The following is a 556,862-nucleotide window of genomic DNA, read 5'->3' on the forward strand; positions in this document are numbered from 1 at the left end:
GGTTTTGTTTGCGCAGGAGGGACAGAGAGTTTATGCACAGAGAAAGCCTTATAGTGTTCTGACAGACAAGCCAAATGCTGTAACCTTTACCTCTTCACATCTTTCGGCTTCCTTCAGGCATGCAGCACAGAGCAGTCCTGCCCTGGAGAAAGAACAAGTGTAGGGCTTGGGCCTACACACTGTCAAAGCTCTTGCTGATGGACACTTTGGGGTGTAGAGAAGTCCACAGCAGCTCCCATCTCTGATCTTGCAAAATTTTGACATTTACTGACCTATTAGCCAACCTATGGCCACCATCCCCACTCTATCCTAGCCAGATCTTCCAGCAGACCATATCAGCTACTTAGATGTCTATTTATTATAGAACAGAAATAGTCCATCAGACCCAATTTGACCAGTTATGTCTACATTGCAACCACTGACTGTAAAGGTCAGTGATTGCACTTTAGACCTCCAACCTTCTGCACAGTATCGCAAGTTTAGTAACACAGGGAAAGATGTTATGATCCTTACCCAGTAGCCCCTGTATCCTTTGGCAATCATGAAGGAATGGAGGTTGCCTACCACAGAGGTGTTGGTGATGGAGTTGACTGGAGTGAGGCAAGGAGGAGGGAACATAAAGAGAGGGTATTTGGTTGCCATGGCAAACCAGCAAACACTTAAAGGATGAGGGTGTGGCCCAGGACTTAATGAAGTGCCATTGGGTTTGAGCAGCAACTGGAATGTCTGAGCATAGCTACACTCCTTGCTATTTCCCACAGAGTTTGGGGCCAGGCCACTAGCAGGGACTGCCCGTACCTCTCAGGAATGCTTAGGGCAAAGACTGGATTGCAAAAGGCAAGAGGCCTCCCAGGTGTGGATTTTCCTACCACTGGCCACAGAATGGGGGCCTCCCAGAAGAAATTTGGAAAAACTCCTCAAGGAGCCAAAGAGACTTGATGTACAAATTATTTCTTTCCCCCAAACCTCTTAGTCTGACATTCCTCAGGGTATGAGCAGGCACTTTGAAAATCTTTCCCTGTAGTACTTCGCCTCTGTGTGTTGCTTTGCTTCCTCACCTTATGGATGTCTGGAATCCCACCCTATGGATGGACCTGTGATCTCAGAGCTCTCACAGTTTGATCAAAGACAAGATGTGAGTTAGCAACTGGAGTGCAGATAGTGGGGTGGAATAACCAGGAAAGGCAAGGCCACCACAGAGTGAAGGACTAAGCCTGGCATGACACAGAGAGCTGGAATTAAAGAATACAAGAAAAGTCCACAGTTAAGCCCATGTCGTGGGTCAGGAGCAGCAGTATGGGAAAGGAGCTTGCTCAGAACCCAATGGGTCAGGTGTTTTCAATAATTTATTCATGTCCTTCATTTGAATGTGCACAAGACCCCAACCAATTTAACCTCAACCCTTACTTTACACACGAACCCTAGGAGACTCAGTCATCCTGCTCACAATTTCACTGAGCTGGCAATCCCAAGAGGGTCTTCATTCTGAAGTCTGCACTCTCTGAACGAGAGCACACTTTAATATGTAAGTGCCCAAGATGGCTACCAGAGATCACTTCAAGAGAGTGAAGGCCTGAGAAATTCAGATGCCTTGAAACCACTGGGAGCATGTAAAACTGGAAAAATCTCTGCTACTCTCTGTATTCAAGTCACAATGATATCCCCAGTCCTCATTATTTTATTAATTAAATTTGTTTACTCTAAAATTCTTTTTAATTTTTAATTTAATTTATTTATTTGAGAGAGTGCAAGAAAGAGGCAGACAGACAGACAGACAGACAGACAGACACACACACACACACACACACACACACACACACACAGAGAGAGAGAGAGAGAGAGAGAGAGAGAGAGAGAGAGAGAATGGGCATGCCATAGCCTCCAGCCACTGCAAATGAACTCTAGATGCATGTGCCTCCTTGTGCCTCTGGCTTACGTGGGTCCTGGGGAATCAAACCATGGTCCTTTGGCTTTGCAGGCAAACACCTTAACCACTAAGCCATCTCTCCAGCCTAGTTTACTCTAAAATTCTTATGCATACATAAGTATTGTTTATTAGTGATCAGGCGGTCTAGGGACAGTTCTGGAACAGACTTTAACACTGGTATTACTGTCTTTAGCAATGACTAAAATACATTGTCTTCCTGACATAGATTTCATTAAAATATTTTCTCTCACATAATAAATAGAATTAGGATCATTTTCTACTAATTTAATCAGGGGACTCCAATGGTAACATAGCATGCATCTAAATGAAATTACATTTAAAACCCAGCCAAAAGTTAAAGAACCCGTAACTGTTACACACACACACACACACACACACACACACACACACACACACACATATATGAAGAGAGAGAATGGAAGGAATATCAGAAGAATGGAATGAAAAAAGGAAGGAAAGAAGGAAGGAAGGGAGGAAAGGAGGGAGAAAATGAGGGAAGAAGGCAAAAACAAAACAAAACAACAGTTTATTAGAAATAGCTACTCCTTACCCCTTTCCACACCTTAACTGACTTCATAGTGTTCTTCCTCTGCTGAGGCATATATTTGTACATCTGCTGTCTGTCTCTTTCAACTTCTTTCAAAGCTCCTTGGTTTATTTTCCTCACCAATGTAACCATTGATCCTGACACATCACAAATGCTCAACAAGAATGTACTGCATATAACGATGATGCCTTCAGTGTTATCTATAATACTGAAAACATCATCATGAAGTCAGTTAAGGTGTGGAAAGGGGTAAGGAGTAGCTATTTCTAATAAACTGGTTGTTTTTTTTGCCTTCCTCCCTCCTTTCCTTCCTTCTGTGATTTCCTCAAGCCAAAGAAGGTCAAGTATGAAGGGCTCAGTTTTGGGAGATAGTGATTTTCCAAATATTAGATTGACTCATAATGAGGTAGGAGGTAGGACAACTGGATAAAGAAAATGCCACAGTGGCTCTTTTGGAGTCCTTTCAAGTGTGAGAACCCATAAAACTAAGCACTGCACTTTATTGTATGGGTTTTCAGGAACTGTCTTAACACAGAACCATTGGTTATGCATAGACCCTACAATAAGGCTGTGTAGTCTGATTGTAGCTCTGGTGATTATTGTTGTGCCACCTTGGACTTTACTGTACCATTCTCAATTCTTCTCATTATCACTTAAAGCGATTCACTGCCCCTCTGTCACTGGTTTCCAAAATTCAGAGCCCACTGGTGGCTTTGCTTCTATGTGCATTAAAGAATCAGGTATAAGTTTTATGGAAGGTATTTGTCAGCAAGGGCCCTTTTTATTTTCTTTTTAATATTTGCTAGAGGTTTATTGAAGATGATTTTTAAAATTTGTTTTACTAAACTCTAATAATATAACTGAAAATACCTAAGTGAGCACAATATCACTTAATGCTAGCCATGACCTAGCTGGCATGTGTGATCCCCTGGGGTCAAGCCCCAGTATTGTCAAGAAAATGAAAAAATAAAAATAAAACATCACTCCAAGAGTATCTTTAGAAAGCAAAATGAATGACATGCAAAATATTCTAGAATTGTGTATTCCAATTTGGTGGTCACTAGGTACACTTAACTACTCACAATGAAATTATTGAAACTAAGTAAAAATAAAAAAGTCGAGACTTGTTTTCTTTTTCTCAGCAGTCACATTTCACAAGCTAGCCAGAAACATGTGTTTGATGACTGATTATACTCGGCAATACAGACATAGAGCACATGTCTCCACCAGACAGTGCTGTTCTATAAACTGGACACCTTCAGTGATTCAATTACCTTTTGAGGAAAATAACCAATATTCCAGATAGCTAAGGCAACTTCCCTGGTAGTTTCCAAATGAGTTTACAAAAATTGTTTCCATCTCCTAAGACAAGTTCCCTAGTCTATTTCCCTTTTCTCAGCCATTATTAGCTTCTGAATCAGTGTCCCAGATCATCTCCTGGAAGTCAGACACCTCAGGAGTCTCCATCTGCTTTCACTGTCCTGAGGATATGGCCAGCAATGGCAGGCATCTCAGAATCCCTCTAATATCAGCCTCACATGATGCCTGAAACATCTTTAGAATCCATCTAAAGTCAGTTTCCTCATCTTCACCTTCCAACTTCTGAGAGAGAAGTCATTACCTCCAAGACCCACTCCTGAATTCCTGCCTTCCAGGAGCTGAGAGTATTAGGAAACTGAAACTCGGAGTGATTCAGCAAGTGGATGACTTGAGCATTGGATCCAGAATTCCAGTTCCTTTGTCAGTCTTGGAAGCTTGGACTTTCCATCCTTTCAAATCACTGAGCTGCTGACAAAGGATCTCAGGTTCCCGGTATGCCCTACTGATGAACAATCAAGGTCTGCACTGAGCCACTCTTGCCCTCAGCCTACAATGGACAGGACCCCAATTAAGGTAAAGAAGATATGAACAGGGTTGAGTTAATAAGCAATATTTCTTAGCATGGAAACAACTGGGAGGTGTTGCACAGCTATTGGTCTCTTGTACAAACCAAAATGCTTAGAAGGCATCTGTGTCCTAACAGAACTTGGTTTACTCTTTACAAAACACTTGGAGTTGCATGCAAATTGTGGCATTATAAAATTTTGTAACTTTGATAGCCTTTCTGTAAGACTTAAATATGTGACTTGTATGTTTATAAACTTTTTTTTTTAAAAAAAGGTAACTGCTTTTAGATAGCAATTACCTAATAGAAAACATGAATTGACATAACATGATGGGTAGCATGACCATGCCAATAGTCACCCTTTATTTACTTTTATTTGCATTCAAATAAGTAACTTTCATGCGCCCAAAGACAAAGAGAAGGAAACTTGTCTATATTAAATTATTCTGAGAAGGAAACTTGATTGGAAAAAAAACATTAGCAAATTACAGTTATTCAGAACTATCTTCCCAGGCTTAGAAAATTTTTATGTTCATTTGAAATGTTAACCAGCTTATACTGGTAGGTTTCTTTCAAGAATGTGTCCCATCATTGCCATACTAGTTCCTAGTAACATTTTTTAATGCTATCTAATTATGTCAGTAGCAGGATCAGAAAAAACAAAAACAAAGGGACCACTGGTAAGGAGCTGAATGAAGCAAGTCATTGTACTGACCCCAAGAGTAGATTACAATGGGAACATGTCTTCAAGCATTGAGAAAGGGCATCTATTCTGTCAATCCATCTTACCTTTTTGTAGATATATAAAATGCATGTGAAAGGCTTATTGGCCACATATAAGTATGGGATACTGGATACCTTTCTTCTGGGCCAACCATATAAAAACCCATCAAATATCAGGTATTCAAAATCACTGATATTCCCGGAGTAACAAAATATTAGGCAACCTAAAGCCTACTCCAGAGTGTAAAACATTCTGATTTCCTTCCTTTTCCACCCCAGAGCTGCTAATCACCTGCACCACATGCATGGAGGAGCAACGAGGCTCAAAGTGTATAGTCCAAACTTATGGATGAGTCATTGTGTCATTTATGTTTGTCAGTCAATGGAAACCAGAGCTCCAAAGTCTGCCCAGGACTCTCCCTGGGGAAGCTATTAAAAAGAAGGCAGACTTGCCAGATGTTTCTGTCCAGCTGTACTAACTGGCATGTGTAAGGGCATCTGCTTATACTCAGGGCCTGGCATGAGGAGAGGGCTCTGGAAGGGTACTCAAGGCAGTTTTCCCACTATTTGTAGCAGGCAATAGAGAGGTAGATGCAGCTACTAAGAAAACCACAAGGAACCCAATGAGCACCTTGAAACAAGTAGGCACTTGTCCACTGTCATAGCATCCCAGGTCTCTCTTGGGCCTGATGGGCATTGGTATAGTGGAAAACACTCTACATTTGGAAGCAGAGATTCTGGAGTCATACCCTGACCTGCACTTTAATACACAAACTTGAAGTTTGCAATAAATGTCACTCACCAAAACTAACTTTCTCTTAGCCCATGAGTAGCCAGAATATGCATGAAAACACTCTGTGTATTCATTAATTTCTACCAGGTAATATTCTTTTTATCTATAAATGATTCTTTATAAGTAACCACAAGCCTTTCTCCCAAGTTCCATGTCCATGTTTCTAGCAATTTATTCTTCAAGTCTTTCCAAATGGTTCATAAGTGTGTTCAGACACCCAGTCCTTTCAGCAGGGCCAGAGAACATAGCTAGCTGGTCCCAGGTTCAGAAACCTCCTCTGAAGTGATGAATAATGCTTTATATGCTTTATATGACATTTCCAACTAATTATCTGTCTGGATCTCAAACCAAGTTCATTAAAAGAGCAAATATATACACTTTCTCTAAAGAAAGTCTTCTCCTACTGGCTTTGTTTTTCTGCCATTGGCATCATGGTTATGGGTGGCAGAAACATCATCTCTGACACAGCTCTCAATCTCGTCCTATCTTATTAATCACTATTTTCTTTTCTTTTCCATCTTATCTCTTGGTATCTCACAGACCAGGCTTGAAGCCAGCTTAGTCATGTAGCCTCCAGATTAGTAGTAAATAAAAAAATATATGATTTGCAGATTTTTGTGAGGATTTAATAATATTATGTTCACCAAATGCGGTAGATATCAGCTTGGGTTTATCTTCCAACTCAGCTGGATGCTTCACTGTGGCCATTCCCCTATGTGCACCTCTTCACCCCTGTTCCCCATCCGCATCTCCACTTGCAATCTTCACCAACCATCCTTCAAATGCTACCTCCTTTGGGCATCCAAAGGTGATGGCTCCTTCTTCTGAAATATAAATGACTCTTGCACATTGTTTCAAAACACATGAGGTACTTGACATCTCCACAGCATACTCTACCTTTGTAAAGGTCATATCTTCAGAATTTTCATGTTTATTTTCCTTTCACATCCTATTTATGTAACAAATGGTTTTAAAATGACTAAAGGAATGCTCAGCCAATGATTCAAGTCTAGACCTGGTACAAGCCAGTAAAAAGCAACTAAGAAGAAATGAAATCATTGAAACAAAGAATAAGACACCTCATATTTTATGTGCTGTTTTTTATTTATGAACATCTTATAATCTTATAAAATAACTGGCTGTAGCTGTTTTACATTACAATACAGTAGATCAGCTCCTTACACTATGTTTTCAATCAAACTATCCCTTTGGATGCTAACTGACACACTCTAGTGATCTCACAGAATAGATGAAGTGCCAAGTCCAACACCTTGTAATGGAGGAAATGGAAAGAGAAAACAAAGAAGAGCTCTTTACCTCTTCCCATTGTTTTACCCAAGATCTGTCCATTCTCCTCACTGACCATTCCCCAGTGTGTCTCATTGAAGGCTGCCATGCTAATCATTTGAGTCAGCCAACCCTGGGCAAGTGGTCCTCAGAGCCCCTAATTATTAGGAAAAAGAAGAAACAGAGATGTGACTTTGGAACAAAGAAACAGAAATACTTCAAAAAGCCTTCCATGGTCTCATGCGTGGGTAAGAGAAGCATATAATCACGTGGAGTGAGGATGAGTTACCCCTGGGATCTGTGAATCTTGTCTCCATCAGTGACTTGAGTTGCTCAAATATTAGGCCCCAGAGGCAAGGATGGCAAGCCCTTCACCCTGACTGTCTATAAACTGACTATGACTGGGTAGATTTTAGCCTAAGGGGCTTTTTGCACACCACAGAAACTGTCTTTTCTCCTTCCCAAGGCAGTAATGAACAGTTGTTGCCAACACAGAACAAAATATCTTAAAATGAAGTATGAGATGGAAACATCCTCATTGTTATTCTTGTGAAAAGACAGACTGAGCATGGTGGCCATAGTGGTGGGCACCATGGGCTCAAAGTGCTCGTGGGGGTCACAGCCTCCCTGGATTGGGTTAGGCTTAGGATAACCATTCCTCTGCCTCTCTCTCTGGCAGGATTACCCAAGGCAGAGCTTGATATACATCTAGGAATTTGGATGTTTTCCTCAAGAAAACAGTTCTATATCATGTGTATATGTGTGTGCGTGTGTTTTAAATAGATAATCTAAACTTTTCCATTGTCCTTTCCATAGTAATCCTATCAGGATCCCAGATATATATATATATATATATATATATATAAATTTTTCCCTGGGGTCACTAAAAGTCACTAGAAGTGTAGATGGCACAGGAGCTTTGGTTGGGTGCACCCGGGTCTCCCCTCTTCTTGCACTTTTGTTGCTTGCATTGCACATTCCCATAGATGTACATATCACCATATAAACCCTGTTTGTACATTCCAGAATATTCTTTGTATGTGGTAATATGGGTGATAGTTTGATAATGGTAGACAATATTTTCTTCCTCTTGTTGAAAAGCAATTGCTTCCATGTTGATAGAATAAGAATAGCAAAAAGAGAGGTGATGTAAATCCCACAGCTGGGCTCCAAGTTTTACCTGTTTTCAGTTTCTACTGGATAAGAAATTGGGGGGACAAAACACAGGACCCTTCTTATAAGATGACAGGGATTAAACAGAAGAACGTGACTCCTTATCCTTTTTTTTCCCCAGGTCTAATCCAAAACTATTATGAAATATAACTGGAGTAGGTCACATACAAATTTAAAAAAGTGGGCCTGGATATATACAGAGTTGTGGCTAATGTGGTCATTTTATGTGTAGTCCATCTATCTATTGAATAAGAAAGGGTAAAGATAACAAAATGGACCCTAGATAGTTGAAATTCTTCCTTCTCCCCACAAAGTGGCACCCTTGCTCTACGTTTCCATGGCTTGTCCAAGTTAAAATCAATGGGTCACAAACTAACGCCCTACATTTGAATGAAATTTAGCTCAGACTTTGCGTTGTTCAAAGAATCCACTTTGGTCTTTTTTGGAGACTTGGAATAGGGGCTGAGACTCCCCCCCACACACATTATCAAGCTGATTTAATCCTTACCTTTTACCTCTCTGTGACCATGCTTGGCTCTTCTATCCTATCCCTTCAATCTTTTCTGATCTTTTTCCTCCCCATATAATTTCCAAAACATTTACTGTTTGTAGAAAAACAATAGTTGGTGATGTGGCTGTGAGTGTTGGCTAGGCATGGGGACTTCTCACAAGGACAGATAACTCAGACCTTGCACCAAAGGTCTGTGATTTCCTATGAGCCTGATGTGCAGAGTATGGAACCAAATATAAACTTTTTGACTCTAAGTCATACTTGGACTAAGCACATATGGAAGTGGACAAATCCTGTACTTTACCAATTCTAATTGAGAATTCTGAAGAGTGAAGAAAAATTCATATGCTCTTTGTTGATAGGTACTTAAGAACTGTGGTCTAGTTCCTGGATCCATCACCAGTGGGTTCTGTTCTTACACCTGACTTTCCATGCCTCTTGGTATGAGAATTATAGCCCCAGTTCCTTTTGGTATGACTAGCTCCCAGGTCATTAAAAATGATTAGCTGACATGTTGGCAACCAGAATTTTATCTATCTTCTCTTTCCTCCTCTCCACTTCCCCTTCAACCTGCCAATTCCTATATGAAGAAAGAAGGCAGAACTTGTCTTTCTGTCCTCAAAGCCTCATCATCCATTTTGGACATGAACTTCACAGCAGCATGTGTGGAATGATGGATACTTTTTTAGCTTAGTAAACAGCAAAAAATATAATATATAATATATTTATATAATTATGTTTAAATACTTATAAAGACTTAATAACTAACTTCATTATTTAAGAGAGACTACACAAAAGAAAGGCGAAGGGCCTCTTCAGGATAGACGAGCCTGGAAAGATGACTAATCCATCCAAAACGGGTATTAGCAGAGTGTCTCTGGCAACTTCTCTTCTAGTGTTTTGACACTGGTTTGCAGGATAGAGGGCGAGGAGTAGGGCAAGAGTTGGGGGTGAAGTGGAGTAGAATATAGATAGGAAAGTAAGGTCTTATTTATGCCATTTCTTCCTCCACTTTTAATCATCTATCCTTTAAAGAAACGTTTGTCTACAATTCTTCCCTACTTGAGCTACTTGATGCATTCAATGCCACCTACAAACACTCTTGCATTTCTTAAAGGACCTGTTACAGGCTCTCCTCCCACCACAGGACCCGTTTTCATTTGCCCCTTGCTTCCTGCTGTGGGAGACTCTCTCTCTGGTCCCACAGTTACTGATTTTCTTCTGCCTTGGGGTCTCGGCAGGTGCATTCATCCAGGTCACAGTCAGCAGCAAATGGAATAACCTATGGGAAAATGAATGAGAAGTTGAAAAAACCCATGTGTGTGTGTGTGTGTGAATGTGTGTGTGCGTGTGTGTGTACATGCACGCACACACACATGTGCATCAAGTTACATGCTTTTCAATAAAGTTTTAGTTCTTTTTTTAAACTTTTTTAAAATTAGATTTAACTTTTCTCACTTGGTTCTCAAGGATGTGATTATACCATAGACCTGAAATTAAACTCAGCTCTCACACTTATATACCATATTATTTTAGGCAAGGTAACCCTACCTTGCTTTTTTCTTCATATATAAAATGAGAAACTACCCCTCAAAGTGTGTGTGGTTGGAATAAATGGATGGTACATGACATGTATACATTATCAAACATCGTAATTACTGTTAGTACTACTCTTGATATTACCACTGATGTCTGCTGTGCTTGTTTAGTTGATGTCAGGATCTATTCCATTATAGTCTATTCCATTGATCTATATGTCCTTTTTATGCATGCTAGTATCTACTGTTGTCATTGTATAACCTTGTAGTATTATCTTGAAATCAGGGATGTTGATAATTCCACTGGTATTCTTTTCACTTCCAATATCCCAAGGCCACTTGTGCTTCTCTGTGAAATTTCAGACCATTTCTTATTATTTTTTTCTGAAGAATGGTGCTGAAATTTTGATTGAAATTATGGATTCCTCACAAAACCAAGTCAGATGAATGGTATTATAGGGGTGACCAGAGGTGACTTAACTTGAAGCAATGATGGTACTATGTGGAAGGACTAGTTTTTTGATTCTATTTCCCCACTGCTCTGGAGGCAAGGAGATCCTTTGACATCTTCATCTGTATGAGATTTTTTCTTTTTTGAACACATGATATATTTGGTTTGATGAACCATTGAACCTCTCCCCTCCCAGTACCTCTCACTAATGGTGGCTATGTTATCTTTTCATAATTATCCCTCTTTCATGCCTGGGATGGTCTAGCAAATGTTGCTCTCTTCCTGCTTGCACTGCTACCAACACATTAGCCCCCTTTTTTGAATGTCCACTACTAGTATCAATGAGAGGTAAACATTTCTAGAGTTACCAGGTTAAAGTGGCAAATATTCTCACCTTTGAGCACTGACAGTACAATAAGATAAAAAATGAGTGGATAATGCCAGTCCAGTTATTCCAAAAAGATGGCCTTGGTGATTGGGCAACTAGGTTGAAGAATGTGTGGGAGTGTTTGGGGATGTTTCCCAGAATATTTACACATGTGAAGTAAAATGTGGCTTAGCAGTCTATAGAGGTGTGATATGCCTTTAATATTTCAATTCTTGTATATATTGGCTATGGTCACTGAAATTCAAAGACAAATCTGAAGTGTGAGAGTGTGAGATGGGGAGAGAGCTGCTTCATTTCTTTCTAAGTGGTCATTTGTTTCTGTGCAAGAGTAGGCTCCTTGGCTAGTCATCTTCAAAAGAAAGAACAGAAACTAGCTGGCCTGCTTTCTGACTTGTGGTCCAAGCTCTTGGTCTGTTTCTCTTAGTTCAGGATTTATTAGCTTTCAGAACAAAGGAGGTGCGAATTGGATAGTGGTGGAATGGCCCTCCATTAAATAAGTTAATTCACATAAGAAGTGAGAATAAGGCCTTACACATAATGAGTGAACAGTTACATTCAGTGAGATAGAGACACAGTATTCTGGTTTTCATGTAGTTGATTGTGGTAGGTGCAGTTTCATTGTGGAGACACATATAAGGAAAGAAATAACATCTGTCTATTTCTGATTCATCAAATTGGCACATCAGCTTCAAACATCCTTGTAGATCTTGGATTTCTACCCATATAATAACAAAATTTCAGCTCACTTGATTTTACAAACTTAACTTGAGCCTATCTACTAAGTTAACAGAGCCAAGAATAATAAACTAGTTTCAAATATCAGAAAAAAATATTATTGCTCAAGATCTGGGCTTGAGGATCCACTGAGGGGCTGTGGAAGCCTTGTAACATGTGCCTATATATGCTTACAAGAGACCATGAATAGTATTGATTTCATCTCAGAGATGAATAATAACTGGAAAGAGCTCCATTGATAATCCGTTGTTTTCAAGGGAAGGAAACCATCATTTTCCCTGGCTACAAGGAAGTTTCTGGGACAATGATAAGCAGACATGAGACACTCAGCAGCAAAAATCATTGCTAAACTGACAGGTCACTAGACTGACAATTTATATGACTAGAGCTTTTTACAAACTAGCACTAAATACAAGTACACTTAATCTTGTCAGTTCAGAAACTCCAGTGTTTGCTCATTATAGTTCTCTTCTGATTATTGAGAAGAATCATAATATGGTATACCATAAGAGAGAGCTCTTCAGACACCCACTGATTGCTGGAGCCGCTGCCTCTGCACCCCAGCCCAGATAACCTCACATACCTTCTTAGAGGAAAGTGTAGAAGAGCAGCAATCTCCCCCATCATAGCGGCAGTAGGCTCGGTTGTTGATAGTGTCACACCAACCATCTGCTTGGAAAGGCTGTGAGGAGACAGAGTTAGCATCCTGTGCAGATTCACTGGCCCTCACCTTTGTCTCCTGGTCACGCTACACCATCTCAATCCAATCTGTGGGCCACCAGAGAGATTGTGCATGAGCTTCCAAGGGACAGACAGAGCTTTGGGCCTAGGCAATGTCCACCTCACTGGCAGCACTTGCTTCTGACCTAGTGTCAGGTCTGACTAGGTCACTAAATTCTTCATCATTTTTTTTTTTGCCTTCTTGTAGAAACAGGTCCATATAGTATGCAGATTACAAACAGTTTCACACATTTCAATTCTATTGACCATCAGAGAAAGCCTATGTTTTAGGGAAGAGCTGCTAATTTTTCTGCATGTAGTCTTTCATTTACTATTAAATTTGGAAAAGAAAATCTGATGTAAGCCTTCAGGACTTAGTTTTGACCCTTGTTCCTACCCTTGTCCAATTCTTTGTTGTTTCAGAAACATAGGAAACTGAATTGACCATATATATATATATATATATATATATATATATATATATATATATATACACACACATATATATATGTATAAGATCCATGAGAACAGAGACTATGCCTGAGCTTCGTACAATGTATGGCATAGTTGATTCTCAATAAATGTCAGTCAGATAAAAAAAACACCTACTTTATCATTGAGGCAGCAGAAATGCATAGACGTAATATGATACAGTCAGAGTCAAGCAGAGCTCTGCATTTTTTGTCCATTATTTTGAATTTACTCTGATTGTAGCACCAGCTATCATCACCAGCCTTTCTCCTGGTGCCCTAGAGCCTGGTACTTAGAGATGTTAAGAGCCCTTTGGTGCTATGATGATTCAAATAATGTCTGTCTAGGTACAAGTAGTCCCATTGTTAAGGACACCAGGGCTGACTCAGAAATATTCCCACCTGCTGCACAGTAGCTAGTTACAAGGTTAGAGCAGAGAGAGCTAAACTGTTTCCATCCACTCTTATTACTGCTTCAAGTTAACAGGAACCAAAATGGGAAAGGGGCCCAGTCTAAACCAGAGTTAATGGAGTGTTTCACCCCAAAAGGGAATGTGTGATAAGAACACCACCAAGCCTTAAAAAAAAAAAAGCTCAGCAGACCAACACAGTGCTTGTCCAGAGAGCTACCTGTGGAGAGAGCTGGATTCCATGGAATTCTGGAAGGTGCAGCAGCCAGCCTACCTGCTTCATAACCTTGGCTCACCATCTCCAGCTTAGGTCCAAATGCTGTGCCTCAGGACACATCTTTTATTCAAGCCATTTGTGTCACAAAACTCAGGAGTTCTGAGGTCATCTTGCCGTTCACATGTTCAAATCACTTCCTCTCCCACACCCTTGTCAGACAACAAGCAGAAGGGCTATTCCCTAGTCCACTGTGCTTTGATGACAGATCACTCAGTTCAAAAATGGCTGTGGAATAATGTTCACTCACTGAGTTGTGTCAGAAGGAGTACATCCAAGGTATGACTTCAATGTTTTGATTTATTCTATGGGGTCTTGAGGTCATTTGAACATCTCATTCCAGATGTGTACCAATTTGCCAACCACTGAAAAGCTGCTACTTGTGGGTGGAACTCAGCAGCTGGTGCACAGCTGCACAGCAGTGTCAGTTGGGAGCAGGAAGTGAAAATGAATTCCATTTTCAACATGGGCCTCACAGGGATAGAAAGCAAAGATTCTGAGAAGAGCATCTGTCTTTAACACTAGAGCTAGTAAATTTGGTTCCAGAGGAATTGGAATGACTATATCATCAGGACAAGATCAAGACTGGAGCTGAGTCATCAGAATTGAGATATGATTCCTGCATCCTCCATCCTATGGAGTCTCTTGGAGGACAAGATACCTCCATAAAGTCAGTAGAGTTCCCTTGATTGTTTTAATCAAGTGCTGGAAGTATATTGGCTCATATTATACTATGATACTTTTCCTCCAGTTCATTGCCCAAACTTTATCAATTCCTTTTTGCTTGTCCATATAATTATCTATAAAAACCAAAAAATCTGGGCCTGGAGAGATAGCTTAGAGGTTAAGGTACTTGTCTACAAAGCTTAACAACATGGGTTCAGTTCCCCAGTACCCATGTAAATCCAGATGCACAAAATGGCACATGCATCTGGAGTTTGTTTGCAGCATCTAGACATCCTGGTGCATCCATTCCCTACCCCGCTCTTTCTCTTTCTCTCTCTGCCCCTCTTCTCTGTTGCTCTTCCTAGTAGCAAATAAATAAATAAAAATATTTTTTAAAATCTGTATAATCCTTTGATAAGTGTTTAAAATAAAAAAGAACTGTTTCCAACATTGCTTCTCTTACATATGTGTGTTTTCTGAATAGTGGAAGATTACTGATAGGCCTAAAGATATCTATTTCTTAAAGACAGCTTACACACCTGAATGGGTTCAGTGAAGAACCTTGAGTGGGTTATGGGAAGATGGATCAATGGATAAAATTCTTACCACACAAGCATGAGTACCCAAGTTTGATTCTTCAGAATCCATATAGATGCTGTAACACTAGCATCTATAATCCTAGCGTATTTACAGTGAGAAGGGAGGAAGAGACAAGAGAACCTCAGAGGCTAGCTAGCCGTGTGAATGAGGTGATAAACAAGAGACCCTACCTCAAACAAACTAAAAAGTAAGGACCAATGCCAGAAATTGTCTTATTTATGTGTCATGATGTGCATGCACCTGCTCTTTTACACATGAACACACACATGTACATACACTCATACGGTGGGAGGGTGGGGGGGAAGGAAAGAAAGAGAAGGAAGAATAAAGAATCCTTGGTTGGGCTGGAGAGATGGCTTAGCGGTTAAGAATCCTTGGTAATTGCTATGTGCAGTTTTCACTATAGCTGGCTTTTCATCCCAGGAAGCCCAGAGAAGGCATATAGAAAAGAGCAATACAGCTTAGGAGACCCTGTTTAGGTCCCACCGGACGATGATTCAAATGATTTCTAAAAGTTGTTTCTTTTCTACTTTAAAAAATGTCTTAGGAAAAGAATGGAATTTATAAAAAGGATCAAAAACTACAGAGAAAATTCTGGAAAGACCCAAGTGTTTAATATACTATATACCTATTAGAATTAATTGTTCCTCCCCCAACCTGCCAAAAATAACCACTCCACCCTCAACAAACAGAGTCTCCTATGGCAACATGCAGCTGGGAAGCCTGACAATTTGAATCCTAAGCTACAATGGAAAAAGTAGGAAAGAAAAAAAATGACTAACTGATCCAAAGTTTGAAGCATCATAAGACTGGATGCAGAGGGGACTTTTAACCTCAACAACTGAAGATAACAGACTCGGGACATCACTCATACCACAAGAAGGCAATTTGCACTTCTATCCCCTGCTCTGTTAACCTGCAATTTGGATCTCATCCAGAAAAGAATTTATCCTTGTAAGGAGCACACAGGGTAGAAAATCCTGTTCTATTGCAAGGAGCATTTCAGACCAGGAGATGGCATTAATCAATTAATCAGTGTTGCCTGATGTCAAGCACTATTCTCTCTCTCTCTCTTTTTCTCTCTCTCTGCATGTATATATATGAATTGTTTTTTTTTTCTTTTCTGAACAAACTTCTCAGTGAGAAATCAGACCACAACCATTTGTTAATATTGCTAAGGCTTTATTGGGCCTCAAAGAAGGCCCTTCTTAAGCTGTGATGAGGCAGCCAAAGGGGCCTTCACAGCAGAAAGAACTTCCATGTACATTAAGACAGATCTGTGCACCAAATTACCTAGCTACCTTTTTCTCTGGCTCTTCTACAAATGATGGCATGGTGCCCAATGTTCATTATCTTCCTCATCCCATGTGCTATGACTGGAATATCTGAGTACTCCCAAACTCACATTGTAATGTAATAACCATTGTAATAACATTAATAGACCTTTAAGGGGTGACTGGGTCATGAGAGATCTGCCCTCATGAATGGATTAAGGCCTGTATTTTAGGAGAAAGTTCCTCTTAAAAGTGTGACTTACACTCTCTCCCTCCCTTCCTTTCTCCTCTCCCTCACTCCTCCTTCCTTCCTTTTCTCCCATTTTTCCCTCACCTGTTCTTCTATCTTCCACCACAAATAGCATTTGACCTTAGATTTCCAAGTTTCCATAAATGTTCATTATAAATTACATAGTCTTGAGAATTCTGTTATAATAGTACAAAATAGATAAGACATCATGATGCTGTCTACTGTGTCCACACAGGCAGGGCCTCACATCCAATGAATTTAAAGAGTATGAAAGGAGGACCTCAGTTACAATGTTAAAATCTCAGAGGCAAACTTGGAAGGCCTTTGAATCCTTCAGGGATGCTTATCAGAGCTCTCCTTGCTCACTAATAAGATTTAAAGAAACAAACAAACAACAACAACAACAACAAAAAAAAAAAAAACCATGTGCTGGCAGTGAAGTAGGGTAAAGGGAATCAACCCTTGATTACTATTGGTGGGAGTATGAATTAGTGGAGCCATTATGCAACACAGTATGGAGGTTCCTGAAACTATGATATGATTCAGAACTGTATTGCTTGGCACATATGCAAAGTAACTGAAATCAGTATGGTAAAGAAAGTGTTTCCTTTCTAAAGTATCACACATGAAATTTTAGACATAGAAGGAGACTTGAGGACTATTTAGTTTAAAAGCTTTGCTTTCCAAATGATGAAATAGAACTTTCAAAAGTGAACTATTGGGCTGAAGAGATAGCTCAGTCAGGTAAGTGCTTAATATGTAAGCATGGTGACCTGAGTTTAATCACTAGAACCCATATAAAAAAAATATGCCATGTGTGGTAGTGCACACTTGATATCCTAGCACTGGGAAGATGGAGACAATACAGATCCTTGAGGCTTGGTGACCAGAAAGTCTATTTTAATTGACAAGTTCCAAGCTAATGAGAGACCTTGGCTCAAAATAAAGTGGACCGTGTCTGAGGAACAATACTTGAGGTTGTCTGCTTGCCTCTACACACACACACACACACACACACACAGTGCACTGCCTTGTTTTTAAGACTAGTTTATGGCAATCCTGATCTCTCTCTCCCTTCTACTCTCAGATGATTTAATTAATCTTTCAATTTATTAGAAGTGAAAGGTAACTTGAGTTCTTTTGTGTCTCTACAAAAGGGACTGTGGCAAAGTGAATCCAACTACTCAACAGAGAGACAAATTCTGCATTATATACACCATTTCAATTCCCCAGGGGGCCTACAAGTTTGCCTCTATTTATCCTCTGTTGTGGGCTAAGGTTAATCCCAAATAAGATCCCCATCTCTATAGCTTTCTGAGGCCTGGGGGTTGGCAGACATGTACCTCCTAGAGATGGGCGTTCCCAGGAGGAAGCAACAGTGCTCCCATCACATCCACAGATGGCTGCAACACAGAAGCATTGGTTTGTGGGCCTCCGAGTACAGATGCTCACTGCAGTCCTCCAAGTGCAGGAGGAAACAGAGCTGTTTGACTCCTCCAGCATTCACCCTTTGGGATGGGGAGGTTCCAATGATGTCACAAGTGTGGGGTTGTTAGACTCCTCTTGGAAAATGTAAAGTTAAAATAGATATCTTGGAATGGATTGTGTAGGAATAGTTTCTTAGCTACAAGTTCCTCTAGAAAACCTTGTCTGGCTTGCTGAATCCCAGAGTTCTTCCTGCCTCTGAGTTATTATGGCATGTTTTATGCATATGCATTATAAAACTTTACCTCTTAACCCTACATGCACTATCAAACGCTGAGGATCTACTAAGTTTTCTGGTCCCAACTATGATGCAATATTTTCTTAACAGATAAATTAATATGATTGGCATAGTTTTTAAGTAGGAGGCTAAATACATGTCCTAAACCTAGTTTATGACCAGATCCCTCCTGTTCATTGTTTCTGTGCTACAAGAAGATCTGTTAGGCATGCTGTTTGCACATGTAAATACTTCTAGTAGGCACAGGGGCTGGTACAAACTGATTTCTGAAAGTAAGAACTCACCATCTAAAAATCTTACCTAGAGACCGTTTAAAAATGTTGAAGAGAATTTAACTGTATTCTGTTTCACAGCTGGGATCTCAAGAAAAGAAGGGGAATCCCCCAGGGGGCAAAAGAAAAAGATATTGAAAACTCAACTAGGAAAAAAAAGGCAGTAAAAATCATGGCTATCTTATAAGCTTGTCCTACAATGCCTGGCTTGGAGTCTAGTATTGTGGTCTACCATTCCTCTCTGGGTTATGTGTGGTTTTATGGCCTCTGAATAAGGCCTCGAGTGAGCTTCTTTCTGTGTAATCCACCAGACTCACATGTTTTTCTGGTTTCTCAGTAGGAGTGAGAAGGGTGGCCTATAAGGTCTCCTGACACCGTCTGGCAGCATTTGGCTTCCTTCATCAAAAGAGCGGTGTCTGTACAGCTGTTTGTTTAGGGACTTTTTGTCCCCTTTACAACAATTGGAACCTACTATGTCTCAAGGTCAGAAATGAAGAAATTAAAGCAAATTCCCTCCTCCCTCTCCTTCTTGTCTCCCTCTTTTAGAGCTAGGGATCAAATGCCCTGGGCATGCAAGACAAATGCTCCTCCCACTTAGCTGCCTTCAGCCCTGTGTCCCTGGTTCTTACATTAGCATAACGCTTAGTCTTAGCAATTACCTCGCACACTAGGTGCTGCTAGGTGAGTGTTTTGCAGGTGAATATAGTGTATTGTCTCATTAACTAACAAATCAGACAATTTTTTTTTTTAAATTCTACTCCTTTTTCCTTTTGTCCAAGTTAAAATCACCTTTCTCCTATTTTTTCCTTAGTTTCCCCAGCTAGTCCTTCTATCAATTACTGTCCTTAAATGCACCTGAAATTAGCTGTATCAGTTACTTTTCTCATTGCTGTACAAAATACCCAATAAAAGCCATCTTGGTGAGAGAGGTATGGTGCCAGGCATGTGACATGAGTGCTTTGTCAACAATCAGGAAGCAGAGAGAGATGAATGCTAGTAATCTACTTGCTTTCTCCTTTTTTGTCTGTTTCTGGGACCCCATCCCATATTCAGGATGTGTCTTTCTGCCTCAGTCAAACCTCCTTGGAAATATTCTTACAGGAACTCCCAGAAGTCTGTCTTCTAGAAGTCTAACCCCTTTCAACTTCACAATCAAGATTAACCAGCACAATAGCTTAGTTTGCTCTCCCATGGGTAGCTCACTCACAATAGACTCTCAAGACACACAACTAAAAGGGTCAAACGAAATAGAATTTCAGGCCATTGCAAACACCTTGTTGTGTGGGCCAGGACATTCTTGGGCCTGCCCTGGGTCACCTGTGTATGTAGCTCCTTGCTCCACTCATCCTCTCTGTCCTGCCAGCTACACTACTTTTCCATGCCTGTGTTTGAAGGCACACATGGTTACAGAAGGTGAAGACAGGAAAGAATGAGAAACAGGAAGAGGTCAGAGGCAGATACCCTGAAACTAGCAGATGAGGGGAAAGCAGAGCCTTTGGCTCTGGAAGAAACGTAGGCAGACTTGGGTGTCAAACATAGACTTGAACATGTACTCCCTTCTGCCTCTGGATCCTTGGACAGCCCTCAGTTTGTGGGGCAGTTGAGGCAGGCTGAGCTAGCCTCTGGAATATCCATGCTCAGCTTTGCCCTCTAGTACACATGCCAGGCAGCTTAGCATTTCTTAGCTCTCCAAGCCCGTCGATGGAAGATGATTGGGGATTCAGACTATGGAAGGAAGTGACAATATTCAATGTTTGGATTAAATATTTTTCTTGGAACTCTTGCTGTTCGCTTAGTGTCCATTCTTCATTTCCCAATCTCTCTAATTCTCTTCTCTTCCTTTCTTTCACTGATCCTTCTTCTTCCCTTCTCTAGCAGAAAAGCCCACTAAGAGAATTTTGGAGGAAAGGGTAAATATTTATAGGATGAGGAGTTATTTAAGGAAACAAATGACAAAGCACCTGTGTCTCCACAGATGACCATGTTCAGCCTTTGTGGAACTCTACCTACATTTCTCTGAATTTTCCTAAGGGTTTATGAACTGCAGTTCACAGCTCTTGTTTATTCTCTTTCATGCTTTCTTTCATATATGTGTAGTATGTATATACACACATATGGACATATGCATATATGTGTGAAATGCATGTGCACACATACACAAAGACATATATGGTACATATATATAATACATATAGATGTTCCTTCTTTCATTTGTATCAGAAATGTAGCATATACTAATTAGTAATACATAAATGTGTCATACACACACACACACATATGGGGAGGTTCTGCTTTCCCCTAATCTACTATTATCAGGATATCTATCTCTGACTTCTACTTGCATATGATTTATATGCAAGTGCCAGGCATAAGGAATAAATAAAGGTAACACTATATTTATAAAATGCTATTTGTTAGAAGTGAAATGTTAATTTTTATTTTTATATGTAGTACATGCTCTGTTCTCTAGTGTCTATATACATGAATCCTTACAATAACTCAATGTGGTTGATGGTATTATCATACCCACTTTAAAGATGCAAAGACTAAGGGCTAGAGTTATCAGAAAATGTGTCTGAAGACATAGTGCAGAGTGGTTCTCTCATCCAGACCTTTCCTCTAGCCATTCTAACAGGTTTGTGTTGCTTCCAGCATTCTGATTATCACTGGTGATATTCTTCATTCCACCCATCAGTATAAATCTTGTTCCATCCTTACTGAGGTCATGTGATTGTAACAAAACCCATGAGAAATGTATTTTATTTAATGGCAAGACATCTACAATGAACCAGGCATGAGACTACTAGCTATAATCCTAGCATATCTACTATCTGTACATATGCAGTTGTCACAGTAGATTCTATGTGTGTCAAAGTCATTGACTTAAAGAGGTTTTTGTGGCCTGAGCACGTAATAAGGACCAATCTGAGAAGCATCTGAGACAACAGAGGAGAAATTGGAAGCAAATGAGTAAAACTCCCACAGTACTTAATAGCATCACTACTAAGAGCTATAGAAGGGCAGAAAGGGGAGAGGTGGTGCATGTGTGGAGTAAATGGGACTAGACTCAATCCTTGAAGGAGGAATAGAATTTGGACAGAGAAGTAAGGAGAATAATCCCAGCGGGAAGGCCAAATATCAGCCAAGGCTTGAGATCAAAAAAGAAAAGATGTATCTGCAGTTTTCCTCTTGAAGTATTAATGATACGAGCTTGGAATTATGTCAAAATTTCCATCTAGAGGAATTTTATCCATATCCTGAAGACAATAGGAAACAACTGATGGGTTCTTTTTTCTTTTTTAGCAAAAATAATGACAACAGTTATGTTTTGTAGGGAGGGTCAGAGTAGAATGTTTAGAAAAGAACAGAGGGACACAGAGCAAGCGGAAGTTCACGCCAAGGAGCATGAACTAAGAAAAACAAAATGGGCTGCTTGTGACGTGGGACAGAACAAGGCAGACACAAGCTCAGTGATGATGCTATCCTCCACAACTGGAGAAGGGTGAAGGCTTAGATTTGGGGAAAAGATTGGTGGAGATAAAGGTTTATCACATTCCAGCTATTCCAATCATGATATGCTTTTCTCAAGCAATTTGCTCACTGAAAGCCTAGCTAGAAAAAGTCCTTGCCGCAGTCTAAGATCGTGATCAGGCAGCAAACACTAACAATGAGAATCTGCGCGTTTCATGTTCTCATGTAAACACAGGTCTAGAGGATTCCAGAACGTTTCTGTTCTGCCCAATTCTGCAAGCCTTTCTCTACAGCTCAGACACAATTACTTTATCACCCTCAGGAATACCCAAGTCCAACTGAGTGGAAGAACTGTAAGAGAGATGGTTCATGTTTATCCTAGTATATTTTCTAGCCAACCCTCTTGTTTCTCTAAGCCTCTGTCTAGTTTGAAGTTCTTGTTTCTATGGACAATTCAATTTGTGTGGCTAATTGCTGTGGTTCTCATCCTCAACCTGTCACGCCAGCCTGGGTTGTCAGCCAGCTGCTCTGTTCTCTGTTAACTGGTAAGTCCAACCAGCCTCACTTTCACCCATATGGAACCTATTCTCTGTGCAAGTGTCTTGTTTACATTCTCTTTATCTACGGGATGCTTGTCTGTGGATCTGATCCACTCATCCACTGATCAGCTGCATCTGTTTCACAACATGTTCTCTACTCTCCAAGTTCTGCTAAGCAGAGTTCATTGGCACACCCCCTCTTCCTCTGGTGTAGAGTTTGCAAAGGACAGTGAGGTATCCTAACAGGTGGTAAGTTCTCTACGCTCATTTCAGTTTTCTAACAGACTCTCCATCTGAGTTTATTCATCATGCATTTGTTTCCCTGGCTTTAACCTTCCTGTCAGTTTAAAAACATGGACCCTGGGATCAGAATGACTGGGTCCATTACTAGTTCTGTATCTGCTGTCTATAGAGCTTTGGGAAACTGAAGAACATGGCCATTCATGTCTTCATCATGGAACAGGAACGGTAATATTAATAGTAATTCCCTATCATGTGTACCTCATATACAATAATACCAGATGAGATTACTTTTGTATAAAATGTGTTTTTTGTTGTGTTGTTGTTTGTAAGCACAATTATTCCAGAAACCAAGTATTCATGGTTCCCTAAGTGTGAGGGTAGAGTGTGTAGCTCTTCAAGAGGCAGCTACTATACAACTTGTTCTTCCTATCTCTTAACTATGTTCTGCAACACCACAGATCTTGCCATTTACCTTTCCTGACTTTGGGACAGAATGGCAATATATAATATGGACTCAAGGTAAGAAAAATTCTCAACAAATGTATCTTTAGTATCAATTTTTATTAATAATTTTATTGTAAACTTATGTTAAAAATTTAAAATGCTCCACTGTTGACAATGAAGGTTCAACAGTAATGTGCCATTTGTCCTTAGTCCGTTGTCTCTCTTTTTCCCTCACCTACCCCCAATTCCATGTTGGGCTGCACCCTCAAGTGCCCTGGTAACTCAACAAGACTGTCCTGCATCTTCTCCTAATACTGTGGAATGCAGCTGACACACTAGTGGACAATGAATGAAAGGTACCTGCAATTAAAGGAATCATATTAAAAAGATGACTGGGCTGGATATATGGCTTCATGGTTAAGGCACTTGCTTGCGAAACCTAAAAGCTAGGTTTGACTCTCCAGAACCCACATAATCCACATGCACACAGTTGTACATGTGTCTGGAATTCGTTTGCAGGGACTATGGGCCCTGGTGTATCATTCTCCCTCCCCCTCCCTCTCTCAAATAAATAAAGAAAAATTTTAAAAGATGACTATTTGGGGGATAAATGATAACATAAATAGTACTCCCAGAATGACCTCGTGAATATAAATATTGATTAAGCAAAATTAAAGACCCCAATGCTAACAAACAGGGTAGTGTGTGTGTGTGTGTGTGTGTGTGTGTGTGTGTGTGTGTGTAATCGAATGGAAGTTTGTGAGCACACACAAAACTATGAGTTATCTAATAAGTTATTAATTGGTTATTAACCCTTCCAAATCCCCACGATTTCTATCAAGCAAGTAGCGACAGAAAGTAAAAAGAAGACTTGTAGGAAGCAGTTCTCAGAAGCAAAACAATGGAAACAGCCTCTTAGCTCATGCTATTCAGTTCCTAGGCTGTTATGGATAGTTCTATCCATCATACTAGGCAGATGGGGCATGAGAGTAGGACTGAGGAGACAAGGTCAACATGGGCAGACTGTAGGCATCCATACCTTAGCTACAGTGTACTTGGGGTCACAGGTGGCTCCAAAGATAGAGATTATTCCCAGAAATCCAATAGCATTTCAGACATGCACCTCCAAGTTTAATATTTCCCACATTAGAAAGACTTGGGTTAATGGGCTGGAGAGATCGCTGAGCAGTTAAGGCACTTGTCTGCAAAGCCAAAGGACCTGGGTTTGATCCCCCAGTACCCAAGTAAGCAAGATGCACAAGAGGGCACATGTGTCTGGAGTTCGTTTGCAGTGGCTGGAGGCACTGTTGTGCCTACCTCTCTCTCTCTGTCTCCTCTATATTTCTCTGCTTGCAAATAAAATAAAAATGATTTTTAAAAAAGACTTGAGTTAAATCTAATCTCATTTTTAATTAGCCCTCACATCAACTGCTGAGGCAGATTAATATGATTATTCAAATTCCACTGATGATGAAAATGAGACAAAGGGCTATGCCCTAAGGCCATGTGGAGAATGAGCAGTAGAGGTGAAAACTGAACTTAAGCATTTGAAGATTCCCAACAGCAAGTGAGATAACTTGGAGGAGTAGGTTTCATTTCTGTTTGTTCAGAGTCTTTGCCATCTGCATCATGCATATTCAATTTACTACTTGGTTTCTACAATTTGAAAATAAAGCCCTAATTCTATCTATCAACCACCATATTCCACATTTCATGTGCACAGAATTTAACTAAGAATATATAACGAGTACAACCAAACAAAATGAGCACCACTTAGCCACATGTATGTATTTACCATTTATGGAATGTTTAATATTAAATTCAATTAGGCTCTAAAATACAGATAATAAAACGTGTCTCATCCTCTGGAAGTGGGTATAACTGGATCTTCACTAAGGGCAAGACCAACAAAAAGAACACATCTCCACCAAAATTGACAGGAACCAGGCCTTTTTGTTCCCCACAGTGGTTGTTCAAGCAATGTGTATTGATAAAATGATGACTGGGCTTATTTCAGATCAAATTATGATATGAGCATGACAGGTAAGGCCATGGTGTTACAACCCACCACCACACCCTCCCAGTCCAAACGTTTGCCATTGTACTGCAGCAGTTTTGTTTTGGGAATCTTTTCTCCCTCCCCTGTCCACTTCCTCAGTCATGACTCCATCAGCTCAGGAGATGGCAAGGTCCAGAATTCCTTGTCTGTGAAATTACAAACTCTATCATCTCCTTTACTGCAGATATACTCACTGCTCACCAGGTATCTGTGCATTCCCCAATGTATCTTTGTCTCTCTTATCATGGGCTCAAGGCCATGTGACTATGATGTGGTAATTAGGAAGATAAAGAAATCATGCATTACATTTTATCCATAGGCCTCAGAGAGTTACTGCACTCCTTTTTGGCCTGTTGAGAGGGAATCATGAGCACTACACGTAGAGGGTGAAAGAATGAGATGAAATTGATGAGTAGCTGTTCTAGAGTAACACTGGACTTAGCATAAATCAGATAGAAATCCTTTGTTATATTAAATGTTTGCCAGCAGCAGGGTAACTTATGACTACATTTTCTCCTACTTAATACACATTCTCCTTTCTGTAAGCCCCCACTGCATCAGTAGAGTGTACATCATGAAATCTTCTTTTGTTCAGCATACACGAATATTAATGATCTACACCTGTTACTTGCCTCTTCAATGTTGAGTCATTCCATACTTTTTCATGTACCTCAAGATCAGCTTCACTGAGAAGCTGGACAATTTTTTCTGTTACTGGCACTTTTGGGTTTTTGTTATGTGACATTACTTCGGTAACACTTGACTAATAGAGAGATTTGTATCAGAAGTAAGATGCTACCATAACCAAAAACTTTAATATGCAGCTTGAATCTCAAATGGAATAAGAAATCAGAAGTTGTTTTAGGAGCCTAGAAAAATGAATTCATTTATTTAACAACAAAGTATTTAATAAAACATTTCCAATAGCTACTTGTGAGGGAAATCATATTATCTACTGTTGAAATTTAATAGTTGAGAATATTATTAATGCCTTATTGGATTTGAATAAATAGTCTTAGAGGAAGAATTAGGACCAGTGGAGAGTTATCATATTCATTTGATAATGTATTTCAAGGAGAGATGAATTCAGACAAGGTTGCTTCTTTGTCAGCAGAACTGATAGGGAATATCAAATAGCAGAAATTCTATGACTGGTAGTACTGTAATTAAACCTTTCTCAGCTAAAGCTAGTAAAAGATAAATTTGATTGCAATAGTTCCTAGTAATATAGGGTGTTGGTACTAGGATGCCTTTAGCTACTAAGCTTTGTAGATTCTCAATTCCCTCATATAAAGAATGATACAAGGTCTAGGAAGATAGCACTGTGGTTGAGGGTACTTGCTTACAAAGCCTGACTGCCCTGGTTCAATTCCCCAGTACCCACATAAAGCCAGACACACAAAGTGGCACATGTATCTGGAATTTGCATGCAGGGGCAGTAAGCCTGGCACATCAGTACTTACAAACATATAGGCACTTTCCCTCTCTTTCATAAATAAATAAATGAATGTTAAAGGAATCCATACAAAGTTTCTACTTAATAAAAAAAATGATGTCATATTTGTATATAACTTGTATACATTTTCTTTATACTTTGAAACCATTCAAGATTACTTGTACCTAATTACAGACAAGTGATGTGTAAATAGTTATGCTGTATATTTAAAGAATTAGGACAAGAAAAATATCTGTACATATATAATGCAAATGCAGTTTTTTCTCAGAATGTTTTCAATCTAGTTAGTTGAATCCAGGAATGTCAAATTCGTGGTGATAGAGGACCAACTGTAAAGTTTTGTTAGAAAGACAAAAATGAAGACATGAGGAGTAGGGGGAAGCAAATCCAGTATAGACCTTTGCTCTGTTCATTATGACTTTTAGTTGGGTTGAGTTGGGAGCTAGGAGATCCTTGCAGCTCCTAGAAAAGATACTAAGACTTTGGTCCATGAGAAGTTGCATAAGCACAGGACAGTGAACTTAAACCTGTAAAAAGAGGGGGCCTTACTTTTCAATAACTTATGAGTATAGCATTTGGCACATGAATTTGACCAGAATTTAATACATACAAAATCCTAAAGCCTGTGACAGTTGAATTGCCCCACTCATCATTGGTGTGGCTTGAAAAGGAGACTTACTGTTAGAGAAGGTAAAAAGAACTTTGGGCTCTCTGCTTTATACCAGGAGAAAGAAGATTGATTCTCCTTGAAAGGAATTTTCTCCAAAGCTCCTTTTCTATGCCCAACGAGGATAAGGGGAAGGGATTACACATCCAAGAAGGCAGAGACAGGAGCCAAGGACCACGAGGCATGATCAAGTGGAAGCTACACCAGGGGGTAATCACAAGTTACTCAAGAAGAAATGCTTCCTACTCTCAAACAGGAGTTTTTGTACCTTTGGCTCCACAACATTTCAGAATCACTATGGATCAGGGATTTTCACATGACTCTCATTACTCTTCCTGAATGGGAATGTTTTTTTGCGGTTGTCTTATTTCTGCTCTACTTTGTACCTGGGGTGAGAGAGATAGAGAGTATGTGAGTTTACAGTGCAGGCCTCCAGATTAAGAAACCCTATGTTGTAACCTAATATAAATCATTTAATTCTAGATAACAAAACTGATATTACAATGAGATGCCCCAGCTTCTACAGTGACTTAGGATATGATGCAGCGAATCAGAGTATAACAAATGTTTCTGATAAGAAAGGGGGCTGGAGGAATGGCTTAGAGGTTAAAGTGCTCACTTACAAAGCCAAAGGACCTAGGTTTGATTCCCAGGACCCATGTAAGTCAGATGAACAAGGTGGCACATGCATCTGGAGTTCATTTACAGTGGCTAGAGGCCATGATATGCCCATTCTCTCTCTCTTTCTTTCTCCCCTCCCATAAATAAAAATTCTAAAAGGAAAGAAAAGAAAGGCTAGCTAGGGCTGGTCCACCATTCTATCCATTCTCCCTGTTGTTGTCATGACTTCCCTATAAGCAGAGTAATTCGTCTTCCTACCATCCTTAGTCTCAGCCACATACAGTGTATGGAATAATGAAACATCGTGGATGGCATGCCAAAGGCTATAGATGACATGAAGTTTTAAAGTGTTGCTATACTTTAATTCTCCCTTTTCTGCGCAGAACATCACTGAATATGAAGAACAAGTATTTTCTGATCCTAAAGCCCGAGAATCTGGGTTCTTGAGGAAGAGAGGACTAGAATATACCTCCCACAGCCCTTAACATAACACTTGGCCAATGTACAAAATTATGAGCAAGGAATAAATTTTGTGAACAAGATATTAATATTTGTGGATCATTTGTCATTCAGCATTTAACAGAAAATGACAACTTCTCATGCCATTTCCTGTCACATCTTTAAATCTTCACATGTTCCCTTGGTCCTTCAAATCCAAATAGTTACCCTCTACAAAACCTTCTCAAAATGACACCAGGTAAGTATTTGCTTTACTCTCGATGTCTCCATATGACTTGATTCATCTCTTAGTATTATTGATCCTTGTATAGAAACAAGATTTTTAAAAATCTCTAATGCATATGCTGCTGCATTAGGAAATCCTGACCATTACTGTAATCACAGCACATGGTTTGCACTTGGAAAATATAAAGTAAGGAATTGAATAAATGGCCCCAAATGACTAGTTTTATTACCATCGTATAAATTGGGAATGAGGCTATAACATCCTGCACATCTTAGCCACCAAGAAGAGAGCAATGCACTTTGACATTGTGAAATCAGATGAGGTTTATACAAAAGAAATCTGGTTAAGTTTGTTTTGTGTGATGGAATGTGGAGTCCTGGATTCTGTAGCTAAACTTGGAGAGGTGGGAAGATACTTCCCGTGCATGAAGTATTGTACATTCCTGGGTTAGAACATGTTTTCTTTCGGGGTTGTTGTGGTTTCTTGCTTTTTTCTCTCTCTCTTCTTTTCTTTTAATTTTTTTTTTCCAGAATTGGAAACATCAAATGTTTACAATAGCAATAACAACAATAAAAATATGAGGCTTGCCCAGAATGAGTCAGGGGAGAATTTATACATGCAGTGGTTATAAGGAGTGGGAAAAGGGGGTGTGGGCAGAGGGAAGGGAGAAGAAAGGAAAACCATAGTTGTCAGGAGTTGAAAAGAAGAAAATTCCATGCATGACACGTGGCTGGCACTGTGGGCATTGACATCTGTTCTCTATGAGGATCCCTGGGGCACACTGCTGTGTGTGCATGCAAGGAACCGCCCGGCTCTGTGCTGCAGGAAGCTGGCCCTGGCCTCACCAGTCTGAAATGCTGTCTCAGTGGCGGCCTCTCACAGTGGGTTAGATCTCCAGCCAACTTATTCTTGCAAGTATATTGCAGGCTAGAATGTGCTGTGGAAAATAAGCCTGAGAGAAGCCACAGGGGCCTCCTGACCCATTGGAATCTTTCCCCTGCTTGTTTTCATGGCTGATCTTAGGTAGGAAGGAAGCAATGCATATGGAAGAAGAGGCCATGGAGGCTCTACTGGAAATATAAAGTCTCAGGGCCACTGGGATTGTGGTTTTGAAAGATGGGTTTGTTTACAAAATAGGTGCAGAGTTCTTGGTTTTTGTTTGGAGAGGCTTTCATAGACTCGTTTTCTTGTCCCTATTAAGGTAAACTGACAAAATGTGAAGGAAGTTAAAGATACTTTGCAGACTGGGGCAACCTCTTTTTTTTTTTTAAATTTTTATTTATTTATTTGAGAGCGACAGACACAGAGAGAAAGACAGATAGAGGGAGAGAGAGAGAATGGGCGCGCCAGGGCTTCCAGCCTCTGAAAACGAACTCCAGACGCATGCGCCTCCTTGTGCATCTGGCTAACGTGGGACCTGGGGAACCGAGCCTTGAACTGGGGTCCTTAGGCTTCACAGGCAAGTGCTTAACCACTAAGCCATCTCTCCAGCCCTGGGGCACCCTTTTAAGGGGAGCTTCTGAATGAGTTTTCCTCCTGAGGTTGAGCTGGTACTGGGATGTCACAGGGAAGCCTTAGATATGAGCTGTCTTATGCTTCCTTAGTTGAAGAGCTGATACCCAGTTTGGCTGCTTATATGTGAAAAGGCAGAGCCAAAGAGATGCAAAAAGTATTTCAAAGCTACCAGCCTGAAAAGAGTCAGTCTGAGTTGCAGAGAGATAAGGAAAGTCTCTGCTTTCTCCTATCTATTCTTGGTGCAAATGCCCCTGCATGTTTCCTATAATAGATGTTGAACAGCTTGCTTGGTGGTTGTCACCAGGAGGCATCACATAGTATGTGTCATCTACAGAGTTGCTGTCTCTCAGCCTAGGCTTGCTATAGAAGGTATCTCACCTCATATGGGGTAATAACAATGATCATATTCCCAAACATGTGTATAGCATTTCACCATTTACAAATGCTTTCATAAATGGTATTTCATTTGAGAGTCAAACATTTTATGTCAACCAAGGGAAATACTCTTTGCCTATAGGACTTAAATGACTTTGATTGAGGCCACACAGCCAAGGAGAGTTAAGGACACATGAATCTATAGTTTTCTTTCTTCGTGCACAAATAGCCACTAAAGAGATGAAACACCTCCTAGAGGAAGATGACCATAGGCTTAACAAAAATAGAAATCAGAGGGAAAGTCTCTCTTAAAAGACTCATTAAGCTCAGGGTCTCTTGATAATTTTGTTTTGTTTTCTCATGTTGGCAATGTTTTCCTTTTACCACATTGTTAGTCTGCTACTTAGTCCCTATCCAGCTTCTGATTCTTAATTCGTAATGCCCTAATTTCTTATTTGCCAGCTCAAAAATATGACCATCTGCTATGTATTATTAACTACATCATACTAAGAACCTGAGGTATAACAGTGATTAAAATAAACATTCCTTCCCTCTGAAGGTTATAATCCAGAGAATAAAATGAATATTAAACACAACAGATCATTAATTAACGAATTAGAACCTAATAATTCTAGTAAGAGATACTGACAATGTGAAGAAATCAATAGTGCTGTGTGTTAGGGATGGACTCTGAATGAGGGACAGAGGGAAGACACTTGTTAACTTTCCATCATATGGTCAGAAAGACATTTGAAGAGTGCAAGCCTTTGTGAGGACTTTGGCTTTTATTTCTGTTGAAATGGGATATGGGTGGTGGTTAACTACGATTTCCTTTGCATTTCAGTAGGATGTTCTGGAGACTTGGGAAGATTGTGGGGAAGTAAGGGCAGGAATGGGACCAACCAGGAAGCAGATCCAAGTGACTGATGGTGTTGGATATTAACGAGGTGGCAGCAGTGTAGACGGTGAAAGGTGGTTGCTCTGTGGATGTATTTTAACAGTAGAACTAATAGGATTATTCAAATACATTGAGTATGAAAAGTAAGAGAAGAGTTAAGATAGTATCAAGGATTTTGTGCTTAACAAATCAAGGAAGAACTTACTCTCAACAAAAATGGGAAGAAACATTTACAGAAAACAATGAGAAACCACTGCATGTGAAATATCCTGAATGACCAAATTCCATTCACTATCTACAAACTTTGCCTCATGGCATTGTAACTCCCTTCCCACTTAACCCAGAAGCAAGAGTATTATATAACCTCCTCTCTGTAATCACTTTATAACTTGGGTCTCTAAGCACTCAGACTGTTACCACAGCCAATAAATATGTTCTTTTTTTAAAAAAATTATTTTATTTATTTATGAGGGAGAGAGAAAGAAAAAGGCAGATAGAGAGAATGGGCACACCAGGGCCTCTAGCCAGTGCGAACAAACTCCAGATGCATGCACCCCTTCGTGCATCTGGCTTACATGGGTCCTTGGGAATTTAATCTGAGTCCTTTGGCTTCACAGACAAATGCCTTAACTGCTAAGCCATTTCCCCAGCTCTGATAAATATGTTCTTATTTCTTTATCAAAAGTTCTTCCATAAGAAAATTTAGGAAGTACTTTCCATGATCTAGGAATGGAAAAAGACTTCCTGAGCAAAACCCCAGTGGTTCCTGATCTTAAAAAAGTCACTCAACCAATGGGATCATATGAAGCTGAAGAGTTTCTTTACAGACAAGCATATAATAAGCAAAGCCAATAGATTACCCACAGATAGGGAGAAAATATTTGCGGGTTATCCAACAGATAGAGGCCTAATCTCTAGAATCTACAAAGAACTCAAAAATCTAAACAATAAGAAAACAAACACCCCACTCATAAAATGGGGCAAAAATCTGAACAGACAGTTTACAGAGGAAAAAATACAAATAGCAAACACACACTTAAGAAAATGTTCATCATCCCTAATCATCAGAGAAATGCAAATTAAAACAACTATGAGATTTCACCTTACCCTAATAAGGATATCAAACATCAAAAAATCAAATGAAAATAAATGCTGTTGAGGATGTGGAGAAGCAGGAACACTCATTCACTGTTGGTGGGAATGTAGGATGATACAACTACTTTGGAAAGCAATATGGAGACTCCTGAAAAAGCTGACTATAGAGATACCAACAGACCCAGTTATACCCTTACTTGGCATCTACCCTAATTCAAACCACAGGCCAGAGAGATTTGCTCAACCATATTTGTAGCGGCTCAATTTGTGATAGTTAAAAGCTGGAATCAACTCAGATGTCCATCACTAGAAGAATGGATAACTAAGATGTGGTATATCTACACAATGGAATTCTATACAGCAGTAAGAAAAAATGACACAAAGAAATTTGAGGAAAAATGGTTGAAACTGGAACCGATCATTCTCAGTGAACTTACCCAATCACAGAAAAAAAAAAATCGACACATAGTCTCACTCATCTACAACACCTAACCTGAATCTACCCAAGATACTTTACATACCCAGCAAGCATCTCATGGACTAGACACTAGGATGGATGGGGAGGGAGGGGAGGGCATCAAAAGGGTGGGGAACACTAATCTGGACCTAATTGGAAATGGTACCATAAAATTCTACTTCCTAAAAGGCAAACCAAATGGCTGAACATTCACTAGACCCTTCAGGAAACATCTGAACCACAAGACACTGGAGAGGTTAGGATCAAGTCTAACCTAAATCTTCTACATCTTTCCTCCCTCCCTCTCTCCCTCCCCCCTCCTCTCTAACTCTTGTATATTAGTTATTTTTTTTCCTCCTTTTCTTAGTGGGCACTGACCTGTACACAGCCCCACTACCAGCATGGGGCTATCATCCACAATGAGCTTTTGATCAGAGAAACCTACAAGGTTTCCTAAAAGAAAGACATATCTCTGTCTGAGTACTTGATGACCCACCAAAGGTCAGTGGTAAGACCCTATTGCTGAATACTCCATACGCAGCTGACACATAAAATGGAATGGCATGGCTGGAAGCCAGGAGAGAGTCAGTCCCCAGACAGTCAGCGTGTCTAGTGCCAGAAGGTGCTACATGGGCAACTGGGGGAAATGACCAATATCTGTCCAAGCAAGTCATGGTCTAACCTACTTAGCAACAAATAACCTGGTGTGATGCCCGCATAAGTGCAATAGTGGCACACAGCCATAGTGGGGAACCAACTGCTCTTGATTTGGCTAACTGATCCCCTCAGTGGTACGGGACCCATAGCTGGAGCTGGGAAACAAGTCAGAACCATATCCAAACATAAGCCCACTCTCCAATATCAAGCTACCATCAATCATGGGGTACAAGAGGGCCTACACCTATTAAACTCTCTATTAAAAAAGTAAGTGTTATCTCAATTTTCCGGGTGCTAACTTCCTCTCCGTTGGAGAATCTGCTTCTCTTTTTCAGATAGATGCAGATCCTAAGGAGAGAGCTGCCCCATCATACCTCAAAGGGGGCCTGACTGAAACTAAGGAAAATTGGCGAAACAAACAAGGGCACTGTTTTCCTGATGAACCGGATACCAGCACAAAGGGGAAGGAGAACAACACACAGAAAAATAAACTCCTACCAAACCAGAGAGCCAGAGCTTCAGAGGCCCCCAACACCTCAGCACTGAAGCAGACCAAAATTGAACCCAACATGGCTCAGGGAAATTTTGCGGAAAAGGGGGCGGAAAGAATGTCAGAGTCACATGTTGGGTCATGATATGCAGAGACATTTATCATACCAAGAACTGTGGGCTAACTCCACAATGCACGACCCATTTACGTCAGCAAGGAGGGGCCACTGGGAGGGGGTAGGTCATGGATGAGCCTAAACAATGGTACCAAACTGCCTGTATTTGCTGAAAAGAAAACTAATAAATTAAAAATAATAATAATAATAAAGTTCTTCCATAGACACTGTTTATCACTCAAGTCACTAGTACTTGTACTTCTAGATTTTAGAAATTATAGTTCATTTCTTTCATTTGATTTCTTTATTTGTCGGTTTATTGCTTTTCACCAACAATGCTGTTACCCAGATCTCAGAGATTTCAGGCAATCTCAAATTGTTTGTCTAGTCTTCTTTTCCCTGATCCCCAAAGCCTCCCTTCTTTCTTGGTTTTCCCTAAAACCGTATCTCCTGCATTTTCTACTTCCTCTCAAAATACTATCTCTTTGCCTCATTTCACATCCTATCTTCTTCCCTGATGCTTTTTTTTTTGTTCTTTTCCCCCCTTTATCTCCCTATTTAAATCCCAGCATGAGTTCATCCATTGCCTGCTGTCAACTACTACATTGTGCCTTCCTTCTCCCTCAATGTCAGTCACCAATTAAGGCTGGTTCCTGAACTCCAGATTTTTATTTCTAGTTCAACTAAACTAAGTCTAACTCAAACTCATTATTTTTTATGAGCCTTGTGGTAGTTTGAGTAGATATCCCCCTATATATTCAGTTTTTTATTAGTTTGTTTTTTGCATCTGTAGCCACCTGTCCGGAGTTGATGTCACTGGGTGATCTTAAGGTGTAGTGGTAGGTTTGAAATTCCAGTCTAAAGATATGCAAAGTGTGCCTAGCTGGAGTTCCTGACGTGTGCGGTGCTGTGTGGCTATTGACTTTCAGGCTTGTGCTTTTCTCTCCCTCTCTCTCTGCTTGGACCTGTGAAGGCAGACCAGCTTCTTCTGCCAATATGGAACTTCCCCTGACTGTGAAAGCTTCAATAAATCCCTTCTTCCATAACTGTGCCTGGTCTGGAAGTTCATCTCAGCTACCCTGAAGCTGTCTGCAACAAGCCGGCTTCCTTTCCTTTGCAGAGGTTAATGGCGTTATATCTCTATATACCAGAAAGTTACATTATTTCTTCCTATCTGTATTTCTGGTCTTAGCATCTATCTTTGGGGATATGTTCTTCTGTGTATTACCTGTTATCTTTCCATTTTACCCCATGGACATTGTTTCTAACACTGTATCGATTTTTGGCCTTCATGATGGGAATCATGTGTGAGACTCCTCCATTTCTTCATAATATAGTTGGTATCCCTCATGTGGCAACATTCACGATTTCTCCGGCCTTGGCTCCCTGCCTTTTTAGCTTCACCAGGGACTCCACATGCCTCGTCTCCTCCTGGTTGTCTGATTGCGACATGTGTCTTCAGACCCCAATTCATCCAACTCACCATCTTCTCTCTGTCTCTGCTCTTTACTCTTTGCCTCAGACAGTTGAACTGCTACATTCTTCAAGGCCCCTTATCAGTGTTAATTGCTGAGGACCCTTCCCCAAGCACCCACCTGCTTTCTCTACCAATGCAAATACTTTCTTCTACCTGAGAGCTAGGCAGGGTGTTCTAAGGCGGTAGGTCCTTGCCTTATTTGTCACTACATCCTTAGGGTCTAACACTATAATAACAAATGAATACATCTTCCTCAAGTGTTTGTCCTCATCTAAGATTTATACTCTAAGTAGTCAGTCTACCCTAAGTGATTCCTACTTGGTTTTAGGTAAAGATAAAGATTTAGGAGCACAAGAAAAGGAAAAATGCCAAATATGACAAAGTCTCTACTAGCTGCCTCTTGTTTTTCCACTCTGGATAGAAACTTGATTATAGGAAGGAGTTATAGCTCACAGGTCTCTGAATATCAGCTATCTCTAGTCTTAAACCTGGTAAAAATCTATGAATAATTGAACTTGTTTTCTTATCTGCTCCTTCTACAAGTCTCAGAAGATAATAGTAAAAAAGCAACAAAGAATGAATTCTCAAGACCAAAGAGAACAATGCACGTAATGGAGAATTTAACAATAAGGAAACTGAAAAATGGTTGGATGGATGAGTAAAGGTTGGCATAGCAGGTCCAAGAAAGTAGAAACCTAAATTCCAAGAATGCTACAAAGCTCAGCAATTAGACCTGTGAAGTCAGGAGTGGGTATACCAATGTGTGTGCATGGATGTGAGTGTAATAATGTCAGACCTGCATCCCATCTTCTATATTAGGAAGGCATCAGATAATATACTATGTCACATAAACTTAGAATTGTCCTGTGTGTGCAATTTCCTAGAGAAATAAAAGTGGAACAGATGCAAAAATTACAAATAGCAGATGTATGCATACATATGTATACCTATATATAGGTTGCCATATTTATATATCGAAAATAAAGTATAATAATAGAATGTCTTTGGAGAACTTCATTAGAACAATAAACAAGTACTTACTAAAATAATTCCACTTAAAGGATATTTTAAGTAGGGTGTGGTGGTGCACGTCTTTAATCCCAGCACTACTCAGGATTCAGAGGTAGCAAGATTGCTGCGAGTTTGAGGACTACCCTGAGCCTGAGCCTACACATAGTAAATTCCATGACAGCCTGGGCATGAGCCTGAGCTTGATATGGTCATTTAACAAAGAAGCTATGCCAATTATGGTGATAGTAAGTGGTGAAATCATCAATACCCTATAGGATTCACAAATATTTTCAGTAATATATTTGTGTCATGGAGAAATGCATTTAAACACATTTTAAAAGCTATAGAAGGCTTCCCATAGCAACATACTAATAAAAAAGAGGAGAGAGTAGAGTGATTTATGGGTACAACTTTGCTTAATTTGCTAATTCTTACAACCTCAGAAGGATCTTTGGGAAACATCAGAAAAGGCTGGCAGCTTGAAGAAAGAAGGTAGCACTTGTGCTGATGTCAATTTCGTGGGCGAGTAATACTTAAATCATCTGTCAGTCTGTGTTAATGAAAAAGAGAGACAACCCAAACAAAACACATAAACAAGCCTGGTACATTAGCTAGAGCAGCATGGAAGACAGAAAGAGGGATGCCTCATGTAGTAAAGAGATTGAGCAGAATGAGAAAGTGGCCCACCCAGGAGATCCAAAGGACAAAGGAAACAAACCATAGCCTGCCAGAAAGCCCACCAGGCTGTCCCAGGGCAGCTCCAGGAGAGTTTGGGGCAAGCATAAACTCTCATGAATGTTGCTAATCTCAGTGAGGTTTTACAATTTTCATGGTTGTGCTTTTAATGTTTTACTCTTTTAAAAAGCAAGAAATTAAAAAAAAGAAAGAAAGAAAGAAAGCAACAACAATGGTCTTAGCTTTCAAAGTAAACAGTCAGTCCTAATTAACATTTGGAATCTGATTTTCAGAGATTCCAGTTGGAGACTCTGAAATGGAGCCCTGAATGGAATGGGACTCTGGACAAGACAAAGACAGGCCTGCATGTTCAGGATGGTGCAAAGATTGCACAAAACTGGCGGAGAAACACACACCAGTCTCAAGGGGTTTGGAATTGGCAGCCAAGTGAGCTTGGAAGACAGCTCCAACTTAAGCTAATTTTCAATTCCACTCTGGATTTTAGCACGTCTAACACATTCTTAGATTTAGAGCTGTGAGGACCTACAGTATCCCCACCAGAAGTCTAGTAGCTGTAGTTGCTATTGGCTTCAAGGACAGTGTCTTCCCATCCCAAGTGATCATTTCATAATTCCTCATTCCTCACAGTTCCTAAAGAACTTGTCAACAATTAAAACTTTAACCCCAGAATTTTGTCCTCTTAACTTTAGCAGAGGAATAATTATTACTTCTGGTTTGTGTTAGATTTGGACAGGCTCCCAAGATGGAGTCGTCATGGTCAGCAGAATGGTGACAGAAGCATGGGGAAGTAGACTGTCCATTCTTCAAGAAACCACCCGGTCATTATCCTCTCCTTGCCTAACAATGCTCCAGGTCATGGTTTCCTGCTCCCTTATCTCCTGAGTCACCTGATCACTGTTCTGGAATCACACCTTAGCAATTTTATCATAATCATGTATGAATGATTACTGTAATAATCGCCCTTGTAGGAACTTCTCTATTCAACTTAACAAATGAGCTTTTGTTCTTCCTTCCTCACTTTCCTCCAACTGAAAAAGCCCTATAAAGCCCACTACCTGAAAACTTATATTGGCTCTGCTCCTGTCTTGTGAGTCAGCCCTGGCAGCTTGTGCTTTTCCTACATAAAAGCTTTCATCTTTACCTCAGAGTGGTTTGGTCACTCCTAGACCTTACAGTATGTAAACAGATAATATGACAAAGAGGACTTTAACTATTGGTCATTCTTTACATGCTAACACCTTTATCACCTTGACTACCATGTGGAACATAAGGATGTCATAAGGATGGACAGGAGACTTGAACTTCTTAGCTCATAAAGGCAAAATTCATTTTTCTCTTTCTAATCAAAAGTTCATAAGACATACTCAAGTGGAAGTGGTTTGTTAAAGATCAGTAACATTTCTCATTCCATTTTGACCTGTCTTAATACTATCCAGTCTTCACATTGGTTAAGAGTAAATTTTGCTAGCCAATGATAAAAAGCACATTTATGAGTATAGTAATGGAGTTAACTCTTACAGAAAGGAAGGAAAGAGGAAAAGAAAAAAGAAAGAAAGAAACTGTTAAGCAGGTTTCACTACAAGGTCAGTGAGTGGGAGTCAGGTAGCTTTTTTTGGCAATTAAGGTGGCTCCTAAAAGTAAAAACTAGGAAGATCTGCCCTGGCAATTTGTCCTTGCTAGAGACCAAAGGATGATTTGAGTTCTTATCTATTGCCTATTTCCCTAGACCTGTTTTTCCATACCCAAGCTCCTCCCAGGGAGGGAGGACTCTTTCTCTAGAATTCAAAGCTAATCCTGACATTGTGGTTGGTGAAGCTTAGACCCAAGAACTTAGCATCATGGCTGTTCTCTTCTTGAGACAGTCTCTCGCTCAGACCAATCAGCTGTCTCTCTGACTCATCGCCTGCATAATAAAGTAATAAACGGATTCATGAAAGGGGAAAACCTGTCTCTTGGCTGCCTGACCACTGGTGAACCTCTAAGTACCGGTGAGTTTCTCCTAATCTTGGCCTGGCTGGGCTGAGAGGAAGGGAGAATCCCCTGATCCCTACATCCCACATGGGCTTTTTTACCTCCTCCTGCCCTCTATATGGCGAGAGGTCTTTGTACTTTTCTTCCCCTTTCTAATTCTCTTTTTACATTTATTTTAGGCCCACCACATGGGCTCTCAGATCATGTGAGTATATTCATTTTCCTTCCTTTGGTTCTTTCTTTCCCTCAGTAAATATATTCATTTAATATTTAACTTTCTCAGTCTTATTTTATCTAATTATTTGGTTATAAGTAGACATGAATTTAGGGTTGTGGGTTCAAGGACTCTATTTCTGAATCCCTAAAACCTTGTTTCACCCAGGGTAACTGAATTGAAAGAGATGTGCAGCCAGAAAAAGAAATCTAGCTTTGGTTTTTTCTCCAGACTGGCACATTTTTGCAGTTATTTTCACTTGAGACCAGAGGTTCTCAGATCTAAGAGTGCATCAAGTCTCCAGGAAGATTTGGTAAGACTGATTGCTGGACCTCACGCCCAGTGTTTCTGATTCAGAGTTCACCGTATCTTGTTTGTGAGCTCCCAGGTGGGGCTGCTAGCCATCTATCCACCTTGTATCTCAGCAGACTTCACCTTGAGAGAAAATTCCTCTTGACTTCCCAGAAGTCAGAGTGAGCCCATTTCCACTTCTATTGCCACAAGGAATGTGTGATGTCTTCAGGCACTCACACCTTCTAGACCAAAGAGCCCTCAAATTTATTGCTGTACTAACAGGTTGTAGCAACCTACTGGGATACCTCTTATTACCAGATAAGAATTATCAATATGACACTCACACACACAGAGACACACAGATACACACTTGTGTCAATGGAGAAGATAAGGCACACAGCTCTCTTACAAAAGAACCCCACATGACTTGAAGCCCATGGTTATCACTTTTCCTCAGGCTTATCTCAGGTATGCTACTCTGCCCTTCCCTTTCCCCCTTCTTCTGAGTGTCTCTTTTCTACATCTCAGAATAAAACACTTTCCCCAAAGTGGGCCATATTTGTCAGACTTTAACTACTTTCTAACCCTGCTTGGTTCAAACTCTGGGCAATGAAACCTCAATTTTCATGCCACAAGTTTCCAGCTCATGAATCACATACATGTTGGCCCCTGTGTCCCATAGAGTGAAAGCAGGAAGCCAAGGCAGTGTCCAGGACTGATCAAGAAGCACATGGCCCAGACAAGCTAACAGGGATACCATCTGGAAGATAAATAATAAAAGGGAGGCAGAGTGAGGTCCAAGAAAACAGAGAATAAAGAATCCCAGGAATGGGGTAACAGATGGACTGAATTAGTGATGGAAACACTGTTGGCATCAACTACTGAATGTGTAAAAACAATGCCACTTCCCACCTACACTTCAGTCTTGTGGCCACTCTGTTGAAGCTAAAATTTTCCCCAAAGCTCCATTTATCCATTCCACATTTCTTACATAAATTCCCATAGAAATAAGTAGCACACTTATAGTAATGACATAAAAATATTTTAGCGTCTTCTTTATGAAAATGCAAATATATTCACAATCAAATTTATGAAATGCTCAATTTATAGGGAATGAGACTACAAACCATCTTTGGTGTTTGAGACAGGAGAACATATTTGATCACATCAGGAATAGGAGAAATATGGGGCTTTAAATCTCTTGAAAGACTAACATGTCTTCTAAGCACTTCCCTTTATAACTCTGAATAAAGGTTAACACTTCCAGGTTATTCTTGGACAGATTTACTTTAACTTGCTCACTTTGTATTTTAAGTCCACTATTTCAGCCTGGCTTTTATCAATAATATTTAACAAGGGCTGGGGAGATGGCTTCACAGGTAAGGCACTTGCCTGAGAAGCCTAAGGACCAGGGTTCGATTCCCTAGTTCCCACATAAGCCAGATGTACAACGGAGCACATGTGTCTGGTCTTCATTTGCACTGGCTAAAGGACCTGGTATGTCCATTCTCTCTGTGTCTCTTAAATAAAAATAAATAAATAAAATATTAAAAGAAAGAAACTAATTGACACATGAAAATATTTATTACATTAGTCTTTTTTTCCTCCTTAGTTTGGTCCTAACCACTGACAAGGTATTCTTAGCTAACTTCATACACCATTTTTGTTATTCTTAACAAGGTCTCTTTTAACGTGATCTGGAAGAGACAAAAGAGAAAGTGGAATCAGATTGATGTGGTAACTATATTGATCAAACAAGGAAATCTTCAAGTTCCTAGTGCTAGTTATTAATTTATTTTATTTTTATTTATTTTTAAAAAAAATTTTATTTATTTATTTGAGAGCGACAGACACAGAGAGAAAGACAGATAGAGGGAGAGAGAGAGAATGGGCGCGCCAGGGCTTCCAGCCTCTGCAAACGAACTCCAGACGCGTGCGCCCCCTTGTGCATCTGGCTAACGTGGGACCTGGGGAACCGAGCCTCGAACCGGGGTCCTTAGGCTTCACAGGCAAGTGCTTAACCGCTAAGCCATCTCTCCAGCCCAATTTTTATTTTTATCTATTTATTTATTTGTTTGAGAGCAATAGACAGAGAAAGAGGCAGAGAGAGAGAGAGAGAGAGAGAGAGAGAGAGAGAGAGAGAGAGAGAGAGAGGGAGGGAGAGAGAATGGGTGTGCCAGGGCCTCTAGCCACTACAAGCGAACTCCAGATGCATGCACCCCCTTGTGCATCTGGCTAGCATGGGTCCTGGGGAATCAAGTCTCGAACTGGGGTCTTTAGGCTTCACAGGCAAGCACTTAACTGCTAAGCCATCTCTCCAACCCCCTGGTGCTAGTTATACTTATTGGCATGGAGCTTCTTTTAAAACAGCAATTCTATGGCTTATCAAACATAAGTGATATTTTTTTGAAATAAAAGAGAAAAAGAAGTATTATTTAAAAAGAATCTAACATTTGGGTTAGAAAGACAACTCAGCAGTTAAGGCACTTACCTGCAAAGCCTAATGACCTGGATTCAATTCCCAAGAACACAGGTAATTCCATATGCACAAAGTAGCCCATGTATTTGGAGTTTTTTTGAAGCAGCTAGACAGCCTGGCATGCCTATTCTCTCTTTCTCTTTCTCTCCCCTCCTCTCCCTGCCTCTCTCTGCTTGAAAATAAATTTTAAAAATCCCATTTTGGCTTATAATGATTTCAGTTTTCACACTTTCTGAAAAATATTTTTAACTCTATTGATGACCTTTCTGAATTGTATGTCAAGTAATCTGTCCATTTATTCAACAACCACTCAGGGATATATCCTTTCTCCAAAGATATGAGCTAAGCACTACTGTATATAATTGCTTCCAGTGTACAAACCATCCTGACTCACTGCTCCTCAGTTGTGGCTGAGGACCATTGCATGGTAGCACCTAGAAAAATTCGTGAAAAAAATAAATTCTTGGACTTGATTTCAGATTTGTTTTCAAAGACAAGAAGCAACAGACCCCAAAATCTGCATTTTTTTAAAAAACAAGCATAATCATGGAATTCTAATCATTCCTTTAAAGAAACTACCAGATGAATCTATTGCCCAGGAAATGTTGGAAGCCATCTGTCCACTGGATAGACCTCCCAATTAGTACAATGCACTGATGATGTTGGGGGTTCATTATTTGGACTAGAAATACATACCTGCTAAACTGGAGAAGTGACTTTTCCTTACATCTTTGACCAAGCATTCTGTCACCAAACATAAAATCATCAAAGGATGGCATGTTCCTTATAAATATGGGATTTAAGCTTAGTGATATTTGTCTTAGAACTTTTCCTAGTACAAAGATAAAACTTTTAGACACATATGTTTTGTTGTTCAATTTCTTGTTTAAATATTACCACTTGGCTTTCATTCCAGTCTTCTGCTAAGTCTGAAAATTTTTTACAGACATCAAAATGATAAATCCTATTATCCAAGGGTTTGTTAATCCTGAGCTCCAAAAAGGCTTATTAAGCAATCCTTAGTCAAACCTTCCTCAACTTCCTCAGCCTAGCTTGATTTCTCATCTTCTCCTTCTCTCTCTCTCTCTCTCTCCATATATATATATAATTTGCGTGTGTGTGTGTATGTAAGAGAGAGAGAGAGAGGGAGAGTGATATTGCCTGTTATCACCTTATAAGAATTAATTGTAGGTGAAAATCACTACTCTTACATATTACTGATAAATAAAGTTTGATGAATTCTTACTATACAGTCATTGTTGGTTCAACAATCATACAATAAATAAGTTCTTACATTTACTTTATCATATTCTGACTCCTATATCATGGTATCTTAGCTTGTGTTTTCTCTTGTAGCCTCATTTTCAGGGAAAAATATTAAACTAAAAAACATAGCTGACTTTGGAAATAGCCCAAGGAAGGCAAGTTCCCAAAGGTTCTCACAGATAACCCACCTGTGAATAAGAAATTAAGAGCCGGGTGTGGTGATGCATACCTTTAAGTCCCAGCACGTGGGAGGCTGAGGTAGGAGGATCACTGTGAGATTGAGGCTACCCTTAGACTACATAGTGAGTTCCAGGTCAGCCTGGACCAGAGTGAGACCCTCCTTGAAAAACAAAACAAAACACAAAAACCAAGAAGAAGAAGGAGAAGGAGGAGAAGGCGAAGGAGAAGAAGAATTAAAAAAAAAAAAAATTTTTCTAGGCTGGAGAGATGGCTTAGTGGTTAAGGCACTTGGCTGCAAAGCCAAAGAACCCATGTTTGATTCCCCAAGACTGACATGAGCCAGATGCTCAAGGTGGCACATGCATCTGGAGTTTTGCAGTGGCTGGAGGCCCTGGCATACCATTTTTTTTTCCTCTCTCTCTTTCTCTCTCTTTGCCTCTTTTCTTTCTCTCAAATAAACAAATAAAAATAAATATTTAAAAATAAGAAGTTAAGATAAATCAAGAAGGCCTTTATTCTGTAAAGACCCACATTTATGTGGCAGGCAATACGTCCCCCAAGGGAGAGTAGGTTTTCCATTTCTGCAGTCAACTAGCCTGAGCCACACTCGTGAAATGGCCTCTGAAGGTCCCAAGTGACACCTGCAAGTATGCATCTCCTTTATGACTCTGACAACTGAAAGGGAGCAAGTATAAGAAGAATATCTCAGCTGCCTCATTTTTTTTAAATTTTTATTTTGAGAGAGAAATATAGAGACACAGAGAAAGACAGTACCAGAGCATCAGCTACTGAAATGGAACTCCAGTGCTTGTGCCACCTAGTGTCCATGTGTAACCTGGTGCTTGCCTCACCTTTGTGCATCTGGCTAATGTGAGATCTGGGGAGTCACACATGGGTCCATGGGCTTCACAGGAAAGTGCCTTAACTGCTAAGCTATCTAATTTAAAAGCTGAGTATATTTAAATTTAGTGAGGTTAGTGACACTGCCCAAGGGAATATGTAATAAGGGATGGAACTGAGGTTGGAGCTGAGCTTACCTCCCCACCTAGATATAGCTAAGTCTATGCATGATGGGCGTATACACAGCAGCTTCTGATTCACCATGGCAGGGTTTTAATTCTCTATTTCTCTTTCTCTGCCCTGATCTTTGCTTCTGCTGGGCTACTATACAGAGGACAGATTCAATCTTTACCTATTTACGATTCCCATATCCAAGTTCTGTCTTTAAATTCTTCATCCCCTCTTCAAAAGAGCAGACACAGGTGTCATGACAGAGTATCAGATATGAGCCTTTCAAGGGGGCATAACAGTGGATTGAATCACATTCTCCAAACTCAAGATATTTCTGATTGCTAGAAGCTTAGACTTTCTGGATAATCTTGAAATAATTTTACATGTGACAGGCATTTTGAAAGCATGAATAAGCATGAATGAAGTTAGACGGTTTATAGAAATGATGGTTAAAAGTTCAGATAAATGTTTTGAGATTCAAATAATAATTTTCAGAGGCTTTATAAGTCTTATTACTATTTGAAAATATAAATTAACCATACCTGTGGTATTTAGTAGTCATAATGATATGAATTAATATGAGTGAATTGACTCTTGATTGTTTAATGTTGTTTTAATAGGACTCTACTCCCAACAGCCATATACGTGTGTGTGTGTGTGTGTGTGTGTGTGTGTGTGTGTGTGTATCACTCCTTAGGCACTTCATCACTATTAACATTATATATTGTGAATCACTACTCATATTATTTGGCAGCTTATATAAATCCCTAATATCAGTTATTTTACCTGATTCTCACAGGCATTCTGAAAGAAACTCAGTCAGGTACTCCCCATAGCTGATGTGTAGTCAGAAATTGCATCTAATTCTTTTGGTATCATTCTGCCTTGTCTTCCTTCATAGTACCTTAAGGCTCCAAAAGCGAGTATAGGGCTCTATTCTAACATGGAGAGTGTGAGAACAGAATGTACTTGCAAGAATACATGCTAATAACAAAATGAAAGCCAGTTCTATTTAATCATCCTGTATGAAGGAAATTAATTAGTGCTATGCTAAAGGAGTGTGCAAGTGCAACCTTTTCCCCCAGGTACAATCCTCAGAAAATCAGTTGATCATCATTCAAGTGCAGCTAAAAATTATAGACTTTTGCAGAACTAAAAAACATAGGGTTTCATGACAAAAAAGAAGACTGGATAAAGAATGCTGGATGAGGAGGAAAGGTGAAAGGAAGGAAGAAGGGAAGGTAGGGAGACAAGGAAGGAAAAAGAAAGAGGGAGGGAAGGAAAGAGAGAAAGCAAAAGAATAAAGGTGGAAAGGAGGAGAAAAAATATTTATTTTAAATGTACTTATATTTTTCTAATATTTTTATTTTTATTTATTTATTTGACAGAGAAAGAGGAAGAGAGAGAGAAAGAGAAAGAGAGAGAATGGGTGCACCAGGGCCTTCAGTCACTACAAACAAACTCTAGACACATGCGCTCCCTTGTGCATCTGGCTAACTTGGGTCCTGGGGAATCAAACCAGAGTCCTTTGGCTTTGTAGGGAAATGCCTTCACTGCTAAGCCAACCCTCCAGCCCTTAAATGTATTTATATTATCTGATATCATAAAATTCATAGATTGAATGAACACTTACTTCAATTACCACTTCGCAAATTGAAGAAATCCACACATACACATACACTCTCTATCCCTATCTTCTGCCCTCTCCATCTCTTAAGTATTCAACAGAACATGCTTTCTTTTTCTACATGGTTTTCACAGAATATTTGTATGGTATGATTTTACAAACAAGGTACAAATTAGATTATACTTTCAATTAATAAATGCCTCTTTAACCATATATCCCAGACATTGTATTGAGTAGCTAAGATGTAACAATGTAAAAGGGAATATTTTCAATTTGTAGGTAATCACAGTATATGAGGCATATAGAAAAATCAGTAGATCTCCTAGGGTGGTAAGAGACCAGAGTGCTAACATATACATCATCTGGAGATGGAGGATAGGAATGGTGGATGTCAACAGCGAGATGTTAATCATCCAATGAGAAGATATATCAGCATGTGACCTAGCCTGGTGCAGAGCTTCATGACAGTGACTTTGTTGACATTTAAGGCAGGAGAGTGTTTGCTGCAGGGAGGTGTCCTGTGTGGAGGTATAGCTGTGACTCAGGCTTTTCCCTACTGGCTACCAATAGTTCCCTCCATTTTCCCAGTGCTTACAATTAAAGATGCCTTTAGACAGTACCAAATGTCTCCTGATGATGGATAGGGATATAAAAACTTGGTTGAGAATCACTGGATTAGATAAACATGCAACTAAATATATACAAAGATATGTTACATGAAATAACATGGGGGAAATGCTAACACATCTATGGGTGATAATAAAAATAAGCAATATTTGTTGTACAGTATTATGTATAAAATATTAGGTTTAGTCCATTGTCTGTTGTATTTCATTTATCCTCACAACAACTTTATGATGTACACATTACATTAAAACTCTTTTTAAAAAAATATTTGTTTTTTATTTATTTGAATGACAGAGAGGCATATAGAGAATGTGCATGTCAGGAACTCCAACAGCTGTAAACAAACTCCAGACACATGTACTGCCTTGTATGTCTGGCTTAAATGGGTACTGGGGAATCAAACCTGGGTCCTCTAGCTCTGCAGACAGGCTTCTTAACTGCTAAGCCTTCTCTCCAGTCCCCAAACTCTTTTAATAAACCCTATTTAAACTCTGTTAAGGGTAGTGAGACACATAGGCAAAATAATTTGTTATGGGTTATCCAGCAAGTGGGAGGAATATCCAATCCCAGAAGTGGACCCAGAGTACAAAATATACTTTCAAGGATACTTTATGGAAGTAGACTTTTCCTATCTGAAGTAAAGAGTGCTCACATGGGAATGAAAGACACAAGGCTCAAAGCCAAAGGCTTATTTGCTACCTACAAATCCAGTCCAGACGTAAATATGCAAATGGTGGTAAGTTCCTGAGTTACATTTCTGCAAAATAATCACAACAGAAAGAATGGTGCAGTAGCAGTAGAAATGGTGAAGGCAACTGCTGGGTACAGTTCTCAGTGGTAGGGAGAACTGTGCAGATGTAGAAAGTTAAAGCCTCAACTAGGAGGACAAGAGGAAGAACAAATGAGCAGAGTTACTCATAGAACGATCTAGTAACTAACTGGACACCGTGACTGACTGGCTCCAAGTGATCAATGCTTATTGATCTCAGTGTATCTTAATGGAAACAGCCTTTTTGCCTTTTCTTCTTTGCCTTCCCTTTCCCCACCTTGTACTGAGACCACATGAGCAGCACTGTTCCTACACTTTGCTTTGTGCATCTCAGAAAACATTCATGGAGCCCCTAAGAAGTATCTCAGAATCAGTGACACCATGGTATAAGAATCTACTGTGGGCCACGTGTGACACTAAATGATTCATATACACTGACCACTCCCCACAGCTCCTTTACATAGCTTTGTTATCGTGTTTATCAAGACAGGTCCAAGACACTGAGCTTGACACCACTGGCTGAGCCAGGCATTTGATTCTAGCTTTGTTTGGATTCAAAACTTTTCCTCTAACCAACTTGTCATTTCTAGCCCATTTGCAACTTATAGAAGAGACCGAAAATACAAGGAGTTTTTAGGTCATGAAGGTCAAATGCAAGATACAACTAGAAAAATCAGTCTCCAGGTCATTAGGTCAGCAGATCATGACAGATGCATTCCTTCACTCCTCCTCCTACCCTCTTAGCTGAGATCTGAGCATCTTCATGTGGGCTGTTGCAGGACATGTTAGTGGTTCCTTGTCACATTCTCAGAGGGAATATAGCACTAGGAAGCTCTGGAAAATTATACTAAAGGATATTCTAGGGTATAAGGTAGGAGGAAGGACAAGGGAGAAAAGTTCTTTATTATAACCATTGGGAACACACCGAGGCCACATAAGCAACATAGGATAGCAGACGCATAGTGAACTTGTGTTCTTGCTGAGAGCAAACATCATGATATGAAGATGGAATTATCTCAACAAGGTGCTTTGTAGAGGCAATCCTCAAAGTGCCTCTTAAAGAATACAAGAAGCACAGAATGGTGGGAGTGGAGCACAAAGCTCTAGGGTTCAGGACAGACAATACAATAAGGAGACAGCAGATGCATGGCATGTAGCGTGGGCCTGGAGCAGTGAGGTGGTGGGCTTGTACCTTGAGCTTGCTAGAGAATGAACTGAATGAGGCAGGACTCTTACAAGGAGAAAGGGAGAATTTTACCAATTGTATTCAGTGTTGGAGAAGACAAAAGGAATTCTCTCTAGATAACCCTGCCACAAAATACCCAATTTCAGTTCAGATTTCTATGAGTCACTTTCTCTCACCCTAGCCAACCCTGTCTTCCCTGTCTTGCATTTAGGTCTATTTCCCCTCTTTCTGGCTTGAAAGCTCTTCAGTTCTCCCTAACATGTTTAGCTGACTTTTTCCTATAAGATATCAAGAATAGGCCAAGTATCAAGAATTTCCCCAAGAAACTCCAGCTTCACCCCCTCTCTTTTGGTACCCATCCTTACCTTCCTGCCTGCATTCCTTCACTGCATATTCACCACTCCTCTTTCCTTTCCCTGTCCTATTCTCTCTCCTTCCCTGTGGGTGCTGAGGGGGCTGGTTTTTCTCAGCAACGGCCTTCAGAGCCATCTGGAGGACTTGCTGGTTAGAACACAGACTGCTGGGCATGCACAGAGTTTCTGAGACAGCCTATCTGGGGCATTTTAACAAGTTTTCAGTTAATTCTGAAGATGCTGGTCAAGACACACTGGAGCGGAGGGATTAAGCCTTTCAGGGCGCCAAGGGTCAGGAACACATGGCGGCAGTGGGTCAAGAGAGGCAAGCAGGGTGGAAGGGACTTTTGTTTCTGGTCATGTTCTTAAAGGGAATTTAGCACTAGGCAGCTCTGGGTAGTAGATCTAGAGGGTATGTTGGGTGGCAGGGCAGGAGACAGGACAAGAGGGGGAGGCTCTGTATTGTAACCTTCTGGAAGACACTGCAGCTAGCTCCAAGCCCTGAATCCACCCTCCCATTTGTGGTCATGCAAAAAAGCAGCAGAAGGGGATTCTCAGGATTCCTTTGATCTCTTCCCAGCTCCCTGAGTCTTCTGTCTGTTTATCTCCCTCCTTTGCTGGCCTCCTTTCCCCCCACCTACTCCTTGCCCAGTGCATGATTCACTCCCGCCCCACCCCACCCCACTGCCATCTGTTTTTCTAATGATGGCAGAAGACGAGCTGTTTTGTTGGCCCACACTGCAACAAAGCACACTCCATGCTAGCAGGAGTCCCGACGGGTTCTGCGAATGCTATTTTATGGGTATCCTCTCCCCACCCAGTTTTCCCTTTTCCCTCAAACCCCACCCTTTCCCCTGCTTGGGCCTCATGTGGATCCTGGTTTCCTAGAATTAAAACAAGAGACCCAGAAATTCAGAAGAATTGAGAGGATTATCGTGTATGTGGAGCAGTTGTGTTTAACTGAGTGGCAGGGGCAGGAGAAATCAATGGCAGCTAAAGTCACTCCCTCTAGCACACTGGGAGGAGGCAGAGGTATCTGGGTGTTCCTTTGAAGTGACTTATTTACTTCCAGGAAAGGGGTTGGATGGATAAACCTGCTTTGACTACATCTAGACTATATGTACTGGTCACTGGCTTTTCCTGGTAAGCGAGGGTTTAAATGGGCAACAAGTCTATGACAGGATTCCTGGCTCTTTCTGCAATGCTCTGCCTCACTCCAGACACTTCTTTGTAAGGCTAAGGAAATCACATCACCTAAAGTCTGCCATTATGGGGGATCCATTGGGGCAAAAGAAAGGTAGAATTTCTTGAGATAGTTCAGGTCACTTACTGGTGGAGTATAGTTCTGCATAGAAGATGTCAGAGATGCCTGTGTAATGCAGCCATTAATGTAAAGGAGGGATTCTCCAAGTGAGTGGCAATAGGGAGGGTAGAGTCCATGCTTACTAGAGTGAGGGACTGACTCTTCTGGAGTTGTAGCTGCTTTTCAGATCCAGCTGACTGTGGTCGTGATTACCAGACACTGTTGTTTACAAGAGAAATATCTTTGCACAAATGATGTTTTGTTTGGGGTATGTGTGTAACAATAATATGTATGCATATGAAGTTCATATAAACATCTCAATATTAAGGCAGGTGTAGTGGCTTATGCTTGTAATTCTGACATTTGAGAAGCTGAGACAGGAGAATTGCCAAAGAGTTTGAGGACAGCCTGGGTAATCTCCAAGAACAAAAATCAAAATAAAACCTATAACCAGCCAACCCACAGCAAACAAAGCAAATCAAAAAATATCAATTTTAAACACTGACAAGTAAAAAATGAATATTTTTAGACACTGTGCTGACCCAACAAGGCTGTTGATGGCAAAAACCTCATATGACTGAGCTTGAATAAGGCCAAGTTACAGAATTCCCAAACCATAAATAATTCTGCATATGTGCACATGTGTGTGCAGGTGCAGGTGTACATGTATATGTGTGTGTGTAGAAGCCAGAGGACAACCTTCAATATTGCTCCTCAGGTACTGACTTTTTTTTTTGTTTTTGTTTTTGTTTTTCATTTTTTTTTTAATATTTATTAACATTTTCCATGATTATAAAATATATCCCATAGTAATTCCCTCCCTCCCCACCCCCACACTTTCCCATTTGAAATTCCATTCTCCATCATATTACCTCCCCCTTACAATCATTGTAATTACATATATACAATATCAACCTATTAAGTATCCTCCCCTCTTCCTTTCTCTACCTTTTTTTTTTTTTTAAGAGACGGACTCTTTCATCAGACTGAAACCCACCAAGTAGGCTAGACTGACTGGCCAGCCTAGTGATCTGCCTGTCTCCGTCTCCTCAGTGCTGGAATAACAAGATCATGCCACCATACCCAGCTTCTTTTCCCCATTGGATTCTGGTGATCAAACCCAGGTCCCAATGCTAGCAGGCAAGTATTTTACTAAGCTCTATCCCCAACCCTTGACTTGCTTTTTTATGTTAGTTTTTATAAAACCATTTAAAGTTGAATCCTGAAGAGTTCCCTAAAACCAAACAAAATTTGGAAACCTTAATTTCTATAAATTCGGGATAGCGAATCAAAGTACCTTTAAGAAGATTAGTAAATAGTAGGGTTAGGAGAGAAGTCAGGGTCTTGAATTAGGGGGACTCAGTGATTGCAGCTGACCAGCTCTTTGTCTGGCTTGGGAAAGAGGAGGCCTTACCTCACATGACTGGATGCAGTGGACCAGGGAGGGGTCTGGGTGCCACTGACGCTGGCCGGTACACACAATGCTCTGAAGAGGAAGACAGACAAGACAAATGACAGAGACATTAGGACTGTGAAAGAAGGGGCTACACCTATCCTGCCAGTCCAACTTCATTCTTTGGAGGTTAGAGCCTCACTGTAACAACCCCCTCCCCCCCACAAGGACCTGGATTTCCTGTGTAAACCACTATCTCTGCTGGGTGCTGCCAAGGCAGAAATTCTCAAAAGATGGAACTTGTTCTTATCTTCATCCTCTCCCTTTATCAAACTTTTCAGAACGCTGAAAGTATGGTTTGCAATAACATAATATGCTTGTTTTATTCTTAGGTAGAATACTGATTCCATTTGTTATGAAATTTTAAGTAATTTATGAGAAATTATGACATAGCTGTGTTGAATAAGAAGCACTGGGCTTTTTTATATTTATTTATTTATTTATCTATTTATTTATTTATTTATTTATTAGACAGGGATTCATACCATAGTGTAAGGTTGTGCAGAATTCACTATGTAGCCCGGATTGGCCTCAGATTCACTACATTTCTCCTGACTCACCTCCCAAAGGCTGGAATTACAAGTGTTAACCAGAAGACCCAACTAGCATGGTGTGTGATTTTTAAAGGCTAACAAATACAGTACGAAAAATTATTTAACTAAAAATGTCTGCAATGGTTTGGGTTTAGTTTCAGTGTGTCATCCACAGATTCATGTTGTGGAGGCTTGGTTCCCAGTGTGATAGTGAAAAATGTCAAAGAAACTTTAAAATATACAGGGTATAGGAGAATGTAGTTTGGTAATCCCAAGTCCGTAAAGGTTACTCTAGTTCTCTGGGACTCTGACTGGTCCCGTGACAATGAAAAGCCTGATTCCTGCATCTCTGCATTCTTATCTCCCCATTTGCTCTCTTCCTCTTGAATGTGGCTCTTGCTATGATGCCAACTGCTTATGCTGTGATGCAGTACTGTGCTGTTGAGGACCTCTGGCCACTAGCATCATAAGGCAAATACATCTCTTCATAAAATATTCAGCCTCAGGTATTGGGTTATAATAATTAAATATGGGGCTGCAGGGATGGCTTAGCAGTTAAGGTGCTTGCCTGAAAAGCCAAAGAGCCCAGGCTTAGTTATGCAGTACCCACGTAAAGCCAGATGCACAAGGTGGCACAGGGGTCTGGAGTTCCCTTGCAGTGGCCAGAGGCCCTGGCATACCCATTTTCACTCTTTCTCTCCATCTGCCTCTTTCTCTTTGTCATATGTAAATAAATAAATAAATAAAGTAAATAAAACATGGACTCAAACAATGGCTTGCAGAAGTCCTAGTTTGTAAGATGTGTATGCCCAAACTAGGACCAGAGGCCAAACTGCACTCTTTGAAAGTCTTGTTGGTACTAGTTAGCTCATTCTAGCAGGAAAAAAAAAAAAAAAAAATACACTCTGGAAAAAATAAGACTAATGTCAAATCACTAGAACTTAAAGTGATATCATATTAAGTTGGTGGGAATACAAACAATGTCATGTTGAAACACCAGTGACTGTCATTCCCAAAGGCCATTTCCAGATGCAAATTTGAACAGTGCTTTACTCTTCAATAAATAATAATCTCATTTTAATGAGCTTTTAACTCTTAATATTTATATTTTCAAATGTCAAAAGATATAGTGTCTAAAATGAGAAAGTACTATAGGAGGTTTCAGAATGAAAAACGGGATCCCTCCAGAATCTACTAAGAACGTATTCATCTGCAGACTTCATTTCTCATATTTCAATCCTAGACAATCAGAATTCAGTGCAATAGGATGAAAAAGAATACACAATGAGACATAAGCTTTAAACAGGGCATCACTTCCAATAATTGAACATTATATATTGTAGAAAGCATTGAATATACATTCAGTAGTCAGATTGGATAAACATGTATTAATGTTTTATACCAATTAGACTTTAGGGTCAATTATTGAGTTATACTACTAAAAGCTAAGCATGTTTTACAGCCTCCCTAAAAGGGAAATAAATAGGATAAATCACCACAGAACGTGATATTTAACACTCAATATTGTAATATGTATCATTAAAGAACATAACTTGTCTTAAGTAATAATTGCAATTAAAAAAGGATTATCATAGGTTGGAAAGATGACTTAGCAGTTAAGATGCTTGTCAGCAAATCCAAACAACCCAGGTTTGTTTCTCCAGGACCAATGTAAGCACATGCACAAGGTGATGCATGTGTCTTGGGTTCGCTTGCAGGGTTAAAGGCCCTCATGCATCCATTCTCTCTTTATCTGCTTTCTCTCTCTTTCGAATAAATAAATAAAAATTTAAAAATACAATGGAGAGGCTGCAAAAAGGAGAGGACTATTAGAAGAAATATAGGAAAGCATCAGAAGTGTTCAGCTCACTGAAAAAAGTGAGTTATTTTTCTGAATGGTAGCCTCATTAACAGAACAACAAACAAAAGTTCTGCTAACAAGAAGTTATTGTTTTAAAGCAGAGTCCATTGGAACTCTTAATTAAGTAGAGGTCATTATCATCAGAAACATCAGTGCTTCATATTTCTTTGCTGACTTCAGACAGTAGGAAGAGCAAACTCCAATAAGCTGTTCCCTTGGAAGACAGGTGCATGACAATTTTATTCCTTCTCATAGTACTTCATTCACTAAAATCCCCACCCTAATCAGTTAGCCATTCAATTCAGATCAAATGTGTACAAACCTGGCTTACTATTAACCAGATTCCCCAGTACACAAGAGGGTCTGTAAAGACATCAGCCCAGTGCTACCCTCCAAGTGCTCAGGATCATTCAGAGAAAGATGGGGAATATCCATGACTCCACCTGAGAAAGCGCACAGCTTTGGTTCTTACAGCCCAATCATTCCTGAATCTTCTGAATTGATTGGGTCACCTTCACTTATGCCCTTTTACAGCTCTTATAAATGCTGTCCTTTTGGCCTTCTGATAGGCTCCCAAATTCCATGATGAATTATAAAAGTAAAAGGGAAATAAATAAATAAAAATTATATTTATGTTCAAAACTTTAAAAAAAATTAAATATAATTTATTTATTTATTCATTTGAGAGACAGAGTGAGAGAGAGAGAGAGAGAGAGAGAGAGAGAGAGGGCACTCCAGGATCTCCAGCCATTGCAAACAAATTCCAGATGCATGCGCCTCCTTATGCATCTGGCTTATGTGGGTCCTAGAGAGTTGAACTAGGATCCTTTGGCTTTACAGGCAAATGCCTTAACTCCTAAGCCATCTCTCCAGCCTCTTTATTTTCAAATCTTTTTAAGAGTTCATTTTTCTTGTTATTCTTTGTATTTTATGAGACTTATTTTTTTTTAATTTATTAGAAACAGAGAAAAGGAAAGAGAGAGAAAACATGGGTACATTAGGGCCTCTAGCCACTGCAAACGAGCTACAGATGCATGTGCCACCTTATGCAACTGGCTAAGGTGGGACCTACAGAATCAAGCCTGAGTCCCTAGGCTTCGCAAGCAAGTGCCTTAACCACTAAGACATCTCTCCAGCCTGTGATTTAATTTTATTATAAGATAATCTAATGTGTGCAGAACAAAATAAAAAAGGCATAGGGCTGGACAGATAGCTTTAGTAGTTAATACAGTTGCCTACAAAGCCTAAGGACCCAGTTTCAATTCCCCAGGACCCATGTAAGCCAGACACATAAGATGCCACATGTGTCTGGAGTTCATTTTCAGTGGCTGGAGGCCACTCTCTCAAATAAATAAAATATTTTTTAAAGGCATAAAATGATGCTGGAGAGATTTCTTAGTGGTTAAGGCACTTCCCTGCAAAGCCTAAGGATGCATGTTCAACTTTCCAGATCCCATGTAAGCCAGATGCACAAAGGTGAGGCAAGCTCAAGGTTGCACATGCCCACTAGGTGGTACAACTATCTAGAGTTCGATTTCAGTGGCTGAGGCCCTGGGCCAATTCTCTTCCTCTGCCTCTCTGTCTTTTTCTCTCTTGCTCTCTATAAAATAAATAACAAAATGAATAAAAGAGGCATGGAAGGGCATAGAGATTTTCTTCTACTCCTGTTCAACAACATCAGAGTTTCTTCCTTCCTATACCTAATTTATTTCTGTACTATACATTGATATTCTATATTAACATATATGTTTATATGTTATTTCCTCATACTGTTTGTAGAAAACTACAACTTTATTTTTTATTTGAGTTATTCTGTTGGTAATTTTCTGGATGACTTTGTTTTGTGCTACAATGTTTCATGGAGTTTTGTTTATTTTATTTTATGATTCCTGGGATGTTACATTCTATCAAGTACATAGTATTGCACTGCATGAACTTGCCTTAACTTATTTAACCAAAGCCACTTGGAGAGGCATTTCTGTTATTTTCATTCCCTTTGATAAAACAAAGCATGTATAAAATCTTTCCATAGCTGCACATGTATCTATAGAATAAATTCATGGTAGTGAAATTGAAAATATCCATCTCATGATTTTTAAATTAATTAATTAATTATTATTTTTTATTAATTACTTTTGTATTCAGCAAATACAGTCAGTTTGGTAGCATTATTAGTCTCATCCCTGACCTACTCCCTCCCCTTGGCCCCTCCTTGTTGAGGTATATGGCTCATGCATTGTGGAGTTTTTTTTAGTAACGATTTTCACACATATTTATAATGTATTTGTTTTTTAGGTAAGCCCAACAGACTGGTCTTTTTTTTATGCAAGAGAGAGAGAATAAGAGCAAGTGAGGGAGAGAGAGAGAGAATTGGCATGCCAGGGCCTCCAACCACTATAAACAAACTCCAAATGAGTGTGCCATCTTGGCAAATGTGCAACCTTGCACATTTGTGTCACCTTGCGCATCTGGCTTATGTGGGATGTGAAGAGTATAACATGGGTCGTTAGGCTTTCCAGACAAGCATCTGAGCTGCTAAGCCATTTCCCCGGCCCTATAATATATTTTGATCAAAGTCTCCTGTTGCTACGCTCTCTTGTCCTCCCTCCCCATCCCCCTTTCACTGAACCCCTTTTTCTTTCCAACTAGTCCCTCTTCTACTCTGCTGTCAAACTGCTGGTGAGCCCAGCGTTGTGCTAGTCTTGTGAAGGTCATGGGAATGCCACTGATAGAACTGCTAGCCATTGATCCTACCTTGAAGGTCATTTCAATTTTCAGGACTAAATCTTATGGGTACACAAGATACAAGAGGGAAGTGAATGGGGAGGAAAATAATGAGGCTAAAAGAGTCAAGTACTGTCTAGCTCCTGATGAGAGGCGAAATTGACTTTCTAATTTTGTGAAATGCACTGGCAAATCACAATCATATATGTTATATTTGAAAATCTATAGAGAATAAGAATGGAAGAATTTTATATCCTTCACTGTATATCCTGCTTATATCGTCTTCCTTCATTTCTATTGACAACTTTTCTATATTTGCTATTGTATTACATATTAGCATGTTATTACAACAATTACTCTTAGCTTATATTATGAACAAGCAACTCCTCAGCTGTGTTGGTTGTACACCAGGAGGTGCTAAGGGTTTGTTTGAACTTTCTGAAAGGAAAAGACTCATTAACAAAAATGAGATGTGGGAAGATGTCTCAGTGGTTTAAGGTACTTGCTTGCAAAATCTGGTGGCCTGGTTTCAATTCTTGAGTACTTGTGTAAAGCCAGATTCACAAAGTGGTTTCTTTCTAGTAGCAGGTGATCCTATCATGTCCACACTCAATTCTATTAATTTCTCTCTCTCTCCTAAGTAAATAATGTAATATACTATATCTAATAAAGTTTTAACCCGGGCATGGTGATGCAAATCTCTAATCCCAGCACTCAAGAGGCAAAGATAGAATGACCTCTGTGATTTTGAAACTACTCTGAGACTACACAGTGAATTCCAGGCCACCTTGGGCTAGAGAGAGACCCTAACTTAAAAAAAAACAAAAACAAAAAAACAGTTAAAAAAATTATCCAAGTTGGGATATTTTAAAATTCATTTAAAATAAGAAAATAAAGGAAGGAAACATAGAAAAAGGAGAAACGAAAGAAGGAAGGAAAAAGTCAGAAAAGGAAGGCAAAGGGGGAGGTGCAGGAAGGGAAGCAATAAGGGTTCTTAGGATGGTCACAGGCTTTATGAAGGATGCCTCTTGGTTAAATTTCCTGTTAGAAGTCACAAGACAAACCAGCTGGCTAATGTCAGGATTTAACACAAAATTCCTTAATTACTGTTTATCAGAAATAGTTAATTGACAAAATGGGCTGCTGAACAAATCAGGCCACCGAGTTTTGCCACTGGCCAGCTTTGTGACAGCTGCCTCATGGCTACATGTGTACTGTATGAGTCCCTAAATAAAACACACAGCCTCGTTTGTATGGGCTTTGAACCCTAACCCTTTGATTTGGGCTCCCCTTCCCCTCCTGGCAAGATTCTCCCATGTGCTCTCCCGTAGCGCTGAGAGCCTTGATGCTTGTACTAAAGGGTCCCATGCTGAAAGAAGACTAACAAGGCCTGTCATACCTTACATCTGTCCGAGACTGATTTGCAGCCAGGGTCACTAGAGCTATACACTCTTCTGAACCTTCAAGAGGGCAGGGCAGGCACAGCAATGCCTACTAGGGGCCAGGAGGGGGCGTGACACCCAGCAGTGGGAAATCACAGAGGGTAACAACCCTTTTTCTTTCTGCTTCTCTCTCGCTTTAAATCATTATGTTTTTACTTAAATAATAATTAGTCCTTTTAGGATGAATTCTGGAAAACAGTAAAATTCGGCAAGATTTTATGTGACTGAGCAAGTCTATTGAGAGCTGGGGAGCTGCCAGGGATTTCATGTAAGGTTAAAGGCTCTTTGCAAAACTAGCCTGTGCAGCTATGGAAGGAAAATCAACTTCATTTACTTTGACCTGACTAATTCATAATTATGATAGTACTAAAACAAAGAAAAGCAAAGCATTGTTCAGTCAGCCTGTGTAAAAGGAATTTATGAGGCAAAATAATAGGGGAAATGATGGATATCTTTGTACTTCAGAAGGAAAACACTTTCAAATACAATTTAGAAAAACTCATTTCCAGACAAAGAATTGTCACATTATGTTAAAAACAAATCTCCCTAGTAAATCAGCTTCTTGAAAGACTGTGACTTTCAAAGTTACAAACATTAATTTTCCTATTTTAAAGCCAATATAGCAGTATACTCTCATGATACAGTAGAGAATAGATAAGGATAATCATAAAAAGTTCACCTGTACCTGCCCATAGTTCCCTTTTTTTTTATTCAAGGTAAGATTTCATTCTAGTCCAGACGGACCAGGAATTCACTATTAAGTCTCAGAGTGACCTCAAACACTTGGTGATCCTCCTATCTCTGTCTCCTAAGTGCTGGGATTAAAGGCTCTGCCTACACACACGGCTAGTGCTTTATTTATTTTTTTAATAAACACTTATTTTGTGACAAATGTCTCATTGAGGGTCCCTCAGTCCTGTGGGCTCTTTGCTTTCCGGCAGATTCCACGTTCTGGGAAAAACAGAAGAAAAGATTATGCAGCAAGGAGATGCTAGAGATAAATGGGAGCCTACACTGAGGGACCTTAAAGTTCGGTGTGAAACTAGAATTACCTTGTCAAACAGAAGGAAAAGAAAATAAACCAAAAGAGGAAAACACAGTGATGTGAGAATGGCCAAGGGTTCCCAGGAAGTGAGAGGGGCACCTCCCACATCCTCAACACTGAGTCTGCACTATCAGTTTGCAGTGGGCAGCAGACATCAGAGATGTGCTGGGGACAGGGAAGTCATTTCTAGATTTAAAGGGCATGAACTATGGTATCAACAATGACTGAGTATCTGGCACATTTGCCTTGGCACAACTACTAAATCCTACTGCTTGCCTACCTGGACTAGCATTTGTGCCTTGGACCACAAGGAGCTCCCTTATCTGACAGCCTTCCTTTCTGTCAGAATTTCTTCCCCCATCCCATGGAAAGTTCTAAATCTTTATGTGTAATAAGTGAGAAAGGATGACACCGTTACAATAGCAAATGTCTAGAATGTCCATTTTGGTGTTTTAAACTGTAGTCAATTGTCTCCTAGATACAACATGCCCTTGAAAACACTGAAAAATAATAGTGTTGTTTTCATCCTTCTCTCCTTCCTTCCTTTACCTTACAATGAAGGCTTTTAGAAATTGATTCACCAGTCAGTGGTGGCCCAATGGGAGACAATGCACAGTCATTATAATCTTTCTTCCCAGCCTTGTTTGTAAAACAAACAGAAAAAATGTCAAATGATCCAGACGTTTATCTATACACTCAGAAGCAGACTAGTACATTTTCCCCTCTCATAGAGCTAGGTGGTGATAGTTTACAAAGATGGAGAATATTTCAAAAGTTAAAATTTGTACTAAATAAATTTAAATCTCTCTTTCACTTAATTATGTACTAGAAACTGCTGAATCTCTAGTATTTGTTATTTTTAATTTTTATAAGGACACTGTAAGATGGACAATGTTTTCTTCTCTTTGGCAGGGTGTGCAGAGGCTTCAAGGAGGAAGTCACATTATAGTTAAACCCACGAGAACTTCTTTCTGCCTTTTATGTCAGTTACTCTTTTGAGCTATTTTTTTTTTTTTATCAATGTTATGTATACATAGAATACAGATAATAAAGTACTGTTTCTCAACTTACTGGTTTGTGATGATATTCAAATAAAATCATATATGTGTGTGTATGTATAATTATATAGGGGACACAAATATGCATAGTTGAAGAAGGGGAAAGAGGAGAAAGTAGCTTTGTAAACGGCTGTCAGCCAGGGATAAAGATTCAAGGAGAACATGGATGCCACCTTGCCTGCCCTGGCAGGACTGCAGTCTCCTCTGACCTGATCTTTTTGGAGATGACCTTGAGCCATTCATCAGCAACAGCACTTCCTGCTCCCTCCTCAGTTTAGCCAAAGTAAACTGGCTCCTCCCCTAGTCAATCTCTTGACTCCACCAACCAGTAAGTTCTCTTCCTTAAGTATCTGAGTTTGATGACAAGGCTCATCCTAATTGGATGATTAAGCCGTAATTGGGCTTGGCACATATATGTAATTTTTTTTGTCCCTTGGCATCTGACTCTCCTGGTCCTTGCTTTTGTAAGCTCCTCCCCTTTCCAGCCTGCATAAAAGGTGGGAAGGGTTTCTGACATGTTCGGACATTTTTTTCCTGCTTGGTTTCTACATGCGTTTTGTCTCTGGGCGCTTTTCTGGTTTACTACCTGGGTGGTCTTTCTTTAAGCGTGAGTCCTTCAGTATCCTGTTTCTTGTTTCTTGGCTTGGGCTTTCTTTCTTTGCTTCCAGTGTGTATGTGCCTCCTCTGCAGGGTTTCCCCCCTGTGCTTTCTCTGTGAGGGAGAGTCTCTCCATTTCTTCTATACCTTTCTTCTAGCTGGTCAAAGGGGAGAGTTCCCTTGTGATTTGAGTGTTTCAGCTAACCTTCCCCTTGGTTCCTAATTCTGCCTAAAATAAACATCAGAATTCATAATTTACCATTCTAAGAGTTCATTTTTTTCAGATTTTTAGCTATAATGGATAAGAACCCAAAAGTTAGGATCTATGAGTCTGAGATCTCCTGTATCTTCATGGAATTTAATCCTTCCCTGGACCCAGAATTCTATGGAATCTTACCCAAATATAAGGTATCCCTTTTATTTATTTATTTATTTTAACAAAGAAATGTCATTCGAAGTATAATAGAGAAAATAGATGCAGTTTAATCCATTTCTCTGTAGTCTTGTCAGATGCAAAATGTTTTAAATATGGTAGAAAGAAGAGATTTCCATGTCATAGGTTAGCAGTCACTAAACAAATGAACCATGCTCAAAATAGGTGTGATTCTACTTTGAATATTTATGTTGCAATTATTTTATTTTGTAAATATAATGAGTCTCAGAGCATTCTAGTGGAATTTCCAGGGATGCTTCTGAAAGATGTGTATTCCAAGGCATCCTCTGCCTTTCAGACGGTGGAACCTCTGTCATTCCCTGTATATGTCATTCAAGTGATTCTAAAGGTCACTAGTCTTAAGATTGAGTAAAGTATGGATCAACTTCAAGTCAATATGAATTACAGGGATTTAACTAAAATTATAAAGTTTAACTTACTATAGTTGTTTTGGTTTATGAGGCATTCTTTATTTGTGTGGACAAGGCTATACTTTGCACTGCTCATGATCCACTGAGTGCCACAAAATAACAGTCGTCAAGAGATTGTTGGTGGTTAGGACATCATCTGAGAGGAGCTCAGGCAAGTTCGGCTAATCATTTCATCATTGCCCTTGCTTCCAATGACTTTAAAAAAATCCTTTATTATTCTTTTTTTATTTATTAAAGACACAGAGAAGGAGATAGAGAGAAAGACAGAGAGAAAGAGAGAATGGGTGTGCCAGGGCCTCTAGCCACCTGAAATGAACTGCAGACACAAATGCCACCTTGTGCATCTGGCTTATGTGGGACCTGGAGAATCGAACCTGGGTCCTTAGGTTTTACAGGCAAGTGCCTTTACCGATAAGCCATGTCTCCAGCCCTCCAATGACATTTTTATATTCCTTTTACAGCAAACTTCCAAATTTCCAATGCAGAGTAGCCTTGAAACCTTTGTTTACAAGCATTCCTCTTTACCATACTTGTCAACAAAAAAAGCTGAAATTACTCAGGAAAGGGCTTGTGTCATCACATCATGATACATACTGTTCACATACTGTTCATACTGTTCTGGATTAATATTTTCTTTTATTTTGCTGAGAAAAAAATATTGATTGTGGATCCAACAATACATACAATGTCATTAATTATGCTGTTATCCTTAGAAATTCTGACTCCTGTTCCCCCTCATCTCCCAGGACAAACATTCTCACAGGGTAAAGCAAAGTATTCTGTAATTTTCCCCTCACATTGTTGTATGCATTTTTCCGTTACATTATTAGAATGTAACTTTGTCTTCACACAAGCAATGTGACACACATTCACAAGAGCTCTTCTAATGCAATTATGCCCCTAACAATACTCTAAGCTGGGACCAGACACAAACCCACATACCATCATGAAGAAAGCAGTGTCACTACAAATTAAAAGATGCAGGCACAAGTGAAGGAAACAACCTTGCTTGGCAATTGATCTAGAAAATTACCATGTACCAAACAATTAAAATTCTATATAGCTGGGCTGGAGAGATGGCTTAGTGGTTAAGCACTTGCCTGTAAAGCCTAAGGACCCTGGTTCAAGGCTCAATTCCTCAGGACCCGCGTAAGGCAGCTGTACAAGGTGACACATGCATCTGGAGTTCATTTGTAGTGGCTGGAAGCCCTGGTGTGCCCATTCTCTCTCTCTCTCTCTCTCTCTCTCTCTCTCTCCCCTCTCTTTCTCTGTCTGTCTGTCACTCTCAAAAGAAAAAATAAAAATAAACAAAAAATTAAAAATTCAGTAAAGCCATGTGCTCCTCTCATATAGCCTGTAAAAGTAGGTAGTGTCTCTATTTATATATAAAGCTAAACCCAGAATAGTAAAGTAGATGTAGTTGGTAAACACTAGAGTTCAGGTGTATGGAGCCATAGATTTTTAAAAATGCTTTTTAAATTTCATTCCAAGGTGTGCAGTGTTTGTCTGACATCCTCAGAATCATCCCTGGACAACCTATGTCCAAAACCAAGAATGCACTGATTAGACAATAGTCATGTTAAATGTAGTAAATAAGTCATCATGTTTGATGTGCTGCTTTAAGGAGAAACTAGCATTCTGCATTTTTTTCATGGGATGACTAACTCAGAATTGTCACAGATGTGGTCATGTGTAAAATGACGAAGTTACTCAAATACAGCAAACATGAGTTGAAAAGATCCATTTATTTATTAAGCAGAAGTGGTGTTCCAACAATTTCTTTACTTTAAACAATGCTTTTAAGTTACCTGAAAAGTGTAGGTGCTGCAGATACTACGATAATAAGCAAGAACTAAATGCTATGGAATCACTGTAAATAAATAATGATTTATTTAAGAAGTAGTTGAGAAATGGGGGCTTTAATAAGGATTATTTTATGGTTTTTTAATATATGTTATTTATTTATTTATTTGACAGAGAGAAAGAGGGAAAGAGAGAGAGAATGGATGCACCAGGGCATCCAATCACTGCAAACAAACTCCATATTCATTTACTACTTTGTGCATCTGCCTTATGTGGGGCCTGTGGAATTGAACCTGGATCCTTTGGCTTTTCAGGCAAACACCTTAACCACTAAGCCATCCCTCCAGCCCATTTTCTATTCTGTAAACAGTTCACTTGTGTAACTGGTATAATTGGTTAGTGGTGTCCCTCTGTCTTTATGAAGACACCTTCACCTCTCAGGTGTTCCCTCAGAACTTCCACCATAAGAAATTGTTCCTCATGTTGCATTTTTATAAATATCTGATTTCAAGGCCAGGTGCATAGCCCATCAATAGAGGAATTACTATTTTTCATTTCTATATTTCAGTAGTCCCCTGGCACCTAGTAAGGCATACCATTCATTTAATGAAAGACTGTGCTATTCCTCATCATTAATAGCTTACATTTAGGATACTCCCTTCCCAATCCTCCTGCTCAATGCAAATCCTGACAACAGTTTATGTTCCCATGGGAAGGAATGGCTGTAATCTGTTTAAGTTGGTGAAGAAAATGAATCATTGAGAATGATTTCTGAATGAAATGTATGCATCCAGAGTCCTTGTTTGAGTGATTCTATAATCCTTGCCAGGATTTTGTTCAACCAAGCTCAGAGGCCCACCCCACCCCACCCACATTCTAAGAAGAAACAATTCACAACAGGATAGTCTCCAAAAAGATCTTGAACTTTCTTTTTTCTTACAGTTATTCATTTTACAGATATTTATGAAGCACTCAATATTTACTAAGAACATTTTAAGATCTAAAGATAAAATATTGACCAAAAGAGACATAATCGTTCATTCTTATGCTAGAGACAGAAAGAAAGCATAAATAAATAAGAAAAATATATATTATTTCTGATAACAATAAGTCCTAAGGAACAAAAATAAAGGAGGGAATACAGACAGAATGTGTTAATGTAGTTAAAGTTTTAGGTAGAATGATCAAAGAAACACCTTATGATCTTTGAGTAAAAATATGAAAGAGGGATGAGGAGATGATGATTCACTGGGTGAAGTATTTGCTGAGCAAGCATAAGGACCAAGGTGTGGATCACCAGAGTCCACAGAAACTGTTGGGCATGGTGGCATATGCCTGTAATCCTAGCTGTGGAGGCAGAAACAGGCAGATTCCTAGAGCTTGCTAGCTAAATAGCCTTGCATATTGGTCAACTCAACTCTAGGTTCTGTGAGAGACTGTCTCAAAAAAGGTAAAGTTGGGGCTGGGGAAAGGGCTCATCTGTTAAAAGCACTTGCTTGCAATGCCTGCTGGTCTGGTTTTGAATACTCTGCACCTATGTAAAGGCAGATGACAAAGTGGCATATACATTTGGAGTACGTATGCAGTGATAAAAGGCCCTGGTGCTCCCATTCTCTTTTTCTTCTTGCAAATAAATAAATAGATAAAACACTGACAAGACAAGAAAATAAAAGGTGGTAGAGTGAATGAGGAGGAAATACGACATCAACTGCTAGCCTCCACATGCATATACACATACGCATGCACACCTGCACATATGTGCACCCACATGTACACATACACGTACAACATATGTATATATGTAAATATGCACAGAAATAAGTAAAAGAGTAAAACAAGTAGATATCTTTGTGGAAAACATTCTAAGCCAAGAAAACTTTAGGGCAAAGGTTCTGACATGTGCTCAGGAAACAGCCAAGAGAGCACAGTTGAAAGATTAGTGAGGTAAGAACAGAGATGAGAGATGGAGCAAGGAAGGTAAGGGCGGTCCCTGGATAAAAGTGGTCAGAGAGCTGATCATCCAGGTTCTAAAAGAATCAAATGTATGAGTGTGGAAATGATTCATCACTCCACTGAAAGTGTCATCTTGGACATCTATGTATGGCTTGTTCTCCTGGAAGTACATTAAAATATGGAAGATTCTTGGAAAGGAAAATGATTTGGAAGAGGCTATGAGGAGAAAGGTGGACATCTATCCCTCACATAGCCCCAGGGTCAGGAGTGGTTGGAGAGAAGAATCACTGAGGGAGCCTTCCCAGATGTAGTGTCCTCAGGGTATAGCCAGCTTTCAGGAGGCAAAAAAAAAAAAAAAGCCAATGAAAAGCTCAGAAGAAACCACAGATGTAGTGGACTTTGTGTGATGACTTTTACATTGAATAACTGTAGGCACAGGAAGAGGAGGAGACACAGGAAAATAAATTTTGTTCTTATCCTGTTCTATTACTTATTCTCTCCCTTTTTACTATTTTACTTTTGTCTTTTCTCATCCATCCTTCCCTTTCCCTACTTTTATCTGCATACACTTCCTCAGCTTATTCTAAGTTTTCCTGTCCTATTTTTCATTAGTCACTTTCCCTCTAGTTTCTATGTCTCTAAGCCTTCTTCCCACCCTTAGCATTTAAACTTTCCTTTTGAAGGGGGTATTTCATTTTTCATCTGGTGTTCCTCCTTTTTCCATTTGACATTTTATCCTTCTCTGTAGTAAACGTCCATATGGTTGTCTGCTTCAAAGATATTTGCAAAGTCCCTGAAATTCCCCCAGGGAATGTCTTATCAGTTGACATTTGCTCAGCAGCCTTATATATCTATAGAAAAAAAAACTGCTCCGTGGGGCTGGGGAGTTGGCTCAGTGGGTAGTGTTTGCTGCACAAGCATGAATACAGCAGCTTTCATCTCCAGTACCCATGTTAATGCCAGGAAGGTATGGTGGCTTATCTGTAATCACAGTACTCAGGAAGCAGAAACACAGGGTCCCAAGGGCAAGCTGGCTGAATTGGTGAGAGACCTTACCTCAGTAAATACAGTAAACAGTGCTTAAGAAAAACAGCTGATGTCAACTTCTTGCCTTATACACACATGTGCATGTGCACAAATGGACACACCACATATACATACATTTTTTTAGTGTTCCTTTGCTTACTTGCACTTTGACAGGTTCCATCCAGTGCTCCAGGGTGCCAGCAGTCACATTCTCTGGCAGAATCACAGGGTCGCTGGGGGGGATGACACATGAAGGGTAACACACTGCACCTGAAAGAATGGAAATGTATAGTCGTGAACCTTCCAGATCAGAGCCTTCTTCAAATTGTAAGGCAAGCTTTGACTTTTTAAAACTTTATTTATATTTATTTATTTGAGAGAGAGAATGAGTGTGCCAGGGTCTCCAGCTATTGCAAACAAACTCCAGACGCATGCGCCCCCTTGTGCATCTGGTTTATATGGGTCCTGGTGAATCGAACCAAGGTCCTTTGGCTTTGCAGGCAAAATGCCTTAAGTACTAAGCCATCTCTCTGGCTCTTGAATTTTTAATAGTAGCATTAAAAGTCATCACATCACACTGGTTATAGGCAAGACCAATATTCATCCACTGTATACCTATAGGCATACTTTCACACAAGACTCTCTGTGACGAGTTAACCCCTGTTGCCTCAAGTGCCCTCTTCGACGGCTTGTTCCAGTACACTTCCTCTTTGGGAATCTCCCATCTCTACATGATCAAACAATGAGAGATTAAGTCCTGGTCCAACAGACCCCTATGTTCTCACTCCAGGATTTACCTAGCCAAACTCCATCCTACTTGGTGGATGTCTTTTGGGTGTATTCAGTATTCCTGCTTGTCAGATCTCAGAACAGCCTATCAAGTTACTACTACATGGTAACTTCAATAGCTGGGGAAAACGGCATAGATATTATTAAATTATCCAAGACTATTGTGTCAGTTGCTAGACTGACGATGGTGACACAGGCAGCCACAACACCCATGTGATTAAAGGAGGAAGCAATGGAAAATCAGAAGCAGAGATTTGGGTTATGTGCTGGTTTCTTAAAGGAAAATCTTGCTATTTGCTTGCATGGGAGGGAGGTTCGGGTGTCTTCTAAAAGTCTTTGAAAGGAAATATACTCTCAAGATTCTCCATGTCCTCATCTCTATATTTGGTGAACTCCAACTTTCTTAGAAGCTCTCATTATCTAGCTCTTTAGGTAACCTTTATAATAATAAACAAATATACATTTTTGGACCCAAGATATGTATGTCATATTTTCATGCATAACTTATAGGTTGTGAAGTACAGAACTTGTTCACGAAATACCATTGAAGGACCATCTATAGTGCAAAAAGCACCTTGAATGTAGCAGAGAGCCATTTCAGAAATGAATGATGTTTCTAGCTAATTCAAATTATACTTATTGTCATTATTGAGGGAAAATACCTCAAAAAATCCTTATTTTCCTGTGCAATCCAGATTTCAGGAGTAATCTTATGAGCTGTCACACAAACTAGAGCATCACTCTAAGTCAGCTCAGGCCACAAAAAACTTTAACATAAAATCACTTGAATAAGAAGTTCCCCATAGATTCTGGTGGCAGAACAAGAAGGGCTGGAAAATGGTACAAGACCTACCTCAAATAGTCTTTCCTATAACAACCAGAGAGAATGGAGGAACACTTATGTATGCAGATGTGGCTATATGATTCTACCTTTCCTCTTGGAGTAATAGATTCAGCCATAGAGTCAACCATTTTCCATGGGTAGGTCATGTGAGCAGCAGCCATGCCAACAATTGTACATTGTATAAAACAAGAGTAAAGAGTCCACTTGTGTCTTCATCGATTTGCATTTCCATACACTTTTGGGGTAAACAGTGTTATCTGATTCAAGGTGGAGCTAGACTCCATAAATGGATGACTTTGAATGGATTTAAACATCCTGTCCCATTCTTACCAATTCCATATCCATGTTCACACTTATACTCCACAAAATTCAGTTCTGAGGGAGGTGGTGGGCATTCCCCTGTCAGGTTGTCACACAACTTGAATTCCTGGGTCCACATCCCCTCTTTAGTACAGAAGATGGGAGGCTAGAACGTCAAAGCAAAGAGCATCACATCATTGTTTTGTTAATTTCTTTACCAGCAGGGGAAAGGCAGTCTTATGAAGTGTTAATATCCTTCAACTTCTAGCCTTTGCCTAAGACTATTTAAACAACTAAAAGTGTTGGAAATGGAAAAGACAAAAGAAAAATATGGGATGGAGAGATAGCATAACAGTTAAGGTGCTTGCCTGCAAAGCCTGCAAAGGACCCAGGTTCGATTCTCCAGTACCCTCATATGCCAGATGAGGCATATGTTGGCACATGCATTTGGAGTTCATTTACAGTGGCTAGAGGTTCTGGTGCACCCCTTCTCTCTTTGTCTCTCTCCTTCTCTCTCTCTCTCTCTCTCAAATATATATGTAAATAATAAAAAAGAAAAATATAAAAGGAAAAGGAAGACATAAAAAAAAACAAAACCAATTCATTGCCGCTTCCATGTGAAGAACTCAAATTTTCTACTAATAAAACTTATTAATGATGCATTCTCCTTTAGATATAAGGATATGATGAGCTACTGACCATATGGTGTTATTTAGCATTGATTAATTTGTACTCTCACACAAATGCTGCTGTGGCAAATGTCACCTTTTTTATATATATAAAATGAGTTTTATGCAGTGAAAGCAATTAATAATTTCCTAAAGGTGTGATTTTATCTTTCTACTGGAATGAGCACATTGTAGCTGCTTCTGATCTCATTTAAAGTAGATTCCCTTCTCCACATGTCTGCTGGGTTGTGTAACTCTTGGCTCAACATGCCCCAATCACAGCCTACTCTATCTAGAACACAGAGAGTATTAATAACTACAAAACCCAAGGGAAAAATTTAGATATATTGATAGCTCTGCCTTCATTGGGCCAACTCCTTGTTTTCTTAACCAGCCAGTAAAACAGACACGTTTGATGTCTTGGGGGGTCTCATTTTGTGGCCAATTCTTTTCACATCTGTTATGCAGTACTTACCTTGGAGTTCTAGACACTAAGTTAAAGACATGTGTCAAGGGAGCAGTCAAGGTCATTGATCTTTGCCTAGGAAGTCTGCTTAACTTCCTGTCTCAAGCATGTGTGAGGTGCTTGAAAAGCTTCTAAAGCAAAATTGATTTTAGTCACACAACCACAATAAGCCTGTGGTTTATAGTGCAGACATGTTGTGCCTGAATCCCAGGGAGGATAATAGTCAAACAGCACTTTAAACGTTGAGAGAAATTCATGTTTTTGTTTGAAACTCTGTTCTACTAAAATAAAAATTATAAAATCTGCATCCCTAGCCAAGTTAGGTCAGTGAGTGTGCACGAGAGGTGATTGCATTGCCAAATGAGGATCCCAGAACTGTTTGCAATGTCTCCAGAAACACTAGTGATCAGCTTTTTCTTATCCTAATGAAAGCTTTGAACTTGCAAGAGAATATTCCAAAACATGGTATTTTCAAATTCTTTATAGAATAGTTTTAATAGTTCTCATTAGACTCTCCAAAATCTCCACTGCATAATACCCTCCTTGTTGGGACTCCTTCAAAGCATTTCTTCTCAGTGTTTTTGGAAATGTCATGCAGATTAGACACAACCTGATTCAAAATGGAGTTTATGATGTCTTCCTTACCCCTTTGCTTTCCTGGTTACAGTTGAGAACACACTGGCTGTCCAGCTTGAAGCCATTGGTACATTCATACATGCCTTCAAAGACAGGAGAAGGGGGCTCGCACTCCACTGGGATGCAGCTGCCTTGCTCCCAGATTCCATCTTCTAGACACTGTATCTTCAAGAACTTGCTGATGACACAGGAAACAAAAGAACCCATCAGAGAAGACAGGATCCTCAGCAGATATGATAAAAATTATAATCAGGCAGAGGCAATTGGTTCCAGCTTGCCAAATGTACTGCTGTGGGGGTCATCAAACTGAACCTAGTCATGTTCACGGATTCTGGTGGCCAGCATTGTCATATAGGAACATCTAATGCATGACAAACACCAGTAAGCATTTCAATATCCATCTAGACTGCTAATACAGGGAGTTGCTTGGATATTTTCATCTCAGCCAAGTCTCATATCTATATGTACTGGAAGCGGTAAGGTACTATGGAATATAACAACGTGTCACACATATGCAGCGTTTCTAGCATGATGTCATTGCTGAGTTTGTTCATACCTATCAATTCCTTTTTAAGAATTTTTATTTATTTGGTGTGGGAGGGATGTGTGGATATGTTTGTGAGTATGGGCATGAATATGCCCATATACAGAGGTGGGAGGATAACTTTCTATGGTTGGTCCTAACTTTCTACCTTATTGGAGGCGCAGTCATTCTTCAGACTTCTACGTGAGGTCTGGGGATTCAAACTTCAGTACTCAGGGTTGCGCTGAGGCAAGTGCTTTATCCATTGAGCTATCTCCCAGTATATTAGAAGAAAGTACGGTTTTGAGACAGACTCAACCTAGCCTTCAGAAGGACCATCACCTCCCTAAGATTACTACAATCGTTTTGTTTGTTTACAAGCTAATTTTCCCATGGAATGTGTTCATGCCTCTCACCAGATTCTAAAACAGATATGACTCAGTGTTGTGCTGGAAGAAATGCCCCTCCTTCCCATGCCAAGATACGGCCTCCAACCAGACTGTTTGAGGTGGATAAGAGTCAACAGTATTAGAGTTCTTCTTACTGCAAATTCCATTCCACTCTCCTTCTGACTCACTGCAATCTAAAAGTGATTTCTAGTGCTTTTTGGCTCTTTTAATATATCAACTTCTGATTCATAAAACTCATGGTTTTAGATAAGGTCATGGTTTCTAAAATATAAATAATACTTTGACCACCATTGAAGCTATCCACCATGTGGATGATGGTCTTAAGTTGTTATCTCCTTCCTTCCTTCATTCATTCATCCTGATATTTTTTCTTTTTGAGACAAGTTCTCATTAGCCCAGGCTGATCTCAAATTCACTATATAGCTAATAATGACATTGAACTTCTGATCCTCCTACCTCCACCTCCCGAGTGCTAGGAGTGCTGTGAGGCCTGTGCCACTATGTATAAGACCATCAAAATGCCATTTTCTAGTGTCATGTGTCCTTTTAAAATTTACATATGCCCACCATCTCACCCATAATTTAAACTGATGATTACACAATGTCTTCTGTATGCTTTCTGGGTACTCTTATTGAATACTTGAACACCACAGATCACATCATCATATAAATGACCATACCATTCTTTCTCATGAAATTAAAAGCTTTGTTATACTCTTGTTTACATTGTTTTACTCTTGTTTATATTTTTTAAGAACTAAATGATTCTTAGTTTATACTAGGTTCTAAATAAATTAACAATATAAGGTACATTGTAAGATATATCACATTACAAATTAGTTCATCATAACTCTCCGAATACAATCATAACATTATCCATGTTTTGTAGATAAACACATTGAGAGATGCTAAGTTTCTTTTAAGATTTCATACCATAGCATGGAGTTAATTTCAAATAATTTTAATATAAGATTCTTAAACAGTTCACCATCTAAAAATATCTTCTTAAAATGAGTGGATCATATTATTTATTATTAAATAACTACTTAGAGTTATACCTTTATAGGCAGGAGTATTTTAAGATAGATATGTGCTTTATGATGACTCTTTAACATTATCTTCTATGGGCACATGTAGCTACGATTAATAATAAATACCATTTTGTGCTGCATTTCAGATAATTTGAAATAAACCTCTGCATGTTAAGTATTTGAATCAACAACACTTAAAGGTAAACATTACCCACAATTTAGAGAAGGAAAAAAGAGCCTGATGAAGATGTAAACTTTGCTCAGAGATGTAGAGGAAAACTGGCAGGCAGCACATGACCTCTGCCTGTTTGCCCCAGAGCCCATGGTGCATTGGCCATGTTGGGGCAAGCCTGTTCATGTGGTGCTCTGATTATCATCAACATCTCCATCCTTCTGAGCATCCCAGATGCCACATCTTTTTATCCTAATGCTATGTCCATGAGTATGGCAGAAGATTCATGTAAATCATTTGGCCTGAGTAAAGTAATAGCACATATAAAAAAAGTATTCCAGCTATAGGGTACAGCTTGAGGAATCTTTACATGGGCATACAGAATGGTATCATAGCACAGATCAAATGAAGAACATCAATTACAGCAGAATTTCCCTTTGTGCTTCTCTTTCTCCCTACTACCATGACACACAGTTTTAGTTTTAGATTAATTTTTCTTGTGCTTGAACTTTATGCAAACAGAACAGCACACTATGTATCTCCTGTGAAACCTAATGACCCAGGTTTGACTCCCCAGAATTCAAATAATCCAGATGTACAAGGTGGCACATGCATATAGAGCTCATTTTCAATGGCTAGAGACCCTGGCATACCCATTCATTCTCTCTTTCTAATAAATGAAAAAATATATTTAAAATTCACTGTTAAGTTACTCTTTGTCAGGTCTTTGATCACAACAACAAGAAAAATAACCAATACAGCTACTGGAAGTCATATTCTTTACATAGGAAAAGAACTTGGGAGGAAGGAGAATCCTATGGAGAGTAATACAGGAACTCTGATGGAACATAACCTGGATTTCCTAGGGAATTAGGACTCACCCCACCCCACTCTTTCATGCCCCTTCCTGGTATCTCTTCTCCAGTCTTTACATCTTCATCAGGCTCATATATATATATATATATATATATATATATATATATATATATATATATATATATATATATATGGCTTCTTGCCCTTAAGAAATACGAGGCTTAAAAATGTTTTCCACAACCTATTTCAAATGAATGCAGCTTGCAATTCATTTTACAGTAATGAGGCTCCTTTTTGTCCCTCCCCTAAAGTGGATATTTTACTCTTCCTTCACAGTGCAGAGTTAAATCCTCTCAGAGACCTTTTCTTCCTTAGCACCTGTTGCAGATGAGTCTTCCTCTACCTTTGCTGAACTGACATCCACCAGGTGGTGAAAGCAGGCAATACCACTGATACCAGGGGAGAAGCAAGGCTGGAGGAACTTCTCATGTCAGCATGGATGTAAAGGAAAACCTTTGCTTGACCAGGATGATAATATTTTTACCTCATGTGGTATTTTTCTCTGAATTGGTTGGAATAGTTCACCTATGGAAACAGTCTTCCCTTTCCTTGCTCAGAGTGAGGAACATTCAAGAATGCTGATTTCCTGGATTTCCTTGAAAGTTGAATAACCTCAAGGGTGAGGGTAGACAGATAAATTTGGCTGGGGAAAAGTGAGTTTGGGTGTTTTGAGCAGTCCCCAGACAATGTGACAGGCCCTGAACTGCAAATCAATACAAGGAGGAAGCCTGATGCATTTTGGGAAGAGAATCATCCCAGTTCACAAATGAGTCCCTGGACGGGAGAAGAGATACCAGGAAGGGGCATGAAAGAGTGGGGTGGGGTGAGTCCTAATTCCCTAGGAAATCCAGGTTATGTTCCATCAGAGTTCCTATATTCCTCTCCATAGGATTCTCCTTCCTCCCAAGTTCTTTTCCTATGTAGGGAATATGATTTTCAGTAGCTGTATTGGTTATTTTTCTTATTGTGATCAAAGACCTGACAAAGAGTAATTTAACAGTGAATTTTAAATATATTTTTTTATTTATTAGAAAGAGAGAATGAATGGATATGCCAGGGCCTCTAGCCATTGAAAATGAGCTCTATATGCATGTGCCACCTTGTACATCTGGATTATTTGAATTCTGGGGAGTCAAACCTGGGCCATTAGGTTTCACAGGTAAGGCTCTTAACTGCTAGGACACCTCTCCACCTGGATGAAGGATTTATTTTAACTCACAGCTAAGAAAATGGATGTTCATGGGACCAACTTCTCTCTATGGCAGTGGGAGACTGCTTTATTACATCTCTATGGGTCAGGAAGCAAAGAAAGAGCTTTCAACTGGTTTTCTGCTTTCTCTCTTCTGATTTAGCTCCAGAACCCAGCTCTTAGAATGGTGCCAACCATTGAAGATCTTTACTTTTCAGTGAAAGAGACCCCTATGGAAAAGACCCTCTCAAATAGATGCAAAGGTATTCCTCATTAAGGCCCTATGTGTCTCTTAATCCAATCAAGTTGGCAATAGAAGTTAACCACCATACAGTCATCTTACCAAGGGCTTTTTACAGACTTTTCATCTCTCTAGATAAGATGAAGTTCTTTAGGTCTCAGTCTCAGGCTGCTTCCAGGGCATTTGTTTCCTCAGGGTCCAATAGGGAGCGCTCCTTCAATCTGCTTACTCTCCATACCTTTGGATTCCTTCTTGGTGGCTTGCATATTAAGATCCATAGTATGGCACTGGATGCTAGAATGCCACAGGCCTGCTACTGGCCATTATATTATATTTCAAAAGACACTATGATTATGACAGTAGATCAGTGTCCTGGATTATTTACAGTTCTAGGAAGTTGGGTTTTCTTGTAAGGCTTCTTGGAAGGGAACTGGAACGTAAAGCATAATGTCTATTCTGCTCAATTCAATTACTCACTATTATGTAATCAATATTTGTGCACTTCCTTAAACTCCTCAGTTTGTGGGAAAACCTTAACCCTCAATGTGATAGTATTAGGAGATAGGGCCCTTGGGAGCAAGCAGGTCATGAGGTTGGAGCCCTAATGGTACAACTCATGCTCTTAGAAGAAGAGACACAAAAGTGGGCTTGCCCTGTATACACTGCCTTAGGAGGACATAGCACAAAAACAAGGCCATATGTAAACCGAGAAGAGTACCCTCAGACAGGAGATCTCTCAGTGCTTTAATCTTGGGCTTTGCAACACTTAGAATTCTGAGTAATATTGTTTGTTTTTTGTTGTTGATGATGATGTATTGTTACTGGTTTGGGTAGAACAAGAATTCTGAGTAATAAATCCTCCTTGCTCTAGAAACTACCCTAAGGGATTCAGTTACTCCAACTCAATAGGCCAAGATGCAACAGTGGCATGATTTTGATCTCCAGTATGTGGTAGGTGCCTCTGCATGCTTCCTAATTTGGTGATGCTAAGGACAAAAATCTCATTCTTTTAAGATCATTGATGGAAAAATGAGATGTGCTTGTTACCTTCTTCACATAATATATATAAATCAAGACACAGGAGACTCTTTGAAGTCTGAAGGGAATGACTGCATTTCCAGAATGATGGCATTGAATACTAGACCCATACACACAGAGATCCTTCCCATGATAAATTCCAGGATTTCTCTGTTTGCTTATTCTATTACCTTTGACATAACACACTATACTCATACCTATTTTATCCTTATATTTTCTTCATCCCACTAAAGAAAGCTAAAATTATCTCAGTTATAGGAAACTAATATTGGTAGCCAATTAGGTGACTTTTTTCTTGGTAGCATATAATCCAGTTACCTGCAAAAGCAAAAATAGATTTCAAAGTTTTCAAGCTTTTACCCCTAAACCATTACAGAAATGGTTTTCAGAAAAAAGCAAGAGAAGCCCCACTAGAGGTAATCAGGAACTATTTTGAATATATAGATTGTTGGGTCTATTGGACCAAATCTCCTAGAACTCTGCCTCTTTCTTTCCCTCCCTATCACATTTGATTATTCCCTCCCTCCCTTCCTATCTTTCTCCGTGCTTTCCTTTCTTTATTTTTTCTTCATTCCCTCCTATTTTTCTTTTCTGTCATGCTTGGGATTTAATACAGGGCCTTTATATTAGACAAATGCTTCATGCTTAAAGTTTATACTATAAATTCGATATGATAAATAGTTAACCCACCCATAGTTTTCATATGCAATGAGACTAGCAAACGAAGAAAATGTCTTCTCTTCTCCATGCTAGTAAAAATAATCCATTGGGGCAGGAACCAGGGAGTAAGTTCACCCACTGAGCAAGCCATGCTGTTTTGTCTTTGCTAAGTACCCAACTTTTTGGCTAGAGTTGTTATTTTGGGTAATCTTACTCTCAGTTTTCTTACTTTGTAAATGGCATCAAGAGAAGTTGGGGTTAGGGTAAGGCTTGTACTTATGTTCAATCTAACTTCTCCAGACAAATAACCACAATTTCCAAATTAAAAGGTGCTTTTTTCCCAATTTCCAGAACTGACTATGGTATCCACCTAGTACTGCAAACCCAGCTGTGCTTTTTCTACTTCTTACATCATTGCCAGAAATAAAGATCTTGTAATCAAAACTTGGCTGCAGGTTTGATTGATGTTGCTTGAGGCATACATGAGTCTATCCCATCCTATCACCACTGAATGTTTTTCAAAAGTAATATTTATTTTCCATCAGAGAAAATAAAAGCATAATTTCTGAGTCCAAGAGAATGATCATGTCTTTGCCAATCAAGGGCATCTGGTGTCTCCAATGGGTAGTCTCTCTCCTGAATAATAACAACAGAAAGAGCTGAAATATTGAAAAGTGAAATACTACTCATTGGGTAGAGGAATATATATCTCAATGTAATCGTATCCTTTAATTTACCCTGCGTGGTAGAGACTACTATTTCTGAGTTCTTGGATTCCACACCTCCGCACGTACTTTTCCTCAGGCCTTCCCATTCCCTACTCCCCTGGCACAGTGAATATTACCATCTACTGTTCCTTAAGCTTGAAACTCAGGAGGCATCCTTGATTACGCTTTCTCTCAATCTCACATTTTCCCTAATCCCATCTGGATTCATGCAATCCATCAGCATGCCTTGTCTGTCTCATCTCACAGTTATTTTTGGAGTTTGCCTCAATCCCTCTGTGTCTATCTCTGTAGCCACACACACTACCACAATCCACCATCTATCACCTTCCAACTAAACATCCCGTTTCTTCTCCAAACCCCTTCACACCAGCCAGAAAGCACTAATTTCAAGATATTTTCCGTGAATAAAACAAATTGCATTGTGTCATTTTCTGTGTAGAACATTTCAATTAATTCTGGGTTGTCAAAAAAATGTAACATTAATTATACCCAAACTCTTCATGTTAGCTTGTGAGGCTTGAATCTCATGAACCCGCTTTCTCTGCCTTCATTCAACATCATGGTCATTTTCTTGAGGCATAGCACCGACTCTGGTCAGAGAATTGTAGGTGCAACTCAAGATCTTTCCAGTCTTAGGGATTTGGGTGCCATTCACTCTGCTGGTGATATTATTTTCTTTGCTCTTCTCTAAATCTGAGTTTTCTCTTTCTTCATACTTAGAAACAGACTGCACCTTTCCAGGTAATCCTTATTTCACTACCATACTTAAAACAAACAAACAAACAAACAAAAAACATCCTGTTCCTTCTACAGACTCTATGGTCTGAAGTTTTATTTTTTAATTTTTTTATTTTTATTACTCCTTTTCCTCTTCTGGAATATGATTGTAATTATTTACTATGATATCTTTAGTATATACCACAATGCCTGGTATATAATAGGTGTCAACATGATTGGTATAATGGGTTTGTGAATGTTTATATTATAGCCAACACATGTAAGGTTTAAAATAACTTACATGGGGTTATCACACTGGTTAACATACCATGATGATCAGATGCCAATACCTTTATCACAACAGGGAAGCATTCATACAAGTGAAGCTGCAGGTCAGTTACCTCCTCTTACTTGTGTGGCTACATAGTTGTAAGGGGTGGGGAGTGACCATTACATTTCTATTACACAGATAAGTAACCTGAAGTAGTAATTGCTTAAGTGTTTTGCATGGCACAGAGTAATTTCTGACCTGAATTAAACAGGCTCTCTAATAAGAACAGAATGCCCCCATTCTATTCACAGTATCGTACCCAGAGCAGCATTAGAATTACCCAGGAGGATGGTAGCGATTAATCCAAGTACCTACCCAAGATCAATTCAATCAGAATCACATTTCAAGAAGTTCCCCAAGTAATTCTTATGAACTGTCTTTTTGAAAAGTTTGAAACGTGAAAAACTAGACCATGTTAAGAGACACAGTCTTCCACCCCACCCTTCCCCAAATAGAGCCATCAGCACTTCCAAACCCCATGCCAGTTTTCATGCTAACAAATTGCAGGCCTGGCTTTGCAAGCCAATATCCTAAAAGGGGAGTAGGAAGACTTCAGTCCTAAAGAGTCCACAGCTAATCTAGTTACTCTGTACTTTGTAAAGCAAGCCTCCAAATGTCCTGTCTTAGCACATTCTACTAGACAAAAAGAGTACCAGCAGGCTCATACAATGAGACATACTGGTCTTTAACTTCCTTTCTTCTCTGAGTCCAAAAAAAGTGCCCCTTACACAGCTCTTTCCCCTGCTAACACCTCAATGTGTGTGGACTGTTTATCCTACTTCTACATCTGATTCCTTCTATCTTTGTGGCCTCTGCTGCTATCATTTAGATCTGTCTGGCAAGAAAGAACACCCTGGGTCTCATCACCTCGAGTTTAGGCTCCCTTTCCATCTTCTTTCTCAATGGGCCCTCTCCAGCATTTTTCACTTTAAGTTCAACAACACTTCATCTCTTTACATGTGTTTTTTGGTTCATTTTTTGTTTTTTTGTTTTAGCTGACAAAAGTTTTTGGTTTTTTTTTCCTTCTCTTTCCTATTGAATATGCTTGGGTTACTCCCTGAACTAAAAACAACCTAATGCATGTTGATATAAACCTAAGTATACACAATCAATACAATTATTCAGAATCCTAATAGCAATTCCTATTTGGTTTAAAGAAATGGAGATTGAACTGAAAGGCAGGGATGAACTTGGCCCTAAACATGGAAACATTTAATAGGAACCTCTGGCCTTCACCATATCATTCGGCTATACCTCCATTCCTACATTCATTCAGCAATTATTCACCTAACACCTAATATATAATGTTTATTACATTGGCTCCTGCAGCTTTAAAACAAGTATAGTTATTGTTCCAGTGCCAGAATACTGACTTACAGGAGTCTAGAGAGGGAACCACCCAAACTTCCTGGAGACAAGGAGCATATTAGGATAGGAACACTTTGAGGCTGAGTTTGGTTGGTAGGGAAGACGGGCATGGGCATGCAAAGCAGAAGGAACATGCATGTAGATGCCAGAGGCATGCTTAAGTCTTGGCCAGTTGTAAATGGAGAAATTTATGCTTGCCATCCTCTTCTCTCCCTCGCCTCTCCTCTCTCTTCCAATAGTGGGAAAGAGTCAGCTAATGGAGAGAGTCTGAATGAATAAGAGAGGATAAAATTCTTGCAGAAATGCTCAACAAACTGTATTCACTTATTTCAGAGGACAGTTTATTTCATTTATAAGCAAACCTTTAACCATCTTTCAAAGTTTCAGCACATTTTTTTTTTTTTTTTTGGCAGCACCTCTCCAGAAGATTCTGTATTCTTGTTCCAGGTCAGCTCAGCTCATGCTCACATGCGAGTGAAGGGCTCTGAGGCACAGACACATGCACCCTCATATGAGAAGCAGCCTAACAAAGCCACTGACTGTTGAGAATGCAAAGGTCCCCTTTCCAGAGGCCATGAAAATGGTAAGACTGGAGCTCACTAATGTGTAATCAGAGCACATGGAACCAATGACATATCTATGAACTGGAATGTACATAGGTGATTCCTATACTTGTTTTCCTCACATATAATCCATCCCCTCATGGGGCTAAAAGGAACAGTGCAATAATCTTTCCTTTCTGAAATAGTCAGACATCACAGTCATAGTTCATTTGGGACACATTTAGTAGCCACACCAGGTGAGTGTCATGTGTTGGATAAGTGTATCAGAGTGTCTGGAAGCAAATGCTACGGAATAAGAAGGCTATTACAACTATGGCCTTGGCTCTTTGTAAATCTCTAATTTTCAATAAATTACTTAATATCTCTTCCCAGGTTTTCTATCTGAAAAATGGAGATGATTGTTCGTTCTTCACAACACCATTAGAAGACTGTACAAGTAAGCATATTTAAATCATGTAGCACAGCAAATGATTCATGCTTACTAAGAAGCTAAAAGCATTAGCTATCTCTTATGACCAAAGGATTTACTCAGCCACACTGTGTGTGAGAAAGACAGGTGGTGGGGTGGGGGATGGAGGAGAATGATTTGAGGACAATACTCTATTCAGTATTCTCAACATACTTAGTTCTTCAGATTTCTGTCCTAACCAGAATCCCTCAGGAGACAGTTGTGAATCAGTTTGGCCTGCCTTGACCCTCTTATTAATGAACAAGACAAAGTCACTACTAAAGTATTCACCCAACAGGCTAAAAAATAAGTTTATTTAAGCTGGAGGCACAAACAGGGCAGGCAAAAAGAAGATAAGAACACTGGTGCTTAGATTATGGGTTGAGGTGAATCCTACTGGTTTATATCTAAGAAGTTCTTACTTAGACTTCTTTTTGTCTGATCAACACAGAAATTGGCAGTCAAGATAAAGAGAAAATTTCATAATAAGATGCTCTATGAGTTGAGACTGAACATCATAGGAACATTACAAATCCAGAAAGTCCTGTTTAAAGTAAGGATCTGTGTGCCAATTGCCAACCCTGTGAAGCCTGCAGCAGTGAGCTGGCCTATACCCAGGTATGTATTTGAGTGGCCAAAGCTTACAGCAGAGGTTCAGTCACTCCAAAGCCAAAAGAAGCTGTAATAAATTAGTTTAAAGCTCACATGATTCTACAATGGCAAGAGAATTGAGGATTCTAAGGATAAACTTTGAATATATTTACCATAAACACTAATTATAAAGCCAGACAGTCTTAATGGAAAGAAAACAAATTTCTATTTCTTACAGATGCATGAGTATACACAGAGATTACAGTGTTTTACTTACTTGGCAAGTCATAGATTTATATATATATATATATATACATACATACTCACATATGTTTAGTACCTAGTCATGTGTGTATGAACTTTATGTTATAACACAGCACCTATATAATAGGTAGAGTATTTTATTAATTTTTTAAAGTTATAATTTCATTATATTTAAGAAGTTTAACATTGTCTTATTGCACATTTGCAGTTTCTTAGCCAAGTCTTCTCACTTAATCCTATGATAGGATGAAATCAATTGAATCAATCAGAGATTCAACCTGTAGTTCAAAAAGATGAAGAGACTAAAAATGACTATACTATCTTCACAATATGACTGGCCATTCATTTGCATCAGTCTGGCTTTATTTGTCTATGCTTATTTCTGAAGTAGGTTCAACTTTATGTTGTTATTTCATGGTTATTCTTTGCATGGTCTACTTGAAGTCATGTAGTACTTGAATAACTCACAAGGTGATGTTTTAAATTATACAGATGATCTAAATTATACAGAGAAGTTCTGACTGGTGAAGAGGAGTGTATATTTTTAACTTAATCAAATTTCCTTTGATGTGTGTTTCTTTTATAGGTGGGGAACTATTGGATATTTTTCTGGAATATAGGGACCAACCACAGAAGGAAGAAGATAGACATTGATTAAAAAGTGTAACTGATGTGCATGAGACATGGCTTAGCAGTTAAGGTGCTTGCCTGCAAAGTCTAACAACCCAAGTTTGATTCCCTCGTGTCCAGGTAAAGCCAGCTGCACAAAGTGGCATGTGCATCTGGAGTTCATTTACAGTTACTAGAAGCCCTGGTGTGCCTATCCTCTCTTGTTCTCTCTCTGCTTGAAAACAAATATGTATGTATGTGTGTATATGTGTGTGTATGTGTATATATATATATATATATATATATATATATATATATATATATATGTATGTTTAATGTAGCTGAAAGGTGAAGATGTCCTATTTAAAACATAAGAAGGGAATCTTAGTCAGCCACAGTTAGTGCCATTAACCAACTGGAAATCATATTGGTGGTGGTGGTGATAGTGATGGTGTTGGTGATGATGATACTGTTAATGCTGATGGTAACAGTGATGGTGGTGGTGATGATGGTGGTTGTAGTGGTAGTAATGATGGCAATCGTGGTGATGATAGTGATTATATTGTAGGTGAAGATGATGATGGTGGTGGTGATGATAGTGATGGCTGAGGTACTGATGATGGTGGGGATTGTGATGATTGTTATGATGGTGACAGTGATGGTGGTGATGGTGATTATGATAAACAACAGGAACTTCTAATTAGTCAACAGAATGTGGCCTGAAGTTGAGCTTGGTTCTTTGCATTCTATCATCTAATCCTCAAAAGCCTGCCAATGCTATTTATATAATTATTTTGTAAACAAGAATAGTGACGCTTAGTATAGATAGTGTAGTATCTTTTTCAAGTAAGAATACTAATAAATAGAAAAGTTGAGATTCAAATTTAAATCTCACCAACTACTAACCTTGGGGATAAATCTTGTAATATGCAAATTCTTCTTAGAAATTGTAACTAAATTGTCTTCTTTACAAAAGAGGATAATGGGATAGAGACATAATCAAATACTGAATGTTCATATATTAAGTTCTTAATTAAATACTTTAAAAGTTTTACAGAAGCTCTTGATCTTTGTATTTAATTCTATAATTCTCAAAACTTTTCTTAATATTTTATATTCAAAGATGATCTAGATCCAGTCCTGTTGGATATGGGTAGAGAACGACCTAATGAAACTCAGCTAATGAAGACTATAAAACTAGCTGTCCATTCATACTAAGAGTTCATTGATAACCACCCTAAGATTATCTTAAGTACTTTCCACTAAATTCAAAATACATAGTAGTTGTGTTTATGTTAATCTCTCTACTTTTTTGGTGTTAGCAAATACTACATATCGCTTCTCTTACTGGTGCTACACCATAAGTGCTATCCCTTATTATTTGTTCTACTGATACAGAAAATAAAAGGTACTTTCAGAGCTAGCAACCACTCAAAACCTTGTTTTGCAAATGTGGAGAAAGAGGCTCACCCAGAGAAATGAAGTGCTTTGCTCTGTGTTAGTCAGATGCATAGCTTTTGGAGTTAGGATGGTTTTAATCACAATGTTGCCATTTATTTTTCTGAGTATCACTGGTAGCTACTTCACCCTACTCTGAGTCTCAGACTCCCCTCTGCCATAGGGGTAACAATATACGAAAATATACTAATGTTCTGTACTATTATACAGCAATATATTGTACTAGTATTCATTAGTAATAAAACACATTATTTTCATGAGCAACACAGTAGGTAGCAGAGGCAACAATACTTCATACACATAGTACATAACAAGGAATCACTATCAGCTTCATGGTCCTCATCCAGACAACAGGACAGAGTACTGGCCCTATTCTTTTAAGTTCTATGATATACAAAAAGTATCTCTATGTGTGTGGATGTGATACCCGTGCATTGCATATCTTCCTCCCATTCTAGGTTCTTCCCCCAAGTCAGATCAGACAGCGTTCACTGAAGGCATTCACCACCCAAATGTTTGTCTAACAGTAAGTAACCACAGTGTGAGGCTTACAGATTGCAGTCTTGATCTTCAGTTATGTTTACAGAACTTAAATAGATTTATGAGCTATGGAAAAGTTGATCTCACCAGCAGCACTTAGAAAGGTTGACTGTTTACCTTTAAAAAGATCTGACCGCTAGGGTAGATGCCTTATGGATGGCATCTTGATGAATGACTTATAGATGAAAAGATTGTCCAAATACAGTTAGAAGGCTGGAATTGTTTAGAAGCTAAATTAATAATGAGGCCTAATGAGGTTAGCCTAACCTTCATACCTAAAGATAACATGTAATGAGAAATAGGCAACATGGAAGTGAAAGATAAGGGAGAATATCATAAGCCCTTTTTGATAAAATATAAGTCAAACACATTTATTTTGGCATCACAAGAAGTCTGGTTAATGAAATAGCAAAGAAATGATTAATGATGACATGTATGTTGGAGCACTTGAGAAAATGAAGAGCTTAAAATAATGCCTGTGTATACTATATACCAAAAAGAGGAAAGAACTCCTGACACTGTCATCTTGACAGGTTCTCTGGAGTTACAATTCTCTTTTTACATTCTCTTTGTACATTCTCTTTTATATTTATTTTTAAATATTTTATTAATTTGTAAGGGGAGAGAGAGAGAGGAAGAGAGAGAGAATAGTCACATCAATGCCTCTAGCCCCTGCAAATTAACTCAAGATGCATGTGCCACTTTATGTATCCAGCTTTAGGTGGTTACTGGGGAATCAAACTTGGGTCATTACTTTTTGCAGGCAGGGATATTAACTGCTGAGCCATCTCTCCAACCCTCTCTTGTATACTTAATAAGCAGCAATACTTAAAGTTACAGATAAAAATTTCCATGCAAAAGCACTGATACAAAACCTGAATGTGGTGGCAAACATCTGTAATACTGGCAAAAATTTACTAAGTGAGAAAAATATTAAGTAGAACCAGCACATATGTCTGGGGACTGGCTGAAGGATGACTTGGACAACAAGACGTTTAAAATCTCCTTGGGTGATTCTTATGTCCAACCAAGCATTGAGGCATTGTTTTAGTGATTTTCCTGAAAGCATAGGTACATTAGCTATTTCTTTCCTTCTTAAATGAAATGGTAGAAAAGCTGTCCATAAACTTCTGGAGGAAGGATAATTGTGGTTAATTATTTTTTTCTTTGCAAAGTGGTGAATGTATTGAAGGGTAAGAGTGAAGCCAAATAGATCACTTTTCAAGTGAAAAGGGATGGTGGCCTATTAGAGATTAGTGGGAGCAGGTGTGTGAAGCAAGGGACACAAGTTAGTCAGTGAGAAATTGACACTCAGTAGAAGCTGCTGGCTGACTGGTGAGAGGGCAAAGGACCTCATAGACATTGTACTGTGCAGACACCAGGCTCCCCCAGCTCACGGACCAGAGAACTGAGCAGATTTGAAAGGAATTACTATAGGCTTCACTTTGTGTACTTAGGAATCCAGGGTGTAGTTGGAATATCCCAGTGGCTACCTCCATAGGTAGCTGATCCTATGGCACTTGTGATCCTTTAAGAGAAATCTGTAGTGGCAGACATGGGTTTAGGAATCATCACTGTGGGAACTACACTGGAGGCTATGGACTAAATGAGCTTCTCCTGGCAAGTGCACATATAGACCACACAAGAAAAGAGAACTTGGCGAAACAGGCAGAAGGAAGAAAGCTAGGGAAGAACACTGAGAAGAGACAGAAGGAAAATCTGGACACAGATAAAACAGAAACAAAGAGTGTGAGTTTTATGAATAGGGTGTGGCTGGCTGTGTCCAGGAAAGGAGTCTGCTTCTACTTTTGTTCTGTTAGTTATTATGCCTTGTTTTGTCTTGTGTTGTTGTTATTTGTAGTTTATTTCTTTTTTTCTTTTTAACTTTTTGAGACAGGGTCTTATTTAGACTTTGCTTCATATGTAGCTGAGGCTGATTTTGAACTCTTAAGCTACCTGCCTCCACCTCCTAAATTCTATGATCACAGGAGTGTGTTACCACACCTGGGTGTGGCTCTGTCTTTGAAGTGTGGCTTTCTGGATCTGTTGCCTGAGTCTTTCTTTATTCCCAACCCAGAGCCTGACACTGGGCCTTTCTGTGATGCAAGTGCCTTCTCTGTCACCATCAGACAGAGGGGCTGAAGCTGCCAAGGAAAGCTCAGAGAGAATCAGAGTTGACACCCGTCCTTCATTTCTTCTGAACCAGATTTGGGAAAAAGCAGGAAGGAGATGCATCTGACTAACATTTTCATAGTTGTTTTCTTCTTTAAAATATAATTGAACAGAGGCTGAAGAGATGGCTCAGTTGGTAAGTTGTTTGCTTTATGAACAAGAGGACCAGATTTTGATCCCCAAAACTCTCTGGGTATAATGTGTAATCTTTACACTGGGGAGGTGCAGACAAGTGGATCCCTGGGGTTCACTAACCTGCCATCCTAGCTGACCTGCAGAGTACCAGGCTAGTGAGAAACCCTGTTTCACAAAGAATGGCAAACACCAAGAACCCAAGGAAGGACAACTGAGGTTGTACTGTGATCTCCACATGTACACACACACACACACACACACACACACACACACACACACACACACACCCGAAATGAACAGTGGGTGTGGCGGCTCATGCTTATTGTCCCAGCACTTGGGAGGCTGAGGTAGGAACATTGCTTGGAGGTGGAGACCAGCCTGGGCTACAATGAAACCATATCTCAAAAAATAACACACACACACACACACACACAGAAATAAACAAATGATCAAAATGTAACATCTGGAACAGTGTATTTATAAACTTGATAATGTTAAAATGTTTTCTGTGCAATGCCCAACTCTCATACTCAATCCACAGTTAGAAATAACTCCCATTCCTAATATGGATGAGAAGCTAAGACAATGGCTGCTGAATACATTGCTCAGAAACACCCAAATACATTGCAAATGTAACCATCAAGTACTTGTGCTTTTGTCCTCACGACCCTGTAACTGCATAAAATGAACTCGCTCCTGCACTCTCTGGATTGATTTCCCTGCTTGCTTTTCTCCATTTCTTCTCTTCTTCTGTGTATGTCCTAGAAAGAATTTTAGAGCCCCATCTGTCCAATGCAGTGCTTTTTCCACGCGGGAGGAACAAGGCTGACATAGTTCGTTGGGTAAACACAAGGGGTAAGTGACGGTGATTTACGCCCAACTTGCAAACTTCTGATTACCAATCTGTCGCCTGCTATGTAAACAGGTGTAAACTAAGATTTAATCAGTTTACACAGCGAGGTAAATAATTTAATCTCTCCTTAGCATGGTGCTTGTGAATGTAAATGTTTGAGCCCAAACTGATGCAGACGTTGTGATGTAAGAGTCCAGTTTCTCAGCCAGAAAAGCTGTGTCCACAAATGGCTCTCAAGTGTCCCTGCCCAGGACCGGGGATGTGGGAGGGAGGCAGAAAATATAGAGTTCTGCATGGGAGCCTCATTCCCAACATGGGCTCAGAGATTTAGTTGTCAATTTTCCACTCTTTGTATACCCCTCCTCCTCACTTGTCATGCCTCCAGGCACTTGTGCCCCTCAGTCATTCTTTAGCACATCACTCTGCATATCTGTGGCTGCCTGTATGTGAAAAGGCAAGAAAAGAGAGGGGCGGGCTGGCGAGATGGCTTAGTGGTTAAGGCACATGCCTACAAAGGCTAAGGACTCAAGGTCACATCTCCAGGTCCCATGTAAGCCAGATGCACATGGTGGCGCATGTGTCTGGAGTTCATTTGCAATGTCTAGCGGCCCTGGTGTGTCCATTCTCTCTCTCCCCTTCCCTCTCTGACTCTAATAATAAAAACAAATCTAAAAAAGAGAGGGGCAATGCAAGAAGATAGGAGCTGTAGCTTTGTGCAGACTTTGTGGGTGTTCACTGCCTGACAGTTGTGTGCCTGCACAAATTATACCTAGAGCCTATGAAACCATATGTGAGTGGCTCTTGGCTACGTACACCATTTACTATAGCATCTACTGAAGCAGGGAGTATGGGTTCCTGTGAAATTTTCATCAGTGCCATTTATGTCCCAGTAAACCTGGCTCATCTGGGCCTATGAGGCAGGAAAAGGGTTTTCTTTTGTTGTGGTGGTGGTTTTATTTGTTTGTTTTCAAGATAGGATCTCACTCTAGCCCAGGCTGACCTGGAATTTGCTATGTAGTCTTAGGGTGGCCTCGACCTCACAGTGATCCTCCTACCTCTGCCTCCTGAGAGCTGGGATTAAAGGTGTGCGCCACAATGCCCAGCTCAAGGGTTTGCTTTCTTTCTCCCATGCTCTAGGACCCATATGGCTTACAGCCACTAGAGAAAGGGTGGATGTGAGACATATAGCAAGGCCTCCATTGTCTTCTTCCCTCTTGTAGAAGTCTGGTTATTTCTGTGATTATCATTGGTAATGGTTCTGTTAGTTGAAAACAAATAAATAAAACCTATGTTAGCCTTTGAATCCAATTCTCAGTATGAGATGGGTTTGGTTCTGAGCATACACTTTAGTGGTAATATGTCTGTAGCCCTGGATTTGATCTCTAGTCCAACAGTGGAAGGGAAGGGAATGGAAGGGAAGGGAAGGGAAGGGAGGGGGAGAGGAGAGGAGAGGAGAAGAGAGCAGAGGAGAGAAAGGGGGAGAAGATGACAGAAGAGAAAATGATTTAATGGATGTATAAGAAAAGATCAAATGGATTTGAATTCCTTTTGCAGCTATATCACAGAGGGTAGGAACACATAGCTACTACTTCTATATATAGTATGATATACTGTTATGATATCTTTTCTTCTGAAAGATATTTCTGTTGGAAAATGTATTTTTTTTAAAATCATTTATTGAGTAAGTGACCAAGCCAGGCACTGCACTGGATAGAATAATCTCATTTAATCCTTAACACTCTGATATAAGCATAATCCTCACTTAACAAAGTAGAGGGAGATCCAAGTTACTCAGCTGGAAAGGGAGGAATCGGGACTTGAACCCTCATATGACCCCCTTCCTCTTAGGTGCTGTGAGAGGACTCTTCCTTCTTCCTCTCCGCCTTCAGAAGGAAAGCATGAAGTTCAGGGAGGAGAGAGCCAAATGGATTAAACTAGCCATGTTGATAGCTAAAGGGATTGCATTTTGTTTAAAAATTGGCTGACTATGTTTTGTTTTCTATACAGTAACTGAATAAGTCCCTATGCCAGCTCTGTCAGTAAACAGTATTATCATCCATTTGCACAGTTGGGAGAACTGAAGCAGGCAAAGGAGCTTCCCCACGTCACACATCTAATAAGCATCTGGCCTGGGGCCCAGTCTCTCCAAGCCTCAGAGTTGTACTGACGAGGTTGTTGTGGCCAAGATGAACTTAGATCAGGAACTGCCTGATTTTCAAGAAAAGTGATAATTATGGAAGTTGTTTTTATCTCTTTCAAGCCTACATAATAGTATGTAAGTTCCCATGTGGGAAAATACCTTTAAAGAAAACACTCACCAAATTTAAAAAAAAAAAAAAAAAAACCTCAAAATGATATCAGCTGCCTGCCATGCCGTCTATAACACTCCCTGAGCTATCAGGGCTCAATACTCAGGCTTTGCAAGTTATTCCTGAGTCCATGTTGACATGAAAATATTTTCTGAATCTCCACTCAAAAAAGAAAAAGAAAGAAAAGAAAACACAGTCTCCAGCCTGTTGTGACTGGAGATTGTCTGTGCATTTGAAGAGACTGTATTTAGAAAATCAAACACCATATGCAGTGGACATTACAAAAGTTCTTCACATAGTTTTCAGAGGAACGGTCTGTGAGTTGCCAATAAGGGAATAGGTGCAAGGTACAAAACAGGTAGAATACACGACCAAGAGCATGACCACTTACTTCCTGACTTGACTTCTCCCACTCTCCATCACGTAGTAGCCTGGTTTGCATTCGTATCTGCAGATGGTGCCCACATCGTGGCTGCCCCTGAGACAGTGAGGCAGGAGCAGGTTGGCATTTGGAATAACTGGGGGAGCATCACATTCCAGCTTGCAGTAGACTTCAGGGAGTGACCAGAGCCCATCTTCAAGACAGGTCAGCCACGGGCTCAGTCCTGACTCCAGGAAAGAGAAGCATAGGGTGCTCAGGCAGAGATTCCAGAAACATGGTAACAGTAGAAAGAATAAAACTCTGTCCTAGCTGGATTCTTGTTTGTTGAACAGCATCTCCAAAATCTCTCACCAATACTCATCCTGTTTCTTCTTACCAAGCAGCATTCAGTGAGGTCTCTGATGTGGACTAGAAGTTACACAAAGTTTTCTTGGCCTCAGTGAAAGAGGAGCTACCAACCAACTCACTACCCCCCTGCCCATTTTCTATCTACAAGTAATAAAAATGTAGCAATGAAAATAGCATGGTCTGCATTAAAGAAAGGACAGATACAGATGACACTTGGGTAGTGATCACATGGCATGTACTAGTCAGAGCATTCTGAATGTGTTTAACATGTAAACTTCAAGTAGAAAGCCACCTTATGAAATAGATCACATTATTACCTCTTGGGAAAACTCAATTATAGTTTAGTAACTTGCCTAAGCTTGTAACAGTAATGTGAGGGTTTGAACCCAGGTGGTTTGGATGCAGAGTTCTGTACTTTGATACCACACCATAGGCCTTTTTTTTTTTTTTTTTTTGCTAAGCAAAAATCTAGGACTACTTTACACAATAGCATCCCTTAGAACTCCCAACTGGCTCCTAAGTCAGAATTATAAAGACAACTGTGCCAGGTTGTTTGAGTCTGGAAGTGAATATTAAAAAAGAAAAAGAAGCAGAAGAAAAGAAGTCTTTTTAAAATTTTTTTCCATTAATGACACTATGAGCTAGGGCATCTCTCCAGGTGGTGAGGGACAAAAATATGGTGTTGTCTCTTAGAATTCTGTGTTATCAGCAGAGGTTGCCATAGTAGAATAAGTAGGAAAGCTATGACGGGTGAAAGAGCCCTAAGGCACCCCAAAGAGTGAGGAACCAAGGGGAACTTGCATACAGCTCCCAGTTGGTGAGACAATACCTTGAAGCTTGGCTGGTGGGACACATGTGACGGAACAGCGTTTCAGAAAGTCTGTGCCCTCTAAGCAGGAGAAATTTGCATAGTTCACCAAGGATGGGTCAGGGACACCGCAGTCAAGCCTCTGGCAGCTCACATCCTGGTCCCAGAGCCCAGACGAACAAGTGAGGAGAATCTGCTTCTAGAAACAGAGCATTTACTTCTGTCAAGGTCACATGAAATAGCTGTTGGACTAGATTTCAGACTTTGCAATAGTCCCAGTGGTCATTTGTTCCCATTTTAAAGCAGGTATAACTATCTAGCCTTTATCTGTTCTTCTCCTGTGACACTAATAAAGGAAGCAAGTCAATGAAGAGCATGGCTTCTTCGGGCCACCTCTTCTGGCCGCCCTTCTCTTGCTCTGCTAGATTTGACCTCAGTCCCTCTTCATTCTGCTCTGTACCTGGGGTCTCATGCCTCTTAGCATAAACACAAAAGAAGTAAAAGAAAAAAAGAAAAGGAAAATTCTAAGACTATACTCTTTTAAATATATTTTATTTATTTATTTGAGAGTGAGAAAGAGGTAGAGAGAGAATGGGCATGCCACGGCCTTCAGCCACTGCAAATGAACTCCAGATATGTGCACACCCCTGTGCATCTGGATTATGTGGGTCTTGGAGAGTCAAACCGGGATCCTTTGGCTTTGTAGGCAAACACCTTAACCGCTAAGCCATCTCTCCAGCCCACGAATATGTTTTTAATTGACATATAAAGACCTCATCCCCTTCATGTTTTTTTTTTAAATTTATTTATTTATTTATTTGAGAGTGACAGACACAGAGAGAAAGATAGATAAAGGGAGAGAGAGAGAATGGGCGCACCAGCGCCTCCAGCCTCTGCAGACGAACTCCAGACGCGTGCGCCCCCTTGTGCATCTGGCTAACGTGGGACCTGGGGAGCCAAGCCTTGAACCGGGGTCCTTAGGCTTCACAGGCGAGCGCTTAACCGCTAAGCCATCTCTCCAGCCCCCCTTCATGTTTTTAATGTACAGAATATAATGTAAAACTGTAAACAATAAGAGATGTAGAAAACTGGCTCTGAAATTCTGGGAAAGTCAAGGCATCTCACGGGGTACTGAATGGCATGGAGAACAGTACCCCGGAGGCTTGGAAGAGGGAGCCCCTCTCCTGAGGAGGGGAGCAGCACAGAGAAAATGACAGGGAAACTAAACTTGAGAGACAAGAGGGACTTTGGAGCAGCTCAGCGGAGGTGAGCAAAGGTTTCCAGGTGGAAAGTAAAATGAAGAAGGACATAGTGACCAGGAAACTGATTTTTTTTTTTTCCTCAAAGAAAGTCTTCTTTTAGTAAAACAAGTCTCTGGAGACAGAGTGAGGGGGTTATGTGGTGAGCCAGTCGCCCCATCAAGAGACCACACTGGAGCCAAAGCTAAAGGTCCAAGGGCTGCTGAAGGCACCTGTCATCCCAGACATGCACCCCCACCTTGCACTCCTCTCCTGTACCCCATGGGTCCCCATTGCCTGGCAAAACAACCTAAGACAAAGCCAGACACATTTTTCCATTTAGCTTCAGTTCTTTTGTCAGCCAAAAAGCAAATATCTCCACTATCTTGTGATCATAAAACGGGATTGTACAATCTCCTTCGTGAGGCCAGTCACTGGTGACGGTGGCCAGTAAGCTTCAGGGCTCTGTGGCTGACTCTGCCATGTATTTGGCAGGGCTTAACTCCCATTCTCCTGCCCACCAGGTTCTGTTCCTCATACTCAGCACAGCTGGAAGCCACACTCACACTGCAAAGAGCCACTGATCATCTAAAGGATGTCACTAAACTTGGTGCATAATGCCTGCTTTCTTCTTGGCATCGTTGGTATTACTCATTTTATCCTGAATTTCTTCTGAACTCTAATGCATTGCAAACATTGTAGTAGCTTTATCTTTGCTTTTCTTTACCTCTACACACAGGTATTTAATCCACACACCGTTTGTTCCTCCTACTTTATTTTCAGTGTGAATGTTCTTTTCTTTGAGGTAAGATAAGAATATGTGACAGGAACTCTGTCCTTCTAGTCCAAGAAGTTGGTGCCTCCAGGTACATTAAAGCTATTTCTGTCTAAGTAGTTTTCAGATGAAACTCTCTGGAACTCAAGATTATGTCCATTAATTCTCACCATATCTAAGCAAGTGAAATGCTTCCAAGGACTCACAAACTATTAAATAATCAACTGGCACAAATTTTTAAAATTACAATCTTCCAATCCATTGATATCTAACAATCGTGTGTGCATTCTTTTCTCATGATCATGCATCTTTCTAGTTCTTTCCTCAAGCATCATTATCCCCTTACCTCTCCAGTACTGGGATTAAAGGTATGCACCTCCCACCTTGCTAAACTACTTTCTTAATCAACATACTCTACTGTCACCAAGCTATTTTGAAATCCGGGAAGTGGTGAAATAGAAATTTGGGATGAGGCATGTAAAAATGTGGAAAAGTCATCATCATGCTCAAATGGGTTTAGTGGTTTGGGGGAGCAATCAGGTTGTATTTCTCGATCCTTCTTGAGAGGAGGCTTGGAAAACAGGAGACTGATGATGAGCAGACAAATTGAAGGTATTCTATTTTGCATGTGAATTATGAACAAGTATACACTGAGACATTCTCATCTAGGAGGCAAAGATGGGAATTGTATTTCTTGTCAGAAAGAAGACAAAAGCAAGAGAGAAAAATCAAATAGTCATATATACTGCCCATGTAGACAGTCAATTTACACCCTAATCAGAGTTGCTCATGCTTATAGACACCTTGCATTTCTATCAAGCCATGTTTCCTTTTCCCTCACTCAGGACATAGATACATCTGTCCTTGCCAGTCAAATCAGAGGAAACATGAAGACTTTCCTGTGTTGGGAGCTTTACCTGCTGACTGTGGGCTTCCAACTCACCTGGATGGGTCTGAGGTACTGGCCATGGCTGGTCTGAAGGGCGAATCCTCGCTGGCAGGTGATAGCACATTTCATGTGACCTGGGCCGCTAGAGGTACAATTCACTACATCTGCATGGTCAAGCAGCAATGGTGCACAGCTTCCCTGTTCCCCACAGGGCCGATGGATACAGCTGGGGATGACAGAAACAGGCACATCTTAAAGCGGGCTTAGAATCAACGGGTAGCAACAATGACTATGTTTCTCCCTGCCTCTGAGCAATGCACCTAAAGTGGAGACAACATTTTTTCTTCAAATCCTAAATTCAAACACATCACTTTTTTTCTGTATTTAAGCAAGCTGTCAGGTATGATAAACATCAACAATGACAGCTGACAAGGAGCAATTTACCAAGGATGAAGTGGAAAGAAGATCACAGAAGGTCCAAATAATCTGGGAAATGAATAGATCAAGGGGATTATATCTAAAATCAGTAGTTCTGGGTCACAAACAATAAGAGCAAACTGAGGACAAAGCTGAAGAGTTGATTCTCCAGACCTCTGGCTTTTTCAGGATCAACACATGATCACAAGGACTTTTCAGACCTCCTATGTGAAGGGCTTAGATATCTCAGATGATAGAAAAAGGTGACACTGTTTACTGACTGATATGAAAACATTTTGAATAGTGATACAGCCATAACAGTACATACCACTAAACACTAACTTGTGCTAATAAAAACCTTGTACATGTGTATTGAATTCCTATATATATACTGATATAGTGCTAAGGACTTCGAGAGAGACATTTGCTTAGCAGAAAACTGCTTCCTAGATTAGTAGGGCCAACCATAAGCACCCAGAGACTCCTCTGGCTTCAAGGAGACTTGGCTTACATCACAATAGTGACAAAGACATAGTGGAGCAATGGAGGGGAAGAGCTTAGCCCTCCTCCTGCAGCAGAGCTGCAGTGCTTCCTCCCAGCATGAGCACCAGGCCAGTGGGCCTGGATCCTGGTTCCACCACATACTGCTTTTGTGATTTGGAGTGTGGTTATTAATTCCTCAGTGTTTCAGCTCCTTGCTCTACATGAGGGAACAATGACGGCACACATCTCACAAGGTTGCTCTCGCCCCTGGCTTAGCTTCTTCTACTGTTCCATAAGCCAGAAGCTTATGCCCCACCTTGTTGATCTGTTTGATACTGACCACCCTTCTTTTAAAATCCTCCCACTTCTGTAAGGTGCTCAATTCTAAAAGGCCTTCCATCTCTAGAAGCTCCTCCCATCCATAGTTACCTTCTTTCTTTAAAATGTTCATGAAATTGTAAAAATAACTTCCTTCTAACAATTCTTTTACTCTACTTGTACTATGTACTTTCTTTTTCTTAAATCAGTTAATTGATTTACTTATCCATTTACCCACAAGACAATTAGTTTCTGAGCGTGTCCTTAATCTCTCAACTACGGTATGAACTTCCTAAACAGAAATACTTCTTACCCAGTTTGAAACTTACCATGCACTTGCTGTAGTAGACACAGTAAAAAATGTGCATAATTAAGTTTGTTCCTATTACAGATAACAAAGCCAGTCGATGGTTATTAAAATAAGAAATGTGTTAAATTGTATGGTGACAGATGGTGAGTTTAAATGAAATAAAAATTATCCAACAATGATTCACTCATCTTTTGTCACCCATTTATTCACCAAAACACTCATAAAGGACTTACTCTTTGCAAAATAATGGTCAGAGCACCAGGGCCAGTCAGTAGTGCTAATTATAAGACAAAGTATTTTGCCATGCATTGCCATTAATATGTTCTGTTTGCCATTGGACTCTATTAGTGGTCAATGACTATTGGAGAACTGTGCAACAGTATGAGAATGCAAGGAAGGAAATGCTACCAAATATGAACATAGTGCCTACAATAATTGAGAACTGATGAAAAGTGCAATAGCTCCCCAAATGTTGGATTTGATCTGACTGTGATAAATGTGCTGTCCTTGACCCATGAGATTTAACTATTAGGTCAGTGGCATTCCCATTTCTTTTATGCATGCTTGATAGGTGTTTAGTAGATAAGGAATTGAAGGAGAGTGAAGCAAAGGAACCTTTTCTGTTCCTTTATACCATAGTTATTCTTTGTGATGTTGTCTCCATCATGGGACCTGATGAAAGTAGACATATGAGCTAACAGAAGGAGGACTATTACTGAGTGAATGTGACTTCTCAAGATACAATGCATCTGATCATTGGGCATTCAATATAAAGAATGAGTCAGTCTCTGAGTATCTTTACTCAATATCTGAATAAGGAGGCTAAAGCCTACCCATCCTTTTGTGGAATAGGATCAGAATGCTTCTTAGCAATGCTCTAGATGCCCAAGCCCCACAGGTTATAAGCTATGACCTCAAAACTCAGAGTCTTCCTTGGCATGCTGAGCAGGAAATACTACAAAAAAGATTCATTAATACTCTGACTGCCAAAAAATTAATGTGAACGGACACATGCTGTTTTTAGACACTCCATTCAATTAATCCACTTCATCAGGGAGGAAGAAAGAGAAGACAGAAAACAAATACTGTGCATGAGCCTCCTTTCCCAACAAGAGGATAGAGCTAAAAGCAGTGCTGTTGCTATAAAGGCTAGCACAAGAAGTCTGGAAGGAGAGGAGAAATCAAGACAAAGGAGAGAGAGAGAGAGAGAGAGAGAGAGAGAGAGAGACCCATCAAACCCAGACCTGTTTACGAAGTGAGAAATGGTCTTAGGGCAGCTGCTGCAAATTCTTTCACTAGCTTATATTTCCATTTGCTTCCTTTTTAAAGAATTTGTTTTATGAGGACGGTGTTTGTCAGGTCGTTAGCTTCTGATGGCATCTGGTACCAATTGTGGACTTGTCTCCCTTGCACCCCAACCCCAAACCCTCTTTGGTGTTTCTCTTCCACCACAAACATTGCCTGCTTCTCTATTATCACACTCTCTGTTATGCTCTCATTTCTCCTAGTGCTACACAAGTTTCCATAACATAAAGGTAATGTTAGTAGCACAAATAATTCATCTTAAAACTTCTCAAAGGATTTCTTCTAATGCCTCTAAGCAAAGTTAATGAAAGTGGCAGAAATGACACCTTACAATGCCCCCAGAGAGCAGGGAAGTTAGGTATTTATCTTGGTTTGACATACAAGGAAACTAAAGCTGTTTGGAGACTGGCTGGAGGCCACACAGCAGAGTCAGAGGAAAATCCTCAGACTGGCTCTCAGAAGCCTTCCTCTCAGGCCAGCCTAGACCACGAGGCCATCTCCCTAAGGAAGAGGTTGCTTTCCTGCTGATTTCTGGTCAAGTCAGGAGCGAGCAGCCCTGACCGGGTGAACTCAGGAGCTCCTTAGCAGGGGAGGTAGGGGGAAAAGTCAGGAATATTTATTAGTGTATCTTAGTTTTGAGACTTTTCTGTTAACTGAAGACAAAACAAGATACACTATTTGTTCTGCTGCCAATGCCTGCAAAGGGTCCTCCTACAAAGTGTGTTCCCACTTTGGCATAGCCTCCTCACTCTTCTACTTATTTTTTCCAGATCCTTCTCTAATAAACCTCATCCCAATGTGCACTCAAGGAAGGGGGTGTGATGAACTGAATCACATGTGACTCATATGCACAGGAAACAAAATTTTAAGTCAAGGGATTGAATATTTCATACCCACATACCCATCGATCCAGCTTTATTTTATTTTATTTTATTTTATTTTATTTTATTTTATTTTATTTTATTTTATTTTATTTTATTAGTCTTTCCTTTTTCTTAGACACCTCTACTGTCTTTCTTCTGGTAGCAATCCAAGATAAAAGTCATGGCATTGAGGATTTTAAAATAATTCATTCAACTCAGAAATTCCATTCAAATGTATTTTAATTCTAGGCTACCCTATTCTTATAAGGAACTTGTTCAAAGGTCCAGCCCTCCTGCTTCCATGCTCCATCCTATCAATGTACTGCAATGATGATGTATGTTTCTCTTTGGCTGTCTGGATACATGAAGCATTCCCCTGAAGGTGGGGAAATGTTATTGTCATAGTCTCATAAATCAGTGGCTTTCATATTCTGTGAGGTTGACTGCCTCTCCAACAGCTATGTGTTACATTCACTTAACTGACTTTCATGTGTTGTGTGTGTGTGTGTGTGTGTGTGTGTGTGTGTGTGTGTGTGTGCGTGGTATGAGTGGTATGGTGGATGTGTGTGGTGTCTGCAAACAGAATCTTACACTGAACCTACAGCTGTCATTTTCCATCAGATTGATTGACCACTGAGCCTCAGCAATTCTTTGGCCTTCTCCTCTTCCCCTCTCCTACCCTTGCTACAGAGCTAGGGTTATATACATGAGTGAGTGGCCATGTCTGGATTTTTTAAAAAATCATGTGTGCTAGGGATCAATCTTAGGATCTTTCAAGCTGTGAAGTACGTGCTGTTAGCTTTCTTACCCCTCTGAGATATCTATCTAGCCCCTTAAATAACCTCTTGCATATATCTAATCCTTTGGAGGACTTTCAGTCTGTAGGCATGTGGTCTGATACTACTATCAATGATGTTTTTAAAGGTGTTTCTTTTTTATACAGCGTCTTACTCTGTAGTCCTGGCTTTGAAATCAAACTTGTGGTGAACACGTGGAGATACTCTTGACTCTTATCTCCCCAGTGTTATGTTTATAGGTATGTCCCATCATGCTCAGCTGGTTTTAAATGCTTTTGTAACTCACCAGAATTGAAACCCAATCCACTAAAGATCTGGACACATGTAACCTGAAAGACACATCAGTAAATTCTATAGGCCAAATCTATGAAGTAGCTAAGTTGACTCCCAAAGGAAAAACAGACCCCACTGCCTCATCATTAGATTTTAAGTATGAAGACAAATTATCAGATGGAAACCACAGGGTAAGTAAGAAGCACAAAATCTTTCACTTTTTCTGACAAAGTTTTGACTATTGCTGAAGAGAGAAAATAATCAAATCTATGTTAGCGATCATGAATAACAATACCTCCAGAAAACATGTTATCATTGTATTTGACCTTCAATAAGGAATAGAATTTTCAAAGTATAAAGAGATATCCTCCTTTCCAAGCCTTTATAGAAAGAACAAAGGAAAAAGTAGCAGCCCATAGGTATGGGAGAAAGCACTATGTTCTGTATTATTGTGAACTGAATAAAATTAGTTTGTGCAGAGCTCAAAAATTCTGACCAACAAATTTAGGTAACTGGGTTTTAAAAGAAAAAGAAATCAACCTCTCTATCTGAAGAGAGATTTTGAGACACGTTCTGTATCTCAGATGTTATGGAGGGGCAAGCAAAGGCTGACATGAGAAAACCAACATTCTCTGCTAACAGAAGGGTCAGGCTCACTAATGGGCTCATCATGAATGGTCACTGTGGGGTGCCAAAGCTTGTACATCTTGTGAGTTTCCAGTCCTTAAGTCTTCTGCAGAGATGTTCAGGTCCATGTTTGGGAAGGGAGTTGGTGGTTTCTGACAAGTGAGGAAATCCCAGCTGTTTGCCTACAGCTAACCCCAAAGCATTGATCCAGTGTCCTTCAGAAGCTCTGGCTCACAGGTTGGCCACTCTGGAAGAATCTCAGAAGGCTGTGAGGGTGTCACAGAGGCAGTCATAATAAGTACTGAAACCATGGTGCCCTTTAGAACAGTTGTGGAATGAATATGGGCTAAACTGTAGACAGTTACCAACTGTTTTAAAGGAATCAGGCTTTTCTATAAACTGAAATGAAAGATGATTCAATCAAAATTTCTCATTTTAGGGATGAGGAAGCTGAATTTAAAATAAACAATAGGATATTTCAGGATACATGCATACAAACACATGCATACACATAACTATATAATAAACAATGAAATCATTTAATTAATCTTTGGCCAAAACCCAAAATCAAGATGAAATGAGCTCATGATTTTTTTCTAAGTTAATATCTCACCCTCACTGAAAAATCTAGAAGAGTCTGATCACAACTTGTTCTCCCTAAAATCTAAGTCAGTTTAGGAGAAACTGTTTGGAATCCATTCTACACTTGTCAAGAAAAAGCCTGGCATGATATAGAAAGAGACACGTGAGCTGGGTTTTATTTCTTGGTTTGCCCCTGCTGACATCTCTAGCCTTGGATAAGTCTCTTAACCATCCTGGCCTTCCATCTGCAAATTTGTAAAATGACAGGGTTGCACTGGGTTCTACCAGAGGTCCTTTCCAGTTTTAACATGGTATTTAATTTCATAGAAGAGGTGATGGTGGTATTGGGGTGGGAGTAATAAAACCCCATGAACATACAGGATGTGGTAGAGAGACCAAGAAAGACTTTCTCATAATCTTTTTTTTTTTTTTTTGCCCAGAATAAATCTTATACTTTGTTAAACAACATAATGCAATGCCTTTCTCCAAGAAGTGCTGCCATTGATTAAGCAGCAATCCCAATGGTTCCCTAGAGCATCTTTTTGAAGGTCAAATAGTAAACTAGGATCAGGCTTCTCTCCATTCTGTTTTGCTGGTTATTGTGGTAATAAGAGGCTATGGGCCTAGAAGGGTTGTATGCTTTGGATTTGGCTGATGGGAGGATGATGTACAAAATGGACTGAATGGGGCAGAATATTCATTAACCATCCCCAGCCCCACCTGAAAAACTAATGTAATGATAATAGCAGCTATCCTTAGAGAGCTTTGCTGGATATCAAAAACAATACTTTAAGGTCTCCACTGGACCTCAGTTCCTCACTCAGTTCCCCATTCAGCCTCCTTGTCTCATCTGGTATCATATCTGCTTGGGAAGATAAGAACCAAGTTAAATGACAAATATATTTCTAACTGCCTGCTGGGCAAACTACTTCTGGTAATTCAAGGTGTTTTATTGCAAGATCATGCAACTGGAAAGGAGAAACTGATTTAAGTTCCTTTTCCCTGAAGATTCTCATGTGAGAAAACTGAACAAACCCAATAGTGATTCTGATTCCTCCTTCACATGACACAGAAATGATTATTTCCTGAACCCAACATACTTTGTTCCTGTGTTCTGGGAAAGTGAAGTCCCTTTCTAACCATTTGTCTAGGTCTCACTATAGAGTTTGGCTCTTCATACCAGTCTTTTCAGGCCATACCATTTGCTTCCTAGAATGTGACCAATTTTTGAGTTCAGTTGTGGATGCCAGTGGCCCTAGTACTGGGTAATACCCTTTGCTTCTTGCCAACTCTTGTCACAGTTTTTACCATGCCTGGCTGTGACACCAGAACTCCCAGCCAAATGCCCCTGTCTTTCAAAAGAGAAGCATGTTTGCACCACACAGCTAAAAATGCTGCCTTTCAAAAGTACTGTTTCACCACATTTCAAAATCCATGGCTTTCATGTAGATGACAAAATATATGAAGTACCAAAGAAGGTCAGAATAATTCAAATGGTAACAAGCACTCAGAGATGGTGTTTCCTTAGCACCTGCCCAGGGAAGCAAACAGACTCACCCATTTGAAGTAGCAAAGTAAACAAAAGCTTTAAGATACAAATGCCCACATTTTGCCAAAGGAGTAGCTATCTCATGAATACTGTACTGCTGTCCTGCAAGTGACTGCTTTGTTCATGCCTTTCTGGCCTACAGTTCATCCCAGGACACCAAGGAAACTCTAAATTCAGGAGTGACACTTCCCAGCAATATTAGGAGGCTGAATTTGGAGAACGGTGACACACGTGGAGCTAAAGTGAGGAAGAGCAGTGATGGATTTTAAGGTCATGCCAATCCTAGAAAAGAACCACGGGGTGGGGGGAGATGAGTGATTTGATTTCTCTGTTGTCTATGTACAGCTATGGGTCAATGGAGGTCATGAGACTGTTATGCACCAATCCCTTGAGTGGGCCCTCTGTTCACATATAGAAATAGCACACAGAACACTGTTGATCTCCTTTGGGATTCTTGCTCCCCTGCTCCCACTATTGACTGCCTTTCTTTATATGTTTCTGGATTCTGTAACAGAAGTTTCACATCACTCCTGTTACTTCTTAATCCCAGAACTTGAAAGTTCTTGCCTGACATCACATTTGGAACATTACTGCTTTCTGTTCTTTTTCCCTTCTTAGCTGTGATCAGCTTTGCTCTAGCAGTGATCAGTTTTGCAACATTAATAATTCTCTTGCTATTGAAGAAAGGAAAGAAAGTGATAGTCCCAAAATCAAGTGGAAAAACTAAATGATGCAGCTCAACGTGACAGGCAGACCTCTGCACATTGGGCTTGCTGCCATTCCAGTCACCAGACTCCCTCTGCCTCCCTCCAGCTACAGCTGCACACAAACCAGATGTGACCAGAAGTCCTGCCCACCAGAGCTCCAGTCAAATGCATCACTATGTCTCCCTACTTGGCAGGTGTGCAAGAACAGACAACACTGGAAATGGTGGTTTGTTTTTATTTTCTGTTATTTTTTTTTTCCAGCAGCTGCCATGAAAACATACCATACTATCAGAGCCAGCCTGAGCAATACTAAGGAGCAGGTGACATTTTCAATTCACATCCTTTCTTTCCAAACAACAACAAAAAAAAATTTCTTCCACCAAAACATTCAGATTCCTATAGTAAATGACATTTAGCAAAGATATCTATTGAATTATCAAACTATAGAATATGTATGTATCAGCACTTGGTAAAGACATAAAACATGTTTGCTTCTAGTACAATTATGCAATAGTAACTACATAATAATTAACTGTATTTACTATTTTAGATTGTTAGGACCTCATAAAAATAATTCCTAGTAATGGGATTTCAAATTTGTGATAAGTCACTGGGAATAGTCAAAATCAGAACTCTGAAATTGTGTTACTGCTTGGAGCTAGACTCTAGCTGTAGAGCTCCTTAAACTGATGGTACCTGTCTATAGCTTTTGACTGGAAGTTGCTACCTACTTTGTCCTTAGAATATATCCCACTGAGAATAATCTCAGGGGACAAAGAGATGCCTCAGCAGCTAAAGGTACTTACTTATAAAGCCTGTGGACTCACATTTAATTCCCCAGCACCCACATAAAGCTGGGTATAAAGAAGTATATGTGTCGATTATCTCATAGAGCCTACAGCAATAGAAGGCTGAGTAGGAAAGTCCAAAGCCCATTAGCCACCTAATCTGATATTCATTTGCCACCTGGCAGTTCATTTGCAGGAGCAAGAGACCTTGTCTCCAAGAAGGTGGCACACAGGCACATCAACATTGTCTTCTGACCTCTACATGCATGTTGTGATATGTGTGCATGTGTGTGCGTTCACACACATAAAAGTAAAATAAAAATAGGGGTGGAGAGGTGGTTTAGTGGTTAATGCACTTGCCTGCAGAGCCAAAGCACTCAGGTTCAATTTCCTAGGACCCACATAAGCAAGATGCGCAAGGTGGCGCATGCATCTGGAGTTTATTTGCAGGGACTGACAGCCCTGGCATGCCCATTCTCTCCCTCCATCCCCTTCTCTCTCTCACTCAATATATAAATAAAATACTTTAAAGATAAAATAAATAAAAATAATCTCAGACATAACATTTTTATGTCCGTGTGTGACAGTGTGAATGTGCATGTAGAGTTCAGAAGGCAACTTGCAGGAGTCAGTGCACACATTCTACCTTGTTTGAAGCAAACTCTCTTAGTTCATTGTTGTGTTCACCAAAGTTGCTGGTCTGGGAGCTTCTGGTGGATTGTCTTGTCTCTATCCTTCTTCTTACTATAGGCACACTGGGCTTACAGATGCCCGTAAAAAGGATTGAGCTTTTATGTGGGCTCTGGGGGACCCAATCACATATACTCACGCTTGCTCAGCAAGCACTTTTCCAGTGATCTATTTCCATAGATTTACAGTAATATTATATTTTTAATACAGGTTATTTCAGAACAATCTTTCCTGCATTGTAAGGAGTTTCCAAATGAGATATCTACGGCCTTTTAATTTTCTTTTTTCCTGTGTAGTTCCATGAGAAAAGGCAATCAAAAAGACTCAGTACCCTGTGCCTCCCAAAGTAGATCTGTTGTCCACATTTTTCTGACATTTCAGTCACTAGATTGGAATGGGCAGGTCATTTGTCACTGGTTAGGAGACTAAGTATCTTCTCTAGTAGGTTCTCCTTCCTCCCTCTTATTTTATGGGCAGATCATTCTGGGAAAAGAAAGTTGGGCAAGAAATCTAGGGAACAATTGAGCAGCTATAATTCTGTCCTTGCTCAAAAGAAAACTGGGCAGAAACAAAAAACAAATTCAATGTTAATTTGCTAAACTGCTTTGGGGAAGAAGATAATCAAATGAGTAGAAATGCAATACATGTTTTATTTCTATAGTGCCTTTCCCAGCAGTAAGAGAGAACATTTCCCATCACCCCAGGGCCCTAAAAGGGAATCCTCTGCTAAAAAAAAAAGAGGAACCAAAGGGATAAGCACATTATTTAACTATAGTTTCCAAACAAAAGAAAGAAAGGAGCCTTTCATTCTAAGCAGCTAACAAGAGGGAGTAATCTGATGATTCCACATAGGATGAGCAAAAGAGAGAGAGCTAGCTAGGTACTGAGATATGATCCAGGCTGAGGAGGAGGGAAAGGGTTGTCAGTTCAAATCTGAGTTTCAAATAATTAAAGCCCAGTAGGAACTTATAGAGTATCAGCATAAAACTTGCAGGTAATAATGAGGCCTGAAGAAGGATGACAGGTAATAGAAATGGGATGATCTCAGTAGCCAGACTCAAAAAGTGATTACAGAAAGAACAGAATGTTAAGATACTATGCTAGGTTTTGGCTACCTGTCCATGTAAGACTCCAAGGTCCCTATGACACAACCCATGTCAAAAGTATATTCACAGTATAAGGATTGTGGCTTTGGATACAGACCAAGCAGGAGCTCAATATGTATATATGTTGTTTCATTGATTCAAATGTTATGTTTATGCTTAATTTGCTCCAATAGAAAACTACTGATTTATAATGAAAAGGAAAAATGAGAGCAAAAATAAGAGAATAAAATCTGAGGATGAGGGCTGGAGGGATGGCTTAGCAATTAAGGCATTTGCCTGCAAAGCCAAATGACCCAGGTTCAATTCCCTAGGACCCACACTAGCCAGATGCACAAGGTGGCACATGGGTCTGGAGTTCTTTTGCAGTGGCTGGAGGCCCTGATGTGCCGATTTTCTCAATCTCTCTCTCTCTCTCTCTCTCTCTCTCTCTCTCTCTCTCACTGCCTGTCAAATAAAAAAATATATATATAAAATATTTTTTTAATCTGAGGATGATATTTCACTTTACAAAAATGCTTAGATTTTGTTTAAAATGAATATGTTTGCTTATAATGGTAAATATACTTTTGTTCAACTGATCCAAAAATTGTATTCCTTGATACATATACAAAGGAGTTAAAAATATATATCCATACAAAAACTTGCACATGGATGTTTATAGTAGCCTAATTATAATTATTAGCTATTAAGACATGAGAAGATATGAAAGAATTCAAAATGTAGATTACTAACTAAAAGACACTGATCTGAAAAGGCCACATATACTAATTAATATTCTCTCTATATATGACACTCTACATAAGGCACAATTGTGGCGATTGTAAAAAGATAAAAGATCAGCAGGTTATAGGGGACTGGAATAGTGAAGGGAATGGTGGCAGTAGTGGTAATGAATAGAATACAGAGGAGTTTTAGGGCATGAAAAGTACAATATTAGAAATCTAGGGGCATAGCTCATTCAGTAAAGTGCTTTCTTCACAAGCATAAAGATCTGAGTTCAATCCCCAATACCTGTGCAAAATACTGGACTTGATGGCACTTGTTGATAATTCTATTTATGAATAGGCAAAGATGGGAGGATCCTTGGTGCTTATTGGCTAGCTGATCTAGCCCAGTTGGTGAGTTCCAGACTAATGAAAGATTCTGTCTTAAAGGAGGTAGATGGTGTTCATGTGCTTGACACCTGAGACTGTTATCTGGTCTTTACAAGTCTGCATACTAACATACATGCACTTGCATATACACATAAAAATAATGTGCATCAACAAAGAGCTCTCATAGAGAGTATCATTCTGGATGACTTGACTGTAATATACTGTAGTTCCTCAGATATATATGTCATCCAGGCCATGTGTAGTGGCACACACCTTTAATCCCAGCACCTAAGACGCAGAGGTAGAAGGATTGCCATGAGTTTGAGACCACCTGGAGACTACACAGTGAATTCCAGGTGACCCTGGGCTACAGAAAGTCCCTACTTCAAAAGAACAAACAAACAAACAAAAAAAGTACCATCCTGATGTGGGAATTTGATAATGGGAAAGTTATGTATAAGAGAAGGGGAATCTTTATACACCCTTGTAAATGTGTGGTAGAATAAAGTGTGGTCTAACTTAATAAATTCAATAATAATAATAATAATAATAATAATATTAATAATAATAATAATAATACTTTTTGGAAAGGCACAGCCATTTAAAAAGCTAAATCATCCAAAAAATTAGTTTTATAGTTCAATGCAGATTATATTAACCTTTCCTAAAAGATTACTTTATATAAATGTGAAACACTCTCACCTATTATGAAAAATATTAAAAACACAGAAAAAATTAAATACTGACCAAAATTTTTGTATTTGGGGGTTTTACGTAATATCATCATTTACTAGGAAAAATTGTATTACTGATTAAATATAACTTTGATGACTATGTTAGCAATGCCAGTTGAGCAATGCAGAAGGTGGCTCTGGAGCAGGTTAAAACATAAAGAGCAATAAGCTTTTAAATAAACTCTGGTCAAGGACCACTCATAAACAGGATTTCTTATTTCCAGAAAAGAGAGGTGAGAAGATCGTACAGATTAAAAGGCTGCTTAGATAACCCACTTCCTAGCAATTGGGGAACCTCTGTGGGAAGACCTTCCTCTTGGAATCACTCCTCATCCCTCATGTGTTCTTCCTATATGCTATTTCCTCATATGCCTTTTGTGGCCCAAGCAGTCTTCTAGGTCCAAACCCCATGGTCATCCTATGTGGCTCACTGAGGGCATGCAACACAGAAATGCATATGGCTCCAAGACCTATGAACACATTCACCTAGAAAAGGCAGGCATGGTCCCTGCCTTCTGGAATACATGCTTTTGTTTAAGCATCTCAACTTGAGTGTTGCAGGTGCTAGTGACTTCCTTCTAACCCCACGACATTTTGCATTTTCTGTTCCTATGTCTCTGCACATATCAAGTCATCTTGATGGCAGACTGTCTCACTAGTTTTGAAGAAACTTGTTATAATGCACAGGTTGGTGTGTATAAGGACTTTGCAATAAGGATGTGGAAGCAGCTTCCATACAACATCCAACACAAATCTATGGCCCCAGATTGACAGTGTTCTGGATTCAAGTTCCAATAACTCTGTGGACATGGAAGTCACCTTCCCTGTGGAGTCTGCAGCTAAGAACTTATTTTTGCCTGATGCTTCCCTGTAGCCTTACAGCAGACTCAGCTAAGTATGGCCTAAACATATGACTATGAGACATTATAAGTTATAAATTAGTATAAATTGCTAACTTTGTAGTGATGCTGTTATATATACAGCAGTATTAAAAGAATACACACCTAAATCAGGTTTTCAAAATGCCTTTACTTCCTGGATTATTTTTTCTTTTGATATCATAGAGAGTGGCACATTTTCTTCTCAGATTTTCTTTTTTCTAAGGATGATTTCTTTTATTTGGGCTAGGAGTCCATAGAAGCTGGGCCAAAACTTTTTTAGTAACCCTAAATTTCCTGGATTCTGCCCATAAAATTGTTCTTAGTTAGATCTAACTTTTGCCAAACATCCCTTAAAAGTCACTGAAGTAGACTTAAAATGCACCCAACATGGCTCAGGTAATTTTGCGGAAGACTGGGCAGGAAGATTGTTGAGCCACAAGTTGGGACATTTTGCACAGAGACATTGCCTATCCCCATAACTGATGGCTGCCCCTACAATGCATGACCCACAACCTCCATGGGGTTGACCTGCATCCCCAATGCGGAGGGCTTCTTCAGAAAAGGGGCAGGGATAAGGGAAAGGTGGTACCAACATGTGTTGTTTACATACTATGTCCATAACTAAGAAAACCTTTTTTTTTGGGGGGGGCAGGGGTTTGAGGCAGGGTCTCATTCTGGTTTAGGCTGTAATCTCAGGGTATCCTTGAACTCTAGGCGATCCTCCTACCTCTGCCTCCCAAGTGCTGGGATTAAAGGTGTGCGCCACCATGCCTGGCAAAAACATTTTTAAAAAGTCAAAGTAGCTTCACAACTCCCTCCTTTATAACTTGCTCTATCCAACATTTCTGAACTACCTGTACTGCCTGTATTAAAGTTCCTCTGCTCTTTGATTACTCTGGGGCTAGTCAAACTCCTGTTTTAACAATCAAAATGCACTTTGACAGAGGGCGACAGGTTTCTTGAAAATTAGTAGCAACAACTTATCATGCTTATTATTGAAGCTTTTCTTATGGGAAATTAATTACATGGTTTGCAATCTTAATTTTGCTGAGATAAAATAAGGTGACTGTGTTCTATACACTTAAGGTTTTTCAATAAAAATGATTTCTGGCACATTGTGGTTTTATATACACACTCATACATATATACTAGCAAAAACCACATATAAGCCTCCTTTAAAAATCATTCATAAACACTAGGGTGGAAACTACACTGTTATCCAACCAAATGGATATAATATGTCCACTTATGCTGTCCTATAAATACTTATGTTTGTGCGCTCACTTTTTTTGTCTTTTCAGGTGGTAGTGATGACTGGGATGACTCAAAATTCACCCAAGTACTGAGAGGAAGTGATAGTGGGGTGTTTAGATTTAAATATCACACTCTCCAAGGCCCAGGGTAAGAAGCAGTAAAGAATGGAATTAGCTGGGTGTGGTGGTTCACGCCTTTAAGACCAGCACTCAGGAGGTAGAGGTAGGAGGATCGCTGTGAGTTCGATGCCATCTCGAGACTCCGTTGTGAATTCCAGACCAACCTGGGCTAGAGTGAAACCCTACCTTGAAAAAAAACAAAGCAAAACAAAAAGAATGGAATTTCCAAAAGACACAAGACTTGCCTAATAGGAGGGAAAGTGATGACATCAAAATTGAAGAGACTGGGCTGGAGAGATGGCTTAGTGGTTAAGTGCTTGCTTGTGAAGCCTAAGGACTCTAGTTCGAGGCTCGATTCCCCAGGACCCACATTAGCCAGTTGCACAAGGGGGCACATGCATCTGGAGTTCGTTTGCAGTGGCTGGAAGCTCTGACACACCCATTCTTTCTCTCTCTCTCCCTCTTTCTCTGTCTGTCACTCTCAAATAAATAAATAAAAAATATTTTTAAAAAATAATTGAAGAGATTCTTGTAAAGAAAAGGGATTCAGGGAGGGAGAACATAGAGGGGGGAAAGAGGGAAAGATGTGGGAGGTTATTTTGATCATGATATATTGACTATGTATATGGAGATTGTCAATAAAATGCTTTGGGTTGGAGATATGGCTTAGCAGTTAAGGCATTTGCATGCAAAGCCAAAGGACCCAGTTTTGATTCCCCAGGACCCATGTAAGCCAAATGCACAAGGGGGTGCATGTCTCTGGAGGCCATGGTATGCCTATTCTCTCACTGTACCTGCCTATTTCCATATATCTCTCAAATAAAAAAAATATATATTTTAAAAAATAAATAAAATGCTTTAAAAAATCTCTTAAGAACAGTTGAGCCTGGTAGTACACACCTTTTATCCCAACACTTGGAGGCAGAGGTAGGAGGATGGCTGTTAGTTCAAAGCCAGCCTGAAACTACAGAGATCCAGGTCAGCCTGGGATAGAGTGAGTACTTATCCTATAAAAAAAAAAAAAAAAGTAGGAAAACAAACAACTTGGGGCTAGAGGGATGGATCACTGTTTAAAGATGCTTGCAAAGACTGACAGTCCAGGTTCAATTCCCCAGCACCAACACAAAATCGAACATGTGTCTGGAGTTTGTTTGCCATTGCAGTAGGCCCTGTTGCACCTGTCTTTCTCTCTGTGTGTGTGTGTCTCTCAATATTTAAAAAAAAAATGAAAAAGAAAGTTTATATTCATATTAAATATTTTACTTAAAGAAGAATTTCACAATATATGGTTACACATATATACACATCCATTGTATCAATACTAAATAGTTATAAAATAATTTTCCATTCTCTACACTCATAAAAGTATTAAAACATGAATATTAATCTTTGGCCTATCTATATAGCTATCTATCTGTAGCAAGTAATAAGTAGAAAAACTCCCAAGTGGCTACATTAATAGTCATTTGAAAAAGTTAATATTCTATGCAGTTTTATAGTAGAATATTTGGCCTTGGTAAATGATTATTTAAGGCAAAGTCAGTCCCCACTATAATTTTATAAACATCTATTGTTTTCCATCTCAATCAGAATATATACCTTCTAAATAAGCCAACGAATTTTTATACTTTATTTTTGCTTTGGATTTAAAATAAATCACAAACATTAAAAGACTAAAATATACACTTTTAGTTAGCTTACTCTGCTTTAGAAGTTGTATTGAAAAATGATCTTTATATTGAAGCCAGTAACTTAAAGGAAATTCTACCTTAAAAGGCAAAGAGAAAGGGATTTGTGTGTGTGTGTGTGTGTGTGTGTGTGTGTGTGTGTGTGTTTATTTGACAAGACCTTTGCTGCCAGTTATCAATGTATTGCTGCTTAGTTCCAAATCCATGCCTCATGGCCTTACTCTGCAATATTAGAGCTGGACTGTGAGCATTCCCTTTTTTGCCAGCTAACATTACATCATGTTTCCTCAGCAGAGAGCACTCCAATGACACAGTGGGGATAAAAGGCTTATCTTATTCCCTCCCATGTGACCTCGTCTCCCTGCTTTCATAGCTCTGAGCATGCAGCAGTGTGAAGGACAGCCAGCAATGCTCATCATATAAGGAGTTGCAATGGTGCTCTGCCACCACAAGTTCCACCAGCAATCCAGCTAGCTTCCCAACAACATTCCATGGACCCTAGAAGGCACTTCTTATCAAGTTCATCATTGCCCAGAGGTGGCCTCCCAGAATGTTTCAGCAACACCTCAAAGGCAGCTTCTCAACAAGTCCCAATAGCTCCCAGGGCTGAACATGATAAGGAGTTATCATGCACTGCAGGTGGTGGGGTTCCTAGTTGGCAGCTCTATCCTTTGGAAATTCCCCAATCAATGTCTCTGCATCCAGTGTGCACAGGCCACATTCTGCAGAGAACTGAATCCCGGCTTTGGGCGGGGAAACTTTTTCACAATTGCTCCTTCCTTAGATACTCTTTCTTCAGTTATAAGTAATGGTTGCTTTATTTACTCATCATTCTTCTATTTTTCAGAGTGCTTTTTATACCTCAAACATTAATCCCTGTTGCTAGTTAGTAAATATGTGCACATTCCCTGTTCTAATTACCATGTCTGGACTGGACCTCAACTGACATGGAATGGTATTAGGAGTGGCCCTAGTAGGCAAATTTACAAAGATGGGATTTGGTGGTAACTTTGGTTGTGTTTTGAGACTCAAGTGTCATGCCAATCAGCTTGTTAATGAAATATTGGATGCTAGTAGTCTGTGGCATGCAGTGACATCACTGTGGATCAAGTTGTAACTTGTGGCTCATTGTAATGAATATCCAATCAAAACAGATGCTCTGAGAAACCCAGGGGCTACTGTACTTGGCTGAAGGTATTCTTCACACCATGGTATAAGTATGTCCTAGCAGTCCTCTTGAATACAGAAAACAAGGTCCCCATTGATAAAGGATAAATATTAATGAACCCCACATCTGGTATTAAAATTCAGGCAATGAGTATGGATTTGGAATGGAGAGTCAATAGATTTGCTGATACCTTCTAAAAGGAGGATGACAACAGAATAAAGATAGGGAGTAGTGGCAGCTTGTATGGATTCTGCTCCAACAACACTGTCTTGTACTACAAACTCCATCTTCACTGATGTTACTTATAATCATAAGACTTCCTGAACAAAACCCCAGTAGCTCACGATCTTAAACAGTCACTCAAACAATGGGATCACATGAAACTGAAGAGTTTCTTTACAGACAAGCATACAATAAGCAAAGGCAATAGATTACCCACAGAATGGGAGAAAATATTTGCTGGTTATCCAACTGACAGAAGCCTAATCTCTAGAATCTTCAAAGAACTCAAAAACCAAAACAGTAAAAAATCGAACACCCCACTCACAAAATGGGGCAAAATGCTGAAAAGGCAGTTCACAGAGGAAGAACTACAAATGGCAAACAGACACTTAAGAAAATGCTCATCATGAGATTCCACCTTACCCTAATAAGGATAGCAAACATCAAAAAATCAAATGAAAATAACTGCTGGTGAGGATGTGGAGAAGTAGGAATACTCATCCACTGTTGGTGGGAATATAGGATGGTACAATCACTTTGGGAAGCAATATGGAGACTCCTGAAAAAGCTGACTATAGAGATACCAACAGACCCAGTTATTCCCTTACTGGGCATCTAACCTAAAACCTTCAAACCACAGGCCAGAGAGATTTGCTCAACCATGTTTATAGTGGCTCAATTTGTAATAGCTAAGAGCTGGAATCAACCCAGATGTCCATCACTAGAAGAATGGATAACTAAGATGTGGTATATCTACACAATGGAATTCTATACAGCAGTAAGAAAAAATGACACAATGAAATTTGAGGAAATATAGTTGAACCTGGAACAGATCATTCTCAGTGAACTTACCCAATCACAGAAAAATAAAATCACCACATAGTCTCACTCATCTACAGCACCTAACCTGAATCTACCCAAGATGCCTTACATACCCAGCAAGCATCTCGTGGACTAGACAATAGGATGGGTGGGAAGAGAGGGGAGGGCAACGGAGGGTGTGGGAAACACAAAACTAGACCCAAACAGCAATGGTACCATAAAATTCTACTTCCTAAAAGGCAGACCAAATAGCTGAACCTTCACCATGTCTTCAGGGGGAGCACCTGAACCACAAGATACTGGATAGGGTATGATGAAGACTGACCTTACTCTTTTACAGTCTCCTTCCCTCCCTCTCTCTTTCTCTCTCTTCTCTCTAACACTTTTATATTAGTTATCTTTTTCTTCCTTCTATTAGTGGGCACTGACCTGTAACTCCCAGTACCAGCATGTGGCTATCATCTACAACGAGCTTTTGATCAGAGAGACCTACAAGGTTTCCTAAAAGAAAGACATATTTCTGTCTGAGTACTTGATGACCCACCAAAGGTTAGTGGTCAGACCCTACTGCTGAAGACACCTTATGCAGTTGACACGTAAAATGGAATGGCATGGCTGGAAGCTGGAAGAGAGTCAGACCCCAGTCAGCACGTCTAGTGCCAGAAGGTGCTACATGGGCGACTGGGGGAAAATGACCAATATCTGTCCAAGCAACTCATGGCCTAACCTACTTAGCAGCAAATAACCTGTTGAGATGCCCACACAAGTGAAATAGTGTCACACAGGCATGATGGGGATTCAACTGCTTTTGATTCGGCTAAATGATCCCCTCAGTGGTACGGGACCCATAGCTGGAGCTGGGAAACAACTCAGAACCATATCCAAACATAAACCTGCTCTCCATTATCAAGCTGCCATCAATCATGGGCTATAAGAGGGCCTATACCTATTAAATTCTCTGTAAAAAAAAGGTAAGGGTTATCTCATTTGTCCTGGTGCTAACTTGCTCTCCATTTGAGAATCTTCTCTTTTTCAGATAGATGTAGATCCTAAGGAGAGAACCATCCCATCATACCTCAAAAAGGCCCTGGCTGAAACTAAGAAAAATTGGCAAAACAAGCAAGGGTGGTTTCTTGGTGAACTGGTACAAGCACAAGGGTGAAGGAGATCAACACAGAGAAAAATCAACTCCTACCAAATCAGAGGCCCCCAAGACCTCATCATTGAAGCAGACCAAAAAGGAACCCAACATGGCTCAGGGAAATTTTGCAGAAGAGGGGGAGGAAAGAATGTCAGAGACACATGTGGGGTCATGATATGCAGAGACATTTATCCTACCCATAACTGTGGGCTAACTCCACAATGCATGACCCATATACCTCAACAAGGGGGGACAAGGAGCAGGTGGCAGGTCACGGATGAGTCTAATAATTGTACCAAACTGACAAAACTAATTAATAAAAAAATAAAAAATAAATTGTAAGAGTACCCTGCGGCATTGCCCCTGTTTCCTACCTAAATTTCAACTCTACAGAGAAAAAATAATGAAACCCTTATCAAAATCGAGAAACAAAATTGGCAGCCAGAATCTGAAGGGATTCCTCTTGATTGGAAATTGTACTGGGATTAAATCCAAAGCATGAACTAAGGAAATACATATTTATTCTTCTCCTACATTGTCTTTATGAATAGAGGTAAACAGGACTGGGAGTTCAGTGGTAGAACACAGTGGTAGAGCACTTGCCTAACATGAGCAAGGCCCTCTTTTAATTCCAAGTACCATAAAACAAAAGAAAACATAAAATAAGCACCAAGAAATAAAAGGTAAGCAAATCATTGCTTCTCCCTACCCTGTTCCCTTAAAGAGCAGCAAGCTGAGCATTGCTTTCTGTTGACTGGAGGTCTGTTCTCTGTCCACTATCCCATCAGCCTCGCCCTCTACATGCATGTTCCCGATGCCAGGTGAGGAAGGACAGGTTCTGGCTGAGATGGGGTGAGGTGCTGAAAAACCCTTTGCATTCTTGGGTTAAATATCCTAATGCCAAAAATCCCATAGTGTGTGAAAGGCTTCTGGAGGTTAAGTTTATAATATAATTTCTCAGAATAAAATCTTGGCAAGTATTACATGATACTACTGTCTTTATAAACAGTTCAGTGAAGCAATGTGCCCTGAGCATATTGGCAGTGATGTTAAAAAAAGGTTGAAAATGAAAGAGGAGCAAATATTTATCAAACAAATACAAACAAAATGAAAACAGGGATGGAAATTTGATTTCCAGACAATGTAGAATTCAAAGCCAAAAGCAAAAGAAGCAAAAGGTTTGGCAAGGGGTAGAACCCTAATAAAGACCAAACGGTTGCAAGAAGCCATACACCTAATCATGTAACATCAAGGCTGAAGAAAGCACTGTTTGAAACAGGGAAACTTGTAAAGGAGGGCTGTGATGGTCTGAAAGGTTTATACTATCTTCTCTCAAGCCCAGGGACAAGTAGATGGGGGCAATCCAAGTAACTAGAAAGAAATGCACACATTGTCTTAAAGAGGTAAATGGTTAAGAGTCTCAATGACTAATTCCGTCATGTCCTGGGCAGTCTTTGGATATGATATGAGATAGGATCAGCAAAGTTACAATCATATTTTCCATTATGCCTATTGACTGCAAGGACGAATCCCACCATGGAAGAAGCTGCATGTCCAACAGCAATTCTTGTCTATTGATACGTTCTTCTAGATTTCACCTTGTGAGTTTCCAAAGTCCTGATCTTGTGTAAGTTAACTCACTCAGATAAATTAACATACAAGTGCCTGGAGTCTTCCTCACATGTACCTAAAAATCCCAGCACACTATGAAAAAGAGGTTCCTTTTCCCAAAGTCATCAACACAGGCCCAGGACAGGTGGGGTGTTGATTCTGATCCTGATGCTGTGTCAGGTTGTATAGGACCTTTCCCTAAAATGGACAGAACTGGAAAGAGTGATGTTGTGTCTAAAATGTTCTCTAAGTTGTTTTTTAAGGAATACAACATACAAATGATTTTATCCCTTGATTTAACTTCATTATACTTTTGTTGTGTTCAGGATTCTTAGGACCAAAGTTGGATTTTTATTTTGGTGGAAGTTTTTATACTTTTCTGTATTAATTGTTTTCAATGGGAGATAGGGAGAAATTACTTTGTCCAAGGAAAAGATTCTGAAAATTTACAGGATAACCAGAGTTAAGTTTACTGGCATTTAAGTGAGTTTCTGGTGGCCAATCAGGTTGGATGAAGATATAGTGTTGTAGAAGAGACAGGCCAATGGTCATTAATAGTTAAATACAAACTGGATAACGCATCTTATACTGCCAGACATCTGTCAGCCTCCCTTTCCCATGTAAGTATTAATGGAATTTGGGTCACAAGGATTAAGAAGGAGGTAGCCAGAAATGTCTTTTACCATGCCCAGAATTTGAGGGTTTCATGTTTTGGTTCATCTACACATACAACAGTGGTTGGTGAGGTAACAGAATGACTTCTATATTTTATAAGTATGTATGGATTCATATATAAAATATATTCATAACAAAAATATATGTGGCCTATTAGGTTTCCCATGTATAAAAATTTACTATTTTTCCCCCTCTGATCTACTGGTTGAGAAGGAAAAGCCAATTTGCATGGACCCTGTCAGTCACATGTGGTTTGGAAATGCTTATGCATTCCAGATACACTCAGTGTAAACTGGAGAACAGTATCCTATTTCCACTGGTTTGCATGCATGCATATAAAACTTGTTTTTCCCACAGTGTCACATGAAAGGAGGTGAAGAACCAACAGCAATGATCACAATTAATCAACTTCTTCGCTGACATTTCACAGCCATGACGGCAAGGGGAGTGCTTGTCCTTCATGTCTACAGAGCTTGTGACTTGTACTTTATTGGTTTTGTTGTTTATTTCTGTTCCACAGAACATTGAAAATCAACAACTGTCATGCAATACAGTTTCTTCTTTCTATTGTTTGCCAGGCCTCTGGTACAGATTCACAGATACTGAGCAGAAGTCTCATTATAGACAGCCTAAGTTTAATGGGAAAGAACAACAAGTAAAAAAGAAAAAACAGTTACCACCCAATGTGATGCCACTTTTCTATGGCTTGCTTCATGTAGCCTGTCCCATGGAAACAGTAAGATTTTTCCAGAACTTCAAAGAAGGTGAGTCTCGATGGCGAAGTATGAGTTGACATAAGAAGGACTGGACAGCATTCATGATAGTAGGAGCATTATGTTCACAGACTCATCAAGAACATATAGTTTATGGACCTGAAAGAAATTCTACATGGCTTTACTCCAGCCATCATGAGGAAGAGGTAATAATTATAGTTAGCTAATATTTATATATATATTTGGTTTTTCAAGGTAGGGTCTTGCTCTAGCTCAGGCTGACCTGGAATAGTCTCTGGGTGGCCTTGAACTCATGGTGATCCTCCTACCTGTGCCTCCTGGGTGCTAGGATTAAAGGCATGTGCTACTACACCTGGCAAGCTATGATAGTTTTATAGTATGAGTTTTCATGTTAATGTGTGAAGGTGCATACTCAGTAAGAAGATATTAAAACTGAGAAGGAAGTAGCTAATATTATAAGGTACAGTATCTAGACCTGTGACTTTTTCCCCTATTGTGTCTCTCTTCCTGACACTTAACATAATACCCCTCAGATACTAGGTGCTCAGTTAACATTAGCTGCCATCACTGTATGTGGTAGATAGCCTCTAAGATGATCCCCAGGGATTTGTGTCCTCATGCAAGCCCTTTTCCTTGAGTATGGGCTAGACTTACTCATTTCCCATGGATAGAACATGCCAGAAGTAATAGTCTCTCACTTCAGTATTCAGTTATTACAAAAGACTGTGGCTTCCCTCATGGAAATTCTGTCAACTACTCACCCCCTCTCATTGTGTTTTTCTCTTGTTTCATTAGCTACCTTGTCTGAGATACTCAGTTTATGGAGAGACACACAGATAGCAAACTGAGTCATACCTATGTGACCATGCCCAGAGCCAACCCCTATGTTAGTGAGCTTGGATGTGGATCTTTTGATGCTGATAGTAGTTAAGCTGGAAAGCTTGGGAATTCATTACTCAACTCCCTTTGAAGCTTAAGGTAACTAGCTTGGCCAAGAGCTTGAATGTAACCTCGTAAGAGATCTTAAGCTTTGGGCACCCACCTGAGCTGCATATAGCATCCACACAAACAGTGTAGCAATGTTCATCAGATTAAATCACTAAATTTGGTATGGTTTTCTATACAGAAATAGAAAACTAGTATATTCCACTATCTACTGTCCATTCCTCTCAGGGCTAGTTTCTACTATGTCTGGAGTGGATATGGTGGAACACTACCTTCTTGAAGCAGAAGTTTGGAAGCCTAGGTTTTAGGATCAAATTCCTAATGACTTAGTAATTAGCAGGTGGTCTTATCTCCAACCCTGACAGTATGAAACTGTTAAACTTTTGTTCCACATACTTGATTGGACCATTGACAGGTGATTTTACTGCAGCATAAGTTGTGGAATTTGGGGTGCTCTTTGCTTCCAATTTTGGGCACTTGGACAATGTAGAGTACCGTTCTAGCTGCTGTGGAGAACTCAGTGACCCTCATTTGTCTAGGTGATGACAATCACAGATGCCTACAGAAAGACACACAGTGCTAATATAGCCCCCATTTCCATATGTAGCCCTAAGTGACTATGTGGCATGCTTTTTCAAGTAATTATTAAATGTGCTGTATACACTGTCCAGGTGGGAACAAGTGGAAACATATACACTGCTTGAGGAACATTGAGTTTTTGGCAGAGAATTTTTTGGCAGTTTATATAACAATGTTGATTTGAAGTCAGTGGTTTTATATGTTAAAAAGATGTTAAGACCTTGTAAAGATGTTAAATATTTACATAAAAATCATGCGTAGCCAAAGAAATTTAAAAAAAAATCTATACAGTCCAAGTGTGCCTTCTACAAGCTTTTCTTTGCTTGCTTCCTTGGACTTTTTAGTAGCTCCTAAATCCCACTTTTAGTGATAAAGTAATCACTTTATACACAGTACTATGTGCTTACATGGCATGATATTATGATATCACAGCCTAAAGAAAGAGAGAGAAGAGAGGAAGACATTGTACCTCTTTCCCTGATGGCTTTGCTCTTGAATACAGTCACTGAGAGCTGAAGAACTGCTGTGGGAAGATGTCCTTAGAGCCACCGCTGAGATGCCCACCAGTGCAGATGAAAAGTTCAGCAGCAGAGAGGCAGCACGGTGGGAGAGGACATGTACATGACGGGTCACATTGACAACCAGTGGGTTATGTTTGCAGGATAGTTCATAGGTTCCTGAAGAGAAATAAGGTGATGAATACTATCTTGAGTCATTCTAGTACCATGCTTCCATATCTGGCACTTGTTCTATCTTATCAATAGCTATGTGATACAGACAAATTCATAAACAATATCAGAGGTAGACATCGAAGTTATTCTGGTTCCAGTGGAAAGCCTTATAGTGGTTCTAAAGAAATAATACTCAGACTCACCAAGAGAGTGGTTGCTTCCACTGACATCAGTCAGGTAGAGGGTAACTGTTGGCTGTGGATGCTCCCCAGGAGCCCGGCCATCAGATGCCAAGAAAAGAAAAATTTCTGTGGCAACTCCTGGTCTACTGAAACATACCTAGGTATAATAAGCACATATGGAAATGAGCCATTGCTTCTACAGGCAATCAAGGTCTGTGCTCATCTCATTTCTATTACTTTCAGGAAGTTCTTCACTTAAAGTAAGAGCTTCTTCTTTTTTTTTTTTGTAAATGGTAAATATGTGGAGTAGGCATAGAAAAGTACCCAAGGTAGCAGTAAACCTCAAGAAGAGATAGAAGAAGACAATTTCCAACTACTGAGTGTCCTATCTTTTTCTGAAACTGCTTTCAACATCCGTTTCACTTACATGGATCTGTTTATTTACGTTGTCTTAAAAAAGTGTCTTATACAGCCCAAGCTGACCTAGAGCTCATTATTTACCAGAGGATGACCTTATACTCCTAGTCCTCCTGCCTCTACCTCTCAAGGGCTCCCATCGTGCCTTACTTGGACCTGTCTCTTAAACTTTCTCAAAATGACCAATCAAAGAAAACACTGGTGGAGATAATAAGTCTCTACCTAGCCAATCTACATCTCCTTTACACCAATGTAAGAAAAGTTGTTGCAAATTGCCCAAGGATCTGAGTGTACATTCTTCTGCCCCCCTGGCCACATGCTCACCACTTTCTCACACCCTTGCATGAACTATAACATGGGGGAGAGGCTATTATAAAATTCACATTGCTTCTGAGGTTAAACCCTGACAATTCATTCATGTGTGTGTACCAAGCTTATAAACCCTGGCCCTAGCCAGAAAATAAGCCAACACTGATGTAAGAGAAATCCAGTTGTTTATATGGCATATTCTGAGACAGATAAGTTGACTGGCCCTACAATAGACTTTCGACACAAGCTATGGAAACTTTCCCAGGGAATACTTTAAGAGAAAAGAAAGCATCATAGAGGCTAGAGGATGAAAAACGGCCATCTGCTTACCACTGCTAAGGATTCAGTGCTTACTGTCCACAAAGAATTTATTTAATATAATCACTGTTCCATTGTTTCATTTCATATAACTAGGCATCACTCCAAATTTCTGTTGAGCATGATGCCCAACTTCTCCTGATGTTGTATGGGTACTTCATTCTTAGAATCAGGGAGACTTTATGAAGTTCTATGTGGCTTTTGGTGGCTTTCTGTTGGGTTCTAGAGTGAGGCAACTCCAGGAAACTTGTTCCCAGGACATAGCAGAGCACATATAATTGGCAAGGACCTCCTTTCAAGTAGGAAACAGGAGGGCAAAACATGTTTTCCATTTTAACAAGAATTCTTTCTTGTCCACAGATGGGTTTCCCGAGTCTTGGCAGTACATCTACTCAGTGTCCATTTGCACTACTGGCTTAATTAGAATGATTTTATCATCTGCAGTGGTCAAAGCAGCACAGCTTTCCCTTTTTCCTCTTCTCCTCTGGAAGACCAGCCATACTTTCTTTGCACAGTTTCTCCTCTGCCTGCCTTTTCTATATCCTCCTTGAAGTAATAAATACCCCTTTGTAGGTACATCAGCCCCATTAGTTGTAGTTTCCAACATGAAGCCCTCTGTCCCTGGATGGGTTAGGTTAGACATGAAATATATTCCAAGGAAACTAATAGCTTAACCCAAAGCTCTTGACCCAAGCAACAAATGACATCAAAGCCTGTTGGGAACTTCTATTACGTCTTCCTTTTCATATACCACAAAAGAGACCTAAGATGGAAGAAAGCTCATTTCCTGAGTCAGGAACAGAATCCAAACAAGTACCTGGTGGCTTTACCTTAGTAGGCCTCAGAACTGAAGTGTGGAATGGTTTCATGAAGAAACAGCAGAGCTCAGTCTTCCACAAACTCCAAACTATTTAGCATAGGTAGGATTTTTGGCAAATATGGGCTTCTCCAAACTAAGAACTTCCAAGACATTTTGAATCTCCACACAGTAAATCCCTTTGTTCTTTGAATTCCAAATTTCTGTACAGTTTGAAGCCCGTTTCTGAGGGCATTAACTCTGTGTCGTGTTGTGTGGGAGAGGTTACAGCAGGACTCCCAGGCCACTGCTTAAGCAGTGAAACTCGAGGTGGGACTCACAAAATGAGCACACACGCAGTGTACCTTTGAGCTATACAAACCAGAGAGATGAGATTTGATCAAGTTATGGGACACTAAGTCTGGTGCGTTTCCTCTCCAAGTAACACAGAAAAGGTAGCCAAGTTTCATTTTCAGTTGAAGCCCAAGTATATCCCACAATAGCTGCTAGAAGCACAACTCTTGGCATAGCAGCAGCAGAGACTCGCCTGAGTCTGCACACATGCGCATCAATCTAGACTGAGACAAAGAAGAACCAAGACAAAGCATGAGAGAGAGAGAGAGAGAGAGAGAGAGAGAGAGAGAGAGAGAGAGAGAGAGAGAGAGAGACTGAGCGCTGAACTGGCAGAAGCCCTAGGTTTTGTTATTGGTTCAGTTTTTCCTAGATAGATAAATTTGAGCCATCTAATCCATTCCTTGTCTCAATCTGGGGTCCTTTTCTCCATCACTGAGGAATGGAGACACTACCTCACATGGTTACTATGAAGTAAATAAAATCATGTAAAAACACATAGGACAGCATTTATTGTATATAAGTCTCCATATCCAGCAAGTCTTATTTTCCCAAAGAAATACTTTGTATCCAACTTATACTATAGGCATAAAAACAGAAGAATTGATTTTAAAATAAACATACACTTTTATGCCTTGGCATACAGTGAATTGTACCTTTTTGAAATTTAGAGGCTAGAACATGTGATATGTGCTCTTTAAATGGGTTCTTATAGAAATGGGAATTAGTATTTTGGCTTTGGTTTCACAGAAACTGTCAATATTATGTCATTCTTGGGTGCATTGTGCATTTTTACTTTATGAAGAATCTATAAGAGCACATGCTTACATGCTTTCTAAAAAGTCTCAGATGAAGTTTTAGAAAATACATTTTGAAGTGTTTATTAAAAATATACTTTTGGCATACATAGGGATAGAGAAAATTCTAGAATTGACAATATAATTAGAAAGTTATTATTCAAAGATAGCTTAAAAGGTAAAGTCGTAGCTCCTTTTAAAAATAATTTTATGTTCTTAGATGTGGAAGGAAAGGAGTAAATGGTATAGAAAATTTGGTAACAGGAAACTCTACCTTCATATCACCTTGGTTATACTGTGTGCGACACTCCTCTGGCCACATGAACATAAGGCTCTCTTATAGGACAAAACTCATCTGAGGAACCCAGGCACTACTCATATCTCTGATATGCATTGAGCATGCCCCAGGAAAGGAATCCAAAGTACTAGAAAGTTCAAAAAGATTATTAGTTTTGCCTAATAATAACTGTTGTTTGTTTAGTAAGGGGGTTATATATATGGGCACTGTAAAATTAATTTGAACCTGTCTTTTTTTTAAGGAAAAATAAGTAAAGCTAAATGCTAGTAAGGAAATAAGGTCTTTCAGAAAATTCAGCAATTCTAAAAATCTAAGAAATAGTCTCAAGATAGGAGGATTGTATGGATTGTTATGGATCCAGTAGATCCATAAGAAAGTATTTTGAAACAAGAAGAATAAAAGGGGATTATGGAGAGACAAGTATGATTGAGGACAGATAGATTACAGATAGATAGATGACAGATAGATAGATGACAGACAGACAGACAGACAGACAGACAGACAGATAGATAGATAGATAGATAGATAGATAGATAGATAGATAGATAGATTAGATAGGTAGATAGATTGATAGATATAGAGTAAAAACAGGTGACAGAATAAAATACAAAGTTGGCCATGACAGACAGAGATAGGTTGAGCAGAAAGACATAATGACTGGCAGAGCAAAGAGAGAGAGAAAGAGAGAGAGATAGAGAGAAAGATCTCCCCTAGTAGCTTTTTCATTCAAAAACTCCAAACTACTCAGCCTAACCACTGCCCACTGGTGAAGGATAACCTGACAGGATCTCTCTGCAGTGCAGCATAATTTGGGCTGCAGAAATCCCTCCCTAATCTGCTTTCTGGGCACCTACACAATCTGTGCCTGAGCCAAGCAGTTCAACTTCTAGGTCACCCACTGTGGTGGTCACTGGATAGCAGATCTTAAAACCAAACCACAAACTTGAAAAGAATCTTCTCTGAGGTTTTAAAATGTTTTTGGTTGATTCCTGGTTTGTTGTTTTTCTGCACCTTTCCATTTTCACTCATCTTTGGCACTTGCTGATTCCAGAGGGAAAACGGTTGTGCTGGGCCTAGAGACTTCAGACAGGCATTACCTTCTGCCTGTTCACCGCGAGCACATGTTATGCTGGAGTCTTCACTAAGCTCAGTGAGGTGATTTTTCTTTTCTTTTCTTTTTTTCCTATAGCAGATTTCTGAGAATTGTACTGAGTGTTGTACTGCAAAGTTTGATTATGGAAGTTGATACGGTATTCTAAAGGCTGAAGTGAGTGATTTCCTGACAGGAAATGCTACACAGGAAGAAACTTACATTCCCCACCCCCCATGCAGTTCTGTATTCTTTTGACATCACAAGTGTTCAAATTTGAGGTAAACAGTAAATTATATATTTATCTGAAAATTAATTGATCTTTGGGACCTCTCCCCCAATAATGAAATCATGTAAATGCAAAATCATAAAGCCTGCGGATGGTTATAGAGAGCTGAGAGACATTAAAAGCCACTTTTGGTTCAACAGTGTTCAACAAAAATCATAAGAAGATCACTGGCACTATTTTTTGAACAAATTAACCTTTTGAAGGTGAAAAATTACCAAGCATTAGCAATTTCAAATACTTTAATGTAATATTATAATCATATCTTATAGTCCTCAGAAATTTTGACAAGCAAGTTAAAAGGGTTCTTTCCTGAAGTGAAGGCCTAGTACAGGAAGGGAGACTATGAGGTAAGTAAACTCTAGTCACTGAGTTCTCTTGTTGCTCCAGCCTGAAGATGTGTGTTAAAATGAAAATAGGGTTTTAAGTCTGGGCTGACTTCTTTCCCATGGGTAAGCCTTGACTGTCTTGGTACTGATCACTATTCAGGAGAATCTGCATTATTCTTTCATGCTACAGGAAATACCACAAATACTCTGAATTCATGTGATTCTTTTTCTAAGAGTGAGGCCAACTATCATATTGTGGAATAAACAGACTGTCACTTTTATGCCACTGACAAGGGTAGACTTTCAAAAATGTAATATTTGCATTTAGTCAAATGATCAGTTCAAATCCTTCTAAGAGCATTTCCTGAAACTAACTTTAGACTCTGTATGAGTTAATTTCTTGTTGCTGGGATGAAATATGTGAATTTAAGAGGGGATGGGTTCATTTCAGCTCATAGTTCTGGGTTACAGCCCACCATGTCAGGGAAGACAGAGTGGAAGGAGCTGGTCACATTCAGTCCAATACTGAGGAAGCAGAGTAGAGCAATGAATGACACAGGCTTACACAGCTTTCAGTTTTCATACAATCTAAGAAATCAGCCTGTGAGATGGGTGTGACCAAAGGTATGGAGGTTCCTACCACTTTAACTTTAACTACTCTAAAACTAGAAAATCCCTCACAGACACTACCAGGGATTTGTTTTCATGGTCATTCCAAATATTCACAATCACTCAATGAGAGATTAACCATCATAACTCCACTTTTGTCAACTGGACACTCCAACATAACTTTATACTTGTAAAGCCATAACTTTGCACTTGTCCCCACAGGCTCATGGACATATTATAATGTAAAATATACCCAAACTTTTGAAGCTCTTACAGTTTTTAACAGTTCCAATACTGGTTAAAATTGTCAGTACAGAGTGCCTTGTAAGACTCAGGCAAATTCTTTATGAGCTGCTATAATGTCAAAACAAAAACAAAAACAAAAACAAAAACAACTTACTTCCAATATATATTGACAAAAGTCAACATTCATAATCCAAAGAATAGAGGTGTAATAACTAATGATCAAAAAAAAAAAAAAAAGAAAGAAAGAAAGAAAAGAAAAAAGCAAGACTAAGTTCCAGCAGAGCAAACTCCAAATCTGGCAACTCCATGTCTGGTATCTGGGGCTTGTGATGGTATCACCAGGACTCCAAAGTCTTAGGTAGCTTGCTTCCCCAGCTGTGTTACCTGAAGCACCTTTCTTAGGCAGGATCCATACAAGGATTCAGTTTTCCTTGGTGGCTTTCCCATAATCCTGGCATCTCCAAAATCCTGGGGTCTCTTGTAACCTATGGCTTATTTTCATAGATCCATATAGTGACCTCACAAGGCTTCCTGCATACCAGCCCTGGCTCACATTACATGGCCTCAACAGCTCTTTGGAACCATGGTGCAATGTTCCATGGCCCCTTTTATCTTAAATTTTCATTCTTCCAAATCCAGCACCACATGGTCAACACTGCCATGTTCTGCTACCATACTGAGATGAAGCCTTGCCTTGTATGTATTTCAGTTGCAGAAGTTCTGTATGCTGACCATGAGGAGTAGAAAACTTCTTTAGCATTCTTCCCTCAGACCTTTTCCTTTCTACGGAGTTCACATTCTTACTAGTAAGAACCTTCAATCAGTGGCTCTTGAAAGCAATAGAGTTTCCTTTAGAGACTTTACAACTTTAGTGACTACAGTATCTAGGCCTGGGATTTTACACTTGCTCACATTTCTTTCCATGTTAAACTTTATATTTTTTATATCTTTGGCTCTTCATTTTGCTATTTCACTATACATCTGAATCAGAGCTAATAAAAAAAGCCACACTACAGATTCAATGCTAGTTTGCCTCAAAATTTCCTCCGCTCTGTCAAATACATTAGTTTAATACTATTAAATTCACCTTTGTCCAGTCTCAGCACTTTAACAGACCACAGCGAGATTCTTTGTGAGAATACCACATAAACTGTCTCTAGCTCATTTCCTGGTAGAGTCCTTGTTACCCTCTGGAATTTCATGATTTAAGGTCCCATTGTCCACATTTCTCTCAGCCTCGGGTCTTCCAAATTCTCAACAGAATTTTCCATTAAGCTCTGCTTACAGTATCGGAAGACTTATCTAGTCCAAAGTTTCAAATATTTCCACATTCTTCCTGAAAACCAGTTCCCAAATAATAAGAAAAACATGGTTGGGTTTATCACAGCAGGAGCCCCGCTTCTCAGTTCTATATCACTTACTTTCTCAAGTCTAGGACAAAATACTCAACTGGCTATAGCTTAAGGAAAAAAAATGGTTTATTTTTGAGAGGAAGTCCATTTTCAGAGAAAACATGGAAAAAGCAGGAAAACAGAATCACATTGTCACATCAGAAAAGAAGAAGTAAAGAGAGCCAAAGATAGATGCTCAGCTATCTCTCTCCTTTTTATACATTCCAGGAACCAAGACCATGGTCCTGCCCATAGGTAGGTTGGGACTTCAAACCACAATTTGTCTAATCAAGAAAATGCCTCATGAAAGTGACCAAAGATTTGTTTCCAGAGTGATTCTAAAACAAGTGGACAGCCAGAGATCAATCATCACAGATTGGTGGAGCAAGTGTTTGTTAGAAAAATTTATGGGGGCTGGAGAGATGGCTTAGCAGTTAGGCGCTTGCCTGTGAAGCTTAAGGACCCCGGTTCAAGGCTCGGTTCCCCAGGTCCCACGTTAGCCAGATGCACAAGGGGGCACACGCGTCTGGAGTTTGTTTGCAGAGGCTGGAAGCCCTGGTGCACCCATTCTCTCTCTCTCCTCTATCTGTCTTTCTCTCTCTGACTGTCGCTCTCAAATAAATAAATAAAAAAAAAATTTTAAAAAAAGAAAAATTTATGGGACCTCAAAAGAAAATTATAAAGGGATAAAACTACATCTCTAGTGGTTGCTGTGATGTGTCATCCACATACCCTCTTTCATGATTGTGGAAACAAGGATGAAGAAAATTCTTCTTGGAAATTGTCCTTTTAGTGAAAATGAATTCCTTGTGAAAGGTGATGCCACCTTCCTGGGATGGATGGTTGGGTGAAGTGGACTATGTCTGCTAACCTTTTGGCAGAGGTGAGTAAATGACAGGCAAAGTTGGGTAACTCTCCCTAATACTCAGATACCCACTTGTAGGTGATTCAGTTCCACTGCTTCCTCTGTAAAATCCTAGTTCTTTCCTTTCCCCAGATTAGATACCAAGAGCAGTTTTCAATAAACTAATTGCAAATCTTCATCTTAAGCCTTTAATTCTGGATAACCTCCCTTGAAGACAAAGCCTGAGAATAAGGTAAGGTTTTATAGATTACAGTTATATTGTTCCCATGGGAACAGGAATGCATGAGCAAGGGGAAAAATGAGAGTATTGCCCAGCTGGACAAGAGCCCATCTTGAATCAGATGAAATGTTGCTATAACAGATATTCAGGGAACTTCGTGTCTGTGAAGTTTCTATGTTTGGAACCAGTAATAGCTTTCATGTAAAACCAGTAAAAACATAGATTAGTAGCAATCCAATAGGAAAGGGAGAAATGAATGCTTTACCCTCTGGAAATAACCTTTACAGCCACTGAGAAGTGAATTGCTCTTTTAGTGCACTAGACTATTTTTCTGATGGAAACAAAAATCACACACACACAGTTATCTTTGATTTTGTGGAAATCTGAAACAATGCAGTAATCAACAAATTTCAATGCCCCTAACAACATAGAATTTTGCTTTTGAAGCACAAGAATCTTTTAGAAGTGTCCCTTTTGCATGTGGAAATAATCCCAATATACCTTAAAAATTGTCTGCTCTATCAAACAGAAAATTCTGTACTTAACTGAGTTTTCATTTAATGAATTGAAGGTGATTCCAACTGAATACTAAATAATAAACATTAGAAGCAGTGTTTCTCACACTTTCACATACATATAAATTTCCCAAGAATCATCCTAAAGCAAATCATGAGTTAATAGAACTGAGATCCACACTTCTAACAGGCTTTCTGGTCACAACCAAATTTTGAGGGATAAGGCTTTGAAGATATCAATGGATAGCTCTTTTCTTGCTCTGAACAGTAAGCAGTCTAAAGCTGTACTATTAGGCTAAAGAGACAGCTTAGGAATCTGGTGTTCAATTTCAGTGGCTGAGGCTCTGGCTCACCAATTCTCTTTATCTATCTCTCTGTCTCTCTCTCTCTAAAATGAAAAATAAAAGAAAATAGCACTACTGTTATTCATCACACTTGCTTATATTCTTTAAAAGTTCACCACCAAGCTTAAACTTAAATGTAAAACTAGAAGAAATCATTCAGTCTAAATTCCTCATTTGAAAGAAATTTCCAAATAAAACTGTTTCCTAAGGAGATATCATTTATATAATGCTTCTTGAATGGATGATGTTAAAGCAGAAGGTACAATCCTTTCCTTCTGTTTGTATGTTTTCTCCCAGTTTCTAAACTATTAACTTGCTGCTCCAGTTCTATAGAAGACAGAAAATATAGATCATTAATATCGTCAGAACCTCTATAAGAAGTCTTGTCAACTTTCCCATGAATAGCAATAACAACAAAAAGAATCCAAATTGGTTATTGGTCTGAGGCTTTTTGAATGATATGACCTACTATAGCCTCCTGTGTTTTGAATGCTTGATTTTCAGTTGATGTCAGTTCAGGAGGTGGGTCCTTGTTGGAGGAGGTGTGTTTCTGGGGTTGAGGTTATGGGTATCATAGAAAACTCGGTCTTATCAGAGCTCAGTTCACTCTTGCTGCTTTTTGCCACCTGCTGTGGTAAATGTGAATGTCCTTCCTTTTCACTATCATCTTTTCTCTGTCATTGTGAATATCCTCCTTAAGGCTGTAAGCCAAAGTAAACCCTTTCCTCTTTTCAACTATTTCTGTCCCAGCAATTAGAAAATAACTGCAAGATACATTCAATGCCTTCTACAACTCAATTTTTTTTTCCAAATTATGGTATGTGAAGAGTTTCCTGGTCAGTTGAAGTAATTTCTGAGTCAGTCTGGCTTGAGAGATGGGTCAGCTGCTTGACTATGTGATTAGCATCTAATTAATTAAAGAAAAGCATAAAAGAATTTGTAGATTTAATAAAAAACAAAGCAACTGAGGCAAAAGGTATCTGGGTATATTTGACTCTGAAAAGCAAAGCAATTTTTTGTGTTAGTATGATGAAATATTACATAGAAATATTAATACTAAAATATCAGTCACTATCTGATATTTAAATTTAACTATGTTTCATTTTTCTTACAGCCCAATGTTAGAAAGATAGAGGAACATGCTTGTATAAGCTTGATTTTGGTGGGCATGTCACAATGTGTTTATCCATCAAAATTTCAAATTGTACACTGTAAATATGTGTAAGTTTTGCCAAAATAATAAAAACAACAATTAAACTTGTCAACCTGAAAATAGATAATACATAAGCAAATAAAAAAAAATGGAAGCCTGGTGATATGGCTTCATCAGTAAAGTGCTTTCTGTACAAGTAAGGACCTATCTTTGGATCCCCATCATCCATATAAAAGCCAGCATTATGGCAATTGCCTATAATCATAGCACTGAGAAGTCAAAGAGAAAGAGAGAGGGTTCCCTAGTGTTGGCTGTCCAGTTAATCCAGCTTTATTAGTGAGTTCCAGTTTCAATGAGAGGTCCTGTGACCAAAAATCAAAAATATAAATAAAAAATAAGGTTGATATATTGAAAAAGATATACAATATTGTCCTCTTTCCTATTCATAACACACATGTGCACATACAGTTACACTCACATGCATATGAACATACATATAATCATGTATGTACACTATATACACAGCAAAATAGAAAAACAAAAATTGAAGACCAGAAAGAAGAGCAAGATCACAAGTCAAAACTGAATTATAGGAGGAGAATTTTGTAGATACTTTTGTATATAAAATATATGGAGAAAAATTAGTAAGGATGATAGATGTTTTCTGACAAGCTAAGGCAGAGTATATGTTTTTATTATGAACTCGTCCTTAGTTCATGAATGATTATAAGTGTTTGCCAATAAAACATAGGGCCAAAGGTGGATAAAATAAAAACACCCTCAAATAATATCCCAGCTGGCACAATAAAAATTTGTTATGTTCTGAAAATCAATGTTAAAAACAAACAAAATGCTAGTAAAATGTAAGGCTTTGAAAATAAAGAGTAAATTATAAAATTCCTAGAAATAAAAGATAATAATAGAGCTGTATCCATTTCCCGGCTATTATAAATTGAGCAGCAATAAACATGGTTGAGCACGTACTTCTAAGGAAATGTGATGAACCAGACTAGATGTCCATCAACAGATGAGTGGATAATGAAGATGTGGCACATTTATACAATGGAGTTCTACTCAGTGGTAAAGAAAAATGAAGTTATGAAATTTGCAGAAAAATGGATGGACCTGGAAAGTATTATACTAAGTAAGGTAACCCAGACCCAGAAAGCCAAGCGCCACATGTTCTCTCTCATATGTGGATCCTAGCTACAGATGACTGGGCTTCTGCGTGAGAATGAAAATACTTAGTAGCAGAGGCCAGTAAGTTAAAAAGGAGACATAAAGGGTAGAGAAAGGAAGAGGGAAGGATACTTAATAGGTTGATATTGTATATATGTAATTACAATGATTGTAAGGGGGAGGTAATATGATGGAGAATGGAATTTCAAATGGGAAAGTGTGGGGGTGGGGAGGGAGGGAATTACCATGGGATATATTTTATAATCATGAAAAATGTTAATAAAAATTTAAAAAAATAAAAAATAAAAAAAGAGAAGAAAAAAAATAATAGAGCTGTATGTCAAAATTTGTGGAGCTCAATTAAAGTACCAATTTATCAGGAAAATTAATAGAAGAGTAAAATCAAATTAGCTAACTATTCAAATGAGGATGTGAGAAAAAGAACATAAATCTAGAGACAACAAGAAGAAAGAGAGAAAAAGGGATGAATAGAAATTAATAAAATAGAAAACAAATAGAACAAAGGGAAAAATGAAGTAAATTAAGTTGTTCCTCGATATTAAAAAAAACTAGACAAATTTCATGAGTAATCGAGAAAAAGAAATTTCTGTATATGTGTATTTTGTGATTCTTGTAAATACTATAATATGCATCTCTAGCTCATTACAATCTCCATTGAATAACATTACTAGCTCATGGCTAGTGTCAGGACATAATGACACTCATCAAACATGTCTGAACATTACAACAAGCATGTTTTGTGCTCATTGCAGGACATAGATCTAAGAGTCTCCAGGGCCTCTGTGCACATGATCACTATATCTCACTGGATAGAGAGGTGTCACTGGATAGAGAGATGGACAAGAAAAGAATGGCAAAGCCTACAGCCACTGTCTTAGGAGGGCACATTAAGGAGGGACTGATGAATTTTGTACATAGGGCTTGGGAGACAAGTTCAAGAAGCACCCAATTTTTAAATGATTTATTTCTTTATGAGAGAGAAATGGACAGTCCAGGGTCTCCTTTCATTGCATATGAACTCCAGATGCATGCCCACTTTGTGCATGTGGCTTTACATGGGTGCTGGGAATTTGAACCTTGGTGTTCAGGCTTTGCAAGCAAGTACCTATAACAACTTAGCCATCTCATAAGCCCAGAAGCTCAGCTTTATTTGGGGAACAATTCTTAAGGTAAAACTTCACAGGTAAGTATGTGTTCACTGGGCAGATGAAGTAGAAGGAGCATTTATAGAAAAGGAAAATTTTAGGTTATCTATCTTGAAAGCTATTGAACTCTGAAAACTCTACAGTTCCCTGCACTGTAGATCCTTCAAGTCAATTTACTCCTTTATTGCAATTGTAGCCATGCTTTACGGCATTTTGTTTTCTAGGCTATCCATTCACACTGCCACTGCAATAGATGTCGCTTAAGGGTGAACATGGTAAAATGTATTCCTCTTTGACTCCTCCCACAGTACAAGACATTTCTATGAGGCAGTGTTTTTTAAAAAGAACTTGTAGGTGATGTTGTCATGCAGTGCTTGATGGCTAATCTTGATTGACATTTTTTTTTTTCTTTTTCAAAATAGTGTCTCTATCTTATTCTAACCCAAGCTGACCTGGAATTCACTATGTCGTCTCAGGGTGGTCTTGAACTCATGGTGATCCTCCTACCTCTGCCTCCTGAGTGCTGGAACTAAAGGTGTGTGCCACCATGTCCAGCCTTGATTGGCATCTTGATTGGACTGAGATGCTCCTTGAAAAGCAGAGTATGCCACTAGATGTGTCTGTAGGGGAGTCTTCAGATAGTATTATCGAAGCACGAAAGATTTGCCCTGAATGTAAGTAACATCATCCCATGGTCTTGTAGCCCCACTCCACTGGGATAAAAGGAGAACAGGAGAAAGCCAGGCATCAGCACAGGAATTCTGTGTCTCCCTGCTGTCTGCTGTGATGAGTTACTGTGCTCCCCACATCATCCTCTGCAAGAGGATTGAGGCCTCTGAAACTACAGCTGAAGGAAATCCTTCTTCCTTTCACTTGTTTGTGTTAGGTATTTTGTTACCTCAACAAAAGTCTGAATAAAAATGTCAAAGGAAATATAAATATCTTTAGTATTAACTGAAAGCATTGTATGGGCTAGAATTAACATGCTACAACCCATGGGCCAAATTTGACCCATTTTATAATCCTGTATGTCTGAGGTAATTGTTTTTGGTTTGTTTGTTTGTTTTCATTTTAAAATGACAGGAAAAAAAGTTCAAACCAAAGCTAGTATGATTGATATAAAAATTTACAATTTATGCCCATACATTAACATGTTTTCTCTGGCTACCTTCTAACTAGCAGCAAAGTTAAATAGCTCGGACACAGGTTGTATAACATATAAACCCTAGAAGGTCTTACATCCAGCTTTTCACAGACAGTGTTTCCCAATACCTAGCATACAAAGGGAGAGCCATGGCCTTTAGAATAAACTGGATTTGAATTTTAATCTATCTGTGTTTTTACTAGTCATTTATCTAAAAATGTTTATTATCTCTGAATTTTAAAATACCCATTTTAGAGTGAGGAAAAATATGGGAAAGAATACATTCCTATAAATGTGTTTCTCTCTTATCGCATTGTGTAGGGGATGCTCATGTGAAATCCAAACAATGAAACGTGAATTGCATTTTCTATTAAAGATTCATGTTCAGTTTTGGCTGGTTGAACCCAAACAAGTCAAAAAAAGAAAGAATTATGGATAGCAGGCCTCGGGCTTATGTAGCAAGGTTTTCAGGCAGCAACCCACACCTTTTGGCTGATGTAGAGGACCCTGGTATTTAAAATGCTATGAGCATATGGTGGTTTCTGTTAGGATTGATAACTAGTTCAGCCCAAGTGAGATGGTTCCAAATTGGAAATATTTTAGAACAAACATAAAAAAGGCATAACCATATGATTATACATATATTGACTGGCTTCCTACAAACCAAACAACAAGCAGTTGTTCAGCATCTGCTTCTCAGGTGGCTTCATTTGTTGTGTATATTACTTACATGCAGAGTACTTTCTGGAATAAATCATGCCTTCTGCTTGTTCCTCTATCTGCTAATGCACCCAGAATTTACAATAAACACTTAATAAATGCTCTGACCTAGATTCACAGCTATGAGCTCTTCTAAAAGTTCAAAAGAAATCTAACAAAAGCAGATAGGAAACCCTTCCGATTCCGCATACTCTTTAACTTATTTTCTCTTCTTTCTTTCTTTTGCATTTTTTTGGTGGTAAGTACAACAGATTGGTCTTTTTTTTTTTCTTTTTTCCTTTTTTGAGAGAGAGAGAGAACTGGTACACCAGGGCCTCTGGCCACTATAATCGAACTCCAGATGTCTGTGACGCCGTATGTGCATGTGCATGTGGGGCCTTGCACACTTTCATTACCTTGTGCATCTGGCTTTTGTGGTATCTGGAGAGTCTAACATGGGTTCTTAGGCTTTGCAGCCAAGCTCCTTAACTGCTAAGCCATCTCTCCAGCAATTAATTTGTTTTCTTGATCATGCCATATGCTCCTGCTTATCCCAAGGGCTTAGTTCTTGTCTTGGCATACTGCAGGTGTTTACTAAGAGCTGAGTGAGTGAAGCAACAGAGTGCCAAGGGAGAAAAACATGGGACTAGAGTGAAAACACAGGCATGTGAGCTTCAGGTTTACCATATTACCCTTGAGTGGAACAGGAGAAGCACTTTGAACCTTTTATGATTTCTTCAACTAAGAATTAGGGAAATGCTTACTCTGTCACACACAGGGATTTGTAAGAATCACATTTTAAAAGATTGCATGAGCATGCATTTCATAAGCCATAACTTAGTTTAGAATGTGCTTTTTATTGTAACAACAGAATTGGCACTTCATACTTATATAAGAAACTTCTCATGTTCTTGGTCTATTTGCTAAAATTAGAATAAAGAAAACTAAGGAAATGCTACCTCCATAAATGTGGACTGAAATAATAGAAAAATTTGGGGATAAATAGTATTTAATATATGGAATGTTTTTCTAGTACTGTTGCTTTGCAGTTGTGTAATAACTTTGTCTCTGACATATATGTATATATGTATATGACATATAAATCATATTTGTGTATGAAATCAAGAATAAATTAACCTAAATGAAGAAGAAAGAGTCAGAAATCCTACAGTCCTTGAAAACCTATTCCAAAAATCTAGTCGATTATTAAAAATCAGGTACAACATGGGTTCATGAAATTTATTTGTTATTAATAGATTTTATATGTTCATTGATTTATATATACAAAGATATTAGTTATCACTTTCTAATAAAAGGGCTATGACTCCAGGTTATTTTTAGAATTAAATCAGGGTACAAATCTAAAATATGTGAGATAGCTAATTGGAGAGTTCCAAGTAGAGATTTCTGCTATTGGTTATGATGTATTAGCTTAAGAAGAAGAAAAGAGTCCTGATGGGTACGTAGACCCAGATGGATGAAAATTAAGAGAAAAAGTTCAAAAAGATGAACTTCATGTCACTAGGATATTGGTGTTATCAAATAGACTTTAAAATGATGGCAATTGGGCTGGAGAGATGGCTTAGCGGTTAAGCGCTTGCCTGTGAAGCCTACGGACCCCGGTTCGAGGCTCGGTTCCCCAGGTCCCACGTTAGCCAGATGCACAAGGGGGCGCACGCGTCTGGAGTTCGTTTGCAGAGGCTGGAAGCCCTGGCGCACCTATTCCCTCTCTCTCTATCTATCTGTCTTTCTCTCTATGTCTGTCGCTCTCAAATAAATAAATAAATAAATAAATAAATAAATAAATAAATAAACAAACAAACAATGATGGCAATTAATGTGCCTTTATTTGTGTGTGTAACATAGTATGTGTGGGTGCTGCCATGCCTCCCCTGCTGTGATAGGCCAGAGATGGCAAGCATGCCATTTCAGGATCACGAGGTATCGAGCGCTGAAGTGCTGCATGATACAGTTCTAACCCAACTGTCTCTTCCTTGAAGTCCAATATGGCCCCTCTATAGAAAAATCTTTGGCTCTCTATGCTATAGATATCTGTGGTTTTCTGTACAATGTTTGTCTTTCTCTGTCTTTCACTTGGTGTCCCAATCTCTAAGTTTACTTTTCCAGTAAAAATTGGTGTTAGTGAAATGTTGGTCAATGTATCTGAAAGAGGCTCTGGCATAGAATTGGAAAAACAACAAAATGGGTCAGAGATAATTGTTTTCCTTAAAGGCCTTAAGGAAAGTCAGGCATGGAGTACAGTACACTTAGGAGGAAACAATGAACCTCTTGGATCAATGTAAAAATTGTTCTATGACTAATTTTTCTAAATGGTGGCAATTGCAGCAAATTATGACTCTTTACCAAGAATCCTTACAGAAAAACAACCAAAGTCAGAAAGAGTTCAACTGGGGGACCAATGTCTAAGAATTGGAGAGACATGAAAAGGAAAGTTCAAAATAAATGATTGAGAGATAAATGGATCTATTGGATCAATGATTAATGATAGGAACCCCCATTTCTGGTCATTTTGTCTCTCACCTTTAATATAATAATTGAAAGTAGAAGTTCAGGAAATCACAAGTGCTTGACCACACATACATGGAGATCGTAAACAGTTAATCATTATAGGGGCCTGATGACTTTACTTGAGGTGTATAATTATGGGATTGTTTGATGAAAAGGAATAACAAAAACTTTCTATGAATTCTGTGAAACTGTAGCTTTCTTGAAGTTTGCTCTTGCATGACATGATCAGAAAATAAAAGACTGAGGCTAAGAGCTGTGGCAGCAGAGAAGCATAGAAGCAGGGAAAAAAGAGACAACAGAAAAAAAAAAAGACAAAAAAAAGAGAAAGAGTAAAAAAAAAAAAAAACAAAAACAAGAAAAATAGAAAAAAGAAAAAACATGGAAACAGAGAAGCAGAGAGAGAAAGATGGAAAAACGCAGCTGCCTTCAGCATTGGCCTGTTAGCTTGCACCAGAACTTGACTTCAAGTCATTATTGTGCCGATCCCATTCACAGCTCTCTTTGGGGACCCTCCTTCAAGCCAGGGCTGGACCCTGGCAGTGATAGACTATACCTGATGTAAAATCCTTCCCCTTAACTTGTTCATGTTAGGCGTTTTGTTGCAGCAGCAACAACAGTAACCAATACACTAGCCAAGAGGAGAAACTGAATAAGATGGCGAGTAGCAAAGTTCAATAATAATGATGAAAGTTGATTGATTAAGTTAAATACAGTCGTTGAACAAACAGCTAACTCTGAGAATGATGACATTACTGCCAATAGAGAGACAGGGCTTGCAGCCAGAGGACGTTAGTGAAAGTGAAGTTGCCACTGCAAATTAGTAAAGTAGTTTTGTCAAAAATAACAGGATGCCCCTGAGGAGAAAGATGAGGAAAAAAATATTCATGTTAAAGGAACTGCACAGAGGTATTTAGCGCTTGGAAGTGTAGAATATTAAATGTTGGAGCTGATCTAAGCTTAGCAAAGAATATGATTAGGGATAGAAAATTCACCAAGGCATAAAAGATGCTAGCTTTGATATGTAAATTATATGATAAGAAAGAAGGGCTGGATAGGTGGTTCAGCAAAAGGCACATGCTTGCAAAGCTTGTCTGTCTGGGTCCAATTTCCCAGTACCAACATAAAGCCAGATGCACAAAGTGGCCCATGCATCTGGAGTTTGTTTGCAGTGGCAAGAGATCCTAGTGTACGTATTTTCTCTCTTTCTTTCTCTCTCTCTCTCAATTAAACAAATGAAAATAAAATGTTTTTTTTAAGAAAAGAAAAAAGCAAGCAATGTTCAAATTACTCTTGGTACTTTTTGGCTTTTTCAAACAAATGAAATTTTTCATATTTCCATTTCCAGTGCTTTAAGGTATAGTGAACTATAGAAATATGAGTTTTGGTATTTTTATTTCCTTATAAATTGTTAAAATGCAGAATACTTTTATATTTTTAACATAAGGATTGAATTTAAAACTTAAAATACTAAATATTATAAAACTGTGAAGCAATTGCGACATAAAACCATCTTTGGTGGAAGTATAAGCAGTGTAACCACTGCAGAAAATTACTTGAAACCAAAGCTGCTCTACCATGTCAGTTTAGACCTGTTCACCAAAAGAAATTTACAGAAATGCTTTTATCACAGCTCTCTGTAATAGGAAATACTAAGAAAATGGAAGTAATTCAAATATTCTACTTATCAATATAAATAACCAAAAGTATCAATACTAAAATAATTGAATATATTATATCTCTATACATTAAAATGATGTCTTGCAGTGAAAATGAACACCAGTCCCACAAGTATACTGCTGAATGGGAAAAAATTAGTAACATGAAGAACAAAGCTAACCTATGGTGATAGAAGTAAGATCCGTAGAAACATTTGTAGTATAACAGACAAGGCATGAGAGAGCTTATGGGAGTGATATTAAGGCCCTTTTCCTTGATATGGTAATGGTAAGAAAAAAAAATGGTCATTTTTCAAAAACTCGAAGTATGTATTTCATTTCTTATGCTTGCCCCTGCATTTATTACTTTGATAAAATGTTGAGTAATACTGAGTTCCAAAATCCAAATAAAATTGAAAATCAAGTTTAGATATACTTTGAGATATGAAAAGAAAATTTCCTAACAAAACAGTTTAAATTCCCAATTTCACAGGCACATGTTCCTAGCTAGAGCCCTCACACACATTCATCTGGATCACTTACTTCGAGCCACACCTCATCTTCCTTCTGCTGGCTACCATCTGGCTGCTCACTCCCATCATCTTGACGACTTTCCCCACTGGTGACACAAGGAAACCAGGCTGTCAGGCGATGGTACTTGGGTAAATCATGATGGTATGAAGTACAAACCTGAAAAGCAAGTGTAACCAAAAATTAAATGTGGAGCACTAGAGGTAAATAAAGACATAGAATCACCCAGTAGAAAGCCAAGTTACTTTCTCTTCAGATGATCTCATGATCACAGCTTTGGCAGGAAAACTTTCCTCAATGTAGATGAAATTCTAAATGTTCTCTGATAGCTTCACCATGTAATTTGCCAGAGTCAACACTCTCTCTCTCTCTCTCTCTCTCTCTCTCTCTCTCTCTCTCTCTATCACACACACACACACACACACACACACACACACACACACAAAGTTTTCTTCTTAGTTCACCATCAGCCCAAAGGCTAGTCCTGGAACATTCCAGGTAATTGCTCCAGGGATTCGCTTGGCAAGACCTTTCAGGGTGATGTTAGGACCTAAACTTTAGCATTCCCTGGTCCCAATGCGAGGCTTCCAAGTCAGGGAGCCAGGGAGCACTTGGCTGGGTAACAGAACCTGAGAAGTAGAGCTCCAGGAAATGTCTCCCACTTCACTTAGGGAAGACAGTCAGGCTAGACTAAAAGCCACTTCAGAGAGCTTCATGAACTCAGGATCTCCAACTTTCCAAGCTTCCTGTCACTAAGCGCCAGAACTCTAAAGGGAAAGATGCCAGGATTTGTCTCAGAGTGTGGCAAAAAAGGCTAGTCATCCAATCATATCTATTGCCCCTCACCTTCTTATTAATGAACTCCAACTTTGTTCAAAATAACCCACTTAAGTAAATGCCCATTTTCTCAGGTTTCATTATAAGTAAGGGTGATGATTAGACCTGATTAGACCAATATGGTCTGGGTGGAAGTCTCTAATGTTGAACTTTGAGAAAAGTTGCCATTTCCCAATAAAAAAGGAAAGACTCAGCTAGCATACAACAAATTATCTTTGACCTTTTACTTTCTTCGGACCTGAAATGCTTACTTCAAGTGGCTAGGCATGTAGCTTAGAGACCAAATGCTTGTCTAGGATGTATAAGGCTCTGAGTCCAAACCCCAGTACCACATATATTTCCCCAAAAGGAAATGCTAATTTCATACCTACATGGGCAAGAGTTATGTTATGAGAAGAAGGAAGGGAACTGCAACCGAAGGATGGAAGTGCTCCACTCTAGACACCAGTATCCTTAATGAGATCCTTGAGTGTGGTACCAGCCCTGAGTAGCTCTCCAATCTCTCCTAAATATCTCCTCAAAAAGGAGGACTCTAAAATACAATTACTTCACCCCACTGTGAAAGGTTTATTTTATCCACTATTATAATGGATGGAAGAATGTATCTGGCAACGAAAGCAACTGGAAGCCAAGAGCCTTTCCTTGGGTTTCATTGGAAGGATGGGGTTTCATGGTTAATCTAGAAAGATTTTAATTAAAATTATCTCATGCTGAGATCAGTGAGGACAAAATTGGATGACAAAGTCTGGAATAAATGGTAAGCTTCCGTTCGGCCTCTAGGCACAACATAATTCTGATCAATCTTAACTAATTCATCTGGCTTAACTTACCATGGAACGAGGTTCTCCTGTGACCAAGGAAACAGGGCACTTCTTCTTGTCCTCGTGAGAGGAATAAGCCTGTGTAGCCCATTGATCCAAGTATCCCTCAGGAGTGTGGAGGCCACAGTCTTTGATGCTGGTTTCCTTCTCAAAAGGCTCACAAATTCCATCTCCCTCATACCTGTAGCAAAGGCTTGGCTCCCCTGCCAAGAAACAGGCATGGCACTGAAAGAATGTTTTCACAGTTCTTAGGAACATGGAAGAATCCCCTGTATATTTCTCTCCTAGCCCACTCAAGCCTAGCAAAGGCTAGGCAGGACATTACACACTCAACACACTCATACATATATGAAAGAAAGTGGTTTCCTTACTAGGGAAAAAAGCAGAATTCATGCATAGCTATCAAAAGGCCTGAAAATGGGGGAAAGGAATGACATTGGTAACTTAAGCTCGGTATGATACATTTTGTTTGTTGTTGTGGTTTTGATTTTTGATGTATTTTTCTTTTAGGTAGGGTTCATGCAGCCTAGGCTGGACTCAATCTTTCTAGTAGAGGTTAGCCTAAATATCTGATCCTCCTGCCTCCACTTATGAGTGCTAGGATTGCAGGTATGTGCACTACTCCCAGCTAAGAAGGTTTAAGTAAAGGTAAATTAGACAAAATTCATTATCTATAATATAATTGTCCATCATAATTAGACATAGATGTTGAAAAAATGAAAGACATATGAAAAAGCAGCAAGATAATTCAAATAAATAGTATGTAGTAGTCTGTACTTGAATTCCCCTGTTCATAGTTTTTGAAATACGTATTTGATAGGTGTAGCCACCTAATTCTGCATCTTTGAATCAGTTTTTTTTTTCCCCATGGAATATGTTTCTTTAACTGGATAATTGCTCTGAAATTAGACAGGATGGGAATAAGGGTAACTATGCATCATATCTTTTTATTTACAATAATCAAGAGATATGTGTAGTATTTGCTTGTTTTGTAATTGAGACATCCAAATCTCAGTGAGTTTGCATGATTTTAAAAATCACCCTTGACTGTTAAGTGATGGAAAGTAGAGTAGACTTAGAAAAAGCAGGTCCTGTCCCACCCTGTCCTCTGTACTGCTTCATGCTAAGGCAGAGAACACAAGCTTGGATGCTCTGGGCAAGTTCCACACTTGCTCATAGGGTAATTCTTTAAGTGACCAGAGTTGCTCTTAGGAGGCATGTAGATTGGCTTTCTTCAATACTGAAAGCTGAGAAGCAGTTACAAAACCATCTATTAAAGTTCTACCAAATGCAGAACAATTAATATTAACAGCACAACCTAATTCTCCATTTCTACTTAAAATGATAGAACATTAAAAAGGAATCAAAATTCAAATTAAACCAAACATTCTGTTACCTCTCCAGTAACAGTATTACTAAAATTTACTGTGCTATGCCATGCTTTTTATTTTTTTTAAAAATTTCTCCACTAGGGAGGCTGGTTATAGAAGTTTTCAGGTACTTGCTAACATATAGTTATTATTTTTCTTAATATAAGACCTTCCTATGGAAATTTTATCTCTGCATGCCTGTTTACAGGACACGGTTTTCAGCCCATTGAGGGATTTCATCCTGTACCATGAAATCTATGGCCTACCCACACACTCCTTCCCTCCAGTAGATGTGAACTTGAAAGGACTTTCCCAGAATATTCTCTCTTCCTTCTTCTGTACCCTTCATTCTCTCTCTCTTTATCCCTTTATTATTTATAATAACAATATACATACATAATATTTATTTATGATTCTGTGACTACTTCTTGCTTCTTGAGTATTATTTTACAGAATTAAAATTGTTGGTTTTTTGCAATTTTGTTTGAAAATTACAGACTACTCTTAAAGTACATTTCAAATGGTTCAAATACTTTTGAAAAATAATGAAGTAAAATGGTATGTCTAACATATGGTAAACTTATAATTCATTGAAAAAGATGTCTAATGGTAGAATATTTACTTCATCCAGTAAGTAGTCTAAATATGGTCTTAAACATAGTATTTAAGTATAGTTAAAATAATTTAGATATAGTCTTACTAGAGTTAGAGGCTGAGGAAATGTGAGTCAAACTTTATGGGATCAAATGTGATAGAAGCAACATGAAGTCTGCTCTTGAGTTAAATGAGAGTTAAGCTTCACTGGGGATGGGGATGGCATAGTGTTTGGAGAAATGTATATTTATTTTCAGCATAAGACCACTATGCGGCTACCAAAAGAAATGATGCAAACAGAGGTGGCATTAACAAATACTTGTGCACAGAAGAGAGCAGTAATCGCTTCAGTGTACGTTACTCGGCCAGACCACATCTGGAGTATTGGATTCCATTCTGGGCACTGACCACACAAAGCATGCCAGGCTGGGGTAAATTGTAAAGGGTCTGGAAACCTAATCACATGAGGGGATGTTTGTATTGGAAAGGAGAATAACAAGGAAGCATTTCAAATATCTGAATGGTAGTCAAATAAAACAGGAAAAAATGTATCCTCTGTGGTTTCATAGCAAGGAAATCACAGTTGACCAAATACAAGGGAAGATGAGCTTCAGGACTGGCTTTTGAGGGTCCTTGTTGAACATCCTTGGATGGATCACTACAATGATCTGTGTCTCAGCTTGTAAACCAGAAAATGGGAGAACTTCGTAACTGATAAGGGCATTTTAAAACCCAATGTCTCTTTCAAAATGCCTTCTTCACTGGAAGAATTATGTGAGCAGAGGCTACAGGCCCAACTGTTAGGGCTAGAAGGGGTTTCTTCAAGCAGCTAGACTTAGTCACTTTTGTACTTACAAATGAAGACATAAGGTCTTGATCCAGGAAAGGCACTAAATTCATGGTACTACTGAATACATAATAAACTGGGTGAATGGATAAATGGATGCTAAATTCTATGATTCAGCTTTTAATGCAGAGACTAGGGGCATTTGTGTTCTATAATCCATTTTATCCAACAGAATCTAAGAATTATAATAATATTCTACTTTATCTTGAGATTCCATACACTAATGTATTTAAATGCACTATTACCCATAACTTTTATGTGATTATGCTCCACAGATTAATTACAAGATATGCAGATATTGGCTGTTGTTTGTGGACTGCCTTACTTACATGCCAAAGGTTAAGGTTCAAAATTACCTAGTTATAATTTATCACTAGTGAATTTCTAGATCCAAAAATGTGTCATGCCTTTTGTTTTCCTTCATATGTCATCTGCTGAACACAGACACCTTCTGGCTTGGAATATTTCTTCATTCTCACTTTTATTTAAAACTTTTCCTAAAGGTTTTTTTTGTTTGGTTGTTTGTTTGTTTTTGGTTTTTCGAGGTAGGGTCTCACTCTGGCCCAGACTGACCTGGAATTCACTAGGAGTCTCAGGGTAGCCTTGAACTCACAGCGATCCTCCTACCTCTGCCTCCCGAGTGCTGGGATTAAAGGCGTGTGCCACCACGCCCGGTTTCCTAAAGGTTTTTTATCTTTTGTACCGAGCCACAACCAGTAGGAGCCATTGTCACAGGCACAGCCACGTCTACCTGTAGTTGAACTGCAGAGAACAGAGTGGGGCACAGCCACTCCTTAATTCCTCCTCTTGTATTGTTTGTATGGGCCTGACCTTGTGCAGAAGAGGGTATATGCAGAAAAATTGTCTGCAGCTGTCTTATTCCTACATCATCTGACCTTGTCTCCTATTCCCATACTTTTTCTATTTGATAAAAGAAAGTTGTTAACAATGATTTTCTGAGTGTGTTTAAAATAAATGAAGCTGGTTAGGCACTGCTGCAGTGTTTCCATCAGAGCTTTCACTCTATTCTTTGTGACTTTCTTTCTTTCTAATCCTCAAATTACCCCAACAAGTCAAAGCTACACTGGTCATGGACATTTTTATTTTATTTATTTATTTGAGAGAGAGCGAGAGAGAGAGAACGAGAGAGAATGGACACACCAGGGTCCCCAGCCACTGCAAATGAACTCCAGATGAATGTGCCACCATATACGTCTGGTTTACCTGGGGAATTGAACCTGAGTCCTTAGGTTTTTGTAGGCAAATGCCTTAAGTGAGAAATACTACATATTCTATAAGCCACATCTCCAGCCCTCATTTGTATGTAGAATCTACATTATTATGCACTTATCTGGCATTATGGTGTGAGTATGAGGATGGGTGTCTCAGCTGATAAGAACACTTCCTGTGCAAGCATGGCTTGAGGAAGCCTGTGACCTCTGTGCCTGATTTTCCAGAACCCACAAGAAAATCTGTATGTAGCTATATGTGTCTGTGGCTACAGTTTCAGAGGGGATCAGAGACCCCGGGATCAGAACTCAAGTAAAATCAGAACGCTCCAGAATCAGTAAGAAACACTGGCTCAAATAAGAATGAGCAAGCAATGAATGGAGTGTGGCACCTGGCATCCACTACAGCACACACACAGGTGTGTGTACCTTGCTACAGGTGAGTGCATGGGTGTCTCAAGGACACATACACATGCATACTCCATACACCTCTGCCACACACACATACACACATGCATGCGTGCATACACACAAGCACATCAAAAAAAGTAAATGAATGAAACTAAAATAAAAGAGAAGTCCTCAGTACCACCATCTGGGAAGTAGTAGAACCAACCTAACCATATAGCATGAAATTCTAGAGCTGAACTCCCCTGGTTCAAATTCTGTTTTCACCATTCCTATCTAAATAAGCAAACACAAGTCATTTAAGCCTCTGTGTCCCTCAGTTTGGTTTCTTCATAGCCATAGAAGTGTTGAATGAGTTAAAATACATGGACTATGTAGTGTTTTCTGATAGTTATTAGCATTATGCTATATGTATAGGATAGTAAGAATTCAGAAAACATAATTCATGGAAATGCCTCTAAAACTAAGACAGAATCTCAGCTCCTAGGCAGGAGCAGGTAAGCTCACCCTCACATCTGAAGCCTTCTTCTAGTCTGCAAGCTCTTGAGCACCCATCTCCATTCAGCAGATCTCCATCATCACACTCTTCCCCGAGGCTCCTAGAAATGTAGGACGTGCATAACATGACTTCAGCACTTTAATTAATTTAAATTCCTCTTGTACATTAAAAATGCCAACTGTATAAAAGTGGCAGATAAGAGGACGCTTTTTTTCTAACAGGAAAAAAATAAACATGCATTTAATGTAGAAGCAATTTTAGCAACAATGGCTAATTAGCACAGTCAGTGAGCTGAGTTGTGGGGATTTCTAGAAGTCAAGAGGCTTCTGGGTATACAACATCTAAAAGCTTATCACAAGAGTTCCAATTGTGTGAGTGATAAAGAGTCTTTACTAGTCCTGTGATGAATAGAGTCTTAGAAAGAGCTGATTAATATCCTATGATTTTTGAATTTGTTTACTAATTCCAGTAGCCTATAAAATATGTAGTATTTCTTTCTACTAATAATTATCTGAAATAGAAGCCAAGAAATAAATCCCACTTATAACTCCCACAAAAAATTATGAACAAATTCAGGCAAAAAGATAAAATTCTCTACAATGAAATTATAAAACACTGGTGAAAGAAATTGAAGAGAATCACAAACACACACAGACACACACACACACACACACACACACACACACACACACACACACACAAAACCCTTTGTAAAGGGCCAATGACATTTTATGTAGAATTTGAAAACAAATCCTAAAATTAATATGGAACCACTAAAAACTCTGAAAAGCCAAAACAATTTTAATAATAGAAAAAAAAAACAGTAGGAGGCTAGGGGGCATTATATTTATTGATTTCAAAATATGCCACAAATCTTTAGCAATCAAAACAGCAAGGTATTGGCATCAAAATAGCCACAAAGACAAATGGGACAGAACAGACTCAAGAATCAAACTCATGGAATTACAGCCAACTAATTTTTTTTTGACAATGATAAAAATTAGTGGTCAGACTTTTCAATAAATAGAGCTTAGAAAATTAGATATGCATATGTAAAAATAAAACTAGATTCTGTCTCTTACAAGTCATAAAAGATTAGTTTATACCAGCTGCATTGCTGGGACAAAATATGCAACCTGAAGCAGCTTGTGGAAAGAATTGACTCTAGCTTACATGTGAGAGCCATCGCGGCAGGAATAGCATGGCAAGAGCAGAAAGCTGTCTCCCCCATCATCACACCAGCAAGGAGACGAGCAGAGCAATGAATGCTGCTGGCAACCAGCTAGCTTTCTCTTTTTATACCATGTAGGAACCTAGTCCATGGGATGTACCACTTATAGTTAGGTTCTCCTACTACCACTTAACTAATCTAATCTAGACATAGCAAGAGATTTGTTTCCATGATAATTCTAAATCCTGTCAAGTTAACAACCAGAGATTAGCCATCACACAGCTCAAGATGGGATTATTTGCAGTAAGGACTGATGGAGAAGGGAAGATCTTCCCCAGAGTGGGTGACCCTTCCAGGGATAAACTATCTATAAAGATGCTCCAGGAGAACACAGGGCCTTTTTCCTGACTGCCTGTGCTACTGTCTGGTGCATGCATCTACCATGTGGCTATCATTTGTGCTCATTGGAACATAGCTAATGCCTTTTGATGAAGACTGACTAGCGGCTTCTTCAGGAATCCTCCAGTCCTTCTGTGCCATATTGGGACTGCTGAGACATCTAGCCTCAGCTACTAGGCTCTCCATGCCACCAGCCTATAGACAGACATTGTGGAACTTCCCAGCCTGTATCCTATAGCTAATCCAATAAATGTCCTCACTAATACAGATTAATTCAATTGGATCTGTTCTTCTAGATATCCCTCACTAATGCACTTGCCTTCCAACAGCTTTAAATAAGTATAGGTTAGACAAGCATTAGGCATAGGCATCTCAAATCATGTCTAGCTATTGAAATCATATAGCTAATTGGTAGTACAGGGCAGGTCATTTGTCCAAAATATATCTTCCTTCAACATTAATTGACACATAACCATCCTCTGCATAAATTCTCTCCTTGTAGCATCTTTGTGTTGCGATTGCCCACCAAGGCCCTAATAAGCTCCACAGAATCAGCTCCAATATCTCACTTTTCTGGAATGAGCTCTAAATTGAAGTAAGTCACTCAATAATTATGCAGAAACATCAATGGCCTTTCAAGGTCACTAACAAGTCCCAGATATTGTAATTTCCTCATGAAAATCATATAATGCTTGCCCACATACATTTCTAAGAAATTCAAGCTCAAACTGGACTATTTCCTGAAGGCAAGAGTGACTTGGCTCATACAGCCACTCACAAAAATACTTACCTTGCTACCTTCCCATCTCCACAGTATGGATCACCATGGATGTGGTTCAGAGGAGGTGACGCTTCTCCAAGTTCTGCTCCAGCTTCAGCTTGAACTTGGTACTGGTACATCTGCCCAGGTGTAACCTCCCTGCAGAAACCAGTGGGTTTGTGACCATGACATTTGCAAAGTGAGATAACCCCCCTGTTCTTTATAGATGTTTCTCAGCAGTTTAGGGCAACTATTATGGAACCATCAATGTCAAAGATCCTAAATGAAACAAAGATCAAGATTCAAGTCTTACTAGTGACCCAGTGTTTGACTCTGTATTCCCCACATTTTAAATTAGTAAATATGTGATAAGCATTTGCTGAATCAACACTAAATGTAACGACCTAGGAGTATGGTGTGTCATGTTTCCAATTACAGTTAAAATAGAACAACTATTGACAGACCAGTGCTCTCTATTTTTAAATAAGCAAAAAAAAAAAAAATGGGGATGCAAACTTTAGTGTGTGACCTCCAAGTTCTCAAATATATGGATTACAGTTCTTTTACAAGAGAATCCTTTCTTGAAGAGAATAAATCCTTAGGGGTAAGACCACCTATCTCATAGAAAAGGAAGAGTACTACCCATTACAATCTGAGGGAGGTAAAATACATTCCCAGGTAGAAATGCATTAACTTAGTCTCAAACTCCAAATACCAGGAATAAAAGTGTTGCAGTTGGCATGAAAGATGGGAAAATGTGTGAGACTGTAGTTCCTGGTACACTGAGTAGGTGGAGAGCTTGAGGCAGGTCGTTTATTTATTAGGAATGATGCTCGTGGAGAAGGGCTGCTGGTTCCAAAGACAAATCCTGCCATCATTTGTACTTTACTCAGGGCTTGCTCATATTGGAAAAATACCACCAAACCCTTGCTAGGATGGGAGTGTTTAGGAGGACAGGCCTCTACAGATCATTAGAACTGCCTGCCATGAGTGGCTGCCAGTCATCTATTGCCAAGAGGCTCTTTCCTTTAACAGAGTCTTCCACTCAGCCACAGCCTCCACTCCTCCACTTAATGTGGTGGCTAGCAAACGGGAAATGTCTTGGGATTTCCAAAATACCTGTAAAACCCTGTGTACTGGCTTTTAGGTATTTTAATAGGAAAAACACCTAGATATTGAAGACTTAACTTTTCAAAGTAGTTTTTCTTTTTGAGGAAGGAGTCACTCGAGAGTGCCAGATATAGCTTCTGAAGCAAATGCAACTTTATTTCCTAATCAATGCTGATGGTTTCCTTTACAGGGTGGCTTCTATAGGACTTCTTGTCCAGCCATGCATAAAATATTTGCTCTGTGGCTGGGAAAAGAGCTGGGTGGAAATGTCAGCATGTGTTTACTCTTCTTGGAGGAAAATCTTAGTAGCAGGTAGCACAACCTTTCAATGATCTGAGCTTGTAAAAGGTAGTGTTTGGCCAAAAAAAAAATGAATGGGAGTAAGATTCAGTTGAACACTGGGTTTAAATCCTGAGTCTGCCACTCATTAACTCAACCACGAAGCTAAAGTTAAGTCTCAGATTTCTGTCTTCCAAAACAGGATATTATTAGTCTTAACTGTGTATTTGGTGTGGATTTCAACATATAACTTAATATATACATAGCCTTACTACAAAAGCTAATGTGCTAATTTTTTTCTTTCTAAATCTGCTTTTGATCTGAATTCTATTTACATTTACTTCCTGACCATGTACTGTCTTGTCTTTCTAATGGAGAGCAAATATGGAAAGTAGAATGCAGTGGAACTAACAGTAAGCATTTCCCACTATTATTTGTAACTGTGGAAGACTACCAAATGGCCATATCACCCAGGATACAGCACTCTATGGTGCTGCTTCTCCCTTTGTAAAGTGATTGGTTTTGGTTTGTTTATTTGTTTGTTTTGTTCTTTTTTTTTTTAACCATCACTTAGCTCTGGAACTGGCTGTGTGACTTCCTTGGGCGAATGAGATATAACCAATAATAACTTCCAGCAGAGATTTGAAAAGAGCAAACAATGGGAGGCTTGCCTTCCCCACTACTGGGAATTCTTCCACCACTGTGAGACACAGCCCACGATAGGACTTGAAAGACAATCAGGAAAGAGGCCCTCATCTTCCCAGTAATGCCAGTTGTCTCAGCTGAGGACTCCAATATGTACATGAGGTCACCTTGGGCCACTTGATTCAAGGAAGCAATGCAGAGATCAACCAGTCCACCCATAGAATCATGAAAAATAGAGCTTATTTTATCTCACTGTATTTTTGATAATTTTTAATGCAGCCAAAACTGTCATGCCCCCTATGAATAAACTTAGTTTTACTCTAGTTATGCCCTGAAGGCAGTCTCTTAAGAAAAACTCTGAAATGGAAGGAATTGGGCTTCTGAGATGCCAGTGCCCTGGGGCAGACATTGAATTATTTTAGGTACTGACCCTATCTTCGTCTTACTTCCCTAACATGGAGCTTACTGTGCCAGGAGGACAGCAGAACTCACTAAATGTACAAAATGTTAAATAAAACAAAGGAGATCTGGAAGAAAGGGAAAGGTGAGGCAGGGAAGAAGAAATAAAAGGGGGGAAAGAATTGATCACACAATATGGATGAGTCATCAGAAAAAGAATAGCCTCTGTAGGGCCTATGACCTGCTTACTTAGAAAAGGAAGAGTTGATAATAACTCAAGGGTTATCATCAACCCTTGGAGCCAAACTCCATTTTTTTCTAGAGCAAGGAGTCCAAAATTAAATGGTTTGCAAGGCAGAAGAATCTGATCCTGGTCAAATTATTTGTGGCAATAACAGTCCACTGGAAGACCTAACACACTAAGCTCTTGCTACCATAAACATAATGATGACACCAGCAATCAGAACATCTGTACTCTTTCTACATAATATTTTTCTTCATCCTAGAAGGATATGTCACTTTAGGATAACCTTTTTCCTAAGATTCTAGTGACTTCTCCAAATAGAGATATATCAAAATACTAAAAAGCACAAGTAGATGAAACCATATTGATCTCAAACCCCTCAGGATGCCCCATTGTTTGGAAGGTTCTGCTACCCAACTCACACGTCAGTGAACTTCCTGCGAGGGTGTGCCACCATCATGGGCAAGCCACTGGCAAAGGGGGGCTCACGGAGAACTTGGTACCTCACAGGTATGCAGCCAGAGCACAAAGGACTATGGGGCTGGGATGTCAAGAGAGCTGCGTCAATTTCCATCCGCTCATCAAAGGTATAGACTTTCACCCCCAAGACCTTCCCATTCACGTGAAGTTTGATGGTGAGTGGTGTGTCACAGAAAGTGTTTAAGGGACCCAGGTGCACAGACTCCTTGTGTTCTAGCAAGATCTCTGTGTCGAAGAGTGCCCGAGAGGAATCCATGGACAGGTAAGTGACCCAGAGGGTGAGGGTGTCAGCTTGGACTGGATGTTGGAAGAGAAGTTCCAGGCTACAGCCTTCAGTGGGACAGGGCACAGTCATGTTCATGTGGTAGAGGTGGAGCTCAGGACTCCAGGCCTGCAAGCTTGGCTCACAGGGCTGATCGACATCAGGAGGCCCTAGGGAAGAGGAACAGAAAGAGCCATCAGGAACCACCATTCGAAGCTGGAGAATGAGCAGACACTATCAGCAGACAGGAAGAGGAATGAAGGAGATTTTGGAATTCCTCTAGAAGACTGATCACTCTGTGGATTATCTCTTAAGTAATACTGAAGGGGAATAAAAGCATACTAGTAAAGAATTTCTTCTCTTATTACCCTATCACTCCTATATGACATTCTAGCAGGGATGTGGAAATGGGACAACCCCCAAATGATCCTAGGTGGAACCATGAGGCTGAGGCAGAGAAGTTAATCCAAGTCCTTAAGGAACCCTTGAACAGAAGATAATTATATCCACATAGTATATTCATAATTTATGGTAAAGTCATGTTTCCAAGGCCCATGTTAATTTCAGTTTGTCACTACTCTGTTTGAGGCACTCATCACAAAACTTCTTTCATTCCCTAAGACTCCACCTTGACACCGCAACCTTGACTGTTAAGCAAACTTTTAAACTCTGCATTGATAATGTGCCTTTATGTTCAGTATGTATGATCAGGAAGGTAACCACGCAGAGGAATCTGTAGGTGGGGAATGTAAATATGTGGGTTTGGGAAGGAAAAATAATACTCAGTAACCAAGTAAAAATATCATGGTGAGGGCTGGAGATATAGCTTAGAGGTTAAGGTGATTGCTAGCAAAGACAAAGAACCCAGGTTGGATTCCCCAGTACCCACATAAGTCAGATATACATGTGTCTAGAGTTTGTTTGTAGTGTCTAAAGGCCCTAGCATGTCCATTCTCTCTCTCTAATAAATAAGTAAATAAATATATTTTAAAAAAATTATAATGGTGAAAAAATCAAATTTATCACAAATATATTGAGGTCAGCTCAGTGGAAAGAATACATACAAAGTGGTTTTTGTTTATGTCACCTAAATAAAAAAGAAAATCAACTGAATAAGAAATCAGCCAAATGAAGCTCTATCTAATTGGCACTGTGCCAGCTATTGTGTGATTTGGTTTCCTGATTTACAAATAAGCACTGGTATTTAGTGCCCACCTTATTAGGTTAGTGTAAATAAGCAATACAACATCCTATAGAAACTACATAACTACATTGGAGAAAGTAGAGTAACTTAGCCACTCAGATATACAGATCTTTAAAAATAAAATGAGGACCCAATTCTCAGATTAAATAAATTGGAATTTTTGAGTGTTTATGTTTACATGAGGGAGGGAAGGGTGGGCATGTGTGCTGCCACAACACAGGTCCTCCTTTTTCTTCTTTTTTGCCTGCATTGGAGGTCACTCATTCACGTATTCATCACCAAAGATTGTGCATAACCTTCATGCTAAGCACTGATCTAGCTAATCTAGGTGTTACAGAGAGTGCTAGATATGAGAGATGAAGGTCTTGCCTTGGTACAACTTACAATCAGATTACGGATGCCTCACCAGATGAGTGCAAGGATACAAATTATAATTTCAAGCACTAATGGCATATCTGTAGTAAAATGAAGTAATCTAATGGAATGGAGAATTATGAGGTGGCCCTGGAGTTTTATCATTTATGAAGCAGAGATGTTCTAGCCAAGAAGATGGTCATTATTCGAAGAATATATCATGTTCAATTTTCTACTCACTACAGCATTTGGAAAGTAATCAGTGGTCAATAAATATACAGCAAGAGCCATCAAATACGTTTTGGTCATATCAGACCATGTATTTATGTTTTCTCTGTTGGGGATGCAAACTTTTTTTGTGTTTTCATTTAAAATATGATCTGGTCTTTTCTCTTCTTGAAGCAAAGGTAGACCAGGTTTTTCTTAGTAGAATTTTACAGTGCTTATCCCCAAATATGAGCAAATCAAAGTTCCTTGAAATTCAACACAATAGCAGTATTTTCTATTAGAAATATTTTGCTAGGAACCTGTGTGAAATATAAAGTAAAGGTTCTAAGAGTTGACTTGGTGCACCTCAAGATACAAGAATTAGTAGCTAGAACATTTGATTCTCTTCCCTCCAACTAGATATCTTTTAAGCTTTGAACGTCCCCCAGAATTAGAAAGAAAAATATTCTGGGCCAAGGAATCAAACAGGCATTGTTCAGTACTCTAACATAGAAAACACTGCTACAGAAAAGGCTTTTTATGGACTTCCAATCTTTAAATGAGCCTGGCACAGTGTTTTTATGTTTGCTTTTCATTTGTCCCTAAAACTCTCATTTGAAAAGAGTCATATACAGCCACTCTAGTGAAACATCTCACTCCAGCTTTTTCCTTGAGGCTCTGTCACTTCAGGAATCAACCAGGAGCCCAAGGTGACATCATGTGGATATTATAGAGCCAGTGTTCTATCTTTATTGTCAATCAAGACTACAATTTAATTCAAGTAGACCATGTCTAATAAATCCTTCCAAGCAGTTTCTGTGATCTTTAGAAATACAATGGGGGAAAAGGAAAAGCCAGAAGATAATGATTAGGTGAGCAATGAAAATAATAGTGAGGGTAGGAGTCAAACCATTTATCAAGAAGGGCCAAAAGTCATGTCAACAGCATTTTTCTGGACTGAAACACAGAAAAGATTCTTGCTGAAGTTTGTCTTCTGGGTCCTGATACACATATGTGAGTGAATATGTGACTGTTTAGAAGTTGGGGGTGGGACAGGAAATGAGATAGCAGAAAACATCTCCCTCCACTCCTAGAGCCCAGCTTAGATCATATCCAAAGTACAACCAGTACCAGTGATTAACAGACTCGTAAAGTAGCATGGATGAGAACGGTCCGTGTGGAACACCTAGTCCACCCTGCCCCCACCCAGATTTTCTCAGCCAGTGTGTGAGTGTTCCCTGCAATGTGTTCCCTATTACTCTCCTGACATAGAGAAGTAGCACTTAGCTTACACTATCATGTGCCAAGGCTGCTTCAGGGACAAGTAGACATATGAAACAATACTGGCTCTTGCTCACCCTGAGGTCATCTCTAAGATCAGCTGCCTTCTTTATCCTTCTGCTAGATGCTGATCTCTGCATCATCACAGCCATTGGACCTCTGTTTCATTCACATACAGGACATTCAGCAAACAGAAGCACCAGACAGTGTTTCCAAGGTCCTAGAGATACCCAGTGAACACACACACACACACACACACACACACACACACACACACACACAACCCGCACCCCGTCATGCTACAGCTCCATGCTTTGCCTCCATCCCCATTCTCTGTAGCCACTAAAATATAAGGCAAACAAGTCACTGTACTTTACCTACAGCCTCCTCTGGGGTCCAGTAACCTGAAGAGTCGCATACCCGTCGGGAGGAAGCTTTGTGCACATACTGATGAAATGTCCCATCTTCAGTGCAGGAGCCACACAAGCTGCCAGGGGCCCTAGGAAGAGTTAAGCATTCTTCATGAACTAGAGAAATGAAAGCAGGAAGAGTTTGGGGAAGGAGGGTGATACTGGATGTGAGGCCTGAGAACAACTAGAAACGTTATTTCTTATACTTACAAAATAAAAGCCACACGAAAGATGATGTCCCTGGGCTCTTTATTGCCCATGGAGAAGTGTCATAGTTCTCTACCAAGACCCAATGTCCATCATAAGCCAGATCCAGCATCACCTACTACAGATTCTCCATGAGTTTTCCATTTCCAACACAAATAAGCATAACACCAGGCCACAAATTCACCAGGCCCTTCACACATGCTGCCCTTCTGGCGAGCAAATGGCCCTTTCAAGCATCTCTGCTTTATAAACTCCTACTGTCTTAGACCCTCCAGGTCCATTCACATGTGATCTTTGTGCTTAGCCTTCCTCCTCAGAATGTCTGACATCTCCTTCTCTGTGCATGTACCTCAGCTGTTCCTTTGTTAGGACACTGCCACGTGGTACTGAGGATTTCCCATCATCCTCTTTTGGCTCCTTTGCCTGTGAGTGGGTCTGAACCTGCTCTGTTCTCATTCTGTCCCTAGCAGTCAGCATGGGCTGTCTTCATCCATCCCTTAAAATGCTTGTTCTGTGGATGGATGTCTACAAGATGATTAATGCACTCTGTGAACAGTTATACAGCACCATATCTGGGGTAACTAGAATATGTGGAGAAAATAACTAAGTAACAAGGGCCAAGCACTTTTTGAGGTTTTTCTCTCATACTTGGAATGTTTATAGAAGCCAGCTTAAAAAAAAAATACATGTGAAAAGCAGGCATCAAATCAAGGAGACTCAAAAGGTAGCAAATCAAGAGCATCTGTAAATATCATATTAGTAACTTATATTTGGTAGTAAAACTATTGTTAATCAGAGGCAATAATTATGGCAGTAGCTCCCATTCATTGAGCACCTCACATATCTGGCCTTGTGCCACATGTGCTTTCATAATTTGTTTCTAATCCTTTTAATGACCCCAGTCTTACAAATGAGAAAATTTTGGCTCTAAGAGCTTAAGTCAATTGTCCAAGGTTACAAGTTTCTTAATTTCTTTAAGCAAAGTTCCTCAATACTATCTAGTGTCCAGTACTTTGGCAACTAACAGGTGTACTTAAGATCCACTCCCTGACTCCAATCTATGCTCATTTCAATTCCAAACCACATTTCCTTGATGCACTTGGCCCTTCCGGCACTACTGCTGAGTGCGTAGCCAGGGCTCCTCTCTGACATAAGGATTCCAAATACCTACAGCGGTGGAGTAAACAGAACTCTGGGCATGCCACAAATCACTGGGCATGTGACGTGAGTCTCTCCAACACATGTTAGGAAGCCTCAAAACTGTCGCCCACCTAGCCAAGAAAGGGAAGAAAATTTCAGCCTTTTCTGCCAACAGACTCTCAGTAAACCAATTCTGATGTCTGCTTTATCGTAACATTTGTACCAGAGAGAGAAATGAAAGATTAAATTGTTTACATGTATTACATAAACTGATGTAAAACTCAGGTCTGCACGCACCCACAGAGGACTTACTGTTCACTCAGTCCAGCCAGAGCTGCGCAAGGTCACACTTGGAGGAAGATGGTTCTTATACACACTGCATAGATGTGTGCTGAATCACCACCCAGGGAGCATGAGGGCCTGGGTGCTGATGACAACGTAAACTGTTTTGTAGGATTGTGGGTCTAAATGATGTCATGACTGACTGTGGGTTAAGGAACCAAGGGCAGAATTAAGCTCACAGGAAGATGTGAATGCTTCTTTGAAAAGGGATTCACTGGCTTTATCCTGTCCTCTCTCTCCACATCCCTTATCAAGGCTGAGGAACCCATAGGTGAAATTTACACAAAGAAAGTTATCTACCTATTCTACATGGGAAAGTTCCAAATTAAAAAAAATAATAATAACCATATATTCCATGTTTTTATTTCTGAATTTCTAAAGAATCTTCCCCAAGTCACCTTTGTTTAGCTGCGGGTTCTTCAGGAAGCCCTGCGTGTTTCTCACAGGTTGGAGGTGTGCTTATTGCGTGGACTACTTAGACAGATGCAGTCAAATGACTCATACAATGCGTCCTGCACAACAGCACTTCTTACTCAGATTAGATGTGGGTTTTTCTCACCAGTCTGTGCAGCTAATAGATAGGGCACTGGTCTTTCTCAGCTAAACTATATTCCCCATTGTCCCATCAGATAGCATTTTTTTCACTTATATTTTTATGCATTTTAGAAGAACTTCTTTGGGATTCATTTACACAAGTATGCAAAGGACCAGCATAGGCACCATACGTTTCTCCTACAAGCATTCTTGGGTGTCTGTTATGCAGATCAACAGACAATGACATAGAAAATGTCCCCCCCTTCCTCAATGAAAAGATAGAAATTATATTAGTGAGCGTAAGAGGTTGGGGGCACAGATTCAGCAGGAGGTAAAAACTAGAAATGCCCACTTTGTACCCTCCCATCCCATCAACCTATCTCTAGAAGTGCTAGTGGAACACGCCTTGCTTCCTTTCTTGTAAGTACAACTGTGCTCACAGCCAGCTTTGCCCTTCAGAGAACAGCTGACCAAGACAGGTGGTGAATGCCCTCTCAGCTTCATCAGGTCACCTGTGTCATATTAGCCTCTTGTGAGCAGAAGAGGCCCATGGTCTTCCTAAAGACCTGAGTCCAGAGCAGGCTGAAGGAGACAGCTATGGGCAATTGCGTACTCACATTCACATTACCACAGATAATCTCCTCTCCTCCAGTTTTCCTCTCCCCACTCAAAATGCTCACCTGTCGTACACAACTCCACTAATAGGAGGCAGCCAGTGGATCGTGAGGGACTTAGGGGTCTGCCCGACCACCATGGGTGGGATGGGAATGGGAGTGGGCTTTCTGCTTTGACTCCATTGCTGATATACAAGATCCAAATAGCAATGCATTCGGGCCACTTGGTTAGGGGTAAAGCTGTCGGTGCACTCATCATCTGTGGAGACAAGAAGAAAAGAACGAGATATGAAAGCATCACCTGTAAGGTTCACCCACGCAAGGATAAATCCTGCTTTATCTCCATCTGTTACTAGCATCCAACAGCTTGCTCATATTAGGCTCAATAAACACTTGTCCAAAAAAAAAAAAAAAAAAGGAAATGCACTCTTCTCCAAAAAGAAACCTGAAAGTGAGAAAGCACTTGAATTTTTCCAAAGGGAAGCCACTACCCTGAACTTGGCCTGGACCAGGGTGAGCTTGGCTATGGAGCACACGCAACCCTGAGCTGAGAGCCGCCTACCGCGTGGACCACAAGGTGGCAGTGTTTCAACAGAGGGCCTCTCTTTTACTCGAAATTACCCACACTGGCTTTATTGCCCAGTGACCATGGCCAAGTGGAAGTTCTCAGGGGACATGCTTAAAGGAAAGAAGGTTGAAATATCAAGGGAAGTAGAGAGGATGGAAGTTATGGTCCCACATAATCTCTCTATCAGATGTATTTGTCATAAGGATAGGAGTCACCTTAATTTTGAAAATATTTCCATTTAAAACACACTTAATGCTTCCCATCCCCACTTCTTAAATGTTATATCTGCTCCCATTAAAGGCAGCATTTACGAAGAAAATGGCATGTGCAACTGTTTTCTGGTCTCTTGCCCTGGCAAGGAAGACCCCTGGTGTCCTGGCTGGGGAGGCAGAGCTGCAGGTGATTATGAATTCAATGTGTCTCCTTGACTGCCACATGCTGCGCCACCCTGAATGCATGCAATCTCATTGGTATTATGCACCACAATGAAGCTTGGAAAGAGGTCACAGGCAAAACTTGCTCATCATTCTCTTCCCTTCAAAGCTATCACCAGGGTCTGATGGTTTATTTTCATGGATTTTTAAACTTTTAAGTTTTTAAATTTGTTTGAGAGAGGTGGGGATGGAGAGGGAAAGAATGGATGCATCAGGGCCTCCAGCTGCTGCAAACAAACTCCAGACACATGTGCTACCTTGAGTATCTGGCTTACATGGGTCCTGGGAAGTTGAACCTGGGTCCTTTGGCTTTGCAGGCAAGTGCCTTAACTTCTGAGCCATCTGTCCAACCCTGTCTTCATGGTTTGTGTTTGTTTGTTAGGAATTAAGTACCTGGCACTAGGAAAATTGCCTTCTTGCCCCATTACTTTCTGTAAGACTAGGGAAATTAGATAATAGAGGAGATGAATTGAGAGGGGACAAGAGAATAGGAAATCGGTCTGAAAATGAGTGAATAGAAGTGCTGGAAGAAAAGAAACATATTTCAAATAGTAAAACATAAAAGCTGCCTTCTACTTAAATTCTGCAAAAATCATGCAGAGATGTCCTAACACAGAGATCTCTTTCAAAGTAAATGCCTAAGAACATGAGCAGGAATGATAATAACCAAGAGATCTCTAGAGAACTTTTGTCTTTGTCCCAGTGTTACTATCCACGATATAAGTGCAATTTACTTTTCATATCTAATGGAAGAGACTCTGGTCAGCAAGACCACTTACTATTCCAGTGTTTTGCCTTGCCAATGATCTCTTAGAGGGCTGAGGTACTCCTGAGAGAAAACAAAAGCATGAGAGCTTGCTGTGATACCTGTGTAGCTCATGTAGTTGCTGAATGGAGCCCCTGGGAAGTGGGTAAGGCCACAGGTGTCATTAGCAGGCTCTGGGTCTTGGCACAGCTTACTCTTGGGGGTGGGAGCTGTATCAGCACAGAGGTCACCTGTCTCCATGGATGGCACTGTCTCTCGGCAGGGGTCATCACAGGACTCTCTTTCACTGACCCCTTTGAAGACATGGTAGAGCCCTAGGACATGCCCCACCTCATGGATCATGATGTTGGTATGGCCAGGCATGCCGTAATAAGCCGGATTGAGGACAACACCACCTGAAATGGAAGGTTTGGAAAGCATCTTTGAGCATATGATAAATCATAGTTCTCTAGCCCTAAAATATGTCTTCTGATGAAACATTAAATATTTTGCCCCAGTCTCTAAGGAGAATTTTATAAGTTACTTCTAGTGGCATCTAATTAGTGTTCTTCCCCCTTGCTATAAAAACCCTCAGAATGAACCAATAAAAATTTCTCTAATACCTACTAGGACCTATACCAGAGGTACCTATATATGAGAAGACCAAAATTCATGGGTCCTTAGCCCTAACTGCTCATTAAAATCACTTGAATATGTTGAAAAAAAAAGAGGTATAAATGGTAAACTCAACAAATTAAATCCAAATATATGAGAGTGGAGTTCCTCATCGGTAGTTTTAAAACATCCCAGGTAGAGGAAATTCTCTGCTCTCAGCAGAAGTGGAGGTTATATTCTGATACCAGCCCCTCTAACCTACATACTACCTGTAAGGGCTCAACACTGTCTGCTCTCCTAGAACTCAGATTCATTGTCTGTGAAGTGGAACTGGTCACATTAACATTCAGAGATGGTTAAAAATGTTTGGCGCATTGTAGGAGTTTAATAAATGACCATTACAAAAGCCAATTCTGAATTCATCACCCTTAATGTCAAGGAGCTAGAAACCACATGCCGCATACTTACCCCATAGCCTTTCTGAAGGAGGAAAAAATTCACATTCCATCAGGCCTAGGTGAAAGACCTGCTGTACCCTTGTAACCGTATGAAAGAAAAGGCTGAACCTTACTGTGTCCAAACTTCTATTGTCAAGGTTATCAAAGCCTGCTTCACTGCTCTCCCCATAGTTGAACTACTTGACTTGGCTTTTTACCTGTAGGTCTCAAAATCAACTATAATGCCTGAGACACGGGATGCCAGGATGCCTGGGTCAGTCCTGTGAGGCTCAGGGGCATCCTGGGCTGTATTCTCAGGCTAATCCTGGAGTTGAATCCCAGTCTAATTCTGGCTTTCAGAACTTGCTTCATTCTTAACAACCAAATCCTCCCTGTATGAATGGTTTACAAGAATGGATGGTTCACTAGATGAGAAACTTTGTCTTTTGTTTGCCATATTCTGCACCCAAAGCTACGCCATACTCCATAAGTCTATGCAATTGTCTGTAGCAGCTACGTATACTATCTCATGGCAACACACACTAGAGAGCCTGCAGTCAGGGCCACTGAGTCTATCTAATGGGCCACTCAGCTAGATATTTTGACAACTACCTCATCTCCCCCAGGGTCCTCAGACACTAGTCATTATCCAAATCACCGGTCCACATCATGGGATATAGCATCTTCTTTCATGCCATAGAACAGAGCGAAATATCATCACTTACATTTAACATCTACACCACTTCTAGTGAAATTCTTAATGTCTGGCATTCTTTTTTATCACTTTGTCTTTCCATTTCTAGATCAATTCTCTGACTTGTTCTTTCATTTGTGAGTCAATGCTATTTTATCAGTATAACATCAAAGAAACTTGAAAATATGGGGTAGGGGAGACAGTTTAGTCAGGGAAGTATTTATAAGCATAAGTACCTGAGTTTGATTAGTATACTCAAGATAACTGGCTAGTGTTCTCCTCCACTGCATTCTCTTTGTGTGTGGTGGGGGAAAGGTCATGAACCTTTCTTGATGTAAAGCTAAATGAACATACTGCATATTGGTCATACTCTTACGTGGTCATATTCCCATGATCCCTCTCTCCCACTCCTATTCCACTGAAGACCATCCTAAGTGGGGTTATCAACACTCACTGTGTAGACATTAATGTGCCAGCCAGTCTCTGTACAGAGGACCATGCCTCAGGATACTTCTTCCCACCCTGTGGCTTTTACAACCTTTCTGCTCCCTCTTCTCCAATATTCTCTGAGCTGTGGCAGGCATGGTATAAGTTTCCTTTAGTGCTGACCTCTCTGTATCCTCTGATTTTCTACTTTGAGGAGTTTTGAGTCCATTGCATTCTTGATATACATTCCCTCAAACATAAAAACACAGAGGCAAGCTCATAAATCTTAATTAAAACCTTAAACATTTTTGGGGCTGGAAAAATGGCACAGTGGTTAAGGTACTTGGTAAAGCCAAAGAACCCAGGTGTGATTCCCCAGTACCCACATAAGCCAGATGAACAATGTGGCACATGCATCTGGAGTTCATGTACAGTGGCTAGAGGCCCTGATGTGCCCATTCTCTTTCTCTCTATCTGCCTCATTCTTTCTGTCTCATAAATAAACAAATAAATAAATATTTTTTAAAAATATTTTAAATTCTTTGTAGATTCTATAGGTTAGGCCTCTCTCAGCTGGCAAAAAATTTCTCACATTCAGTGGGTAACCTACTGGCTCTAATTATGGTATGTTTGTCTATAGAAAAGATTTTTAGCTTCATGAGATCCCATTGGTTGAGTGACCGTTTAATTTTCTGGGCTACTAGGCTTTTGTTCAGGAAGTCTTTCCCCACTCCTATGTTGTGGAGAGTTCCTCCTAGCTTTTCTTCTAGTACTTGAAGAGTTTTAGTTTTATATTGAGATCTTTAATCCATGTGGAATGATTTTTGTGTATGATGAGATGAGTGGGCCAAGTTTCATTTTTCTACATGTGGTTATCCAATTTTTCCAGCACCATTTGTTAAAGATACTCTCTTTTCTCCAGTTTACATTATTGGCACCTTTGTCAAAGATCAAGTAGCTGCAGTTACTTGACGTAAGGGCTGAGGCTTCAGTTATGTTCCATTGGTGTATATGTCTGTTTTTATGCCAATACCAGGCAGCTTTTGTTATTATTATTATTATATTCACAGCATAGCTTTAGATTGGGTATGGTGACATATCTAGAGGTGTTTCTTTTTTAGAATATTCTATTTTTATTTATTATTTATTTGAGAGAGGAAAAGAGGCAGAGCGAGCGAGCAAGAGAGAGAGAGAGGGAAAGAATGGGTACACCAGGGCTTCCAGCCACTACAAATGAACTCCAGATGCATGTACCACATTGTGCACCTGGCTCACATGGGTCCTGGAGAGCTGAACTGGGATCCTTTGGCTTTGCAGGCAAGTGCTTTAACTACTAAGCCATCTCTCCAGCCCTAGTGGTGTTTTTTATTTATTTATTTATTTTTGTTTGTTTGTTTGTTTGTTTTTTTTGCTGAGGATACATTTAGATATCTGAGACCTGATGCTATTCCATATGAAGTTTAAGATCAGTTTTTCTACCTCTGTGAAGAATGATACAGGAGTTCATATTCCATTGAATCTGTATGTTTCTTTTGGTAAAATCGCCATTTTCACAATATTAATTCTACCTATTCAGAAGAATGGGTGGTCTTTCCATCTTCTCATGTCCTCCTTAATTTCTTTCTTGAGTACTTTTATGTTTTCATTATTTAGGTCTTTCACATCCTTTGTTAGTGTTATTCAAAGGTATTTGATTATTTGTGGCTATTTAAAACAGGGCAGCCTCGCTGATTTCTTTCTCTGTATATTTGTCCTTTGAATATACAAAGGCAACTTATTTTTATTTGTTGATTTTGTACCCCACCACTTTGCTGAAGGAATTAATTACCATTAGAAGTTTTGAGGTGGAGACTTTCAGGTCACTTATGTACAGGATCATGTCATCTGCAAATATGGCTAATTTGACTTCTTCCTTTCCAATTTGTATCCTTTTTATTTCTTTCTCCTCTTTTATCAATTGGATTAGGACTTTAAGTACTATGTTGAAGAGCAATGATGAGAGTGGGCACTCCTATCTTATTCCTGATCTCAATGGGGACTCATGGAGACAAATATTATGCTCTCCAATAACAAACTCCCACTAGTCTTTGACTAAAATAGGGGCGATCTCTCCCTAAGTTATTAACACTTATACCATTTAACCTATGCTGACTTCACTCTCTGTTGGAGAACCTGTTTCTCTTTTTCAGAAGGGATTGAGACCCAAGGAGGTAAATGACCCCTCACAGTTCAGCTAAGGCCCAGGTGAAACCACAGAGGAGTTGGGGAGACAAGCAAGAATGCTGCTTCCATGATGAGTCTGTCAATCAGCACCAGGGCAAAGGAGACAAACACTGAGGATACTCAACACCTACGAAAGCAGAAATTCAGAGGCTCTTGGCTCATCACTGAAGTAGATTTAAAACATACCCAACACTGCTCAGGGAATTTTGTAGAAAGGGAGTGTAAAGATTGTAAGAACCACAGATTGGGACATCATGCCCAGAGGCATTGCCTCTCCCCAATAGCCGACTGCTGCTCTCATAATGCATTACCCACAATCACTTGGGGAATATCAGCAACCCCACTGAGGTGAGCCCTCATAGGTTTAGAGGCAGGGAGGAGGAGAATGGTGGTACCAATACATAATGTATCCATACACAGTTTGTTCGTAATAATAAAACAAGAAAATATGTAATAATTTTAGTAAAAATTTGTAATCTTTTAAAAAATCAATTCAGAGAGGTGGGACTTCTGATGAAAGATCACCAGTCATTTGTTTACTGGTAAAGCCACTGTGAAAGTCATTATAGAGATTTCTCAAAAAACTAAAAAGAGACCTACCATGTGACACAGCTATGCAGTTCCTCCCTCACACACCCCCAGGGACTCTGAATCAGCAGACCTTACAGATACTTGCACACTCATGTTTATGCTGCACTGTTCACAATAGCAATAATAATAATAATAATAATAATAAGGCAGGCCATATGTCCATAAACACATGAAGGGATAAAGACTGACACATTTACACAGTGAAATTGTATTGAGCCATAAAGAAAAACAAAATCATAGCAATTTTAGGAACATAGGTAGATGTAGAAACCTTTTTGTTAGGGGAAATTAGCCACTCATAAAGAAAAGAAAAACACTACAAGTTTTCTCTCATATGCAGAACTTAGATTTAAGTGTGTGTGTGTGTGTGTGTGTGTGTGTGTGTGTGTGTGTGTGTGTGTGAACAGATAATGATGCTGGGTAGAAAGGGACCCAGAAAGAGAAACACGTGACTAGAAGGTAGGGAAACTACAGGGCAATGGAGTTCATGTAACATGAAAGCAGAAAGGAGGCTGTTGGGAGGGAGGAAGGGGACCAGCAAGAAGCACATGTTAAAAGAAAGTGTTAGAGTGCTGTAGTAGTCCCACTGGTAGTGGACAGGGTGATGCAGCCACTGGGGCCAAAGCTAATGGAACTGGCAGCATGTTCCTTCCCTGACAAGCTCTATGGCTATGATCCTACACTGAAACTTTCCCTAGGTCTTCTAATCTGTAAAATAAGCGGCTACAGTAGATTTTTTTTTTCTTACTTAAGTTACTGTGTGTGGGAGGGGATATGATGACGGGGTCTTTTGCCATTGCAAACGTGGACCAGATGCTTGTGCCACTTTCTGGAAAGTTTTAGGAGCAATCAACTTTGACCACTAAGCAACCTTCTCTGCCACTACAGTAGATTTTAACATTTTTTTTCTATTATTATCCCATGTTTCTGAGAATTAGCATGTTGGACTTTGTGGAACAATCATAAATACTATGTAATGAATTAGGTTATTATGGGCTTTTACTCATCTTGTAATTTGTGTTCTCACCTCTTAGTAGCCTGAAGGAAGAAGAAAGCTGGGAAGAACAGTCATGCATTCTATCATTTCTGCTTCAAATTTTCCAGTGGTCCCAACTCATTGCATATTCATCTCCACCCTCTCTCCACCAGTGCATTTCCACATTTCCTCTCCTACAAGGCAGAGCCCACATGGTTCTTCTAATTTTTCTCATGCCATCTGAAACAATCTTGCTAAGTATTATGGAAGTGGGTTTTAAACACACACACACACACACACACACACAGAGAGAGAGAGAGAGAGAGAGAGAGAGAGAGAGAGAGAGAGAGAGAGAGAGAGACTTACTCATATGGGTGAGGGGAAAGGCATTAATTTATTTCATATTTAGCAAATTTCTTCCATTGGGGGGATAAAAGTTAGTGGTAGAGAGTTTGTATACAATGTGCAAGTCCCTGGTTTCAATCCCCAGTATTTCCCTGCCCCCCAAATTAAAAATATAGGAAGTTTATGGAGGGGGTAAAGAAAAGGAGGAAGGAAGAGAATAAAGTGAGGAAGGTGGAGAGGGAAGGGGCAGGAAGGAGAGGGAGGATGGGACTCCAAAGATGTTGGGTGTGTTAACATAATTCTTCACAAGTTTTGATCTTAGGTCAGACTTATACCATATATTCTTGTTCTATACTACCAATATTTTTTCCTTCCCATAAGTTTAGTTAAAAGAGAATAATTTCTAATATTCTAAGTAATTTCATTTTGTCTCACCGTTTAGAGTCAAATTTTATCTTGGATTAAATTTAGACACAGGGCTGGAGAAATGGCTCAGTGATTAAAAACTCTTGTTATAAAACCTGATGGCCTGGACTGAATTCCCCAGTACCCATGTAAAACCAGATGCACAGAGATGGTACATGAATCTGCAGTTCATTTTGCAATGGTAGAGGTCCTGGCATGTCCTTTGATCTCTCTCTCTCCCCCCTCTCTTCTTGCCAATAAGTATACAAATAAAAAAATTTAAAAATATTTAGATAGAAATGAGAAATTTGATATGGGGCAAAGGGGGAATGAGGTAGGAATAGGATTTCCCCTCCTAAAATTGAATGAATTGTTTTTAATTTTTATTTATTTATTTGAGAGTGATATAAAAAGGGAGAGAGAGAGAGAGGAAGAGAGAATGGGCACTCCAGGGCCTCTAGCCACTGCAAAAGAACTCCAGACTCATGTGCTACCTTGTACATCTGCATCTGGCTTACATGGATCCTGGGAATAGAACCCGAGTCCTTTGGCTTTGTAGGAAAGTACTTTAACCACTAAGCAATCTCTTCAGCCCTGAATCAGTTTTTTTTTTTTGTTTGTTTGTTTTTGTTTTTGTTTTTGTTTTTTTTTGTATTTTGTTCTGTCTGCAACATTGAAATAGAAAGTAAAATGATATGTGCTTTCATATATGTCCAGTCTTCACTCTGAGACACTATCAAACTCTACACCTTCCCTCACTTCCCAACACCCGTCTTTAAGTCTACTGAGGGACTAATGAGAAGACCAAGTCTATGTACTCAAGGTAAATGGAAGCAATATGAATGAATAGGGAAGATTCTAGAAATATTGACATTTCACTACAGTTTTTGTTACTGTTCCCTCTACTCTACTACTATTTCAAAATCCCAAAGACCCCTGCATATATTTCCTCACTAGGAGGTAAACAATAGAATGAAATCAAGGGAAAGATGAAATACTTTTATGGATTTCCAAGGATTATCCATTTGGGTCTTGAAGGGACCAGAATGGTGAGTAAACTGAGATCATGATACTTGCCCATCACCACATTAGCCTAGGGAAAAACTCTAAGATAAAGAAAAACAGATAACAGGTAAGTAATGGAACTAAATTGATGTCAGTTGGCACAATAGTAAACTTGTCTGTCCTGGCTTTTGAATCACTGAGAAGAGAATAAAAACACCGATCAGGTTCATGTAATATGGCAGCAGAGGGATTTGTGCCTCATTCTAGAGGTGTATTCCTGAGTATGAGCCCAGTTCTGAAGAAGTTAGGCTGTCCAGTAAGCCTAAGTTTATAGGATGGCATAGCTTGTTGGAGATTCCCTGAGGGTGTCCCTGTGATGAGAATAATGGTCATCCCAGGTGACCACCATCATCTGATGACTAAGACAAAGTAAACAATGGTCCCTATGGTCTCAGGATATAGGAGTCATCACTCTTGTTAGATAGTTTCAAGCAAAAGGTACTCAATCGAGGACATTTTTACCATTTATCAAAAAAGAGGATCCAAAATAGGAATGAAGCTCAATCACAGAAGAATAAATTTATATTTGTTGCATATCTGAATGGGTACATTAAGAATTGAACTTAATACAAGCCCAGTACCTTCAACTTGCACACAGAAAATGAAATGAATGGAGCTCTCTGTATTTAGCAATTGGCGGCCATGTGTGGCACAGCTGTTTCTTAATAACTGGCAGGAGGAATACAAATGTGCCTACTTAGAGGACCTTTCAGCTTTGATTAGGAGAGACAAGCTAAAACAATAAGACAGAGCTGTTGTGTGGTCTTGGGAATGGCAGAGAGGATAAAAGAAACAAGAAAAGTTGCTGATTAAAAGATGAATCTCAGTAGCAAGCATCCAAGCTTCCAGAGTGATGTTATGCTCCTAAGTTCTTACTGGTTTGCCCCAGCCCCAATGTTAGACCTCCAACATGACTCTTTCTAAAGAAAATGATTCCCAAAGTCAGATATATATGAAACACAGGCAATTTGAGCAAAGAACATTGGTTGAACTGTCTTTGAAATGGTTCTGTAAAACCTTTAGGGCTGAATGTTATATGCCCATAAAACAGTGAGATGAGGGCTGGTCTATAGGTGTCTCCATAATTACTTCTAGTTACTTGCTAATGTACACTACCCCAAAACAGGTTCAACACAGTAAAGAGACAAACCTATAAAAGTGCACCTTAATGTCCAGGGCAGGAGCATTTGCAGACAGGGCAAGGAAAGAAAATGGTGCAGACATATGGATTGATAGAGGAAGAGAAAGACAGGAAAATAGTAACAACAAAGAGGAATGCAGTGGGCACTAGAAGGAGATGTGAACCTTTCACTGAACCAGTCTATGAGCTACATATCAGCTATTGGCTTCTACTGTCTTTAATTGGTTCATTTGTATTACATCCTGCATTTTCACTGGATGTGAATTCTTGTTCCAGAGAAGACTGAAGAAAGACAGAATGTGTACAGAACAAAGATAGAGGTATTACAGAATCTGGTATCATACATTTTCTCTATCTACTGTTTCAGCTAGTTTTGTCTGTAACTCAGGGATCTCTTAGTTACCTTCACATAATAAAAGTCATCTGATTAATTAAATGTCCTTGGAAACTTAATGTGCCATCATTGTCCTCCCCTTGTGATTCACACTTCATTAAGCATTTACTGAGTAGCACTTTTCCACCAGGCATAGTTTCAGGGAATCAAGAATTAATTAATTATCAAGATGTGTTTTAAGAAAGAAGACCTTTCAAATCTCCACATGTAAAGATGATCACTTAAAATGCATGAACACAGGCATGCAAACCCTTAGCATCCTTGATTTTTGGGACATGAATGAAGTTCAAGGTAGGGTCTCACTCTGGTCCAGGCTGACCTGGAATTAACTCTGTAGTCTCAGGGTGGCCTTGAACTCACGGCGATCCTCCTACCTCTGCCTCCCGAGTGCTGGGATTAAAGGCGTGCGCCACCACGCCCAGCTTACCTTTCATATCTCTTATCACCAGGAACAATCACTCTGCTGGCTTCATAAAGAGAAGACCAGTAGGTTTCAGACAATATTGACATTTCTGTAATCCAGCCATTTAACAATAAATTGTATTAGAGTGCATGGATTCCAGTTAACATCTTCATGATCTAGACATGCTGGAGTGCCTCTTAATAGTCCCACCAAACTTTTCTTTCTATCAGTGTCTCCCACAGACTATAGCCATGTCCATGTTTCTTTCTGTCTAAGACTTTCTTCAATTCCTCATAACTCTTCCCGTACTTAGGGCTTAGTGGTTGGAGATCCACATGCTGCTGGCTCCTCTTCTGTGAACTCACCCAACCGTTAAATTTGTTTCTACACTTATACCCCCACAAAAGCAATCAGGCCAAGATAGCCAGACTTCCTACTTGTCACATCAATGGACACTTCTCAGAACTTGAGGCTTCACCCACATTGTATCTCACAACCAATGTAATACCACTATCTCTGTTTGGTTAGAAGGAAGTTCAAGATCATGTTCAGATACCCCAACAAAAGTTTCAAGTGTGAGAATAGTGCTTCATGTCTGAACTGGCCGCTGCTCTGCTCACTACTGTTGTTTTATCTTCTTCCAGATATTTCCCATCCCCAGATCATACCAGACTAGAAGATTCCTTTCTAGTTCATTGCATCCCAGGACACTCACAAACTCAGCCTAGGTAGAGATTTCTATCTCCCAAGCCAGCTACCATCACTTGTACTTTTCTTCTCCGACTCATGGAGGAAGCTCTCTCTGCTTCTTATAAGCAGATGTAACATTCACTGTAAGAACTGGGACCTCTTAACACATGTAACTTTCTTTTATAAAAGACCCAACAATTTTCCAGGCATTAAAAAAAATCTCTAGGTTAGAAGTAAGGCATGAGATCAAGGGCAAAACCTAGAAGGCCAACCATAGACACAATTTGTAAAATATTTACTATGACTTGATGCTGAGATTTTTTGAGACCCTCCTACAGGCTACAGCATCTTCCACATACTCTCAGGAAACTGAGACCCTGAAAGGGAACTTGACCAAAAGCCCATTTATTTCTATTATGATACCATGGCACACTCTTTCATTCAATTTGTTTTTCTGAGCTGGGAAGAAGATTCAGTAGATAAGAGCAATTTTCATGCAGGCATTAGGATCTTTGATCACCAATATCCACATAAAAAAATAAACATGGCCATACACACCTGTAACCCCAGCGCTAAGTGAAGAGAAGGGAAGCTAGGGTTCACTAGTCACTGAAAAAAAATAGATGGTGCAAGCTCTAGGTTCAGTGAGAGGTCCTATCTCAAGGAAATGAGATGGAAGAATCATAGAAGACACCCACCATCTTCCTCTGGTATCTACTCATGTGCACCATATGCACACACATATGCATACATTACACATCATACACCATACATACTACATGCACACCTAGCAATTTTGTCCCTACAGGTCACATTGCCTGAGCTCATTTTTAAAATCCGTTATGATTAAATTTTCAGGAGGTAGGTTGAAGGCCCTCCTGCAGGGGTCTCAGGTCCCCTGCACATTGGGGTATGATGCTTCTAATCTGATAAAGTTCTCATGACACTCAGTGGCAGGGCAAATGTTTTCTACAAACACCAAGGAGAGGCCGTTACAGAGCACTCTGAGGCCTATCTCACAACACAGCACAATCATCTAACAGTCAGCATGCTGTACTCTCCTCACCTCTAGGCAGTTGTGGTATCTGCTAGGGGACTTTCTCAAGATTTTCTTTTCTTTAGCATCCTGTGCATCGGTTTTGCCTGGTTTCCTGTTCCCGACAGAGTTTAGGGCTGCAAACTCAACATCCTAAACCAAACTGGCTGCCCATTTGTTCTTACATTTTTAGTCATTTCTAACTCAGCACAATTAGCCACTCATTCAAACAACTCCTATTTCTGACTATTTTTCTTTATAAGAACAAAGTTTCTTAGCACTTAGAGGTATAAAAGAAAAACAATAGCTATATAACTGATGTTTAATTCTAACAATAATTACTATCCATCCACAAACATGAGAAGTAATTTGGTGTGTGGCGTCACACCCATCTCATTAAAACTCGTATTTTTCTTGTACATTTTTCTTCTAGTGACTAAGAAAGCCATGTCAAATTTTTGTCCAATTGTAGAACGTAATCCTTTGAAATGACAATTCAAGTGAAATAAAATTTTCAATGCTTAATAATTCATTGAAGTTATCAGTGCTAGCATCCTGTTTGTGAAATTGCCCATAGTTTTACAAGATGGGAAATGGATAAAGGTGACTCAGAATTTCTTACAATTATACTAATTATAACATATTATGATCAAAAAGTTGTTTTCTTCCATGATGACACGATGACAAGTCAGAAAGGTCATATCCTGTTCTTGGTCCTTGTCCGTGCCATGTTCTGTGGTGTTGCTCATGGGTTCCTTTAGCAAAAGGGCCCTATTCCTTGATTGATTTAGGGGCATTTGCTTGAGAAGGGACCAGACCCAGTGGTACTTCTTAGTAAGCTACTGCACATCCTGTCCTGTTGTGTGGTAGAGGCCCATGAAACCCAGCTGGGTCATAATTCTGTCCTCCAGGTATGGCTGGGCATCAAAGTGAAGATCATGCTGCCCTGGTATCCAAGTGGCAAGATTGGCCTTAAGAATCCCCTGCCTGACCATGTGAGCATCATGGAACCCAAAGATGAGATCCTGTCCACCATCCCCATCTCAGAACAGAAGGCTGAGAAGCCTGAGCCACCTGCCATGCCTCAGCCAGTCCCTACAGCAGAAAAGGGTCTCATTGGCAGCTGCATCTGGAGGCTGGATGTTTCACTGTAATGACATTTAATAAAATATTGCCCAAAGAAATAAAAGTTGTTTTATTCAATATTATTTTACCTGAGAGATAGCAGACAAATTAAGACACTGAAAAATGTATGTGGCCTGTTCAAATTAAATTCTCTAGCAAGAATAGAACAGAAACAACAAAGTCAGAGAAATTTTAAAACAATATTTTGCAAATAATGTTTAAGAAGTCAATAATATTTTAAATGAATAATAGTGATTATAAGATAAGTAAAGTTAAATTCTAAGATACATTTAGAAAAGTAAATTTAAGATTTATTTTAAATCTTACTAATTTAACATAGGATATCATGGCCCTGCATGATATCAGATCACAATGCTATATTGCTAGAAATCAACAACAAAAAACCCCACCAAGAATCCCAACGGCAACTGGAAACTGAATAGCACACTCTTAAACAATAAATGGATAGTGTATAAAATAAAAAATGAAATTGCAAAATTTCTGGAATTGACTGACAATGAGAACACATCATACCAAAACTTATGGGACACAATGAAGGCAGTCCTCAGGGGAAAATTCATAGCACTCAATGCCTTCATAAAAAAAGACAGACCCCAAATCAATAGCCTAACCATCCACCTAAAGGCACTGGAAAAACAAGAAAAGTCCAACCGAAAGAGCTCCAGAAGGAAAGGAATATTAAAATCAGAGCAGAAAAATTGCATTTGTTGATTCCATTTGAACTTGTGATTTTTTTAGCATTTTCTATATTTATTTATTTACTTATTTATTTTTGTTTTATTTTGTGCTCAGTGAATACAGTCAAGTTGGTACCATTGTTAGCCTTCTTCCTGTCCTCCCCTCTCCACAGAGACCCTCCTTGTTGGGGCATATGAGTAGTGCATCGTGGGGGTAACCTTCAGTTTTCGGTAGGAGGAAATGTCTCTTCATGTCATGACCGAACGTGTGGCTCTGATATTCTTTCCGCCCCCTATTCTGCAAATTTCCCTGAGACATGTTGGGTTCATTTTAGTTCTGCTTCAGTGGTGAGGTCTTGGGAGCCCCTGTGTCTCTGGATATCTGGTTTGGTAGGGGTTGATTTTTCTCTGTGCCTATCTCCTTCACCCTTGTGCTGGTTCCCAGTTCCCCAAGAAAACAGCTTTGGAAAACATGAACTTAGGATATTTTAAGGTTACCCTAAGAACAGATTTTTTCAGAAACCCTTTAGGGGTCACAAAAGTGAAAACAGGTCTGGAGAGTACTGCTGACAGCCCTGAATCATGGCAGCTCCTGGTTTTGTCTCGGTGGGATGCTCTGCCATTGAGTGCCATGCGAACTCCAGCCCTGTGTGTGTCCTCACCTCATGCCTCGTTCCTCTGGGAACTCTTTCTTGATGCTTTCTGCGTTATTTGACCCTTTCTCCGTGTGTGGCTACCTTGCCTTCTATGTTTTATGATAGCATAGTATTACAAATGTGTGTTGCATATCTATTCGCATCCATGCTGTACATCCTATAATGGTGAATTCCCCATTGTTCTCTTTCTAGTATTGCCATGAAACATGTTGTTCTTTCAATGAATGAGTTAAGGAGTCAAACAGTAAATGAATTGTTGTGATTATAATATTAGTAGTATATAACGATATTAGTTTGCCACTAATTCAAATATTCTGTCTTAGAATCCACATTTTTGGTTCAGATGCCATTTATCTTTCTCTCCATTGTCATAGGATTAAAAGCACAAAATCATGCCCACTGGCAGAAATGATGTTGATGATCACAAATTACCTCAAAGTTTCCACATAGTGAAAACAACTGGTAGTCAGAAACTGGATCCCGTTTTCCAGATTGTGGGCTGGTGTGCTTGTGAGTAGGTTACTTAGCTTACAGGCCATGGCACATTGACACAAATAGACTATCTTAACTTGTCTCTCAGAAAGTATATATTTAGAAAAATTCTAAACGTCATTCTGTACCATATCATGGTAACTGTCTGCACTACTGTACTCCTGATTTGATCCAATACAGAACCTTTGTTCAATCGCAGTTATGACTGAGCAAGAAGTGATATACAAGCACATGAGTAATTTCCTACCAAATCAAAGCTGTGAACTGCTCAACCAAGCTGAGTCCTTCTGAGGAGCAAATGAACTGTGGCATAGGGAAGCCCTGTTGTTTCATCCAGGCACAAGAACAAAACATAAGTTTGTAGATTCTTTTGCAACTCATTTGTGAGTTGAAGCTTCGGGAGATAAAGTTCAACCATTTGGGAAAATTTTCATTGAAATGTAGAACATTAACTTACTTATTCACCTCTCCCTTCACCAGAAAGCATTTATCAAGCATCCACTGTGTGGGGAGCCCTCACTTTATATGTAGAGGTCACTTAGATTTCACCAGTTTTGCATGCACTCCTATATGTGCCTGCAGTTCTCTATAACTTTATAACATACATGCAACTGTGACTCTATCATCCTACTCAAGTTATACACCTAGTCCATCATTAATATTTCCCTTCAGTGTAAGATCCACAGGGCAGGAAAGAATGCTTTGGGGCACTGATATCTGGACATAAACTGATTGGTGCATTCATGACCTCAGTATGGTAGTTACCCACTCTTGCTCAAGACCTTCAAAACTGTGAGCCCATCAACATTTTGACATAGAGAACAGAGGAGGGCAAAAATAATGAAACATCACAGAAAAAGAAGGACTACTTAGAGGGGTGATCAGTGCATTGGGGTGGGGAGGGAGACTAAACAGTACAAGAATGCAATTACAGTTACAATTACAATTACAATTCACATATTAAAATTATCAATAAAATATTTTAAGAAATAGATTTTCTTCCTGTTATCCTTTATATCCTGAGACACACTTTTGTTGTTATCTTACTTATCCAGTCTTTACTTAGCCATGCCCTTAAAATTTCTTTTAAAAGTTCAATGACTCTGTTTTTATATCTATACTACATTTTGGATTAATTTCTATATTAGTTGCAAGGTTTGGGTTAAGATTCATTTCCTTTCACCTGTAGATGTCTAATTTATCTAAAACCATTAGCTAGAAATAATTACTAACAGTTAATGCATCTGTAAGATTGGAAAAGGTGTTACCTCTTTTATTCCTATACAGAGTAACTATACTCTTTTTTCTTTGTTTTCTTGATGTGAGTACGCTAAGCTTTATCAATTCACTTCCTCCAATGACTTTTTTCTCTTCTCTCAAAGACTTTGTGGTCTGTTAATTTTTTTCTAATGAAAGTTTATTTTCTGTGTATTTATTTCTTGTCTTATTTTAATTGCTTCCTTCTGTTCTCATTCTTTGAGTTGAATATGTTATTTTTTGCTGGCTTCTTGAGATGGCTAATTAGATCAGACTTTCTTCTTTTCTAATATACAAGGCTATAAATTTTCCCCTGTATGAGTCTTCATGTGTATAAAAGTTTTTATATGCCATGTTGTTATAATCATTTTGTTTATAGTTTTTTCTCATGTCCATTATGATTTGGCCCTAGGGCCATTGGATAAATTAGAAATATATTGCTTAATGTCTAAATACTCGGGGATTTCCTCATTTTTTATTGTCTCATTATTATTGATTTCAGGCTTATTTTCAATGAGATGAGAGAACAAAGTTTTGTGATTTCAATCCTCTGAAATTAGTCTGTGGTCCTGGACTCCTTGGGTAAGCTTCTCGTGCACAGAAAAGGACTGTGCGCTATGTTCTATGTAATACATTGGTCTACTTTTGTCAACCAAGTCAAATTTTCAAATCATAGTTTTCAAATGCCTATATTGCTATAATGATTCATTTATTCTATCATCTCCTGATAAAATTTTATTTAAAATCACCAAATTTGTTTGTGGATCTATTTTTGTATGTATCTGCATACTCAGGGCATATTACTGGTTATAACCAAATTCATGATGATTGTATTAAGCCTACTCTTTTATAATAAAATAGCTCTATTTATCTCTCATGGCAATGTGTTAATGCTTAACTTTTCTGATATTAAAAAGGTGTGCTTCCTTTTTTGGATTAACATTTGCATTGTATTAATTTTTCCCACATTTTTACTTTCAGCCATGTGTGTTCTTCTATTTAAAGATGTATTTCTTATAAACAACATATAGCTGGGATTTCTTTTCATTCTGACATTTATTTTATTTTATTTTATTTTGCTTTTCTGAGGGAGGGTCTCACTCTAGCTCAGGATGACCTGGAATTCACTTTGTAGTCTCAGGGTGGCCTCAAACTTATGGCTATTCTCCTACCTCTGCCTCCCATCCCAAGTGCTAGGATTAAAGGTGTGCACCACCACACACAGTCCTGACAATTTTTTAATCTCAATTAAAGTGTTTAGTCCATTTGAGTTTGAAGTGGGACCAGAACCCTGACAGCTCAGTTGGTAAAATGCCTTGTAAGCCTAAGGACCTGTGCTCCCTCCCCATGCCCATGTAGCGTGTCAGGCATTGTGACACACAGTTTTAATTCCAATGCTGGGAGCAGAAGGATACCTGGGGCTCACTGAGCAGCCAGTTGTGAGCTCCAGGCCAACCAGAGATTCTGTCTTAAAGAAGATGCATGGCATTGCCAGTAGATGATGTTTGAGGTTGTCCACTGGCCTCTACATGCTTGTACACATGCACACCCCCACACAGACATGAACATATTATGCACATTCATGCACATTACACACATACATAGAGTTAATCCTATAGTGTAATTCCTAATGCATTGTTCAGTTCAGTATCCATTTGTTTCTATTGCATAGTATTCATTCCTAAGGTTTTTTCCTTTGCTATAATCTCTAAATTGTTGTTTCTGCTCTTTAGTAGTTTGAGACAAATAATTCAGTTACTCTCTAAATGGAAGATACAATGGTTACTACATGATTTATTAACTTATTATTGCTTAAAATAACATGACCTCAATGCATTTTCTAGATCAAGCAAAAAGGATTCTTGAACTCTTTCATTTTCATGTACTTTCTTTTGGTCCTTTGTAATTTTTTTGTTCATATTCTAATTTTAGATATAAAAGGTAGTATTATAATTTTAATATTGATTTCTTTATTAGTTGTGCACACAGTGTGCAAATAGCCATGTTGCTACTATCGTTAGCCTCATCCCTGTCCTAACCCCCTGAAGGAACCCATATTTTAAAATATTTTTTCACTTATTTATTTGTAACCAGAGAGAGAGATATAGAAAAGAAAGACAGGCAGAGAATGAGAATTGGGGAGCCAGAGCCTGAAGCCATTGCAAACAAACTCCAGATGCATGTGCCACCTTGTGCAGCTGGCTAACGTGGGTACTGGTGATTCAAACGTGGATCCTCAGGTTTAGCAAGCAAGCACTTTAACCACTAAACCATCTCTACAGCCCACTTTTCATATTTTTATTTTTTGTAGTATCTATTTTTCTTTATTTATTAGTTTCCATCAGAGAGCATTTTCTTTCTATCTTTCTAACTTTCTCTAGTATTTTTCAGCACTGCTATAAATTATCTCAATTTTTATTTGTCTGAAAATATTTTGAGATGGGGAGATGGCTCAGGGAGCAAATGTACTTGTTGAGCAAGCATGATGACCTGAGTTAAGATCCCAGAGACCAGGTAAAGCCAGACACAGGAGTAGCATGCCTGTGGAGGTGGAAAGCAGAGCCAGAAGAATGACTGGAAGTTCACAGAACAGTTAGCCTGGCATAGCAAACAAGAGACCCCATGTCAGACAAGGTGAGAACTAACTCCTGAAGATGTCCTCTGACCTCCACACACAGGCATGCTGCCCCTTCCCACATATACCCACAAAGATAAAAAAAATAAAATAACTAAGAATATAAAGAAGATATATTGAACTTTGTATTTATTTGTTTTCTGAACATACTGTTATGATTTAATTCTTTTTTTCAAAATATTTTTATTAACAACATCTATGACTATAAACAAAATCCCATAGGATTTTTTTTTCATTTTTAGAATATCTTTTTCAAATATAGAATTCTAAAGTAACAACTTTCTTTAGCAATTAAAAAATATTAATCTATTTTTTAGAATTTTTGTTGAAAAATCATAGCAGGTTTGTCTTTACTCTTTAAAATAACAATTCTTTCTTTTTTCACTGTATCTCTGATATTTTTTCCTCTGTCTTTGATTTTCATCATTTTTACTATAAGGAACTAGATGCAATTTTCTTTCAGTTGATCTTACCTGGAGTTAGTAAAGTTGAATCTGTGATTGATAATTTTTGTCAGTTTGCAAGATGCTTAGCCAGTGTCTCCACTTCTATCTCAGTTTCTTTAACATTCTCTAGAATTTAATCTCACAGTAGAATTTTTAAATTAGGCTTCAAAATTTTTTCAAGCTCTTTTCTGTATTTCTTATCATTTTGCCTCTTTGCATTTCAATTTGTACATTTGGTAGGTTTTCAATTCTTTTTTTTTTTAAACTCACTTACTAATCAGTGGCAATATTGTTATCAAAAAGCAGCCAGTGCACTGAGTAAGTTTTTTTATATTTCTTTTCTTAAGTCCCAAACTTACCTCCATAAACTCCTTTTCAGACCTCATTTTACTGTCGTATTTGGTCTTCATATCACTTACCCAGGTGACTGACAGCTTCTTTATCCCAAGGCCAGGTGGCAGCACCTGCGAGCTCTTCCCGCACAGAGCTGGCGAAGTAGACGTTGAGGAAATGCGTGCTGTTGAGCTGCAGGGCCTCCTTCAGCTCCTTCACACTCAGGTATGCCCTGCACAGTGAGAAGAGAGCGGGTCACACGAAAATGGTGGCACTTAGAGAGCAACAGAGCCAGACCTGGCCCCTGTTATGCTATTTCCAACCAGCCAGACTTTATGTAGGGCTGGAGAGGCAGACGCTAGCCTATCATGAAGAAAAAGAAATAAAAAGAAAACATCTATCCATATTTGAGATGTCCATTCTGTTCTGATGATATGAAGCACCACCGCATCTGAGTGAGTACTCTGCACTTGGCATTATTCTGAATACCCCATACAGGCCCAAATCATTTCTTCAGGATGAATACAATAACACCTTATCCCTGGGCCATGTGAAGCCCTCAGACTCGGTTCTCACTCTTGTATCACAAGGCCTGATCCTTGTGATGACAGGCTGTCTAATTAAATCTCTATTTCAGCACGTACTTATTGCATGCATTATGTTTTTTTAAAGAAATGGCAGAAAGACTGGCTAGAAAACGAATTGGAAGAGGCAAAAAGGAGAAGAGGTACAGATAGGGGAGCATGTCATCATCCTTCTATAGAAGATGTGAATTGTTCAAGTTTTCTCTTTTTCCATCCACTAATGGGTAAAACTCTCTACTACCAGTCCCTTATATGACACTTATTGGTGGCCTCCAAAGCACTAGATAATATGATGTTTTTACTTTATGCACAGAATTGAAGGTCTATTAAAAACACATGCTCATGGCCCATAAAAAATGAAGCATGTGTTTTTTCTCTTTATAAGCTCATATGTAGTCAAATGCCCTCAGCTGCTTGGCATCAGTGAATCTTAAGACTCTGCCACAAGCAAATGGAGCTTTACCACCTTAGCTGAAGAGTGAACAATGAACCCTGATGTCAGTATTCCCATAGAATCACTAGCTGTTCTCCTTAGTGGCTGTTCCAAATAGGAGGAATGTTCCTATCATAGCTTCCCCCAGACAGACAGCCTGCTCCACATGGCACTGGAAATTGCGTTGACAGTACTGGATGGCTGCTAGCCTACTAAACAAGCTGGAGACACCTCAACCTCCCAGCTCAGATTAGAAGAGCAGGTGCTCTCTTCTCTCTCCTTTGTGCACTGTTTCCCAACCAAACTGCTAAGAACTACTGAACTCATGGGCAGGATGCTTGGGCAAGGAACATCCCAGAAGTAGAAATCCCAAATGACATTGTTTTTGTATTCCTTGGAATAGAACCAAAAAGGGGAAGAAAAACAAAGAAGCAAAAAAGAATCTAGCTTTAGAACAAAAAGTGCTTGATAGAAAAGGCTTTTACAATAGTATTTTTATTCACTCCTAATATATTGGAAAAATAGTTCTCTGCCCTAAGAAATCATCCAAGCTCTGTGAGGAGTACTTGGATGTGACCAGGGGTATATTCCTCCAGCTGCTTTACTAGAGACAATGTGTTTGGCTACATGCCTGGTCTTCCCTGGTCAGTAGTCACATTTCCTTTGCCTTTCTTATTTATTAAAATAATTCTACTATAGTTTTACTACAGTAAAATTTGCTTGGGGTCATAATAACATCAAATAAACCTACAGTGTTGGAAAGGAGAATGCAGGAGACAACAGGAGGAGAATGGAGGGAAGGGATGGCATGGGGTGGGATAGGGTAGAATTTGAGATGATACTAACACATGTTCTAGGGTACCCAGGATGCGAGCTGGAACTCTTTTTCCTAGTCAGGTTTCAAGTTTCCAATTGAAATGGCCTCGCTTACTTTCCCCATATCTCCCTGTTCCTGGAATGATTTACTTGAGTAATATGTGTGTACTGGCTTCTCTGCCATTACAAGTCTTGACCACCACCCGTCTGTCTTGTCTCTAGCCAGAAGCTCTGCTCATTCTCCTGAGCACTCTGCAAAAGCCTTCTTCCACCATTAGCCACATGGGCCGATTCTATTCATGTCCCATTTCTTCCTTGCCCAGTTCTTTTCCCAGTCATAAATTACTCTTCCAGATGAGAGTGTTTATGTCATGCCGGTGGCAATTTGGGTGTGGTTGTGATCCCTGTGCCTCACAGAAATACAAATACATGTTGGCACATCTGAGGAGAGGCTTAAAATGCTCGAGAGAGTCTGAACTCATCATTAATTGAATTAATAGCAAAAAGAGTAATTTTGCTGAAAACAAAGACTGTTCTCTACATTATCTTCTAATCCCTAAAAGGTAAACATGTAGACATCAGAGTGTCTGTTCTGCATGCAGAATGGCTGGCTGCTATCACACATGTGCACCACTTCAGAAGCTACTCAGAGCTAATGAAGATAAATGTCTCAGCTTTGGAACTAATGTGACCAGAGCCTGGCTCAGGTTTAGGGGAGAGTGAAAAGGTTATAGTTCTTAAATTCAAAGTTGAATGTCTTCCTTCAGAAATAATTTATTAAGGCATAAATTAGTTTAATATTCAAGAGAAGGTAAATGACATGAATACATAGAATAAAATGACTAAAGTACATGAACTGATCAGAACTGTGTATTTAAAAGGATGAACCAGGATGGGGAGGTGGTCCAGTATGTAAAAGCACTTGCCAAACAAGCATGGGTCCCTGCCAGGGCCTGATGGACCCGGAGGTTGACTCTCTAACACCCACATAAACATCTGGTCATGGCCACTTTTGCATATATGTCAGTCTTGTGAGGAGCTGAGAATGGAGAACGTTTCCCCAGCTGACCAGCACAACTTTAGTAAGTTTCTCTCCTCCTTCCAAGTTCCTCCAGTCCTTAGGAGCCAACTACTATACCATGTCACCATGTACCTCTCACTTCCTTTCATTTGTGTCCTATTACTTCACATATATCTAGCATAACCACATCTGGATCAGTCTTCCCTGTCATGTTCAGCATTGCAACATTTATGGGAAACATCCACTGAAGGCAGAGTCTAATTCCTGACTTCCTCACCTCTAATGCTGTTGCTCCCATCTCCTTTGGCCACTCATTTGCACCATATTCCTTTCTCAGATTGAGTTTTTAAAACTTCTGGGTTCATGTAGATCTTAGTTCCATTTGTCTATACACTCATTTCTTTATAATTATCCACTTTCCAGGAAATATTTGTAACCTCCAGTATTATTTTCTTGCCTTCTTTGACTCAAGCTTTTATTCTCTTGACTCTCAGGAATGAGCATGCCTCTTTCTTTGATAATAAAATCAAGGCAAGTTTTCATGAATTCTACCACTACATGTGCACACATATCCACAATTAAGTTTTTTTTGTTTCTTTACCTATGTTTTATTCTTTCCTGTAGTCCCCCTGGACCAGGTTTTCTTAGCAAACTATAACTAACACCATCTCTTTTTCCTTCTTCCTTTCCAATTCAAATTTCCTAAGAAAATTATTTCTTCATCTTTTAAAATAGTTTCTTCTTCTTCTATACACTCCTTTTTTTACCCTCTGTGTCCTTAATCCAATTACAACCTGGCCTTTACCTACATCACTATCAAAATTGACTTACTGAAGTTCTCAATGACAACTTTTCCTGACCACACATTAAAAAAAAAAAAAATGGCTACCCTTGTATTTAAACCCTTTGCTGCATTTTATATTATTGGCTACTCCCTTCTGCTTTAACATCTCTACTTTCTTTGCTTTCGTTGTAATGTGCTTCTCTGGTCCTCTTTCGTTTTCAGAGACAAGCACTTCTCAGCATGCGCCATGGGGTCCTCTTCCTTCAGGGTCTTACTTGTGAACCATACTTTTCCCACTCTGCGTACTCGTCACTGGGAACACTTAACTCTTATACCTCTAAGCACTATCACAATTTAGATAACTTGCAAGCATATGTTTATCCACTCCTTTAAAACTAGATTACTATTCCCTCTAGCAAGTAGATATAGCTCCTTAATTTACCCACAAACATCTTGGAATCACTTGTCAATATGATGAGTGGTTCTATCTGAACACAAAAGAAGTTTTGATGCAATGATTATAATGTGTCTGAAATAGTGATCCAACTGGAAACTCCAGGACATATTTTTCCCATGAGTAAATTTAGCAGAGAGGTTGAATTTTGTGTTGTATACAGAAGAAGCAGGTGCTTGTGTCCATGATTTTTTTTTTTTTTTTAATTCAAGGACCAAGGAAGGAATGCAGTGGCATTTGGTCTGTCACCCAAATATTTTACAAAGTAAAGTTTGAGCTCTTTAGAAAGAAACTAAAAGAAGTCCTCATATGAATATTTATGAATGCCTTCTCTAAGGCTATTGATGATAATGAATAACATCCACAAAATCACCTCTGGAATCTCTAGTGAATGAACCAGGAATGGTGGGAGAGCAGCTATCCTATAAGGTAAGTGAAGATAGAAAAATACTAGCCTCAGTATGAAAGGAAACTAGAAAGAAGAACAGGAGAGAATCTAGAGTACATTAAAGAGGCTTGGCTCTAGGTGGGCAATGCCCTGCTACCAAAATGAAGGGAGAATAACTACAGAGGGTCAGAACCTTCACTTAAGACACAGCGAGCCTCAGAAAATGCTCTCCCTGCTGTCAGTACCTGATAACTTATAGAGCAGAGAAAAGGGGACAGAGACACATGGAGAGAGGAAGTAGGGGAGAGACAAAAAGAGAACGTCTTGGGCTGGAGAGATGGCTTAGCGGTTAAGCGCTTGCCTGTGAAGCCTAAGGACCCCGGTTTGAGGCTCGGTTCCCCAGGTCCCACGTTAGCCAGATGCACAAGGGGACGCACGCGTCTGGAGTTCGTTTGCAGAGGCTGGAAGCCCTGGCGTGCCCATTTTCTCTCTCTCTCCCTCTATCTGTCTTTCTCTCTGTGTCTGTCACTCTCAAATAAATAAATAAAAAAAAATTTAAAAAAAAAAAAAGAGAACGTCTTTCTACACAGGAAGAAACCAAAGGAAAATTAAAAAAAAAAAAAAACAGAGACTCAAAAACCACAATCAACACTGGACATGCCACTGAGTACATTTATAGTCCAATAACTCAAGAATTTGGGGGTCTGTGTATGCTATAGGTGCTGGGAAAACCCTCTATTCATAAAACCCAGCCTGCATAGAGAAAAAAGAAAGAGCGAGAAAGGAAGAAAAAAAGAAGGGAAGGAGGGAGGGAGGGAGGGAGGGAGGGAGGGAATGAGGGAGAGAGGAAGTGAGGGAAGGAAGGAAAGAGAACAAAAGAAATAAAAACAACGAAAAGCAAAGAAAGAAAAAGAAAGTAAAAGAGAAAATCATAAGACCCCTGCTGAGTAGGCTGCTAGGCAGCTCTAAACACAAAGGTTCCTCCCTGTACAGCCTATGCTGGGAACCCAGGGCCAGTGTTAAGTGACTATTCTGAGTACTAGAGTGCAGAATGCCTCTAGTTAGAGAGGAAAGCCTCTGACAGAACTGTCTGTTCCATACAATGGAAACCTGGCCTGAGTCATAGACTGGAGTAATTGCCAGTAGCTCCCAGGAAGAGGGTTGAACAGGGGCAAGTACTAAACACGCTGGAATCTAAGGCATGCCAGTGGAAAGGCTGCCAATAGCCCTATCCAATACCCGCTACCTAGCCAATGCACCACACCCTCTGGTTATGGAGTAAACAACATGAAGATCAACAAAGGAAGTGTAATACCACAAAGGTTATGCTTTCATTGGAAGCCACCAACCTGAACAGCTAGAGAAAGAAAGATGGTATAAAGATAGGATTGGCACCTGCTCTCGGGAAAACAGAATAGAGATACTCAGCACCCACGCACGTGCAACTGATGGCATCAAGATAGCTAGTATGCACTCACACGAAAGTGACCACATAAGGTCAGTCTGCACCTGCACACCAAAGTGACTTCATGTTGATGTATTTCCATAGCAGGCCTGTCCATCTCAGTTATGGTTGTGTCTGCAGTTAGTTTTCTACTTTTGAAGTGCTGCTAGGAACTGTGTCTAGTACACTTAGCATGGAAACTTAGGGGTCAGTTTACTGAGATACATCTGCAGTCCAGTAGAAAATGGATGAGAATTCAACCCCAGTACACTTGCACTCAGGTATATGGCCACGCAGAGATAATCTATACTTGAACACACGTGAGGGATTACCACATAGAGACAACATTGAACACACATGAAATCTGTTCTTGTACACATAAAAGTAACCTCAGAGACAGTCCATACCTGCACATACTACCACATATAACACATAGACATAGTCTGTACCTGTATGCATGTATGTGTGTGTGACTACATAGAGACAGACACAATTATAAACCTAATTTCAACTGTGTAGACTGCTTTTCTCTCTCTCTCTTTCTCTCTCTCTCATTCTGTCTCTCTCTCCCTCCTTCCATCCATCCCTCTCTCTCCTCCTTTCTCTATAGGCTTTTCCAAAGGTCCCAGGTTGGCATTGGATGGGTAGGGCTGGGGAACTCCCTGCCTCAGCCTCACAGGTGCTGGGACAGTTCCAGGTTGTAGATAGCATTTATTTACCTTTAACTGGAGTGGTCTTAACTCCACCAATCTTATATAGTATTTCCCCTTCTATTTAATTCTCCCTCTTTCATTTCTTTCTTTTTTTGTTTTTGTTTTTGGTTAGTCTAATACTAATAACTAGTGTTATTCAGCTTATTTTCTTTTCAGTTCCTTCTCTCTTTTAAACATTTTTATTTATTTATTAGAGAGAGAGAGAGAAAGAGAGACAGAGGGAGAGGAGAATGGTCATGCCAGGGCCTCCAGCCACTGCAAATGAACTCCAGATGTATGCGTGCACCTTGTGCATCTGGCTTACATGGGGCCTGGAGAATCGAACCGGATCCTTAGGCTTCAAAGGTATGCACCGTAAAATCTATGCCATCTCTCCAGCCCTCAGTTCCTGCTTTTAGTAACTGATGCCTTAATATGCACCTTCTTACCCTTTTTTGATACAAAAGTTATTGGAGTTGACAGAGCAATTGTTTTTAATGTGCTGTTAGTACAGTTTCATAGCTGGTCTAGCCATCAGCTGTAGGTGTTTTCTGTGGTTAGTTTTCAACTTTTCTCTGGTGCTGGAAATTGTAACTAGAACCTTTAGCATGTGCCCTGAGGGTTTACTTGCTGAACTACACCCCCAGCACAGTCAAACATAATGACATCCTGACCTTACTACAATCTATGTCACTTGAACATTGCAAGTAATTCAATGGAATGAATACTAATGATAAAGAAACCACAACCAATATCTAATCCCATATGTGCAAGTCCCAATAGAAACATTAAGAAGTATGAGAAACTGGACTGGGAGATATTTCAGCTGAAGGGGATTGCTAGGTGAACACCTTCATTCTGACTGGTTTTATCTTCTCTGCCTGTGAATATGTGGAACAATAGGGTGCTGGTAGCTGTCACCAGCAGTGTGGCTCCAGAGTTTCAAGTTGTGAGGAAACCACTCTTTACTGGTGGAGACCTGGCAGACACAGCATAGCTTCAGTGGCTTCCTGATGTCTGGACAGCAGCTGTGCAGTGTGTCCCTGAAACTAACACTTCTAACAGACCTTCACCCCCACCCCACCCTGTCTCTGTCATTAGTAACAGTTCATCTCACAGGCCCTTTTTAGCTACCAATAGCTCTACATCCAACATCAAGTCCATCATCCAGCCACACAAAATTTTTCTAAGCAACTTACTTTTTTTTTTGTACTTAGTTCTTCTTGTACTGTGGCTACTGTTGTAAAAAAAAATGCCGGCAGAAGTTTCTTTTGTCTGTAATCCTGACTAAGTCAGAAGAAAGATTCCAGCTGTTCTCGAGGTAAAGAACACAGGGCTATACTCAGGTCCTGGAGTCTACGACTAAAGAACACTAGGAGCTGACTGAAGAAATAGTTCAAGAGCTAATTTTGAATGAATTAGTTTCCAAACTCATAAAAAGTTAAATCTTAAAATCCAAAAATCACCTTTTTCTGTGCTTTTGCAAGTAACATCAGCCTTTGTAACTAATGGAGTAGTGTAAGAAGGTTGATGGCTAAAAAATATTCAATTTCCAGTAGAAGGAAAAGGAGAGATTTAGATACCACAGGTTAGTAAGTTAAGGTTAAATCAAGTCTCAGTAATGTTTTCAATAAATAACCTTTGTTTTACTTACATAAGGAAAAATCATTACCCTTGGGATCGAAAGAGATACACTTGCCAGGAAAAAAAAAAAATCATGCTCATTTCTTTTGTTTTTGCATTGATTGGTTTGTTGACTTTCCTGGAACCAGGTGACTCCTTGAAAAGACTACATCTTACTACAACAGGGAATTTGATAAATGCTTCATTGACTCTTTTAAAAGAGGGTGGAAATGTGCATAATCAAAGATTAATAATGATGTATCCCAAATATTGAGATTTCTCAAATGGAGGCCTTTCATGGCTTAATGAAGAGCTCTGCATTTATCTATTTAATTGAATAACTTAATCCATGTCTTGCAAGAATTCATACCACATAAGCTTTCAAATTAGATAAAGTGAAGGGAAGTTATATTGGATAGCAGATTAAAGATTTAAATATTTATCAAAAAATTTTAGCAGTTAAGGCACTTGCCTGCGAAGCCTAAGGACCCATTTTCAACTCTCCAGATCCTATATTAGCCAGAGGTGCAAAGGTGAGGCAAGCCGAAGGTCAAACATGCCCACTAGGTGGAGCAAGTGTCTGGCATTCCAATTCTGACTCTGTCTATCTCTTGTTGTCTCTCTCGCTAAAAAAAAGAGTTAAACCAGTAGATAGGTTGGAAACATAGATGGCTTAGAGGTTAAAGAGCTTGCCTGCAAAGCCTAATGACCTGAGTTCAATTCCCCCAGTACCCATGTAAAGTAAGATGCAAAAAGTAGCCCATATGTCTGAAGTTCATTTGTAGGGACTGGAGGCCCTGGTGTGCCCATTATTACTATCTGACTCTCTTTTCTCTATTTCTCTCAGCTCACAAACAAACAAATAAATAGTTAATCCAGTGGAAAAATACATATATAACTATAATATAAATATAAATGGCAAAATATAAATGTTTATCCATAAATATAAAAATTGATAATAATAGTATTTACTAAAATATGACATTCAGAACCCTCGAATAAAACCTATAGATTTCAGTTCGAGTCAGTGTTCCAAGATGCTTCTGGAGGGAATTTGTAGACTTTAAGACTATAATCCCAGCACAAACACAGGACACTGCTATGAAAAGATCTATGCTTGGTCATAAGAACAAGAAGTTTTGAGCCATTTCCAGAAGAAGTAGTCAAAATAGGAGAGTACCTGACATCCAAGTCACATAAACAACAACAGGAAAAATTGAGTGTTTAGTCTTAATGGTATGGTAAGGCAAAAACAGCCTGAAAACTCTTTAAATATTTGCAATTTGTAAGAACTTTGATCTTGGTAGCTCCAGAGGAAAGAGTTAGGACCAGTGAGTGAAAACATGAGGGTGCCATAGTTTGCCTCAATATAAAGAACCACCTGCTAAATTTTAATTTAAAACATTTCTTACCTACTGTTTATAACATGCTAGCACAATTTTAATGGGTCATCTTGCAGAGGTGTTAAATAAGCAAACTTTGTGTTAAGCAGCTCTCATACTGAAGTACCTTCACAACAATGAGTAATCAGTCTTGAAGATCCAAGGCATCTCCAACATTTCAATACTTATCTTAATGCAAATAATTTCTCCATCTACATCTCCCGTATTTTTATTGTTCACATATTTAGCATGTCTACTTTAATAAGCATCGTCATTGGTTGAATTGTGTCTTCTCCAAACCACTGAAGTTCAAACCTCAGTTCCTATGAATGTGACAGTATTTGGAAATCAGGTCATTGACAAATGAGGTCATTAATGTGAGATCAAATTAACCATGATACTATCCTACCACCAAAGAGAAATATGAACACAATGAGGTGAAATGACGTGAAGACACAGAACACCATCGATTAGTCTAGGAAGACCTGGGGCCATCAGAGCTAGGGAGAAGAAAAACCTCAAGTAGTCTCCTTCCCTGCTCTCAGAAGGACACAAGCCACCAACAGCCGAATTGTGGACTTCTGTCCTGTTGGAACTGTAAGACAATAAGTTCCTTTGTTTAGAGCTTCCAGTTTGTGTTACATGACATGAAAGAATCAGGAAAATGATGCAACCTTCCTTTAAACCAACTGTCAACCTGGTTGATTTATTCTTCCCACCTGGCCCACATGTTTTGTCTGATTTAACTTCTTTTGTGTGTTCACATTACAAGCTATTTAGCTTGTAACTATAGCTAGATGGCTAACCATCAAATGAGTAGCCAATTTTCACTGAATCTTCTTTCACAAACTTTAAAACAAATCTCAATTTTCCCTTTCCCCCTGCCTAAAATAGACCCATTTTCTTTAGTTATGATGAATCAAAAGGTTCTAGTTTTTTTCTGATAGTACATCCACTTTACTTCACCCTTAAGGTATTAAAGTTGGTAACTTTTGTTCACTCCAATTTTTAAGACAAATTTAGAGTAGAAAAGGTTTTGATATAAATTTAAGAGCATGGGTAAGGGCTTATGCTTGCCTGTACACCTAGCACTTGGGAGAAGGATGGAGAAATCATGGTAAGTATGTACTACATGATACCTTATCTAAAAAAGGAAGAAAGAAAGAAAGAAAGAAAGAAAGAAAGAAAGAAAGAAAGAAAGAAGAGAAAGAAAGAAAGAAAAGACAGTATAACACTAACTGCAACACAATTCTAGTTATTTAAAAATATATGTATAGAGCCAGGCGTGGTGGCGCTCGCCTTTAATCCCAGCACTCGGGAGGCAGAGGTAGAAGGATCGCCGTGAGTTCAAGGCCACCCTGAGACTACAGAGTTAATTCCAGGTCACCCTGGACCAGAGTGAGACCCTACCATGAAAAACAAAAACAACAACAACTATATATGTGTGTGTGTCAGTTTAGATACCTGGGTTTTTAGAAGAGCATGAAACAGGTAGTATAATTTAATGGTTTTCTCTCTTTTGTGCATTTCTGTGTTTTTTTTAAAATGTTGAACAGTTTTCTAAGTGTAATTTCAAAGAGGAAAGTGGGGGTATGGAGGGAATTAACAAGGGATATTGTTTATGATCATGGAGGTTGTCAATAAATAAATAAAAGTAAAAAATGATAACTTTCCTCCAAATATACAAGGCAACAAATTATGTATGTATGTGAGCCTGTGCATGTATGGGTGCATGTATGCAAGCCATGCACCATGCTACAAATTTTCCAGAAGGCAAGCAGCATGACCTCTCAGTATGACAGTAATTGAGTAGATCATGTCACATATCTGACAGTGCTCCATCTATCAGTTGACTATATGAATGGCAGAGACAAACTCAGTATAAAAATTAAACAATGATCACCCCATTCCCCCTTCCAAGTTTACTGTAAAATTCCCTTGAAACACTGGGGCCTGTTATATTTTTAAAGGATTGTACTTCAAAGAACTGCTTGTCAGATCTCCTCCCTCTGATATGTAACAAAATACAAAAAGTACAACCAAAACACTCCTCCTTCTCTCCCCCCCCCCCATTTGTTTTCTCTCTCTCTCTCTCTCTTTCTCTCTCTCTTTTTCTCTCTCTCTCTCTCTTTCTCTCTCTCTCTCTCTCTCTCTCTCTCTCCTGTTTGTACAGTGACTAAAGATAGAGTAGGTTCTTGACAAAAATACTCTATACTGATAAACTCCTGGAGCCAGACAAGGAATGGACAATGCAGTTCCAGAGGGATTACACTGGGTTTAAAAATAGGAAGCTTTGCCCAGGAGGAGTGGTCCTTGTGGGTAACTAGAGCAGACACAATATGTTTCAGCTAATGGTAAAGCCCCATGAAGTCACTTGGTACTTTAGTCATTCTTTTGTGTTTCTTTCTTTTCCTAAAGCTCTTTTCTCCATTTAGACTTTGAAACATTGCAAAAGGTTTCCTTCAAAGCCTGTTTTCTAGCAAAGCTTGCTTTCTGGCATACATCATATATACTCATACATAAGCACCTCCCAGGAAGAAGATCTTTTTGACTCAGGGCAACATACTCATTAATTCAGAAAGGATTTATTGATCAATACTAAAAGCTATGAACCCCCTTCCCCATTCAAACTATCCATGATACAATGCTGAATAAGTCCAACCAGAATTTCCACCCAAATAGAACCTGTGTCCTTAGAGGAGATCTGCTTAACAGGTACTTGGGCAGCTGACATTGCAGCAGGTCCTGGCACATGAAATGAAATATTCTGGAGTGGGATGTAGTATAGAAGGACGAGACAGCCATTGTATGAAGGCCCTGGTGCCTGAGAAAGAGAAAATTATCACGTGAGAGTTGTGGAAACGTAAAAAGATTGATGTTGAAAAGCTTAAGAGTAGTCAAGTCCTAAAAGGCCTTTTGGGAATCATGGTAAGGTACTTAGAGCTTTTATTTTAAATTTATGTTTACTTAGCACACAGAGTATTAAGTATAATTATGTCATTTTCAAATATAATTTATTTTAGGTAATTATCCTCCTCACCATCTTGCCTGCCCCTCTACCTTCTTTTTTTTGTACCCTTTAACCCTCTCCAGAGTTCTTGGGTTTTCATGTTGAGCATCCTTTTCTCCTCCCCTCACTTCTTTAGCATTTCTTTTTTTTACCTTCTCTTGAACTCCTTTCTAGCTTTTTAGATCTTACCCACGTTTGCCCCTATTCATATTAGAAATTACAAGGTAGTATCTATGTATGAAAGAGAACATGTGGTTTTGGTCCTAATAAGTTTGGGTCACCTTGCTTAAGACAGTTCTTTCTAGATCCATCCAATTCTCTAAGATTCGTCGGGACAGTATATTAAGTGCAGATTCAAAAGTACAAAACACATAGCAATGGAATCTGCCAACGGCTTTTGTTAGACTTAAGAGATGTTATAAATAGAAGCAATGGGAAGAGGTAATTAATGAGTTGTAGTGAAGTGAGAAAATAAAAGTTGAGAATGATTCCTGAGCCTGGCATGGTGGTGGCACATAGCTGTCATGCCAGCACTAAGGAAGCTTATGTAGAAGCTTCACAAATTTGATGCCAGCCTAGACTATATTGTGAGACTCTACCTCAAAAAGTTCACAAACTTCATTCCTGAGTTTACATTCAAGTTGTAAGGTACAGAAGCTCCAATATGGACAAAATTTGAGGTCCCTATTATGATCAAGTTAGAGATTGTACATATATATTATGTAGATTATTATGTAGATCCAAAATGTCTAGAAATGTATAAAATATGAATGCAGAGATGAGAATAAGTAGTATGGGATGAATGTGGTTGTCTTTATGGGCTAGTTCCTGAATACTCAACACATGCATAGGGGATCAGGAAAGGAAAAGGAGGGAAACAGAGAGGGAAGAAAGTGAGAGAAGAGAGACACATGCATAAGAAAGAATCAATTTCAAAAACATACCCAAAACTACGCAATTTGAAAATTTATAAAGAGGCAATATTAATTTGTCTTTGTTAACAAAAATCTCTGTTTACCTTTGAATTGCACATCATAAGACATGAAGGGGGAGATCTTTACCAGGACTCTGAAAGGCCTCAGTTTGGCTGAAGGAAAGTTGTACAGTGTGAGCAGAGAAGGCATAGGAAAGATCCTGAGGGAGAGTAAATTTTAAGGGGATAGGCACAAGAAAAGAAACTGGCTCTGAGGTCTGAGAAGGAGCAATGAGGAAGCAGGAAGAAATCCCACAGTGTTGGCTGCTTCAAAGCCAGGAGAGGAGATTGTTCCAAATGTTCCTGGCAATCAGAGGTAAAGAAGAGCAAGAAAGCATTGATCAGAAGTAGAAATAAAGAGAAGGTTAGTAACTCTGACAAATGTAATTGCAGAAGAACAGCTGAGACAGAAACCACACTGCAGTAGAACATTGAAGAATAAGGCTGTTGAGGGCATGCAAAAGGAGGTGATGGTTATGAACCCATGTATTGGCTGTGAAAGAAGATGGTGAGAAAGGGAAGCAGATACTAGCCAGCAGAGAGAGGAAGATGGAAGATGGACAGTTGATATAGTAGATCACATAAGCATTGTGAAGTTAGTTGATTAGAAAGAAGTGCCATAAGGACAGAGAATAGAGAGTAACAGACAGAAAATTGAGAGAATGTGACGCGGTGTGAGAGAATAACAGCAGCATGGTGGGGCCTGTTGGTATACCACACAAGTATACCTTCATTCCCAGCTGCTGCACTGCTAGTTGCTAACAGATCAGCTTGCTTTGGAGAATTTCCTTGGCTTACAGGAGATGATGTGTGTCTCCTCCCAGAAACAGTTTGTAGCCAATGAGTCATTGTAAAAGGGTACAAAAAGCCAATCCCTTTACCTCAACGTAAGACTACATCCATAATGCAATTCATACTTCAGAGCAACCTGATATCAGGGAGGTGAGAGCTTAGCTGAATCACATTTTTGTTTGGACCTTTTCCCTCCTTTTCCTGCTGCCCTTACTGTTGGTTATGTGGTAAACTAGAACTGCTCAGTAATCTATGCAATCCAAACTCCCAACTCAGGTTCAACATGTTGGACATGTTTCAGATGAGAAATATTTGTCATGCTGGTGCACAAGAGGAAGAGGGAAGGGAGAAAGAATGAAGATGTTTTGAGGGCTGAGGTCATTACACTGAAGAAATACTCTTCTCATTAACCTTTCATCCTTAATAAGGAGGTGAATGAGCTCCCCCAAGAGATGAAGGTATGTAGCACTCATTATAGGAGATCACCCCTACCTCTCCACCCACATTTAGCTCAAAGCCTGGATATCCACTTGGTACACTATGTCCCATCAGCATAGGACTTTTCACATTGTACAGGCAAGCTGAATCTTGAACCTAGGTCCTTTTAACATCTGATGCTTTTCTCTAACTATAGAATACCATGCTAAATACTTCTCAATAGTGAGACCCACATATAGATTTTGATGAAGAAAATGGCCATTTTTATCATTCTATTTGACACCCTTTGTTGAAAAGGCATTAAGGACAGATTTAAGAGAATATCCTATCACTCAGACTCAAATTCTCTTGGCTATAGGGAGATAAAACCAGAAAATATGATATTCAAAGCTTTTGAGATCCTCTAGATCATGTTTTAAATTTCCTCAGAAGTTTCTTGAACCTGCAACAGAGGTTCACCTGTCAGAGTGTTTCAAGTGAAAATTAGCTTGTTCCACTCTGCTCGCTGTGAAGTTCTCATAGGCCTGCATATTCCACGAAGACATTTTAGTACTCATGTCTCCTGGTGGATGGGAGAAATTTTGTTTGCTTGTTATATTACCATTTGTAAACTTTGACTCTTTCTAGAAAGATGCAAGACCAACACTGTATACCTGAAGGTTTGCAGGGTTGCAATGGTTAAAGAAAAGGAATTCTATCAGCATATATAGAGGCATCTTCACATGCTGCCTTCTCTCCTCTCTCTCTCTCTCTCTCTCTCTCTCTTGCTGTTTCCATCTTTATTCTCCCTTCCTCCCCTTTTCTCCTCTGATAGTTGGTGCCCAGAAGGGCACACCTTTACAGCTACTCTATCTAGAAGGATAGCACATATATATCTAGATAGCATATTTTCTCTCTCAGCTCTTTATTTTCTTGAGTCCCTAACATTAATGTTGTGAAGCCATCTGAGGATCATTTGCTGGCTGAGCAATCATATTCAGACTATGCCCTGGGATGACTCACACTCTTGTGGTCTCCCTGTGTTTACCATGGATAGTTCATTCCAGCTGGATTTCCCTCTCCCCAGGAAACCTAGGCTAAGCTATTTCTCCATTTTTCTCTTCTCTTTCCACCCCACATACCCTTTCACCACCAATGTACTTTAAAGAATATATGTGCGTGCATGTGTGTGTGTGTGAGAGAGAGAGAGGGGGGGGGGAGATTATATGTGTACTCTGGGCCAAGAGGCTACAAACTATGATCCAAATCTAGTAGGTGGCTAGTTTTTGTATAGCTTGTAAACTAAGAAAGATTTTTCTTATATTCTTTAGAGTTTAAATTTTAAAAAGAAGAAAATGCAAGAGATACTCACAAACTACAAATTATAAATATTTAGTATCTGGGAATTTACAGACAAAAATTGCAGACTTATGCTCTATATTCAAGCATGCAAATCAGAGCATAACTCTAACTTCAGACAGATAGGAGAGACACGGTCCAGCTTGTCCACTTACTCACTCTGTGATCTGGATACAGTATTTGATATCTTTGAGCATCAGTTTTTTCTGTCTGTTCCATAAAATAATAATTACCCTTCCAAAATGATGTGAACAAAATGGGCTGCTATATAGAGCACTTACCATATAGCCCACTTGGGAGGAGGGAAGAATAAGCAGTAATTTACTTTGTTATCCTTATCTTTTTATTCATTGAGACCTTTTAATGCTCATCTAAGAAAATGAAACACTCAAGATCATCCAGTTTCATACCAACAGGTGAACCAAATCTTTTATCTAGTCTATGACTTGATTGTTTTGCTCTCACAAAGAATATAGTGTCTTAGCCATGGTTCTACAGTAATTAGAAGACAAATACTCTAGATACAGCTCCACAATGTCTTTCTGGGAGTTGTTCTCAGAGCTAATGTTGCTGTCTTTTTGTTTGTTTGTTTGTTTGTTTGTTTGTTTGTTTGTTTGTTTGGTGGGGCTTTTGAGACAAGGTCTCACTCTGCAGCCCTTGCAATTCTAATCCCTCAGCTGAAAAGTGTTGGGAATACAGCTGTGAGCCACCACGCTTGACATAGTTTTCCTATCAATCTGAGAGTCTTTTTTTCCTCTCGATATTCATGATTACATGATTCATGATTACATGATTACTACTGTGCACTCAATCATAGAAGATGACATGTTTTATGTGTTGTTTTGAACTTTATTCTGTCACTACAATGTCAATTCCATTGTTATCTTATCCCAACTATACATATATTGTAAACTACATATAGCTATACATATAAGTATATATATGTAAGTGTATATAACTAAATAGATGCATATGAAGAATATATATATATATATATATATATATATATATATATATATATATATATATATGAAGACAGTAGTCTTGTGTCTTCTTCTTACATACAATTTCATTTTTCCAAATTGTTAGCCATGAAGCTTATAGAACAATGTATCTAAGCCATTTATCTGACTAGGCAGTGGTCTTGCTACACACATAGTTCTTGTCTCTTTCTCTCACTCCTGCTTTAAGTTCCAGCAACATCAGTCAGCTTTTACTTTTCCTCCCACCCCCAACTGTGCTTGTCAGGTTCTCTATCCTTTCTGTTGTTCTTCCTGCATAACCCCTTCCTCTTAATTATAAAAGTACTACATGGTTATAATTAATAATAAGAATACAAAAAAAGAATTAAAGAAAATCATTTATAACTAAATTATAATCTCTTAAATATCAGTGATATTTTGTTAAATCTGTTTTTATTATGTTACTATATATACCTGCATACAATAATTTGCATAATTTGGACATTATATTTTGGGTTGATATATTAGCATTTTATCATTTATCACCCACACTAAGTTTTTCATGTAATCAAATAAGATACCAGTTATCCATTACAGTTATTACCACTTAAACAGTAAAAAAATCATAGAATTCTAACGTCATTTTTAGAAAATATATTTTTCTATGTCATTCAGAAGCATTCTTATGGAAAGAAGGATGACTTGGGTTCTCCTCAGAAAGCAATGGAACATTAATGGAATTCAAAGGAAATTCTGGCATTATAAAATCCTTCTACTTCACAATTTCACTTATATTTGCTTGCAGAGAAGAATAACAGTGTGGTTACAGAGTCAAGTGGTAATTCATGGACTATTTGAGCTGGCTTTCATGCACTAGACTAAGCACCCATCAAGACCTCTTCCACTTCTCACGGTGCTCCTTCATGATGATGTGGTGGCTCCAACCAGACTGGGTTTTGTGAAGGACAATGATCCCTTAAAATGCTTTCCATGAAACACAGGATAGGTGCTTATCCCCTGCCTTTCTATAAATGCTGATTATTACATGACTTTTTAGATTATTAAAAGTTTGAGAATCCTGTACCAAAAAAAAATCAAAAACATATTTAAATTCTTAGAGATGGGTGACGTTAATATGTCCCTATTTTATCTAGGCTTTGCCCTTTTCTTCTTCAATAACTTAAAGGTATTATATCTCTAATAATGAGTTTCATGATTATTAAAATGATTGTGATTGTTTTTTAAAAAGTGAGCATAAGATTCTGGAGATAGATCAGTAGCTAAAGGTGCTTGCTTGCACAGCTTGCCACTGAGGTTCATTTCCCCAAGTACATAAAGCTGGATGCAAAGTGGCCCATGTGTCTGTGATCCTAATGAGCCTACAAAAAGGGGCAGTGGAGCCAGGAAAACCTGATGCTGGTGGGCCAGTCTGATGTTCATTTGCAGTCTTGTAGTTTGTTTGCAGCAGAAAGAGACCATCAAAGACAGTGGAGCACAGAAACCTCAAAGTAGTCCTCTGACCTCTGGTCCCAGGCATGAATGCACTCCCAACCCCTCCCCCAACTAAAAAATAATCTTGCAAGTGGCATAATCATAGTACCAACCTTCAAAAATTGCTACACATGTTAAATGAAATTATTCTTTTTAAACACATGGCAAAACATTAAATAAGTAGAAAACAACTGGTATTTGATAGAGCATTGTCAAATACCCTTAAAAATGTCATACGATGCAGTGTTTTTCAAACACTGTGTGCTTACTAGCCAATGAAATACACTTTTACAAACCAGGCTAAACTTGCAATCAGAATTATTTTCAAACACTGTGGGAAGATGGATAAAAGTAAGGAGAGAGAATGGAACAAAGACAGCCTATTACTATTTCTTTACTGCTTGCAAAAGCCCAAGGAAATGTATTATTTTAGAAGAAAGGCTCAATTTTCATGAATAAAGTAGACAAATCAGATTTGGGTTGAAATATCCCCCTTGTACTCCACAGTCTTTAGATGACAGCGCCAAAGCAGCAGCCCATCAGAAGAGAAGGATGCACAGCTGGGCCTGAGTACCAGCATGGGCCTCGCAGCATAGTTGGAGGTCCTGGTTTTCTAAGTCAGGCGCCTCCTGAGGCCAAATTTGGGCTTCTTAGTCTCTATTTTCCTAACTCTAACGTTTGGAATGAAAGCTGGAGTTAACCAATAATAACTAACAGAAAATAGAAACTTAAGGGAGAAATGACCAAGTGAGTTCATCCATCCTGCTTTTTTTTTTTTTTCTTTAATCTGGCTCTTCTTCCAAAGACAATTTTGACAAGGAAAACAGCAGACAAAGAATCTTCTACTTTGCCTCAGCCTTTACTTTGTTTTTAAAGTAGCATTTCCAGCTCCAGGATCTATTAGCTAAGTACATTTAACATTCAGAATTTTCTATTTGCCTCCCCTACACACACACACACACACACACACACACACACACACACACACACACATGCATGGTGCACACGACCAGAGAATTTCTTAGATCTCAGATTTATTTTTAGGCTAAAAAGATTGGGTCGCAGCTCAGGGCTCTCTGCTCCTGAGCAGACATTCTAAAAAGGCTTCATTGCCAGATATAAAAGCAGGCTGTGTAATTTATTACAGAAACATTCAGAAAGCTCTAGTACTTTTTAAATCAGCAAAAGAGAAAAAAAAGAAAAAACATACAAAAGTCCTGATCAGAACCAACCATACACTTGGCACCTGCAAACTCTTTGGAGTACTTGTGAAGCCTCAGCTCTGCTGTCTATTCATCTTCAGTGCACCACAAAGGAGTGCTCAAGTTCACTGGCATGCACTCTTCTCTCTTCCTGCGAATGCACAATTCTGTTTCCCTAAATAATGGGGCAGATCCAGCCAAAAGAAGAAAAAAAAATCAAAACAATACATTTGTTTAATACCTCTAATGGTTCTGCTGGGGCCTGCCAATGAAAATGCTGGCTAAATTGTTCCAGAGAACTTTCTACCAGCAAGAAATCTGCCAAATCTCTACCCACTCCCTTGTATATTCTGCCACCGCCACTCAAGGCTGGCTGGTTTCCCTTATTTCTTTCTTTCTTTCTTTCTTCCTTCCTTCCTTCCTTCCTTCCTTCCTTCCTTCCTTCCTTCCTTCTTTCTTTACTTTCTTCCTTCCTCCTTTCCTTCCTTTATTCCCTTCCTTTATTCCTTTTATTCTTCACTTTCTTTCTTTCCTTTTGAGATAAGCCCAACAGACTAGTGGTTTTATATGACAGCTAGTGAACAAGAATTGCCATGTCAGGCCCTCCAGCCACTGTAAATGAACTCTGGACATGTGTGCCACCTTGTGCATCTGTTTTATGTGGGATCTAGGGAGTTGAACATAGGTCCTCAGGTTTTTCAGGCAAGTTCCTTAACTGCTAAGCCATCTTTCCAGGCCTATATCCTTTTTATTGGCTTTTATCAGGAGGCATATGAATATGTAAAATACCCAAGCAATGATTGTTTCAATAAGTATTATCTTTAGGGTTCAGATACATATTTAGCTTTCATGAGTATTGTATGCATATTTTCAAACTGAAATTTAAGGCATAGCTTTATATTATAAGGATTCTTCGTAAAACAATGGCATACTTGAAGCATGTCTATCCTAAAAAAATGGGTCAATTTCTATTACTAATGCTACAAATATGTATAAAATTGAAGCCGGGTGTGGTGGCACACGTCTTTAATAACAGCACTCAAGAGGCAGAAGTAGGAGAATTGCCAAGAGTTTGAGGCCACCCTGAGACTCTGTAGCAAATCCCAGGTCAGCCTGGGCTAGAGTGAGACCCTACCTCAAAAATCCAAAAAAAAGTATAAAATTGTATGTTTTAGTTTCTTTCAACAAATATGTTTTTGAGAATTTGCTATTTTCTACCACTAGGTAAGGCACTTGAGAAGACACTGAGATATCTGAGATATTTTAATAAAAAGGAAAGTTCTCCACCCTAAACAATAATTAACAAGGTGTCCTCACCCTCTCTTTACCCAAGAAAATGGGTCATCATGACTTTTGTGAGCAGACTTAAACTAGTGGTTGAAGAGCCTGGAGAAAAGATGGTAAGTGATAAAACGAGGGACCAAATATATAATATAAGGGACTGGACAGATGGCTTAGTGGTTAAGCGCTTGCCTATGAAGTCTAAGGACCCAGTTCAAAGCTCGATTCCACAAGACCCATGTTAGCCAGGTGCACAAGGGGGTGCACGCATCTGGAGTTTGTTGGCAGTGGCTGGAGGCCCTGGTGTGCCCATTATCTCTCTCTCTCTCTTTCTCTCTCTCTCTCTCTCCCTCTTTCTCTCTGTCGCTCTCAAATAAATAAATTAAAATAAACAAAAAAAAAGAAAGAAAGATATAAGATAATGCAGGAATAAAAAGAGCACAAAGGAAAAGAAAACAGAAATGATCCTGATAATACATGGTAAGAATTGACTGAAAAGCAAGTGTTTTCTACTAAGACCACTCTCATTCGTCTTTGAATAAGAAGAAAAATTAAAACCAGAGAGCTATATCTCTCATGCCTCCCCATCTTCTAATTATCACCAAACTACCAAATTCTCTGAAGTTCCTCAAAAAAGGTAAATGCTATTATTACTTGATTTGAAGCATCATCTTCAGCTTGTCTCTTCTACTGCCATTCCTGTGGCATGCAAAGAGACTATATGGTACCATCTCCACTGGAGTTGTACTATCATCATGGTAAGCACTGGGATCTCACAAAGCCTATTCCCCTAATTCACCAAGTCTCAATGCAGGAAAGGAGTAGGTGGAAGAGTATGTTGTTGTGTGCACAGATATAGATGAGAAATCCACAAGCAAGTAATGTAGAAACTTTAGCCTGAATCCACAGAGTCTTCAAACTCACCCACAGATTTAAATCCAGGTTTTCCCTCCCATGAATCTTGAATCTTACAGCAAACTAATTTTTAAAGAAATAGGTAATGGTCATGTGAGCCTCTGTTCAACATCTAAGCATGTCTCATTATTGCCTAGTAACTAGACGTTAAAGATAATATTCTTGCCTTTCAGCTATGTGAAGTTTCTCTGATTCAACAAATAACATCACTTTCCATTCTGTGATTATACCTAGACATACTCTTCAAGCTTTCCTGCATACAATTTCCATTGCCTATTATAATCTCAAACCTCCACTTATTAAGTCTTATTGCTTGGTAAATTTTTGCCTCTTTCAGAAGTATAACTTAATTCATATTTCCTCACCCTAGTTACACTACACAATGAAATCCTATATCTCATTTTAACACATAGCCATGTTTTACTATTTTATCTGTCCATGACCATACTGTGAGTCCATTATGTTTATGTCTTAATGTTCTTAATCACCCACAAAGAATCTTTATTATGAAAGACTATACTCAGTAACTTTTTTTAATTTTATAAGTGAATGAACCATGGTCTTTATGTGACAGAAATGTGTCATTTATTAAACCAGAGATATCCAAATTTTGTCAAATATCACAATAATCTCAGATTGTTACAAATGTATCTGAGTCAAATTTGGGCACTAGAAATTTTTAAGCTGCTTATGAACATTCTGATGCACAAGAAAATGCATGAGACAGAAATCTACAAAGTTATATTGATGGAAAACAACTTGACTCAGTGATATTAAATTACCCCAGACTGGATCAGCTCAGAGGTAAAAATCAGTCCACCAATTCCACCAATTCCCCATCTGCAAGCCATATTAACCAAATCACTTTCCTAAAGCACTCCACCCTAGACATTCTATATAATTTGTTACTGTAAAGTGATTGACAAATATAGCCAATCTTCCTTAGAAAACATTAGCTTGGAAAAATTTGGCCGTTGTTTAAATTTAGAGGTTATCTAAGTCTACTACTGAAATGTAGTCCTGGCTAACTGAATTACAGCTGAAAAATCTTAGTTTAAGCTATTTAAGCTCACAAGCCTCAGTTTCCTTAGTATAGAGTAAAACCAAGACAACACAAAACCAGTATCTCACAAATTCTCTGGTTATTGCTATAAAAGGAATCCAGTCCAGTAGAAGTTCTTTGTTAATTGATTAATGTCACCTTCATACTGCTGGTACATTAGTAATGTGAATCCATTAGAAACCACTTTAGGTAGATGTCAAAGACAAAGAAAAGAGGATGGAGGCATAGCTGCTTCATGTCCTTTACTTTGATTCCTTGTTTCAGAATTGATGAAACACTTGATTTGGCATTCCAGGATCTGTGGATTTTAGGTCTCCAGGATTCATTCTTGGTAATGGTAGGTTAACTCAGGGCATCTGGCAGCATTATACGAGGTGCTATGAGTAACATCAGTTTTGCAACCTCATTTGTCATATAATTAAATTATTATATAATGAAAACTATGTACCACACAATAAAATGTTCATTCTCATACTGTGGTACAGTATACTTAAGCATAAAACAACCACAAGGGAAGATTGGAAATGACATGGAAAGGTCAGCCTTAAAATTATTTTAATTCATTTAGAAAAAAACAATAAAAAGAAGAATAAACCCAGGAAGAATTAATTTCCAAACCAAAGGGACTAAGGAAAGTTGAGTAGAAAACAGGAAATTAAGGGAGAAGAAAACAAATAGTGGGTCAGAGAAACAGAAAGAGAGTGAACCTTAAAGATGGGGCTATTGTTGCAATTTCTCTGTACAAATTGTAGAAAGTTGTCAATTGAAAGTTATTAGCATCTACTACTATTCTAAGACAACTAGCCAAATATTATGTTTCACACTATCAACATGCCAACATACTACTCACAATTTTTTTAGGTTAACTATAGGAATTTTTTTCAAATATTAGATATGACCCAGTATTGTTAGGAAATAGATACATTGGGTTACTAACCAACATTGTTTTTAAATTAATTAGTTTTGTACTCAGCAAATACAGCCAATTTGGTACCATTGTTAGGCTCATCCATGATCTAATCCTTCCCCCTAGCCCCTCCTTGTTGAGGTATATGGGTCATGCATTCTGGAGTTAGCCCACAGTTATGGGTAGGATAAATGTCTCTGCATATCATGACCTAACATGTGGCTCTGACATTCTTTCCAGCCCTTCTTCTGCAAAATTAAAGAAGAAAATGGAAAATATCAGCACATATCATACACTGTTAATAGTAAGCATTGTCTGTAGGGACTTTTGATTTACTCAGATAGTCAAGTATAAACACATTAATGTACTGAATTGTCATGAAATATGTTTTTTTTTTTCTAAGTAGGAATTAGGATTAAAAACAAAACAAACAGAAATCTGCTTACATAAGCAATTTTTCTTCTTAAAACATCCTGTCTTCTTAGATTGATTCTTTTTTTTCTTGGCTTTTAACATTTTAACATTTAGTTCCTGGGTAGAAATATAGGTAACTTGTGTGTTTCTCATACATTACTATTGACTACAAATATCAGCTATGTACTGCATAGTGCCTCACTGTGACTTTCAAAAATCAGTATGTCTAAAAGTAAAACCACCTGGCTTCAATTTCTGTATGATTACTTTTGGCTAAATTCAGCTGCCAAATTAACAATTTCTTCATCTCTCAAATGTTTATGCTAGTAGAGTCTTATAATCAATACAAGAATGTATGTTAATGGCTGGAGAGAAGGCTTAGTGGTTAAGTGCTTGCCTGTGAAACCTAAGGACCCCGGTTTGAGGCTCAATTCCCCAGGACCCATGTTAGCCAGATGCGCAAGGGGGTACATGCATCTGGAGTTCGTTTGCAGTGGCTGGAGGCCCTGGCGCGCTGATTCTCTGTCTTTCTCTTTTTCTCTCTGTCTGTCACTCTCAAATAAATAAATAAAAATAATTTTAAAAAAAAGAATGTATGTTAATGCAATAGTGCTTGGTACTAAGAGTTCCTTGTCTCTAACCAAAATCTTCGTCAGGCTACAAGATATAATACTTCTATAGGACCTGAATTCTTGAAATAATGGTGTTCAACATGTCATTAACTATGCTATAAACACATGTTATCTCTTCCTTTGCTTCCTAACCATTTTCTTAGTCTCCTAAGCCTTTATAGTTCTTGATGCCCTTTAACTATCTATCTCCTTTTCTATATTCTACTGCATGCTATTAGTTTAAGCATTTATCGTTTCCTCTGAAAATTACCAAAATAATTGCTATAATGTTGCCTTGAAAACTATTTTTCATGTTTATTTTAAATGACAATCTTATAATACAATCTATTCAAGTAATCTTCAATAGCTCTCCTTAGCCACATGGCTCATAAGGCTCTTAATAAAATTTGCTTAATTCTCTGGTAACAACCTTTCTACCAATATGTCTAATGCTCCACCTTCAAAAGTTTTGATTGCCACTTAACACTTGTGAACCCTCATTCTGATATATGTGTGTTTATTATTGCTAACAAACTTTTTTCTCATTGCTCAAAATTCTCTACCTAGTGAAGCTTTCCCTCACCTTTCTAATGTAAGTCATTCTCACTGTACAATCTTCACATGGATAGCATAGGTCACAATCCTGTTTATTGAAATTAGACTTGTGTCATTGTCCATAGTTTTCATATTCCCTGAAAGAAGAACCTTAGTCTTACACAGAATTGTAACTTAGCCTAATTCACATGTAGACTTCCTTCAGGCTATGGAATTCTAAACATCTTTCTGTCTGAGTCTCTAACATCTGTGTCTATTGCCACTATCATCTGCCAATCTGCATATTTGGTATCAATGTATACAAAAATTTCTACCATAATTACAGTGACTTGTATGCATACACCATTACTAAGGATTTTGATCTGTCACTAAATAACAAAGAAGGGTACATTTCCCTTCAACATGGCAAAAATGTTACTTGGCTGAAATTAGGAAAACAGTATATATTAAATGAAATTTCAGATACTATCTGTCTGATGGGAGGAATTGCTTATTGACTGACAAAGCTTTCTTGATGACTCTGAAATCATGCCACCTGCTTGTCTACCTATACCCACCTGCTCAAAATGTTGCTGGCTGTGATTCTACATATAAACTCCTGCTAATATCAGAAGGAGTTATTGGAGAATATGTCTTTTTCTCTAAGAAAATACGAAACTACAACAGATGGGGGTCAAGTTGGTCTGTTTCCACCAATTCTTGCTTGCTTTTCTATTGATGGTAAAGGCCTTAAGTTTTATGGGCAGCATAAATTTCAACTTCACCCTAGAAATCTGTATTCAGCTCTTAACATAAAAGACCCATCAAGTTTAATACATTTCATGCAAAGCAGAGCCAGAAAGGAAGACTTAGTTTTATCTGTGAGCAAGCCCTATAAAAATAAGAGACTGCAAATCCTTGCTCAACACCTAGAGATAGTTTCAATTCCAGACAATAAACTGAATGAAAAAGGCAAATAAAGGATTGTATTTTAGAGGATAATTTAGAAACCAATCTAAATAGGCCCATCACATCTATTTCTATTTTACTCAGATGTATAAACTATGGATAAATGTGTACTTGTATTTGGTCAAGAAATAGCCATCCTTACAACAAAATAGTCCATAGTTATAAAATAGTTATTGTAAATCATATAAATATAAAGCATTAGTTTCCTATTTTAGCATATTTTTCAATTGTGTACTATTAATCAATTACACCAATTAGAGAAGAAATTATAGCTTGTGTCACTGCATTTCCCTCATAATACACTCCTGTTCCTAGCAGAGTAGAACAGATATATGTTCAATAAAGAACATATTTGTTAGAAGTTATACTTTCAAAACTGGGTGTAGTCAACCTAATATGCCACTACATGGAGAGAGTTCTGGCTTGGAAAACAGATCTATAGACTTTGAATTTTCTGAGATGGAGATATCATAATTCCTCATTATTAGGTAACTTTATCTCATATATTGACAATCTTTTGGTATTATTTTCTCCTTTTTCTTCATATTCACTTGGAAAAAAAAATCCCTAGCCCAGTTAAATCGGGTTTTCTGATTTACTCTAGTAGCTTAAAGTGACCAGAGAAAAATGTAAAATACTGTCTTGACTCAGTTTATATGCACAGTGTTGCTCTAAAGCAGCTTCCTATGCCATCTGATCCTATAGCAGCTCCAGAGGCAATGCATTTCCTTCCTGCCTTCTTGACTATTTCTCGTCTTCCTTTTTTGTTCTTCGAACCTACCTCTCCATCTTCTTGGCTAATCATATTAGTTTAATCATCTCAATGTAATCACCTTAGTCACTGAAAAAAAGAGAACTGAGAGGACAACCTAGACAAGCTCTCACCATCACATCTAGTCTGCATATCCTAGGACTTCTTTCTCTGCTCCTCCTGTTGGAGGAGTGTTAATCTCTAAAATCTGCCCCCAAACCCATGGTACTCTCCATACTTGCTCTGTGACCTTCCCAGCATATCTCTCAGAAATTCTTCCCAGAAGAAAGTGAATTGAAAAACTGACAGGCTTCCCCTTTAGAAGGTACCTTGATTATTCCTTATAAGAAAGGATAGATTACACTGTGAAAAGTGATTATTAAAAATAATGAAAATAATACTTATGTCTAGATTCCTTTTTAAAGAATGACATAAAAAGAAAGTTTAGTTTCTAGAAACCAACCACATTAAGGCAAAACCTGGAAGCAGTGGAAAATCTCTGGGTTGGGAAAAATAGGAAGATATCTAGGGTAGCCATTATTTCTTGGACAGTTCAGTCATTCTCAGTCTTACATTAGGCATAGAAATTTTTACTATTCCATCAAGTTCTCAGATTCTTATGTAAAAGTTATATTCCTTTAGTCAGCATTTTTGGGGAAAGAAAAACAAGTATAGTAGCAAGTTGTTAGCATAATACAACTAATAATTTTCTGTACTGATCAACTGAGAATTTGGGCTTAATTCCAAAACAGTGGCCTCATTTGGACATGATCACAGATCAAATTTATAGCTGTAGCTAGTTAAGTAAATATCATGAAAATGAACCTTCATAAAATCGGATTCATAAAAAAAGTTGTCAATCTGTTTAAGTGCCAACAGTGTAAGTCTGAGTTTACTGGGATGAATCATTAAAGAAATAGGAAGAAATAAAGATGCAAGAAGAAAACAGGTGTGATCTGCCAGCTATCCACACACCTAGTCTATTGCCAAAAAAAAAAAAAAAAAAAAAAAAAGCAACCTTCTCTGATCTAAGCACTTGGCCCAGAAATGTAAGATTTCTCTCACTACACTGTAATGAATGGATGGGAATTTCTAGTTGCATTCTCTAATCCCCATGCTAATTACATAGTCTCTTTCTATGCTCACACAATGAAAATATTTATTTTTATTTCCACGTGAAATCAGATCAGGTATTGACAAGAATTTCCAAACCACTTAATTTAAATTTTAGCCTAATCATATTTCAAACAGTTGTCATGATAAACCCCTTTATAAAATAACCATTCTCAGCATTTATTTTTTTCTTAAAGTAATTTTTGTAAAAGAGGAACATGATTGTATATGAACATTAGTCAAAAGTTTTTACCTCAAGAGTAGTGGGCAGATAGATTACATAGCCAAACCAGCAACAGAAATATTAAAGAGAAAATTTTAGAATAAATTAACAGAATCTTGAGAAAACATGTTTTAGCAGAAGAAACTAATGATATACAAATATGTATATTGGGAGATCCTACTTAATTAAGGTTCAAAGCCAAGCAGAGTGGATGCATAGGTATCAGGAGGCTATGCATACATGAAAGTGAAAAGAAAAGTGAAGAAATTATCATTGGAAATGTTTTAATAGCAGGGAAAGGAGGATCTGAAATCAGAGAAAGAAAAGTGTTCATGGGTTATTTCTGAGGCCCTAATAATATTATTGATTTCAGCATGAGAAATGGATGCCAACTTTATAGTTTTTCTTGAAGCAATACATGTATTTTGTATACTCTATGTGTGGAATTTTGATAATAAATTAATGCCCACTCTATTTTTAGATAAGTTCAAACTACTGTATGATTTAGTGTGGAAAAACAGTGGAATGAGAAATTGAGAAGGTAAGCAGTGGCAATAACTCAGCAGTTAAAGGTGCTTGCTTGCGAAGCTTACTTGCCTAGGATCAATTTTCCAGTATCCACATAAAGTCAGATGCATAAAATGATGCATGCATTTAGAATTTATGCACAGTGGCAAGAGGCCCTGGCACATCCTTCTCCCCTTCTCTGGTAAATTAAAAAAAAAATTGAAAGGGTAATTATATCAAACATTCATAGATTGCATCAATATAATGATATTCTCATTCAACTGATGGCAGACTGTGTGAGAGAAGAAGAGATACGCTTTTAGAGGCTACAAATTATTTATGTAGTTACTACTCACTGCTTCAATCACCTTTAAATGAATGTGTTTAATGCAGTGTAGGGTCTGAGAGATACAAAGATGAAGGCATAAACTCTGTTCTGGAAAGAAGTGTATATAATCTCACTCAGATTGCACCTTTCCAATTTTCCCAGTGATCATTCCTGGCCTTCCATACTCCTTCTAGAGGGAGACTATTGTGCCACTCGCCTCCTGTTCTTGCATCTTCAGTTCTGAAGCCAACTATCTGGGTAGGAGTTAATTCGGAAGCCTCCAGACCCATCACTTAATGGAATAGCCTCCATGTATAGCAGGTCATGGCCTCCATGACACATGATATTGACTGAATCCACTGGACAGTGTCCTGTCCTGGTGCTGGCCTTGAGTTCCTCGTGCAGCAGGGTTCCCCTGGATCATGACCCAACTCCTAAGTTGAATGATCTCCCAGAAGATGGCCTGAGATCTAACTGTTTGTGCACAGGAACTCTGAAAAGCATAGCCATCCTTCACAATGGTGCCCTGTGATTCTGGGACTGCTAGCTGTTGACACATATTTACTGGACACCTGTCTCCCTGTCTCCATGGGAGTTCATCTTGAAACCTGGGTGAATGGCCTATTTCAAGCACTGACAAGTTCTAACTTTTTCTCTCTTTCTCTCTAACACTCTTAGAAGGTTGTGTCCAAAATCTCCAACAAATTACAATGGTATAATAAGTAAATGATAGATATAGTTATAAAAATATATTTAAAAAAACAGTTGGGAAAACAAAGCCCGAAGGCTTAGGTCTGTAATTCCAGCTACTTGAGAGGCTAAATCAAGAGGATAGAAAGTTGAAGGCCAGCCTGGGAAACAGTGAGATTTGTAGCTCAGTGGTAAGGTTCTTGCCTACCATATGCAAAGCACTAGGTTCAAATTTCTAATACTTTCAATACTGGGGGTGGGGGGAAAGCAGAGGAAGAATTGGGAATAAGAGTTGAAATAACAAATCTTTTTTTTTTTTTAAGTTTACCATGGAGAAAAGAGTTATTGCTTCAGCAGCAAGGGACAACTTCTTTGAATGCATAAATATAGAAGAAGAAAAAAAAGCCTGACACACTTAGAAAATAGTGAGAAGTTTTATGCCTTCAGTAAATGATGGATGAAAACAGACCAACCAATAGATAAGAAGAAATAAAGATCTTAAATGCATTGGTAATAAATGTGTCAAAGTTGTTGTGAGTACAATGTATTCTGGTTGTAAAAATGAGTAACTGACCAGAAACAAAGCAGTATATTCTTCTATTTGTGAATTAATGTGGTTCATTCACTCTCATGAGTTACATGGGTGAGTTTTCGAGTAATTCTGAGGTTCTTTAGTAGCACTGCCTTGGTTAGGCACCAGAAGCAGGTAGAACACTTGTCCAGATGCACAGTGATTTTAATGGGCTTACGTCAGGTCATAATGGTTAGAATGGGAAATGGGAGATGTTCAGTAGCTACTACTAAACATACTTCATTTGAACTAAATAAGAAACAGAACCTTTGGGACATCTCCCCAGACTTCTGTACACAAGTTTCTATTCCTTTGACCACCAGAACAGCTGTCCTTGCTGTCCTCTGTAGGAGAGGCAGCTGCTCAGAGAGGGCGGTCTTTGACTAGGACTGACACAGGTGAAACGAGGACTGGCTGAGTTTTGTGGTTTTTTTTTTCCTGTCCCAACCATCGTGAAGTTTGGCTCTACCTCTTCTTGGCATTGCTGGAGTTTACACTATTCACTTCAGTGGTCTGTGGACTGCCAGAAACTCTTTATTGCCCAGCATTCCATGTGGCAAGGAGTGAATCATCAGACACACAGGGACCTGCTCACTTCCATGAGTTAGAGGCACACTGGCTCAACCAGCCCAAAGAACTATTCAGAACAGAAAGAAAAAAGGGAAATATAGTGAGCCACGGAGTAGGTATAAAAATGGAAGGTTTGGGACAATCTTAAAATGGTTACAATAATAATAAAGGGAACAAAATATTTTGAGCTATTTATATGGTCAATGACTGACTTTATTATTTACTATGTTCTGAATGTTTGTGTCCCTCCAGAATTTCTCTGTTGAAATTCAATTCTCAATATGATGGCATGAAGAGGTGACAGCTTTTGGAAAGTAATAAAGTCAAGGGGACAACATCTCCCTTCAACCTCTACCAGGAATGTGATGGATGCCCTTTCAAAAGAGGTGGATGAGAACTTTGCTCCTTTTATCATGTGAGGACATAGAAGGTACCACCTATGAGTAACAGACCCTCACATGACACTGAATTTGTCAGCACATTAATCTTAAACTCCAGAACTGTGAACAATAAATTATTTGATGATTATGAAATTTTGGGGGTAGATATTCCTATAGTCCATGACAGTAGTAGGATTCCAGAAGTTCTACCATATTATATCAAGTGCACTATGATGTATTAAGAATTCCTAGTTCAGCTTAGTAGAAAGTCAAAATCTCAAATCTCCAAGTAACTGTGCATTCTAGTGACATTTTCTTCAAGCAACTAAAGGAAAGTAGCTGATAAATAGCCTGTCGAGACTTCTTAGCCTAAGCTAGTCATTCTAGAACCCTTCTGGCCTTTATAGATCACCCGGGACTCCTTTGATCACATATTTACATTTATACTTGCAACCTCATTGTTGAACATGAATGTATTGAACACACACCATGTTTTCTATGGTGGATTATATTAATTATAAGAGACTAGGTTTGTTTCATTGATAAAATTAGGATAAAACATTTCTTCAGTGTGGTAATTAAATAATCAGTATAAAATGCTTTGATGTCTGACAAATCCAAGAGTTTATAGTCACTTGTTTATGGTGATATAAAGATAAATTGATATACTTCTTTCCCTTAGGAAACTCGGTGTATGTTATATCCTGGAATTAATATGAATTGGAAGTAAACTGTAGTTAATCTTAATACATGGGTTCTAAGGGCAGCTTTCCCAGAGCTGGGTCTAAACTAATATTACCCAATACACACAGGGAGAACACCACAAGGTCATTGTCCTCCTTGCCTGCTAAATCCTAACTCTGTCACCCCCTTAAGTTGTGAAAGTAAAAGAAAACTGTGGAATATGTTAAATTTAAGTATAGTTGATTAATGAGAGCACTATGAAGGTGATGTCAAGCGATGAGAGACGTGAATAAAACTCTGGCTCAACATACTTAATAATTTGTGAAAATGGATCTTAATTATTGTTTTTGCGAAGAGAAAAGCAAAGAGAGTAGTTTCCTGGCATGAGGTGGTGCTGTGTTTGCTAGCGGCAGTTACTACAACAGAAAGGCCATTGACCCGGCTCGACTCCTCATGGACATAGCAGGTGCCTCTCGGGAGTTGTCTGTGCCAGAGAAAAATCACTGCCGTCCACTGGTCCTTCCTGGACTTGTGACTGGAATTTTCATCTTTATTCCCAAGAAATTCACTTTGTCAAGAACAACTATCATTGCTTTGTTTCTTATTTTTTGGGTTGTTTTTAAATATCAGACCCAGTGTGCTAAATTCCTTGGAAAAAATAATGTTTGATTGTGAGGTAAGAATTTCACCTAACAGACATTGGGTTGGGGATCCAAGGTGCCAATGGCAGCCTTGTCCCCTAGGCAAGATGTGTCTGTCCATTAGTGTGCCCCAAGGCCTCATCTGGGCTCCTGGACAAACCCACAGCCCTTCCTCATGCCAGGCTTTCCTGTGACCATTGCTATAAACACTTGCTGGATTTATAAAAATAAAATAAAACTACTGAAAACTACTGTGGATATTTCAGAAGACAAAAAAAAAAAAAAAATGCTTCCAGCCCCAAACTACAAGGTATCCTTACTCTCAGGGAATAGGTTAAATTGCTGACGTTTTCCTGCAGTGAAATTTCTCACAGTCATGAATAAACTCTTAATGATTTCATTGTCTGCAGCTCCTCTGACCTGGGACTTTCTGTTGGTTGTGGTATTACCAAAGATGATAAGGTAAAAAGATTCCACAGAGGTGTTCAAACAGGAGCAGAGCAGGTTGAGGAAGGTAGCTCCTAATAGTGAAGAACCACATGACCCAAGGTGTCTATCAAACACTTCATGACGCACAGCTTTTCTTTCTCAGTCTCAAATGATGGCTTTGAGATAATATATGAAGTTGAGACATGTACAGAAGTGGAGACACTGGACAGAGATGAGGATCTAGTGACTTGGTCACTTGTCTAACTTCTTAGGTACCACAAGGAATGAGTAGAAGTTAGATAACTTCTCCTAGAACCATTTAACCAATCAATCTATTAGCTCTGTGGTTTGAGGCAGCTTCCTCGTGTATAAAGTAAAATGGGATGGGTGAACAAGATAGTCTCCAAGATCCATCTGTAACTTTATTATCTGGATGCAAGTAGGTTTGTTATGTCTTTCAGAACTTATCTGAGATTGTAGGAATATAGCTCTTTCAGGAGGCTTAAAGCAGTTGTTTTCAGAATCATGTTCTTTCACAATCAATATTTATGCACAAGAAGACTAATTGGAAAAAAAAATGGTGTACAATCTCCACTTCCCTCAAACCCTTACCTTTCCAATAACCTCTCCCAGCACTCCCATACTTCCTGAAAATTTTACAGAATGATGAGTGCATACTTTCACTCATATTTGCTGCTGGGGGTGGAGCTCTGAATCCCTTCCATACCATTCAACATAACAGTGAAATGAGATTGATTTAATAATTGAATTATCTTTGGATTATAGCTACTTCTTAATATTGTCCCAGAATAAAAGTATACAAATGATTCTCTAAAAGGTTGAGGTTATAAAGTGGCTTTTCACTTGCACTTACAAGCAGAACCCAGAGATATTTTAAAAAGCATATTTGATATTTGCACAAGGGTGTCATGGTGAACATTGTTCCTTATAGGATACATAGGCCCAGGAGAAATTTCTGTCCAGTATAATTATCTGTTCCCATTATTCCTTGAGCAGTTACATATTTTTCATCTTTTAAGTAGAGTTAAGAGTATAACCAAACTGACTTCCCTCTTTGTGTTGATTCTGGGAAATTCATAGCTAAATATGTGGAATAACTTAAGCACCCTAATATATATGCAAATTTAGCATCATACTGGCATAATTCCTTTTATCTGTCTTCATTTTTTCTTTGGTTTCCTTTTTCCTGTCTGTTTCTTATTTTACTTAATTTATTTATCCACGTATTTCTTTATAGAGCTAGCTCAAATCCAGGGCTTTACACATGTAAGACAAGTGCTCTACCACTGAGTTATATCCCCAGTCCTTAGCATCCCAATGATTCTTATGTTCAGTGTTGTGTCATATGAAAATATGCAATCCAATTCAAGTCCTACTTGCAATAAAGTATAGTATAACTAATACCTAAACAAATGAATAAAAATTAATTCAATTATTTATAAATATGTATGAAAAATTCAAATGGATTTCTCAAGCCATAGAAATAAAGTCTAAAACATAGAAGTTAAAACTAAGATGGACACTGGTGTGAGCATTAGAAAGGGACCCTGACACATTAGTTTTAATATGCTCTATAGTAGTCTTAAAACAAGATAATCTATTCAAATTAGCTACACAACAATGCTATGATAGCTTCGCAAGGTTTCTAAACCTAGAAGAGATCAGTGCTACAAATACCATCTTTACTCTGTATCCACCAAAAAACCACCAGAGGTGGCCTAGGCTACTTAAAAGGGAGAAAAATTTGATATAATCTATGTTCTGACCAAAGATCTATGATCATACAGAAAATAGCTGAATGATATAATTAGGGATGATGATATTTCCATGACATTAAAATCTATGAAAAGGATGGGCATGGTGGTGTATGCATTTAATTCCAGCACTCAGGAGGCAGTGGTAGGAGGATCATTGTGAGTTCAAGGCCACACTGAGACTATAGAGTGAATTCCAGGTCAGCCTGGGCTAGAATGAGACCCTACCTCAAAAAAAGAAAAAAAAAATCTGTAAAAAGGGAAAGACCAAACTCCTTAATAGAATAATGAGCTATAATTTCCAAAACATATGTAACTGGAAGTCCCAGGATCCACATAGAGTCAGTTTGAGTGATTGTTATAATACTGTACTGTGAAGGTCCCATGACAGTGCTATAATTTCATAATCTATGGTTAGGTCACTGAATATATGACACTTACTATTATAGTTATATTAGATCTCCTTGCATATCTGCAATGTGCCAATTCTCTGTTGACCTGATCCTCACAATCCACCCCCCTTTTTTTAAGAGAGAGAGAATTGACACATGAGGGCCTCAACCACTGCAATTGGATTCCAGACATTTGTGCCACCTAGTGGGCAAGTGCATCCTTGCACTTGCCTCACCATTGTGCATCTGAGTTATGGGGGTTCTGGAGAGTCAAACATGGGTCCTTAAGCTTTGTAGGCAAGTGCCTTAACTGCTAAACCATCTCTCCAGCACATTTCTCTCTTAATAAACTACAGATAGCCTTTGATTTTTATTCTATTCAGTACTGCGACTATACTGCATGATCCATAGGAGTAAAGACAAGAATTACACCTCTCGCATCTGCTCCTTTGTCTATAGTATGCATTCACTAAATGATTGTTATAAACTGAATGAATAAATAAGTGAGTGGGTAGAATAAATGAGAGGCAAAAGAGGTCTTTCTGAGTCCTCTATTTTAAAACCCCTTTTATACTGGCTTTCCAACCAAGCAGGAAGGACTTTAAGATCCCTATATAAGGAGATTAGGGTCATTGCACTATCATATTACCACTAGCTTCCAATCTTTTCAATGCTCCAATTTGTTAATGTTCCTCATAAAACTTACTGTCCAGCAATCTGGACACTTTATCCCTTTTAAGAGAGCCTGGGTGGGTGGGTGGCGTATTTTCCATAGCCACATCATGCTTTTGCTCACCCATGATTGTTTTTACATTGACTGCTGCAACTGCAAGTCTCTGCTGGCTTGGATTAGACAGACATTTTTTTAATATCCAAAAACTCATTGTGTTGAGCCCAGTATTTGATTCTCTTGAAAGAATTTGGAATATCTGTCTGTTCCCAATGCTATGACCAACATTCCTCACCACCAAACTTTGCAGCATTCCTTTGTAAATTCTTCGTACTACTGGGTACTAAGTATAACCCACAGACATAGCCTTTTCTGGGCAGTGAATATGTTTTAAAGCTTGATATACAGAAGATGATGCTCATTGTACTTGGCTTTGCATTGTTATAGTAAGCCTTTAACCAGAGTAGGTAGGGTAAGATGCCCCATCACTCAGTGTAACTAAGGTCTCTTGCCTTCTACCTAATGACCAAACCTATCACCTAATAAGGGATATATTACCTCTGTATATTCCACACTGAGATTTATATTTTTTGTATTTATTTTTATTTTTTTAAATTTTTATTTATTTATTTATTTGACAGGGACAGACACAGAGAGAAAGACAGATAGAGAGAGAGAGAGAGAGAATGGGAGCGCCAGGGCTTCCAGCCACTGCAAACAAACTCCAGACGTGTGCACCCCCTTGTACATCTGGCTAACGTGGGACCTGGGGAACCGAGCCTCGAACCGGGGTCCTTAGGCTTCACAGGCAAGTGCTTAACCGCTAAGCCATCTCTCCAGCCCTGCATTTATTTTTCAAGTACTTCTTGACACATTCCTTGAGGACGTATACCAATCTCCAACCACCCTACTGAATCCCATGTCTCCCTAAACACTTTCACTTAGAAAATAATTCCAGTGCACAAGACATTTTAAGCAAGCATCTTCTCATTTGAATTTTAAAATATTGCTTGAGATAGAGCAGTTAGGAAGTTTCTACACATTCTCCACTCATATCTTGCTGTTTCTTTATTTCACTATTATTTACGTTCTGTTACTGTTTCCTAGTTCAAGAAAAGAAATGCTAAAACTCTATACTATGACTATATAGACTCTATATGGCTCGTCCCCACTAACCAATTTCTGTTAAACTCATTCCATTTTGGTTCTACCAACTCCTCACTGATCTCTCTGCCTGGAATAAATTCTCAGAGCCTCCACATGGCTCACTGCCTTGCTTCCTTCATACATTTGCTAAAATATTATTTTTTCAGCAAGATGTTCCATGGATACACCCCATGCTGCTTCTATAGCAAGAATTTCAGTCTCTCTGATTCTACTGAATTTATCACCCAAGATATCATCATGAATACATATAAGGTATGTTTTCAGTTAGAAAATAAACACACACACATATGTGTGTATTTAATATATGTGCAAAATAAATACATAGCATGCATTTGTGTATTTATTTGCTGACTGATTCTCTACTCACATTAGACTGTAAGTTCCAAGAGGGATGAATTTATTTTCTCCATAGCATAATAAATACCTAGAACAGTACTTGGTCAAGAATAAGTGCTCAATGAATTATGGTTGAATATAAATGGATATGAATGTAATGAACAAATGATAACTTATATCACTAGATTGAAGCAAGGGCTAAAATCCAAGTCTTTTCATGTCTGGCTTCCTAGTTCTTTGCCCAATGCCACACAATTTTTTCTAACAATTTCCTATATATTACCTTTTCCTGCCTAGGAGCTTACTTACACATCTTCTTGCCTCTAATCCCACTAGTGCATGACATTTATACTACCTGTAGTTTCTTGATTCAGCTTCTCAAAGAATCAATGGCTTAAGACACTTCTTTGTGCCATAAAGAGATTAATAGGCCAAATCCCTTATTATATCTTCATTAAAAATAGTTATAACTCATCAATAAAATATAAAAATAAATTTTAAATATGTTGCATATATTGCATATGTAACTATTCCAACTTCTATTTTTCTCATTCTTGTTTAGTGAATTACTTATCTTAGGTTCTTCTTTTTAAGGTGGTCTTAATATATTTTCACATGACTATATGACTCACATCTTAGCCCTTGCTTAAAAATTTATTTCTACTACTCTCTACTGTTTGTACTTTATGGAACTCACTTCTTATAAAAAATCTTTCCTAACCACCAAACCTACCATGATTTCCGTTCCCTTACCTTCACTGTTTTAAGTATAAATTCTCTAATGCTATTACTGAAATCAGCCACATTTATTTCCTTTTGGTAACTAATTTTTAAAATATGTTTTAATAATTTATTACTTTATTTCAGAGAAAGAAAGAGGGAGAGAGGGAGAGAGGGAGAGAGGGAGAGAGAGAGAGAGAGAGAGAGAGAGAGAGAGAGAGAGAGAGAGAGAGAGAGAGAGAGAGAAAGGGGGATGAGAATTGGTGCACCAGGGCCTCTAGCCATTGCAAACAAATTCCAGATGCATGGACCACCTTGTGTATCTAGCTAATGGGTCCTGGGGAACTAAACCTGGGTCATTTGTCTAATCCATCTCTCCAGCCCCAACTAAGTTCTTTTATTGAGGGCATGAGACTTATACCTGAGCCACAATAATTAACACAGTCTCTGATGTTGATATAATCTCAGTTCTGCCATTTCATGATATGATTATTTCACTATACAAGTTTAGTTATTACACATGAAGTGTAAAAAAACTAATACAAATTTTATAAACTACTGCCATCATTAGGCACAATAAGTAATTCAAATCATATTTCTTATCTTACTATAAAACAAGTCATCTTGGCTGGGTGTGGTGACATACACCTTTAATCCCAGCACTCAGGAGGCAGAGGTAGGAGGACTGCCATGAGTTTGAGGCCACCATGTGAGACTACATAGTTAATTCCAGGTGAGCCTGGAGCAGAGTGAGACCCTACCTCAAAAAACCAAAAACAAAAATTAATTTTGAATTCTAAAGTGTGGAGTCCCAAGAATATAATTGGCATGGATCTTCTCTGGGAATTAAATGTCCCAGAATACCCCAAAAAAGGACAATATAGAAAGTATGTTTATCCAGAATAAAAGAAAAAAATCCAGGTCATTCTATTCAAAAATTTGAAACAGCAGAGATAAGGCTACATTTCTCAAAGAGCCCTACTTTTGGCCACAGTTGCTAAAAACCTATGAATTCTGACCTCACATGTAAAGATGAAATTTTGTAGAATGTGAACCAAGACATTGCAAAAGATTGAAGCAGGAAATGAGTAGGAAATGAGTCTAAAAAAAAAAAAAAAAAAAAAAAAAACGACCCAGTGAGATAAAGTAGGAGACAGGGCAAATTGAGGCCGAGGCCGTGTTTTAAAAGCTCAAAGGGAACAGAAACTATGAAAACTCTAGAAAACTCTAGTAGATTGTTAACAAGACACGAGTGACACAGAGCACTAGGGTGTGGGACAAGGGCCAAGCAGATGAGAGAAATGGAGTTCTAGAACCATTTTCAGTTTCTAGCAATCCCCACAGCCCACATGTAAATCCATTTTCTTAGTTGACGTCAATGAGGCTCTGGTTTTGACAATCACAAAATCTTATCTAAAATGTTTGGTAAGAACGTTGGGTAAACCATGACATCATTTCAAAGAGATTCTCTGTGCAGATTCCCCTGCATCCCTAGTTTTGGAGTCTACATTCACTCACTAATCCCTCTTGAGGCAGGTATTTTCTGGTTGTTATAGTTTTATTTCTCTCTGTTTATCAAATTTATTTTCATGCTTACAGAGTCATCTGGTACTCCATCTGCTCAAATAATAAGTTAATGAACAAAACAATTTAAAGTCATTCTGTCCATTACAAGTATAGCCCCCTTCCCTAGGTGTCTTCAGCTTTTTCCCTCACCTATGAATGTGGCAATTCTACTACCAATGGGTAACATGAATAAGCATATATCCTGGGTTCCCTATCCTACCGAAGCTACCATACAACATGGTCATGGTTCATTTTTACCACACTAAGTGTGCAAGGACAAATATGAACAAAGAACCAAAAGTCTTTTGTAACAGACAGGCAAGAAAGGGTAATTACAATATACTATGATAAATATGTACGAGGACAGAGTTTGGATTTTTTTTTTTAAAGGCCAGATAGTAAATATTTTAGGTTTTGTGGGTCAAGTGGTCTCTCTTGTAACTATACAACTCTGCCACATGAAAGCAGCTCATAGACAATGTGCAAACAAGCGGGTATGGCTGTGTTCCAGTAAAACCTTATTTATAAAAACATAGTAGGCCAAATTTAGTCCACTGGCCATAGTTTGCCAACCACTGTACTAGAGTAAGAACATGTCCTTTTCAACAACATTTTATTGAATATTTAGTTTGTTCTTTTTCTGTTCTAGGTGTTAGGGTACAATATTAATCCAACCACAGAAAGAAAGAAAAAACTTCCTTCTGTAGAATTTACATTCCAGTGGAGAAGATCCACATTAAAGAAAATAAACCAAATACCAGTCTGGTGATAAATTCTGAAAAGAAAACTAAAACAGGAAATAAACCATGAAAAGTCAAGGGAGTGTGTGAAATTTTAGATGGGGCCACCAGAGAAGGCCTCTCACCTGGAAGGTGACCTTGAAAAATGACCAGAAGGAAGTAGGCAAGCTAGCCATGCATAAATCTGGAAGGAGAGCTTTCCAGCACAGTGAGAAGCCAATGGAAAGGTCATGAAGTAGGAGTGTGTCTGCCATGGGCAATGAGGAAGACTGTAGCTGGAATCTAATAAGATGTGACATGAGGGGAGGCCACGGAAGCCATAGTGGTAGGTTGGGTCGTGTAGAGCAGAATAACATGGCTTCTTGCCCTGGGCTTCATGTGCTCAGGGGAGCTGCTACAGAGTTCCTGCAGGATTTCCTAGATTCTGCTGTGGGTGACAAGTGACACAAAGAAAGTAACAAGTCCATCTCTTAGGACAAGACATTTCCCAGGAAAGAGAAGACAAGTAGGTATTTGCCACCCAAGAGTTGAACTTGGGGAACTCAGGTCCAGAGACATTAGGCAGAGCTAAAACAGAGAAGCAAGTGAAATATTTCCATTCAGGACATTAATTAGAGCTTCTAGGAAGGGTGGGGAAGAGATGGGTCCACAGTGGCAAAGTAGAGACCCAGGAAGAGTCCTGGTAGCCACATGACTTTGGGCTTCACCCAGTGCTAAACCTTAATCCGAAGTCATGAGTGATGGCTTGAACAGATGTAACATTTCTTCAGTCATTAGAAGAAAGAAAGAATGAAAGAAAGAAAGAAAGAAAGAAAGAAAGAAAGAAAGAAAGAAAGAAAGAAAGAAAGAAAGGAAGGAAGGAAGGAAGGAAGGGAAGGGAGAGGGAAGAAGAGAGGGAAGGAGGAAGGGAAATAAGAAAGGAGGGAGGAAAGAAAGAAAAAGAGAAAGGGGAAACAAAAAGAAAAGTGAAGGAAAGGGGAGGGAGAGATAAATGAAAGAAGGAGAAAAAAGAAAGCATTTTAATATACAGACATTGTTCAGATTTCTAGGCTTCGATTCTAAGACAGGACCTCTAAGTGACATCAATTGAGACAGACTGGCATTTGGCCAAGATACCAGAGCTATGCCCCAACTCCTAGGAAAATGCCCAGCTACCTTGAATGACTGAATGCGGTTGGAGACGAGGGTCTCTCCTAAAATTTTGCTAAGAGGAAATATTTGCAGTCCAGACAGACCACATGGCTCACTCATAAGTCTGTACATGAGGCCAAAAAATAACCACTAAAGGAGAAAAACAGCCTCTCGCCTCACACCTGGAGAGAAGAGTGCAGTCATCCAGGGGAACAGAAAGACTGCGAACCTTATTTGTTCCATAAGACGATATTTATTGAAAGAGTGGAGAAATTGGCCTGTAAGAAAATAAACAAGAGACATTCCTAGTTTATCTGTAGGCTTTCTCTGACTTCTTCCCTCCCGCTCCTCTTGCCTGGTGACATAGAAAGGAGAAAGTGACACCCCTTAAGAGTTTACATACTTTGAGCAAATAGAGGCAAAGAAATTTTCTTGCTGTTCAGTATTCAAGTGTTTCCTCCATTTCTTTCCCCTTGCCCTCTCCTGTTTGTTATACTCGCTGTCCCTCTGCTGTATCATCATCACCATCATCACTTCACTTCAGGGAACTTTGAATCTTGACTTCAAGAGAAACCTTCAATGAAGCCTGGCTGGTGTTTAGCAGATCTACCGCTGCACCAGCCAGCACTCCGCTAGTCCTTTGGCTTAGCGGCCAGTGCATGGGTGGGGGAAGCCCTGGGAATTCTGAGCATCCAGGTCTGTGCAGCAGCATTTTCTTCATCTGCTCCCTTTGATACCACATGCATCTGCCCTCCTGACCAAAGATGTTCCATTTTCACAGTCCAGTGAAGATACGACATGCTGCCATTGCCTCACAGGCACCTCCCAGACCACTCTCTGAGATCCTCTTTAGAAGCAAGATCACATGCTGATATTCTACATATAGTTCTCTGACCTTGAGCCTCTCAGAAACAGAACAGGAACAGGCAGGGAGCCTCCAACACAGAGAGATGTTAGTCCACTGCAGATTTGAGAAGACAAATACAGTATTCCGTTGTCAGCCTCTTAGCAAGTCCTAGCACTAGGTAATTGCTGGCTTGTTTCAACAGGGCTAAGCCATTTGTTTCTATTTGTGATTACTCTCCTCAACAGCAGTATTATGGAACCTGAGACACAGAAACCATGACAGAGAGATAAGCAGACAGTTCCAGATTTGGTCAGATACTTCATTTACCTTCTGTGAGAAAAAAAGAAAAGCAAAGGATGAAAAGTAGGCATGGCAGCAAAGAAACCTTGGAAAACTGTGTGTTAGAGAAAAGTATAATAGACTCAATTAAGGTCAGGCAAGCATAGTTCTTCTTAGGGTCCAGAGATGAGATGCCCTTGGCTTGGCTCCCTAGTACACATCACAGGAAATGGTCACTGATATTTGTGATTTTACTGAAGTGGGCACTCACTCCCTTCCTTCCTGCACCTCTTGTGGACTTGCCTAGTGCAAATAGTAAATAGAAATGGACATCTGGCTTCTCCCTAGTCACAAGCCAAGTTTTCATATCTTAGTAATTCTGTTCCACTGGCTGGGTGATAACTCATATCTCCTCTGACCAGTCCCAAGCCTTATAAATGCTCTCCCTTTGATAGCACCATCTGGATTACAGATGTTTGATGTTGGACTCCTCAGTCTCTCTTTTCCCTCAGAGCCTTGGGAGGCGAACTACTTTGGGCTACATTTCTGGTTTCTCACTGGGAGTGGTGGGAAAGCTTGAGTATGGAATGGAAAGAAAGAGCATTATCACACATCAGTCATCAATTACTGATGCATTTTGGTTAGTAATCTATCTATACATCTGACCGCCCACTAAACCGTGAGCTCCTGAATGAGAGGACTCTGGGCTTGGCTTGCTCTGTTTGCTTAATAAATGCCTGGCAAAGCATTTGTTGAAGTTGGATCTCTTAAAAGTCATAATAATGGAATTGTATGACTGGACTCCATGATTTAATTGTAATAATAGGAGTTTTATATATGGTTAATTTAACTCAAAGATGGCCACTCACTCTCCCAAGTCTTAGGACCTCATAGAAACTCAAAATCTGTGAACTGAAAGTCCTTTTGACCCATTCAAACACAGAAAATCTATACATAGAAAAACAGTTGCTAAACCATATTTTTATTTTTATACCTCAGCCTAGGTTTAAACCAAGAGAATTTAGATAAAATTTCTAAGCCCTCTACTAAGTTGTTAGTACTTATCCTTCATTTTTTTTCTTAATTTTATCTCTATGCTTTGTTTACTGTATCTGGCACAACATAGGGACTTGATCAATGATAGCTTTCAGTTTTCTTCTTGCCAATAATTTATAAAAGCATTTAATGTTTTAATAATAAAATAAGCACAAGGAATATAAGGCATAAGACAGGAGAAAAACTTCATGCAGAAAATAAATAAGAAAGAATTAAAAAGGAGAAAATACCACCCCTGCCCTACACACACTAGTGTCTACCTTTGGATTTCTTATTTCAAAAGAAGGAATTTATAGGTAATTATCCCTTGCAGGTCATTATAGAGTTTTAGATGTGTGATGCCTGCTGCTAAGAAGCCCTGCAAATTTGAGAATTCATAGCATGAAAAAATTAGACAAAAAATTTTCAATATCATAAAGATTAATATTAAAAACAAAAGTTTTAAAACATATATGCTAAATTAGCTCAATACATTAATTATATGACAAAATCAAGGTAATCTACCAAAATTAGAACAAAATATCCAAAAGATAGACCATCTGGAGAAAAGTGATGGAAAAAGTTCAGGAGATCCTCCCCACCTGTCTATGGGGGAAAAAAGGAGAACAGAAAAAACTAGATGAAGAAATATCAAGTGATCATTTTAAGAAAAAAATTTTGAGAGCTGAAAGCCATGAGTGTCTCAAATAAAGGAACCTTCTGGATGCTCACGTACTAACAATAATAATGCTCTCAGGAAAGTTACCTTAAAAATTCTCACTTAGCATACAAATAATAATAGTCTAAATTATTCTAAAACTGAAAATATATAACCCATATTTTTTTAAAAATATAGAAATATCGTAATAGAACTGAGAAGCAATTAATAAGTTTATTCAAAATTTTGGAGAAAATTCTTTCTAACTCAAAATTTTAAAAAGAAAAACAAATTAATTTTGTTTTAAGGGAAAATAAAAAATTCTGAGAAGTCATTTTCAGAACAGTTTGCCTAAAACAATCTTTTCTTAGAAAGTTACTTAAGAATATTTTCCAGTAAAATGAGCTAGTAAATGAAGACATATTCATGCAACACAGGAATCAGTGGCTGCAATTCAAAAAGCAGAGAGAATCTCCAAGATGATTAGTGAACACCAGACCTAAAGGTAACTAAGTGGTTAATTCTGGAAAAGAAGAATAAAATCTACTAGAAAAAAAAAAAAAAACCTCTTTAAACATACCTTATATAAATTGGATTGTATGATAAATCATTTAGGTATAATTGAAGATATCAAAAATGAATAAAAGAAGGAAGGAAAGGAGGAAGCAAGGATAGAAGAGAGGAAAGAAGAAAGGAAGGAAGAAAGGGAAGAAGGGTACAGGGTAATGACTAGGAAGAATCAGTGTAAAAAGGAAATAAAATAATGGAATATTTTGCCTACAACACATCACATATCACAGTCATAATGTAAACATATATACAGGAAGCCTTCTGTGCACATGAGTACTAAGCCTGTGGATTCAACCATTAGGTCAAAACAGTTGGAAAAAAAGACTCTGTGCTGAACATTCACAGACTTTTTCTTGTCACTATATCTACAATATAATATACATACATATATATATGTGTGTGTGTATGTATGTGTATATATATGTATGTATGTATATATATCATTTTCATTGCATCAGGCATTATAAATAACCCAAAGATGATTTAAAGTATAACAGAAATGTGTATGAGTTAAAGTCTATGTCTTTCATATAAGGAATGTGAGGATCTACAGATTCTTGTATCTTCTGGTATCCTAGAACCAATTGGCTCAGGATACATTGGTTAACTATAAATGATTCAGTTTTAAAAAGTAAAATAACTATGTTGAAAGTATGGGGAGACAATATGAAAATGATAATCTCTTTTATATTATAAGAGCAAGTTCATGAATAATGTTTTAAATGGATGAATCAAGCAATATAAATATATTTAGAGATATAGAAGTAATTAACAGAAAAGAAGGGTAAAAGAACTTACTAAGGTTGCCTGTGTGGTACAATACTGGTGCATGGGGAAGGATGGGGACAAGGGAAGACTTAGGTAAGAAACTGTTGTTTTTTTTCTTATATTTTAAAATACATTATGATATCTTAACCATGAATATTTATTATTCTGGTTTTATATTTTTAAGAATCAAAAATTACATATACTTGATACTGGGGATTTAACTCGTTGTTAGTGCATGTGCTTAGCATGATCAAGGCCTTGTGCTTTAACCCCACAATACAGAAAAAAGTCCATATTTGCTCAAATTCCTCAAGTCAGGTATTGTATATAGGTATCAAGATCCTCATAAGCAAAGGCTCACAACACTTCTGGTTCTACAAATGAAATTGAATGAGTTCCCATGGCAACTCAGAGGCAGTGAGGAAAATCAATTATCAACACCCAGATGTGGGAAGAGCAGTAGGAATTTAGAGAGGTAAAGTAATTCAAAAAGAAGAATACTACCTGGGCACCTTGAACCACTGTTGCTGTGTTTTAGATGAGCTTTGAACCTGAAGTGCCCCCCCTAGAGCTCATGTGCTGAAGGAATGGGTGCCAACTAATGGGGCTTTTTGGAAGACGTCGTGTCTCGAGGACTCTGACCTTATCAATATATTAATCCAGATAGAATCATGCTTTGATGTCATTATTGGGAGGTGGTAGAGATGCAGGAGCTGAGGCATAGTTGGAGGAGGCGTATCCCTTGGGAAATGGTTTTGAAGAGCATATATCCTCTTTGGCCTCTTTCTCTCTCTTTTGCCATGAAATCAACAGCTGTCCTCTGTAATGATGTACTGTCTCACTATGGCTTGGAAACACAGAACAAAGCCAGTACAGACTAAAATGAAACCTTTGAAACCATAAGCCAAGACAAATGTTTCTTCCTTTAAATCATTTCCCTCTGGTCTTTATCACAGCAACAAATAGTCTGATTCATGCAGCCCCACAAGACCCCATGGGCTAGGTTTCTGATCCTGAGAGTGATGCTCTTGTGAGGGGCCAGATTATTTAGGATTTGAAGCCTAGTGGGAGGTTCTCCAAGCATCCAGGACCTGCAGGCAAGCAGATTATGGAACCATAGTCTTTTCTTCGCTTGTCTTTTGCTTCCTGGAGAATAAGAAGTTTGCTCTGCCACACCCTCCTGCCATGATGTATGTTTTTATTCATCATAACCTAAAATGATAGGGCCACCTGATTTTGGAATGATACTTCCATAAAATTAGTCAAAATAAGTTCATTTTCGTTATAAGTTAATTAGCTCATGTATTTCATTTCAGTGATAGAAATCTGATTAACACAGCAGCTCCCTCAGTGAGAGCAGTGAGGAGCTTTCATAAGCCTGGAGACCAATGGGAACAATAAAGACTTCCTCTTCACTCCATGGAGTCCTCAGAATTATCAACTGTGGCACTAGTGAGGTTTAGCCTCTACTTATGCCTATTAAAATCTAAAACTGAACAGAATTTTCTCATGAAAATATTTCTATTAATGCAATCAGTTCCCTATAAGTTATCATATAAATAGAGACTTCCTATCTGTCAGCTTTAATAATGATAATACTAACATTAGGTTGGACCTATTTGTGTATGTTGAAAACCATAGCCATCAAATGCCTTTCTACACCTTATTTCACTTTACTCACACAACAACCCTGTTACAGATAATGCAAAACACCATTGCTATAGTCAAACCTATTTTATAATCATTGTGGCTTGAATACATACCTAGGGAAGGAGCAAAGACTCTAGAATTCAGCTGTTTCTTGATTCCTAAATACGACACTCAATCCTCAATTCCATGTTCATGAACTACAGGCCAAGCTAACAGTGTTAGCTGCCACCAAGAGGCCTGCCCACTGACAAGAATAACAGGAACTACTGTCTACATTTGGTTCAAGAAAAACACAGCCATACAGGTGATGTGCGGGTGCTGAGATCCAGTCCTCCCACTGTCTACCTGCCCTCCACTCTAGTTCACCTGACTCCCTCTTTCATCATTTGAACAAAGTTCACAGTTGCACTAGGACCTGCTGCCTCCATATATAGGTTCCCATGGATACCACGTTCCTCTCCCTTTATCTCCCTCTAACTCCCCAGACCCCTGGACCAGACACCAAATGAGATGTTTCTTATCAACTTATGTCTCAGAACAAAAGACATAGCTGATGAACACATTCATGAAAATAGAAAATGAGATGCATAACACAGAACTGTTTGAAGAACTAGGAAAATAGTGATTAATAACACAGACAAGGCCTTAATCTCATAGAATTTATATTGTAAATTTGGCAAAGACAGACACATACAGAAATGCACAAGAGTAATCATTAGAATATGTGGTTTCCCACCAGAACTAGATAATAAGACCTTATGTCTGAAGGCTCTGTAGGCTACAGACATTAAGAAATCAAGCTGGAAGTGAGAAGGAAGTTACCTCCCTTCTGGAGAGCTGTCATACTACTGTAAACCTCTATACAAGCTGCTAGGTGGGGGATAAAAGACACCTAAAGTGTGAACAAGCAGTGTATTATGCAAACTACAAAATCAAACAACCAGGCAAGATGTACTCACCAGAGCAATAGTGGCACATAAGTTATGAGGTTAATCAACTGTTCTCTGATTGGATATGAAGCCCACTCAGTAAGAGATAATTCATACCTGATACTAAGAACCAAGTCACAAGCCTATAGCTTAGAAGGTTATAGATTCCTAATGGGAAGCTTCAACTGATCTTTAGCTAAATGCAGAGGTTGTGCCTATAAAAAGGCTTTCTAAATGTATGTGTTTATTCCCTTTGATCTGTGCTGCTCTTGTTCTGGTTAGAGTACTTTCTTTTTACAGATGGCAGCAAATACTGGGGAGAACCAAAAGCCATCAAAATGACAAGAAAAACTGAGTTCTAAGCAGGGTATGACTCATCTCTATCATAGTCACCATGGCCCAAGAAACATTACAAAGCATGTGGCAGATGAAATATGAGTGCCCAAAGTGGCACATACATCTGGAGTTCATTTCCAGTGGCTGGAGATGTTTTAATGCCCCCATTTTCTCTCTGTTTTTCTGTGTGTGTGTGTGTGTGTGTGTGTGTGTGTGTATGCATGTCTCTCTCCTTCTCCCCTTCCCTCTCTCCAATAAACAAATAAATAACATATATAAAAAATTGCTATTAAATATGAGTGCTTCTCTCACTGATAGCCAGAGAACCTTCTCCAGGGAGATGGTAGTAGACCCTAAGGTATTTAAAAACTCATCAAAGTGGAAAATAAGAGGCTGCCGAGAGCTCAACCATATAGGAGACTTCTAATGTGCCTTCCAAGGCTCAGGGGATGTTATGGAAGAGGGAGCAGAAAGAATTTAAGAACTATGGTTGAGAAGACATGGTGAGGCATTCTCCTGCCCCCAGGAACTGACTGGTAGATTCATGACTCCACAATAATTACCAATATCCTCCCAAGGGAGGCTTTTAGTGAAATGGGGATGAGAAAGAAGGGACAAAAGAGGGTAACTTGATACAAACAATTTTTGATATGTTTGTATAATAATATTCCCAATAAATCTTATTGTAAAACATTAAAATAGGTTATGTAAATGATTGAGCAACCTTTTTTGGTTGGGGTATCAGAAAGGGTTTTCCATGAGGTATTATGCACATATTGAAATGATGAAGGGCAGCCCACCAAGAGGAGACAAAAGATGGAGCAGCCCTTGCAAAGCTCTAGGGCCAGGAACATGCTTGGCCTGTTCAACTGAACCAAACAATGTCAGGGAGTCTATGCTGTCTAGGTGGGCACAGTGATTGGGGAAGAAATTCATAGCAGTGCACAGGAACCTCGGGGCCAGGTGAGGAGTTCAGATGGAGTCTAGGAGAGAAATAACAGAATCCGACATTCCTTTTTCAAAAGACCCTTCTGGATGCCTTGTGGAAAATGAAACCTAGTGCCTTTTAAACCACGGAAAACTCCAGTTGCCCAACAGTTTTGTGGCTAGGTGTAGAATTATTGGTGTCCCTGAACCCACACTGGGTCTCTATTACTTTGCTGAGACCTCTCCCCCACCAAGTGACAGGAAGGCTCCTGCCACAAAATTCACAGGTGCTGACTTGTCTCAGTCACTATTTGCTCCTCCTTGAAGATCCCTTGGCCTTCTCTGGTCCTTCATGCTCTTGGTACTCTGGTTCTCAGAGGTCCTACGTACCATGCACCCAGATGACCTCGGTGAGGCCCGTGTCTTGATGAATTCTTTGCCCTTAATTGCCTCATCTAACACCAAGTACCACCTTTAAAGCCCAGTAAAGTTTGAAGGGACCAAGATCACTCTATTTTGGCGCTGTGTTGAATCCTTTCTGTCTCTAGGAGTGTAAAAGATAAAACGGCATCAGAAATTCTCCCTATAAGTGAAACACGCCCAGGCCCAGTCAGAGCCTTACCTCTTGGGCGAGTCAGGGTCAAAGCAGGTCTTGCGCACATCAGTCACTTCGGGATCGCAGCAGTCCCCGTCGTCAAAGTCGTTCAGCATGTTGTTGCACTCCACGTGGCAGCGCCCGTCCCTGCGGTTCCAGGAGTAGCAGCGGCCCTGCAGGCGGCAGTCGCCCCCATCGTAGCCCGTGAGCGGGTGCTCACACTCGGGGTCGCAGTGGTCGTTGCCAATCTTGCTGGGCTCGCAGTTCACAAGCACAACCCGGTGGCGCAGCGTGGAGTTGTGGACCAGGTGCACATGCAGCTGCCAGCTGATGTTGTAGCGGCTGAAGGCTTCACTGAGCGCCTCGTGCTGCCGGCGGATTTGCTGCTCACTCACCGTGGGATGCAGACCCGCGTCGTCGCAGATGTTCACCACCTGGTAGCGGATCACCTTCTCCCCGCGAAGGGGCCAGTGCCTATTGTACTGAGAGATCAGTTCCACGTTGTCACAAGCTGTCTGCCCGCAAGGTGGGGGCTGTAAAGGTGACAGAATTTCAGGCTGTGGCTCAGAGCCCTGGAGAATCTCCACCTGGGGATATTTCTCATCTTTGAAGGGGACCCACTGTTCCTTCAGAGGGTCAAAGGTGGCTGTCAGGATCAGAGTGCTTAACTCCTCTGCCCCAGTTGGATGTTGGGGACTGTGCTGGAGGTGGGCTTGTGAGAGGGCGGTAGACCAGATGACCAGTGTGCCCAGGTACCCACGGAAATAGTGCCCGTCCTCGGAGCTGTCTCCACCGAGGAGCAAGGAGCGACAAGATGCCATGAAAGGGCTGTGCAGGGGACCAGATTGGTCAGGACTACTCGCCACCTGAGTGCCATCCACATACAGTGCCATGCGCTGTCCATTGTAAGTGGCAGCCACGTGAGTCCACGTGCCTGACTGGTAGCGACTGTGGCCAGTCACAGTGGTGGCTTTCTTCACACGGTCGGTGCGTAGGGAGAAGAAGAAACGAGCATCCCGCCTTCCCTTGTCCTTCCCTGAGCGGATCCCCAGGGCCCAGCCCTTGTCATTGACCGTGTGGGAGCAGTTATCAAACACACCTGGGAAAGAAGATAGAATTGAGGGAAGAAATGCCAGATACAAAAGGAGTGGAGAAAGAGAGAAGAAAGCGTGTAAATACCAAGAACATAAACTTCCAACATGAAGAAAACTGACACACATTCCCTACCTGGGCTCTCCCTACTCCCAAGTCAGATCATGTGGAAGATTCCATCCACGAAGAAAAGAAGCTGATTTAATACTCCATACAAATCAGCTCATTCTGGCATTTTATTTATTTATTTATTTATTTATTTATTTATTTATTTATTTATTTATTTATTGTTATTATTTTTCAAGGTAGGATCTCACTCTCTAGCCCAGGCTGACCTATAATTCACTATGTAGTCTCATGATGGCCTCACACTCACATTGATCCACCTACCTGTGCCTGCTGAATGCTGGGATTAAAGGCGTGAGACACCATGTCCAGCTCATTCTGGTATTTTAAAATAACCAAAATAGAAGCTAGGAAGTGGATGGATCACACAGGTGATGACCGCCCTATCCTCCAACAATTCACACAATCATTCTTCATGCTCCCTGACTTTGAATTGCCACCCTCCCACCCTCACACTAATTCTTTTGGTTTCCCTCAGAAGCCAGGAGGGCAAACTATAGATGGTATGAATAAAAACCCTCTCCTACCCCTTCATAGGTCATTCTCTCTCTTGAGCACTCCAACAGTCATTTTCATATGGCAAAGATGGAGCTGGTGAACCAACACGTTGCTCAGGGAATACAGTAACATCCAGCCATCATCCCTAGCCCATTATTTCCCTCTGGTGTAACTCAGTCACAAACAACAGCTGTTTCCCAGAGTATGCAAAATGGCAGTAGCCCCATGATGCTAGCCTTAAAAAAAAAAAAAAAAAAAAAAAAAAAAAACCAACAGCAACAAAAAAATGAGTGAATAGTTTATGAGCATAATTGCTCTCTACCCAGTAATGTCCACAACAGTGCATAAGCAGAACTCTCCAGATAAATGATGGCATGCCTTGCACTTCCTCATCACCTCTACCTCCTTCAGAGAAAACAAGAACCAAGAAATCTACTTGAATAAAAAAGAAGGCAGGAACACATATTAAGGGCAGATGTGGTAGGACCACAGAAGAAAGGCATAGTGGAGGCCTTGAATGCTCTCAGTAGCTATCTTTTGTTTTGCACCATCTCTTACTGAGGACCTCTTCCCAGAGGCAATTCTCATTTGTAAATTAAGAGGAAAGAACACACTTATATGGAAATGCTAATTTTTTTTTCTTAAATTGATAACTAACTGATGGAGAGATCTACTAATCTTAGGATCATTTACCTGAGGTATAAAATCAATAATTTTTCTCCCCTAGATTGTTAAACAATGATTTTAATGTATCCCCTAACTTCTTACATTAGTCTAGACAACAGTGTTCATTTAAAAATGGTCAAGATTTATAAGCCATGAATTTCCCATTCTTATAACAGGCAAATGTTTTAAAATTAACTATGTTCTCATAAATGGTCAAATATCTTCTCCTGTTTCTAACAAATTAATAACTTGTAAATTAAGCAATAGAGTTATTTTTAAGAAAATAGCTCCTACTCAATCCAGCAATTAAACTGTGTTGTTCTTATTCTGTTGTTTGTCTTTTTAAAACGTTTAAAACTTACTTCTTAAGAAATTCTTGTGCTAGGGAGATGGCATAGTGGCTAACAGCACTTGCTTGCAAAGCCTGCTAACCTGGGTTCAATTTCCCAGTACCCAAATAAAGCCAGAAACACAAAGTAGCACATGCATCTTGAGCTTGTTTGCAGTGGTATTTTTCTAAAAAAAAAAAAAAAAAAAAAAAAATTCTTATAGAAGTGAAAAATATCTCTACAATGAAAACGTAAAATTCTGGAGAAAGAAATTAAGGAAGGCACAAGGAGATGGAAAAATGTCCCATGCTTATTAACTGAAAGAATCATTATCATGGAAATGGCTATCCTATCAAAAATAATACTCAGACTCGAGAAATCCCAAACAAAGTCCTAGTAGCATTCTTCATAAGTAAATGAATATGTTGTACCCATACAATTGCCCTCTAAATATATATGTTCACGGCTATAGCTTAGTTCTGCTGCTCTCACTTTTGGAGAGATAAACTTTTATTTCTAGATGGCAGTGACTACCAGGGAGACCCAAATCTCAAGACACAAAGTGCTGAGAAAAAGTGACCGCTGAGTGCTCAGCACTAAGTGAGACATCACTATCACATTCACCAAGGCTCAGGGGACATTGCAGAAGAGGTGATAGAAAGGATGTTAGAGCCAAAGGAAAGGGAGGCGTGCTTTGGAATATTGTCCTCCAAACATAAAGTGCCCCTGATATTCATGACCTGACAGCAGCTGTCATTACCTGCACAATATTGGGCAATCAACATGTTGTCATAGATGATGGAGGAGGGAAAAAGAATGCAAAAAAAGATATCAAAATAGAAGAGAGACTAGTTGGAAGGAAGGGTTTCAGGGAGAGGGAGGGAGGTAGGGAAACAAAGATAGTAATGGGAGAAGATTGTGATCAAAATTTAGAACACAGATGGATAAAATTTTCAATAAAATGTTTTTATAAAAATCCTTGTACTGGGTTGGAGAAATGGTATAGCTGTTAAGGTACTTGCTTGCAAAACCTAAGGACCCTGGTTTGATTCCCTAGTACCCATATAAGCCAGATGCACAAGGTTTGCAGTGGCTAGAGGCAATGGAGTACCCATTTTCTCCCTCTCTCTCTCTCCCTTCTCTCAAATTAAAAAATAAATAAAATACTTAAAAGTTGCTGTCTTGAAAAAAATCCTCATATTAGGTGGATTGTCAAAAAGAAAATGAAACAACTGCGGCCTATATTGTTTGTACATATATATTTTTTATTTTTATTTTTCAAGGTAAAGTCTCACTCAAGCCTAGGCTGACCTGAAATTCACTATTCTCGGCCTAGTTTTGAACTCACAATGATCCTCCTACTTCTGCTTCCAAAGCGTACCACCGCCAATGGCTGGATCATATATTTTAACAAGTATTACATTAGCCTTCATTATGTCCAACTGCTGACCTATGAACAAAAGTACCACACTATTTAACACAAGTCCCATAGAGTTACTCATCTGTCACCTATATGCTGGATTTTAAGATTTCTGAAGTCTATTTGACTTTGAATATTATTTATGCTGAACATACTGATATATATATGAGATGAGATATAAATTTCTAGATTTCATATATGTGTGTGCATGTGTGTATAATTTTTAGATAACTAACTTGATCTAATTGCAGTTTGAACACCTTAATATATTTGGGACTTGAATTATCATTAAAAATTATCAATAAAAGAATTACTTCAGGCTGGAGAGATGGCTAAGTGGTTAAGCGCTTGCCTATGAAGCCTAAGGACCATGGTTCAAGGCTTGATTCCCCAGGACCCATGTTAGCCAGATGCACAAGGGGGCACATGCATCTGGAGTTCGTTAGCAGTGGCTGGAAGCCCTGGCACGCCCATTCTCTCTCCCTCTCTCTCTCTGTCTCTTTCTCTGACACATGCAAATAAATAAATAAAAATGAACAAAAAAATTTTTTAAATGAATTATTTCTATATGTCTCATAGGAAGCTATACAATTTATAATAAAGTTGAAAATTGTTGGTATTTACCAATTTCTGTAGTGTAAATTACCCTATAATGGCCAGGTGTACATTACCAGACAATGTCACTATACATGGATTGGGAAGAGAAATCTACATTTGGGTCTAAATGAACCAGTAGGAACCAGTTCCAGCACGTCCAGACTGAAAAGGAAAGCAGATCTAACCTGCCAAATGTCTCCTTTTCCTCCCACTAAAGTAGATACAGCTGCTGCGCAGAACATGTGACATTGCTTTGTGATTTAATAGGGCAAATATTGCCTCTGCTCCAGACGTTGAGCTTTCAGATGTCTACCTGAGCACCAGTAACCAGTAAAACAGTGTCTCAAATCCACCCACTCCAGGTCTGCTCTTTAGCACCCTTTCCTTACAAGCTGAGACCACAGAGCAGCCCACCTCAGCTCCCCATGTGCTCTCAGGAAGGACCCTCAGCCCTGCTTACCTGACCCCATGAAGCAGAAAGAAGTTAAACTTTATTTCAAAGGAAAAGATATACAGAAATTACCACGTTCTCTTTCTTCTCCGTCTATCACAGCAAAAGCTGACAGAACCAACACAACCTGAGCCAACACAATATACGTGGTAAAACTAAGCCCTTGTGCAACATTGAGATTTTATAACTTTGGATTTACATGGGATAGAAGCAAACACATTATAACTGTTGTTTATTCATCAAAACCACATTCTTGGGAAGAACAGAGGGACCAGATCATGAATATGATTTATGAAATCACTCATCACCAAACTGAACTATGATAGCCCATGGTTAGAGAAATCAGATCAAATGATGTAACTCAAAAGATGGTGGTGGGGTTGAAGCCAAAAATTCAAACCACATCATCTTAAAACTTTGAAAATGATTTTATGCAACTCTTGCTTCCAGATGCCTTCTGTTATATATCAATGTTTACTAAATGTAAACTTGTTCAAATACCTTATTTTATATTAAAACCTAAAATAAAGTAAATTAAGGGAGCATATCATGCTCATTGAAGCCCTACTCTCAGTTCCAAAATCCATATTTAGGGGCCATGGGTTTATTAATGGAGCAATATACGCATGTGCCTTTAAGAAAAATCATGTGCATCTAGTTCTCTATTATTAATTACCAGCATTTGGAAATAATAGAGTCAGCTACTCTCAAGGAGAAAGTTCTTCTCTCAAACTGGAATATAATCTCCCAGCCCAATTTATTAAACATTCTAATAAAGTGTGAACCTCATAACTGGAGTGTTACAAATTGTTTAATGGGTAAACTTTTAAGTGAAAACCCTATATAGGAATAATACTGCTTACTTCAATTCTTGAATTCATTCTTTGCACTTGGGAGCTCCACTGCTTAAGCCAAGATGAAATAAGCTTGAACTATCTTTTATTAAATGTCCACTATGTTCCAGCAGTGGCTCATCTATTAGCCCTATTAAACTGTACCACAAATGCATGAGCTGAATCAGAGTACACTTCCTTAAAGACCAAAAGTTGAGCATCAGGAGATTGAGCAAGTGATTCTGTCTCAAATCTAGCAAATTCCAGAGTCAGGGATGAAAACCAAGTTTATTCAACCAAACAGTTTATGTCTCTTCTACTGCACTAAAATATTTCAAATCCATTTTTTTAAAAAAGTTATTGTTTGGGATCAAGAAGAGGGGCATCAACTGGTGAATGTGGCATTAGTAAGTTTGCAGACTACTTTCTTTCTCTGACTCCTGGAAAGACACCCAGAACTGCACCTGCACCTGTACCTGGGAATAATTTGGAGAGGAGAACAGACTGGCTGAGCCATCCTACTGGCCAAAGCCTATGTTGATGCTGCTTTGCTGAATATCTGATACCAATTCTGCATGGCCCCATAGGGTTTTCTACAATTTATAACATCTAGGCTTCAATTCTGGAAGTCAAAACAAAGGGGGCTTCTTATAGTGAAGCCAAGGCCTATGACCACAGGGTGAGCAGGTGAAGGAAAGATGTTGTGAAAAACACACAGCCAGAAAGTGATATTAATCCAGTGGCTTCAATTTTGACTTCCTCTTTTTGACTAGTTTCATGAATATGTGTGTGTGTGTGTGTGTGTGTGTGTGTGTGTGTGTGTGTGTGTGTGTATGTGACTGGTGAAACAGAACCCTGTGCTTGAAGAGAATATAATGCACAGGAAAAGTGAGATAGTCCCTGTAGCAGCCACGTTCACCTCTCCAGCGCTGGAGGCTTAATTTTTTTCTCTACCAGAAATCTCCCTTTTCCCCTCCTGAAATCTTGTCAGTTGGTTTTGACAGGAAGAAATTCCTGATTATAGACTGGACACAGCGTGTGATGCTTCCACACCATAATGAGGAGGAAAAGTATCATCTGGGAGTTGTAAAAGTCAATAAAAAAAAATGAACTAACTGTCTTTAGCAATTTTATTTTACTTATTGGTTACTTTTCATTTTCTAGGTCTAGCCCAGGTTGGCCTGAAATTCACTATGTCATCTCAGGCTGCCCTTGAACTCACTGCTAGCCTCCTACCTCTGCCTCCTGAGTGCTGTGATTAAAGTGCATGACACCATGCCTGGTTTTGGCATATTTATTTTAAGGCAATGAAAAAGGGGGGAAATACTCTCTCATACCCTTTTACTTCCGTGATGAAAAGGAGTATCTGTATTTTAGGTATATTCTGCCTCATTAATCCAGCAATCAAACAAACAAAGAAGCCAAAGGTACCCCTTACCATGAGGCAACACAAGGCCAAGACTGTGAACAATCCTCTGAGACTCCATTCTCCCATCTCCCATTAAAACCCTGTCTAGTCCACATATCCTTTCTCTAACACCAGCCCTGCAGTCCCTGTCCAATGAATGACATCATATCTGCCTTTTTGTCTGAAATGTTTCCTATCTGTTGAGATGCCCTTCAAAAATTACCCTAAATTGTGGCACAGAAGATGGCTCAGTGAGTAAAGTGCTTACCATTCAAGTACGAAAACTTGATAGCATGTGCCTATAATCCTGGCTATAGGGAGACAGAAACATGGAATCCTTCGGGATCACTAACTAGCTGGTCTAGCCTGATTGGTTCAGTGAAACACCCTGCCTCAGTGCAAAATGTAGAGAGTGAATGAGGAAGATCAATGATACTGACTTCTGGAATCTGCCCCCCACACACACACACAAAAGAGAAGCAAGAAAAATATGAACCCTGTTTTATCTTGCTGGGAAAGCTTTGATTTTGACTTCCCTCAGCAACATGATTTTCTGCTGTAGGTTGCTTCTATTGCTAGTATTTTTGTTGTAATGTCTGTTTGTTTTTAAATGATTCAACCAAGCAATCTGAGACGTAATAACAGGAGTTTGTCTTTGATATCTAGGAATTTCCCACAAGTCAAAGAATGACTGGTTATTGTTCCTGCATTGTAGTCACCCTGCTACTGAAATCAAGAGGCATCAGGAGAGTTCTGACCCACAAAAACAGTGTTTCTACAAGTCTGAAATTGCATGTGATAGAGAGAAACAAATCAGAGGGGCTCCAGCGTGTCTCCCACTGTGCAACTACAAGTGATGGACTTTCACCAGTGTATAAGATGGGCTTTTCCCCAGCCATCCCATAATGACCTGCTTCCTTCTGGATCCTTCACAGTTGGATAACAGAACATATGATAAAACTTGTTGAGAGTTTGCTTGTCTTAGGCAAAGCCCCACCCTGTAGGGAAAATTCATCCTTGGCAGATTCTCACAGAAGAGTTCACTGAACAAGCCAAGGTGGCAAGAGGTGAAGGTAAGATCTGGGCAGAAACGCTACCCTTGGCACAGACACTGCTGTGTAAGCGCACTTCCAAGAAATCCCCATGGCAGAGTTCTATTCTTCACCTCTAGGGGATTAAAATCAGGAGTGAGAGTCCTCCTTCTCCAAGAAGCCCTAGCAGCTTCCAAGAAGGTAAAGCTCACTCAACAAAACAGAGAGTCACGGGCAGTGTCATCAACTCTGGTAACCTAAAAAACATGCTGTGAGGTAAAAGTTTGTTTTGAGGAGGAAAAATGAGCAAAAAACAGGGCCAGGTTAGGTCATAACCATAAATCAGTGTGATAGAAGTCAAAGTCTCTCTCATGATATTCTGCCTGGGGTCTACCCCACACGTGTACATGATGCCTTCTGCAGAACTACTTACCCAGCATCCTGGCCTCCCAGAGAGAGTGTGAGAGGATCAAAAGGGCCAATAGAAAAAAAAAAAAAAGTCCATCCATCAAAGAAACAGACCTGGAAGAGCTGACAGAGACCAGGACTGTGTGGTCAGGAAGAATGGGGAAAAGTAAAGAAAAAAGAAAGAAAGGAACCCAGGGTGGTGTTTATCAGCTGTTCTAGATAACTTTCCTTCAAGACAAGATTACACTTAACTTTTCATCTGTGAGTACAAAGTTTTATGAATTAGAGAAGAGTGGAGAAAAGCCTCCTGGGGGCCATTTCACTAGCATCATTCCAACAAATTTTTCAACCTCTCTTTTCAGAACACTTTTCGTTTTAGTCATGCTTTCGTTGCAGGCATGGATGATAGAAGCCAGGAGGTGGATTTCCTTGGTCTTCCATGGCCACCCAAGCATAGGGTGAACGACAACACATCAGGTTTGCATAAAGAGATGAGGACTGCTTTGAAATTACAAAAGAAAGCAAGAAATCATGCCAAGTACCCATATTCCTAACTCTCCTACAGTGCAATGGGAGGCAGAGACAGGAAAATCCCAGAAGCTTGCAGGCCTGGCATGTATAGCCATGAACAACAAAATAAACCCTGCCTCAAACAAGTGGAAAACAAGGATCAGCACTGAAGTTGCCCTCTGACCACCACATGTGTGCTACAGTACATATATACACACACTAAGATTTAAAAATCATAAATGATAAAGCTAATAAAAAGAATAATAAATATTTTTTAGTGCTTAGCCTCAAAGAAGCACAATTGAAGACAGGATAAAAAGTTTTATCTCAAAAGAGGTTTTAAGCTAGGTGTAATGATGTACACCTTTAATCCCAGCACTTGGGAAGCAGAGGTAAGAGGATCACTGTGAGTTCAAGGCCAGTCTGGGACTAAAGAGTAAGTGTCAGGTCAGCCTGGGCTAATGTGAGACCCTACCTCCAAAACAAAAGAGGTTTTAATTGGAGAAAATTTCCTAATCCAATTGATTCTGTTAGCAGATTGGAATAATAATATTAATGTAAGTACAAAAATAAGCTATCTACTGAGTAGCAAATTGACCATTTCCATGTGACTTTAAGGTTAATTAAAGTAATTTAGGATTGTTTGAAAAGTCAGAACAGTGAATGTCCCAGGGAAGCCCAGAACTGGGAAGAACCATGCTGGCTATTACCACGGTCCTCACATGGACCTGAGGCAGCAGGTGTCTCCTCAGAGATGTTTCCTTGGCACTCCAGCAAGAAGCCAGTCACATGACATATGGTACTCATTACCAGTTATCATGTTCTTGCTGAAAAAGTAATCTACAAAGGCACAAAAGTTCTAGCCAACCTGAAATTGAATACTCCTTGCAGAGACATGGACCAGTACCTGCCAGAACTTCCCAGGAATCTCTGAAAACAACCTCGCCCCATTCCCAACATCCCCCCATAGTTCTCTGACCAAGGCCTTCGAGTCCCACAAATGACTCCAACTACTGAGCTCGATAGTCAGCTGAAGATCAGAAAGGTATGTAGTCCTGTTCTTGTTGAAGGAGTAGGCTGTGGAGCCCAGAAATTAGATCAGATTTAACAACTGTCCAACCCTAAGCAACATGCAACAAATCTCATTTTCCATGCTCCTAGAATTGAGGTGATAAGAGCACCTGATTCATAGGGTCTGGGAAAAGATAAAATAAACTCACACATGCAAAGAAATTAGGAGTGGTCAGCACAGCGTGCAGTAGTGGTAGTCACTGCTGATATTATCATCAACATTTTAGCACACTTGGGCCTATCTCTTCAACCAGCAGCTTCCTCAGGGATGGAAATCCTGCCTTTTATGTCCTTTTGTTCCCACTGTATCAAGGACAACATCTTACCCATGACAGAAATAAGAAATTCATTAATGGATTTAATCCATAAAGATTACTTATCAGATTTGCCAAGAGCATCCTCTTAATTGGCAATATGTCACATAACTCTGTTTCCCCTAATGAAAAACATTCCCTAACCCTACCCCCTTCCACCACTTACTCCCCACAGTGGAGGCAATTACTGGTTTGACCTAGCAGGCTTTTGCCCACAGTGTCTGTGCATGAAGAAACACACTGGATCACTTCTCCTCCAACATTAACCATCAAGGACTGAGGGGAATCAAAGGCCCTCCTCATCCTTGTCCCTCTGACTCATCTTGAGAAGTTCCTCCATAGTCAGTATTTTGCTGGACATCTTCCATTATCTTGGTTCATTTGAGCCATACTAAATCACTTTCCTCATATAAGGAAATAAGTAAATAATTGAAGTTTGTTTGTTATCATAATGTTCATGTGTTGCTTTCCTACCATAAAAGGGCTGGGGAGAAACACAGAGCTATGGCTTCAGTAATTTTAAGAATATGGATTTTTTTTGATTGATTGGTTGATTGATTTGAATGCCAATTCAACCACTTCTTTTTTTCTTTTCTGCCTTTATTTTTTAGAGAGAGTGAGAACACGAGAGAGATAATTGGCATGCCAGGGCCTCAGTCAGTACAATCAAACTCCAGACACTTTTTTAATCTAGTGTGTATGTGCAACCCTGCACTTGCATCACCTTTGTGTGTGTGGCTTATGTGGGGATCTGGAGAGAGATCAAATATCACAGGCAAGCACTTTAACCACTAAGCCATCTCTACAGCCTATTTCAACCATTCCCATGTGCCTTCTAAAACAAGCAGCCTGCACTTCCCTGAGGCTGAAATGTGGAATGTTGGTCATGTAGCTTTGGAGTCCCATGAGGAGCACATCAGTGAAGTAAGAGGAGGGTGGGATGGGCTGCTGTGGTTTAGTAAAGGTGGATGGCTATCTGCAAGCTTCCTTTCTACTCCCATCTTAACAAAAGTTCCAAAGCCAGCAACTATAATAGAAAGTACAAAAATTCCCAAATTCAGAAGGCAGGTGACACAAAAGCTGTGGGACACAAAGCTCCCCCACCAGAGAGAGGCTCTGTGGTGGTTTAAATGTAAAATGTTTCCATACACTCATGTGTTTGCATAGTTAGTCCCCAGCTGATGAAGCTGTTTGGGAAGGTTGCAGAACCTTCAGAAGGAGGATCATTGCTGAGGAAGTATGTCACTGGGAACAAGTCTTACGATGCTCTCTCACTACATCCTCCCTGCTGATCTGGCAATGTGACATGGACTGTATGCCTCTGCCAAGATTTCACAACATAGTAGACTTCCTCCCAAAACAATAAGCTGAAAATAAGCCTGTTCCTTCTTTAAGAAGCTTCTAATTGGGTATTTTTTCCCAGCAATAAGAATGAAAGTGATACAGTCTGGAATAGAATGGATTCCTTCATATGGGCATGATACCATGACTCCCAGCGCCTTCTAGTCCTGGGAGAGATACAGAGGCACCCTTAGCAAGAGATCTTATCCCTTTTTTCCAGCCTTCCTCCACATCTACCATGGTCATCCTGAAAGCTCACCTTTCTAACCTCAGTAAAGTAATACTAATTCAAATGCCCCCTTGTCTCACTCATCCATCAAATAAATAATTTTGAGATTCCAATCAGTAATGTGTTTGATATTTCTTTAACAAGGTGAAATTTTTTAAAACCAATTCTACCCTAAGAAATGTTCAATAGTATTCCATTTACATTCAGTGACCCATAGCATTCCAAGGGTCATTAATTAAAGCAAGTCTCAAGGATGCTCTCTTGCAATAAAAATGACCTCCAGCTTCTTGGTCAGCTAAGGAGAGATTTTTCATGTCAGGTTTTCTTGAAGCTAGACATTATTGCATTACTTCTCTAACATCCGCCCCTGTCCAGTGGGTATTACAGTCAGTCAATGTACACACGGTGCCAGTGTGGCTTAATGATTGCTGAATGTTTGTATCTCTGTTATGCCAGTACAAGTCACCCTAAATGACTCTGACTGTGTGCTAAGGAACAAGGTACTCAGAGGGGGAGGCTGGTAACCCAGGAACCACACAAATGCAATGCCAGTCAGACTTGAATACTCACAGCTCCTCTGTTCTGCCATATGACAGTGATGGAAAGCCTGAGGGTATGAGGTGTGTGTTCTCAAATTGAACCCAGGTGAGTCTACAGAGGCCAGTGTTCAAAGAGGAAGCTTAGTGCTGACCTCTGGATAAACCCATGCATGAAACCACTCTGGCTTCTTGGTCCCTGAGAAGAAGAAAGGACAAAGGAAAATGCCTTAGCCAATGAACTGACATTTGGGGTTAAATGAGGACTAAAGTCATAAGCTTCTTTTTTTAAACTTATTGAAAAATCTTCCTAAAAGATTTTCTTCTGCTTTCCAACAAGAGCTTTAAATTAAACAGAAGCAGTCCCAAAGAGTTGAAGTAAACCAAATTCAAAGCCAAGAAAATTGGGAGTGTAGCCCTACTCTGCCCCTGTATGACATCAGGAGAAATAAAGTATCTTTCCCTCTCAGTGCCTCTCTGGTCCCTCTGAGCTATTGTTTGGACAGACTACGCCTGGAATCTTGGTCTCTAGGTTCATCTTGAGTGGAGGCCTTTAATTCTAACTGGTTCTTAGTATCTCAGACCTGTGACTCTGGCCATAGAAAGCACAAAAGAGTAGGCTGTGCCATACGTTAATGACAAGATTTTTATGGATGGTACTATACAGATATGCAGGGCATGAGGAGAATTAGCAGGGTCTACAATAGGCAAAAGGCCTTAGGGGAAAGGAGCATAAACAAGGACTGACCAGCTGAGCTGGTAGACTCTTGAGAGCAAGTTCTGGGTTCCTGTATACAGCATATCACCATGGATGGCAAGAAGAGCAACTGACATTGATCAAGCATTTACTATGTACTAGGCATAGTTCTAAGCATATATGGTTCATTTCAATTTAATAATAATTCTGAGGGGAAAATCATCACTTCTCCAAATTTACAAATGAGAGACTTCACACTCCTATACCAGACTCCAGGTGCAGAAACCTCTTCCCATCACATGGAGGGAATCTATTTCAGTGGGAAAAGAGACACCTTATGCAGAGGCAAGAAGAATGTAATGGATGGCCCAAGCAGAATGGCAAGATAGACTTTCCTAACTCGGGGATAGAGTGTTTGCTGTGGAGATAAGAAAGTAAGTGTACAAAATCCCCACTCTGCTCCAAGCTCTTTCCTGGTACTGGAGTGAAATGTAGATGACAGCTCTAAGATGATCAACCTCACACTCAAATGCCTACAGGAGATCAGAAGGACTCTTCTGCTAAGTAAAGCTGCTTGAAGTTATACCTGGAATCATGTGATTTGGGCTGGAGGGGAAGGCTGCAGGCTAGTGAGAGGCAAGGCCTGAGGGGTAAGGTTGAAAACAAGTGTCAGGAATAGCAAGGGAAAAGCTGCCTCCTTTCCCAGGGACTGGATTTCAGCAGTACATCAGTGTATAGCACATTTACTACTCATTTTCAAGAAATGCTGAGAGTACCCCATGAAACAGAGAGGGTGAGACCACCAGCTTGTGCCCCCTCCTCTGCCATGGCTGGTCCCTAGCTGAAGTAGGCCAGTGACATTCCACTTTCTATCCAAGAGACCAGCAAAATCACCACGCCCAGGAAGGGAGCCCTGCCCAGGATTACCTCTGTCCTCAGACCATGCCATGAGTTGTATTATAAGGGTTATAAGGATATTATGTTGTGCAATCATGTCTAATTATTAATGTGTGTTGACACAATGTCTAAAATAGACCTCTGCAGTGATTCATGTTTGTAATTATTCTGCATGAAGTTGCAGCTTATTTCAAAAATAATTATCAAATACCTATACTGTTCAATAATCCTCTTTTAAATAAATAAACTTGTGAATGAGTGACTGGACATAAGTGAGCTAGAAAATGCTTATAGGTATATTTTAAGTTAAAAATGATTTCAAAGCAGACATGGGGGCTCATGCCTGCAATCCAGCCACTCAGGAGGCTCATGCAGGAGGATTGCCTTGAACTCAAGTTTAGCCTAAACTAATTAGTGAGTTCTAAGCCAGCTTGGGCTACAGGCTGAAATAAGGGTGAAAACCTTATTTCCAAAATAACAATAACAAAATAATAAACTAAAATGATTTCACCTGCTAAAGAGTATTTTTAATTTTAATTTTAACTTATTTATTTGAGAGAGGGGGTGCAGATAGAGAGATAAGAGAGAATGGGCACTCCAGGGTCTTCAACTGCTACAAGCAAACTCCAGATGCATTAACCACATTGTGCATCTGGCTTACGTGGGTCCTGGGGAATTAAACCTGTGTACTTTGGTTTCTATAAAATCTTCTAGATTTTGCCAGGTGTGGTGGCGCGCACCTTTAATCCCAGCACTCGGGAGGCAGAGGTAGAGGATCACCATGAGTTCGAGGCCACCCTAAGACTACATAGTGAATTCCAGGTCTGCTGGGCTACAGTGAGACTCTACCTCAGGAAAAAAAAAAATCTTCTAGACTTTGAGAGAACCAGAGAAGGAGCAAAGGCTGTGATGTTCCATGTTACGCCATTCTCCTCTTTAGACTAGCAAAACTTGCCTTTTTCTAGGTCACATTCTCCTGCTTAAATGGATCCCACCGTGGAGAGTGTGAACATGTATATGCAAAGATTGCAAGTCCAGTGAGAGTAGCAAGAGACAACACATGCAAGCAAGAAGAAGAAAACAAAGGCAACGGATCATTTCTGAGTGGAGAGATGGCCCAGTCAATCAAGCGCTGGTTGCTCAAACTGGAGTACCCACACGCAGTCCTTCCTAGAATCCACACATAAAAATCACAGGCCACGACATGCCTCTGTATACTGGATGCCAACAGCAAGATGTGAGGCGGATAAAGGATGGCTGACCTAAAGCTCACTCCAAGTGCAGCGAGGAGCAAAAGCAAAGCAAGATCTAAAGAGAGAAACCCTGCTCCTATTTCAAGTGAGATGCAAAGGAGAGGAGCAACCTCAAGTTGCCCTCTGACCCTCACACATGCCCCATGACACATACACACATTCCCACACTCACATGTGTATGTGTGTGTGTGTGTTTGTACACACTCAACCACAAATAGATTGTTTATAACCTTTAGAAATAATTATGGTTAAGCTAAATTGTAAATGAATTGCCATTTTTAAATGTATTTTATTTTTATTTATTTGAGAGAGAGAAAGAGGGAGATGGTGAGGGGAGTGCAGAATAAATGGGTGCACCAAGACCTCTAGCCACTGCAAATGAACTCCATATGCATGCATCCCCTTGCACATCTGGCTTACATGGGGTAAGGGGAATTAAGCCTGGGTCCTTAGGCTTCACTGGCAGATGCCTTAATCGCTAAGCTGACTCCCCAGACCATGAGTTGCAATTTTCAAAGACTACTTCCTGGTCAATATTTATCAAATGTAATAAATTCAGAGAGGTTAGAGAAGAGGATGCTGAGGAAAAGGATCATTGCAACTTCTAGTCTTCGGTAAGGAAATTTCAGATCCTGGAAATCAATAGGGTTCAAAGGTTACCAAACCCTCCACTCTTCACTTATTCATTAGATAACGTGCTGGTTGACAGTTCATGAGGTGCTCTGGAAGTAGTAATGAGCCGAGCACAGCCTCTGACCCCAAGGAGCTCATAGCCTGGGCACAGGGTAAGAAGCCTACAGAGAGATAACAGAATGGTATAACCACATACGGGTGTTGAGTGCCAGGGCCCAGCACAGTGTTTGGCATACTGTAGGAGATCAAGAATATGCATGTGATGACTAGAGTGTAAAGTGGACTTTATCTAGATGCCCAGAAAACTTGCCATAATTTCTCATGGGCCAGGCTATAATCATTTATAAGAATTCCACAAGACATAGCCTCTGCCTGAGTCATTCTTGATTGTCCGGCACATTGTTAAATGTGATACATCACCTGATAGAAGCTCACTAAATATAGAACCAACCAATAAATACATGAATAAATAAATGGGTGACTGAACAAACATACAGGACAGAACCACTCTTTCATACTCCAACCAGGATATACAGCTATTCTTTGTATGAAAATGAGCAAATGTTGAGTCACTGCCTGATCAGTGACTAACTGATTAATTTTTAAGCTCTGTGACTTCACCTCTGATCAGGTAACTGGACTTCTAATCCAGAAATGAGCCACACTTAGTGGTCTTGATATCATTGTTGTGGCAATGCTTCAATTTGAAAATGTTCTGCAAGCTTGGCTTCCGGTGGTCGCATCATATATCTGAACAGAACCACCTTCCATCGCCATTCACCTCGGAGCCATAAAGAGAACAGGGATGGTTTTGTTTGTCTACGTGAGCTACTGGCTATTCATGTTTTTGAAAAAAATCTAAAAGGGAAGATTGTTTAAAATCAGGTAGTAATCTTGATATGAGAAGAATTGTGGTTTTTTTTTTTTTTTTTTTTTTTTTGGACACATAATTTTCTGGCAGATGTTAGACTGTGGTTGTGCTCAATGTGAGCAGAAACAAATTTGGTAGCCCAAAGAGTAACCTAATTCCAGGTACTTGAGGGCAGAAGCATGCAATGTATGTACTTATTTATGACATGAAGAACGGCAGACTATGGGCATCCAGTGAGTACAGGGTAGAGACCCAGACGAAGGTGTTGCCTTCTCCTTAAGAAACATCAAACAAGGTGTTTATTTGGCTTTGTCAAGGCATGGCATAAAACAGGAAAGTGCAGGAGCCAGTCCTCTTGGCACACACATTCAGAATGAATCAGAAAGCCAGCCCCAGAGTAACAAGGAAAAGGGCACAAAGCAGGAAACAGGAAGTGATAAGCAAACAGTTAATTTGATTTGGATAGCCAAAGGCAATTCCTTCTTTCCAGCCCTGCCTGAGTCACTCCTGAATATTTCCAAACTGATACCCTCTCTTCCACCAAAAACCTAGGCCTATAAGCCTCCCGAGTTTCTATCTCACCCTTGAAGGATTGGGAGCAAACACAGCTCATAGAGGATGGGCACTGAGAGTCCAAGGAGTCACCTGGGTCAGTCCAAGCCCCACTCCCTGCATTGTCTCTGAAATCAAAAAGATTAGAGTAGGAATGGAGATGGTTTAGCAGTTGAGGCACTTGCCTGAGAAGCCTAAGGACACAGCTTCTATTCCTCAGTACTCATGTAAGCCAGATGCACAAGGTGGTGCATGTGTCTGGGGTTCATTTGCAGTGGCTGTAGGCCCTCATGTGCCCATTCTCGTTCTCTCTATCTGCCTCTTTCTCTATCTCTTGCAGATAAATGAATTGAAAAAAATATATTAAAAGAGTAGAGGAACCTTTGACAGTAACAAGATTGAGGGATGAGGAGAGGAAAGACAATGCCAAGTGTCAGGCGTTAAGGCTGGGGAGCAAGAAGCTGTGAGAACATGTTGTCATGCTCACCTCTCTCTCACCTCACCCCAGAGAACTGGGAGACTACTGGGTCCCAGGCCTAGACCTACAAGTCGGAGGCCAAGCCCTGACCTCAGTGAGCCCAAGCACTCAGCTAGAGCAAAACCCGGTGAAGTGTCAACACTGAGGGGACATGAGGGAGCTGTGTCAATTTTATCCTCTGGGATCTGTTCTTCTTCTCCTTTGTTCCCCATAAGCCTGCTGTTTAGGGCACACCTGGTGAAATGCAGGGGCAGATTTTGTATTCCTGTTGAGGATGATCTTTCATGCAGCATTTCGTTCAGGAAGGAGAGAATCCATCACAGGATACCTCAGTCAGCTCAAGGACAGAGCTTGACAATGTCACACACATCAACCAGCAATGGCTCTTCATGGTGGCACCGTGTCATTCAAGATAATGTTTCAAGACCACCAAGGTCCTATCATATGTTGGCTGTGGCAAAACCCTAGTCATCAGTGTTGTCACAGAAGCCCATTTCATTTCTGATGCTTAGACACATAAATTCCAGCTTTCATGCATGGATGGGAATAACAACATTATGCAGCTACTTCATAAAACAGACCAGCAATGCTCCCAAATGTAACTCATAGAGCTAACCTATGACCTAGAAACTTTATTGCTGGGTATCTACCAAAGATTTAAAAACGCATAATCAACTATGCATAATGTGTAAAACATCTCTGTTCATAATAGCCTAAAGTGAAAGCAAACATCTCCACCAATTAATGAAGGCATAAAATGTGTTCTATCTATGAAATAGTATTCAGCAGCAATTACATATAAATGTTATAACATAGATGAATCTCAATTGCAAGAAACTAAATGCCGGTTGAAATTTATCATCCCATCCACTTGTATGTAATGTCCAGAATAGACAATTCGAAAGCACCACAAGCAGATTGGTAGTTTGCCTGTAATTTTTGACAGGATTGTGAAAGAAGGAGAGACAGTGCTAACAAGGACAGTGTTTCTTTTGGGTATGACAAAAATATCTTAAATAAGATTGTAGTAACACTTACATAAAACATTCTAAAACATTAATTCTATGCTTCAAGCATATGAATTTTACAGTATGGCACTTATGACTCTTGTGGAATGATGTCAGGCATGACATGGTCATTGCCTTCCTGACCTGTTTGCATCTGTGATTAACAGAAGGACACCTGTATAAGACTGGGACCATTAACTTTCCATCATGCATTGGGAAGGGTTCCATGAAGCCATACCTCTCCTCATGGAGTTATAGACAGAGTTAAACTTATTTGGGCAAAAGAGACATTTTCTTCAGCTACCTGTGCTCCTGTAAGTCACTCCCCATGCATGGTCCTGCAAATAACCCCTCTTAAACTCATTGGTCCACCAAGCTACACTTACATGGAATGTTCTCTTTGTTTCTGTTAGTGATACTTTATCTGAGGTGAATACAGTTTTGTTCACATCTCATCAGAAAAAGTTTACACAACAACTTTGATATATTTTTAAAATAAAATTATTTGTCCCTTACACACTACATCAGACTGTACCCATATTTGTATACAATTATTACATGCCAACAAAAAAATATAGAAATTTAGCCGAGCATAGTGGTGCACACCTTTAATCTCAGCATTCGGGAGACAGAGGTAAGAGGATTGCAGTGATTTTGAGGCCACCCTAAGACTACATAGTAAATTCCAGGTTAGCCTGAGCTACAATGAGACCCTACTTAGAAAAACAAACAAACAAGCCATATATATATATATATATACATATATATGGAGAGAGGGAGAAATCTAAGGGCTGAAGAGAGGGCTTAGCAGTTAAGGAACTTGCTGGAATAACAAAAGGATCCAGGTTCAATTTCCCAGTACCCTTGTAAAGCCAGATACACAAGGTGGTGCACACGTCTGGAGTTCGTTTGCAGTGACTAGAAGGCCTGGTGCACCCATTATCTCCTCTCTCTGGCTGCCTTTCACTCCCTCCCTTTCAAATAAATAAAATATTTAAAAATATAAGTTGCTTATAAAAAGGTAGAAATTTAAAACTAAACAAAATAAATAAATGAATAATCCACCTGGAATGTTCATCTCAACAAAGTAGCATTAGTAGTCCCTAAGAAGTTTTTTGTGTTTTTGTTTTGCTTTGTTTATTTTTTTATTCATTTATTTGAGAGTGACAGACAGAGAAAGAGGCAGACAAAGAGAGACAGAGAATGGGTGTGCCAGGGCTTCCAGCCACTGCAAACAAACTCCAGATGCGTGTGCCCCCTTGTGCATCTGGCTAGCATGGGTCCTGGGGAATCAAGCCTCGAACCAGGGTCCCTAGGCTTCACATGCAAGCGCTTAACAACTAAGCTGTCTCTCCAGCCTGCTAGAGAAGTTTTGAAGTTTTGTTTTTACATAGACAGCAATGTAGAGGCACAGTGTTTCTCTTCCACTTGGCAGTACTCCAATCACTGCTGTAGTTTGCTGGATAATGTGGAACTCAAAAGCAAAGCCAAAAGGTAAGACCACAGAAGCAGCCTGACATGCAGAAAGAACCTTCTCTACTAGGGTCAGCAACTGCTACTAACGGACAACGCCCAGAGTGACACCTGTTTTTTCACAAATAAAATGTTATTGGAACCCACCTATGCCAATGCATTTTGTAGTGCCCATGGCTATACACACATACCAACAACAGAGCTAAGTAATTGTATCCTAGACTTCATGGCTCTTGAAGGCTGAACTATACTTTCCTACCCATACTTTTACAGAAAATGCTGGCCATCCACAGCCTTGGGCTCACAAATCTGGAGTCTTGCTGCTTCAGCAATGGCCCACGCAGTTAAGTGGCAGCATTAGCAGCAGTACCCAAGGAACCTGTTAGACAGGCAGGAGTTCAGGCTGCCCCAGACCTACAGGAATCCAAATCTGCATCTTGGTTACAGAGTTGTGTCAGTACAAGAGAAGATGCCAAGACATGATTGAGTCTGCAAGGGTTTCCTTAGAGGAGACAGAAAAGTGGAGGGAACCAGAAAAGGTTGTTTCTGATCTGGTCTGCCTTTATCCTTGCAACCTCAAGAAAGTGTGGTCTCCATTCATGCAGCAGTGAGCTTCAAGACACCGCACCTGTGTCCTTGGTCAATAAATACCCAGTAGGTGGAGTTCTGTACAACATATTCCTTTTGTACATGCTGCCAGGTATAACTCCCAGGGCATCTCTAACTTATTTTTTAAACATTTTTTGTTATACTTTTACTTACTTATTTGAGAGGGAGAGACAGACAGACAGGGAAAGAGGCAGAGAAAGAGAATTGGCACACTAGGGCCTCCAGCCACTGCAAACAAACTCCAGATGCATATGCCACCTTGTGCATCTGGATTACATGGGTACTGGGGAATCAAGCCTTGAACAGGGTTCTTAGGCTTTATAGACAAATGCTTAACCACTAAGCCATCTCTACAGGACTCTAACTTATTTTTTTAAAAGTGATTAATGAACTGGAGAGATGACATAGCAGTTAAAGCTCTTGTCTGGGAAATCAAAGAACCCAGGTTCAATTCCCCAGTGCCTATGTAAAGCCAGATGCATGAAGTGGTACAGGTATCTAGAGTTCATTTGCAGTGGCTGCAGGCCCTGCCGTGCTCATTCTCTCTATCTCTATGTCTCTCTATCTTTCTCTGCTTGCAGCTAACTAAATAAATAAAAATAAAATATTTACAAGTATTATTTGTGTGTGTGCCTGCATGTGTGTGAATGCTAATAAAGACCAGTCCTTGCCTGCCCATTTCATTTGAGGCACAATTTCTCACTCTGGATCATATCTTTTTTCTGCAGTTGCCAAGAGCTTCCAGGAAATTCTCCTGTCTCCACCTCTCATCTATCAGTGTTAGGATCCTGGAATTACAGTAGCCCACTAGTACCCAGCCTTTAATGTGGGGGATCTGAGGATTGAACTCTGGAAGCCCAGCAAGTGCTTTATCTACTGAGCCATCTCCCCAGCCCTGTCTAACACTTTTAAGGAGTTCCCCCAGCTGATCTCTGAACCCATTGATGTTTAAAAAGAAGCAGTTCTCTAAGGCAGAAGTTGGAAAACTGTTTCCATGAAGGACTAGCCAAAAAAAAGTTTGGGGCTTTTCAGGCAATAAGGTCTCTGTCACAACTACTAAACTCTGCCATTTATAGTGGAAGCAGTCACAGAGCAGACATAATCAAATGAGAGTGGCTCTGTCCCAATAAACCTTCATTTACAAATGTAGTCTTGGCTTTGGTGCTGATGGGGCCCATAGGCCATAACATGCCAGCCCTCACTCTAGAGTTGTGAAGTTTAAACTTTCAATATAATTCAAACATTTGCTCATCTGAAACAGGTATATCATTGCACGTCTCAGTGCTGATCCAGAAGTTGTATGTGAGAGGAAAAGACAACTTCTCAGGGTCTGGTGAGAATGAACACTGGGACATTCACGAACCCGGCATACAGGAAGAGGAAGCCGAGGAGAGGGCATGGAAGCCTCTCTCCTGAGGAGCTCTGGGGAAGGTCTGGATGCACTCTTCCCCTGTCCTTGAGTCTGTTGGGTTAAGGTGGCCCCCTTTGCAACCTATTTATATCTCTGTGATTTTTGTCTTCTTCAGAGTCACATACTCCATTTAAAATAAAAAAGAAAATCTTCACCCTGAATACAGAGCTTCTTTTTTGAGAGAAAGAGAGGTCATGGCATTTTATAAAATCTCATTTCATAGATGTCACTCAAATAGACCAGCTCTGAACAATGACCTAATGTTAGCAGACCCTGAGTATACAAGCCATGTAAACATGTACATTTTTCTAGGGAGTAGGCATAGATTTCATCAGATTTTTTTGATAGGGCTTATAGCTCAATGGGAAAAAAGTCAATAGCATGATGTCCGATGTATTTGAAATACTATTGGACAAACAACTAAAAAATAACAGCTAAAATTTTAATAGAATAAATGGGTCCTTTTGGGCCTCTGAATCTAGTGTTTTTATCTTGAGACCATATTGTGGAAAACACTGCCATTCCCATTTTATAGAATAGCAAGTTAAGTTCCTAAGATTTAAAGTTAATCTCTTACCTAATGAAAAATGTTAGGTTATTGGATTAGAATCCTGTTCATATTATAAATGTCTCTTGTCATTACTATCACCTATGTCATAAATAAACAAAACTTACAGGTCAAACTTATTTGGCACTTTATAACTGTGACTAATACAAACTGTAACAACTCTGCAAGACATTTTCTCATTTGTTTTTATCTTTTGTTCTTTTTTATTTTGGAAATGTTTTCCATTTTACTTCAATGGGATTATACATGTGTACAAATTCTTTTATTTCTCCTAATTTTTCAATTTGAGGAAACCAAGCCTCAGAAGAGCATTGTGGGATGCCAAAGATGGCAGACCTGACAACTGTCAGAGAGAGGGAGTTGTTTCAGGCCTGTCAGCCTCCCGACCTCTGCACTGGGAGCTGTTGTAAACCTTGGATCCCTGGAGGAAGAAAACTTGCCTTCATGTGAAAGACAGCTTCTTAGACACTGTTGTTTTCCCCACTGGGACTTGTGCACTCTGCATGGCAAGGCGCTCAATAAATATTTGCTGGATGAAGAAACCTGGGCTCAGGCTCCAGCCCCACCATGGTCTTAGTGACTCAGTCTCCTGCAGCTTGGAGGAGCAGGTGGTTACTCAGCTGGGCGACTTCAGGGAACATTTGAAATCAATTATGGCTGCAGAGGAACCCATTAAAATGTCTTCCTTTGTGTATGTTGGGGTTGAAGGAGAGGAAAGGAAGTTGAGGTTCAGGATGATGTTGGGTTTAGGTGCTTGAGCTTAAAGAGTTCACACCAAAATAGGGCAGAATTTGGCTTATTCAACTAGTGGTCCAAATGAATGGGTTCCTGACCTCAGGCTACGTGGCCACATAGCCGTGCATTGCCAAATCCTCAATTGGCTACTCATGTAAAGGAGATGCATGCAGTCCTCCCTTGGCCTCAGCTGGCCTTCTTCAACTGTGGGAAATAGGCAACCTCAGAAGGCTGGCCTTTCAGGTGTCCCAAGAACCTTCAAAGGACCAAAAGAGATCCTAATGTCTGTGTGCCCTACAGTGTCCTTGGCACTCAATTTAAAACATTCTTTCAACCCATTTTTGAAGTCCAGCTTCATGATTCAGAGCAATGTGAGAACTGGTGATGGAGGGAGAAGGGTAAATCTAGCTTTTTCTTTGTTTGTTTTCATTAATAGTGGCTAGAAGTACAAGTTAGTTCACAGCCCTCAAGTCACTATAGCCCTTTCAGATAGGTCTGCATAAAATAATAATAACAATAATAATAATAACTTAGATGAAGTTGATCCCAAGGGATGTCTTACACCTACCAACAATAGTCTGTGAGAAGGTTATTCTATTACAGCCCAGAGGCTAGGGCAGGGCAATAGCTACCAAAACAATCACAGGCTCCCTTCTATATGGGTTTCCTTATGGCCTGTGCACGAAGCAACACTGCCATCTAGTGCCTTATACTGGAAGTATTCCCTAAGGTCCCATTTCTGGGGGAAAGGACTCCCTACCCAAGGGTTGGTGTGGCTGAATTGACATCTCTGATGACCAGAAAACACCTTAAACTTGTAGATCGATAAAGGCCTTAGAAACTGGGCTTGAGTTAAGTAGGAAAAAGTGGAGGTTCGGGAGCTGTTGAAAGAGTAGAAGGTAAGTCGTGAAGCATCTTGGCTTGCCCTCACTGGAGAGAAGAACTGCAATGATTGAACTGTGTGTAGCTCCCTGGGACTTAATTCTTCGTTGTCATTCTGTATGGAACCAGTAGTGACCATCTCAAGGACCCAAGCCAGGATAAAAGAGGGAATATTTTCTGTTTGTGGGTGTGGATACACTAATGCAAAGTGATCTTTATTTCTGAAGAGCACTTGCCTTTGGCAGACTTAGAGTACTCAGCCGTGAAGTATGCAAGAGAAATCTAAGCAGCTAAGACATGAATAGACAGGATGCCTGGAGTGTCAGGGTCTACTTGCTAGAATCCTGAAACATGGAGACACTGTTACCACTCCCTCCCTGACTCCCTCCCTTTTTTCTCCTCCCATACTTTTACCCTACTGGGTACCTACTGGTGAGAGTAAGTCTGAAGAAAGGTAGAGAATGGAAGGTTGGGGAATGTCCTCTTCCCTCCACCTTCCTGAAGCAAACCTACAGGGAAAGTCCCAAATAATAGAGACTTTTTTATTTGGGAAAAGAAAATACAAAACCTTAGAAGCTAGACTGTCTGCAAAAGATTTCTTGCCTGGTTGTACATGCTTAAGGAGGTTAAAAGAGTTCAGATGGGCACTTGGGAGAAGAATTTGAGTGTGTGCGGGGCAGTTCGTAGATTTTGCATAGGCAGGCAAGGAAGACAGGGGTAGGGGATGAGTGGAGGTGAAAAGGCAGGTGTGACAAGGAACACTAGAACACAAATCCAGCCATGACACCTCTTTGTGCAATCATGAGGCAGAAGGACATGAAAGGGCCAGGGGCCAGGTACCCAAGGCCCTGCATCTGTTTCCCAGTTTGGGTGTTAATAATCCCCAGAAATACCGCCCCCCACCCAAGTCCCCTGCTATATATTCCTGTTGGATCCATCTCTAATTCATCAGTCAAGGAACTGATCCAGGTCCCTCGGTGGCTACTGAAGACACAGCGTAAGCAGTGCTGCATGGCCCCGGTCTAGGTTGTAAGCCTGCAGTCTCCCTGGCAGATGGGTACTAGGAAGCCAGACTAGGCAGCAAGAAGTTGTCATCTGGGGAAATCTGTGAAACTGCCAACTCTGATCAGATAATCATCTCATTATGTCTCCCATTTGGCCCCAGAAAAAGGATTTCCTTCTATTCTTTCTCTGTCCCCTCCTAGCTTATTGCCCAGCCCCTTCTCTCACCCCCTGTCCCAACCAAAACTAAAATAAAGTAAAGCCATATGACTCAAGAGTGCTCAGTGTCTGGGAATCACAGCTTCCAAAGGAGAAATCACAGCCAAACAGGGGGAGACAGAGTGTCCGAAAAGGATGTTCCAGCAACACCCCATTGGAAGACACTATCTCCCTCCAGATTTTGTCCTGGTCTGAAACTTATTTGCAGCACCCAGAACCCTGAGCAACTTTTCATCTGAAGATCTATGCGGTTATACAGAGCCCTGGAGGTCTTTCCTCAGTCTATCTCTAACATGTCCCTGGTCGCCTCAGTCCCCCACCATGACAGGAGGAAACAAAATGGTGTTGTAGGTCATTGAGATTATTGGTACTATTTTTCTGGCATTTATTTTCTGTTTCTTTCTTTTTCCTAGTTAGAATACAAAGTCATGGGTTCCAACATGACATTTTCATATACAAATAAAATTATCTTTTATTTTATTTGCCCCCCACACCTCATCTTGTTCCCCTTTCCCCTCTTTACTGGTCTCTTTCTTCACCCACTCCCCCCACAGAGTCTCTCCTGATTTCATGCAATATATGCCATATATATATATATATATATATATGATTTCATGCAATATATATATATATATATATATATATCATCTCTCTTGCTCTCTCTCACCTATAGACCTGCTGCTCCCCTGTCATGCCCTCCTTTTTGACTTTCATGTTACACACACACACACACACACACACACACACACACATTAAACAGTTTTACTCTGCATTAAGTTCTATCACAGCAGGGTGGAGGTCCAAATAATAATGAGACACTAGATGTCAAAACATATAATCAAATTCCTCACCCCTCCTCTGAAATTAACCTTCCTAATAAAGTAAAACACGATAACCCCTAACCTTGCCTTTTTTTTTTTTTTTTTTGGTATTTTTAAACCTTCTGGGTAACCGTCTATAAATGGAATATAGGTGCAATTCCCAGACAAGTGCCTCTGATTAACACTACAGTTATACAAATCATAAAAGACTTCATGTTTATATGTCACATGAACAGCCCCGGCCTATGAGCACCCACCTTCTCCAGTAGACCTGCTGGGATGAAGTGACTGGAACAGGTGCTACCTCTCTGCCTGTTCCAAGGTGGCTGTGTGCTTGACAGTCTTGTTCTCTCACTGGTCTAGTCCAATATGACATCCTAAGAAGCTCATCTGCTTTCAAGGTGCCTGGATACCCCATGCTGGACTATGAGAAACATACTGCGACACCCCTTCCCCTTTGACAAAGAACAGGAGCCCTTCCCCTTTAAAGGGGAGAGAGCTAAGCTGAAAGATCTTCTAAGTGCGAGTGCAATGTGCAGAACTCCACGAGATCAACACACGGGGCAAATGTCTCTTTGATGCTGCGTGAATGCTGCTGTGCTAATAAACAAATCTCCCACCCCTACCGCCTCCCTGGCTCTCCTGCTCGGCCCTTTCCCCAGCAGAAATGGAGCCAGCCACACCCCGAGGGCCTCAGATAGCCCAGGAGTGGGTCATTACCTGCAATGATGGCTGGGTTGCTCTGTCCTCCCTCCGGTCTCACCCAGGCTTCCACTGTGAACGCCTCCCGGGGAATCTCAGCCAGCACTTGTGGACGCAGCAGCAGCCGCTCCCGCCTCCCAGAGAAGTACAAGACAGGCAGTCCTCCTTGGGGGTTAAAGGTCTCTGCTTCCCACTCGGAGCCCCCGCCACCATTTTGGATGGGGCTCTCCAGTGGACTGTCATTATCTCCGTGCTTAAGGGGGTCCTTAGGCCAAGGTTGGAAATGTAGAGGAGCATTTTGGGGGTCTCCCAGCACATCTTCTGTTTGCATCTCTACCACTTGGCGAGGACGCCTGGGCCTGACCTGGCCTTCGGCCTGGATCCCTGCTGTGGGTTCCTTTGGGTGGGCAACGATGGTGGTAGTGGAGGAGGCAGTGTCTGCTGCGCTTCCCGCAGTCTCAGGCTCACCTACAGATGACTCCTTGGATCCACCGTTGCCAAGATAAGTGTCATCATCTCTCAGCAGTCCCAATTGCCCAATAGGACCATCCCCTACCCACCGGGCAGCTGGCTGCTCAGCCGCCCTCCTCACTCCTGTTGCTTTCTCAGTCAGGTCTCGGGGAAGCAGGCTCAGACCCTGTCCCCCTGTGGCTGGGGCTCCTGCTTTACTGAGGCCTGCGTGCTTCCCCACAGCGTAGGGTCTCAGGTAATTGCCTGGTCTGTTGGGGTAAACCCCGAAGAGGTGATGCTGTGGAGCAGTTCTGGGTCGTCGAACCTTGGCCCCTAGCCAACAGCGTTCCCCTTCCAACAGCCCCTGATTCAGGTGTCCTCTCTGGGCCAAGGATTCCCTGCGTGTACGGCCCAGCTCAGCACTGGCGGGACTGAAAGCCCACCCAGCCAAGACCACCAGGCTTATCCTCAGAATCTTCAAACACATCATATCTCCCTCAGCTCTTCCTAGGGAATCAGAATTCAACTTCTGGGTACCACCAAGGAATTCAGGAGAGAAGAGGAAAAGACAGCTAGCAGTGGATTGGCAGGCACCAGGGAAACTGTTTTTTGTATTTTTTTACAAACTAAACTTTTCAAGTAGCCCCCAAAGAGGGCTCTTCTGACTACCTGTGCTGGAAACTCCTCCAGCCCAGCGTGGCCTGTCTGTCAGTCCCAGGGAGTGTACCTCCCTTACCTTCTCCCTTGACCTCTCTTCTTGCTCTAATTTAGTCCTGAAAGAATGAAGTGAATTGCTCCTACTTTGACTTTCCACCCAGCGACCTCAGGTTTCTTTCCTGTGTCTTTTTTTCTTCTTCTTCAATAACTCCTCCCCTCTCTGATACTAGAGGAGTATGACAGAAGCCAAAAATCTCTCAAATACACACTGGCAAATGCATATGCCTTACAATCTGAAGTCATTCAAAATCTTATTCTCTAACGTTCCTTCCCTTCTCTTCTTTCTTCCCTGGCATTTATCATCTCTGTTCACCTCCCTTTCCCCAAAATATGTTCAGCTTCAAACAATTTGCTGGAAAAAAACTTTCCAACAATACAATTTGATGTTTGTGATCTAAAAATGCAAAACTAATCTGGGGGGGGCACAAAAATCCAAGCTGGTACTTAACTTTCACTGTCCAGATGTCCTCAGCCAGGTCCCCATCCAGCTTGCAGTCTGCCTGGGCAGGTTAAGTTTCCCTCAGCTTGGGGCTCGGGGTGGTTGATGGTTGAAGAGAATTATCCCCGTCCAACTTGTTGGTATGTTGCAAGTCTCTGTAAAGTTCTCTGGTTGCCAGTCTGCTCTTCTCCTGACCAAATGAGTCTGAGAGCCCTTGACTTCACCTTCTGGGAGCCTTGTGGGTCCCTGAGAAGATGGGGTGGGGGGGGAAAGGAGCAAAAAAAAAAAAAGAGCATATACTTCAAGGGACCTGTTCCCTCCAGTCTCTCCTGCTTCCCTTCTCTCCCTTTCTCTGCCTGTAATTATCCTCCTGTTTTTTCATTTAAAGACAATGATGATGTCAAAGCTAATAAGTTTGGTGCATCACTCCACCTACTCTCTGTCCCCTCCTTCTCCTGAAAACCTCCCCACCTCACCGAGTCACAAGGGACAGATGCTACTCTTGGTTTCCCCAGTAAACATCTCGGGCTTTCTCTTTCAGCAGCCGCAGCCTACACAATCAATAGAAAACAATCAATACTGTTTTGGAGTACTCATTTCTGTGTGTTGCCTCTCTCTCTCTCTAGCACACACACACACACACACACACACACACACACACACACACACATTTTGAATGGACCTACTCAATAAACACACCAAAAAAGTGGCTTTTTAGGCATCATTCACATCCCTTTCTTTTGATTTGTCACAAACTTCCAATATTTTTCTTATTTCACTCAATCATTTCAGACTTAAGAGAACAATACCCAAAATTCACTACCTATTGGACACTGGAGAAAAGAAGAAATCAATTATCTCTCTGTGGGAAGCATCAAATGGAAATGTCATGCATTCATAGTACATAGATGTGCTTTTCCTCCCAGAAGTTTCTCAACCTGAAGTTAGTAAAAGTCACCATATGCTGAGTGAGCAAATAAACAAATGAGGTGCTCAAAATAAGTAATTTACACAAATGAACAAGCTACACTCAAGCAGTCATTTTTTTTTAAGTTGATTTGAAATGAATGGAAGTAAAGAGTATGATTTTAAACTCTTCAGTATTTGTCTAGATGCTAGATGTTAGCTTTCTCAAAGGGTCTCCACCCCTTATTAGCATGTACACGTACACAGTACATATGGATACATGAACACATGCAGAGAATGGTTCTGATTCCCAATGTCAGCATGGTAGCCTACATGTAGTATGAAGTTAACGGAGAAATACACTGGGTCCTTCTTTCAAGCAATAAGAAAAATCACTTACACTTTTTAAACCACTGTTCATGTTGCCCACATCTAAATCACATAGCCCATGTGCCTTGGAATAAGATCACACTGCCTTGTTCACTTTGGGTCTTTTCATTGTCTTCTAAACTCCCCCATCCCAGCTGACAACTGACTCACATGCTTTAAAGATGTATCCATGCACCCCATCCTGCGTATGCCCTGTTTCCCCATGCGTACCCTCTGGAGCCTCAAAGCAAGTCCCCAGTGAAGATATCAACCCAGGCACGTGCACGTGGATATTACCACGCAGACATCCTTCAGTCCTCAGTCCCCTACTGCCCTTTTTTTTTTTTTTTAATCACTTTCCTAGCTCCCTTCACTTTTTCTGGTTCAGTTCTTCCCCCCACCAAACAAATTAAGACTATAAAGTGAGACTTGAGGTGTATAGAAGAAGCTACAAATGCAGAGAAGAAAAGAAGGAAGAAGAGAGGCAGGAAGAGAAAAGGAAGAAGGAAGAAAGGGGGTAGAGAGAGAGAGAAAGAGAGAAAGAGAGGTGGTGCCTTAGTTTAAGGGAAAGGAAGATACTCAGGTAAGAAAAAGAGAAGTCAACTTCCCCCTCCCCAATGCCACTCCAAAGACCCTCAGAAAAAGGTTTCCTACCATTCATTTCAGGAAGGAGGGATAACACATCAAGGAAGAATTCCGCCTGCTTTTCTGCCCCTTTAAATGTGAAGGATCTTCCATCCCCTATAGGTCTCTCCTGGCTCCCAGCTGCTAGTAATCCATTCATAAGGTTTCAAGAGGCAACACAAAACTCAAGCTTCCAGTTTAGTTTCTCTCTCTCTCCCCTTCATTCCTTTGCTCACCACTCTCCTTCAGCTCTTGGCAGTCCAAAGTTTAAAAAAAAATGTTGAACCATTTCTGTGTTTTCCTCCTGTTGTAACTTTGGCTGTGACATCATAACCCTGCCCACCAACACCCCACCTCTCTCCCTTTCCACCCCCCTTATGAGCCCCATGCCCCCAAACACTCCCCCACCCACGGGGAAGAAGGGATCCTGTCAGTTCCAATGTGGGAAAACACAAAGCTCTTGGAAGGTGCCCCCTCCCTCCTCTCGGTGCCCCTCCTGCCTCCCCCTCCCTGTCTTACCCACTCAGCCCGGCTCTCGAGGCTTTTAACAATGATCCCATCTGTTTGACATGTGCGGAAAGGTGGGCTGGATTCAAATGATCTGTCAAGTGAATCAGATCAAAAAAACAGCACCCCCCTCCTCAATTCCATCACACACACTCACACCCCAAGCCCCAGAGCAAAAGTGTGAGAGAAGTCAGACTTACACAGCACCCACCCTTGATGCCAGGGAGACAGACACCAAACATGCCAAGGGAAGCACACATTTATACATATATAAATTCTGTTGCTTATTTGTTTATGACAAACACCCACACCCTAAACCTTCAACCCCTCTCCTTCAAATCCTGTCACTCCGCAAGTACACAGATTTGAAAGCTGGTAGAATCTGTTTAGAAATCTCCAACGAGAGGGTTTTCCCCCTTTTTTTCACTCCAAAGCACTATCTGTGGCGATCAGACTCGAGCAGGGTTGCCAGCAAATGCAGGAGGCCCCTTCTAGGGTACAGGCTTTCAAACCAGCAAAGCTAGAGGGAATGAATTTAAGGACACACAGCAGGAGCTGGCTGAATTCATTTTATTTTGACGGGGTAGTTGGGGGAGGAATATCATTTCTGAAATGCCCAAGGAATGAAGGGAGAGGATATGGATTTCTTAAACAGTTTTTGCAAGAGGAGCGGTGTCTTGTTCTGCAGGTAAATCCATAAGACAAGCAATTGGAGCTTACAGATAAACAAGGACCAGGACGGAGAGTGAAGAAAAGGAAAGAGAGAGGAGGAAAGACAGGGATGAGGAGATGGGAAAGGGGAGAAAGGACAGAGTGGGGGCCAGGGGAAAGGAGAAGGGAAAGAAAAGGGAGGAGAGAGGGAAAGAAGGGGGGGGAAGGAAAGGAGAGAGACTGAGACAGGGGGGAGGGGGATAGAAGGGGAAAGGAGAGAGATGGAAGAAACAGGGCAGGACTGGGGAAAAGAGGCATCTGGACGGACAAAGGACTGAGGAGGAGAAGTCGGGAAGACAAGAGGGAAGGATGAAACAGGGAGGAAGAAAAAGTGAGACAGAAGTAGTGAGGCACACAGACTGTGGAGGCTAGGAAGGCAGTTAGATCTGTAATAGGTAAACACCCAGAAATCACAAAGGCAGGTGAAGGAGGCACTGTAAAGTGGGGCAGAGAAAACAAAGGACACCATGGAGGGATTGTCTAAGTGACAGGACACATTTTTTAAAAAGCAGAGTGCAAGGCTACTTCATTGTCTCCTGAAGTCTATTCCCTCCTCCTGTCTCCTAATATCACCTCCTCTGACTCTCAGCTCCACCTTTCTTCTTTTACCTTTGTGTTCCTACTGGAGAACTCACAGATAAAATTCAAACATGTAGACTCAAAAATAATAGGATAAAGACAAAACACAAAACCCACCCTTAGGATCCCTTTTCTTTGTTCTATGCTTGAAAGGTCCTGGATCTTCTTATCTAGATTGAGCTATATGTGACCATCCATTTCATTTTGTCCTAAGTTATAGGCTGCTTTCTTAAGCCCAGGAGAGCAGAGGTGTTTTTCTTTATTTACTGCCATAGGAGAACTGGTTGGTTCTCATCAGGAGTGTCATCATTAATATTAATATTTGACTGAAGAGGAGATTCCTTCTATGCTGGTGTCAGGAAGACAGCCGGTATGTAGCAGAGGAAGAGAATGAGAGACCCTTAACATGGTCACTCTCCTCTTTGACTTTCTACTTCCAAAATGTTAGGGAAAAGCTTAGGTGGGAGCCAGCCAAGAAGAGTAGTAATAAAAGCCTCCCAGAACACAACCAAATGCAGGATCTATATATAGGAGCTGGATCTGTTTTAGCTACTTGCAGTCTAAAATGACACCCGGAAACAAACATTTCAGCAATATGTTTATTGGAATCCTATTCGGCGAGTGCTGGAAAGAGTGAGTTTCTTGCAACAATTTTACTTGAAGGCTTGGGGTTGTTGCTTTTTGCTCCCCCTGCTTTGATGCTCAGAACTGGGAGTCAGCGGCACTGTCCTTCGTGAGCTTCCTTCAGACCCACTTCAGCTTCCCTTTACAAAGATGAGGCGAAGTTACACAATTAATAGCAGGGCCATTTCCAGCATTCAGGTCTCCCAGATCCTTGTCTAAGTGGTATTGTTTTTCTTGTCTGTGCACTGTGTCTTCACCTGTCTTTCTGGTCTTCCAGGCACATGTCATTGGACCAGAAGGGAGAATCAGACTGGCCTCTCCCATGATTTACAACCAGGAAAAAAAAAAGCTCAGGAAATACATGTTGGTCATACGTGTTCTGTAATTTATGATCGCACAACATTCCAAACCAATTACAAATCTGGATCTCACTCTCTTTCATGTGTATTTTGATCCAAGAGAAGTCCTATCCTTTTGTCAACCTGTTTGGTACTCCATATGTGACATAATCCCATTTTCCCATGATATAATTATCATTATAAATTATTAGTGATGTCAATGATTTTGTTTGGAAAACTGTTTCTTCCTCCAAATAGATCAAAGAATGTCATTGATAGGTTAGGCTTCTCAACATCTCCAGGGAGTACTATAGCAAAGGCAACACACCAGAGATCTGCATATGCTGGTGACAGTCCCCATTGGGTAAGTGTTTTTAGTAAGATTTTGAGCCTTGGAACCAGCTCATAAAGTCCTTTAGCTGATGAAGACTGTAAAAGTGATTCTGGATCCTACCCTGTTCAGCAGACAAAGGCTCAGCAGAGTTTATGCTGCAAATAGGCTTGCCTTTACATCTTCAAAGGGTAACTTCATAGAAGGAATAATAACACTTGTGTGCATGTTTTCCCTTTTATCTAATACACTTTTGCATGCTTTCTGTCTTCCTGACACAAGGTCATGAATGCAAGTAAGGCAAGCATCATGCCCACTTTACAGACAAATACCCTAAGGATGACAGAGGCTAAATCACAGACCTACAGCCTAGACAAATCTCAAATGCATTATACATTAAGTGAAAGAAGTCAGATTCAAAGTATATGTGCTATATGACTCTATTTTTATGGCATTCTGGAAAGGCAAGTCTCAGAGGACAGAATAGATTAGTGATTGGTAGGAACTAAATAAGGGTAGGGGGGAAGAAATATAAAGGCCAAAGAGAAATCTGAGGATTACAAACTATCTGCTATTTTGTTATAGTGATGCTAAGTGACTAAATGCATATCAGAATTCAAAGTGTCATGTACTACAATTAAAGTGGCTATATGGAGGTATGCCTCAGCAATGAGGGTGGATTGGAGCCAGAAGGACCAATGTTGTTCTTTCTACATCTTACATGTGGCAAAGACCTAAGGAGAGGGTGTCATTGCTTGCTTTTGCTTAGAATTCAGTCTGGGCCTGAATGCTCCACTGACGATCTCACCCAAACTCTGAGGGGACCAGATTGGTTGAGGCATGTAGCTGGCTTCTAGTAACAAAGCAAATAACCAAATTCCAAATGAGCACTGTCTAATGACTCCGTCCCTGTCACTTAACAGTTTTCTGACCTTGGGCACATAAATGAACTTCTCAGAGCTATCTGTAAAACTAAGATCCTCGCATGGAAGACCTCTGGGTTTTCTTCTAGGTCACAAGTAAGATTGTCTAATTTTCAACCCAAGATTTTTCTAAGATTCTGTATCTTCAGTTATTTAAAAACAGCTAGTGCCCACTTCATATAAATATACCAGAGACTCAAGGGTAAATTAGCAGTGGACACCCACAGCATATATTTCGGTCCTTTAAGAAAACCATATATTCAAATGTAATGCCGCTAAAACACTGATATGCATAAACAGGGGCAGCATGTGGGGAGTTTTGGTGCTTGGCTCTTATAGAAAAAAATGTTCTGTATATACGTATCATTGTCCCAAATTTAACACAGCAGATATTAGAGCACACGCTATTAGTATAAACATACTTAAATTGGAGCAGTTTTAAATTTTTTCTGTGACTCAATTTAAAAATAGTTAATTTACCAAGATAGATATAGTATTAACAATAATAAAAGATAACATTTATTACTTATTATAGGGCAAGCAATGTTTGGGTCACCATACACACACACACACACACACACACACATATATAGTTGAGTCAATCTTTATAACACTTAAGTGAGTTGTGTGCCACTACCATCTCCATTTTCAAATGAACACTAGCACTAGCAGTTAAAATTTACTAAGCACTTCATACTACAGGCTCATTGTAACATTATTATAAATCTATTAAGCAATATTCATAAATTATCTCATTCAGTTCAACAAACAACCTAGGAGATAGTTCCTATTCTGTGACTTTCCTTGGGGAGATGGGAACAAATATCTATTCACCCCAGATAAGACATCCAATAGACCAAAGTCCATCTTGGTGAACTAATGAGTTTATTATGGATATTTACAGGAGCATGAGCGACTAAAGGCAGCTGCATCACTCCATACCAACAACTTTTCACTTCCTACAAACTCAAGTATCCGCCAAGACCATGAGCATCTGGGAACAGGAGGGAATAATGGCTATAATTTCAGGTGAGGTGCTGGTCACTCTTCCTTCTTATTTCTCTGAGGGAATGTTTAAATTTGATACTATGCTTCAACTTTAAAAATCTGGTGATTTCACCAAGATGAAAATCTATTACCATTACCAAAGAGCCAGCTATCAGTATATTATCTTGCTTATTTCGTTGCCATGACTACTGGACCACCACAGCAATCCCTGCTCCATGGTGGCAATTGTCATGTTATACCCGGAGAAAAAAGCTTTGCCACAACAGTGCCATTATGCCACTCGTTTGTAAGTGAGAAAACCCAGGCACAGCGAGCTCAAGCAAGTGAGCTCAGATGGCTGGAAGAGAGCTGGAGCTGCCTAACTGTAGAGTCTTCATTCTTGGTAACCACACTGCACTGCCTTTTCATGAAGAACATAAGTACACGCAGATTGCAACTTCACTCCCAGCATGACAAGCCCATATGGATTCATGATAGAGACAGCCTAGAAGTTTCTCTAGAGGAATGGAAGGATAATTCTTATACCTTTTTCTAACATCTCCTCTGAATGTGTATCTTATAGTTCCAAGAAGTGTGGTCCCAAACAATAATAGTTGCCAAGTGCAAGCTTACTTCTGCCAAGGTTAAGTGATTTCCACATGTAATCCAAGAGTTCATGTTCTCACTACCCCTAGTTCCCAGATCCATTGTGACCCCATTGGCATGCAAAGGACAAGTAACCAACCAATTATCAATAGAAAACCAGTCATTTCTCTAAGTAATTAACTTCCTAAGAGTGTAATCATGCAAGATGGATAAATGTAATGTCTCAATAATAATAATAATTAACTAATGCTGACCTTTAATATTGATAATAGCTATTAGTTGACAGCCTACCAATGTACTCCTATTCTTTCTTCTACATTTGTTTAAGTTAGTTTTCATTAGGTTTTGTTGTACTAACAAACAAACTGTACATCATAGAGACATATATGTAAAGATGATCACTTCTCACACATGTTACATGTAGTGGTAGTTCAGCAACAGATCTAACTTTTGTTTTTCTTATTTTCAATTCTAAAATCAAAGAGAAAGAGAAAGCTCATTGGGACATGGCATTTTTGTGGTAGGGCAGCAGCTTGCAATTGGGGTTTATTTCACCCCCTAGAGAACATTGGGAATATCTGAGATATCATTGGTGGTCACAGTTGGCATCTATTGGGTAGAGCCAAGAATACTGCTAAACATCGTCAAAGTACAGGAGAGATGTCTACCCCCTCCATTGTCAACAAAAGTGAATTCAAAAAAATCCTATGTAGAGGGACAGTGAGGAGTATCAAAATTATGCACTGATATATATATATATTTAATATAAATTATATATATAATTAATATAAATTATATATAAAATTTATATAAATTATATATAAAATTTATATATGTATATATAAATTTGGAGAGAGAGTTAAAGACACACAGAGAGAGAATAGACTATGCAAAGGATCCTGCTATTGCAAACAAATTCCAGGCACATGTACCACTTTGTGTATCTGGCTTTATGTGAGCACAAGGGAATTGAACCCAAGACTTTGTAAGCAAGTTCCTTTAACTTCTGAGCCATCTTTCTAGCCTCATGCATTGATTCTTGCAGCTTGAATTTGGGTGGATCCTTTCCATCACGTTCTAATAGATAGAGTAAGCCACGACCAAATAGGATGTCAATAAGGAAGGAAGCAAATTCTTCACACAAGTTGTGGCATAAAGTCACACATGGCAATAGGCATGCCTATTTAATGTTCCTATGGGGATAGGAACAAATTACCAGAAATAATTCAATCTACATAACTTATTAACTGAACTGAGGAAATGCATGTAAATGACACCCAAGGGTTTTGACCCTTCCCAGGGTGGTTTTACTGTGGGCGGCAGGGAAGCAGATAGTCAAGAGTTCTAGGGAGAGAGGTCTATAAAAACCTGGACTTTGCAAATGCATTGTATGACCTGTCTGACATAAAGCTTCCACATCGGAACATAGAGTGCTAACACGTACCACACAGTGAACAAAAATCAGGAGGCATTGCATGTGACTCGCATTGAGCACTGCTTGTCATGTAGGAGTTGGTGAGGAGCATGGCTATAAACTAACTTACTGGACAACTTCCACATGTGATCTAAAGGTTCTGAGCAGTTTGGCCCACTATTTTGATTTCGACTCAGTGAACGCTTTCCACCATCACCCCCATTTGTTCCTAGAGAATGATTTCTTTTTGACTATACAATATTAAAAAAATTGGACGTTAAAATTCATCTATTCATTAATAAAAACTAAATTTAAGATCAGCATTATCCAAAAACTGATTATATTCCAAGAGCCAGAATTATTAAGCCTCTTTATTTCTTTGATCAATTTTTATCCATTTTGTTAAATCATTTTCATTATGTTCTAGCTTTATGCTTCTCAGTTTTTATCCAGATCAGTTCTTAGCACCTGTCTGGTTAAAACAAATGTTTGTTTTATAGATCAGCTTCTGTCTATATGAGACTTACTAGTTTTAGTCTCCATTGTTAAGAGATTTCCTTTGTGACAGGATTGTCAATTTTCTTATAACATTTTTTTCATATGTAAATTTGATCACATCTAATTATTACTCCCTATGAGATTTACTTTTGATTGGATGTTTTTCTCGATAATATTTACTGTGAGTTGGGTAAATTTTAACTATCTGAATTTAGTCATTCATTCATTTTGTCCAATCAACAAGAAAAATGTGTGCAATTTTTTTGTCAAGTATTTCAGAATTGTTCTCTTATCAAGGATTACTCTATTGCATTACAATACTAAATTATTTATAATTACTATGCATGTCGTAACCTAACCACACTCCATAATCTATACTTACTCATCTGACTTTAATAAACTATTGAATAAAATTGTTCTTTAGGAAATAAATTCCATATTAATATTGTCTTTCTACCTTTCTTTTGCACACTGACATCTTTCCTAGTTTGACAATATTTTAAAAGAATGCAAAGAAATTATATTTTATGAGGAAGAACTTGAGTTGAGCACCAATTGAGACTCAATAATAGGATGGCACAAAACAAACAATAAGAAAACAAAAGAAGCCTATGTGTTATAATTGATGACAAAAAATGTATACAATTTGACCTTAAGGAATTACAAAAGCATACCCACACTGCTATTCTATTTTCCATGTTCAGTCAATAATTTGATATATTACTTATGACATTCAACACCTATAATGTATCCTCTTTATTAGATAATTTTGTCTAACTGTAGAGTAAAAGCTTCTGAGCACATTGAAGGTGAAATCAGCTAATCTATGAGTTTTGTAGGTTAAGTGTATCAAATATTTTGATTCACAATATTTTTTAGCAGTCAGTGTTTGTAAGGTAAGGAACATTTGTATTTGGTCTTTACCTCCTATCACATAAAACCTAAAACTTTTTGAATCTCTTAAGAATAGAAAACAGTGAAAGAAGGATCTTGTCATTCATTACAATCCACTTTTCAACCATATCTGAGTCCATGTTAATGAGTTTACTCTTGGAGGACTGGGGCTGATGTCCAGGGGAATCAACTGTGTGATTATAGGGTTGTGACTTTCATCCCACCCCTTTTACTTTGAAGGAAGGGAGACTGCTGGGGATTGATTTAATCATTAATGGCCACTAATTTAATCAGTCACAACTATGGGCCTATAAAACCCCAAAATGGTGGGGTAAGGGGACCTTCCAAGTTGATGAACATGGAAGTACTAGAGGTCTGCCTGGTGAGATACACGAGCACTATGGCCTCTCTTCCCATCTTGCCATAGGCGTCTCTCCTGTCTGGATATTACTGGGAGATATATATATATATATATATATATATATATATATATGAATGTGGTGATTTCATAACTAAACTACTTTCCTAAATTCTATGAGTTGCTGTACCAAATGTTCAAACTCAAGAAGGGTTATTTGTTAGTACCTCCAGTGTAGCCAAGTTGTACAGAAGTAGTGAATACATGGGGACCCACCACTGATAATGGTTTCAAGGGTAGAGAAGGACATTACTGTAGAGCCCTTAAACTCCAGGTACACAGTGTCAGAATTAAAGTTAATTGTAGATCATCCAGTTAGTGTTCAAAGAGAATTAGAGAATTGTTTGCATGTGTGCAGCAGGGAGGGCAGGGCATACAATCAGTGTTCAGAAGTATTGAGTGTGTGTATTTAAAAAGATTCCTTACTTTGTCCTACTGGATAGCAATTAATACATGGCATGGTATTTAGAAATTGGATTAAACCTTGGAACTCTACATCAGTTGCCAAAAAGGCAAGAGATCAATGTTTCAGAACAAAGTTGTAATATAAGGGCTAGCATGTATAGAATATGTACCTCCTACATGCCTGCACTAAACAAAAAGAATGTGTGATATTATGCATATGCTATAAATAAAAGGGTTGACTGGGATTTAGACAAGTTAAGCAGTTCCGGGTCATCATAGACTGAAAGTGGAGGTCTGAGCTGAATCATCAGGACTTAATTTCATGATGCATCTATGATCTCTATAGTAAATATCTTGCAGACTTTAATTATGTCTGTGGAGGATCAGTATCTAGAGATGGATAGTCTGGGGATAAATCAGGGAAGAGCCCACTGTTGTGAGAGATACATCCCAGGGGCAGGGAAGATAGACAGAGCACTCTCCATGCAAGCAGGAAGACTGGAGTTTGGATCCCCAGCACCCACATAAGTGAAAGGTGTACATAGAGGTCCACCTAGACTCCCACCTTTCAGGAGGCAGAGACAGGGGCTACCCGGAGCAAGCTGGTTAGTTAGAATAGCTGATCCAACAAGGCATGCGTTCAAATAAGAGGGCCTGCCTCAATAAATAAGTGGGAGAGCAATCAAGAAGACGCCCAATGTCAAACTCTGGCCTTCACAAGCATACACACACACACACACACACACACACACAGAGGCATAGCCAGACACATGAAAGCATTCATATGCACATTCATGCACACCACACACACTTACACATGCAAGAAAGATTGATCCCAAACCTACACAGCTAAAATGATGTGTTTCTTTCTAGCTCACTACAACCCATCATTATTGTTCTGTATGGCAGATGGTGATTCCATGTGCCAAGTCCCTGTTTTTTGAGTTCCATCTTCCCTTGCATCTTTGGATTCCTCTGCCTTAGCTGGACACAGAACGTAGCAGCTTCTTAACCATTTCAACTTGGGAATAACACAGATCACACCTGACTGGAAACAAATTGTAAGCACCCTTACCTGGACACCAAAGGGCTGGAAACAATCCCTTGCTGGAGAAAATTCATTACAATCCTACCCAGAGAAGGAAAATGAGACTCTTCGAAAAGCTGCTAGCAGTGTCTGCCACAGAGGGCAAGCTCAACTCTTCCATCTTCTCAGGATGTGTCATTGGAGGTGGAAAGAAAAAGGAGAGGAGGTCCTAACTGGGTATTGAGGTTCTGAAAGTCTTGGGACAATCCACTGACGAATTCAAAACTTCAGTGACTATGCTAAAGCTCCAGAGAGAGACACACATTAACAAGTGAAAAAGGGAACCAGGGGCTATATAAAGTTCACAAATATAAGAGATCAGAATCAACAATGAGGCTTGATTGTGTGGCCCTAATATCCCAAAAGGAAAGAAAAAGAGAGAAGGAGAGAGGGAGAGAGGGAGAGAGAGAGAGAGAGAGAGAGAGAGAGAGAGAGAACAGGAAGCTGAAGGAAAACTTGAAGGGGAGATTTTCTTACATAGCAGCTATGGCTTGGATCCACAGCAATGGAAGGAAAGACCAATTGACTACAGAGATGGAAGCAGACTGGACAGAACAGTAACACTTCCCTTAGGAACATCTAGAGAACCACAGATGGATTTATTTGTTTTCAAAGTCTGGACACCTCTACTTCCTGGATGTTTCTGAATGGCGCCACCCCTGAGTCTATGGTACTCTGAAGAGGCCAACACTGATATTTGGGACTCATTTTCCTTTTGTCTGAAGTAGACAGAGCAGCTGAGATGTTGTAGGTATTTGTGGAATTTCTCCCATACTTTGTAACTACAGGGAAAGGAGCCATAACCCAGGAATCTGTGGAGATTCCTTTTAAAAGAATTAAAGAAACTCCTACTAGAGAACTTTGTAGAGTCCAAAGCATCTTAAATACTCTGAAAAGGAGCTCCTGTTTGGAGTTATTCCATTAAAGTTTTTTTTAATTGCTGCATTATGTAAATATTATTTCAAAATGTACAGTTCCCCCAGCTGTCTTAGAAAAAGGAATGGGCCTGTGTAAAGGGGCATTTATTGTTCTCCAAGCCCAGCCAGTAACTCAGAGCCATAGCTGGAGCAAGAAATTGAGCCAAGGCAACCAGAAGCTCTAAGCTTGTCAGAAGTACTCTCACCCATTCAACAGTGACTCTGTCCACTAAGTACTAGGAAATGTTCAAGTTTCTTCTCCATAGACTTGACTCTGGCTTAGGGAAGAGGCAGGCTTTGTAGGCTAATAGGCATGGGTTCTGATCTGGACTCTGTCCGCAGCCTGTGTGGTCTTGGCAAGCATTCATGATACCACAGAAGACAAGCCCATACTTATAGGTTAGATGTCATAATGGAGATACTCAATTCTGGAACTTTTTCTTTATTTTAGACTTTCAGCCATTCCCAATGGTCCATTTTGATCACTGTATTTGAAACATGATTGATCTTTCTCTATGTTTCATTTACTTTTATGTATGTTTACTATGTTGATCTCAGTCTTTTCAGTGTGAATCTCACTATTACAGTAAACATTTTGTTTTGAAAACTCATACTGTGGCCTGCCTTATAATCTAGTAAAAAGTTAATGTCTTATTAATAGTTTAAAAGGAAATAATTTACATTGAAACAATATACATTTTGATATGTAAATTCTTTTCATGAAATCATCCTTGCACTGTCACAATGTCTAGCATCTCTGGAGCTGGTATAGTCATTGTGACACTGAAACCTCCATCCTACCTTCTAAAATATGCCTTGAGGGCTGGAGAGATGGCTTAGCGGTTAAGCGCTTGCCTGTGAAGCCTAAGGACCCCGGTTCGAGGCTCGGTTCCCCAGGTCCCACGTTAGCCAGATGCACAAGGGGGCGCATGCGTCTGGAGTTCGTTTGCAGAGGCTGGAAGCCCTGACGCGCCCATTCTCTCTCTCTCCCTCTATCTGTCTTTCTCTCTGTGTCTGTCGCTCTCAAATAAATAAATAAATATTTTTTTAAAAAAAGAATTTAAAAAATTAAAAATAAATAAATAAATAAAATATGCCTTGAGCAATATATTACCTTTGAGGCCAAAATAGTGTGCATGTTATTCTGAATGAATCCATATACATGTATAGGCACTCCTTGTCGTACAGTGGTTTGATTCATGACATTTCACTTTATGACAGTGAAAACTCTACTGATGGATTTGCTGTGAGTTTTGGTATCCCAGACTAGTGGTATGTAGTAGGGTACTCTTTGTTTATGTTGGGCAGTGGCAGCAAGCATGTGATCATGAGAATAAACTACAAACAGTGAACTGAGTGTCTAAAAATAAGGTGTTAAGTACGTTGTTTGGTTTTTGTTTGTTTTGCCACAGGTTTCACTATATATCCTGGGCAGGCCTCAAACTCATAGCCTCCTGTTTCATTCTTCCAAATTCTGCAATGTACTTACTGTAGGTTAAATACATTAAATGTGTTTTTGACTTCTACTTTCAACTTCCAATGGGCTTATTAGGATGTAATTCATTGAAAGTCAAGGAGAATTTGAATTTTTTTTTCTTGATATACTGCCAAGATCCACAGCAAGAAAATCAAGTGGAGATTTCTAGCTGCATTTGTAAATGACTTTTAGTGATGAAGTTAGTCTCTGCTCCCCAGTAGTTTGTGCACTGTGGGTGTGTGATATACATACAAAAACATACACAGAACACATCCCTATAGAAAGTTGTCATCTTTCTATATTTCATCCAGAGAGCTGATTCTTGCTGAAGCTTACTCAGTTTTACTGAACTTCCTCTAGACAAAACCTAAAGGTCTCAAAAATCAAATCATGGTTAGCACCCATGCCACATAATTTGCCTCAAATTATCATTGGAAAAGTGCCAGGTACAGTGGCCATGACCAACAAAGTTCTGAGCAGAAACACCTCAGAAGATGGTAAAAGGAGTGGTTGCTGTTGGCAACAGGTGTTTTCCACTTGCTACCACATAGACACTGCTGACGGATTTGAATTCTCACTTTCCTTGGCCTGAGTTGAGGAAGTTGGCTCACCTGGCCATGTGGCTCAGTGTTTGTACTGAGCCTTACCTTAACTCAATAAGTTCAGCCTCGTTTTGCCTTCTGAACTAAGTCTTCAGTGAAGACCCTCGTCTTATTCACTGAGACCTTGGCTGAGCACCTGCTATGTGCACCTGATACACATAGAAATGGGATATATAAGCACTGCCTCGGGGGAAGAAAAGCATAGGCATAAAGTTGCTTTCAGTGCCATCATTGAGTTTGAATGAAATGCTGCCAAGAACAGAGCAATCAACACTCTATGCAGTGATTGAGGTTATTTCCCAGCCAAGGTACTTTAGAGTGGGGATTTTAGTGAAGACTAAGAGTTTTCAAGGGAAGGATATATGTAGAGAGGGAATGACATTTTTTTGAAGCTTTAAAATAGCGTTTATTATAATGTCTTTCAGTTTATGTGTTTCTGCCCAAGGACCCTGAAAGCCAGCCTAGGGTGGAGTCTGTTAGTAACCAGGTATATCCAGAGCTCTGAGCTGTTGGACACAAAAGGCTTAGTTATGGGATTCAAAATCATTTCCTCATTAGAGGGAAGACATTCTTTAGAGAGAAGTAAATACCCCCCCCCCACACACACACACTGTCCCTTTGCTCATCTTCCATTGAAGAGCCAGTAGCCTTTCTCAGCAAAGGCCTGAGGAATCATATAGACCATGAACTACTTCCCAGAGAGAATGAACAAGAAAATGCTATTTTAAAACTGTGATGATTAAAAATGAGTTTCAATTTGACAAGGCCTAGAATCACCTAGGAAATTGGTCCATGAGGATTATCTTAATCAGGTTAACTGAGGTAGGAAGTCCCACAATAACTGTGGGCAGTTCCATTCTATGGGCCTGGGTTCCTCAACAGGTGTATAAAGGAGACAGCTGAGCTGGGCATGGTGGTGCACACCCTTAATCCCAGCACTCAGGAGGCAGAGGTAGGAGGATCACTGTGAGTTTGAGACTACCCTGAAACTATGTAGTGAATTCCAGGTCAGTCTGAGCTAGAGTGAGACACTACCTTGGGGGGAAAAAAAGGAGACAGCTGGCTGGGCATCAGCATTCATCCCTCTCTGCTTTCTGATTATGGACGGCATGTAACCAGCTGCCTCACGATCCTGCTACTACCATGCCTTCACGCCATGAGAAACTGTAAGCTCCAATTGTAAGATGAAATAAGCCCTTCCTCCACTGATTTGATTTCTCTCTCATATTTTGTCCCAACAATGAGAAAGAAAACTAATACAAGCTACCAAAAAGGTACCTGTTTTTCATTTCTTATCCCAACATTGGCCTTAACCAAAACCCCATGGGCAAGAAAGAATAGCCGCCTTTAAAGTGTTTGTTGACTTTCTGCATAACATGTTTCCTGAATGAAGCAGGTCCTAAGCACAGTTGAGCTGAGTTGAATGAAGGGCAGCAATTCGATGTTCAAAACCTCTCACTGATGCAATGAGTAGCAGCAGTATTCACTTCCTAGCAAAGAATCTTCTAACCATAGGCCCAAAATGTGCTACCCATAGCACATTAAGAAGAAGTCATGTGACACTCAGATAGAGTCCTAACTGGTACCCAGACATTCTTCTCTTCCTGGAGGTCTTCCCTCCACCTTAGACTATGAAATGTGTAAGTGTAGGGACCTTTGCTCATTCATCTTTGTGTCACTAAAGCCTAGTACATAATGTGGGCAATGAACAAGAGCTTTAGTAAATGTTTCTAGAACTAAAGACATACAGACCCTGTGACTCCAGTGAGCTTCATTTTATTTGCTTGTTTCCACTCTCAGCCACCTACTTACTGCATGGTTCTCCACCGTTCATTTAGCCCTGCTCAAGTTCTCCGCTCCATGCCAATGCTATCAACCTCATGAGGCAACTCGGACAACTCAAGTCCTCTAAATTCTGCTGTCCAAACCTTCCTTGTCTGCCTGACAGAAACAGCCCACGGCGTGTAAACTGAAGGGCTTTTCCAAAAAGGAAATGAAAGCCTTTACTGGGTACCTAGTAAGCCTGAATCCTCGTTGTATTCATTACTACACGAGCCATGCACCCAGCCAAGACATTAGCATGTAGGTGAAAGGAAAGGGGCTCAGGGATGACTGAAGTTGCCTCAAGAATCCAAAGGATAATCCATAAAGGTTATGTCCACAGTCATAATTTTACCAAGGTTTTTAAACCTGGGAGGCCAAGCAAAAACAGACTGTGAGACTTTTAGAACCAGAATTTCAGCTGGCCTCTTTTATGAGTCTGCCTTTCAAAGACCTATGAATGAAGAGTTGGCAACAAGGTTTATAGGTGGCTTAAGCTGGTGAAAAGTTGTCTAGTAGTGCGCTAAAGGGACTTTAGAAAGAGATTGTCTGCGTGTGAATTCTGCAGAAGGAATTTAGGCCACCATGTGTGGCAAGGCACAAAGAAAGATACTGAGAAACGTAAAGTGATTTAATAAGGAGTGAATAAATGTTATGTTTCACTTCTCTATTACTAAAAGAAATCATGGAAACTTGTTTGGAGGCAAGCATAACAGAGTTTGGCTTCGGGAAGAAATGTATATTAGTGCACAGGTTTCCCTGTGTGTGAGATGCAGAGTTAGAGCCTGGCATTATCACTTGCTATCAAGGTGACCTGGGACAAATGTATTTGTTTCCCTAAATCTTGATTTCCACTTGGATAAAATGGAGAGCCTAACAACCATGAGTTCACAGGTTGTTGTGAGGATGAGGAATGTAAAGTCCCGGGTTCAGTTTGGATACTTAACACATGCTCAAGCCATATGGGCTCTTCCCACTGTGAAGAATGAATGGAAAAGGACCATGGGAAGGGTTGAAAGCAGCAGTCCTACCACTCAGGAATGCATAAACAGACTGCCATGTTAGGAGGGAACAGTGAGAAAAACAGGATCAAAACAATATCTATGGGGTTGGAGAGATATCTCAGTGGTTAAGGTGCTTGCCAGCAAACCCTAAGGACCCAAGGTCGATTCCCTATTATCCACATAAGCCAGATGCACACGGGGGGGCGGGGGGCATGGGTCTGGAATTTGTTTGCAGTGGTTAGAGGCCCTCATACTCCCTTCCTCCCTCTCACTTTCTCTTCTCCTTTCTCTATCTCTCCCCTCAATTAAATAAATTTTAAAAGATCTATGAAACTTCCTGACACTGATGAGATTTCAAATGAGCAAAATTGAGGCATATCTTCAAAGAAGGCAAAAAGGAAGAAAGGGAGGGAAGAAAGGAAGAAAGGGAGGGAAGAAAGGAAGGAAGGAAGGGAAGAAGGGAGGGAGGGAAGGAAGGAAGGAAGGAAGGAAGGAAGGAAGGAAGGAAGGAAGGAAGGAAGGAAGGAAGGAAAGAAGGAAATCAGCGAGGTAGCAGGCCAAGCAGGGTTGCTAGAGTCAGGACAAGGATCTCAGGAAGAAGGACCCCTACACCCCCATGATAAGGTTATGCTAGAATAAGGAGAAATGAATCAAGTACCAAGTGGCTAAAAGGCAGGAAGACCCAGGTCATAACATGGGTCAATAGAAAGAGGTTCTCAGTGGTCACAGCATTATTGAAAATGAGGAGTCTTGCTCATACAACCACAGACAGAGCCAAGGGAATTAATAAACCATCTCATGGGCTTTTCTAGGTAATTGAAGGATTATTCTTTCTATGCTTCAGAGGTATTACTTACATCATTTCTAAATTAATTTTATTCATCCTTTTATTGGTGTCAGAGGAAGAAGCTACATACACACATGCAGAAATGAACACACACACACACACACACACACACACACACACACACACACACTGTATCCATTTTGTCTCAAAATATTCATCTCTATCTCTTCAGTCAAAAGAATTGGTTTCTTAAGTACTGAGCAGACAACTTGGTACATGAACAAGATGAAAGGATTGCTCCTGTCAGTATAGTACATCTGATATATTGGATAGATGTGAAGGAAGTTTTTAATAGCTTCGTAGGAACTTATCAGAACTCTTATGTAGTTGATTGAAATCTTATATTCAGGTGACCCACTTAAAATATGTGTCAGATCAAATGGCTGGAGAGTCACTCAAGTATGAAGTGAATCATTGCAAATAGGAGATACAGATGTACATGATGGTATAGTACTGATAACAGCATGTGAGTACATTCACTTTTCATTACCTTGGAGAGAAATAGAATGGGAGAATCAGCCAATGAGAACTTTAATAGCTTGAATGAATGTCCCCCATAGACTCAGATATTTTGTTAAAGCTTGTAACTTGGATCTCCGGTTTCCTAGCTGGAGGAGGTATCAGGGGTATTACTGTGGGAAGATGTTTTGAATTCCAGCCTAAGGGTATGCAGAGAGGTCTAAGAGCTGATGGATTTTTGTGTTTGATACTTTTGGGTTTTGCTAGCTAATGATTGTTTCTCTCTGCTTGGAAGTATGGAAGCAGCTTCTTCCACCACGTGATGGAACTTTCCCGTGAATCTGTAAGCATGAAATAAACTCATTTCTCCCCTGAACTGTGCCTGGTTTATATGTTCATCCCAGCAACAAAGAGCTGTCTACTGCAGTAAGTCAATACTAGGAAGCAGAAGTGAATCCTTACCAATTGTACTCAGAGCAAAGCAGCAATTAGAGTACAAAATTATTTCTGTAGCATACTTACCACCATGATTAGCCAGCTCCAGGAGAGCTATAAAAGGAAGATTTCTTTATGACATAAATCCCCAAGGGGAAAATCTGCTTTTATTTAATAGGGTCATGAATACAAGCAGTGTGCCATGGGCACTAAATGCATGGGCTACAGACCAAGATAATTGAGTTCTATTCTTCCTCTATCAAACACTAAATATAGATTGTCAAACTGGTGATTTAGTTCACTGCTAGAGAAGTTGCCTGTAATGGACAAGATCCTGGGTTCAGAACAGGAAAAAGGAGCAATTTCCCCTGACCCAAGAATCTGAAAGAAAAGTACTGAACATATGTATATACAAAGGAAACAATAGACTGCAACATACTGCACTGAGCATAATGATAGGAAAGGGGAAACTTCTTCCTCACCTAGCTGCAATCAAAAGAGGAAAAGGGGCTGGAGAGATGGCTTAGCAGTAAAGGTGTTTGCCTGCAAAGCCAAAGGGCCCAGGTCCAATTCCTCAGTACTCATGTAAAGCCAGGTGCTCAAGGTGGTGCAGATAGATAGATAGATAGATAGATAGATAGAGAGAGAGAGAGATAGAGAGAGAGAGAGAGAGATAGAGAGATAGATTAGATGATATAGATAGATATAGATATATAATTTGCCTATTTCTTTATCTCAAATAAATAAATATATTTTTTGTTTTGTTTTTTGAAGTAGGGTCTCACTCTAGTCCAGGCTGACCTGGAATTACCTATGTAGTCTGAGGGTGACCTCAAACTCACAGCAATCCTCTTCCCTCTGCCTCCCAATTGCTGGGATTAATGGCTTGTGTCACCATGCCCAGCTAAATAAATATTTTTTAAAGAGAAAATAATAAAGGCTTTAAAGATGGATTAGCAGTCAAGGTGCTTGCCTGCCAAGCCTAAGGGCCCATGTTGACTGCCCAGATCCTAAGTAAGCCAGGTGTAGAAGGGGACGTATGTGCAAAGCCATATATGTGCTCAAGGTAGCCCATGCATCTCCAGTTAGATTACAGTGACTAGAGACCCCCATATGCAAATTATCTCTCTCTTTCTTTTTCTCCTTTGCTCTCACTTTCACTAAAAAGGCCTTCCTGTTGGACTTGCCTCAAAAAAAAGAGAAAAAAATATCTATAAGTAGGTATTACAAAAACAAATTTGTAAAGCTAAAAAGATAGCTGGATCAGTACAATGCTTGTCATGCTTACTTGAGGACCTGAATTCAGATCCCCACCATCCTCATAAAAACAAAATGGTTTGGCGCAGATTTGTAGTCTCAGTGCTGAAAAAAACTTTCTACGGGAGGATTCTTGGAGTTTTGTGGCTAATAAGTCTAGCCAAATCATGAGCTTCAATTTCAGCAGAAGACCTTGTCTAAAACAATAAGATGGAAAGCAATTGAGGAAGACACCCAACAATGGTCTCTTGGTTCCAACACATGGATACACACACACACAGACACACACTTATATGACAGATCTTACACATTGCATGAAGCAGAATGTGAAGAAAGGAAGATCATGCCATTCTATTATCCTGGTGGAAAAGGGGAAGTCAATTCTGACAAATTGTTCAAATACAGCTCCTGGGATGAAAAGAAAACTTAATACTCTTACATCACCAAATGTAAGAGCCCTCTTCAACTAAATAAGTAAACACCAACCCTGAGACCCATGCGAATACCCACAAGAACTTACATGGATACAAACTCAGTGGACACACCAAAAGGCTGAGAATATCCAGTGGCAAAGGTATTGATAAGCATGAGTGTCACTCTGTTAGAACCTCAGAGAGGTAAGTCTGTGGGTGGAAAGCTTGACAACACAGGACAACATTGGCAGGGTGGGCCTTGCAGGCAAAGGCACCTCTGTTCAGGGCTGGGGCATTTATACTAGAGAAAACAGATTACTGCTGAGGAATTCAATTCAGCAGGGAAGACAGACAAAAGGGAGGCCTTATGCAGCCTATTCTAGTTTAATCTTTTTGAGCTCAGAAGAGATAACACTTGCAGAGTCATATTCAAAAGATAACTCAGAGTAAGGGAATTTATATTCTTCTCAGCAAGGCAAGGAAGAAATATTCACTATATTATATCATATTTTTATATATTTAGTATTATATTTTTAATCTGTATTTACTTTTACTTTTTAATTTATCACATTTTTTATATTTTTAACTGTTTTATTTTTATATTGTTTGATTAGGCATTATGATTGTTTTGTCTTTTTTGTACTTGTTCTATTATTTCCAAACTTCAACCCATATATTTGCCTCACAGTCCTACTTTACTCTTTCTTTATTTCCTCCTTTTATGCTGCTTAGTTGTAGTTATCTTTACCTTTAATTATCTGTAAGCTTAATTCATCCTACCAGTCTCCTAGCTCCTTTGTTTACTAACCTTGAGAAAAATGCACACTTAAATTGTATAATATGGATTTAACAGATAGTCGCAGAATATTCCACCCAACAGCTCCAGAATAAACATTATTCTCAGAAGCCCAGGGACCTTTCTTAAATACAAAATAATTTAAGTTATTATTTTAAATACAAAATAATCTAAATAATTTCCTGTATTTTGACTTTCATAGTAGAGTAAAAATAGGAACCAATAATAGGAGAAACTCAGTATCTAAGCAACAGAGGGAGAGTGACCAGTATACCATTGAGAGACTAGTGGGTCATTAAAAAAATTAAACAGAAAACTTCCTAGAATCAAACGAAAATGAAAACACAATTTGCCCAAACTTTTGGGCTATATCAAAGACAGTTCTACCAGAAAAATTCATAGCTATGAATGACTATATCAAAAAGTCTTGGAAATCTCATATAAATAATGTAATGCACCCTCAAGGTCTTAGAAACACATATTAAAAATCAAAACTCAAAAGTAGTGGACAGAAAGAAATACTAAAGACCAGTATAAAAAAATATAATGATGTGAAGACTAAATGAGTAATACAAAGAGCTAACGAAACAAAGGGTTGTTTCTTTGAAAAGATAACCAAATGCCAGAAAAGAACCCAAATCAGTAAAATAAAAGGTAAATGGCTGGAGAGATGGCTTAGCGGTTAAGTGCTTGCTTATGAAGCCTAAGGGCCATGGTTTGAGGCTCAGTTCCCCAGGATCCAAATTAGCCTGATGCACAAGGGGTGCACGCATCTGAAGTTCATTTGCAGTGGCTGGAGGCCCTGGCACACCCATTCTCTCCTTCTCTCTCTCTCCTTCTCTCTCACTTTCTCTATCTGCCTTTCTTGCTCTGTCACTCTCAAATAAATAAAAATATTAAAAGGTAAAAAGTGGTATGTTTCAGCAGGTGCTCAGATGCTAATGAAATTCAGAAGATAATAAGGAACCTACATTTTAAATTTTAAAACCTATATTCTAATACACTGGAAAATCTAAATGAAATGGATACATTTATAGACATATGCAAGCTACTCAAGACTTGTTTAAAAATTATCTACAGGACTATTAACATGTTTTGCCCATACTTACTAGGTATTTAAAAGTAAAACATACATTCTTTGTGTGTTTTGAACAAAGATACAAGCAACCAAAGCAGACATATATTGAAACATGATGTTGAAGCAGTAATAGTTTTCCCAACACAAAAGAGCCTAGGGTTGGATGGGCTCCTTGTCAATTCTACCAGATACCTAAAAATGAACTAATATCCATGTTTATGCAATTAGTCCATAAAATTTAATGAGAATGAACACTTCGTAAAATATTTATTTTATGAAGTCAGTATTTTCCTAACACAAAAACTGAGTAAGAACACATGAAAAAATTATAGACCAACTTTTTCTGAGGATGGATATAAAAATTCTCAATAAAATAATTGCAAACTGAATTCAGCATAAAAAATTACACACAATGATGCTGGATTTATTCTAAGTTCAACATACAGAAATCGGAAAATGTAATTTATCACACAAAAACACTCAAGGAAAGAAGTCACAATCTGAACCATCTCAATTGATACCAGAAAGGCGTCTGACAAGTTCAGGATCTCATCATAATAAAAGTCTAAAGAGGCTAGAAATAGCCAGGCACGCTGATGCATGACTACACTAGGAAACGAAGTAGTAAAGAGGATCCTGAGCTCCAGGCAAGCCTGATCTGCAGCAAGTTTTAGGCTAGCCAGCAATAACACAGCAAGACCCTGTCTCAAAACACAAACAAAACAGACACTCGGAATAGAAAGAACATACTTCAATATAATCAACAAACTTATAGCTGACATACTAAATGGGGAAAAATTAAAAGTTTTTCCTCTAAATTAGGAGTGGGGCAAGGGTCCCCACTTTGACCATTCTTATTTAATATAGTAACTGAAATCTTAGCCAGAATAATAAGGCAAGAGAATGGAATAAAAGGGATATACATAGGAAAAGGTGGAATTATTGCTAGACATAGATGATATGATCTCATTATTAGACTTCCAAAAGCTCTTTCATCTAATAAGCCTTTTCATCAAAGTGAGCTAAGTAAATGTACTTCATTGTGCACTATTGAGGATTCATTTGCTGTGAGATTCTTGTGTAACATGATTTTAGCAATAGATAACTGAGAGTGCTGTTATTACTGATGTTGTTACTGCCCGTGTTACTATAATCACTGATTTTAAGAGGAGCACACAAGGGCTCACCCAGTCCCCGTGTAGCTGTCATAGGCAAGCATCTCCACCTGTTATTATTCCAGAGAAAGAAAAGAAAGCAGACAAAATGAGCAGTTCTGCAGAACTCTGTGCCTCTTACTCCTGGCAGGTTGTTTGTAATGATGCTGTTATTTGTCTTTTGAGTGGAGATCCCATGACAGTGTAACCTCACAGGCTGTTACAATGAATTGCTAATTAGTTTAATTAGTAAAGAATCCTTCTCCCATCAACTTTGATTCTATCCTTTTGTGTTTTCACAGGGGCTGTAGGTATGAATTCTTAAGAAAGCTTGTATAGTAGACCTGTCAAAATAAATGGTCCCAAATGGAATGTGTCCTCAGGGCTTCCTGCCTTCGACTTCAAATATTAACAGGCACTAAGGTAAGCACTGTAAGAGCAGCAGCAGCCCAATTATGCTTCACAAAAATCCAGAAGGCATGGTCTAGTCTTACCACCAATGATTATGTGAGAAAACCAAGGTCCAGAGAAGTAACATGAACACTTCCCAGGCTGTGGGCTAGTACTTGATCTAGCTGGGATCAAGATCCTTGCCTTAAAACTGCTTTGGACACTGTTTCTCTGGCCCTGAGTTTCCGTCCCCTCCCTCACATCTGGCACTTTTCTGCTACCTCAGTCTTCCTGGATAAACCTGTTCTTAAAAGAAACCCAGCACTGGTTCTGCCATATTCCCTGGTCACTGTGCTCCTTTCCTCAAGTCAATGGTATATCCTGTTAGCCTAAAAGGAGCGCAACTGCTCAGGCAGAGCTAACCCAGGGAACTCATAGTTGAAGCCAGCTGAAAAACGTTTTAGTTTAGCTCTTAAGAATATGGAATCTAGAAATCAACAACATAAGGCAGGTTTGGGTTCCCTGTTATCACAACTCTGGTTTCCTTCTCTCTTATTGCTCTAGAACCTCAGAACATGCTTTTACCTCACAGTTCACTGTGGCTATCAGTGCTACAATTGGTATGCATACACATTGTGGGAGAATGTGGAATGGATCATGCTTCTTTCATGCATGGACATTTTTTAATGTATGTGTACGAGTGCATGTGTTGTACATGAATGTGTACATGTATGCTCAGATTCATGTGATTACATATTCATATGAGTACCATACATGTATGTATGTGTGTTAAGATTTCACATGGGCATGCACATGTGTGTGGAGGCTGGTTGTTGACGCTGGGTGTCTTACACCCTCCATCTTATTTTTTGAGAAAGTGTTGTTTACTAAAGGCAGAGTTAATTGATTTTGCTAGCCAGAAAGCTCCAAAGATCCTCCTTTCTCTGCCACCCCAGCAGGGGGTTTACAGGAGCATGCCACCATGAAATTAAAAAATATACTTATTTTTTTGCACATGGTGTGGGGATGGTATATGGGCACACCATGTCCTCTTGCCATTGCAGATGGAAATGAAACACTAGTGTTACTTTCTGCAACTGGATTATATGGGTGGCTTGGGAATAGAACCCTAAATGTTAGACTTTATAAGCAAGTATCTTTAACTACTAAGCCATCTTCCTAGCCAATGCTTACTTTGACTTGGGCTGTACAGATCCAAATTCAGGTTCACATGTTTTCTTAGCAAGCATTTTACCATCTAAACCATCTCCTCTCATTCATGGGCTTTGTTGTCATGTTTCATTCTGTACTTCTCTTTATTAACTTCCTTATCCACATTTATCTACATTTGGTGGCTATCTGGTCAATTCCTGTCCACTCCTCACTTTTTTATTAATGACCTCCCTCTAGTCTTCCTGTGATTCTTAAGGAAACTAGACCAAGAAGAACATGATGAAGGCCAGATGGGATCTTCTTGCACCCAACTGGGCAAGACATTTAGCAATTTGAAAAAGACTTAGTTATCATTTAAGCCAGATTCCCAGAGAAAATCATCCCCATCCCAACTACTCACTAAGCCTCCCTCTTCTCTTTCATTCTTTCCAAATCCCTCTGAAACTACATATCTATGTGTTTGCAACTGAATCACATGTAACAAATTTTCAGAAATCTCAGTTTATCAGTTTGGAATGGTACTCATGAGATAAGAGCTCCGTGTCTGGGAACTCTTGCTATTCCCAAAGATAACTTACTGTGTGCACATTGCTTCCTTGTTTTATAAGTGCCTCTTTTTAATTTTTTAATGTTATTTATTTATTTGAGGGACAGAGAGAAAGGAATATGCAGATAGAAAATGGGCATACCCGGGCCTCCTGCCACTGCAAATGAACTCCATATGCATGCAACACTTTGAGCATCTGGCTTACGTGGGTACTAGGGAATCAAACCTGGGTCCTTACGGTTCACAGGCAAATACCTTAAATATTAAGCCATCTCTTCTGCCCCTGTACCTTTTGTTTTGTTTTTTGAGGTAGGGACTTCCTCTAGCCCAGGATGACCTGGAATTCTCTATGTAGTCTCAGAGTGGCCTTGAACTCGCAGCAATCCTTCTACCTCAGTCTCCCTAATGCTGGGATTAAAGGTGTGCACCATCTTGCCCAGCTGAATGTACCTCTTTAGTGCTCAGATTCAAGTAAGCTCTGATTCATGTTAAAATGGGCTTTTCTGCACTTAATATGTCTTTAGGTATAAAGCTATGCTCTGTTTAGGTCATCAAATATCTTTATATTCCTTCTTAATATTCTTTTTCTTGTCTAATGGCCACATGATTAAACATGTTCTTTTCCAGTTCAAGTAGTTGCAGTTCTTCTACCAACCTGGGAAGCTCTGGGATGCCATTTAGATGAAGCTTTGAGCTGTGAATGTGGAACTTGAGAGAGAAAGAGAGGTCAAGACTGGAAGCAAGTGAATAGGTTGGGTCCAGAGAAGACACAGATGTTAGCAATCAGTCTAAATTCTAATATTAGGAGCCAATGAGATAAATAGGGAGTTCATGGGAATCAAAACCTGGAGCTACAGAGCAGGAAGGCAAAGATATCCCACGGGACAAACCTGGCAAAATTGTCCCCTTTTTTCTCTTTAACTTTCATGGTTACAGAGCAAAGACTCCCAGTAGAAAAGTGAGGCAGGCCTATTTTAGATTTTTCTAGTAGCCATGTTGAAAACAAAAGTAAAAAGAAACAAGTGAAATAAATTTCAAAAACATAACTATTGTACAAAATATGTTAGTCCTATGAAATCAAATTATTTATGCTGAAATTTTATCATTTCAAAGAGTAAATCTGTATTTTCAAACAATTAATGAGGCGTTGCATATTAATTTCATGTACTAGGGCTATAAAATCTGGTATATATACCTTTCACTTACTGCCAGCCTGCCCTGGGAGTAGATACACTTCAAAACCTCAGCGTGCATATGAAGCTGGTGTCTTCGGGTTGGATATTTCAGATCTAGATCCTTTCTGCTCAAAGTGTAGTTCAGGACCAAAGAGATGGCTTAGTGGTTAAGGTATTTGTCTACAATACCTAAGGAGCCAGGTTCAATTCCCCATTACCTATGTAAGCCAGATGCACAAGGGGATGCATGCATCTGGATTTCATTTGCAGTGGCTAGAGGCCCTGTCATGCCCATTATCTCCCTCCCTCTCCCTCTCTCTCTCTCTCTCTCTCTCTCTCTCTCTCTCTCTTTCTCTCACTATCTACGTCTTTCTCTCTCTATCTCACTCTCTTAAAAATAAATGAATAAATTAATTAAAAAAATAGATAATTTTTAAAAGTTTTTGTCCAGACACCAGTATCACTCAGAACTTGTCAAAATTGCCAAATCTCAGGTAGCCTAAATCTCAAGCAGTTGCAGTGAGTTAAGATCTGCATTTTATCTTCCCATTTAAAATATGCTCTAATAGAGGCAGAAATCCCTCAGAAGAAAATTTTAAGTGGTAAATATTAATGGAAGAATAAACTTGGCTGCAGAAGTGGCAGAAAGAATACTTAAAATCTCACTCCTCTGGCCATTTGCTAAAAAGGAAACATGGTACAACAGCATCATAAATGAGAAACAAATCACTCAAATGGAATGACTTAAAGAAACACAACCCTTATCTCTATCTCCTTAGCAGCTAGAGACCTCTCAGAAGTCCAGTGCCTTTGGCTTGGCTATCATAAAATGGCTTGAGGTGATAGTGACTGCAACCCATCCCTTTGCCAAGGCAGAATCTGTGGACAGATCACAGGGAATATTTCAAATAGAATCAGTGCTCACCTCAGCAGATTACCAAGGGGCCTAACGTCCTCTTCATTTGACTCAAAACTTTAAACCTATATATTATTTCCAGAAAGGTCCTAGAGACATGCAACTGACCCTTGGACCAATTGGAGGTGTCCACAGCAAGGTGTTTTCCTGTTTGTGGAATTAAGTGACTATGTTGAGGCTGAGAATCAGAGACAGAAAGAGAGGTTGAGCTAGAACTAGGGAGCATAGAGTAAGACAGGGCCACAAACAAAATACAGGGCCAGGGTGTATGTATGAGTGTCCCACAAGCTTGGAGAGGGGCCAGAATTACACACCTGCTGTGTATAAAGTGAGATGATGGGTACAGGAAGCTGGGTGGCCTTTCAGGATCCCTCCCTGATTAGAAGAGAGTACCCAGGAAAGCCATGCGTGCAAGACTTCCTCTGGTACACATTTGTCACCCAGGGACAGGAGAATCAAACAAACACTGTTTGAGCAGGTGCCCTTTTCCAAATGAAATTGCGTATGTTATTTTTAATATCTCTTGTCCATCAGCTTTGGTTGTTTCCCCTGGCCCAGATCGGAAGGCTCTGTCGCATTACCTGGACACAGATTTGACCATGCAGTCACCTTCGCAGAGCTGCAGGGACGTGCTTGGCTTTCCTAATACACAAATCCCAGGAAGTATAAATAGAAATGTTGCTTTTATTTGTAGACTTAATGCTTACGGGGAAGCTGGCTCTGAGGCATAAAAGCTACCTCTTCCAATTCACTGAACTTTGAGCCCATAATTCTTGCAGTTCAGAAAATTAAATAGAGGTCAGCAATTTATGCCTAAGGTACCGGAGGTAGAGAGAAGGAGCAGGGCTATTAAACCCAGCAAATGTGCTTATGCGTTTTCAATTTTCTCTTGTTGTTTCTGACAGGGTCTTCCACAACCAAATTGCTGCTGCTTTATGAACTGAAAAACCTCGGAGTAGAGAGACAGCTTTTCTTCAGCTTCACAGGCAAAATGTCAGGCCAGCTCTGGAGTTCCAGGCAGCACTTACACAGATGTTCTCTAGGGAGCTCAGCTTCCAAAGTACAGATGTGCTACTGTGCAGAGCCGCCATCAGCCAAGGTCCATCTGCACCAGGGGCCAGCTCATGCCCAATATTAGTCCCATCATGAGCTACTAAAGAATTCTCATTTGGTTTAGTATTCATGCATTTTAACCTCTCTGTGTACTGTTCACACTACACTAGGGAAGAAAATCCTGGAGATGAGGGTGGAAAGAAACACTGACAGTTAGACTCTTACAATCAAGATCCAGATGTGAAAGACTGCCTGCCTATCAAAGATTGTAGCACACCCTTGAAAGGAGTTCCCACAAATGGAAAAGGGAAACAGCTCAGTTTTTCTCCATAGAACAGTGGCCAGTTTGGTTGACAAAATTACTTGAAAATCTAGATGCTCTCAGAAAATGTGAGATGGGCAAATACCACTCCAGGAAATATCACCAGTGACTACTACAATACCTATAATAGATTTTCACCACATACTGGTTGATACTGTAATGACAATTCCTGGACTGTGACCATCTTTATGGCACATAAATATTCTAAACCTCCCAGTGTCCACACAGCCTCCTCTCAGTACTATCTTTATTCAGGATGTTATGGGTCTGGCAGCCTCAACAGTTGATCCAAGACACTGAAAACCAATGGTGGGTGAACCCCAAACAACCCTCAGGCGCTCACTGGACTAACTTCCATCAACACTCATGCAGAGCTACTGGAAGAAGACGAGCCATCCTAGCTGGAGCTGCTTTCTTGCCTCCTACTAAGAATCGTGTTAGTGTGAATACTCCTGTTTATATCAAAAGAGACCCATATTTGCTTGGCAAACAATTCAATATAAATTAGAACATTCAGTTCCAGTTTGGTCTGGAGACCTCATGTAGACAGAACTAAAATTTGGTTGTCTTGTATGAACCACCAAAGTGGCTTGAGATATTGGGCCTAATGAGATTTTCATGTGGTCATAGAATTGGTTCTCCCACTTGGAAGCCAGAAACACAATTGTAAGAAAGTGGCAAGAAAAAGAAAAGGAAAAAAAAAAAAAAAAAAAAAAGAAACAACAAACTCACAAACTTCCTTAGCCCAATAAAAGTTGGAGTTCGGTTTCTTGATCCCTGTTTTTTATACCAATGCCACACCAATCACTGAAAGACCTGTGAAATATATATGCCTAATTTAGAATCATGTATTTTTTTTCATCTCACACAATTCACAAATAAAGAAAAAAAGACTCAAAGAGATTAAGTGATTTTTGTAGGACTACAAAGCTATTTCCTTGAACTATCAAATTTTTGGTCCCTAACTCCTTCTACCTTAAATTTAAGGGGAAAAACATTTTCAACAGTTCTTTAAAAGAGATGAATGCATGCATTAATGCTTTCTTTGAAGATGAGCTGTTTTATTGGCAACAATATTTCAAAATTTAAACTACATCTAGAATTTTTCTGTTGTTACTAGCAATCAAACCAAGGCTCACCACTGAGGTACAATCATAAGCTCCTATCTAGATTTTAAAATGCTGATGCTTCTTAATTAGGTCAAGTGAGGCAAAATCTCTATATGATGAGATGTGGACTTATGTAAACTTTTTCTTTCTAATTAATTATTGTTTTTTTTCCTTGTGACTCTTGCCATGTTCCTTGTGGTTATTTAAATATAAATGTATATACCCCATAAGGCTAAGATATTTTTGAAAAAGATTGAGCTCCCTGCTTAAGTCTTCAGCAGGTAGATCCTTGCTGGCATGTCACTGGGGTTGGATCTTGAGTCCAACCCTACTAGGTGTGCAGAGAGCCAGTTTGAGTTCTGGCTGTACCGACTTGCTGATGTTGCGTGTTCTCTCTCCTCTCTCTCTCTCTCTCTCTCTCTCTCTCTCTCTCTCTCTCTCTCTCTCTCTCTCTCTTGCCTGTGGATGCTGAAGTAAGCCAGATCCTTCCACTGTGATGAAACTTCGCTTTGAATCTGTGAAAATGAAGTAAACCCTTTCCTCCCATAATCTGATTCTGGTTGACTATTTGTCTAAGCAATGAGAAGATAACTGCAAAAGGAGAATTGGTACCAAGAGAGGGGTCATTGCTACAATAAATCTGACCATGTGGGTTTTGTGCTTTTGGAATATGTTTGTGGGAGGAATGTGGAAGGATATGGTACTTTTGAATGGAGAAGTTTTGCAGCTGTGAACAGAACTAAATGAGCTATTCTGATGAGGGTTTGAAAAGATTAAACACAGAGAATTGTGGACTGTGATAGCTTGGCTTTTGAACTTTCAAAGGAGAAGGAAAGTACTTTTGTGAACTGGGCTACTAGCAAAAATTCTGGCGGTAGCTAGGTGTGGTGGTGCACACCTTTAAACCCAACACTTAGGAAGCAGAGGTAGGAGGATTGCTGAGTTCAAGGCCATCCTGAGACTACAGAGTGGATTCCAGGTCAGCCTGTGATATGGTGAGGCCAAACCTTGAAAAACCAAAAACAATAAATAAATAAAATAAAAAAATGCTGGCTGCATTCTTCTCATCCCTGACAGTTTGATCAAGAATGAATTTAGAAGTAGTAAACTGGTTTGTTCAGTAGAAGCATAAAACAGAAATACATGAAAGATGCACAGCTTGTCACAGGAGAAAATCAAAAAAGTTTAAAGTTTCTGGCACAGAGACTAGTTTAGGTTACTTAAGCTATCATTAAGGGTAGACAACTGTATTGGGACATTTGCATTGGGACTATGGAAATGGTGTCCTGAGAATGAACCATGGAAGGCTCAAGCCAGAAAGAAAAAAAAAAAATTCTTTTGAAAAGAGGTGGCTTGAAGGAATAGTGGTGAAAGAAAATGCCTGTTCTTAAAGGTCAAGATTTATTCTCCCCATATTTAAAATTTTAGCTATGCCACCCACCTGGTACTGGTTTTGGAAGCATGAAAAATGCAAGGAAGAGGGTCATGAAGTACACATGGTTCCAGCAGCTACTGAAATATTGCAATGTAAAACAGAGTTGAAACCCCTATAAGGAGACCCAGTAAGGCCACTGTATGAAGGTGAACAAGTTCCAGGATCTGCTGAGATTCAACAATGTGTAGCAGAGTTGTGATCCCTGTTTGGAGACTCAGTAAGTCCATTATAAGACAATAAGCTGGTTTCAAGAGCCTATGATATACAGCAGTATAAAGCAGGTTTAGAAACCCTGTGAGATGGCTAACTAAGACCATTGTGCATGGTGCTATGAAGATAAACTGTGGATTGTAGTATATACCTAAGGTTATTATAGATATACAAGCCACCATAGAAAGCTTCTGGCTCAGAATGGGGTTTTCCCAGGCTGCAGTGACCAGCTAGAGGGGCAGAATTGGAAGCCCAGAAACTTTGTCACTGGTTATGGATGCTAGACTTGAAACTGCAAAAATTTGATGTTTACCTGCTGGCTATTTTGCATTGGTGCAGTCTCTCCTTGTTATGCCATTCTATAATGGAAATGTTTATTCTGTGCTATTATGTGTTGAAAGGATGTAACCTGTGTTCTGGTTTTACAGGGCTCTTAGAATTTTACAGTACCATTGCCATTTGGGTCCAGATTTGTGTATCCCACCCCCTCCATTCCCCACCCAACCCACCCTATTGTCTGGTCCTCAAGATGCTTGCTCGGTATGTCTGCTTCTTGGGTAGAATCAGGTTAGGTGCTATAGATGAGTAAGACTATGTGGCGATTATCTTTCTGTGATTGAGTAAGTTCACTGAGAATGATCTGTCAGGTTCAACCATTTTTCTTCAAATTTCAATGTCTTGTTTTTTCTTACTGCTATGTAGAATTCCATCGTGTAGATATACCACATCTTAGTTAACCATTAGTCTAGTGATGGACATCTGGGTTGATTCCAGCTCTTAACTATTATGAATTGAGCTGCTATAAACATGGTTGAGCAAATCTCTCTGGACTGAGCATTGAAGGTTTTAGGGTCCATGCCCAGTAAGGGAATAACTGGGTCTGTTCATAACTCTATAGTCAGCTTTTGTAGGAGTCCCCATATTGCTTACAGGGCTCATAGATAAAAGAGGCTTGGATCTCAGGTAAGACTTTGGTCTTTTGAAAAGTGTTGAAGTTGGTAAAGATTATGGGGACTGTTGAAATTGGACTAAATTTAGTTTTCATTGTGAAATGATCCTGAGTCTACAGTGGCCAAGGAAGGAATGTAGTTGTTTGAATGTAAATGTATGGGCGCCATAATGTAAGGTCTTTTTTTTTTTTTTTTTTTTTTTTTTTTGGTTTTTCAAGGTAGGGTCTCACTCTGGTACAAGCTGACCTGTAATTAGCTATGTAGTCTTAGGGTGGCCTTGAACTCATGGCAATCCACCTACCTCTGTCTCCCAAGTGCTGGGATTAAAGGTGTGCACCACCACGCCCAGCTTTGTAAGGAATTTTTGATTAAGGTTATGCTTCCAACTTAAGGGCAACAGGTAGAGATCCCTGCCAGAAGAGGCATTGGGAGAAAATCTTGAGTAAAGCCCTACTAGATATAAAAAGAGCTACTTTGAGCTCTGGCTCTCCATACTTACTGGTGTTGGCCCCTCTCTCTCTCTCTCTCTCTCTCTCTCTCTCTCTCTCTCTCTCTCTGCTATAGACATTGAATTAAGCCAGTTTCTTCTGTAAGTATGAAATAAACCCTTTCCTCCCATAAATTGCTTCTGGCTTTGTCCCAACAGCGAAAAAATAACTACAACATTCCTTAAGGGTCTTGTTCTGTTGAGTATATAGTATAAATTAGCATGATTGGCTAAAGAATTCATAAAATGCAGAAAGATCTTAATAGTTACAGATAGCAGTTGGCTTGAGATGGCCATTCAAGTAAAGGCTAAAGTTTTGCTTCTGTTTCTTGGGATTGTGGTTGGGACTGCCAGCTATCCTAAATAACTATGAGTCTTGTGCTTCCCAAGACAAGGGCCTACAGAAAGAGGCCTAAAGCACCTGACCAGTGTTCCAGAAACAGCAACCCTCCAGCCTCTGAGTTTGCCTGAACTGTGAACAGCCTCATATTTCTTTGTGCCCCATATCGCTTGCTGTCTTGAAAAACTAAAGCAAGGGGAAAAAAAGAAAGTAGCTTCTAGAATGTGTATAAAGTACATTTTTTGAGAATCTTAGCCAGTCCTAGGTTTTCTTCATCCCACTGGTGTTACTTCTGACATCGAGCAAGGTGTTAACAAAGAAATGCTCCAAGGAAATGTGGTATAGATGGTAAAAATCAGAAAAAAAAAATTGCTTCGTCTTGAAGGGGAGTCAGTAAGAACATGGATGAAAAGATGCAGACTAAAAGGCAGGCATTCATCTTGAAGAAATTTCTGGGAAAAAAAAGTCTGGCAATGCCTGATGGTGCTAGAAAATGATCTATAATACTGAAAACAGAGCAAGCCACAAAAATCACTTTTTTTCCCCCCAGGTGCTTTGTTTGGGTTGGAGCACACCACATAAGGGCACATTTGGAAGAAGTGTGTGGTGATGGAGGCAGCACTGGTCAATCATGAGCACTTGCTCCACAGCCACTCTCTGGGGCTTTTAGCCAATCTCCTTCCTTTTCTTCTCCTCCTACCAACGAGCCCAGGATAGAAGATACCATACAACTTTGCATAACTGACATCATCCCAAGCAGCCAGAACACCACCCTTTGATTGCCTCCATCCTTTAAAGGCACACAGAAGGAGAAGCTCCCGGTGGTCTTTCAAACTACAATGAAGTGTGCTCTGACAATTGACTGAAAGTCAGAGAGATAAGGCTCTCAATCCTTCTGAGATTTTCAGAGACACTCAACGAAATAGGCTCAGTGTACTTTTCCTCAAATGCCCTCCACCAAATTAGTTTTTGTTTCACAATCTAGTAAAAGCTAATGGCTTCTTTCACCACTCAACCCTCCCTGTTGCATTTCAACACATGCTTATAGAGTGACAACTGTGTGCTGTGCTAGGATGTATTGGAGGCTGTGAAGTAAAATGCATAGCTGGTGTCCTCTCCAGAAAGAACCTGGAATCCAGTAAAAAGAACCAAGTTGTTGGGTCAACAATTGAAAACAGAACATATTTAACTGAAGGCTATCCACAGAAAGAAGCATCAAGGAAGATTTTAGAAGTACTTAAGTGATGAAAAGTGTGATAGTTAATTTATCAGTTTGACTGGGTTGAGACCCAGCTCAGAGAATAGTAAAGCATACTCTGAGTATACCTGAAGTGGCCTTTCCAAAAAATGAGTAGATCATGATGTCTCTCCCTTAACCAACTTAACCTCTTCCTCCAAGTCAGATTAAACCTGGCTCTAGAACTTTACCAGAAAGCAAGACATATGGTCTCTGTCATTTTTCAGAGTAATGAAGGTCAGTGGTTGAACAGCCCTTCATAGGAAATTTAGAGAATTTCAGGTTTGTGCAGTCCATATAATATCGAAAGGTTCTTTGTTCTTCGGGCCATCTTGGGCAACTTGGGTCTTCAATATTTAAATCTCCATGATTCATTTGACTGTGTAATTCCCCACTTCACCCATGCAGACTTTGCATAATGATCTTTCACTATGGATTCTCAACTATGGAAACAGAGAAGGGCTGAGTGCCCCAGTTTAATTAAGACTATTTCTAGGATATGACAGTTTGTGTTTTAAAAGCAAAGAAGTCCCAAGAAACCTTGGATTAGTTGGTCACCTTAGCTGTCATTCAGTGTCCAAACCAATTGCATCTCTGTGCTGACCAAGGTCCTGCCCCCCCCCACCCCCCCAGAGTGCTGGCAAGAGAACTATCAGGATCTGGCAGCCCACATAGATTTGCTATGAATCTCCCTTCTATCTTTCAAATCCTACTCCACACCAAAACACAAAACTGGGTAGGGGATTCTTCTAAATATTTAGCAACTCCTCCTGATTTTAAAACAGAAAACAATCAAACAAATCCAGGAGCAAAGGAGTCCTGAAATTTGAATACACAGGCTAGCCATTTTACCTGTAGGTAAGATGAAGAAGTCACAGAGACAAGTTACCCTTTTACTCAGCTGAGAGATTAACCACTTAGTCAAGGAATATATGCTGAGCATATACTCTGTGGGGAGGCCTTGTGCTAGATGTTTATCATGCAATGGGGAAGAGGCAGACATCTAAGATATCATTTATCCTGAAGCGAGAAGAAATGGTTCGAAAATTACCCAGCTGAAAAAAAATGTAACAAGACTCTATATCCTTACCTCTAAAGCACAAACAATAGTACACACCTCACAGTTGTTACAGTGTCAAGTGAAACATATAAAGCGTTTTCATACAGCCTTCCATACAGTCCATGGCTCAATATAATCACAGTGGTCTCCTCTGGCTTTCTGGAGTTGTTTGAAGCTTCAAACTGGTTTGCATTGATACTTCTTTCACTTCTGCTAAACTATAACTGCATTTCCGAAAAGGATTTATAATTTTTAAATGTTTTATTGATTAACACTGTCATGAGTTTTAATATATATCATGTTATTCCCATGTTACAATGGAAGAATTTCTGGCAAGATGAGGAATTAGTTTAGGTCCCACAATTTGAGAGACTGTAAGAATTAAACCCATTTCTTCTAACTTCTAAGCCCTGTGGCTTTGTCTATCCCATGTGTATTCATTATTTTTCTAATTGTTTTTGCCAAGCAACCAACAAGAGTCAACTTAAGGAAGAAAAGCTTATTTTGCTTATAGTTCCATCCAACATGGTCAGGAAGACTTGGCATAAGAAGCTGAAGGTGGCTGGTCACATGGAGTCAATACCCAGGAAGCAGAGGAATGAATGCCACTCAGCTCACTTTCTTCTTTATATGCAACCCAGGACCCCTCCTCCCTTCAGCATGAAATGGTACTGCCCCCAGTTAGAGTCATCTTGCCACCTCAATTAGCCTAATCCAGAACCACCCTCAAAGATACACACAAAGGTTTGTTGCTGCTGTGATTTTTAAATACTATCAAGTTGGCAAGATTATCCATCACACCATGCCATCTCTCCCAATAGCTCCTTTGAAAGTCTTTTTGCCCACCGCTTTAGGGATTTCAAATCAAAGTGGACATTACTGATGCTGAGGCTGTGGAACAAAGGCAGAGTGTCTTTATTAGTTAGGAAGCTCACAGTAGTAACAAATAACCTGAAAACTTCAGTAACTTGATTCAATAAAACTCTCTAGAGGAATAGACACATGAAATACATACACACATATCAATATGCGTGTGTTATGGCTATATGTATTTACAATAGTGAAAGTACTAAATTTACTCACACACTTAGAGGTTCCCATTGAATGCTAGAGAAACAAACTACCTAGTAGATTCTCAGTCCAAAAAGCTACAGCCTCAGAACAAGGGAAATCAATGATTCAGTCCTACTTCCTGGAGAGGCAAGGAAGCTCCCTGGAGAATCACAAACATGAGTCTGTATTGATAGGCTAAAAAAGGTAGAGTCTGATGTCCATTGGCAATGGTGGCCTCTGTCACTTAGGATAAATGGAGCTCATTTACACTGGCTTGCTTCCTCCTTTTAGGAGGTATATTGCATCTGGAACCTAGTCTTATTAAATGGTGCCGTCCATATGCAATATGGGCCTTTCTTCCTCTGTTGCTGTATTACATGTTCCTCTTCTCTAGAAACACCCTAAAAGACACATCCTGAGTGTACTTCACTAATCTAGGAATTTCACAGTCAAGCTAACTTGATAATCAAGGTGGAGCATCACAACTAGACAAAATCCAACTTTCAGAGAGGCTAGTCCTTTCCTTTCCAAAAGCGGCCTAAGTGCCCCCTTTCAATGCACCTAGGCTGCATGATCTACTTCTAGGAAGTAATCACCAATTAGAGTTTTTGAAACTTGTCATATTTTAAAGATTAATAGTGATTTTCAAGCTTGTTTGTTTATTGAAGTCATCTGAAGAAAATTTCAAAATTACAGAGGAAGCAGTGCTCAGAGCTCTGAAGTTTTAAATTCTAAGATAGTCAAACTGATATTGTACTATTAACCACATTAAAAGTCACTAACCTAAGGTATAAAAAGAAATATTGAAGACTTTTTTCACATTCCCATTTATCCACTTTGTAACTTTTTTTAGATAAAGCAATGTGGAACTATACGAGCCTATACAGTGTGGCAAAAGAAAATTGTTTGAAATGAAGTTGGGAGGCTAGTCAGAAACCATAGTGTTACTCAACTAAGTGATTGTTTATTCAACCAATTAGTCAATAAATTATTATTGAGCCATCTGTCAGGTCCTGTGTTGGCTAGGCTCTAAGCATGTAAAGATGAATGTGAGTCCTATGAAGATAGTTCCTATCTTTGAGGAAATAAAACCTATAGGTCACTGCATCCTGATAAGACCCACCAAAATATCCTGGATTTTAGGCTTGTAACATTTATGTAGCTACATAATAAAACATTTTACTATATCTCACATGATATACTCTTACTCATTTCAAAGAAGATATTGTCATATCAAAGGCTTCTGATTCCTTGAAGCCTATCCTAGCCATTAGAGCCAAAATCATAGTTTCCTATAATATATATTTCATTTAGGTGAAGTTACTACCCTATTCTTGCATATCTAATTAACTTCTTCACCTCCCTTTTAGTGTTGACTTGTATAAGCCTATGCTTTTGTGAAATATTTTAAGTAAAAAGTATGGTAGTCATGTATCTCTCTTTCTCATAGCCCAGACCCTCCCTCACTGGCACTGTTACAGAGTGTTAGCACATAATACCACCATTGTAACCTGCCACAGACGTGCTGCCATGACACCTTAGGTTGAATATGTGGCTGTGACTTACTACATCATGTCTGCCATTTATATTATGTTCATAGACAACCTACTTGACCCATTACAACTGAGAAATTGTCTACAAATAACAGTGCTGGAAATAAATAGGCAAAGAATACTATGCTGAATGTTAGAAGTCCAAGAATAGCTTGAAAATTCTGTAAGGAAATTGTCATAAATGGGAAAACAGGGAATAAAAGTCAGCAGACAAGGGCCACTGAGACATGAAAGGGCCTAGCGTACCACATAAGAGGACAACCAGGTGGAGGAATACTGTAGGAAAGAACGTCATAGGGTTTAGAGGGGAGATAAGAAACATGGGTCAATATAGAAAAGGAAAAATGTAATTCCATAAGTAATGTTTTCAACAACCCTGATCCAGTTAGCACTTCCCTTCCCAAGATGGCACTAGCCTTGACACTTGCAAAGTGTTGCCCCTGCCGGGCCATTATTCCTTTGAACAAGAGGTTCCATGTCTAATTCATATCTGACTCTCTTTACTTTCTACTACAGTCATGACCTTCAAAATGAATGATATGAGTGGATTTCTAAATGAAACAGACCCCTTGCCCTCTCTGGCTTATCACTTGAAATGGAAAAACAAATCAGACCTTTTGGGTTCAGAGGATGTTCTCTCAGAGAGTCTTCAAGGGTTAGGGCTTTCCCAAGGAAGATGAATAACTCTAAACTGGTGATGAATTGGTTTAAGCTCTCCTGGAGGCTCAAGACTATCAGCACTAATCCAGAAGCATATTTCCAGATGGGTCTAGTTTTCATTGTGATGAAGTACCAAAGGAAATGTAGCCACAATCTCAGGGAATGATTCTCTCTGAAGTTGAGAACAAACATCTATGGACATTTACCGGAGACAGTAGGGGTGAAGGAAGGAGGAAGAAGCTGCTGTCAGTTAGGACACAGCAACAGTTAGAGTTCTGCTGTGTTTACACTTAACAAAATGAGACTAAATCCATCATCAGTAATTCCCTAAAAACCATTCCATTTATATAAGTATTGAATTATTTGCTCTAGAAATGAAGGCTAGAAATCCTGCGTGTCCTACCCATGGAAAAGCAGGTGTACACATGCATAGACATAGGGGTAGAGAGTTCCCACACTAAGGCAAGATTTGCTTGGTGAGTCTGGCACGGTGAAAGGGCACAATTCATGTCAACACAAATTTCTGTGTCCGATCATGAGAGACTGCTCACCCACAAACCTAGTTTGTCAAAGCCCCCAAGAAAGCTGTGCTTCATCTTCAACTGTCCCCATGTGTAGTGGAGATGGCAAATATGAAATGGAAGAGAACTTGTGTTGGGAGTTTGAGAAAATCTCTCTTCCTCACCTAGCCAAAGTAGATGAGTTAGAATGAAAGCCACAGTGCTCAGTGTACCGAGCCAGGCATCCTCTCTACCCTCTAAGAGAGAGAGGAACAGATGTGATGATGACTCAAGTCACATCCAAATTAACACCCATTTTATTTTCCTCTCACCCAATTCTGACAGAGAAAGATAAAGAGACAGAGACAGAAACAGAGACCCATACTGTGACTTGAGTAGAATAAAAAATTGGGAGACTACAATATCATTTCCATATCAGTTGAAAATATTTTTCCTTGAAGAAAAACCATCTTGAGTAACATATAGGTGAAGTAAAAACATTAAGCATAGTAAATAGCTGTCCTAGAGAGAAAATGAAAGGAATTCATTTATTTATTTGTTGGTTTGTTTGTTTACTACTGAAATAAGTTGAAGTCATGGCATATATGAGGCTCATTAAGTAGCTAAAGAATTATTGCTTGTGAAAATGTCTTCAATTCAGGGCAACTAAAATTATTTTAAGAATGAGGACAGGGCTGGAGAGATGGCTTAGCGGTTAAGCGCTTGCTTGTGAAGCCTAAGGACCCCGGTTCCAGGCTCGGTTCCCCAGGTCCCACGTTAGCCAGATGCACAAGGGGGCGCACGCGTCTGGAGTTCGTTTGCAGAGGCTGGAAGCCCTGCGCGCCCATTCTCTCTCTCCCTCTATCTGTCTTTCTCTCTGTGTCTGTCATTCTCAAATAAATAAATAAATAAAAATTTAAAAAAAAAGAATGAGGACAATTTCAGCTTCAACTTGAAATTCATATGGCTATAATTTCAAGCCCTCTTCTCATATCCAAACTTCCTTTCTGAGTCTCCTGATCATACAGATTGCTTTTATGGGTAGAAATCATGTATGTTAAAGGAAGAGTTTTGTTTTGTGTTAGGTTGGTGCTATGTGAAACAGAAACAGCATAAAAGGAACATTGAGACCATCCACAAATATAGGATAAAAGAGTTCAGATCTAGAATAATGAGGAGAAAATAATTTCTCTGGAAGTTTGTCATAAGACCTGGATTGAAGTCTCAAAGCAACATCATTCAGATCTCAAGGGGAAGAGAAGATGTGACTAGTAACAAGGTGACAACACTGATAGCATCAATCCACATATGCTGGGCTGCCCCAGTTCATATCCATTCCTTATTGTGGAATTTCAATATCTCTCTTTCATGCCCTAAAGCTATCTAAAAATCTTTTGTGAAGTTCCTCTGGGGGAAATTCCTAGTTATTTATTTATTTATTTATTTATTTATTCATTTATTTGTTATTACAGAATAGACATTACCTGTCATCTCTTGTTGGCCAACACTTTTCTTCTTTCCTTACTTTCCCTGTGAAAGTGACCTTGCTACTTCCAACAAGACTGACTGGTACTATAGGTATATAGAGCTTTCAGTGTCCTTCTCTGACCAAAGTTGAATTCTAGTTCAACTATTCCCTCCAAAACATGGAGATTCTAGACATTTTTATTACCTATTACTGTATTGCAAACCACCTTAATGATCGTGTATATTGACTGACCATTTCTTCTGCTTCCTGTGGTATCAAGTACAGCACTAGAAGAATCAACATGTCTTTATTGGCAGTAGCCAGCAAATGCTGGCTGCCAGCTGGGAGCTCAGTCAGGGATGTTAACCAGAGGCTTTGGTTTCCTTCCAGTAGGTTTCACTGTGTGGTTTCTTGGGCTTCCTCACTATATGGTGGCCAACTTCCAGGAAGAAGCATTGCAAAAAAGGTGAAAGGAGATGAGGTAGATTCTCCAAGTCCTGGATTCAGGTAGTTGGTTGGACCATTCTACTTCTAAAATCCAAAAAAGAGACAAACAAACTCTACTGCTTGATGGTAAAAACAGCAAAAGGAAAAAAGAAAAGGAAGAAAACATATGCACACATGCTCATGTCCATCTCCCAGTGCTGTGCTTTCCTACTCTGAACCCCAGAATATCTCTCCCCTGCCAATCTCTTGCAGAGACTAGTGTGTGTATTATGGGAACCACCTCTTAGTCTGTTTCTATTGGCAGCTCCATTAGCCTTAGAAACCAGTCCAGGAGAGTCTGGTTGCAGGACCAACCCACCAATTCAATCTCCCCCTGCCAAGCAGGCTCCTTCCCAAACTCCCCTGCTTCTTAGTTACCCACATTTCCCCTGTGACCACATTTATCATTTGTGTGTCTTTTTGAAACTCTAGTGTCATTGATTTACCCAAAAAGTATGAGTTCCATTATTCATAAAGATATGTGTGTCCTCACTGGTATGGACTCAGTGTGAGCACCTAGATGACAAGGACTTCAACGTCTCCATGATAGTCATACATTCTTGAAAGGCCCAGTTCTAGTTCTAGCTCAATAGTTTTTTTATAACTTAACTAAGGAAACTGGTACTACTCTAGAAAGATTCCAAAGCCAAGTTTTCAAACTCAATAGAATCAGGATAGCTCTGGAGTTTTCCGGTAACTTTGAGATGCTAAGAAGGTGAAAATGTTCCTCAAAAAGCAAGTCCCCATGTGTTTCCAAGGCTACCAAGAGGCCAAGAGAAATGGAGATTAAGATACAGAGTTTGATGAGGAGGAAGTCAAGGAATGTAACATTTCTAGCTTCCACTTTATCCCCAGTCTAGAGAGAACCAAACATTGCTATAGCTACAGAGGTGTGAATTTCTTCCTGATCCCCAGCTGGGAGACCAGATTCTGACCTTGACTAACTCTAAGACAGTCAATGACAGAAGATAACATGTAGTCATCCCTAGTCAAGTTACTCCTTCTTACCTTATAGAAGAAATATAATCAATGAGAAGAGCCAAGGACCAAGCAGTTTTCACCTACTGTAGCTCCTAGCCAAGTATTGCCCATCAGCTTGGCTAGCTGGTTATGAATATTATAAAAAGGGAAAGATACAATCAGCAAGTGTGGGTGGTGTGTGATAAATTATCATCTTGACTTATGTTGATTAATTTTAATTGATTTTCCAGACATGTGGTAGGTACCGTGTGTGTCCATGCCCCAGAGATAATCAGCAGTGAAATCTTACAAACTCCTCAGTAGGAAAATAGGAATAACTGAGGACAGTGAATGATAGAGTTCTAAATGCTTATTAGTTGTTTTTTTTTTTTTTATCATCATCTTATGGAGAAGCAAGTTTTAGACAACACAGGACCTTATTTGGGTAACTACAACAGTGCAGTGGGTTTTCTGCTAAGATCACAATGTATAGAGCAGAGAGAACACACAGTACTTCAGACTGTGTACCTTGCTATTGTTCTTAACCTTAAGCACCATGTACCCTCACCTCCACAGTTCTGTTTCTTTTCTTTCCTGCCCCACCTCTTTTTCTTTGTTGTTCAACTCATGCTCAGAAACTATATTTTCCAGAATACTCCAGTGACCCCACAGCACAATCTTTGCTCCTTTGTTCCCTGTGTAGAGCCCCATGACCGCACTCACCCCATGGTGTCAAAGTTACTCAGGCTGTGTCTTTCAGGGAGAGAAGGCTGGGGAAGAGTAGGGTTACGGCTTATTCTGCTTTGAATCATGTCTGGCACGCAGAAGATATTCAGTCCACATTGAATTGAACTGAGTGCATATTTAACATACTGCTGGGCCACTTTTAACATCTTCTTTACTCTCCCCCATGTCACCAAATAACTGGTATAACTACACTTCACTCATGATATTCATGTGTCTCTCAATATTGCTTTAGCCTGCATGATCTATGATCTGTAGTACAGTGTGTATAAACATTTTTCTCAGTGTGATATTGCTGAAGTACTTTCTAGATGTTTCCTCACTAGGTCATACACATCGTTTAATGAATTCCTACTGAGCCAAAGGCAGGATTTGTGAGCTGTGTGTCTATTCTTGGAACACGGTATCACTGGCTGATAGGATCAACTTATTTATTGCCCTTACCAGTTTCTTTTGTTAAATTTTCAAGGAAGGATCTTGCTCTAGCCCAGGCTGACCTGGAATTCACTATGTATTCTCAGGTTGGCTTTTAACTCACAGAGATCCTCCTACCTCTGCCTCCTGAGTGCTGGGAATAAAGGCATGTGCCATCATGTCTGGCTCTAATTGTTTATATACACAATTCTATTCATGTGCAAGTTCATACTCAGTAATCTTCCAGACTACAAATGGTTTCAGAAATTATTAGGATTCAATACTATAACCATAAAGCTTTCCTAAATCATTAGTACCACCAAAGTACAACAAAGGCTTAAAATTAGTTTCTAATGTCCATGAGAGAACTATTTTCTACTTACTATTTTGTCAAAGTTGCCAGCATCAACTTCAAGGCCAGAGCATTTTCAGGGGTCTTTAGGTGAGTCTATGTTTTACCTTCCAAGATTTCTAAAATTTAAGCTAACCGTACTAGCAAAGTCAGGTGCTTCTGACCTTCTACTTGATCCAGATGGACATGATGGGTACTCTACATTTGAGTTGAACATTTCGGACCAGCTCATGAATTCCCAATGTCCTCATCTGAATACTTCTCCAAAGTAAATATGCAGCAAGAAGCCCGAGGAAAGAATCCAGATTAGAAGGTAAGAGGTCTATGGAAGGCCTCAAATGCTTTATTGGCACAGGAATAGGTCAATAGGCAGACAGCTTAATCAGTATTTTCCCACCAATAATTCCTTCAGCTTTCAGCTATAAGCCGACTCTCCAATATCAAGCTACCATCAATCATGGGCTACAAGAGGGCCTACACCTATCAAACTATCAAAAAAGTAACTGTTATCTCAATTTTCTGGGTGCTAACGTACTCTCCGTTGGAGAATTTGCTTCTCTTTTTCAAATAGATGCAGATCCTAAGGAGAGAGCTGCCCCAACATACCTCAAAAGGGGCCCAACTGACACTAAGGACAATTGGCCAAACAAGCAAGGGTGATGTTTTCCTGATGAACCAGATACCAGCACAAAGGGGAAGGATACCAACACAGAGAAAACTCAACTCCTACCAAATCAGAGAGCCAGAGCCTCAGAGGCCCCCAACACCTCAGCACTGAAGCAAACAAAAAATGAACCCAACATGGCTCAGGGAAATTTTGCGGAAGAGGGGGCAGAAAGAATGTCAGAGTCACATGTTGGGTCATGATATGCAGAGACATTTATCGTACCAAGAACTGTGGGCTAACTCCACAATGCACCACCCATTTACATCAACAAGGAGGGTCCAATGGGAGGGGGTAGATCATGGATGAGCCTAAACAATGGTACCAAACTGCCTGTATTTGCTGAAAAGAAAACTAATAAATTAAATTAAAAATAAATAAAATAAGAGGGTCTGGAGTAGCTGATCACCAAATCTGTTTTGCGCTTTGAGCCTAGGAATCAAGGGCAAGCTTTCCTTTTCACTTGTGCTCTCATTCTCCCCACCACCCCACGTCTTTCCAAGGTGACTTTACCCCGACTGAAGTCAGCTCTTTTGAATCTCATTTCTTTGTTGCTCTGGAATTCGTAGCTCTTCTCAGTTTATGGCTTCTCTGCCATGGTGGCCAGTGACCTTTCAACCTTTAAATGTTTTCTTCATGTTAACAAGTACCAAAGAAAGGCACCTGACTTCCTAGTTTCCCATGGTGGTGAATGGTTTTGAAATGACCTGAAAAGTCAATGCAACTTCCTTAAATTGCTCACTCACCAACCAAGGGAAGTGGAGCCTCTGGCTCTCTTGGCTCAGTCATCTGTTTGTAATTGAATCAGTCCACACATTAGCCACAGGCTTTAGTTTCACAGCCTTGGATGAGCATAGCAGCTTTCTTCAAAACACCTCCAGCTTGAGAAGAGCTGTCATGGATATCTCCTCCTCTGATAGTTTGCTTTTTAATATTTATAAATACAAAAGTATTTTTCTCTCCTCCACTTGAAATGTATATATTCATTCATTAAAAGTCCTTGACGTTGCTGAGGTAATGGCCTGTCGACAGATTTTATAACAGGAACTATCTCACTGCCTGCAGGCCTGTACATTTTAATATAATTAAAAGGCTTCTGTTTGGAATTTTAGCTAATTAATATTCATGCTTTTGTCCTTCCACCTGCCTCTCCTGATTTGCTGTCTTTCAGCAGGTTGATTGTGACCCAATTAACACCACCACCAGTCAAAGCAAGGCAAACAAGGGAGAAAAGGAGGAATGCCACCATAGCATTGGCTTTTTAATTTTTTTTTAAAAAGAATTTTAACTAATGGAAATCTTTTCCTAGTTTATAAGGGAAGCTAAGGAAGAGTCTCTATAAATATGGTGGTTTGGTAGCAATGGGACTATTGATTAAATCAATCATTTACACTGAGCACCTGGTCTTGAAGAATTATCACAAGTATCATTTGTGCCAGAAATCATAGAGCAAGAGCTTTTAAAAGGTGGGTAATAGATGATTTTGTTTATGAAATAAAGTTTAAAGTGGCACTGGCAGGTCTCACTATTTAGTGGCTGTGAAAAGCTACTCACATAAATAAATGTGATCTACCCACATGGGACCTTTGAGATCCAATCATATTCCTAGGATAGATCACATGGTTGCTCATTTTTCCTGTTGTAAGAAAATATGGTAGATTGGGTAGTTTATAAAGAATAGAAATTGATCTCTGACGATTATGCAGGACAGGGAATCCAAGATCAAAGCCGGAGCAGACTTCCAGATGGTGAGGACTTGCTCCCACCTTCTAGATGGTGTCTGTTGCTACAGCCCTAAAAAGGGATACATTCTCACACGATTAAAGAGACAGAAGAGTCCAGTTAACTCACTCAAGCACTTTGATAAGACTTACATTCCCTTCATGAAAAAAGAGTCCCCAGAACCTGATTGTCAGAAAAGGCCTTGGTCGCTTGTTTTTGAGACAGGGCCTTCCTTTGTAACCCAGGCTAAGCTAGAACTCACTGTACAACACAGGCTGACCTCAGACTCAAGGCAATTCTCCTACCTCAGCTTTCTGAGTGCTAGGATTACAGGAACAAGCAACACACCAGTCTAAGATATACCTCTTAATAGCACTGCTCTGGGAATTTGATTTCAATATGAGCTTATAGAGTCACATATAAACCATCTGTCATTTATTTCTCTTTGCCTCCAACTGTAAAATTTTTTGCCATAAAAAGAAAACACTAAAGAATAAGGGAGCAGAGAAAATTATTAAGACATCTGCAATTAATTTTTTTTTTTACCTATGTAAAAATCTCAAAGGAGACAATTGATCTCTATTTGATATCCAGTGATAGAAATTGGGAATAGGGGATGGGGAGATGGCTCAAAAGTTAAAATCAATTGCTTGCTGGGCATGGTGGTGCACTCCTTTAATATCCCAGCACTTAGGAGGCAGAGTTAGGAGGATCATCATGAATTTGAGGCCGCCCTGAGAATACAGAGTGAATTCCAGGTCAGCCTGGGCTAGAGTGAAACCCTACCTCAAAAAACTAATCCCTCAGGTTCATATTTTATTCCCTAGCACCCAACAGGTCTGGGATAATGGGAGATGGAGCCAGGAGAATCCAAAGCTTGTGAGTAAACTAGTTTGCAGCCTCAAGGAATCCTGTCTTAAAGACAATAGAGCACAGACACATCAAAGATACCCCCTGACCTCTGTACACACACACACACACACACACACACACACACACACACACTTTCATGTATGCAAATAAATCAAATAAATAAGTTTTAAAAATGGGAATTTGGGCAACATTTTATGTTAACAGTCATGAATATGAGCTTGAGGGATATCTAAATGGAGGAGAAACAAAGCTTTGGGCCTCTGCTTCCCTCTCCAAGTGGTCTTCCTAAGTGTGGGTGTCTTGAAACTATGTTGTCATGGGATCCAGAGTCATTAGAGAAAGTCACCAAGAGAAGCACTTCACGTTTGGGTCAGCGCTGACTTTGGCCAGGTTACCTCACCAGCTTGAAACTCATCCACAAAATAGAGTACCTACACTTCCTTCAGAAGACTTGTGAGAACTAAGCCAGAAAAAATACTTGAAGTGCCTAGTGCAAGTCTCAACAAATACTAATTATACTCACATTCCCAGTAGAATAAAATGCAGAAATGACAGCTACTCTATGTCAGAGTAAAGAACATTGTTTTCCAGAAAGTAAGGAAGGCAGGATGATGAAGAACTCGCCTTCTTAGCCACAAAACAGAGTAACAAGTGAAAAAGTCTAAATGGATTTTATTACAATGCTAAGTCTGTCTTGTCTAGTGCACTGAGTATTAATAATGGAACAAAAAGGAGTCTACAGAAGCAAGATAAAAATAAACCAAGAGCACCGGATTTATGCAACAGGTACATGTAGTTTGTCCTGCTGATGAGTCACTGACCCAAGGATCCGCTCCTGTTCACAGGAAGTGTGTGGAGAGCCTTCAGCTAATAGTTTTTCTTCCCCTCTCTGTTGTTTCTCCATTGTGAGCTTCAAGCTCTTTATATTTTTAGAGTCTGGCTGATCAGTCTTCCTGAATGAGCTAATGTAGGACCTGTATTGTTGACCTATACAACCAAAATGTCTTTTTGTTTTTCCAATGATCAACACCCCCCCCCCACCCGCTTCATCCATCCTTAAGGCCATTTTAAGAGCTCCTTCTCCTGATAATCCATCTCTACCACTCCAGTCAGAAATAATTACTTCTTACTTTGGTCCCTGTGCTACTAGAATTCATAGGTCTTTCTCTGTTCTGGTGTAAATGATGACAACATTTGCTGCCACTGAAGACATGGAAAAGATCATAGAATTTTAACCCTGTATGGGTGAGGAAATTGAGGCCAGATTCAGGAAAAGTTTGGAAAGTTGGTAACAAAATCAAGATGACAAAGACAGAAGCAAGAATAGCAGCACAGACCATTCAGCTTAGCTCAGATCATCCAGATTCTCCTTTGCTAGGCTGGAGATCAGATCATCCATCTTCTCCTCAACCAGGATAGAGTTAGATCTCCCAGCTTCTCTTCAGCTAGGATGATAGTTCAGATCTCCCAGCTTCTCCTCAGCTAGGATGAAAGCTCATATCACCCAGTTTCTCCTCAAGTAGGATGACAGTTCAGATCAACCAGCTTCTCCTCAAGTAGGATGACAGTTCAGATCACTCAGCTTCTCCTCAGCTAGGATGGAGCTCAGATCTTACAGCTTCTCCTCATCTGGGATGGAGCTCAGCTCACCCAGCTTCTCTCCAGCTAGAATGAAGCTCAGACCATCCAGCCTCTCCTCAGCTAGAATAAGAGCTCAGATCTTCCAGCTTCTCCTCAGCTAGGATCATCCAGCTTCTCCTTAGCTAGCAGGAAGCTCAGACCATCTAGCTTCTTCTCAGTTAGGATGGGGCTCAGATCATCCAGTTTCTCCTCAGCTACAATGAGAGCTCAGATCACCCAGTTCCTCCGCAGCTTGTGCTTCCTTGTTTTGTAATTTTCAACCTGATAACTGTCTCATTATGCGAGAAGGTAGAAAGAAAAGCAATGGTGTATAGGAAAAGATTTTTTAGTAGTAACAAAAAAGAAAGAAAAAATAAGAGGAAAATATTCAAAAATTCAAAAATATTCAAAAATTTATTCAATGGGATGTAGATTATGAATGAGGGAAATAGAACAGAATATGCTCTCTACAAGGACAGAACCAACAGGGATACAAATGATATGTGTGTTTGTGTGAGGGGGGGGGGGAGGAAGAGGGTTGGGAAGGGGGTGAACATGAATTGGCTGAGCACTTGTATAGGCAAACGACAGCCAGGATCCAGTCACTCAAATCCAGTCTAAGTATGAATACCCAAGATGCAAGAGAGCTGATGGTTTCAGGTTTTGTTCTTTACATAATGCTTCACAATTTGGAAAAGGATTAAGTTTTCACTAAATTTTGAAACTATTATAAAAATTCTTTAGTCTCTTATAAAATATCTGGTGATACTAATATTCAATTTGAATCCCAGAACATTGTTTTATGAGCTGGTACTGTACCTTTTACATTGCTTTTGTTAATTTGAACAGTTAGAATGAAATATTTTGAAATTATTTTAATCAGATGGGTTATGGCTTAATATAAAACACATGATCACATGTATAAAGCATTGAATTCAGTTCCTACCACAATGTATATATTATCTTAATCAACCTTTTTGAACAGTGATTTCCATAGATTGAAATTCCCATTCTAAATATGTAATTCAAGATGCTTTGACAAGTCTATATGCAGGCTGAGCATTCCTAATCCAAAAATCCAAACCTTGAACTGTTCTAAAGTCTAAATTTTAAACATGCACACGATATAAGTGAAAAAACTCTAAAGTGACTTCATATAACAATTCTCAGGGAAATTCAGCACACTAAAAGTATTTTATGAAGTTGCATTCTGGCTAAATGTATATTTATATGTTTTCAGTTGGGTACCAATATGAAAATAACTCATTATGTATATGAAAACATACCAAAATCTAGAAATATTAATATAGAAATACTTGTGATACCAATAATTTTGCATAAGGACCCTCAAATAATATATGTACCACCTGTGAATCAACACAATTTCCATCACCTGCAAAGCTTATTCATGTTAACTTTCTGTTTGATCCTCTATGCCTTATTCCAAACATCCACTGATTTGCATCTTATTGGTATAATGACTTTCATCTACTCTTGAGTACCTAATAAATGGCTGTATAGACTTTGTATTTTCTTGTGTCTAGTTTCTTCTTTAATGTTTTTGTGCTCTCCTATGCTATCATACATATTGATATTATTTCTTTCCTTTTTACTGCAGAGAGCTATTTCTCTTCTATGCACATGCCACAATTTCCTCCCAGGTGTTGTATACTTGGGTTATTCTGAGTTTGGAACTATTGTGATTTAAGTTGCTATAAACTGTCATGTACAAGTCTGCTTATGTTTTCATTTCTTTTGAAATGAGTCTGTTGAGTCATATGATAAGTGTATGAGTCACTTTGTAATGAATTGATAAACTGTTTTCCAAAGTGGTTGTACCATTTTGCATTCCCACTTGCTCCACATTCTTGCCAAAACTTGATGTGGTCATGTTTTTTTAATTTATTATTTTTAATTGGTTTTCTATTCAGCAAATACAGGCAGTTTGGTACCATTATTAGGTTCATCCATGACCTACCCCCTCCCCACTGGCCCCTCCTTGTTAAGGTATATGAGTCATACCTTGTGGAGTTAGTCCAAAGTTATTGGTGTGATAAATGTCTTTGCATATCCTGACCCAACATGTGGCTCTGACATTCTTTCTGCCCCCTCTTCTGCAAAATTTCCCTGAGCCATGTTGGGTTATTTTTGGTCTGCTTCAGTGATGAGGCTCTGGCTCTCTGATTTGGTAGGAGTTGATTTTTCTCTGTGTTGGTCTCCTTCCCCCTTGTGCTGGCATCTAGTTCATCAGGAAAACAGCACCCTTGCTTGTTTTGCTAATTTTCCTTAGTTTCAGCCAGGGCCCTTTTTTAATTTTTATTTTTAAGTTGTATGGGTCCATCATAGACTCCAGATACAAGTCATTTGTTTGACATAGATTTTGAAAGTATTCTTTCTCAAAAATTTTAAAAGGATATTTATATTGATAGTCTATTTTTTTCTTTTATGTCTTATTCTACATAAATAAAACACCAAAAACCTCAAGATTTCAATGACTATTTTTGTTTTGTTTTTTCCATAGAAATTTTATAATTTTAGCTTTATTTGTTAAGAATGAACATAATTATTATTTATAATAGAAATTAAGGATCCATTCTGATTTTTTCCCATAAATATTCAATAGCTCTTGTACCATTTTCTTAAAAGAGGATTGTTTTCTTTGGTTTCTTTGTGAGTCATATATATAGGGGACTTTATCTGGAGTCTATTTTGTTCCCTAGACTGACCTTACATTAATCCCTTGTTATTTAAAATATTAGAAGTTTATAGTAATGTTTGAAGTCTGATAATGAAAGAGTTTCTAATTCATCTTAATTTTTCAAAATAGTTTTTGTTATAGAAGATCTTTTACATTTCACATAAACTTTAGAATAAGCATGTTATATTGTACAAAGGAACCCTTGGAATTTCTTTGGGATTTTGTTAACTCTCTCATTCAACTTAAGGAGAACTGATGATAATATTGACTATTTTGATCCACCAGAGTAATATATATCTCAATGTATTTAAGCATTCTTTAACTTCTCTCATCAGTTTTTGTAGTGTTCATTGTTCAAGTATTAAAGTATTTTGCTTCTTTGTGAAGCCATGTCTTGTTGCTTTGATAATATTACAGCTTATTGACATTTTTCAAGCTTTTGTAGCTACCATGAAGACACTTTTGATTGTACCCTATTATCTTGCTACAATTATTTATTAGCTCTAATATCTTTTTCTAAAAAGATTATTTAGGGTTTTCACTAAGTACCACATTTAACCCTTTATACCACTGGACTAGTTTTCTAGAGCCAATATATCAGAACGCCACAGAATGATGGTTTAAGCCACATAAATTTATCCTCTCACAGTTCTGGGAACTAAAAGTTCAAGGTTAAAATCTCATAAAGGCCATTTTCTCATAATCTTTCTCCTTGGCTTACAGCTTGTCACCTTCTATGTCCTCACCTGTTTTTTCCTCTGTATATGTGTGCACAGCACATGCAATGGTATCTCTCAGTGCATCAGAATTTTCTCTGCTTATAAAGACACCAGTCAGATTGGAGGAGAGGCTGCACTCAGAACCTCACTTTTAATTAGCTACTTCTTAAAAAATGTCCTATGCACAAATATATTCACAACCTTGGGTTCTGAAAGCTCTTCAACATGTGAAATTTGGGGGAGTAAAGCCAGTGCATAACAACCATGAACAAATTTATAAAACACAGTGTGTGGGATGGGAGAAGACTAGTGGTTAAGTATGCTTTCTGTGTGAGCAAGAGGACCTGAGGGAGCTTGACCACACAAGTTTGAATCTCCAGATCATATGATAAGCAGCTGGCATGGCCTTGCAAGCCTCTACCCCCACTTCCACAATGGGACACAGTCTCACCCAAAAGACTCTAGTTCACATAAGAATGGGTAGAACACCAATGGAGGGAGACCCCCTACTTTTAGCTCCAAGCACAATAGGTGACTCCCTTCACTACAGGTGAGCACATGGGGGGAGCTTCAGGGCACATATATGTGCACAACACACACACATGATTCATTACAGATACACAAGCAAAAAAAAAAAAAATCCATGGTTTTATGTACTAATTAGGGTTCTTCATCGAAATAGAACTGCAGGATATATATGCATAAAAAGAGATTAAGGAACTATTTCACACAGCTATGAAAGGTGAGAAGTCTGGAGTACCAGAGAGGCTAGTAGTATAAATCCCAATACAAGTCCAAAGGCCAGAGAACCAGGAAGTACCATGTCAGAGAGCAAGAGAAATTGGACATCCCATGGTCAAGAAGAGAACAAATTCCTCCAACTTTTTGCTCTATTCAGGCTCTCAACAGATCAAATGATGTCCAATCACATTGTGAGGACACTTTCTTTCCTCCATTCACTGATTGCAGTCTCCCTGACAGACATACCTAGAAATCATATTCTAAAATTAACCATCACACTCAGCTAGGAAAACATATTGTCTTAAATTATTCACCTAATATTAAGTGGTACATTTTCAATTATTAAGCAGTGCTCACATAGCTTTTTGTATATTTTCTGTAAGTCAGAAGTACACAAAATATGTGTATTATTCCTAGTTTATTGAGAGTTTTAGTCATGAATGAAGACTGTATTTTTCAAATGCTTCTTTTGGCATCACAATTCCTGGTAATATACCTTGTTCTGAAATCTAATTTTTTTTTTTTTCAGAAAGAGAGTGAGAGACAATTGGCATGCCAGGGCCTCAACCACAGCAATCAAACTCCAGATGCTTATGCCACCTAGTGTGTATGTGCAACTTTGTACTTGCATCACCTTTGTGCATCTGGTCTCCATGAGATCTGGAGAGAGATTGAACCTGGGTCCTTAGGCTTCACAGGCAAGCACCTTAACTGCTAAGCCTCCTCTCCAGCCCCTGAAATCTATTCTCAATGATGTTAATCCAACAACTCCAGCTTTGATTTGATTAGTATTTGCATGGTATATGTAATTTTTCATTCTTTTACTTTGTATTATGCTATTTGCAGTTTTTGTTGGATCAATTGATTTGATGAATTTTATAGGAAAGAATTAGAAATGGAAAAGTCACTGAAGATTCATTTCAAAATTGGAAGAGTTGTTTTGTTAAATGTTTTCATACTCTTTGACTTTTTCTTGGGTTATTTCCTAATGATTGGCTATCTTGTTGCAGCTAACTGCCCAATAACAGTCACTTAAAGTAACAACCAGTTGGGCTATCATATCATTTTCTGTATCATCTTCATGCCATCACTCAGCCGAAGGACTAGGACCCATATGGGAAATAAACAGTCCTCATGGCAGAGAAAAAGAGATGTAGCAAACCCTGAGAGGGACTTACAAGTCCTGCCTTGAAAATAACACAATTCCTCCACCTCATTGACCAAATCAAGACATAGTACCAAGAGCCACTTCCACAGGTCAAGTATACAAGGGTCCTCAACCAAGAAGGGGAATATAGGAAGAAATCAAAACAGTTTGAAAATATTCAGATAACTCACACTTTACATAGCATCTAATCTTCTGCCTTAGAATAGTTCCTATCAAAAAGTTAGATAGCATTAGGATATGCAAATAAGCATTTGAATGTGGTATCCATCCTGAATCTGCACATTGTCTGTTTTTGAATGAATACCATTATCAAAACAAAGGGGCATCTATGTTTGCTAATATGTTGAATCCTCCAAAACACACTAAGTGAACAAAGCAAAATGCATACCTATGTTTGATATGCTTTCATTTATCTAAAGAGAAGAATGTATCTGTATACCTGCATATAGATGCATAAAATTATTCTAAGATAATCAACAGAAATCTGGCATTTCTAAAGTATTATTCAGGAAGATTTTATAGGAAAATATATCTTTTTTCTAAATAAATGCTACTAGATATAAAATCAAACTATTAAATAAAGGATGGAGAGATGGCTTAGTCATTAAGGCACTTGCTTGCAAAGCTTAAGAACTTTTGTTTGATTCCCTAGTACCCACATAAAGCCAGATGAACAAAATGTCACATGCATCTGGAGTTCCTTTGCAGTGGTTAGAGGCCCTGGTGTGCCCATTCTGTTATAATCCTCTCTCTCTTCTCTCATCTTTCTCTGCTTGCAAATAAAGAAATAAATAAAAATTTAAAAAATATTAAACAAAATTAAAGATACAAAGTCAGAGATTAAACCCAACACAATAATAATGAGTAACATCATTACAAAACTCTCACCTTAAGCCGGGCGTGGTGGCACAAGCCTTTAATCCCAGCACTCGGGAGGCAGAGGTAGGAGGATTGCTGTGAGTTCAAGGCCACCCTGAGACTACAGAGTGAATTCCAGGTCAGCCTGGGATACAGCGAGATCCTACCTTGGAAAACAAAACAAAACAAAACAAAAAAACAAAAAAACAAAAAAACAAACAAACAAAAAAAAAAACCTTTCACCAATAAGACAAAAAATAAAGAGAATCACTAACATTAAATGACTACATAGACCAAATGGACTTGACATCTACAGAGAATTCCATCCAACACCACAATATATACTTTCTTCTGAACAGCCCACAGAAATTTCTCCAAAATAGATCTTCTCTGGAAATATAAGGGCCTAGCTTAGGATATACCTCCTTGTGCTATTTGAATTATTACAAAGGTGTTAATTATTTTCCAAATGATTTTTAAAGACTACTCTTTCAGCCTGTAGAGATGGATTAGTGGATAAGGCATTTGCCTGCAAAGTCAAAGAACCCAGGTTCAATTCCCCAGTACCTACATAGGTTATATGCGTATGGTGGTATATGCATCTGGAGTTCCCATTTGCAGTGGCTAGAGACCCTGTTATGTCTCTCTCTTTCTAATAAATAAAATATTTTAAAATGTCTTTAAAACTTCCCTTTTTAGTATATACTGAAGAGTTTTTTTTTGTTTGTTTTTTTTTTTTACCAGCTGACCAATGTTCCCATCCATGTCCTAATATACCACAGAGAGCAGAGACAGGACTTCACTGAATGCCAGAACTACCAAAGAACCAATCCACAATGAATTCTTCATAGCTATGTTATGAAGTCCCTCATAATTCAGGAGATCCACCCAACAAAGAAGAAACATATGAAGTGATACTTGCATCTTTTGCATCTTGTTTTTGTGAGCTGGACGCTGACCTCATCCAGGCAGAGACATCTAACTCCCAATCTGAGGGTATGCCATCTCCCTCACCTCCAGTCTCCTAAAAAGAATAAAAGTAAAATACAAACTGCTACTAAGAAACTATTCCATCTCTTATTCTGAAGAAAACATCTGCAACATCTCTGTCTGGAGCATTGGAACACAAAGAACCTTCCAGAATACCAAAAGCCAATTTCATGGCACAACCTTACAGATACTACTCCCCACAGAATTCCTAATTTTCAACATCATAATACTGGACCTATGGTCCTGTTACTCGAGAATAAGACCAGCTACACCCTGTAATATGGACATATAGACTAAGAAGTTCTAGTTTTTATTGTGAAAAATCCACAACTACATCTTTGTGTTTAAAAATGTCTTGAAACTCTCATTCATGTGGGACACAGGAGATTGGCCACCCAAAGATACCCACATCCTTCCTCTAGAATCTATCAATATATTTATTATATTATATCATATTACATATTACAACACAATTATATTTTGTGGGAATTAATATGGCAAATGTAATTACAATTTTTGTTTAGCTGACGTTAAAGTAGGGAAGTTCTCTTGGATTGGTCAAGTGGGACCAATATCACCAAGTATTTTCAAAAGTAAAAATGGGAGACAGAAGAGGAGTTACTGTCACAAAACATAAAAGGACCAGCTATTGCTGACTGTGATGGGACATGGGACACTATCCAAGGAATGTGAGCAGCCTCCCAAATCTGAAAACACCAAATAAATTGTTTCTTCCCTAACACTTCTACATGTAGGACAGCCACTGTGAATCTTGTTTCTTAACCCATGGTAGCCTTGGGAGTGACCTGTGTCAGACTTCTGGCCTAAAGATGTGTGAGGTTATATATGTTTTCTTTTAACTTGTTAAATTTGTAGCTATTCTTTTCTTTAGTAATAGGAAAAAAAACAATGTCTTTATTCTCCATTGTTTAATTGGGCAGTGTTCTGGAGTCCCATATTCAGGGCAAAATCATTTTGATTAAAAACCTTGGGGGACAAACTTGGTACAGGAACTATATAGGGAGCCTGCATTAGTTATTTTTCTCCCTGTAAGTAAATACCTGAAAATTACTTCAGAAAGGGCTCTTTTGGCTCACAGATTGAGGGCAGAGTCCATCCTTTAAGAAATGCATTGTAGCAGAAGCATGAGGCAACTGGTCCCATTGCATCCACAGTCAGGAAACAAAGGTGAATGCTGGTGTCCAGCCATGGGATGGTAACACTCACACAGCTGGATTTTCCCTCCTTGGTTAAACGTCTCTGGAAACCATCACAGACATGTCCAGCTGAGTGCCTTCTAGGTGATTTTACATCTAGTAAAGTTGACAATGATGATTAAACATCGTGTACCTAACTATATTATTCTACTTCTTTCCAAACAACAAAATGCTGGAAGCCACACAATCAGGTTCAAGAGACCCACAAGTTGGTCATGCTCCAACTGAATGTGTAGTAAGTTGTTCAGAAAAGAAAAACAATTTAGTCAGTCATGTCATACAAGCTTACTTGGCATAACCCAACAAAACACATCTTTTTCAAAGAAAATTTATAAATAATAGATCTTCTCAATGATCAGGGAAGGGAGTTCTAGACAGAGAAAATGGCTGAGAATACAATTAAGACCATCTCTACCATCACAACTCTATAGGTTACATATGCCAGGCCAAATGCCAGACAGGTCATCCATTAATGTTACTTAAGTTTAAAGATAGGTTGGTGAGAATGTTATCTGGGACATCGTTTGACTTCCGAATAGAAAGTGTAGACAGTAACTAGATCTTGAATGAGAAGCTAAGAGAAAACTGCAAAATAACATCCCAAAGGTTTATCTTCTTGTTTAACAGTTCATTTCTATAGACAATGAGCATCAATCTGACTTTTTAATTATTTTCTTTAGAAAAGCTGTGTTCAGGTTTTACACAAAGCTTATCCCAGAAATTATTTTTTCACACTAGTCTGTGCTCATCACTTTTTCACTCATGTATTCCACAAGAGATTGTCTTTTATTAGCCACCATGAAGCTGAACCACAGTGCATTAATTTTGTAAATGAGATGTTGGCGTCATTATCACAAAAAGTTCAGAGGGAGGCAGAAGAGTGTGGCATCACCATGGCGACCTGCTGTGATGGGAGCACCCAGGGGCTATGGACCACAGGAAACCCATTAGAAAGCTGTCCTCTGGAGACATGTTGCTGTCTTTTACTCAACCACTTAAGGAATGATCAGGGCCACAAAGTCGAGGAAGTAATCACTCTTCTCAGACTATGGCAAAGAATGAAATGCAGTCTCTAGGCTCTTCTACAACCATTTGCACTGACATAACCTCAAAAAAAAAAAAAAAAAAACACTGCCCTGTTTTGGCCTAGAAAATTACATTAGTGAGATGTAAATGCCGGGGGATATAGCAGTTCCTTATTAACTTGTGTGCTTCCATTTTAAGTTTCTGTAAATTTTGTTTCATTTGTTTGAATGGAAGGATGGTATGAGTTTGGGGTTTGCAAGAAAGAGGACCAAGAATGGAAATAGAGATGACATGGAGTAAAGCAACTTCATCTAGAGAAATTTTGCCTTACCACAGAAACAAACACTTGTTTATAATCACCATTTAAAGTCATAGGAATGGAATATTTAGGGGAATAATTAAAAAATGAGAAAATATATGCTAGAAACCACCTTTAAGAGATAATGAAATTATGTGAAAAGATATTTATATCAACTTGAGGAAGTTGCCCTGCAGTTTATATTTCTGGGTTGGGAGCTCTGTCTGGTAAATGAGTTTGCATTTCTTTGACATACTCATTTTATAATTAACATTTGGAAACAAGAAAGGTTCATAAAAGCCACTTATGTTCACCTAGCAGTGTTTCAGATACTAATATGCTGAAGGAAAACCAATTTGCTCAGACTATTAGCAAAGTAAAGCATATTTTAAATGACCTGCCTCCAAATGATTTCTCAAGGACAGGCAAGGCAAACAAGTTAAGTATTTGCCAATTAATATAACTGATGTCAACAGTAACCATGGTTTAGATGTATGCTATCACATACATAGGTTAGAGGAAATCAGTATTGAGTCATTAACAAGGATTAATTCCAGTAAGAACTAGTTGTATTTGACTTAGTAAAACAACAGAATGTACCTCCAAATTGAGCCAAAAATTTTTTGAAACATATTTTTATTTATTTATATGCAAGTAGAGAAAATAGAAGAGAAACAAACAGAGAGAATGGGCACACCAGCACCTCCAGCCACTTCCAACAAACTTCAGACGCATGTGTCATGCTATGCATCTGGCTTCACATGGTACTGCAGAATCAAACTCAGGTTGTTTTTGCAGGCAAGTGCATTAACCAGTGAGCCATTTCTCCAGCCCTTGAACCAGAAATTTTCCAAATTTGTATTATAGGTCAAAAGAGAATTGTGATTTTCAAAATGGCTTAGATTGCAATAAATACCATAAAACATTAAAAAACAAATAAATCAAGTGTGAAATAAGTTAACTGGTTAGTGTATATATACATAAATCTGGAGGTTTAATTTTTCATTAAAAATATTATGAGGAAAAGTTTGTAGAAATAAATTATTTCAGGAAATTAAAAAATAGTGAGATAAAGTCATTTTTTCTTTGGTTTAGAAAAATAATGCATTATGTTTATATTGCTCTTAAAAGGGGCAGGAATGAGGGAAATAATGATACCAACATGCATTGCTTACATACTAATTATGTCCATAGCTAATAAAAATAAATTTTTAAAAACCCTATTTTCTAACTTTGAATCATACTGACCTAGAGATGGAAATATAGAAAGAAAAGCATTCTAATTCCAGGGATGGGGAAAAGAAATAAAATACCTGGAAATGCATTTTATTTTACTGAGCTAATGAAGGCTCACAACTATCTAACCATGTTTGTGTAATTCTGAATGTGAAATTTTCCAAAGTGTCACCTCTGCTTTAACCTGTATCTGTATTTGTTCATGTGCATCTAAGAACACATACTCACTTAGTATCCTTGTTTCCAATGAAATTGCAAAGAGCTGTAAATATTTCAAACCTAGAGCAGGGTGTTCTCATTTATTATTGAAAGAACATGGTGATCTCCAAATACATACATACACAGAGAGAGAGGGAAAGAAAGAGAGAGAAAGAGAGTGAAACACATCACAAATTCAGACCCAGGGAAATGTTGCAAGCAATTGTTCAGTTACCACCAGCTAGGGGAGGGACAGTGACCTCCTCACAAACCCAAAAGGTTACTGGCCACACAGTAAATTAAAGTTTGGCCTGGCCAACTATCTAGGAAGAACAGACTATGAGAAGGCCAACTTTAGGAAAGTTTTCCTCTGTGCAGCAGGTCTTTTTTTGGGGGGGGCAAGCTCAGAAAACTTTGTGTGAGTGGGAGAGGAAGAAGGGGTGAAGGACAGCTGATGGCTGGGGCTGCCCACCATTGCCTTCCTTTCCCAAGCACAAGACAGATATGACTTACACCAGGCCTTAGGGATCACAAACATACTCCACAAAAAGAGATGGGAGCAGTGAAAACAGACCTTAACTTTTTATCACTAATAGACTTTTAAATGTGCATATTGGCCTAGATAAATTGCTAAGTGGTTAGGCCAAAATTTTTGAAAGCATGAGGCCCTGAGGCAGCCTGAGAGACTACCCAAGTTTGCTTCCTAGGACCCACATAAGCATCTGGGAGTGGCCATGCACATCTGTAAACCAAGTCCTTTGGGGAGCAGAGATCTAAGCATCACCAGGAGCTTGTGAAGAAAACAGTAAGCTCTAAGATCAAGAGACTCAGGCTTAAGTAAGGATGGAAGTGATGGAGTGGGACCTCTGATAATTACAATGTAACCACTGTAGGTAATCTCATCTCACTGTAGGCCAACACATGGTAGTGCCACATGGGCACATACAACACACACACACACACACACACACACACACACACACACACACACAAGTGTATGTCCCTAGGCCCCAGAACTGTATACCACTTACCCAAAATGTATGTGATGAATTTCTTTGAAGACTTTTTGAGATGTTTGGAATAAAAGTATGAGGCAGAAGCCTGGACACACAGAAAGCAGGGTGATTGTTATCAACTTCAAGACTATGGTATGACTAGTCACATACCTCAAAATTCCAGTCAGTTAAATAGAACCATCACTTGCTAGTAACTTACTATATAACTTACTGTATTAAACACAAAACTTCTGGAGAAGACATACTGGAAGTCACTTTACTATATAATAAAATTTAGTATATATTTATAAGCATAAACATAGATTTAGTATTTACCTAGTTTAGTATATAACTGTTTCTCAAAAAATATGTAGCCCTGAACTAACTGCTGAGGGCTATAAATCAAAGGAAATCCACAGACTACCCTCATAAGAGGTGAGTTTCTTTATTGGCCAAGTAGCATTCAGTCCTTTCAAGCAGTCTCACCACCCTAGCATCTACCAGCATCTCACGCACAGGTCTCTTTGTTGCCAGCTATATGAAGGTGATTAGTGTCATCAAAAGAAATAGTTTTAAAGAGGAAATAAAGAAGAAAGAGAAGGAAAAGAAGGATGTAAGAAAGGAAAGAGGAAAAGCAAAAAGGAAAGAAGAAGAGAGGATGAAAGGGTCTAAAACAGAAAGAGAGAACACAAGAAGGAAAGCAAGTACACTTGGATACATAACCAAAATATGAAAATAGACTAGTTGAGGCTGGCACAGAGACCTCAGTGATGCCACCAGGCACTTGTGACTCTTCTCTCTATGTGGTGCCTTCTTCTTGACCAGCATCTCCAACAAGCAGGGAGGATGGCCACTTGCAACTATAGATTTATATCCTTACAAAGTAAAAAAAAAAAAGTCTCAGAAAGAAAAGTCTCAAGACAGAAACACACATTGCTTTGGATTGCAATGGGTGCTCACGCTGAAAGGAACTTCTGGGGTCAAGGAGAGTTTGTCATGTCATCAGCAGCGAACAGCTCCCAGAATGAGACATGGTAAAGAGCACAGTCTTGCCATCAGGAGAGTGGTATGCCCAGAAGAAAGCAGGATGCTCTGCAGAGACCACAGGAGACGTCCACCCTACTCTCATCACAGGCATGGTTTTAAAGTTCTGTGGATTCTGAAGCTCTTATATAACCTAAGAGCTGAAAAGGATAATAGAAGTTCCTAGCTCCAGCTCTCTGCCCCTGTGTCCAAATCTGAATATCATATTTTAAGAGGGCTTACACAAATTAAAGAAGTGTCCAAAAGAGAGACAATACTAGAAGGAACAGAAATGTACTGCCTTATAAAAGGAAAGCTAAAGACACCGTAGATTTCTAACAGTTGAAAAGTGTTTCCTGTCAAGGACGAAGCATATTTACTCCAGGCTGAGTAGTTCTAGGACATAAATATAAACAAATGCCCACAGGACTTGGGAAGGTAAGGCAAGGAAGCTTAACAGAAGAACAGATGATAGAAAAGCAATATGCATGCGTGAGAGCCAGTGACCCATGACACACACAGGATGTGGAAAGCTCCGGAGAGTGGAGGGCTGTGGAGAACTGAAAAGTTCATGCTCCTTCCAAAGGAGGCAGCCCCACCCAGGACCAATTAAGTATTGCCCTGTGGGAATGCCAGTGTACCCTTGCAAGGTCCTTCTTGTTCAACAAGGGACAGAAAGACTTATTTTCATGCAAAATCTCTCGATTTCTTTAATATTGGCTCATTAGTTTGTAAAAACACTACATAGGCCAAATCAAACACAGTCTTGGAAAGAATCCCATGAGCCTCAGTCTGAAACCTCTGCTCTAGAAGGTAGAACCAGAGCTAGTGATTCAAGGTCATAAGGATCAGACTTTTAGTCTAGTAACAATAATGATGATGATGATAAATGTATATTGGAAGCTACAACTCTACAGTAATGATATTATTAGATGTCCTGTCCTGTAATACAGCAAGTATAATCTCCTTAGAAATATGCAAGCATAGGGGCTGGAGAGATGGCTTTGTGGTTAAATGCTTGCCTGTGAAGCCTAAGGACCCCTGTTCCAAGCTCAATTCCTCAGTACTCACATAAGCCAGATGCACAAGTTGGCATATGCATTTGGAGTTCCTTTGCAGTGGCTGGAGGCCCTGGTGCACTCATTCTTTCTCTCTATCTGCCTCTTTCTCTCTGTGTATCTGTCTGTTGCTCTCAAATAAATGAATAAATAACAAAAAAAATTAAAAAAGAAACATGCAACTATTGGCCAGGTATGGCCTTTGATTCCAGCACTTAAGAGGCAGAGGTAGTAGGATTGCTATGAGTTTGAGGCCACCCTGAGACTACAGAATGAATTCCAGGTGAGTATGGGCTAGAGCTAGACCCTACCTCAAAAAAACAAATATGCAATCATAAAGCTGATGATTATTGTGTGAAATATTATCATGTTCTAAATCAGGGCTCAGAGAGACCAAGACTGTGGGGGAGCTCTGAAATTTCTGAAACAAGCTTAGAAAAATATTCTGCTCAGAAAAGCCTTCTTAAAAAGAAGGAGGAGACAGTTTGTGAAGGCTATAGAATATCATTGGAATAGGCACATTGTGGAAAGAGACAATGAGGAAATCAAAAAGAGCACATTATTTTGAAGCATAGGCAAGACCACTTTTGCATATCCTACCAATGGGATAAGATTTTAATAGAATAAGTCTAAATCTCTTTTTGTGTAGAAATTTTGAAAAAATCCTTCTGCCTTGTTTTAGGACATTTGGAATGCAGAGAGCATAGGCTTGAGGGGTTAAACACCCTGGATTCTTGTCCTTACTCTGTTATTCATGAGTCATGTGACTTATGTACAGGTCACATTCTTCAGTCCCAAAACAGCTTGTATGATTTACCAGCTTAGAAATTTAAAAATTCTAAAATAATCTTTTCCCACTTTCCCTTCCTCTCATGTTCCCTTTCTTGATTTCTTCATGTCATGAGAAGCAGTAAAGTTTGACCCCTCCACTTTCCCACTACCATGAGGAGATCCATGAGATAGCATCACAAGCAAAAAGCTGAAGAAAATATCTGTGATGCAATGTAGAATGGCAGAGTGCTGAAATCAAATGCAAGTTGGCACCAGAAATCAGAAAACATCTGTGGCTGAATCTCCTAAGCCTACACCTGGGCAACACAAAGGCAAGCAAAATTCAGACATTCCTTTGCGAGACCAGATATGTTCTCAAAGCCTATTGCCTGTAGGATTTTGGACAAGGGAGAAGTTTGAATCTTCTGGCTGTAACTGTGCTCTTCACTATCCAAGTAAATTTGATATTTTTCTTATGTTTAATTTAGCACACAGAGTTTTAGGTGCCACTCATCCTGGAAATTTTTGCTTGTTTGCTTTTGTTTTTTGAGATAGAGTATCACTGTAGCCCAGGCTGACCTGGAATTCACTATGTAGTCTGAGGGTGGCCTCAAACACATGGCAATCATCCTCCTACCTCTGCCTCCTGAGTGCTGGGATGAAAGGCATGAGCCACCATGCCCAGCTCATCCTGAAATTTTTTAATACAATTTTTAGTCGAGTCTCCTGCCTCCTCTTTCCAACTCCCTCTCCATCCCCAACTTTCTCCTTTTTGTTCACATATCTCTATTATTTTGCCCTTCCTCCACCCCTTCCTAATTATATCTTCATGGCTACTCATGGTTATGATTCTAACTTTATAGGTTCTACTCATGTTTCCCATCTTTTATACATACATAGATATTATAAACTGATCTTCATGCCAGAAAGAACATAGGGTTTTGGTCTTCCTTAGTTTGGGTCACTTTGTTTAATATAATTCTTTCCAGATGCATCCATTTTCCTGAAAATTTCATTTCATTTTTCTACACTGTTAAGTAAAATTCCATTGTGTATATATCCCATATTTTCATTACCCAATCTTCAGTTGATAGGCATCTAGGCTGATTCCATTTCTAAGTTAATGTAAATAGAACAGCAATAAACATGTATATGCAAGTATCTCTGTAATAGAATGTGGAGTATATTTAATCATATAACTCATATACAAGCATACAATTCATCAAACTCAAAGAAAATTTCAGGTATTAATTTTTAAAAAAGACCATGGCTCATATTATAAAGGAGTTGTGAGTTGGACATGAGAGCTCAAACATGTGGTAGGCTGAAGCAGGAGGATCATCACAAATTCCAGACCAGCATGGGCTACAAAGTGAGTACCAGGCCAGCCTCAGCTATAGAGTGAGATCCTATCTCAGTGAAGGGAGGAGGCGGAAAAGAGGAAGAAGAGAGGAAAAGAAAACCATTATGAGAATCTTCCTAAAATTTCCAATGCACAGCTTAAATAAATTTTTAATTTTTTAAGAAAGAAAAAGAATAGTGAGTGAAGAAAAAAATGGTTGCTGAGGATAATGATGAGTGTAACTATTTTATTCTTTTGTTCACTGGTGGATATATACAAGTTGTGTTAGAGAACATCTCCCTTACTGCTGACAAATATCAAGTCTAAAATGCCTGTTTAATCATGCAGGTTAACAATATTGCATCCTGTGTGAGAAAAATTGACTGGAAAAAAAAATCAGACAATGAAGGCCATGCAAATAGTCCCCAACAAGTTCTTACTAGTAAAATGATTCTTTCTCAGTGGGATCTCCCAGCTGTCAATAAACATCATTTGAGCTATAATTAATTAATGTTCAATAATGAGAGGCAGTTTATCCATGTGAATAATAATCTAAACTCTCAGGCCAGACAGCAAAACTTCAAATCACAGATCCACAATTGTAAGCTGTTAACTTCCTTAACTTCCCTATAATTTTTTTTTATAAAAGTTCAATCTGGTGGCCTAACTTAATAATCACAGGACAGTTAATTAATGTAAGACACTGCCTTCACATAGCAGACACTGGATAACTGTGATCATGCCTTCTAGAATTCCATTGTCCAATAGATATATTCGACTGCTTCCTCTACTGAAGCATGGAATGCTTACAAAGTCTCCAAGCCTGGCAGTAGGAGACTGACTTGATGTAGTAGTGCAATCTCAAGGGCAAAAACCAGACAGAAGTAGGTGCAGGTTCCCTTCACCTGCCTAATGAAGTGTATAAATTGCATGTTGGAGAGGCTTCAAGGAGAAGCAACCCATAATCTATGAAATCTGCTGTTAGTTACCCATTCAGGGGGCTTAGACCACATCTACCTTAAATCTGCCTTGGGCTCTGACTTCTGTATTAGAAGATGTTTCTTATTTGTGTTTGGGGTTAAGGCTTATTTCCCAATGGAGAGGTCATGTTATCAGAAGGCTGATGGGACAGAGCTCTGATGTGAGTGGAGTGTGCCAGTTCTCATATGTCTATAGCTCAGGCCAAAATCTGCCCTCAGTTATGCATGCACAGCTTTCATTGACGTCAGTAAGAATTGTGCTCATGTAACAGGAGGCTGAAATTTGGCTCTTTGATTTTAATAGAATTAAATGCCAAAAGTTTTGCTGATGCAGGTTGCAAATTTAAATCTCAAAGGGCTAGAAAAAATGCAACAGAATACCATTCTGCTGGCAATCACATCTGTTGCACAGGCCATGCAATTAAGTGAGTACCAATTTTCTCAAGCCTAACTTGGAAGCCCTTAACACTATTGCGCCTGTGTGTGGTGTGTGGCCTCCCCTTGCAATAAGACCTTTAAGTATGATTCCAAGATTTAATCTGTGGCTTCAGATACAGTCCTCACACACAGTTGTAATTCGTTGTCAGTTGTAGGATGCCATGTATAATCTGGGCCTACATAACAAAGCTGAAATGACTTCATGGTGCCAAATTGACTCCACACCCCACAATAAGTGATGGGTGAGTAATGTAATAAAATTGAGAGGCTTAGCCATCTTAAAGTCTTTGGCTTAAATTTCAGTCTAATTTATGTTTAGACATATCCATAGCTTTGTCTTAATATTTGTGTGGCTTCTAAAATCTAATTTAATTTTATGAAAGGATGTTAACAATTGAATGTCCCAGACCTGAGCATCTGGTAATAAGATTGTGAGTGGTAAGATAATTGCAATATTGAGCCAGGCGAATGGCAAAAAGGAAAAAAAAAAAACCTGCCTAACTAAAGTATTTCTGGTTCCTTAATCAGCTGTTCAGAGCTGTCTTTGTTGTTTTGGGTCCAGATTGCTCTGGAACTGATTGGAATTTAGATGGACCTATGCCTAAGCGTGACTCCCATACTGCTGGGTTCCCTGTAGCTGACATCACCTAGCATAGCCTTCTGAGATATTTATTACTTTTTACTCTCTTCTCCTAGGGGAACTGCACTATATTAATGATAAATTAGTGAACAAGATACACTCTTTTGTGGATATAATCCTGCCTGCACAGAATATGGATTCATCTCTTTTGACATACCAAAGATTTTTCCCCCTGGGAAAGGAAGTAATGTTTTCTGTACCTGCGGTAGAGAAATATGTTAATATGTTATGTTCAGGACAAAGGTATTCATGAACTGAACATACCTAAATCATCATAAGGGCTTTAAGAGCAACATAATATCTATTTTGACATCCTTTGACCCTAGATTTTAATGAGTGAATATTGGACAAGAAGTCATCTTCTTATGTTGAAATCATAAGTAAAAATACAACAGCCTAAGAATAATACCTAAAAAAAAGAGAGAAGCAAATGTGAGGTGGGAAGAGCTTAAAAGAAGTTTCCCTTGAAAATCAGATCCAGGAGTACATGGAAGAGGAACAGAGGTTACTGTCCTCACCCTAATTCAAGATTTAATCTTGCTTTAATACTTAGTGAACAATTCATGGTTTCACACTTCATGGAACTAGACACCTCAGAGTAGGAGAGACTTCTTATCTGATGTTTTTCAAAATGATAATCACAATTGGTTATTATATCATGAAATCCAATCAATTTGTTGAATTGTGATTAACTTTTCTTAATGAAAGAAATAGGTATTATAGACAACGTAGGATAAGAATTAGAATAAATCAGGAGGCAATATTCTGGCTACCAACAGGAAACAAATTTAATGTGGATTATAACAAAAGTCACTGACATCTATATAGTTTACCTAACATCATATGTCGCCATCACCCTGACCTTCAGTTCCTTTAACCATAATACCCTCTCTGACCACCAAGCCAAATGGTTATACATAAGATTGTAAAAACATGAAAGCTCAATCCATGTTTAAGCCATTGTTGTGCTTATTTATTTACTATCATGATATGAGAAGTGGCCCAGCTATCAAACCTTTGAGTTTATATAGCTATTCCCCATAGGAACAAAGAGCCCTGTCCAAGCATACTCTTCTAAGAAGCTGTTGCTGCTAAGTCAAGTCACAGCTGCAGGTCAGTCAGCCTCAGAAACAAAGAAAATTCAGACCTGGGGGCACCTTGGCATTTCTAGAAATGGTAATAACTATGGTAGACCTTGGAGGTATATAGACTTGGACCAAAATTTAGCTCTGAAACTGACTGTATGACTTGAGATAAATGATTTAATTTCCCTGAGCCTCAGAATATAACCATCATTTGACTTCAAAACAAGCATTAGCATTGTATACTCAACAAAGAAAAAGAATCTTCATTTTACTGGAGAACCTGTAGTGTACATAGGAGACCAAGATCTTACCTGAAATAAAAGGGATCAGGGAAAGAAAGTTTATACGACCTATGAGACCCAAGGGGATTTTAACTGGTCTCTGGGCCTGAACATGCCCTGACTGCACCAATAACTCTGCTTTTTTGTACTAGACACATTTGTAATTTGCAAATCCTCACCCCTTGTTTCCAATCCCAGCCATGTGTCTATCTGCACTGTGACACAAAGTTGCATTGTTGATTACTGGTCAAGAACATTCTGTCATTAAACTGAAAGCTGGCCTAGAATTCAATAGCCTGCATTCTACTGGATTTGACAATATAGGACAGTGACAGAAGGCCTCTGTTCATTTCCTTCTAGTACTCTATTCTGTGTCCTTTTGCTGTTTTTTTTTTTTCTCTCATCTATATCTCACTTTCCTCCCTCATTAGAATCAGATGTAGCCAAATAGAAACTTGACAGTCAAAGTATGGAGGTCAAGCACTTGAAAAGATTTACCTATCACAAAACAGAGTGCTTACTTCATATCAGTGTTTAATCCCAGATCAACTATGCCCTCATCTATGGAAGCAGCTTCTCACTCTTCCCCTAACAGACTAATTGTTCCTACATTGGGACTCGTTTAGTGCCTAATACACAACACCTCAGAATGTGTCACCACCATTATATGGTTCCTCCCTGCCACACTCTAGAACCCTTTCATCCTCTTGAAAGCCTGTTCCACTGGCATTTGAATATCCAGCCTCTTCATGGTGATCAGCACTTAGCCAGGATGTGGAGAATGTCTGATAAAAGAGCCAAGTTCCCTTGACTTCTCAAGATCTACAATCTTTAACTAGGTAATGAAAAAAGAAAAAATAATCACTCTTTTTTTTTTTTTTTCCTTTGGGCAGAAAAGCCATTATGGGTCTCAGCCCTCAGTGAGGGCACAAGCCGAGTCAACACTGTGATCATACTGTAAATCAGGTTTCAGGCTAAGAAAATGGCTACATAACATCAGATGTACTACAGGACTTTGGATAGGCTCTACATTAGGCTAGGACACACAGTGATAAGAATGAAACAAATAAGCTACATTGGAGTGTTGATAATCTTGATGTCTGGGCACACTATATGAGGCCCCTACCAGTGCTGTGAGGTAAATCTAAGGGTATAGGTAGTCAGAAGACTTTGGTTCCTTTAAACCTGTCTCTTGTTTATAAAGTTTTCACTAATAAGCACTGGACCATAATGGACCCAGCAGATTCCTTATACCTATATTAGCTTCTTTAAGCTCTGGTCACTTCAAATAATATGAACCCTGAATAATCTATGTGGACTTTCTACATTCCTGCATATAAAATATTAACACAGATTTGAAAGAAACAATATAACAATAAGTATAAAATGATGCTGTGCAATGAGGTTCCTGCTTTATGATTCTACATCTTAATAACACAAATATGATCTGAAATGTCTTGATAGGTAAGTATAAAAAGTGAATAAGTGAATGTCTTTGTATATAACATCAACACATTCAGAAGACCTTCACCACTTCTCAGTTTTCCCCCAACCAAGATACCTGATAAATGAAGAGCCAACACTGGTAGCCTGCCACTCCTTTGAACTATGCGTCTTGTTTGCTTTCTTTCTTTCTTTCTTTTTATTTATTTATTTATTTTTATTATTATTATTTTTTTTTTTTTGGTTTTTCAAGGTAGGGTTTCACTCTAGCCCAGGCTGACCTGGAATTCACTATGGAGACTCAGGGTGGCCTCCAACTCATGGCAATCCTCCTACCTCTGCCTCCCGAGTGCTGGGATTAAAGGCGTGTGACACCATGCCTGGCTACTAAATGTCAGCAGATGATATAGTATTTGCTCATGAGATGAATTTTTCTATCAAATATTTTGGGTAATGGAAGATGGAGCCTGAGTCTGAGATATGAGCAGAGAAAAGATGATCATTGATGGAAGTAGAGGACAACAGGGGATGGACTGGGTACCCAAGAAACGCACCCTAAAGGTAATTTAACCCAAGTAGCACCTGTTATAGAAATAGGGGACTTTTTCCTCCTAGAGTCTGGCCCAGCAGGTATAGAGCAAGGTAAAGAAAAGGAGCTCTTGGTTAAAATTGTATCACAAATTCATTGAAAGTAACTTAGCAAACGCACATACTAGGTGCTTTGATACAATTTGGACTTAAACAGCTCCATGAAAATCAGTCTATGCTTTTAAGAAATCACTACTTTCATGGAGAGGTAAATAGGTAAACTGATATGGGTCATTTAGTACCATAAATGCTATGATCAATGCAACGTTCAGATGATAAAAAGAGCACCAATGTGACTGATCTTGGACTATTTTTTCAAACCTTGGGTTTCTTGACACTAAAATTAAATAAGAAAAAAAAGAGTCCAATATGGCTAGATTGCTGAGGAAATATGCCTAATATACCTAACCTTTGGGAGACAGTCAACAGAACTGATTATACATGTAGTCAGAGACTTTCCTTCATATCCTCACTATCTGCCATGGGACACCAAAAGATGTAGAGCCATTGACAATTTACATTTACCTGCCAACTGTAATGTGTCACCACCAGCCTCCCTGGAGACCCAAGGGGATCAATGTGGTAATGCCCCTGATGTACGTTCCTTCTGAATGAAAGCTACTTTCCATAAAGTATTCATAAAGTATATTTGACTCAATGCCCTGGAGAGTTCAACCCTTGGGATACATCTATATGCATTAGAATCTAGTAAGTTGCAATGAGGATGGTGTCAAGATGAGTATTATTTGAACTGTAATTTCAGCCCATGACTAATCTTAAGGTCAATCAATATGGCTAGGACATGTAATTTTTAATGACACAGAATTGAACAGAACAGGATAGGAAATATCAGAATACAACACACATAGTAATAGTAACCTTTGTTTGTGAAATTGATGTTTCAATTGCATTTGTGAATAGAGAGGTTTATTTTTTTGGGGGGGTGTGCATCAAATGTACATTTACTGTTCACTGTGTAAAATGTAGGCAGTGCCCCATTGTTTATAAAGAATAATTTTTTTTTTAATAAAAGGTTCAGGGGCTTGGTATATGGTTCAGTGGTTAAGAGTATGTGCAAGCATGAAGGTATGAAAAAGCCTGACACCACTGAGTTCAACTCCTCAGCACCCAAATAAACAGCTAGGTATAGTGATGCATGTTTATGACCCCAATCCTGAAGTTCTGCAGTGGACAGAGATCAGAAGATTATTGGTTTGCTTTGGTAGTAGGAGAGGATAGAAGATGGCAGAGTGAGAATCTCCATCTCAGGGGAGCAAGCAGATGAGGGAAAAGTGGAGGGCACCCAAAGTTCTTCAAAGATATGGGCATTGTGAGCACAGGACATGTGCATCTGCTTGCACATGTGCATAGACTATTCATACATCATATCACATACGACACCACCCACACAGCAAAAGAAGAAAAAAAACACTGCCTTAAACAATATGTATCCAGCCTTGTACAGATTAAAGAATTTTAAACCAGAGAAGTTAAAATACTCATCCAGAGTTTCACAGTTCATTAGTGGCCGAATTAAACTAAAAGGTGAAGCTAAAACTAAAGTCAAATTTCTACTTTAGAGGTTCCTCCAAATCCTAGCACAGGATTCTCCAGGGAAGGGAAAAGTTGAGAATGTGGAGGCACAACAGGGAGAGAGAATGAGGATAGAGAAGCAGAACCCTTGGGTCTCATTTTACTAGTGGACACAGCCATACTAGGTTTCTTTCTTGACCTTGAACAACTATGTTCCTTCCACAAAGGAATAGAAATAGTTGATCATATTGACAAAGCTCTTATTTCCAGCATGCTAGGCAACTCAAACCTCAGCCCTCTACAAAGTAGACAAGGTCACAAACCAACTCAAGAGCTGAGTCAAGACTTGTGCTTCCATCTAATTTCACAATCTTCTTTTAAAAAAGAAAGCAAGGAATAATAGCATCAAGTTTTAATATTTTTACTGCTTATTCTCTACTCTTCTGTTGAGCATATAAGTGTATTCTCCATTATAGCTCTGTTTCCAGAGGCTACCATATTTTGGCCATTTTTCTTCTATAGGTACCTCTACTAATTTTATAAATTATATCATGAACCATATATTTATATGTTTCTCTTTCTCAATATATATACTGAGAGAAAGAGAGGACAACTGATAGATATAAATTCAAGTTTTCCATTCCTCATACTCCACACTTCAATTCACATACTATAGAATAAAGCTAGAGTATTCCTAGATCATTATTACTGATGCTTGAACCAACCCTACTGTTCTCTTTCTTTAACTATAAGAGAAGATGCCTACAAAGGTTAGTTGTTCTGAGAAATGAGGATGACATGGACCTATTTTGAGCCACACAGAATATACAGAGAAAATCAGTACAGTAATGTGCAGAACACTTCTCATTGCAGAGACAAACACCCAACCATTAATACCTTGTGGGAGGAAAGGGTTTATTTCAAGCTTAAAAATTTCCAATGGAGGAAGAAACTGGCTCCCTTCCACAGATTCATAGCAGAAAGACACCATCAAATAGCAAACACAAACAGCCAGAGATCAAATTATTTTTATTACACCTTAGGGCAGGATTCAAGATCTTCCTCCAAACATACCTTACACCTGGATTCCAAGATCTGCTCTAGAGACACCACCTTCAGCCCAGCTGCTGAAGTCTAAAGTTATTCACTTAAAAATGCATGTGTCTATGAGGCCAAACTCTTAAACAACCACAAATATCATGCTATAAAGTAAGAAAAGGGGAGCACTGCAGAGATGGCTTATAAATTAAGACATTTGCCTGCAAAGCCAAAGGTCCCCAGTTTGATTCACCAGTACCCTTATTAGCCAGATGCACAAGGGGCGAATGCATCTTTCGTTTGTTTGCAGTGGCGGGAGGCCCTGGCATGCCCATTCTCTCTCACTCTCTGCCTCTTTCTCTCTCTCAAATAAGTAAATAAATAAAATATATGTTTTTTTTAAAAAAAGTCTTAATATTTTTACTGCTCATTCTCTACTCTTTCTACTCACAGTTGCTTCTGTTGAGCATATAAGTGTTTTCTTAACCCAGTACTCATTTGGATATGGAGGCTGCATGTGCTATTCTTGCTCCAATACATTTATTTAGATTTATCTTTCTCTTCACTTCTCCCATATTATTTACACACATCTGTCTTTTATTTGGGTCTGAACCCTTTGGGGAGCAAAAAGAAATATTTTATTTTTGAAGATGGGCAACCTATAACCTTACCAGGTCCTAAGACCAGGACTTGTACATATTCACACTCCCTAAATGCTTATAAGAGTCAAAACAAGGAACTGCTGAGGGGAGAAGCCAGCCTAATCACCTCATGAAGCCTGACTGTTGGAGTACAGAACAGGCCGTGTTTATTCTCACTATTCCCCCTTGCCCTGGCCACCCACTTGGCTATTTCTTATTTGCTTCTTTATGTGTCTATGTGCTTTTGACCAAACCTAGAGTTACAGGGGCTGGAAAAATAATAAAAATTTGAAAAAAATAATAAACACTTCCAGGACACTTAGCATTTCTAGGATTTCTCATAATTAGACTTCTAATCATGGTTGACAATTTTTGCTTTAGAAATTCACCAGTTTGATTCTTAGTTGAAGTTTGAGTAACTGGCCACAATGGCCAAGGTCTGAGTGAACAGCAGCAGCCATCAGTATTTCCAGGTCAAGGCTCCAGAGTAACTTCATAGCCTCAGTGGTGAAAGTGGAGATCTGGAGGGCATAGGCTTTTGGGGTGCCAATGGAATTGATAAGAGCTCTTTACAAATGAACCCACATGAACAAACTTTCTTTACCTTCTATTGGTTTCCCTCACATATTTTCCCATAATTTATCACTCCTAAAAAAAAAAATAAATAAATAAATAAAAAAATTCTGTCGGGCATGATGGTGCATGCCTTTAATCCCAGCACTTGGGAGGCAGAGGTAGGAGGATCGCTGAGAGTTCAAGGCCACCCTGAGAATAGTGAATTCCAGGTCAGCCTGAACTAGAGTGAGACCTGACCTCAAAAAAACCAAAATAAAATAAAAAACTTTCTTTTGACGAATCATTTCTCAAAACTTGATCACACTTTGTACTCCCAAGTTTGCTTTGAATTTTCACCACTTTCCTCTGAAGTTCTGTGCACAAAAAAAAATAAACATCAATAAATATGACATACCTTTTCTAGGAAAGAACCATAAATAAATGCTACATATCAAAAGTTTTATACAAATGAAAAATATCTTTGGTGGGCTTACGAATAACAAAAAATATAAAGACTCAAAAACGTGAGTAGAATATCCAAAAACTATGAGACAACAACAAATGCTATAATGTAATGGGGATATCGGAAGGACAACAAAAAGAGAATGGAGCAGGAGACATATTTGAAAGGATATTGACTCAGAATTTCTCCAAATTAGTTTCAGATGTCAAACCAAAAATCCAGGAAGGTCAAAAAACACCAAGTAGGATAAATGAAAAAGATAGATAGAAAGAAAGAAAGAAAGAAAGAAGGAAGGAAGGAAGGAAGGAAGGAAGGAAGGAAGGAAGAAAGAAAGAAAGAAAGAAAGAAAAATCTATAGTTAGGCATATCATTTTAAAACTATAGAAAATCAAAGATGTTGAAATTCCCTCAGAGAAATTGTGGGGGAGGTACTTTATGCAGAAAAGAAACAAAGATAAGAATTAGATCCAACACCTCCATAGAAACTAGACATTTGAAGAGAATGGATGGAAACAATTAAAGGGTTGAAACCGTGGCCCACATGGCACATGCAGTGAGGAGGCAAGGCTGTCATCCAGGTGAGTGAAGACCAATCAGAGAGATGGCAGCAGTGTGATCCTGGATGTACTATGTATGTAGACCCAACAGAACTTGTTGCCAGGTGAAAATATGGAGCATTAAAGAAAGAAAGTTTCATTCCAGTACCTTTTTTGGCCTGAGCAGCCACAAAGGTGGAGTTGTAGCTAACTGAGAGGTGGTTGTGATCCAGTGCCTTTTACTAAGGGCTGGGAGGATGGGCCGCCTTTCCCTCAGCAGCCCTCATGGACTGCTGCAGTCCAAGCCCTTCAGCCTCTGCCCATCTTGTCTGTCCAGTTTCTTCACCACTGGCAGGCTGCCCTTTCCTGGGGCAACCAGGGCCTCTTCAAAGAAATCTGAACCTCAGCTGGGGCTGGGGAAGAGTTCCTTCCTTGTTTACTCCTCTAGGCCCCAGAAGCAGTAGCAGCTCACACATTCATTACTTCTTCATCCCTTAGAGCCCTCTTTTACCCCTCCCCTAACCACGTTTTACTATTGCACAAGTGTGCTAATAAGAACAATACACTGGTGAAAAGCAATTCTTTCTATTGTATGTTTTGTGTCCAAATCACTCATGTGGATTCTGATTGGACCCTAAGTGATGCAGCCATGTGGAGTAAAATGAGCCAACAGAGGAACATTCAATGAAGGACAAGGGCAGGGAGGTATGGGAGGTCCTAGACCAGTCCAAATGAGGATATTACAGGATGGTAGAAATGACCATGTGTAAAGTGGTGCTGATCATCATATGAGGAGAAGAGCAAGAAATGACTATGGTATTTATTCACTTGGTGACTTCAAGAAGGTCATATGTCAGTTTTACCTGCCCAGCATTATGGTATGAATTCCCTGATTTTTTTTTTTTTTTTTAGGATGCCAACCTTCCTCTTGTCTCATGGCATACAGTTTAGTAGACTTGGTCCCAGAACTAGACATGAGACCTAAGCCTAACCAGAATGCCACGTCCATTGGTTCCTATAATTTCAAGGATGAGGGCTGGAAAGATGGCTCAGTGGCCAAAGCCCACAAGCATGAAGACTTTAGTTTAGATTCCCATTACCCATGTAAAATGTCAGGTGTGATGATAGGTCATCCCAGCTTTGGGGAGGCAGAGAAAGTGAATTCCTGGTACGCCGTGACCAGTCTAGCCAAAGCAGTGAGCTCCATGTTCAGTAAGAAACCCTGTCCTAAAGAAACAGGTGTAGATGGATTGAGAAAGACACACGGCGTCAACACCTGGCCTTCAAATGTACACACACGTGCTTGCATGTGCACACAACATGCATGTACTTGTCTGCCTGCATATGTGCGCCCACACACATAAACATACTTATACACATCCACACCACACAGCACACTATACACATGCAAAAGAAAAAGGGTGAGTACATAAGCCATGTTAACATGGTAAGATTCACATTCAAGATTGTGCTAGAATCCTTTTCCCACTGGACATAAAGCTGAGGAGACAGGCTACAACCCAACAGATGCTCGGGGTCATCTTGCCACCAAAAGGGTACAGTCCTCCTAAGAATGAAGCACACAGAGAACAGAGCCAAGAGAAACCAAATTCCTCTGACATTTGGGTGAGTCCCTGGATCCGGTTGGTCCTAAAGCTGCCCATGGACATTTTATTTACGTGAGATGATAAATATTTTGTTTTTCATGACAATCAAAATTTAGTATTTGCTCTTCCAATTGAGGATCATAACTCTAACACTCAATTAGTGGTTGTGACTTGTCAAACAACTGATAGGTTGTGTGACTTGCCAAGCCCTTGTGAACAACCTGACTTACATGGCAAACCTCCCCATGCTGGGTGAAAGCTCTCTCCATTCTTCAAGCTAAATGTAGCCATATTTGTATGACAATGAGTACATCTATCACCTAAAAGCTGCCACTAGTCAACTCAAGAGGATTTGGGCTAGTGGGTTTGGACAAGATTTTTCTTGATTGTGGTTCTCTTTCTCCTGTGACCTGAGATGTTCATAATGAGGAAAAAGAATTTCAAAGAGCAGTGTGCTATTGTCAAAAAAAATAAAACAAAATAAAAATAAATTGTTCAGATATTAATGATGATAAAGGAAGACACATCCTTTGAAGAGTTTCCATTCTTGGTCAGGCTCTGAGTAACATAAGCTGTAGCCTCAATTTCTTCTTTAGCACCAAATGCTATAATTAAAATTGATTTATTCTTTCCTTAATTCAGCTGAAAACAGTAAGTTAATTGGACAACTGGTTATTACAGTACTGGCTAGCTGGAGGAAATCAGCTTCCTCAGTTGAGTCACAAATGCATGTTAAACCACTATTTGTCTTCTGGAAACCTTGCTGTGGCCACACTAAATGTCCCTAGTTAGGCATAAATTTAGATCCCTGTCAGGTGGACTGATGACAGTCTCAAAGCTACCAAATATCATTAGTTCAGAGCGATGTGGGAGCCCCAGAATCAGGAAGAAAGCATGAATCTAATGCTGAAAATGCGGCACGTGCATACGTGTGTGTGTGTGTGTGTGTGTGTGTGTGTGTGTGTGTGTGTGTGTTTTAAAATCTCAATACTTAAATCAACCAATGAATTATTTATGAGGTCTAAAGTAGTGGGCAAGCTAATGACTTTCTTATGGGAATATCAATATTCTTGGAGCCAGTCTTAATCCAATATTCAGAAAGCTTTTCTTCCCCCTTCATCACTTTGGGTTAAGATTTATTTTCAGAAACTTCCACCCTTTCATATTTCAGCCCCATTTATAGGGTGCAGGTTTTGGTGTGTAGGTGAAGGGCAGAGCGAGGTGGCAAGTGAAAGGCAGTGTGGTGTACAGCAGGTCACAGAGAAGGATCCTGTCCCAGACACAGTCACAGGTAGGAACAGGGCAGCCATTTCGTATGGCTGTTGGTCTTGGTGTTTTTGTCTAATCGATGATTCCAGGTGTGTACTGTAGGATTTTCCTTCCTGGCAAGAACCTGGGGGAGAGGAGGGAAGAGGGAGAAAGAGAGGCACTAACCAGCATCATGGAAGGAATGTTGCTGGAGAAAAAATATTTTTCTTCATCAATTCTCAGTCAAATCAAGGTGCCCCTTGTGAGTGTAGGAAGAAGGGGTACGATGGATGTTCCCAAAGATAAATAGCCCCAATGCTACATGGTGTCCCCTGCCCTGTCCTCTTTCCCACCTGCCTCTTCAAGCATGTCCACTTCCACTGCCTATGGCCCACAGACTTACTCATAAGATGGGGTGGAATTCTACATTCTTTTTTCCCTTCTCAGCCATTCAGGTTAGCCTGCCAAAAATGAGGCCTGGCTAGAGGGTGATTTCCTGATGTGGATACCTGTCCCTCAGGAATGGAATAAGGCCTTCCAACCCATTCCAAGTCTGCCAGTTCAAACGCCATGGAGCTGCCCTCTCCCCAGGGCTGATCTGTATTCCTGAAGCTTGTCCAGATTGCCCTTTCAGGTGCCCCCGGGAGCCTGGGAGGCATAGAGACTTCTTGGAGACTGCTGCATAGGGCAGTGCTGCCAAGCCAAGCTGGGAACTGAGGAGGCCCAGTTACAGGTTGAGAGAGGTAGAAGTAGGCAATAAGACGGGGGGTGGGGGGGACTCCTGCTGTGCATAGACCCTCTCCTACTAGCTGGCCTGTCTCAAGCAGGAGCTGGTGAGCACCCTCTTTGGAAGCTGCTTCTAAAAATTTGTCAGCTGAAAATTCTACTCTGTGTCCAGGTGTCCAGGGACAGACAGACACGGGCTCCTCACCCAGGAGATTTCTCTTTCATAGACTTGCTCTTCAAACCCAGACTTGCGAAAAAAGATTTTTTTTTTCAATTTTATATGTGTGAAGGTTGATGTTCTTGAAATGGTAGGATTACACAGTGACATCAATCCAGCAATTTCATTTTTTCTTCATGCTCAGACTTCCTGATTATAACATGTGTAGAGGAAAAGTTCTTAAATCCAGTGCAAAAGGCAAGGTATGTGGATAAAGAAGCCTCAATCATATTAGGTGCTGAGTAACTTGGCTTGACCAATAATAAAAAGAAAAGTGCTATAAACTGGCCAGGGAAGGTCATTTGTCACTTTCTATAAGCTTGCTTATACTCAAAACTACTCACCAGAAATCTGCAGGAATCCTAAGTATTGTTAGGACTATTGTTAGTGAACACACCACCTCCGGCCTATATGTCTCCAATTTCAGACCAGATTAAGAGATACTTTCTTGTTAGTCTGATGTACATAGAGCAAGCTGTGCCATTAGCTCCACAATTTCAAAAGCTTCTCTTTCTGTGACTCAGATGAGTGCTGAGGTGATGCTACTCTATACCAGCCTTCAAGCAAAGCCAGCTGGATCCAGCAGCAATGGTTGTGATGCTGCTGAAGTATACTGTTGCAGACTCTGGGTCATGCTTAAATTACTCTGCTACCTGTATGACCTGGGGAAAGTTACTCCACCTCTCAGTGCCTCAGTTTCCTCATCCTCAAAATGGAAATAATTCCATCTACCCCACAGTTTGCTGCAACATCTCAATGAGCTGTTACACGTAAAAACTTCTGCAACATAGAGTAAGCTGGACAGGTAAGTTAGCAAATATTATTCCTATAATATTACTATTGCTAATCGTATTAGTGGTTCCAAAATATATCTGAAAGGAACTCTTATCAAGTCCGCGTGGAAATATGCCCTTCAGTTAACAAATGTGAATATACTGAAGGGAAAAGTCTTTCCTTAGTGACCTCTACAGTTTAGATCTCATCTAATTCTAACCTGACCCAGCACCAACAAAAGGTCAGAAAAGTCCAACTCCTGTGAAATAAATTGGTGAGTGTCACAGAAATATTGGTTTGTATATAATGTGATCTAATTATACGGTTGCAAATAAGCAGTTTAGTCCTTCTCCAAGACTATATAGAAAAACACTAATGCAATAAAGATTCAGCAAAATTGTCCCTTGCCTTGAACCCAAGTGATAATGTAGGGATAATAGGGAAGACTGACTAGTCTATATGAGAAATCACTTACAAATGCTGTGTCACAATACTGAAGACTAAACTGAGGTTCCTGTCCACAGGTTCTCAAAACTCATGGAGGTCTAAATAAAGCCATGGTCTGAACTGATAGCTGTGCTTTGAGGTGTCATAGATAACTGTCATGAATCTGGACTTGTGTAAAGTGCACTCTGTCAAATACTTCAAGTTCTTTCCTTTAATCCTCATGATATCCCCATTGGTAGGACCATCACAGTTTTCTCCTCATTTTACTGATGGGATAACTGACATAGGAATGTTAAAGAAGTTGTCCAAGGGCACAAGTAGTAGTTACTTTTCTCGTCACTATAACAAAATACCTAACAGCAAGCAACTTAATGGAGGAAGAGTTTATGTTGACTCATGGTTTGAGAGTATAGTCTGTAAGGCTGAGAAGGGAAGGTGGCAGGAATGCAAATTCACTTGCTTATACCTCCAAGGACAAGGAAGTAGAGATGGGACAAAAAGCATGGCCTGGCTATAAACATCAAGGCCCAGTCCCCTAGAAATAGACATTCTTCACCTATGCCCCAGCTCCCAAAGGTTACAAAACCTCCAGAAACAAAATCACTAGCTCAAAAATGTTTAAACGAATGAGTCTATGGGGAACATTTCCAACCAAACCATGACAGCACACAGCAAGTAAGACATAGAGCCAGTGGCCATGCCACAGCTTAGCTGAATACTCCTGAATCTGTGCTTACAGCATTAGGCTAAACTCCTCACCACTTTCAAGTCAGTTTTCCAAGGAATATAACAGATCAGAATGCATTCCATCAGAATGATTCTGTCAAATAAATACGGGTTCATAATGGATTTCTCCATCTCTTCTCATTAACTGCCTTTGATGGCTCATACCATGTAGTTTGAAATATATTCATCCATTTAAAATATCCAGCTAACTACAGATCTTAGCCAAGGCAATAACACCAGCAACTCCCTGAAAAGTTCCATGAGGCATTACATGACCTGTAACTACTTGTTAAATTTAGCTACTGTCCAATAATGTTAAGGCAGAACTAACTTGTTGACTTATATTTCTTGAATCCTTTGCTGTTATTTATTCTCTCCCTAGCCACACTTAATGCATAGCTCATTCTGGGAGCCTTACAGCAATATTTTTAAACAATGAGTTTAGCCTCCTTAATGTGTCAAAAAATAATTTTATATGCCTAGGCCAGGACATTTCAAGTAAGTAGAATAGTATACATTAGAGGATGAAGTGTATTTTGTGTAATAAGTACATTTGTATGTTGACCTACAGGGATTTGGGATTTCTCTCAGTGTAAGAACACTAGCCTAGAAAGTTAGAGGCTTTGGGTTTGGTGTTTGGCACCAGATAATTATAGTAATAATAATAGTGCTAAATGCATTTTTACTGTAGACCACAAAATTTCAATGTTAAAAATTCATAGTTTTAGAATTTTCTATCTCCCATTCCACAATTCTTTAGTCCTCAATGGCAAGTGTAGCATGTATGAATGTCTCAGGAAGGATATGAAACTATGATTATATGAAGAAATCTGTGGGGGTAGATTTTGGTGGCATAAATAAAAGGATCAAAATTTGTCTTTCTCATGAAGAACTGGTTTTTGGTCTTGAGAATAGTTAAGTGAGATTTAGGCCTGCCCTTAGAAGGTTCAACAGGAGGAAAGTATCAAGAGACAAAGGAAATAGAGATTACTGAAGAAGGTCCATGACCTGAGTAAAAGTTCTTGTAAAACCATTTGCAGAATTGTAAGGTCACTTGTGCCTCACTCTGACTGCCAACTTTATCCAGGCAAATACCCAAGTGCCAACAGAGACTATAGACTATCAGTTCCAAATAGGTTTTGTATCAGAATACCTTCTAGACATAAATATTCCAGGACATCTACCTTACGCATACAGAATCATGACATCTCAGGAAAGAAGCAAAGATAGGTAAATGTTAAAATTTTCCCAAATGATACTGATAAAGTCAGCCTAAACAGTTCAACTGAAAGATTAATTGATATAGAAAGGTCAATTTTAGTGTGTCCACAGGGATGAATCTGGATCCAGCAAGCTAATGTGTGAGGATCTGAGTCAGCTCAGGAGAGAGATACAGAGCAATTCATGCACAGTAAGATTCCCAGAACCCCACCTGGGGACCTACATTCAGAAGCACTAGCCCATTAACTAATTCAGGGCACCTGAAAATAGAAACCTGTCTAAAGCTTTGCTTCCAGGTGGTCCAAAGATACCTGAGGCTTCAGGTGTGTTCTGATCATTCCAGACTTTTGGCTCCCATTTACTAGTATTGGAAAACTTTAAAGGCATTTCAGTTTCTAGGAGTCATTTTTAGTAGGCATTCTATTTTCTCCAAAAATTACTAGAGCAAATCAGTGCAAGGAATAGCGCCAAGGATTAAGACTTCATGGCAGAAGAACCATTCTTTGTCTTTCTTCTAAACTTCTAAACAAGATTCTAAGGGCTCTTGTTACCAAAGTCAAGAGTATAGTAAACTCCTTCCAAAGGCTATTGTTTATATAATCTGAAAGGCTTGCATCTCAGGCTTGGATAAGTAATTGGACTCTATTCTCCCTAAGGCAGAGGAGATTTCTTTTCCCAAGAATTGAGTACTGTATGTCTGGGAAGTCTGAAAATACAGAAGACTAAACACAGGCCTCCATCATGAATGTCAAACAATTTGCATGCTCCACAGAATGGTTCTGTGCTCACTAACCACATGGATACAAAAGCCACATGGTACCAGGAAAGCAGCCCCCCATGGAAATGCAGAACTGGGAGGACTATTCCACAATCAACAGTGATTGGAATTCACCTGAACTATTTATGGATTCTAGTTCTTATCTCCCATGCCTTCACTGGCCACTCAGGTGACTAACTTCTTACCATCATCGGGATTAGAATGCCTGAAGTTCCCTGCCACAATTATAGACAACTGACTGTTCATAAGCACCCTAATTTTCACCCCAAGCATTGTTTTTCTTTTTTACTTCTTCAGATAAAGTAATTGTGTCCATGTTACAGTCCTGGCCTAGCCCACCCATCCAGACTCTATCTGTGCCATTCATCCAGCACAACAGAGTACGCTGCCCTCATGGCAAGGCCTCAGGCTGTAGGAGAAAATGAAAGCTGCCATCTATTTTCCTTACCTAAGTAAGGACTTAAACTTTAGCTATTGGTATCTCAGAACAATGGAAGAAACAATGGGTGTGGCAGAGAGCAAATGACAGTTAGTCGACAATTAATAATGAGTATTCCCTGTGTGTAGAGCACTATTCCAGCAGCAAAGTCCCTGGTGTCCTGGAATGTATATCTTAGACCATGAAACATGCATCCTAGACATGAAAACCAAGCACTCATTGGCATTTGGAATCACATTTCATATCACCAGGTGACTCAGATATCAGAGTACTGATAAGATTGGATAGGGCAGTGTGGTGGTTTGATTCAGGTGTCCCCCATAAACTTAGGTGTTCTGAATGCTAGGTTCCCAGCTGATGGATATTTGGGAATTAATGCCTCCTGGAGGGAGTGTATTGTTGGGGGCAGGCTTATGGGCTTTATAGCCAGTTTCCCCTTGCCAGTGTTTGGCACACCCTCCTGTTGCTGTGGTCCACCTTATGTTGGCCAAGGGGTGATGTCCACCCTCTGCTCATGCCATCATTTTTCCCTGTCATCGTGGAGCTTCCCCTCGAGCCTGTAAGCCAAAATAAATCTCTTTTTCCCAGAAGCTCCTCTTGGTTGGGTTATTTCTACCAGCAATGCAAACCCGGACTGCAACAGGCAATATCCATAGCCGCTTTTTATACTTTTTATTTTGAGACAGAGTCTAACCGAACTGCCCAGGATGACATTAAACTACCAAAGTACCCCAGGTAGTCATTGAACTTGCAATCTTCCTCCCTAAGCCTCCTGAGTACTAGGATTATGGACCTCCATAGGTCTGGCAGAAGCCTACTTGAGAATGCATTTCAATATTTAATATTTTCAAGATGCAACATTGACCTGGCATCATAAAAGATAACAGGAACAGGAGAATTGATCAATGCTTTCTGTGTAGTCTTTTATTACTTTAGATAATTTTCATTAAGAACTTTAGTATATGAACTTACAGTAAGTTTGTCTTATTCCTATCAGGATATCCTCTTTTGTCCTCTTCCCCTGGTCCTCATTCCACTGAGAGCCCTCCTCGGTGGAAGGATCAGTAGTCACGGTGTGATCATGAATGCCCAACTCCAGTTGTGCCGTGACAGTACCCCACAATGACACCACATCCAATGGCTCTTGCATTCTTTCCCCTCTACTGAAATGCTCCCTGGGCCTTGGAGGGCATGACAGAAATCTCCTTCAGTATTGAGCTCTTGTCAGCCTCTGATGTTCTGCTTTGATGAGGTTTGAATCTCCTCAGTGTCTACCACCTTATCTATAGAGAAGATTCTCTGGTTAACAAGGAGAGAAGCACTCATATTTCTAGGCTACCACTTTCTGTGCAATGTTTCCTAAGCCCAGAAAGGGTGATAGAAATGATATAACCAATGTCAATCACTTGGATTTCTCTTCTTGTCATTTTGATTAGTCTTCTGTCCCCTGGTGTTCATCACCATCTGGAAATAAACAAGCTCTCTAACCAAGAGTGAATGTAGCATCAATCAATGGAGATAAACATATGCATTTATAATGATTTTACAGGCATAACTTCTCCATTTACCCAAAAAAACAGTGGACGCTTCCCTTTCGGGTCTATGACCTTCTAAGACATAGGCTTCTGACTCAGCTCCTAGTACCAGGTATGAATTCCATCCCACAGAGTGAGCCTCATATCCAATCAGAGAGTAGTTGATTACCCCTATAAATTATGTGCTACTACTGCACCTGTGAGTATATTTGCCTGGATGGTTGATTTTGTAGCTTACAGGATCATCTATGAAACATCATCTTGCATAGTACTTTCTATCACTATAAGAGCTAGCCAGTAGAGGAGCAGCTCCCATCTCAGTTCCAGCTTGATTTCTCAAAGTTCTACAACCTCAGCCTGTGGTATGTTCAACAATAAGGTCTTAACATCTAATTCAGGTGAGTAACCAATAACTTTTGTAATGGCATTGTTCTGGGGATGGGGATGGACCGCCCTGACCAACAGTTCACTGTGGGGAGGTTATTTCTTAGACTTTCACACAGGAATATAATACATTTTGATCCCATACCCCCAAATTATTGTCTCTGCCTCCCTCACACTAAAACCCTTCTTCTCATTAGATTACCAATCTTTTTTTTAATCCATTTATTGTTTGTCTATTTTTTCACCCACTGAATTAAGTTACAGTTGTTCTCATTATCATAGTGAGAGGTTATTTGCTGGAGAACATAAAGGACATAATCCTCACCCAACAATATTCTGTTGCCACTATTTATTCCGAGAGATGTGGGGTCTCTTGGCTTCTTCCTTCATCTATGATGAAACGTTGACCGGCTCAATCTTTTCAGGCAATCGCATCTATTATGAGTCCATGAGGGTTGTGAACTTGTCATATCCAGAAGACAGAATTGTGTAGGCTCACTTTCCATCTTCCAGCTCTTTTACTCTTTCCACCCTCTCTTCCACAAAGTGCCCTGGGAGTTGGAGGCGTGGTTAGGTACCATGTTTAAGGTTGAGTATAGGTTAGTCACTCTCAATCACTTTGCCAGTTATGTATCTCTGTGTTAACCTATGCCTTTTCATAAAGAAACTTCTGTGTTTGAGGCTGTGAGCTATAATGCTCTATGTAAACAAACAAATATTTTAAAGGAAGTTTGACATGCTGTCTAATTAGGATAACCACAGTATTGAGTCCCGTCCACCACCCCCCAGCCTAAGTCTCTAGCTACAGACTTTTGGACAGACTTGTAGTACCAGGTATTATTTCCTTCCTGTGGAGTGAGCCTCAAATACAACTGGAGAGTAATTCCCATAACTGTCATGTCACTATTGCACCATTGCATTGGACCTTGCATCTTGGTTGTGAAATATTCAGGACCCACAGAGGGGTAGGATTGTTGATGATTTTTCTTCACCAAGCAGCTTGCATAACACACGTCATGCATAAAGCTGGCTGATATGAAGAAAGATTCCAGCTCAGTGACAGTTTTGTTTCTTTATCTCATAAAACCAATGTGTGGTGTCTTTAATGGTAAGGACTTACCATCTAGTTTTAATCACAAAAGCCTTTTAAATTCATAGAACCCAATAACCAGAGTAACTTAGAAAATCTCAGATCTCTACTAATTTTGTACACCCAGTAATTGCTCTTAGATTCTATATGTCATTTACTACTTAGATACCAGCCTAGTATCTTAGGTTTTTCCCTTTTAACATTTTTTTAAAATTTTTTATTTATTTATTTGAGAGCGACAGACACAGAGAGAAAGACAGATAGAGGGAGAGAGAGAGTGGGCGCGCCAGGGCTTCCAGCCTCTGCAAACGAACTCCAGACACGTGTGCCCCCTTGTGCATCTGGCTAACGTGGGACCTGGGGAACCAAGCCTCAAACCAGGGTCCTTAGGCTTCACAGGCAAACGCTTAACCTCTAAGCCATCTCTCCAGCCCTTTTAACATTTTTGATTGTTTTAAGTCTCATAGAACCAATGCAAACCTTGAACTCCTGATCTTGCTGCCTCCACCTCTTGAGTGTTGGGATTATAGTCATGTATTGACACTCCCCAGAACTTTTTATAACATTTTACTATCCTAAGTTTTCAGACCTTCCAAATTGAGTATGCAAATGACTATGACTCTTTCCATCTCCCCTAAACCATTTTCCAACCATTTGCTTTATTGGGTGGGATTTTTAGAAAATAAATATGTTTGAAATATCTTTCCCCAGCTCCCATCCTGGAGAACTCCATAAAGACAGGAACTTCTCTAGCCAGGGTTATTCCTGGGTATCAGGAGAGCCACACGACTGCATATGGAGTTCTCATTGCTTACTAAAAGAGCTAACCATCTCTCTCCAGTTCGGAGCTTTCTCTACCAAAGACACACTGAGGCCAGTAACAATGGATGCTGGGCCGAGAGCTGAGAATTTGAGCTTTTTATTTTCAGTAACACTCCATTAAAAACAACTCACCTATACTAGGCTTTGGGTCACTTGCAAACCAAGACGCACTCTCTCTCTCTCTCTCTCTCTCTCTCTCTCACACACACACACACACAATCATTCATTTATTCAACAAATATTTATTGAGCACCAACTCTATGCCAGCCCAGAGATAATGACAGTGTTGCTTTCTCACCATAGAAAACCTGCACATGTGCCCAGAATAGTCCACTTGCATGGTGTTCATGTATTCTGTGTTAAATAAATTTATTCTGTTATAGTTTTTAATATAGAATATACCAAAAAAGTAAATACAATCAACCAACAGGACTACTTTTTTTTCATGGTAGGGTCTCACTCTAGCTCTGGCTGACCTGGAATTAACTCTGTATTCTCAGGGTGGCCTCAAACTCACGGCAATCCTCCTACCTCTGCCTCCCAAGTGCTGGGATTAAAGCCATGCACCACCACACCCAGTTTAGGACTACCATTTTTATTTAATGATATTTTCTTCCCTTCCTTTCTACAACAAGTTTTGTGTATGTGTGTTATGCAAGTATTTATACATGTTTGCACGTGTGTGGTTGCACATGTGTATGGATGCTATGTGTGTGTAGGCCTGAAGCTGACATTGGATATTTTCCTCAGTTGCTCCATACCTTATTGTATGAGCAAAAAGTGTGTTATTATGCCACTGAAGTCTTATGCATCATATTATTATTTATCCTTACCACTAAACACAACTTTTAGTGAAGTCATTCAAGAAAATGAGCTACAGGCTTTTATCTATGCACAAATGCCTATTTTAAAATTAGATATGAGATACATATGTCCAATATACATTTTGATAGCCTAATAATTTCTTCCAAGGGAATTACTCTCAAGAAATATACAAATAGCTTTTAACTCCCTAACTACCCCTTCATGAAATATCTTAAGTCAATGTAAGATATAGTTTGGGCTCTCACTGGCTGATTGGTACACATTGATCCAACAACACATGGCACATAATCAGGAGTAGGGAAGAATAAAATGAGATTAGAATATGGGCAACAAACCTTAATAGGTACTTCACCAGAAAAAGTGTAAATAGAAAAAAGCTAATGAAAAGATGTCATTACATGTTTTAAGGAATTGCAAGTTAAAACATCAGTGCAATGTTACTATCTACCCATGAGAATGGCCAGATTGTAAAACACTGACAATACTAAATGGTAAAGAAGATTTGGAGTAACAGGAATGCTCATTCATTGCTGGTGGCATTTCAAAATGTCATAGAACTTTAGAAGAGTTTAGCAATTGTATGGTATAAGTATATATATATAAGTATGATGTAAATATACCAGACCACTAAGCAATTGTGATGATTAATATTCACTCAAAAGAATTAAAAACCTGACCACACTAAAGCTTGCACACAGATATTTATCACATTTTATACATAGTTGTCAAAGCTTGGAAGAAACCAAAGTTCTATCAAAAAGCAAATGTATAAATAAGGTAAGCCAGTGACTAAAACAAAATGAGTTATACAGCTATGCCAATACACAAAGGAAACTTAAATCTGTATTAAGTAAAATAATCCAATCCGGACAAACTACATATTGCATTCCAAATCTGAAATTCACAGAGATAAGACTATGAAGACAGCAAAATGCCCATGGCTGCCAGAAGCTGAGAGACAGAAGGGACAAATTTGTGTAGCCAGATTGTTTAGAGCAGTAAAGCTACTGTGTAGGATACTATCAAGCCACACACACACATTTCATTTATCAAAACACATAGTATATACAGCATCAAGAAGGAACCCTAATGTAAGCTATAGGCCCTGAGGGATAATGCAGTACAACACAGGCTCTTGCATTATAACAAGTGCTTTCACTCTGATATCTTTTCATAGTGAGAGAAGTATTGTACGGGAAATTTTGTAGTTTCTACTCAGTTTTGCTATGAACCTAAAGCCACTCTAAAAATAAAGTCTAGTAAAAATTTTAAAAATAGGGCCTGGGGAAATGGCTCAATGAGTAAATTGCTTGCCATGCAAGCTTGAGCGCCTGAGTTCAGATTCTCAGTACCCATGTCAAAAAATGTTGGGGGGCTGGAGAGATAGCTTAGCGGTTAAACGCTTGCCTGTGAAGCCTAAGGACCCTGGTTCGAGGCTCAATTCCTCAGGACCCACGTTAGCCAGATGCACAAGGGCGCGCACACGTCTGGAGTTCGTTAGCAGTGGCTGGAAGCCCTGGCACACCCATTCTCTCTCTCTCTCTCTCTCTCTCTCTCTCTCTCTCTCTCTGTCTCTGTCTCTTTCTCTCTCTGTCACACTCAAATAACAATGAACAAAAAAAAAATTTAAAAAGAATGTTGGGCATGTTGCATGTGATCACAGGATCAGGGAAGCAGAGACAGGTAATCCCTAGAGTCCAATGGATAGTTGTGAGTTCTAGGTTCAACAAAAGACACTGCCTCAAATAATAATTGAGAAAGACTGAGGAAAATGCCCAGTATCAAACTTTGTATAGCCTCCATATGCACATATAAACATGCACACCTACACAAATGCACATATACATGTACACATATACACAACAATAAAAATTTAAGATAAAAAATTACAAATACCAAAGCAAATGCAAAGAGAAAAATGAAAGAATATAACTATTGCCAAGTATAATGGCACATGCTTGTAATCCCAGCACTTGGGAGGCTGAAGCATGATGATTATTAAATTGGCTATTTGGCAACATCCTGATTCAAAAAAAGGGAATAAAAATATTAACCATTAGTATTCATATCAGTGCCGCCCGTGCTAATATTTTTCTAAGTTTGTTATGTGTTCCAGAACCTATTGTATAAAATTTGCTCTTATAGTATCAAAATAATCTCCTAAGGACTATTACCTTTAGAACTATACAAAAGACTAAGGATATGTCTTGGTGGGTAAGAGTGCTTGCCACACAGGCATGAAGACCTGAGTTCAAAAAATGTTGGGGGGCTGGAGAGATAGCTTAGCGGCTAAGCAGTAAAAAGGTAAAAAGCTGGGCATGGCTACCCATGCCTATAACCCCAGTCCTGAGGAGGGAGGAGACAGGGAAATCATTAGCACTCACTGGTCAGCCACTTTGATGGAAAACAGCAGCCTCAGGTTCAGTGAGGGATTTCAACTCAAAAGAAACAGCACAGAATAGTTTACAGGAGTTCACTGTTGCTCTTTTATGGCCTACACAAGTGGGTGCCTACTTCTGCACACACACATGTATATACTATATATAAAACACCAGACACCCATGACACAAAACATAGTACACAACAAAATAAAATAAAAATAGATAGATATTTCTTCAAAGCTCTATCAGTTGAAAGCCTCCCAGTTGCTGGGGTTAAAGTTGTGCGCCACCATGCCTTACTTATATATATTTAAAAACATGAAAATAAATGATTCCTAAATTTCTGTTGTCAACTCAAAAACAAAAACACTAAAAATTAAAATTTTTAAATGCAAAAAAAAGAAAAGTCTTTTTTTAAAAGCCAACCTGGTGGTAATGAACATACTTTGTACCTAGGTTGTAGTTTATGACATATTTCCTATTTAAAAAAATAGCATTGATTCTTGAAGAAATGTCAGAGTCTAGTTGTAGAGCAGGAAATATATAAGGTAGACCTTAAATCATGTGATATCATGTAGCAAAGAAACTACCAAAGACAACTAAGGTGATGTTGAAAGGATCCAAATACTATTGAAAGAGGCTTGCACCTGCCAAAGGTGAGACACACTGAGCTGCAGAAATGATACAAAACAAGCCTAGTATGTGGAATATATATGAAAACACATAGAAACATGATGTGGTAGCTTGCATGTGATAGTTTGAATGTCTGGTCCCATAGACGCAGGCATTTCATTAAAACTGAGCTTACAATGTAGACCCCCAGCAGGCAGATCCCCACTGCAGGGGGAGTGTGTCACTGTGTGGAGGGGGACTGGATCTTGGAGCCCAACCCTAAGGTGTGCTGGAGGTAGATCTGAATTCCAGCCCCAACGTACATAGAGAGCAATTTGAGCTCTGGCTGTTCAAGTATTTTGGGGCTGGCTATTGGGGATGTCTCTTTTTGGTTCTATGAAAGGGAGCCAGCTTCTTTCACCATTGATGAAATTCCCCCTGGCTGCTGTAAACTGGGGATAAAACTCCTTCCTCCCATAAGCTGTGTCTGGTTGAATGTTTATCTCAACAATGAGCAGGAGCTGACTATATCATATGATAGTTAAAATCATGAAGTTTTGCACAATGATAAGAAACATTCATTACCTTAAAAACAAAGAACAGGAAATCTTTATTTTCTTTTTCTGTCAGAATTATAACAGTAATTAATCAAATACTAGACAAGCAGTATCTTTGATGGAAATGTCACAAATGAATAAAAATGATTCTGTAACCCACCCACAAAAAATTAGTGGACCTAAGAATAGAACATTAGTGTATGTCAAGATTGTAGAGAAAGGTGAGGAGACATTGCATATTTCTTGGTGTATCACATGCAGACTTGCCAAAGGGATCGACCCTGACTTTCATTAAGCCTCCAAATCCTGCCACTGGTTAGGAGGAAACACAGAGGATTGAGTAACATATTTAGCAATGCCAAGAGTATGCAATCACCAATTTCAGACTGCAAGAAATGATAGGTCAAATGCTCTGTGTTCTTCAACAGATTAAATGGTGCAAAAGAAAATAAAAATCAGAAGGGAAAATTAGAAGAATGGAAAAAAATCTAAGAGATTTTAAAGACATTAAAGATTTAAGGGATAAAACTATATTATTTATAAATGTTACTTTTGTGATAAAACTACAAAAAAAAAAACCTAAGGCATTTATATCCATAGATGTCAAGACAGTCGTTTTACAGGGTAGGAGGCAACATGACAACAGCGTAACAAAAAGCACGTGGGGGACTTCCAGCTGGGCTGATACAATGATTTTCTAATCTGGTTGTTCACAAGTCAGCTCTGTTCATTTTTTATTTGTTTTGTTGTTGTTGTTGTTGTTGTTGTTCTTTTGTTCTTCTCTGTGTGTGTGTGTATATATATATATATATATATATATATATAAATATATTAGTTTTTTGAGGTAGTGTCTCACTCTAGCCCAGGTTGACCTGGAATTCACTATGCCACTTCAGGGTGGCCTTGAACTCATGGCAATACTCCTACCTCTGCCTCCCAAGTGCTGGGATTAAAGGCATATGCCACCATGCCTAGCTTATTTTATAACTTTTAAGAGGGCTTTAAAATTAGTCACACACAGCAAACAAAATTACACACATACACACCCACCCACACACACACACACAAGTGAGAATTGAAGAAAGCTTTACATATGTACTAGGACTTGAAAGACTGGGAAAACAAGAGTTGAGGATGAAAATCTAAGTGTCTAAGAGGAATGTCTGCCAGGACCTGCTGAGTTATATATCCTTCAGGTAGGAGCACCTGAGCTCCAGTTCCACATCCACTACCACCTGAGCTTGGTTGATTTTTCACTGTCCCATGTGGTTTTTGGCAGTGCTAAGTAACAGACAATCCCCTTCCCATGTGTGTGATAGAAGGTATTCTCATCTTTAAAGGAGTATTATAGTCACCAGCTGTCTTTGGAGTCTATAGAAGCTGGAGAAGACAAACTCCAGAATCCAAAGTCTACAGTTAGCTCCCTCACATTCTGAGGTGGTGCTATTTGACCCAAGAAGCCCTGGGGACATGGAACTAAACCACAGAGCCAGCTCTTGCAGTCTTTCAACCAAAAGTTTTTAAAAAATCAACTGACCCAAAGCAGTGGTCCCCAGATTAGAAACCAGATCCAGCCATGATTAGAGAAGACGCCACTTGGAGGAGGCTGGCGCAAAGCTGATAAGCACAAAGTATTCTTGGAATTGTGTTGTTTTAAAAACGATATTGTTTTCATTTCACATTTTTGTTGCTTCTTGTCCATTTTCATTGTCGGGGGGAGTTGAATATTTCTCTGAATTTTCTTTTTCTGTTGTCTACAGGGACATGCAGTTTTCCTTCAGACAAGCATTCTTTCTCAATTCAGATGTATTTTCCCTCTCTAGATGGTTCCATGTTGTCTAGAGTCAGCCTCCCTTCTTGCTGGTAACTCTGGATCATTCACTATTTGGTCTATAATGCACCTTATTAAACAGTTATTAAACTGCTTTATCTGAATATGACGTAGTGAAGTAGGTGGCAATACTAAAAGGTTTTTTAAATGAGCAACAACCAAGTGTTAATTGAAAACTAAATGTGTAATGAACCTGAGCTGTTTCTGGCAGTGGTGGTCTAGGTTGCATTGTGACTTCACTGAAGATTCGTCCCTGAACACACAACATACTCACTTTGTACCATGTACATGCTATTCAATGCCAAGGAACACTGCCTAAAATATATTGGCTCAGATTCAAGACTACTGTTTATTATGAATTGCAGTGTCTTTGTTGTACATACAAAGTTTTCAGTTCCTACAGCAACATGTTGGTTTAATTTTAAAAAACAAAGATTTTTTAATGTTTTCCTGCTCTCATTCCTCAGCATGTGTGTATCAAATTATTCTATCTTTAGATTGGATTGTGTAAAATATTTGGTTTTAAAAATCGGGTTGAGTTGCTGACTTAAATGTCATAAAAAAGTCATTAAATATATTATGGCAATTTTTCTAACAGTTTCTGTAATGGCCCTAAACATACTTCTGCAATTTTGTATTATGTATTTAGTGAAGTGGCATTCTCAGCATTAATGATTATAAAATAAAAATATCAGGGGCTGGAGAGATAGCTTAGTGGTTAAGTGCTTGCCTATGAAGCCTAAGGACCCTGGTTTGAGGTTGGAGTCCCCAGGACCCACATAAGCCAGATGCACAAGGTGGTGCATGCATCTGGAGTTCATTCTCAGTGGCTGGAAGCCCTGGTGTACCCATTCTCTCTTTACCTACCTGTCTCTTTCTCTCTGTGTCACTCTTAAATAAATAAATATATATAAACAAAAAAATTTTGAAAACTCGATCAACTTTGAAAAATATTGAGGATGCTCTTGACTATCACTAGTCCTGAACTGCCTTCCATGTACTGTGCATAAGTGCACATCTGTGAGTGCTAGACATACATGGAGGTTATAAAGCAAGCTTGAGCAAACCTCTGTCCTCACATCCCAACACACAGATCTAAAAGAGAAAAGGAGGGAAGAAGAAAGTACATTTGATGGGTGCTAGAAAGAGATGAGAAACTTTTTTTCTTATTGGAAAAATGTCATTTTTTTGTTGTGTTGGGTTTTTTTCCCCAATACTTAGGCTTAAGAGAGAGTTACAAAGAGTAGAGGAAAATCAGGCATTCTCTGGTCAAAAAGATAGGAACATATCAAGGAAATTAAAACCCAAAGAAACATGCATTGGAATCCATCAGTGTGCCTCTCTTGTTGTACTGCCTAAATGTACAAATCTTTAGATGAGTGGAGTTTTGAGGTAGTGCTATATTTTACCTCTCAGCCTATTACAATCTGTCCTCTTAATAACAGTCAGCCTTGAGCTCATGCCCCTTCCCAAACAGTGAGCATCCTTGGTCTCTGCATGCATACATCAATTCCACTTGACAATGATCTCCTTAATGAAATCCTTATGTGCACCACCTACATCAGTCCCTGGGACCTGGAAGTGGCTCCCCAGGTGCCACTGGGATGGATTAATCCGGCATACCTCCAGGCCAGCATTTCAGCATAGGGCACCATTCAGAAAACAATTTGTGTGGAAGTACCCACACCTTTCTCTGCAACCTGGTGAGCTGAAAACTAAAAGACCATATTAGGGAGTACAGTTGGTACCAGAGTAAAGTTAATTACTAATCTTTTAATGCTGAGATGGACACTGCCTCTGATTCACCCATCCACCTGTGTGACAAAGAAAGTTTGCCCTGCATGACGGCAGATGGAGAGTAAGAACGTGATCTCTGCTTTGCAACTAACCAGGCATGTGTACTTTCTTACAGAATAAAAGCTGAAAGGGAGTAGAGATACCTCATCAACATACCAATTTCAATTTCCTTGAGTATCCGGAAGTGGGATTGCTGGAGTAGTTCTATTTTTTAGCGTTTCTGAAGAAGCTCCTTACTGTGCTCTAAATTGCCATAATGATTTATATCCCTTCCTTTACCTCCTCACCAACACTTATCACCCATCTTTTCAATAATAACTCGGGCTGGAGAGATGGCTTAGCGGTTAAGCGCTCGCCTGTGAAGCCTAAGGACTCCGGTTCGAGGCTCGGTTCCCCAGGTCACATGTTAGCCAGATGCACAAGGGGGCACACGTGTCTGGAGTTCGTTTGCAGAGGCTGGAAGCCCTGGCGCGCTCATTCTCTCTCTCTCCCTCTATCTGTCTTTCTCTCTGTGTCTGTCGCTCTCAAATAAATAAATAAATAAATAATAATAACTCTACCAAGCATGGGTGGGAGATTGCTCATTGTAGTTTTAACTCTCATTTCCGTAATGATTAGATATTTTCTACATGTGTTTCATGTATCTGTTGGCCATTTGTATCTCTTCTGATAAATGTCAGTTCAGATTATTTTCCCATGTTTATGTCAAATTATTTATTTTCTTGCTATTGAAGTTAAATGCATTGTGTATCTTGCATATTGGTGTATCAGTTTGCAAATATTTTCTCCCAGTCCATGACTTATCTCTTCACACTGTTGTTTCATTTGGCATACAGAGCTTTTTAGTTTAATGAAGTCACACTCATCTATTTTTGTCTGTTGTGTGTACATCTGAAGCCCTATCTCAGAAGTCATTCTCTAGAGCAATGGGAACATTCCCACTACATTTTCTTCTGCTAAATTTATACCTTTAGCCCTTCCATTTAAGTTTATATTCCTTTCAAGTTGCTACTTGTATGCAGTATAAATAAAGATATGAATTCACTGTTTTGTAGACATTTATTCAGTTTTCATAAGATGCTTTATTCATGACACTGTGTTGTGTGTCCTCAGTTCCTTTGGTGAAAACCAATTAATTATAAATATTTGGGTTTATGTCTGATTTTCCATCCTGTCCTTTTGTTTGATGTGTCTGTTTGAAAGCCAGTATCATACTATTTGAACTACAATGAATTTATAATGTATTTTGAAACAATAAGTGTGATTTTTGTAGCTTTTTTCAGTTTATTCAACATGGTTTTGGCTATTTGAGGTATTTTCTAATTCCATACAGTAATCAGTAAAACAGATTTTCTTTTTTTTTTAATTTTTTTATTTATTTATTTGAGAGCGACAGACACAGAGAGAAAGACAGATAGAGGGAGAGAGAGAGAATGGGCACGCCAGGGCTTCCAGCCACTGCAAACAAACTCCAGATGCGTGCACCCCCTTGTGCATCTGGCTAACGTGGGACCTGGGGAACCGAGCCTCGAACCGGGGTCCTTAGGCTTCACAGGCAAGCGCTTAACCGCTAAGCCATCTCTCTAGCCCCAGATTTTCTATTACTATGAAATATGCAACTGTAATTTTGATAAAAATTGCACTAAAACTATAAATAACTGTGGGATACATAGGCACCTTAATGATATTAATTCATCGCATGAGAAGTCTTCCCATTTTTCTCTTCTTTAATCATTTCCTTTAATGTTGATATCAGAATGAAAAGAGACTGTACTCTCCTACTCATTTCAATATCATTCTCAATAGCCAAGATATAAAAACAAAATAAACGTCCATCAACAGATGAATGACCAGGGATAAGGTGACATATATATGCATACATACATATACATATACATATACATATACATATACATATACATATACATATACATATACATATACGCATACATATACATATACATATACATATACATATACATATACATGCAAACATATACATATATGCAATGGAATATTATATTGCTTTAAAAAGCAAGGACATTCCATCATTTACAGCAACATTGAGCTAATTGGAGAACATTATGCTAGGTGAAATAAGACAGACATAAAAAGGGAAATGCTGTATGATCTCACTTATGTGTGGAATATGAAAAAAAAAGTTGAATACAGAGATTAAAAAAAGTGGAACCCAGCAGAGATTGAGTAATGAGAAAAGGATAAAGAAAGGAAAGATGTTGATCAAAGGCTACAGTGTTTCAGCTACACTGGATGATTAACTTTTAGTTATCTATTGCACTGCATGGTGACCACAGTTAATAATAAAATATTATGTATTTCAAAATTTCTACAATTTATTTTTAACATTTCTACCACATAAAAATGATAAATTAATGAAGCAATGAATATGATAATTGACATGATTGAATCATTCTCTAATGTATATACAGATCAAAACCTCACATAATTCCCTATAAATACATGCAATTATAAGTCAATTAAAATATAATAGAATAAAGCTCGAGAAGACACAACTGAGAAAGGAAAAGAGGAGAAAAACCATCAGCTCCTTTGGATTTATTCCAGGATGACTGCGCCTCCAACAAAGTCTCAGAGCTTACAAAATACAATATAGGATTTATAAACAAAATAGATGAGCCTAACACAAAATTTCACTGCGGAGTCCCCAATTAGAGTTGTCCTTAGTTTTGGAAACTATTTTTCTCACTCAGGGATACATGGAATTTGTGGCTTTCCAAGATGATTGATCTCCTTTTGCCTTGATTTGACCTTTAGTTTGTGCTGAATCAAATCCATGAAGCCATTTCCTGTGACAGATCACATTGATGCACACACTGATGTACTCGGTACCTGAAAAGTATCCACATCCTTTGCTCCATCGCAGATCCTCATGTCCTCATGTGTTCAAGGACCACTCTTTCCATTGAGGCCCTCTCTGATTTCTATAATCCTTATTAACTTTTACTTCTTCTTTGTCTTCCTATACAAATAATGACAATATCTTAGCATCCCAGTATCCAGAGATAAGATATGTCATGCATATCTTGGACTGTTTTATATTTTCATCTTTATGTATTGCCACATAGTCCCAATTTTCTATAGTAATTTCAACAGTTCTCATAACAAGAAAAATCTTTATGTATTTTTTTATTATTCATAAAAGGTGAATTGGTTATAATGAAATTTTCAAGTTCCCAGATAAATAACTGGACAGTACCTAAAATATTTCCTAGGCAGGGAGCTAGTGGCAACCATGGAGATATTAGGGAAAAGCTATGTCTTTTCATCTTGTATCTTACACATTGACCCAAACTGAGTTCATAATTTGTAAGACCCATTGCCAAAGGAACATTCAGAACTCCTTGTTCAAGAAATGTGACACATGTCAAGATGGCAGCAGTAACACATTAAACAAACACAGGCTCTTCTCCATGTAGGCTCCTCAATGGTTGCATGGACTCCATGCCTGTGAAGCTGGCCCTGATCTCACATATTGGAAGCAGTCAATTCATATTTGCTGAAAGTAAAGAGAGGACAGGGTAGATAGGAGGAACCCAAATATAAACTTCCCAAAAATGCCTATTGGCCAAGCTGTATTCTATAACATCTGAAGTTATAGGAAGATATGAGATAGATAGAAGAGATCACTCTTCCAGGACTTTTCCAGTCTGCATTCAGAAGGCATCACCATGTTGTCCTCATCAATATATCTGTTTGACCATAGTCCACAGTCTTTACATGTAATCTGAACAACATGATCATTCTAACTACAGAAGACATAAATAGTCTCTTTATTCTGTTCCAATAAGATGTAACTTACTCCTCCTAGGATATCATACCTCCTGGCCTTTCCTCCTCAGCCCACTTCTTTCATAAGTCTCTAAGCTTAGCAACAGAACTCTCTCTGCCTTGCCTTCCCTTCTTACACCCCACACTCCCATCCTCGGCACTCCCTCTGCATATACCGCCAGCCAAGCAGACACTGAATATGAGAAGGTGTCTGCAGAGGATGTGAATAACCTCATCCTAATCCTCTTCACAGGCTTCCTGCACAGGCCTGGCCGGGGCCCAGCAGAACTGGGGCTGCCAGCTCATGGGAGTCACCACAGCCTAAGAGGAAATAGGCATCAGGGGTCTGCACTTATCAAAAAAAAAAAAAAGGAGATAATTTGTTGTAATTTATTAGACTGGGCAGACCCTTTAAAAGGAGTCTAACTGTTGAGTAAGGATAATCGCCCTAAGAAAGATTGTCTGCCTCAGTTGCCAGGGCTGCATCCCAGGCCTCTGACATTATAGAAGCACACGAAATTCAATACCCCCTTCACACAAGCCACACTGGCAAATTTCTAGCATCTCTTTGGTCTGCATGCACACAGAAGACATGGGAATGACATCTCCTGCTACGCACAGAGCTTTTGCTCCTTGTGGACTCCTGCCACAAAGCGCATTTCTTCTGACCCTCACAAGGACTGGAGACATAAGGAAGGACAGGTACTATAGTCCATTTTGTAGCTTAGGAAATTAAATGATTTATCCAAGATCAGAATTTAGCAGATGTTAGGCTCAATACACAAATACAGGTTCCCTGAGTTTGGTCCAGTGCCTCTTATGACACTGCTAGAAGTGAGGCTGGACAGCCACATTTTCTCAACTAATACTAGTTTGTTGAACACAGAAAGGCATACAGAAAGGATGAAAGTAGAATTTCTTGGCATTTTTCCATTCATAATTAGACAAATAATGCATCATTTGCCTTGATATCTAGTGGTTATTTACTTTTTAATGAATCACATAAAATCTGGAAACCTGGTCAAAAATATAACAAACTACTTCTATTTTTGTATGTGTTTGTTTTTTTTGAATATATTTTCTAGTCACTTGGAGACACTTTTTGTCTTTTCTTTTTTTTTTTAAGCACTGTGGATTGAACTCAGTTCTACACACAAACACATGCCACTGAGCTAGCTCCACAGCCCAGGACATACTTTTTAAACCAGGTAGTGAAGCCACACCTTACCTTAAAGAGCTGAGTTGATTCAACTGGACACATGTTACTGTGCACATTCTCTGTGTGTGGCTACCAGAGGGAGGCCTTGGAGGTGCATCTCGGCCCAGCTCTGTCTCCTGTGCCCTTGACTCTTTCAGGAAGATTCATCATCCAAAGCCTCATTTTACAAACAAAAGTCCCATGAGGGCTGTTATCAAATTGAAATATGTTGTCCTGTTTATTTGGCTTTTCCCCTATTGTACTGTGAGCCCTGGAAGGCAAGGCTCATACCTTAAACATCTTTATATCTCAAAAATGCTAGAAGGCAATTTGAGATGTATAAAATTTTGATAAGTCTGTCATGCAGATGAACAAGTAAATGAGCAAAACCAACTGGTTTGAAAAGCATATTAACCTCTCCAACACTTGTAGTGAAGTAAGGATAGGTATACTTCCTGCTCAAAACACAGCACTGCAAAAATATTCAAAAGTTAGCTGCTTATTGTCTGAGCCTCTTGTACACATTCCCCAACATACACAAAGGAAGATAGAAAACCTAAAGAAAGGAGTGACTATCACCCTGATTGTCAGCTGAATTTCCAGTATTCGCAGAAATACTAGTCAGTGTGAGACCAGGTGCTATTTATGGAAGGAAGACAGGAAGGGAGAAAGGGAAGAAGGGGGGGGCGAGAAGAAGCGAGAGAAGGGAGGGGAGGTTGAAAGGTATGAGAGAATTCTTTGTCAATAATCTTGCCTTTGTTTGAAAAGTTATGACTTTTACCTCTGCTGTAGTTTGGATCTGGAATGTTGCCCCCAAAGCCCAGGTATTGAAGTCTTGGCACCAGCTTAGTGCTACTGTGAGTGCTGAGACCACTGAGAGGTGGTGCTTATAGGAGACATGCGCTAGAAGTCCTTGGACTTGGTTTCTCCTCTCTTTTGCTTCACAACTGTTGAGAGGTTCTTTTCACCCCACACTTCCCCAGGACCTACTGCCTTACCATAAGCCCTAAAAGCAACATGAACAACTGATTATGGATTTGATCATCCAAAACTGGGAGCTAAATAATCTTTGTAGCTTGATTATCCCTGGCATCTAATGCAGTAATAAAAGGCTTGCCAATAGCCCCTGACAAGGTCTAACACAGTCCCTCCTGAGAAAGTGTGCTGTCCTAGTGAGAGCATGTCTTGCTTCTCAATTCTAGCCCTGTAGTAAATCTCTTCTATCATCTACTACATGATAAAGATTTGTCACTGTTCACTTTCTCAGACAAAGCCAGTTGTATCTTTTTCAAACTTCCTGAAAATGAGGTGATGGGGGGGAGGAGAGGTGGAGAGGGCCGTAGAGGCAAATTAATAAAGCCAGTAATTAAGAAAACTTGCTGTGCTATCTGTGAGGTCACTCACTCAAGCTATGAGACAAAACATGGAACAGAAGGAACCCATGCAGGAGCTGAGCACTGGCATATCCCAGTTTCACCACCACCTTGGAACTAGAATGGGGAATGCTGGTGCCTCTGGCCCACCAAATCCGGATAACCACCTCAGCACAGGTGTTTCCTGGGATTAATGAAGCACAGAAAAGAATAACACCTCAAACCATTAACCCCAGCCAGCCATAAATCCTCGGGAATTGCACGGCAGAGTGTTTGTTCCTGCTATATTAAGGTGAAAACGCAGTTTTAAAAGGCCTATGGATTTTTTTAATGCACAGCAGTATCCTTGGTGCCGCCAATGGGCCTTTCCACAGACTAAGTGCCTTGATCCAATACGCATGATCCTTTTCCTTCTCTTGCCACCTGCCTTCATTCCTAGGATAGGTTGAAAACACCACAAACAGAAACTGTGCTACAGTGAGAGACAGGTAAGCCCACCAGTCTTCAAAAGAAAAAAAAAATCCTATGAGCAGGTGTTTACTCTCAAAATGGGCTCATCAGGCAGTCAAATTTGGAGGTCATGGTAGGAAAGACTGCCAAGGTGCTGGCGTCCTATCTTATTGCCTTGACATTGAAACACCCTAAGAAAATGCAGCTGCTATCTGAAAAGGGGAAGCCCCTGAGCAATTTTCAGGTCATTAACAGTCCTACTACAAATAATTTGCCTAATATAGTCAATCACCTGGCAGAGCCCTGGGCCATGGAACCCAACACAGGTATTAACTGGGGAAGTAGGGGAAGTCAGGAATAATGGAGAAACAAGGGTGAAATATGTGCAGGATCATGAGGGTCATTGCAGGGGTTGGGGAGGTGCCAGTCATTGGCCAATGGATAGAAAGGGCAAGGGTGGGAAGAAAATATTGGGTTTCAAGTGACTTTACCACATGAATTTTTCTTAGAACACACACAACTAAGGGGTGGCTACAGACAAACAGAAGCCAGAAAAGAAGGCGGAGCAGGAGAGAAGAAATGAAGGTCAAGGGGTTTAGCAAGAACTGAAGATTTGCTTTTGGCAGTCGTGGATGTTGAAGTTCTTGGGGGTTCCACCAACTATTAGATTACCCTTTGGTAAAATAAATATGTTCTCAATGACTCAATTTCTCTACTAAAACAATCTCTCTTGAGGTCAGAAAGTCACTATAGAGATAAAGGAGTTAATATATGAACATCTCAAGGAGACTTTGGAATACATGTTTCTAAGTGTGAAGGATTCCTATTATAAAAGTTTCTGTAGATTGACAAAACTAAATGGCCTCTACATCATATGACAATTATCCTCCTCAATGTACAAAAGTCCAAAAATAAAGACCAGATGTCTTCAAATTGCTGACGTTGGTTGAGCTGGCTCAACTCACTCACAGTGATTGCTAAACCAAGCTTCCCTAGATGCAAAGCTGAGGATTTCCATCATTGCATTATTGGCTTTTTGGCCACAATTTTCCTGTTCGCATATATGGGCATCCTTTTGGCATCCCTGGGCTTAGGGTGGAGTTTTACACTCCTGGGGATGTGTCTGCAGAAGCTCCGTGCTTTTCCCAGCTGCCTCTTCTGGCATACAAGAGCCACATCCTCATTAGCAGCTGTTTAGCACATTGAAGCCTCCCTCCTCGGTTACGAAGATTACAGTTCTCCCAGCAAAACTTTCTGAAGATTCTTCCCCAGGCCCGTTCTCTCAACAATTGCCCCCAGCCCCAACTCTGAGCCTCAAGCTAAGCTGGGAGGCCCAGTTTTTGTGTCAGCTAACTGGGTGGTGATTCCCCTATTTCCTACCAATGCACTCCCTCTGTCTCTTGCTTAGTAGGTTTAAAGTAGTGTTATTGGTGCTAACACATTGCCTGGTTCTATTCCATGGCTTACTCATCGATGTTTGCCCTGCTAAATCATGAGCTTTTCTACCACAAAAGCCATTATTCCTTGTCATTCTTCCCCTCAGATCTTACAGCTCGGATACTGACTGATGTCAATACATGTAGAAGTTTTTGTGAAAAGAAATTATTGAGTAGTTCATTCATTGTTTGGGATATGGGTGATTTTTGGTTGTTAGTGATTTTTTTTGTTGCTTTGGTTTGGTTTGGGTTGGGTTTTGAAACAAAGGTTTATTATGTAGCCAAGGTGAGCCTGAAACTTTTGAACATTCTGCCCATGCCTCCAGAGTGCTGTAATTTCAGGCAAGGACCACCTGCTTGAGTGGATAATTCATCAAAAGAGGACGGGAGATGCAGAGCCATGGTCAAGGGCTTGTGTTGCATGCACAGGCCTTGTGTTCAACCGCCAGCACCACAAAAAATGTGTGTGTGTGTGTGTGTGTGTGTGTGTGTGTGCAATTATAAATTATCCCCTTTCATATTTATCGAGTGCTTGCTATGATCCGGGTATATAGACAATGGGGAACAAGAAAGACAAGGCCCTATCCCCCATTAACACCTCCTTAGGATCTTTTTTCACTTGAGTTTCTTGCATGTTTGCAGAAATTTATTTCCAAACTCAAAAGGGACAGTGTGTTTGGATGTGTGCTACATAAAGACTTATGTACACTCTATTTGATATATTTTATATAAGTTTAGAATACAAAAGAAAAAAGTGTTAGATACCATCAGAACCTCACAGTTTTCTTCCTGAAATATGCCTCTTTTTCTCACACCTGGAGGAAGACAGGGCAATTTACATATGCTAATAAGGAAAGCCCATACTTGCATACTCCTAAATATTTTAGGGAACCATAAACTGAGGTTTATTACAAAGACAGAAACACCTATTTTATTTGAACAATTTTAAAATATCAAAATCTGATTGCCCAGCATTCAGGAGGCAGAGCTAAGAGGATTGCAGTGAGTTCAAGGCCACCCTGGGACTACATAGTGAATTCCAGTTCAGCCTGGGCTACCCTACGTTGAAAACAAAACAAAAAATCTTGGTCTCAGGCTCAGTGGGTAAGGCACTTGCCTGCAAAGCCTAAGGACCCAAGTTTAATTCCAAAGTAACTACGTACAACCAGATGCACAGGGTGACCCATGTGTCTGTAGCTTATTTGCAGTGGCTGGAGGCTCCGGTATGCCCATTCTTTCTATTTGCCCCTCTCTCTCTCTCTCTCTCTCTCTCTCTCTCTCTCTCTCTCTCTCTCATTCTCTCAAATGAATAAATAAATAAATATTTTAAAAGATGATCTCCAACAAGTTGTTTGCTGAAAACGAAAGAGAAATTTCTTCCTCTCTAATCCTAGAAACAAAAACACCAACTTCATATTGCTTTACTTTTCAAAGCATGATTTTTAAATGGGATCTAACTTTACTCCTTTTTTATTTTTGAGAGCAACAGACAGAGAGAAAGAGAGAGAGAGAATGGGTGTGCCAGGGTCTCCAGCCACTGCAAACGAACTCCAGATGCATGCGTCTCCTTGTGCATCTGGCTAACGTGGGTCCTGGGAAATAGAGCTTCGAACCAGGGTCCTTAGGCTTCACAGGCAAGTGCTTAACAGCTAAGCCATCTCTCCAGCCCTAAATTTACTCCTTTGTAAAACTTTTTATTTTTATTCTTTTCATTTGAGAGAGAATGGCAGATCGAGAGGGGGAATGGACACACTAGGGCCTCTAGCCACTGTAAACAAACTCCAGATGTATGCACCACTATGTGCATCTGGCTTATGTGGGTACTGGGGAACTGAACCTGGGTCCTTAAGGCTTCACAGGCAAGTGCCTTAAAAACTAAGCCATCTCTCCAGCCCCTAACTTTACTCTTATTACAACTAAGAGGTCCCTGGTTGAGTATAACATCAGTTGATGTCAGAGTGAGGATGCTTCAGGTCCCATAATATTCTCAGACAGGAGATGAGCTCATACGAAGCACTCCTAGCACTCACTATCCTCACCATAAGCACTTTGACAATTTACATCTCCATGATAATTTATTTTTCACCTGAAATGCTTGAAGAGTTGATTTTACTCCTCAATATTACCAGTCCCTACAGGGCTTGTCTCCTACTCTATCAGATTCCCATATTTTTTATTCCCTCTCTCTTTATATCCCCTCCTCCAAATTAAACCTTCTACTGTAATGTAGATATGTGTGAATATATTGAGTTAACTTTGAAAAATATCGATATAATGTGTGCTTGTGTGTTTTAGTTACTTAAATGGTGCTAGGCTGGAAATTTTCTCACTCTTCTCTCCTCTCTCTCACTCTCTCCAACCATATTCATGCCTCCAATTATCTGACTCCATAGACAGCGTTCCAGTGAGTATCCTTGTACATGTCCCCTCTGGTTGTGTGCAGATTACACTGGGTTAGGTAGTCATACATGGGGTTACTGGGTTATTCAGAGGGTTTCCCCACACACTTTACTTTATCTAGAGGTAGCCAGATTTTTCTTCAGAATTGTTAGCTGCTGTATATTTCACCAGTAGTGTATCTAAGGGTCTTATAAGTCCCCAAAGCTCACCAGTATTTCTTAGGGTACTGAGCATCTAACCTAGAGTCTTACACAAGCTAGACAAGCACTCTGCCACTGAGCTGAGTGTCCAGCACTGCTCTCACCGGCGTTTCTAAAATTTCCCCTGCTACTGAATACATTATTTCTAGTGAAACGGTCTTTTATTGTTATTTGAACTTGCCTATGTGGATTTTCCTAGGCTTATTGTCTGTTCCACTATCCCTTGTATGAATTGCCTGTTCCAATTCATTGTCATGTTATATTGAATTCACTGATCTGTGTTGCTAAATTGTAAGAGTTCCTTTTCTCATCTAAAAATCAATCCCTAATTGTTGTTTTGATTATTACAAATACATCTCCCCAGTCTGTAGTCAGTCTATCTGTCAGATGGTCACTACGTTCATTGAAAAGAAATCCTGCAATTGGCTGTAATTAAATGCCTCAGCTGGGTGCCTTATGGCTTGTGCTTTAGTGGTCTTGCTTAAAACAGCTTCACTCACTCCAAATTCACAAAGCTGTGTTTTCATTTTGTCCCAGTACCTTTCAGGTTTTTTTTCATGTTTAATTTTTTGAAGATTATTGGTGCCTTATAGGAATCAACAATTTTTCTGTGTTATAATCTGATTTCCCTAAGCTGCATATTAAACAACGCATTGACGCAGATATTTGAAGTACCACCTATCCTGTGCTAGGTCCACAAATCAACCTGAGTGTACTTGTGATTCATTATAATGTCATGTGGATTTACTTCCTTATTCTTTCCCTTATATTACAGTTTTTATGACTGCACATTTGTGGTATCTTCTCTATCTGATAGAATGACTTCCCTAATGGTTCTTTATTTTCAAATTTTACATATTGATTAAGAGATTTTTTAAGTTTTTTTATTTATTTTTATTCATTTCTTTGAGAGTGACAGGCAAAGAGAGAAAGAAACAGATTGAGACAGAGAGAGAGAGAGAATGGGCACACCAGTACCTCAGCCACTGCAAATGAACTCCAGACGCTTGCACCCCCTTGTGCATCTGGCTAACTCGGGTCCTGTGGAATCAACCCTTGAACCGGGTCCTCAGGCTTCACAGGAAAGCACTTAAGCACTAAGCCATCTCTCCAGCCCAAGAGATATTTTTAGTGTATATAAATTATAGAATTAGCTCTGGCTTACCTCCTCAGTTCTGTGATCTTGAAAATCCATGTGATCTTTATCCCTGTTCCTTCACCAGGCATGTGAACACTATTTTTCAGATATCTGTGTATTAATTAATAAATTCCAACTCAAACAATACAAGTACGTAACAATAATAATTCAACAAGCACTCAGACAATACCATCAAGTTTCCCACTACCTCTTAACACTCTTTTTCTCATAGTGATGTCTATCTCACACAGTGTTGTCTCCAGGAGTAGGTCTCCAGCTGTATCTGACTTTTCTTGCAACAAAGCAGAAAGACACTGCTTCTTCCATAAAGGGGATCACAGTTGCAGGTGAAGTCCTCATATCCCATCTTTCCCTGTCCTGAAGCATATCTTCCCTGAAACAACTCATCCATTTTCGTACAAATTTCATTGTATCATCTTTTCTTACTGCTGAGTATAATTTTACTGTGTAAATGTACTACAACTTCATTATCCATTCATCCAATGATGGGCACCTGGGTTGATTTCAGTTCTTAGCTATTATGAATTGAGCAGCTATAAACAGGTTGAGCAAGTATCCCTACAGTGAAGCATGGAGCATTTAGGGTAAATGTCCAGTAAGGGAATATCTGGGTCTGTTAGTAGTTCTATATACATCTTTTCCAGGAATCTCCATATTGATTTCCACAGTGGTTGTACAAGTTTGCATTCTCACTAGCAGCGAATGAGGGGTACTCCTTCCCCACCTCCTCACCAGTATTTATTGTCATTTGATTTTATAATGATTGTCATACTTACTAGAGTAAGGTAGAATCATATAGTTGTTTTAATTTGCATTTCCATAATGTATAGGGATGTTGAGCATCTTTTTAATTGTGTGTTAGCCATTTGTAATTGTTCCTTTGAGTAATTCCCTATTCAGTTCTCTACCTCATTTTTTCCCAAAAACTGCTCTTGATCTGGTGAATTCTGCCAGCAATGCGAACCAGACTGCAACAGTAATGTTGGTACCAAAAGTGGGGTCGATTGCTGCTAGACACGGACTGGGTCACTTTGGCCTTTGGGGGTTGATTTTCAAGAGGAATGTGGAAGAATTTGAAACCTTGGTCTAAGAGACACCTTGCAGTGCTATAAGTGCAGCTAGATGGACTATTATGATCAGAGTTGAAAGACCTGAATGCAGTAAGAACTCTGGACTGTGCAGTTTCACTTATGAGGGTGAGTGAGAGCTTTGCTTGTACTGGGATAGGAGCAGTTTGTATGAGAGGCTTGCTGTTATGCCCATGTCCTGAGAACTTGTGCAAGGTTGCAGTGCATAGAAATGGACTGATGTGAGCAGAAGGATATGGCACAGAAATGAAATCTTTGGGCTAAAACTTCTGCCCATTCAGCTGCACTTATATGAGAGATTAAAACCTTTAAGATTGGTCCAGTTTACCTGCATTAGGGCAACAAGTAGAATGTAGACTCTTTTGAAGGGACCTGAAAGTTCAAGGAGTGTTCTGTTCTTCAAAGTCTGTTTTATTCTCCCTTGGATTAACAAAATGGCACCCCACCTGGTACTATGGAATATAAGAAACGCAAGAAAGAGAGGGTAATTGAATTTGCAGCAGTCTTGTGTTTTGGGAATGGCCATGGGCACTGTGAAGCAGGTTTGCTGGATTCCCACATGGAGAACCAATGGAGCCATGAGGATGGACCGTGGGTTGCAATGGAGACCAAAAGGAGATGCCGGGACCATGAGATGGCTGCTAAGGAAATCTGCTGGCTGCAGATGAAGTTTTCCAGTATTGTGAGTAGCCTAGCTGGAAGGGCAGAATTGGAACTCCAGAGACTTGTTGCTTGTTAGAATTATCAGACTTGGAGATTTGTCACTGGCTAGAGTAGTTGGACTTGGAGCTACAGACTTTGATGTTCTCCCTGGTTGTTTTAAATCTTGTATTGGCTGAATATTTCTTTGATATGCCAAATGCCCTCTTTTGCAGTTTGAATGTTTATTCTGTGGCATTATAGGTGGTTTGGGGTTCTTTACTTGGTACTATGGCTCAGTTAAAAAATCTTGGACTATGGGAATCTTTGAACATCATTAAGATTGATATATATACATATACATATACATATACATATACATATACATATACATATATAGAGAGAGTGAGAGACTTTTAAAGATGGACTGAATGCATTGCATTTTACATCATGTACAATTATCACTTTATGAGGACCAGAGTCAGAATGTGGTGGTTTGATTCAGGTGTCCCCCACAATCTTAGGTGTTCTAAATGCCAGGTCCTTAGCTGTTGGTGATTTGGGAACTAATACCTCCTGGAGGCAGTGTATTATTTGGGGTGGGCTTATGGGTATTAGAGCCAGTTTCCCCTTGCCAATGTTTGGCACACACTTCTGTTCCTTTCCACCTGACGTTGGCCAGGAGGTGATGTCTACCCTCTGCTCATGCCGTCGTTTTCCCCTGCCAGCATGGAGCATCCCCCTCAAGCCTGTAAGCCAAAATAAACCCTTTTTCCCCATAAGCTGCTCTTGATCAGGTGATTTCTGCCAGCAATGCAAACCTGACTGCAACAATATCCAAGGCCTGCTGCCATGCCATATAACTTTGAGGTCATTTTGTCTATCTCTGTGAAGAATGATTCTGGAATTTTTAATCGGTGTTACATTAAATTTCTATATAGATTTTGGTAGAATTGCCTTTTTCACGATATTAATTGTACCTCTCCCAAAGCATGGAAGGTCTTTCCATCTCCTCATGTTCTCATCAATTTCTTTCTTGAGTGTTTTAATGTGTTCATTATATAGGTCTTTCACATCCTGGGTTAGTGTTATTCCAAAGTATTTGGTATTTTGTGAGTATTGAAAAATTGGACAGCCTAACTTATTTATTTCTCTGTATGTTTGTCCTTTACATATAGAAAGGCTACTCTTAAGTGTGTGGTGATTTTGCATCCTGCCACTTTGTTGAAGGAAATGTTGCCACTTTGTTGAAGGAATTCCACCTTTAGAAGTTTTGAGGTGGAGACTTTCAGGTCACTTGTGCCTAGGATCATGTCATCCACAAATAAAGTTAATTTTACTTCTTCCTTTCCAATTTGAATCCCTTTTATTTGAATCTCCTGCCTTATTCCTTGTACTTCTTTTTAGTATTATGTTGAAGAGCAGTGGTGAGAGTGAGCACTCTTGCCTTGTTCCCAATCTCAATGAGAAATGCTTGAATACTTCCCCATCAAGAATTATTTGTGCTTTAAGCGATTTAGATATAGCCTTTATTGTGCTGAAATATAAACCCTTCATGCGTATTCTTTCTAGCATTCTGATTATGAAATGATGTTTTATTTTGTCAAAGCCTTCTCTGCATCTATTGAGGTAATCACGTGGTTCATGTGATTGAGTTTATTTATGTGGTGAATTACCTTGACCGATTTTTGTATATTTAACCTGCATCCCTGCATTTCTGAGATGAATCCTGCTTGACCAAGGTGGATAATGTTTTTGATATGTTGTTGGATTCAGTTTGCATGGATTTTGATCAGGATCTTTGCATCTAAGTTCATCAGAATTAGAGACCTATTGTTGGTTTTTTTTTTTTTCCTTGTTGTATGGATGCTAGCTTCATAAAAGGAGTTGGAGAACATTCACTGTACTCTGATGATGTGAAAATTATTATTTTTTTAAAAAAATTTTTATTTATTTATTTATTGGAGAGCGACAGAAACAGAGAGAAAGACAGATAGAGGGAGAGAGAGAGAGAATGGGCGCGCCAGGGCTTCCAGCCTCTGCAAACAAACTCCAGACACGTGCGCCCCCTTGTGCATCTGGCTAACGTGGGACCTGGGGAACCGAGCCTCGAACCGGGGTCCTTAGGCTTCACAGGCAAGCGCTTAACCGCTAGGCCATCTCTCCAGCCCGATGTGAAAATTATTATAAGAAAAATTGGTTTCAATTCTTCAGTGAAGGTTTGATAGAATTTGGCTGAGAAGCCATCTGGCCCTGGACTTTTATTTGCGAGGAGGTTTTTCATTACCTTTTTATTCTCAATGGATGTGATAAGATTTTTTAGAAGATTAATCTGCTCTGAGTTTAGTTTTGGTAGGTGGTATGACTCTAGTACTTCCTCCATTTCTTCTAGATTATCCAACATTATGGAGTAGAGGGTTTGGAAGTGTGATAGTGATGATTCTAATTCATTGATGTCTGTTATGACTTCTCCCTTTTCATTTCTGATTTTGTTAATGTAAGTCTTCCTTTTTCTCATTTCATCAAATTAGCCAAGGGTTTATCAAGCTTGTTTATTTTTTATAAAGAACCAGCTCTAAATTTCATCAATTTTCTTAGGTCCCAATTTATCAATAATTCATGCTCTGATCTTAATTATTTCTTTCCATTTATAGCTCCTAGGGCTGGATTCTTCTCTTATTTTTTCAGTGCCCTTGGGTGGATGGTTAAGATTATTAATTTGAGATCTCTCATCCTTGTTATGAAAGCATTTGGCACAATAAATTGTGCCCTTAGGGCTGTCTTCATTTTGTTGCATGAGTTTTGGTAAGTTGTGTTTTCATTACCATTCAAGTCTAGAAATTTTACAACTTTGTTTTTTATTTCTTCCACAACCCATTCATTGTTTAAAACTGTTTAAAAGTTCATTCTTCAGGAGCTGGTAAAATTACAGATGTGCCTCTGGTTATTAATTTTTAGCTTTAATGCATTGTGATTTGATATGATATTGGGAGTTATTTCACTTTTCCTGAATTTATTGAGGCATGTTTTATGGCCTAATGTATGGTCTATTTTGGAAATGGATCCATGGACTGCTGAGAAAAATATGCATTCTGTAGAGTTAGGGTGGAAAGTTCTGTAAATGTCCACAAGGTCTAGTTGATCTATGATGTTGCTGAGTTCTATTATTTCCTCTTGATTTTCTGCTTGGATGATCAGCCTATTGAAAATGGGGCAATATTGAAGTCCCTAACTATGAGGGTGTTGGTGTTTATTTGTTTTGTTGTCAAGTAGATTTTGTTTTATAAACGGTGGTACGCCTGTGTTTGGTGTGTACAGATTCATGATTGTGATGTCCTCGTATTGGATTTTTCCCTTCATGAGTAACAAGTGGTCTCTTTGTCCTTTCTGGTTACTTTTAGTTTGAAATCTATTTTATCTGATATTAATATAGTGACACCTGCTTGTTTCTTATTTCCATTTGCTTGGAATGTCATTTTCCATCTATTCAACCTGAAGAGTTACTGACTTTACTAGTAAGGTGGGTTACTTATGACAGCAGACAGAATGGTCCATTTTTCTGATCCATCCTGTTAACTTGTGTCTTTTTATTGGTGACTTAAGACTGTTAATATTTAACTTTATAACTGTGAGGTTCAGCTTAATCCTTGCCATGATAGGGTGCTTTATGGGGCTTGGTGCTTTCTTGGGTTTTGTAATGTTTTGAGCCTGGTCTAGTTTTGGAATCTTCTAGGCTCTTGAGATTGGTTGTTTGACTTTTCTGTCATGGAAAGTTTACTTTTACCATCTATTATGAGGGATACTTTCACTGGCTGCAGTAGTTTGGGTTGGAAGCTATGGTTTAAAAGACTTTGAAGTGTTCTACTCCAGGCCCTTCTGGATTTCAGGGTTTCCCTTCAGAAATTTGAGGTAATTTTGATGACACTGCCTTTGTATGAAATAAGTTGCTTCTCTCTTGCTGCTTTAAGCACTCTCCCTTTGTTTTCACTCTTTAGAGTTTTAACTATGATGTGCCTTGGAGAGTTTCTTCTTTGGTCCTATCTGTTTAGTGTTCGGTGAGCTTCTTGTCTCTGGGTAGGCCTCTCTTTTTGTGAGTATGGGAACATTTTCTTCAATAATTTTGTTGAATATGTTCTCTATGCCTCTGACTTGGGTTTATTCTCCATCAGGTATGCCCATGACCCATACCATTTTAGGGTATCCCACAGTTCCCTCATATTCTGTTTGTATGATTTTCTGAACTTAGGAAAGTGATTGAACTCCCAATCAATTTCTTCACTTTTGTCTTCTAGTTCAGAAAAAGTGACTCTGTTAGTGAGGGCTTCTATAGAAATTTTAAAAAGCTCTATTTGGCTTTTGTTTTGTGGTGTGTTTTTCTGCATTGTGTCCATCTCTTTTGATAGGTACTATTTCATGTCGAGGTCTGATTTTCTTGATGTTTCCTGGAATTCATTCTTACATATGATCATGTCTTCATTAAGCTTAATCAGATGGTAATTGAAATGGTCTATTTGTTGACTCACCTTCAATTCATGTATCTCTCTTTTGAAACCTATCTGCTTTGCTTCAATTAAGTTAAGCCTAATGACAAAAGCTGTGTTCTCTAAGAAATTATTCTGCTCAGTTTCATTCATGTGATTGTTGGCTTTTTGATGATTTGCTTCCAGTTTAGCAATTCTCTTGGTCAGGATCACATACTTGTCATGGTGTCATTTGGGGATTTAATTTCTGTTGGTCTTCTGTTTTCAATGAAGGCTTCCATTGTGAGACTAGGCATCCTTGGTGGATATCTCTCAGTTTTCTGACTTTCAATTTTTTTTTGTGTGTGTGTGTGTTTTGGTCTATGGGTCTTAGGGTAAATGTCTTAAATTATTGAGAAGGAAGCAAGTATTTGTCCTTGTAGGATAGTCAGTGAGTGTTTTGTTTTAAATTTGAACCAAATGGGAGTAGGATGGGATTATAACTGCAGATATGCAGAGTGTGGAGTTTTAAGTGCAACAATAGTACCTAGGGAACTGGGAGGTAGGGAACTAAGTGGGAGCTCTGGTCTACTCTCTCCATGCAAGCACCCTCTCATGCAGGATCCAGGGACCAGTCATTCATGAAGCTGGGAACAAAAGGCCTGCCTTTGCAACACACACAGGCCCAGGCCACCACACACCAGCAGCAGGTGTACCAGAGCCAAAGAATTGGAACGTGGGGAATGTACTAAGAGCTCTGCCCTACTCATTTCTCATCTGCATCTTCCATCTCAGGGGAACCAGTAGTCAAACTTGACTATTTCTATCTGACTCTTCCAGCCAGTATGAAAGCTCGTGGAGCTTAGAGTTGCTTTATCTCTAGAACCCCTGCTTCTAATCAAGTTTCATTACATAGAAGGTATGAAACAAACATTCACTGCATGTGGTTAAGTCTTTCAAAAGGCTGAAATTATTTATTGTTTGTATATGATGCATGTGTGTATGTGCGTGAGTGTGGGTACGCATATGCTATGGCACACACATGAAGATCAGAGGACAACTTTTGGTGTCAGTCCTTACCTCCTACCTTGTTTGAGGCAGGAGCATGTTTCAATGTTCCCTGCCTCATATTTCAGGTTCTGTGAGTTTCTGGGCAATTCTCCTGTCTTCATCTCTCTTTATACACTAGACACACTTGGATTATCAGCTCTAGCAATGTTTATATGTATTTCATAGATCAAAACTCAGGTATTCATGCTTGCATAGTAAATGCTTTACCTACTGAGCCATCTCACCAGCCCAGCTATTGCGATATTTCTAGAAAACTGAAAAATTAGCCTAAAGATGTTTAAAGGGGAAGGTTTTAGACAGAGAACAAGGCAGTGGATGCCTCATAACTGAGAAAGGACATGGTCAGTTCATAAGGAAGAAGAACATTTTTTGATGATTCACAATGCATGTCATTAGATATTAGTAGGTCTATTACTGTCATAATGATATTATTAGTACAGTCTACAAGCTCTTATTATGAACTTATTTTAAAGTATTTTTACTGATAGTCAAAAAAGATATGTGGTAATTTGAATGGATGGCCTCAAGTATAGTCAGTATTTTATTAAAGTTTATAGTTTAGACTTGAAGCCACCTGGCTGGAGATGGGGTTCACTGGGAAAGTCTTAGGGTCTGGCCCTAAGGCATGGGGGTGGATTTGGAATTGTAGTCTAAAGATATGCAAAGTGTCAGAGCTTCGCATGGAGTTCAGAAGAGTGCTTGCTTATGATGGCTTTTTCTCTTTCTGCTTGCCTGGATATGTAAGCTTCAATAACTATCCCTTCTTCCATAATTGTGCCTGGTTTGAAAGTTCATCCTAGCACTGCCACATCTATTCCTGGATTTTCAAATAGGCTGAGTGTGTTATTCATCCTTAAAGGATGCATCAGAAACCATTACCACATAGCCAGAGGATGTGGCAGTCTAGATCTGGAGAACACTTGAAAGAAATGGTGGAGATGTAAGTTTTAAAAGGAAGATGTAAAAATAATGAAGAGACCTAGAAACAGGGTATGACCTTGCAATATGGTTAAAAAAGAAAGTACTGTAAACTTCAGAAAAGCATCCAGACAAAAGTAGGCATACCTAGGAAAAAGGCAGTAAGAAAGGAGAAACAAATAGAAACATAAGGAATGGCTCTTGCTTTTTCTACTTTGCTTTTGCTGGCAGTCCTAATCTGATCATGAAGCATTTCCTGCACATGTTGAGTTATCACACTGCATATGATAAATACATATCAATATCATGTATCCATTTTTTTTCTTAAAAACATACAAGTATCAATTTCCACATGTCAGACTTTGACAAAAATTTTTTGTTATTAAATATTGTTTGGGCTCTCTACATTCAATGGGATTTTTACAAACACATCATCTAAAAACAATGAAACTTTGGTCATTACTTTCTGAAAAATATGGTGTGAATGTACCCTAGTCACCACATACTTCCGCCTTCAGACAAACATGTTGACTGGAACAACGGACTTCACCCTGGGTGTTGTCCTCATAACCTGAGTAAGTCTTCTCAGTGGTGTTCAAATAAGACTGCATGGCTTTATCACCTACAGAGTGTGTAAAATCACTTACATGCCAAGACTCCAACCCCATGGAATAAGTCCTACCTACTCAACATCTTTAAGAGTGAAATCTGGATCCCCAGCTCTGTTTCTACTCTGACTTCCTCTCCTACTCTTCCCTGGATCACATTTCTCCTGGAAAGTCAATCTCTTTGCTATTTGTATCACCATACCTACTGCTGTATAACATCTTATCTCTTAAACAAAGGATATTTATTATTGCACAGTTTCTGTGTGTCAGATTCTCGGACAAAATTTTGTTTGTATCATGTCGAACATATGCTAGGTGCCCAATAATACTTTGTGGAATGGAATTATTGGTAGCACAGTCAAAATATTTATTTGTAAAACCTTGATCTCATTAGGGAATTGCTTTGCAGAAAAAAACAAGTAGCCTCTCCCAACTATATACAGCCTTCCATCTGACAGTTGTATATGTTCTCATCCCAAATTCAGCTGCTATCCAGGAAAATTTTCACTTTAGTCTGGATGTGTCAATAAGGACTGACTTTTCAGTCAGGTCCTCATCAAAGAGACCTGGAAAAGAGGATTGTTATGCAAGCAATTTATTAAACAAGGGTTCCAAAGGGAAAATGGTAAGGAAATGAAATAAGCAAGACTTGGAATCAGTACTATTCAAATTAAGATGGGATCAGGAAAAGCCCAGTCCCAAACCTATCCCACAGACAGAACAAGAGCATGAGTTAAACTTAAGAATGTCCCTCTCCATGACCAGGACTCTAGGCCCTCAAGCCTACAAATCACTCAAGGACAAAGTGGCACATAAGCTGAGCACCTCTAGTCAGCCACAAAAGTGTCCTAGGGGAGGAGTCACACAGGCCAGAAAGGTCCGGTGGGAAATCTAAGACCTCGAAAGAGTGTGGTAAGCATCCACCACAAGGACTATAAGAAATGAGCCCTTGCATCCTTCAAATCCAAGTATGATCCAGATTTATAGTAAGATCTAATGGAATTGCCATATTGTCACATTTAATACTTACAAAAGAATCCCATGAGGCCATCACTAGTACTTCTATGTTAACAAAATCTAAAAGAAAGGCAGTCACTTGTTCAGGACTGCATACCTACTTAATTCTCAACCAAACTCTGATTTATGTATCACCTCAGAATTCATGCTTTTCATTGCCATTTTATAATTTAAAATGTGTTTATTCTTCCAGTAGAGGAAACACAAGGTTAAACAGGTGTCAAAAAATTCCAGTGACAGAAAAGGGAATATATCTCCACAATCCCACAGCCATTGTAGATACTCAGTAAATGTTTGTTAATAAATGGTTAAATAATTATCTCACAGAAGCCTATTTGATACAGCAGTCCAAACACATTTATATATTGAGTACACACAAATATAAATCCCACCCAAAGATGTTCAAAAATAGAAATGATAGAAATTTGTCTCTGGAGTAGTCTATTGAGATATTGACCAAGATGGGAGAACTTACTGTTTAATACAAATGTGTGTCCCAGATGATTTTAGTTTTATTTCTCCTTTCAGGTGAATTTCAATGAATTTCCCCAGTCACAATTCCACAGGAGGAATTTAATGTTGAGAAAGATGGGAAAAGGAGGGCAAGGGTAGAGATGACACATGGACATCAAAATCAGCCAAAGGAGGCCCTGGTGGGGAGCTACTACTATTGTTTTGCTCAATAGACATATTGTTTCCATAAAACTGCCTTCTAAATATTTTCATGCCTACAGATTTAGCACTGCCTTTGGCTTTAGTTAGATAAGCTTTTTTTTTGTTTGTTTTAGTTTTCTTTTTAATTTTTACTTATTTGAGTGAGAGTGAGGAAGAGAGAGAGAGAGAAAGTGAGAATGGGTACACCAGGGCTTCCAGCCACTGCAAACAAACTCCAGACGCTTGTGCCCTCTTGTGCATCTGGCTAACGTGGGTCCTGGGGAATCAAACCAAGGTCTTTGGGCTTTGCAGGAAAGCGCCTTAACCACTAAGCCATCCTTCAAGACCAGGTAAGCTTCTTTGTGAAGTGTGTAGTGATCACTGTGGAGCCTCAAAACTGGTCAACATGCTGAGAATTAAGTGACTAGTAAGTGCTTGACCCTAACTAGAACATGTATGTCATCCCCGCCCCCACAGCTCAAGAAGCATCACAGAAGACGGGGTGATAATGTTCATGTACTCACAGAAACTGTGGTTACCTATCCAGGACCTATACAAAACTGGACTTGGCGACATCCTGGCATGGATAGAGGAGGGAGGGGGATTGGGTGACTCCACTCCAGACTAAGAAGTTTCGAAGTTTATGGTTGCTAGTAGCAGGGGGAATAGTTTCTTCAGTAGTGTAGCCACTAAAAAGTTAATGATTTCCAGCAACGAACCCTTAACTCATGCTCATACAAGCAACCCTAATTTAAACTCAGTTGGCCACATGCAAAACATCTCAAAGGAGAAGCAGGAATAGTTGGGAAGAAGTAGGGGTTCAGTCAGATTGTGAGTGGCACAAGAGAGGGTAATCAGGTAAATATGATGAAAATATATTAGGTACATGTCAATAAATTTAAAAATTCAGCCAAAACCCTTTTACTGAAAGATACATTTTCTTATCTGCCCCATGGGTCCACCTGTGACGCTGTGCTAAGCAGGCACCTGATACCATTCTTTGCTGTTCAGCCACTGGAGCCCACCTAGGTAGGGCCTTCCAGTCACACAGAAGCCAAAGGTGTAGAGCCCAGATGAATGTGGTGTGGCACTGACACCCATCAATGAGGATATTACAAGCTTTAATTTTAGCTCTGGCATTATTTGGGTTTTGATTTAAATTACGCAGATAGGTTTACAAGAGCCACTAACTCTATATTTATAACTGCCAATAGCAATTTTTCCCATGTAATATTGTTAAGTTTGGAATTCAGCTAAGTGGTCACATAATAGAATGAAGCTAACAAGTCTTTGGGTTATTTTATTATTTTTCCAAATCATAATAGATATGCAGAGAAATGTGTGAATGTAGAGCTTAATCAATTTTCATAAAGGGAACAAGAAAACTGAGTATGTAGAACTGCCCCAAGGGAGGAAGGCTTCCTAATTTTCTCTTCTAATAACTGTATGTACACACCCAAGAGCAAAAACTCTCCTGGCTTCTAGCACTATAGATTAGTTTAGCTTGTTTTGGTCCTTTATGTAAATGGAATCATACAGTGTGAATTCTTTTGTGCTTGGCTTCATGTGTGCAACATTATTTGTTGAGATTCATCCATGTCATTGCATTTAGTTGTAGTTCATTTATTCTAATTGCTATATATTATTCCATTGTGTAAAAATGCCAGGATTTATTTATCCCTTCTACTGTCAGTGAGAACTGGTGTAGTTTCCAGGATTTGGTTATTATAAAAAAAAAAAATAGAGGGGCTGAAAAGATGTCTTAGCCATTAAGGCATTTGCCTGCAAAGCCAGAGGATCTCAGTTTGACTCTCCAGGACCCATGTAAACCAGATGCTCAAGGGGGTACATGCATCTGTAATTCATTTACAGTGGCTGCTGGAGGCCATGGAGTGCCCTCTCTCTCTCTCTCTCTCTCTCTCTCTCTCTCTCTCTCTCTCTCTTTCTTTCTGTCTATATATCTATCTATCTATCTATCTATCTATCTATCTATCTATCTATCTATCTCCCCTTATTTATCCCTCTCAGATAAATAAATAAATAAAAATGTGTTTAAAATATTCATATATTAGTGCTACTCTCACTTCTGGTTAGAGAAGCTTCTCTGTTCAGATGATGATGATTACTGGGATGACCCAAGTGGCAACAAAGTGCTGAGAAGAAGGGATGGAGGAGTGTCCAGCACTGAAACATCTCACACCCTCCAAGGCTCAGGGTCCATTGTGGAAGAGGTGGTGGAAAGAAGGAGGTAAGAGCCAAAGGAAGGGTACCACTTCTTACATACAACTGTCCAGACAAAAATTGGCCTCAATAGCTATGACCTCGCAATGCCTGGCAAAACCTACACAAGACCCTCATAATAGGAGAAAAAGATGATGATATCAAATTAAAAGAGAGACTAATGGAGAGAGGGAGGGGATATGATGGAGATCAGAGTTACGAAGGATAAAAAGGGAGAGGTGAGGAAAATACCATGACTTGATATGTCTGTAAGTATAGAAATTGTCAATAATTTATATATATATATATATATATATATATATATATATATGTGTGTGTGTGTGTGTGTGTGTATACACACACACACACACACACACACACACCAACAAAAAAAATAGTCATGCAAACATTTTTTTTTTCAAGGTAGGGTCTCACTCTGGCTCAGGCTGACCTGGAATTCATGATGTAGTCTCAGGGTGGCCTCACACTCTTGACGATCCTCCTACTTCTGCCTCCCGAGTGCTGGGATTAAAGGCATGTGTCACCACACCCAGCGCGCAAACATTTTTGTACATGTTTTTGGTTCCATTACTTTTGGGACACACCTAGAAGTACCAATGCCGGGTCAGAGAGGGAACATGCATTCTACTTTAGTAGATCTCAACATGTACCTCTGTGAGATAGCATCTTCACATGGGACTTTCCCCTGTGTACGTTTGCCTGTGATTTTGGCCTCCAACTGTAGCCTGTTAACCAGGAACTTACACATAACTAGCCAGTCAGTAACTACACAATGTTAGGCCTATCCTTCCCAAAAATGCAGGTCACTGAAAGACAAGAATTGTCTGGAGTTCCCAAAAGCACTTTAACGCTGTAGATGCTCCCTCTCCCCCCCCCCCACAAAAAAAGGCAAACTGGGGGCAAATCCATGCTGTTGGCAATTCAGAGTCCCAGGATAGATGGTTTATAGTAATTAAAAACAATTTTTGCTTTTGGTAGGAAGTTTTCACAAAGTCTAAAGCAATTACAAGGCCTTTGGAAAGGATGGAGATTGGATCAGAGCTCTTCCACTTTCCACACACACCACAGTAGAGGTCCCAGGAGGCCCATCAGAACGGAGGTTGGCTGGTACCTCTTACAGTCCTACCAAGAGGCCTTCACGACTGTCCAAAGTGGAGTGTAAATCACAGCTGTGTGAAGCTTTGAAAATGTATCTTTTGTTGCTAATCTCTCTGTCCTGAGGGTGGCTAGGGGATGTAGAAAGGCCTGTGACACTGCAAATTGACAAACAAGTTCCAGAAAACAGTTCCCGCCCTTGCCAAAGTTGTGGTTCAGATTTTTAATAAACTCATTGGGATTTATTCTTGTGACTGTACTTTACTCATTAGCTCCTTGAAGTTACTGCTAGGCACTGTGGGGTGGGGGCCCCTAACCTCAGCATTCTTCTAAAGGGCTCACTCCCACAGGAAGCAGGAGAGCCCTGCCTGGTCATGGCCTCAGCAAGGTGCCGCCTGCCTGGATCTGCTTCCTGGACTAGAGGGGAGCTCAATGGCAGCAGCTAGTGTCTGAGCACAGGGCTAACAGAGAAGGATTCTGCAACATGCAAGCAAGAGTTCCTCCACGTGTGGATTTTCAGGGAAGCAGGAAGCCTTGTGCTTCAATGGAATCTCTCCCAAACTTCTGGCCTCCCGGCCTTGATTGGTTTTCTCATGAACATGGGGTTAAAAAAAGACTTAGAAAATACTCTTTGCCTGATCAGATCTGAAAACTTTTGAAAAAAATCACCATTTTCTTTGACATTAACCTAATAATTCACTCATACCAAGATTTTCCAATCTGGGTCCATGTTTGCAGTTCTAGGTTCTAACATGTTGGTGTACTTGGGTCATTTTCTGAACAAAATTTTATTCACAAAGAGAGGGAAGAAGAGAAATAATAAGTTTTTTTTTTAACCAAACACCACCAAATTGAAATTTTATAAGAATATGCTACACTTAACAAATAGTGATGTTCTATTATGCCTATTATGCTATTATATGAAGCTAATGCAATTATCCCCTTTCCTGGCTCCTTAGAGCCTCTCAAAACCAATTTAAACTCCTTTTGCTTCATGTTGTTACCCAGAATAATAATGAGAAAGACTTCTTACACTTTTACTCACCCCCTAACCTCGCTTATCTTGAAAAATAGATGTTTTATACCCAAAAGACATTGGTGACAAGACCAATTGAAACCAACTAGATTCAAGATGACCACCTCAATGACCACTCTGAGACCTCAGAACCCATCATAATTCAATTTCCACCCATGGCACACCCCTCAGTGCCATGACAGTTGATTATTGTCATGGAATTACCAGAAAGAACCATGAAAGGAACCAAAAGAAGGGAGATCTTATTTCATACAAAATTTCCACCCATTCTCAGAAAAGAGATATTAAGGTATAACTATTCCTCCACTTTATTACCCTGTCCCATCCCATACCCCCTTATTTCTTTGATCCAGTACCTATGGTGTGGTGGTTTGATTCAGGTGTCCCCCATGAACTTAGGTGTTCTGAATGCTAGGTTCCCAGCTGATGGGTATTTAGGAATTAATGCCTCCTGGAGGGAGTGTATTGTTGGGGGTGGGCTTATGGGCTTTATAGCCAGTTTCCCCATGCCAGTGTTTGGCACACCCTCCTGTTGCTGTGGTCCACCTTACGTTGGCCAGCAGGTGATGTCCACCCTCTGCTCATGCCATCGTTTTTCCCTGCCATCGTGGAGCTTCCCCTCGAGCCTGTAAGCCAAAACAAATCTCTTTTTCCCAGAAGCTGCTCTTGGTTGGGTGATTTCTACCAGCAATGCGAACTGGACTGCAACATATGGCTTACCACCCTGATGGGCCAACAAGACTATTTGTAAGCCTAGACTCTCACTCTTCCATTCTCTGGCTAGAAAATTTCATATCCTGGCTTTTTGGCAATGAGACTAAATGAAAAATAACCTGTTTTTACACTTAATTACATTAAATTAAATATATTTTTAATTGCCTTCTCTGTTTTCACATATGTTTTCTGCTTTCTTGGTAGCATGAATTGTTACCTAAATGCCACCTTCTCATTTCCATGTACTTCTTAGCCTTCTCATGACTCTGGTCTTCCACAATGACCATCCTAATTCTCCTTATGATCTCTTGGAGAGCAGTGAGGAGACTCATTGCCCAATAACACACATAACAAGAGAATGAAAAAGCCTCCTTAAAGCTCCACTATTGGGGTTGGCTAGTGCTTGATTTGGAAACAAAAGGACTCCAGTTTGATCCCCAGAACTCATGAAAAAAATTCCAGATTTGATGGTGCACATATATAATCCCAGCACTTAGAAGTGGAGACTGCAGGGTCTCTAGGGCTGCCTGGTTAGCCCGTCTAGCTTGATTGGTGAGCTCCAGGCCAATGTGAGTCCCTGTCTCAAGGAAGGTAGATGGAGTTCCTGAGGATGACACCCAAGGTTGTCCTCTAGCCTCCACATGTGCACACCCATAGACACACACACACACACTCACATGTACCTGCACACATAAGCATGCACACACATGAACACATATACAATGTGCATATACACATACACACATGCATTAAAACTTGAATGTTATAGAAATATATGTTGTACACACCAAAAGGAACCTGGAAAGACAACATTCTACAGTATAGCCTACCTCAAAGATAGTTCAAATTTCTTTTCTCATTTCTCCATCATGCCAAAAAGGCATCAGTGTAGTTTGATATTATATGTGAATGTGATGAAAGAAATTAGATATAGTAAGTTGACCAGCTAGCCAACAGGAAAGTGGGAGTTCATTTTCTCATGGTCCTGTGTTGAACTCTTTATTTCCAACAAATATTCTTTATAATGTTGCACATATGATGAATTCTTATACTTAGCCATAAGTATAAAAACCCTCTGAGGCAGGGAGACCAAGTATAGGTCTACTTTACGAAGGAGGACACAAGGCAAATTCATAAATGCATTGTCCTTAGCTTCTGGCTCACATGTAGTATTTTTTCTCACTATAACATGATTTAGTTAAAGGGAATGAAAATCCCTGTTAAAAAGATATATAATAAGCCTACCATAACACCTGAAATTCACATTATATATTTGTTCCTTTAGTTTAAGTTTTATATTCCCAGATATAAGATGTAAAGACATAGCATGATAATTAGTTGTAGAATAGCTAGTATCAGTTTTGATAGCTACTAAGAACCCAGATTGAGAAATATGTTGCCCAAAACCCAAAACCAGATTTTTTTATTTAAGTATTTGTGAGAAAAATGTCCTTAAAGAACAGATATATATATATCCAAGCCTCATGATCTGCTAGTCTGTGATGTTGGTCAATTAACTTACCATAGCTTCCATATCCTTACATAGAGTTCAAATATCAAGGAGAAGAAAGGAATGGCACTGTAAACCCATGCACCCTGGAAATTCTTAAGTGCCTACACAAACATAAATTAAACCATCAACATTTTTAATATATCCATACTTCAAGCATCTTTTATACACGTTTGTGGATTGAAGAAAATGTCAGATTATTGGGGAAAAGAAATACAATATACTAAAAACTCAGCTCCTTCTAACATGAAATGCACTTTTTCCAAGACACAAATTTCATGCATAAATTCAGTGAACCAGAGGAATGTTTGATCAGTAGATAACTGAGCTAGAGCTGGTTCTAGATCCAAATACTTTCCTGAAATGTTCACATCCAGCCCTTCCCCTCTCTGCTCACTTGGACATCCTATGCTGTCAAGTTCAATTTTCAGAGTCCTTCATATACAGACCTTTACAGGTCTTAATAAGAAAAGAAACAGAAGTCAAAGAAAGGTGTGTAAACTTGCTTCACCCTCTTGGTTCATCTATTTGTATCCAGTATTCAGCTTCCTTATAAATTTCTGCCCCTAAATGGCATTTCATTGTACACACACAATCCAAAGGAAATATGTGGGTGTATGAAGGAGAGAGAGTTGGTGTGGCTAATTCAGGTCATGAAAACAAGGTCATAGAAACAATGGGTTCTTTCAATAAAAAGAAATAACTCCTTAAAAAAAAATCCAAATCTGAGAGTATATACAATGACATACAACTGGAGTTCCCTTCTTTAAATATAAACAGATGTTTGATGCCTACCAGCCCTCCAGTGAAGTAATAAAGCCTAAGTACCTAAAGGCAGAATGTGGCTGGATGTTTGTAAGAAATTACTTTTAAAAATTCTATTGTATAAAAGCTATAGTGAAGATAATCAAATTCATTCTTTCATTCCACAAACCTCTATTGAGTGTCTGCTTCATGCTCAGAGACTGCAATAAGTGCCTGGGCCCTGAAAAACTCATCAGCTAATAGAGGAGACAAGATAACAAAAAAGGAACTGGAATAGCATTGTAAAGAAGGACGGAATAGAAGAAAAGGAAAGAAAGGAAAAAAAGAAGGGAGGGGGACAGGAGGGGAGAAAAAGAAGGTGAGATAAGAATGAGGGAGTAAGGGGAAATACATAATGAGATGTGTGCCCTAAAGGTACAGCACCTAAACATACCTATGGAATTCTAGAACAGCTCTAGTAAATGGCACCAATATAAATGATTGGTAGTGACATCAGTGATGACCATTGTTGATCTTTATATTGTCAAATCTTGGTGACTCTGTAATGACATAATAATGTGAACAATGTGGGTGAAATACATGAAAATAATCTCTTAAATTAGGTCATTAGGTCTGTACCTGGAATAGACCATGAAAATGTGTAGAAAGTCATTGTCACTGGGTAATAGGAAAGTCACTTTAGAACAGAATCTCTGACAAAATTGCAAGAAAGTCAAGCTGTGCCTTGCCAGTAATTAAACCTTTGATGGATATGGGATGCTTTCAAAGACACTTTTAAAATAAAATGGAGCAGGAGAGATGGCTCAGTGGATAAAGGGCTGGCCACACAAGTGTGAGTATAGCTGAGTTTGGATCCCCAGAACACACATAAAGCTGGATGTGACAGCACCTACAACAGGAAAGCAGAAGACTCTTGGAAGATTATGTGCCGCTACTATGGTGAACACAGCAGGGAACTAGATTCTCTGCCTCAGATAAGGTAGAAAGTGAAGACCAATACCCAACGTTTTCTTCTGACTTCTACATGAATTCTCTGGCATGCATACACTCCACACACACACATGAAAACACACATGCACACACAAATTAAAAGTGAATTTAATAAATAACAAGAGAATACTAGAAAAGGAAGAGACCTAATTAGACATCTAGCTGAATGCTAACATTCCCTTCTAGCATATCACTGTCTAGTCCCCTGTGGGTGAGTAAGTATCTTGAGGATAGAGTCTATGTTAAAATTATTTTACACCACTAGGCCTTAGTATATAAAAAGCAAGAACCACAAGTCCAACAATGTCTTCTGGGAAATGAAACAAGTGACAATTCATCAGTCACCTTCATTTAAAGATATAGAGTCTGAGTCCCTGAGTTACAAAGGACCAAGAGTCAAAACAAAATTTTAAGTAACAAAGTTAGAACCTATGTCTCAACCCCAAGCCAGACTGTTGTAGATCATATCATAGAACCCACCTATAACCAATCCTTGATCAAGAGAATAATGTTTTGATTACAGGGTGTCTAAATATCTATTATTTTCTAACATCTTTCCTTGAGTACTCCAACTCCACATGGAATGTAAAAGAACAGAAATCAAAATATTGAAGCTTCACTTTTTTCAATATTGCTGATCTTTGAAACCCTTAATCTCACCCCTCCCATTGTCCCAAGTTTAAATAGTTACTGAAGGCAGTAGGTTTCCTACAGAGAATGTGACATCAGCCTGCTTTTCCATGGTGTTATCTGCTTCCTAATGTATAACTTTAACAGGACAGAAATGCTATTCATTATTCTTCATATCATACCTGAATGGCTAGTTCTCTAGTGAATCACTGAGCAATGCTGGCACATGCACAGAGGTGTACATCACTGTTTATTCATTCTTTTAATCAGTAGGTGGTCTTCTTATTCACCTGATATTGTTTTAATTGCTGTATATCTTGTTCTGTGGTGTTGATGATGGTAGCGGTGATTTTTATTTTCTATTTGGCTTTTATTGAAATTGATCCCACTTATGACTATACTTTCTAGATTGGATGAACAGGTCTACAGTATTGAAAACAGAAAGATGCTTTATCAGGGAAGCCAACAGGACATACCGAGTTTCTGAACTATCCAGGGCTTTTCACCACTTTATTCTTCAGTTCTGATATGTTAATCTATATATGAATCTTAAACTTACTTCACTAGGGTCAGCTGCTGCTCCATTTCTGCCCACAAAATCTGATATTCCCACCCTGAAACCGGACACTGTAGGGATCTTGTACCAGGAAAACTCACTTTGGCTTTGATTCATCAGAAATGCTAGTGCATCTCCACAGGGAATGATTTTTCCAGGATTAGATTTAAAATATTTAATTATCCAGAAAAACAGTGACTTGTATTAAAAACAGCAACATCTACATGAGGCTCAAGTGAGCATTTTCAGAGTCATTAAAATCTCTCAGTCATATCCAGATAACATTAATAATATAATCTGTATTAATTTAATTTGTTATATATGACTGGATTATCATACATGCATACAAAGTATAACTAGGAGTCTGAGGATAGAAATTTTGGCTCCTTTTTGAAGGAATTCATTCATTCATTTAATATAATACATTTGATAGGTTGGAAGAGACTGTGAAACAACTATCATAAGAAGTTTAGAGCCAGGTGTGGTGTCACTTGCCTTTAGTCCCAGCACTCTGGAGGCAGATGTAGGAGGATTGCCATGAGCTTAAGGCCATAACAGTGAATTCCAGGTCAGTCTGGGCTAGAGTAAGACCCTACCTAAAAAAACAAAAAAAAAAAAAAAAAAAAAGAGGAAGAAGAAGAAAAATTAGGACTGGAAAGATCTCTCTCCTGTTTAAGGTGCTTGCTCCACAAGCATGCAGACCCACATTCAATCCCCAGTCCCAGTATGCCTATAACAATGGGAGGCAAAGTCAGGAGAATTCCCAAGCTCATGGGCCAGATAGTCGGGCTTTTCAAGTGGCAAAGGAAAAAAGAGAGAGACTGATTCAAGCAATGGCAAAGGAGAGGACTAACACCCTGAAAAATGCTGTGGTCTGCACATGCCCATACACACACATACATACATGCATGCACACACACACATATACATGCATGTGCACATATATACATGCATATACACATATACAAGCACACACACCTTTGTATCATATGCACATATACATACACACACATGAATGTGGATATATGCATACATGGATATATACATATGTGCCCAAATAAATGGAAAAAGTCGTGGAACTCTGCCATCTGCTCCTACTTGCTACATTCAGATTGTCTCCATGCAAGTGGAAACAGACTGAGTCAGTAGTAGCCTTAATATCACAAAAGATATGAAAATCTTCTGACAGGCTCAGAACTTAACTCTACCTCAATCTTCTCAACTCATACCACTCCTGTTTGGGAGTTCAGATATAGAACAAAAACGGTATGCAACAGGTGGGTCACAGAAAGTGTTATCTGTTCCAGCAAGAAGTTTGCATGGAAGCATGGGGGGGGGGGTGCACCGCAGGCAGAGAACCATCAAAGAATATTAAGAGATCTACAGTAAAAAGATTGGTATTTTAGAAAAAAAAAAAGCATTGCTTTGGCAGCAATGAAAGGAATAGATTAATGTAGATTAAGTGGTAGAAAACTTTACACTGGTACATCTGATGTAAAAAAAAAAAAAAAAAAAAAAACATGACAAAATTGCATAACTCAAGCCCAGTGTTCAGGCCAAATTCTGAGAAATAGGAGAGAAAGGAGCAACTAAAATAAAACTGAGAGCCAAGCATAGTGGTGCATGCCTTTAATCCCAGCACTTAGGAGGGAGAGCTAGGAAGATTGCCATGAGTTTGAGGCCGCCCTGAGACTACATAGTGAATTATAGGTCAGCCTGGGCTAGAGTGAAACCCTACCTCAAAAACAAAATAAATAAATTAATAATAATAAATAGTAATAAAATAAAATAAAAGTAAGAAGGATTTTCACAGCCTCAGAGGAGTCCTCCATCTGACTCCATACCTTCCTTTCACATATGTGAAATATTTTGGGAATACACTGTAGTTTTCATGATTTGGAGGTCCTGTCAGGACCAACATTATGTGAGTTTTCACTCCTCTAATTCCCTTACACATGTTGGCTAGACAGTTTCACTCCATGCTCACAGGAGAAGAACTTTTGTAATGTGCTGGGAGTATCTGGGAATTCCAGATCTAGCAGTGGGTACAATTTTCCACTTATACCACTGAACTAGAGCTTGATGAATAAAGAGAAAACTACTGTGAAGCAAATTAAAGCCTAAAGGCAGTTGAGGCATGCAAACAGATTGGAGTGGCATTTTAAAGAAAACTGGTCAGAGCCATGGACAGTGAAAACTGACTTTTTAGGTGATTGCCTTATCCCTGCCCTGAATGTAGACTGTGGCAACTAGAAGATCTAGTTTGTGAATTATTATAACCAAGAAGATAGAGTACTTCTTCCTAAGGGCTATAGATTCTCTGTTCAAGGCTTCCAGCTAAGATGGTGGCATAAGAGCCACACAAAACCAGCCTAGTGAGAGAAACAAGCAGAAAAATAGCAAAAATACACTCTTCTACCAAATAGAGAAGGTGTGTAAGTTATTATCAACCATAACAGAGAAGTAGGAGAGACTGAGATCTTCCAGAAAGGAGGACCCTGGCCAGAATCCCAGTGAGGCGCCAGTGGCCCTCGTCCACTAGGCTGCCCACCTGGCTGGCACAGAGCTACGGGAGCAGAAACCAAGTGGAGAGATTTGTCCAGTCACTTTACCCTTCTTACAAAGTCAAGAAACCTGAATGGGGAGACAGCAGGGACCAGCTGAACAGCTGCAGAAAGAGAACACAAAGGGGGCCATCTGAGCAGCTCTGGTACAACTCCAGTCACCCTGCACCGTTTCCCATCCCCCAGCCACCAGTACTGCAGCGAACCACTGGAGAACTCAGTAAAGCCCCCACTTCAGGCCATCCAGCACAACTGATGAGAACACCAGATCCATATCACAACACAGAGGGATTGAGGTGGGCACTCAGCACTAGCGAGATTGGAAGCCATCCCACAGGTAACAGGGCCTATTGACAAGAAAGCTGGTACATTAGGCCTGCACTGGAAGTGCTAATCTATCTTTCTGTGTCAGGGCAGGTTATGAGTCACATATTCTTGGTGGGCTTTAACATTCTCAAATAAGCTGTATTTTGGGGTTTAGTATTGTTGCCTTTGACATTTCCTGATTCATAGGGCCTTTGTCTTATTCCTCTGTGATTACTGGCGGCAGAGTCTAACTCAACCCCAGGCTGACCTGGAGCCCATTTCAGACTACATTCTCTATTCATTTCATTGGGTAACAATGACCACCTTTCCAGTTAAAGCAGTTTAACTGGTGTTCATTTACCTGTAATCATCAAATGTTTTTTTTTTTTTCCCAGCCTTTCTCTCTTTGGGTTTCATTCTCTATGTTAAAGCACTAACATCAAGCACTGGCAACATTTTATCCTACAGAATTGGTTTATAAGACCCCAAACCATGAAATGCTTTGTTAGATGCATACATGATACACTCATTATTACTCTGTGTTTGGCTGCCTGATATGTTCAGAGATTTAGTATCAGGGCAATAAGCACATTAAAGAGTATTTCCAAACAACTTTCTTCCTTCTAGCCTTCAATGTTATCACCAGGTGAACTTAATAATTGATACCAAGAATCCATTCTGAAGGAGCCATCCTTATGGTGTCTCCTGAGGTGTTTGATTAATCCCCCACAGACCATGATGGAAAATTCTGTACTTGGCTCAAAAGGTCACACACAGAAATGCATATGCCTCAGCCCTAGAAATATTATCATCCACATTCCAGCAGCAAACTGTTTTGGAAATGTCGTCCCTCAGAGGAGTTCATGCCAGACCCAATTAAAGTCATGGTAAAAAAGAGTGTGGAAAGATGACACAAATAGCTAGAAAGAACCATGGAGTGTTGGAACTAAAAGAACTATTCAATATATTCTAGTCTTAACTCCCTTGTTTACAGTTGAGGAAACTGAGGTCCAAAGAGCTAAAACTACAGGTACATAGCCCTAACAACACTGTCCACAGATCACCTGACTGCAGGTTCATCTGTCTCCCCACCACCTACACATTATCACTTGAGAGAGCTGTGAAACTGTATGTAGCAGTGCTTTCTGGCTAAGATTCAGAAATGCTAGCAGTGGAATTAAGCGCCCTCCTGTCCAGAGGTCATCTGTGTGCACTGGGCTATTAAGAGTAACTGCAGTGGAATGTTTGTAGACACTTAGATAAGAATCTAGCTACATCCCTTTACTGGTGTGGGGCCTAGGACCCCAGGGGAAGAACTTGAACTGTGTCCATAATTGACGTCTAGACAAATAGTCATTTCTGACAGATTGGAGAGGTCTCAAGGGAAGTCATGCTCTAAAAAGCCACAACCAAGCCACCAAAGAGAAAAAGTTACCCTAAGTGGTAAGAAGTCTTAGATGAGATAAGAATTAGAATTAAGGGCTTATTGTAGGAAATAGACCAGTTATTCTGGGTATAATATGCAGCTATCTTTAAAGCACTCTCCATCTACCCCAGCCAGCTGCCAGGGATATATATTTCCAAAGCAAAAGAGACAACAAATAGTAGGTGTGTAAACAAATCAATCTCTCAAAGAAACCTGCATTTCCAAAGACAAATAATGACCTCCAATGAGAACTGGCTAATGAGAAGAAGGGAGCCAAGCAGCTGAGTCAAGGGACACCTCCACAGGCGTATTATAGGAGAAGGGGAACAAGCTTGCTTATGAGCAAAGCCCTCAAGAAAACAGAGATGGACTGCAGCTCCAAACAGCAGCAGAAAGAATAGAAAAATCAAAGGAAGTGGGTAGTATGAACACAATGCCTACTCGGCCAAGGCCTTCACAGCCCAGGTGACTACTGTTGGTCATGACAGTGAGGAGACATGCCCACAATGCAAAGTGCAGCAGTGCCTTGGTATGTCAACAGCAAAACAGAGCAGGGAAAGTTACATAGGGTAGGGTGAAAAGACAGTGGTTGGAAAAGAAGGACTATGGTGTTGTAGGATCTTTCCTCACTAATGTATTTCATTCATTGAATAGTTTGCTCAATACCACAAAAAAGGGGTGTTTGTGTGGTAGTTTGAATGTATGTTCTCCCATTGACTCCCATGTTAAAATTAAACTTGTAACATCGCTGTACAGAAACCTGGCTGGAGGAGGTATCACTGGGGATAGACCCTGGAGTCCAGCCCTAAGGTGTCACTGAGGGTGCATCCAAATTCCAGCTAAAAGGTGTGGTGAGCACTTGGAGCTCCAGATGTCCTGCTTGCTCCAAGTTCTTGCTTTTTTTGTTTTCTGGTGTTTTCTGGCTTATGATGGTGGTTTTTCTTCCTGCTTGGATTTATGAATGGAAGCCAGCTTCTTCCACCATTAACGTAACAAACTTCCTCTGGATCTGTAAGCTTGAAATAAACCCCTTCCTCCCATAAACTTTGCTTTGTTGGGTATTCAAGCAACCTGGAACTGTTTCCTGGACAAAACAAGATTTCTTAGCCACTCCAAGCAAGAAGAATCATCTTGGGTGAAATGCCATTCAGCAGAGGACAGTCTTTGGTAAGAGACTTCACTACAAACTATCAGTGGCCAATTCCTAGAAAATGAAGCAAAGGAAGTTTTAGTCCTCCAGGATGGTGGGTCATAACAACATCAGGTGTATAATAAGCTGTTGAATAATTAAAAGCATCTTTTGTGGAGTCTTTGTAGTGGTTTGATTCTAGTGTCCCCCATAAACTTAGGTATTGTGTATGCTAGATTCCCAGCTGATGGAGATTTGGGAATTCATGCCTCCTGGAGGCAATGTATTGTTGGGGACAGGCTTATGGATGTTATAGCCAGTGTCCCCTTGCCACTCTCCTGTGGCTGTTATCTACCTGATGCTAGCCTGGAAGTGATGTCCACCCTCTGCTCATGCCATCATTTCCCCCCTGCCATCGTGGGGCTTCCTCTGGAGCCTATAAGCCAAAATAAACCCTCTTTCCCAAAAGTTACTCTTAGTCAAGTGATTTCTGCCATCAATGCAAACCTGACTGGAACAGTCCTAAAACCATAGAAGAGAAGGTGAGATTGGTGTTCAACCGACTGACATGAGCATTGCCAGCAGATGTGTATATCAAAGTATATCAGCCAAAATAAACAAACAAATGATGTGTTAGAGAAACCAGGCTCCATAAGACTGAAGAATTAAGCCGGGTGTGGTGGCACATGCCTTTAATCCCAGCACTTGGGAGGCAGAGGTAGGAGGATCGCCGTGAGTTCGAGGCCACCCTGAGACTACATAGTTAATTCCAGGTCAGCCTGAGCTAGAGTGAGACTCTACCTTGAAAAACCAAAAAAAAAAAAAAAAAAACAAAGACTGAAGAATTAATGGTCCAATTTTCCAACTAAACTATATAGATTATAGAAGGGACAATGCATTAATTTCCTTATTCCAAAACAAAATGTATAATGGATTCTTGGGGCCAGTAACTCACCTGTTCTCCAGATCAGATTTCTCCATCCAGTAATGGAACATCTAACTAAATGGAGTGCCACACATCCACTTCTTCATGACTATTTTTGTGGAAATCTTCCAAGGCTCTCCAAAGCAGAAGTTTTGGTAAGTATATTGGATAATAAAGTTTAAATTCAATACGAACTGGTGTTTCTATTTTCTACCTTCAATACATGCCTTCAAATCACACTTAGGGCTGTCATGGGCCTGTAGAGAACCTACCTCCATCTAGATGAAAAGCCATTTGTCTGACTCACACAAGAATCAGTAACCTGATTAAGGAAAAGCTCTACATGACGACATGCCTCAAAGAAAGTGTGGCCCAGATGCTAAGGAATCAGGCTAAACTCTCCTATAACAATGAGGAAGGGAGCAGCCAAAAGAAGTGTCGACAGAAGTGAACATTTTATGTAGCAGATCACAGCATAAGAGACATGAGCATTCTTCCCCAAACCACCTGATAGTTGCTTCTCATACCTCTTTCCTAGAAGAGGAGTGTGCAATTTACTAAGAAACCTACCTATTTTTTTTTGAAATCTCTCATTATTAAGTTCTTCATTATACAGAATTTAAGATATGAACCCTCTAATTTCTATTATCTAGTTTTAACTCTGTCCTCCAGAATGTTCAGGAAAGTCTGTTCCTTTGCGGGTTTTTTTTTTTTTTTGCATGTGCATGCATGTGGGGTGTGTGTGTGTGTGTGTGTGTGTGTGTGTACATATGTGCACCAGTGTGCGGCTGCACATGCGTATGTGTCTATGTGCATGTGGGGGTGTGTATATGTGCGTGTATAGGTCAGAGGGATGTGTTGGTGGTCTTCCTCAATTTCACTCCCACTTATTTACTGAAGAAATTTTCTCTCGTGAACCCAGATCTTACTTATTCAGCTTGTGTAGCTAGCCAGCTTACTCTGGGGGTCCCCTGTCTTCTCCTCCTGAACACTGGGATTTCAGCAGGCAGCCACCACCTACCTGAGGAATTTGAACTCAGTTCTTCACAGTTGCTTGGCATTTCCCTAGTCTGCTTGTCCCATATTATGTTCTTAAATAGCAGATTTGATCAAATACATGTAGATATCCCTAATAATACCTTCCAATTACTGTGCTAATATGAGTGATCTTAAAGTGTCATTGCCTGGGCCTCAGTCCTGAGGCTGATTTAATAGGTCTCAAGTAGAAGCTGGAACTGTATCCTGTTTAATGGGCTAGAGGTTAAGCACTTGACTGTGAAGCCTAAGGACTTCAGTTAGAGGCTTGATTATCCAGGACCCACATTAGCCAGATACACAAGGGAGCGCATGGCTCTGGAGTTCTTTTGCAGAGGCTGGAGGCCCTGGCGCACCCATTCCCTCTCTCCCTCTTTCTCTCTCCATCTGTCACTCTCAAATAAATAAATAAAAATAAACAAAAATTTTAAAAATAGAGGTTTTATATTTACCTGTGTATTCCTAGCATCTAGTAGGTACTTTAGTGAACAAATGACAAAAATGAGTAGGTTATCATTGGCAAGTTGCCTGTACATATGTCTTTTCTCTTTCAGAATAAATATTTCCAGTGTTTTTCACAACAAACCAATCATAATCTTGTTACTGTCCTCTAACATTATGTAGTTGTCAATGTCTCAGTTAAAATGTGGCTCTTTAAAGGACAATTTATCTTTCATTTGTGGTCAGAGCTCACTGTTTCTAAGGCAGGATAAGATTGTAATATCTTCTTTGTGTGGTAACTCTTGTTTGTAATATTTTCTTTTGGCAACCAAAGTAAGATAGGCCTACATTGGTCTAGGTTACACTTAGACCAAACTAAAACTTCTACCCTTACTCCTGTCTTGAATTGAAATAATTATTTTTAATCTTAACTGTGGTGATTTTCTCTCTTCCTGTTAAGTTTTATCTTATTCAACTCACCTTATTTTCCCAATATATCAAAAGCCTTTGAATCTTCTTTCGTTCAACCACTATATTAGCTATTTTTCCAAGCTTTCAGTCATCTGAAAATATTATAAAAGGTTTTCACTGCCCTCTTCACAATCTAGTAATTAAACTGTTCAACATGACGGTGGTAGAACCAGAGCTGGAGACTGAAGCACATCTTCACAAATCTCTCTTCATATTCCTTTTTTGAAGGTTGCTATCATACCAAGAACAAATTACCATGGCTGTGTTTCCCAACTTACCTCATACTTTGACTTGTCAATAAGATATTGTGAGAAGAATTTGATGTGCTAGGATAACCTCAGACTAAGACTTCAGAATTTATTCCAACTCTATCAATCACAAATATGAGGTGTCATATTAAGAAATATCTCTGCTCTTCCTTTTTTGTTTGCTTACAAATACAGGATTTGAACTAGATGTTTTCTAAGATACCTACCAGCTCTAAAAGTCAACAATTTGTGGTATATTTTGTAATATAGTACTTCTAATACTGATTTCCTCAGAGAGGAAAATAAGTGAGTTTGACATGACTTTTTAATATGTGAACTTTCACTGGTTCTTAAAGAAAATAACATGCTTTCTTAAACTCCAAATGATATTTGTTTAATAACTCATTCTAAAATGTTACAGTTCTAACTCACCTCATAAACAAATGGAAAGGAAGAATTTCTGATGTTCATAAGGTTAGGGTATTACTTCCCCATAGTGGTTTTAACATGGCCATGGACAGCTCTGTCCTGGTCAGCTGTGTGAGTCAGCATCAAAGTCTCTCATTTGTAACTCCTGAGATTTGTATGTCCATCATAAAATGAGATACTTTCCTTCTTTGAGTTTTGCCAGTGCTTGGTGCTTTATTATTGTTTTGAAAGCATTCCCCAAAGCTCATGTGCTACAAACTGGATGCTCAGTACAGTGATGTTTCAAGTGGACCTAATGGGAGGTAACAGGGATATGAAGGAAAGTGAATGGATTCATTATCACAAGAGTGGGTTAGTCACCAGAAAAGAGAATCCTTTGGCGCTCTCTCTCTCTCTCTCTCTCTCTCTCCCTCTTTCTCCCCCTTTTTCTCCCCCTCTTTCATGTATGTAATGCTTTCCACCACGTTATAATAAAGCAAGAGGATCCTTACTAGAACTTGGCCTGATGAACTTGGACTTCCCAGTCTTTAGAACCATGAACCAAAGGATTTTTGTTCATTATAAATTACACTATTTTGGGGTGATGGAGATAGACACTGAGGACACTCAATACCTACAAAAACAGAGATCAAGAGGCTCCTAAGTGCCCATCACTGAAGTAGACTTAAAATTCTCCCAGCATGGCTCAGAGACTTTCACAGAAGAGGGGTCGGAAAGATTTTTAGAGCCACAAGTTGGGACATTCTGCAGAGAGACATTGCCTCTCCCTCATAAATGACTGCTGCCCCCATAATTCATGACTCACAATCCCCATGGGGTTGACCTATATCCCCAATGAGGAAGGCCTCTTCAGAAAAGGGGCAGGGATGAGGAAAAGGGTGGTACCAACATGTGTTGTTTACACACTAAATAGGTCCATATCTAATTAAAAGTATAAAATAAAATAATAAATAGTAATAATTGTATTGGGAACATTAGTATATGAACATGTTGCTAATTGGTCATATGCCATCAGGTTATCCTCTTGTGTCCCCTCTCCCAGGTCTTCTGAAGGCACCCCTCAGTGGAGTTGTCAGTAATCTCTGTGGGGTCATGAACAGGTTAGCATATAAAGTATTAGTTCCATCAATAAAAAATTACTCTGTCTCAGATACTCTATTATATAAGCATAAAATGAACTGATATTTTCTGCTTTGTCATTTAAAAAAAAAACTATCAGCAATAACATATACTTGCAAGTTCTTTCTTCCATGGTTTACTTGGTCTAAAAACAAATATGTTTAGGCAATTGGATGCTGTCTTGCTTTGATTTATTCATCTCCCTCCTTAATTCTTTATTCTTCATTTGGTTTATTAGTAATCTTTTTTTTTTTTTTGCTAGAGAAGAGTGAAGATACTAGGAGCCAGATAGGTCTTTATGATCTTTAATATTAATAATAATATTAATGATATTACCTTATCTACCCTCTGCCTCCCGAATGCTGGGATTAAAAGCATGTGCTATCACATCCAGTTTACCAAGCTTTTTTAATCCTTTGTGATATGGAAATGTTTTTCTTTTTCTTTTTAACTTTTTTATTGAAAGTTTCCCCCTATTTATAAGCAAGAAAACTTGATAATTCCCTCCCCACCCTTGCTTTCTCCCTCACAAATCCATAATCCATCATATCCGCTCCTCCCTCTGTTAGTCTCTTATTTTAATGGCATCTCTTTTCCTTCTATTACAAAGATCTTGTGTGATAAGATGATCATTTAGTGGTTTTGAAATATGCATAAAAGGTGGCTGGGCAGCTCTTCAATGGATGAAGCACTTTGAACATAAGCAGGATAGTCGGAGTTCAGATCTCCAGAGCCCATACAAAGCCAGACAGCAGTACCCTCTGCAATCTTAGTGCTCCTGGGAAAATGGATGGCATTCTGGGGATCATATACAAGGTTGTCCTCTGACCTTTATGTGCATGTGCACATATGCCCATATTCACACATGTACCTGCACTCACAATCATAAACTCACAATAAAAATAATAAAATATGCATCAGAAAAAGGCTAGATCTTTACAGAAGTCAAAGTGAAAAGCAGAGGAGTTATGAGACCATAAATGAAGAGAAAGAGGTAGAAGAGGAAGAAGTAGGAGGAGGAAGAAGAAGAGGAAGATGAAGGGGAGGAAGAGAAGGAGGAGGAGGGAGAAGGAGAACTCTAAATTAATGAATTGGTAGCAAGTGGTTATTTCAGAAGGCTAGTTCCAGGTCCTTAGGGAAATACCCATAAGATTAAACACGGAGGCTCTGAGCTTAAGAGGCCAGACCAACAAATAAAATTTGTCTAACTGAAATCAAATTAATGTGGTGCTCACAGAATAATAGGCATTTAAAGCAATTAAAACAACTAGTTTAAATGTTTCATTTTATCTTTCCTCTGAGATTTTGATTTATGAGAACATAAAAATAGTCAAATTATGTATTGTTTTTCCAATAAAGGTGCACTAATATTAATAAAAGCCACAGAAGAATACAAACCAGTGTTATATCCTTGAATCTCTAGATTAGTTACTGAGTCTAATTCACTTCTAACAGGCTTGATTAATGACCTACTGTAACTGTGCAAGATACAGGCATAGTTTTTAGAAGGTAGTTTTCTCTATAGCTAGCTCCTTATAAATTATAAATTATAATTAGCTCCTTATAAATTCTAGTAATGAAATTTCCACCCAAAAGTTGACTATATGATATTGTACTAAAACAGATGCCTTGTGCTCAGTTATAGCCAAAGCAGCAACCCAAGATTAGACAGCAGTGAAATCAAAGGTGTGAAGGAGCCATCATTTTTCTTACTATCTTTACCTCTGGAATTACCATGATTGTTCATCTTAGGAAAATACTGTGTATTCTCTTTTTTCATTCTGGTAACAGATGCCAGAAATTAGAGAGCATTGGTATATTTAAAAGCTCTTAAGTCATCTTCAAATTACTTTTCTTAAGAACCAGGTTTATAAAAAGTGAAAGGTTATGATATTTTATTCTAAAGTCTCTATATTTCATTCTATTTTCTCAAAATCCAAGGGAACAGTATGAAGGATAATTTGAGGGATGATTTCCAAAAACTAACCCACTATGTTGTATTTTATTTTATTACAGTGGCTCAAAGTATGATAATTTGTGCAGTTAAGTAAAAACATGTTATATAAGCAAGCTAACAAGTTAATTATACAAAATAATGGTCCATGTTCATTACTATATTTTACACTGATAACGAGTATTTCAAATATGTGCAGAAGGAACTGACCTTCAAAGACTTGCTCTTCTAGAGAACAGAAGCATTCTTGACCAATGGCAAACCATTTCCTTCTTCCTGACTACTTTGAGAAGTAGAATAGGTGGCTTGCTAGAACCCCAACAGGTATCCCAGTAAAGTAGGAATAGAGAGAGGGAACTTCTCCAACATGATGACCATTATCTACAAAAAAAAAAAAAACAAAAAAACAACCTATACATGACACTATACTTAATGGTGAGCAGCACAAAGCATATCAATTAAGATCAAAAACAAGGCAAGAATGTGCCCACTTACCTACCACTGCTTTTTACCGTCATACTGGAAGCCCTAACTAATTCATTAATATGAAAGAAAACTAAAGGTATACTGATTAAAAAAGACAATAATAGGGCTGGAGAGATGGCTTAGCCGTTAAGCACTTGCCTGTGAAGCCTAAGGACCTCGGTTCAAGGCTCGGTTCCCCAGGACCCACGTTAGCCAGATGCACAAGGGGGCGCATGTGTCTGGAGTTCATTTGCAGTGGCTGGAAGCCCTGGAATGCCCATTCTCTTTGTCTACCTTCCTATTTCTGTGTATCTCTTTCTCTCTCAAATAAGTAAATAAAAATAAAATATTTTTTAAAAAAAGAAAAAAAGACAATAATAAAATTATTCATGTGTACAAATGGCACCATAGTCCATGTAGGAATCAGAAGCAATTGGCAAAAAAAAAAAAAAAATGGATCTATAAACAAGATCATAACAATGTTGTAAGACACAGACAGATTAATAATGGAGCTTGAAATGTAAAACATTGTACCATCTGCATTAGCAACTGAAAAAGTAATACTTGTTTGTAAATCTAACCGCATATGTGTAAGACCTACACAAAGGAAATTGTAAAGCTCTGAGGAAAGAATTAAAAAGCGGGAAAGTACCCATGTTTATAGAGTGGAAGACTTGAGATTGTCAGTGCTAGTGCTCCACAATTTGATCTATAGATTCAGTGCAGCTTCACCAACATCCCAGCAAGTTACTTTGTGGATGACAGTGTAGAAAAGTGATTCTAAAATCGTAACTGATGGCTAACCCCACAATGCATGACACATATTCCCCAAAGAGGAGGGTCCCTGAGGAGGGGGGAGGACAGGGAGGAGGCTAACAATGGTACCAACTTGACTGTACACACTAAGTACAAAACTAATGAAAAAAAAGGAAAGGAAAAGAAATCAAAAGAACCATAAAAAAAAAATTAGTGTAGCTTAAGGCCACAATTAGCTGTCCCTTTCCCCCAGATTCCTGGTTATAGACAGTGCATGTTGTGAGTGATGCTCACTTGGCATGGTCAGCTTAGCAAATACTATTTCTGTGGAGGTTTTCCATCTTATAAAGACAACTGGGTTGATTTTACATGGTCACATATTACATATTTAATATACAGCATGAGCAATACAACTTGGTTTAAGGATTAGTATTAAAGGGAAAAATTATTCTAGCCTATCTATCAGTCTGTTGACATTTACACCTAATTTAATATTCATTGTCCTTAGAAAAGGCAGATGAGGGCCAGAGAGATGGCTTAGCAGTTAAGGTGCTTGCCTTTGAAGCCTAAGGACCTAGATTTGATTCCCCCAGTGCACACATAAGCCAGATATACAAGGGGGTGTGTGCATTAGGAGCTCATTTTAAGGGGCTGGAGGCACTGGTACACCCATTCTCTACATGCCTCTTTCTCTCACTTTCTCTTTGTCTCTCTCAAATATATAAATATGTATTTAAAAAAAGAAGAAAATTCAGTTGAGGGGCTGGAGTGTTAGCAATTAAGGTGCTTGCTGGAAAAGCCAAAGGACCCACGTTCAGTTCTTCAATACCCATGAAAAACCAGATGTTCAAGGTGGCACATGCATCTGGAGTCCGTTTGCAGTGGCTAGAGACCTTAGCACATCCATTCTTTCTGTCTCTCTTCTCTCTATCTCTCTCTGCTTGCAAATGAATAAATAAATTAATTAAATATTAGACAAAGAAAAGTCAATTGATTTTCATCTTAAAGCATTAACTTTTTCACTTAAATTTATATTATTGTAGCATAACTAGAACCAGATATGGTAGTGTTTATTTTCAATGAGAATGTCTGCTGTTACTCAACTTCTAGATAAGTCATTATGCCATAGTTTTACTTGCCACAACTGTTGGAAATAATATTTTGTATTTTTATAACTTAATATGAATAAACTTTGTGAAGTATTGTGAAAAAATAATAATAAACACAAGAGTGAAGTCACAGTAAAAAAAAAAAAAAGTCCAGATAGAGAAACAAAAGACTTCAAATGGCCAATGCAATATTAAAAGGGAAGAACAAGGAGGACTGACCACATGCAACTTCAACACTTACTGTAAAACTACAGCAATAAAGACAATATGGTACTCGAGGAAGAATAGACAAATCAGTCAACATTATGGATCAGAGAGCCCCAAAGTAGACCCATGTAGCTACAGTGATCTGATCTTTGGAAAGGATCAGAGGCAGTAGAATGGATGAAAGCTGATCAGCTAGCTGGGCTCGGAGACTCAAGCCTGTAAGTACAGCACTCAGAAGCCTAAAACAAGAGGAACACCCAGGAGTTCAAAGCCAGCCTAGGCTACATGGTGAATTCCAAAGCTAGCCTGGGACACAGACTGAAGCCCTGGCTCAAATATAGCAGAAAACCCAATCTTTTAAATATATGGTGCTAGAACAATGGAACTTCTAAAATGAAACGGAAATGACTCTAAACACAAACCTTACACTACTCACAAGAATTAACTAAAAGTGCATCACTGATCTAAATATAAAATACAAAACTATTATACAACTAAAAGATAACATAGAAAGATGTCTACATGACTTTGATTTGATGGTGTCTTTAGATACATAACAAATATATGATCTGTGAAGGAATTAGTAAACTGGATTTTATTAGAATTAAAACCTTTGTTCTATAAAAAATAATTTCAAGAGAATTAAAAGACAAGCCAGACCAGGAGAAAGTTCTTAGAAAAGATATACTTGAGAAAGGACTATTATTCAAACTATGCAAAGAGCTCATAAAATGAAAAAGTAAGATTATACTTTATATGGACACATCATGTGTTGGTACCATCATTTCCCTCCTCCCTGCCCCCATTCCAATGAGGGCCTTCCTCAATGGGATTGCTGGTATTCCCCTATTTGTGGGTTATGAGTTATGAGAACAGCAGTCAGTCATCGTTGGGAGGCAATGCCTCTGGATGTTTCTTTCTTCCCTGTGACTCTTACAATCTTTCCACCTGCTCTTTTGCAAAATTCCCTAAGCCATATGTGCATGCTTTAAGTCAACTTCAGTGTTGTGCTCTCAGAAACTTTCAGATTTCTGCTATGGGACATTTTAAGTATCCTCAGTGTCTGTCTCCATCACCCTACCAGAGGTTGTCAGGCTCGCCATGGAAACAGCACTCTTGGTCATCTCACAGACTCTTCTGTGGTTTCACCTGAGCCCTAGCTGATGTACAAGAGATAGTTCATCATCTACCAGAGAGCCAGCTATCTTGTTGCTGGAGTTCAGTTGTCCTAGGTTCTTGATGCCTTCTATAAAAGAAAAACTGGTTCTCCAATGGAGAGTATGATCAGCATAGGTTAAAGGGGATAAGTACTGGTAATTTGCAAGATTTTGATAGATGCAGACCCTCTTTGGGCCAAATCCAGCGGAAGCTTGCCACTGGAGACCATAATGTTGGTGTCCATAGGATTCCGACTTGATTCTCAGTTCCAGTTATGGGCTCCTTTTCACTGAGTGAATCTCTTAGCCAATCAGAAAGCCATTGGTTACCCACCAAGGCTGGGTGCCAAATTGTACAGGTGTCTACATCTTGTCAGGCTGGTGGATTTCATATAGAAGGGCCCTTGCTTGCTCAGTGTTGCTGGCCACTTTACCCCAGCAGCTCATGTAGTAATTTCTAGCACTGTACAGATTAACCATTTGGAAACTGGCTTCCTTCCATATTCCAACCAGAACTCTTAATGTTCTGTCAGGAGCATGTGTTGTCTTTACCAATATGGTCTTACTTTTACCTCAAGGGTATAACTAAATGCTTTGTCATGAGCCTGTCTTGTTTAGGTGACCTTGTGGTTCTCCCCAATCACTAACTCACTCTGTGTAGTAACCGATTTCTGGTAATAGGAGTTACAGGCCACAGCCAAATGGTTTAAGGTTAGGCTTCATACCACCCTTTCCAAAGCCCTTCTTTCCAGGAAATCCCACCCCCAGACACACTCCTGTTGAGGATGATATCTTTTACTTTAACATCTGGGAGAAAGGTTTCTATGGCATCAATTCATTCCCCACCAAGCCCTTCCATTCCTATTATCTGCCTCTTGAGCTACCTGACAGATATGCCACAGGTTAGGAACCACAGATGAGTGGAAACATGTGGTGTTTGTCCTTTTATACCTGTGTGAGTTCACTTGGTATGGTCTTTTCCAAGTCTGTCCATTTTCCTACAAATTTCATTGTATCATTTTTCCTTATTGATGAGTAGAATTCTGTGGTGTAAATGTACCACATCTTCATTAGCCATTCATCCAACGATTGGCATCTGGGTTAATTCCAGTTCTTAGCGATTGTGAATTGAGCAACATGATAGCACAAATATCTCTGCAGTGAAGCATGGATGCTTTAGAGTAAATGCCCAGTAGAGGAATAACTAAGTCAGTTGGTAGCTCTATTTTCATCTTATTCAGGAGTCCCCATATTGATTTCCATGGTGGTTGTACAACTTTGCATTCCCACCAACAGTGAATGTGGGTTCCTCTTTCCCTACCTCCTCATCAACATTTATTGTTGTTTGATATTTTTGATGACAGTCATCTCAAATGGAGTAAGGTGGAATCTCACAGTTGCTTTAATTTGCATTTCCCTGATGGATAGGGATGTTGAGAATTTTATTAAGTGTGTGTTAGTCATTTGTGTTTTTTCCTCTGGGAACTTTCTATTCAGTTCTCTACCTCATTTTTGATTGGGTTGTTGATTTTTTTATTGCTTAGTTTCTTGAGTTCTTTGTATATTCTAGATATTAGGCCTCTGTTAGTGGTGCTTCTGGCAAAGATTTTCTCCAATTTTGTGGGTAGTCTGTTGGCTCTGTATATTCTATGTTTATCTATACAAATGTCTTTTAAGTTCATGAGATTCCACTGGTTGAGTGATCATTTAATTTCCTGGGCTAATGTGGTATTGTCCAGGAAGTCTTTCCCCTCTTTTATATCATGGAGGGCTCCTCCTACTTGTTTCCTCCAGAAGTTTAATTTTGGGGGCCTTATATTAAAGTCTTTAATCCATTTAGAGTTGATTTCTGTGCATTGTGAGAGGATGGGTCTATTTTCATTTTTATATATGTGATTATCCAATTTATTCAGCACCATTTGTTGAAGATGCTGTGTTTTCTCCAGTGTATGTTGTTGGCTCCTTTGTCAAAGATCAAGTAGCTAGCTGGGTATGGTGGGACACCCTTTAATCCCAGCACTCGGGAGGCAGAGGTAGTAGGAGCGCTGACAGTTCGAGACCACCCTGAGACTACATAATTAATTCCAGGTCAGCCTGGACCAGAGCAAGACCCTACCTTGAAAAAATAAACCAAAAAAAACAAACAAAAAAGAAAACGATCAAGTAGCTGTAGTTACTAAAATAAGCAAGCTCCGGGTCTTCAATTCTGTTCCATTGGTATATATGTCTGTTTTTATACCAGTACCATGCTGTTTTGTTACAAAGAATTTGTAGTATCACTTTAGATTATGTATGATGATACCTCCAGAGGTGTTTTTTGTTTGTTTGTGTGTTTGTTTTGTTTTGTTTTGTTTTTTGGTGAGGATACTTTTGGGTACCTGGGGCCTTCTGCCATTCCATATGAATTTTGAGATTATTTTTTTCTGCCTCTGTGAAAAATGATGCTGTAATTGTTATTGGTATTGTATTGAATCTATATGTTGCTTTTGGTAGAATTACCATTTTCACAATATGGATTCTACCTATCCAGGGAGCATGATAGATCTTTCCATCTTCTCATATCTTCCTCAATGTCTTACTTGAGATTTTGTTGTTGTTGTTGTTTTAATTATACAGGTCTTTCACTTCATTGGTTAGTGTTATTCCAAGGAATTTGATATTTTTTGTGGCTATTGAAAATGAGACAGCCTCACTGACTTCTATCTCTATATATTTTTTCTTTTGCATGTAGGAAGGCTACCAATTTTTATATGTTGGTTTTGTATCCTGCCACTTTGCTAAAGGAATTTATCACCTTGAGAACTTTTATGGTAGTCTTTCAGGTCACTTATGTATGGGAACATGTCATCTGCACATGGGGCTAGTTTGACATCTTCCTTTCCAATATGTATCCCTTTTATATCTTTCTCCTATCTTATTGCCCAGGCTATAACTTCTAGTACTATGTTTCAGTGGTGAGGATGGGCACCCCTGCCTTATTCCTGATCTTAATAGAAACTCCTTGAATCTTTCCCCATTAAACATGATGTGGGCTTTAGGTGCTTTGTATGTAGCCTTTATTATGTTGAAGTATAAATTCTCCATGTCTAGTCTCTCCAGCACTTTGTTTATTTATTTTGGTTTTTTGAGGTAGGATCTTGCTGTAACCCAGGCTGACCTGGAATTTACTATGTAATCTCAGGGCGGCCTCAAATTCATGGTGATCCTCCTACCTCTGCCTCCCAAGTGCTAGGATTAAAGGCATGTGCTGCTACTCCCGGCCTCTCCAGCATTTTGATGATGAAATGATGTTTTATTTTGTCAAAGGTCTTCTCTGCATCTATTTAAATGATTATGTCATTCTTGTATTGAAGTTTATTTATGTGATGTATTACATAAATTGAATTCCATATGTTGAACCATCCCTGAATCCCTCATATGAAGCCTGCTTGATCCAGGTAGAAAATGCTTTTATGTGCTGTTAAATTTGGTTTGTTAGGATTTTGTTCAGCAGTTTTGGAACTAAATTCATTAAGTATATACATCTTCAATTTTCTTTTGTTAAATATCTCTCTGGTTTTCATATTAAGGTGATGCTAGCTTCATAGAAGGAGTTGAGGAGCATTCTCTGTTCCCTAGTTTTGTGAAAAAGGTTGAGAAAAAGTGGTTTCAGTTCTTCAATAAAAGTTTGGTATAATTCAGTTGAGAAGCCAACAGGTCCTAGGCTTTTCCTTTTTGTTTTTTAATCCAGTATCAATATCAATGGATGTAACAGGTTTATTTAGATTTGTCTGCTCTTAATTTAGTTTTGGTAGGTGATATGTGTCTATGATTTCAACCATTTTTTTCACATACCCAATTTTGAGGAGTAGAGGTTTTTTGGAAGTCAGTACTGGTGATTCTTCCAAATTCATTGATGTCTACTGAGATCTCTCAATTTTCATTTCCAATTTTGTTAATTTGAGACTTCTCTTATTATTCATTTAGGCAAATTGGCTGGCAATAGTTTATCAATATTGTTTTTTTTTTCAAAAAAATAGCTCTTTGTGTTGTCAATATATTAATAATCTTCTTAGTTGGTAATTCATGATTTTTGGCTATGATCTTAATTATTTCTTTCCATCTGGAACTCTTGGGGATGGATTATTGATTTTCTAATGTCCTTACGTCGATGGTTAGGTTATTAATTTGAGATGTCTCTCATTGTTATGAAGGTATTCAGTGCTATTAATTTTCTCCTTGGGACTGCCTTCATTGTTTTATTTAAGTTTGGCATGTTCCACTATGAGGGTGGGCACAGTGGTCTGGAGTGAGTTGGCTGGACCCATTTCTGGTCCCCTCCCACAGCCTGGGTCTGAGTTCCCTGCATGGTCACTGTGTGGGCTCCTCCTACCTTCCCAGTCTAGGCTGCTTTCACTGGTCCATGTTCTGGAGGGTTCAGCATGAAGAAAGCCAGATCACTGTTCCTCTACTCCTCCTAGTCCCCTGGTCCTGGTAGGTCCTACTGTGCTTTGCATGGGAAGTCTGACACCTGTGTGAGCTGATGCCTTTTGTTCTGGTATCTTGACTGGACACTAAGTACCAACACCCTTGTTCTGAAGGAAAACACCCCATCAGGGGGTCCCCCAAGCTCTTCCCGGATATGACGACATCCCAAATCACTCACGAGAAGCGGTCTTGATGCAAACTGCAAGAGGATTTTATTCCAAGCGCACTGGGGCCCACAGTCGTACACCTCACAGGGGTAGAGGACTGCAGAGCCCCGAATGCAGGAACAGGACAGTTTTTATAGGGTTTCTAACAAAGCCTGTGCATTAGACCAATCATTTTCTAATATCAGGAGCCCGCAGGGTGTTGGCCAGTCAGTTTGTGCCACCCCATAATTTCTAAGCCAATTAGTTTAATTTGTTCAAGCCCCTCGTGGACCAATCATTTTCTTATGACCTTGGTGGTCGACATTTGCGCAGGTCCTTGGGTGGGAGTAGCAGAGTGTGGTACCAGTCTCCTATGACCTTGGAGGTCAGCCTCTGCGCAATTCCTTAGGTGGGGGTAGCAGAGTGTGGTATCAGCCTCCTATGACCTTGGTGGTCTGAGGCAAGCTGCTACAGCTTATGGTGCGAGCTACTAAGGCTTACAGTGTGGGCTATTAAGGCTTATAGTGTAAGGCTATTTACAGAAATCAAATAAGTGGTTCACTTCATTACTCATTCCCCATCCTTGAGGGCTATCTCATGCCCTTTCACCTAGTTTTATATTAGGAGTGGGCTCTGTTATAATGAGAAGAGGGATTCTTCACTTGCTTCCAACAGAGAGTAAAGCCTGGAGTTTGAAGTATGCAGGGAGCCCACTTAAGCTCCCCTTGGAGCGTGATAGTATTTCTTAGCTTCTGAATTCTTGGGCCTTTCAGTTCACCTGAGTCAAAGGGTAAATGGGCCAAAGGACACAAACTTGATTCCTCCTCAATAAAATAGATTCATCCTAAAATGGGTAGACCACAACACAAAAAAAGACAACAAGCTGGGTGTGGTGACGCACGCCTTTAGTCCCAGCACTCAGAAGGCAGAAATAGGAGAATCACCATAAGTTCAAGGCCACCCTGAGACTACATAACAAATTCCAGGTCAGTCTGGACTAGAGTAAAACCCTACCTCACAAAAAAAAGGACTTCCGGCCAAGATGGTGACTGCCTAACTGCACCTCACATCTCCAGGAAAGAAAGGCATTAAGGGTTCACTGGGTCTTTTAGGGGAGAGCAATCTCCACTAGATTGCCAGTGGAAGGGCACAGAGGGGAAAAAAAAAAAAAAAAAAAAAAAAAACAGGGAATCTCTGATTCCCTCGTGCAAGGGGAGCCCACCAGTCCCACCCCCCACCCCAAGCAGCTTCCATACCCACAGTCCCTGCTTCAGGATACTCCCACACTTACTGTAGGAAATGGGTCCCAGGCCAACACAGTTCCACTTGCCTCCCTGCTCAAGGGCAATTGCCCTACTACCCCTGCCCACGAGTGACCTTGGGCAGGTTCCACCTGCTGGCCCATTGGAGCTCAGGCTGCTTTGATCCATTTGCCCACCACACTCATGCTGCCACTGATCCCTGCTTGTGCAAGCTTAGCCTGCTTGGCCCATTTGCTTACTTACTGCTCCAGCTGCCACACATTCATGCGTGAGCCCAGGCCCATTCCAACTGCCCATATGAGCTCAGGCTCTCTCTGCCTGTCCACCTGCAGCTCTGGTGCTAGCCCCTCCCTGTCTGCCACTCCTGCTACCCCATCTTCCTGTTGTGGGTGAGCTCAGACTGCTTCAGGGTCCCAGTGTTTCACCACACCCGAGTTTTGGCTGCCTCAGTGCTTGGTGCCTCAGCATCTCTCTGAGCGCAAGTGCAGGCAGCTTTGGTGCATCACCATATGAGAGCTCAGGCAACTTTGGCACCCCTGCCAGGAAGGAGCTCAGGCAGCTTTGGCAAGTGAGAGCCAAAGCCCAGACTGCTTGGTATCTGCCTCGGGCTGCTTCAGCTTTCCACTGTTTTTGAGTTCAGGCTGATTCACCCAACTACATGTTAGCTCAAGACCACTCAGCCCATCTGCATGCCTGCTGGCTAGCCCAGGCCAGCTCCCCCAAGAGGCACCACTTCCCCTGTCCATTGAGACAACAGTCCTACTTTCTCTGCCCATACACTGCAATGGGCAGACCACAGTGCAAAAGAAATAACATGAAAAATCAAATACAAGAAAATCCAGTTAGATCACCCAGTCCTACAATGAACATCTCTAATCAAAACATAGAAGAGTCATTTGGATCAGAACACCAAATGAGCAATGCAACCCTGACCAAGCTACTGGTAGAACTTGTAGAAAAGCAACAAGGGACCAATAATTGTGTGGATGCTGCCATCAATAGACTAGACATAATAGATGAGAAAATGGAACTCAAAGACAGTTAAGAGATATGAAGGAGACTGAAAAAAAAAAGAGGACCTCAAAAATGAGCTGGCGATGCTAAATGAAGACATAAAGAAATGCAAGGATGAATTCCAAAAAGCATCAAGAAAATCAGAAAATGAGTGAAAAGGAAGCTTGACAGAGGGATGGAAACTATCCATAGTAAAGTAGTAGAAAATGCTAATGGAACAAATCCAAAACTCTCTAGAAGCTCTCAAGAATAGAATAAGCCATGTGGAGGATAGAAACTCTGATCTGGAAGACAAGGTGGAAGAAAAGTTTGAGAGTTCAAAAGTTTCATAAAGTTCAAAAGTTTCTGTGAACAAAACCTGAGGGAATTGTGGAATATCCTTAAACGTCCTAATATTAGGGTCATTGGAATACCAGAAGGAGAAGAAATTCAGACCAAAGGCATGGAGAACTTATTTAACAAAATAATTGAGGAAAACTTCCCCACTCTTTCAAAAGAAAGGCCCATCAAGATAAAAGAAGCTAACAGAACTCCAAACAGATTGGACCAAAGGAGAACCTCTCCAAGACATATTGTCATTAACACTATAAACATTGACAGCAAAGAGAAAATCCTAAAAGCTTCTAGGGAAAAACAGAACATTACTTTTAAATGTAACCCCATCAGAATTACAGACTTCTCAATGGAAACCCTGAAAGCTAGAAGTACCTGGAATGAAACACTGCAAAGTCTAAGAAACTATGGCTTCCAACCCAAACTACTATACCCAGCAAAAGTATCCCTTATTATAGATGGTGAAAGAAAACCTTTCCATGCCAAAACTCAGCTTCACAATTATATGAGCAAAAAACCAAACCTACAGAGAGTATTTCAGGAAATTCTCCACACAGAAGAATAAAATAATCAAATTCAAATGCCTACAAGGAGCAGATCACAATAACCAAACACAGAGAAGGCACAAAAAACTTTAAAGTCCATGAAAACATCAAACCACATATTCCATCACAATATATCAGGGATGAAACCAGATCTCACAGTCATTACCCTAAATATTAATGGCCTTAATTCACCTATCAAAAGACACAAGCTAACAGGATGGATCAGAAAATTAAACCCCTCAATCTGTTGTCTTCAAGAAACCTACCTCATCACTAAAGACAGACATCTCCTCATGGTGAAAGGGTGGAAAACAATATTCCAAGCAAATGGGAATAAGAAACAAGCAGGCATAGCTATATAAATATCAAATAAAATAGACATCAAATCAAAAATATTCAAAATAACAAAGGCCACTTTCTACTTCAAGGGAACGATCCATCAAGAGGACATTACAATCATGAATCTGTATGCACCAAACACAGGGGCATCACAGTTCATAAACCAAAACCTACTTAAGAATAAAACAGAAATAACCACCAACACCATCATAGTTGGGGACTTCAATATACCATTATCAGTAATAGATAGATCATCCAAACGTAAACTCAATAGGGAAGTAAGAGAAGTCAAACAAACCTTAGATCACTTAGACCTAATGGACATCTACAGAACATTCCATCCCAAATCCATAGACTACACATTCTTCTCAGTAGCCCATGGAACATTCTCAAAAATAGATCATACACTGGGTCACAAAGCCTGCCTCCATATATTTAGGAAGATTGACATAATGCCTTGCATTATATCAGATCACAATGCTATATTGTTAGAAATTAACAACAAAAGACTCATCAAGAATCCCATCAGCACCTGGAAACTAAACAGCACACTTTTAAACAATAAAGGAATAGTGGATGAAATAAAAAATGAAATTGCAAAATTTCCAGAAATGAATGAGGATGAGAACACAGGAATCAAGACTTATGGGACACAATGAAGGCGGTCCTTAGGGGAAAATTCATAGCACTAATTGCTTCATAACAAAGACAGAGAGATTCCAAATCAATGACCTAACCATCCACCTAAAGGCACTGGAAAAGCAAGAAAAATCCAACCCAAAAACCTCCACAAGAAAAGAAATAATTAAGATCAGAGAAGAAATTAATGAAGTGGAAGCTAAGAAAACAATTAAGAAAAATGATAAAACAAAGAGCTGGTTCTTTGAAAAAATAAACAAGATTGAAAAACCCCTGACCAATTAGATGAAGCAAAAAAATAATGAGATGCTTCAAATTAACAAAATTCAAAATGAAAGAGCAGAGATCACAACAGACATAAGTGAAATTGGGAGAATCATTGGGGCTTATTTCAAAAACCTCTACTCCTGCTTCTCCACATCCTCGCCAGCATTTATTTTCATTTGACTTTTTGATGTTGGCTGTCCTTATTGGGGTAAGGTGGAATCTCATAGCTGTTTTAATTTGCATTTCTCTGATGATTAGGGATGATGAACATTTTCTTAAGTGTGTGTTTGCCATTTGTATTTCTTCCTCTGTGAATTGCCTGTTCAACTCTGCAGCCCATTTTGTGAGTGGGGTATTTGTCTTCTTATTGTTTAGACTTTTGAGTTCTTTGTAAATCCTAGAAATAAGGCCTCTATCAGTTGTATAACCTGCAAATATTTTCTCCCACTCTGTGGGTATTCTATTGGCTTTGCTTATTATATGCTTGTCGGTAAAGAAACTCTTCAGTTTTATATGATCCCATTGGTTGAGTGACTGTTTAAGAACTTGAGCCACTGGGGTTTTGTTCAGGAAGTCTTTTTCCATTCCTATATCATGGAAAGTACTTCCTAAATTCCTAAATTCGAGTTTCTGGTCTTATGTTGAGGTCTTTGATCCATTTGGATTTGAGTGTAGTGCATGGTGAAATGTGTGGATCAAGTTTTAGTTTCCTGTATGTGGTTATCCAGTTTGTCCAGCACCATTTGTTGAAGATGCTATCTTTTTTCCAGCCTATATTGTTTGGGCCTTTGTCGAATACCAAGTAGCTGTAGTTGCTGGACCCAAAATCCGGGTCCTCAAGTCTATTCCATTGGTCTATACTCCTGTTTTTACGCCAGTACCATGCTGTTTTTATTACTATGGCTTTGTAGTATAGCTTTAGATCAGGTATGGTGATGCCACCATAGGTATTTCTTTTGCTGAGGATATGTTTGGATATGCGAGGCCTTCTGCCTTTCCATATGAAATTTGATTTCATTTTTTCTATCTCTGTGAAGAGGGATTTTAATTGGAATTGCGTTAAATATATATATATTGCCTTTGGTAGGATTTCCATATTCACAATGTTAATTCTGCCTATCCAGGTGCATGGGAGGTCTTTCCATTTTCTCAAGTCCTCCTCAATTTCTTTTTTGAGAGTTTTTATATTTTCATTGTACAGATCTTTTACTTCCTTGGTTAACATTATTCCAAGGTATTTTTTTGTTGTTGTTGTTGCTATTGAAAATGGGACTATGTCCTTTATTTCTTTTTCTGTGTCTTTGTCATTTGCATACAGAAATGCTACCGATTTTTGTGCATTGATTTTGTATCCTGCTACTTTGCTATAGGAGTTAATCACCTTCAGGAGTTTTGGGATGGAGTGTCTCGGGTCTCTTACCTATACAATCATGTCATCAGCGAATAGAGCTAACTTAACTGCTTCCTTTCCAAATTGTATCCCTTTTATTTCCTTCTTCTGTCTTATTGCTTGGGCTAGGACTTCCAGAACTATATTGAAAAGCAGAGGTGAGTGAGGACATCCCTGTCTTGTTCCTGATCTCAATGGGAATTCCTCCAGTCTCTCTCCATTAAGTATTATTTGGGCCTTTGGAGCTTTGTATATTGCCTTTATTATGTTAAGATGTGGACCAGCCATGCCGATTCTCTCCAATGTTTTGATCATGAAGTGATGTTGTATCTTGTCAAAGGCCTTTTCTGCACCTATCGAAATGATCATGTGGTTTTTATGTTTAAGCTTGTTTATGTGGTGAATTACATTGACAAATTTTCATATGTTGAACCACCCTTGTGTTCCTGGGATAAATCCCACTTGGTCAAGGTGGATAATGCTTTTGATGTGTTGTTGGATTCGGTTTGCGAGTATTTTGTTGAGGATCTTTGCATCTATGTTCATTAGGGAAATAGGCTGGTAGTTTTCTTTTCTTGTGGCATCTCTGCCTGGTTTTGGGATTAGGGTGATACTAGCTTCATAGATGGAGTTGGGTAGCTTTCCCTGTTCTTCAATGGTATGGCACAGTTTTAGAAAGATTGGTTTGTGTTCTTCCATGAAGGTTTGATAAAATTCAGCTGGGAATCCATCTGGTCCTGGACTCTTCTTTTTTGGGAGGTTTTTTATTACTTTTTCAATCTCCGTGAGTGTGATGGGTTCATTGAGGTGATTAATCTGCTCTGAGTTTAGCTTTGGTAGATGATATGCATCCAGGAATTTATCCATCTCCTCCACATTTTCCAGTTTTGTGGAGTAGAGGTTTTTGAAATAAGTCCTGATGATTCTGCCAATTTCATTTATGTCTGTTGTGATCTCTCCTTTTTCATTCTGAATTTTGTTAATTTGGAGTCTCTCCTTTTTTTGCTTGATCAAATTGGCCAGAGGTTTGTCAATCTTGTTTATTTTTTCAAAGAACCAGCTCTTTGTTTTGTCAATTGCCTTAATTGTTTCCTTGGTTTCCAATTCATTAATTTCTGCTCTGATTTTAATTATTTCTTTCCTTCTGGAGCTCTTTGGGTTGGATTTTCCTTGTTTTTCCAGTTCCTTTAGGTGGATGGTTAGGCTATTGATTTGGGATCTTTCTGTCTTTTTTATGAAGGCATTGAGTGCTATGAATTTTCCCCTGAGGACTGCCTTCATTGTGTCCCATAAGTTTTGGTATGATGTGTTCTCATTGTCATTCAATTCCAGGAATTTTGCAATTTCCTTTTTTATTTCATCCACTATCCATTTATTGTTTAAGAGTGTGCTATTCAGTTTCCAGTTGTCGTTGGGGTTCTTGTTGGTTCTCATTCACTGTTGGTGGGAATGCAGGATGGTACAACCACTCTGGAAAGCATTATGGAGACTCCTAAAAAAGCTGACTATAGAAATACCAACAGACCCAGTTATACCCTTGCTGGGCATCTACCCTAAAACCTTCAAAGCAAAGGCCAGAGAGATTTGCTCAACCATGTTTGTAGCAGCTCAATTCATAATAGCTAAAAGCTGGAATCAACCCAGATGTCCATCATTAGAAGAATGGATAACAAAAATGTGGTATATCTACACAATGGAATTCTATACAGTAGTAAGAAAAAACAACACAAAGAAATTTGAGGAAAAATGGTTGAACCTGGAACAGATCATTCTCAGTGAACTTACCCAATCACAGAAAAAAAATCGACACATAGTCTCACTCATCTACAACACCTAACCTGAATCTACCCAAGATACCATACATACTCAGCAAGCACCTCATGGACTAGACAATAGGATGGAAGGGAGAGCAGGGAGGGCATCAAAGGGTGGAAAACAGTAATCTGGACCCAAACGGCATTGGTACCATAAAATTCTACTTCCTAAAAGTCAGACCAAATAGCTGAACCTTCACTAGACCTTTACAGGAAACACCTGAACCACAAGACACTGGAGAGGGTAGAATCAAAACTAACCTAAATCTTCTACATCTTCCCTCCCTCCCTCTCCCCCTCTCCCCTCTATCTCTCTCCTCTCTAACTCTTGTATATTAGTTATGTTTTTCCTCAATTTATTAGTGGGCACTGGCCTGTAACCCCCACTTCCAGCTTGGGGCTACCATTCACAATGAGCTTTTGATCAGAGAAACCTACAAGGTTTCCCAAAACAATGACAGACTTCTGTCAGAGTACTTGATGACCCACCAAAGGCCAGTGGTAAGACCCTATTGCTGAAGACTCCACATGCAACTGATACGCAAAATCGAACGGCATGGCTGGAAGCCAGGAGAGAGTCAGTCCCCAGACGGTCAGCATGTCTAGTGCCAGAAGGCGCTACATGGGCGACTGGGGGAAATGACCAATATCTGTCCAAGCAACTCATTGTCTAATCTAATTATCAACAAATAACCTGACGTGATGCCCACACAAGTGCAATAGTGCCACACAGCCATGGTGAGGAACCAATTGCTCTTGATTTGGCTAACTGATCCACTCAGTGGTACTAGACCCATAGCTGGAGCTGGGAAACAAGTCAGAACCATACCCAAACACAAGCCCACTCTACAATATCAAGCTATCATCAATCATGGGGTACAAGAGGGCCTACACCTATCAACCTGTCTACCAAAAAAGTAAGTGTTATTTCAATTTTCTGGGTGCTAACTTACTCTCCATTGGAGAATCTGCTTCTCTTTTTCAGATAATGCAGATCCTATGGAGAGAGCTGCCCCAACATACCTCAAAAGGGGCCCAACTGAAACTAAGGACAATTGGTGAAACAATCAAGGGTGATATTTTCCTGTGAACCAGATACCAGCACAAAGGGGAAGGAGACCAACGCAGAGAAAAATCAACTCCTACCAAATCAGAGAGCCAGAGCCTCAGAGGCCCCCAACACCTCAGCACTGAAGCATACCAAAAATGAACCCAACATGTCTCAGGGAAATTTTGTGGAAGAGGGGGCGGAAAGAATGTCAGAGTCACATGTTGGGTCATGATTTGCAGAGACATTTAGCATACCAATAACTGGGGACTAACTCCACAATGCACGACCCATTTACATCAACAAGGAGGGTCTAATGGGAGGGGGTAGATCATAGATGAGCCTAAACAATGGTACCAAACTGCCTGTATTTGATGAAAAAAAAGACTAATAAATCAAATTAAAAAAAAAAAAAACCTCTACTCCACAAAACTGGATAATGTAAATGAGATGGATAAATTCCTGGACACATACTATCTATCAAAGCTAAACTCAGAGCAGATTAATCTCCTAAGCCAACCTATCACACTCATTGAGATTGTAAAAGTAATAAAATACCTCACCAAAAACAAGAGTCCAGGACCAGATGGCTTCTCAGCTGAATTCTATCAAGCCTTCATGGAAGAACTCAAACCAATCTTCCTCAAACTGTGCCACACAAATGGAGAACAGGGAAAGTTACCCAACTATTTCTATGAAGTTAGTATCACCCAAATTCCAAAACCAGGCAGATATATGCCACAAGAAAAGAAAACTACCAGCCAATTTCCCTAATAAACTTAGATGCAAAGATCCTGAACAAAATCCTCGCATTCCAAATCCAACAGCATATCAAAAGCATTATCCACATTGATCAAGTGGGATTCATCTCAGGAACACAGGGGTAATTCAACATACAGAAATCTGTCAATTTAATACACCACATAAATAAGGTTAAACACAAAAAAACTACATGATCATTTCCATAGATGCAGAAAAAGCCTTTGACAAAATACAAAATCACATCATGATCAAAACACTGGAGAGAATTGGCATGGTTGGTTCATACCTTAACATACTAAAGGCAATATACAAAGCCCCTAAGGCCCAAATAATACTTAATGGAGAGAGACTGGAGGAATTCCCATTTAGATCAGCAACAAGACAGGGTTGTCCACTCTCACCTCTACTCTTCAATATAGTACTGGAAGTCCTACCTCAAGCAAAAAGACAGGAGAAAGAAATAAAAGGGATAAAATTTGGAAAGGAAGGAGTTAAGTTAGCTCTATTAGCTGATAACACGATTATATCCATAAGAGACCCAAAAGACTCCATCCCAAAACTAAAGGTGATTAACTCCTATAGCAAAGTAGCAGGATACAAAATCAATGCACAAAAATCAGTAGCCTTTATATATGCAAATGACAAAGATACAGAGAAAGAAATAAGGGACATGGTCTCTTTTTCAATAGCAACAAAAAAATAAAATACCATGGAATAACGTTAACCAAGGAAATGAAAGATCTCTACAACAAAAACATAAAACACTCAAAAAAGAAATTGAGGAGGACTTGAGAAAATGGAAAGATCTCCCATGCTCCTGGATAAGCAGAATTAACATTGTTAAGATGGCAAGCCTACCAAAGGCAATATACAGAGTTAATGCAGTTCCACTTAAAATTCCAACAGTGTTCTTCACAGAGATAGAAAAAATGAAATCAAATTTCATATGGAAAGGCAGAAGGCTACTAATATCCAAGCATATCCTCAGCAAAATAAATACCTCTGGAGGCATCACCATACCTGATTTAAAGCTATATTACAAAGCCATAGTAATAAAAACAGCATGGTTCTGACATAAAAACAGGAGTATAGACCAATGGAATAGACTTGAAGAACCAGACTTTGGGTCAAGCAACTACAGCTACTCAATATTTGACAAAGGCCCTAACAATATAGGATGGAAAAAAGACAGCATCTTTAACAAATGTTGCTGGACAAACTGGATAACCATATGCAGGAAATTGAAACTTGATCCACACATTTTGCCATGCACTACACTCAACTCCAAATGGATCAAAGACCTCAATATAAGACCAGAAACTCGGCTACTACTGGAAGAAAATATAGGAAGAACTTTCCATGATATATGAATAGAAAAAGACTTCCTAAACAAAACCCCAGTAGCTCACAATCTTAAACAGTCACTCAACCAATGGGACCACATGAAGCTGAAGAGCTTCTTTACAGATAAGCATGCAATAAGCAAAGCCAATACATTAGCCACAGAATGGGAGAAAATATTTGCTGATTATCCAGCTGACAGAGGCCTAATCTATAGAATCTACAAAGAACTCACAAACCTAAACAATAAAAAGTCAAACAACCCACTCACAAAATGGGGCAAAGAGATGAACAGGAAGTTAATAGAGGAAGAAATACAAATGGCAAGCACACACTTAAGAAAATGTTCATCATCCCTAATCATCAGGGAAATGCAAAATAAAACAACTATGAGATTCCACCTTACCCCAGTAAGGATAGCAAACACCAAAAAATCAAATGAAAAATGTTGGCGAGGATGTGGAGAATAAGGAACACTCATCTACTGTTGGTGGGACTGTAAGATGGTACAATCACTTTGGAAAGAAATATGGAGACTCCTGAAAAAACTGACTATACGGTTACCAACACATCCAGTTATTCCCTTACTGGGAATCTACCCTAAAACCTTTAAACTACAGTCCAGAGAGATTTGCTCAACTATGTTTATAGTGGCTCGATTTGTAATAGCTAAGAGCTAGAATCAACCCAGATATCCATCACTAGAAGCATGAATACCTAAGATGTGGTATATCTACACAATGTAATTCTGCACAGCAGTAAGAAAAAATGACACAGTGAAATTTGAGGAAATATGGTTGAACCTGGAACAGATCATTCTCAGTGAACTTACCCAATCACAGAAAGAAAATCGCCATATAGTCTCACTCATCTACAGCGTCTAACCTGATTCTACCCAAGATACTGACATACCCAGCAAGCATCTTGAGGACTAGACAATAGGGTGGGTAGGGAGGGAGGGGAGGGGGTAGGGCAAGGAAGGGTGTAGGAGACACAAATCTAGACCCAAATGGAAATGATACTATAAAATTCTACATCCTAAAAAGTAGACCAAATGGCTGAACCTACACCAGGCCCTTAGAGGCCTGAGTCACAAGACACTGGAGAGGGTATGATGAAGACTGACCTTAATCTACAGCTGTTCTCTTTCTCTCTCTCTCTCTCTCTCTCTCTCTCTCTCTCTCTCTCTCTCTTACTCTCTCCCTCTCTCTTCTCTAATTCTTTCATATTAGTTATCTTTTTCTTCCTTTTCTTAGTGGGCACTGACCTGTACCTCCTAGTACCAGCATGTGCTTATCATCCACAATGAGCTTTTGATCAGAGAGACCTACAAGGTTTCCTAAAAGAAAGACAGATTTCTGTCAGAGTACTTGATGTCCCACCAAAGGTTAGTGGTAAGACCCTACTGCTAAAGACACCATATGCAGTTGACATGTAAAATGGAATGACATGGCTGGAAGCTGGAAGACAGTCAAACCACACACAGTCAGCACATCTAGTGCCAGAAGGTGCTACATGGGTGACTGGGGGAAAATGACCAATATCTGTCCTAGAAACTCATGGTCTAACCTACTTAGCAGCAAATAACCTGTCGTGATGCTCACACAAGTGCAATAGTGGCACACAGCCATTGTGGGAAACTGCCTGCTCTTGATTTAGTTAACTGATGCCCTCAGTGGTACGGGACCCATAGCTGGAGCTGGGAAACAAGTCAGAACCATATCCAAACATAAGCCCGCTCTCCATTATCAAGTTTCCACAATTGTGGGCTACAAGAGAGCCTACACCTATTAAATTCTCTATAAAAAAATAAATAAGGGTTATCCCATTTATCTGGTGCTAACTTTACTCTCCATTGGAAAATCTGCTTCTCTTTTTCAGAGAGATGCAGATCCTAAGGAGAGAGCCACCCCATCATACCTAAAAAGGGCCCAGCTGAAACTAAGAACAATTGGCAAAACAAGCAAAGGTGCTGTTTTCTTGGTGAAGCTGGTACCAGCACAAGGATGAAGGAGATCAATACAGAGAAAATTCAACTCCTACAAAATCAGATATCCAGAGACCCAGAGTCCCCCAATATCTCATCACTGAAGCAGACCAAAAATGAAACTAACATGGCTCAGGGAAATTTTGTAGAAGAGGGGGAGGAAAGAATGTCAGAGCCACACATTGGGTCGTGATATGTAGAGACATTTATCCTACCCATAACTGTGAGCTAACTCCACAATGCCTGACCCATATACCTCAACAAGGAGGGGCCAGGGGCAGGTGTTAGGGCATGGATGAGCCTAACAATGGTACCAAATTGACTGTATTCGCTGAGTACAAAACTAATTAATAAAAATATACTGAAAAAAAAGACAATGAAAGTCAGAAAACTAAGAAACCTCCACCAAGGAAGCCTAGTCCTACTAGGGAAGCTTCCTATGAAATCATAGAGAAATCAACAGAAATTCATTTCCAAAATGAAAACACAACAACCAATGAGATCCTGATTTAAAAAATTTCTGAACTTGAAGCAAACTTCAAATAACAAACAAAATATCAGTGAGGGCAGAATTGAGCAGAATAGTCTCCTAGCACATTCATCTTTTGACAGTAGGCTTAAGTTAACAGAAGAAAATGTTAGAACCTCCAAAGAGATATGAACAAATTGAAGGTAAGTCAAGAAATACAAGACTTCAACAACTAGTTGATTAAGCTTAATGAACACTTGGTCAAATGCAAGAATGAACTACAAGAAGCATCAAGAAAAATCAGAATTTGAATTGAAATCATACATCAAAAAAGAGATGGACACTATACAAAACATCACAACAGAAAACAAAAATAATATAGAATTTATGAAAACCTCTTAGAAGCATTCACCAAGAGAGTTACTCATGTAGAAGATAAAAACTCTGACATGGCAGATAGGATAGAAGAAATTGATTGGGAGGGAACAGTGAGACACTCTAAAACGACCAAACATCCAGATCACAGGCATACCAGAAGAAGAGGAAATCCAGACCAGGGGCATAGAAGACATACTCAACAATATTATTAAAGAAAATTTTCCAAATTTGTGAAATAGAGGCCCTTCCAGATACAAGAAGCACACAGAACACCAAACACGCAGGATCAAAGAAGACACCCTCCAAGATGCATCATAGTTAAAACACTTAACAATGAAAACAAAGAGAGTGTTAAAAGCAGCAAGAGAGAAACAACTCACAGCATACAAAGGCAACCCCATTAGAATAAAATCATATCTCTCAATGGAAACCCTGAAAGCCAGAAGGGCCTGGAATGGAACCCTTCAAAATCTGCAAAACTATGGCTTCCAACTCAAGCTACTCTACCAAGTAAAAATATTCCTCATAATAGGTGGTGAAAGAAATGTTTTCAATGAAAAAAGTCAACTCTATAATTATATGAACACAAAGCCAAACCTACAGAGAATACTTGAGGGAATAATCCACACAGAACAGTCTAACAATAAACCTCTGGAGCCAACAAGAAGAAGATCACAAAAAAATCAAAATAGAACATTATCAAAACAGTACATAAGTAAGTACCCAACCCCATAAAACACCTCATCATGGCAGGGATTAATTCAAACCTTACAGTAATAACCTTAAATATTAATGGTCTTAACTCACCCATCAAAAGACACAGGCTATCAGGGTGTATCAAAAGACTGGACCCTTATATCTGATGTCTTCAAGAAATCTACATCAACACTTAAGATAGACATGTCCTAGGGGTGAAAGGTTGGAAAATGATATTCCATGCAAATGGAAATAACATACAAGTGGGTGTTGCTATATTAATATCTGATAAAATAGACTTCAAATCAAAAGTAATCAAAGAGAACAAAGAAGACCACATCTTACTCATCAAAAGTAATCAAAGAGGACAAAGAAGACCACATCTTACTCATCCAACATGAGAACATCACAATCATGAAGATAGATACACACCCATATATATATGCCAAAGACAGGTGCACCACAGTTTATAAAACAAAATCTACTTGGCAATAAAACAGACATAAACACCAACAACATCATAACTGGAGATATCACTATTCCACTGTCAGGAGACAGATCATCCAAAAAGAAAATCAACAGAGAAATAACAGAGCTCAACAACATCATAGATCAACTAGACCTAACGGACATCTATAGAACTTTACAGAATACACATATTTCTCAGCATCCCATGGAACCTTCTCCAAAATTGACCATATATTAGGCCATGAAGCATGCCTTCGTAAAGTCATGAAAATTGAAGTAACTTCTTGCATCATGTCAGATCACAATACTTCAGAGTTAGAAATTAATGCAAGAGACATCAAGAACTCCACCAGATCCTGGAGACTAAACAACACACTTTTAAACAATGAATAGGTCATAGAAGAAATCAAAAAAGAATTGTAAAATCCCTAGAATTGAATGATAATGAAAACGCAACCTCCAAAACTTATGAGACATGATGAAGGCAGTCCTTAGGGGAAAATTCATAGCCATAAGTGCCTTCATTACAAGAACAGAAAGATCCCAAATTAATAACCTTACTGTCCACCTAAAGGCACTGAAAAATCATGAAGAATCCAACCTTCAGAGCTCCAGATGAAAAGTAATAATAAAGATTATAGCAAACATTAATGAATTGGAAACTAAGAAAACATTAAGAAAATTGATGAAATAAAGGGCTGGTTCTTGGAAAAAGTAAAAAAGATTGACAACCCCCTGGCCAATTTGATCAAGAAAAAAAAAAAAAGAGAGAGAGAGAGAGAAGCCTCAAATTAACAAAATCAGAAATATCAGAAATGAAAAAGGAGAGATCACAATAGACATCAATGAAACTGGAAGAATCATCAGTGCATACTTCCAAAATTAAACTACAAAATTAAATAATCAGAAAGAAATGTATGAATTTGTGGACATATACCACCTACCAAAACTAAACTCAGAACAGATTAATCTCCGAAAAATTCTATCGCATCCAATGGAGATTGCAAAGGTAATCAAAACCCTCCCCAAAAAGAAAAGTCCAGAACCTGATGGCTTCTCAGCTAAATTCTATCAAACCTTCATTGAAGAACTGAAAACAATTTTCTCACTCTTTCACATAATCTGAGACCAGGGAATCCTTTCCAACTCCTTTTATGAATCTAGCATCACCCTAATACCAAAACCAGACAGATAAAACAAGGAAAGAAAACTATATATTCCCTAATGAACTTAGATACAAAGATACTGAACAAAATCCTTGCAAACCCAATTAAACAACACATCAAAAGCATTATCCACTTTGATCAAGTAGGCTTCATCCCAGGGCTGTAGGGATGGTTTAACATACAGAAGTCATCCAATGAAATACACCATATAGATAAACCGAACCATAAGAACAACATGATCATTTCAATTGATGCAGACAAGGCCTTTGACAAAATACAATACCACTTCATGATCAAAACAATGGAAAGAATAGGTATGTTGGCAAGGATGTGGAGAAATAGCAACATTCATTCACTGTTGCTGGGAATGTAAGTTGGTACAACCACTGTGAAATCAATATGGAGACTCATGAGAAGGATGAATATAGTGCTACCAACATACCCTGCTATTGAACCTGGAACAGATCATTCTAAGTGACCTCACACAATCACAGAAAGACAACTGTCATGTGGTCTCATTCATCTGCAGTTCCTAACCTGGATCAGCCTGAGTTGTTGATATACATGAATGGCATCTTGAGGCTTGGGCTATAGGGAAGAAAGGGCATTGGAGAAAGGGAAGAATGGGGGGGACACAAAACTGAACCCAAATTGAACTGGTACCATAGAATCCTATATCCTGGAAGTTAGACTAATAGTTGGAACCCTCAAGAAGACCTTAGGGGGAGCACCTGAATTGAAGGACCCTGTAGAGGGTGAGATAAAGTCTAACCTTAAATCTGTCCTATTTCTCTTTTTCTTTTTTCTTCTCCCTTGGTACTGGCCTGTAATTCCTTGTACCAGGATGTGGTTTACATCCAGAGTGAGCTGTTGATCACAGAGAGCTACTAGATCACCCAAAACAAACAAGACAGACTTCTCTCAGAGCATTTGATTACCCACCTGAGGTTAATGGTAAGACCCTACTGCTGAATATACCATAAGTTGTTGGCACAGACCATGGAGAGACCTGGTTGGAATCTGGAAGAGAGCCAATCCCCAGACAATTAGCCTATCTACTGCTAAAAGGTTCTACATGAGCTACTGGGGGAAAGTGGACAACATGTGTGCAAGCAACTCAAAGTCTAAGTGATTCACAAGCAAACAACCTGACATGATGCTCACATAAGTGCAATAGTGGCACACAGCCATAGTGGGTAACCAACTGCCCTTGAACTGGCTAACAGATCTGCTCAGTGGAAAGGTAAACCATATCTGGAACTGGGAAATAAGTCAGAATCATATCCAGATGATGATTCTGCATTCCATTGTCAAGCTCCCAATAATTTTGGACTATTAGAGGCTCCACACCCTTTAAATTCTCTCTAAGTTAATAATGGTCAGTGCATGTAACCAGTACTGACTTTACTCATCATTGGAGAATCTGCTTCTCTTTTTCAGATGGGAGTTAGACCTGAGGAGATGAACGACCCAGTGCACTCCACCCTGGCCACAGCTGAAACCACAGAGGAATTGGGGAAATGAACAAGAATGCTGCACTCTCAGTTAAACTGATATCAGTGCACAAGAGTGATGGAGAAGTTACTGAGGACACTCAACACCTACCAAACCAGACATCTAGATGCTCCTAAGTGCCCATCATGGAAGTAGACTTAAAATGTTTTCAGTATGGTTCAGGGAATCTTGCAGAAGAGGGGGAAGAAAGATTGTTAGAGCTACAAGTTGGGACATTTTGCACAGAGACATTGCCTCTTCCCACAACTGACTGCTGCCCCCATAATGCATGAACCACAATCCCCATGGGGTTGACCTACATCCCCAAAGAGGAGGGCCTCTTGGGAAAAGAGACAGGGATGAGGGAAAGGATGGTACCAACATGTGTTGTTTGCATAGTAAACTATGTCCATATCTAATAAAAATAAATTTAAAAATTAAATTAAAAAATTTGTAACCTAATATGTCTAAATGAACTAGAAATCAATTAAGAAAATGATGGCAGTCTTAAAAGAACAACATATATAATAATTGGAAACCTCAAAAAAAAGAAGAACATAGAACTCAAAATTTTAAGAAATGAAAGAACATAAAATGTCAGTAATTAAGACTGATGAAATGAGAAATGTGCAGAAAGTGTGGCCCCTGGGACTTCATTTAAAAGTTAACTGCTCCACTCATGTGAAAAAACTACCCAACCAGAGAAAGAACCACCTAAAATAAATAATTCTTGGGGCTCTTTCACATAGTCCTGATTCTCACCAGCAAATACAGAGATCTTAATCCATTAGGCATTTGGTAGAGAACTCAAAAGACTTCTCATAGCATTGGAGAAAAATCAACCCTAAAACAAAAGCTGCTCTAGCCCGGCAAAAAAGAAAGTAACAACCAGAAAAGATCAAACTGTTTCAAAGAAATTAAATGCTGTCACAGAATAAGAGTTAATCGTATTTATAATTGTATAAAAATACCAAGACACACTTTGTGATATTTTTAATATTCCCATCATCCATTCACGATTGCTAGACACAAGAAAAAGAGGAAATTGCAAGAAAGAGAAGTGTGATCCACAATAAGAGGGAAAAATCGAATAAAACTGGCTAACAATGACAGAATTAATGAAGACACTGAAATAATTAAAATCAAGTGGTGTACTACAGTCATATCATATTAGTTTATGAGAGCCAATTGTGCAATTATCCATAATTTTTGATGATATTGTAGCCAATTAATAAAATTAAATAAGCTTAAAATTAATTTATATATAAAGCAAAGCTAATAATTACTAATGCTCATAGCTAATTGTTTTGCTACATTTTAGTATAATCTATCCATTTGTAGGAAAACGATACTATAAACAATCATTGTATATATATCATTTCCCAAGTAAACCTCTATCGATGAGATATTGAAGTTTGAAAATGCTCATTGGGAGATCACTTAAAGCACATCTGAAGCAAATGTGCCAAATCAAAACTGTGCTCTATTTTCTCAAGAGGCCATTGTTGGGCTGGAGGGATGGCCTAGCAGTTAAGGCATTTACCTGCAAAGCCAAAGGACCCAGGTTCGATTCCCCAGGACCCACGTTAGCCAGATGCACAAAGGGGTGCATGCATCTGGAGTTCATTGGCTGGAGGCCCTGGCATGCCCATTCTCTCTCTCTCTCTCTCTCTCTCTCTCTCTCTTTCTCTGTCAAATAAATAAATAAAATTATTTAAAAAAGAAAAGAGGGCATTGTTAAACATTTTCTAGCAGAAAATAAAAAAGTGTTGTGGGTTGGAGAGATAAGGCACTTGCCTGCAAAGCCAAAGGACCCATGTTTGATTCCCCAGGACCCTTGTAAGCCAGATAAACAAGGAAGCACATACACCTGGAGTTTGTTTGCAGTGGCTGGAGGCCCTGGTGCACCATTTTCTCTATCTCACTCTCTCTCTTTCCCTCTTTCTCATTCTGTCTTAAATAAATAAATAAAATATTTAAAAAATTGTGACTATATTTTCAGTGTTAAAGAACATATGGGATAAATTAAGTAGAGACAGAAAAATCTAAAATACAAATAAACCTCTAGAGACTAAATGCATGAGAAAATGGGTACACTACATGAACTTCTAAGAAGAAGATGTTAATGAACTAAACTATCAATCAATAGAAGTTATTCAAATAAACACAAGGAACATATTTTTTATTTATTTATTTATTTATTTGAGAGCGACAGACACAGAGAGAAAGACAGAGGGAGAGAGAGAGAGTGGGTACGCCAGAGCTTCCAGCCTCTGCAAACGAACTCCAGACGCATGCGCCCCCTTGTGCATCTGGCTAACATGGGACCTGGGGAACCAAGCCTCGAACCGGGGTCCTTAGGCTTCACAGGCAAGCGCTTAACCGCTAAGCCATCTCTCCAGCCCCAAGGAACATATTTTAAAAACAACATCCATATTCTATAGAACAACCTCACATAGCCTAACATGCATGCAATTGAAGTTCACAAATAACATAAAGAGAAGAAATTTGAAAAACAAGTGGACAATTAATTATCTAGATTTGATAAAAATGAACATTAAATATCAGAGAACCTTAACAAGCTCTAAGCACATGAAATAAAAAAGAAACTACATGAAAGCATATAGTATAGAAACTGTCTAAATTTGGAAATACAAATAAAAATCCTAAAATCATCTTAAAATGGTAATTCTATACAAAAGAACAGAGTGCCATTAGAAATAACAAAATGGCAGAAGAGTAACTTCTGAAAGAGCTGACAAATAAATCTAGAATTCATGCCCAAAACAAACATACATATAGCAATGTTTGAGCAATGTGAAAAAGCTGGAAATAAATCTTTTCAACAGAGCACATAGCGTGCATGTTAAAGATGGCCCATGGGCATAATAAAAATGAAGTGGAGATTTAGATCTACAAAAGAATTAAGAATAATGGAGACCATAGATATGCTGGGGGAAAATTTTTAAAACACTAACTTTGCCTTTATTTAAATCTTCTTAAATTATTATTTAATAAGTTAAAAAAAATAGTAGGGGCTAAGGAGATGGCTCAGCAATTAAGAGCACTTGCTGCTTAAGCATGAGGGACTCTACAGGCCAGAGGTCACCAAGTTTATGTCCTCACAACCCACAAAGAAAAAACCAGGCACACACACACACACACACACACGCACATGGGTGCAGATGCAGCTGTAACCTCAGTCCACCAAAGAAGAGACAGGAAAATAACTGATCACAGGGCTTTCTTACTGATGGACAGCAACTCCAGGTGGAAGAGAGATCAAGGTCTCAAAAAGCTATGCAGATAAGCAATAATAGAAATATATTTGACAGTGATGCAACTATGCAAGGTCATACATGCATACAGAGGGCCACATGCCTCTGGAATTTGATTGCAGTTTCTGGAAGCCCAGGCATACCAATCCCCCCCCCCCCTTTCTGTCACTTTCTCACTGTCACATAATAAAGGCAGTCTGTTGGGCTTGTCTCAAAAAAAAAAAATCGATTTACAATATGGCAAAAACAAGAACAAAAACATATTGGAAAAATAAAAAATACACAGCAAGACAATAGTTTATGGCCAGCTACCTCAATTGTCACAATAATGTAAAAATGACCGAATATAAAGATAATCACTATCAAATGCATTTTAAAATCAAGACTCAAATACTTGTAATATAAATAATTTATTTTAATTTTTTTCTTATAATTCAATACATTGTCAATAAACTTTATTTTTAGACCAGTTTCATGTTCAGAGCAAAATGTAGAAACTATTACATAGCCTTTCTTCTATACACACAGCCTCTCCAAATGCCAATATCTGACACTACCAAGTACATTCCATAAAACCTATAGCCATTCACTGTACATAGCTAACAAGAATTTATTCTAAATATGAAAAATAGGGGAGATTAAGAACAAAACAATAGGTGGGAAAAGTAAAACCAGCTCATACTGGTCAAAAGAAAGGTGAGATGGCTACATTAATCTCATGTAATAGGGATGCAGGCATAAAGCTCCTTCCATGGTGACAAAGCGATCATTTTATCAAAGAGATACAGCAATATAAAATGGTTACATGGGGATGGAGGGATTGCTTAGTGGTTAAGGCATTTGCCCGCAAAGCCAAAGGACCCAATTTCAATTTCACAGGACCCACATAAGCCAGATACACAAGGGGGCGCATGCATCTGGAGTTTGTTTGCAGTGGCTGGAGGCCCTGGCATGCCCATTCTCTCCCTCTCTCCTCTCTCTCTCTCTCTCTCTCTCTCTCTCTCTCTCTCTCTCTCTCTGTCTCTGTCTCTCTCTTCCCTCCTTTCTATGTCAAATAAATAAAATAAAAAACATTTTTTAAAAATGGTTATGTGTTAATAACATATGATGTTCAAACAAATGTAATGAAATCAATTGAATCACATCAAATCAATAATTACAGCCAGAAATTTCAGTGGTCTATCCTAATGATTCATCTGACAAGTACAAAGAAAATCAACAGTTCTATGAAAGATCCACATGAAGTTTAAATCAACCAGACATAACTGGGATTTTGACAATTCTTCAGACAACTCCACACATATTCTGTGTATGTTTCTGTGCATATACGACATTTGCATGTAGACTTCATCCTCTGAGATGCTAAGCCAGGTTCAATAAACACTAAAGGTTTCAAAGCATACTCAGAAACCACAGTGGAACTAAATTAGAAAGAAAACACACTATAGGAAAATAGTTTAACAGACTATAAAGAATACATCAGGGGCTGGAGAGGTGCCTTAGCAGTTAAGATGCTTGCCTGCAAAGCCTGATGACCTGGGTTTGATCCCCTATACCCACCTAAAACACGAAGACGTGTATGCATCTGAAGTTCATTTACAGTGGCTGAAGGCCATGGTATGCCCATTCTTTCTGCCTCTCTTCTATCTCTGCTTGCAAATAAATAAAATATATTTTTGAAAAGAATAAATAAAGCAAAAGGGTATTTAAGAAGTATTTTAATCTTAAGGTAATGAAAACATTCAAGATATATAGGATGCATCCAAGCAAGAATTAGAGGGAAATTTCATAGTAACAAGTGTCTTCATTACAATATTATAAAAGTTTAGGGTAAATGTTTTTATTTGACTTGTCAAACTAGAAGGGAATAAATAAAATTCATAGTATTAAAAATAATAGTAAAAATTAGAAGAAAAACTAATGAAACACAAAGGAGAAAACTGATAAATAAGAAGTAGTTTAAGATGGCCCCCAACACCTCATCACTGAAGCAGACCAAAAAGGAACCCAACATGGCTCAGGGAACTTTTGTGGAAGAGGGGGAAGAAAGAATATCAGAGTCACATGTTGAGTTATGATGTGCAGAGACATTTATTGTACCAATAACTGTGGGCTAACTCCACAATGCACGACCCATATACATCAACAAGGAGGGGCTATTGGGAAGAGGTAGGTCACGGATGAGCCTAATAATGTACCAAACTGCCTGTATTTGCTGAATAGAAAACTAATAAAAAATTAAATTAAATTAAATTAAATTAAAAGAAAAAGAAAAGAAAGAGGGGAATATTTGGAAAGAAGGGGGTCAGAAGGAGCGGGAAAGAGATAAGAGAGGCTAACATGGGATGAATAGAATCAAAACATATTAGATGCATGTATGTAATTATCAAGGAATAAATAAAAAAATATTTCTTTAAGAAAAAGATGGAGAATAAATCTTTAAAAGATCTATCCAAAATGATGAGGAAAATAAGAGTAATGGGGGAAATTGTCCATAGCAGAAGTGAGAGCACTGGCATCACTACAAGTCCCATAGATATTAAGATAATGAGGAATGCTATGAATAAGTTAGTAGCAATAAATCTGACAAGTTAGATGACTCTGATTTCTTAAAAGACATAATGTTAGATTCACAAGAAAATTTAAAAATTGAATAGACATGTCAATTTTAAAACTTGAATTTGTACTTTAAAATCTTTTCACAAAACCTTAAGGTGTAGGGGGAAAGCTATTACTGTTCTTTGGCTAAATAGATAGTGGTGCTCATCAAATTGTCTACTAAATGGCCATATTTATGCCCATAGATTAGGGCTGTTCTCACCTGTGTTTAAAGAGGCTTCTTAAGCCGGGCGTGGTGGCGCATGCCTTTAATCCCAGCACTCGGGAGGCAGAGGTAGGAGGATCGCCGTGAGTTCGAGGCCACCCTGAGACTACATAGTGAATCCCAGGTCAGCTTGAGCCAGAGTGAGACCCTACCTCGAAAAACCAAAAAAAAATAATAATAATAAAAATAAAAAAAATAAAGAGGCTTCTTTATGCATATGGCAGTGACTACCAGGCAAACCCTAGGTGATGAGAAGTGACAATTGAGTGCTCAGCAATGGATGAGTCATCTCTATCACAGTCCCACCAGGGCTCAAGGAACATTGCAGAGGAGGTGGCAGAAAGAATATTAATGTTGCTTTCGTCTCTGGCAAGAGAAGCTTCTCCATGCAAGTGGCTGTGGAGACAGAGAAGACTCAACATTCATCAAAGTTCTGAAAACAAGAAGCTTTAGAGAGTAAGCACTAAATGATACATCTCCCACCCAAGTACTAACCAGGCCCAACCTGATTAGCTTCCAAGACCAGATGCAATAGGGGTACATTCAGGGTGATATGGCCCATAGACATAAATGAGACTCTCTATCTTGTACTCCAAGCCTCAGGAAACATGGGAAGAGGGGGTTGAAAGAATCCAAGAGCCACAGGGCAGGAAGGAGGACTCTGAGGCACTACCTCTGGACATGAACTGACTGGTACATTCATAGTTTCCCAGTGGATGACATTACCACCATAACACCTACACAGTAATGAGCCCTTCTACATTTTGACAGAAAATAGAGAAGGACCCTTTGAAGAGGGTCCTCTGTGGAATCGGGGATAGGGAGAGAAGATATGAGTATATAACCTGATCAGAACATGACCAATTTGCAATATGTTCACATACTAAAGTTCTCAATAATTTTTAAAAAGGCTTTACAACATGACTCAGAATATAAGATGATTTAACATTTGAAAATGCATCACTATAAATGACCATGTTAACAAACTAAAGTATAAAACTCATATATCAATAAGCAGAAAAGGTATCTGACAAAATCCCAAAATCACTCTTGATAAAACTATCAACAAGCTAAAAATAGAAGGGAAACTTTTCAAGCTGAGAGAGGGAATCAATGAATAGTCTATAGCTACAACACTGTTTAATGCTGAAAAGCTGAGGTTGTCCCCTTAAGATTAAGGAATAAGGCAAGAATATACATTCTTGCCACTTCACTCAAGATCATATGAGCATTTATGGCTATTTTAATTATACAAGGAAAGAATAAATAAAGTATGGCCACATTACCAAGGAAAACTAAAACTGTACCTATTCACAAATAATTATAATAAAGTTAAAACTTTTTAAAAAGATGATATTGGGTTTGGGAAGATGGCTTAGTGGTTAAAGGTGTTTGTAAAGCCTTCCAGCTTGAGTTTGATTTCCTAGCACCCTTGTAAGGCCAGATGCAAAAAGTGATACAAGAATCTGACATTTGTTTTGCAGAAGCAAGGAACTCTATCATACCCAAACACATACACACATGTGCAAATAGATAAATAAGAATATTTTTAAAGTTTGAAACTAAATAGTAAAATAATTTATATATAATAGACCTGTAATGACAGCAGAAAATGAAAAAATATCATAATTTTAAGAATAATATAGGGGGGACAATATCGTAGGCTAGACCAAGATAGTCAGAACGTCTCTGAATACATCTTGGTTTATAGTTTTAACGTTAGGGTCATGTACATGGTCTTTAAAAAATTTCAAAAATTCATTTACAAAAATGTTAAAAGAAAATGAAATTAAAAACCTAAATGTGTATATAGCTAGTCCCATAACCACATGGAGAAGACCAAAGGAACTTCAAAAATAGAACCCAAATCCTGTTGGTGGTGGAAAGGCTGGTACTACAATTCTGAAATAGTTGTGTATGTGTTCTGGAATGAAGCAAATGAATAACTATGTGATATTCAGTCATTCATTCCTTTTGCAAACTAAGCATTCTCAGAAAGATTTAGAGAATTGAGCTTTCTATAGCCACATAACTTAGGGGAATCTAACTGTTGTCATTCAAATACTGTAGAAATGAAAAAGATTGTTGAATCTAGAAAACTTGGGAACATTATATGTCATTTGGCTTCTAAGGAAATGTGAGTCTAATATCTTTAGAAAGTCTTTAGGAAATAAATATCAATGAAAATAAGAGGAAATTACTTAAATGTTCATTGGGAAGTTTAAATTTTGTTTAATTTAGCTATGCAAAGCTTAATAATAGGAAACTAGCTCAAGTTAAAAATAGTATGGTTGTGGATTGGAGAGTTAGCTTAGTGGTGAAGGTGTTTGACTGCAAAGCCAAAGGACCCAGGTTCGATTGCCCCAGACCCACATAAGCCAGATGCACAAAGTTGCACATGCGTTTGGAGTTCGTTTGCAACAACTGGAGGACCTAGAGCACCCATTCTCCCCCCCTCTTTTTCTCACTCTCTCAGATGAAAACTAAGAATAAATAACATGGTAGAAGGCCAGAATCACAAAGGCTGTTTAAACATTAGATCAGTTAATCCTCATTGACCTGAGGACTGTGCACTGGAAAATCTTCATACTCTGTAGACACTGTCAAACTCTGTCATGCTCCCAATAAAGGTAGGAGAGGCCACCAGTAGCGCGCTATTTAAGCTCCGTCGTTTCACTAGTAAACAGACTGGCTTCTTGGCAAATGTCTAGTCTCACTGGAAAGAAGTGTTCTTTGTGTATATATATAAATATCTATATTAAAATTAATGATATCCCAAACTTCTAGAACCAGACCACTGCAGAATATTGGCACCAGCATATTTATCTGGAAGAAAAAGTAATGGAGACTATATTATTAGAGAGGACAACTACAATAAAATCTCAAGATTGGAAAGCCTAAACAATACCAATTTACCACAAGAGTCCACAAATTGAAGGCCTCATTTGCCAGATATGGAATTCCTGAAAGGATTATCTCTGATGATGAGCCACAGTCATCTTTAAAGGAATTTCCACATTTTGCCAAAACATGGGAATTTGAATACTGCATAGTCAGTCCACATTACCACAGAGCCAAGCAAAGGAGGAGTGGTGAAAACTAAAAGAATGAAATTCTAAAACACATTCAACCAAACTGAGACTAATGATAAAGGCCCCTGACTCAGACTATTTTGAGCAAGGAATGCATTGTGGGCAACTCTCAATTCCCTTCCCCAGTTATTATAGCCTTAGCATCTCCCCTCAACATTATTGTCTACGCATGGAATGTGGAGGCCCGCAGCAGTGAGTCTCCTCCTCACACAAATATTGTAAAACTGAACAAAACCAGATACAAAATACCACCACTCACACAACCAGGCCCTGGCCTAACCTTTGGTCTGTATGAAATCCTATCCTTTGAAGTTATGGTTGACCCCAAGTAGTGGCTTGCATTCACTTATGTATAAGATGACACCACCTATACTCTCCTGAGAACATTCTAGAAAAAAATCAGCCATTTCTTTAGTTTAGCAACTATGGTTTCAGAATCTAATACAGGCCTACCCTATTGCTGATGAAGTATAAACTTGTCTTAGTCAAGGTTTCTCCAACAGCAATTAACAGAAATCACTGATGATCTTCAAAGAAAAAATAAAACTTATGAAGTAGATCATAGGGACATAGATAGATGATAGATAGATAGATAGATAGATAGATAGATAGATAGATGAAAGCCAAAATCTAGCAATGCAGTTGATTCTCATGAGAAATAAATTAATTTTTAAATCATTAAGTTCTGGGATAATTTTTATGTGCATGCGGTTCATAGTGGTATAATATCCCACTCTTATTAGGAATACCAGCAACAACTACCGCTTGCTGAGTCCTGGTCAAGACCTTATCAAGGCTCAAGAACTAAAGGAAGCATCTCTGATATAAATGCCATTTAATTTTCACGACAATCTTATAATGTGGTTACTTTTACTCTCTTTAATCTGAAGATGAGGAAAGCCATCTGAGGCTGGGAAAGACTTAAGAAAGTTGCCCAAGGATTCACAGCTGGGAAATGAAAACGAAGCATTTGCAGCTAATTTCAGAGTCCATGGCCATTTAATGAGACAGATTTTCTTGAAATTTCATTTGCTGAGACCTGATACAATTCTGCTAATGGCTTTGTTTACATTATCTCCTTAGGTTGTCACAAGCATCTCTAAGGTAAGTTTCCATTTCACAAGAGAAGAATGTGAGGAAAGGCAGTGATCACCAGGCTGTTTGACGATTGACCCTCCAGTTGAAATCAGCCTCTATCTGGATAGCAAGCATGTGTGAAGGGAATACTTAATAAGAGCAATATTTGTAGACAATGTGTTTTATGATGACCGTAACTGGTGAGCAGTGTCCAAGTGCCATTCCTGGCTTCATGGAATACTTAATTCATAGTAAGTTATTTATCTTTTTCTCATTTCAGAGATGAAAATAGTCTTTTTCCCAATCTACACACACTTGCTTATCCCCTACATAAGTCAATGGGTATTTCAAGCATACAAAAGACAAAAGGCTGCTGGGATAGAAGGTAAAACCTAGCACACAGACTATTGTGTTTATGTTTTTCCATGTTGACATTTGATGTGATTATTCTTGTCTGTGTTTACATGTCCCATTCATCTGGTTCAAGTAGACAGGGTTTTATTAATATTATTGATGGTCACCATAACAACAAGCATGTAAATATACTTTGGCTATGAAATTATGACAAGTATTTGGTTGATCACACTCTGTAAATTGCATCAGAAGGATGATCTCCAGGGGTGAAAGGAAATGGAACAGGACATCACTATTGGACACTTGCTTTGATCTCATTAGGGAAATTTACATAAGCCATTACTACTGAAGATGTTCCTTTACAGGGGCTTCCTCTGGAATTTGGAAATTGTTTGTCCCTTGGAGAAAAGCCAGAAACTCAAAGACTCCTCAACTAAAAATAGTATTCTGAGTTTGCCGCCTGTATTTCCATTGCTTTCCCTCCTGACCTTCTTGGTCTCTGCAACATAAAGCATGTTAATGGAGCAAAGTCAAGCATTGGGAGTTGAGTGAACTTCCTTTGTGGCTTGCAAGCATGGATTCTTCGTTGACACCCTTCAGCATGGTAGATACTTGCTAAAATTTACACTGGATATTGTGAGGGTAGAAGTAAGGGGCAAGATAGTAAATATGAGAACTGTATAATGGAATCTCTGCCATTGATGAATTTGTGATCTTGCTTAAGGTTTAGAGTGCCTGGATGGAATCTAGAACTGGAATCTTTAATTTGAAATCTGGGAAGTCCCAGGACAAACTTGTGTGAGTTAGTGACTCTGTAACATGAACCCAGGAACTTCATATCTCCTAATGGACCTAAATTTACATTACTAAATGGACTAATTACTCCTGATTCTAAAATAATTAAGAATTTAAATTCCCTTGTCTTAATTCGTAGTAATCCATATTCAATTAAAGAAGGAAAAGGCACAAAACCTTTTTTAAGGACTATAGAGATGCCAGCTGTGTCTTATTTTAGAATACTGACTACAGATATGGGAAATTTAACCTTAGCAAGACTTCTGAATATCCATGACCTCAACAGCTTAGCTTCTGCCTGGAGGCCCCTGGTCTCTGAAACTATGGCATGCAATTTAACAAACTGGCTCCTGAAATGTGTCTAAGTGATTCCCAGGATGTAGCTCACATGCTGGAAATAGCTTCAATCAATACTGAACTACCAATTTACAACTCCCAATACACAGCTACATGTGTAGCATAGGACAGGATCAGTAAAACATTTTTATTACAAGAGTTACAGTCTAAACACAATGCAGACACCAGACTGAGGTGTTCCATCTAATGTACTAGTTGAGAAGGGAGTAAGAGAAATACAGGAGAATAGACAGTAGAATTCCCCCATGGTTTCTCTTCCAGTAACAGATGAGTAGTCATGAGCCTTTGAATCATCCATTATTTATTCTCTCTAGAGAAATGGAAGTGCTGTGAGAATTATAGATTAATGCACTGGAGGGCTGTACTCAAATTCCAACCCTCTCTCCCATTTAAAATAACAGTGGGAGAAAGGACCAGTGGAGTCATTCTCTCCTGGAAATAAGGAAGGGTAACACTCTTGATCCAGTTCAGTTTAGCCCAGCCAATCAGAGCCACACGTTGGGTCATGATACAAGGAGACATTCCCTCCTACCCATAACTGAGGGCTAACCCCACAATGCATGACCCATATTCCTCAACAAGGAGGGGCCAGGGGGAAGAGAGAGGACAGGGAGGAGGCTAGTAATGGTACCAACTTGACTTTATTCACTGAGTACAAACCTAATTTTTAAAAAGTATTTTAAAAAGCTAAAAGAAAGAAAGAAAGAAAAAGAGATGTTCCACCCAGTAAGGTCAACGAAATAGTTGACATGCTGAAGCTACAGATAACCCATCTCTGATTTCTGTGTCCAAGAAGGCATGAGATACAGGTTGAATTATGTCCCTCATGAATGTGATCTCACTTTGCAGATATAACCAAATTAAGATGAAGTCATTTTGATTTAGGGTGGACCCTAATCCAATAACTGCTGTCCTTATAAGAAGAGGAAATTTAGACACAGAGTTGCACAAGAACATCATGTGATGACAAACACAGAGATTAAAATGATGCATCTGATGACCAAGGAATGCCAAGAATTACTGGCCATCACAGGAAACTGGGAAACAGGCATGGAACACACTCTCCTCCAATAACCCATCTGTCCAACACCTTGATTTTTTAGCCTCCAAAACCTTAAGAGAATAATTCTTTGTTGCTTCAAGTCACCAGTTTATAGAAATCTGTTCCAGGCTCCCCCTAGGACACTGATATAGAAGGTAAGGGTCTATTTTTGGTGGAAAAGGTACACTTCTTTACTATTCTCAGTTCATTCTGCCTTGATCACCTCCCCCATCATCCTGCATACCTGTGCCACACACTGATGACTAAAACTCACATGTTTCAGTGAGTCCCCAACAGCTTCCCAAGCTTAAAGTAGAAAAATCATTAGCAAAGTTGTTAAGGTCAGAGCTTGCTCCCTGGAAACTGTATCAGGCTAGGCTTAGCCACCTGTCCTCAATAGGCCAATGAAAGAAAGAGCTCATAGTAAAACCAGAAAAGTGATATTTACTCAATGTGGCCACATTGGGAAGACTAGCTAAGCCCAGTGACCCCTGACTCCCACCCAAGTCCATCTTCAAGATGCTGACTTGAGGTTGAGGTTTAAATAGAAGGCAAGAAGCATACATCACTAAGCAGTTCTGGTCTAAGGTATGTTCCCATCCATCATTAACCCATCATTGTCTCAGCTCCCATGTCTATTGAAAGGTTATCTGACTACTTGTTAGCACTACGTGGACTCTTGTTCAGGGACACTAGCTCCCTCTCTGACTGGAAGCACCAGGGTCCCATCTTTTTTCTTCTACAAGCATGAGACTCCTGGGAAATGCCAATTTATTAGGGCCTGTTGTCTGAATAGTCTGAAAGTCAGAGAAAAGGGCACAAACACCTCTTTGGAATATCTTCATTCCTATTGGGATGTTTCACTGTGAAGTACTACCAGATGTGGGCATGCTCTGGTTTTTATAGCCTCTTCTCTTATATCACTCACTACACTTATGACTCTTAAAATTACCCTTCTTTTTGATCCCTTGCTCATTTCACAGAGAATGTGATCTTTGCCACTGTAAAGACTGTACTCAGATATCACCTCCAGAGGAAACCTTCTTTTCCCTGGTATTATAATGAAGAATTTGTCTGGCCTTGGACTCCTGGTGCAGAGACTCAAATGCCCTTGGGATTTCCTGGTAGAAATATGTTACTGATGTGACTTTTGATGGGTCCCTAGAGTTTGTGTCTTCTGGATAGTAGATGGTCAGCAGAAGAGAGTTGAGGCTGTTGGTCACTGGACTTTTCAAGGAAGGCAACAGAACATGAGGCTGAATGCAATCACATTTCTAATGATTTAATCAAACATACCTAGGTAAGGAAATCCTTTCAAAAGCTCTGGACACTGAGGCTCATGGAGCTCCTGATTATTAAACATATTGACATTCCAGAAAAGAAATGCACACAAACACCACTAGGAAATCCCTGTACCTTCTCCCAATCTTACCTAAGTCCACCCCCATAATAAAAGCATTATCCTAAATATAGTACATGCATGAATTTCACAAGTCATTTCAGCCAAGAATTGAACCTGAGGGATCATAGAAACTCACACATTTATAGCTAGTCAGTCAGATGTGCCAATGACCTGGGGACCTACCAGGGTTCAACTGAGAGGTCTTATAGAAGATTAGCCTTTTGCCTCATGGACTCTGGTGTTAATTCTAGGTGGTTAGCATAAGAAGTATCCATCAAAGTATACTATACTATACTATACTATACTATACTATACTACACTACACTACACTACACTACACTACACTAAATAATACTAACTTAGATGGATTTAGAAACTAAACAACCTAATATCCACAATGAGCTGTTGACCAGAGAGACCTACAAGGTTTCCCAAATAAAAAAGACAGATTTCTGTCAGAGCACTTGATTATTCACCAATGGGCAATGGTAAGACCCTACACATTCTGTTGGTATGGAACATGGCAAGATCTGACTGAAATCTGGAAGAGAGTCGGCCTTCAGACAGTTAGCTTACCTAGTGCCAGAAGTTTCTACGTGAGCTAATGGGGGAAAATGGCCAACATCTGTCCAAGAAACTCATGTTCTAAGCTACTCAGCAGCAAACAACCTGACGTGATGCTCACCCAAATACAATAATAGCACACAGCCATGGTGGGTAACCAACTGCTCTTGAATTGACTAATGGATTCACTCAGTAGAATGGAAACCATAGTTGGAACTGGGAAACAAGTCAGAATCATATCCAAAAAATGAGTTCACTCTCCAATATCAAGCTCCCACCAATCTTGGTCTACAAGAGGGCCTACATCTATTAAATTCTCTCTAAACTAACAATAGTTATTCCATTTATCTGATGCTGAATTCATTCTCCATAGGAGAATCTTCTTCTCTTTTTCAGATGCGCCCAAAACCTGAGGAGAGAATCTGCCCATCATGCCTCACCAGGGCCCCAGGTGAAACCAAGAATAATTGGGGAAATGAGCAAGAGTGCTGCTTTCTTAGTGAACCTGGTACCAGCACAAGGGTGAAAGAGATAGACACAGAGAACACTCAACTCCTACCAAACCAGATATCCAGGACACAGAGACTCCTAAGACCTCATCACTAAAGTAGACCTAAAAGAACCCAGCATGGCTCAGGTAAATTTGCAGAAGAGGGGGCAGAAAGACTGTTAGAGCCACAAGTTAGGACATTATGCACAGAGACATTGCCTCTTCCCCATGACTACCCCCACAATGCATGACCCACAATCCCCAATGAGGAGAGTCCCTTCAGAGGGGGTTAGGAGGATAACAATGATACCAACATGGCTGTTTACACACTGAATGTGTACATAACTAATTTTAAAAAAGGATAAAAATGAAACTGAACAACCATTGTTCCTTCTCTCTACCTCTCTAGCAGTTAGTATGATTCTGTGTTATTGTTGCATAAGTAATCTCTTCCACAGTCAGGATAAGCATTGGACCCAATCCTGGCCACTGAGAATATCCCATCTCCACTAGTTGTTTTAAGGATCTGGAGCATTTGATTCCAATAAGGCCAGTTGATTGACAGAAGATGCCTTCTTTCTGGCTTGAAGCCATAAGTGTAGTGAGTGATATAATATTTCACATTAGTGAGCAAATTCTCTTTTATTCAAATGGGGCTTGAGAAGTATTCTGTCACTGCAATCACAGAAATCCTGACATTATACCATTCTTCCAAAGCACACCTATGGCTTTTGTTTATATTATCGCACTCAATATCATTGTTGATCTGTTGCTACAACCTGTAGACTATGCATTTAGAACAATGACTAAGTGCTCTAATTTGAACGTGAGATGTCTGCCACTGACTCATATGTTAGACATTTAGACCCCAGCTAATGAATGGTGCAATTATTTGGGGATTTAAGAGGCAGGGTCTCTGGTAGCTGGAATAAATAACTTGGGTGTGTCCTTGGGACTATACCTTGCTCTGATGCATTCCAGTATCTCTGTGTCTTTCTTGCTCTGCTTCCTGTCCTACAAGAGGTGAGAAACCTCCTCCTCCACATACTCACCTTGCCATGCTGTTCTGCCTAAGAACAGAGAGTTAAACAAACTTCTGAAAGCCTTTCACCATTGAGCTATTTGTATCTGGCATTTGGTCACAGTGATGATAAAATCAATACTACATTGCATTTGTCATTAATGTCTATAATATCTACCTCAGTGTCTTTTTTATTTTTTGTTCATTTTTTTTATTTATTTGAGAGTGAGAGAGAGAGAGAGAGAGAGAGAGAGAGAGAGAGAGAGAGAGAGAATGGGCGCGCCAGGGTGTCCAGCCACTGCATATGAACTCCAGACACATGTGCGCCCTTGTGCATCTGGCTAATGTGGGTCCTGGGGAATTGAGCCTCGAACTGGGGTCCTTAGGCTCCACAGGCAAGAGCTTAACTGCTAAGCCATCTCTCCAGTCCCCTCAGTGTCTTTAGTAGTACTTTCTTGTACATATTTTCAAAACCAGTACTGGATAACTAACTTCTTTTACAAACATTCATTTCTTCCCTTCTGACTTTTTCTCCTGCTCCACTTTACTCCTAGCATAATCCCATTCTCAGATAACACAGGAGAAAAAGCATTAGTCTGAAAGTTGAAAGAATCAAATTGCGACCCTGGTTCTGCATTTTTTAATTCAAGCATGTAGTCTTATATGACATTTTTTCTAATCTCTCTTTGGTCTTAGATTATTTATTTATAAATTAATAGCTGAAAAGCCTCCAAAGAAAAACTTCTCTTGACTCTGATACCTGCTAAATTATGAATTAAAAACTTAAGAGATGAACTTTTTCTAGATGAGATGCATTTTAACAGATGATTACTGAAGACCAAGAAATCTTCAAAGATTAAAGAAACAGAGCATGAGTGGTGGAATGGTAAGCTATGTACAGATATACCTGGTGGGTAGAACCAGCTTGGTGCCCCCATCTCTTGCCATTCTTGTGATTTACTACTGAAACAACTATTGGAGAAGTACAAGAAATCATTAATGAAATCTGACCTCAAGTTTATTCAATAAGATACAGAATAGTAGCAAAACACTTTTTGTAGATAGTCAGACTCAGGACCAGGGTTCAAAAAGAAAGATGCCAAGTTACTCTGGCTAAACTAGAATATGGCCACCAGGAGCCACTTTCAGCACCTTGAACCTGAAAAGCTTTCACTGCCTTTCTCCCAACCTGAATTTCCACCTCCTTTAAGGTTGGTAGGCTCTTCCTAAGCCCATACCCATTTCCTATGTGCCCACCAACCATTCAAGATCTCTGCTACAACCCTGAGGCTGACAATGAAACACATCCCAATGAAGCACCTCCTAATTTACATTTTCAAGGTTATGAAGAAGCCTGATTCCACCATGTAACAACCTGCTCAGGACCCTCCCAGCTACTCATTTTGGAAGCCCTATTTCTTGCCTCTTGCTTAAATCCTTCATCAATGTAAATCTTTAATTGTTAACCTGTGCCAGAGTAATGGAGACAGACACTAAGGATGCTCAACACTCACCAAAGCAGAAATCCAAAATCTCCTGAGAGCTCAACCCTCAAGTAGACTTAAAACACACCCACCATGGCTCAAGGAATTTTGCAGAAAAGGGGGCAGAAAGATTGTAAGAGCCACAGGTTGGGAGGAAATATTCAGAGGCATTGCTCCCCACAAATTGACTGATTGCTGCTCCCACAACTTATAACCCACAGCTCCATGGGGAATACCAGCAATCCCACTAGGGGAGGAATCCCTCAGTGGAATAGGGGAGGGAGGAGGGAAATAATGTACAAACATATGAAGTGTCCATGCAAAGTACACCCTTACCCAAAGTGCTGAGTTCAGTTCAGGTTATCTTCCCTGCTCTGCCAATTAAGCTTTGAGACATTGAAACTGGCTGGGGAAAATGATTGGATAGAAAATATTTTCTATTCATTTAATCCCCACCCTACAAATGAAAAAAACAAAAAGAAGAAAAAAAGCATGATCAACTTCATGTACACCTTTATGTAAAAGTCTTGATACTTCATTGAACAAATAAATAATCTTTATTACATAAAAAAGTATGTACTTAACAAGAAAGAAAAATAATTTACCCTTTGTGTCAATATTTTTCATTCTGTGAAACGTGGATAAGAACTTAAGACTGGAGTTCAGATTTCACTCGGAGCTCCCTCCCACATCAAATGTTGGAGCCACCCTTACTCCAACATATGTCATCAGAGCTAAACCATAGGATGGGCCTTGCCCCAAATCTGTGCAGGAGATAATCACCGGATTCCATGACACTGACACTGTGACCCATGCCTCAGAGGAACCCATCTGTTATAAAGAAAAGATCATAGAGCTTGGTGAAGAAAGTGGGCTCTATCTCTTTTAAGCAGGAATAAGAAATAGAGCTATTATCAACTTGTGAGAATGTCATGGCCCCCAGCCTCATATCAACAATATCTTTTGATCCTTACAGTTTGAACTGCAATGCCCCTATTATTTTAGATCAAATTCTCCTCAAGTGCAAAGCTATGGTAGACACACAAGAGAAGAAGCATTGTAAAGGACACATGTAGGCCAGGGAAATAGTTCTGTGGGGAAAGTGTTTGCCATGCCACTATGAGGACCTGGATTTGATCTGCAGAATCCAGGGTTGTTTTGGTTTGTTTGCTTGTTTGTTTGTATAGAAAGCTCAATATGATGCCATATACTTACTCCCATAGAACTGGGGAAGTAGAGTGTGGTGGTTTTGAATGTAATGTTCCCATAGCCTCAGATGTCAATGATTAATATTCCCACTTAGTCCCCACCTGGTAGAGTCTTTGGGAGGTGGAGCCCTACTGGAGGAAGATGTCACCATGGCCCGACATTGAGGTGGAATCCAGCCATGTATGTTCAGAGTCAAGTGGTAATTGCTAGTTTTGGCTATTGTCTCTCTGCTGTGGGTGTATGATAAACTGAGCCAACCTCTTCTGCCATGATAAAGTTTCTCCTGGAAACTAAGCCTGAAATAAACCTTTTCCTCCCATAAGCCACTTCTGGTCAGGTGTTTGTTCCCACAATAAGAAGGTAACTGCAACATGGTGGCAGATTGATCATTAGGGCTTTCTGACCAGCCAGACTAACCCAATTAGATGAGTTTCAGACAAATGGTCAACCCTATCTCACAAAATGGTGGACAGTGTCTGAAGAAATGACACCTGAGAATATCTTCTGACCTCCACAAGCACACATACGCTTACATGCACATGTGCATGTGTGTACGTGCACACGCGCACGCGCGTGCACACACACACACACACACACACACAACAACACACACATAATCAATGTGGTGTCCCAAATACCCACCTGACCATCCAGACCAGGTTGGGCTAGGGCATCAATACCGTGAGAAAGGACTAGAAACAGGCCACTTCTCTTCTAGCCAAACCCAAAAGCCATGCCAGGAGTAGCAGAACTAAGTAGGACAGAATGTTGTCTCAATTATTGAAGCCATGGATTATGCTATTAACCTTCTGAGGGGTCCAGAGGGTAGCTTGTGAAGAGGAAAGGAGAGAACAAGTAGCAAGGCAGATGTTTAAATAAGTTTTCCAGGCCAGATTACTACATAATTTTCACCCTTTCTACAAAGCAACAAAGTACACTACAAGGAGGTTGTCAAGGATATAATTATAAGGTGGAAAGCAAATACAGGACTGAGAAAATAACATTTTAAAACTCTAGGGAGAAAGTACTGGTCCCCATACAAATTCTCCACCAACAAAGCCTTTGAATGCTGTTCCATATACCATTAAAACTCTAACCCAGCCAGGCGTGGTGGAGCACACCTTTAATCCCAGCAGCTGGGACTCAGGGGTAGGAGGATCAGAGTGAGTTCAGGCCACTCTGAGACTACATAGTGAATTCCAGGTCAGCCTGGGCTAGAGTGAGACCCTACCACAAAAAAAAAAACAAAAAAAAAAAAAAAAAAAAAAAACACTAACTCATTGGTTTAAGACCTATAATGCAAGTAGTCCTAGGAACACATTTCTAGAAATAATACGTGTACCATAACTCTGATCTGAGTCTTAATTCTTCTCTAGATTTACACTCTGCCTAGGTGACCTGTACTAGTGTCACGGATTTAAATGTCACCTATATGTCTTTTGTGTCTCTAGTTATAACTTTTCCCACAAATTCTAGGCTTGGATTATACATAGCTTTGCTGAATTTCTTTTATTACATATTGGCACGGTCTAAATGTTGGCCAGAATCAGCTGGAACTGGAGCCAGAAAGGAAAAAGTGGAAGGGGGAAACAAATGCAGCAAGGGAATGGCAATCAGTGAACCTGTCCACAAAAGAGAATAGAAAGCTTGAACTTAAAAACCTATTCACAACTTTGTCTCTCTCTCTCTCTCTCTCTCTCTCTCACACACACACACACACACACACACACACAAATCCATTATCTCCTATTAAGGTAAAATATAACACCCACAAATCAACTAAGAATTATTCCTAGGGATATTAACTATGGTTTGTGGAAAGAAATCTTGCATTAGAATAATGAGAAGTATTTCTTCTATCTCCAAACATCACCAAAAAGACCTTGTTTCAAACTGTTTGGTCTTCTGTCTTCCTCCACCCAGCATAATATGGTGTTATTACAGATAGAAACATCTTCCTAACAAATTTCCCTTTCTGACACAGCAGTGGAAGGCTACAGGTTACCGTCACATGCTTTGCAGCCCTTAGTCTACTACAATCTAGGACTTCACACAGCAGCCTCCTAATAAGAAACAGGGCGGAGAGAGCACTTAAGCAGTGTGCATTACATCAGAAAAGACTTCCAGTTTTCTCTTGGGGTAAGAGCGCCCTCTGGTGGTATGTGCTTGCATTGTGGTCTAACGGCTCATGATACACGGTCTTCCTAACTAGACTCAATCATAAATTCTTCCAGATGGAATGTATTTCAAGATCTCTCTAGCTAACAAAATGACCCAATGAACTCCAAGTTATATGCCTTAGTTCACAGTTTTATATTGTTAACTCCTAAGTGACCTTGACCTATCCACCTTTCTAGGCCTCCACTCTTAAAAAGTAGGAAACAATGCTAACCTTAGGATCAAATGAAAGCACCCACTATTTAGTAAAAGACCACATGCATTAGAATAAGCTATATTATTGCAGCTTGCCAGATACATGCTTATCTCATATCCCGGAACAAAATTACTACTCTTATATGACATTATATTCTACTCCTGCGTCTTGTGGTTTGTGATTCCAAATCTGTAATAAGTTTCTTCCACATATCATACAGACCCCCATCATTACATGTCCATGCTGCTTCTACACTTCTTTGCCTGTGATCCCTTTACCACACCATCTTCCATAATTCTCCATTAACTTTAACAGCTATGCTCATGAAGCTTTGGAATCAAGGACAATGTCCCATAATCTTGAGCAAAAATTTACCAGAACCAAAGTAAAGTGAACACGCACAACTGTGCCAGCATAGACAGAGGCTGCCTGGTATTCCTTCACACCTTCAGCCCTGGATCTGGGAAACATTTGACTCTGTGGCCTCCTCTTTTGTTCAAGCTATGAGATAAAGCCTCCTAGGGAAAACTGGACTTTCATCATGAGGTCACTGGCTACCCCCTTACATCTCTTCCTATTTTGCTCCTTCAAGAATATGATACAATCCACTCAAACCAAATTTCTTATATTTCTACAGGGTGCTTCTTCATAGCACTTCAAAAACTGTATTTTGATTTCCTTTTACTTGTATCTCTCCCTTTATTGCCCAAAGTAATTACACCACTAGGTATTCAGTATAGTTTAATGTTTAAAATGCTGACTTCAGTGTCAACACATTCAGATGCTGCTGGTAGTCTGATCCTTGAACTTGATTTCCAGTCTTTATATCTGTAAACAGTCAACCTGTGCTATTGACAAATTACTTAGTCTAAGATATTTTGGCATAGTATACTCAAAAAATGAAAATATGCATATATCTATATATATACTTCCAATTTCAGTGTCCCTATTCCCAATTTACTCTTGCTTTGATTCTCCATTAGTACAAACACTCAGAATCTACCCAGATTTCATGCCAAAATTCAACAAATTATCATTTATCCTTCTCTTTCACCTACCTCTGAATAGATTAGCAAACCCTGTCATTCTGTTTCCCAGTGTTGCCTGCCCATCTTGCTCCTGCTCAGTACCTCTACTACAGTGATCTTGTAAACCACCAATGTTCCTGGCACAGACTTCTAGCCATCTCTTTAACTCTGCCCTTTGTCCTTTCCACTTTCCACATCACACTCAGAGTGAGTTTATCATGTATACTAAGATGGGAGTGTTTATTTTTACTAATTGATGCTTCTGGCTTCCTATTTATATTTAAAATTAATAAATATTCTGTGACTGAGACTGTGTATATAAAATCTTATCTCACACACCACTTTTACCTGCCAGTTTTAGCATTTATTTGTGCTTCAGGTCAAAATGAATTATTCCTCTGATGGTTGCCAATGGTGATTATCTAATACCATTATCCCTTCTATATTTACTCTTTGACTTTCTACTACAAGGAAGGGTTTTCACTTTTTCTCAATAGAAACCCATCAATTTATATTGTATTTGTTAGCTTATATTTCATTCCTGCCTGTCCTAGATTTGACCTATGGAGTTTTCCAGATATTTTCTATCTTTTCCATGCCTCTATCATTATTTGGAAATTTTAATTTCTGACATAAAGAACTGTTCTAGATTCTTTCTCTACTTTTCCTGACCCAGCCATAGGATCTACCATCTCTTCCAAGGGAAAGTGGTATTTAGAAATCAATATCTGGGCTAAAGACTTCTGATTATTGCTGCTTCTGGTTTCATTCAGTGGGCAGAAGTAGACATTGTATTCACATGTAAATGTTTATATATGTGAAAATAAATGCACACATTCACACTTATTTTACATATATTCTCAAATTCACACCAATACTTCTAACTCTCACACAGTCCTACTTCAGAATTGCTCTTTCCAGTATGTTTTTTCTTCCTTTCCTCACTGTTAAAAAAAAAAAAATCAACTTTCTCTAACTCTCATTTTGACACTCTGAACCCTATCAGATGCTACACACTCTGGCCAGCTCTCTGAGCACTATCGTGCTGGTGGACCAGTCCTTTCTGGTGCTCTCCATACCCACATCATCACCGTTTAATTCTTGGAATAGTATTTGTTTTCAGCCTATACTTACTAGAATGTAAGGGCATTTCCAGAACCTAAAAGAATGTTTAGTGTCTGGTTTGATGCCAGTGTATATTTGTTGAGTGTATGGGTTAACTTGTATAGGAATGCAGTGTGTGCATGATCCTAGAGTTCGTACTCATTAGGGAATCATGGGTGGTGAGAGAAAGGGGAGGTGGAAAATAACCATCACACATCATGCAAGTAGTTCCTGGAGTCTAAATTCTGGGACAGTGACCAGGGGTTACTCTTCCATGGGCTCTACTTTATGAAAAATTATAACTAAGAAGGTTCCCAGGATAAAAAATAAAGATAAAAATTCAATAAAAAGAGAGGGGGCGGAAAGAATGTCAGAGTTACATGTTGGGTCATGATTTTCAGAGACATTTATCATACTAATAACTGGGGGCTAACTCCACAATGCACGACCCATTTTCAATAATAAGGAGGGTCTAATGGGAGGGGGTAGATCACAGATGAGCCTAAATAATGGTACCAAACTGCCTGTATTTACTGAAAAGAAAACTAATAAATTAAATTAAAAAAAAAAAAAAAAAAAAAAAAAAAAAAAAAGAAAAAACCAAGAGTGGTGGGGTATGCCTATAATCCCAGCACTTGGGAGGCTGAGGTAGGAAGATGTGAGAATAGGAGACAAGGAAGGGGGAAGAGAGAGAAGGAGAAGGAGTAGAGCTGAGCTGGAGTAAAAATGCAAAAGAAAAACAAAAAAGCTGAAGATGGCTTTGATGGCCAAACCACTGAGACCTCGAAGTCACCTGAGAGCCAGATGGATGCCACCATTACAAGCAAAGAAACACACATGATCAAAAATGACATGAAAAGCCCCTGGATAACAAATCATGATGAGGACAAAAATTTTATCAGACATGGCTGCTTTTATCTTCATATGAGCAGAATGAACAGTCATCTTGATAATATAAATCATGAGAAATATCAAGGAAATATAGGAATAAGGAGTATGTTGGAAGTAAAATTATGACATGGGTAAAACATAACACAGTATTAGGTGCTTTGTGACTCTACAACTTTGAGACCATGATATTCTAGAAACCTTACATTGACTAATACAACCATGTCCTGGGTTTGTGGAACATTGTATCTGCTAAAATTATTTCTATGGATGCAAACCCTGTTACACAGCACACCTCTGGAAGAGAAGACCTTTGCTTTATTATTAAACTATCTGCATGATTTCCAAAGAGCCTGACAAAGATTATGAAATGTTGCATAGTGCCGATGACTATGAGGTACTTCTTCCTGGGCACAACAAAACGTTGTTATCAGGGTTTGGGGAAATTGCTCAGTGAATAAGTTACTTGCTACTCAAGCTGAGTTCAATCCCCAGACCTCCTATGAAAAGCCAGAAGCCATGACGGACTTCTGTAATCCCAGCATGTGTGAGAATCCAGAGCATAAGAACTCTGACTCAAATTGGAATGCAGAGGACCCACCTGAAAGTTGTCTTCTGATCTGCACACACACTGTGACGCACACATACCTGCACTCACACATGTCAAAATGCCCACACACATGCATGCACATACAAAAAGAAAAAATGTTGTCATCTACTGGCACTCATTTACATCTCAGTGGTATGCTAGGACATGTGTAAAACTAAATCTTCGTGAGATGTGTGGAGGGAGTACAGCATTTACCAGTTCGTGAGGTACAAATACTCTGGGCATAATGAATTTCATGAAGTCACCAAATAAGGAATTGGAAGGAGTTATCCAAAGTCAATTTTTGTGAACAGGTAAAGTAAACTACAGTCATATCCAATACATCATTGTCTGTAAACTTATCTTTTAAACATTTTTATTAGTTATATGCATACTCAGTGTGTAAACAGCACATGTTGGTACCATCCTTACCCTCAACCCAGTGCTCCACCCTCTGAAGGAACCCGCCTCATTGGGGATGTCAGTTATCCTCATGGACATTGTGGGTCATGCATTGTAGGGGTAGCCATCAGTTATGGGGAAGAGGCAGTGTCTCTGTGCATAATGTCCCAGTTTGTGGCTCTAACAATCTTTCTGCCCCCTCTTCTGCAAATTTCCCCAAGCCATGTTGGGTTCGTTTTAGGTCTACTTCAGTGATAAGGTCTTATGAGCCTCTGTGTCTTTGAATATCTGGTTTGGTAGGAGTTGAGTGTTCTCTGTGTCTATCTCCTTCACCCTTGTGTTGATACCAAGTTCACCAAGAAAGCAGCACTCTTGCTCATTACCCCAGTTACTCTATGGTTTCAGCTGGGGCCATGATGAGGTCTAATGGGCTGATTCTCTCCTCAGGTTCTGCATCCTTCTGAAAAAGAGAAGCAGATTCTCCAAAACAGAGTGAAGTCAGCACTGGATAAATGGGATAACCATTATCAGTTTAGAGAGAATTCAATATGGTAGCCCAAGATTGGTGGGAGCGTGATATTGCAGAGTGAACTCAATTTTTTGGATAGGATTCTGACTTGTTTCCCAGTTCCAGCTACAAGTTCCATTCCACTGAACAGATCTGTTAGCCAATCCAAGAGCAATTGGTTACCCACCATGGCTGTGTGCCACTATTGCACATTCAGGTTAACCGTACCCTGGTACTTGGAGTTACAGGCCAGCTCCAAGGGAAAAGAAGGAAGAAAAAGATAGGTAATATAAAAGAGAAAGAGAGAGAGAAAAAAAAAAAAACAGGAGAAATTTAAGCTTAATCTGCATCATACCCTGTCCAGGGCCCTTTCATTCGGGTGTTCCCTCTAAGGACCTGATGAAAGTTCAGCCTTTTAGTCTGTCTTTCAAGACATAAAATTTTATGGTACCAGTTCCATTTGGGTCCAGTTTTGTGCCCCCCCCCCAACACACACACACCCTTACCCTCCCCTCCAGCCCCACCCTCCATATTGTCTGGTCCTCGAGATGCCTATTAGGTGTGTCAGCATCTCGGGCAGATTCAAGTTAGGAGCCACAGATGAGTGAGACCATGCGACCATTGTCTTTCTGTGACTGGGTGAATTTTCTGAGAGTAATTTGTTCCTAGTTTGACCATTGCTCTTCAAATTTTATTGCATCATTTTTCCTTAGTGTTATGTGGAATTCCATCATGTAGATATACCACATCTTGGTTATCCATTCATCTAATGGTTGATTCCAGTTCTTAGTTATTATGAATTGAGCAGCTATAAAAATGGTTGAGCCAATCTCTCTGAACTGAGGCATGGAGCTTTTAGGGTAAATGCCTAGTAAGAGAATAACTGGGTGTGTTGGTAACTCTATAGTCTTTTTAATATTTTATTTTTATTTATTTGAAAGGGGGTTGATAGAATGGTTGTGCCCAGACCTCTAGCCATTGCAAACAAACACCAGACACGTGCACCATTTTGTGCATCTGGCTTTATGTGGGTCCCAGGGAATCAAACTTGGGACCTTGGCTAAGTAGGCAATTACGTTAACCACTAAGCCATCTTTTCAGACCCTTATGTTTATTTTTGATCCTTCTTTTCCTTTGCACAAAAATGATACACTACAAAATTGCTTGTGTATACCAGGAGTGGTATTTAAACTTGTTTTCTGCTTACTTTTAAACATAAAATAAAGGGATAGAGTGTCTCTTCCCATTTTACAATTGCTTCCTATGTATAAAATAGTGGGTAGAAGGAAGGAATGCACAAAACTAAAGCCAAAGTGAATTAGTAAGAGTAAGTTAGTAAGTTTTTTCTCCTGGACAATAGACTAAAAGATATAATCCACAGTAGGAGTATGGGGGAATCATCTGGACAGAAGAGCCCTGGAGAAGGTAGGAAAAAGCCTAATCCTAAAACATTTGGCTCAGGCTTATAACTCCCAGTGCCAGAAATTGGTTACATCCCACATTGAGCTGATGGATGGAGAGACCTACAAGGTCCCCAAGACAAGTCAGGCTTCTGTCAAATCACTTGATTACTCATCTGAGGTAAAAGTTAAAACCCTGTTGCTGAAGACACCACAGCTGCCAGCACAGAACATCAACAGATCACACTAGAATCTGGAAGGAAGCCAATTCCCAGAGGGCTGCCCATATAGTGCTGGAAAGCCTTACATGAACTGCCTGGGGGTGGGGGGAATACCCACCAACACTGTGAACAAGCAAGGAATCTTGTTATATAAAAGCAATCATCCAGGGCTGGAGAGATGGTTTAGTGGTTAAGATGCTTGCTGTGATGGTTAAGGACCCAGGTTTGATTACCCAGTACCCACATAAGCCAAATGTACAAGGTGGGCATGTTTTTGGAGTTTGTTTGCAGTGGTTAGAGGTCATGGCACACACATTCATTCTCTCTCTCTCTCTTTCTCATAAATAAATAAATAAATAAATAAATAAATAAATAAATAAATAAATAAAAGGTTTTTTTAAAAATAATCAATCAGCCAGACAAGATATACACACCTGTGCAATAGTGGCATTTAGCCTAGGAAGATAAATATTGGCTCTCTGATTGGCTAAGAGACCGGCTCAATAAAAAAGAACTCATAGCTGATACTGGGAACCAAGTCATAATCCTTTGCAGATGAGGGTCATAGACTCCAGTGAGAAGCTCCCACTAGCCTTTGGCCCCTAAAAAGGAAACACCCAGCAAAATCTCTCTTCATTGACTATGCTTATTCCCTTTAGACTATGCTGTTCTCACCCTTAGTTGGAGAACCAGAGGCAACCAAAATGTATCAAAATGAGAGGAAACGATAGCTGACCTCCTATCATGAGATGAACAACAGCGCTTAGATCAGCCAGGGTCCAGGGGAAACCACAGAGGAATCGGTGAGTTAAGCACAGTGTTGCTCTCAAAGTAAGGCAAGCAGACAACTTGCGCCAGGATGATGGGGAAAGACACTGAGGACACTCAAAACCTATCAAGGCAGAAATCCAGAAGTTGCTGAGCACTTACAACAGTCCTGCAAAGACTCAGGGGATTCTGTGGAAGTAGCAGCAGGAAGGTTGAAAGAGCCATAGGGTAGGAAGGAGTATCCAGAGTCATTGCACCCCCATAATGTCTGACTGCTGCTCTCACAACTCACAACCTACAACCCCACAGTGGATACCAGCAACCCCACTGAGGAGGGCCCTCAGTGAAATGGGGGAAAAGAGGAAGGGCATAGTATCAACACATGGTTTGTCCATACAAATTTTCTACTTAAAATAACAATTATTATTAATAACAACAATGAGTAGAGGTTTTATTATCCAGCTGGAGGTTTTATTATCCAGCTGACAAAGCTGCTTTCACAAGGTTGAGATCAGTTCTGTTCCCTTTATACTTTCCCAATAGCACATGATAAATGCTGTGATTCCTAGTCATCCATTTGTACTCATTTTAATAATTATTAAATAGGAAAAAAGTAATATTAAAAAAGCAAATACCCTTCTTTTATGTCATATAATTATTTTTTATACATTTTTGTTCAGCAATCTTAGTATAGTATAGTTGTACAATTTTAGATATATTAATATATAAAGTCTTCTGGAAGAGTTATTTTTAGCAATTGTTCATCTCAGTTAATGTTTTCTTTAAACATGTGTATGTGTGTGTGATGGATTTCCTCTTGCTTTATCAGAGAGGAGGTCAGACCTGAATGTGCTAGAGCCAGTTTTCTATGTGTTGACATGCTGAGAGGGTGTTGTTAAATTACTAAAGAAAAGAAGATTTTAAACAAACAGAAGTAGAATCATAACCTAGATAATACTACTACTTGCCCTGCTTCTATTATACTTTATAACTTTCAAAGAGTTTTTGAATGGTCTTCCTGCATAAATTCTAAGGTGAAAGAAAATCCTCTATTTCCATGATTTAGAATCTACTCAGAACTGTTTTATTTTTTTCTATCTTGGCTTGAATGCAGTGGGCTCAGTCATATTTGAGGAGAAAACCCTCCCAAATGGTTATCATTTAAATTTGTCTTGCATGGCAGGAATTCTTGCTTATATGCAAAAAAAAAAAAAAATGACCTAACTGGTTGACATGCATAGTTGATCTGCATAGCAAAAAAGAAAAAGAAAAAAACTAGGGGAAGACAACCTCTGAAATATGACATATTTCCTAGAATATGCCCAGACTATGGTATAAATGTGATTTCACATTTAACTCAATGAAGTTTAACCATTCATCCTAACCTCGTAAGTAAGCTCATGGAAGTAGATGAAAGAGTGGGAAGAAATGGAGATGATGTGACTTCACTTCAAACTATAAATGAAAGAAAAACACATAGTGGTGCCTAAAGTTCCCTGTGGTGGAGCTGGGCCTTGCACGTTTCCCTCCGCCTGCTGCAGCAAAAAGCCAGAGTCTGACTGGGGCATACTTACTTTCATAGAATGGTGAACTGACTATAAACATAGAAACAAACTTTGGAAAAAGTCAAAATGTTGTAGTTGTTTCTTTTTTTCTTTTCTTTTCTTTTTTTTTTTTTTTCTAAGCAGTCTCTCTCACTCTAGCCCAGGCTGACCCGGAATTCACTATGTAGTCTCAGGCTGGCCTCAAACTCACAGTGACCCGCTTACCTCTGCCTCCCGAGTACTGAGATTAAAGGTGTGTGCCACCACACCCAGGTTTTTGTAGTTGTTTCTAATAAAAAAAAGAAATGTGTGTATAGAATGAACATCTCATACCTTATTCCATTTGCCAATCTGGTTAAGAAAAAAAAAAAGTCCTAAAGCTCATATGATGACAATTATGACAATAGCCAGCATTGTGTACATAAGATTCCCGGAACTGTCGTATCTACATTATTTCATTTTATCCTCACAGAAACCTCAAGGTATTTAGTATTAGATAGACCCTTTGGTAACAAATACAACAAAACCAACTTAAAATAGCTTAACAATAAGGGGAATTTTGTCACAGAACTGAAAAGGCCAGGGGTAGATATTCCTGGCTTCAAAAAAGGCTTGAGCCATGGGATCAAATGATGTCACCAGGATTCTGTCAGTGTTTTCATTTCCCAGCTCTGTTTTGCTCCAGCTGCTGGCTGCATTCACAGTCACTCTTGACATACAGGGGTGGGGGAGGTGGAATGAAAGGCTGGAAGCTGGGGGCCTACACTACACGCTCACACTGACAGGTCAGAAGAAACATGTCATTGATCTCTTGCGCCTGCTTGCTTTCCTTGCTCATTTCCTTGCTTTCTCCAAATCCTGCAGGTCTCTGAATGGCCCCCAAAGACGTGTATTGTATAGACGTAGACGGGGCAGGTACTTTAGTGGCTATGCCTGAGTCATGTGACCATCCCTTTTCAGCAGAGATAAGTAGGTGATGGTATTGGCAGAAAACCCACATGTACCCTATGAGTTCCCAGTGGAAAGCAAGCTACCAGGAAATATCTAGTCCAGAAAAATACTAATGTTATTCCTATTTAGCCATGAGAAAACTACCACTGGATTTGAACACATGCTTTGAAATGAAATGGTGCATAGTTAAGATGATGGGTGTGAAACCGGGAAGGTTTTAGAAAGGACTATGCTGAGCTTCTGCTTGATAAATAACTCAGCCTCTGGGATATTAGAACTGAGAAACATATTGTTCCCATTTCCTGGGGTAATTCTCATCTATAACCAGTACTGAGAATCTGTGTCCTGAGAACTAAGCCTACATTCACAATGAACCTCAGGCTGGACAGTGTCCTCCACAGGCCCTTCTTAGTCTTGCTCATGTTATCAAACTGACCTCGTTCTTCCCTCATCTGCCTCTCTCATTCATGGACACATCAATACATCTTGAAGGCTACAGTTCTGTGTGGGTAACTTGACACAGCAGGCATTGGATAAATTTTGGTCAAAGTGAATTGGTAGGTTTCCTTGGTCTTATATACAAAGACTCCTGCTAGGGTAAATGATTCACCAGAGGAAACAATGACATGGCCTTTATGATGTAATAGCTGTGATTTAAGCATTAGGAAGAGAAAGGGAGGAGATTGGATAGGTATCCACAGTCTACATTTTATGAGTCAAAAAAAAAGAGCTCAGAATAAATTACTTTTCAAATTAGCATAACCCTTCAAGCCAGCTCTTTAGTCCCCATTCTGCCAAGTTCCTTAATTATGATCCCCAATTAAAGGCCAATTAAGCTTGTCAGCACCTTTCTAGAACATTAACTATTTTATTCTTTAAAAAGTTAAGCTTTAGTAAATTGAAATCCTTTGTGGAAAAGCAGTGTATTTTGAGGTCTTCTTGGACTCTCACTTCATTCCCCTACATCATATTAAATAAGACCTTTAATCTGATCAAAAGTTGATTAACTTTATTGCACCTGAAAAACTGTGCTTAAAAGCTTCTATTAGGGTTGGAAAGATTGCTCAGTGATAAAACACATGCTATGCAAGTATAAGGACCTGAGTTTATATCCTTAGAATCTATGTAAAGCCAGATGTGGGAGTGCATGTCTGTAATTACAGCACCCATACTGCAAGCTGGGAGGGTCAGACTGGCGCCTGGGGTTGTCCTCTGACCCCTACACATGCACTGTGGCACATGTGCATTTGCATAGAGAGAGAGAGAGAGAGATGTCAAAAAGTTATCAGAACCACACTAGCATTGTAGCTATTGGCTTTGTGTCAGTTTAGTAATTTCTATTCTTTTGTACAAAACGATGTTTTCAGATTTCCACTATTCCTTGTTAGTACTCCTGACACCACATGTTCCAGCTCTATTTGAATGTGGAGATGGCTGGTTCTCATTCCTAGAACTTCTCCATTTTCAGCCACACTGGAAATTCTCTCTTATATTGCACATGTCCTGATGCTATACTATACTCCATCCTCCCATGGGCCAAGCTCATGAATGTTTATGACCCTGCCTACCACAAACCACTGGCTCTAACCTTGGACATCTGTTGTGTCCATGCCCTTTTCCTGGCCTTTGGCACCCACTCCATACCAGACTTAGGCATCTCTTCTTTCCAGAAGGTTTCTAGGTTTTATGTGTCTACAGAATTATCTAACCTTCAGTCTGCCAAGGAGTTTACTTCCAGAAAAACAGATCAACACTAAAGCATGTTTCAGGCAAGTCAGCTGGACCAATAAGCTAAGGAAACATTTGCCTGAAAGGGCCCTTTCTGTGACTTCCAAAGGATGGATAAAAAATTATATTTCTTTTTGATCATATTTTTTTCAAAGTTCTTGTTCTTCATTTATAATTGTCAGGAACCACTAGGAGGAGGGGAGAAAGGAAAGTATCCTTAGAATCCAGAATTTTTCTTCAGAGGCAGAATGTAGGATTTCCTTTGGAATATGACACTCAGACACTCATTGTTCCCATCTTCTTTACTAGAAATGCTACAAACACCACCCAAGGACTTAAGACTTGGTAATTTAGGTGTCTCTTACTTTCTTTGCTTATGATTCTTTGATTCAAGTATTTCTTCCATGATTTTCATATAGTTTTTTAAACTTTTTTTCTTTGTTATGTACATACTCAGTGTGTAAACAGCACATGTTGGTACGATCCTTACCCTCATCCCAGTGCTCCACCCTCTGAAGGAACCTGCCTCATTGGGGATGTCAGTTATCCTCATGAAGATTGTGGGTCATGCATTGTAGGGGTAGCCATCAGTTATAGGGAAGAGGCAGTGTCTCTGTGCATAATGTCCCAATTTATGGCTCTAACAATCTTTCTGCCCCCTCTTCTGCAAATTTCCCCAAGCCATGTTGGGTTCGTTTTAGGTCTACTTCAGTGATAAGGTCTTATGAGCCTCTGTGTCTTTGAATATCTGGTTTGGTAGGAGTTGAGTTCTCTGTGCCTATCTCCTTCACCCTTGTGTTGATACCAGGTTCACCAAGAAAGCAGCACTCTTGTTCATTACCCCAGTTACTCTATGGTTTCAGTAAGGTTCAATGGACTGATTCTCTCTTCAGGTTCTGCATCCATATGAAAAAGAGAAGCAGATTATCCAAAGGAGAATGAAGTCAGCACTGGATAAATGGGATAACCATTATTAGTCTAGAGAGAATTCAATAGGGTAGGCCTTTTGGAGCCCAAGATCGGTGGGAGCTTGATATTGCAGAGAGAACTCATCTTTTTGGATATGATTCTGACTTGTTTCCCAGTTCCAGCTATGGGTTCTGTTCCACTGAGCAGATCCATTCACCAATTCAAGATCAGTTAGTTACCCTCTATGGCTTTGTTCTACTGTTGCACTTGGGTGAGCATCATGTCTGGTTGTTTGCAGCTGAGTAGCTTAGACCATGAGTTGCTTGGACAGATGTTGGCCATTTTCCCCCAGTAGCTCATGTGGCATCTTCTGGCACTAGGCAAGCTACCTCTCTGGGGACTGACTCTTCCATATTCCAGCCAGGCCTCTCCATGTTCTGTCCCAACAATATATGGCGTCTTCGGCAATAAGGTCTTACCATTGACCTTTGGTGGGTAATTCAAGTACTCTAACAGAAGTCTGTCTTCTTATGGGAAAACTTGTAGGTCTCTCTGATCAACAGCTCATTGTGGATATTAACCACATCCTGGTACTTGGAGTTACAGGCCAGTGCCAAGGGAAAAGAAGGAAGGAAAAGATAGGTATTAAAGAAGAGAAAGAGGGAGAGAGGAACAGGAGAAGATTAAGGTTATTCTTCATCATACCCTCTGAGGGCCCTTTGATTCAGGTGTTCCCCTAAGGATCTCAGTGTTAATATCAGGAGTTAGGCAATAATATTAATGTAAAATGTAAACAAAAAGTAACAAAATTAGGTTCACAAGCTCTGTAGACTATAAATAACATATACTTGTATTGTTTCATTTGTGCTTCACTACACAGAAAGCTGGCTTGGGAGGGTTAAATGACTTACCCAGCATCACTTAGCCAGACTGTAAAACAGCCAACTTTGAATACCAGTCCTCTGATTCCTTGTCTCATATGATTGCTGGAGTTAGACCTGCTTTGCAATGAAGAGGCTGATTACTGAAAAGTAAAGTAGATCATTCCACAGGTTCTGGCTACTCAATGGTCAATGTAGGAAGGGTTGGTCCAGTTGGCAATGTCCTTCCAGCCTTTCACATATTCCAAGTAACTGATATCAACAAAATATTTGAGTTTATTTTAAGAAACTCCTGAACAGAAATCCAACCAGAATATTAGAATGTCCTAAATGATTGCTTCTTTTTCTTTCTTCCTTTCACTTTCTTTCTCATTTTCTTCCTTCTATTCTGAACTAGCTTGTGGCTACTGTCTTGGTTTATTTTCTTCAGCCACAAAGGGATAGCTGAGGCTGGCTAATCTACAAAGGACAAAAAGTTTACTTTGGCTCACAGCTCAGGAGGCTGGAAGTCTAAGATTGGGTAACTACACCTGGCAGGAAAGCAAAAGGGAAAGTAGGCTTATGCAGAAAACAAAACCCCAGGACTTGTCCTTGTACCATAGCAAACTGCTCTGTAGTAACTAATCCAGTCCTTCAAGAATGAGACTAATCCCTCTTGGTGCCCCAAGCATATCTTAAACTTCCCATTACCACTGATCACCGAGGCAATGCAGACTAATTTTTAAACACTTTATTTATTTTTATTTATTTATTTACTTGACAGAGAAAAGGGGAGAGAGAGAGAATGGGCTCACCAAAGCCTCCAGCCATTGCAAATGAACTCCAGATGCATGTGCCCCTTGTGCATCTGGCTAACGTGGGTACTGGGTAAAAGAACCAGGGTCCTTTGGCTTTGCAGGCAAGTACTTTAATCACTAAGTCATTCCTCCAGCCCCCAAACTAATTTTTCTACAGTTAATAGAAAACATTTAGCTTGGGGTTTGGGTATGTAGGAAACCTAAGCAAACTTCATCTTATTATTATTGCTAAGTGCTCATAGAGATCAGGTTTTTTTTCCTGTGAGAAAGACTTCATTAGGCACAGAGGGTGACTGGTAAGAGCTACAAATGGCTATTAGATCGACTGTTGAGATCAGTTTTAAGTTGTGAGAACTTGATGGTTTCTAAGGCAGATTCTGAGACTTAAATATGCAATGCAATATAGAGCATGTAGAGTAAAATTTCATGGACTTACATGTGACTTCTAAGAGAAGAATCAAGGCATTCACTCTGAACCAATAAAGAGTCAATGAACATAAAGCTACCTCAGAAATCACAAATACCCAAAAAGCAGCAAAATGTGTCAAGGCCATTCATAGCCTCACTTGCCCCTGGGTCAGTTTGAAGAAACTTTGATAAAAGCTGTGACTTCTCACTGGAGGTGAATCTGAGGTTATGATGCTGAGCTGTCAAGAAGCTGTTTCACAAAGCAAAAGACTACAATGTTGAGAAAACCTTCACAGAGCAGTTGACAGGAGAAACTGGTAGTTACCAGAGTCAGCAGAAATGCTGCTGGGAGTCATTAAGTGCATCTATATAAACAGTCATCAGTAACTGGGGACACCAACTTTCCCAGTCACTGATGGCCATGATGCACAAAAGCTGGTGCCAGGCTTCTCTTTCTTTCATAAAATTGGTGATTAAATCTAGGAATTCATGAATTTTTGACAAGTGCCCAACAATGAAGCTACTTCCCCATCCATGGCATTCGATCTTCTATAAAGCACGGCTAAGAACTGCCCATGGAACTTGGGCCTATTATTCAAAACTATGAAGCCTAAGTCATAAATGGGAGAGTTTATTACTCAGAAGCCTCTCTTCCTCTTTGTCATTGATTTAGGGCATTGAAGCACTGATCTTGAACACCCAACTGGTGAAGAGGGAATCCCATGGACTTGGTTGGAGTCAGAGAACCTGGACTTGAGTTCTAGATTTTTCTCTGCCATGACATTGGGCAGTTCCTTAAATTCTCTTAGTTTTATATGATTTAATGAGCTAATGTATATGAAAATGCCTTTTAGAGATCACAATAACTTAAAACATTATTTTTAATTTTTCAGGATATTCAATGAATAGACCCACTAGAAAGTTTTCACAGAGAAACCCAGTGGGAATATAGCCCCCAAAAATCTGCATGTGGATAAAAGCCAGTTTTAGAAAGTTTTGAAAGGAACATGACCTGCCCCCCCGCCAAAAAAAAATGAGAGTTGGAGAATAAAGTCTTTATAATGAATGAATAGGTTGAGGTTCAATCTTAAGATGGTAAATCCTTGGGTTAATTCAAAAATGTGGTACAAATTTCATCAACTGAATATGCTGAAACCCTTTCTTTTTGTCAAACATAAAACCACCCAAAAAATGTCCTTGGTAGTATTTTTTTTTCACTAGAAATTTTTATTGATAATTTTTGTATGTGTATATAGGTTATTTTGATCCTATCTCTTCCTATTACTCTCTCTCTTTTTTTTTTCTTTATTAGTTTATGTACATACTCAGTGTGCAAACAGCCATGTTGGTACCAGTGTTAGCCTCCTTCCTGTCCTCCCCCCTTGGAAGGGACCCTCCTCCTTGGGGATTATGGGTCATGCATTGTGGGGGTAGCCATCAGTTATGGGGAAGAGGCAATGTCTTTGTGCATAATGGGCCCCAGCTGAAACCATAGAGTAACTGGGGAAATAAGCAAGAGTGCTGCTTTCTTCGTGAACCTGTTATCAGCACAAGGGCAAAAGAGATAAACAGACAACATTCAACTCCTACCAAACCAGAGATCCAGAGACACAGAGGCTCCCAAGACCTCATCATTGAAGTAGACCTAAAACGAACCCAACATGGCTCAGGGAAATTCACAGAAGAGGGAGTGGAAAGATTGTTAGAGGCACAAGCTGGGTAGGATTTTTTTAAGGGAAAACCTAAGCAGAGCATTCTTCTGTTTCTATTGTCTGTATAGTCCCTTCCCAGCCCCTCCGCAAAACCGGAAAGAAGTATTTCAGCAGCTGGACAAGGACACATAAGATGGGGCCACAGTTGCTGTGTTGAGTCAAGACGCCCTTTTGATACATGCAGACGGATGCTTGGCAGGGCAACCATACCCCTCTGGCCTTCACCACCAGTCTCCTGAATTTCCTACACACGTCAGGGAGCAGTGCAACTATCTCCTTAGCTCCCTTCCTTTGGGCACAGTCTTCTGTTTTGGCCACTAGTGGTGCTTCTGACAAGTTCCATCTGTCTCTCCATTTTGAGTTTCCGCTGCTCCGACATCTGGGATGCTAAATCACTCGATCTACTGTCAACAGAGTCTTCCTCTAACTGCACTGACAGGACAAGGTAGTCCACAACTGAAAGATTCCAAATACTATCTAAAAGGAAACAGAGCAGCTTTCTTTTCATCTTGCTTTTTTTTTTTTAAATAGAGCTTTCCATCCCCACATGTTTATTCTATAATTAGAAAGTGTGATGTAGAAAGGGTGTTATGATCAGCCATTTCTGTAAGAATCTTGTTTACATAATTCTGAATTTACCATATGATATTAATTTGGGGAAAGAAGAAAACCAGGAAAGCAGCTGCAGCATAGAGTTCTGCACTGCAGCCCTATGGAGCTTTAAAAGAAAGAAGAACAGCTTTAAAAAATGTCTGTAAAGGGGCTGGAGAGATGGCGCCATGGTTAAAGGTACTTGTGTGCAAAGCCTGATGCCCCAGGTTCAATTCTCCAGTACCCACGTAAAGCCAGATGCACACAGTGGTACATGCACTGGAGTTCCTTTGCAGTGGCAGAAGACCCTGGCATGCCCATATTCTCTCTCTGTGTCTGGCTGTCTCTCTCTCTCTGTCTCTCTCTCTCTCTCTCTCTGTCTCTCTCTCTCTCTCTCTCTCTCTCTTTCTCTCTCTCTCTCTCGTTTTCTGTTTGTCTCTGTCTTAAAAATATATTTTTAAAAAAAATGTCTGCAAGGGTTTTCAGGCATGAAAGTGAAGAAATTGTTTAACACAAGTGTGCACGGACTCTTGCCTAGGCAATTGCAACTGACAGAATTGATTCTCCTGCTTCCGAGTGCTGTCCTCCTCCTCAGGCTCATACCCAGCACTACAGCCTCCAGGACGGGTTTTCTTTATAACCTCTATAGCTGTGTTCACTGGCCTTTAATCCAAAATCCTGCCCAAGTCACTCTTTCCTCAAGTCCTCAAATTCTAAAACAAATTATGCCTGTTCTCCTGTTAATGTTAATTTCCTTCAATTTTGCAATCCCAAATCACTTTGTTTGTTCTTCTGCTACAATGTGTATTGTGTTTTGTTTAATATTATTATCTTATTACTCTTTCATACCAAACAATGTAACATAATGAGATAATGATAACTATATATTTCTACCTTCTATAGCATAATTGAACCTTCTTTATTGTCTGCTATTTTGTAAGTTTGTCAGTTTAATTGAATTACTCTTTGTTGTTGCTGTTCTTACTGTTGTCATCATGGTTATCATCTTGAGACAGTCTTGGTTTATAGCCCAGACTGGCCTCAAGTCCTAAATCCTCCTGCCTCAGCTTCCCAATGCTGAGATCATAGGTGTGCATTACCATGCTCAGATTAAAATCTTGTGCTTAAGGAATTCACTGTTAAGTACATATGAAAGCATCCCAAATTTACAGAAAAAAAAAAACTGGTAAATTTAATATGTAGTCTTACTTTATGAGTTCTTCATAGACAAAAATCTAAATAAACATAAAAATGGCTGATTCCCTGACCCTAATAGAGTTAAACTCTTTCAAAAGAAATTAGTCTTTCATAACCCACAAAAAATGGGAAAATGTATTTTTTTGGTGTTACCTAGGGAGATCTTTGTGTACGCATTTCTCCCTAAATGACTAAACTTTATAAATTTCACTTGAATTTAATTCAGCTTTCCAAAAAACTCTTTTCAAGTCACCTTTGGACTAGGATGAAACATGGAAAATTTTAACTCAAAGTACGATTTTTTTTATAAGAAGTTGGGAGCAAACGAAAACAAGTATTGGCAGGAGCCTTGCACCACCTCTGCTGTGGGAGGCAGCAGTGCCGACACCATACTTGATGAGATACTTGACAAGCCTTCTTCAGAAGGACAGGCTGCAATTTTATTTACTGGCTTGTGGTGATTTCAGCTGTAAAGATTTTCTTTTCCAGTTACAAAGTTCTCCCAAGAGGAAAGTAGCTGCTTTTTGGAAACCTGTGAAGTATTGGCAAGTCTTGCCCTGTTTACCATGGAAACTTGTGCTTGGATAGAATTACACTGTATGACCTGGTACAAGCAAAAATGGATGTTTGATGCCTGCTATTTTCTCTTCACATTGATTTGGAAATTATAAATCACAGGATCAAATGAAATAGCTTTGATCTGTCTAGCTCATTTGTTCATCGCGGCTTAAGGGCATACCTGCACTGATGTGAAAATACACTGGCAGATGAGAAAACATATGTTGTGATACAGATTTATGTGTTTGGTTCTAACTCATCTGCACAGGGTTTCCTGAAAAGAGAAGAGGCTATTTGCAAGCATGGATGAGTGAATGTCTGTTCATCTGTTTTCTTCCTAAGGAGATCTAAAATACTATATGGCTTTGAGATTGTATTGGCATTTTTTACTGTTGTTATTGTTTTTAGTAAAAGAAATTAGATAGCTCTGCCTTCATGCAGATACTATCTGCTTTCTTTGAAACAGCTCATTAACACATCTGGCCACGATCATGAAAGAGGTCTGTTTTATGTTTGGGAACGTAGTTAGCAATCTAGTTCAGGTCCTCATCACTACTTGCCTGGATCGCTGCAATCATTTCTAACTTCATCCTGGACCATGATTCTCATGCCACACCCTCAGTAGAGTTGCTATGCTCTTACTGGTGCTGTCATTCAAAACTAGATCTGATCATGCCAATCAACTGGTTAAAACCCTTCAGAGGTATTAGGAGAGCTTTTAGGAAAAGATGCCAAGTTAGTACGTCATTCCAAGTTCTGTCCTAGTCTTACCTCTTACCTCATACCAGTCCCACTCTATTTTTTCCAGCCCACTAAATCATGTGTTGTTCTCTAAGTGTTCAGGTGTACCTCTCTGCCTTTGCATCATCTATTCCTGAGCATGAGGTAACCTCTTGAGCTTTCTGTCCTTTCTATGGTTTGCACCTCTTCACTTTCAGTTCCTGGTCCAGTTCTCCAGAGACAAACCTAGCTTGCCTCATCTGATATGAGGCACGTAAGTGTTACAGTAACACAGTAACTCAGCTGAAATCACACATTAACTCTACATTGCCTGAATGTTCTGCTGTCATGAATGTTCCAATCAACCATAATTTTATCCAAATCTCAAGCAACCTGACATCTTTCACCAAAAACTCAAGAATGTATTCAGTTGTTGAAATTGAAATCCTACACAGAAACAACACCTGCAGAAAATGATACTTTCTAGCCCCAAAATGTATCCTCTCCCAATGGCAATATACACAATATGCATCAGTGTCTGGTTATTGTCAAACTACTTTAACCAGGAGACATTACTACAGAATGAGGGTAGACATTAAAGTGGTAACCCAATGACTTGAACTGACATTGCTTTTTTGCCAGGTTCTATTTGTTACTCAATGATAGTAAATGTGCCTGTTTTCTGTTTCAGATAGGAGACCTAAGAATTTTTATAACATAAATGTAATTTCCTCTCAAAATTTGCATGCTAAATCTTTAATGCTCATTGTGGCACTTCTAAAAGAAAGAGGACTCCCTCCCAAGGCTCAGGGTTTAATGCAGAAGAGGGGGTGGAAAGAATGTAAGAGCCAAAGGAAGGGCAGGACTCCTTACAACATGTTCCCTCCAGACACAAAATGGCCTGGATATCCATGACCTCATAGTGCCTGACACTACCTGCACAAGACCATCATAAGAGGAGGAAAAGATCATGACATCAAAATTAAAAGAGATACTAATTGAGATGGGGAGGGGATATCATGGAGAATAGAGTTTCAAAGGGGAAGGGGGGGGAGGGAGGGTATTACCATGGGGTAGTTTTCATAATCATGGAAGTTGTTAATTAAAATTTGGAAGAAAAAAAAAAGAAATATGACTCTAAGGAAGAAACAAGGTTAAATTCATCTGTAAGTGTGAGGCCTTAAGTATTGATCCAATAGAATAAATATTCTATAATTTTTATTGGGGGAGAGAATTGGCACACCAGGGCCTCTAGCCATTGCAATTGAACTCCAGACACATATGCCACCTTGTGCACAAGCACCTTGTGCATCTGGCTTATGTAGGCTCTGGGGAGTCTAACGTGACTCCCTAGGCCTTGCAGGCAAGTGCCTTAACAACTCAGCCATGTCTCCAGACCAGATAAATATTCTTACAAGTGATACCACAGAGATTCACAAACACACATGCACATGGGCACACCTGTGTAAGATCATGTGAGGATAGAACGAAGTAATAGTCATATATAAGCCAGGAAGAGCCTGAGAATTTTTAATATAAAATTTTACTTATTTGCACATATATGTGTGTTAGAGAGACAGTGTGTGTGTGTTTCTTGCCACTGCAAGCAATGGCAGATGCTTACACCACTTTTTGTGTCTGGATATATGTACTTGGATGGGACATTGAACCCAGGCTATCAGGCTTTGCAAGCAAACACCTTTAGCTGCTGAAGCATCACACCAACCCTGAGCCTAACAATTTTTAAAAAGTATTAGCTGAACAGCAGTGGAAACTTGTACTCATTTTGATCAATGATTTTAACATAAAAACTATTCATTGAATATAGTTCTATACATCTACATTTCCCTTGGAATATCTCAGTTTATAAAGCTTATAGGATATCAGAAGTGTGTCTTATAAGTAAAAATATATACACAACATGAGCTGCATGATAAGCAAATATCTAGGCAATAATAAGATTATTTGTTGACAAATGTGTGGGGAAGGAAAGACCTGAGCTTGAGAGGCGAAACTGGTGTGGCTTGTATTAAAGATGAGAAGTAGAAAGAAAATCACTTGCATCAAAAATTGAATTGGCCAAAACCTTGGTCTTGGCCTTCCAATCTCCTGAACATGAGAAAGTAAGTTTTTAGGCCCTTAATCTATGGTGTTTTGGTATGTCAACTCAGCTGATTAGCATACATATCATTCCTGCCTTCTTTCCTCATTGGACTCTTTACTACTTGTCTGGTTACCAGTCTTAATGTTCTGGTCACCATTAACTCTGATGTGTTACACCCCTCACCTGGAATGCCTTCCCTGAGATGAACTTACTTTAAGTTCCTTAATTGGCTACTGCTATTTAAACCTTCACCTCTAACCTTGAACATAAACAGATGTTCTCTTCCTAACGAAAAGACAAGCACACCCTCTGGGCTATGTGATTCTCTGCCTAGAGTTTCCACTTTGAGAGGCAGCTCAAGCACAGTTTTGTTTGAGATCTCTTTCTGCAGCTCCGTCACTTTTCCCACTACACATCTTCATAGTCCAACTGCAGCGTTACCGCATCTGCATCCATGTTTGAGTTGACATTTTGACACTACAGCTTCCCTCTTAGAGAGGGAGATATTTATAGACAGGCACTATCCTCTGATAATTTTGTCTTCACAAATGCAAACAAATGCACAGTATCACTCAGCAAACATTTATTCCATCAATGAATGAGAGTATTGTACCATTCAAGCACCATGAGTAACTTCCCCTTACTTAGCTAGAGTTGAACAAAAATGGGTCTATTATTACTGTGGAATGGCAGGAGAATTTTATAAGTTACATGTGCTTGGTACATGCAGAACTAGCCAAACATTCAGAATTCTGATGTAAGTTCTGATTGTGAGCTGTTACAATTTTATTAAATCATAAACCATGATTTCATTTTATCATAGTAAGCTTAGTTTGTTTCTAAGACATATCTAAGACACCCTGTGGCATTTGGTGGGAATCTGGAAAAAGAAAAGGAAAGAAAGAACAAAAACCAGAGCCTTCCTAACCTTAAATAAATCTTTGGAAGCCTTCTATCTATGACTTTATGTCAGACTGACCTCTGCTGTGCCCCCATTGGGGAATCAGGCTGAGCAATGAAACACAATTTATGTAGGCAGGAAGAAAAAAGCTTTTGCTCAGTTCTTTAACTGAATTGTCTTCACACAAGGTCAGCCAGTCTACTCCCCCTCTTCTTTTTTTTCCAGCTACCAACTTCTCCTTCGGAGCCCCTCTCTATGTACACTCATTCTCCAGCCTGTTAGGTAATAATTCATTGCAAGAATTCTCATGACTTCTAACGACAATGATTTTGACTATAAATGTATCAACACTTAACCTTTCTGTGCTATTTCTATGCCTTTTGGTGTGGGTGGGAGGGATGTTAATAGAGTCTTACCATTTAATCCAGGCTAGCCTGGAATTTTAGAACCTCTTGCTTCTACCCTCCAATTGTGGGGATTTGCGCATAGACCAGAATACCCAGCCTTATCCTTTTTATTTCCAGTCTCTGGCCAATGTATCTTTCTAACTAAACATGTGGATAAAGCCTATAGATAAAAGCATTCTTAGTGCATTGGTTTTAGCTGTTTTGACATAGGTGAATAGCATAGTATGAATTGGCTAGTGATAAGCAAGTAAATATGGAACAGTGGAATTTATTGAAACAAGTTACACTTATAGTGGCTGTTCCTCCAGGCAGATTAAGAATTATTGTCCCAAGAGACGGTCCTAGTCTATTTCATGAGTATTGGCCAGATTTTGTTTCAGATAGTTGACATGTTTTGCATGCTAATCTGCATGTACATGTGCAGATGTATGAACTTGGCCCCATAAATGCAGAGGCCAGAGGAGGATATCAGGTGCCCTCCTTCATCACTATTGCACCTTATTTCCTCAAGATGGAGTCTGTCACTTAACCTGGGGCTCATGCTGCTTTTTTGGTTAGTGACTGACCAGTGAGTCCCAGCAATCCTCCTGATTCCAACTCCTCTAGCACTGGGGTTATAAGCATATGTGGACAGGCCTACCATTCCTTTTTTATTTTTCAATAAGTACATAACTTTAAAGCTTCATAAATATAGCACTTAATTCATTATTCTCATGCTCATTCCAATGATAATAAATAATGCTAATAAAATTATAGAAATATCAACATTTTATTATTAAAATAATACACCATCATTCTAACATGTATCTCACACTATAAAATAATTTAAAAAACAGTAATACTGAATTATGTTAAATTGTAATCAAAGTAGCAGAAGTATATTTCCTTGAATTGCTTAAAATAAAATATGATGTCAAAAATATCTTCCTGAGGACATAAATGTATTTTATTCACACATTTATTTATTTGTTCCTTCAACATTTATTATTTACAAAACAATACATCATATTTTGTAATCTCAACTTTGGATAAGTATTAGCATTCAATTCATTTTCTGTCATAATCACAATAAACATTATTAGTCTTCTTGGATATATTTTACATTTTTATGTAACAAAACTTGAAAACATATCACTCAGTTCTCAGGATATCATCTTTGCAACCTAACTTTTCTTAATTTAAAAAAATTATTTAGAGCCAGGTGTGGTAGTGCATGCATTTAATCCCAGCACTCGGGAGGCAGAGGTAGGAGGATCACCATGAGTTTGAGGCCACCCTGAGACTCTATAGTGAATTCCAGGTCAGCCTAGGCTAGAGTGAAACCCAACCTCTAAAAACAAAAACAAAAAAATAAAAAAATATATTTATTTATTTGAGAGTTAAAGACACAGTCAGATAGTCAGATAGAGAGAGAGAATATGAGAGAGAATGGGCATACCAGGGCCTCTAGCCATTGCAAACAAATTCCAGACATGTGTGCCACCTTGTGCATCTGGCTTATATGGGTATCGAACCTGAGTCCTTAGGCTTTACAGGCAAGGGCCTTAACCACTAAGCCATCTCTCCATTCCAAGAACCTATCTTTATTTATAAAAAACATGCATTAAATAATTGGGAGTGGCTGTCTATATCAGCAACTCACTGTCAAATGATGTAAAGGGGGGGGAAAGTCACTGTTTTGTACTAGTGCTTTTTCTATAAACATTTATCTGCTCCAAAACAGTCTTGAAAATGTGGCAAAAAGATGGAAATTGCATTGGAGACTTTTGAGGAATTCAATGTGAAAAGTAAGCCTAAATTTCTTAGCCCTTCTTGCTTTGTCATCCACATGGTGAACTCTCTCCATTTTAGGATGCTTGCATATGTGATTCTCTCTGTGTGAGTCCCTGACCTTGCCCTGAGCACAATAGTGAATTTGTTCTCCTCATAATGTAGGGCTCTGCTCAAACATCATGTCCTCTTGGCACCACAGCCCTCTGTCACCCCCCATCTTTCCCGGCTACAGAATACTATTGTGTGAATCTGCTTTGGACCATTGCACTTGAAATAATAGAAAGAAACCCATGTATAATAGACTCAACATTAAGATGTTCCATGACAGAGATCCTGAAACAAACTGTAGCATCACTCATCCTTACACATTCATAGAGATTCTATTTCCAGACATAATGACATTTACTGGTTTGGAAACTTTTCATCTTCATATTAGAGAATGCTACTTTTTTAAAAAGATTTTTATTTATTTATTTGAGAATGACAAAGAGAGAAAGAGGCAGATAGAGAGTGAGAGAGAGAATGGGTGCACCAGGGCCTCCAACCACTGCAAACGAACTCCAGACACGTGCGCCCCCTTGTGCATCTGGCTAACGTGGGTCCTGGGGAATCCAGCCTTGAACTGGGGTCCTTCGGCTTCACAGGCAAGCGCTTAACCACTACGCCATCTCTCCAGCCCTAGAGAATGCTACTTTTATTAAGTCTCTTGGAAACCTGATGACATTTGCCAGTTCTATTTGGAAGGCAAGTATAATGAGCTGCTCCCTCTCATACATGTGGGTTTTAAGTCAAACAGACCTGGCTTCAGAACTCAGTTCTGCAACCAGCTAGATGTGTGGACAAACTCCTAAAACTGCTTTCATGAGAATCACCCAAAAAAGATGTTGGTCTAATCTAATAGGAGCATTTCAGTTATGTTGTTTGACCACTCAGAAATATTTTATATTGATGACAAATTTCATTACCCCTAGAAAGTTTTTTTTTTTTTGTTTTCTATTGGTTTTGTTTTTGGTTGTCCTCTGTTAGTCATCATTGTAGAACCTTAATTTATTTTTGTCTTCCAAATATGGATGTTCCTTGGAGCTCTAAACCAGGTAATCTTTTCTATTCACTTCATATTCATTTTTGATGCTATTATCTTCTCTCATGTGCAGAAGTTCAATAGAATAACTTAGTTTCTAACTGCCTCAAATGCATAAATATCTGTTCAACATTGCTGTATACTCTTCCATAAGATATTTCAGGCTCATATAGGATGTCTAAACAGGAGCTTGTTGCCTCCTTTACAGCATATGTCCCATCCTCCCCTATGCCCATAAAAGCACCATTATGCACTCATAAGTATGCATCATCCTTTACTCCTCCAGTCTTTCTTTCTTTCTTTTTTTTTTGTTTTAGCTTTGTTTTGTTTTGTTTTGTTTTGTTTTGTTTTGTTTTGTTTTGTTTTGTTTTGTTTTTCAAGGTAGGGTTTCACTCTAGCCCAGGCTGACCTGGAATTCACTATGGAGTCTCAGGGTGGCCTCGAACTTATGGCAACCCTCCTACCTCTGCCTCCCGAGTGCTGAGATTAAAGGCGTGCGCCACCACACCCAGCAGCTACTACTCTTTTCTTAATGTTTCTTTTGTTTAGCTTTTCAAGGGAGGGTCTTTCTCTAGCACAGACTACTATGGAATTCATTCTGTATTCTCAGGGTGGTCTCAACAATGGCAATGCTCCTACCTCTGCCTCTCAAATGCTGTGATTAAAGGCATGCACCACCATGCCCAGATTCCTCTTTTTCTTCTATTCTTCTCTTCTACCTACCTATCTACCATATCTACCTAGTACCATAGATGTGTTTCAAAACTTCTCACTTCCCTTACCTTTACCATCGCCATCATTCTAGTTAATGATAGAAAGTATTAATGGTCTTCCATCTTTACACACACACACACACACACACACACACACACACACACACACACACACCAATCTGGTTCCTTCTAATCCTTCATGTTGCAAATAGACAGATCTCTATAAAACCCAAGCCTGATCAGGTTACTTCCCATTTTAAACTCTTCCTGCACCAAACTACAGAATATAGGTCTACTACATTACAAAGCCCTTCCTGACCTGTCCTTGTTTAGCTCTCTGGGCTTCTCTTTTAGTGTTCCCTCCCTTTTACTTTTCAGCCTGAGTGGATTCAACTACTTGTGGTTTCAACTGAATTACTCATGGTTTCAACTCCTGCCCTGTGAGCATACCACTATCATTGCCTAAACTGTGACTTCCCTTTCTTTGGGCCAATAGCTTCTACTTGTCTTTCAATTTTATTCTAACATGCCACCAAAAAAAGTTAGAAACACATAATGGGTTAAAGGAGTAGAAAGCAATGAGGAAATGGACACAGGATTTGATGAAGAAGGATAAGGAGATCTATGTTTGCCATTAGAGGAAGTCATGTGAGCTTAGAATGGTGTTTCTTTTTTAATAATATGGCACACATGAGGGGCTAGAGAGATGGGTCAGTGGATAAGAATGTTACTTCCTATAAAAGAATGAAGGCCTGAGGAGTCTTGAGCCCACCTGAATTTGATTACCCAGCACATATGTAAACAGATGGGTATGGGCATTATAAACAGCTGGCTATGGTCACCCATGCCTTTAACCCCAGTCTGGAGAACAGTGGCCAGAAAATTGATAGAACTCTCAAAAACGACTTTAAGGAATCAGCAAGAGACTTGTTCTCAAGGAAATATGAAGATAAGCAATGGAGGGCAACATCTAATGTTCTCTTCTGACCTCTACTCATGTGCCCTGGGGGCTCACACATCTGTACACACAAGCACATGCAGCACACAAGCGCACACACACACACACACACACACACACACACATACACACACACATATCTCACCAATACCCACACATGCATATGTAAAGACTAAGAAGATGGCACACATGAGTATTTTCAAGATCAATGGAAAGGGGCCTGTCAGAAATGGTGAGTCTACAAACTGAAGGAAGTCATGAGAATTGATGGGTTGAGGCCCATGACAGACAGTTGGGATAGACCAAGAAAGCACACAGGCAAGCCTCCCCTGGGAGTGGGAAACCTCTTCCACGCTGAGTGCAGGAATGAATGAAGTAGGTACAAGTTTTTCTTTGACATGCTACAGAAAATTAAGAGAGCTGTCTGGCCAGTTTCTGTTTTCACAGTGAAGTAGCAGGAAAAGTTCTCTTCTGGGATCTTGTGGGAAAATGCTGAGGAAGGAGTTCAGGTGAGAACGGAAGTCTGAAATAGACACAGAGAATGGGAAAAAAAGAAGAGTGGAAGGAAATCATGAACTGAATTTGTTACAAATATGCATTTTAATGCATATTTTATTTCAGTATTTATTTTATATATTCATGAATTGTCTCAACCTTATGTCTGATGGGAAAGAATTTAATGTCGCCACTAGAGATGGGAGCATAAGACTGTTGCATTGCAAGGAAGATAGTTAATGAGGCATAATTTAAAGGATAAGGTCATATAGACCTTAGTGGATATATTTCATTACAGTGGTCAGTGCTAAATCCCTCCCCCCTGACATGTGTACCATCAAAAGAAAAAAAATGAAACATCAGTCTGAGCTCGCACGGCAAAACTAGGCATCTGAGTACTTTTTGTTCCAATCCTACATCCAATGTTCAACATTTGGAGAGTAGTAGCTGGGATGGCCAAACAACTGTATTCATGTCCAGAAATAATCTAGATAACTTGGTTCTACATGTTTCAGGATTCATTAAACTGAGACTACTGGAAACTAAGATTATTAGGGATTTAGGATTGGGTGTGTTATAATAAAATTCTAACACTAGTTCCCTGTTAAGCTTTTATATCAATAAAATATACTGTGGATGCCACTTCTGACTGACTTAAAAGTATTAAAATTAAAACTACATAAGTTTCAATTCTGTTTAAAGTACAGTAATTTTAAGAAAACGACTGCTTGGTGACTTAGTTACTATTCTTGGGAATTTGGGTACACAATTTTTCCAAAGATGATATATAAATGGCTAACAACTACATGAAAAGAATATGTATTACTATGAATAGCTACTATAGAATTCAAATCAAATGACAATAAGCTGCCATGCCACATCTGCTAGAATGGCTTGCTCCAAAATGATTGATAACAAGTGTTGATAAAAATGGGAATAAAGCCGGGCATGGTGGCACATGCCTTTAATCCCAGCACTCAGGAGGCAGAGTTAAGAGGATCTCCATGAGTTCAAGGCCACCCTGAGATGACAGAGTTAATTCCAGGTCAGCCTGGACCAGAGTGAGACCCTACCTCGAAAAACAAAAACAAAAAAAAAAAAAAAAGGAATAAACTGTAAACTCATGTACTACTTATGAAGGTATTAAATGGAGCATTTTCTTTGGAATGCAAAACATTACAACATGACCCAGCAATTCTTTTCTTAGATATACATGCTAGAGAAGTGAAAACATGTGCAAAACTTACATTTGAGTGTTCACAGAAACCATAATTATAATAGCAAAAAAATGAAAATTATCTAAATGTCCATCAACTGATCAATCAGTAAAGAAAATGTGGTAAATCTATACAATATGATATTACTCAGCCATAAACAGAATGAAATTATAATATATGCTTTGACATGTATGAACCTTGAAAACATTCTAAATGAAAGAAACTAGATATTAAAACCCACAAACTATATCACTGCACTTATATGAAATGTGTAGAATACAGAACACTATAGAAGCAGCAAGAGCACTAGTGGTTGTTTAAAGCTCACAGGTATTAAGGGGAGAAGAGACAAGCCAGACATGATGGCACATGCCTTTAATCCCAGCACTCAGGAGGCAGAGGTAGGAAGATCACCTTGAGTTCAAAGCCACCCTGAGACTATAGTGTTACATAGTGAATTCCAGGTCAGCATAGACTAGAGTAAGACCCTACCTTGAAAAACCAAAAAAAGAGGGGGGGGGAATGAGGGGAGAGGAGATAATGACTCTGATGGATAAGGGGTTTCTATTGGAGAAGAAAAGATTCTAAAATTATACCATGAAGATGATTGCACAGCCCTAAAAATGGATTGAGGGGACTGGGAAGACTGCTCAGTCATTAAAGATACTTGTTTGCAAAACCTGTCAGCCCATATCCAATACCCAAACCACCTCACAAAAGCCAGATGAAAAAATAGCAGAAGCATCTGGCAACAGTAAGAGGCCCTGAAAAACACAAATTTGCACACATGCAAGTAAATAAAATGAATAAAAATATTAAAAATAATTAAATAAGCTAGGTATGATAGCACATGTCTTAATTCCCAGCACTCAGGAAACTGAGGCAGGAAGGTTGCTGTGAGTTCAAAGCCAGCCTGAAGCTACAGTGAGTTCCAGGTTAGTCGGCTAGCCTGGTTTAGAGAAAGGCTCTGCCTTAATTTAAAAAACACACAGTGCAGGGCGTGGAGGCACACACATTTAATCCCAGTACTCGGAAGGCAGAGGTAGGAGGATCGCCATGAGTTCAAGGCCACCCTGAGACTATATAATGAATTTCAGGTCAACCTAAGCTAGAATGAAACCCTACTTTGAAAAAAAAAAAGAGGAAAAAAATACACATACACACAAATTAAAGTGGATTGAATATTGCTCAAATTAGTGAATTACATTATATCTCAATTATCAGCTTCTTCCGGAAAGAAAGAAAATATAATCATTACACAAACCTATTTGTCAATAATGTTGGTTATATATACATACATATGTACATACATACATACATATGAATTTGACAACATAGGTCAGAGACCATATAACTAGTTAAGACAAAAACTGCTTACTTTTCTCAAAACACAAGAAGTTCAGGCATAAGTGATTATTCTTGACTCTGATGATCATGTCACCATCATGGATTTCAGTTTTTGAATCCCTTGATCCTTTTGCCTGACATTCGATGATTAGATGGATGCTGTATCTCCAACACTATAACCAAGCTTACACAAAGGAAACAGGACACTACACATCAGTCACCTCTGACCTTCATTAAATTAAAAGCAAAAGCTTTCCAAGAGACACAGCAGATATGTCACTCCTACCTTCAAAAAATGGGTACAAATGTGGTTTCACCCTGCAGCTCAAAAGTACTTCTTTATGCAATGTAGAGTGAAAGGACAATGGGAAAATAAACAAGAATCACAGATTCTCTTTACTTGTGCACTTGAAAAACCTTCCTAACATAGAATTATGCTTTTAAAAAACACAGAATTGGCAGGGTGTGGTGGTCCTCGCCTTTAATCCCAGCACTTGGGAGTCCGAGGTAGGAGGATCACTGTGAGTTCGAGGCCACCCTTAGACTACATAGTGAATTCTAGGTCAGCCTGGGCCAGAGTGAGACCCTACCTCGAAAAACAAAAAACAATTGATATTTGATGTACTGGATAGTATATTAAATACGCAAAATACTTCTCCCTTCTCTTAGCTCATCTCTTTCCTCTGTCAGGATGCCTTTGATGTCACCAAGGCCACCTTTTAATGTTTCTTTTTCTAGTAGTCTCTAGAAATCTCCAGACAGTGAGCATGTGTTGAGTACATTAAAAACACAAACGAATGCAAATCTTGACCATGTATAAAATGCTCTCTGAATTCATAGGAAGCAAGGAACTTTATCTCCCTTGCTGTAATCCGCTTGCCTCCCACCTTCCAGCCTTTATCCATCTGTCACACGCATGCAGTCTCCACCTTGCTCTTCCATCTTCCTCTGGGACTCACCTTCATCTGCTCAGGGTACATTGCCGAGCCATGTGAAAATACCTCTCACCTTATAGAAAGAATACAATGTTCTGGCACTGTGACCTGTTATCAGGTGGCAAGCTGTCGCCAAAGCCATTCTGTTTCAGATCTTTGTGTGGACCTGAAGGTTTCCATCATCGTGTTGGAAAATTTACTTGTATAGAAGAATTACCATGTACTGGAGTCTGATAAATTCCTAAGACACATAATCATTGCTGCTTATACTATCCTTTAACGTTAGTGTCCCGAGTCCACAGCAAATCAAGAACTATCTCATGCTCACACCACTACTGACAAGCCTGAGAACTAAAGCCAGATCTTTCCAACTCTAAAATTTATATATGCAGTGCACAAAAGGGGACCTCACCCTGTTCGCAACTTCACAGTTCAATTAGTAAATATCATCAGACCTCCAAGAGATTTTGAATGAAAGTAGAATTCTTTAATATCCTTTCGGGAGAACGGTGGAATCTAATAGTTGTTTTGATTTGCTTTTCACTAGTAGTTAAGGATGTTGAACATTTTCTTACGTTTTAACCACTTGTTTTTCTTCCATTGAATCCTATTCCCTGTTGCGTCCTCAGCTCCATTTTTTGAGTGGATTTTTGATTTTTTTATTGCAAAATATTTTGAGCTCTTTGTAGACTCTGGATATTAGGGCTCTTTCAGTGGTGTAGTGGCAAAGATTTTCTCCCATTCCGTAGGTAGTTTGTTGGCCCTGTTGATGGTATGTTTGTCTGTATAAAAGCTTTTAGCTTCATGAAATGCAACTGGTTGGGTGATTGTTTTATTTCTTTGGATACTGGGGTATTGTTCAGGAAGTCTTTCCCTACTTCTATATCATGAAGAGTTCCTTCTATTTTTCCATCTGTAGTTTGAGAATTTCAGGTCTTAATCCATTTGGAGTTGATTTTTGTGCATGGTGAGAGGAGTGGGTCTAGTTTTATCTTTCTGTATTTGGTTGTCCAATATTTCCAGCACCATTTGTTGAAGATGCTGTCTTTTCTCCAGTGTAAATTGTTGCCCCCTTTGTCAAAGATCAACTAGTTGTATTTGAACTAAGGGCTGGGTCTTCAATTCTGTTCCATTGGTCTATATTTCTGGTTCTATGCCAGTACCATGCTGTTTTTGTTACTATGGCTTTGTAGTATAACTTTATATCAGGTATGATGATACCTCCAGAGGTGTTTCTTTTGCTAAGGGGAGTTTTGGATATCTGGGACCTTCTGCCATTCCACAAAAATTTTGAGATTATTTTTTCTATCTCTGTGAAGAACAATGCTTTTTAATTTTTTTTTTTTATTGGTATTGTGTTGCATCTCCATATTGCTTTAGGTAGAATTGCCATTTTCACAATATTAATTCGTCCTATCCAGGAGCATGATAGGTGTTTCTCTCTTCTCATGTTCTCCTGTATTTCTTTCTTGAGTGTTTTTTGGTTTCATTATATAGATCTTTCACTTCTTTTGGTTAGTGTTATTCTAATTATTTGATTTTTGTGGATTTTGAAAACAGGACAGCCTTGCTGACTTCTTTTTCCCTATATTTGTCAATTTCTCATATGAAAGCTGCTGACTTTTTGTATGTTAATTTTGTATCCTGTCACTTTGCTGAAGGAATTTACTACCTCCAAAAGTTTTATGGTAGAGGCTTTCAGGTCACTTATGAATGGGATCATGGCATCTGCAAATAGGACTAGTTTGACTTCTTCCTTTCCAATTTGTGTCACTTTTATATTTTTCTCTTTTCTTATTGCTTGGGATATAAGTTCTAATGTTATGTTGAAAAGTAATGGTGAGAGTGTGCAGCCCTGTCTTGTTGCCAACTTCAGTGGGAACTCCTGGTGTCTTTCCCCACTACTTATTATTTGGGCTTTAGGCGCTATGTACATAGCCTTTAGTATGTTGAGATATAAACCTTCCATGCCTATGCTTTCCAATGCTTTGATAATTAAATGGTGTTGTATTTTTTCAAAGGCCTTTTATGCATCAATTGAAATGATCATGTGATTCTTGTGTTCAAGATTTTTTATGTGGTGTATTATCTTAATCAATTTCTGTATGTTAAACCATCCCTGCATCCCTGGGATGAAGCCTGTTTGACAGAGCTGGATAGTGCTTTTGATGTATTGTTGAATGCAGTTTGTGAACTTTTTTTTTTCATGATTTTCACATCCGAGTTCATCAGGGATATAGGTCTATAATTTTCTTTTCTTGGATATCTGTCTTGTTTTGGTATTAGGGTGATGATAGCTTCATAGAGGGAACTGGAGAGCTTTCCCTATTCTCTGAATACATTAAAAAAAAAAACTTGAGAAAAAGTGGTTTCAGTTCTGAGATGAAGATTTGATAAAATTTGGCTGAGTCCATCCGGTCCTGGACTTTTCTTTTGGAGGAGGTTTTCATTATATTTTCAATGTCAATGAATGTAATAGGTTTATTTAGAAGATTTATCTCCTCTGGATTTAGTTTTGGTAGGCTTTATGTGTCTAGAAAATCATTGATTTCTGCCAGTTTATACAATTTTGTGGAGAAGAGGTTTTGAAAATATGTCCTGATGGTTATTCCAATTTCCTTAATGTCTGTTGGGACCTCTTCCTTTTCATTTCTGATTTTGTTAATTTGAAACTTCAGTTTTTTTCATTTGATCAAATTGGTCAGGGGTTTACTAATTTCATATTTTAAGAACCACCTCTCTGTTTTATCAATTTAAGTAATTGTTTTCTTAGTTTTCAACTCATTTATTTCTTCTCTGATCCTAATTATTTCTTTCCATCAGGAATTCTTAGGGTTGGATTGTTCTTGTTTTTCCAATGTCCTTAGACTGATGGTTAGGTTATTAATTTGAGATCTCTCACTTTGTTATGAAAGCATTCAGTGCTCTTAATTTTCCACTTAGGAATACCTTCATTGTGTCACAAAAGTTTTGGTATGTTGTGGTTTTATTGTCATTCAGTTCTAGAAACATTACAATTTCCTTTCAATTTCTTTCACATCCCATTCATGACTTAAAGACCTGTTGTGGGCTGGAGAGATGGCTTATTGGTTAAGGTGCTTGCTTGCAAAGCCAAAAGACCCAGTTTCAATTTTCCAGGACCCATGTAAGCCAGATACACAAGGTAGCTCATACATCTGGAGACCCCAGACACACTGAGGCCCTCACCAGCTTGGGATTCAGGTCCCGCTCACATAGGCACCTGGAATGCACAGTATGTTTAATACTACTTTTTGATGTGACTAGAAAGCCTTTACACACACACACACACACACACACACACACATAAATTCAAAGCAAAGCAATTGTTGATTATATTAATTATGTGGTTATAATGTTAATTTCTATTATTTCCCTGTTGATGTTCTGCTTGTCCATTGGTGATAGTGGGGTATTAAAATCCCCAACTGTGATTGTGTTGGGACTTATTTATGGTTTGTTGTCAAGTAGGATTTGTTTTGTAAATTGTGGTCTACCTGTGTTTTGTGCTTATAGATTTATGATTGTGATGACCCCTTGTTGGATTATTACCCTGATGAGTAAAAAGTGGCCTTCTTTGTCCCTTTGATTACTTTTGGTTTGAAGTCTACTTTATCAGATATTAATATCTTGTTAATACCCACTTGTTTCTTATTTCCATTTGCTTGGAAAATCATTTTTATTCCTTTCACCTGAGGAGATGATGTCTGTACTTAGTGGTTAGGTGGGCTAATTGAAGACAGCAGATAGAGCAGTACATTTTGTTTGATCCACCCTGTTAACTTGTATCTTTTGATGCATGGGTTAAGACCATTAATATTTAAGGCTATAACTGTAAGGTGTGATTTAGTCCCTGCCATGTTGGAGGCTTTATGGGATTTGGTGCTTTCCTGGGCTTTGTATGTTTTCAAGCCTGCTCTAGTTTTGGTTGTTGTGATCTTTCTTCTGTGGGCTCCTGAGATTGGTTGTTCCATGCTTCTGTGTGGTTATGCCCTGAAGCATTCTCTATAGGTTTTGTCCTGTGTTATTTCTCATGGAAAAATTTCCTTTCACCATTTATTTTGAGGGATAGTTTCACTGGGTACAGTAGTTTGGGTTGGAAGCCATAATTTTTTAGATTTTAAAGTGTTCCATTCCAGGCTCCTCTGGCTTTCAGAGTTTCCATTGAGGAATCTTAGGCAATTATGATGCAATTGCCTTTGCTAGTAATGCATTGTTTGCCTCTTGCTGCTTTTAGCACTCTCTCTTTATTTTAATGATGATGTGCCTGTTTGGTTTGTGCTTTTTGTTGTCTTTTTCTATATCATACCCATCCCTTTGTAGAGTTCCAATTTCAGGCTGTGGTTTGATTTTCTTGGTACTTCTTGGAATTCATTCTTGCATTTAATCATGTCTACATTAAGCTTAATCAGCTGTTTTTTGAGATCCTTTATTTTCTGATTTATCTTCAATCCATTTATCTCTCTTTTTAAGTCTCTCTGGTTCTCTTCCATTAAGTTAAGCTGTGTGCTGTAAGAGATGATTCTACTCAGTTTATATGATTGTTGGTTTTTTGATGATTTGCTTCCAGTTCAGGGATTTGCTTGGTTAAGGTATATTAGCTTATTGCACTTTCATTCTGGAATTCAATTTCTGTTGTCTTCTCTATGTTTTCCCTGGAGACTACCATTGTGGGATGAAGCAGCCTTGGTGGAGCTCTCTCAGTTTGTTGTCTCATTTTGGGGTGAGTGTGTGTGCGTGTTTGTGTGTTTGGGGTCAACTCATCTCAGGGTGAAAGTCATTTTTATTTGAGAGGAAGAAAGTATTTGCCCTTATGGGATCTTTAGTGAGGGTTCTATTTTGGGTTTAACCCAGATGAGAGTGTTATGGTGGTGTGTCCACAGATATATGGGTTGTGGAGGTTGCACATATACCTGCAATTCTGGGATGGTGTTTGATAGGAGAGTTGTGATTGGATGTGTGGGATCTCTTCAGCTCATGATCAGAGTGGTACCTTGCCTGTGGGGGCCTTGTAGCCTTAGCACTCTCTTTTCTTCCCTTACTATACCAGATGAGCAGGTGTAGAGGACTCACTGGTATCAGCTGGCTGGTGGTTGTCAGATTTTCCAGTGCCCCCCATCTGTGTTAGAAGAGATATGCCAAGGGGGCCCTGATACACAGATACTAACAGTGTGGGGGGAGGAGTAGAGAAAGTGAGGGGAGGGTGGGGTACAGGGCTCCAGGGACCAGAGAAGTTCCAGTCCACAGAGTTGGCAGCAATTGGATGAACATGCCCCAGATGCACAGAGCCCCTCACCAGCCTGTAGCTCACAGGTCCCACGTATGCAGGCACCTGGAACGCACAGGCCCCAGACAAAGCCCTTTCATCTCCAGACAAGAACTTACAGGACCCAGACAGACCCACTTGCTTGCCAGCCTGAATGCACAGACCCCAGACACACTGAGGCCCTCACCAGCTTGGGATTCACAGGTCCCACTCACACAGGCATCTGGAATGCACAGTATGTTTAATACTACTTTTTGATGTGACTATAAAGCCTTTACACACACACACACATATGCACATAAATTCAAAGCAAAGCAATTGTTGATTATATTAATTATGTGGTTATAATGAGGCTATCTTAAGCATTTTATATGCAAATATGACCATTTGATATTTGTAGACAGTAGTGCAGGATATACCTTACATAAAAAAATATATAGATAATATATGTTCTACAAATTTTGGATATTTAAGAGCATGAAGTCTCCTTGTAACAGGACCTTCTGGGGCAGAAAGTGGTCACTGCTGCTGAAGTGGTGAGTCCCAGAACTGCTGAGCAAAGCAGCAGATTCTGAACATCCACAGGAAATCCATCCAGGCTGAGGCAAACCCAGAGGTTGCACCCAGGAACTCTCCTTTGTGCTGATTGTTTATTGTTCCTGTGATTTTCATTGGTTGCAGTGTCTTATGACAGTCATGTGGGTACACCTTCCTTTCAGTGTTGGGTGAAGATAGTCCTCCATGCTTGCTTCTTTGCTGTCAACATGAACTGTGCACCAAGACACAGTTCATCAATGCTCAGCAGAGGAAATCCCATTGTTGTCTGTGCTGAGAAAGTGCATCCTGCTGTAATCAAACTTGGACTTCAGGGAGAATCAGCATGGTTCTCTGCAACAAGGAAGACTGCCTCATCTTTCCTTTGCAGCAACCATCACTGACTCTACAGGTGGCCAATAAGGTAATGACACTCCTTTCTCTCTGCAACCTGTTATTCCTTTGGCAGGAACTGCTCTCTTCCCCCACAACATGGCTCCCAGCCAATTACCAGCCTTCTGTTGAAATCTAAATATGTCTATCAGGATAATTGGATTTTAACCAGTTTATCAATCCTACCCTCCTAGGAGTGGCCACATTAGTTCATTTTCTGCAGAACTCAAAAGGAAACTCCTGAATCAGGCCCCAGCATGCCAAAAGGTGAGGAAAAAGTCACTAGGGATTTCAGGCTATGACCCTATTCCAAATCCCCTGCCTCATCAGTGTGGAGAATGCTACTGAGGAGGGTAATGAAATGGTAGACAGGTGGTGAGGAGATAGGGAAACAAACTCATTGAAAAGGAAGAGGTGATCTCTCAGAAGGAAATTGAACTGGGAATAGTCATTACTCTATGTTTTCATTCTTTGCACTTGGAGAAAGATTGGGAAACAGAATTAATGGCCTAAATTGATATGTTCTTACTTAATGACTGACTCATTGTCTCATACTCTTATGCAAGATAACAGCATCAATAGAAAAGGATTCACCTAGGAAAAACTACTTAAAATTCATTTTTTTTTCAGAAGTTGAATTCAAATAACCACTGTGGTGGTTTGAATATAATAGATGGCCCCCAATACATTCAGTTGTTTTTTTTGTTTTTTTTGATTTTTTTTGTAGTTTGCATTCTGCAGCCACCTGGCTGGAGGCAATGTCACTGGGTGGATCTTTAGGTGTGGTGGTGGGCTTCAGATTTCAATCTAAAGATATGCAAAGTATACCTGGCTGGAGTTCCTGAAGTGTGCTGTGCTGTGTGGCTTTTTGACTTTTGGCTTGTGTTTCTCTCTCTCTCTCTGCTTGGACCTGTGAAGGCAGGCAGCTTCTTCTGCCATTATGGAACTTCCCCTGGATCTGTAGGCTTCAATAAAAATATCCCTTCCTCCATAACTGTGCCTGGTCTGGAAGTTCACCTCAGTGAACCTGAATCTGTCTGCTACACCCACTTTCCCCCATCATTCTGAGTTCTCTCACAATATAAGAGATATGTAGGACTAGAGAGATGGCTTAGTGGTTAAGCACTTGCCTGTGAAGCCTAACGACCTCGGTTCGAGGCTCGATTTCCCAGAACCCATGTTAGCCAGATGCACAAGGGGGCACACAGGTCTGGAGTTTGTTTGCAATGGCTGGAGGCCCTGGCATGCCAATTCTCTCTCTCTCTCCCTCTCTCTCTCTCTCTCTCTCTCTCTCTCTCTCTCTCTCTCTCTCTGCCTCTTTCTCTTTCTTTTTGTCATTCTCAAATAAATAAATAAAATAAAAAAAATTTAAAAAGAGATGTGTATCACTGTGTACTTACATCCCTAAAGCACACAGATTACTTCTCTCCACCATCACCATTTCAAATTTCATTTTAATGCCTCTCAACAGCAATGAACCTAGGTTTGGAGTCCATAGCTAATCCCTTCTTCAGTCCTGGAAATGGTCCCAGTCTGCTGAGAGTCAAAGAATTGGATAAAGACACTTAAAATGTAGACTGTCTTCACCCTTGCCATCCATGGTAATGAGCCTGCCCTCCAAAACCTGTCTGGAAATCAATACCAAAGATGAGCTCATTATAAAAACCTGAGGGAGACAAGAATGGCTCCAAAAGTCTGCTCTTACACTCCAGAGTCTATTTCTAACCATCTCAAATGCATCTTTGGTCAAACAGAACGGGAGCCATGAAAACATGGTTACAACCACAAAGGAAGTCCTTGTGGGGCTAAAGAGATGGCTCAGCAGTTAAGGCACTTGCCTTTAAAATATAACCATCATGGTTTGATTACCCAGTACCCACATAAAAACAGATGCACAAAGAAGCACATACATCTAGAGTTCATTTGGAATGACAAGAGGCCCTGGTGTGTCCATTCTCTCTGTGTGTCTCGCCATCTATCTATCTATCTATCTATCTATCTATCTATCTATCTATCTATCTATCTATCTATATCTCTATCTCTATCTCTATCTCTATCTCTCTCTGCTTGCAAATAAATAAATTTTTTTAAAGCAAGTCCTTAAGATACTTTATGACAAGTTCATTTGGAGACAGTGGCTATTCTGAAAAGGTCAGCAAAAAAATTGTCTCCCATGGACACCAGACATCCTAAAATTATCACTATTATTTAAAACAATTTGTTGCTATTTCTATTTTTAAAATAAAAATAAACATACTTGGCTTTCACAGCATAGGTGGGGAGCTTCAAATAGAACAGAGTGAGCAGTAATGTATGTCAAAATTCCATCCATCAGGAGTTCCTTCCCTATCTTTCCAGAAGATCTATGAACATGCCCATGTATGCTTAAAAGCTATTCGCCTAGTTCCTTTGCTTTAGAAAATGGAGGAGTCTGGGGCTAGAGAGATGGCTTGGTGATTAAGGCTCTTGCTTGCAAAGCCAAAGGACTCAGGTTCAATTCCCATGTAAGACAGATGCACAAGATAGTCCATGTGTCTGGAGTACATTTGCAGTAGCTAAAAGCCCTGGCACACACACACACACACACACACACACACACTCTCTCTCTCTCTCTCTCTCTCTCTCTCTCTCTCTCTCTCTCTGTCATAAATAAACAAATAATAAAAATTTTAAAAAAGAAAGAAAATGGAGGAGTCTGGTTTGCTATGTAGTTTGTTTTGTTTTGTTTTTTTGAGGTAGGGTTTCACTCTAGCTCAGACTGACCTGGCATTTACTATGTAATCTCAGGGTAGCCTCGAACTCATGGCAATTCTCCTAGCTCTGCTTCCCAAGTGCTGGGATTAAAGGCGTGCACCACCACTCTTGGCTGCTCTGTAGTTTTTGGTAATGCCAACTTTATTTCTTTCTTTCTTTTTTCTTTTTTCTTTTCTTTTTTTTTTTTTTTTTTTTTTTGGTTTTTCGAGGTAGGGTCTCACTCTGGTCCAGGCTGACCTGGAATTACCTCTGTCATTTCAGGGTGGCCTTGAACTCATGGCAATCCTCCTACCTCTGCCTCCCGAGTGCTGGGATTAAAGGCGTGGGCCACCACGCCCGGCTTCTTTTCCCTTTTCTTAAGATTTATTTTATTTATTTGAGAGCGAGAGAAAGAGAGAAAGAGAGGCAGAAAGAGAGAATGGATGCACCAGGACCTCCAGCCACTAAAAACAAACTCAATATGCATGCGCCACCTTGTGTATCTGGCTTATGTGGGTGCTAAGCGATCCAACCTGGGTCCTTAGGCTTCTCAGTCAAATGCCTTAACCACTATGTCATCTCGCCAGCCCTCTTTTCCCTTTTTGACATTTGTATGTATGGTGTACATGCATGTATGTATGTTTTCATGTGGTTGTATGTGTGTGCAAATAAAATCAGTGTATTTCCTGGATATACATATGAAATATGGGTGTGTACAATTTTACAATTATCTTTTGATTTTTCTGAGAATATTGTATATAAAGCTTCTTTTTCTTTGAAATAGAGTTATTTAGCAGTGTGTTTTCTTTCACCCTTTATGTTTTTGTTTTTGGATCTTTGTTATAAAATTATTCTTTACATCCAAATTATTAATTTTTCAAGTTTTATATTCATTTTCTGAATGATTTATTCTAAATTTATTTCTGAGATATTTTATTTTATTATCTTATCTTATTTTATTTTAGAGTAACAGAGAGAGAAAGAGCCAGACATATAGAGAGAGAATGGGTGTGCCAGGGCCTTCAGCCACCACAGACAAGCTCCAGATGTGTGCCCTCCCTTGTGCATCTGGCTAACATGGGTCTTGGGGAACTGAGCCTTGAACTGGGGTCCTTGGGATTCACAGGCAAGGGCTTAACGCTAAGCCATCTCTCCAGCTGTAGATTATTTTTTAAATAGCTGATATATATCACCTGTGAATATCTCTGGGCTTGATATTTCTTGCTGGATAACGCTTGGACAATTTTATCTCTTCTAAGAAAATTAGCCTTTTAACATTATATATATTCTTTATCAATTTTGATAATAATTTTATTAAAGTAGTCTATAACAATTATTTAAACTCCTCTTGTTCATGGTGATTTTTCCATTCTTGTGTTGAATCAAATTATATATGCTATCATGTAATTTATGAGCTCCCATTAGAATCTAGCTCTTCCAACAAGACTACTGTTATCTATTGTGACACAAAGACTTAACATTATGATTGAATGGCACTAAACAAGTAAATCTCTACAATATTTTACACATTTACTTTCCATAATTTCATAATTACCTTAGTCAATATTTCTTGAAAATCTAGTAATGTGTCAGGTAAAAAACAATACAATAGGGAATGGGGATTTATTATGGTTTGAACATAAAGTGCCCCTTCCCCAGTGGATGAGGTGTTTAAAGGTTTGGTCTCCAATACTGCTTTTAGACTTAGAACTTTTGAAAAATTATTGATTAATCAATAAATAAATCTGTTGATGGATTAATTATCAAATGGACTCCTGAGAGATGGTAGCAACTATAAAAGGGCTGGCAAGATGGCTCTGCATTTAAGGCATTTCCTGCAGATCCTAATGACATAAGTAGGATTCCCTAGTACCCACATAAAGCTATATGCACAAAGTGGTACATGCATCTGGAGTCCATTTGCAATAACTGGAAGCCCTGGTGTACCCATTATCTCTAAATAAATAAAAGTACTTTTTTCAAAAAAGATGAGGCCTAATTGGAGAAGGTGAGTGATTTGGGGCATATCTTTGAAAGGTATCAATTGTCCCTGGGCTCTTCCTCACTTTTTATTGACTTCCTGGTCTCCATAAAGTGAGAAGCATCCTCTGGCACATGCTCCCCCTTTCAACACGTTCTGTCCCACCACAAGTCAACTGCATTGGAACCAGGTAACCATGAACTGAGACCTCTGTAGCTGTAAGCCAATATAATTCCTCCTTTAATTTTATATTCTCACTGTGAGTAAAAACTGACTAATATTCATACATAATGAGAAACTTACCCAAAGCAGCCCAAAACTAGTTTGAGACATAAGTATAGGCATGTGTAGATAAAGGTGTATCAGTTTACTGAGGTATATTTATTGAAATAATTTTAAAATAGGTCAAAATAGCCATACAGTAACTGTATATAGCTTGGTGCTGCATCAAGATATCCATATATTGACATATGGATATGATCTTTTCATATTACAGAGACACACTGCATAGGAGACCCCATTATTAATGTTTTGCCCAAGAAAACGTTTATACTTCTGAGGACGTACCTCTTGACTCATTCAACCACTTTTTCCCTTGTCTTGCATGTGGTTATGAACAATACTTTCTTAAATAAGAATATATGCATTTTCAAGGAGTTCTTCTGTGGTTAAGAAGTTTAATTAGTTGGGTGTGGTGGAGCACATCTTTTATCCCAGCACTTGGGAGGCAGAGGTAGGAGGATCACAGTGAGTTTGAGGACACCCTGAGACTGCATAGTGAATTCCAGGTCAGCCTGAACTAGAGTGAGACCCTACCTCAGAAAACCAAAAACAAACAAACAACAACAAAAAAAAAAAAAAACAAGAAGAAGTTTAATTAAATATAACACACATATGAATAACATCCTGTATAACTTGTTTATAATCCTAAAAGATTTCCCTCATGGAGCACATGCTCCTGGTCATTCCTCCTGACTATATTTTCTGTCTCATTTGTTGTCAGGTTCTTCTCTGATACTAATAGTAACTATGTTGGACCTACCTCCATGCCAAGTATTAATTTATTGTCTTTCCATATGAAATCTACCTTTGTGGTGTGCTTTTTGATAATGAAGCTAAATCTACAAATACTTCTTTGTTGTTGGCTAGCATGTTAAATGAGAGAACTGGAGAGATACTACAGAGAAAGCAATTTCTCTTCCTCTTCCTCATTCCAGTGTGTTCTAGGTGACTCCTACCACATATCCAAAAGTTTCGGTACAGTGTCCCCATGCAGCAGCACACATGGATCTTTTGTTGTTGTATATAAACGAAGTGTGTAAACAGCCATGTTGGTACCATCATTAGCCTCCTCCCTGTTCTCCCCCCTCCAAAGGGACCCTCCGCGTTGGGGAATGTGGGTCTTGCATTGTGGGGTTAGCCGTCAGTTATGGAGAAGGGGCAATGTCTCTGTGCATAATGTCCCAACTTGTGGCTCTAACAATCTTTCTGCTCCCTCTTCTGTGAATTTCCCTTAGCCATGTTGGATTCCTTTTTAGGTTTACTTCATTGATGAGGACTTGGGAGCCTCTTCTGTGTCTCTGGATCTCTGGTTTCGTAGGAGTTGAGTGCTCTCTGTGTCTATCTTAAGCCTTGTGCTGGTACCAGGTTCACCAAGAAAGCAGCACACTTGCTCATTTCCCCAGTTACTCTATGGTTTCAGCTGGGGCCCTGGTGAAGTGCAATGGGCTGATTCTCTCCTCAGGATCTGCATCTATCTGAAAAAAAAAGAGATAAATTGGATAACAATTATTAGCTTAAAGAAAATTTAATAGGTGTAGGCCCTCTTTCAGCCCAAGATTTGTGGAAGCTTGATATTAGGAGCTAACTTGTTTTTGGATATAGTTCTGACCTGTTTCCCAGTTCCAGCTATGGGTGCTATTCCACTGAGCAGATCCGTTAGCCAATTCAAGAGCAGTTCAGCTACCTACCATGGCTGTGTGCCACTATTGCACTTAGGTGAGCATCAGGTCAGGTATTTTGCAGCTGAATAGCATAGACCTCGAGTTGCTTGGATAGATGCTGGCCAATTTCCCCCAGTCACTAATGTAGAACCTCCTGGCACTGTACAAGTGAACTGTCTGAGGACTGACTCTCTTCCAGATTACAGCCAGGTCTCTCCATGTTCCGTACCAACAGCATATAGTGTCTTCAGCAGTAGGGTCTTACCATTAACCTTTTGTGGGTAAAGTGCTCTGACAGAAATCTGACTTCTTTTGGAAAAACTTTTAGGTCTCCCTGATCAACAGCTCACTGTGGATGTTAACTGCATTCTGGTACAGGGGGTTACTAGCTAGCACCAAGAGAAAAAAATGGGAAAAAAGATAGGTAATATACAAGAGAAAGAGAGAGGAGAGAGAGAAACAGGAGAGAATTAAGACTAGTCATCATCATACCCACTCCAGGGCCCTTAGATTCAGGTGTTCCCTCTACGGACCTGATGAAGGTTCAACCTTTTAGTCTCTCTCTCAGGATACAGGATTTCAGGATTTCACAGTACCAGTTACATTTGGGTCCAGTTTTGTGTCCCCCCCACCAAACCTTACCCTCCCCTCCACCCACTCTCCCTATTGTCCAGTGCTGGAGATGCCTATTAGGTATGTTAGCATCTCAGGCAGATTCCAATGAGGAGCCACAAATGAGTGAAACCATGTTATGATTGTCTTTGTGTGATTGGGTGAGTTCACTGAGAAAGATTTGTTCTAAATTTGAACATTTTTCTTCAAATTTCATTGTGTCATTTTTCCTTCCTGCTGTATAGAATTCCATCATGTAGATATGCTATATCTTGTTAATCCATTTGTCTAATGATGGACATCTGGGTTGAATCCAGCTCTTAGCTATTATGAATTGAGCAGCTATAAACATGGCTGAGCAAATCTCTCTAAATAGAAGTATGGAGCTTTTAGGATAAATGACCAATAGGGGAATAACTGGGTCTGTTGGTAACTCTACAGTCAACCTTTTTAGGAGTCTCCATATTGATTTCCATAGTGGTTGTACAATCTTCCATTCCCACCAACAGTGAATGAGGATTCTTATATCTCCACATCCTTGCCAGCATTTGTTTTCATTTGAATTTTTAATGTTTGCTTTCCTTACTGGGGTAAGGTAGAATCTCATAGTTGTTTTAATTTGCATTTCCCTGATGGTTAGGGATGAATGTTGAATATTTTCTATAGTGTGTGTTTGCCATTTGTATTTCTTCCTCCGAGAACTCCCTATTTATCTCTCTGCCCCATTTTGTGAGTGGGTTGTTTGACTTTTACTTTTTAGCTTTTAAGTTCTTTGTAGATTCTAGAAATTAGACCTCCATCAGTTGTATATCTGGCAAAAAATTCTCCCATTATGTGGGGAATAAATTGGCTCTGCTTATTGTATGTTTATCTGTGAAAAAAACTTTTAAGCTTCATGAGATCCCAATGATTGAGTGATTATTTAATTTCCTGAGCTACTGGGATTTTGTTCAGGAAGTCTTTTCCCACTTCTGTATCATGGGAAGTTCCTCCTATTATTTCTTTCAGTAGTAGCAGAGTTTCCGGTCTTATATCAAGGTCTTTGACTCATTTGGACTTGATTTTTTGTGCATAGTGAGATGTGTGGATCTAGTTTAATATTCCTGCATATGGTTATCCAGTTTTTCTAGCACCATTTGTTGAAGATGCTATCCTTTTTCCATTCTACATTGTTAGGGCCTTTGTCAAATACCTAGTTGTAGTCACTTGACCCAAAGTCTGGGTGCTATATTCTGTTCCATTGGTCTACAGTCCTATTTTTATGCCAGGACCATGTTGTTTTTCTTGATTTGGCTTTGTAATATAGCTTTAGATCAGGTATGGTGATGCCTCCAAGGTTTTTTTTTCCCCTGAGGATGTGCTTGGATATCCAAGGCCTTCTGCAATTTCATATGATTTTGATATCATTTTTTTCTACCTCTGTGAGAAAAATGTTGGGATTTTTATTGGTATTGCATTAAATCTGTATATTGCTTTTGGTAAGATTGTCATTTTCACAATGTTAATTCTGCCTATCCAGGACTATAGAAGGTCTTTCCATTTTCTCAAGTCCTCCTCAATTATTTCTTGGATTTTTCTGTTGTTGTTGTTTTGTTTTTATGGTTTCTCAAGGTAGGGTCTCACTCTGGTCCAGGCTGACCTGGAATTAACTATGTATTCTCAGGGTGGCCTCGAAAACATGGCAATCCTCCTACCTCTGCCTACCAAGTGCTGGGATTAAAGGTATGTACCACCACTCCTAGCTTCTTGAGTGATATTTTTAAAATATTTTATTTTTATTTATTTGATGGAGAGAGGGGGAGAAAATGGGCATGTCATGGCCTCCAGACACTGCAAACTCCAGATGCATGCACCCCTTTGTGCATCTGGCTAACATGGGTCCTGGGGAATCAAACCAGGGTCCTTTGGCTTTGCAGGCAAATGTCTTAACCACTAAGCCATGCCTCCAGCCCATCTTGAGTGTTCTTATGCTTCTTAGAATTCACCTTTGCATTTATTTATGCCTTCATTGAGCTTAGCCAGCTGGTTATTGAGGTCCTCTTTTTTTATCTTCTTTATTTTTCCTTTTTGATCTCCTTCAGATCATTTAACTGCCTTTGGAACCCTTCCTGGTTCCTTTCTGTTAGGTCTAATCTAGTGAGGACAGCATTCATACAATTATTGAAACTTGGTCGATTTTTCTGCAAGTTCTGCTCATTGCTTGGCCAGAGCTGCATAGCTTGCATTTTTATTTTGGGTTTCTGATTCTATTGTCTCTTCTATTTTTTGATTAGAAACATCCATTATGGGACAGGACAACCTTGTTGGATTTACATGCATTTGATTTTTCATGTTATTCTTTTTGCACTGTGGTCTGCCCATCACAGTGTAGGAATCTTATTTAATTTAGGAGGAAGCTGTAGTCTACCATTGAAGTATCTTCAGTGACTATTACCTTTCATGTTTGCTTCAACTAGGCTTCTAATGGCAATAGGGCCTGCCTGCTCAGAGGGAAGGAGCCTGTGAGGCTCTGGTGGGGGTCCAAGGACCTGATGAAAGGGTTTGTTGGTTGGTGGTTCTGGGTATAGGACTGCGTGGTCAAGTGGCCAGAGGGGACAGGGGTGGGGGAATGGAATACAGCAGACTGGTGTGTTGTGACAGAGTGGTGGAGGGGGGAGGATGGGATTGCGTGGTGGTTCTGCGATGCTGAAGAATGAGGGGACGTTACTGAGGAATCCATTGGGACCCTGTAGCAGTGGGTGGATTGGACTACTGGGGCCTGAGACAGGACCAGACAGGGATATGGGACTGCTGGGCGGTGGGGGGGGGGGTGGGCCACAGTCCCTGTGGGAAGGTAGAGGGAGGGGTGAACAATAGCCTGCTGACCTGGGTCCAAGTAGCCTGCAGGAAGTGCAGGAGGATCTGTGGTCTGCACAGAGCAGGGCAGGGCTGTGGATAGGGTAGAGGTCCCCAGTGGCAGGAAAACCAAGGGAAGGGGGATGCTAGCCTGCTCACTTGGACCCTCTTAGCCTGAGGGTAGTGCAAAAGAAAAGGCAGGCAGCTGGGATGGTGGCTGGGACTGCACCTGGGATGGCTGACTGAGGGGATTGTGGGGCTGGTGGGCTAACCAAGACCATAGGAATCAGGAGATTCCTCCTCCAAACCCTACCACTGGAGGTCCACTAGGATCTGAAGACCCCTAAAAACCTCCAAGTAATCCCAAAGATCTTGCCTTTCCTTCCCTGAGAAGTAAGGCATGGTTAGGCAGATGTCATCTTGACCAGAAGTCCCCTGGTACATGTGGATTCTGTAGCACCATGCTCCAGCAGCTTTTGGTGGCCCAAAGCATGCAGAAATTCCCTGGAACAAGAAGCACATGGCATCTAGCAGGGAAACCTGCTAGATAGAATATTCTCTGCCAGCCCAGCATCTCCTCCTAGACAGTTTCACAACCTTAGCACATTTTGCCTTTCAGTAAATCACATGTACTCTTTCCACAACCTTTAGATCACAGACATGGGGGAAGATGTATGAGTCAGCTTTATACAACTGTAATAAAATATCTGACACAAGCTACTTATAAAGTAAGAAAAGAGGTTTATTTTGGCTAATAGCCCTGGATGTTCAGTTCCAAGGTCAACTCTACCCATTGGTTTGGACTGCTGGCTGGGAAAGTACATCATAACCAGGGCACATGTTGGGGCAGGTGCTCATATCTCAAGCCAGAAAACAAACAGAAGCACTGAGACATCATGCTGCCATAATTCCCTTTGAGGGGCAGCTTCCAATGGCCTCAGGACCTCTCACTAGGCCTTGCTTCTTAAAAGTCCACTGGAGCCCCAGATAGCGCCACCCTGGGGTCAAATCTTCAATCACATGGGCCTATAGGAAAAGGAGGACAGGTTTTTTCAGAACTTGCCTAACCTATTTCTGTCAGTAATCTGCCTAAACTCTAAAGAGTTGTGGCTGCCATCGAAATCTACTATTTGTGTATTTACTCTTTACTAGCTGTTGTGGGCTGAATTCTGATCTCCTGAAATTCATACTTTGAAGCCCTAACACTAAGTCCTTCAAAAATGAATCTTTTTTGGATAGGAATTTTTTTCCCCCTATTTTTAATGGTACTTTTACTCCTAGAATGTTTTCCTTTTCTTAGTATTTCCTCAGGTGCTCTTGTTTTACCATATGCAATTTGATAGAATCATCAATTATTTATTTGATATGCTCAGTTACTGTAAAATGACTTCTTCTGACATGTAGTCAACATCAAGCTTTTGTTCATTTGGTTCCTTTCTGCCCATGCTCTTACCTCTGTGATGATATTGATAAATAATTCTTTCACCATGTTTAATTGGCTGAAAAAACAAACTCTAAAGTATGTTAACAAGCAATTACAATAATTTTGTTTTTCATATAAGGAAATATCGCTGGGTGTGGTGGCACATGCCTTTAATCCCAGCACTTGGGAGACAGAAGTAGGAGGATCACCACGAATTCAAGGCCACCCTGAGATTACATGGTGAATTCCAGGTCAGCCTGAACTACAGTGAGACCCAACCTCGGAAAACCCGAAAAAAAACAAAAAACAAACAACAACAACAACAAAAAAAAAAACAAAGGAAATGTCCACCTGAGTACCTCACAAAGAATATCCAAGCTTGTGATATGGCATGTCCAATATAAACGAGATTATCTTTACATAGTCACATCATTCACTAATTTAGGTCAATATGAGCATATAGAAAATGAAATTTCACTTTCATTCCTTCTCCATATGATAGCACTTTCTACTTCATGAAATGGTGAATTGAAATGGTTTACAAGTTGCTTAATTCTGTCTTCCCTGTCACTCAATGAATGTAAAACAAGATTTAGTTTTCTTCCTAAGTCTGTCCACATTTAAGACTTTGTTATTTCTATTAAAGTAAATTTTGTGTGCCCGGGATAGTGACCTGTAACCAAGACACTCATGAAACTGACTGAGGGAGGAAGATTGTAAGTTCAAGGCAACATAGCAAGATTTTGTCTTAGAAAACAAAAAAGGGGCTGGAGAGGTGGTTTAGCGGTTAAGCGCTTGCCTGTGAAGCCTAAGGACCCCGGTTCGAGGCTCAATTCCCCAGGACCCACGTTAGCCAGATGCACAAGGGGGCGCACGTGTCTAGAGTTCGTTTGCAGTGGCTAGAAGCCCTGGCGCACCCATTCTCTCTCTCTCTCTCTCTCTCTCTGCCTCTTTGTCTCTGTCTGTCGCTCTTAAATAAATAAAATTTTTTTAAAAAAGGAGTGATGGTGTTCTTCCAATTCTAGAAAACTCTAAATATACTCCATATATATATATATATATATATATATATATATATATTCATTTCACATTTTCTGATTGTTTTGTCTAATTTTTCATTATTTTTCTCTGCAAGATTGTGAGTTATTCCTAGCTGTATCAAAGACATTTTCTGCTTTTAAAGCTGTGTGTTGCTTTGAAGTGATCTCAGAGATGACAAAAGGATATCTTTAACACCTTCAACCACATTCTTTTGTAATTAGCAAGTTGAATGTCTCTGACATTTCCAGTGTTCTGACCATAACTGAGCATGATAAAAATCCAAATGGCCTGTCTCCACAGTGTCATACACCAGTTCTGATTGACCATATGGCCAGGGACTACATTCAGTCTCAAAATCCTTCTTCAGTTTAGTTCTTGAGATACCAATGCTAATTGATCAAAGCTGACCCATGACAAGAAAATTATTTGCCATTCTATGTCTACATTTTTGATTCTTGCATAAATCTTGTGAAATCCCTTATAACTTTAAACAGAGCACTTGTCAAATTGATTTTAGGGAGATTTTTCTAATGACAACACTGGTGAGTCATCTTTGCTGATGTTGGGACTCTTCAATGTGCAACTTGATTCATACTCTTGCCTTCCAACATGTTGATCCATAATGGGAACAAGTTTTAAAACTCTTACTTTTGCAACATAGACAGATCAGAGAAATCTGAGAGAAGAGCATTACCAGATGCTGGGAACTGTCTCTTTCCTTTGAGCCACAGAGTCCAGTAATTTCTACTTTTGCACATTTTTCATGTATTTTTAAGGTTTTAGGTAGAACTTATAATCTGTAAATGGATGGAACAAACTACTAAACTAAGACAAATTTCCTATTCATTCTAGACTGCCTAGATTACTAAACTTCTGGCTTTGGATTTATAGCCTTTTCTTTCTAAAAAAAAAAAAAAAAAAAAAAAAATGTGCTTTTCAACATCACCAGTGAAAACTGATCCACAAATGTTGGATTTATTCTCTTTATGAGGACATTTTTAAGTGTTTATATTTAATACACATTAAATTTGACATTTGAAATTTATTCTTTTGGTTTTATTTTTCTTATGATAGGATTTGCTTGTTTGTTTTTAGCTTCAACAGGCATTCTCAATGTGCAAGAATATACCAGATAGCATGTATACACACTAAAGTGCTACACTGTTTTTTTCATGCTCAGCATACATCTGTGGGGTGTCTATTACCTATTATGCTTCTTCTAAAACCATGGCATAGAAATAATCATTAAAGAAAAAAAAAACTGCCATACTAATGCTTTCTTTCCAATGAATATCTGAAGACCAGCTCTTCAGTCATGACCCTCTAAATCACCAAAGACATGGCCAAAACACTGACAAGGTAAAGGGTCTACCAATGGGCTTTCTCTCAAGACTATAATTACAGTGTCATAATCTCCCTAGCTCATGAAACCAGAGAAGCTTCCCTCTTACCTCAGCCTGTTGAAGGGTATGCAAAAGAATGCCTAGAAAGCTAAATTGTATTATTTGCAATTTGTAGGGCACAAAGGCAACTGTGAGTAAATAACAAAGTAATTATAGCAAGAACTGTCCAGAAAAGAGAAAGAAGATTTTGTCAGTAGTAAGTTCCATATCCATTGAAAGTAAGATAGAGGGGTACTACCTGTGATCCATAGATCAAACTAACCCTGTTGAATGATACTGGTTAACAGTCAAGTAAGTTTGCTGACCATGGTTTTTGGAAAAAGCTATTACCAAGAATGAGAGCAGTCTGGTCAACCAGAGGATGAAGGAGGACCATCAATGCCACAGTAGGGTAGAAGGCTGTCATCCTCCATCAAGTAACATCACTTGGCCAGGAACTGCTGTTGAAGGTCTCAGTGAGGCATTCACTACACACCAGGAAAGAAGGTAAGTCTTAAATTCCTTCACAGCTGGATGGCATGGACATTAGCTTCCAGCACCATGATCCAGAAGGGGGGCTTTTCTTCCCCTTTCTTCTCCTCTCTTACAATACTATTAAAGGCCCTGCAAAAGCAACTCTGGTATATAATGTAATAAGTAGGGAATGTTAAATCCAAAGAGTCCCTCCCAACTCTACCTTCTCAGTCTTCCAACCACAAGAGACACCTGAGCTGAGAAAAAAAAAAAAAAAGGAAATTTTAAGCTGAACAAGAATTTTGGATACTTGATGAGTATCTAAACTATAGTTTTCATTATTAAATGAAATAAAATCCTATCACAGGCACTGGAAAGACTAAAAAAAATAATAATTTGAGGGCTGGTGACATGGCTCAGTAGTAGAATGCTTGTTTCACATGTGCAAGGGCTCAAGTTCAATCCTCAGGACTGTAAAAAAAAAAAAAGAAAGAAAGAAAGAAAGATAAAGAAAAGAAAGAGAACTTAAAAGTGCTTTCTGCTTACCTGTCCTAAATTTATTCAGTAGGCCAATTAAATAAATTTATCTTGGGCTGGAGAGGGGACTCAGTGGTTAAAGGCACTTCCTTGCAAAGCTTGATATCCCAGGTTCAAATCTTCATTACACTCAGAAAGCTAGATAAACAAAATGGCACATATTTCTGGAGTTCATTTGCATTGGCAAGAAGTCCATGTATATTCATTCTTTCTCCCACTTTCTATCGCTCTGTGTGTGTCTCTGTCTCTTTGTCACAAACAAATAACAAATATATTTTTCTTAAAAAAAAAACAAACTAAGATTACCTTTATGTAAGTAAAAGTTCTCAGCTAAGGAAAGTCTCTTGAGTTAGGCTTACTGGAAGAACAAGGTGGCAAAACTGCACACTCATTCCATGTTAAACGTGGGATTGGGGTGGGGGTGATGGCTGAATGAATGATGCACTTATCACATAAGCATGAGGACTGAATTCAGATCTACCACACGCATGTAAGATGCCAGGTTGGCAGCATGTACCTGTAAGCCCATAGCTAATGAGAGATTGGGTGGAGGGGAGACAGGAAAATTCCCAGTGCTTGCTGGCTAAAGCTATATGCTCCAGAGTGGGACATACCGTGTAAACAGGGAAAAGAAAGGAGGAGAGTAATTAAGGAATTTACCCAGCACAGACCACTGGCCTCCATGTACACATGCACACATATGTGTTCCCACGCATATGAATACACATATAGATATGTACATGCCACGAAAGTCAGATTACAATGCCTCATTAGCCAATTTCTAAATAATTTATGGCAAGAAGATATTAGAATCATATAGAAAAAATACATACCCTGCTAGTATGCATTGTGCCTTGAAATATCTCTGATAATTCCCAACATCTACTCTCAAAATAAAGAGATTATGATTGTGAACTACTGAGATTTCAAGCAAGTAATTATTTTCATTTTTTTCTATAGCTGATATTAGTAGGAGTTTGTATAAAGGTCAAATAAACAGTTTCTACCACCTGTGCAATTAGATACAAAGTTCATGCAAAATACGAGATAAGTGAGCCAAAAAATAAATATAGTGGGTGTTTTCAAATCAGCATTCCCTGGTAGCATAAACCCAGGGATATTTAAGACATGTCTGAATTTATCATAGAAATAATATTCCTACACCCATGGAAGACAGCTAGGAAGACAAGAGCCTCAGAAATGATACTTAAAAGAACTATGTCTAAAGTAAGAACCTTAAGAATAAATTACAGCCTTGTCAACTTAACTTTGATACCTGAAAAAATATAACTCTTTAATCATTTCATTAGTTTTCTAGTGAATAGTCAGTGAGACTTTAGGAAGGATTAATAAGTCAGACCTATGGCAGACTGTCAAGCATTCTTGATAGAAAGGAAATAAAAAAGACTTAATCTTGATCTTCTTGAAGGGTACACTCATAAATAAAGCTAAGAAAACCTTTTCAAAAGCACATCACTGAATGTATTTTCAATTTATTAGAAAGCAGAATAGTGTTTTATTCCCTTAATCTCTTCAGGAAAGAAAGGGGTGTTTGAGTTCTAAACATATGGAAACCAAAAAGAAAGAGGGAAGAAGGGATCTCCATCACATTGCTGAAACTTTGGAGGGTGTAATTCCATGTGTGGGTAAATTAAGCACACTATAAGTGGCTTTGCAAATGGATTCAAGTCAATGAAAAGCTAGGGAAACAGCTCCATGAGAAAAGACCCAGGGACTAAAAACAAAAGCAAGCTAGCTAAGGAAAACCTGGGCAAAATTAGAACAGTTCAAGGGACCTGTGTACATTTCTTCATATAAAGGAAGAAGAAATTTAAGCCCTGAAGATAGACTGAAAAGAGAACAGAAATGGAATGCAGGATTCCACTGACTCCGAGACAGTTTTTGACCAAGGGCCAATGGGGAACCGCAGGGACTTAAGAGGCCTCCAGGGGTTACTCAAGTGTGGGACAGATTGTTCTATAGAGTTTCAAAACTTTCCACAGATGTCATCCTAAGTAAAGCATGGCTTTGCTAAGATAATACAGCTATACCACTCTTCCACAATTAGAAGTCGATCTTTTTCCTCAGTAATTGAGCAAGATGAGATGAAGCTACGGATGGCTTTTCTCCAAGTTGCCCCATCAACAACTCCTGACAGCTTTTTACAACCCTTCTAACCAATACTTGCTGGTCAAACCACTATTTGTGATATCTCCCACACATGGACTCCTCTTTATATTGACTTACACATTTAGCTTTTGGGTATAGAATTCCTCAAGTAGTGATATCTACTACAACTTCCCTTTAGTTTTTCAGATAACATAGCCACACTTCAAACTTGTTACAGAATATTATCTCACCTCCAAATTCATGAAAACTGTTTCCTCAACCCAACACTTTTCATTAACTTTATTGTAATACTTGAATATTTAAAACTAAACAAAACTAAGTTTAAATACCAATTTTTATGCTTGTAGGGTATATGATTTTATATGAATCACTCCACAGACCCCGAGATTTTTCTCAGGTTACTTCTATGTGAGGCAATACACCAGCCTTACCTTATATAACTTCTCATATTTAACTTCAATTTAAAATCCATGTCAATACAAAAATAACAACAGACAAAATCTTGAAATAACATTGAAAACTAAAAATGAGAGCATACTAAATATCCATGGAGAATTTCCACTTAGCTACATTGTCAATCAAAACAGATTAAGAAACATTGTTGGTGTTGGAATATAAATCATACCACAATCTAAGTAAAGGAATGTAAAAAGGGGGCTGGAGAGTTGGCTTAGCAGCTAAGGTGTTTCCCTGCAAGGCCAAAGGATCCTTAGATACATAAAGGGATGCATGTTTCTGGAGTTCGTTTGCAGTGGCTAGAGGCCCTGGTGTGTCCATTCTCTCTCTCTCTCCCTCCCTCTCTCTCACTCTCTCCCTCCCTCCCTCTCCCTCCTTTTCTCTCTCTCCCTCTCCCTCTCTCTCTATCTTTCTGCCTCTTTCTCTCTCTCAAATAAATAAATAAAATGTATTTAAAACATAAAAATAAGATAAAATAAAAGAATGTAAAAAGCTCCCCAAAAGGAGGAAAAGCACTTGACTTTCCCCCACTATGTGTCCAACTATGAGGGACAAGAAATGTAATACCCATCAATCCAATTATTACTTCTCAACTATATCAGCCAAGGCAAGAATTACAAGTCATTATGCTTTTTGATTATTTTATTTTGTCATTTCTTCTCTTCCTTTAACTATTTAGCAACTAAAATTGTTGCTCAATGTAGCAGAAAGCAGACAAGGTGCTGAGAGACAGGGCATGTCCAGTCTTTCCAGTTCTCTATATATATCTAGACAAAAACTTTCAGAATTAGAAAACAAAAGTAACAGGATTAGTAAATATGAAGATACAAGATTATATATAGTTTGGTTTTTTTTTGAGGTAGGGTCTTTCTCTAGCCCAAGCTGACCTTGAATTCACTATGTAGTCTCAGGATGGCCTCAAGCTCATGGAGATCTTCCTACTTCTTCCTTCCTATGCTGGGAATAAAGAAATGTGAACCATTCCCTGCACTTTAATTTTTTTTTAATTTTTTTGCAAAGAGAAGGAGAGAGAGGAAGAAAATGGCTGCACCACACCAGGGCCTCCTGCCACTGCAAATGAACTCCAGAAGAATGTGCATCTAGCTTTATGTGGGTACTGGAAAATCAAACCCAGGCCATCAGACTGAGCAAACAAGGACCTTTAACTGCTAATCCACCTCACCAGCCTCTTTACAGACATGTTTGCAGGAAGTGAAGATGGTTCTTGAAATCACATTTGTTTCTTGAAAATTTTTCAGTAAATAGGTGCTCAGAAAGATGTTTCATAGACAACTCTAATCAATTGATGCCATGCCTGTTCCAGTTTATGAATAGCATTGTAATATAATTTTATAATTTCTGAAAAACTGGACTTCTTCACAGTATCCTAAGGAGCCTAAAACAGGCAGGCCTAAGGGCTTGCCTCGTGGATGAAGGGAAGACATGACAAAGTGGTATGGCAAGATACAGGGAAGGATGTACCAATCTCAAGGAGGGTCTTTTTAAACATGGCGTCCCTATGTGGGCTGTTATCACACATCCTCACCATCAACTGGTATTGTCACTATTTAAATTTGCAGTTTTTATAACAGATAGACAGGATATCTCTTCATCACTTTTAACTTTCATCTCTTAATGGCTAAAGGTATGTCAATATCTTTCTATGTGGTCATTTGACACTTGTGTATCTTTTCTGGATAAATGGCCACCTGGGTACTTTGCCCATTTCAAGAACCTGGATTTTCTCCAGAGCCGTACTGTTTCTGGTTTCTTATTGAATTCCCCTGTATTGTTTTGTTTTGCTTTTTAATGGAAATGACTGTGAACTACTTGTCCAAAAATCATAAGGCTTTTGGGACAGGGTAAATTCAATTTGTTAACAGACATATCATTTTTAGAAATAATTATAATTGTGCAAATTTTCAAGGCAGTTTTCACTGTAATCATCGCAAGATCAAACGGCCCTTGCCATTTCCTCTGTGAAAGTTGTGGAAATCAACTATGCTGTTTGAAGTCCATTTTTGCAAGACAAGTGTTCTCTCAGAAACATCATCACCAAGTCCTGGGTATTTCAACAACCCTTACCTGTGGATTTTTGGAAATAATTAATTGGAAAATTATCCAAGAAACTAGTGCTAAAATTGGATGTGGCCTGACTAGGAACATCTTAAGTCATACCACACTGTTGCCCCTGAAAAACCATGGCCTCTTTCCCCTCCCACACATAGTTTCCTGGCATACTGTAATAAGACTGTATAAGAAGACTGTTCAAGTAACATGAGGAGATTTGTGGCCAAATATTGGTGCCATCAGTGTCAAGAATATACTACAATTTGGTTGGGATGAAAGCCACTCTCACCCTGTCCACTACATAAGGTTTCTCCCAAGTTTCAGGATCCTCTTATCTTGTTGCAGGTCTTGATTTCAGTCAGTAAATTCCCAGTAATCAGTACTCTGTGGAGTCCTGGGTGTGTGTTCCTATTTCTTTGACCTCTCCGCACCTTCTACCAGGAGCACTTGGCTATTTTACAGCAGAAGCTGCAAGATGGATCTCAAATGTCCCACAAGACTTAATGCATGAAATGCCCAGTGTGGCACCAGGAGGTGGGGGCTAATGGGAGGTCTTTAGAACACAGGAAATATTATAAGACCTAGACTATTCCTTTTTTTTTTTTTTGGACTTCCCAACCTGATATGAATATTTTTGTCTTACATTGTGTTACCTCAGCAAAAAGTTGAACACAATGAGTCCACCCAATCATACACTGAAGCCTTTAAAACCTTAAGCTAAACTTTTCTCCTGCTCAGTTAATTATCTTAGGCATTTTGTTATAGTTACAGGTGCTCATCTAGTCATTAAAACTGGCCTTTATATCACTTGGTAATCGTAAGTCCAGATTTAAGAACTCAAGACTACATCATGAATTCCAAGTCAACCTGGGATATAGTGAGACCCTACCTCAAATAAAAATATGAGTTTGAGGCCATTCTGAGACTACATTGTGAATTCCAAGTCAACCTGGGATACAGTGAGACCCTACCTCAAATAAAAATATGAGTTTGAGGCCATTCTGAGACTACATTGTGAATTCCAAGTCAACCTCGGCTACGGCAAGACCCAACCTCAAAAAAAAAAAAAAAAAGATGCAGATGAACAGCCAGGTGAGTGGCATATACAAGGAAGTGGGAAGAGAAACAGCTCCCATGGCTTTTACAGGTATGCTATTTTCCTAGCACCTATACCTGTCAGCAACTCAGTGATCCTTCAGGCTTCCATAATTTTGTAGTGTTACATAAATATTGCTACTTGGGCAGGATTCATTAGATCATAGGTCATTGATTTCAACATTTTTTCTCTTCTTTTATTGCCAGAAATTGAAATATAGGGCTAAACTTTCTAACTCACCTGGATGTTGTCCCTGGCAACAAGCAATCTTCCTGAAACTGCCCAAGCATGTGTTTATCAGCCATGACATGAGCATGTAAACAACACTCATCCCTTTGTAGATTCCAAGGGGTTTAGGAGCTATGAATGAGGGACTGGAAAAAAAGATAGATAGATAGATAGATAGATAGATAGATAGATAGATAGATAGATAGATAGATAGATAGATCCATCTTAAATATTAAAAAGACAGCTTAGAGTTCAGAGGTTAAAGGTGCTGACTCAGGTTTGATTCGCAGTACACACACAAAACCAGACACCTGAAGTGGTGCATGCACCTAGAGTTCATCTGCAACATCTCTCTCTCCAATCCCTCCCTCCCTTGCAAATAAGTAAAGATGTTATTAAAATGACAACTTAGTTGCTGTAGAGTGCTGACTTAAATTTACCTCTTCAATGCTCTTCATTTCTTTCTGTACTGTGGCCCTCCATTAAGTGTCATTCTATTGAATATTCTTCAAATTGAAGTTAAATGACACTTAATGGAGGGCCACATGTACAGAAAGAAATGAAAATTTCTATGGTCATTTACCAATGCAAAAGCTATTTTCAGTTTCTGCCTTGTCTGTCACATACTGTAGCACCTGGGAAACATTAGTTCACTATTTCTGACCTACATGGTTACTGGTGAGGTGTCATCTCTGAGTCTAACTATTGCTTCTTCAATAGTAATCTCTCTATTCTCTTGCAGGTAGAAAGATGTCTTTTTGATTTGCTTTATGAAATTTTACTATGGGATATTTTGATTTTGTTAATGTAATCTGTGTTCACATCTTTTGTCAATTTTAGAAAATCTCAGCCATTGTGTCTTCAAATGTGTGTAGAAGCTATTTCAAAATGTTGCTTTTTATAGCTTCTAGTTTACTGGAAAAAATCAGGCTTAGATTTTCCATTAGCAAACATAATGCACATCTTTTTTCTTTTTTTTTTTTTCTTTTTTGAAAATAGACTGTGTTTGATGGCTTTGCTATGCAGTCCTCTAAGGGTTCTATATGTTTCAGGACGTTTCTGCTGGTCTTTCAAAAAATATTTTATCCAGTGGGTTTTGCTTTATTACACAAAAGAACACCTAAATATTTCTCCGAATCTTTTGAGGATTGTTGAGCTAAAGGCACTTAAGATGCAGAGGAAGGGCTCTCTGCCTTTCCTCCGGTTGAACCATTGGACTGGTCAGCACAAACACAAGGCAGTGGATCTGAGAGCAGTCCTATCCTTCAACAGTTTCTTCCCACCACTTTCCTATCTTTGAGAGCTGGAAGTCTTCTACCTTTGTCCTTTCACTGCTATATGATATTTCTCTTTGTTATTTCTGAGCTATTTTGTCCTGTTTCTTTCCCATCAAGATGAATATAACATGACACTTTAAATCTAATTTGTTGGGCGGGGGGGGGGGGGCAGGTATGGCAGGAGAGATGGCTTAGTAATTCAGGCACTTGCCTGTGAAGCCAGGTTTGATTCCCCAGGTCCCATGTAAGCCAGATGCACAATGTGGCTCTTGGGTCTGAAATTCATCTGCAGTGGCTGGAGGCCCTGACATGCCCATTCTTAACTCTATCTGCTTCTTCCTCTCTCTCTAATAAATAAATAAAATATTTTTAAATGCTAAATCTAATTTGTGAATATAATTTTGTGTTGTAATACATGCATGCATTTCATATTGATAAATTTAAGTGGTTTGTATATTCATTATGTTATGAATTTGTCACTTCTTCATGAGGGCCACACTAAAAGATGGGCCTTCCAGTAATGATCACAGAAAAGACTCCTTGCAAAGAAACCTTGGGATTGGGGAGAGGAAAGATAAAACACAATAGCCTGTTTGGACAAGAGACAATCTGTAAAAGAACTCATTAACCCAGGTGCAATCCCATGGAGAAGCAACAGGTACTCCTGCTAATCAGCTCCAGCCAGCCACTGGGAAGTGTTTCTCCTCCTCACAACTGCCCTGCCCTACCATCACCACAGAAAGCCTTGGGAACTCACAGCAGCCTTGCAAAATCAAAAGAACCTGAAAGGGATGATGACAGAGAAGAGCCGAGCTAAGTGCAAACACTTCCGGGAAGCATTGTACAAATTCCCTCCACCATATTCCAGTACCTGGAACACCAGAGATTGTGGAAAGGTCAGGGATCCCATTTACTTACCCCCACATAGCAATGAAACCAGGTGATTAGAATCTCCTACCCAACCTAGCCAGCTGAGACAAGCCAACAGTCCACTAAGGAGGGAATTTTCTTCACAACTCAGCATAGGTCAGATAAAAACTCATCCCAAAATGTAACTGTGCTGATTTCCACTAGGGTAATACATACTCCAAATCTGGGTATATAAGTTTGAGCTGAAAGTGTCAATTTCATCTCCCAAATCAGGGCAGGTTGCTAAAGAAACATCATAGTGAGTGAGGGAAAGAATTCAATCCCCATCCCACCAAGGCATACATTCGAAGTTATTAGATTTGATGTATGCTCAGTATACTTTACTTTTGAAAAATATTTGCATATTCAGATTAACTTTTGTCATTTTTATACTATATTATGTTATTAATTAATTTATTTATTTATTTGAGAGGAAGAGGAAGATAGAGAAAATGGGTATGACAGGGCCTCCAGCCACTGTAAATGAATTTCAGACACAGTACCACCTTGTGCATCTGGCTTATGTGGGTACTGAGGAATCAAACATGAGTTCCTAGGCTTCACAGTCAAGATCATTACTGCTAAGCCATCTCTACTGCCTCAACTTTTGTCATTTTTGATATTTTGTCTTTAAGTACCTTTTTTTAAAATCATCACTCATGTATTCATTCCATGATGGCTTTGTGTTTCTATATTGCTCAGCTGGATTTTACGTTTGTTTGGTATTTTTCTCCATCCAATGAACTATTGTGATCTCTCCTCTACTCCTCCCCTCACAACACATACTTTCCCCACTCTTTCCAACTTCCTTCCTGCTCTCTCTCCTCCCTGTCCCCTTCCTTTACTCTTCATAACTACAACTCTATCAGCTCAACAACTTGCAAACTCTGTGAAACCTAAAAGTATTTCAGTTTTCCTCTGCTAGATATTTTTGCCTCCTCCATCAATTTCAGATATAATCCTAGTCATCATCCTAACCCACTTTATATTCCTCTAACTTTTAAGAAACCAAAATCCTAGCATACTCCATCAGCCCTGCTCATTTACCTGCCAGCAATTGTCAGTTGGCCACTATGCCATTCACATAGCAGGCACAGCTGCCAACTTTGGTCACTCTTGTTAGCATTCATAGGGTCACAACAGGTACCTTGAGTTTCTAGACTGAGGATATAACTTATAAACAACAAGAATACCAGTGATAAAAATAAATTCTGAGCAATGAAATAAGTTTAACGATCCTACTACAATAATATAAGAAACACAAAAAAATCAAGGCTATATGACTTTCACAGTAATGGCCTCCATTGAGAATGAATTAGGCAAACTGCCATAGAATTCAAAAGAGTGGTCATATATTCAAAGAAATCAAGCTATGGAGGTTGGAAATAAATAACTTAATGATAATCCTTAGAGCCTTGGAAAAAGAACAAGCCAAACACAAAATCAGTAGATGGAAAGAAATTATAAGATCATAGAAGAAATGAATGAGCCATAATAAAATACAGTTAATTTAAAAATCAATGAAACAGAGACTTGTTCTCTGAGAGGATAAATATGATCAAAAATCCTTGGGGAAATTAACCACATTAATAAAAATAAGACATGAAATGGAACCATTACAACAGATATCAATATAATTCAGGAAATGATAGGGATATAACTTAAAATATATACTCCACTAAACTGAAAAATTTTTAGAAATGAATGGATGAATTTTTACATACATATGGCCTATACACACCAAAACAGGAGCATCTAATTTTACTTAAAAAAATATACTGCAGGGCTGGAGAGATGGCTTAGCGGTTAAGCGCTTGCCTGTGAAGCCTAAGGACGCTGATTCGAGGCTCGTTTCCCCAGGACCCAAGTTAGCCAAATGTACAAGGGGCGCATGTGTCTGGAGTTTGTTTGCAGTGGCTAGAAGCCCTGGCGTGCCCATTCCCTCTCTATCTGTCTTTCTCTCCCTCTCTCTCTGTCACTTTCAAATAAATAAATAAAAATGAACAAAAAAATTTTTTTTTAAATCTACTGCATATGAAGTCAGAGATAAATCCCAAAACAATTACAGTGGATGATTTCAATACCATATTATCACCAATATACAGGGCATCTAGACAGAAAATAAAAGAAACAATAGACTTAATTAGCACCATAGATAAAATATAACTAATAGACATTCCACAACATTGCATCCAAACACTGCAAAATAAACATTCTTCTCAGCAACCCATGAAACTTTCTCTAAAATAAATCACATATTAGGACACAAAGGAAGTCTCAACAAATTCAGTAAAGTGAAATAATTCCTAGCATTTTATCTGAACTGAATGAAATAAAAACCAGCATACCAAAGCTTAAGAGACACAGTGAATGAAGATAGCCCTAAAAGGAAAGTTTATAGCTCTAAATGTGTATATTCCAAAAACAGAGATATTTTAAATCAAAAACTTAATGATGAACCTGCATGTCTTGGAATTAAAAAAGAAAAAGAAAAAGAAAAGAACCAGATGGAATGAAATAGTCAAGATCAGGACAGAAATCAATGAAATTGAGGCAAAATAAATGATTATAGCAATCGAGACAAAGTATTGGTTCAAACAAACATAAACATAATTTAGGGCTGGAGAGATGGCTTAGCAGTTAAAGCATTTGCCCGCAAAGCTAAATGACCCTGGTTTGATTCCCTAGGACCCACGTAAGCCAGATGCACAAGGGTGCATCTGCATCTGGAGTGCATTTGCAGTGGCTGGAGACCCTGGAGTTCCCATTTTCTCTCTGTCTCTATCTGTCTCTTTCTCTCAAATAAATAAAATATTTAAAAATAAATAAACACAATTGACAATCTCTTAGTCAACGTAATCAAAAATTTGAGAGACTGCAAGGACATACTATAAAATCCTATATTCCCCCAAATTAGAATCTAAAAGAAATACATGAATTTCTTGATGCATATGGCCTAGTAATGTTAAACTGAGGTGAAATTAATAATGTAAACAGATTGAAAAAATGAAACAAGATTGAAGGAGTAACTAACATCTTCCAGTCCAATGGAACTGGAAAGTGACAACAAAGCAGAGGAAGGGCTCTAAGTGGGTGGTGTTGGGGAGATGGACCAAAAGATAATAACAAAGCTAGTGATATTGCTCAGTAGTTAAAAATACTTGCTTGCAAAGCCTAATGGCACAGATTCAATTCCCCAGTACGCACATAAAGCCAGAGGCACAAAGTGGCACATGCATCATGAGTTCATCTGCAAGATGAGTCTTATTCTCCAGATAGATAGATAGATAGATAGATAGATAGATAGATAGATATTTTCCTCTTTCCTCTCTCTCTCTAAAATATAAAAAAAATTAAAAATAACAAAAGAGGATAATAGAACAAGAATACCATCAAATTACACTATGATTATGTATTAAAATTCTCAGTAAACTACTCCCAATCTAAAAAAAAAACCTCCAGGTCCAGACAAGTCCACTGTAGAATTCTATTTAAAGAACTAAAACCTCTGTTTCTCAAATTAATCCATAAAACAGAAAAGGAGTGAAATGTTCCCTAACTCCTTCTACAAATCCAACATTATACTAATAGCAAAACTAGATAAAGACACAATAAAGACAAGAAAACTATAGAGCAGTGTCCCTGGTTCACACAGATGCAAAAACTCTTGCAAACTGAATTCAATAACATATCAAAATATGGGCTGGAGAGATGGCTTAGTGGTTAAGCACTGGCCTGTGAAGCTTAAGGACCCTGGTTCAAGGCTCGACTCCCCAGGACCCACGTTAGCCAGATGCACAAGGAGGCGTACACGTCTGGAATTCATTTGCAGTGGCTGGAGGCCCTCGAGCACCCATTCTCTCTCTTTCTCTCTATATGCCTCTTTCTCTCTCTGTCTGTCACTCTCAAATAAATAAATAAAAATAACAAAACAAATTTTTTTAAAGAACATATCAAAATATTCATCCACTTTAATCAAGTAGGCTTTATTACAGACCTGCAAGAATGGTTCAATATATACAATATAGTATATATAGTATATCACATCAATAGGTTCAAGGACAGAAATTACATACCATCTCAATTAATGCAGAAAAGGCCATTGGCAAAATCCAACATACCTTCTTGATAACACATAGTAGAGACTAGGGATGGATATATCTCAATATACTAAAGGCTACCTAATATAATACAGTGCTTATAATTTGACTAAAACGATAAGAAAAATACAAATTAGAAAGGAAAAAGTAAAAATATCTTTATTTGGACTTGTTATTCTGTATATAATAGACCCTTAAGTCTCTACCAGAAAATTCCAAGACTTGATAAATACTTTCAGCAAAATGACAGGATACAAAATTAACACACAGAAATCAGTAGCCATTTTATATGCCTATGGCAAACATACTAGGAAAAAAATCAGTGAAACAGTCTCATCCACAATAGCTACAAAAATTTAAATATTCAGAATCTTATTAACCAAAGAAGTAAAAGACCTCCTCAATGAAAACTTTAAAACATTAAAGAAAGAAACTGGAGAAGATACCAGAAGATGGAAAGATATCCTGTTCTCATGGATTGGAAGACTTAATATCATGAAATTGATTATTTTGCCAAAAGCAATATGCAGATTCAATGTAATCTCAATCAAGATTGCAGTAACATTCTTCACAGAAATAAAAAAAAAAAATCTTAAGATTCATTTGGAAGCACAAAAGGCTCTGAATAGCCAAAATTATCCTTGGCAAAACGAATTCTGCTTGAGGCATCACCATGTGTTTTTAAACTATACTGGACACCACAGTAATAATAATAAAAAAAAACAGCATGGCACTGCCACAAAAATGGATATGGAGATTAGTGGTATAGATAGAGGATAGGTATAAGTTCATGTGACTATAGCCACCTGATTTTTGACAAAGTCCAAAAACACACATTGGAGAAAGATAGCATTTTCAACAAATGATGCTAGGATACCAGGATATTTGCATGTAGAAAAAAGACTTTAGTCCCTTTGAATATTTATTTTATTTATTTATTTGAGAATATTAAAGAGAGAGAATTAATCTCAAAAATTACAACTATATGTCAGTATGAAGGATCCAATTGAGTAAGCATTAAGTACAAACATTATCATGATGAAGGAATTCGATGTATTCATGAAATATGTACCTGTATTTTGCCAGAATTCAGTCAAGAACAAAGGACTAAAGTTTCTCTGAGAATCAAATGGGTTCTAGATTCAAATCAGTAGGGAAAGTCAATTGAGCTGCACACTAACATGTTGTCTGATATTTCATCTTCCTTGAATTCTGACTTTCAAATGAAAGATATTTTGTCAAGACAGGGGTGATAAGATCTGTCTGAACTAGAGGTAGAGCCTTTGATAGTATCTGTGGTGGCTGTAAAGACTCTTCCAGAGCGAATAGGAAAGAACAAAGACCAAGCGATTCCTTTTACATCTTGCAGCCCATGGTGAGGACCAAACATATATATATATATAAACACAATAACAAGTTTATAAATACATAATTTAAGTGCATAAACTTATATAAACTCTATAAAAGAAAATATAAATATATATGATTGATACCACATGTAATGTTTTATGCATTACATATAATGTACAATAATAACAATAAGATGGATGGGAGGGCGGGGAGGGAATCAAAGGGTGGAAAACAGTAATCCGGACCCAAATGGCAATGGTACCATAAAATTCTACTTCCTAAAAGACAGACCAAATGGCTGAACCTTCACTAGACCCTTACAGGAAACACCTGAACCACAAGACACTGGAGAGGGTAGGATCAAGACTGACCTAAATCTCCTACATCTTCCCTCCCTCCCTCTCCCCTCTCCCCTCTCCCCTCTATCTCTCTCCTCTCTAACTCTTGTATATTAGTTATCTTTTTCCTCAATTTCTTAGTGGACACTGACCTGTAACCCCCCACTTCCAGCTTGGGCCTACCATCCACAATGAGCTTTTGATCAGAGAAACCTACAAGGTTTCCCAAAGCAATGGCTTTAGTCCCTTATCTCTCACCATCTACAAAATCAACAAAAATGGATCCAAAACTTCAGTGTAAGACCTGAAGCCCTAAAATGCCTAGAGGGAAAATTGAGGAGCATGTTTCATGACATATGTGTAGGGAAGGACTTTCTGAATAGAATACTAGTAGCCCAGGAAATAAGACAATCAACAAATGGGACCTCATGAAAATCAAAAGCTACTGTATAGCTAAGGAAAGCATTAACTGAGACAAGAGAATATGAGAGTATAAAAACAAATCTCCAGCCGCTATGCATCTGACAGGGGATTAGTACCTAGACTGTACAATGAACTCGAAAAACTAAACAATAAAATTCAAACAATCCAATCAAAAAAAAAGTTAATGAAACTGTGGCAGTTTGAATAAATGATCCCCCAATATATTCAGTGTTTTTTTTTTAATTTTTAATTTATTTATTTGAGAGCGATAGACACAGAGAGAAAGACAGATAGCGGGAGAGAGACAGAATGGGCGCGCCAGGGCTTTCAAGCCTCTGCAAACGAACTCCAGACGCATGTGCCCCCTTGTGCATCTGGCTAACGTGGGACCTGGGGAACTGAGCCTCGAACCGGGGTCCTTAGGCTTCACAGGCAAGTGCTTAACCACTAAGCCATCTCTCCAGTCCTATTCAGTGTTTTTTTAGTTTGTAATTTGCGTATGCAGCCACCTGGCTGGAGGCAGTGTCACTGGGCCAATCTTAAACTGTGGTGATGGGTTTGAGATTTCAATGTAAAGATATGCAAAGTGTGCCTAGCTGGAGTTCCTGAAGTGTGCTGTGCTGTGTGGCTTTTGGCTTTTAGCTTGTGCTTCTCTCTCTGTGTTTGGTGCAGTGAAAGCAGGCAGCTTCTTCTGCCATTATTGAACTTCCCCTGGACCTGTAAGCTTCAATAAGTCCCTTCCTCCATAACTGTGCCTGGTCTTAAAGTTCATCTCAGAGAACCTGAAGCTGTCTCCTACAGAAACTGAACTGAGAGCTCTCAAAAGAAGAAATACAAATGGCCAATATTTTTTTTAATGCTTAACATCTTTAGCCATCAAGAAAAGATGCAAATTGGAACTGCTTTGAGATTTTGTCCCATTTAGTCAGAACAGCTATCAACAAAGAATCAAACCATAACCAAGGCTAGTGATAGCATGGAAAGATGAACCGTCATTGACTGTGGTGAGAGTATAAACCAGTGCAGCCATTACATAAGCCAGTATGGAGGTTTCTTTAAAAAAAAAAAAAACTAAAATAAATCTATCATATAACCTAGATATACCACTTTGGACAGATACACTAAGGTCTCTCCTCTTTACTATAGAGATAAATCATATTTATTCGTTCATATTTATTGCTGTGCTGTTCACAATAGCTAGTAAATGGATTCAGTGTAGACCCCTTTTCACAGAATAATGAATGGAACTAGAAAATATTATATTGAGGTAACCCAGGCTCAAAATGACAAATGCACATGTTCTCTCATTCGTAGATCCTAACTTCATATGTAAATTTAAGTGAAGATTTGTATGTAAATGAAGTAAAAGACAGTAGAGGTGTGAAGTTGTAGGGTTTTGGGAGAAGGGATAGTAGACGTGTAAGTAGAGGGGTGGAATACTGGGGTGGAAAAGCTAATATGGAGATCAAGGGAAAGAAATGAGAGAAGGGAGAAGCATTAACCAAAATCAAGGATGCTATGAAAAAAGTCATAGGATAAGCCACTTCTTTGTTAAGTAATTTAAAATACAGATTAAAATGAGAGAGGGAGAAAGAAAGAAAACAGCAGAAAACAACTTCCTAGCCGGGCGTGGTGGTGCATGCCTTTAATCCCAGCACTTGGGAGGCAGAGGTAGGAGGATTGCCATGAGTTCAAGGCCACCCTGAGAATGCAGAGTGAATTCCAGGTCAGCCTGAGCTAGAGTGTGACCCTACCTTGAAAAAACCAGAGAAAAAAAGAATTTGAAGATTTTTCTTCAAGCTCTTAATGAATGAAACGCAAAGCTGAAAATAAATGCAAGTTTCTGATCTTTCACAGTCATATGCTATTCCCACAGCCCACACTAAAGACAGCTCTATCATATCTCGTAAGGCTCAGGGAACATTGTGGAAGAGGCGGCAGATAAAATGCAAGACCTAGTGTGGGATAGGGTGCTTTGGGACATTGTCCTGCAGTCATGAAGCCGACATCACTTTCATACCCTTATAAAGACTATCCGCAGTCATTACCTCCAAAAGACCTGCACAATAACCCATCAAAATTTCAGTATGGAAATGTGGATTATGTTGACCCTGTCAATGTTTTATTAACAATATTTACATAAATCCAAAACTGTTCTAAAACATGAGTATTTGCAAGCAGAGGGGGAGAAAGAGAGAATGGGCACAGAGAGAGAGAACAGGCACACTGGGGTCTCTTGTCACTGCAAACAAAGTCCAGATACATATACCACTAGCTTCATGTGGGTACTGAGGAATCAATTCTGCACTATTAGGCTTTGTAAACAAGCACCTCAAACTATTCAGTCATCTTTCCAGCCCATGAGTTAGTTAAATAAAAAAAAAAACACATACTAATTCTTCCTTACTAATGGAAAGATCACCATGTCTCTCTCGCCTCTCTCCAATAATATCCTACTATGTTTCTGTTCAGAAATAAGATTCTGAAACAATGTTACATTAAAAACTTAACTAGAAGTGAATGGATCACAGAGAGAAAAGGGGAAATAACAAGAAAAGGTTAAGAAGCTAAGATGAATACACGCTTTGAGGATACTCTGAGAAAGATTAATGACTAACACCTGCCTCTGTTTGATCCTGTGACCAACAGTGAGAATTAGGGCAAAAACTGGACTCTACCATGAAGGGAGAAATAGAAGAAGGGTATTAGAAACTTACAAAATCAAGTATTAGAATTACTGAGTTGTGTTGGGAAAAAAAAAACAAACAAAAACAAAAACAGTGACATCAAAAAGAGGTAGCCAAGCTGAACAGACCTCTGGTTGCATCTCTATCCAGTTGGGGAGGGCAAGCAAAAGCCTCATCTAAAAAGTAAGCCAAGGGCTGGAGAGATGGCGTAGCGGTTAAGCACTTGCCTGTGAAGCCTAAGGACCCCGGTTCGAGGCTCGGTTCCCCAGATCCCACGTTAGCCAGATGCACAAGGGGGCGCACGCGTCTGGAGTTCGTTTGCAGAGGCTGGAAGCCCTGGCGCGCCCATTCTCCCTCTCCCCCTCTATCTGTCTTTCTCTCTGTGTCTGTCGCTCTCAAATAAATAAATAAATAAATTTTAAAAAAATAATAAAAATAAATAAATAAAATAAAAAAAATAAAAAGTAAGCCAAGAGGCCCTGGTGGGATGAGACTGAGACCAACAGTTCTACCCTTGAGGTGCACCCACAGCCATCACAAGCCTTACATCTAGTTTGAAGTTTTGGTGAGACAGTAATCCCTCTGGATCAGCAGTAGAGACATCTCATTTTGTCTCAGAGTTCAGTGGCTGGGCATCATCTTGAGATGGAGCCTAATGTCTAAAAGTGGGACATCCTGGGGACCTGAAAACAGGAATTGATCACACATCAAGTTAGTTAAATGTAACCTGCCACCACCCCAAGGTAAGAGACAGCCTGGAAGGCAGTTGTGGAGAATGGGCAGGTTCCACTCTGACAAGCCAAATGGTAAGGCAGAAGAAGGCTTTTTTCAGTTCAGAAGTCAAGTTCAGAAAAAAAAAAAAAAAATAGCTCCATCATCAGCAGCTCTCAGCAGATCTCATCAATTGAGACTAATCCTGGAGTTTGATAGCCCTGAACCTAAGGTCACCAGTGGCTTACCTCTGCTACTGTGATTCACTGCTATACAACCTGAGAACTTGGAAGTTCCATTAATGCACTTGAATACATCCACTTCTGCATCCTTCTAGCAGGTGACTGATACTCCAGAGATCTTGAAAGTATGATGGCATGATGAGGTGGTTTTGAATGTAATGTCTTCATAGACTCAGGTATTTGTGATTAAGTTTCATACTTAGTCCTCAGCTTGGAGAATTCAGGAGGTGGAGCCCTGCTGGAGAATGTATGTCACCAGGGATGAACCTTGGAGTTGAGTCCAGTTCTGTATGTTTAGAGTCAGGTCATGCTTACTGGTGCAGACTGTTTTGTCTCTGCTATGGTGTGTAATGAAGTAAACCAGCTTCTGCCACAATGAAGCTTCCCCTGGAAACTGTAAGCCTGAAATAAGCCCTTTCCCTGACCTAAATCTCCTACATCTTCCCTCCCTCCCTCTCTCCCGCTCCCCTCTATCTCTCTCCTCTCTAACTCTTGTATATTAGTTATGTTTTTCCTCAATTTCTTAGTGGAGACTGACCTGTAACCATCACTTCCAGCTTGGGCCTACCATCCACAATGAAATTTTGATCAGAGAAACCTACAAGGTTTCCCAAAACAATGACAGACTTCTGTCAGAGTACTTGATGACCCACCAAAGGCCAGTGGTAAGACCCTATTGCTGAAGACTCCATACACAGCTGACACGTAAAATGGAATGACATGACTGGAAGCCATGAGAGAGTCAGTCCCCAGACAGTCAGCGTGTCTAGTGCCAGAAGGTGCTACATAGGCGACTGGGGGAAATGACCAAGCTCTGTCCAAGCAACGCATTGTTTAACCTCATTAGCAACAAATAACCTGATGTGATGCCCACACAAGTGCAATAGTGGTACACAGCCATGGTGAGGAATCAGTTGCTCTTGATTTGGCTAACTGATCCACTCAGTGGTACTAGACCCATAGCTGGAGCTGGGAAACAAGTCAGAACCATACCCAAACACAAGCCCACTCTACAATATCAAGCTACCATCAATCATGGGGTGTAAGAGGGCCTACATACTGTCTATCAAAAAAGTAAGTGTTATCTCAATTTTCCTGGTGCTAACTTACTCTCCGTTGGAGAATCTGCTTCTCTTTTCCAGATAGATGCAGATCCTAAGAAGAGAGCTGCCCCAACATACCTCAAAAGGGGCCCAACTGAAACTAAGGACAACTGGCGAAACAAGCAAGGGTGATGTTTTCCTGTAAACCGGATACCAGCACAAAGGGGAAGGAGACCAATGCAGAGAAAAATCAACTCCTACCAAATCAGAGAACCAGAGCCTCAGAGGCCCCCAACACCTCAGCACTGAAGCAGATCAAAAACGAACCCAACATGGCTCAGGGAAATTTTGCAGAAGAGGGGGCGGAAAGAATGTCAGAGTTACATGTTGGGTCATGATTTGCAGAGACATTTATCATACTAATAACTGGGGGCTAACTCCACAATGCATGACCCATTTTCATCAACAAGGAGGGTCCAATGGGAGGGGGTAGATCACAGATGAGCCTAAACAATGGTACCAAACTGCCTGTATTTACTGAAAAGAAAACTAATAAATTAAATTAAAAAAAAAAAAAATAAGCCCTTTCCTCCCTCAAGCGGCTTCTGGCCATGTTTTGTCCCAACAACAAGAAGGTAGCTGCAACATAGGTCCCTTGTAAAGATTTCAGAAGACAAACTTTTAATGTAATGCAATTTTGGCAGAACCCAATATTTGTCCAATATAGACTCAATATCAGCATAAACCTTACAAAAGACAAAAATTCAGCCGATACTTCCCTCCCGTCAAGCATATAACTGGCACCCTTCAATTTTTGAAGATCCAGAAAGACCTTGCTCCAACAGTTCAATTTTTTATTTTCATTGTAAAATTTTTATTGTAGTTTTAGTAATACTTTTTGCTTATGGTTTTTTTGTTTGTTTGTTTGTTTGTTTTTTTGAGGTGGGGTCTCACTCTGGTCCAGGCTGACCTGGCATTAACTCTGTAGTCTCAGGGTGGCCTTGAACTGATGGCGATCCTCCTACCTCTGCCTCCCAAGTGCTGGGATTAAATGCATGTGCCACCACGCCCGGCTGCTTTATGTTATTTTTAACAATGCTTTGCTTTTTATTTTCCTTCGTGTATTCATGTAAATTTCTTTTTGCATTTTTTTTATTGGCCAATCTCTTTTTTTCTCTCTCTCCCTGTTTTGCCCTTTCTATTATTCTTTTAGCAGGATCTTGACTATATTTTATTATTTTTTTAATTCCTATATTTTTCTGTTTTATTCCCCTGTCCACATTTAATATTTATTTATTTAATTTTGTTTTTGAACTTTCTTATCATTGATAAATCTTACTTTTCTTTTCTCTTTTCTCTTTCATTTATAAAATCTTGTGTTTTTTTTCTTTTTGCCATGTCATTTTTATTTATCTGTTAAATGATTTAACCTTATTCTTATTTTTCTAACTTTCCATGCCTTCTTCCTTTATTCCATTCCTTTATTGTTTCCATATTTCTCTAAATAATTTTTAATTTCACTGCAGGTTATACATAGTTTTGTCACATACAATCTCTTTTATGGAAATGAATGACATACTAGTGGGCTTTAATTGATTTTAAGTGTATATTTTTAATCAAGTATGGTTTGAGATTATAGTAGATTATTTTCTCCTCTCTGACAGGTACTGGAAATTGAGCCCTCAAGAGAAAGCTTCTTATTAAGAACATCCCCAGAAATTCAGAAAAGAGCCAGTCCCAGATAGTTAACCTTTCCAGTGCTGGAAAGCACTATTTGAGCTACTGAGGAAAAGTAGCCAACACTGGTCTGAGTAGCCAGAGGTCTAAACTACTCAGAAACAAACACCCTGACACAATGTACACATCAGTGCAATAGCAGCACACAGCATCAGTGGGTAAACAATAGCTTTCTGATTGGCTAGGAGATCCTCTCAGTGTAAAGGAACCCATATCTGGCATTCAGAACCACATCAGAATCTTATGGAGATGAAAATTCTGTTCTCCAGTGTCAAGCTCTCACTAGTCTTTGGCTAAAAGAAGGGTTACATACATCAAATTCTCCCTAAGTTAATAATTTAATTTAAGTTAATAATAAGTTATCCCATTTAAATGATGCTGATTTCACTCTCTGTTGGAGAACCTGCCCTTCTTTTGCAGAAGGTAGTGAGTCTGGAGGAGATAAACTACCTCTCATACTTCAGCCAAACCACAGCTGAAGCCACAGAGGAATGGAGAGACAAGCAAGAGTGCTGCTTCCATGCTGTTCCTGATAACCAGTGTCAGGGTATAGAAGACAGACACTGAGGATACTCAAACACCTACCAAAGCAGAGATACAGAGGCTCCTAAGAGCTCATCACTGAAGTAGACTAAAACTCTTCCACTACGATTCAAGGAATTTTGCAGAAGAGGGGGCAGAAAGATTGTAAGAGCCACAGGTTGAGACATCATGTGCACAGGCATTCCCTCCCCTCTCAAAAATAACTGACTACTGCTCCCACAATGCATAAACTACAACCCCATGGGGATACCTGCAACCCTACTTAGGAGCATCCCCAATGGAATGGGGGCAGGGATGAGGGAAAAGAGGGTACTAACGCATGATGTATTCATACAAAACATCTTGTTAATAATGATAAACATAAAAAAAGAATATCCCCAGAAAAAAAAACTGGAATAGATACTCAGATCAACACATGTATGAATCACAACACAGAAACACAAGAGACATGAAAAATAAAGGCAACATGATCCTTTCACAAGAACATAAATTCTACTGAATTAAAAGGTATTGAAACAAGTAACATTATGGATGAAGATTTCTAAAGTTTATTAGTAAGAACAATCAATGAACTTAAAGACCATAAAAACCAAAGAACTCAACCTAAGTATAACAGCATAAAAAGACTTAAAGATAAAAATCACATGATCACTTCAATAGACGCAGAAAAGATGACTAACAAAGTTTGATATCCATTCATGATAAAAGACCTGAATAAATTAGGAATAGAAAAAATACCTGAACATAATTTTATGTATGACAAGATTATAACTAACATTAAAGTAAATAAGCAAAGACTGAAAGCATTTCCTATAAAATCAGGAAAAAGACAAGGATGTCCATTTTTCTTTGCTCTTATTCAAAATAGTGCTTGAAGTGTTAACTTGAGCAAAAACACCCTTTCTTGAACTTTTTCACTCATAACCCCTTTTTCTTTGAGAATTTTTAAATGGCCCAGGTATATAAAATATGGATACAAATAAAAAATTTACTGAAAATAAGTCATAAAAAAATTATTTCAGAACAATTCTTTGTTAGTCATATAATTTAACACATTTTAAAAACAGAAGCAAATTTGCATACTAATGAGATGGATGTGCTTATTTTAACATAAGAACCAAATCTGGCTGAGTATTTGATATTGCAGGATATAGAGTATTTTCAGAGTTCATTGCTATTTTGATTTTTTAATCATCAATGCTTCAAATGCCACTTTGCCTAAATAGACAGTAAAAATGGCAGAAGTATATTTAGGGCCATTGAAGAAAGTATGTTCTAATTCCAAGCCAAAATTCATTCAACATTTTTTTTTTATGAAACTCTAGTCAGTAATTTAAATAGCAATTTTCAAAAGCAAAGCATTCTAACACAATACAATCCAAAGATATACTACTTTGGTGCATATATGCTGAGGACTGATGGTAGAGACAATATTAAAAGTGTTTGTTTTCCACATGTTGTAGTTTCCTTCACATTGCTGGGACAATGCACCCAACAAAAAGCAGAAAGTGGGATAAAAATTGTTTTCTTATGTTAATTTTCTCTTACAGTCCTGAGGGGAAGTTTCATGACTGTAGGTGACAGCAGGGCAAAAGCTGGGCGTAACCTCTGCCACAACAGGTGGAAAATAGCAGCAGGAGGGTGAGCCAGATTCTAGAAAAGCGAGTCGGGTATATCAGATATATGAGCTTATGGGGACATTTCACATTCAAACCACAAGTGTGTGTGTGTGTGTGTGTGTGTGTGTGTGTGTGTGTGTGTGAATGTGTGTATGCATATGGTAATGAAAATAGAAAATGGACCATGAGGGCTGGAGAGATGGCTTAGCAGTTAAGCGCTTGCCTGTGAAGCCTAAGGACCCCGGTTCGAGGCTCGATTCCCCAGGACCCACGTTAGCCAGATGCACAAGGGGGCGCATGCGTCTGGAGTTCGTTTGCAGAGGCTGGAAGCCCTGGCGCGCCCATTCTCTCTCTCTCCCTCTATCTGTCTTTCTCTCTGTGTCTATCGCTCTCAAATAAATAAATAAATAAAACAGGGCTGGAGAGATGGCTTAGCGGTTAAGCGTGTACCTGTGAAGCCTAAGGACCCCGGTTGGAGGCTCGATTCCCCAGGACCCACGTTAGCCAGATGCGCAAGGGGGCGCATGTGTCTGGAGTTCGTTTGCAGTGGCTGGAAGCCCTGGAGCACCCATTCTCTCTTTCTCTCTGCCTATTTCTCTCTCTCTCTCTCTCTCTCTCTCTCTCTCTGTCTCTCTCTGTTGCTCTCAAATAAATCAATAAAAATATATTGAAAATAAAAGTGGACTATGAGAAGGTAGGAGAAGTTTTTGATGGAGGGGTGGGAAAAGAAAGTATAATGGGATATATGTGATAAAACAGAAGAGAGAACTATTTAGGACGAGGAGAACCAGAAAGAGTTGGGGGGGGGGGAGTGAGCAGGTGTAGATAATAGAGGAGACACAAATTAGAACAAAACAGTAGTATGTACAAATACTCCATAATGAAAGCCATTGCTTTGAATACTAATTTAAAACTTAATTAGAAAAATATATAACATTTGATAAAGAAAATGTGGTATATATAAATGATGGGATTTTATTCAGTTATAAGCAAAAATGAAATTATATAATTTGTAAGAAAATATATAGAACTGAAGATTTGTGTTAAATGAAAAGGCCAACTCAGTAACACAAATATTTCATTTTCTTTCATATGTGTAACATATGTGTATATGCTTATCAATGTGTGTGTGTATGTATGTATGTATATATATATACATATATATATATATATATATATATATATATATATATATATGATACATATATCATATAAAAGTAGAAAAGGGCCTATGAGAGGAGAGAAAGAGGTCTAAAGGGGCAGAAAGGAAGGAATAAGAAATGGTGATGGATTATGTATGCCATGAGGTCAAAAATGGGAAATATTTGAAGGGAGGAAAGGATCAGCAAAAATGGAGAGGGCGAATGAAGAATTAAGAATTAAGAAGCTGGTGGAGCACTAAATGAGGGGAATGTGTGTGTGGGGTGTCTGTGTGTGTGTGTGTGTGTGTGTGTGTGTGTGTGTGTCACAATAAAACCCATTGCTTTATATACTAACCAAAACCAATAAAAGTAATAATAACACCATTAAATACATAAGAAAAATGTGTAGATGCTTTGAATTTCTGAAGGATTTTAAACTTTACCTATGGGTGTGGGAAGCCACTAGTTTTCAGTGAGGAAGTGATATAACATGATTTGCATTTTCAGGAAGTTTGAGATTTATACATGATGATTCATATACAAAAATATAACTTTCTATAACAACTAGCTTTAAAGGCCTCACTTCCTCTTCTTCTTATAGCAGAAATAATTCGAGGCACATTTTTTAAGGGTACTAGTCACTCTGTAAATAAAATTAATTATTTCTCAATTAACTCAATTTCCTTGATGATGAATATCTAGCCTTTATTTCCTGTCTTCCTTTTTTGCTCTCATTTCTTATTGATAGGGGACTACATTTCTGCATGTGTTATGCAATGCTTGGTATTGTGAAGGAATGCATGATCTAAGTGCTTCCCTTGTCATATGGCTTAAAGTTTACATACTGACATCTACTGAGGTCTTCAGCAATTTAGAGTGACGTGTTCAAACACTAACATCAGGAATTATCACATGACAGCTTAAAGGCCTGGAAGATGGAGCCATATTTCCGGGTTACAAACTCCAGTTCTACTGTTAAGTAACTAGACAGGCATTAATAACAGGCCTGGAAATCATTACAAATGGACTCCACCTCTTGTTCCCCTGATAACATTAAAAGAGTAAGAATCTCAATTGCCCCTCTATAAAGACTTAAATACCAGCTGGTGGTACACACCTTTAATCCTAGTACTACAGAGGCTGAGATAGAAGGATTGCTGTGAGTTCAAGGCCAGCCTGGACTACATAGTGAGTTCCAGGTCAGCCTGGGCTAGAATGAGCCCCAGCTTCAAAAAGCAAGAAATAGTCCAAGGTCAAGCTCCCACTAGTCTTGGGCTATAAGAGGGTCTACACCCTTTAAATTCTCTATAAATTAATAATGGTATTCCCATTTAACCGGTGCTGACTGCACTGTCCATTGGAGATTCTGCTTCTCTTTTTCAGATGGAAGTGGGACCTGGGGAGAAAAACCACCCAGTGCCCTTCACCCCAGCCCCAGCGGAAACCACAGAGGAACTGGGGAAATGAGCAAGAGTCCTGCTTTCTCAGTGAACCTGATATCTGCACAAGGGTGAAGGAGAATAGACACTGAGGACACTCAATACCTACCAAAGCAGAGATCCAGAGACTCCTAAGAGCACACCACCAAAGTAGACTTAAAATGTACCAACATGGCTCAGGGAATTTTGAAGAAAAGGGGGCAGAAAGATTGTTAGAGCCACAAATTGGGAAATTTTGCACAGTGACATTGCCTCTCCCCCATAACTGACGGCTGCCCTCATAATGCATGACCCACAATTTCCATGGGTTGACCTGCATCCTCAAGGAGGAGGGCCTCTTCAGAAAAGGGGCAGGGATTAGGGAAACAATGGTACCAACATGTGTTGATTACACACTAAGTATGTTCATATCTAATAAAAAAAAAAGCAAGCAGCAACAAAAGTTGTAACAAATGAAAACTTAAAAGTACCATATGAAAGGGAGAAAGATGGCGATAACAGGACTTTTGTTGAGGCTCATTAAGGAAAAATTTCTCCTGATCAAAATCTGTGTAATACTTCAGGCCCTGGGTGGAGACATGACAATCTAAATCACCCAAAACATAAGATTACAAAGACACACTATGGTTCCATCCCTGAGGAGTTAATCTGAACCTGTCAATCACCTAGTAAGGAGACCACTTCTCAGGAAAACTGATCCTCCTAAAAACAAGTTAAATGGATGAGAGTAATAATTATTCTCTTAATGAAATAATAGACTTTTTCCTTAGAAGCACCTTTTTTGATGGAGTTACTGACAGATCTTCACACTAAACCATTTACTTTTTAGAGTTCTAATTCATAAGTATAACTTTTCCTTTCCACCTTTCTATCTCTTCTGTAGATATCTACCAAAATCCTAAATATGCTTGCCTTAACACACTGGGACTTCTCACCATTTTCCCAGAAAATCTCCTTTGCTTTATTCCACTCCTCGTCTTATGTGTGCCTAAGTTTTTGTGGTTGGAAGACAATAACTTAATGGTAATTGGCAACATTACCACATACCAGGTTAATCTCTCTGAATTTCAGTTCCTTCTTCTGTGAAATTGTGACGCTAACAACTACTGTGCAGGTGATTATTTTTCTGGTGAGAAGGGAGTGAATAACATGTAAAGAGTGTAAGACAAAACTATGTATTGAATACAAACAGGTGTTATTATTATTGCAACAACATTACATTGCTAACAAGTGATTGATTTTGAAATAATTTTAGATTTTCAAAAGTAATAAAGTGAGTAGCCTTCACCAAGTTTCAAATAATATTAATATCTTGAAGAACCATAATATATTTGCCATAATTAAATGTCCAATATTGATATGTTATTGTCAAGTAAACTTCAAACATCATTTGATTTTCACCATTAATGTATTTTTGCTAATTAATTAATGTACTTTTTGGGTTATAGGATCCAATCCCAGATATCACGTGGCATTTTATCCATTACATTCTGAAAATGCTGCACATATAATACTCCTTAATGTAAGAAGTATGAAGAGGGTGGGAAGACACTATCGGATCCAATCACAGATTCAAACATGAGGACCAAACCTTATCTAATCTTAATCACTTCTCGAAGGATCCAACTCTATTCCACAACCTTAACCACTCAGCATAACCTCATAACTGAGGATCCAACTGCTAACAATATAACCAGATCAACAACGTACTCTTTTAAATACCTCACAATGGGCTTAAATGCCACCATTAATTCAGAGAGGACAAACTATACTCATTCATATCAAGACATTCTACACCTCACACCCTTCCACAAAACTCATGCCCTTTTCACATAAAATGTAAAAACATCCTCTCCAAGTGATTCCAAAGTCTTACATTATCCCATATTAGTTCTAAAGGCCACAGTCCAAAATCCCATCTGAGAATAAAGGCATACTCCCCCAGATATATCTAAACAAGTAAAATCTAAAGAAATTATTTACAGTAAATAATAGTGGGACAAGCATCTGATAAATATTCTCATTCCAATGGGAAGGAATAGGTAGGTAGAAAGGAGTAAATAAGAGACAGAGCAAGATGGCAACATACTAAGACCACTCAGCAATAGTATTCCCAAAGAAACATCAACTACACAGAACTATCTTTATAAAAGCTAACAAAAACAGGTGAGAGTGCAGTACCTGGTTTTAGCATAACCAGTAAAGGTGAAGCAGGCTGGAGACAGATAGTTACCATTGCTATTCTTTCCAATCAGTGTAGCATGGAGAGAAATACCACCCTCTTGAGGGAAGGAGAGGAAATGAAGTCCAGCCATTAGACTTGAAATCTAATACCAGGTCTGCCACAGTGAAATCCAACACAAGGACTAGCTGTATAGCCCCTGTCCCCTTTGAACCTGCTCTAGCCTAGTGGCCAAGACACTGCAATCCTCAGAAGAATGCAAAGCAATTTTTAAAAAGCAAATTTTTAGTAAAGCAATTCTTTAGAAATAAAGAAGAGACAAAGACATGCTCAAACAAAAGCTGAATTTATCATTACCAAATATGTCTGCAAGAAATGTTAAAGGATGTTCTTCAAACTGAAAGAAACATTGAAAAATAAGAAGACTGGAAAGAATGAAATTCACCATGAAGAATATACAGGCAAATTCAGAGGATCAAATATCGTAAAGATGGTGCATAATGTCTCATTTGTATGGGATCTAGAAAATTGAAAATAGCAACTATTAATATGTTAAGAGATAGTTAGTACAAGGGATGTAAAATGAAATAAAATTAAAGATATGTGGAGAAATGGGATAAAAAATACATGTTTTAAAAAAAATTCCCCCTCTTTTTTCCTTGCTTTTCCCTGATTATAATAATCAACATTAAGATACTATTATTTAAAAAGAGACTTTTAAAAATTTATTTATTTCAGGGAGAGATAGAGGAGAAAAAGAGGCAGGTATAGAAAGAGAGAGAGAATGGACATGATAGGGACTCTAGCCTCTGCAAACAAACTCCAGACGCATGTACCACCTTGTACATCTGGCTTACGTGGGTCCTAAAGAATCAAACCTGGGGCCTTTAGCTTTGCAAGCAAGTGTCTTAACTGCTAACCCATCTTTCCAGTCCCCAAAGAGCCTTTTTTTAAATACTGAAAATAGCCAGGTAGACTCAGTTTAAATAATCCCATTTTTGTTTCTGGTGGCAGTTACCTTTCTTATTGCTGGGACAAAACACCCAACCAGAAGCAGCTTATAGGAAAAAGCCTGTGTTTCAGGTTTACAGTTTCAAAGGGAAGTTTCACCATGGTAGAGAAAGTACAGCAGAGTCAGAAACCAGCTCATATCATCATATATCAGCAGCAGGGCTGGAATGGCAAGAATAAGTTAGCTAGTGACCACCCAGTAGGGTTGTACTAATAAACCTTGAGATCTGCCCTCAGTGACTGACATTCCTCCTCCAATTTTGCTTCACTTCCCAAAGGCTGCAAAAAGCTGGGGATCATGAATGGAGCTTAATTACAAACACAGGAGGCTGTGGGGGACACTTAGCATTCAAATCACCACAGCTGGCAGCATCCGAGGCATCACAATCAGGAGTTAACTAAGCATATACCTTCTTCTCTATATCAGGTCCAATTGGGGTATTGACTTTGGCCACATCACTGTCATAGAGTGTCTTCACAGCCTGCTTGATCTGGTTCCTATTTGTCTTTATGTCTGCCATGAACACCATGGACATCATCTCCAAATTTCTTTTTGGTTGACTCAGAGGGCAGTGGGAAGTTGACAGTAGTTACACCTGTTTCTCTTGAGAGTGCTCTTCTGAGTGTACTTGGACTGCTTTGGGAGCCACAGCACCTTGGCTACTGGCAGGTAGGTGCTGTGAGAATCTTCTGTTTGAGGCTAGGGGTACCTTTCAGCACTGTTTCCTTGGTTTTTCAAAAAAGGCTCTGCTTTAACATCAGCTTTGGAAGGGCAAGAGTTTATTCACTTTCATGCCAACTTGGTGAGAAGTCAAAATAGCTTTTAATAATCAAAACATGTTTTAGCTGATGTGGTTGGTTCAGTGGTTAAGGCACTTGCCTAAAGAGCCTACAAAGTGGTGCATATATCTGGAGTGTGTTTGCAAAGGATAGAGGCCTTGCTGTGGCACTCTATTTTTCCCCCTCTCTCTCTCCTTGCAAGTAAATCTTTTAAATTTTTAAATGTTTTAAAAATAAGCCTTATAGAAATCACTAAGCAAATACAGAGAAATTAGCTACGTACAGAAATATACACAAAGTTAGAACTTAATTACAAAAGAAGACTGTAAGACAAAGAAAGGGAGAGATAAAAATTGGAAACAAGTAACAAATTGACAACAGTAAGATCTTATCTATCAATAATTGCCTCAAATGTAAATGGATTCAATTCTCCAAAATGAAAGTGTGATTAAGTGAACTAAAAACCAAGATCCAATTTATATGCTGCTTATAAGAAAATCACTTCACCTCTAAAGACATACATCGATTATGGAGAGACAGAAAATTAAAGAAAAAGGAGTAGTGATCCTTAAATCAGATAAAACAGATGTTGAAAGCAAGGCAGTAAAAATAGATAAGGAGGCCCCTTATGCAATGATACAGCAATCAATTAAAGGCAATAACAAGTATAAATGTATATGAATACAGCATCTGAGCATCTCAATATGGAAATCAAATGTTAATAGATTATTATAGTTAGTTTCCGTGTTGCTGGGATGAGCATGCAAACCAGGCACAGTTTAGAGGAGGAAAGAATTCATTTCAAGCTTACAGATAGAGGGGGAAAGTTCCCCCTATGGCAGAGGAAGCTGCTTCCATACATCGAAGCCTAAAGAAACCAATACCAGCCAGAAAACACCAAAAGGAACAAACACACAGCCCCCCAACTTGCTGCAAACAGCACAGGTCCCAGGCAGAGCTCAGAATGAAACTTAGAAAGGAGATCTGCCCCCAAACACACCTTCAGTCTGGACCCCTAGATCTGGCCCCAGTGACACCTCTTCCAGCCAGGCAGCTGGAAATTCAAGTTACAAGCTTTAATAAATCACATGAATGTATGGGGGACATACATTCAAAGAAACACATAGAGCTAAAAAGAAGGATTCCAATAAAATAATAATACAGAATTTTAATACTACACTGCCAGCAACGGGCAAGTTACCCAGACAGAAAATCCACAAAGAGAGTTAAAGTGCATCCTGGTTCAGATAAACTTAAAAAATACACACAGAACATAACAACCAACAGCCACAGAGTACACAGTCTTCTCAACAGCATGCAAAACATTTTCTAGAATAGATCATATCAAACAAAATAAATCTCAACAATTTTCAAAAACTGAAATCATATTGGCCATCTGTTTAAAAGACAATGAAATAAAAGAATATATATTTTAAATGGTTGGAACTATATCAATACATGGAAATTAAACAATATACTACAAAAAATGTACCTTGAAACAAATAAAAATGGAAACAGCCTATGTAAATATAAAGCAGGCAACAAAAGAACTACCAAGAGGGATGATTATAACAAACAGTAAATGCTGAGGTCATAAAAGGAGAAAGCTCTCAGACAACTTTCCATCACACCTAAAAGTACAAAGATAAAAAAGACAGCCCAAATCCAAAACTTAGTAATAGGAAAGAAACAATAAAAATCAAGTAGAGGCTAGGTGTGGTGGCACATGCCTTTAATACCAGCACTTGGGAAGCAGAAGTAGGAGGATCATAATGAGTTAGAACTACATAGTGAATTCCAGGTCAGCCTGGGCTAGAATGAGACCCTAATTCAAAAAACCAAAACAATAACAAAAGACCCATATCCTTGAAAATCAAGTAGAAATAAAATAGAGACTAAATAAGATGAGGGGCTGGAGTTATAGTTCCCCACTTGCCTAGCATGTTCAAAGCCTGATCTTGATCCCCAGTGTTGAAAACAATAAAGTCAAAAAGATAATAAGCAAGTGAACTGTTAAAAAGGTAAAATCAGCAAATGCTTGGCTAGATTAAGGAAAAAGAAGGTGGGCAGGATGACATACTCTGAAATCCCAGTGTTAAGGAGACTGAGGCAGGATAGTTATGAACTTGAGAGCAACCGAAGCTACACAGTAATGCCATGCCAAGGAGGAAAAAGGAAGAAAGAGGGAGGTAGAGAGAAAGAAAGAGGGAGAGAAGGAGGTAAACAGAGAGAAAGAAATGATTGAAAGAATGAAGGGAAGAAAAGAATTAAAAAGGGAGACAGGAAAGAGAAGAGAAAGAAGATTATAATATACAAAGATAGAAAAGCAGATATTTGAAATGACACCACAGAAACACAAATATATTAGAGACTATTATGAACAACTAACTATATTCAAACAAGCTTCATGACCTAGAAGATGCAGACACATATACACTTAACAATAATAAATCATGAAGAAATTGAAAAGTTAGACAGATCATCAATGAGCATTGAGATTAAATCAGTAATAAAGAGTCTTTCTTTAAAACAAAGTCCATGATGAGATGGTTTCACTGCTGAGCTCTATCAAACATTAAATATAAACCAACTGTTCTCCAAAAAATTAGGAAGAGTGAATTCTTCCAAACTTATTCTATGTTTGTTATGCTGATACTAAAACCAAGGACATGTACATGCATATACACAAAAGAAAGAAAGCTACAAACCAACATTTCTAATAAATATAGGTAAAAAAAAATTTCTTAACAAAATACTAGCAAATATAATACAAAACTGCATTGCAAACATCACCATGATTAAGTGTCCTTCACTCCAAAGATACAAGGAAGATCCAGTATATGGGAGTAAATGTGGCATAGCAAATAAACAACATAAAGGCCAAAATAATATGATCATATCACAAAGACAGAAAAACATTTTTATTAATTTATTTATTATTTTTATTTATTTATTTGAGAGTGACAGACAGAGAGAGAAAGAGGCAGACAGAGAGAGGGAGAGAGGGAATGAGCACGCCAGGTCCTCCAGCTACTGCAAATGAACTCCAGACGAGTGCGCCCCCTTGTGCATCTGGCTAACATGGGTTCTGGGGAGTTGGGCCTCGAACCAAGGTCCTTAGGCTTCACAGGCAAGCACCTAACTGCTAAGCCATCTCTCTAGCCCAGAAAAACATTTTATAAAATACAACTTCTAGCTAGGTGTGGTGGTGCACACCTTTAATCCCAGCATTTGCACTCAGGAGGCCACCCCAAGACTACATAGTGAATACCAGGTCAGCCTGGGCTAGAGTGAGACTTTGCCTTGAAATCTTCCCCCCAAAACACAATTTCTTTTCATAACTAAAATCTCTGCACGACATAGGAATCTTCAGGCCCATGGTTAGCATCATATTGAATAGAAAAATGTTGGAAAAGACAAACATTCCCCATTCATAATTTCTTTTTCAACATAGCAACAGAAATCATACCATAGCAATCACACAAGAGAGAAGTGAGGAAATCCCAATGGTAAAGGAGGAAGTAAAACTGTCATCATTCGCTTATGACACCTCTGATCCACTAAACACTAATAGGGAAAAACCTCAATTGTGTCACAGAAGAAAATGACCAAGCAAAAATCAGAAGTGCTTCTGTACCCCCATGCCAATTATCTAAAAAAGAAAATATCTAACTTACTAAATTAGACTAACTACAAAAGGTGAAAGATCTTTATAATTAATATTATAAAATATTGATGAAACAATTTAAGTAAGGCACAGAAAATGCAAAGACATTCTATGATCATAGATTGAAAAAAATCAAAAATTTTAAAATTTACAGAAACCTAAAGAGGAATTGCTATGAAGTTAATAATGGCATTATTAATAATGGTATTATCTTCAAAGAACTAAGGAAATGCTAAAATGTGTATGAACTACAGAAAAGATTGGAATAGCCAAAGGCATCCTGAACATTAAAACAAAATGAGATTAAAGTAACCATAGAATTACCTACTACAAAACACACTACAAGGCTATAATTTTTAAAGCATAGAATTGTCATAGGAAGGGACAAATAAACAGTGGGTCAAAATCAAGCTTAAAAGTAAATGTATTTATCTGCAGCCAACTGATCAACAAAGGGCTATGAATGCACACTTGGGAAATAACAGTGTGTTTAATACATAGTGCTGAGAAACTTTGCTGTCTATATCAAAGAATGAATCTAGACCTTTAATTTTCACCATTTAAATATTAAATCAAAATGCATTGAATGATTAAATGTAATAATGGGGGGGAAGCTTAGTGAAAACTCTCCAGGGACAGAGTGTTTTGGATAATGCCCCCCCAAAGAGTAGGGAGCAAGTCAATGCAAAGATTGGCAGGTGAAATTATATCTAACCTAAAAGCTTCTATTAAACAAGGAGAAAATAAAAAGAAGGAAGAGACATTGAAAATACTAGAGTAGGGCTGGAGAGATGGCTTAGCGGTTAAGCGCTTGCCTGTGAAGCCTACGGACCCCGGTTCGAGGCTCGGTTCCCCAGGTCCCACGTTAGCCAGATGCACAAGGGGGCGCACGCGTCTGGAGTTCGTTTGCAGAGGCTGGAAGCCCTGGCGCGCCCATTCTCTATCTCTCCCTCTATCTGTCTTTCTCTCTGTGTCTGTCTCTCTCAAATAAATAAATAAATATTAAAAAGAAAATACTAGAGGAAACACATGAGAAGCACTTCAAGATATGGGCACAGGAAATAATATCTTGAATAAAACTCCAATAGCCAAGGAAAGGAAGGCAAGAATTGACAGGTGGGATGAGAGCACATCAAAAATCTGTGCAGCCATGGTAATAATCGACAGTGACGAGGCAGCCTACAGAACAGGAGAAAAATCTTTGCCAGCTATTCCTCTCACAGAGAACTGATACTCGGGAGGTATAAAGAACTAAAAAACCAACCTAATGCAATAGTGTGAACATGCTTTCTATGATTTGAACCTCACATAGTGTGTGTGTGTGTGTGTGTGTGTGTGTGTGTGTGTGTGTGTGCATGCGCGCGCACATGCGTATGTGCGCATGTGTGCATTCATATGAAAGTGTCCTGTGTCACTTGTATGAGCTATTTTTGCAACATTGTGACCATAACACCTCACAAAAATAATAAAGGAGGGAAGATTGGTTGTGGTTTATGGTTTCAGAATGTTTCAGACTATCATGGCATGGAAGTCACGACAAAGAGCTCAGTTCACTGACTTCCAGGAAGCAAGTAACCCAAACCAGAATCCAGAGTGAGGAGCTCTTTCCTCTTCACATTCCATGTCACCTTTATTTCCCCTGTCTTTATATTCTGCCTCAATAATACACACACACACACACACACACACACACACACACACACACACCATGTTGTATCATGTATTAAATCTGGGACAGTGTTCCTTTGGAAAGTGCAGCTTTGAGTGTACATACTCTAGTTGAGATGCCCTTGCTCTTCTTTCCCTGACCATCCCCAAATGCTAAATTCCACTAATTGCTGTCTGACTGTTTTGATCAATGTCCATGAGCACCAGTTACTCTTCCAATAGATATAACCAAATATCACTCATTTTCAGAAATTTCTGAGGTCAACATTTGCTAATTTTTCTGACCCCAGAAGTTCCTTAAGATGTTTTACTGCCTTTCTTAACAACCTCCCATTTCATGTCCTTAGATGCAAATTTCCTTAACCCAGTTCCTTTGGGAGGAGATTAGGCATCATCTATGTTATGGCCTGCTGTTCTCTCTAGGCAAAATTTTTGAGCCAGGATTGGGAATGGGGTTGGGGACAAAGTAAGCTGTCTGGTGGTGTAGAGTGCTTAATCAGTGGCTAAGCCTTTGGCTTATAATTGTTTCAGAGACTCTGGCATCACCGAATTCTTAACCCACTGTGATCAAGGTCCTAGGTTGTTCCAACTCACATAATACCCCCCCCCCACTTCCCACATCAGCAGTTATTTAAGACATTAATACTTCACTGGCTCAGCAGTACCACAGACACCTACACATGTTCCTTTGATATTAATAGAACATCTCAATTCATTCTGTCTTCTGCCTACTGCATCAGGATGTCCACATTTATAAATTATTTCTGTCTGACAGCCAAAACTTCTCCAGTTATGTAGATATCATGCTTATCCACAACAGGTTAATCTTTGCACAGGCTAAGCCTTGGGACATGGAAAACTATGTGCCTTGGATATGTTATCCTATAGACTCAACAGTTCTCCAAAGAGTTCCTCATACAATAAGTATGAGCCAACAGGTCATGATCTGTTATATTGAGGTGATGTGATAAACATGAGCCAAAAACTCATGATCTGTCTTATGCTGAGGATAATAAACATTTTTAAGTTTGGTCTAGATTCTGCATAGCTTTTGCTGCCTTAAACTCAATAAAAGCAGCAAGTAAAGTTAGGACAGAGCTTCACTCCAGGGGATCCCAGGACCCTTCTTCAAATTCTATATTGTGTACTGAGTGATCACTTCATTTCCTCCCAAGTACTGCAGGACTTCCATCTTTCCTCTGTAATAAGAAGTAGTTTCATCTTTGTACATTTGTTGACAAAGGGGATAAGAGATTTATGTTCTTAGCTGAGTATGGGTGACCATGGCACAAAAACACAGATTTAGGCTGTTCTGAATAACATGTTCTACCATAAAAGAAGTTATGTGGGGTTTTTTTGTTTGTTTGTTTGTTTGTTTGTTTGTTTGTTTGTTTGTTTTTTGAGGTAGGATCCCACTGTAGCCCAGGATGATCTGGAACTTGTTCATAACCCCAGGCTGGCCTCAAACTCATGGCAATCCTTCTACCTCAGCCTCCCAAGTGCTCAGGTTAAAAACATGTGCCACCATGCCTGGCTCACATGAACTTTTATAATCACAGAACAAAATTAAGTTATAAATCAATATAAATGTAAAATACCATGCTGGAATTATCAGATGTATCACTTATTTTCTCAGTGATGGAGCAAAATACCTGACCAAACACCCTTCAGAAAGGAAAGACTTAAAGTTTTGAGGAGAAATCTATTATGGTGGGGAAAGCATGGCAGGACCAGATAGCTAGCCTCACAACATCACATCAGCAGGGGAGAATTGGAGCATGAGGCAGTCAGTCAGGTTGGGCTGTAATACCTAAGTTCTCCTCCCAGTGACCACTTCCTCCAGCAAGTCCTCACCTCCTGAAGGTTCCACAGTCTCTCCAAATAAAACCACCAATGGGGGATTAAGTACTCAGACACATGAGGCTATGGGGACATTTAATGTTTGAACTACCATGTCAGATGAGCAGATTACAGCAGAGCAGGGAACCATTTGCTATAGGTTTTAGATGTTATCAGGTGACAATATTAGCTTTTGGATTGGTAGATACCAGTAGTTTGATAAGTAAATACGTTCCATAAGTTTTACCTAATATCCACAAAGATGTTATTTCAGGCAGATACAAAAGATGGTAATAAATGGCTATTAAGGGACTTTAAAGATAGAACAAGACAATTTTTTTAAAGAAAGAACAAGATAATTTTAACTTTCCATCTCCTCCATATTCATAAAGTTCTAGTCAATCTGTCTGCAGAATCTTCAACATAGATGTGGCTTTTTTAGATAAGTTCAGTTCACAATTCATATGTAAGGGTTTTTCTTTAGATCTTTAGTTACAGGATCATACAGTTCACAATCTTTGTGACAGGATCTCACAGTGTTATTCACATTGATCTTGTAGCTGTAATCCTTCTGCCTCAGTCTCCTGGGTTCTAAGATTATAGGTACATTTAACTTTGAAATATATATATGCATATATATTATATATAAATATATATGTATATATACATTAGAATCACAAAAAATAATTTTGTTTCTAGAAGGTAATGCTACAATAATATAAAATTTCACTGACTAGACAGGTATGGTGGTGAACGCCTTTAATCCCAGCACTCAGGAGGCAGAGGTAGGAGGATCGCCATGAGTTTGAGGTCACCCTGAGACTACATAGTGAATTCCATGTCAGCCTGGGTTAGAGTGAAACCCTACCTCAAAAAACAACAACAACAAAAAGATTTCACTGACTATACAGAGAGTTGGATTTATAATGCTAGTATCTGATAGATTACATCTTATTATACCTAATATGTGCAACATATGTACTCTTTTTTTTGCTTGTATGTGTAATGTGGTGTAAGTGTGTATGGTGTGTAAGATGTGTGGACCCATATAGCACCTCAATCACTTGCAGGGGAATGCACTTGCCTGAAGTGCATTGAGCAGAAAGTCTGATATACCACTCCAACCCTCTTCTACCCAATCTTATTTGAGCTGGAGTCTCTTACTGATCCCATGGTTTGCATTTCTTTTTTTTCTTTCAGCTCTACTGATTCCCAGGTCTCTGCTCTCCTCTGGGACTGAGGTTACATGTATATTTGCGACAATGTGGATTCTGAAGATTCAAATTTGGGTACTTATAGGCCCCCTCAGGCCTTTAAGCTTAGATAGGAAGTGCACTTAATCACTGAGCCACCTCTCCAATCCCATATGTATATTGTTTAAACACATATAAGAGCATTGAAAAAAGTGTCTATCTACTAGGCTACAAAGGATATCTGTTGATTCCAAGGAATGAATATATATATATATATATATATATATATATATATATATATATGTATATATATATATTTGACAAATTATGTGATTATAATATAATTTAATTAGAAATAGCAAAATATAGCATGTATTCTCCCTAAGTATATACTATTATATACTGTATTCATAATTTGCAAATAGCTCATAAGCTGAAGAAGAAATATGAAAAGCATGATATATTCAAAATTAAGACTTAATACATGCTAAATAATAAAGTGTGTGTACTGCAGGCATGAATGTGGTATTAAGTCCATCTCATAATATAACAAGAAAGAAGGAAATGAACAAGCTGAATGATAATATTTTTGGGGGGGTGATTTTTCAAGGTAGGGTCTCACTCTAGCCCAGGCTGACTTGGAATTAACTATGCAGTCTCAGGGTGGCCTCAAACTCTTGGTGATCCTCCTACCTCTGCCTCCCAAGCGCTGGGATTAAAGGTGTGCACCACCACACCCGGCTCTGAATGATAATTTTAAAGGAAAAGTAAAAGGATAAACCCAAATAATATTGGTATTCCTAATTTCAAGGTTTAAGAAAGAATATTTTTAAAGGTGATGGGGATAACATTCAATTAAACATGTAAATCTATAGGAAGATCAACTAACAAAAATCAAAGGCAAAAATGCACAAACACTAAGCATATATGTGGTAAGTAGATGAGAAAACAGAACATAAAATGAAAAATCAGTAGAGGTTTTAAAAATTATAAAAAACTTAATGAAAAATTCTAAAACTTAGGTACAATAACTCATTTTCTAGAAGCAATAATCAAATTATTAAGACACCGAAATCATTAGAGGGGAAAATTAAGCTGATTAGCTATCACAAAATATACAAAAATGGCTTTTAGGTTATATAATTCCAACATAAACTTGACATACAAACCAGTCAGGAAAGCACAAGAATAGAAAACTTTGATCTACCTTCCATGCAAATGTAGACGTAAAAATCTTAAAATATAAGGATATTGAAATACTAGTATTCAGTATGATCAGCAAAGATGGGAAAAAATTGAATTCACTAAGTTAATACATTCAAGGAAAATTATGATATATACAGAAAATAACTATTTGATATAGTGCATGCCTTCTAGATAGGAGCTCCTTCAGCTTGGAAATAGGATTTTTTAAATTTGTTCAACAATGTATGCAAATTGCAAAAAAAATGAAAAAATGCATTATGATATAAAGAAAAACTGTAAAAGAAAAGCAGTAATAAAATAAAAATGTTCTGTCTGGAGAAAAGTGATTTACAATTCATGGAGCCATTTTCCCTATTTAAAGTGGTGATATATATGTTTGTTTCTTCAGTTACATTGAACTGCTCTTTAATATATTTATATATATATATATATGTATATATATATATATGTGTGTGTGTATATGTATATATATTTGGAAAAGAGAAACAGAAAGAGACAGAGACAGTGTGCTAAGGCTTCTTGCAGCTGCAAACATGCTCCAGATACATGCGCCACTTTGGGTATCTAACTTTATGTGATTACTGGGGAATCAAACCCAGGCTGGCCAGGTGTACAAGCAGGCACTTTTAACCACAAAGCCATCTCCTCAACTCTGAACCCTTTGTGAGGATAAAAACTACCCTACTTACTTTTTATTCCCAAGTCATAAGACATACTAGCATATCAGATAAATTGATAGCCAGTTGGCATCCTTTTGCTTTCTACTTGGATAGAAATTATGGGAAGGTGTGGAAAAGCTGTTTTTCAGTTTGTTTTATCATTTTGTAGCTTTTATGGTCCTTGATAACAGTCAACAGTGGCAGCAGTCAGGCGAGGGCAGTGGCAGGTATGCTTTCTAGTGCTTCAGCTCTTGAGCAAGCCTAGGAAATGAGAATTCCTCAGCCACTGGCTGTGGCTCTGCACAACTAAGTAGCATTGAAGCTCTTGGACATAAATTCTGAGATTCCCTGGCTACTGTTTCTGCCAGTGCTGGTTACTGGTCTTGCTCCTTTACCTCTTCTGCAACTATCAAAGCAGCTGGCTGTACCATTGCTCCTGTGGCTCAGCCTACAAACTGTTCCATACATTATTGTTGCTGCATCTTCTCCATGCCATCAGCTTAGCCCTCTACTAGGAACAGGCATGAAAACAAAAAGGAAAGCTTTTTATAGGACCTAACATTGCAATGCCAGGCAAAGCAATGCAGGTGGATGGCTCCCAAGCAGCTCGCCAAATGAGCCCAACAGCCTCCTTATTATCTCAATGAAGGCAGACCTTACTGCAAATGAAATATTGTATTGACACCAGTTATGGCATTGTTCCTTTTGCACTGATTGCAATGGTCCCTTTGCAAGACTACCAGAAGTGCTCCTTCTTTGGCCTAAATAGAATGGTTCGAGTGGCCACCCTGAGGAGCCACAGCAAGTAGCCATAGTCATTATGTAGTTTCCTCAAGGTATCTCTGGAGTGGACAAAACAGTTAGTGCTGGGATACAGGTAGTCTGGCTGGCTGCTTAACAGACAGACCTTTGCACCAGTTAGTCCAGCAGCTGAGTACAGATACACAAGAATCCAAGTGAGATCTGAAGAATTTCCTATCTGAGCTCAGTAGAAATTGTCAAGCTAGAACCTTGGGCCAAGTAAGAAGATGTTCTTTAAGCCACTAGGCTTATGGATGTCTTTTCTGTAATAATGGACTAATTACACATTGGCTACACACATGAGTGAGAAAATTAACAAATGAGTAACATCGAAGTGGAGAGTGCATGGATGGCTCCCATGATGGAAGAAGGCAAATAAGGATCTATGGAACAATTCCAGATCAGATAGCTCGTAGGGCCCTTATCTGACAGAATACAGAGAAAATGAATAGAAAAGGATGAAAATATGTTTTAGGGGTTGGTTGTTGCTATGGAGGTGTTTGAGGGTAATCAAATGGCATCACCCACCAAAAGTATGGAGTCATGATACTTGGAGGATAAAATTGAGTTCCCTGTGAGTCATGTGCTTACCCTATACTAAAAAATATCTTCATGATGTTTTAATTTTTGTTTTTATTTGAGAGCGACAGACACAGAGAGAAAGACAAATAGAGGGAGAGAGAGAGAATGGGCTTGCCAAGGCTTCTAGCCTCTGTAAACGAACTCCAGACGCATGTGCCCCCTTGTGCATCTGGCTAACGTGGAACCTGGGGAACTGAGCCTCGAACCGGGGTCCTTAGGCTTCACAGGCAAGCACTTAACCGCTAAGCCATCTCTCCAGCCCTTCATATTTTAAAGTCAAAATTACACAGGAAGTTGGGCCAGTCTTCCAAACACTTAAATGTGAAAATATATTAGTTTAATATCCACTCAGGAAGCATGTTAACCCTGCCCTAAATCTATGTATCTATATTTAGAGATATATAGAGCTAGCTACATATATAGATAGGTACTCGAATATATACATGCATGCCAGATAAACCATAAAAGACAATAATTACATTTACAAAACTGACAATCTAGCTGAAAAACTATTGAAAGTTACAATGCAAAGATTGTACTTAAGGTATTTATTACTTGTATAACTATACATTTAGAGATAGTACCAATATCAGGCATGGCTGGATTCACAACTAAAATGGTATGGTCAGAACTGAGTTTCTACTAATTTCTTAAGTTTCCTCAGTGTTGAGTTCATTCTTGGATTCACATGGTAGGAAGATGATACCAAGTTGGCAGCAATAACTTCAGCCACTATTTGATCTCTTATGCTTTACATTTAGTGAGAAAAACAAACTTTCTTTTTTAGATGTTCCAGCAAAACCTCCCCATGAAAAGGGAAATCATTATCAGTAGTGCAATAATTATAGGTAATTTAGCTAAAGGCCCTGCAATAATCACTAAGAAAAATGTGCATACTTACCAATATAAAGAATAAAAATGGAGGGCTGGAGAGATGGCTTAGCAGTTGAGTGCTTGCCTGTGAAACCTAAGGACACCAGTTCGAGGCATGATTCTCCAGGACCCATGTTAGCCAGATGCACAAGGGGGCACACACGTCTGGAGTTCATTTGCAGTGGCTGAAAGCCCTGGCACGCCCATTCTCTCTCTCTCTATTTCTCTGTCTGTCACTCTCAGATAAATAAACTTTAAAAAAAAGAAGAAGAAAAATGGAATTTCCACATATGAGGGATAAAGGCCACCATAAAGAGACAACCAGTACTGTGAATAGAACTTTGCCCTAATTGAGAATAACAACCAGAAGGTCTTATATACTGGAAACTGATAGGGTTTTTGATGCCATCATTCATTTTCCCTACTATAGTAACATTTAGAAGTTTATGCCCTTATTTTTCAATCTACATGGTCCTGAATTGAGGCAAACCTCAAAAGTCTGGGAAGTTTAGTATCTACCTCTGGCTTAAACCAACCAGTGAATTCCATTCTCAGTGACTCTGCCAAAGATTGGTTCAAGAATGGGAAAATGTTTGAAGAAGGGGGGGGGGGGTTAAAGTTAGGTTTCCATCCTGCCTACTCCAAGACTTTTCTTTTAACACTCTTCCTACATTCATGTAGTGGTTATGTAAGCTTTCATTCCCACCAACAGTGAATGAGGGTTTCTCTTTCCCCACATAAATCGCCAACACTTGTCTTCTGATCATTTTTAATGATTGCCATTTTTGCTGGAGTGAGGTAGAATTTCATAGCTGTTTTAATTTTCATTTCCCTGATGGTTAGGCATGTTGCACATTTTCTTAAGTTAGTGTTAGTGATTTGCATTTCTTCTTATGAGAACTCCCTATTCAGTTCTCTACCCTATTTTTTGAGTGGGTTGTTTGATTTGTTATTGTTTAGTTTTTTTGAGTTCTTTGTACATTCTAGATATTAGGCCTCTGTGAGTGGTAGAGCTGGAGAAAATCTTCTCCCATCCTTAAGGTAATCTATTTGCTCTGCTTATTGTATATTTGTTGTGCAAAAGCTTTTTAGCTTCTTGAGATCCCAATTGGTTGAGAGAATGTTTAATTTCTTGGGCTACTAGGGTATTGCTCAGTAAGTCCTTCCCTACTCCTATATTGGTAGAGAGTTCCTCTTATTTTTTTCTTCCAGTATTTCAAGAGTTTATGATCTTAAATGCACTTGGAGTTGATTTTTCTGTATGGTGAGATGAGGGGGTCTAGTTTCCTCAGGAAAATCCACCAAGTTCCTTGAGTTTGTAGTAAGAAATAAACATTGTACATTACTAAAACAAAAAGAACATGCAATTTTACAGTTCTGTCGATGAAAATTTCATTAAAAAGCACCTTGCAACTTTTAATAGTGGGGGAGGATATCATAAGAAAATACCACTGTCTAAGGAAACAACAGAAATTTCTTAGTTACAAAGGCTACAAATCCAACATCAAGGTGTTGGCAGGTTTATTTTCTCTTAAGGCTTCTCCTTAGCTTGCAGGTAGCAGCCTTCTCTTTGTGCCCTTAAATGGTCACTCCTCTGTGCTTTCTTTATCTATCTGCCTCTCTCTCTCTCTCTCTCTCTCTCTCTTTCTCTCTCTGTCGCTCTCAAATAAATAAATTAAAATAAAACAAAAAATGGCTGGAGAGATGACTTAGCAGTTAAGCTCTTGCCTGTGAAGCCTAAGGACCTCGATTTGAGGCTCGATTTCCCAGGACCTATATAAGCCAGATGCACACGGGGGCACATGTGTCTGGAGTTTATTTGCAGTGGCTGGAGGCCCTGGCATGTTCACTGTCTCTCTATCTATCTGCCTCTTTCTCTCTCTCTCTGTCTGTCACTCTCAAATAAATAAAAATAAATAAAAACATGGTCACTCCTCTGTACTTATTCATCTCTGGTATCTCTGTATGTCCAAATTCCCCACTTTCTAAATAGACACCAATCACTGGAGATTAGAATCCCTAATAACTTCATTCTAATTTAATAGTTTTAAAAGCACTGTATAAGTTACTGCCCTCATTTCTGTGACCAATACCTGACAAAGAAGCAACTTAAAAAAGGAAAGTTTCTCACTCTGTGTCTCTTTCTCTCGCTGTCTACTCTCAAAAAAATAAATAAAAATAAAGAACAACAAAAAATTTTTAAAAAGCAGTGGCTAGAGGCCCTGGCGCACCCATTCATTCCCTGTCTCTCTCTCTCTCTCTCTCTCTCTCTCTGTCACTCTCAAATAAATAAATAAAAATAGGCAACAAATTTTTTTTTAAAAAAAGGAATGATTTATTCTGGCTTATAGTTTGGGAAAACACAGTCCATCAGGGCAGTGAAGGCATGGCAGCAGGAATGGGAGGTGGCTGCTCATACTGTCTGAGGTCAGGAAGCAGAGAGAGATGAATGCTGATGCTCAGCTTTCTTTCTTGTTTTTCATTTTATATTCATTTTAGGAGGCCAGCCTAGGCACTGGCGCTATCCACATTCAGAGTATCTCTCTTCCTCAGTTAAAGCTCTCTGGAAATGCCTCACAGATATGTTTAAAATTGTGTCTTAATCTTGTCAAGTTGACAAAATTAACTATTGCAGGTCCTATCCCCCCCAAATGGTCATGTTCTGAGGTACTGGAAGTTAGGATCCAGTATATAAAACTGGGAACAGGATGGACACAATTCACCACACTGCCTTCTACCTCATTTCTTCTCTCTTCCCTCTGGCATGTTGCTCTAACACACTTACTTTTATTTTTTTTTTATTTTTATTAAGAATATATTTTGTATGGATATATCATGTATTGGTACCATCTCTTCCCTCCTCCCTGCTCCATTCCACTGGGGGCCCTCCTCAGTGAGGTTGCTAGTATTCCCCATGGGGTTGTGGTTATGCATTATGGAAGCCACAGTCAGTAACTGGGGGCAGGCAGTGGCTCTGGGCATAACATCCCATCCTGTAGCTCTTACAATCTGCCCCCTCCCTTCTGCAAAATTTCCTGAGCCTTGATGGGTGTGTTTTAAGTCTACTTCAGTAATGAGCTCTTAGGAACCTCTGGATTTCTGCTTTGGTAGGTGTTGAGTATCTTTGGCATCTGTATCCTTCATCCTGGTGCTAATTGTCAAGCTACCATGGAAGCAGCACTCTTTCTTATCTCCCCACTTCCTTTGTGGTTTTTACCTGGGCCTTGACTGAGATGTAAATGGTGGTTTATCTCCTCAGGTCTTACTACCTTTTGAAAAAGGCAAACAGATTCTCAACAGAGTGAAGTCAGCATAGGTTAAATTGGATAAGTATTATTAATTTAGGGAGAGATTTTGATGGATGTATCCTCTTTTAGCCAAAGTCTAGTGGGAGATTGACATTGGAGAGCATTATCTTTGTCTCCATAGGATTATGACCCTGGTTTCCAGTTCCAGATATGGGTTCCTCTCTACTAAGCCAATCAGAAAGCCATTAGTGATCCACCAAGGCTGTGTGCCATCATTGAACTGATGTGTACTTCTTATCAGGCTGGTGGCTTCTGAGTAGCTTAGACCCCTGCTTGCTCACACCGTTGTTGGCCATTTTCCCCCAATAGCTCATGTAGTGCTTTACAGTACTAAATGGGCTGTCTTAAGACTTGCTCTCTTTAAAATTCCAGCCAGGTCTCTCGGTGATCTGTGTCAGCAGCATATGGTGTCTTCAGCAATAGGGTCTTACCTTTTACCTCAGGCAGGTATTCAGGGCTTTGACAGAATCTTGTCTTGTTTTGGGGACCTCAAAGATCCCTCTAATCAACAGGACAATGTGGGTAGCACCAATTTCTGGTACTGGGGGTTACAGGTCAGAGCCAAAATTTTGCTGAAAAAATTAATCACCTTTAGAAGTTTTGAGATGGAGACTTTTGGTCACTTACATATAGGATCATGTCATTTGCAAATAGGGATAATTTGACTTCTTCCTTTCCAATTTGTTTCCCTTTTCTTTCTTTCTCCTGTCTTATTGCTTGGGGACTTCTAGTACTATGTGGAAGAGCACTGGTGAGAGTGGATACCCCTGTCTTGTTTGTGATCTCCATTGGAACCCCCTGAGTCTACATTAAGTATTATTTGAATTTTTGGTGCTTTATATATAGCTTTTAATGTGTTGAGATATAAACTATTCTCTCTAGTGTTTTGATTATGTAGTGTTGTTGTATTTTGTCAAAGGCTTTCTCTACATCTATTGAGATGATAATGTTGTTCTCATGATTAAGTTTACTTATGTGGTGTGTTATGTTGATTGATTACTTTGTGTTGAATGATCCCTGAGTTCTTGTGATGAATCTTGCTTGATCAAGGTGTATAATGCTTTTCGTTTGTTGTTGAATTCAGTTTTCAAGGATTTCATTCAAGACTTTTACATCTAAGTTCATCAGGGATATAGACCTATGCTTTTCTTTTCTTATATCTCTCTCTTCTTTTGGTATTATGGTGATACTAGATTCATAAAAGTAGTTGGGGAGGATTACCTGATCTCTAAACTTGTGAAACAGTTTGAGAAAAATGGTTTCAGTTCTTCAATAAAGGTTTGATAGAATTTGGCAGAGAAGCCACCTGGTCCTGGACTTTTCTTTTTGGGGAGGTTTTTTATTACCTTTTCAGTCTTGATGAATGTAATAAATTTGTTTAAGAGATTATGTTCTGAGTTTAGTTTTGGTAGGTGGCATATGTCCAGGAAGTCATCTATTTCTTCCAAATTATCCAATTTTGTGGAGTAGAGGTTTGAGAAGTATGTTCTGATAATTCTTCCAGTTTCATTGATGTCTGTTGTGACCTCTCCCTTTTCATTTCTTATTTTGTTGAGACTTTCTTTTCATTTGATCAAACTGGCCAAGGGTTTATCACTCTTGTTTATTTTTTTAAAAGAACCAGCTCTTTTGTTTAATCAGTTTTCACAATTGTTTTCTTAACTTCCAATGTATTAATCTCTGCTCTGATATGGATTCTTTCCATCTGGAGCTCTTAGAGATGGATTCTTCTTATTTTCCAGTGCCTTTAGGTAGATGGTTAAAGCATGAATTTGGTTTCTCTCCATATTTGTTATGAAGGCCTTTCCTACTATGAAATTTCCCCTTAGGACTATCTTCATTGGGTCACATAAGTTTTGGCAAGTTTCACTACCATTCAGTTATAGAAATTTTACAATTTCTTTTTTGATTTCTTCCACAACACATTCATTGTTGTAAGTGTGTTAAGTCTTCAGTTGCTGGTTGGGTTCCTGATGGGTCACTTGTTAATTTCAGGCTTTAAAGCATTGTGATGTGATATGATACAGGAAGTTATGTCAATTTTCTTGAACTGATGGAGGTATGCTTTATGGTTTAGTATATGATCTACTTTGGAGAAGGTTCTGTGGGCTGCTGAGAATTTGTGTTTTGTAGAATTTGGGGTAGAAAGTTCTAGTTGTACTGGGAGTTGTCAAGCTTTGTTATTTCCCTAGTGATTTTCTGCTTGGATGATCTTTCTATTGAAGATAGTGGTGTATTGAACTCCACAACTATGATGGTGCTGTTGTTTATTTCTGTTTTGTTGTCAGGTAAGTTTTATTTTATAAACTGTGGTGCACCTGTGTTTGGTACATATAGATTCATGATTGTGATATCCTCATGTTGGATCATTCCCTTGATGAGTAAGAAGTGGTCGTTTTGTCCTTTTTAATTGCTTTTGGTTTGATGTGTATTTTATCAGATATTAATATAACATTTGCTTGATTTTATTTCCATTTGCTTTGAATATCATTTTCTCCCCTTTCACCCTGAGGAGTCTATCTTTAGTGGTGAGGTAGGTTTCTTGAAGACAGAAGATAGAAGGGTCCATTTTTCTGATCCACCCTGTCAATGTGTGTCTTCTTTTTTTCTTGGAAGGCTTGCCCCCTAAGACATATTTTATTTTATTAATATTTTAATTTTTTGCTTTTGTTTTACTTTTATTTGGCTAAAACTAATTTTTTCCTGCATTATTATTATTATTATTATTATTAGCAACATATTTCCTATGGATAAATTATGGGTTGGTAACCCTCTTTTCCCTTGTCCCTGCCCCAGTTGTTTTGGGTGTGTTCCTCAGTGAGGTTGCAGGTATTCCCAATGGGGTTGTACTTTATGCCTTGTGGGAGAAGCAGTCAATTATTTTGGAGGTGGGGAGGGAATACCTCTGGGCATGATATCTAACCTGTGGCTCTTAAAAGATTTTCACCCCCTTTTCTGCAAAGTTCCCTGAGCTGTGGTATCCTTCGGGTCTGTCTCCTATACTCTGACACTGATTATCAGGTTCAGCATGGAAGCAGCACTCATGCTCTTCTCCCTAATTCCTCTGTGGTTTGGCTGAAGTGTGAAAGGTAGTTTATCTCCTCAGGTCTCAGTACCTTTCCACCTGGACACTCTCTGGTACAGGGTATCCAGGAATTGGGGACCTAGAGGTGACTTGTATCTTTTGATGGGTATGCTAAGACTAATAATATTTAAGATTATAACTGTGAGGATGGATTTAATCCCTGCCACATGGGGTACTTTATTGTGTTTGGTGCTTTCTTGGGTTTTAAACTTTTGTGAGCTGCTCTAGTTTTTGTTACTGTGATCTTCTTGTAGGCTCTTGAGATTAGTTTGATTGTTCTGTGTAGGTTTGGCCTTGTGTTAATATAATCAGATAGCTGACTTTTTTCATGGAAAGCTTTCCTTTCACCATCTATAATGAGGGGTACTTTTTCTGGGTATAGTAGTTTGGGTTGGAAGCTATGGGTTTTTATTCTTTGAAGTGCTCCATCCAGAGCCTTCTGGCATTCAGGTTTTCCATTGAAAAATCTGAGGTAATTTTGATGGGATAGCCTTTGTATATATTGAGTTGATTCTCTCTTGCTGTTTTTAGCATTGTTTATTTAGACTGTTAACAGTTTTAACCATGATGTGCCTTGGAGCGCTTCTTCAGTTCTCTCTGTTTGGTGTTTTGTGAGCTTCTTGTATCTGGACGGGCCTCTATTTTGTGAGAGTTTTTTTTCTTCAATAATTTTGTTGAATATGTTCTCTATGCATCTGGCCTGGATTTCTTCCCCTTCTGATATTTCCATGATCTGGATATTTGTCATTTTTGTGTATCCCAGTTTCCTCCTATTCTGTTCACATAATTTTTTTTTTAATTTAGCAAAGTTTTTGGACTCCCAGTCAATTTCTTCTGTGTTGTTTTCCAGCTCAGAGGGTCTGCCTTCTACATTAGTGACTCGGTTAGTAAGGGGTACTAGAGAGGTTTTTAAAAGTTCTATTTGATTTTTGCTTTCTGTCTTTTTTTTCATCATGTCCATCTCTTTTTTTGAGGTACATTTCAGTTCAAAGTCTGATTTTCTTGATGCTTCCCATGCACCCTGTGGCTCAGATAACAGGGATTTGAGAACCCAGGGGCCATTAAATCAGGAAATCAGAGCAAAAGGCCTACTTCTGCAGCATGCACACACTTCTATGCAGCCCCAGCCAGCAGCAGGGGTACTGGGAACAGGGAACTGGGTGGTGGTGAATGAGCAGAAAGTTCTGGCCTACTCACTCAGAGTATGCACTTCCAGAGCAGGGGATCTCAGATGTGGTGACCCAGGGGCAGGTCAATCAGGAAGGTGAAGCAAAAGGCCTGCTTCAGCAGCACACAGGGTCCAGGCCACCCCAAGCCAGGAGCAGGGGTAGTAGGACCAGGGAACTGGGAGGAGGGGAATGAACCAGGACCTAGGCCTACTTACTCTCCAGCACTCTTACTTTTAAGCTTTGAGTACTCCATGTATTCTCCTGCTAGGCCTTTGCACACACCAAGATAACCTATATTTACAAGCTTCTCAACTTTTCCCTTGACACACTTCTTCCCTTCATTCTCTCAGTCCAAAGATTAGTCTAAAAAAAAGTTTTGACCAAAAAAATCAAAATAGTATTTCTTTTAGTATTTAACTGCATTTCACAGGACATTTCACAGCCATCCAAGTTAGGTATTTATTTCATCATTGGCATGTAAAACCCATGGGGAAGGAAGCTTGCATAACCACTCTGCTGCTCAGTTACCCTGGCTGACACATGGTGATATGGTGATATTTGTCTGCTGAATAGATGACCATTATTCCTGAAGTACACTGTCATTGAACCATTAAGCTTTTTTGAAATGAAAAATTAATTTTGGGTTGGGTATTGTCTACCAAACATATTAGCCTCAGGAACAACAATAATAAAATCTTCAAAGAACTAATCACCCAGGTGAGGTGGTCCTCACCTTTAATCCTAGCACTTAGAAGGCAGAGGTAGGAGGATCACTGTGAGTTCAAGGCCACCGTGAGACTATATAGTGAATTCCAGGTCAGCCTGGGCTAGAGCAATACCCTACCTCAAACACACACACACACACACACACACACACACACACACACACACACACACACAAAGAGAGAGAGAGAGAGACAGACAGAGAGAGAGAGAGAGAGAATTATAAATATTGGTAGTTGGGCTGGAGAGATGGCTTAACAGTTAAGCGCTTGCCTATGAAGCCCAAGGACCCCGGTTCAAGGCTTGATTCATCAGGACCCACGTTAGCCAGATGTACAAGGGGGCAAACACATCTGGAGTTCGTTTGCAGTGGCTGGAGGCCCTGGCGTGCCCATTCTCTCTCTCTCCTATCTCTCTCTCTGCCTCTTTCTTTGTGTCCCTCTCAAATAAATAAATAAAAATATTAAAATAATATTAGTAGCAAAGACAAGAACAATAATTCAATAATTAGAAAAATAACAGATGGATCCAGCCATAGAATGATTAATAATGTAAGATTAAGGAATTTTTCTAGTAAGGTATAAATGGAGAACATACAAAAGAAAATCCAGGAGGGAATGAAAACAGAATTAAAAGTGTCAAACTCAACTAAAAAAAAATTCAGAACAAAAAAATAAGGTCAGGGCTGGAGAAATGGCTTAGTGGTTAAGGCGTTTGCCTGCAAAGCCAAAAGATCCCTGTTTGACTCTCCAGGCCCTACGTAAGCCAGTTGCACAAGGGGGCGCGTGCATCCGGAGTTCATTTGCAGTGGCTGGAGGCCCTGGTGCATCAGTTCTCTCTATCTCTCTCCCTCTTTCTCTCTCTCAAATAAATAAATTAAACATATATTAAAATAAGGTCAAAATAATGATAAAAGAGTAACAATTTCTCAAAAATAAATACAAAAGCTTGAAAGGGCCAATTAAGTGGCAAAGAAGATTTAAGAATAAGAATCTGGCTTCCAGTTTGAGTAGAGTAACCAATGTGCGAATGCAGGCAACTCCACTCCCGCTCCAAAGCCTGTTATCCTACTCACCAGAGTCTGAGCATCTTAGTACATGTACTTCATAGGACTTCTAAAAAGATGGTGCAAGGGCTGGAGAGATGGTTTAGCAGTTAAGGCACCTTCCTGTAAAGTCAATGGATTCAGGTTTGATTACCCAGTCCCTACATAAAGTCAGATGCCCACCGGGTGGACATGCATCTGGAGTCTGTTTGCAGTGGCTAGAGGCTCAAGCCTATCCTTTTTCTCTCCTTCTCCTGGTCTCTTGAAAAACTGAGTAAAAGTAAATAAATATTTTTAAAAGACTGAGTAAATCTCAAAGCTTAAAAATAGGAGTGATTATTCAATGATTGCTATCTTATTTGTAAAATTTTATCATGACCACATTTTTGTTTGGTATGAAGTGAGGATTTAATTTGTGCTTCAAATGGACAGTCAGGGAGTGGGGAGATGCCTCAGCAGGTATAAGCCCTTGCTGCAAAACAATGAGGACCTGAGTTCAATCTTGAGCACTCACATAAAGAGCTAGACAAGGCTGAGAATGCTTGTAACCCTAGTGCAGAAGGGGCCAGAGACAGGGGGATCACTGGAACTCCCTGGAGAGCTAGTCTAACTGAAAAATGGCAAGATATCGGGTTCAGTAAGAGATTTTGTCTCAAGGAGATATGACAGGGAAGAGCAATAGAGAACACCCTGATGTCCTTCCTGGCCTCTGAATGTGCACGTGTGGGATATGCACATCCTCACTCAGGAGTATACAACACACACACACACCAAGAAAGAAAAATTAAGTTGATTGTTCTAACATTTATTATGATTAGATAGCTAATTTATGTTCAGTGCTTTTACTTCTTATTCCTTTTACGTTTTTAGTCCTTGATATGAATTTGGAAAGCCTGTCAACATTCTTGTGTATCAGAGTAATTGGCACTAGTTTCTGTGGCAGACAAATCTCCAAGTTTCAGACTAGTTTCAGCTGAGTATGAACTTTGGGGATGATTGGCCTACTTCTCCTATGACTCATTTTTCATCCCCAGCGAGTTTCTTTATAGGCAGGTCTCACATGAAGATGTGAGAAACGCTGTATCACTAAAGGCCTCGGTATAGCTAGCTCTCTTACTTCTTTACGGTTGCCCTGAGGACTAACCACTGTGTTTCCAGATGTGTCTTAGATTCCCACACCTGTCTTCTTAGCTGACAGAGATCAGCTGGCATTGCTTAGGTACCCCTCCCAGTACAGTGCATTACATGGGGATCTTCTTCAGGCAGTGAGTTGAGGGAAAACACAGGTTATCTTTATTTCTCTTCCTTTTTCTGGAAGCATTGTCATAGACTGCCTGACATCTAAGGTTTAAAAGGGTTGCTTCACAGAGTATTTCCTTATTGTCAGCAGGGATGGTAACTTTGGCATATGTGACTCTGTATTTATCACAAGTCCCTGGGGTTACATTTGTTGTAGACTGGAGTTCATTCTTTGGCAATGTTTTTGTTTTTGTTTTTGTTTTTTTTCCACAGTGGGTAGTCTCTAACATTATATTTCCTAGGAGCAGAGTCCAAGATGAGAACAGTTGTGAAAGTGACTTATTGTGGATGTGCTCTTAGGAGAATGGGAGTTCAAGAATCAGGATGAGGCAGGGGAAGAAAAGTGGAAAGGATAGTCACAAGTGGAGACTCATTTCAGACTAATCCTCTGGGCAGCTCAGGAGCAAAACTGACACTGCAATGTTTGTGCCCAGAATGCTGGATTGCTTACATGTTATTTATTTACTTACTTACCTTGTGTGAGGGGTAAATGTCACTGTAACTTCAACCTAAGATACACGTGCCTGGACATATCTCTGATGGAGCTTTTAGAGAGGTTTGATTGAAGACAGAAGACACATCCTGAATGTGGGGGCCACCATCTCATGTGTTAGAGTCACAGACTGAATGAAATCAGGAAAAGGAAAAAGCAAGGTGAGCACGAGCATTCATCTCTTTCTATTTCTGACTGCAGCTGCAATGAGACGACCCATTGTGCACTCCTATGGTCATGCATTCTCTGCCATGATGGACTGAATTCTCCTAAACCAAGAGCCAACAGAAACCTTTCCTTAACTTACATTCATCAGATCTTTTGACACAGTAAGGAGAAAAGTAATGCATCAGGGAAGAAAAACTATGCCTTAATAGATGTCAATATAATATTAAGTAACTTGTAAATAGTAGTAGAATTTATACAATTTGGGAGAGTTTTGACACATTCACATTACCATGCATTGACAATTCAAGTATTGTTCAGAACAGTTCCACTGCCCTAAAGCTCATCGATTTAACCTTCCATCTCTCCACTTCCCCCAAATCAATGGCACCTATTTTTCTCGTTTTATAAGAATAAAGTTTATTTTAAAGTAAGAAGTAAAAGAAGCAGAGAGAACAAATTCTTCTGAGAGCAGGGGATTACAGAGCTGAAAGATTTTGCAGTCTGAGAGAGAGCTGGACTTTTGTCAAATGGAGAAAACTTGTCCAACCACAATCGATGACTGTTCAGATTAAATGAAAGTGAAGGTGAAGGTGCTCGTTGGCAAACAGAACTGTTCCCATAGTTTTGCCATTTCCAAAAGATCACATAGAAGGGATCATATAGTGTGAAGCTTCTTCAGGCTGCTTTCTTCCATTTAGCAATATGCACATGAGGTTTTTGCATTTCTTTTTGTGCTTTGATAGCTCCATCTTTTGTGCCTGAATAACCCTCCATTATATTGATGTGTCATGATCTCTTACCTGTATTGTCACGATGCCTTCCAAGTTACTTCATCTTTATTTTCAAAAGTAGTAACTTTGAAACTCTCAACTTGTTTTATTTTAATGCTTTTATGTTCAATGTCTAATAACACTTTTTGGTATTTAGATTACTGCTTGCCTTTCACAAATTATAATGTAGCATTGTTTCATGACTGCAATTTCTTGTTAAATTGTTCTGACAGTATTATGAATTTATTTTACCATTTATGTTTTCTTAAAATGGTTAGTTTGTTATGTTAATCTTGACCCACTTTTCATACAAGAAAACTGATTTAACATTTTTATTGTCATCTCATATTTATGAATAATATTAGCCAAGGAATACAGATGCTCTCTAGATGCTGAGAATGCATTTAGACTGCCCATCAGCAAGAAAATGTGAGCTTCAGTCCCAACAGCACATGAAACCCATATCTATCAATAACTTGAATGTGGTAGATTAACCCACAGAAGCTCTCTAGCAAGTAACACAGCCATACTAACACCTTGATTTGTCTTGCAAAACTCTGGTGGAGAAACCAGATGAAGGAAAATTCTATTGTTTTCAGGTAATTTTGAGGTAATTTGCTGTGGCAAAAGTAGAAAAGCAATACACTACGAATGGCCCTGCCCTGGATGCCAGCACTTAATTGGATCTTCAGGATTGATCTCAGCTCATAATTTCTTCAGAGGTTACTAATAATATCTACTTAGATCTTTGTATAAATCAAGAGTTTAAGAGTAAAATAAAATCCACAGCAAGGAAAAACGGTATATGGTGCTCAATATTTGTGACTGGTTCAACTGATTCAAAACCAAGATAGGCTATTGTATCCATTGAACTTATGTCAAACATGAACAACTCAATTCAGCACTCCTGTCTATAAACATTGGTTGGAGTGCCAAGATTCTGACCAATTGCATTACTGGTCTGACCTAATTTTTCCAAACAGAAGACTAGATAATATCAGGTTTCACTATCTTCCTATAGCAATGCGGTTGATAAACAGGTTTAATGATAGATGCCTAGGGCTGTGTGTGGGAGGATTCATGATGTGAGAAAAGAAATACTTGGTGTACATGAAAAGGTGAATTAAGAATTCAGGAAGTATCACATTGATGCACAGAATAGAAGAAAACATTAGCAGAGGAATACTAAACTCTGCCCCCAACTACTCTTTCTCCTATGCTAATATAAATCCAAATAAAATTGTCATATTCAAACTTTTTTTTTAATTTATTTATTTATTTATTTGAGAGAGACAGACACAGAGAGAAAGACAGATAGAGGGAGAGAGAGAGAATGGGCGCGCCAGGGCTTCCAGCCTCTGCAAACGAACTCCAGACGCGTGCGCCCCCTTGTGCATCTGGCTAACGTGGGACCTGGGGAACCGAGCCTCGAACCGGGGTCCTTAGGCTTCACAGGCAAGCGCTTAACTGCTAAGCCATCTCTCCAGCCCATATTCAAACTTTTACACAAGTTAATGTTTTTCTAAATAAATGTTATGGGTCACCAGGGATGGAGAAAATTGTTTTTAAACTCCACCTAGTGCTGAGAAGATGGTTTAGTGGTTAAAGGCACTCATTGGCAAAGCCTGCTAGTCCAGGTTCAATCCCCCATACCCATGTAAAATCAAATGCACAAAGTGACTCATGCATCTGGAATTCTCTTGCAGTGGCAGGAGGCCCTGGCATACACCCTTCTTCTTTCTCTTTTTTTTCTCTCCATTAAATTAAATTATTATATTTTAAAATGAAAGTAATAAAATGATTTCTAGCTTTACTAAGTAATTTAGATTGAAATTATCACAAACTAACAGCTCATCTTTTATTATTGGAATATTTTTGATGGTTTCATACCATGTTTTGCAACTGCCTTCATCAAAATTGCTATCAGTAGCCTGAAAAAGAAGTTTCTTAATAAAGAAAATTAACTTTTTTAATGGGATAACAGGCTGCTAGTTTACTTTCTGTAACAAATGCTTATGATTTTCTAACAGGACACTAGTGAAATTTAATGTAGTAAGAAGAGTTGGACAGGAACTTTTGGAGAATGATTTGCTTTTGAATAATGTCAGAGAAATTGTAGCTCTCTGTATGACCATTACTCTACTTCTGGTTTTTAGTGAATTGGATGTTTCCATTTTACCACTAGATTATGGATTATTTCTGCTAGATGCATTAATATATCAGGTTCACCAAACATCTCTATTTTTTTGTCCCTTCAAAGAAACAAAATGTTTCTCCTTTTCCTTCTATTTAGCCTTTTCGTTTTGTAGTAATGAAAACTTCACACATGCAAAGCAAGCCCTCTACCACTGAGCTGCTTCATAATTCTTATCTTTGAGAAAGGATATTATTAGGTGGATCCCTATACAGGCCTTGAACTTGTTTGGAAGCTTGGGCAGGACTTAAACTTGCAATATTCTTGCCCCATCTTCCTTAGTTACTGAAATTATAAGTGTGCAAAAGGCCCAGCTCTTAGTGTAGCTTTGTTAATATCATGTTTATTTCACTTCACTGATTTATCTTAAGGGGCAAATATTTTAACATAAAAATTAACAGAAAACCATTTTTCTTTTAGCAATTTGGTTAGACAGCAAGCAGGGAAAATAGGTAGCAAACCCTTCAGGTGAATCGTGCAGGTAACGTTTGTGGTAAGCTTCTTGGGAGACTTGTTATCAAAAGACAGCCTTATCTTCCTTAAATATATTTGAATATACTTCAGAAGTGTATTTGAGTAGTTCAATGCTCTTGGCAATCATTCCAAGCTTAACTCTCTTTGCTAGATTTTGTATTTGGTCTTCACTGTCTTCTTCTGAAGCTATGTATCTAAGATTCTGGAATTCTTTTAATTATTTGGGATATTGATTTTCATTTACTTTTATTTTTTCTTACTGTCCCATTTTTCCTATTTCTCAAGTTGGGTGTGTCTCCATGTGTGTTTGTTCTAACTGATTTTGTCTTATTTTCAGAAAGGGTCTCACTGTGTAAACCAGAATGGCTTTGAACTCATCAGTGTTTTCAGTGTTAGTCATCTGCTATATACTCACCTGTGTGCAGGTAAAATGTGTATTTGTGGGCTCTACCCCAAGTCTATCGAATCATAATCTCTGGAAGAGTTCAGAAATTTTCAGTTTTAATAAACTCTAGATACTTCTTGTCTGTGTCAGTGTTTGAGAATCCTGAGTATGGCAAATATTCATGCTATGGTTTTCACCAAAGGTTGGAAGCTTGATCTGCAGTTTGGTGGTACTGAGGTATAAAGACCTTTATGAGGGAGTGCTTAGTCAAAGTAATTGGGTTATGGAGCTACTGGCTGGACAGAGACTAATGCTGTCTTGAGAACAACTTGTCCTCTCAAAAGCAGGGTGTTACAAAATAAGACCATTTCAAATGCTTAGGCCCTTTTGCCCAGACTACTTCCCTTGAGGTTTTCCTGCAATATTAGGATGCAGTCAATGGGCTCTGACCAGAGGCAATTCACATATGGCTGCTCAACCTTAGGCTTTCAGACTCCAAAATAGTGGAGGCTCCTTAAACTGCCTTTCTTTAGAACAACCCCAAATTGGGGATTTTGTTATAGCAACACAAAATGGACTGATACAGTTAATCACACAGTAGGTCCTTAAGAACTACTTGATGATGGTGATACTGTCTGTTTGTTAATTTCCAAATGTTTTTCTCATGTGCTGAACTTTCTCCTGTGACTCAGACTTGCATTTTCAGTCACCGCCTGGATATACTTACTCAGATGTTTTCTCATTTCACACTCACTCAACACATTCAAAAGTAAAGCTTGCACTGGATGTCTCTAATTCTGTCACACTACTTTTATCCAGTGGTTACATTTGGAATCATACTTTGTCTTCCATCATTCTTAGCACTTATTCCAAGCACCAGAAAACACGATGTTAGACACACACACACACACACACACACACACACACATTGGGTGACTTAATTTTATTGCTTCTTTAGTGTTTTTTTTTTTTTTCTCAGAATAGTCCCCAGCTTTCCTTGTTAGCACCCTAATCTAGAATCTTATCATTTATGTCTAGACTGCTATTTTTTCCCAATTCTCCTTGCTCCTACTCTACTATCTCTCTTGAAAAGTTAAGATGCTAAAAATATTTTATCTTATGGTTTTTTTTCGATTCAAACTAAATTCAAGGCTGTTTATATGTCCCTCACATGAATTTTTCCTAAATACACTGCTATCTCTAACAGATACCTGAACTTAATGTAAGCACTTTCACTTGTTTTCTGGGCTCTTGATTTTTTCACACATTCTTTGTAAATAAATGTGTATAGACCAAGTATTGTGTACAACATAAAACCAACAGGTTGGTGGAGGGATCACAAGTAAACTAATAAACTACAGTGAAACACACAGGAAGATGTCAAGTAGTTAAGAAGGATCCAACACTTCATTTGGGCACTGTGGTCAGATAGTGTAATACTCTTAGATGGAGGGGTTCTTGGAAACTTGACAGTCCTATTCTGCAAAAATTATCCTAAGACGTGGGGGATGAATCAGCAACCAAAGCGAAGTAGAAGAGGGTAACTGTCTTGATGGCTTGCTGCCCAGGTGAGCGCCTGGATCTTGGGTGCTAGTCTTCATTCAAGCTCTTTCTGGTCCCCGT

At 39.3% G+C, this 556,862-nt stretch overlaps 1 protein-coding gene and 2 non-coding genes across 4 annotated transcripts; 2 read left to right on the forward strand and 1 right to left on the reverse strand.

Annotated features, from left to right (window-relative positions):
* Window positions 1-6,979: 6,979 nt before the first annotated feature.
* Pappa2 (pappalysin 2) lies at window positions 6,980-260,966 on the reverse strand. Of its 2 annotated transcripts, none has more exons than XM_045146446.1 (23): window positions 260,860-260,966; window positions 256,854-258,687; window positions 229,193-230,264; window positions 178,753-178,898; window positions 159,706-159,999; window positions 157,903-158,095; window positions 154,967-155,088; window positions 151,224-151,713; window positions 148,155-148,283; window positions 145,803-145,894; window positions 140,857-141,050; window positions 139,202-139,348; window positions 119,974-120,109; window positions 119,569-119,776; window positions 94,672-94,843; window positions 91,737-91,914; window positions 90,569-90,782; window positions 70,961-71,129; window positions 69,212-69,347; window positions 67,409-67,518; window positions 52,304-52,375; window positions 12,563-12,661; window positions 6,980-10,149 (listed from the first exon to the last, which is right to left on the reverse strand). In XM_045146446.1, the coding sequence occupies exons 2-23, from the start codon at window positions 257,773-257,775 to the stop codon at window positions 10,075-10,077; spliced, it is 5,370 nt and encodes a 1,789-aa protein (XP_045002381.1). In that variant the 5' UTR covers window positions 257,776-258,687; window positions 260,860-260,966; the 3' UTR covers window positions 6,980-10,074. The 2 variants fall into 2 exon arrangements, with proteins under 2 accessions (XP_045002381.1, XP_004658822.2); XM_004658765.2 differs by lacking the exon at window positions 260,860-260,966 and adding an exon at window positions 260,371-260,628.
* On the forward strand, window positions 171,689-171,834 carry LOC123458385. Its single transcript, XR_006635643.1, has one exon. It is a non-coding gene; the product is annotated as a small nucleolar RNA SNORD15 (small nucleolar RNA).
* A 181,903-nt stretch (window positions 260,967-442,869) lies between the features above and the next one.
* LOC123457825 lies at window positions 442,870-443,000 on the forward strand. The gene has a single exon (XR_006635188.1). It is a non-coding gene; the product is annotated as a small nucleolar RNA SNORA36 family (small nucleolar RNA).
* The last annotated feature ends 113,862 nt before the right edge of the window (window positions 443,001-556,862 follow it).

Source organism: Jaculus jaculus, chromosome 1 (genome assembly GCF_020740685.1).
Source record: "Jaculus jaculus isolate mJacJac1 chromosome 1, mJacJac1.mat.Y.cur, whole genome shotgun sequence".
Lineage (NCBI taxonomy): Eukaryota > Metazoa > Chordata > Mammalia > Rodentia > Dipodidae > Jaculus > Jaculus jaculus.

What these genes read in the sequence shown, in the direction of transcription:
- Pappa2 (XM_045146446.1), bottom strand. Translation starts at nt 257,775, where the DNA reads ATGATGTGTTTGAAGATTCTGAGGATAAGCCTGGTGGTCTTGGCTGGG. An exon ending in GACCCTGACTCGCCCAAGAG is followed by an intron (nt 178,899 to 229,192) that starts GTAAGGCTCTGA and finishes CTCACTGTGCAG; the next exon opens with GGCATACCTGAGTGTGAAGG. An exon ending in GACCCCAGAGGAGGCTGTAG is followed by an intron (nt 151,714 to 154,966) that starts GTAAAGTACAGT and finishes CCTCTTCCCTAG; the next exon opens with GGCCTCCTGATGTCGATCAG.